The sequence below is a fragment of the Stenella coeruleoalba genome, assembly GCF_951394435.1.
Source record: "Stenella coeruleoalba genome assembly, chromosome: 1".
In the NCBI taxonomy this organism is placed as follows: Eukaryota; Metazoa; Chordata; class Mammalia; order Artiodactyla; family Delphinidae; genus Stenella; species Stenella coeruleoalba.
The window spans coordinates 37,516,489-38,060,579 of record NC_137169.1 but is presented as its reverse complement, the minus strand read 5'-3'; the positions used below and the strand labels follow the sequence as shown (position 1 = coordinate 38,060,579).

The window sequence follows — 544,091 nt, the reverse complement described above, 5'->3', positions numbered from 1 at the left end:
CCCTTGGGAAAGCCAGATAGCACAGTGGTTTAAAGTTTGCCTCTGGAGCTGGAGTGTCTGGTAACCCATCCTTGTTGTGTGACTGTGCCCCAGTTTCCTTACCTGTAAAATGAGGATAATAGTACCCCCGCCCCCGGGCCAATTCTCTAGTACTATTGTCAGAACCAAATGAGCTAACACATGAAATGCAGCCAGAACTGGGACTAGCCTATAGAAAGCAATCCATGCATGTTAATCAGTATATTATTGTTGTTGTTATTATTAGAGACCTACAGAGAGGGGTTTTCTGACCTGAGAAGCCCAAGCTCAGGAACCAGACTCCCTGAGTTCAAATCCTAACTTTGCCACTTACTGTGTAACCTTCAATAAATCACTTTAACCTCTTGTGCCTCAGTTTCCTTATCTGCAAAATAGGAGATAATCATAGTGACTGCTTCATAGAATTGTGAAGATTAAATGAGTTAATTCAAGGGAAGTTAATTCAAAAGAGTCAATTCAGCTGATTAAATGAGGTTAGAACAGCACCTGGTCCATTGTAAGAGCTCAATAAACATTGACTCATTATTTTAAACAGAGATGTGACACAAATATTTTGGAAAGGCAATGTGGAGGAGGACGGGGAGAGGAAAGCTGGAGGCAGAGACCATGGAATGGAAGAGCAGGCGGATGTGAGGATCCAGTGGGGCTGGGGTTTCCAGGCCTCCACCTGTGTTACCAGAAAAGCATCTGTAATTCAACACCACACCATTCCTGGAGACAAAACAGCACTTGCCTGCCCTCAGGTGGTGTGTGTAAACTAGAGTTACTTGTATGGGCAGTGGCTCTAGCAGGCCCTGGTGGGTTTCCTGAGCAGTATCAGGGTTCTCCCCCACTAGCTGGTGACCTTGAGCAAGTCATCCTTAAGTATCCTCAGCTGTCAAGTGGGAAGACAGGTAAATACCTTGCCAAGTTCAGTTGGAGGTGGGGGCAGGGCAGAAGGGATGAGGGGTAGAGCTTGCAGAAGGGGAGGAAGCTTCTCAGATTCCAGAGGGTTTGAACCCTGTCTTTGTTCTGGGGGTGAGAAGAGGGAGTGTGCCCCTGTTCTCAGTAACTGCCCTGCTTTGTTTTCTTTCACTTCTGTGAGCCTTTCCTCAATACAGAAGGGGAGGGCAGGAGCAGGGCACAGCCTGGCTCCAAGGAACTCACAGTTCCACAAGTGACAGAGGATACCACACGCAGAAGCACGACCTGTGGGGCATTTTATAATTTCAAAGCACTGACAGGTCTTTGACCTCAGCTGACTGAGCTCCCCAACCACCTCAGAGGCCCCCTACTCTTACACTCTCCCCAGAGGGAGGGGAGAGTTTGTCTCCTATGGCAAACGATTCCAGTACCACAGCTTTCTATGTCTCCGCTCTTTGCAAAGAGCTCCTCCCTTCAGAAGGGAGCTATTTCCCCACCTCCTGTAAATCTGGGCTGAACTTTGACTTGCTTTAACGATCAGAATGCAGTGCATGGGATGTTGTGTTAGTTCTGAGCCTAAGCTGCAAGAGAATTGTTTTCTTTCTCTCTCCTGGAACCCTGCCACTGCCATGAGAAGAAGTCCAAGCTAGCCTTCCTGAGGATGAGGCCATGTGGAGTAGAACCTCAGCCAGTTGTCCCTGCTCAGGCCCTTACACAGGTGAGAGCCCAGCCAAGATGAGCAGAGCCACTTGAATGCAGATACATGAGTGAACCTAGCCAACCAACAGACTCAGAATAATAAATGGTTGTTTAAATCACTAATTTTGGGGTTGGTTTATTACAAAGCAATAGCTAATTGACATACCTCCCAATCCCCATGGCCCAGATGAATAACTGAGGCCCCCAGACAACCAGGGACTTGCTTAATACTCCATAGTGAGTGGGGGCCCACTGTGAGTCAGACCTGGATCTTTGAGACTCACTGCTACCTCTGTAACAGGGATACACACACCTAGACTTTAGAACTGTTATTAAAAGTTCCTGGGCTTCCCTAGTGGCGCAGTGGTTAAGAATCCGCCTGCCAATGCAGGGGACATGGGTTCGAGCCCTAGCCTGGGAAGATTCTGCATGCCGTGGAGCAACTAAGCCCGAGCGCCACAACTACTAAACCCACGTGCCACAACTAGTGAAGCCTGTGCGCCTAGAGCCCGTGCTCCGCAGCAAGAGAAGCCACGACAATGAGAAGCCTGCACACCGCAACGAAGAGTAGCCCCCGCTCGCTGCAACTAGAGAAAGCCTGGGCGCAGCAACGAAGACCCAACACAGCCAAAAATTTTTAAAAACAAATTAAAAAAAGAATTAAAAAAATTTCTTGTATTAAAAAAAGAAAGTTCCTAGTCGTTAGCCTGGAAACACACCAACCACATCTCACCCTTAATCTGTTTTCCTCAACCTGTTTTAACCCATGTCATCCTTTGGATATACACAAAATGTTTTATTTGAAACTGTGGGGTAAGTTTCTTCACCATTCTGCCCCTGAGTTTCCTCATCTGTTAAATGGAGGTATTGTACTACCTCACTGGTTATTGAGAATTAAATGAGTTAATTTTAGTAAAGTATTTAGAACAGTGCCTGACATATAGCAAGGGCTATATAATAGAATAAAATAATGTGACTAAAAATGAGCCATAGCAATAGCAATTTTATTAGGGAAACATTTTTATTTTGATCCTGAGCGCTACATATTTTTCACTTGGCTCTGGTGACATCAATATGAGTATTGAGTCAGCTTGTATGCCATAACCTTTGCATCCAAGACGGTGAGGAAGAAAACATTTCGTGGGTGGCAAACCAGTTTTTGAAAACCAGACATGCAGAAAATCACATGCCCCCCTTCTCAAGAAGCATCAGTAGGACATCATTATATATTTACCTCGTACTTCACAGAGGGTATATTCTTGGTAGGTTGTGTATAAATCAAATCTTAACATAAATCTATCTTATTTAAAGAACTCATCTGGGGAACCATTCTGCAAAGTGAGGATGGCTTTTGTAAAATCAGTATACCTTTGAGGGACATTCAGAATTTTGACTAGAGGTAGACAGAACTTCTTTGTGTCTAAAACAAATCTACCCTCCCAAGGTTCCCTCAGGTGACTCTGGTTCTTCTCTCTTGGGCTGCCTGCTACTGAATCCTGATACATCCCAAAGAGGCCTCTTGCCCTTGGCTCTCTAGGACTGGAATTTTTGCAATTCCTGACTCTACCAAGGTGAATCCCTTTGAAACCAGAAGGTGTGGGGCCATTGTCCTCAGTGACTCTGATGTCACTATGCTGACAGTCTAGATATTCAGCTACCAAGCTCTCTGGCTTCTGCTCAAGCTGGCGACAACCTGCTTACAACTTCCTTCACAAACAGGGGCATCTAAGAGAGACAGAGCCCACAGTTCTAGCGGATGCCCTCATCTGGTTCTGTAAGTTGGGTGAACACACGGGTAGGGTTCAAACTCAGTATCTAACGACTCTGGCAGACTGTCAGAATGAGCACATGTACAAAGGAAGGTCCTAACTCATTTCTCAGCCTTCCTCAAACACTCTAGGTCCCAGTATTATTCTGTGCCTTTGAACACACTTCCCTTGTCCGATGTCCCTAATGTCCGATGTTCCTCCAAAATCTTCACCCCAACCCTGCAACACACACTGCCTGGTAAACTTCTATTGATCCTTCAAGACCCAATTCAGAGGCCTCAGGTTCCAGATGGCAGATGACGCACATGTATTTTGCAGATAAAGCATTTACCTTCTTCATTAAAATAACAGAACATATTTTTAAAAGAATAACAACAACAAAAAGAATAACAGAGGCATTATTGGTAAACAAACCAACCCCCAAAAGAGTAAGATTCTTAGAAGATAGAAAGCAGGTGATATCAAATTGAAGGAAAAGGAGAAGCAGTCTAAGACACCAGAGGGAGCCAGGGTCTTCCCCAAGAAAGACCTGGGGAAGGTCCAAGCAGGAATGGGCAGTGAGGACAGTCTTGGGAATATACAGAGTACTGTTTTGGAACTGCTGTGACTTTGGGGCTGTTCCCTGCCACCTTCAATAAATAAAATAACAGTCCAGTTTCGAGTCTGATGAAATATTCTCTAAATGAAGTGTCCCAGTTTGGGAAGGGCAACCACTAAGGGAATCAGGGCTTGCGAGGAACAGAACAAAGAGGAACTGTATGACTCTGGTCCCCTAGAACAGACAAGGAAGGGAAAAAAGAGAAAGGGACAGTGACATTGTAGGAGTCCCAGCCTACCTGCCCACTTCTTGGTCACATTCCATCTCCTGACCAGTCAACACTCTTGAGTCAGGGGAAAAGCCTCCTGGGAGGTAAGACCAACACAACTCAAGAAGGCGTACCACCAGCCACCTTTCTTGACTAATAGTTTGTTCGTTCATCCATTTATCCCATCAGGTGCAGAGGGATTGAATTCATCATACCCCTCAGTTCACAGGACATTATCATCATTAATCCATCCAAGCCCCTCTCATATATTATCTGGGGTTTTTTTTGTTTGTTTTTGTTTTTGTTTTGCGGTACGCGGGCCTCTCACTGTTGTGGCCTCTCCCGTTGCGGAGCACAGGCTCCGGACGTGCAGGCTCAGTGGCCGTGGCTCACGGGCCCAGCCGCTCCACGGTATGTGGGATCTTCCCGGACCGGGGCACGAACCCATGTCCCCTGCATCGGCAGGCGGACTCTCAACCACTGGACCACCAGGGAAGCCCTGTTTATTTTTTACCTTTGCTCCCCAGTCTTATCCTCCCTCCACCCATAAGCAACTCATAATTTGTTTAATGCCTATCTTTTTGTTTGTATATGATCTTTTAAAATGTGTTGTTTTCTATGCATACATCTTATAGCTTTGAGATATAACTGGTGCACAATAAACTGCACATATTTAAAGTATACAGTACCATGAGTTTTTTACATATGTATATACATGTAAAATCATTACCACCATCAAGACATCTATCATCCCCAAAAGTTTCCTCATGGTCCTGTGTAATCTAGCCTTCCCTAGGCAACCACTGATCTGCTGTCACTATAGATTGGTTTGCATCTGATATTTTCTATTCTATTCTCTTTTGTTAAAAATATACATAAAATAGATAAGCAACAAGGATTTACTGTATAGTACAGGAAACTATATTCAATATCTTGTAATAACCTATAATGAAAAATAATCAAAAAAAGTATTATGTACATATATGTGTGTATATATATATATCTGAATCACTTTGCTGTATACGTGAAACTAACACAAGATCGTAAATCAACTATACTTTGATTTAAAAAAAAATCAATAAGAAAAAAAATAAGGAGCTGATCCATGCCTGCTGGATAGGTCAAAAGAGACCAAGGTAGGGGCTTCCCTGGCGGTCCAGTAGTTAGGACTCCATGCTTTCACTGCTGAGGGCCTGGGTTCAATCCCTGGTGGGGGAACTAAGTTCCCGCAAGCCTCGCAGCCAAAAAAAAAAAAAGAAGAGAGAGACCAAGTTATACTTCAGTAACAACACAAACTCTCAGAGGCTGAACATGGCAGTTATTTTTCACTCTCGCCCCATGTCTAATGCAGGTCCACAGGGGGTTCTGCTCAACAAAGTCACTTAGGCACTCAGGCTGATGTAAGTTCCATCTCAACGTATGTTTCCATGGTCACTGTAGTGGGAATGACACGGCAAACCTGATGTTCACTCTCAACGCTTCCATCCAGAAATGTGGAAGAAAGACACCACTTCTACTAATATTTCATAAAACAAGTCACATAGCCATGCCCAACTACAGAGGCAGTGGGGAAGGCAACTCTTCTGAGGAAGAGGAGTAACCTTTCCTTCAGGAAGAGGAATAACTAACTAGCTATCTCTGAAAAATCCTAATGCCTACCATACGCACAAAACTGATTCCATGACCACGAATGAATTATGGTTGTGAACCACAGTCCAGAAAGCACTAGTTTAAAGGTTTTCTATTGATCTGCAATCTGGCTCACTACAGCTTCCTTCTACTGACCCCAGCTCTACTGACTCTGGAGACACTCAAAACACACCTGCACCCCCTGCCTCAGAACAGTCCTATTTAGATACAGGCATCTCTCATTCTCTCTCTCTCTCTTCTCTCTCTCTCATTCTCTCTCTCTCTCTCTCTCTCTCTCTCTCTTTCAGCAACAGAGACATCAGCGGTTTAATGGATAGAGGGAGCTTACATGTCTGTGCAAGGTCCTGGAGTGAAACCCCTCTGCAGCAGGGCTGGACTTGGCGGGGCCAGACTTGGTGGCAGTCTTCACTCCCAGGGGTAGGTGTAGGTTACCAGTTATAGGGGGAATTGATGTTAGGTTGGCTTATTGGTTACCAGGGAAACCAGCAGAAGGGCACACCTCTCACTACCCCTATGATAAGCTATCATGGTGGCTAAAGTTAGAACAATCATTAGCTAGGGCCTGGGGCAAGCATGTAGGAAGGTCAGTCAGATGAGTAGGGTGCAGGTGAAGCAGGCACTGGTTGAGCAGGGAATGCATAGAGAGCAAGAGAACAGCTGTCTCCTGGCTTAATGCTCCCAGTCCTTCTTCCCAGGACGGAACTTTCAGTTTCCTCTCCAACCTGGTCACCCTCCCAGGTACACCTGACTTTGCCAGTGTGCCTCCTAGTGGGTCACCTCAAACTTCAGTCTGAACAGCAGGGAATTCAACAGCTCCCTTTACTCAGACAGGGGAGGGCTGAGGAAGCTTAAGTATTGGACTGACCTTCAGAAGCATTTTCTGTTGAATCAGTTATTTAACTTCCTCATTCAGCAAATACTATTGATAACCATACTCCCAGCAGGAGGCCCATGGAAATCTGATCAGGTCACTTTCCAGCTTAAAACTCCTGCATTGGCTTCCAATTACTCCAAGTACTCACTCCTTCAGAGCCTGCCATCCCTGGTGCCGTCGACTTCTGCCTGTTCTCTGACCTCATATTTCACAAGCATCCCCTTCTCTCTGTATTGCAACATACTAGACCTCTTTCAGGTCCCGGAGTCTATCTCTCCAGCCTCAGGAGCTTCAGTCACACAGCCTGTTGTTATCTCTGCTGGAGGACAGCCCTCACACACACACAACCTCCTCCTCTGCCTCACTAATCTACCGCCTCCTCACCCCCAGGTCTGTTTGAACATGTCTTCCTCCAGGCTACGTTAGGTCTCCCAGGTATACGCACTGTACACTTCTCTCAGTACTTTGCTCACTTGTCATTTAGTTGTAATTCATCTGTAATTTCTTATCTTTCTTGCCCACTAGATTGTACATCCCTTGAGAACAAAGACCTTGTCCATTCTGATCACCCCTCTCTCTAGTATCTTGGATGAGGCCTAGCACATATGAGATACTCAGTCTCTACTCATGCCTTTTATGTACCAAACACATTGGTGCTGGGGGGTTAGAGATGCAAGATACTAGCTTCCTGCCCCGAATAATTCTCAGTTTGGGGATGGGGTGAGGAGAGAAAGCACACAAGGGAAGTGTTATATTCCTAATATATACAGAGGGCTGGGGAAGCACAGAAAACGGAACAACGCAGTCTGCTTTAGAAAATCAGAGAAAGCTTCCTGGAGGGGGTGGAAATCTGGGCTAGCACGAACAGAGAGAAAAGGGCATTTAGACAGAGAAGACAATGTGTCATGATACAGAGGCACCAGGGGACAGGTTATGCTTGGGATACACAAAGAACTTGTGAGAGAAGGGAGCATTGGGGGATAGCAGAGATAGAATCAACAACCAGGGACCAGGGCAGAGTTTGGACTTGATCCTGCAGGCAATGCAGAGAGAACAAAGGATTGTAAGCAGGTAAATGACAGTCAGATTTGGGTTTTCCACACGTGTCAATTATTTGTTGCTGTGTAACAAACCACCCCCAAAACTCAGCGGTTTAAAAACAACCATTTTAATTACTCATGATTCTGGGAATCAGCAAGCTAAGCTTGTCTTGACTGGAGTCACTCATGCAGTTTGGGTCATTTAACCACTTAATTGAGGTTAGAAGGTCTTAGCTTGGTGTCCATCACATGCTTCTTCACATGGCAGTAGAAAAGTTCCAAGGTGAGACTGAAAGCTGCAAGGCCTCTTGAGGCCTAAGCTTAGAATTTACTCACATTCATTCCACCAAATTTAACTGGTCAAAGCAAATCATACAGTCAGCCCAGATTCAAGGGGTGAGGAAAGAGACACTGTGTCTTGGTGAAGGAAGTAGCAAAGCTATAATGCATTGGGACAGGATGTGAAGTTTAAAATTTATAATACCAAGTATTAGCAAGGATGTGAAGCAAAGTACTCTATCTTTGGATTGAATCTCCATGATCTGTGTGGGGAATCTTGGCTGTGGGAGAGCTCAGATCTTTTTTATGCTACTCTGGCCATGTAGTCAAGCCACACACATGTAATTAGTTAGGCCAGCTGTAAACCGTCAGCAAAGAAAGGGACCTTGGGAGTCAGGGGAGCTTCAGAGTTAAATAGCACATTAGAAATACCAATGCCCTTACCTCGGCCAAGAGTGAAAAAACAGACATCCAGATAAAGACACAGCCTTTGCAATCCAGCTGTAAATCAACTCTCTCTTCCATAATGTGAAATTCTAGAATAGGCAAAACTGTAGTGACAGAAAGCAGATTAGTGATTACCTGGGACCAGGAGTGGGAGAAGGGGATTAAGTGCAAAGGAGCACAAGGAAACTTTTTAGAAGATGGAATTATTTTCTATATTTTGATGGTGATGATGGCTATACTACTATAATGAATTATCAAAATTCATTTAAATGGTACATTTAAAATGATAAATTATATCGTATGTAAATAACAACAAAAAAGAATAAAGTTTTATTTTTAAAGGGCATCATGCTACATCTAATCTTTGGGACTAAACTTTTCATTTAATATATTTTTGCTAAGAATCATTCATATTGTTATGTGTTATTGTAGCTCATTTGTTTTGACACCTGTATAGTGTTCCACTGTGTGAATATTCCATTTTATTTGTCCACTCTCATGGGCATTTGGGTGTGCTTTTGTGACCAGGGTTACTATGAACATTCTTTTTTTTTAATTTTTTAAAAATTTATTTATTTTTGGCTGTGTTGGGTCTTTGCTGCTGCGCACGGGCTTTCTCTAGTTGCAGCAAGTGGGGGCCACTCTTCATTGCAGTGCCCGGGCTTCTCATTGCAGTGCCTTCTCTTGTTGCGGAGCATGGGCTCTAGGCACGTGGGCTTCAGTAGTTGTAGCACGTAGGCTCAGTAGCTGTGGCTCACAGGCTCTAGAGCACAGAAGCCACAGGAGCCACTAGACCTCTTCCCAGCCACATTTGGGAAACAGTGCTGTTGACAGCAGGAGGAATGGCTGGAATTATTCAGCTCAAGAGAGCTTTCTCAAAGTAAGTAAGCAGATTATTGTGCACTGGCTTAACATTTTAGTTACTTGTTCCTTAAATTAGATCATGGGACATATGGAGAAACTTGGTAGGCTTGTTTAAGCCCTTCAGCTCCTCAAGACTTATCATGCAGAACTCACCTCAAGTGTGAGACGGGCTCTGTAACCAGAGGCCTGTAACCAGGCTGAGGTCCTGTGCTTTGGGTACCTGGGTACAAAAGGAACTAACACTACTTGGACTGACATGAGGCCCCCCAACTACAGTCCCAGCTCCATGTAGCTTCAACAATTTTATTGGCTAAATGCTTCTTCCCAAGTTTACAGCTTAAAGAGTGGCCCTGCTCACTGGTTCCTCCTCCTAAGCCCCTAATGGGGCAGGAACCTTTAGCACAGGCTCAGAGATGGGGAGTAGGGGTTGGAAGTGGGGTGTAAGTGAGTTAGAAACGTGCTGATACTCCACAATTGGACAACAGGACAGAAAAACTCTTACTTCCTACTGCTGAAAACTGTCTACAGAAAGACATGAATGGGATGGAGATAGGCCAGAGTGCATCTCTGGCACTCGTCTCCACAAGAGTACACCCTTTGTCTTCTTACAACAGGACTTCAGGAACAGGGTGATGCTACGTCATTCTACACATTTTGCAAAAGTACATAGGCCCAAAATTGGCCATGAGGTTTGGGATTACCAGCTCCCCAACCTGGCAGGATGGGAAGAAAGAAAATGTGTCCATGAAAAGCTTTCGGAAGTGAGTCAGGTCTTCCACGTGAACCTTGATGTCGTATTGATTGGCCAGGAGCTCGATGGTGCCTTGCACCACATACTCATTCTGTAAGTGTGAGAGTGAGCAGGTGGAATAGACAACGTGGCCTCCTGGTTTGGTGGCAAGGAGTCCAGCCCTGTAACCAGAAAGAGAAAGTACCAGTGACTAGTGAGCTTCCCAGAAGTAGAAGCACATCAGAAGAAGCTGGAAGGATAGGGGAGTGTATTGTGGGATGGGTAGCTGTGTTAGCCTCTGAAGTGCCTTCCACACTGACACCACCTGAAAGTTGTTCTCAAAGCTGAGAGCAACCCAACCTTACTCCATGGGCTCTCCTCCAAAAGTCCTTTTGAAATGGTCCCCTGATCTTTGACTCTGGTTGTAAACCAAACCCTGATGCTGCCCATGGACTGAGTCCCTACCCCAGCTCTACAGAGCCTTAACCTCAGTAATTATTTTTCAAAATTGTGCTACTCACTGACATGGGGACTAGCATAGAGGTAAAAGTGAATCTGTGCAGCCCATCCTGCTATGCATGTCCTACCACACAGTCTTTTCTTTTTTTTTGAATTTTATTTATTTTTTTTTTTATACAGAAGGTTCTTATTAGTTATCTATTTTATACATATTAGCGTATATATGTCAATCCCAGTCTCCCAATTCATCCCATCACTACCACCACCCTCCCCGTCGCTTTCCCCACTTGGTGTCCATACGTTTGTTCTCTACATCTGTGTCTCTATTTCTGCCTTGCAAACCAGTTCACCTGTGCCATTTTTCTAGATTCCACACATATCAGTTAATATACTCATATATTGTTTTTCTCTTTCTGACTTACTTCACTCTGTATGACAGTCTCTAGGTCCATCTATGTCTCTACAAATGACCCAATTTCGATCCTTTTTATGGCTAATACTCCATTGTATATATATGTATCACATCTTCTTTATCCATTCATCTGTCAGCATTTAGGTTGCTTCCATGACCTGGCTATTGTAAATAGTGCTGCAATGAACACTGGGGTGCATGTGTCTTTTTGAATTATGGTTTTCTCTGGGTATATGCCCAGAAGTGGGATTGCTGGGTCATACGGTAATTCTATTTTTAGTTTTTTAATGAACGTCCATACTGTTCTCCATAGTGGCTGTATCAGTTTACATTCCCACCAACAGTGCAAGAGGGTTCCCTTTTCTCCACATCCTCTCCAGCATTTGCTGTCTGTAGATTTTCTAACGATGCCCATTCTGACCGGTGTGAGGTGATACCTCACTGTAGTTTTGATTTGCACTTCTCTAATAATTAGTGATGTGGAGCAGCTTTTCATGTGTCTCTTGGCCATCTGTATGTCTTATTTGAAGAAATTTCTATTTAGGTCTTCTGCCCATTTTTTGATTAGGTTGTTTTTTTAACATTGAACCGCATGAGCTGTTTATATATTTTGGAGATTAATCCTTTGTTTATTCATTTGCAAATATTTTCTCCCATTCTGAGGGCTGTCTTTTCGTTTTGTTTATAGTTTCCTTTGCTCTGCAAAAGCTTTTAAGTTTCATTAGGTCCCATTTGTTTATTTTTGGTTTTATTTTCATTACTCTAGGAGGTGGGTCAAAAAAGATCTTGCTGTGATTTATGTCAAAGAGTGTTCTTCCTATGTTTCCCTCTAAGAGTTTTATAGTGTCTGGCCTTACACTTAAGTCTTTAATTGATTTTGAGTTTATTTTTGTGTATGGTATTAGGGAGTGTTCTAATTTCATTCTTTTACATGTAGCTGTCCAGTTTTCCCAGCACCACTTATTGAAGACACTGTCTTTTCTCCATTGTATATCCTTGCCTCCTTTGTCATAGATTAGTTGACCACAGGTGCGTGGGTTTATCTCTGGGCTTTCTATACTATTCCATTGATCTATATTTCTGCTTTTATGCCAGTACCATATTCTCTTGATTACTGTAGCTTTGTAGTATAGTCTGGAGTCAGGGAGTCTGGTTCCTCCAGCTCCGCTTTTTTCCCTCAAGAAAAAAGACTGCTTTGGCTATTCAGGGTCTTTTGTGTCTCCATACAAATTTTAAGATTTTTTTGTTCTAGTTCTGTAAAAAATGCCATTGGTAATTTGATAGGGATTGCATTGAATCTGTAGATTGCTTTCGGTAGTATAGTCATTTTCACAATATTGACTCTTCCAATCCAAGAACATGGTGTATCTCTCCCTGTGTCATCTTTGGTTTCTTTCATCAGTGTCTTATAGTTTTCTGAGTACAGGTCTTTTACCTCCTTAGGTAGGTTTATTCCTAGGTATTTTATTCTTTTTGTTGCAATGGTGAATGGGATTGTCTCCTTAATTTCTCCTTCTGATCTTTTGTTGTTAGTGTATAGGAATGCAAGAGATTTCTGTGCATTAATTTTGTATCCTGCAACTTTACCAAATTCATTGATTAGCTCTAGTAGTTTTCTGGTGACATCTTTAGGATGATCTATGTATAGTAGCATGTCATCTGCAAACAGTGACAGTTTTACTTCTTCTTTTCCAATTTGTATTTCTTTTTCTTCTCTGATTGCTGTGTCTAGGACTTCCAAAACTATGTTGAATAATAATGATGAGAGTGGACATCCTTGTCTTGTTCCTGATCTTAGTGGAAAGGCTTTCAGTTTTTCACCATTGAGAATGATGTTTGCTGTGGGTTTGTGGTACATGGCCTTTATTATGTTGAAGAAGGTTCCCTCTATGCCCACTTTCTGGACAGTTTTTATCATAAATGGGTGTTGAATTTTGTCAAAAGCTTTATCTGCATCTATGGAGATGATCATATGGTTTTTCTTCTTCAATTTGTTAATATGGTGTATCACATTGATCGATTTGCATATATTGAAGAATCCTTGTATCCCTGGGATAAATCCCACTTGATCATGGTGTATGATCCTTTTAATGTGTTGTTGGATTCTGTTTGCTAGTATTTTGTTGAGGATTTTTGCATCTATATTCATCAGTGATATTGGTCTGTAATTTTCTTTTTTTGTAGTATCTTTGTCTGGTTTTGGTATCAGGGTAATTGTGGCCTTGTAGAATGAGTTTGGGAGTGTTCCTTCCTCTGCAATTTTTTGGAAGACTTTGAGAAGGATAGCTGTTAGCTCTTCTCTAAATGTTTGATAGAATTCACCTGTGAAGCCATCTGGTCCTGGACTTTTGTTTGTTTGTTTTTTTAATTTATTTATTTTATTCAATTAATTTTTTTGGCTGCATTGGGTCTTCGTTGCTGCGCATGGGCTTTCTCTAGTTGCGGCAAGTGGGGGCTACTCTTCATTGCGGTTCACAGGCTTCTCATTATGGTGGCTTCTCTTGTTGGAGAGCACAGGCTTTAGGCGCGCAGGCTTCAGTAGTTGTGGCACACAGGCTCAGTAGCTGTGGCTCGTGGGCTCTAGAGTGCAGGCTCAGTAGTTACGGTGCACGGGCTTAGTTGCTCCACAGCATGTGGGATCTTCCCAGACCAGGGTTCAAACTCATGTCCCCTGCATTGGCAGGCAGATTCTTAACCACTGCACCACCAGGGAAGTCCCTGTTGGAGGATTTTTAATCACAGTTTCAATTTCATTACTTGTGATTGGTCTGTTCATATTTTTCTATTCCTTCCTGGTTCAGTCTTGGAAGGTTATACCTTCCTAAGAATTTGTCCATTTCTTCCAGGTTGTCCATTTTATTGGCATAGAGTTGCTTGTAGTAGTCTCTTAGGATGCTTTGTATTTCTGCAGTGTCTGTTGTAACTTTTCCTTTTTCATTTCTAATTTTATTGATTTGAGTCCTCTCCCTCTTTTTCTTGATGAGTCTGGCTAATGGTTTATCAATTTTGTTTATCTTCTCAAAAAACCAGCTTTTAGTTTTATTGATCTTTGCTATTGTTTTGTTTCTATTTCATTTATTTCTGCTCTGATCTTCATGATTTACTTCCTTCTACTAACCTTGGGTTTTGTTTGTTCTTCTTTCTCTAGTTCCTTTAGGTGTAAGGTTAGATTGTTTATTTGAGACTTTTCTTGTTTCTTGAGGTAGGATTGTGCTGCTACAAACTTCCTTCTTAGAACTGCTTTTGCTGCATCCCACAGGTTTGGATCGTCATGTTTTTATTGTCATTTGTCTCTAGGTATTTTTTTATTTCCTCTTTGATCTCTTCAGTTATCTCTTGGTTATTTAGTAACATATTGTTTAGCCTCCATGTTTGTGTTTTTTATGGTTTTTTTCCCCTGTAATTTATTTCTAATCTCATAGCGCTGTGGTTGGAAAAGATGCTTGATTCAATTGTCTTAAATTTACCAAGGCTTGATTTGTGACCCAAGATGTCATCTATCATGGAGAATGTTCCGTGTGCACTTGAGAAGAAAGTGTAATCTGCTGTTTATGGATGGAGTGTCCTATAAATATCAATTAAATCTATCTGGTCTACTGTGTCATTTAAAGCTTGTGTTTCCTTATTAATTTTCTGTCTGGATGATCTGTCCATTGGTGTAAGTGAGGTGTTAAAGTCCCTCACTATTATTGTGTTACTGTTGATTTCATCTTTTATAGCTGTTAGCACTTGCCTTATGTATAGAGGTGCTCCTAGGTTGGGTGCATATATATTTATAATTGTTATATCATCTTCTTGGATTGATCCCTTGATCATTATGTAGTGTCATTCCTTGTCTCTTATAACATTCTTTATTTTAAAGTCTATTTTATCTCATATGAGTATTGCTACTCCAGCTTCCTTTTGATTTCCATTTGCATGGAATATCTTTTTCCATCCCCTCACTTTCAATCTGTATGTGTCCCTAGGTCTGAAGTGGGTCTCTTGTAGACAGCATATATGTGGGTCTTGTCTTTGTATCCATTCAGTGAGCCTGTGTCTTTCGGTTGGAGCATTTAATCCATTCACATTTAAGGTAATTATTGATATGTATGTTCCTATTACCATTTTCTTTATTATTCTGGGTTTGTTCTTGTAGGTCCTTTTCTTCTCCTGTATCTCCCACTTAGAGAAGTTTCTTTAGCATTTGTTGTAGAGCTGGTTTGGTGGTGCTGAATTCTCTTAGCTTTTGCTTGTCTGGAAAGCGTTTGATTTCTCCATCGAATCTGAATGAGATCCTTGCCAGGTAGAGTAATCTTGGTTGTAGGTTCTTCCCTTTCATCACTTTAAATATATCATGCCACTCCCTTCAGGCTTGTAGAGTTTCTCCTTAGAAATTAGCTGTTAACCTTATGGGAGTTCCCTTGTATGTTATTTGTCATTTTTCCCTTGTTGCTTTCAATAATTTTTCTTTGTCTTTAATTTTTGTCAATTTGATTACTATGTATCTCAGCATGTCTCCCCTTGGGTTTATCCTGCCTGGGACTCTCTGCTCTACCTGCACTTGGGTGGCTATTTCCTTTCCCATGTTAGGGAATTTTTCAACTATAATCTCTTCAAATATTTTCTCAGGTCCTTTGTCTCTCTCTACTCCTTCTGGGACCCCTATAATGTGAATGTTGGTGCGTTTAATGTTGTCCCAGAGGTCTCTTAGGCTGTCTTCGTTTCTTATCATTCTTTTTTCTTTATCATGTTCTGTGGTAGTGAATTCCACCATTCTGTCTTCCAGATCACTTATCTGTTCTTCTGCCTCAGTTATTCTGCTATTGATTTCTTCTAGTGTATTTTTCATTTCAGTTATTGTATTGTTCACCTCTGTTTGTTTGTTCTTTAATTCTTCTAGGTCTTTATTAAACATTTCTTGCATCTTCTCAATCTTTGCCTCCATTCTTTTTCTGAGGTCCTGGATTATCTTCACTATCATTATTCTGAATTCTTTTTCTGGAAGGTTGTTTATCTCTACTTCATTTAGTTGTTTTTCTGGGATTTTATCTTGTTCCTTCATCTGGTACATAGTCCTCTACCTTTTCATTTTGTCTATGTTTCTGTGAATGTGGTTTTCGTTCCACAGGCTGCAGGACTGTAGTTCTTCTTGCTTCTGCTGTCTGCCCTCTGGCAGATGAGGCTATCTAAGAGGCTTGTGCAAGCTTTCTGATGGGAAGGATTGGTGGTGGGTAGAGCTGGGTGTTGCTCTGGTGGGCAGAGCTCAGCAAAACTTTAATCGGCTTGCCTGCTGATGGGTGGGGCTGAGCTCCCTCCCTGTTTGTTGTTTGGCCTGAGGTGATCAGCACTGGAGCCTAGAGGCTCTTTGGTGGGGCTAATGGTGGGCTCCGGGAGGGCTCATGCCAAGGAGTACATCCCAGAACCTCTGCTGCCAGTGTCCTTGTCCCTGCCGCTTCTGCAGGAGACCCTCCAACACTAGCAGGTAGGTCTGGTTCAGTCTCCTATGGGGTCACTGCTCCTTCTCCCTGGGTCCTGATACACACAATACTTTGTGTGTGTCCTCCAAGAGTGGAGTCTGTTTCCCCCGGTCCTGTCAAAGTCCTGCAATCAAATCCCACTAGCCTTCAAAGTCTGATTCTCTGGGAATTCCTCCTCCCACTGCCAGATCCGCAGGTTTGGAAGCCTGACGTAGGGCTCAGAACCTTCACTCCAGTTTGTGAGTCACTCACCCAGCGGTTATGGGATTTGATGTTATTGTGATTGCGCCCCACCTACCATCTCATTGTGGCTTCTCCTTTGTCTTTGGATGTGGGATATCTCTTTTGTTGAGTTCCAGTGTCTTCCTGTTGATGACTGTTCATCAGTTAGCTGTGATTCCAGTGCTCTCACAAGAGGGAGTGAGCGCACATCCTTCTACGCCATCTTGAACCAATCTCCACATAGAGTCTTTATGTCCCAGAGAAAGACCATCCAATGATGATTGTCTCCTCCAGGCAGATTCCCAGCCAGAAGACCCTTCTACGGGTAATGGTCTTGGCAACAGCTTCTAGCCCCCAAGCCCCCCAGGTGACCAGACCCCACCACAGCACTGTGGCCCAAAGTCCTGAGTTTCTGTAAATCTATTACTCACGCAAGAAGCTGCACCTGCAACATAGGCAACATCTGCCGCTCCTTCTTCCTTGAACGCTTAAAGATGTTGTTCTCCTCCTCATGAAGGGAGTGGCGGTCTGTTGTACAGGGCACATCCACCAGCACCTGCCCAGGAGTGTTAAAGCGTAAAGTATTAGGGCTCCTTACAGGCTCCTCTTCCTCAGGCCAGGGGTGTTTTAGGCCCCTAACCTGGAGGGTTCAGCAGAGTGCTCCCCTAGCCCATCCCCCCACTGCAGAGCATCTGACAAAGCTTCTCACTTTAACCTGGTGGACAATTGTGAAATAATCAGTGGGAAAATAGTACATCTAAGTATACTCATGGCTGGGCAAAAAATCAAAACCAACATACAAAAAACTGAATTAAGTAATTGATATCAACCTAGAAAGAAATCTTCAGTGCTTCAGGGCTCTGTCCTTGACTCTGTCCCTAGCTATTTGAATGAAAACATCCAATTTACAGATGATATAATACCCAAAGGGTAGCTAACATATTGAATAACAGGATCAGGATTCAAAATTATCTTATGCTAAAACAATGTCATATCCAATATGGAAAAGTTTTAAAGTGAGAGATGGAAAGTCATTCATTCATTGAGGAATTCCTCAGTGGTCCAGTGGTTAGGACTCCACGCTTTCACTGCTGAGGGCCTGGGTTCAATGCCTGATCAGGGAACAAAGATCCCACAAGCTGCGCATGTGGCCAAAAATAAATAAATAAATAAAGTTATTCATTTATTTACTAAGAACCCACTCTGCGATGGGCACTAAAGACCAAAAAACAAAAACAAAAAACCTACCCATCCCCCCAAAAAAACAGTCCTGTATTTACATTTCAAAAAGTAAAATCAGGACTTCCCTAGTGGTGCAGTAGATAAGAATCCACCTGCCAGTGCAGGGGACATACGTTCCAGCCCTGGTCTGGGAAGATCCCACATGCCGCAGAGCAACTAAGCCTGTGCGCCACAACTACTGAGCCTGCGCTCTAGAGCCTGTGAGCCACAACTACTGAAGCCCGCATGGCTAGAGCACGTGTTCTACAATAAGAGAAGACACCGCAATAAGAAGCATGTGCATCGCAATGAAGAGTAGCCCCCACTTGCCGCAACTAGAGAAAGCCCGCGTGCAGCAATGAAGACCCAGTGCAGCTAAAAAATAAATTAAATTTATTTAAAAGAAGAAGTAAAATCATCTGTGGAAAAGATCTATAAATTTTCAGTCAAGCAGAAATTCCGAGTAAATTAGTAATGACCCAGTGTTCAATATCCTGCTGTACTCCGAGGCTGAATGAATTGATACAGTGTATACAGAGTAAGAGAAATAATGACTACCTTGCATTCTGGTCAGGTCGTATCTCAAGAAATGTGATGCGGCTAGCGTCCACAGGAAAAATTGACATTAACTAAATAGGAATGCTCAGAGAAGGGCATAGGAATGCTCAGAGAAGGGCCACTGGGATGTTTAGAAACCACACGATAGAAGAAATTAATACCTTCTGTTTCCAGGAACGTAGTAAACTAGATATCTTGAAACCCTTGTGATACAAAATATCTAAACATAAAATATATTTTTAAGGGCTTCCCTGGTGGCACAGTGGTTGAGAGTCCGCCTGCCGATGCAGGGGACACGGGTTCGTGCCCCAGTCCGGGAAGATCCCGCATGCCACGGAGCGGCTGGGCCCGTGAGCCATGGCCGCTGAGCCTGCGTGTCCGGAGCCTGTGCTCCACAACGGGAGAGGCCACAACAGTGAGAGGCCCGCGTACCAGAAAAAAAAATATATATATATATATATATATATATATTTTTTAATACTTTTAAATGCATAGCTCATAGAAAATTAGAGAAATCCTCAGAAGCCAAAGAAAAACCAGGAGCACAAATCCAGGGAGGGATTCCAGAGCTGAAGTCGATGCCTTCTATTTTTTTTATCTTTTTTAATTGAAGTATAGTTCACTTACAATGTTGTATTAGTTTCCGGTATATAGTGAAGTGATTCAGTAAATATATATATTTACACGTATATATTATATATATTATTTTTCGATTCTTTTCTTTGTACTTTATTACAAGATACTGAATACAGTTCCCTGTGCTATAGGGAGCTATATTCCCTATAGCACACTTCCCACTAGGCCACCAGGGAACTCCCAGGACCTTGTTGTTTATCTGTTTTATATACAGTAGTTTGTACCTGCTAATCCTAAAACTCCTAATTTATCCCTCCCCCTTCCCCTCTGGTAACCATAAGTTTGTCTTCTATGTCTGTGAGTCTGTTTCTGTTTTGTAAGTAAGTTCATTCGTATCTTTTTTTTAGGTTCCACATGTAAGTGATCTGTGATATTTGTCTGTCTCTGTCTGACTTACTTTATTTAGTATGATAATCTCTAGGTCCATCCATGTTGCTGCAAAAGGCATTATTTCATTCTTTTTTGTGGCTGAGTAGTATTCCACTGTATATATGTACTGCATCTTCTTTATCCATTCATCTGTCAATAGACATTTAGATTGCTTCCAAGTCTTGGCCCTTGTAAATAATACTGCTATGAACATGGGGGTGCATGTATCTCTTTGAATTATAGTTTTGTCTGGACATATGTCAAGGAGTGGGATAGCTGCATCATATGGCAACTCTATTTTTAGTTTTCTGAGAAACCTCCATACCATTTTCCATAGTGGCTGCACCAATTTACATTCCCACCAACCGTGTAGGAGGGTTCTCTTTTCTCCACACCCTCCCCAGTGTTTATTATTTATAGACTTTTTGATGAATGCCATTCTGACTGATGTGAGGTGATACCACATTGCAGTATTTTTTTTTATTTTTTATTTTTGGCTGCACTGGGTCTTCACTGCTGTGCGTGGGCTTTCTCTAGCTGCAGCAAGTGGGGGCTGCTCTTCATTGCGCCGCACAGGCTTCTCATTGTGGTGGCTTCTTTGTTGCGGAGCACAGGTGCTAGGCGTGCAGGCTTCAGTAGTTGTGGCACACAGGCTCAGTAGTTGTGACTCGCAGGCTCTAGAGCGCAGGCTCAGTAGTTGTGGCACACAGGCTTAGTTGCTCCATGGCATGTGGGATCTTCCTGGACCAGGGATTGAACCCATGTCCCCTGCATTGGCAGGCGGATTCTTTCTATTTATTTATTTATCTATCTATCTATCTTTGGTTGAGTTGGGTCTTCATTGCTGCACGCAGGCTTTCTCTAGTTGCAGTGAGTGGGGGCTGCTCTTCATCGAGGTGTGTGGGCTTCTCACTGCCTCACTGCCGTGGCTTCTCTTGTTGCAGAGCACGGGCTCTAGGCACACAGGTTTCAGTAGTTGCGGCACACAGCCTCAGTAGTTGTAGCTCGCGGGCTCTAGAGAACAGGCTCAGTAGTTGTGGTACACGGGCTTAGTTGCTCTGCGGCATGTGGGATCTTCCTGGACCGGGGCTTGAACCCGTGTCCCCTGCATTGGCAGGTGGATTCTTAACCACTGCACCACCAGGGAAGTCCCAGCAGGCAGATTCTTAACCACTGTGCCACCAGGGAAGTCCCCACGTTGTAGTTTTCATTTGCATTTCTCCAATAATTAGCAATGTTGATCATCTTTTCATGTGCCCATTGGAGGTGCCTTCTATCTTTTATCAATCCCTAGTAACCCAAACCCTTGGAGGGCAGAAAACTGGGCACTTGAGGTACAGAATTGGAATGGAAATCCACAGAAAAGTCAAAATCCTTAAAGGGCTACATGCTCAATCAAAGTATGAACTAGGGAGGAAAAAATCAGCCACAATGGGACTTCCCTGGCAGTCCAGTGGTTAAGACTCTGTGCGTCCAATGCAGGGGGCACAGGTTCAATCCCTGGATGGGGAACTAAGATCCCACATGCCACGTGGCACAGCCAAAAAAAGAAAAATCAGACACAATGGAAGACAAGAGAACTTGTCTGTTTTGGCTTTAACTCCAGGCAAAAAGAAAAAAAAGTCTCCCTCAGAATTTGTAACCACTCAGATAGGAGGTTCAAATTCATGATGCCTGCATGATCCAGAAAATTCCCTGTAGAGCAATAAATGGTCCTGGATTGAGCAATCCCCCAAACACCTCTCTTTTTTTTTTTTTTTTTTTTTTTTTGTGGTACGCGGGCCTCTCACTGCTGTGGCCTCTCCCGTTGCGGAGCACAGGCTCCGGACGCGCAGGCTCAGCGGCCATGGCTCACGGGCCCAGCCGCTCCGTGGCATGTGGGATCTTCCCGGACCAGGGCACAAACCCGTGTCCCCTGCATCGGCAGGCGGACTCTCAACCACTGCGCAACCAGGGAAGCCCACCAGGGCTCTTTTAATTAACTAGGCAATGATCATAAGCTGACAATAAACAAAATCAGGCTTTACACTTCTAGTAAAAGCAGAATAGCTTGTAAACCAATGCTCCTGGTGGAACAATTAGAAATGCTTGACAAAATATTTAAAATATCTATCTGAAATCATTAGAGATCTACTAAAGAACCAAGAAGTGAGGGGCTAAGATCCTAGAGAGGATAAAGTACAGGTAGGTAAGCCAGAAGCATTCAGCTCTACTGTGACAAATAAGGGGTTGAGAAGATGAACAGAACTTTCAGCAGTCTTATAGAACTGTGGGGACAAAAACTGGAGTTCAGAGTCTACACCAAGGAGTAGAGGGTCCTAGTAAAGAAACACCTCATGCCTTGAGCTAGAGCGCTGAAATTAAATACCCTACGTATAAAGGTAAACTGGAAAAAGAACAGCCCTCACAAACTCCAGCTTTGAATCAGCCTAATTTCTGGCTGAATTAAGATGATCTGCTCTGATGTTAACTGTCAGCCTTAGGAAAATCAAATCCTTTCCAGAGGAAGATATCTAGAGCCTCAGATTATCCCTGTAATTCTTCACAAAAAATGTCTGGCATTCTAACAAAAAAATCACTAATACCAGGAGATAAAACCAAATGACCAAAAACCAAGAGAAAAAACAGATCATAGAAGCTGACCCATGAGATCCAAATACTAGAATTATCATAGTATTTGAAAAAATCATGCGTATGTTCAAGAAGTTAGATGAAAAGACATAAAATTTTATCATTTCTAATTTCTACAGAACTAGAATTTTTTTTAAATAATCAGCTGGAAATTCTAAAACTGGAAAATATAATAACTGAAATCAAGAACTCAATAGATGCAGTGAGAATATAAGTTACTGCAGCCACTATGGACAACAGTATGGTGGTTCCTCAAAAAATTAAAAATAGAACTATCATATCATCCAGAAATTCTACTTCTAGGTATTTACCTGAAGATAACAAAAACTTTACTTTGAAAAGATATCTGCACCCCCACGATCACTGCACCATTATTTACAATAGCCAAGACATGGAAACAACCTAAGTGCCCATCAACAGATGAATAAATAAAGAAAATGTGGAATATATATACAACGGAATATTATTGAGCCATAAAAGAGAAGGAAATTCTTCCATTTGAGACAATATGGATGGACCTTGAGGGCATTATGCTAAGTGAAATAAGTCAGACAGAGAAAGACAAATACTGCATGATCTCACTTATATGCAAAATGTAAAAAAAAAAAAAGAAAGAAAGAAAGAGCTAGTAGATACAGAGAACAGAGTAGTGGTTACCTGAGGCAGGGAGTGGAAGGTGGGCACAATGGGTGAAGGTGATTAAAAGGTACAAACTTCCAGTTATAAAACAAATAAGTCCTGGGGATATAATGTACAACATGATCACTATAATTAGCAATACTGTATTATATATTTGAAAGTTCCTAAGAGAGTAGATTTTAAAAGTTCTCAGAAGTTCCCTGGTGGCCTATTGGTTAGGATTCCGAGCTTTCTCACGCTATAGCCCAGGTTCAGTCCCTGGTCAGGGAACTGAGATCCCACAAGCTGCATGGTGCAGCCAAAAAAAAAGGTTCTCATGATAAGAAAAAAATTTGTGGGACTTCCCTGGTGGTCCAGTGGTTAAGACTGCACGCTTCCATTGCAGGGGGCACAGGTTCAATCCCTGGTCAGGGAACTAAGATCCCACAGGCCGCATGGCAACCAAAAAAAAAGAAAAAAATTTGTTAACTATGTGTGGTGATAAATGTTAATTAACTAAACTTATTGTGATAATCATCTCACAATATATACGTATATCAAATCATTATGTTGTACACCTAAAACTAATACAATATTAACATGTATGTCAATTATTTCTCAATTTTTAAAAAGACCTCAACAGATGTATTTAACAGCTTATTAGACACAGGTAAGAAAGGACTGGTGAATCAGGTCAAACACGACATCCAGATTGAATCATGATGGAAAAAAGAGAAATACAGGAAAGAATATAAAACTTATATGGGACATGATGAAAAAGCCTAACATACATGTAATTACAGTCCCAAAATTATGAGAAAAAAATGAAACAGAAAATTATATGAAGAGATAATGACTGAGAATTTTCTAAAACTGATGAGAAAATCAAACCACAGATTCAGGAAGCACTATGAACCCCAGGCAGGAGATATACACACCACCTTTAAAGGAGTTTTTTTTTTTTTTTTTGAGGGGGGGGCATGCCTCATGGCTTGTGGGATTTTATTTCTCTGACCAAGGACTGAACCCAGGCCCCGGCAGTGAAAGCACTGAGTTCTAAACACTGGACTGCCAGGAAATTCCCCTCAAGAAGTTTTAATAAGACTTATAGTTGACTTCTCAACAGAAACAATGAATAGCAAAATAAATAAGATCTTCAGGGACTTCCCTGGTGGTCCAGTGGCTAAGACTCCATGCTCCCAATGCAGGGGGCCCAGGTTCAATCCCTGGTCAGGGAACTAGATCCCATATTCTGCAACTAAAGATCCTGCACACCACAACAAATATCCCACGTGCCTCAACTAAGACCCAGTGCAGCCAAATAAATAAATAAATATTTAAAAAAATAAAAAAACAAGACCTTCAAAATGCTAAAAGGAAACAATTACCAATATAGAATTCTATGTCCAGTGAAATTATCTTTCAAATATGGTTTTTAGACTCAATGTAATTCCTGGCAAAAGCCCTGAAAGTCTTGTTGTGTAAATTGACAAAATTTATGAAAATACAAAAGAACCAAGAAGAGCCAAGAGAAATTCAAAGATAAAGTTAGAGGATTTAGTATACCAGATATTAAAAACTTATTATAAAGCCACAGCAATGAAGACAGTATAGTTTCTTGAAAAGAAAGATAAATAGGCCAATAGAACAGAACAGAGTCCAGAAACAAACCCACATATATATGGATACTTGATTTATGACAAAGGTGACAAGGCAGAGCTGTGGAAAATGAATAATCTCTTCAATAATTGATACTGGGTCAACTAAATACCATTTTTAGTACCCTAACTTTGTTCACTACACATAAAAATCAGTTCCAACTGGACTGTAAATCTAAGTGACAAAGGTAAAACAAAAATGTTTCTAGGGCTTCCCTGGTGGCACAGTGGTTGAGAGTCCGCCTGCCAATGCAGGGAACATGGGTTCGTGCCCCGGTCCAGGAAGATCCCACATGCCGTGGAGCAGCTGGGCCCGTGAGCCATGGCCGCTGAGCCTGCACGTCCGGAGCCTGTGCTCCGCAACGGGAGAGGCCACAACAGTGAGAGGTCCGTGTACCACAAAAAAAAAAAAAAAAATGTTTCTAGAAGGTAGTACTAGAATATCTTTATTACCTTAGGGTAGGCAAAGGTATCTTAAATAAGACCTAATGTGAAGAAAAGGGAACCCTCCTACACTGTTGGTGGGAATGTAAATTGGTACAGCCATTACAGAAAACAGTACAGAGGTTCCTCAAAAAACTAAAATAGAGTTGCCGTATGATCCAGCTATCCCACTCCTGGGCATATATCCAGACAAAACTATAATTCAAAGAGATACATGCACCCCTATGTTCCTAGCAGCACTATTCACAATAGCCAAGACAAGGAAACAACTTAAATGTCCACTGACACATGAATGGATAAAGAAGATGTGGTACACATATATAATAGTATACTATTCAGCCACAAAAAAGAATGAAATAATGCCATTTGCAGCAACATGGATGGACCTAAAGATTATCATACTAAGTGAAGTAAGTCAGAAAAAGAAAGACAAATACCATATGATATCACTTATATGTGGAATCTAAAATATGACACAAATGAACTTATATACAAAATAGAAACAGATTCACAGACATAGAGAACAGACTTGTGGTTGCCAAAGGGGAGAGGGGTTGGGGGAGGGATGGATTGGGAGTTTGGGATTAGCAGGCGCAAACTATTATATATAGAAATAACCCAGGAAACTATATTCAATATCCTGTGATAAGCTATAATGGAAAAGAATGTGAAAAAGACTGTATATATATTTGTATAACTGAATCACTGTGCTGTACAGCAGAAATTAACACAACACTGTAAATCAACTATACTTCAATAAAATAAATTAAAAAAAATAAGACCCAAAAGCATTAACCATTGTGACAAATTAGACTACATTAAGAACTTCTGTTTCATCCTAAGAGGGTGAAAAGATAAGTTACAGAGCGGAAGAAGATATTTATAATACATATATATAAAGGACTCATATCCAGAATACATAAAGGAACACTCACACATTAAAAAGAGACAAACAAGGGGACTTCCCTGGTAGTCCAGTGGTTAAGAGTCCACCTTCCAATGCAGGCAACACAGGTTCAATCCCTGGTCAGGGAACTAAGATCCCACATGCCATGGAGCAACTAAGCCCGTGCACCACAACTAGAGCCCGTGTGCTGCAACTACAGGGACCACACGCTCTGGCCACAACTACTGAGCCCGCGAGCTCTGGAGCCCACGTGCAACAACTAGAGAGAAGCCCGCATGCCTCAATGAAGAGCCCATGTGCCACAATGAAAGATCCCGCGTGCCGCAACTGAGACCCGACGCAACCAAAAATAAATAAATAAATAAGAAGTAAATCCTTAAAGACAGACAGGGAATTCCCTGGTGGTCCGGTGGTTAGGACTCCACACTTTCACTGCTGAGGGAATGTGAGGGAATGGGTTCAAACCCTGGTCAGGGAACTAAGATTCCACAAGCCCCATGGTGCGGCCAAATAAATAAATAAAATAAAAAGTAAATAAAATTTAGAAGTAAATAAATAAAAATAGACAGACACATTAAAAAGAGACAGATAATAGGAAAAACAGGCAAAAGACTTGAATTCTCACTTCAAAAAAAAATAGCCAATCAACACATGAAAAAGTGTCCAAACTCATTAGTCATCAGTGAAACAAAAATTAACATCACAATGCAAATACCATTATACGCCCATCAAAATGGCTAAAGTGAGGAAAAAATAGTGTATACACACACACACACACACACACACACACACACACACATTTTTTTTTTTGGCCACATCACACAGCATGCGGGACACAGGATATTAGTTTCCCGACCAGAGATCAAACCCGTGCCCCCTGCAGTGGAAGCACAGAGTCTTAACCACTGGACCACCAGGGAAGTCCCAAAATAGTATATGTTGATAAGGTTGTGGAACACCAGGAATTTTCATGCACTGTAGGTAGGAATGTAAACTCGCACAATCACTTGGAAAACTTTGACAGTAGTGACTAAAACTGAACATATACATACTCTATGACTCAGAAATTCAACAGGAATGTGTACATAGTGCAACAAAACACATTTACAGGAATGATCACAGCAGTGTTGTTTGTAATAGCCCCAAACTGGAAGTGACTCAAATGTCTCTTACGAATAGAATAGACTATAAATTCTGTATATACACCATAATATATAATACAGCAACAACAATGAATAAACCACTGCCAGGGGCAACAACATGGATGAATCTCACAAACATAATGAGAGAAAAAAGTCAGACAAGAGTACATAGTATATGATTACATTTATATGAAGTACATCCATGGTTTTAGAAGTCAGAATAGTGATCACCTCTAGGAAGACAGAAAGGGGCATAAGAGTGTTTCTGGGATGCTGGTAGTATCATACTTCTTGAAAGGGTAGTAATAATATATTTCACTATAAGATCATTCTTTAAGCAGTATATTGATGATTTGATCACTTCTGTTATACTCCAACAGAAAAATTGTTAGAAAATTATGAAAGGTGATAAAAATGACCACAAAATTTAAAGGGAGGGCTTCCCTGGTGGCGCAGTGGTTGAGAGTCTGCCTGCCAATGCAGGGGACACGGGTTCGTGCCCCGGTCTGGGAAGATCCCACATCTTCCCAGCAGAGCGGCTGGGCCTGTGAGCCATGGTCGCTGAGCCTGCGCATCCGGAGCCTGTGCTCTGCAACGCAATGGGAGAGGCCACAACAGTGAGAGGCCCGCATACCACAAAAAACAAAAAAAAAATTTTAAAGGGAAACAAGCTTCCTTGAGCAAGTGTTAGCAGAAACAACCACCAGTAGAATTAAACCCCCAAAGAGTTTTCATATTGAAATTATCTAATGTAGAATTAAAATATAAACCTTCCTGGGACTTCCCTGGTGGCACAGTGGTTAAGAATCCACCTGCCAATGCAAGGGACATGGGTTCGAACCCTAATCTGGGAAGATCCTACATGCCACAGAGCAACTAAGCCCATGCGCCACAGCTACTGAGCCTGCGCTCTAGAGCTCGTGAGCCACAACTACTGAAGCCCATGTGCCTAGAGCCCGTGCTCCGCAACAAGAGAAGCCACCACAATGAGAGGTCTGCGCACCGCAACCAAGAGTAGCCCCCACTCGCACCAACTAGAGAAAGCTTGTGCACAGCAACGAAGACCCAATGCAGCCAAAAATAATTAATTAAATAATTAAAAAAATATATATATATATATATAAACCTTCCTAAATAAAGTAAAATAAACACAGTAAATAATTTGACAGAGCCAAAACCAAATATATCGTGACAATTGTTTTAAAAGAATAAAATTTACAGATTCGTTCACAAAGCAAAACCCAACTCTATGCAATATATAAGAGACATATCTAAAAGGAAGTGATTTAACAAGGCTAAATATAAAGAGATGGGTAAAGGTATAACTGCAACACCTATAAAAAGAAAGCTGTGAGTGGGGAGGCAGGTAGGTATCTTGCCATGAAAATGCAGAGCTCTGGCACTCCAGCTGATGGCCAGGTAGAGTTGGGGGAGAGACAGAGTTACCAAGAGTGTATGGAGCCCAGAGATAGTATTCTTCTTTGCATTTAAAGTGCTTCACCCTTGCCTAACACGTAGTATGTGTTACTATGTTATAGTGTGCACAACTATTTGTTCAACAAATAAATTAACAAAGACTTCTTCAGGACATTAAAGCTGTTTTCAAATGTCTGAAGCATTTTGATGTGAAATGGGAGGCAGCTCACTGTTCTAAAAGGCATAGCTAGGACCGATGAATGGAAATAATATAATAAGGATTGTAATGATGACAATATTATTAAATGCTTTCTATATACCAGAAGCTATGCTAAATGCATTCTTATTTAATCTTCACCTATGTGATAGGCACTACTATTATCCTTATTTTACAGATGAAGAAACTAAAGCTTAAACTGAAAGGTTAACTTGCCCAAACTTCTCTGGCTGATAAGTGATAGAGCCAGGACTCCGCCAGGATCCATACTGCTTGGATCTCCGCAACTAGAGAAAAAACCTGCACACAGCAACAAATGCAGCCAAAAATAAATAAAATAAAATAAATAAATTTTTAAAATTAAAAAATATATATGAAATGACTTTCAACTTCATTCATAACAAAATGCAAATTAGATGCTTCAGTTTGGCAAAAAACAAAAAGTTGGACAACATCAATGGTGGCAGGATATGAGGAAACAGTACTCTTATTCATTACCAGTAGAAATGAAACTGATTTGGCCTCCATAGGGAGTGATTTAGTAACCTCTGTCAATATCCTAAGTACATATAAACTGTTATCCAGCAATTATACTCCAAAAACAAAAACAAAAGCTTGAACTTCAAGGCACATTATTAAATTTAAATAAATACAAAGTTCAGAATAGTAAACATAATATACTACCATTCCTTTTTTTTTTTTAAACATCTTTATTGGAGTATAATTGCTTTACAATGTTGTGTTAGTTTCTGCTGTATAACAAAGTGAATCAGCTATATGTATACATATATCCCCATATCCCCTCCCTCTTGTGTCTCCCTCCCACCCCTCCATGTGGTCACAAAGCACGGAGCTGATCGCCCTGTGTGATGCAACTGCTTCCCACTAGGTATCTATTTTACATTTGGTGGTGTATATATGCCAATGCTACTCTCTCACTTCGTCTCAGCTTACACTTGCCCCTCCCCGTGTCCTCAAGTCCATCCTCTATGTCTGCGTCTTTATTCCTGTCTTGCCCCTAGGTTCATCAGGACCATTTTTTAATTTTCAGATTTCATATATATGAGTTAGCATACGGTATTTGTTTTTCTCTAGCAAAAGGTATTTGTTTTTCTCTTTCTGACTTACTTCACACTGTATGACAGACTCTAGGTCCATCCACCTCACTACAAATAACTCAATTTCGTTTCTTTTTATGACTGAGTAATATTCCATTGTATATATGTGCCACATCTTCTTTATCCATTCACCTGTCGATGGACACTTAGGTTGCTTCCATGTCCTGGCTATTGCAAATAGTGCTGCAATTAACATTGTGGTACATGACTCTTTCTGAATTATGGTTTTCTCAGGGTATATGCCCAGCAGTGGGATTGCTGCGTCGTATGGTAGTTCTACTTTTAGTTTTTTTTTTTTTTTTTTTTTTACTTTTAGTTTTTTAAGGAACCTCCGTACTGTTCTCCATAGTGGCTGCACCAATTTACAGTCCCACCAACAGTGTGGGAGGGTTCCCTTTTCTCCACACCCTCTCCAGCATTTATTGTTTGTAGATTTAAAATACACATTTATATTTGTATATACACAAAGAAAATATTTTAAGAGGATACAGTAGAAAATACAGACAATAGTCATCTGGAGGGAGAGGAAGTAGATGGCTGTGAGACAGGAGTAAGAGGGAAACATACTTTTCCCTGGATACCATGCTGTGCCTTCTACATTTTGTACCATGTACTGTATTAATATTCAAAAATAAATAAAATGAGCTTATTCATATTAATTTAATGAGGGTTACTGTGCAACCAAGTGAGTTGCAAAATAAAATAAGCCTAATAATTTTTTTTCCAGTCAGACAGGTTAAAACTCTTTTTGCTAATTGCCTCTAATGAAGATAGTAGCCAGTTATCTAAACTGAGCTAACAATTCTACAGATGGCTGTTTTCACCAAATCACCCATGGAGAGTTGGCCAGGTCCACAGTCAGCCGTACATGCTCAAATATATATGGCTAGATCTTACCCCCTCAGGGCCTAGAGCCAGGATGGGGATGCCAGATTTGGCTAGCTGGATGTCCCAGGTCAGGAATCACTCACCCGGTCATAGATGTCCCCCTCCAGTTCTCCCCACTTCCTTCCATCCCATGATGTGACTCGAACTCGATTCCTATCCCTGACATCTTGAGGCACATAGCTGTGAAGGACCTTCTGTAGTCTGCCTGCTCGTGAAGTGGAGAGATCATTGGCAGCGAGATTGCCTGTGGGAGCATAAATTTTAGGATTGTTTTTTCTACTTCTGTAAAAAATGCCATTGGAATCTTGACAGGGATTGCACTGAATCTACAGACGTTTTGGGTAGTATGAACATCTTATGCCCGCAGGAATAAAGCAACTTCAGAGGCCACAGCAAAAGAAAACAACCCACCAGCAATGGTGCTAATGGAGAGTCAGACCAATTCTCAGGCATAGCCAATCAATGCAGACCCCAGGGGCAGGAGCAGGTGGAGGAGAAACGTTTATTACATGCATAGCACAGTACTAGACACTCCGGAGTGGGGGGTTGCAAAGGCAAACACCGACATAGGCCAGAAAGGTTATGTAAATAAATAAAGCAGACCAGGTTAAAACATTTATTTCTAAAGAAATACGTTCTCTCCCACTTTTCTTGAAATATGTGTCTCTCTTCATCTTTGGTAGATACTACACATTATTTACCCAAAATTTACTCTCCTCTTATTCCTTAGTAATAGAACTCCAATTTTATTTGAGGGAGGGGGAAGCAATATTCCCCAAAACACTACATTTCCCAGCCTCTTTTGACAACCAAGTAAGACTATATGACTAAGTTTTGGTCAGTGAGTTGTAGGCAGAATTATTGTGTGGGACTTCTGGGAAAATGTTTAAAAGGAGCTGATACAATCAGGAGATGTGCCCCTTTTGTTCAGTCTTTTCTTCCTGCCTGGAATTTGAATGTGATGACTGAAGTTCCAGCAGTCATGAGGACCACGAGGCAATCCTGGGGATGGAAGCCAGCAATAAAATAGTTGCAAAAAGAAAGAAGTCCAAGTCCCCTAATAATTGTGGAGTCTCCATACCAGCCCTGGACTGCCTATATCCCAGCTCTCTGTAAGAGAGAAATAAACATTTCTTCTTTAAGCCAGTTAGTTGAGTTTTCTATTGTATATGACCAAATCTAATCCTAAATGATTCATCATCTTTCTTTCATTTTCCCTTTTGTGATAGACACGAGTTCAAGAAATATCTCACTTTGCTCTTGGCTCTACTATAATAATAATATAAATATAAATATAAAATAAAATATAAATAAATAAATATAATAATAAATAAATAAATAAATAAAATATAAATATAAAAATAATATTACTGCAAGCTTAATGATAAATGGCAACTGATACGTGGCCTCAGAGTCAAGGAGTGAAAGGGAGCAGTGGGCACTGTGGCACTGTGGTGAAGAACTAGAGAATACATACCTTATCCAATGGTGAACCAGCTTAGTCTTCCCACAAAGAAATATGTCCCAATTTTTGAGGGCACTCAAAGAAGTCAAAATTGGATTCTCTGCTCAAGAGGAATTTGCAGCAGGATATCAACTGAGAAAAGAAAAGCTGGGCTCTAGTTCTGGCTCTACCTCCAACTCATGTAAAAGATTCAAGTTATTGGGCTTCCCTGGTGGCGCAGTGGTTGAGAGTCCGCCTGCGCAGGGGACGCGGGTTCGTGCCCCAGTTCAGGAAGATCCCACATGCCGTGAGCGGCTGGGCCCGTGAGCCATGGCCACTAAGCCTGCGCATCCGGAGCCTGTGCTCTGCAACAGGAGAGGCCACAACAGTGAGAGGCCCACGTACCGCCAAAAAAAAAAAAAAAAAAGATTCAAATTATTTAATCTCTCTAGAGCTCAATTTCCCCCTCCATAAAATATGAGGGCTGGTCCCTTCTTACCCTGTAATTCCTATCTCCTTGGGATCACAGAGTCATTTGAGTGAGGAACTGGGATAAGGGTGAGGTGTTGGTAATTCAGCATACCTTAGAAAAGCAACTCTCAGTTACTTCTCCTTGGCCCTTCTTCCTCTTCTGAGTGCCAGTCCCTCCTCATCCAAGTAACCCTACCTTATCCATTCCCCCTTCTGATGGATTCTCACAGCACTCAGTCAGATTAACACAGCCCAGTACACAGGCTGGGCTCCCTTGAATTGGACCCCTTAAACCATATCAACATTTCTTCTCCATTCTCTCTGGACTTCCAGAGCTGGTGATCAAATGTGGTACCTCTCTGAATCACCTGTAGGACCTACCTTGAGGCTGGAAGCTGACTCAAACTGTGCAAGTTGGCTAATGAGAACTGGAAAAGAAGGATCCAGGCCCAACAAAAAGGCTAGGGCATATGGCAAGTTAAGCCTGGCTGAGTTCCAGGATCAGTGTGAAAAATACAGCCCCCTTGTGGATATTTCTCAAGATAAAAATACTGCCTATTTAAGGCAGGATGTTGGCCAACGGATGGTTGAAGTGAATACTTACAATGTATAATGCCCAGCCTGGGCTATACTATTGAGTAAGACTTGGGCCTGTCCTCAAGGAATTTATAATCTTGAGGAGGAAGAAGATGCATACGCAGTAAAGCTCTGATGCAAGGCTAATGTGCTAACAGTTGCAAAGGTGATGCCCATGGTGTGGGAGCACAGGAGACAGAGGCAGCACTTCTCAACTGGCCAGCAGGGATCACGAGGGAAGACTTCCAGGAGGTGGTACACTTGAGCTGAGGCTGGAAAGCTTAAAGGGCATTGACAGGCCAGCTGTGATAAGGTGGGGGTATTCCAGAGAGAATCCATAACATGGCAAAGTTGGAGGCTTATTCAGGCAACAAAGAATAGCAGGTTTTGGCAGAAGCACATAAAGCCTGGGGCAGAATGACACAGTAAAGCTATAACGGGGGACTTCCCTGGTGGTGCAGTGGTTAAGAATCCACCTGCCAATGCAGGGGACACGGGTTCGAGCCCTGGTCCAGGAAGATCCCACATGCCTGGAGCAACTAAGCCTGTGCATCACAACTACTGAGCCTGCGCTCTAGAGCCTGTGAGCCACAACTACTGAAGCCCGCGCACCTAGAGCCTGTGCTCCACAACAAGAGAAGCCACTGCAGTGAGAAGCCCACTCACCGCAACTAGAGAAAGCCCGTGTGCAGCAACGAAGACTCAACGCAGCCAAAAATAAATAAATTTATTAAAAAAGGAAAATAAAGCTATAACAGGCTGCTGCAGCCAGATCTTATCACTTTAGCTGGCAGGCTAAGGAAATGGAACTTAATCTTAGACACAAAGTAAACAGATGCAGAGGGATGAAAGTGTCATGTGGTAGATTAATCAGGGCTCTGTTTTAATCTGCCTTCAGAGACCTTGCTCTGATCACCAGTCTTCCCTGGCCAACTAACAGAGAAAGAGAGAAAATCATTGCAAACAGAAAAAACACACCAGCTTAGCAAGCAAGCACTATTCTACCTGTGACCCAGACCAGAAAGCCCATCATATTTAGTGTGCCCTTGACTGGGTGAGGTCGGGAGCCCTCCCTGCCAAGACACCAGCCCTCTGACTTACGGCAACAGCCAGTCTGAAGCAATGCTAGTGTCTTTCCCCCAGGGGCGGCACACAGGTCAAGCACAGTGTCACCAGGCTGCAGGCCGAGGGCCAGGACAGGCAGCAAGGAGGCAGCATCCATCAGGTAGTAATCCATGACACCCAGGCTGCCAAGCCTAGAAGAGAGGAGACCACCTTAGAGTCAAATTCCAAGTCAGGAGACCCACTGGAAGTCAAGGTCACAAGTCCATGCCCTCAGGGGCTACTGAGCTCTACTCAGCAAAAACTAATTTCTCAGACCCACACTCAGTTGTGTACTTACTCACTCATTCATCTACATAGCAGCCAGAGCAGCCTTTTAAAACACAGATCAACTCACTCTATTTCAGCCACACCAGCCATCTTGCTATTCCTTAATTAAGCCACGCATACTCCTGTCTCAGGCTTTTGTAGTTGTTGTGCTTTTTGCCTACAACACTCTCCCTCCAAATAACCGTCATTTGCTTCCTCACTTCTTTCAGGTCCTCCTCAAAAGTTACCTCATCAAAGAGGCACTGGCATACCCTGACTACTCCAACTAAAAATAGCAGCCCCCTACTCCCATCTATCTATCTTGCATTCTTTTTCTTTAAAGTATTTATTATTCACTTTATATGTATAGGTTTGTGTGTATTTTACCCCTTCTCTCTCTCCCTATTAGAATGAAGGTAGGGACTTTGTCTTGCTTTGTTCATTATAACATCCCCAACACCTGAAACAGTGAATGGCATGTAGTAGGAACTCAGTTTTATTAGGTTACATATTGAGATACAAAGTGCTTTGTGGGTTCAGGAAAGAGTGCCATCCACTGTGCCTGTCAGAGTCAGAGTTACCTGAGTTAGATCTGATGAAGGAATGGGCCTTCATTCGGTTAAAAAAAAAAAAGGGAAGAGGAGCATTCCAAGCAGAAGAAAAAAGAAAAAGCAAAGGCACAGATGCATGCAAACTCATAACTTCTTTCAGACACAGTGAGAAATCCGGTGTGTTAGAAATACAAGGTACATTAGATTGAAGTTGGAAAGCAGATAGAGGCCAAGGTGGTAAAAGGTCTTAAACCCTATGCTAAGGAGTTTGGACTATAACCTGTAGGCAGTTACCAAAAGTTTTTAAAGAAAATGACATGGGGGCTTCCCTGGTGGCGCAGTGGTTGAGAGTCCGCCTGCCGATGCAGGGGACACAGGTTTGTGCCCCGGTCCGGGAAGATCCCACATGCCGCGGAACGGCTGGGCCCGTGAGCCATGGCCGCTGAGCCTGCGCGTCCAGAGCCTGTGCTCTGCAACGGGAGAGGCCACAACAGTGAGAGGCCCGCGTACCGCAAAAAAAAAAAAAAAAAAAAAGAAAATGACATGATTGGCTAGTTAGAGTTTTAGAAAGCTAGGTGGGCTACAAAGAACAAATCAGAAACAGAGACACCAGTGGGAAAGCTGTTACAAGAGTCCAAATGAGAGCTAATAAGGCATGGAGAGAGGCAGCACCCATGTGGGTAGAGAGAGAGGGACAACAGACAGGTTGTTGTCACAGAAGGCCTTCTCACTCCCAACCCACTTGTCATAAGGGCAACTGTGGTGCAGCCATTCAGCCTGAGACACGGTTCAGCGCGGACAGCCTTTGGCGACAGCCTCAAGGAGGCAGAAACTTGGTCCTTGCTGACCTGACAGGAAGGCTCTGGAAGAAAGATGTGACAAGATATAAGACAGAGCACCACTGAGAATCAGCTATAAGACCTACAATCCCCAGTCTCGAGGTCATAACACCTCTGGCGTTCACAAATGGGCTCAGGCCATGATAGGATATTTTCAAAGTCAAATCACACTTTGTGCCGCAACTACTGAGCCTGCACACCACAACTACTGAAGCCTGCGCGCCTAGAGCCTGTGCTCTGCGACAAGAGAAGCCACCGCAATAAGCCTGCGCACCACAAAGAAGAGTAGCCCCTGCTCACCGCAACTAGAGAAAGCCTGCACGCAGCAACAAAGACCCAACACAGCCAAAAGTAAATAAATAAAAAATAAATAAACTTTAAAAAAAAAAAAAGCAGCACAACAATTTCTCAATTTCAGGAGGTTCCTGGACTCCCTAAATACATCCTTGAACTCCCAAGAGATTAAGATCCCCTTGATTTACAGGGAGCCCATCAAGACGAGAAGGAAAAAAAACTCAAACATAGAGGGCTGCTTCCCCCACTACTCTCAGGATGTCCTCAGGCAACTTAGGAAACCACATGGGTCTTACTCCATTGATCTGCCTAAAGCCAGAGCCTCCAAATTGGTCTCTAATCCTGCTCCCATCTATGCCCTCCTCACAGTGACTAAAATGATCTTCCTGAAGCACAACCTTGATAGGAATAACATCGATATTGCAGGTACTATACTAGGTGTTTAATATGCATCATTTCCTTTAATCCTCACCACAACCCTGTGAGGCAGGAGAACCCAGATTCTAGAGCCTGACTGCCTGGATCTCAAATCCAGCCCGGTTGCTCATCAGTTGTGTGACCTTCTGCAAATTACTCAACTTCCTGTGCCTCAGTTTCCTCATCTGTAATAAGAGTACCTATCAGATAGGATTAGTGTAAGAATTAAAGGAAGTAATAGAAGACAAGTACTTAGAACAGTAGCTGGCACAGTGAGCTATACTGTCAGCTATTACTACCATTACTTTCCAGATTATTTTCCTGATAAGGAAACCAAGGCTCAGTTATCCAATGCCACACGTCTAATATGGTGAAGACAGGATCCAAACCTAGGTTTTCTTAACCACTGTACATTATTACCTTTCCTCTATTCAGAAACCGTCTTCAGTGGTTCTCTAGAACAGATGAACGTATTGCAATTACAGCAATATGAATTAAAAGGCACATGTCTGAAGCTGCCCAGCCCTGGTAATTCCAGCCATTTATAAGCAACCCTGGACCACCAGGAAAATCCCCTTCCCCCAACCTGAAAGCTCGTGACATTCAAGATTCCCACACATGGCCCCCATGTACTTTTCCAACCTCATCTCTTACTTCTCTTAAGCATGCAGTCTTCCCTCAAACCAGCAGCTAAGACAATTGCAAAAGCCTCCTAATTTACAACTCCATTTCTTGCCCCTCTCCAATCTATTTTCCACACAGCAGCCAGAATGATATTTTAAAAATTCAGATCTGATCATGTTATTCCCCAGCTTAAAACCTTTCATGGCTGGGGCTTCCCTGGATGCCCAGTGATTAAGACTCTGAGCTTCCACTGCAGGGAGCACAGATTCGACCCCTGGTCAGGAAACTAATATCCTGCATGCCACACGGTGTGGCCAAAAACAAACAAAAAACCACCAACAACAAAACAAACCAACCAACCTTTCATGGCTCCCTCTTCCTTTTAGAGAAAAAGTCCATGATCCCATAAGGCCTGTAAAACCTTCAAAATCTGTCTCTAGCCCTCTTCTGTAGCCTCACATCACTCTCCCATCCCCACTTCCAAGCCACCAGCTTTAATTCCTACTCGGCTTTCAGGTCTTAGCTTAAATTTCACTTCCTCAGCATTAGATCTCCTAACTGTAAGACTTCATAGCATCTTGTACTTTTTTCTGTAGCACTTATCACAACCATAAATAGTTTTTTAAAAGTTATCTCCCTCACTAGGCCGCAAGCTCCATGAGGACTTGTGCACTTAAGAGTGCCTAGCATTTGGCAGACAATAAATATTTGTTGAATGAATGAATCAGTCCTTCAAAGATCAATTCCCACATCCTACAGCTAACACTGAGCTCTCCTTTTCTCAATTTAGCATTTTATTACAGTCTTTTTTCATTCAACTTCATATACATCTGAGCATTGGATAAGATGACTGGAAGGACTCCTTTTTTTTTACCCCAGTCTGGTCTGGTACTAACTTTGTGTCCCTAAGCAAGCCCTATTTCCTAGGCAAGTCCCACCTCTTATTTGGTATCATGAGGTTACTTGTCCTACTCACTATGATGGGGGCAAGTGAGAAAGCAGTTGTAAATAACACACATTTTAACTGGAGAGGGTGCTCATGTAAAAAGGTTTTTTGTTTTTTTTCTTACTTAGGCGGTAGAAGTGGGGCACTTAAGCAGGTTCAAAGTGCAGGTTCTGAGGTCAGACTGCCTAGGTCTAAATACTAGCTTCACCACTTACTATCTAAGGGACCTAAAGCAAGTAAGTACCTTAACTTCTCTGCACCTCAGTTTCCTCAAATGTAAAGAAAAACAATAATATTACCCACCTCAGAGGGCTGTTGACAGAACAAAAGGAGATAATGCCCAGCATGTATAAGTACTCAGTAAATATTAGCAATATTAAGATCCCTATTAAACAGGACAGGAGCAGTGCCTCTTCCTGTCTACTTCCAACAGACACTCAGAACAGCCCTAGCCACAGCTCCAGATCCTACCTGGCAGGAGGGAAACGGCTGACATCCCCTCTGGCGAAAGTGAAGCATCGAAGGTTTGGACTGCAGGCCCAGGAGGCAGGGGGTGGAGCTGCAGTTTGGCCATTCTCAGGTTCTGGTTCCCCGTGGAAGATAGCTTCATTCACGAAGTCCCTTGCACTCAGCTGCTCCAGCTCAGCACTCACACGATCCCAGGCAGCAAAGTTATTGACCAGTGCACCATACTTCTGCTCTGAGAGGAGACTGACCCGGATCGATGGCCAAAGATCCCCAAATTGCACACTGTAGGTCATGTCAAAATTCTGCAGAGCCAGTCGAGTGGCAGGAAATTTGGGCTCTGTGGCAGCCTAAAAGAATGAGAACAGGCCTATTGGTCTTCCAGTCTTGCCTCTATCCCCTTACTGCCTGACCCCACCAGTAGTACCTCAGAGCGCTGGGGCAAACGTGGATCCAGCTAGTGCCCACTCCTCTTTGCACCCTGTCTTTGCATCCTGCCTCTGCCTGCCAAAGAAGTGTGTGAGAGACAAGCAGTGGGGAACCAGCCTTTCTATCTCAGCGTTGTGAAAGTAAGCTATAGCTCTCACAATAGCATGTGGGGGTCACCAATAAAGAGGATACTCCTTTGAGGCCTTGGAGGGGACTCTTGAGAAGAGTCTACAGCAGGTTGGTAGAAACTATGTAGGCCCTGGGTGAAGCATCAAGCTTAAAAATAGAAGATGTTTTCTTTCTCAACAGTCCTTCCATTTTCTAAAGCACGTTCATGTCTCCTAGTTTAGGTGAGCACCACAAGAGATGGCGCAGTGGGATACAAAAAATATCAACCTTCTACATTTGATGGAGAGATGAGGGTAACTTACCTAAGGTCATGCAGTGACTGACACCACAATGCTCAGAATCACAGGGCTGGGGGTCATTTTGGGAAAGTCCCCAGACTCCAGGAAGGTGGGATGAGGAGAGCTCACAGAAACCTTGAGGCGTGAACAAAAGTGGGGACTTACAGGATGACTGCTATGAGGGTAGCAGAGAGGGGCATGAGTCAGGCTTGAAGAGCACAGAAGTAGACTGAAAGGGAAAAAAGGCCTCAGCTGAGGAGTCCACAAGTTGGTCCTGGTTGCCACAGCTGGGATGCTTGCTATGGCTGGCAGCCCTGTTACTGTCTATGAATTTTGCTTTAGCCTGGATTTTTGGATTTTTGGTCAGAACTCTTTCTCTGCTCTCATTTCTTGTTATGGTGGGGACTCTTGCTCCGACCTTGACTTTTGCTACGGTGGGGACTCTTGCTTCGGCTCCGACTTCTGTTACGGAGGGCACTCTTGATCGGGCCCTGACTTTTGCTATGTTGGGTACTTTCGCTCTGGCTCTGACTTTCAAAAAGTTGAGGACTCCCACTCTGTTCCTGATTTATGCTTTGATGGGTACCATGGCTCCCATTCAGACTTCTACTAAGATGGAAACTCTTTCTTTGACTCCAATTTGTGCTAGGGCTATGGGTACTCTCACTCTGGCTCCAACTTGTGCTTTGGAGGGTGCTCTGGCTGTCACTACTCTGGCATTCACTAACAACAACAGTCGAACTACAGTTGGCATTAGTGCTACAGCTGGAATTCTTGGATGAAGACAAAGGACAGCTGTAGGGGATCTGGGGAGACTCCTTGCGGCAGTCTCGAGAAACCACAGAGTAGACATGGAGGCCACAGGGCATAGTATCAAGATGGCCCCAGGCTCGGGGGGCAATCGGTAAATTTGGGGGGTCAAGGGGTGTTCTCAAAGGGATAAAAGAATAGATATGCATAGAACAAGGAGGCACCACAGGCTGGCGATGAGGTTGGGGTGGGCCCCTGGGAGTGCTACAGGTGCCACAGCAGGGCACCACGGGCTGGTTATGACACTGAAGGGGACCTGTGGATTGATTGAGGGAACCAAAGAGTAGGCAGGGATTGCGGCAGGTGGGGGAAACCACAGAATACACATGGGTACTGCAGAGGGGTCCAATGGGGGGTCCTCGGGGGCTGGTCTGAGCATAACTATTGGGTAAGACAGGATCACAAGGAAGGCGAAGGGGAAGGGAAGTGGGGATAACTGTTTTGAGGGTTCTAGGGACCACAGTAGGTGTGGTAGTCCCTTGGGGAAGTTCTTTGGGGCAGGAATTTGAGCAAGTTGTGATGGATGTCACCATACAAGAAGGACCGGAGAGACCAGAAGGGCAGGAGGGAGGTGGAGGAGAGGTGCTGGCCTTAGGCGACATGGGCCGGTCAGGAGGAGTGTGCTGGGTGACCAGGAAGTGACATCTGTGAGGAGCACATGGCTGTTTTAACTCTGAGGATTTGGGAGACTTAGCTTGGGGGCAAACTGGGATAGGGAGAGGGGGTTCCTTATAGCTTCTGCAGTGGGGTGCCTGGAGTGGAGACATAAACTGGTTGCCTGGAGGTGAAGGAAAGAAGGCAGAACAAGGACAGTGGGAGGACAGAGGAAGAGGTGGTTCCTGGGGACAGGGTGGACCAGAAATTGTAGTGCCTGAGGTTATGCAGACATAAGAGCTCCCACCAGTCTCCCAAGAGTAAATGGACTCAAAGCAAGGCTTCCTGGAAACCTGGGACTGGGGCGAGCAAGGAGAGCCAGTACTGCCAGGGGGTAGGCGGATGGCACAGTAAGGGCTCCCAGCGGCAGGTATGCTGGCATCTGGGGGAAGATGGGAATAGTGATAAGAGCCCTCCTGAGGTGAGCTGGGACAAGATGTGCCTGCCTGAGAAGAAAGTGGGGAGCCACAGTAATTTTTCCCAGGAGGGGGGTCAAGCTGTGGTTTAGGTTCACAAGCGTCTGGATGCTTAACGTGGCCATGGTAAAAGCTGCCAGTGGGTGGGGAAGATGTTGGGGAAAGAGGAGGATAATTATAACTCCTCCCTGAGGACCAGGAAGAGAGCAGAGTAGAGGTCATGGGCCCAGTTTCCAAAACCCTGTGAGAAAGGGGTGGGGAAATTATAGGTCTAGTTTCCATGGGCCAGTGAGCCTGAGGAGGTGAAATTATGAGGCCAGTTCCCAGGGGCCTATAAGTAAGAGGAGGTGAAATTATGGGGCAAGTTCCCTGGGTCCCAGCAGCGATGGAAGGTGAAATCATGGGGCCAGTTTCCAAAGGCACATGAGTGAGGGGAGGGGAGGTCACCGGGTTGGTCACTGGGGCTGAATGGTATCCACCACAGTAACAGCGATAAGTGTGTTGGTCAAAGTAAGGGCCTTGGGGACAGGGACATGGTGTTCTCAGGGGACTGATCCAGCTGCAATAAGGGCTCCACAGACGGGCAAGGGGTGACCCCACAAGGCGGAACCGGTCAACACAAGGACTTGGGGGGGACGAACCCGAGAGGATAGGCTCCTGGCGGTAGGGCCTTCCTAGGAGTGGAGAACAGGGTTCAAAAGAACATCTTCCTGGGCGCAGGGGAGTCTGTGGGGGTGGGGAGAGGGGAGGTGGGGGTGGGGAAGGAATCGCTTGGGGTAGGGCGGGGGGCTGGCCAGTTATGGAAGAAATTCCAGGGCTACAAGTGAGGCCAGAGAAAGGATCTCTGGATAAGTGGGGAGAGCCCATGGGGTGAGAGGAGTCGCTGCACCTTTTGCCTGGGCTTGGGGGAAAGGCCGGGAGGGTGGCTACTGTAACTTCCTGGGCGCCAGAGGCGGCTCGAGGCTGAGAAAGGGGTTGAATCCTTTCCCGGAGGGCAGCGGAAGGAGAGAAGGGGAAGTCGCTATGTCACCTTCCTGGGGTGAGAGAGGCTGGGCTGGAAGGTTTAGGAGGAAAGGAGTATAAGAGGTCATGCGGTGGGGGCGGGGGGGGAGGGGAGAGGGAGGAAGAGAAAGGGGGAAGGGGAGGGAGGAAGGGAAGTGGAAGGGTTAGTGGTGGCCCAAGGGAAGGTAACCAAGAGCCGGGAAACAAGAGGCGAGACAGAACTGAAAGAATGAGGACGGAGGTGATGGCGTAACATAGAGGGGCGGAGTCTGGAGTCTGCAGACTTAAGAGGAAAAGCCGAAGACTTGTGACGAAATAAAAGGGCGGACAGAGGCGATGACGTTACAGATGTGAGAGGGAGGGGCCTAGTCACGCCCCCTGAGGGGCGGGGGAAAGGAGGCCCAAGGCGTTCCAGAGGCGCTGGACTAGCGAGCCTAACTGAGGGCGCGGGAAGTGGGAGGGCTGGAGAAGTTTCCCGAGGGATGGTGGCGAGACACTGCTGTCACGGGACCTTACCCATTTCTTCTTATGTCGTTGTCTCCGCGGGACTGTCATGAAGTCCGCACGCTTCAGCATGTCCCGCACACCTCTCCCTACCAGCGCAGCCATGTCTGCGTGCGCCGCCGGGTAGTTCCGACCGGAACCGCAAAGGGAGACGCGCAGGTTCCGGAGAGTTGGTGCGCTCCAGTGCGGACGAAAAGGGGAGAGAGTTAACGGCTCTTTCCTGGGGCTCTGCCCACCGATACGTCGCAGATGCAAACCCAGCCCAGCGTAGGGATCTTTTGAGGGTCTGGAAAAGAAGAATTTTTCGCAGAGAGTGGTGGCTCCGTTTGGATGCTTGTACAGACTCTGTAAAGTCCCGTAGCCCAGTTAGGGGATCAGGGAGGACTGGTAGCTGACAGTTGAGTACTGAAGGAGTTAGGGAGGCAAAATGGAGCGAGAAGAGCCTTTTAGGCAGAAGTACAGAGAGACATCCTGAGGTAGAGAAAAACGAGGCTAGACTTCTAGGCAGAGGCGGTTTTATAGTGAAGCTAATTAAGCTTAAGTTTCAGGACCTGTCATTTGCACTGCCCTTTTCAAGGCTCGTACCTAATTTTTGTATTATTTTTCTTAAAGAGGGTCTCCCAAATTTTTTAAGCTTCCACAGAACTTGACTCCACCACAGGAGCCAGTGGAAAGGAGGGTCATTATCAGATAATTGTTTTTAAAAATGAGCATCTGATAGCCAGCGATCGGAGTAGGTGGGAGTAGGGCAGGGAGATCAGATGAGAGAAGACCATGGTCTGGATTAGTGTGGTGGCAGTGAAGATGGAGAGAAGAAGATGGATTCCCCTTATAGTTCAGAAAAAGAAGTACAGGACTTGTTGACTGACTGACCCTATCTACACTAGTATATACTACACCACCAGTCAATAGCTGTCCTCTTACTCTGCTTTTATTCTTCTGACTTATTATCACCTGATATGTATTTATTTTCTTATAGTGTGCTAAATAATAATTTTCAAAAGGTTAAAAACATTACTTATAAAAATATAAAATGAACACATGCCAAAGATTTTATTCATCATAATAAACTGCTTATCCATTATTATCCTAAATAATGAGGGAACCAGTGAGATGGTAAGACTTGTTCAAATGAGAATTTGAGTTTCAGAGATTTAGATTATCAGCCAAAGGAATGCTGAAATGAATTTGCTAATAGTTGCAAAAACATTAATATCCTATTAAGCAATAAACTATAATGTTGGGGATTATCTTTTACCAGAGAGAATTAAATTCCATCTCTACTGGACAAAAATTCATTTGCATTTCTATGGATAGGAATTATTTGCATTGCTCTCAGACAAGGTTTGCATTGCCATCAGTTTTCTACAAGTTAACCTCTACCCCTATAAAGTTGTAAGATAGCCTAGTAAATGTAAAGTCAATCAAAGGTATACCCCAGCACTACAATAAAAGATCACCCAGTAATCCTCTTCTGCCCATTTACAAGTTCTGGACAATTTTTCTGGATTTGTCTCCCCTCACTAGCATGTAATATTTAAAGAGCAAGGATTTTGTTTGATTCATTGTTGAATTATCATCACCTAGAACTGTATATGATACATTGTTGGCTCTCAATAAATATTTATTGAATGAGGGAGTGAAAAATGAGAAAGTGGGGATGTGAATGTAAATTTCTTTGAGAAGTTTGTTACAGGGACCTAGCAGTTGTAAGGTGGAGGGAGGTACATGTATAGAGAAAGGCCTTTTTTTAAAAAAAGCTCAGCGTTTCCCTGGTTGGCACAGTGGCTAAGAATCCACCTGCCAATGCAGGAGACAGGGGTTCAAGCCCTGGTCGGGGAAGATCCCACATGCCACGGAGCAACTAAGCCCGTGCGCCACAACTACTGAAGCCCGTGCACCACAGCTACTCAATCCACTTGCCTAGAGCCCGTGCTCCGCAACAAGAGAAGCCACCACAATAAGAAGCCTGCGCACTGCAACAAAGAGTAGCCCCTGCTCACCACAACTAAAGCCCGCGCACAGCAACAAAGACCCAATGCAGCCAAAAATAAATAAATGAAATAAATCTATAAAAAAACAAAAATAAAAAGCTCATTGTAATAACCTATATGGGAAAAGAATCTGAAAAAGAATGGATATATGTATAACTAAGTCACTTTGCCGTACACCTGAAACTAACATTGTAAATCAACTCTAATATAAAATAAAAATTAAATTAAAAAAAAAGCCATTTAGGGTTTCCCTGGTGGCGCAGTGGTTGAGAGTGCGCCTGCCAATGCAGGGGACACGGATTCGTGCCCCGGTCCGGGAAGACCCCACATGCCGGGGAGCGGCTGGGCCCATGAGCCATGGCCATTGAGCCTGCGCGTCCGGAGCCCGTGCTCCGCAACGGGAGAGGCCACAACAGTGAGAGGCCTGCGTACCGCAAAAAAAAAAAAAAAAAAAAAAAAAAGACATTAAAATCCAGATAAGGATCCAATGAAGAAAGATTCAATATACTAGAGAGGAGATATCCCAGACACACCTGTTTTCAAAGGCTTACACCAAACATGGAGTGTCAGAACCACAGCCACAATCTCCCTGGGAAGGGGCCCTTCCCACTCCAAACCTCAGTTTACCCATATAGAAATTGGAGGAACAAGGGAGAGAGGGTTGGACTACATCAGTGATTCTCAAATGTTTTGGTCTTGGGACCTCTTTAAAATCTTAAAAATTACTGAGAATTATTGAGATGTTTATTTTGTCTATCAATATTTACCAGCTTAGAAATTAAAACAGAAATTTTTAAAAATATTTATTCATTAAAAATAATAATAAGCCCATTACATGCTAACATAAATATCTTTATGAAAAATAATTGTATTTCCCTAAAAGAAATTTAGTCCGAAGAGTGGCATTGTTTTACAAATCTCTTGCAAATTCATGTCTGGCTGAATAAAACTAGATTCTCAGATATTCTTCTTCAATGTGTTGTAATATGTTGTTCTAGTTGAAGTATATGTAGAAAATCCAGCCTCACACAGATATGTAGTTAGAAAAGAGAGGGGTATTTTTATAGCCTTTATAGGTAACTGAGTATTCTTTGATACTACATCAAAATTTGTCAAGTGATAGTTTCCTTCAAGGTTAGTGGCAGTGTAGAATCTGAAACCATATCAAAGAACTTTTCATAGTCTGTTACATTAAGATCTGTTGGTCTATCATGCATAATTTTGTCAGATCTTACAGTGGTTATTTGGAAATTGTTGGTTCACTGAGTTATGCAGATCTTCCTTTTTTTTTTTTTCTGGCTGCGTTGGGTCTTCGTTGCTGCATGTGGGCTTTCTCTAGTTGCAGCAAGCAGGGGCTACTCTTCGTTGTGGCTTCTCATTGCGGTGGCTTCTCTTGCTGCAGAGCACCAGCTCTAGGCGAGCGGGTTTCAGTAGTTATGGTGCACAAGCTTTGTTGTTCAGCAGCAAGTGGGATCTTCCCAGACCAGGGATCAAACCCATGTCCCCTGTATTGGCGGGCGGATTCTCAATCACTGCGCCACAAGGGAAGTCCCGGATCTTCCAAATGTTTTCACATTCATTATACAATATATATTTTTAAAAAATCACATTTGTTAATATCACTACTGATCTCATCAGAAAAGTCTTTAAATGTTAGGCAGCTTTTAAACTCACAGTGGCGCATACAAGTTTTTCAAAATCCTAATATTTCATTGAAAACGCAGATTTTATCTTTGGCAACAAATACTGTCAATTGTTTTCCTCGAAGTGGCAGGCTTACTTTGTTAACTTTTCAGGAAAATGCTAGCATATTAAAATACAATTGATTTTTGTCAACAGATCTTGTATCTTGAAACCTTGTTAAATGCAATTTTGTTTTGATAACTTTCTTTGAAACCTTTTCAGATTTTCTGTGCACAAAGTCGTGTCTTTTATGAGGTCACTTTTACTTCTTTTTTCAAATCTGTATACCTTTTTTTTCCTTTGTCTTACTCCACTGGTTACGACTTACAGTACACTGTTGAACACAAGCGGGAGTAGTAGACAAGACATCTTACCTTGCTTCCATTCTTAGGGGGAACACATTCAGTATTTCACCATTATACATGATGTTAGCTGTAGTGGTTTCTATTTGTTTGTTTTAATATTTATTTGGCTGTGCCAGGTCTTAGCACATGCAGCAGGATGTGCAGGATCCTGCAGGATCTTTTTTTTTTATTTTAATTTTTGGCTGCATTGGGTCTTTGTTTCTGCACACAGGCTTTCTCTAGTTGCGGAGAGCAAGCAGGGGCTACTCTTCGTTGCGGTGTGCAGGCTTCTCATTGCGGTGACTTCTCTTGTTGCGGAGCACGGGCTCTAGACATGCAGGCTTCTGTAGTTGTGGCACTCGAGCTCAGTAGTTGTGGCTTGTGGGCTCTAGAGCACAGGCTCAGTAGTTGTGGTGCACAGGCTTAGTTGCTCCGCGGCATGTGGGATCCTCCTGGACCAGGCCTCAAACACATGTCCCCTGCATTGGCAGGCGGATTCTTAACCACTGTGCCACCAGGGAAGTCCCTGTAATACATATTTTCTGTTTAAGATTTTCATCACTGGTTTTCAAAAAGTTGAAAATAAGTGACTTGTTGTGGTTTCTTTTGTGTTTATTCAGGTTGGGGTCTGTTGAGCTTCTGGGAACTGTGGATTTATAATTTTCATCAAATTCGGAAAATTTTAATCATTACTGCTTCAAATATTTGTTCTCTTCCCTCCACTAACCCCCTCCCTCTCTTTCTCTCTTTCCTGGGCCATTTGATATTGTCCCTCAGCTTACTTTTCCTTTGGTCATTTAGTTTTATTATTATTATTATTATTTATTTATTTATTTTTATTTTTGGCTGTGTTGGGTCTTCGTTGCTGTGTGCAGGCTTTCTCTAGTTGCAGCGAATGGGGGCTACTCTTGGTTGCAGTGCGCGGGCTTCTCATTGTGGTGGCTTCTCTTGTTGCGGAGCACGGGCTCTAGGTGTGTGGCCTTCAGTAGTTGTGGCATGTGGGCTCAGTAGTTGTGGCTCGAGGGCTCTAGAGCGCAGGCTCAGTACTTGTGGCACACGGGCTTAATTGCTCCACGGCATGTGGGATCTTCCCGGGCCAGGGCTTGAACCTGTGTCCCTTGCATTGGCAGGCGGATTCTTAACCACTGCACCACCAGGGAAATCCCTGTTCATTTATTTTTAATGTTTTTTTCTCCTGTTCTTCAGTTTATATAGTTTCTGTTCTGTTTTATAGTTTCTGTTCTGTCTTCAAGAACATTCCAGTACACTATTTTTTTCTTCTTTATCAGTGACTAATCTTTTGTTAATCTTGTCCAATGAATTTTTTATTTCAGATACTGTATTTTTAAGCTTTAGAAATTCTATTTGATTCATTTTTATATTTTCTACTTCTCATTATGTTGATTGCCATTAAATCCTTGAGCATATTTGTCATAGCAATTTCAACGTCCTCATCTACTATTTTATCATCTCTGTCGTTCTGGGTCTGTTTACTTACTTTTTTTATTTTTCATTGAAGTATAATTGATTTACAATGTTGTGTTAGTTTCAGGTGTATAGCACTATGAGTCATATATATATTTATATATATATATATACACACACACACACAAATATATATATATTCTTTTTCAGATTCTTTTCCCTTATAGGTTATTACAAAATACTGAGTATAGTTCCCTGTGCTATACAGTACGTCCTTGTTGGTTATCTATTTTATATATAGTGGTGTGTACATGTTAATCCCAAACTCCTAATTTATCCCTCCCCCTCTTTGGTAACCGGTCCCCTTTGGTAACCATAAGTTTGTTTTCTATGTTTGTGGGTCTATTTCTGTTTCGTAAATAAGTTCATTTGTATCTCTCTTTTTTTTTTTTTTAGATTTCACATATAAGCGATATCACATGATATTTGTCTTTGTCTGTCTTACTTCATTTAGTATGATAATCTCTAGGTCTATCCATGTTGCTGCAAATGGCATTATTTCATTCTTTTTTGTGGCTGAGTAATATTCTATTGTATATATATATATACCACATTTTCTTTATCCATTCACTTGTCCATGGACATTTAGGTTACTTCCATGTCTTGGCTATTGTAAATATTGCTGCAGTGAACACTGAGGTGCATGTATCTTTTTGAATTATAGTTTCCGGGACTTCCCTGGTGGCACAGTGGTTAAGAATCTGCCTGCCAATGCAGGGCACACAGGTTCTAGCCCTGGTCTGGGAAGATCCCACGTGCCGCGGAGCAACTAAGCCCATGCGCCACGACTACTGAGCCCACGTGCCACAACTACTGAAGCCCATGCACCTAGAGCCCGTGCTCCACAAGAGAAGCCCTGCTCGCCACAAGTAGAGAAAGCCTGCATGCAGCAACAAAGACCCAATGCAGCCAGAAATAAAATATAAATGAATTATAGTTTTCTCCAGCTATATGTCCAGGAGTCTGTTTATTGACTATTTTTTTCCTGGTCACATTTACCTGCTTCTTTGCATGTCAAGCAGTTTTTTTTACTGAGTGCTTGGTATTGTGAAATTAACATTGTTAAAGGCTGGATTTTGTTGTCTTCTTTAAAATGTCTTGGAGTTGTTCTGACAGGCAGTCAGGGTTTTGTTTGTTTGTTTGTTTGTGAATCAGTTTGATCCTTTTAAGGTTCCTTTTTTTAAGATTAGTTATAGCCTATCTTGAGTAGCCTCTCTCTATGGCTAGTTTTAGCCCTACTGCTGAGGTGCAAGTTCAACAGGAATTCTAGCTGGTCAAACTCAAACATCTCGGGGACTTCCCTGTGGCACAGTGGTTAGGAGTCTGTCTGCCAATGCAGGGGTCACAGGTTCGATCCCTGGTCTGGAAGGATCCCACATGCCGCAGAGCAACTAAGCCCACAAACCACAACTGCTGAGCCCGCCAGCCACAACTACTGAAGCCCACGCGCCTCGAGCCCGTGGTCCGGAACAAGAGAAGCCACCACAATGAGAAGCCCGCCCACCACAACAAAGAGTAGCCCCCGCTCCCCACAACTAGAGAAAGCCCATGTGCAGCAAGGAAAACGCAACGCAGCCAAAAATAAATAGAATTACAAAAAAAAAAAAAACCACCTCAAACATCTCCTAACCCTCTGCTTACAGCTTTGGGAATTATTCAGTTTACAGCTACCCAGTAGTCCTTTGCCTGGCTACATGGAGTTTCATTCTATTCATTTGCAGCTTAGTATTCAGCAACAGACTTAAGCATCCTCTAAGGAGAATTCAGAGCTTTCTCTGGTAATTCCCTCCTCTTTATGATAAAACTAGCCAACACTTTGCTAAATATTCGCTAAAATCTGAGTAATGAGTTTAGGGCTGTTCACTGTAAAATTTCAGCTTTGCTGTATGTTTGAAAATTTAATAGATGTTTGAAAATGATCAGATTACATACAACAAATATAATAGCACCATGTATATAGGTATTTGTGAGGATTATACATCACCGTGAAATGGGTTCTAAGTCAGAAATGGCTGGAAAATGCTGGCCATCCCTGTAGTTAGGACAATAGGTTGAAAGAGCTTCTAGTTAAAGTGGCCCTTTGCCCCATTTTTACAAACATAATCCTTCAGATTCTCAGACGTTCCACTGCCATGTTTGTCTATGAAGCCTCAGTCTTGCAGGCTATATTGAATATCAGTATGCTGATTACTTCTGAAGCACAAGGCTCTCACTTCTGGCATGGCTCACTTTCTGTGTATGACTGTTTACATATAGGTCTTTCTCATGTGCAACCAGAGATTGCAAACTAGTGAGCCAAAGCCAGCCCATAGATGTGTTTTATTTGGCCTAATGCTTTCAAAAAGTTGGTTGTCCACATTTAAAAATTGGGAGATTTCACATAAAACAATTGATCTGGCAACAGTGGCTGTGCATTTCCACATAGCAACAGTTGACTGCAGTGAAAAGGCAATTTTCCGATGTCTGCTGGGACTGCTTCCCTCAGTTATCACTCAGGTAGTTGTTTGCAACTCCTAGTCCTCAGCTGTCTAATATGATAACCACTAGCCACACAAGACTACTGAATATAAATTAATTCAAATTTAATTATAATTAAAATTTAAAACTCAGTACCTCAGTCTCATTAGCCACATTAGCATATTGGACAATACAGAATAGAACTTTGCCATCATTGCACACTGTTCTATTGGAGAGTGCTGACCTAGCCTGTCTCCCCAGTTGGAACAGGCAACATTTTTCCTATCCCTTGGGCAACATACCTTATTAGTAATACTTCGGAGCCTCATCACTATTTACTGTTTTTATGGGGAAATATGCCATGTCCTAACACTAGACATAAGCTTATGGATGGCTCACAGCACTAGCTGTTGCTTTAAGTCTGAAACTGGCCTCTGTTCTACACATTTGGAACTTATTGTGGTTTATTTTTAATAATTTCAAACTTTAACATTGATACAGCATTGACATCTTTCAGACTCCATTTAAGTTTTAACCAATTGTCTCAATAATCCTTAACAACAAAAGGATCCAGTTTAGAATCACATGTTGCATGTCTTGTCTCCTATCTGAAATGGTTCTGCAGTCTTTCCTTGACTGTCACACCCTTGACACAAGTTAAGGATTATTTTATACAGTGAACAATTTTATAGAATGTCCCTCAATTTGATTTATCTGGTTGGATTCATCTAATCTATTTCTCACAGAAATCCCAATGATACTGTGTTCTTCCTATATTATTTGTCCCATTATTGGTGATCCCAGCTTTCATCTAAGCTGTCTGCGTGTCTTCTACAGTGTACTTTCTTCTTTTGTAATTAATATGTATCCCCTTCTCACCAAACTTTCAGTTGATTCATTTATTAGTATGGCTCATGGATCTGTTTTATTCAGTGAGTTATAATCCAGTACTTTCATTATATATTTTGATGCTCAAATCGTCCCAGATTTGGCTATACTCTTGATATGTCCCTATCATTCTTTGAGCACTTCCTTCTTTCTAGAACAAATGTTCAGGCTCATCTTATACTTTCCCCATCCCAGCCCTGGAATCACCCATTTCTCCAACAAGCCCTGGTTCCTTTTACTGGAGAATGAAGCCCTATGTGGGCCAAGGTAGGGAATGTATATATTCCCTACATATACAAATTGGCGTCTGTATTTACTAAAATTGAAACCTGTATTTATTTAGTTCATACAAATAACACTGCAGGCTTCATTCTGGTTTTATCCTTTTCAATATTTGTAACTCCATTCTCTGCTAGCTCTCATTATCTTCAATATATTTACTTATTGGATCAATTCCCCGTGTATGTATGTAACAAATCTTCCATTGTCGGCACCGCCTAGCCAGGTGCTCTTTTCTCACCCTGCTTTGACTCAACTACCCCTCTCCCCTCCCCCTTAAAAAAAATTTTTTTTTTAAATATATTTATTTATTTTGGCTGCGTTCAGTCTTCATTGCTGTGCGCAGGCTTTCTCTAGTTGTGGCGAGCGGGGGCTACTCTTCGTTACGGTGTGTGGGCTTCTCATTGCCGTGGCTTCTCTTGTTGCGGAGCACAGGCTCTAGGCACACGGGCTTCAGTAGCTGTGGCACACAGGCCTAGAGCACAGGCTCAGTAGTTGTGGCGCACGGGCTTAGCTGCTCCACGGCACGTGGGATCTTCCTGGACCAGGGCTCGAACCTGTGTCCCCTGCATTGGCAGGTGGATTCTTAACCACTGTGCGGAAGCCCCCCAAAAAAATATTTTTAAAGAAAAGCAATCTTGGGGATTTCCCTGGTGGTCCAGTGGTTAAGACTCTGTGCTCCCAATGCAGGGGGCGCAGGTTCAATCCCTGGTACAGGACCAAAGATCCCACATGCCTCATGGTGCAGCCAAAAAATGAAATGAAATGAACCATCTACAGATTTCAAATAATAAAAAAGAAAAAGGGGAAGGGGAAGGGGAAGGGGAAGGGGAAGGGGAAGGGGAGGAAGAAGGAAGAAAAGCAAACTTGTTGGACACTGAGACCAAAAACTGTCAAAAGACACTTTTGAGATAAAAGAAACATTCATATGAACTGAGTATTTAATGATATTAAGCAATTACTGTTAAAGTGTGATAATGGCATCAAGGTTAAATTTTTATAAGTCCTTATCACTGAGAGATATACTTGCTAGGTAATGGGTACATGGGGGTTAATTATTATTCTGTCTATTCTTATGCTTGAAAATTTTAAATTAAAAAAAAAGGACAGAGGGCTTCCCTGGTGGTGCAGTGGTTGAGAGTCCGCCTGCTGATGGAGGGGACATGGGTTTGTGCCCTGGTCCGGGAAGATCCCACATGCCGCCGAGCGGCTGGGCCTGTGAGCCATGGCCGCTGAGCCTGCGCGTCCGGAGCCTGTGCTCCACAATGGGAGAGGCCACAACAGTGAGAGGCCCGCATAACGCAAAAAAAAAAAAAAAAAAAAAAAAGGACAGAAGGCAAGATTGCTGATCACTGGACTTTATTAAGATGGAATCATTGATAATTACACAGAAGCTACCTGCCTAAGCCAAAAATCCTTGAGGTTCACATGAACTTAGTTACACAAATAAGAAACAAATGGCATGTTCAAAACCATAAGGAAATATCCCGAAGCCCGGGTGATGAAGGCTGAGGTGAACGAATCTGCACATTTACTTCAAGCTGTTAAAGAGTTTGTGGGCCACCTGGATGGAAAGAAAAGGATGTCATCAACTCGTATCTCTAATGTCATGAGTTACAAGGGCCTTCATAACCTCGAACAGTACTGCCTCTCCTCCCACCACTTGCCTTCTGACACCCCCACACCCTTCGTGAGCCCTAGTGAACTCCCTTCAATTACCTGACTCCTAGCTCCCTTCTAACCAGAACTCTCTTTCTTTTTCATCTTTTAATTTTCCTTCAAAATCTAAACTTACATGTTATTTCCTGCAAGCTGTCTCTTAACAAGCTCCTGTCCCTCCTGTCTTCCCCACAGAAACTTATGCCTCCCATATCACAGCGCTTATTAATTCAACAAATATTTATAAAACATCTACTATATGCCAGATACTGTTCTAGGTGCTGAGTGAGTCACAACGGTAAACAAGACAATATCTCTGTCTCCTCTGGAACTTAGAGAACAATGAGAAAGATAATATATATATACTTTGATAGTGATAAATGCTATGAGGAAAATAAAATAGGGGCAGGGGGAGGGAATAGCAACTTTAAATAGAAGGGTCAGTAAAGGCTATCCTGAGGTTACACCCAAGAGATTTACCAGTTTACTAACCGTTCTACTTCTGTCTCTGCTAGCTTATAACTCAGTGTAGAACGGGACTATGCTTGTCTCATTCCCAGATCTTAACCTAGTGTTGCCTCATAAAAGTATTATAATAATATAACATTTACCATTTTAGCCATTTTAAACTATCCATTTCTGTGGCATTAAGTAATTCACATTGTCCTGCAACCATCAACTTCCAGAACTTTTTCATTTTTCCCAACTGAAACTCCGTACCCATTAAATAATAATTCCCATTTCCCCCTCCCTCCAACCCCTGGCAACTACTATTCAATTTTCTGTCTCAATCAATCTGACTACTCTAGATGCCTCATATAAATGGAATGATATTTGTTCTTTTGTGTTTGGTTTATTTCACTTAGCATGTTTTCAAGGTTCACCCATGTTATAGCATGTGTCGCTTCCTTCCATTTTAAGGCTCAATAATATTCCATTATATGTGTATACCACATTTTGTTTATCCATCCCACCAATGGACACTTGGGTTGCACCCACCTTTTGGCTATTGTGAATGCTATGAATATGAATATGTATGCACAAATATCTATTCAAGTCCCTGAACAGAGTCTCAATTCTTTTGGGTGTAAACCAAGAAGTGGAATTGCTGGATCATATGGTACTATGTTTAATTTTTTGAGTAAAGTACTTATTTCTTTTTATTGCCAAATAATATTCCTTTATATGGATAAATCACATTTTATATATCCATTTATCAGTTGTTTTGTTTCCAATTGTGGCTATTACGAATAATGCTTCTATGAATATCTGTATATAAGTTTGTGTAGAGATGTTTTCATTTCTCTTGGGTATGTAACTACAAGTGGAATTGCCGGGTCATATGTTAACTCTACGTTTAACCTTCTGAAGAACTGCCAGACTTTTCCATAGGGCTGTACCAATTTACATTCCCATAAGCAGTGTATAGGAGGTTTCCAGTTTTTCCACATCACCAACACATTTTTCTTCATGATATGGAGAATTGTATATAAATGTTCCCTCTTTCCACTAAAATCATGTTGAAAAAAAAGTTGTATGAATAATTATATATAAACCAGAGGATGGATAAAATATGAATATATATCAATGGAAAAGAATATAATGCCTCTTCATAATATTTTACATGTACATGTGTTTATTATGATTTCATTTTTGTTTAAAAATCTGCTAGTATATACCAGAAAATGTGGTAATCTCTAGACAGTATGATTTCAGTTGGATTTTTGTCTTTATAAAAAAAAATTTCCAGGGAATTCCCTGGTAGTCCAGTGGTTAGGACTCCGTGCTTCCACTGCAGGGGTCACAGGTTCAATCCCTGGTTGGAGAACTAAGATTCTGCAAGCCACGTGGTGCAGCCAGAAAAAAAAACAAACAAAAATAATTTTCTCCTTAACTATCACAATGTGTTTAATATGAGCCTGTGTATGAGTATGTGTACATGTACATTTGTGTGTTTGCATTGTATATTATAGAATTAAAACAAAATACCTAAATTGGGATTGCTGAAGCATAAATTATGGAAGTTGCCTGAGTGGAGATCATTAACTATTTTACTAGTTATTTAAACTATTAAACTATAACTAGTGGGGAGTTTATTGATTTATTGACCCCCTTCACCCATTTCTCCCTATCTTTTTGATTATAGCCATCCTTGAGGTATGAAGTGGTATCTCATTGTGGTTTTGATTTGCATTTCCCTAAGAGCGTTAAGCATCTTTTCATATGCTTATTAGCCACCCAATCAGTTTTAACATAAACAATCATATTGAACTTTGCCTACCCTGTAATTTATGAAAATACCTTACTGTTATATGTAAGGGAGTCAAACACAAGTTTACTTAAAAAAGCAAAACAAAACAAACAACTTTTGTACCAACTATTATGTACAAGACACACTGGAGGATATAAATTATTTTAAAGAGTAGACTTTTGTACTTAAAAATACAAAATCCAGTTTCCCCACTGTTTAGCAGTGTAAATTAGAACATCACTTCTCTTCTCTGAGCCTCAGTTTCAGCACTGTCCTGTCTCTAGGATGAAAAGGTGGTCAGCACCAAGTCTTCCCTGGCCACTATAAGCTTTCCCCTTCCTGACCTTAGGCTGACTTACACAGTGGTCCCTTGCATGCAAGAAGTCTAAGAGCTCCTCTGTGCAATCCTCTGTCTGTGACCTGGAGGATACACGCTCATCACAGAGCTCTAGCTGCTCCCGAGCCTTTACACATTTCTCCAGCTGCTCGCATTGCTCTCTCACTGTTGTTAGGGGATCCTGAATGAGAAACATACACACACACAGAAAACCAAAATGGGGGTTTTAGGAAACCCACAAACCATAAGCTTTGATTAATACAACCACCAAACCAAGGTGCTGCCTCTGAATTACCGTGCAGAAGGCCAGCTGGCAGAGCCACACTGCCGCCAGAAATGGCAGAATGGGGTCTCCCATTCAATTCTGATGCTAAGTAGTAGGGGAAAGTTTCACATTCCTGCCTTCCAGGGTTGCCAGTACGCACTGAAAGCCTCAGTCCTATCTGAAAAACAAGGTGGTAAAGGAAACCTGGCCAAACTTGAAGTAGATCTATAGGAGGCCTTACTTGTTAACACAGCATTTTGGGATATGTAATGTCTGTGAATTTCAATTCCCTTCGTCTGACAACCAGGCCTATGCACCCCAGCTGCCCAGCTAGAAGGGTAATGTTACATGGAGAAGGACAATCTAAGAAAGGTTCCTTCTAGAATTTTTATTAAACCACAGATAGCATATGATTGAGTACCAGGCCTTCAAGATGCTACTCTGCTCCCTGATACCATGACTGGAGAAGCCTCAAACCCAGAGAAGACTCAGCTTCCCAGGCCCACACGCCCCCCAAACACTGTACAGGAGGTATTAAAGGATTTTTCCACTCCCATTCTCTCTAAGGTGTCAAGACTCCTTAAATTGCCCTTAGAGTTTCATGAAACTCAAATTTTCTTTTACTGAGAAGGTTCCAAACCTGAGACAGCTCTTACCACTAATTCCTCCTCCTCCTCTTCTTCCTACAAAACGAAAACAAAATTAATGTCAGCAGCAATTTTATAATACATATATTCCCAATCATATTGATATTGTAATCACTGAGGATAGACATTATTAATCTTTTTACATTTTCTGTATTTTATGATGATTTGATGTTTTAGGAGACGTGCTAATCCTGGAGACAGCCCCTCCCAGGACTGGCTAATTTCTAGAGTTAGCAAACAACTTGCCTGGGGGCACACATTTCCTAGCAAACCAACCAATCCAAAACCCTTCTCAACAACCACCTTTCTCTAACTCTCCTACACTAAACCAATTATTGCCCCTGCACTAATCACATCAGGGCTAAGTGTCAAACAAACAGGGACCAGCCCAAAGTCCACCACGAAATTATCCACTCTTAAACTTGCTAGAGCACACCTATCCTGCCTCACTCATTCCATTTTCCTTCTGCTCCTGATTGATCCAAGCACTTCCCCATGTGGCCCTGGGTGGTATGGCCTACCCCCTTCTCTTGGGAACTATAAGTAATAAACTCTTCTTTCAAAAACAGTTATCTCATCTTAGTTATGCTTTGAAGAAGGGTGATAAATATTCTAGACAGGGCCACTTCAACTTTTTACCAATTATACAATTTAAATTATTTTTTAATAAATTATAAAGTAGTTTAAATTAAAAAAAAAAAGTTGTCTCCATGCTTGTAACCTTATCCTACCTGATTAAAACAAGTCCTGGGTATATTTCAACAAGGACACACAATTTCACATTCATCAGCAACAAACTTAAGTGTGCACAACATTCTAATATTTATAAGCACTTTCATATCTGTAATGATTTGATTAATCACAACAGTCCCTTAAGGGGCTCCCAGTTTAGGAAAAACAAACACTAATTAAACATTTTCTGATATAGGTTCAAGCTGTCATATTAAAACTGCCATATCAATTTTAATGTATAGATTTTACAAATACTATGCTATATGTAATACCTAACTGTATCTGTAGTGTATATGTAATATATTTATGCTAATTAAATGTTTTAATTTTTTCTGGAAAAAAAAAAGATTCAGGCTGTCAGATGTTCATATGGAATCTGCATAACTTAAGTATTTTATTCTAAATTCTGGTAGGTCCCAGTATTACCAGAAATAGCTAAATTTAATCCTCACACCCCAAACCAAGTTAGGAAGAAAGCTAACATTTTTTTTTTCCTAGGCTCTGAACTTGAATTGGGAACATGAAAATAGCCAGACCTAAACTCTACTTTAGCCAGAGCTTAACTAAAGATAGTTTCAGTCACTGCTTTTTGGCTTGCTGAGCTCCCAGGACACTAAGTAGATTAACAACATAAGTGCACCAAAGGTCTACACAACTCCATTCACAAGCTTGAAAACATCAAGCCCTACCTGTTACTCCTGATTCAGGTGCACAACCTTCCAAGAGGAGCAGTGTAAAAAAAATTCCCCTTGGGAGCAACAGCATAGGCCTGAATCTGTGGCTTAGCATAGTCTGATCAGTAACTCAACCTGCCAAAAGTAAGGCATTTGCGTGACTGTGCATGCATGTGTCCACATTTGGGGGAAGGGAAAGAAAAGGTATACATACAGAAAAAAAGAACTAGCTCAGAGATCCTTCACTGTGTTTACAAAATTCCAATACAATCTGCCCCATTCTCTACCATGACCTTCAGTGAAGGGACCAAAGCTCATGAAAGCTGGGAGTGAGGGGTAGGGCAGGTTCAACTGTAACCCAGGCTATTTATTCTTACAATTAGCAAAGGTGTCTTCTAAACATGAAGATGTTACTTAGGAGGTAAAATTCTAGTTTTCCATTAAACAAGGTTTCTTAACCTTACTCTTTAAAAAAATTCATTCTGAATGAAGTTTTTCCAGAAAATTGAAACCACATTCTGCGTGAGTTAGAAACTGGAAATTAGCATCCTAGAAGCAAGACCTTTATATCCTTTCCCTATTAGCAATGCTACTACACTGATCATTTTATGTCTTTGATAATTTTCTGACAAAAGTATCATGGCATGTTTTGGGAAAACAAATCCAAATACAAGTCTGAATATAGACTACTTCATGTAAAACTTCATGTCAATGAGAAAAACCAAGGTCACACTACATAAAAAGATTCAATCTCCAAGAGGAACAGGTTCTTCATAACAAACTTCAGTTTTCTTATTATAAAATTGACTACTTGTTTGCTTTCTTTTCCCTCATCTACTGCTGTGGTGAGCCCTACTTAACTTTCTGGTATACTTCCAGCTGAACTTCTTGAGGCTGGCTCCACTTCTTTCTGGTCCTCTTTCTCATAATAAGACTAGAAAAAATTATGGGATAAACTAGTTTCCAACTATTCTGAACCCACAGCTGTCGGGAAGTGACCAGAAAACAAAGAAAAGACAGGAAATATGATGGGAAACAAAAAACTAGCTGGCTTCTGTAAAACTGTGTAACACTGTGACTAAGTCTTGGCTCTGGAACCATGCTGCTTGGGTTCAATTCCTGGCTCCAATATTTACTAGCTGTGTGTCCTCAGACAAGATATTTAACCTCTCTATGCTTGTTTCCTCATCTGTAAAATGGCAACATTAAGAGTACCTAATTCTTACCTCACAGGACTATTGTGTGGCTTAAATGATTTAGTACATACAAAGCACTTGAAATCGTTAAGCAGCCAATAAATTATTATTACATTGGCATTCTCAGTCAGGGAAAGAGCTCCCTCTTTTATCACAGAATTATACCGCACATCCCCACACTGTCCCCAAAGACACCTCCCCCTCCCTCCACCCAAAGAAAAAGAAAACACGTTTTCACAGAAACTAGCGTTAAGGCCAGCTGCCCGGAACCTCCACAGAAGATATGGCAGGATTCCCGACCCGAGCTGAGGCGAGGGCTGGGTTGGTCCGCTTGCTCCCAAACCCGACAAACTAGGGGCTCTGAACACCTGACTGACTAAAAACACAGGCACTGCTTTTACAAAAGTTTAGTCCACACAGCATTTTCGTTCTCGTTAAACCTTCCCCACATTCATAGAATGGGCAAGCCAAGGCCCAGAGAAAACCTAGTCATCTACTTGCCCAAGGTCACTCGACGAACTCCTGGGAAGGGTTGGGGGAACCAGCTCTCCCGACCCTGCAAACCCTACGGGGGAAACGTTTTTTGGCGGGCTAGGTCCTGAGCCTCAGGGCTACGAAGAGGGTCGAGTTGCTCGCCCGGTCTTACCTCATTGGGATCTCCGGACCCGGTCAGCATCCCTTGCTCTTCCTCCAGCACCATGTCCGACTGCTGTTGTGGATTCAACACGAGCAGCAACAGCGGCACCTATTCCACTTCAGGATCAAGAAGGACTTGTAAGGGTCACTCAGCGGATATCCGGCGATCTGGCCGGAAGTGCGGCAGACTAGTCGTGGTCGCGAACACACGCTCCGATTGGCATGTACTACTGCTCAGAGGCAGGGAATGGGGGTAGCTGGTATTTGCACCAGAGGAGGATTTGCTAAGGAATTATCCCCTTAGTCATGCCAGACCAAAACATATTGACCCTTGGAATTTACTTGAAATATTGGCTTCTAAGAGACTTGGAAAGTATGCAGAAGTATTCGATGTTCCTTTAGCGCAATTCCCAGTCTTCCCCACATCGCTGATGGAACCGTCCTAACTGCTGACCTTTTCAAGATGGCGGCCCGCGAATGCTACTCTCGGGCTCGCGCACCTCCCCAAGATGGCGGCGCCCGAGGCCTGGCGCGCCCGGAGTTGCTGGTTCTGTGAGGTAGCGGCGGCAACGACCATGGAGGCCACGTCCCGGGAGGCGGCGCCAGCGAAGAGCTCGGCCTCGGGCCCCAGCGCTCCCCCCGCCCTGTTCGAGCTGTGCGGGCGGGCGGTGAGCGCCCATATGGGGGTTCTGGAAAGCGGGGTGTGGGGTAAGTCGCGGGGTGAGGGGCTACCTCTGGCAACGAGCGGAGACGGCCCAGCGGCCGGGGGGCGCGGGGGGCGAGGCCGGGAGGCCTGGAGCAAGGCCCAGCCCGGGGCACTGGAAGCCAGACCTTTGGGTCGGAGCATGAATTCCGTGACTGACAGGACTGGGCACAGTAAAGGCGGAGACCAAACCGGCAGGTGGACCCGCACCGCGGCCTGGCCGGGGGGCGCGGGGGGCGAGGCCAGGAGGCCCGGTCTGGGGCGAAGCGGGCCGGGCGACAGAGGCAGGACTGACTAGCCGGGCTGTGGGCTCCGAAGTGACACTCGGGCTGGGCCGGGCTGAGGAGTCTCGGATGTCTAACGGACGGTCAGGGATGGCCCTTCTGCTTGGGGGCGGGGGCCGAGGTTGCGAGGCCCGGACGGAGGCCAGGAGGCCCGGAGGCCCGGCCCGGGGCCACCTAACCAGACTGACGGCGCGGGGCCTCCGGCGTCTGCCTGACAGACCGCGGGGGCCGAGACTCCGGAGGCCAAGCTGCTGAGCGAGGGCAGCCAGTGGACTGGAGAGCGAGGGGATGGGGCTGCCAGAGAGGCTGAAAGGCTCGGGGCGCCGAGGCCTGTCTGACGGCCCGGGGCTGGAGGGAGCGAACAGACGGCCAGGGCCTCGGATGCCAAACTGACTGAGCGACGGACTGACGGGCAGGGCACGGAGCGCCGGAGGCCGCTCGGATTGGCCGGAGCGGCGAGGAAGGGCCAGAGAGCGGGTGAAGGGAGGCCGGGAGAGGATCAGCAATCGACGGAGGCGCGAATGACGGACAGGCGGGAAGGGCCACGGAGGCCCCAGGCGGGGCGACGGCCCGGGGATCCCGAACTGGGAGGGGGCGCGGCGCCGCTAGGAGGCCTGGGTCCGAGTGGAGTGAAAGGAGGCCCGGGCCTGAGAGCGGCCGAGACCGCCAGGCCCGGCCTGGGTTGAGGGCGCCCAGGCTGAGAAGCACAGGCGGGCGGCCTAGGGCGCTGGGATGAGGGCCTGGGAGGGTGAGCCGACTAGCCCGGCCGGGGGGCCTGGGAATACGGCGGCGGGGTGGGCCGGGTAACGGAGGAGGGAGGCCTGCGGGCGGATGGGCACGAGGAGGCCGGGCCGTGGGGTGGGTACCGCTGGTCGCAGTCTGGCAGCTGAGGAGGAAAGCGCGGGTGAGCGACCTGGGCACCGACGGTGAGAGTGAAAGAGAGGAAAGTGAGAGGTCTGGGGGTAGGCCTGCCCGCACGGGACGGAGGGAGGCCTTGGGCCTGACTGACTGCTGGTGTGAGGGGGTGGGGCCCGGAGGCCAGGGCTGAAGTTGGGTGAGGAGATGGCAGGCCAGGCCGAGGGCCCGGGGAGGGGGAGGGGGTGGCAGGAGAGGAGGCCCTGGGCCTTGGGGGGGGGGGGTGTCTAGAGTAGGCCTCAGGAATGGTGGTGGTGGTGGTGCTTTTGCGAGGAGGAAGGCCCGTGTAAGGTCAGGAGTCGGGGCTTGATGTCCTGGGATGGGGGTTTGGGTTACACGCGTGAGGAGGCCGATGTGGAGAAAAGGCCCTGGCGTTTGGGGGGTTGGGCCTCCAGGAATGAGCCCCAAAGCTGTGGAGTGGTTAAGGAGGTCCAGGGATGGAGGAAGGCCCTTGGTGGTGGTGGTGGTGGGGACGGATCCTGAAGAGGCCCAAGTGCCTTGTCTGCTGGGGGAAGACTGTTAGAAGTCCTCAGGCCTAGTGAGGGGGAGGGGATTGTGGAGGCCCTGGACCAACAGCTAAAAGAGTAGAGTCAGGCTGACTCATGGGCAATGGGAGAAGAGTCTCAGTGGATCTGTGCAGGAGGCTCAGAAAAATCCTGGGGAATGTGGAAGAAGGTGCAGTGGATCTGGCAGTGTCAGCCTGGACCTTCCAGAACGCTAAACCTGGCTACCAGGGCAGAGGACTGGGGGTGGAGGCCCAAAGTTGGGAAGGGGAAGCATTGACGATGTGGGCTGGAAAGAAGCAAGGAAGAGCCTGGCTTAAGAAGAATGGAGAAAGGTACAGAGGAGTTTGTGAATAACGGGATGAGAATCCCTGTGGCTGTGAGAGGGGATGGCTAAACAGGGGAGCATTATGGACAGAGGAGGAAGAGCTCCTATGGGCCTAGCCCAGGTGGACAGTCACACAGAATCAAGCTAGGTCTCTTAGAAAGGCCAAGTAAGAGGCCTGCTAAGCAATGCTATTTTGGAGGAAGGTCTCAGTGTGGGCTAACAGCCAGGAAAGCCTTCCTGGAAGTAGTGCACTAGCTTTTCTTTGTGTAGAGAGAGAAGAGGGGAAAATGAGTAAAGGCAGCAGGAAAGGATATAATGAGGAATAAAATAGGTATGTTATACCTTGAATGCCAGGATATGGAACTTGGACTTTATTTTGAATGCAGTAGAGTGACTACATTAGTATAATAGCATAGGGAATTAATGCTTTTCTTCAGCAGGTACATTGAGTACCTACTATGTAGAAAGAATTGTACTAGGCTCTTGGATATCTAGACTCAGTTATTGCATAAGTAAAGATAAAAGGAGATCCTGGAATGTAAGTTTTGAAAGAATTTTCTCAAGTATCATGATCTTAAGACTTGTTCTTGGCAGGACAGAGATGCTTTTGACAGGATAAGAATAATAATAGCTAAAATTTAGTGAGATTATGGACAGGCATAGTCTTCAAAAGATTATGAGCATGGTCTCCTTTAATTTTCACAACAATCTTAAGAGGTAGTTATTATTATCTCAATTTTAAAATTGAGGAAACTGAGGCTCAAAGACATTAATTTGTCCATGAATTCATAATTAAGTGGTACAATCAGGATTTCACCCAGTTTTGTCCAATCTAGAGATTAAACCATTTAGCCACAATACTGTAATGCCTCTCAGATCTAGGGAAGTTAGCAAGAGCAAGTTTTGTTTTTAAGATATATTGAATTAAGAGTATAGAGCCTAATTATTTCTATTCTTCATAGGAAAGTGCTAGTTCAGGGTATAGTGGGAGCCCAAAGGATGGAAGTGGCCAGTTTGGAAGACTGGGAAGGGATTTCAGGAAAGGCTTAATAAAGGGCATGTGATACGTGAAAGATGAGTAATTGATATGCTGAAAATGGCAAGAACATTCCCAGTGGAGAGAACAGCATGACAAAGGCACAGGCAGAAAGCAGGGAGTTAGGTAACTGAAAAAAGTAGTTTATTATGGCTGAAGTGTAGGAGGCAAAGCAGGGAGCTGGAGAAGTTAGTAGGGCCCAGATTATGAAAAATTATGTGATTTTTTAAAATCACACATACTCAAAAGGACCTTTTAAATGAGGAATGGTCCATTAGGCTTGGGCAGAAGTGAACTGCCAGCTCCTAAATGAGCCTATCAGCTTGCTTTGTGGGATTATCTCACCCTTGAAGACATGCATGCCCCTGAAATTCCAGCTGCCAACTAAGTGGCTGAAGATAAGTGGACCAGAGTTTGAATTAAACTTAGGTTAGCTTCTATAAGTTCCACTCGTCAAGTGAGAAGTCTTGCCCTTCTGTTTTCCTTTCCAGTAGGATAAATAATGCTTGCAACTCTGGGAGAAAAAAGTAAATTTTATGTTTGGTTTTTGTAGCCCTCCCAGGCCCAATACTTCAAAGCATCTTACCTCTGCTCAATATATATTACTTGGAGAGGATTGAGGAAACTGCCCTCAAGAAAGGTGAGTGTTTTTCTGTCTTTTTTTCAGTCACTGATTGTAAGCAAGGCACCATGATGTTCTTCAGGTAAATATTACACCTGATACCTGCATAGAACTTCATGCTTTTCAAAAGTACCCTCACACCTATTTTCTTATCTGATTTCTCAATGTCCTGTGAAACACAAAACAAGTATGTGATCCCTATTATACTAATAAAAAAGAAACCACAGGCACACAACAATTAATAGCAAAGCCAAATAGAACCCAGACCTTTTGCAGGATCTTAGTTCCCCGACCAGGGATTGAACCCAGGCTCCGGCAGTGAAAGCAGCAAATCCTAACCACTGGACAGCCAGGGAATTCCTGAACACAGATCTTTTTTTTTTAAGTTATTTTTTTAAATTAATTAATTTATTTTTGGCTGCATTGGGTCTTCGTTGCTGCACACGGGCTTTCTATAGTTGTGGTGCACGGGCTTCTCATTGCAGTGGCTTCTCTTGTTACAGAGCACGGGCTCTAGGCACATGGGCTTCAGTAGTTGTAGCTCACGGGCTCAGTAGTTGTGGCTTGTGGGCTCTAGAGCATAGACTCAGTAGTTGTGGCACACGGACTTAATTGCTCTGCACCATGTGGGATCTTCCTGGACCAGAGCTCGAACCCTGTGTCCCCTGCATTGGCAGGCGGATTTTTAACCACTGCGCCACCAGGGAAGCCCCAGATCTTTTTTTTTTTTAAATAAACTTCAGTTACGACAATGTATTTTTTTAAATTCATTATTTATTTATTTTTGGCTGCATTGAGTCTTAGTTGCAGCACGCGGGATCTTCATTGAGGCATGCAGAATCTTTCACTGCGGCACCCGGGCTTCTCTCTAGTTGTGGCATGTGGGTTTTCTCTTCTCTAGTTGTGGCATGCAGGCTCCAGGGCATGTGGGCTCCAGAGTTGTGGCGTGCAGGTTCCAGAGCGCGTGGGCTCTGTAGTTTGTGGCATGAGGGCCCTCTAGTTGAGGCGTGCGAGCTCAGTAGTTGTGGCACGCGGGCTTAGTTGCCCCACAGCACGCGGGACCTTAGTTCTCTGACCAGGGATCGAACCCGTGTCCATTGCATTGTAAGGAGAATTCTTTACCACTGGAGCACCAGGGAAGTCCCGAACCCAGATCTTTTGAATCTTTTTTTTTTTTTTTTTTTTGCGGTACGCGGGCCTCTCACCGCCGCGGCCTCTCCCGTTGCGGAGCACAGGCTCCGGACACGCAGGCTCAGCGGCCATGCTTCCCGGGCCCAGCCGCTCCGCGGCACATGGGATCTTCCCAGACCGGGGCATGAACCCACATCCCCCGCATCGGCAGGCGGACTCCCAACTACTGCGCCACCAGGGAAGCCCCTTTTGAATCTTTTGAATTAGTTTTTCTAATTTATCAAGCTGCCTCCCAAACCCCTCATTGGACACATCTGTTAATAGCTAACATTCATCTAACTAACCCTGTTCCAAGCACTGTCTTAGGCACTTTACCTGGGGAAACTCATTTAATATTTTCAACAACTCTGTGAAATTGCTATTAACAACTACATTTTATAGATAAGGAAACTGAGGTACAGAAAAATTAAGTATCTTGCCCAAGGTTACACTGCTAGACTATGGTTTGCTGATATTTGAAGCCAGGCAGTCTGTCGTTAGAGCCAGTGCTCTTTACCACTCTGCCATGTTGCTCCTGTGAACCTAGAAAAGGACATTAAAAGGCTGATGTACTTCACTCATGGAGACCAAGGAGCAGCCAAGTAAATGTGATATTTCTCTCTACAGGCCTCTCCACTCAGGCCATTTGGCGCCGACTATGGGATGAGCTGATGAAGACAAGGCCTTCCAGTTTGGAAGTAAGTTAAGGCACCAGGTAGAACTCTGGCCTGACTTTGCACAGTGAAAGCAGGAATAGCACACAAACACAAGCTGGGTACTGGTAAAGTGCAGGGGCAGGCATGGAATGAATTTGGGAAGAGGTCTCTGATGGCTTGTCATGAAGTTCTTTTCATTTGACATTTGTCACTGACTTGCTTGTTCACCATGTTTGCAGGTGACACAAAACAGGGAAAGGTAGTGATCACAATGGATGGCAGAACCTGGATTCAGATCTTGACAGGGCTGGAGCAATGGTCAAACCTAACAAGATGAAAGTTAGCAGAATAAACCAACTCTCCACTTGAGTCTAAAAAATTCTAATTGCATGACCTCAGGGTAGTGGGTGGAGGGGTCTGGCTCAGCAGCAGCTAGAATAAAAAAGATTAAGGGGGTTTAGTCTACATTGTGCTAAAGCCACTCATATAATGACTATATCCTGAGCTGTGTGAACTAATGTAACTATAATGTAGACTGAAAGACAAGGGGGATGATAGACCTGCTTGACTCTGCAGTGGTCAGGCTGTCCCTGGAGTATGGAGAAAGAAGTCAAAGCCACATCATGTGAGTCACATTTGGAAGACTGGAGATGTTTTTCCTGAAAAAGAGAAGACTTGGGGAACATGAACTGTCTTGAAATATTTGAAAGAGGGATTAACAGACTTGTTCTGGGTGGAAGCTAAAGGAGGATAAATTTTTGCTAAACTGTAGAATTTTTAAACTCTGAGGTTATTGGTGATGAAACAAGCTAATTCCAGAGGTAATAAGCTTCCCATCACTAAGTGTTTAATAGAGTCTGGATAACCCCACCTGACACAAGGGTACTGTATCAATAGAAGAAGTTTGGCATTGTTGGAGATATTGGACGAGATACTTTTAGGGGTCCTCTTAGCCCTTAGAATAATAAGATTCTGTTATTCATTGGTTCAAATATAACTCACTGGAGCTCTCATTTAAACAGAATTCCTTTTACTGCTCCATAATTCGGTGACAGGACAGATTGAGTTCAATAAACATTTACTCAGACTTACCACATACCACATCTTATGCTGAATATTAGAGGTACAGACACAATCCCTAATCTTGAGGAACTGTCAGTTTAGTGGGGAAATCTGCAAACAAATACATCATGTATGGTAGGCCAAGTGGTATGATCGAGTGTAGCGAGAAGGTTGAAGGAAAAGGGAGTAAGAAATTCTTTCCTAGGAAGTAGTATTTGAACTGGGCTTTATATAGTGAATGAGGCCAAATGACAAGAGAACAAGCTTTTATCAGAAATTGGAGATTTATTTTGTGGGGATACACTAAGTTCAGTAATAACATTCAGCTCCATATCCTTCAGCTTTTCCACTTCTAGATGTAGATGCAGCCCCTGGAGTTCAGCATGACATTGAGGCCCAATGAAATTATCAGGCATTATGTATAGGAGTTAGGCCTTATGAGGAAGGAAAGTGGACACAAGAATGTTAAGAAACGGCAACAGCTTCCTGCAACCTTTAAAGAAACATGAGATTCACTTTGTCACAGTGTCTCCCAAGTAGTATGGTTGACTAACAGGTGATGGAGACTGTAATATCTTTCTCTTTGAGAAAGCTTTTTCCACCATTATCTCAAGCTTCCTGGGAAGGAATGTCTATTTGTTATCTGTTTCCTTGTCTCAGAGTATTTCAGAATATATAGGAAGCCCCAGGCCTGGTGGCCTAACAGTCACCTATGCAGAAGTCCTGACTTGGAGCATCATATCCATTCCAGAGGGTGTCTGCTTCCACTTCCCACTTTTGCATAACAGTAACCTTCACTTCATTCATAATTCAGACAGTTATTGAGTGACTATTCAGTTCCAGGCACTATGCTAGGTTCTAGGTATATAGTGGTGAGCAAGATAGAGTACCTGGTTGCTTATGGAGCAATAGTGTTTCAGACTGTGTAGTACTAGTGTATATGTGTATTAAGAGATCTGCAGAATAAAATAGATATTCTGGAGACAAAGCAATGGGGAAATGAAGGATTATTCAATCAGTGGTTCTCTAGTAACTGGTTAACCATTTGGAAAAAATAAAGTTAGAGCCTCACTTTACAATATACTCAATTTCTATATAGATTAAAGATTACATTGTAAAAAGTAAAAGCACAAAACAGTTTTAAAAAAGAATAAAGGTGACTGGTTATCTAATCTCAGGGTGGAGAGTACTAGTAAATAGGCAGAACCAAAAAAGAAAATATGGACACATCTGGCCACATAAAATGCCAACACTATAAATACAATTTAAAAGGCACGTAAAAGAATGTTTGCAACAATATTTGCAATATAAAAGGATACAGAAGATAAGACAGGTGAACAGTAGAATAAAATGAATACAGATTTGGACAAGTTTCAAAATATACAAAAATCTCCAGTAAAGTAAAAAATGTTCAATCTCATTAATAATAAAAAAATGGGAAAGTAAAATTATACCTCTTAAATTAGTGAAGTATTGTTTTAATTTGGTTTTGTTTTAAAAGATAATTCCAGGGGTGGGTAGGACTTGCATTTTAATATGCTGGTGGTGGGAGCAGAAATGTTACAACTTTCTTGGTGGGCAATCTGGTGATAATTGTCAAGAGTCTTTAAAATATTCAAATTCTTCAACTAGAAATTTTAAGAAGTATATATCTTATGGTATATAAAATTGAGATACTCGTGAAGATTTATTTCCAGATGTTCATTACAGCAAAGTTTAATATAAAAAGCTAGAAACAATTTAAGTATTCAATAATATAGAAATTATTAAATATAGTACATCCATATTTTCAAAATATTAATAAAGTCATTCTAAAAATATTTAAATACGTGGTGGTAAAAATGTTTAATGATGTGGTGATATGTAATGTTTAAAAAAAAAGCCCAGCATTTGAAACTGTTCAGAATTGTCTCAGTGTTATAAACACAAATACCTATAGCTCATCACATATACATATACACTCCAAAAAGTTGGTTTACACATGATTTTTGATTTGCTTCCTTATAGTTCCACAAACAATATTTCTGTTATCAGAAAAACAGTGGACGATATATAGTTTATGAGCATTTGCAGGCTCTAACAGTTTAGTACAAGAAAATATTTAGCTCTCCCTAGTTTGTACACACTTCTTCCTTCCCTACCAGTACCTGAGCTGCCAGCCCGTTGTGGATGGGCCAAGGACTGATTGTGTTGGTAAGCAAATGTCATGTCACCTCTTTGGTGGTGCCTTATTTCCCCTACTCTCCCCCAAAAGAAAGTATTTAAATCACTTTGCATTGTCTGAACTATAGTGTATGAACTGTAGTGTACAGGTCCACAAAATGAGTGGTTTGGACTAGATCTCTCAGGTATTTTTCAGCTTTGAAGTTTTAGCATAGAATCTTCTACAAGGTGGTGATGGAATAAAATGCAGTGAATTGCTATCTGCTTATGCATTAATTCATGAGAAAGAAGCTATTGCAATAGTCAACTAATTTTACATACTCATTTAATTTTCACAACAACTCTGTCATGTAGGTATAGTTTTCTTCCTCAGTTTACAGATGATGAAACTGAGGCAGAAAGAGGAAAAGTGACTTACCTAAGGTGACAGTTCATGAATGGCTGACCGGACATTCAAGTTGAGGCAGTCTGGCTCTGGAGTGCATGCTCTTAATCACTATGTCATGCTGCTTTCACTGTGGTTATCACAGGTCTGGGGTGTTCCAATTTCAAATATTCTCTCCTATTGTCTTTGTAAACCAATAAAATGTCTGAAAAACCCAAGTATTTAGTTATCTAAAGTTCATATTCCACATGCCTTATAGTCGGAAACAGCCACAATATCTTGGTTCACGTTCACATATTTGTCCATATTTTAGGCCCAGATCTCATGGTAACCATCTATTTCACTTGTGAAGTTGAAGCCTTGCTAGGGATACCTGCAAGTATTTTTCAAGGCTGTGTGGGCCAGCAAATGTGTGAAAAAAGTGCTAGAATGAGGCAGGATTAAAGGATTCAGGAATACCCTCTTAGCTTCCACTTAAGGCTGAGTAGAGATTTGGTTGCCAGGTATTTTTTTCTGCTGCCCTCAGGCCCCCACACTGCTGCTGGAGGGGCCTTTCTCACTTGTTGTGCCATGCAGTTAGCTTAAACATGAAGTCGTTCCTAATTATTACCACAGCAGGGTCTTGGGGAATAGCTAGGGCAAAAGGAATGACACTTTTGCCTGAGAATAGGGGCCCACCTCCTGCCTGCCAAGAACCTCATATAAACTGAGGGTCAATCTGGTATGAGGGAATGCACGGAGGCAGGGTAGATACCAAAGGAAGTATCTTATTTTTAGCCTTTGGGAACCTCAGGCCCCACCACCTTCAGGTTGAATAAGCACCCTGCTTAACAGGCTCTGCCTCCATCCAGTCCATTTCACATTTCCCATGTGGGGTAATTATTATCATTAACAGAAGTTACATTTTGTATTTTACAGTTTACAAGGTGCTTTAAACTTGCACTGTCTCATTTGATCTTCACAACAAACCTGTGAAGCAGGTGATATTATCCACATTTTACAGATGAATAAAGAGGTTTAAAGAGGTCCAGAGTATAGTGGCAGAGCTGGCACTTTTATGAAAGTCATCAGACTTTCTATGCACCTTAGGAGAGAATGGGGACTTAGAGAAATATCAATATTTGTCTCAATGTGTCCTTTGGGGGTAGGTAGCAGTAATTCCTAATCTCTGATATATACATCAGAATCATCTGGGGAAGGTTTAAAAAATAAAGATGCATGGACCTTACCTCAGATGTAACATAATATAATCACCAAGTCTGGGTACATGGCATATGAATTTTGGGAAAAAGCTCCACAGTAAATTCTGATGTATATCAAAGCTTAAAAATCACTTGTGGAAAAAAAAAAATCACTTGTGTTCAGTTCTTCTAAATGTATCAGAATAGCCTGATGAAATCTCATACCCATCAAAGCAAAGTATTGCCTTGGAGAAAACTAAGGCACTAGTTTTCTAGTTGCTGCCTCCTCTCCAGGAATTTCTAATCTGGTTGGGATGAGATGTGTATACAGGAAGAGACTCAACACCATGAGACATATGTACCAACATCTAAGACCTGAGTAGTCAGTATCAGAGTACCAACATGAGAGGTAGGGGGGAGGGGTAGAAAGTGGGGCAGACACTCAATGAGACCAACAGCCTCAAAGAGCAAAATGTTGGTAGGTCTTCATGAAGTCTATTTGATCTGGCAATGGAGAGCATTTCTGGCAGAGGTAGGAAAGGAAAAAGAAGGCACGTTTGGGTCAGTGAGGTGACCAGTTTCGCCAGAGCAAAGCATTCATGAGCAAGGTGTGGCAGATAAAGCTTCTCAGGTAGGCAGAGGCTATATTGTGGACAGCTTTCCCTGCCAGTCTGAGGAACTTCAAATGTGTTGCAGCACTGATCCCCTAAGCAGTGGGGAGACATTAGGGGTTTTAAAGGAGAATAATGTAATCAGAGTTTTGTTTTTTAATACAAAGATGAACCCAGTGGACTTGTGCAAAAGTTTGGGAAGGGGAACAAGTAGAGGAATCAGGAAGCTAATGAAGTAGCCAGGTGTTAGGTGATAAGGGTCTGAACAAAGGTGGTAGCGTTAAGAATGGAAAGTTAGGATCAGGGTCTAAAAACAAGTGTGGAAGAACTTACAGGGTTGAATGTTTCACTTGGGAGGCACTATAGTAATAGCCTCTGGAACCAAATTTCCTGGGTTCCAATCCTTTTTTTTTTTTTGGCTATGCCGTGTGGCTTGTGGGATCTTGGTTCCCCGACCAGGGATTGAACCTGGGCCCTCAGAAGTGAGAGCTCAGAGTCCTAACCACTGAATCACCAGGGAATTCCCTCCTGGGTTCAGATCCTAATCCTGCCCCTTAACTGTGTAACCACAGGCAATAACATTTGTGCCTTGGTTTTCTTACCTGTAAAATGGATCTAATAGTAATATATACCTCAAAGATGTGAGGATTAAATGAACTTGCATACATTATTTAGAATGTTACCTGGCTCGGTAAACAGCTAGCTATTGGAAGGAAGGAAACTGGGTTCCATGGGTAGCACTTAGTATCACAGCTGTCTGGAATGTTCTCTGCTTTCAGAGCGTGACCTGTTGGCGAGCCAAGTTTATGGAGGCCTTTTTTTCCCATGTTCTACGTGGGACCATTGATGTGTCTTCTGACAGGCGTCTTTGTGACCAGCGCTTCTCACCTCTCCTGCATAGCTCCCGCCATGTCCGGCAGCTCACCATCTGCAACATGCTGCAGGGTGCGACTGAGCTGGTGGCTGAGCCCAATCGCAGGGTTCTGGAGACCCTGGCCAGTTCCCTGCACACCCTCAAGTTCCGCCACCTGCTTTTCTCTGATGTGGCTGCTCAGCAGTCACTTCGGCAGCTGTTGCATCAGCTTATTCACCATGGGGCTGTCAGCCAGGTGTCGCTGTACTCCTGGCCTGTACCTGAGTCAGCCCTTTTCATTCTTATCCTCACCATGAGTGCTGGCTTCTGGCAGCCAGGCCCCGGTGGCCCACCCTGCCGCCTCTGTGGAGAGGCCTCCCGAGGCCGGGCCCCATCCCGAGATGAAGGGTCCCTCCTGCTGGGCTCACGCCGGCCTCGCCGGGATGCTGCTGAGCGATGTGCTGCAGCCCTGATGGCCTCCCGGCGGAAGAGTGAAGCCAAGCAGACGGCCAGAGGTGCACCTGCCGCTCGGGTAACACGCCGGAGCACACAGGAGAGCCTGACAGCAGGCGGGACAGACCCTAAGAGGGAGCCGCTCCCTCCAGCCACTTCCCATGAGGCTCCTGGCACCAAACGCCCACCCTCTGCTCCAGCCACCACCTCCTCTGCCTCTGCTTCTTCTTCCACATCCTCATCTAAACGGGCTCCAGCTAGCTCAGCCCCACAGCCTAAGCCCCTAAAGCGTTTTAAGCGAGCTGCAGGGAAGAAGGGTGCTCGCACCCGTCAGGGGTCTGGTGCTGAATCTGAAGACCTATATGACTTTGTTTTCATTGTGGCGGGTGAGAAAGAGGATGGGGAAGAGATGGAGATCGGGGAAGTGGCTTGTGGAGCACTGGATGGATCAGATCCCAGTTGCCTGGGGCTTCCAGCACTGGAGGCCTCCCAAAGATTCCGCAGCATTTCCACCTTGGAGCTCTTCACGGTTCCACTCTCCACAGAGGCGGCTCTGACACTGTGCCACCTGCTGAGCTCCTGGGTGTCTCTGGAGAGCCTCACACTCTCCTATAATGGTGAGTGCCCTGGAGGGGCAGGGGTTGGGTCTCCCAGCAGCACCAGCTGTGTGCCCAACCCTGTGGAGGGGAATAGGGGGTATGATCAGGAAGCTGCCTCCTCACAGGGAGGCAGAAGGCACACACATGATATAGTGGCAGACTGTCAGTGCTAGAGAAGATGAACACAAGGTCTACAGGCTTGATTTAGTTGGAAGCAGGGGTTCCTGAGGGACAATGAGAATCTGAAGAATGAGTCTACCTTAGATATGGTAGGCAAACCAAGGACAGGTGGGAGAATATAGTGTATACAGGGCCAACCAGGACTGAGGTTGGATCTCACTAATCATACCAAAGCAGCTATATAAAAAGGTGTGGGATACCTTTTTAAAAAAAAAATCAGACCAGCAACCTGCAAAACAGCCCTCAGTTCTTTCCCATCTGGTTGTGCCCAGCTAGCCAAATTTCAGTTCTGGCTAAATCCAGCAATCTGCCTAGGTTGCTGAACACTGCTAGAGAAAGTCACACAACTGCAGATTGGTGCTACTATATACATTCATGGTCATCATCCTCATATGAACCCTGTCTGCAACATCAGTTCCATTCCTACCCTACCACTTCAAACCCTTCTTTTCCTCTCAGCAGATGACCACCTACTTCACAGAAAATAGAAGCCATCACACATGAACTCCTTCAACATGTTAACCAACCTAGAAACTCCTACACCTGCACTCTTCCTTTCTTCCTTCATCACAATGGGAGAAATGGCTGCCCTATCTAAGGCTAACTCTTCTGCCTGTGCTCTGGATACATAACCTCTTAACTCCTTAGGAAAGCACATTTTTCAAATGCCTCAATAAGAGCTAACTTTTATATACTGCCTACTATGCATCTGGCATATTTTAAATATTCTTTTTTTTAAAATTATTTTATTTATTTATTATTTTTGGCTGCATTGGGTCTTCATTGCTGCACGCGGGCTTTCTCTGTTGCGGCGAGTGGGGGCTACCTTTTGTTGCGGTGTGAGGGCTTCTCACTGCAGTGGCTTCTCTTGTTGCGGAGCATGGGCTCTAGGCGCGCAGGCTTCAGTAGTTGTGGCTCGAGGGCTCTAGAGTGCAGGCTCAGTAGTTGCGGCACACGGGCTTAGTTGCTCCGCGGCATGTGGGATCTTCCCGGACCAGGGCTTGAACCCGTGTACCCTGCATTGGCAGGCAGATTCTTAACCACTGCGCCACTGGGGAAGCCCCTTTAAATATTCTTTAACTAATTTAATCCTTACAATTCTGAGGTCAAGTGACTTGCCCAGGATAAGTTAGTAAACTGTAGAGCTAGAATTCAAACCCAGGTAACCTGGCTCCAGAACTCATGCTTATAAACCACTTAATGCTGCCTCTCTTCTCTCAATCAGGTATCCACCAAAAACTACCACCACCACCTCCATCTATTCCATTTATTAACTGTCCTATTCTTCCATGCCCTTCAGAGACAACCTTAAGAGTCATCTGTGCCCTCTTCTCTCACAGCCACTCCAGCCTTGCTTCCACCCTGTCTACTGCATCAAGGACCTCGAGGTGACCAACGTCATCCTTGTTGCTAAGTCCAATATATACCTTTCAGTCATCTTAAATTAATTCTCGGCATCATCTGCTATTAAGTATTGTCTTCTTCGTGAAATAGTCTCATTTCTACTACCTCAAAATTTTCTGAGTTTTTTTTTCCTCCCTTTCTGGACATTACTTCTCTCTTAATGTTCAGAGATCCTCAAAACTCTCCCAGTTTACACATGCTTACTGGACTTCGTTTCAAAGACCAACTATGCTGAAGACACCCCCATTTTATGACATTAGCCCAGATCCTCCTCCTAAACTCCAGACCTATTTATCCATCTGACAACTAGATATCACAGGATTCATAAACCACACTCCCCAACCTGAATGCGTCTTCTTCCTTCTAAACAGACCTTCCTTCTGTTCTCAGTGACATCACAGATTCAGTTGCTCAAAAAAAGCCTGGATTCTCTTACGCCACATATATTTGGCTACCAGGTGGTACAATCTCTCAGATTCATTTATCTCCACATTCTTAATTCAGACTACCATTACCTCTCATCTGGATTCACCATTTCAGCAGTTCCTTCTGACTCCATACACACCATACAACTCATTTTTTACACTGCAACCCAAGCATTTTCAAAACTGCAAATCTGTCAATCATCTAAAAATTCAACGGCTTCTTGTCACTGTATGTTTTTACTTAGAGGGCCATTCATGTTCTTACCCTGCTTACCTCTATAGTTGAATCGTCCCTCCCTCATACTTTACACACCAGCCACATTGAGTATTTCTCAGTTCTTGGAACCTGCCACTCTTTCTCCTTCAGGTCTTGATATATGCCAAGTTCACTCTGCCAGTCACTCCTCCTTTTAGCCTCTCTTTTATGTTCTTTAGGACTCAGCCAGAGAGTCTTTACTGACGAAAGCTAAATTGGGTGTTAAGTACCCATCCTTTTACTTCCACAGCACTCTACTTCCCCAGTTCCCATCATCTGCTTTTGTTATCAGGCTGTATAGGCAGGAACAAGATCTGCTGCTCATGACTACCTAGCAGAAAAACAAGCTTACCAGGTGCTTACCATGGGTAAGGTTTAGTTGAATGAATGAATCAAAAGGAGCCTGCTCAGTCCAAGGAGAGATAAAGGTGTGGCTTCCAAGGAATTATTTGCTCTGTGGCATTAAGCAACTGCCCTAACCTTTCTGGATCCTACTCCCTTCTGTGGGATGTGGTTATCGTTTTCGGCCCTATTCCCACCCAATGAATTTAAAAGTATTCCCTATTGGATCACTGTCACTCTCCTGCTTAGTTTTCAGATGTTCCCCATGACCTATAGGAAAAGTCCAGAGATCTCTGCTGCTGTCTGGGCCCATCAATCAGCTAGCAGCCACATGCTGTCCCACCACATCCTATCTTCTGTTTTGTGACTCTGCCCTGACTGATGTTTGAGGGCATGGCCCAGTAGAGGCGGCATCAGTAAGCTGGTTACCTGAGGAAAAAGCAAGACAATGGATGAATAGCTGAGAATGATTTAAAATAATCTGAGCCAAAGCTCAGATTTGGTAGTTATCAACAGAAATATTTGGAGTTGTATCTGAGTATTACCCCTACTGATACTCCCACATGACTGACCCAATCTCTTTCCTGCCATAGGCCTGGGCTCTAATATCTTCCGCCTGCTAGATAGCCTGCGGGCCCTGTCAAGCCAGGCTGGATGCCGCCTCCGTGCCCTGCATCTCAGTGACCTGTTCTCACCACTGCCCATCCTGGAGCTGACACGTGCCATTGTGCGAGCCCTGCCCCTGTTGCGGGTCCTCTCTATTCGTGTCGACCACCCTAGCCAGAGGGACAACCCTGCAGTACCAGGGAATGCAGGGCCCCCTAGCCACATAATTGGGGATGAGGAGATACCAGGTGAAGTACTATGCGCGTGTGTCTATCTCCACAGACGTGTGCAGGTCTATTTGTGTGGGGAAGGCAAAAGATCTCTAATCCAGGCCAGTCACCACACATTCCTGGCTTATCTGTAATTTGTTGCCTTTAGAGCCCGTTCTTAAAGATAACCATGGGTTGGATAGATCCCAGACCAACACTAGCCCCGTAGGGAGTGACTATGGCAGATCTGTCTCCAGAAAGGGGTCTGAACCAAAACAGACCTGACCGTTAGACTAGATTGGGTCCCCATGCTGTATGTCCCCTTAGTTCCTGCATGTCTCATATGCCACCATGCTGCATACTCTACTTGTGTCTGATTAGTTGTGTTCTTGGATTAAAAGCACCGTTAAGGACAAGGACTAAATCGTATATTAGCATACTGCCTCGCATATAGTAGGCACTCAAGGACAAGTAGACGAATAAATGATTTTTCAGTGAATCCTTTAAGGACAGGATGGGACCTGCAATGGGAGAGAAGTAGCAATGGCCAGCTGTAATCTTCTCTCCCTACCATATCCAGAAAACTGCCTGGAACAGCTGGAGATGGGATTTCCACGGGGAGCCCAGCCAGCCCCACTGCTCTGCTCTGTACTGAAGGCCTCAGGTTCTCTGCAGCAGCTGTCCCTGGATAGTGCCACCTTTGCCTCTCCCCAAGATTTTGGGCTTGTGTTGCAGACACTCAAAGGTAGGACCCAGTTAGAATGGTAAAGGGAAAATAGAAGGGGACTTTGCATTGTTCTTTGAGAACACTAAGGTCCATAAACTTTCCCGATCCAGAGTACAACCTAGCTCTGAAAAGGCTGAGCTTCCACGACATGAATCTGGCTGACTGTCAGAGTGAGGTGCTGTTTTTGCTCCAGAATCTGACTCTTCAAGGTAAGTTCATCCAGAGCCTGGGGCATTCGTGGGTCCTCACTGCAGATCTGCCACGGTCTCACTGAAGGAGCAAGCCACTGTTCTTTTCTTGGCCTTATGTCAACTATAAAATGATCACAGAACCTGCATCACCTTCCTTCTAAAGGGTCCCCTACTCAACTCTTCCTATACTAAACATGGGAAATTACTCACTTGGAGAGTGCTTCACCTAAAAGTTTTTCTTACCTTCCAGTGGCTGACAAATGATGGTGGTGGGAAGGGATAAATGTGCTGCCAGGAGCCCCCTCATAGACTTGTAGCTAATGCCCACCCCTGCATAGAAGGAAGTGTATGGAGGTCTGTGCAGAGAGCCTCCCCTGTAGGCTCAATCTCTGCTTTGAATACTGACTTAGTTGCAGCCTTGCTTGGGGTTTTGGACAAATTATTTTCTCCTTCTGGGACTCTGTAAAATGCTCATATACCCCTTGCTAAGGCCCTGGGGCCGGAGGGGCAGCACCAGTTCTCATGCTGCCATCAGAACTTATTCCACTTTCTCTTGACAGAGATTACCTTCTCCTTCTGCCGTCTGTTTGAGAAGCGCCCGGCCCAATTTCTGCCTGAGATGGTTGCTGCTATGAAGGGCAACTCCACACTGAAGGGCCTCCGGCTGCCAGGGAACCGCCTGGGTGGGGGCAGGGCCCTGAGGAGGGAGAGGGGGAAGGAGCCAGTCCTTTGACCTAGAAATTCAGTGGGTGAAGGCATACACCTCTCCACTGGGAAGACGGGGGTTGGGATATAGTTGTGCTGGGGCTTTAGGAGTCTGGGCTTCTCCCCAGCCAGAACTGGGTTGGGATACCCTTGTTCCCTGTTCTTGGGTAGAGGTGATGAGTATTTCTCCCCTTCTCCCCAGGGAATGCTGGCCTACTGGCCCTGGCAGATGTATTCTCAGAGGATTCATCCTCCTCTCTGTGTCAGCTGGATATCAGGTACATGTGGGTGTAGGGAAGGTGAAGGGAGGGCAACGACAAGGGATGGAGCTGCAGGGACACAGACCAGGGATTAGTTGACTCCTGGGTGTCTAATCCTTCTCACCCCTACCAGTTCCAACTGCATCAAGCCAGATGGGCTTCTGGAGTTTGCCAAGCGGCTGGAGCGCTGGGGCCGTGGGGCCTTTGGTCACCTGCGCCTCTTCCAGAACTGGCTGGACCAGGATGCAGTCACAGCCAGGGAAGCCATCCGACGGCTCCGCGCCACCTGCCATGTGGTTAGCGACTCGTGGGACTCATCCCAAGCCTTCGCAGATTATGTCAGCACCATGTGATGGGCCCATGCCTCACAGGCCCATACTCAGTACCATCAGCTTGCAGGGGCTGAGGCATGGGCTGCCCAGAACTCCCAACCACCAATTCTATCTTTCTCTTTCTGTCACCTTTTTTCTCCTTCTTCCTTTTGCCCTTGCACTGAGGTCTTGGACGCCTTGATGGGGCCCAGCAAAGGCATTCCCACAACTGGGTTTAGAGCCTTTGGGCTCCTTACTCAGTACCCTGGGCCAGGAGGTCACAGTGGTCATTAATCACTGAGGACAGACCCCACCCCCTTCCCTGCCCCAGGGTTCCTGCTTTCCCTCCTCAAGCAGTTACCCAGGCTTTAGTGAAGTGTAGGAGTGCCCACTACCAGGCCTCTCCTCTACTGGGCTCACCATGCTGCTCCCAGGCCTCAGTCCCTTTCATACCTTTATTCCTTTCTTTTTTTTAACCAAAAAAGTTTTTCTTATAAAATAAATTTTGGGCAAACATCATGCAGCCCTTCTTGATGATTTTTCTCTCAGAGAACAAAATTCAACAGTGCCCTATGGGGCAGGGAGCCCCCTTTCCCCAACTTCTTCCTCTTAACAGCTACACACCAGACCAGCTGGTTATCAGTGGAGGCCCTGCTGCTCCTCATGGGAATGCTGGTGGAAGACGAAGGTGATGGCAGTGGAAGCAGCATCCCAGGCAGCCTGGAGTACCTCATCCTTGAGCCCCCGCTTATCAGTGCTATGGTTCCACTGAGCCAGGTCTGAGGTGCAGTCAGAACCATCAGGGGGTGGCCAGACCTGGTGGTTGTTGACACAGCGGTGGCAGCGCAACCTGCGGGCAGAGGACAGAGCTGTGGTTACTGTAGATCCCATCTCCATGCTGTGTAGGGTGTTCAGAGGTAATGGCCAGCAGGGCACTTCACCCACCTGTCATGTGTGTCACTGGGGCTAGCCTCATCCAGGGTAAACAGCTCCTTCAACTCGCCTAGAGAGAAGTGCCGCTCCACATCCTGCTCCTCGTCCACCACACAGCTGCTCAGTGCCTTCTTGTGGCTCTGACGCTGAAAGATCTTCTCCTCAATGGTTCCTGCCTGGGGGTGGGGGGTAGGGGTGGAAGCCAGGGCTAAGTCACCTCCAAACATAGGGGGCAGGAAAACCCAGGGGTTGAAACTATAGCCACCCAAGAGAAGGGGAGATGAATGAGAAGAGTCTTGCAGCAATAACTCTGTTCATCTAAGCCAGCGGTCCGCAACCTTTTTGGCACTAGGGACTGGTGGTTTCGTGGAAGACAATTTTCATACAGACTGGTGACGGGTGGATGGGGGGGTGGGGAATGGCTCAGGTGGTTAACACGAGCAATGGGGAGCTCCACATGAAGCTTTGCTCACTTGCTGCTCACCTCCTGCTGTGCGGCCCAGTTCCTAACAGGCCGTGGACCAGTTCCAGTCCCCAGCCCAAGGGTTGGGGACCCCTGATCTAAGCCCATTTTCCCAGTCTATCTTTTGGGAATATGACTTGTGCATGTCTGCCCACCCAGGATATTTTCTGTGCCAATGGAGGATTCCAGGGCCTCGCTAAATTTCTTCAGGGTGGGCTGAGGTTTGTCTGCAGCAGCAGATCTCCACACCAAGTCCAAATCTCACTCACTCAAGTAAATGTCCTTTGAGTATCCTATGCCAGGCCCTGTGCTAATGCCAGGATACAAAGAAGAATCCAATATGATCCTTATTCTTAAACTCATAGACTACTGCGGGAGAGAGAGACATATAATTGGTACAATGATAGAAATCTGTATAGGATACCCAGGGACCCACAAGAGGGATGGTGGAATGGAATAATGTTGAAAATCTTGAAAGTAAGGATTATCCTTGAGCTGAATCTTGAAAAATGAATAGATGGTTTACAAGGAAAGAGAGAAGGCATTCCACGTGTAAGAACAAAACCAATAAGCCTGGCCTATTAGAGGACTGTGAGGAGTCTGGCCTGTCTAGAGGATGGTAGGAGTACAGTATGTAAGAGCTGGGACTAAGAAAGCCCCATACTGGAGAAACTTGGATGCCAGGCTAAAGAGCTTGGCCTTGTCTTGGAAGTGAAAAGCAAAGTTAGAATTTTTGGAAAGCTCATTCCAGAAGTAGTTGTGAAGAATGCGTTATGATAAGACCAAAGGTAAAGAATTAGGGAGTCAGATGACTATGATTTTAGTATGGAATGGAGAGGAAGGTTAGATTAAGGAAATTTTGAAAAGGTAAAATCAATGGTATAATTAGAATCTGGTTAGGAAACAGAATGGTCCAGTAGGATGATATCCAGATTTGGGTTGGGTGGATAACAGAGCCATTAAATGACAAAATTCAGAAGGGGATACTCGTAAGACATTTAAGTAGAAATATACAGTAGGTGATGGAAATATGGGTCTAGAACTCAGGTAAGAGATCTGGGCTAAAAAGTTAATTAGAGACTTGTCAATATAATGAGTGCATATAATCACAGCGGTAGGAAAACCAGAGTGGAGTTTCCAAAGAGAAAAGAATTTTAAGATTTGTAGCCAACAGTGTCAGATATACAAAGAAGAAAAATCAAGAGTCTCTTGTTTTAGCAATTAGGAAGCCAATACATCGAAAGCAGGTTCAGTGGCATAACTGGTGAGATAAGTGAATAGGAGATGAGATGAAGTAAATCTGTAGGCTTTGGAAAAATCTGACAGTGAATGAAAAGTAACCCAAGGTAGTCACTGCAATAGGACAGAGGGTTGAGAAACTTGTTTTTAAGGTGAGAGCTACTTGACAATGTTTACAGACTTCAGGGAAATAAAGGATAAACTGATCAACTAAGAAAGGAAAGGATAGGAAAAGGGTCTAGAGCAGAGCTGGAATGATAAGCCTCGAACAGAGAGGAAGGAAATGATTTTCCTTTGAGAATGGAAGGGAAGAGCAGGTGTAAAGACTGACAGAGAGAGGAAGTTAGGCAAGAGAATTTAAGCTTGGTAGCCTACATTTTCTCTGTGAAGTAGAAGACAAAGTCTCTCCAGAAAGAAGGAAAGACAGGGCCAGGTAGGAAGCTTGAGGAAAATGGTGAAGGCTTGAAGTAGCTGGTGAAGGAAATGAGATATGGCCCCGCTCAAAATGGACAATTAATCTGTGGTAGCGCCAATCTGTAAACGCAAGCTGTATCTGGCGCAGAAGCTGAAGCTGAGAACAGCTATAAGGATCCACATGGAGTAGGTATTAGGAGAAGAGTGGCTGAAAGGATGCACGATGAGGATCAGGCTGAATAGAAAGGGAAGCCAGACTGGGAGGAGCTGGGGTGGGGGTAACTAGGGACATGAGGTTGAAACAGATATAGGAGGTATGAGAAAGCTGGAAGGACAGGAAATGAGAGTAGAATGATAGGTATTAATTAAAGTTCTGGGTACTGTGTAGTTTGGGTACTGTTACAAGTTCCATACTGTGGCCTTTGGAATAATGAGAGTAAAAAAATGAGGGGGAGGACTTCCCTGGTGGCACAGTGGTTAAGAATCCGCCTGCCAATGCAGGGGACATGGGTTTGAGCCCTGGTCCGGGAAGATCCCACATGCCACGAACCAACTAAGCCCGTGCTCCACAGCTACTGAGCCTGCGCTCTAGAGCTCACGAGCCACAACTACTGAGTCCGCATGCCTAGAGCTAAGCTCTGAAACAAGAGGAGCCACCGCAATAAGCCTGTGCACCACAACAAAGAGCAGGCCCCACTCACAGCAACTACAGAAAGCCCGCAAGCAGCAATGAAGACCCAACAACGAAGACCCAATGCAGCCAAAAATAAATTATTTTTTTATTTTTTATTTTTTTAAAAGGGACTTCCCTGGTGGTGCAGTGGTTGGGAATCTGCCTGCCAATGCAGGGGACACAGGTTCGAGCCTTGGTCCGGGAAGATCCCACATGCTGCAGACCAACTAAGCCCGTGCGCCACAATTACTGAGCCTGCGCTCTAGAGCCCGGGAGCCACTACTGAGCCCGCGTGCCACAACTACTGAAGCCCACGCACCTAGAGCTTGTGCTCCGCAACAAGAGAAGCCACTGCAATAAGCCCGCTCAACACAATGAAGAGTAGGCCCCGCTCACCACAACTAGAGAAAGCCCGCACGCAGCAACAAAGACCCAAGGCAGCCAAAAATAAATAAATAAAAAATAAAGTTAAAAAAAAAATGAGGGGGAGTTAAAGAGGTCATTAGAGATGAAGTCAAGGAAACGTGAAGGCCAGAGTGCTGGAAAATTGCATGGTCCTTGAAGTCAGCCAGGATGATAGCTGGATTTGGGGAAGAAATGAAGACTGAACTGGTATCCAAAGTTATTGATGAATTAGGTGAACAGCAGAAGGTAGATGACTGTAGCAAGGAAAAGAGGGTAGTCAAGACAACATGAGCTTCAAAAGAGGTACTATAGGATGGATGGTCTGACTGATCACTGAGAACTTGGAGAATGCCAATACCACTTCTTAGCCCCGTGGGACACTGGGTGTGAAAAGACTACAAGGCAAGCGGCACGGACGAAATCAGGTGTAAGAGAAATCAAGTGTCCTGTGAAAAGGATGAGGCCACAGGGGAGTTTGTTAACTACTGCACAGGCATCCAGAGGGCATAGTAAGAAGGATCTGAGGAACAGGGTGGTGAGAGAGGGAGAGAAAAGAAGAATAAAGAGCTCCAGGCTAAGCCCATAGCCTGGCCACTGTTACGGGCAGAGGGGCCAAAGAGAGGCAATAAGAAACAACCCAAGGTGGTCCTGAAAGTCTTATTCCACGACCCACACCTACGCTGACCATTATCACCATCCTTACAGAGAGCAGGCGATAGATATAGCAGGTCTTCTTTTGACCATCACGCCAGACCCGGGCCATAGCTTGTTCATCATTGGCTGGGTTCCAGTCAGGGTCAAACATGACCAGTCGGTTAGCCCCAATGAGATTGAGGCCACAGCCCCCAGCTTTGCTGCTCAGCATGAAGACAAAGTCAGGACTCTGGAAAGAGAAGAAGGAGAAAAAGAACCACTTACAGCCCAAACTAAGAATCTTGCTCAGCCCAGCCAACTGTTCTCTCATGTGCAGACCAATTGTGAGGACCACCAGTTTGCCTACCTACCAGCCAGTTTACCAGCCCACAAGGTCAGTTCCCAGTACAGTCATCACCAACCAATCAGCCTAACCCTACCACACCCACCAGAAAAAAAAAGTCAAGAGAGACCTAAAGCCGAGCCCCTTTGTAGATTCTCTGTCAACCCTTAGTTCTGATGTTATTGCATTAGTGGTGTGGGGACAGGAGCTGTGCACTTACGGACGGATTGTTGAAGCGCTCCACAACCTTGGCTCGCTTCTTAATGGACATTGTGCCATCCAGGCGAACATATAAGTACCTGAAGGGGAATCCAAAGATCAAATCATGAAGGAAGCAGAGCCCCTTGGAGCCAGAGCTACTGAAGAGACTGAACTAACCATGCTTGAAGGCTGTTCATATACAGCCTGAAACCCTAAACTCCCAAAGGGAGTAGCAGGGAGCTAAGGGCTAGGACTGTCCTGTGGAGTATGTGAAGGACAAAGGACTATTCTGCTTGGAGATGGAGTTATGGCCATTGCAGCAATAAGGGAACAGACATCTTCTGGAAAGTCCCTCCTGCATCCACATCTTGGTCCATATCCACCAATCAGAACACCTACTTTTCCTAGGGGTACAGTAGGAGAGGTACCCCTTTGACAGCTCTTCCCTACCTTCGGGCCCGGCAGAGTTTCTCAAAGAGGTCCAATGTCTGAGTGTAATTGGACACCAGCACTACTTTGTCACTGCTGCGACTTCTGGTCACCGCCAGAATGTAATCAAGGACCAGCATCTTACCTGGGGAGATCAACAACCATCAGCACCCAATGGGCCATCCCAATGGCCCAGGATTCTTACTCTTGATATCCTGCCGTGAGACAGAATAGATCTAGCACAAAGAGACAACCTCCCACCCCTCTTCCTAGAGGAGCCCAAAGACTGGTAGGAAAGGACTCACCTGACAGCTGAGGCTCTAGAGCCTTGGAGCTATACCCAGGGGGAAATATGTCCAAGGTACCTTCAAAGCCATCCTCTTCCTCCACACACTTGTCATAGATTAGAGCTGGATCTGAAAAAAACTCCAAAATGCCAGCTACATTGCTTTCAGAAGTTTCCACTTCAATGCTCATTAGAACACCCTCTAGAAGCCTACCCAGACCTTCCTCAGCACCAGATTTGCTTGTTTCCAAATCCCAGTGTGCAGTCAGTGCCACCTGGGATCATGAGTGGACAATTTTGCTCACTAGTGTGTTCTGTGTTCTCCCAACAAGAGGCGAGCTATACCAGACAGGGAAAAGTTTGTTATTTTTCCCCCTGTCCAATATTTTATATGCATGTGTGTGTGTGCACACACTCTCACGCACAGTCCTATATATTCCAAGCATCAAGCATGGGTCAGGCAAAGGATAAGCTAAATTTTCCAAAGCAAAAGGTCTGGTTTAGAGTACACAATACATGAGCTCATGCCTTGTGGAGGCACAGAATTACATGTGGCCTCTATGAGGACTATGGACAAGTTTTAGTGAAGGTGGTTGAACTACCTTCCTTGCTCACTCTCACAGAGGACCCCGGCGCACGGATCCAACTCACGATTACATAGTTTCTTTAGTGAAGTGATGGAAGAAAGGGAAGACACACTCATCTTGCCCTCACACAACTCTTCTGCTGGCTTGGCCTGTCTCAAAAACCTCTTGTATAATTCAGTCTGAAGGGGTGTCAGCCTGAAAAAGAAAAAAAAAAGGAGCTGGGTCAGCAGGAAATGCTGGACCACACTTCTGCCCTCTAAGGACACACTGAGAGCCCAGCCATACCTCAGGGACTGAGCTTTTACCCACTCACTCCACACCCCTCAGTTGAGTTTAGTACCTACAACAAACCACCTGCTCGATCTTCACAGGCAGATATTTAGAAAGGATATCAGATGTCCTCCGTATCAGGCACCTGGGAGAACAAGATAAAAAGACAAGGGGCTGATAAAACTGCCACGCTAATACCAGAATAAAAGCTACCACCCAAAGGACCAAGACTGATTTTCTTTTGTAGTATCAAATGTCAGAAACCCATCAGCCCTATGGCAAAGATATCTATACCAGGGTCTCAGTCACGGGAACAGAGACCCTTTCAAACAGTCTAGCTCAGACGGACAACTCTCTCTTTGCCTTCAAAAGGTCAGCTGCCTTTCAAGAGAAGGCAGAGGTCTACTAAGCCTGGTCCTCTGACAGGGGAAGTAAGCTGTAAACCACTGAGCCCTAATGGGAGTTTCTGCTTGCATTTGCTCAAATGCCTGCTGCCACACGGCCCAAGGTTCAATGAAAGTATGCCCATACTACCTGGCAGACCAGGAAGGACAGGATCAAGCACCTAAGCAGCAGCTCCTAAGAGCACACTGACTCTCCTTCCTGCCATCTTAACCTGAGAGGGAGGTGCCTGTTGGCAAAAGCAAGACTCTTCAGGAAGCAAATCATCAAGTACACATAACTACAACAGAGGACTCCAGAATGTACCTGCCCCTTGAGCTATGTGGCCCCCCTGGAGAGAGCCTTGTCAGCCTGGGAGCCATACCCATCCTTCAGATCTACTACCTGTCACAGAAAGCTATGGGATGTGGGAAGGGACGCCTGGTGCTTTAGGGGTGAGACTGAGAGGAAACTTCTGAAGTACTAACAATGCTCCAAGGGGTATTTTGCTCAGGAGGTCTAGCAACAGAAAAAAGCTTCCTCAGCAGGACGCTAAGCGGCACCAAACCAGACCACAGGGCCCAAGGTCAGGGAGAAAGCAGGGAATCAGCCTGCAAGACCCCTTCATTTATTCAGTGACTACAGTCAGGGCACAATCCCACTCTCTCAGGAGAATCCCAGACCTCAAGGCCAAGGCCACAAAGGATTGGCTTTGGATGGCTAAGGAGGCAATTCTGATGACCTAATGTGGGGGGACCCAAAGGGAGGTACTACTGTCTAGCCCACACCCCATTACCTATTCACAATGCTGATGAGCTCCCGCAGTCGCTCCTCTCCTAGATGCCTATCTTCCTCACTGGCAGCTGCATCTCGACCCTTCAAAATTGGCAATTCAAAATGCTTCTTGAACTCCTGGGCAGTTCCTAAGCACAGGAGAAAAGGCATTAAGGAATATAGAAAAGTAATGACTTTCCCACTGCTAGTAACAGCAGACTACTTTGTCACAGACCAACCTTTTACTGAGAACAACAAAGCTGAACAAATTATAGGCAATTTCTGTTTGAATGGATCAGAGAGCTACCAAAGCAGCAAGGACTTGAAAGGCCAAATAATAAGATAGCAAGTAGATCAAAACCCAAATATATAACTAATTACATTAAATGTAAATGGACCAAATAATCCAATTGTCAAACTGGACATTTTTTTTTTAATAGCCCACCTATATACTGCTTATAAGAGATGAAGTAGCATGTACAACGAAGTACAAGACAGTCCTCAACTGGGACTTCCCTGGTGGTCCAGTGGTTAAGACTCCACGCTTCCACTGCAGAGGGCACAGGTTGGGGAACTAAAATCCCGCATGCCATGCAGCGTGGCCAAAACAACAAAAAAAAACCAAACAAAAAACAGTCCTCAACTTATTATGATGGTTTGACTTATGAATTTTCGACTTTATGATTGTGTGGAAGCAATATGCATTCAGTAGAAACTATACTTCAAATTTTTAATTTTCATCTTTTCCCAGGCTAGCAATATGAAATACCATACTCTCTCTTGATATTGGGCAGCAACAGTGAGCCACAGCTCCCAGTCAGCCACGTGATCATGAGGGTTAACAACCGATATACTTATAACCATTCTATGCCCATAAAATTATTCTGTTTTTCACTTACAGTACAGTATTCAATAAATTACATGAGATATTCAGCACTTTATTATAAAATAGGATTTGTGTGAAATGCTTTTACCCACTGTAGGCTAATTTAAGTGTTCTGAGCACATTTCAGTTAGGCTAGGCTAAGTTATGATGTTTGACATTAAATGCTTTTTTTCCTTCAAGGTGTACAATTATTTTATATGCCGCATACCACTTTATATTTTATGATTTTTTTTTTTGGTTGGGATGCCCTGCCACATGGCATGCAGGATCTTAGTTCCCCGACAAAGGATCAAACCTGCACCCCTGCAGTAGAAGCGTGGAGTCTTAACCACTGGAACACCAGGGAAGTCCCTTAAATGCATTTTTGACTTAAAATATTTTCAACTTACAATGGGTTTAGTGGCATAGAACCCCATCATAAGTTGAGGAAGATCTGTACTGATACTTGCTACAATATGGATGAACCTTCAAAGCATTATGCTAAGTATAAGAAGCCAAACACAAAAGGTCCCATATTATATGATTCCATTTATAGAAAATATTCACAATAGGCAAGTCCACAGAGACAGAAAGCAGACTGGTAGTTGATAGGGGTTGGTGGTAAGTGAGGATAGGGAGCAACTGTTTAATGAGTATAGGGTTTTGTTTTGGCCAGGAATTTAAAAGGTCAGGTACCTCACAAAAGAGGATCTCCAAATGGCCAATGAACATATTAAAAGGTGTTCAACTTTTTTTTTAAACAATCTTTTTTTTTTTTTAAATATTATTTATTTATTTGGCTGCGCCGGATCTTAGCTGTGGCATGCAGGATCTTCGTTGCCACGTGTAGGATGTTTAGTTGCGGCACGTGGACTCTTTGCTGCTGCACACGTGTGGGATCTAGTTCCCTGACCAGGGATCGAACCCAGGTCCCCTGCACTCACTGGGAGCGCAGTCTTAAACACTGGACCACCAGGGAAGGCCCAAAGGTGTTTGAGTTTTATTCAACATTAAATAAATGCAATGAAATATCACTAAACACCCACCCAGAATGACTAAATTTTTTTTAAAATGTGTTCTAAAGATAAATATTGGTGATGCTATAAAACAGAGGCCAGCATACTATAGCCATGGGCCAGCCACCTGTTTCTATAAATAGTTTTATTAGAACACATCCATGCTCATTCATTTACATTTTATGGCTGCTTTCCTACTGCAATAGCAGAGCTGAGTAGCTGTGACAGAGACAGTATGGCCTACGAGCCTAAAATAACTATCTAGCCTTTTTTTTTTTGGCTATCTACCCTTTTAAGAAAAAATTTGCTGGCCCCTGATGTAGAGATACTGGAATTTTCATATACTGCCAGTACAATCACTCTGGAAAACTGGAGTATCTACTAGGGTTAAACACACGCATAACATATGACCCAGCAATTCCACTCTTAGGACAGAGGAACGCATACTATGCTCAGGTAAAAAAAACGTACAAGGGCTTCCCTGGTGGCACAGTGGTTGAGAGTCTGCCTGCCGATGCAGGGGACGCGGGTTCATGCCCCAGTCTGGGAAGATCCCACATGCCGCAGAGCAGCTAGGCCCGTGAGCCATGGCCACTGAGCCTGCGCGTCCGGAGCCTGTGCTCCGCAACGGGAGAGGCCACAACAGTGAGAGGCCCGCGTACCGCAAAAAAAAAAAAAAAAAACACAAAAATGTAGAAGAATGTTCACAGGATCATTATTCAAAATAATAAAAAACTGGAAACAATTCAATTGTCTATCAACAGTAGAGCTAATAAATTCTGGTATATTCATGAAATGGAATAGTATACTAAAGTGAAAAACTACTGCTATAGGCAACAACATGGGTGAATCTCATACACATAATATCGAACAAAAGAATCCAGATGCAAAGGAAAATATGCTATATGATTCTTTAAAGTTCAAAACTGGGCACTAATAAACCCTTCCACAGATATCTATGTGCAAGAACTGCCCAAGCTATGGTTGCCAGGGGCTGGGGGGAGTGGGAAATGGGGAGCTGCTGCTTAATGGGTAGAGTTTCACTTTTGCAAGATGAAAAAAGTTCTGGAGATGGTTGGTGGTGATGGTTGCACAACAATGTGAACGTACTTAATGACACTAAGTTGCACACTAAAAAATGGTTAAAAACAAAACTGCCCAATACAGAGTCTGCTCTGAGGCGAAAGCTCTTGTGAGGCAGCTAGGATGTGATGAGCAAAAATGCCTGGGGATAGTAGTTCCATCCCCAGCTCATAGAGACAATGCCCTGCGTAGCCCCTGCGACCTCTGCAGTGAAAAAAAAGACCAGAGTGGGCCTTGATGAGTAGCTCAGCAGAGCCAAGGTCTCCCAATGGCTTTGCTACTCCTTGACATGAGAAGTCTTCCTAGAAGAGTGCCTAGTGACCCACATATAACTAGTGGTCTCTCCTCTCTCTCCTCAGCTAGCGTTACAATCCCAAGGCTAAGGCAAGGCTCCTCTCCAGTATAGCAGACAAGGCCAAGATACTTACCCAGGATTCCCGAATTAACAAAATGTACCAAGCTGAAATACTCAAGGAGATCATTCTGGATGGGAGTCCCGGAGATGAGGACCCGTCGGCTGGTGTTCAAGCTGTCCAGGGCCTGGTAAGTCTGATTCTCAGAGTTCTTGAGCCTGTGTCCCTGAAAGGAAATTAATTCTCACTTAGGCATGGGCACAATGTGGCCTCCCTAATAGTAGCAAAATCTTGTATAGACAAGCAAAGAGGAATCATGAGCATTACAGGTCCTGAGGCCTTGGGAACTGGGCAGCGGGCAGCAAAAGCGAGAGTTTACCCACTCTCTTGGGGAGAAATGCCAGGCTCAAGAGACAGACCTTCAGCTTCTAGACGAATGCTATATCCATAAAGCATGGATTCTCTATTTCTTCCCCTCCTCTTCCCTGCCCCAACCTCCAGAGCCATAGCAGCCTGCCTATCCTCTTCAGAGATCATTCAGACATGTTAGAGACCCGTGCTTTCAGGGAATCCTCCCCCTGCACTAGCCCAACCATCCTATAACCTCCTGAGCCAGATGCCTTCTGTATTAGTCTCCAAGCTATCAGTGCTAAGGGGACTTGGTCCAGGCTCCTCCTCTCCTCTTTCCACAGAATCCAGCCAGCTCAGATATCTAAAGAAAGAGCCTCTCTCTGCCTCTCTTTGCATCTCTTCCCCTATCCCTATATCACCCACCCCAATACACACCTGTTACTTCTCTTTTAAGCCTTTTTCAACAAAATGGTAAAGGACCCTATCAACTTTCCTCTCTCCCAAAGAATCACACGAGCAAGGCCTGTGCCTTTTCTACCCCCAGTCCCTTTCAGCCCCACACTGGGCAGGGCACGCAAAACACAACCACCAGTGAAAGAATGAACAAATAAGCCAGCCTTTCACAGTGCAATTAAACACAGACCCTCCACTGACTCTCCCATCTGTGGGATCAAGCCCAAGCTTGATAGCTTAGTACTTCTCAAAAAGGACCCAGCTGACTTCTGTGACACTCTCCACAGCTTGTCACAGTCCAGGAAACTATAACTCACCACTCCTAATGCTGGATTTCCTTAGGTCTCTTTGCCCATGCCATTCCTCTGCCCACAATTCTCTTCCACAGGCAAATTCCTCAAATGTCACCTCCTATGCAAAGCCTTCCTCAATGACCCCAGGCTGTTGGGGTCTCTCACCTCTGGCTCTTATGGCAGTCTGTACATAACAGCTGTGCACTGAATCCTTTTAATGTGCCAGGCACTATACTAAGCACTTTACCTATATTCTCTTCTATAATCCAGATAACAATCAGATGAGAGGAAATTACAATACCCTTTTAGAGAAAATGAGGTTCAGAGAGGTGCACAGTTATTCAAAATCATGATGGTATCAAGTAGCAGAACTGAGATTTGAACTCAGGTGTGTGAGATTCTGAAGTCCGGGCACTATACTACTCTGCCTCTCATCTACTGCTATATACACTAATCACATTCGATTGTACTTTATCTCCTCACCAAGGCAGGAACTTTTAAAGGCAGAGACCATGTCAGATTTGCCTTTGTAACAGTGCACGGGACAGAGCCCCACACAGAACACTGCTCAGTGAATGCTTGCTGAAGAATGAATGAATAAGCAACATTGCTATTGAAGAATTAGACAGACACCCATAGAATTTTAATTAAAAAAAAAATGACTGGATGTTGTATACCTAAAATGAAAACATCGTATGTCAATTATATCTGTTTTAAAAAAAAATTTTAAAGACATCCTAAACAAAGAAACTTAAAAGTGACTGGAGGATCCAAGCAACAGCCCTGAAACAAGAGGCTGATACTTCTGAGCTGAAGAGGGAAATAAGACCTGAAACTTGTGAAGAAATTACCCAAAAGGCCCTAGGGAAATGGGCATGCATTGGATCCCTCTAAACAATTGGATCCCTCTAAACTGAAGCTCCCTGATGGCTGGCAATCATGAGATCCCCAGGGCCTGACACAAAACAGGTACTTAATAACTCAATTAATGAACTGAACTGATGCACTACCCCTGTGGGTCTCTGTGAAAGGGAAAGCCAACCCCAGCTCCCATGGGACCTTCCTGGCTCCAGACCCGGCTCCTGCCACCATCGGCCACAGATTTAAAACCCAAATGCTGGCATCTCAGCAAATCAAATGTTTGGCCAGATGAAAAGTTGTCAGAGTTCTTATTTATAAGCTGCTGCTAAACTTCTGTTCTGGCAGAATTCTCAGCTTATCCTTTTAAAAGCAAAAAATGACACCAAGATTAAATACCACCACTTGTCTCTCTGAAACATGAGCCCCATGAGTAGATTCTTGTTTTTACTGCATTTCCCAGCATCTGACTTGCTTTGTGTTCTAGCACTTGTAAAGGAACATACATGGGTCCAGATAAGGCATACAGGGACGAGTCCTTCCATAACCAAGCCAAGCTTCTCCCTACACCAAGCTTTGGTTACAACCAAGGCATTAAGAGAGAAGAAAGAGCCAGGACTTAAAATCTCAGACCTGGATTCAAGTCCCAGCACTTCTCTGAGCTTCAGTCTCCTCATCTCCAAAACTGAGATGATGACGTCAATCCCTCCCCTGTTCATACACCTTACAAAATGCTTCCCTATATCCTCTTTCTTGATCTGTATCATGTCCCTTTCAGGTAGACCATGTGCTATCTACTCTATAGTCTCAGAGCAGTCTCATCTGCTGTCATGCTTACAAGTGGCAAAGCCAACGCTGATCCCAAGTGTTCTGACTTGCCCTGTCTAACTCAGATTACAATGTGGATCAAGATTCTGTACAGTTATTATGCTATTATTATGTTATTATTTCTGTGTTCCAGAGAAAAGCATCAGCTGGGAGGAAGCTGGGAACATGAAAGCTGGGGCAGAACCTTCTCTTTCCCAGATCCAAACAGGACAAACTTCTAGAGTAGGCTGACTATCTTTCAGGACTTTGGCTTCCTCAGGTCTCTGACAATTAACACACTGCTGACAAATAAAAGGTAGAAAAAAAAGAAAAAAAACATAAATAAATAAAAGATAGAAGAGCAGAAGGGAGGGCCAGGACCCTGCAGTGTGGCAAGAGGCAGCCTGGTCCCTCATGCCAGTCAGCTCAGAAAACAGGAGAGAATGAGGAAGAAACGAAACACTATAGAGCAGAAGAAAATCTAGATGCCGCCCAGTCCTCAAGGGCTCAACAGCCTGCCTTCCCTTCCCTTCCCCAATGCCCTGGTCTCTAGACCAGGCTCCTGGCACCGTCCCCCTCCATGGTGATGAAGCAAATGCCAGGGTCCTGGACAGTGGCCACGTGCATACCCCATCTCAATCTGCTAAATCTCTTACTCCTACCAAGGAATGGCCCATCAGGGTATTGGAAGTTGGCAGACATGCCAGACTCTTCATAAGGACAAAAGCTCAACTGGGAAACAGCTCACTACTAACAAGCATGGTACCCCAAAGTAAGCTTTTCTTCTCTGTCCTCTCCCCAAACCCTCAGATACAGGGTAATCTATATAGTCCCCAGAGCACAGTCAAGCCTGCCAATCAGTTGACAGATGGGGCCAAGTCTTTCAGCCACCTCTCCACTAAAGCCCCAGGGGTGTGCAAAGTGACCTTACTTTCCCCAAGATATAAACAATGGCAGCAGGCTCAGGGTAGCCAAGTCCCCTAAAGACGTGGGAAATTCTTTATACTGGGAAGCTCCCAGCCACCCTCACTCCTTTCCAAGTAGTTGCATCCCTACCACCCTTCATGTACAGTGCTGGAAAAGGCCAGAGAGTAACAACTGACGTATTTTCCTTAGTCCCAGAGAGTCAACACAGACTCACAAGGTGTATGGACTATCCACACTGGACTTTCCTATCTCTGTGCTTCTGTTCATGAGTCCTCTCAGCCTAGAATAAAAACCAAAGCTGAGGGGACTGCCTTGGTGGTCCAGTGGTAAAGAATTCGCCTTCCAATGCAGGGGACGCGCGTTGGATTCTTGGTCGGGCAACTAGGTTCCCAAAAGCCGCAGGGCAGATAGGCCCGCACACCACTACTACTGAGCTCACGCACCTCAACTAGAGAGCCTGCGTGCCGCAAACTACATAGCCCACGCACTCTGGAACCTTCATGCCACAACTAGAGGAGAGAAAACCTGCAGGCCACAATTAGAGAGAAGCCCACACGCCACAACGAAAGATCCCACATGCCTCAATGAAGATTCTGCGTGCTGCAACCAAGACCCGACACAGCCAAAAAGAATAAATAAATTAAATAAATAAGTACATACGTACATAAAAAAAAAAATTAAGGGACTTCCCTGGTGGCACAGTGGTTAAGAATCTGCCTGCCGATGCAGGGGACACAGGTTCGAGCCCTGATCCGGGAAGATCCCACGTGCCACGGAGCAACTAAGCCCATGAGCCACAACTACTGAGCCTGTGCTCTAGAGCCCGCGAGCCACAACTACTGAGCCCGTGTGCTGCAACTACTGAAGCCCGCACGCCTAGAGCCTGTGCTCAACAAGAGAAGCCACCGCAAGTAGAAGCCTGCACACAGCAACAAAGAGTAGCCCCCACTCACCACAGCTAGAGAAAGCCCACGCACAGCAACGAAGATCCTACGCAGCCAATAAATGAATGAATGAATGAATGATATAAATAAATAAATAAAAGGCCCTGCATGAGATAGATAGATAGACAGACAGATAAGAGACTTCCCTGGCGGTCCAGTGGTTAAGACTCTGCGCTTCCACTACAGTGGGCATGGGTTCGATCCCTGGTCAGGGAACTAGATCCCATGTGCCATGTGGCACACCCAAAAAATAAAACAGAATTTAAAATAATTATTTTTAAAGGTGAATTATTAAAAAAACAAACAAACAGCAACAACAAAAAACCACCCAGAGCTGACATGTACCAAGGTCTTATGACATACCAGGCACTGTGATAAAAGCTTTCCTTCATTTAATGCTCACAATAATCCCATAAGGCAGATATTATCACCCATTTTATTGACACAGAAAAAGAGGCTTGGGTGGTTAAGTAACTTACCACTTACTCTGATAAGTGGCAGAGCCAGGATTTGAACAAAGATCTCTCTGACCCTAGAACCTATTCCCCTAAACACTGTACCATGTCTCTCCACCCATCCAAATCCCTCCCACCCTTCAAAGTCCTTTGGTCTAGGAAAACTGTCTAGAGGCAACAAAACCAATCAGCCCACAGCACCTCACTCTCCTTGGCATTCCAAGCTCTGCTTAACCCCTCTTTCGGCAAATTGGTACCATGGGCTCTCCCTCCCATTTGCCTCCTCCAAGGCAGTATGTTCTGTCCTCTGCATCCCCCAGTAACTGGCACAATCCTTGGATGGCAGTTCTCAGTGAGAAGACATCGACAGACTTTCTCCTACCACCCAGACAGCTGAGCGTCAAGTACCTCATCACATATGACCAGTCCAACACTCCCTCTCCGGAGGACTCCGACATGAAGGCGGAAAGTCTCATAGGAAATGATGAGGATGGGAGAAGGCACTCTGGCTCCACGCTGGTTCATAAATCCTTCTACAACAAAAAAGGTGTCAAGGGAACAAATCTGAGAATATCATAAAGAAAAAGCCAGTCTGATGATTCTTTAATTTAGCCTGGAAATAACTATTTCAACTCTTTCCACAGGAATTCTACTTTCTGTCACCCCTCCTCCCTGCCCTCAACCCTGGCCATCAGTGAGGATACACTTAAGACAGGAGCAGGTTGTATGGAGGAGTGCGGCCATGTTTGTTAAGGCTCCTACCCAGCTTTTGGTCTATCTCGTCCTTAGAGCCTCCGTCGATGGCTAGAGGTTGGATCCTCCCTCCAAGCCATTTCCCAACTTCATTGTACCAGTTCTTCACTAGGCTGGAGGGCGACACCACCACTGCCTTGTCAATTTCTGGCTTGCACTCTGGACTCTGGCGCAAAAGCGTCCACATCAATGTGATGCATTGCAGCGTCTTGCCCAGGCCCATCTCATCAGCCATGATGCAGCCATGGCTACCAGGGATGCGCCGACTGGTGACACACTCCCACAGGAACTTCACTCCCTGGGGAATAACAGCACTCAGCCCACTTTGGCATCCACACTGCAGCTGCCCCAGGGATGACAGCCCCTCAGGTGCAGCCCCTACCCTAGCCCAAACTCACCCCCCCACCCCCCATTTACCTCTCTCTGATGAGGCCTCAAGACCTTACTGAGAATAGGATCAACGACCACATGGACAGGGAGTTTTTCCCTGAGAAAACACAACAAAGAAAACACGGAGCTCAGCCACGGGCAAGGCCACACCCTCAGAAAGTTGTGTCCTGTTGATTCAGAGGCAGCTGCCTAACAGAGGACCTCCTTGGCCTGGTGCAACCAAACCATAGCAAATTCCTCTCCAGGGTGAGAAAGTTAGGAGATGGAGATGGGTTCCCTATGTCATCACCTTAACCTTCCCTGTGCCCCTGAGTGAGCCCAGTAGGAATGGATGAGGAAACCCCACCAAATGGACATGTCCACGTGTTCTTCCCCAGGCACTCTCCTTCCCCACCTACTCACTCTGGATGGTACAGTAGTCATGACAGCACTCTGAAAACATATGCAGGTCCCAAGGTGAAATCACACCAAAATGCTCTCTGCCCTCCAGGTTTGTGCACTTATAGGACCAGAACTGCTCAAGAAATACCAGTGCACATACTTGTCAAGCTTCAGCTGGTCGTGGGCGCTCAGCAAGGGAGGCTCGTACAGAACCAAGGCACCTTCTTCCAGAGGGTCATGGAGGGCCCGGCGGACCCCAGCCCTTTTGAGGCCCAATGCTCGAAAGCCCAGAGGACCTAGAAACCAACAATTTGTCACCTAAGCCTCTAAGTTGAGGAGCTCCAGCAGGCCCAGCTCAAATGCCTATCCTTCACATAAACTTTCCTAAGCTTCCATATGACCCCCTCTCCCAAAAACCTCAGCAAAAGCAGTTTGGGCACCTATGCCTGACCAATACCCCAGTCTGCCTCAGATCAGAGTTTTCTCCATATGACTTCTCCCATTCAACTACAAACTTCTGGGGGGCCAGGTCTCGTTCATCTTAGATCAAATCAATTCTGGAAAGGTCTGAAACCCTAAAGGGGCCTTTCAAGACTGAGAGGTCTTGAGAGTTCGCCTCCTCCCTCTCAGTCCCCAGTTTTAGCACACTTCTATGCCCTACATAAGGCAGGGGGAAACCCTATAGAACCTAGGCCTCTGACAGAGTCAGCCTCATAAAGGAAATGCTACTGAACTCACTTGGACTGAATATAGCCTGGGTCCATCAGCCACCCTGGCCCACCAGGAGCTTCCTGAACACTGACATATCCCCACCAAGAAGATGAGGGGCAGTTAGTCTTGGTAGCCTTTGCCGAAGCTGTCAAACACAGACTTTACACAGGCCCTGGGAAGGTCACCCCATACATAGTCACCACTGGACTGGCATCTTTAATTCCAAGGTAAGCTGTACTTACAAAAGCAGAGGTTTTAATCTATTCAGGCATATTCACACGTGACTAATTTAAGAAATAGAAAAGTCTTCATTTTTACCTTGATAATTTGGAATGGGGATTTTGAAAGGCTTTGACAAAATGCTTCGAATAAATGCTTCCTAAAAAAGAGAAGAAACAGGGATTCAGGACTGATTGGAGATGTTATGGGATAATATTTTTACAAATGCAGTCTAAAATGCCTGTTTAAGCATCGTAATACATTCAGAGCATTGTATTTTGATTATGTTTCATTCAGATGCATCTAGAACAGAAGGAGATGTGCTCCATATTAGATTAGGTTTTGTACAATGGCTTTTACCTTTGAGGCTTTGCATAAGGTTCCACAAATCCCCAGGGACAAGAGAGTGCCAAAGCAAATACCTAGCCTTGGTCAACCACAAGGCTCAGAGCCTTTAGCTCATGAAAGACCATGCCAAGTAAGGACACCTAACTATTCCCTAGGCTGCAGCGCCTTAAGAAGAAAGCACCACAAACTCACCCGATCCCAGTACTAACAGAACTCCAATGTCTGGATTCAACCACTGCCCTTCAGGGTTACATCTTTCCAAGCATAGCGCACATTTCCTTTTTTGTCATATCAGTTCTGCCTACTGCATCCAATTCCCATATCAACTCTCACATCAGCCTCCTTGGGAACTAAACAGCCCTTCAAAGAGTAGTGGTAGCAGGAGTAAAAGGAGCGGTAGTACTAGTAAAATAATGTTGACAACAACAGCAAAAGTGACAACAATAATGATGATTAACAATGTATGCCAGATGCGGTGCTAAGCCCTCGCATTCATGTTACCATTTAATCCTCATTAACAGTCCTATGAGGTCCATATATTACTGGCATCCCCATTTTACAGATGAGCAAATTGAGGCTGAGTGGTTTCCCAAGTCACACAGCCATGACATTTGCAGGACTTTCCTGATTCCAGGCCCTTACTTGTAACTACTGGGCAATATGGCTTCCTATTCCAACCTGTTTGAGTATAGCCATGTGGATCAGCCCAGAGTCAGCAGCTTCCTGCCATGGGAAGGCACAAGAGAGGGAAAAACATGAGAAAGAGGACATGAGAGAGAGGGGAAGCCAATCACCAAGAAAAAGCAAGGGACAAGGGTGACAGGAAGTCTCTGTGCCATCACTTCGGCCTGGAATCAGCACTGGGTTACGGGGCTGGGGCAGGAGGAGGCAGGGGAGTCCACAGTGCCAGCTCCTGAGCTAACTGAAAACTCCCATCAAAGTTCTGATCTATATGCACCTGAGCCCTCGGGGAATTACGATAGACTGTAAACCTCAACAAAATAAGAGCTAGAACCCAAGAGAGCAAGGTGAGAACAAGAGCAGAAACCCTAAAGGTAGTCTTCGTGGAATACATTAGTGCAAAAAGAAGTAATGAAAAATACTCCCTTTTAGCAATAAGGTATTTTAATAGGGAAAAAAGCAAGCCTGTCTTGCCCTGAAATTCTTACCTTTTTAATTCTGACTCACTTCTATACAGATTATTTAAATTCTAGAAACTCAATGTAGTTTAAATAGGAAAAATGTAATGAATATATTTGGCAACCTACTGGAAGATAGAAAAGGAACGTGGAGAACTGAACTTCATCACCACACTAAATAACATGACAAGCCCAGGGTTGGAGAAAGGCCCAAATTCTTTATTTGCGTATTTCTTTGCAGCTGAATAAAATCTTTTGACTATGTTTAATTACCATAGCAATGATGAGAAACTCATATATAGAACATGCTAACAAAAAGCTACCTTTAAGTCAAAGGAGAGGAAAAGGAAGGAAATGGACTCTAATTTCTTTCCTAACTTGGCGTCAATTCTGCTTTTAATTCTGAAACTATTATTTTCAAGACTGTCAATATAAGAGGCTAGTATTGAAGCTCTAAGTAGCCAAGAATTTATGCTCCAAATTTAAAAAGACTTTCAGTAAAACCCAGGAGCCACAAGTTCTGCAGGTAGAAGTGCAGGCTTGTGCAACTACTGTGGAAGAAGGTGAGGACCCATGGCCAAAAACATCTGAGGGCAGAGCCTGCAAGACTTGCAATGGCCAGCCTCCAAGAATCTGGTCTGGTAGTACTCACTAGACTCTGACAGAGGCAGAGGAGAAAGCATGCTCTCACTTTATTTAGTTACTGAAAACCCATACCACCCTTTCCTTCTGATGATAGAAGAGGGAGAAGAACATCCCTCCTCCCCGCCAAGGTCAAAGCTTCCCTCTTCCACAGAGAGTCACTCTATCAGGTCTGCCTGATCTCTCCTGTTGTCTCAACTTCTCCCTCTCTACTAGCTCTTTCTCACCAGCATTTAAAACATGCTTAACCCCAATAAAGTTGTTAAAAAAAAAAAAAAACCATGCTTAACTCTCTCCTATCTCAAAAACAAAATGTCCTTTGACTTCTTATCTCCTCCCCTTCAAACTTCTAGAAAGAGTAGTCTGTCTCCCCTTCCTTATCTCTCACTCCTCCTATCTTCTGCCCCTTCCACTCTTCTGAAGTGATTCTGGCCAAGGTCACCAATGGCCTACAAGACCTTAACTCCAAGGGATATGTTTCTACCCTATCTTACCAGACAAAGCTGGCCACTCCTTCCTCTCAAAGATTCTCTGCTTTTGACTTCCATGACACCACTCTCCCAGTATTTTGCCTTTCTGGGACCTCATGCTCAGTGCCCTAGTGCACTCTTCTTCCTCTGCCCAATCCCTTTAAAAGTCAGTGTTCCTCAGGGCTCAGCCCTAAGCTCTTCTAACTGTACATTCACATGGACACTCCAATACACTTTGTAGGTGTCAAACAAACTCTATGCCAATCACCCCAAATCTATTTCCAGTCCATAACTCCCTCCTAGGTACCACACCCACATCTGCAAACCCAGACATCCTACAGGACTTAAAATTGATTGTGTCTAAGGCTAAAGTCTTCATCTCCAGAGCTGCACTGACTTTTGTGGTCCTGAAGCATTTTTGCCTTTGGGGACCCTTCCTCCACAGCTTTCAAACAGGCTGTTCCCTCTAGCTAGAAAACTTCCTGTTCTCTTCACCTGGCAAACTCCTCGCATCCTTCAGAACTCAACCTAATCAGCATGTCCCTCAGATTCGGGTCTCCACCAGCCTCCAGACTGTTAGGCCCCCTGTTTGCATACACCCACCACATCCGCACTTATGTCATATAGTTCTATAGGACAACAAAATGAATCCGGAATGAAAACAGTCCCGGAGGACTACACACCACTTTTTAAAGCTCAAGAAAACGACTAAACAATGTATTACTTAGTGAATTATATATATATGGTAAAACTATCACAAAAAGCAAGGTATGATGAATATAATTCAGGATAGTGGCTACCTCTGGGAATGAGAAAAGGGATTATGAATTTGATGATGTTCTAGTCCCGGATGGTGGGTTCACAGGTGTTTGTTTTATATTTTATATACATTATACATATATGTTTTTGTATTCATCAAATACTATGTAAAAATGTTTTTAAGTGTTTGCTGAATGCACAAATAACTAACCTCCACTACACATTCCCATCAACATACTCCCATTTTTCCTTCAAAATGTCCCTGTAAAGGAAAAACACGATCCTGTGTCTCTTCTACTCTCAATACTACACTTCTTCTGACACCAGATGTGTCGGTTTTCCATACATGAAGCAAATCTTCGCCTCCGTGTAGGTGCCCTACAACTTAATTCCAACACTATCTTCCAGGAGAAAGCATCAGATCCTAAAAGGGTTCAGTCCCACGTGACTGCCTTCCCCACTGCTTCAGATGCAAATCTCAAGTCCAGGTGGTTACCTGTGCTTCTGACCACAAGCTATAAATCAAATGTTCCCACAACCCCCTCCTTGGGTTCGATTAATTCGCTAGGTGGCTCACAGAACTCAGATAGTTTACTTACTAGATTACTGATTTATCACAAAGGATATTAAAAGATATGAATGAATAGCCAGATGAAGAGACACAGAGGGAGGTCTGGAAGGGTGGTGAGCACAGAAACTTCTGTCCCAGGGGAGTTTCGGGTGTGCCCCTTCCCAACTTCCAGCTCACCAAGTCAACAAGCAGGCAGTTCTCCAAACCCTCCCATACCTTTTGGGTTTGTAAAGAGTAGGACCGATTAAACATTGGCCATTGGTGGTTTGGTTCCCCTGGCAACCAGCCCCAAAGTTAAGTGCTTTACAAAGTCATCTGATTAGCAAATTCAGGTGTGGCTGAAAGGGGTTTGTTAGGAATAACAGAAGACACTTTTATCACTCTTATCACAATCCAAGGGTTTTTGGAGATCAGTGTCACTCTGTCCCTCAGAAAGTTTGGAGGAAAAAGCTTTGGATGGAGCTAGGCAGATCTGACAACTCTGTAACTTTGAGCAAATTACTTAACTTCTCTGAGACTCAGCTTCCTCATCTTAAAAAATGAGAGTTACATGAAATAATGCACAGAATCTGCCACTTGATGATTACCTTTGATTTTACTAGAGGATACACGTGAAAGCTGTAGGACTCTGGTACTTCTTAGAAGCCATAAGCAGAGTCAGAGACAGTTCTCTGACAGGTTCCAACACCCTGCCATAGCCTTCACTCTCCTGCACCCTCTTGTCCTCGCAATCTGAGCCACCTGAGATCTGGTGCCCAAGTAAATACAAACAAGGGGAATTCCAAGTCAGGCACACAATCTCTAAGGAAAGAGGTCAGGCCTTTTCCAGGCCCCAGAAGCTGTGGGCAGGCCCAAAGCCCCCACTAAAGCATCTGCTGGCTACTGTGTGAGGACCGAGGGAGCCTCCCTAGACAAAACAGGGTACACACAGACATTGGCAGGTTGCAGTTAGGGCTTACATGTTGACTGCTGTCCAGACACGGTGGTCGATTCGTTAGGTGAGTCAAAGGTTTCCGAAAAGGAGACAGAAAACACTCCTGGCTCTGGGTCTCACTGTTGGATTTCCGTTTCTTAGGAGTCTAGGAGAGAGAATTGGGGAAGGTGAAGTCTGGAAGATATAGAGTTCACCACAATGGCAACTAACATTTAAAATGCTTAAGTGCCAGGCACTGTGCTAAACTCTTCACATGTACAATATTATCGTGTATCATCTTCACAGTAATCCTAAAATACACGTTTATATCCTGATTTAACAAGTGAGAAAACTGAAGCTTAATGAGGTTAAAGAACTTGCCTAATCTGAAGGGCACTAGAAGAGGTAAATGAAGTGGGCCTGTGAAGGGCAAGTCCATCAGTAGCACAGAGTCATGCTGCCCGCAAATCTTCACTCTAAAAGCCCCAAGGAATACTGAGTGACCCTTTGCTTCCCTCCCTGAGTTTACCAATGGAGGGCAAGAGTTCAGCTGCTCCCAACTCCCAGGCCTCTGAGACCACTCTCAACCAGCCACACCATAGCAGTGAGAACACCAGCACTGAAAGCATTTTCTGAAGCAACCAGTAGCAGACAGCACCAAGTACTGCCCCAAGTTCAAGTCTGAGACCCAGGTCAGTGGCAAGGGGCAGCCAATGTGTCTCCCTCACAGGTAGAGGAGCCGCCTGCACACCAGCAGTACAACTAGAGTAAGCCCCACTGAGCCATCAGGCAAGAACCCACTTGCACCAGGTTGCCAAGGTATTTGAAGCTAAGGCATACCTGAAACAGAAACACCAGGCCACTTCCGCTCTCTCTACAGGCTTTTACTCACTCACTAACCCCGCCCAAAAATGCCTTTGAGAAATTCCTTAGCTAATCCCTTCCTCCAAAGTTCCTGTGGCCAAACACTGCTTCTTGGATTGCTCTCTGAAGTACATACTACATCTTCCTACTGATTTTGGTTACACAGGTCCTGCCCACAGCCAGCCCCAGAAAGCTTCCAAGGCAGAGCCCAGTCCAAAGTCGAACATAGTACCCTTGAGTATTTGCAGGGACTGGAGGGGCATTACCCCTCCAATCTAGGCCCAAGGGAGCTCAGACTCTAAGGTAGGCCCAGTACACTCTACTGTTCTGTGACATTGGGCAGGTGACAATGAGCAAAAGAGCGGGCTGCTAGTTGCTGTTGGGGAAACCCCCTTTTTTTTTCCCAAGGGAGCCAAAAGCCCAACCCAATCAGTTCTTTGCTTTGGAATGCCCCTTCCTAACCAGGAAGATTGAGGCATATTAGCTTCTAATGAGCACCTTGAGAACAAAGATTTTATTTATGTGGTTCAATGCCTGACACATAGTAAGCACTCACTGAAGTTTACTGAAAGAGGCTTCTGGAGGTGACGGGGTTCACTCCATGTAACCCCGAAACCAGGTCTAGGGTTCCTTTCTGCCTCAACATCCTGCACCCCCACCTTCCCTATCCCCTTGAGGGCAGAGGACTCACCACTGCTTCAGGCCGCCAGTCTTCCTCATCACAGGGTCCGCCTTCCGGTTTTCTCTTGGCCAGCTGACTGGGAGCTAAGCTCCTCCTCTGTAAGGAGAGGACGTTAAGTGAGCCCATTAGACACCGCCATAGGGCTAGCCACAGCCTCCCCTAGGCCCATATTTACCATTCTGGGCCCAGGAACATAAAATGTCAAGTACCCATCAGCCAAAGGTCAAAGGCACCCAACAGCTGAGAACGCAGAACCAGCCTGGTAAAGAGCGGGCTGCTACATTACTGAGAGCATGGGCTAATTAAAGAGGGAGCATGGATGGAGGGATTACAGCCAGGGGCTGAGGTTTGGGCCCAATCTGTGAAAGTGTCGGTCTCCAGTTAGCCGAGGCAGCCGAGGCGGAAGAGAAGGCCAAAAAGGAAATACCCAAGCAGAAATGAGTAGAGGTCTGGGATGGGGCAAAGAGGCAAGGTAGACTGCCAGACTGAGCAGAGTGGAGTCGAGATAATGTTCCCAGGTGGACGTGAAGGCAGAGGGTAGCTGCGGGGTGGAAAGGGTAATCACAGGCCAGGAGAGTGGCTACAGCGGTGAAAATTCGAGGCCTGGGGAGGGCGAGTCCGGAGGAGTGCGGATGCCGGACTGAGGGAGGCCGAGCAGGGGTCCAGGCAGGACAAGTAGAAGACCCGGCCTTGGGAGGGTAATCCCAGGCGAGGCTGGAAAGAGCGGCAAGGCTGCTCAATCCCAAGCACTCCCCCTCAACCTTCCTCTTCCCAAAGCGCGCGTTAACAGCCGCCAGGACTCCCGGGACCCGCCAGGCCCGGTCAATCGAACCTCCCGCGGTGCCGCCACCGCACCATCCATTGGCTGCGTTCGATGACTTCGGCGCTCGCGACCCAAGGACGGGGGCAGGCCTAGCGCTGTGGTCGCTGAGAGGCCTGGACTCTGGAGCTGGGTAGGCTAAACGGACGAGCGAGGAGGAGGGAGTTAAGAGGTAGGGCGGGGCCTGCAGTGGCGGGAGCCGTTGGGCGAAGTGGGAGGGGCGAGCGCGCCCGCCGGGTTTTTGCACCCGCGGGCTGGACTCCGGCTCCGGTCCACTGCCGTATGCGGGAGGCCGGTGAGCTGCCCGGACGGCAGCTGAAGTGACAGTTTACCTCCGACGGGACCGCGGAGGACCTGACCCCGTGTGCGGAAGGCTGAGAAAGGCGGCACGTGTGTGTGTGTGTGTGTGTGTGTGTGTGTGTGTGTGTGCGCGCGCGCGCGCGTGCCGAACCTGGAGAGGAGGTCGAGGTTGGAGTCAGATGTCGCTTAGCCCGGCCCTCTCCTCACCTCCACCGCCGGGGGTGGAGGGAGTTTTTCCTCCTGGACTCCCTACAACGTGGTCGGCTAAGGCAGTGAAAGCCCCCAGGGGACATGAACTTAAGGTCTGGGGTGTCTTGGAGGAAGCTACCTTCCCTTCCTAGGGAAAACCGTGTTGGTGGTAGTGTGGTTTCGGAGTCAGTTCGAATCCTGTACACTCAGTCAGTCTACCTGTAGACTCAGTCCCTCAAAACGTCAATTACTTCATACCGAAAATTTACATTATATTAGTACTTTGGCTATTCTGAGAATTAAATTAATGTGCTTAAAATTCTCATTATAATGCCAGGCACAACCCAGGTGCTCACTAATAATAGTAAGGGTATACACGTAGCATTTACTGCCAGGCACTTCTAAGCTTCTTAGTTATAATAATTCATTTAATGCTCACAACGGTAAGGTAGGTTTATTATTGTCCCTGTGGACTAAAAATCATTCACAACCAAAGAGTTGTTTTATTTGGCGGGAATTTTTAGGACTTCAAGCCCAGGAGGCAGCATCTCAAGTAACCCTGAGAGAACTGCTCTGAGGAGGCGAGGGGGGAGCTAGGATATATAGAAGTTTTGCAACAAAGGGCAGGTAGTGTGGAACATCAAAAGATTACTAATTAAAGAAAACCAGAAATCGCATGTTAAGGAATTTAACGCTTTGCTATGTATGGGAAGATGTAAGATTCTGGGCTCAATGAAATCATTCCTTTGATATGCACCTTAGCTATCTGGGGCCAGTACCCTGTGCTTTCACATCCTGAGTTTCCTCAGGGCTCACCTTAGGGAGTGGCTGCAGTCTGAAGGCTGCTAGATGGCAAATATTCTTTGTTTCCTTCCTGAGTTCCCTCAGGGCTCACCACCTTCAGTGCTGGCTGCACGGCTGCAATCGCTGAGACTGTGACACCCTTTGTTTTCTGATATGGCAGGCGATATTCCATTTATCATCCCTGTTTTACAGATGAAGAAATGCTCAGAGACACTAATCTAAGGTCACACGCCTAGTGAGAATACCCAGGATCTGAATGGTAAGGAGGGGCTGAGCCAAATTTTGTGGGGCGTGAAGCTTTTGTAAGTACTTATTGAGACCTTCTAAAATTAGGTACACATTAAAATTAGGTACACATTAATATTTATTTAGAATGAGATTTTTAAAATTATGGAATCTTGGAAATTTAGGTCCCTTTCTTCTGAAACCTCTAGGCAATTTATCAGAAAGTCTTCCTGTTGCAATCTGGCTTCTCCCCAATTAGAACACTCTGTGCAGGTCGGCCCTGAAGTTTACTTTTAGCTTTATGGTAAATCTGCCTCTGATGGTAACTGTTACTATTTGCCTGGGGTGGGGCAGGGGATAATTTCTTACTGATTTTTTAATTATGTATTAAATTTTTAAGATAATTGCAGATTCACATGCAATTGTAAGAAATAATACAGAGAGCTCCCATGTACCCTTTACCCTTTATTCCATTTCCCCTAATGGTAACATTTTGCAGAACTATAGTATGACATCAAGACCAGGTTATTGACAAAAATGCAGTCAAGATACTGAACATTTCCATCACCTCCTGAGAATCCCTCATGTTGCCCTTTCATAGCCACACCCATTTCCTTCCCCCTCTCACTTCTACCCCTTCCTTAATCCCTGGTAACTAGTAATCTATTCTCCATTTCTATAGCTTTGTCATTTCAATGAATGTTATATAGGGCTTCCCTGGTCGGCTAGGCCGGTGAGCCATGGCCGCTGAGCCTGTGCATCTGGTCCGGAGCCTGTGCTCCGCAACGGGAGAGGCCACAACAGTGAGAGGCCCGCATACCGCAAAAAAAAAAAAGTTATATAAATGGAATCATATAATAGTAACTTTCTAAAATTGGCTTTTTTCACTCAGCATGATTCTCCAGAGATTCATCTAGATTGTTGAGCATATGTATATCAATATGTTTCTTACTGTTGCTAAATGGTATTCTGTGGTGTGGATGTACTTCAGTTTATTTAGCTAGTCACAGGTTGAAGGACATCTAGGTTGTTTCCAGTGTTGGCTATTATGAACTGCTACAAGCATTCATTTGCAGATTTTTGTGTAAACATAAGTCTTTATTCTGTGGGATAAATGCTCAGGAGTGCAATTGCTAGGTTATAGAGTATTTGTATGTTTAGTTTGTTTGTTTGTTTGTTTGTTTGTTATATGCTGGCCTCTCACTGTTGTGGCCTCTCCTGTTGCAGAGCGCAGGCTCCGGACGTGCAGGCTCAGCGGCCATGGCTTACGGGCCCAGCCGCTCAGCAGCATGTGGGATCTTCCCAGACCGGGGCATGAACCCGTGTCTCCTGCATCGACAGGCGGACTCTCAACCACTGCGCCACCAGGGAAGCCCTGTATGTTTAGTTTTTTAAAAAAAAAACTCACAAATTGTTTTCCAGAGTGGCTGTATCATTTTACATTCCCACCAGCAATGTTTGAGTGATCCAGTTTTTCCGCATCCTCACAAATTTGGTGTTGTCACTATTTTTTACTTTAGCTGTTCCGATAAGTGTCAAGTGATATATTGTTGTGATTTTAACTTACATTCCTCTAGTTGCTAATGACATTGAACTTTTTTTTTTTTTTTTGGCCGCGCTATGTCTTTTTTGCTGCACGTGGGCATTCTCTAGTTGCAGCGTGTGGGCATTCTCTAGTTGCGGTGAGTGGGGGCTCCTTTTCGTTTTGGTATGTGGACTTTTCATTGCGGTGGCTTCTCTTGTTGCGGCACACAGGCTCTAGGGTGCACGGGCTTCAGTAGTTGTGGTGCGCAGGCTCAGTAGTTGTGGCCCACGGGCTTAGTTGATCTGCAGCATCTTCCTGGACCAGGAATCGAACCTGTATCCCCTGTGTTGGCAGGCTGATCCTTGACCACTGTGCCACCAGGGAAGTCCCCAGTTTTTCCTTTTTATGGATCATGATTTTGGTGTCAACTCTAAGAACACTTGACCTGGGAATTCCCTGATGGTCCAGTGGTTAGGACTTCGTGCTTTCACTGCAGGGACCTGGGTTCCATGCCTGGTCAGGGAACTAAGATCCTGCAAGGTGTGTGGCGTGGCCAAAAAAAATGGTTTAAAATTAAAAAAATAACACTTGACCTAACCCTAGATCCCAAAGATTTTCTCCTATGTTTTTTCATAAAAGTTTTAAGTTTTATGTTTTGCATTCAAATATGTGATCCATTTTGAGTTAATTTTTGTATAATGTGTTATATTTAGGTAGAGACTCATTGTTTTGCCTATCGATGTTCAATTGCTCTAGCACCATGTAAAAAAACGATTAAAGAAGATAATTTAGGTGATACAAACTTAATTTAACACTTCATGAAGCAGACAATAGCCATTCAGAAAACTGCTAAATGGAGCAAAAGACAGGAAGCTTATAGGATAAAGAATAATGAACAGGAAGAGAAAAATAGAAAATATCTGATTGACTGGGGCCACATAGTCAACCCCATTTGGGGTGAGAAGGAACAGGAAATAAGTATAGAGCCCAGAGCTGGCTTGACATTTGGGGATTGACTGATGATATAGTGTGTTTCTGTTGAAGTGGATCATCTAGGGGGACATGAAGGTTATCTAAATTTCTGTATCACCACGAGCAGGAGTGGCTCCATTTGGCCCCAGACATTTATTTCAACAACCATTTGTTGAAAAGGCTATCTCTCCTTCATTGAATTGCTCTTGTACCTCTGTCAAAAATCAATTGGGCATATTTATGAGTACATTTCTGGGATCTCTGTTCTGTTTCATTGATCTATGTGTCTATTCCTCCACCAGTACTACACAGTGTTTTTTTTTTAATATAAATTTATTTTCTTTATGTATTTATTTATGGCTGTGTTGGGTCTTCCTTGCTGCATGTGGGCTTTCTCTAGTTTTGGTGAGCGGGGACTACTCTTCGTTGTGGTGCGTGGGCTTCTCATTGCAGTGGCTTCTCTTGTTGTGGAGCATGGGCTCTAGGCACACGGGCTTCAGTGGTTATGGCACACGGGCTCAGTAGTTGTGGCTCACGGGCTCTAGAGCACAGGCTCAGTAGTCGTGGCACACAGGCTTAGTTGCTCCACAGCATGTGGAATCTTCCTGGATCAGGGCTCGAACCTGGGTCCCCTGCATTGGCAGGCGGATTCTTAACCACTGCGCCACCAGGGAAGCCCAGCCCCTACACAGTCTTGATAACTGTAGGTATTTGTCTTGAAATTGGGTAGACTGATCCATCCCACTTTATTTTCTTTTTCAAATTTGTTTTAGCTATTCTAGTTCCTTTGCCTCTCTGTATAAATTTGAGAATAATCTTATCTATGTTTACAAAAAACTCTTGCTGTGATTTTGATAGGAATTTCATTAAACCTGTTTATCAATTTGGAAAGAATTGACATGTTTACTGTGTTGAATCTGCCAATCCGTGAACACAGTATGTCTCTCCATTTATTTAGATTTTGTTTTATTTCATTCACCAGCATTGGGTAGTTTTCAGTATACAAATCCTGTATAGTACATGTGGGTTTTTTTGTGGTTTTTTTTTTTTGCGGTACGCGGGTCTCTCACCGCCGCGGCCTCTCCCGTTGCGGAGCACAGGCTCCGGACGCGCAGGCTCAGCGGCCATGGCTCACGGGACCAGCCGCTCAGCGGCATGCAGAATCCTCCTGGACCAGGGCACGAACCCGTGTCCCCTGCATCGGCAGGCGGACTCTCAACCACTGCGCCACCAGGGAAGCCTAAGTACATGTTTTTTCAGATTTACACCTAAGTTTTTCTTTTGAGTGATTGTTAATGGTATTGTATTTTTATTTTTGTTTTCCTCGTGTTCATTGCTAGTATATTGAAATGCAGTTGGTTTTTGTATGTTTATTTTGTATTCTGTGACCTTGATGAACTCATTTATTAGTTCTAAGAGGCTTTTTGGTAGATTCCTTGGGATTTTCTCTGTAAACAATCACGTCATCTGCATTTAGGGACACTTTTATTTATCTTTCTAGTGTGTATGTCTTTTTTTTTTTTTTGCGGTATGCAGGCCTCTCACTGCTGTGGCCTCTCCCGTTGCGGAGCACAGGCTCCGGACGCGCAGGCTCAGCGGCCATGGCTCACGGGCCCAGCCGCTCCGCGGCATGTGGGATCTTCCTGGACCGGGGCACAAACCCGTGTCCCCTGCATCGGCAGGCGGACTCTCAACCACTGCGCCACCAGGGAAGCCCCATGTATGCCTTTTATTTACTTTTCTTGCCTTGTTGCACTGGCTAGAACTTCCCGCACTATGTTGAATAAGAGTGACAAAAGAAGACATCCTGTCTTGTTCCGAATCATAGGGGGAAAACATTGTCTTTCACCATTATGTATAGCGTTAGCAGTAGGTTTTTTGTTGATGTTCATTAACAAATTGAGGAGTTCCCCTCTATTCCTATTTTTCTGGGAAGTTTTTATCATGAATAGCTGTTGAATTTTGTCAAAAGCTTTTTCTGTATCAGTTGATAAGATCATGTGACTTTGCTTCTTTAGCCTGCTAATATGGTGGATTACATTAATTGCTTTTTGAATATTGAACTGGCTTTGCATCCCTGAAATAAACCCTGGATGGTTATAGTATATGATTCTTTTTATAGATTGTTGAATTCTATCTGCTAATATTTTGTTAAGAATTTTTGAATCTAAATTCATGAGGGATATTAATCTATAGTTTCTTTTTTTGTACTGTTTTGTCTGGTTTTGGTATCAGGGTAATACTAACTTCATAAAATGAATTAGGAAGTGTTTCCTTCTCTTCTATTTTCTAGAAGCTATTGTGTAGAATTGATATTAATTTTTCTTTAAATGTTTGGTGGAATTCTCTAGTGAAATCATCTATGCCTGGAGATTTCTTTTATGGGATTTTTAAAAGTAGGAATTCAATTTCCTTAATAGTTATAGAACTATTCAAATTATCTATTTCATATTGGATAAGTTGTGGTAGTTTGTATTTTTTTTGAGGAATTGGTCCATTTTGTTCCAGTTGGTAAATTTATGTGTGTAGAGCTTATAGTGTTCCCCTACTATTTTTTTTTGATGTCTGAGCATCTGTAGTGATATTCCTTATTTCATCCATAATATTAGTGATTTGTGTCTTCTCTCTTTTTTCTTGGCAGTCTTACGAGAGATTTATCAGATTGATCTTTTCAAAGAATCAGCTCTTTGTTTCACTGATTTTCTCTACTGCTTTTGTTCTTACTGTGTTTTCTTAGATTTTACATTTGTCTATTTGGCACCCATTAATCACAGGGACAAACTAATGATTAAAGTTGTTTACATCTCCCTTGCAACCTAGCTTTTGCAGGCATGTGAAAATCATATTACAGACTGTTCAACCAATCCCAAGTCTATATGCCAACCACTTCCTTTATTTAACCCTCATACTCCAAGCCAATATTTTCCCTGCCCTAAATCACCCAGGGCCAAGTAGCAGATGACCAGGGACAGACCAAAGCCCACTAGAATTATTCAAATTAGTCAATCCTAAACTGTTTTCCTGCCCTGCTGTGTCTTTTCTGTGGAAACCCCAATAAAGATTGTGCCCCTCACTCCTTTCTGCCTCCTGACCAACACTGGTGCTTCCCCCATGGTCTTGCATAGTGTGCTATGCCTCCCCTTTGTGGGGGAACTGTGAGTAGTAACATTAAACTTTTCTTTCAATGGCATTAACTTCTCTATATCATCATTCAGTCAGTGATCAACTGAGACCTGTTAATCAGTTTTCAATTTCATTGATTTCTGCTCTTGTCTTCATTTTTTCCTTCCTTTTGCTTGCTTTGGGTTTATTTTGCTCTTCTTTTTCTAGATTCTTGAGGTAGGAGATTACATTATTGATTTGACATTTTTCTTCTTTTTTAACATATGCTACAAATTTTCCTCTCCACACTGCGGTAGCTGTGTCCCACAAATTTTGTTGTATTTTCATTTTCATCCAGTTCAATGTATTTTTTCCCTTGAAACTTCCTCTTTGACCAATGGATTATTTAGAAGTGTATTCTTTAGTTCCAAGTATTAAGAAATTTTCTTGTTATCTTTCTGTTATTGATGTGTAGTGATTCCATTGTGGCTAGAGAACACACTCTATATGACTCTTTTTGGTTGTTGTTGAGATTTGTTTTATTATTGAGGATATGCTCTATCTTGGTATATGTTCGGTGAGCACTCAAAAAGAATGTGTATTCTGCTGTTGTTTGGTGGAGTATTATGTAATATTCATTAGATTTGTTAGTTGATGGTGTTATTGTAGATGTCTATATTTTTGCTGGTTGTGTGTCGAGTTGTCCTTTTAATTGCTGTGAGAAGGATACTAAGGTCTTCAACTGTAACTGTGGCTATGTTAGGGCTTAATGCTTAAGTCTGCCATTTTGTTTTGTTTTGCTCTCTGTTTGTTCTCTGTTTTTCATGTTTCCTTTTGCCTGCATTACTTGCTCCCTATGGGAACATTTTTAGTATTTCATTTTGATTTATTTATAGTGCTTTTGTATAAATGTATTTATTTTTATTTTTGGCTGTGTTGGGTCTTCATTGCTGCATGCAGGCTTTGTCTAGTTGTGGCAAGTGGGGGCTACTCTTTGTTGCGGTGCGCAGGCTTCTCATTGAGGTGGCTTCTCTTGTTACAGAGCACAGGCTCTAGGTGCTTGGGCTTCAGTAGTTGTGGCACACAGGCTCTAGAGTGCAGGCTCAGTAGTTGTGGTGCATGGGCTTAGTTGCTCCGCAGCATGTGGGATCTTCCCAGACCGGGGATCAAATTTGTGTCCCCCGCATTGGCAGGTGGATTCTTAACCACTCTGCCACCCGGGAAGTCCTGTAGTGCTTTTGAATGTATGTCTTCGTATAGCTTTTTCTTAGTAGTTGCTCTAGGTATTACATTTTATCCATAATTTGTCCCAGTCTACTGGTGTCATCATTTTACTAGTTCAAGTATAGAATCTTTAACTGTCCTTACCTCCTTTGACTCTCCCCCATTTATTATAATTGCCTTAAATATTTCCTCTACAAACACTTAGGACAATATCAGAAAGTGTTGTAATTTTTGCTTCAATTATCATAATTTAGGAAACTTAAGAGGAGAATGAAATCCTATTGTGTTTACCCATATTTTTTTCTTACTGTATTCTTTCTCCTTTCCTGATGTCCTAGGGTTCCTTCTTTTATATTGTTTTCTTTCTGCTTAGAGAACTTCCTTTAGTTATTTGTTTAGGTATGTCTGCTGGTGATAAATTTTCTTAGTTTTCCATTACCTGAGAATGTCTTGATGTCCCCTTCATTCCTGAATGATGTTTTTACTGGGTATAGGATTCTGGATTGATAGCACTTGAAAAATATTGTGCTACTTCCTTCTGACCTCCATGGTTCTGATGAGAAATCTGTTGTCATTCTAATTATTTTTCACCTATAGGTAAGGGTTTTTTTTGTGTTTTTGTGTTTTTTTCTTTTTTTGGTCTGGCTGCTTTTAAGATGTTTTCTTTGTCATTGTCAGAAGTTTATGATCTGTCTTGATGTGGATTTCTTTGGTTTTGTCCTGTTTGGAGTTTGCTCAGTTTCTTGAATTTGTAGGTTTATGTTTCTTGACAAATTTTGGAGATTTTCAGCTATTGTTTCTCCCAGTACCTTTTCACCCCCTCCCTCTTTCTCCTGTCCTTCTTGGACTCTGTCATGAATGTCGTATCTTTTGCTGTAGTCCCACCAGTCCTTGAGCCTTTTTTTTCTCTCCCTGTTCAGACTGGAGAATTTCTGTTGTTGTATCTTTGTGGTCACAGATACTTTCCTATGTCCACTCTGTCCATTCTTCCATTGAAACCATCCATTGAGTTTTTAAAATCAAAAGTTACTGTATTTTTAGTCCCAAACTTAGAATTGGTTCTTTATACCTTCGATGTCTTCACTGGACCTTCTGTTTCCATGCTGAGACTTTCTATTCTTTTGCATTTATTTCAAGCATGTTTGTAATGGCTCACAGAATTTTTATGACGGCTGCTTTAAAATCTTGGCCAGATATTTCTAATATCTCTGTTATTGTGGTATTGGCATCTGTTGGATTTCCTTTTCTCTCAAAAAATAGAAAATATGGCAAGTGTCTTTTTTGTTTTTTGTAACCTGGATATTTTCCTGAATGTTATGAGACTCTAGATCTTATTTAAACCTTCTGTTTTAGCTGGCTTTTTTTTTTTTGGACACTGTTCAGGCAGGAGAAGTGAGGGCAGTGCCAAGTTACTGCCAGGTATACGTAGAAGTCCAGTTTCCTTACACAGCTTCCATTGATACCTGAGGCGGGGGACTTCTCCTTACTGCTGGGCAGAAATGTGAGTGCAGCACCCTACTTGACCTTTTCTGACAACTCCCAAGTGGGGATGTTGGGGTACCCCCCAAAGCAGGAAATCTAGGCTGCACACGTGGCCTTTGCTGACATGGGTAAGGTAGGGCTACCGTTTTTTTCTGTGTTGTTTAGCTAGGCCAGAGCACTTCTTGTCTAGACGATTTTCTCCTTGCTGAGCTGCCTCTTTTTCTTGGTCCTTTGGCTAGAGAAAACAGGCTTTTATGGGGCTCTTTTGGTCTGTACTCGTTAGCATTTCTGGTTGCCAGTTTCTTCAGCTCTAAGAAAACTCAGGGAACTCACCACCATGTATTCCTCAGGAATTCCTGGGAATCCCAAGGTTCCTAGCCAGTCTCTCCTCTCTCTATCTTTCAGAGTCTTCTTATTTTTGTTTCATATATAAAGTCCAAGATTTTTAGTTGTACTTAGTGGGAGGAATAGGGAAAAATACATCTACTCCCATATTCCCAGTAGCAGAAGTTCCTATTATTATTACTTTTAAATGACGTTTGAGCTAGGTTGTAAAAAATAAATGGAGGAATAATTAATGCAGCTGGCAGAGAGCAGAATCTCAGCGAGAAGGAGCAGTGTGTATTAGAGCACAGGTGTATGAAACTGAAAGCTGGGATGCATGGCCTTGGTGAGAGCAGGAGACTGAAGAGTAGGGAAAGGTCACACTGGGGAAAGCCTTCCTATTGAGCTAAGGGTCTCAGCCTACTTTGCCTCCTCCATATTCTATCCCCATTCTCTTGTGTGGGTGACCTCCAGTAGGGGCCCCAGGAGGTAAAATCTGGCAATGAGACAGCCAAGTGAAATCTGGATTCTTTTTTTTTCTTAATTATTATTATTATTAATTTATTTATTTGGTTGCACCAGGTCTTAGTTGCTGGAGGTGGGCTCCTTAGTTGTGGCAGGCGGGCTCCTTAGTTGTGGCATGCAAACTCTTAGTTGCGGCATGCATGTGGGATCTAGTTCACAGAGCAGGGATCGAACCTGGGCCCCCTGCATTAGAAGGGCAGAATCTTAACCACTGCACTACCAGGGAAGTCCCAAAATCTGGATTCTTAAAGGGCTTCCTATCTGCCCTAGACACAGAAAGGAAGCCTGATGGAGGCTCCTGCCTCCCAGGAGCTGAGCTGGTGGACCCTGAGCTGGCGGACTGGAACCAGCTGAGCTGAGCTGTGGACTGGAGCCAGGCCAGAACTGCTGGACCATGATTTCTCTTCCCCTCTCGAAAGCGTGGTACATCCATATACATACACAAGCCACAAGCCTGTACTTCATCATTGCATCTGTGGGCCACTAGAAACTGACCAGTGGTCAGAAGACTGCCTCTAAATTGGTGTGTGACCTTGAGCACATCATTTTCTCTTTCTGAGCCTCAACTTCCTCATCTATAAGATGGAAATAATGGTAATTCCTGGGCAGCTAGCTTCACAGGACTATTGTGAGGATTAAAGCTGAACTTATGGGCTTCCCTGGTGGCGCAGTGGTTGAGAGTCCACCTGCCGATGCAGGGGACACGGGTTCGTGCCCAGGTCTGGGAAGATCCCACATGCCGCGGAGCGGCTGGGCCCGTGAGCCATAGCCGCTGAGCCTGCGCGTCCAGAGCCTGTGCTCTGCAACGGGAGAGGCCACAACAGTGAGAGGCCCGCGTACTGCAAAAAAAAAAAGCTGAACTTATGCCAAATGTCCATCCACTGATGAGTGGTTAAATAAAATACAATGGAATAGTATTCAGCAGTAAAAAGAAATGAAGTACTGATGCACATTACAACATGGACGAACCTTGAAAACATTACGCTAAGTGAAAGAAGCCAGACACAAAGGCACACATTTTATGATTTCCCTTTACATGAAATAATCAGAATAGGCAAATCTATAGAGACAGAAAGTAGATTAGTGGTTGCCTGGGGATAGGAGGGAGGCAGGGAAGAGTAGGACTGCTTATGAGTACTGGGTTTCATGTGCAGGTGATGAAGATGCTCTGAGATTGATTGTGATGATGGTTGCCCAACTCTGTGAATGTACTAAAAACCATTGACTTGTACACTTTAAACAAGTGAATTGTATGGTTTATGAATTATTTCCCAATAAAGCCATTTTTAAAAACAAAAAGATGAACTAATAACCACAATTACATTAAAATCATAATAATACTCGTAACTGACTTTTAGTCAGCATTTACCATATGCTTGGCACTTTCCCAAGCACTTCCTACATATTATTTAATTCTTACAAAAACCCTGTTGGTAGATATTGTTATCCTTATTTTATTTATTTATTATTTTTGGCTGCATTGGATCTTTGTTGCTGCACACGGTCTTTAGTTGGGGGCTACTTTAGTTGGGGCGAGCGGGGGCTACTCTTTGTTGCGGTGCACGGGCTTCTCATTGCGGTGGCTTCTCTTGTTGCGGAGCACCAGCTCTAGGCACACAGGCTTCAGTAGTTGTGGCTCAGGGCCTCTAGAGCGCAGGCTTACTAGTTGTGGCACAGAAGCTTATTTGCTCTGTGGCATGTGGGATCTTCCCGGACCAGGGCTTGAACCCGCATCCCCAGCATTGGCAGGCAGATTCTTAACCACTGCGCCACCAGGGAAGCCCTATCCTTATTTTATAATTGAAGAAATTGAAGCTCAGAGAGAGACCAGTGCACCTCTTTCACTCAGTGACATGTGCCACCACAGACCAGGGGCAGCCCAGCTGCTGAGACCCCTCTAGGCAACCCCAGATACTAGAAATGATTGGGCCTGCACACACTTTAGGCCCACATACGGCCTCAGCTCCCTTCAGGCCACAGGTGTGGAAGCCTGGGGATTTCCATTCATTTCACAAGTATTTATTGAATACCTACTCACTAAACAGGCATCTATGAGAAGCGGGATGGAGTAGTAGTTAAGAACTAGATTGCCTGGGGACTTCCCTGCCGATCCAGTGGTTAAGACTCTGCGCTCCCAATGCAGGGGGTGTGGATTCAATCCTTGGTCGGGGAACTAAGATCTCTCATGCCACATGCCACATGGCGTGGGCGCAAAAGAAAAAAAAAAATGCTAGACTGCCTGGGTTCAAATCTCAGCTGTCCACTTATTACCTTTATAACCTTGGCATATATTATGTTCCTTAACTTCTCTGAACCTAAATGAACATAGTAATGGAGTAATAATAGCCACCTCATACCTATAACTCAAAATTACATGTTATGTATATAAAACACTTAGGACAATACATGATACATATAAAAGTGCCAGATGTGGTTACTACCATTATCATGTGCCAGGCACTCTGATGTGAGGCACTGGGGAAAGAGTGTTGAATAAGATATAGTCTCTATCTTCATGAATATTATAACCTACCTTATTTATGAATTTATAAATAAACTCTAGTCCTTCAGGGAGAAAGGAGCTATATTAATTACAATTAGGTTTGGCTGTAAGTTGTAGAAAATCTAAAATAACAGTACCTTACAAAAGCTAAGTTTATTTCTCCTTCGCAGAAAAGGCCAGAGACAGGCAATTCAAGGCTGGTAGTGTGGGTTTTACAAAGTTGTCAGCTTCTTTTTTCTTTCCCATCTTCAGCATGTGAATTCCACCTCACAGTCAAAATTGCCTGCTAAATTTCCAGATATTCTGCCTGCATTTAAACCAGCAGGAAAGAGGAAAGGACAAAGAATTGGACTTTCCACGCTTTAAGAAAACTTTCTGGATGTTGCCCATCAAGGTAGACACAGGGATGATGTAAGAAATGACTTGCTGTCTGTGATGGCTAACTTTATGTGTCAACTTGACTAGACCACATGGTGCCCCGATATTTGATCAAACATTCTGAGTGTATCTGTGAGGGTGTTTTGGAGGTGATTAACATTTGAATCAGTTGATTGAATAAAGCAGATTGCCCTCCCTAATGTGGGAGGGCCTCATCCAATCAGTTGAAAGCCTGACTAGACCCAAAAGGCTGACCCTCCCCTGACTAAGAGAGAATTCATTCTGCCTGACTGCCTTCAAACTGGGACACCTGTTTTTTCCTGCCTTCAGACTTAAACTGAAACATCAGATCTTCCTGGATCTGGAGCCTGCCAGCCTTCAGATTGGAACTACATCATTGGCTCCCCTGGGTCTCCAGCTTGCCAATTCACCCTGCAGATCTTGGGACTTGTCAGCCTCCATATAGTGTGAGCCAATTCCTTATAATCTCTCTCCCTCTCCCTCTCCCTCTCTCTCTCTCTCTCTCTCTCTCTCTCCCTCTCTCTCTCTCTCTCTCTCTCTCTCTATATATATATATATATATATATATATGATAGATATAGATAGAGAGATAGATGTAGATATAGAGATAGGTATATCAATATATATATATATCTAGATATAGATATTCTATTGGTTCTGTTTCTTTGGAGAACCCTAATGCAGTACTCATCTGTAGAGAATGTGGTTATTATCAAACAGCCTCTGGCAGTTGGCTCCTTCATGCTGCACAGACCCACTTTACTTGGGGTCATACTATCCCATAGTAGCTTGCATCAGGTGACTGAGAGAGTGGGACTATAAAGGCCCGACAATTTGGGTCCAACAAGGTACACTCTGACAGGCAGTAAGTGATACAGAGCTCCCCACTGAGTTGCCTGCAGCTTCACAGTTTGACTTCTTTCTCTGCCCAGTCCTGTTTCTGCACCCTTCTTCTCATAGCTGTTCATTTGTAATGAGTATCTAGCACCCCAAATTCCTTCTCAGCTTCTGACTCCGAAGAACCCGACCTGAAAAACCTATATTACATTACCTCAGCCACATATAAATGCAGAAGCTGGGAAATATAGTCTTTATTCCAGATGGCCTTGTGCCCATTGAAAAACAGGGAGTTCCACTACTTGTGAAAAAGGGGGTGTTGTAGTAACTCAGGGGGGCCCAGGGGGGCCCAATGTGGAGTCAAAGGTTCGTAAAGGAGAAGAGGCTCCCTGAACAGGTAAAGAAGGTTTCAGGCACTTGGAAAACGTAGATTTTTGCTTTGTCACAGCCAAATGAAGTATTTCTGGTTCTGGTTTCCAGTGATGGCAGATAAGTTCAGTCAGACTAACCTTTCATGAATAACAATTACAAAATTTGGGGAAAAAATTTTTTTTAATTATTTGAAGGCACTGGAGAGTGACCAAAAGTAAGCAAAACTGGAGGTAAGTAACCTTGGAAAACAACTGCAACTGGTGAGATTTGTGAATCTGTGGCATTTTGCTGAGAGCATTCCCCAGCCTGCAAGCAGCTCTGGTGGGGAAAAGACGCAGCTTTACTGCCTTGAGGTGTTAGAGATTAGAGTTTGGGGCTGGCAGAACAGCCAGAGTTAGAGGAGAAATCCTGGAAAGCAGAGAACAGCAGGGCGGGGGATCCCCAATATTTGCATAAAATAATCCCCCCAATCCTTGTTTGACTGCTAACCTACACATGCATAGGGTTAACACCAGGCAGCCCAGTTTAAAAAAAAAAAAAAAAAGCGGGCTTCCCTGGTGGCGCAGTGGTTGAGAGTCCACCTGCCGATGCAGGGGACGCGGGTTCGTGCCCCTGTCCGGGAAGATCCCACATGCCGCGGAGCGGCTGGGCCCTGTGAGCCATGGCTGCTGAGCCTGCGCGTCTGGAGCCTGTGCTTCGCAACGGGAGAGGCCACAACAGTGAGAGGCCTGCGTACCACAAAAAAAAAAAAAGCAACAGCTAGAAGGTGAAAGAACTGGGTGAGGATATCCGCTTTTGCCTGCTGGAGAGAGAATTTGGAGTTGAAGTCTAGCCAAGCTAGCTTCCTGCAAGAACAAAAACCATTCTTCAAAGGAACATAACAGAATCTAGAATCCTGGGACATATCATTCTTAATGTCCAGTATCTAACAAAATAGTGGGCAAGTGAAGAAACAGGAAATGTTATAAGTCAGTCAACAAAATCCCCAAGATGACTCAGATGTTAATTTAATTCAGCTGTTATTAAGTTTCAAAGACATAAAGGAAATGTATGCAAACGAAATACCACTACATAGCTACTAAAATAGCTAAAATTAAAAAGACAATATGTTAAGTGTTGGTGAGGATGTAGAGCAACTGGCACTCATATACATTGCTGGTTGGAGTGTAAAATGGTATAAGCATTTTCAGAAAAGTGTTGGTAGTTTCTTGTAAAATTATACTTACCACATGACCCATCCATTCCACTCCTATATTTATCCAAGAGAGCTTTTATTTGAGAAACAAATGTTTACAAAATAGCCTGTACATGAATGTTCACAGAATCTTAATTCATAAGAGCCCCAAACTGAAAACAACACAAATGTACATCAATAAGTGAATGGATTAACAAATTGTGGTATATTCATACAGTGGAATACTACTCAGCAATTACAAGTAACAAACTTTTTTTTTAAGTTTTTTTTTAATCTTTATTTATTTATTTGGCTGCGTCGGGTCTTAGTTGCGGCAGGCGGGCTCCTTAGTTGCGGCTCACAGGCTCCTTAGTTGCAGCTCGCCAGCTCCTTAGTTGTGGCATGCAAACTCTTAGTTGCGGCATGCATGTGGGATCTAGTTCCCGTACCAGGGATCGAACGTGGGCCCCCTGCATTGAGAGTGTGGGGTCTTAACCACTGTGCCATCAGGGAAGTCCCAGTAACAAACTTCTGATCCATAAAATATGTATGAACCTCAAAAACATGATGCTGAACAAAAAAAGCCACACATAAAAAAAGTACACGTTGTATTATCCTACTTACATGAAATTCTAAAACGAAATACTAATCTTCATTAATACAAAGCAGATCTGTGATTGCTTGGGGCCAGGGCAGTAGAGAGACTGGCTGCAAAGGGTCATGAGATAAATTTTTGAGGTGATGAAAATGTTCTATGTATTGATTGTAATGATGATTACATCAGTGTATACATTTTCAAAACTCATCAAACTGTAACTTAAAATGGGTTCATTTTCTTATATGCAAGTTATATCTCAATAAAGTTTATTTTAATTAAAAAAAACAAAATAAAGACAATTTCAGATCAATAAAAACAGAAAATCATCACCACCAGATCTGTACTACAAGAAATGCTAAGGAAAGTTCTTCAGACTAAAGGAAAATGACACCAAATAATCCACAGGAAGGGAAATCACCAAAAATAATAAATATGTCAGTATTGTAGGCAGAATAATGACCCATTAAAGACATCCCTGACCTAAACTCCAGAATCTATGAATATGATAGGTTACAAAGGAGAATTAAGATTGAAGATGGAATTAAGGTTGCTGATCAGCTGACCTTGAGATGGAGAGATTATCCTGGATTATGTGACCCAATGTAGTCACAGATGTCCTTATAAGTGGAGGAAGGAGGCAGAAGAGTCAGTGTCAGAGAGCAGATGGCCTCTAGAAGCTGGAAAATGCAAGGAAACAGATTCTGCCCTAGAGCCTCTAGAAAAGAATGCAACCCTTCTGGCACCTTGACATTAGCCTAATGAGACCCATTTCAGACCTCTGACCTCCAAAACTGTAAGGTAATAAGCTTGTGCTGTTTTACACCACTAAGTTTGGTAACAAATTTGTGTTGTTTTACATCATTAAATTTGGTAATTTGTTACAGTGGCCATAGGAAACTAATACTGTTGGTTATTATAAAAGTCTAGCTTAAAAAATTTTTTTTCTTCTCTTAGTTTCTTTAACATGCATATGACATGTTAAAACAAACATGATAGGGCTTCCCTGGTGGTGCAGTGGTTAAGAATCCGCCTGCCAACGCAGGGGACACAACTACCGCCAAAAAAAAAAAAAAAAAAAAAGGGCTTTCCTGGTGGTGCAGTGGTTGGGAGTCTGCCTGCTAATAATGCAGGGGACACCGGTTTGAGCCCTGGTCTGGGAAGATCCCACATGCCGCAGAACAACTAAACCCATGCGCCACAACTACTGAGCCTGTGCTCTAGAGCCTGCGACCCACAACTGCTGAGCCCATGTGCCACAACTGCTGAAGCCCACGTGCCTAGAGCCCGTGCTGCACATCAGGAGAAGCCACCACAATGAGAAGCCTGTGCACTGCAATGAAGAGTGGCCCCCGCTTGCCGCAGCTAGAGAAAGCCTGCACGCAGCAACAAAGACCCAACTCAGCCATAAATAAATTAATTAATTAATTTTTAAAAAAGATGTTAAAAAAACAAGAAAAGAAAAACTCAGTACTATCTCAGGCAAATAACATTCTTTTTTAAAAAAAATATATTTATTTATTATTGGCTGCATTGGGTCTTAGTTGTGGGGCGCAGGCTTCTCATTGCGGCTTCTCTTGTTGTGGAGCACAGGCCCTAGGCACGTGGGCTTCAGTAGTTGTGGCACGTGGGCTCAGTAGTTATGGCTCGCGGGCTCTAGAGCACAGGCTCAGTAGTTGTAGCACACAGGCTTAGTTGCTTCGCAGCATGTGGGATCTTCCCAGACCAGGGCTCGAATCCGTGTGCCCTGCATTGGCAGGTGGATTCTTGACCACTGTGCTGCCAGGAAAGTCCCCGTTGAAATCTTTTGACCTGAATCTCTTGCCTCACCCAGCATACTAAAAAATTGACAGTGGTCCTAGTGCCTTTCCTATCAAATCTAAAATTTGATCTTCCTTCAATCTTAGAATGTCTTTACTTTGGTGCCCCCACTTTAAGCAAGCCAGTATGCTTTTTTTTAATCCCACCATTCCTTGCTTCCAAGGCCATTTTATATATCCTATGATGTCCCTACCCTCTTGGCCAATTGTTACTAGCCAAATGCACAAATCAGGTCTCCCTGAGAAATTCTTTCCAAACTTAGTCCCCATCCCATTCAGATGATATATTTATTTGTTTTCAAATGTATGTGTATCTTGTTTTCAGCACCAAACTGTATATTCCTAAGATACGTTGGCATCTGCTCAGGGGCTCCCCATACTGGACTCAAGAAAAAAATCAGTTATTATCTAAGCCAGGGGATTCCAATCAACTGGTCAAGTTTAAGACATGATTAGTTGAAGCTACTGATGGTCACACTCTTGAAAATACGTCTCTCTTTAATACGTTTCCTTAGTTCTTGCACATGAGCTCTCATTTATTCCTCCTATAGAACCATTTATTTGTGATATATTAGTATAACTGTGTGCTCAAATAAGTTTGGAAAACAATACTTGCTCTATATCATGTCCTTTTAAAAATGTTGATAAATAACAATATATGTTTCATATAATAAAAAAAAGAGAAAAACTCAGAAATGAGGTGACAGGTCTCAGGAAAGAGAAATGAAAGAAAAAAATCATTTTAGAAATGAAGACCAAACTAGAAAGTACACAACAGTAAATAAACACAATAGATAATGCCTTAAATAAAATGGAAAAGAAAAAATTTTAAATCAAAAAGAAATGAAGAAAGGTAAAAAGGATTTGAAACACAATGAATACTGAAAATAGGCAAAGAAGACTAAAATATAGATAGTTAGATAGATACATAGAGAGATAGATAGAGTCCCTGAAGAAGAAAAGAAAAAAAAAGGTAACAGAACAAACACTAAAAGCTATTGAAGAAAATTTTCCTGAAATAAAGAAAAATTTGAAGCTACACATTCAAAGATCATACTTCAAAGCTGAGAATATAGTCCCCAAATGACCAGTACCAAGACATTCTAATAAAATGACTGAACTTTAAAGAAAAAAATACTTTGGCTATCTAAAAAAATACACAACACATGACTTAGAAGGGAAGATTAGATTATCATTAGACTTTTCAAATACTTTATGAATGAAGTAACATATTTAAGAGACTCAAGAAAGTAAAGTGTGAACCTAGCAAAAGACTTAATAAGTATAAAGGACACAAACTTATCAACATGTAAGATCTCAGAGAATACTGTTCCCAAGGGCTTTTCCTGGGGAATCTAGTAGAAAACTAACTTCAGATAACCAAAATGAGTAGAGTGACTTAAGGACTGGAGGTGAATATTATAAGATAACTTGTAGAACTAAAACTACATGGGGCTAAGAAGAAAAAAGAGTATAGCATATCATGACTATATGCCCTGACAATGTAGATTCACTACAAAGTTGTTTAATGAGGTGGAGAATGGCAACTGCATTTGCAAAATACTTTTTAAATGTTTTCAGTAATCATATTGGTGGTAGTATTAATATTGTTATTCTGAGAGTGCTTTGTGTATGAGATAAAAGAAATGAGTAATTATGGAATATTCTATCATCTCCTGTGTCCTTAAAAACTAAGATTCTCAGTATGGAAGAAAGGAGCCAGAGAAGAGATTAAAAGTTCTTGAGTCTTTAATTTGAATTGAAAGTATCACTATGTACTCCTGAATTGTTTTAGTGTGTGTATGTGTGTGTACTGTATATATAGTCTATCCACTGAATCTGTAGTTCTGTCCACTGAAAAGGCCTGGCGGTGGTCTTGAAATACAATTTCTTACTTAAAAAACTGAAGGCTTCTTAGAGAAATGGTTGATTGCAGTCTGGGGCAAGAAGTATAGAAGATGACCCAGGAATATTTTGTCAAACCAAACAGAAGGAAAGCTGTCAAAGATTACTAGAGTCGGGACCTCCTCAGTGGCACAGTCGTTAAGAATCTGCCTGCCAATGCAGGGGACACGGGTTCAAGCCCTGGTCTGGGAAGATCCCACATGCCGTGGAGCAACTAAGCCCGTGCACCACAACTACTGAGCCTGCGCTCTAGAGCCCACAAGCCACAACTACTGAGCCCACGCACTACAACTACTGAAGCCCGCTTGCCTGGAGCCCATGCTCCGCAACAAGAGAAGCCACCGCAATGAGAAGCCCATGCACCGCAACAAGGAGTAGCCCCTGCTCACCGCAACTAGAGAAAGCCCAAAAGCCCACGCGCAGCAAAGAAGACCCAACGCAGGCAAAAAAAAAAAAAAAAGAAAAGATTACTAGAGTCACGTCAAAAGAACCAAGGAGCCAGTATAATGAGACTCCACTGGCCAAAGTTGGAGCACTTGGCAGTTCAATAATGACAACAATTCTAATTGATGATTGAAACCCATCAAATATATATAAATCCATAGGTTCATAATGATATATATTTTTTTCATAGTGGTATTTTTTAAAGTGGTCAACTTTGGAGGATGATAGGGATTCAATTCATTATCTTCAAAACTGGTGAAAAAAGAATCAAACATTTATTCTGCCTTTCCTATGTGAACCGTACCCTCAGAAACCAAATAGTAGGTAAGAGGATGTTTCTCTTTATGAAAGTATTTCAATGAATAAATAAAATTGTAGAATTAATGGCATCCTCAACGAATAAATGGCCACTGGCAATAAACATCAACACCTGAAAAAAATTGTAAGCATAGAGACTGTATTTATATGCTTCTTAGAGTCTTGCCCAAGTGATCAAATCTGAGTCTGATTCAGCCTCTGGATCCAGCTGCCAATTTGCAGGAAATATTGAGAACACAGGACCATTCAGAACTGCATTATGAGTAGGTAATCAGCAAAATCCAGACTGTGATAAACTCTATACTTCAAATGGCCCAGGTTGTTCAACAAATAAATTGTAAGGAATTAAGAAAGGGATGAAGGGGGGACTTTAAATTAAGAGACTTAAAAAGACATCAAATGTACTAAGTGAAGTAAGTCAGACAGAGAAAGACAAATATCATATGATATCACTCGTTTAGAATCTAATTTTTTAAAAAATGACACAAGTGAACTTATTTATAAAACAGAAACAGACTTACAGATATCGAAAACAAACTTATGGTTACCAAAGGGGAGATGTGTGGGGGAGGGGTAAATCAGGAGCTTGGGATTAACATATACATACTATGTTGGTTGTCTAAGAAAACCAACAAAGACCCACTGTATAGCACAGGGAACTCTACTCAGTATTCTGTGATCAGCTATATGAGAAGAGAATCTGAAAAAGAATAAATATATGTATATGTATAAGTGAATCACTTTGCTGTACACCTGAAACTAACACAACATTGTAAATCAACTACACTCCAATAAAATAAAATAAAAAGACATCAAATGTTTTCAAGTGGACAAGACTATAGTATCTAAGGATGTCCATTTGGATGATAAAGATATAAAATAAAATACAAAGAAGTGAATACTGTAATCAGGAAATGGTTGCTTATCAGCAGAGGAAGGGGATTATAATTGGGATGGGGCACATGGACAGGACTTCTGGGTGGGTTCTAGTTCTTAACATGGCAGTGGTTATAGGAGTGTTTGCCTTAGAATAATTCATTAAGCCTTACATTTGTTTTGTGTGTTTTCTACACTTGGGCTTTATTTTACAATGAATACTTTTTAAAAGAATAGCAAGGTGCTCGCTTCGGCAGCACATATACTAAAATTGGAACGATACAGAGAAGATTAGCATGGCCCCTGCACAAGGATGACACACAAATTTGTGAAGTGTTCCATATTTTTTGATGATCCATGTACAAAAAAAAAAAAAAGAATAGTAAGGCAGTATTATGAGCAAATTCATGCCAATAAATTCAACAACTTAATTGAAACAAATTCTTTGAAAAACACAACTTACCAAAACTAACTCAAAATGAAATTAAGGGCTTCCCTGGTGGCGCAGTAGTTGAGAGTCCGCCTGCCGATGCAGGGGACACGGGTTCGTGCCCCGGTCCGGGAAGATCCCACATGCCGCGGAGCGGCTAGGCCCGTGAGCCATGGCCGCTGAGCCTGCGCGTCCAGAGCCTATGCTCCGCAACGGGAGAGGCCACAACAGTGAGAGGCCCGTGTACCGCAAAAAAAAAAAAAAAAAAAAATGAAATTAAAAGTTGGAATAGCTCTATATGTATCACAGAAATTGAATTTGTTATCAAAAACCTCCCCCACAAGGAAAACTCCAAGCCCGTATTATTTCACCGATGAATTCTATCAAATACTGAACAATGCTACCAATCTTACACAGATGCTTTCAGAAGACAAAGAAGGAGGAAACAATTCTAACTTCTTTTAAGAGGCCAGCATAATCCTGATACTAAATTAAAAAAAATTTATCAGAAAATTGAATAGTTATATTTTATTATATTGAGGAATTACTAATTTTAGGTGCCATAATGGTAATAAAATTGCTTATCTTTTAGAGGTACAAACTAAAACATTACAAATGAACTGGAATCTATCTAGTTTTGCTTCAAAATAATCTTGGTTAGGGGGAGAGTAGCTGAGGGAATAAATAAACCAAGATTGGCCAGAGTTGATAATTACTGAAGCTGGGTGATGGATGCATGGAAATTCATTATACTATGTTCTCTACTATTGTTTACACTCAAGATTTTTTATAATATAAAACAAAAATAACTACAAATGAGTAAAAGACATTAAATAAATAAAAGCTATAAGTTCACAACAATAATTTATTTATTTATTTTCCGTACGTGGGTCTCTCACTGTTGTGGCCTCTCCCGTTGCGGAGCACAGGCTCCGGACGCGCAGGCTCAGCAGCCATGGCTCACGGGCCCAGCCGCTCCGCGGCATGTGGGATCTTCCCGGACTGGGGCACGAACCCGTGTCGCCTGCATCGGCAGGCGGACTCTCAACCACTGCGCCACCAGGGAAGCCCCACAACAATAATTTAAAGAGAAAGTGAAACAAAACAAAATCATTAAACACCAAGTTGCTAGGACATCAACTTACTACTTTGAAAGGGATAAATAAGGGAAGAGATTTAAGCATTTATCTTGCCATCCTGGCCTGAACTTTATTTCAGGGTAACCAGATGGTCCTGGAGGATGTGAAAATGTTTTTCTGTACAAAATTAGAACTAATAAAAGAAAAAATAATAGCATTAGGAAATCATCATTTTGTAATTGCTAGTGAAATAACCAATTAATAAAATGGTCATTAATGGATGGTAAAACAATTTGGTGAAAAGTTGACAGGGAACTTTATGATGCAGGATCAGCCTGTCACCACCTGAAAATGGAAGAAGCCTGGGACCTGAAATGGGCAGTGAAGGAGAGCTGTACAACCAAGAATACCTGTGCTCCTGTGTAAGTGAAAAATAAATCTTTATTGTGTTAAATTACTGTAATATGGGGCAATTCATTATAAAGGCTGGCTTACTATTTATATATATTAAAACACATAAGTACATAATTATTTATATTTTCAAAGATACATATATATCCAAACACATACTGAACACATTAACGTGTATACCTGGGTCAGGGAGAGGAATGACAATAGGGATCAGGGATTAAAAAAAGATCAAACAAAAAGAGACTTAGTATCAACAGATGATGAGAGTTCACCCCGCTCTGAGGAGAATGGTTTAACTATTAAGGAATAAAAAGATAATAATTTAAAAGAGAGACAACTAATCTACCCTTTCTAGAGAGAGCCCAGGCTAGTTAGCTGGTAATTATCTTCTGCCTTGAGGAGGAGCACAGAATGGTCGTGGAGAGGAGGCAGTGTTGAAGATAGAGCCTGTTAGAACCCTCCACCATGTTCACCAGGGACGTCTCAGTCCTGAAAAGTTCCCTAAACTGAGAACTTCTCCCAAGTCTGACCTTCACTCTCAGCTCTCCTTGGCAGTGAAGATGCAGGAGGCATTTGCCATTCTCCAGACATGGGGCCTGGGCCTGGCTAGCTCCCCTTGGCACCATCTCTCACTCCAGGCCAAAGGAGGCTAGACAAAGCATAGAGGCTCCTTCTGGGTGTGGATGCATCCTCCTGCCCACCCTCCATCTCTGCTTGTGGAAGGCTGAATAGTGGTCCTTCCTCCAAAGATGTTCAAGTCCTAATCCCCAGAATCTGAGAATATTTTACCTTATATGGCAAAAAGGACTTGGAAGATATGGTTAAATTAGGGATCTTGAGATGGGAAGATGATCCTGGATTACCCCAGTGGGCCCAATGTAAGCACAAGGATATCTGATCACAAAGTAATCCTCCTAAGAGGAGACAGAATTAGAGAAAGATGTAAGAATGGAAGAAGAGGTCAGAGAGGAGAAATACTATGCTGCTAGCTTTGAAGATGGAGGAAGGGGCCATGAGCCAAGGAATGCAAACGGCCTCCAGAAGCTAGAAAAGGCAAATAAATGGATTGCCCCCTAGAGTCTCCAGAAGAGACTCCAGAAGAGGCCTGCCAACACCTTAACTTTTAACTTAACCCAATGAAATTGATTTCGGACTTGTGACCTCCAGAACTGTAAGATAACACATTTGTGTTGTTTTAAGCCGTTAAGTTTGTCACAGCAGCAATAGGAAATATGTACACTGGCCCTGCTGCTGGGCAGCATAACCTGTTCTCCTAGAAGCGTAAGGTCTGTGAGAGAGGGGAGTGGGGAATCAGAAAAGACTTCCTGGAAGCCCCTGCAGTCAGACTGACGTAGGTTCCTACCATAGTTCACTTATGATCTGTTAATAATGCATTGTTTACAGTGTTGCTAAGAATTAAATGGAATAATACTTTAAATTACCTATTACTACCTAATTAACCACTTTTAAAATTATAAGTCACATCTCTTCGTGGGTTTACATTCATTCCTCCATTCATTCAACAGGTATCACTGAACATCCAGTATGTGCCTGGCACCATGCACAGAGTGAGCCTGCATCCAGTGCAAGATCCAAGCATTTCTCACCTAAGCTGCCACTGAGCTTCCAGTCAGTCCAGTGCGCAAGTTCACCACCCCATCCTAAATGCAGGCTCTTACACTTGCCCATTCACATGGTCTCATCTCCTTGGTGGACTCATCCCAGCCAGCACCACCCCTTATACTCCCAGGCACTGTTTCTGCAGCTGCCAGGAGCTCTGTCATCTCTGCCTTTACCCCAAGCCCTGACAAGTCCCCAGCCCACTTGGAGGATAGTATGCTCCCTCTGATATCTTCAAGCCTCCATTTTCATCCCATTCTCTTTTGTCTCTCTGCATCTTTCTCCCTTTTCACCCTTTTCTTCTTTGAGCTCCTAAACAGGTCCTCCTCATAACCCGGAAAGGTCTAAACTAACAGGAGAGCTAAGCCTTAAACAGTCAGTCCAGAGGCAGGTAGGAGGGACCAAGAATGTGTGCTTGCCAAGGGTTCCTGGGCCTCTCTAGTAGTGAAATGGAGTCTAAGGTATTGAGACAGGATGTCCAGGCTACCTGGAGTTCCCAGGCAGCCCCACTCACCCACCTCTGCAACCCCTCAATACCCTCAGATGCCAGTCCAACTGAGCTGTAATCCCCTGACTTTGGAGCTCCCCATCTCCACAGGACCCAACTGGATTTCTTTATCTCTCATCTCCCACCCCTATCCCCTGCTTCTCACGTCCAGGTCTGGAATGTTGAATTCTGCCCCCATGATGTCTGGGCCTACTCACCCTACCTTCCCAGAAAAATAGTTGGTCCAAGATTGATCTTCCTTATATCTGTGGTCCATATTAATGCACCCTTTACCCAATCCTGGTCCAAGGGTCTCTTTCCTCAGAGCCTGTGGCTCTTTCTCTAAATATCGAGCTGCCTCTCTAGGGTGGGGTAAGAACCTATTAAAACAGGGAGAAAATTGCTTTCAGATCCTTTGGGCTTGGGTGGTGACAGGGTGGGGTGGGGAAACAGTCTGGCCAAGTGATGGAATTGTGGGTGGACAGGCAGGCAAGCGGGCGATCTGGGTTCTTTAACCTGAGCATTGTCACAGATTTACCATGGGTGACACTGGTAAAGTCTCTGCCTTCTGTAGGCCTGTCTCTCTAACCTGTCTGTGCAATGAGAGGGCTGGTCTTCTTTAAGGCTATATTTGAGCCTGAAGGTTTCACCCAGCTATTCCAGCAATGGTGCATAATGGTCACAAGAGGGCGGACAACCTCTTCAGCTCAGAAGTTTATAGATTAAATGAATAAGCAAGCTTTGAAAAGGAATACAATAGTTCCAAGTGGAAAGGTAGTTACCCATAAGTCACCACAAAATGGCAACAGAGTCAGGGTATTGGGAAAGGGTATTTGAATTCCCAGCCTAAGGGGAGGTCAGGAGCCCCAAGACCTAGAGAGGTAAGGAGAAGGCTGGTGGGCAGCAAAGAAGAGACTTACAGATATTCTTTAGAGATTTCAATCACTTTGAGAGGAGAGGAGGAAATGTATTGCCCCAAAAGGATTGGGGTGGGGGGTTGCAGAACCAGACTTGAGGAGTTTAGGGGAACTGGAGATAATCAACTTGGCTTCCGTCCCTTCCTCAGCATAGAATGAACAGTAGAGAAATTGCAGGAGTTATTCCAGGATTTGAGGAAGACTCCTCCAACTCACGAGGGCACAGCAAATAGGCAAGGCTCACCTGACATCCTTTTTTCTCCTTTTTGCCTTCCAATAATCTAGTTTCAGGGCCCAGGAAAGACAGGGACCAACATAGGGGCAGTTACCTGGGGTTCAAAGGGTTAACCTCCAATAATTCATATTCTGACATCAGCCACAGCCTTTGTCCCCACCCTCTCTCTGGGCCTGTCCCCTCCCTGAGCCCCAGGTTGGCAGGTTCCCTGAGTCCCTCCTTTGGTGTAATTCACTAGGGCCCTGGGATCCAGGCCCAGAGCCAGTGCCCTGCTCCCTCAGCAGGTCCAGGGAGTCTAAAGCTGGCTCTAAGGGAGGAAGGAAAGCAGCTTTTCCCTCCTATTCTCCCCCCTCCCAGGATGTGGGCCCTAGGACCAAAGAGCCTCTGTCTTTCTCTGCCACACCCCCCATTGTAACCTAGACAAGGGGATTCCTTGTGTCCTGGCCTCAGGCTGGCATCCTAGTAACCAAATGGTGGAAGGTCTGGGGCAGGATGGGGGCAGGGGAATCACAAGATCTGAGAAGATACCTCCCCCTTTTGGAGATTCTGGTACACCCCAAGCTTCTCCTCCCTCTGGCTCCCATCAGCGTTGGAGAGAGAAGGCTGAGGGACTCATCTGCATATAAAAGGTCTGAGGCCCAAAGTGGAAACCGAGAAGGTGTGGAGACACAAAGGCTGAACCTCCTGGCGGACAGATTTGGAGCCAGAATACAAGAATGGGGGCAACCCAGGGACAGAGTAAGACAGGGGACTGTGGCAGGGCAGGCCAAGCAGACTTTTGAGAGCTGTAGGTGGAGGCTCCTGCCAGTTTCCTCCCTAAAAGCACAGATATAGGAATGCTGGCAGCAGACAGGCGTGTGGTCAGAGAGGAAGTGAGAATCCCTAGGATAAAATGAGAACTCCCTGTTTAAATACTAAGAACCTCTCTGAGAAGAAGTACAAACATCTGACTGAGAAACCTTCCTGCGAGGAGGGTGGCATGTTCCCATTCACAAGAAGTAATGGTAGGGAGAATAAATGATATGGTCTCACTTAGCAGCAGGGGCTCAGACACCCCTATACTGACCTATCATCACTAAAAGACTGGTACAGAAAGGCTAATCCATCCTGGCAGGAAATGACATCACTCACCAGACAGGAAGGGGTGGCTCTACCAACCCCAAAGGCTTCTGGGAGGGCCAATCCATGGAGGGTTGGCCTTGAATGTCCATGACCCTCCACAATCCTCCATCTTGGCCAAGAGGGGAGCCAAGGCTGCTAGATGTTGGGTGAGGCAATTATACCCCCATCTCTTCATAAGTGATCTCGCAGGGATGCTAAACCATCAAATCCCAGTTGGGAGGAAAGGGGAAGAGATACCATCACACCTGGAGCCACAGGTCAAGCCTCTAGAGTCAATGTATCCATGAAAATAGCTCTAGGGACCCAATAATTGAAGGATAAAGGCAGAGCCTCCCCAGGGATCAGAGAGATGGTGAGGCCAGGTTTCCATGGTAACTGATTTCAATGCAGCCTCTTCCTAATCCCAGATTGAGGGAGAATAAATTTGAGGGAGACCAGGGCCTAGCGATGAAAGAGCCATAGGAGTACAAAAGGGTGGAAGAGTTGTTACAGGAAGGTCACATCATCCTGGCACTGGCCCCAGTACCAGTGGGTCTCAAAGCCCAGCTTGGTACTCTCATCCTGTGGTGGCTCAGGAGGTCCACCTTGGAGCCCCTCCCCGGGGGGCTTCCACACAGCCCTCAAGCTTCCTAGCCTGGTGGCTGTCAGGTCCACCTCAGTCCTGGCCCTCTCCCCGCCGGGTATAGCCTTTGCCCAGTCCATCTCGGGATGGGGAGCCCCGGGGGGGCCCTGTTCATCCAGCTCGCTGGGGGCCACTGTGTCCAGGAAGCTGCCAATGGAGACACTGTCCAGTCGGTCAGTGGAGCTGGTGTCTGGCAGGCTGTCCCAGCTGCCTCGCCTTGAACGGCCTGGGCTCCCGCCTGTCAGGCTATATTGGCTGCTGGTGAGGCTGCTGCAGTGGCTGGTCAATGTCCCCCGCTCCTCCAACAGCCAGCGCACTGCCTCAATGCCCTCGTTCAAGGTCACCAGCTGCTGTAGGATCTTCACATCGATGGCTCGCAGGTAAGCCTAGGGGAGTGGGAGAAGGAATCAGTTCCAGGTTCTGGGCCACGGGTTTCCGCAATGTTTCTAGAGGCCTCTACCTTGTGATCCAAACAACTATGCTTCAGTTTCAAGAAGCATGGAAATAGAATGGTTTGGAGTGTAGGCTTTAGAAGCAGAGAGACTGCTGTTTAAAATCTCAGCCCTACAACTGATTAGCTGTATGACTGTGGGCAACTTTCTTACCTTCTTTGAGCCTGGGTTTCCTTGTTTGTGAAATAGGGTTAGGTCACTCACCTCACAGGGTGGCTGGGAGAATTTTGTGATGTTTTTTAGGCACTGAGCACTGTGCCTGGTACAGAGTAAAATCTCAATAAGTGTTAAGTATTAAAATCCAATCCTACTGAGATTTGAACTTCACAGTTAGGGTATTAACTATTGAACCAGTCCAGATTCACCAGTAAGACTTAGAAGCAGTCATCCGAAGAGTAGCCTGGGGCTTCCCGCTGGTGGCGCAGTGGTTGACAGTCCACCTGCCGATGCAGGGGACACGGGTTCGTGCCCCAGTCCGGGAAGATCCCACATGCCGCGGAGTGGCTGGGCCCGTGAGCCATGGCCGCTGAGCCTGCACATCCAGAGCCTGTCTGTGCTCCGCAACGGGAGAGGCCACACAGTGAGAGGCCCGCGTATCACAAAAAAAAAAAAAAAAAAAAAATCCCCTGTTCAAAGAGTAGCCTGATAGGCAGCCAAGTGTTAATTGGGAAGTAGACTGGGCCAAAATGAGGCAGGAGCTTGGGGGGTAAAGAAGGCACTAACCTGGTCCTCCTTCAGGATGTTGGTAGCAGCTGCTGTGGAAGGGAAGGGTTGGCTAGAGCTTCAAAGAGTCAGAATCTCACTGGCTGGGAATTCGGGGCTTCCCTTTACTATACACCAGTCTCCTTGTCTGCACTGGGAGTAAGTTTGACTTACTGGGTAATCTCTAGGGTCCCTTCTAGCTCAGATGCACTGAGTTATCTTCCCCAAGTACAAGTGTGAACTTGTCGCTCCCTTGCTCAAGAACATTTTCAGGCTTTGCACTGCTCTTAGAGAATAAAATCTAAGCACTTTAGCAGCAGGTCTTCAAAAGCCTGTCATAATACAGCTCTTGCCCATCCCTCTAACTTCACCTCTAGGATATTTCTGTGGGAACCCCAGGTCCTGCCACACACAACTTTTAAAATTTCATTTTATTTAGCTTTACTTTTTTTTTTTGGCCACACTGTGCAGCATGTGGGATCCCAGCTCCCCGACCAGAGACCAAACCTGCAGCCTCTGTAGTGGAAGCATAGAGTGTCAACCACTGGACTGCCAGGGAAGTCCTAGGTTTACCTTTTTTTAAAAAAAATATTTATTTATTTGGTTGCACCAGGTCTTAGTTGCAGCAGGCAGGCTCCTTAGTTGTGGCTCATGGGCTCCTTAGTTGTGGCTTGCTGGCTCCTTAGTTGCAGCACACAGGCTCCTTAGTTGTGGCTCGCTGGCTCCTTAGTTGCGGCTTGCCAGCTCCTTAGCTGCAGCATGCAGGCTCCTTAGTTGTGGCATGCAAACTCTTAGTTGCGCCACGCATGTGGGATCTAGCTCCCTGACCAGGGATCGAACCTGGGCCCCCTGCATTGGGAGTGCAGAGTCCTATCCATTGCGCCACCAGGGAATTCCCTACCTTTACTTTTAATAAAAGTTATAGATGCACATAGATTAAAGAAGCAAACAGTTCTCAAAGATTTATTATGAAAAGTAACAGTTCCCCCATCCTAGTCCTAAATCCCACTTTCCAAAGACAGCTACTATCGCTTTTTTAGCTGTTTATTTTGGTACTTACCTTCTAATTCCCAAATAACTACTTATTGATTTTTTTTTTTTTTTCTGGTACACAGGCCTCTCACTGTTGTGGCCTCTCCCATTGTGGAGCACAGGCTCCGGACGCACAGGCTCAGCGGCCATGGCTCACGGGCCCAGCCACTCCGCAGCATGTGGGATCCTCCCGGACCGGGGCACGAACCCGTGTCCCCTGCATCGGCAGGCAGACTCCCAACCACTGCGCCACCAGGGAAGCCCTCTCTGAATGTTTTTTTAATAACTTCCTGTTTTTGTTCATGGCTGCAATATTATCTCATCTCTTTAAGGATATAATTAATGATTGTTTAAGTTCTTATCTCCCTGAATTATCTCCATTTTATTCAAGTCGCTTTTTTCTGTTTGTATAGGTCTATATAGTTAAAGGGCTTCATCAGATGTCTTACAATCTTTAGCTGCTGCTTATACTTCAGAGTGGTCTCTAAAAAGCTGATGGAAACTCTCTGTGCCTGAGGCTTGCCAGCTCTGAACCTCACTAAGGGTTATTTTGCTAGGATGTTTGATTGGGTAAGGCCTGTAGGTAGTACCTTGCGTGTGTGTGTGTGTGTGTGTGTGTGTGTGTGTGTGTGTGTTTCTTGGGTTCATCACATTCACTATATTATACCCGTCTAGAGAGTATAATGTAAGCAAAGCTGCCAATGTTCTGGGAGCCAAGTAAGGGAAAGGCTGGGAGGGGTATTACATAGCATTTAGTATATTTTAATTTAATCCCTCTTGCTCTCAAACTTTGCTTGGTGTCTCCCAACCTGGAGACCTTTGGTTCTATTATTTTTTAAATATATATTACTTGATAAATGTTTATTGAATTATTCAGGAAATAACTGCTTTAGTCACACCTACAGTGATAAGCCAGAAATCAGACCAACTTTGTACACTGAGAAAAATATAGGCACTGGAATTAAACAGACCTGGATTCAAGTTCCAGTTTTGCCATTAATGAGTCATATGAAATTGGAATATTTTTTCCCTTTAAACCATCATTTCTTCATTGTAAAAAGAGGATACTATCTAATTTAAAGGTTTATTTTCAGAAATAGAAGGAGCATTAACAGGCAGAGCATACTGCCTGACAAGTATTCACTAATCAATAAATGGTAGCTATTTGGCTTTACATATTACTATGGTTAACTTATCTACTATGGCATAAGCACAGAAAATTTTGTACCTGAAATTATTTGTGTTTTTGGAAGAACATCACAACATTTGGAAGAATATTTGTTGACTTCAGTTAAACAAATGATTATTGGGTACCTGGATTTTCTAATAATTACAAAGATAATGGAGAAACTCTCCCTGCTTAACAGAAGCTTACAGTTTCAGTAAGGAGATGTGGACATAAATAACTGAAGTACCACAGACTGCACAGACTATTAATGACACAGGATAAAAGAGATCATCTTCAATTATTTCGTGCTGGGGACAAATTTATTAACAGTGAAACCATGTAGTCCATGACCAAACTAAATGTATTAAACAAAATTTTTCTTACTAAAAATGCTTCTCCTGCTTTGTTTTCTCCCCCCTTCCTTTCCTCTTTCCTCCTTCCTTCCCTCCTTCCCTCCCTCCTTCTCTTCCTTCCTGCCTTCCAGTCTTCTTCCCTTCCCCTTCCTCCCTTCCTTCTGTTCTATTCTTTCCAAAACTTACATTTCCAGTTTTCTGCGATGATAAAGGAGTTCTGGGCACTTGGTTGCCCAGTTGGGGAGGGATTCTTAGAGTATGATTTTTTTTTTTTTAGTATTTTATTTATTTAGTTTTTGGCTGCGTCAGGTGTTAGATGTGACATGCCAGGATCTTTGCGGCGCGGGTTCTTCGTTGCAGTGTGTGGGTTTCTCTCTAGCTATGGCACGCAGGCTCCATAGCACATAGGCTCTCTAGTTGTGGTGCACGGGCTTAGTTGCCCCGCGGCATGTGGGATCTTAGTTCCCCGATCAGGGATTGAACCGGCGTCCTCTGCATTGCAAGATGGATTCTTTTTTTTTTTTTTTTAAGATGTTGGGGGAAGGAGTTTATTAATTAATTTATTTATTTTTGCTGTGTTGGGTCTTCGTTTCTGTGCAAGGGCTTTCTCTAGTTTTGGCAAGCGGGGGCCACTCTTCATCGCGGTGCGCGGGCCTCTCACTATCGCAGCCTCTCTTGTTGCAGAGCACAGGCTCCAGACGCGCAGGCTCAGTAGTTGTGGCTCATGGGCCTCGTTGCTCCGCGGCATGTGGGATCCTCCCAGACCAGGGCTCGAACCCGTGTCCCCTGCATTAGCAGGCAGATTCTCAACCACTGCGCCACCAGGGAAGCCCCGAGATGGATTCTTAACCACTGGAACACCAGGTAAGTCCCAAGTATGATGCTTTTATTAAAAAAAATAAATTTTATTTATTTATATTTGGCTGCGTTGGGTCTTCGTTGCTGCACGCAGGCTTTCTCTAGTTGCGGCTAGTCAGGGCTACTCTTCGTTGCAGTGTGCAGGCTTCTCATTGCGGTGGCTCCGCTTGTTGCAGAGCATGGTCTCTAGGCATGTAGGCTTCAGCAGTTGTGGCTCACGGGCTCTAGAGTGCAGGTTCTGTAGCTGTGGCGCACAGCCTTAGCTGCTCTGCGGCATGTCGGATCTTCCCGGATCAGATATCAAACCCGTGTCCCCTGCATTGGCAGGTGGATTCTTAACCACTCTGCCACCAGGGAAGTCCCTTTTTTTTTTTTTAAATATTTTCTTTTTTTTTAAGATTTTTTATTTGTTTATTTAATTTATTTTTGGCTGCATCAGGTCTTCAGTTGCAGCATGCGGGCTCTTCGTTGCGGCGTGCAAGCTTCTCTCTAGTTGTGGCACATGGGTTTTCTCTCTCTAGTTGTGGTGCGTGGGCTCCAGAGTGCGTGGGCTCTGTAGTTTGCAGCATGTGGGCTTTCTCGTTGAGGTGCGCGAGCTCAGTAGTCGTGGTGCGCGGGCTCAGTTGCCCCGCAGCATGTGGGATCTTAGTTCCCTGAGCAGGGATTGAACCTACATCCCCTGCATTGTAAGGCGGATTCTTTACCACTGGGCCACCAGGGAAGTCCCCTGAGTATGATTCTTTTTTTTTTTTCCCAATTTTATATCACTAATATAAATGAAAACCAGTATTTTTTTTTAATTTATTTATTTTTGGCTGCGTTAGGTCTTCGTTGCTGCACGTGGGCTTTCTCGGGTTGCGGTGAGTGGGGGCTACTCTTCGTTGTGGTGTGTGGGCTTCTCATTGTGGTGGCTTCTCTTGTTGCGGAGCACAGGTTCTAGGCGCACGGGCTCAGTAGCTGTGGCTCATGGGCCCTAGAGCACAGGCTCAGTAGTTGTGGCACACAGGCTTAGTTGCTCTGCAGCACGTGGGACCTTCCTGGACCAGGGCTCGAACCCATGTCCCCTGCATTGGCAGGCGGATTCCCAACCACTGCACCACCAGGGAAGCCCCCAAGTATGATTCTTAAACAGACATTCATCAACCCTTTTGTGTTCAGCTCTATTTGCACCCTCAGATCTAGAAATATCTGAGACCAACTCCTGAGACCTTTGAGGTGCAAAATGGGTTGCTTTTCAACTTTCCTCATTGCTGGCTTGGAATTCAGCTTTTTTCAAGTCTACTAAGTTAGTTACTACTCTTCCTTCTGCTTTCAGCTTCCAAAATTTTGTTCCTGTCATATTCTCTCCTGTTCTTGTCATAATGGCTTCACAGCTTTAAAAATAATCTTTCTACTGGCTTTTAGTGGAGTTTCAGGGGGGAATGGAGGTAAATGCATGTGTTTAATGTGCCATCTTGAACTGGAATTCCCACTGACTTTATTCAAGTCACAACTCAAATGCCACCTCCTCTAGGAAGTCTTCCCTACACTTCCTTAAGGTGGAATTAAGCCATTCAGTCATGGAACAATATTTATTGAGTGTTTCTTATAGGCATGGCATTGTGTAGATAAAGCAAGAAAAGACCATTTCTTGCCCTCAGAGAGTTCACAGTCTAGTGGGTTAAGATAAGACAATGACACAAGCACTTAAAATTCAGTGCAGAAAATGCCAGGGGATGCAAATGCTGCACAGAGAGCTGTGGGTACCTAGAGGACCATAACCAGAGTAGTAAGGAAATGCTTCCTAGAATAAAGGACATGAGCTGAGACTTGAAGGTCAAGTGGGACTTAGCCAGACAAAGCCATGGAGAGTCATTCCAACCAGAAGAAACAGCTTGTCTTCTCCAGTTCAGTTGTGCCTTTCCAGAGCACAAATCTGACCATGCCACTCTATAATGAAGACTCTTCCAGGAAGTCCTCCCTGAGTTCCAACAGCACCTGTGCCAGAGTGGCTAGTCTGTCTCTCTCTTCCTTAACCCGGACTATGAGCTCCCTGGAGCAGCAGGTCCTGCCCAGTTCGTTTATGGTGCTTAGCCTAGGATTGGGTAGGTCAGATTCAGTTCTATGATTCTCTTGTCTATACTATCCTTGGTCCCTCTGCTGGTCCCAGGGTTCAGGGGGCTGGGTTTTATCATGTTGGCGGCAAATGAATCTGAGGACCAGATTCTATAGTCCTGTGACAGTGGGATTCCCTGACTGTGAAAGCATCACTGCCCAGAATAGAAGAAAGCAAGGCTTTCTTGCCAGAAAAAGAAACAGTCATTTCACACCATCTCTTTGGAAACAGAAAGGGGATAAACAGCTCAGGAGAGATGCAGCCTCAGAGGCCACTCCAACCCAATTCTCTTCCCAGGGGGATTCAGGTTCCCCATTCTTCCCTTTAACATGTACACACCAAACCCTCTGACCAGCCCTAAGATCACAAGTATGGCTCACTCATGGCTCAATCTAAATGAAGCCCTGGGATAAAAGCCTACAGATCTCAGTCCTAGCTCCCTGGTTTTAGAATGAGATTCCCAGACTATTGTTACCCCTCTCTCCCCTCGCCCTCACCCCCAGGAGGTAGAAAAACTGAGGCCAAGAGTGTCAGGGCTCTGCTTAAGATCACAAAATTATTCAGGAGCAGGGCCAGGACTTGAACCCATGCCTTCTCTCTCCTTGCCTAAAGCTTTTTCTCAAACTGCTCTGTGGGGGTGGGTTGTCATAGCAACAGTTCTCTGGGTGGGAGGATTAAGTAGGGGAAGTTGCCATTGTTTCCCCTTCCCACAAATCCCGGGGTCTGTCTGGTTCAGTCAACTTTTGGGGAGGGAGTAGTAGGGGAGGGAGAGGCCTAGAGGCAGTGATGACCTTGGCCTCAAGGGCAGGACTGCCCCCTCCCTGCAGGAAAGCTGAGTGAGGGACAGTTGAAGGACAGTACTTAGAGGGCTTGGACTAGTTCTGCCACAAGCGGCTCCAGGGGAAACCCCCTGCCCCACCCTTGTCCCCCTGGGTGCCACCCAGTGTGTAGGGCAGAGTGCATAAAGAAACCTAAGATACCTCTGCTGAGGAGGGAGAAAGGAATGGAGTAGGAGTCCGTGGGGCACATAGGGAGCCTCTCCCTGTGCTGGACCCCAGAAGGCTCCCTCCCTTGAGTTCTTCATGGGCAGCCTCGGGCCCCAAGCCAGGCTAGGTCAGGAATGCAGAGAGACCCAATCAAAATTAAAATGTACCCCTTAAAGTTTATGAACAGGTAATCTGCACCAAAGAGAGAAAAGAGAGCCAGAGCGACTAGGCACGGCTCCCCCCAGTATGAGCTCAGGCAAGCCCCTTAACACCTGCAAGCATGTTTGCTCTGTGAAATGGGAAAATAATGACTGCTTTTCTCACTCCAGTGACATGAAAGGCATTTAATGCATCTGGCACAAAGCAGGTCTCAACGGTGAAGATGTAAAGTGTAGGCAAATCACCTGGGTTCAAAGCCTGGCTCTGCTTTTTACTTTCTGTATGACTTGGGCAGTTACTTAACCTCTCTGTGCCTCAGTTTCTTCATCTATAAAATATCACATACCTAATAAGTCTCTGTGAGGACTAAGAGAATATCTTGTAAAATGTTCAGCATGATACCTGGCACATGCACTTGGTGAAAGTTAGTTTCCAAAGCAAGACATTCTAAGTTAGCTCTTTCTGGGCCCTGAGCTAAAGTTTGTACAGTGAGGCAAAGCCAGACCCCTCCCTTAGGTGGGCACAGTTACAGCCCTGCTCTGGAGAATTTGGCAATAGCTTCCGATCTTCAAGGCCAAGTGCACATATGGCATTCAAATCCTTCCCCCAGGGAGCCTTTCCTGATTGCTTTGCCCACAAATCTCTCCTCCCAGCCTCTCAGGCTGTCAGGTAGCGCCCATGACCTCCCTCCCAAAGGCACCCCCTCCACACACACACACACACACACACACACACACACACACCTCAGCCTGGCACAGAGCTGGGCACAGTGGGGCTCCAGGAAGACCTGTTAGCTGACACACTCACTGTGGGCTCCTGGTTCTGTGCCAGAAAGTGGCTGGCAATTCCTCAGTTCCCTAGAATTGGCCACAAAGTGGTGGCAGGTGTAAATCACCCCCTTCAACAGAACCAGGGCCCTAGGGAGCCTGGGAGGCCCCAACTGCCCTTTTGGCTCTGAATCTAGACCAGCAGCAACAGGGAAGGGGTTGGGTGCCTGTTTTCTCCTCCTCTCCCCAAGGAAGTGCAGATGAGATGCAAATATCCAGTGTACTTGGGGGTTGGTAGGAAGGAGACTGAGTCTGCAGTGATGGGACCAACACGGCAGGTGCTGTTATTCTGTGTCTGCTAAGGTTCTAGGAACTTTCAAATATTTTAAGTGGGTGTGGGGGAACGTTGGGGAAAGAGGATGTTTTTAGTGGCCCTAGCCCAGGCAGTTTTCACCCAAATCTCTTCTGTGCTGAGTGTTGTGGTGGATACTGGAGCCTCTGAGGAACAAACCCTGGGCCCAGTTTGCAAGAGGAGAAAAAACTGGTTGCCCTACAATGGTGGCTGGGGGCAGAGGTGGCCCCAAAGTGAGGCGAGAGGGGGAAGATTTGTGCTGTGCTAGGTTCTCAGTGCTTCCCAATCCTCACCTCTCCCCTCCCAATTATTTGGCAAAAAAAAAAAAAAAAAAACAACTGAAAGAACCCTGAGCCTCCCACCCCAAGTGCTCAGGGCCCATCAATACTCCACTCACCCTTCCTGGGGAACGCAATTAATGGACCCCAGGGCTTAAAGATTGATCTGATAGGAATTCTGAGGACTTAGGTGGGGAATATTAACTCCCTCCTCTCCAGCCCAACTCTGGGGACGCGAGTCCATCCCTTCCGGCCCCATGCTGGAGACTCCGTGCCCCTGGCCCGTGTAGCCCACACTCACCAGCTCCATCCTCAGCGCCATGATCTTGTCCCCCAGGCTGTGGCCAGTGCTAGGCGCCCCCGGGAGCAGCAGGGCGCCAGAGGTTCCCGGCTCCCACTCGCCTCGCAGCCCGCGGAGCAGCCCTTCAGGGGTCTTCCTGCCCACCTTGCCCTCCACGTCTCGCAGGTCAGGCGTCTGGGACTCCGCAGTCCCCTCCATGCGGGCCTAAGCCTGAACAGGGTTGGGCGACCGGACGCCGGGATCCCGCTCCCAGGGGTCCTCCTTTCACAGCAGCTAGTGCAGAGCGGAACCGGTGGGTCCCCGCCCGCGCTGTGTGGGGGCGGGAGGAGGGCGCCGTAACACTCAGAAAAGCCGCGCAGAGGGTGTGTATGTGTGTGTGTGTGTGTGTGTGTGTGTGTGTGTGTGTGTGTATTCGAGTGCTGCGCACACACCTCTGGCTCCGGAATGGGTGAGGCTGGGCGATGCTGGATGTGCACCTGAAAGAGCTCAGCGCCTTCTCCTGACTCTGGCTCCGGAATGGGTGAGGCTGGGCGATGCTGGATATGCACCTGAAAGAGCTCAGCGCCTTCTCCTGATTCCGGCACTTAGTCCAGCCAGGCACTCAGCAGGTGCCCAATGAATGTTTGCTGAGTGACGTTAAGCATCCTCAGTTAGGGAAGTGGGATTTTAAGGAACATTGGTAACAGAACTACAGAGGGTTTTGGAAGGTTTCCTGGAGTAGAGGAGCTGGATCTAAAACAGTGCTTGGAATTTAGCTAGCCACTGATACACACACACATCCAGTGTAGCCACTAAATTTAGACTAAAGGAGCAACCAGTATTGAAGCCGAAGAGGGCTACATCATGCTTGATCTTGTAAACTGATGCTTCTTAAACTTGACTGCGCATACATGAATTATCTGGGAATTGTTAAAATGCAGATTACAATTCTGTAACTCTGGGGTGGGGCCTGAGATTCTGCATTTCTAACAAGCTCCCTGCTGATGGCCATGCTGCTGGTCCAGGGACCACACTTTGAGTAACAAGGTTATAAAAGATGGTTCTAAGGTGCTGGGATTTTATTCTATGGGCAATGATGATCCCTAAAAAGCATTTTATGCTTTGGCTTGATTTTGTTTTTCTTTTTTTTTGCGGTACGCGGGGCTCTCACTGTTGTGGCCTCTCACTGTTGTGGCCTCTCCCGTTGCGGAGCACAGCCTCCGGACGCGCAGGCTCAGCGGCCATGGCTCACGGGCCCAGCCTCTCCGCGGCATGTGGGACCTTCCCGGACCGGGGCACGAACCCGTGTCCCCTGCATCGGCAGGCGGACTCTCAACCACTGAGCCACCAGGGAAGCCCCTTGATTTTGTTTTTTAATCCAAGTAATTCCAGCCCATGGTTACAGAAGGATTTATAATGAAAAGATAGTTACCGCAACCTATTCTTTCCCACCTCTAGTCCCACTCCCCAGAGGCAACCACGTTCAGCTATTTTTTCCTGGTGTTTATACTCATAACTCCACAATAGACTTATACCACTATGTCTTAATTTTAAACATTGTCTACTGACTTCCTATTATGATAAATAAGATCTACCTCACACTCTGTATTTCCTTCTTCCATTGGCCCTATACATTTCTATCATTATTTTTTAGCTTGTTACCTTTGTAATTTTAAGTAACATACTTTTCCTTAGTATGCCTTGAACCATGGAAGGGTTTTAAATCAGAGATTTACAAAACAGATTTGCCTTTTTGAAAAAATACTCTGGATTTTGCAAGGAGAAAGAATTAAAGGGGTAAAAATCTGGAGTCATGGAGACCAGCTAGAAGATAAGAAACTAAAATGGCCTGGACAGCGGCTGGTGGTAAGGTTGGAAAAGAATTAGACCTGAATGGAGGAGGACTCTTTAGGAGGTAAGATTGACAAGACTTGGTGACCAGTAACATTCATTTGTTTATACTGGCATTTGATAAATATTTGTCCAGAAAACGAATGATTTCAAAAAATATTATGGAGAATCTCCTATCTTCTAGCCGTTGTATGTGGTACAAAGAATACAATGGTGAGCAAACAGACCTGGACTGGTTGCTGGAGAGAGACAAGGAATCGAGGGTGACTCCCAGCTGTTTGATCTGATGCCATTCATGAAGGAAGGGAACACAAGAAGAGGACTGGGAGTGAGAAGAGTTGATTCTAGCAGGAGCTATGTTGAATTGGAGGGACCTATGAGAATGTCCAGCTGGTAGTTGAACACAGGTCTGCCTGGAGCTCAGGAGAAAGGCTAAGTCTGCAGATATGAGTTTAGGAATCTAGATGGTCAGAGAGCTCATGAGAGTGGATGAGATCTTCTGTGGAGAGAAGAGGGTCAGGGAGGAACCCTGCAGGACACCTTTCTAAAATGCCTTTTAAAAATGTGTTGGGATTTCTTCTATTCTAACACATACTTATTAGGAGAAATCACTGATTGCCTCAACTACCGAGACAAGCACTGTTAACATTTTGGGGATACTATCCCACCATTTCAGGAAGCAGATGGAATATGGAGAGCTCAAAAAAAATCTAACCTATCTTCTGGTTTCTTCTGTCTCCCTTTCATCTGTTATCCACAAAACAGTAAATGTTCTCTTAAATTGGATTATGTTGCTTCCCTGCATAAAACTGTGCCATGGCTACCCACTCACTTCAAATAAGCATCACCGTCACCTAGAAACTTTTTCGAAATGCAGTATTCTGCTCTGCCCCAGACTCCTGAATCAAAAACTCTAAGAATGGGGCCCAGCAATCTGTTTTAACAAGTCCTCCAAGTGATTCTGATGCAAGCTAAAGGTTGAGAACCACTGTGTTAAGCTAAGTGCTTCACATGTGTTAAACTCTATAAGTGTTATTATTGTCAGTATAGTGAGGGGTTAAGAGTGGAATCTGGAGCCAGGCTGCCTGGGTTTGAATTCTAGCTTTACCAACTTCATGATATTGGGCCTCATTTTCTTTGTCTAAAAGATTGGGATAGTAACAGTACCTACCTCATGGAGTTGTTGTGGAATTAAATTAGTTAATATAGTAAGATGCTTACTTAGAACAGTGACTGCCATGGAGTGTCATATGAGGTCATACTCATTTCACAGAGAAGGGAACCTGGGCTGAGACGTGAAGTGACTTGTCCAAGGTCTAGGTGGGTGGTAGAACCAGGTTTTTAATTCCCCCGTAGTCTGCAGTGGCCTTGCATGCTCTAGACCTGGGTGTAGGCTTGCCCAAGCAAAGGGAGGGGTATCTGGGTCCGAGGCCTGTAGCCCCTCTGACCCTGGCGTGCCCTGCGGTCTACTCCAAGGCTCTAGGACTCCGACCCCAATCGGGTTTGCCACCACGCAGTGTTGGGAGCGGGGAAGCTGCTCTCCCCCAGCCGCCCACCCGGCCAGCCAGCTGCAAGGCAGCCGAGGCACCGAGCACTACCGCTACTCGCTGGGGGAAGACACCAGCCGCCGCCCTAAGCGCCTCCCGCCGCCCTCTCACCCCGCGGCGGCGGCGGCGGCGGCGGAAGCGGGGAGGCGGGCCGCCCGGGCCGGGGCGGGGCCGCGAGCGGCATGGAGGAGGCGGAGGCCGCGGAGCGCCGGGCCGAGCAGTGCGGGCCCGAGCGGGGCCCGAGCGGGGCCCGGGCCCCCTGAGCCGTGAGTGCCTCTGGGCGGGGGTCCGGGAGGGGTGGCATGGCCGGGGCGGGTCCCCGAGTGCTGGGGCGGCCCAAGGCGCGGGAGGAGAAGAGCAGGGCCAGATAGGAGGGGGCGAGGGCGGAAGGGGGTGGAGAATGGGGGGGGGGGGTCGCTGCCCTTCGCTCACCCTAGGACTAGGAAGGCCCGGGGCTTGGTTCTTTTAGGGACTGATGAGCCTTGAGAGCCGATTATTTGGCCTCCAGCCTTGGGACAATGGGCAGTCCTGTCAGTTTCCCCAGCCCCAGGGGAGTTTCCAGGTGATCTGACCCCTCTGAAGGTTTCCTTTCCAGAGAAGTTGAGCCACTTTTCCCAGGTCACACAGCATGGATGCTGCAAGGATGAGTTACTGGGGGGTCCTCCTTCATCTCCCCAAGAAAGCATCAGACTTTGGGAGGAAAACTTTACCCCACATGACCCTCTGGTCTCCTCAGATTCCTGAAGGCATGGGTTGGCCAGGACAGTGGTGACCCCCCAATCCGGCATGGACGACTGGAAGCCCAGCGCCCTCATCAAGCCCTTTGGGGCTCGGAAAAAGCGGAGCTGGTATCTTACCTGGAAGTATAAACTGACCAACCAGCGGGCCCTGCGGAGATTCTGTCAGGTATAGAGGTGTCCCATACCTCCCAGGGGCTCCCTCCCAGCTTTACCCCAGCCTAGACTATGGGTACTGGAACCTACCTTGGCTGCCCCCACCCTGGAAAGAGGGTGGGAAACCTCTTTGTCTCATGTCCCTACCAGGTAGTGGGTTGGGTCCAGAGTTCTGGAATCAGAACCCAAGTACAACCTCCTAGGCTTCTGACAAACCTGAAGTTGGATCAGGAAGGCTTTGCCCAGGACCCACACCTGTCAGGCAGTCAGGGCTAGGACCCAGGTCTTCTGATCCCCAGCATGGTTCTCTGGGACTGGCTCCATCTCTAGGAACTAATTGTGGAGGAACCAAGGGAATCAAGGCTCAAATGGAAGAATACAGGAGTTCTGGGTAGGGAGCGCCCTGATGAAGGGGAAAGGGTCAGGGGAGGGTCCCTGAAGGAGGTGGTCGTGAAACTGAACCCAGGTCTGGGGGAGTAGAGCTGGTCAGACAGAGGGAAGAGAGGCAAAACCCAGGTTCTCCCTGTGTCATCACTTCAGCCAGAGCCCTCCTTTCAGCAAGACGCACAGTGATCTTTAGGGGGTGCCCCTCTTTAGTTGTCCCCACCCCTCCCCTCAGACAGGAGCTGTGCTTTTCCTACTGGTGACCGTCATTGTCAACATCAAGTTGATCCTGGACACGCGGAGAGCAATCAGCGAGGCCAATGAAGACCCGGAGCCAGAAAAAGACTATGGTAGGACCAGACTGAGGATGGGATTGGTGGTGGAGGGGGCGTCCCCTGGGATCCTGTGGCTGAAATGATGGGCAGAGCCCAAGGGGTGAGACACTGCTGGAGGGACTATCTCCATGACCTGTCACACACCCACAGATGAGGCCTTGGGCCGACTGGAGTCCCCACGGCGCAGAGGCAGTGGTCCCCGACGGGTCCTGGATGTGGAGGTATACTCAAGCCGCAGCAAAGTGTACGTAGCAGTGGATGGCACTACGGTGAGTGGGCTGGTGTCCAGTGTACGGTCACTGCATTCTACTTACTGTGTGGTCTGCTGGCTCTGGGTCCACTGCCCGAGTGGGAACTGCAGCTCTGCCAGTTTCTAGCTGTGTGACTTCGGAGGCCTCAGTTCCTCATCTGTAGACTGGGACTAATGATTTCTGCTTGTCAGGATTAAATGTAAGCTATGTGAACTGTATTACATGTAGTGGGATATTATCAAAAGTGATCAGTAGTATTAGTAGGCAGTTAATTCAGTGATTTATTTATTTCGTGGTCCCATTTATTTATTTATTTCCTGGTCCCTTCTTTGGCTTCGGTCTTGTCCTGGACGCTGGGAACCTGGAGGTAGTCAGCCCTGGCCCTACTTTGAGGGGTCCATCTGTGAGACGGTGATACCTCCAGCATGAGGCTGAGATAGTCAAGGGCTCTAAGAGTCGTGAAAGCTGGCGGGGGGTCGGGAGGTGTTGTAGAAAGATGGGATCTCTTTTGATGGGGGTGCTATGGAGGCTTCCTGGAAGAGATGGCCTTCAGGCTGGGTTGGAAGAGAACTGTGTGAACAGAAGCAGAGGAAGGAGGGGAGGTTTTGTTTCATGCAGCTGTTTTTTTTAAGTGCCCATAAGACAGAGAGACCTCAAATGCCAGAGTGAAGAGTTTGACCTTGTCTCTGCTACCCTGTAGGTGCTGGAGGATGAGGCCCGGGAGCAGGGCCGGGGCATCCATGTCATCGTCCTCAACCAGGCCACGGTGAGGTTCTAGGGGTAGGGGACCTAGAGGGCCAAAGCTGAGCCCTCCTTGCTGGTGACACTAACTCATGAGAGGTGTGTCTCCTGCCAGGGCCATGTGATGGCAAAGCGGGTGTTTGACACGTACTCGCCTCATGAGGATGAGGCCATGGTGCTGTTCCTCAACATGGTGGCACCTGGCCGAGTGCTCATCTGCACCGTCAAGGTCAGTGACTCTGCCTTGGCGCCATTCCCAACACCCCTAGCTCCAGCCCTTCTCATGGCCCTGGGTTCTGTGCCCCTAATATGGCATAGTGGCAAGAGCCTCTGGAGGAAGGTGACCAGGTTCCAATCCTATCCTTGTCAATGGAGAGCAAGACAGAGTCCCTACCCTTATGGAGCTTACACCAATAGGGCAAGAGCAACAAAAAGCAGCCAAATAAATCTACCATGTCAGGAAAAGATAACTTGTATGAAGAAGAAAATTAAGCAAGGGAGACAGGGTGATGGGGGTGCATTTTAGAAAGGGGAGGCCTCTGTAAGGACAAGACCTGTGCACAGAAAGCTGGAGGAAGTGAGGAGTGAGCCATGTGAATATCTGGAGGAAGAGCATTCTAGATAGAAAGAATGGTAAGTGCAAAGGCCCTGAATTGGTAAGGTGCTTGGTGTGGAACAGCCGGGCTGCCAGTGGAGCTGGAGTAGAATAAGGGAGGGGAGGAGAAGGGTGATGAGAAGAGGGCAAGGAGGTAGCAGGGGACAGAGGTGCAGACTGTGTGGGATCATGTTAAGGACTAATTAGCCTAGTGACCTTGGGTGATTCTCAGAATCTGTCTAAGCCTTTAATTATCTGTGAAATGATAGAAACCACAAAGGGTTGTTGTGATAGTTTAATGAGCTAATTTAAGTAAAAGGTTTTACATGGTGCTTGACATGTAGTTAGTGTTCCCTGATGCTAGGTCTGCTGGAGCTGTGCCAGTCAGGCTGACCACCTTTTCTGGTCTCCCAGGATGAGGGCTCCTTCCACCTCAAGGACACAGCCAAGGCTCTGCTGAGGAGCCTAGGCAGCCAGGCCGGCCCTGCCCTGGGCTGGAGGGACACCTGGGCCTTCGTGGGACGAAAAGGAGGTGCCAGGACCGTAGGCCATCCGCCCTGTAGTATGAAGGGGCTGAGAGGAGCAGAACTCCAGGAGATGGGGTGGGCTGGGGGCAAATAGGAGTCGGTGGTGGTAGGCTGGATGAAAGTGGGCCGGGAGATGGGAAGAAGCTCCAGAACTGCAGCCTGGGCCCCCATTGCCCCTCATTTCTGCCCCCTGCCAGGTCCTGTCCTCGGGGAGAAACATTCTAAGTCACCTGCCCTCTCCTCCTGGGGGGATCCAGTCCTACTGAAGACAGATGTGCCGCTGAGCTCAGCTGAAGGTGGGGTTAGCGGGCGCTGGGCTCCAGGGCAGTGCCTGGGCTGGGGATAGGCATTTGGGTTCTCTTCACGGGGCTCTATTCTTGACTGGGTGCCTGGTGTTCTCCAAACCACACTGGCCTCATGCCCTCATCCTGTTGACCTCATCCCTCCCTCAGAAGCAGAGTGCCACTGGGCAGACACAGAGCTGAACCGTCGCCGCCACCGCTTCTGCAGCAAAGTCGAGGGCTATGGGAGTGTGTGCAGCTGCAAGGACCCCACACCCATCGAGTTCAGCCCTGACCCAGTGAGTGGGGCCTTGGGCAGCGAGGCCCGGACTCCTTCCCAGCTTGGCAAGGGGCCCCAGGAAAGGTCCAGGTTGGGCTTTCCCTGCCCCAGCCTGGGAGGGAACCGGGAGCTGAGGATTTATGCTGAGCTCTGAAAGACGGGGCGTCTTGGTTGTGGGGAAGGAGCAGGCCATGTGAGCGAAGGCCTAGAGTTGGAGTTGGGCTGAGTGTGTGGAGGGGCCAGGACAGGGAAGACCCTCTGCCTTTTCCCTTGCGTCTCCCTCTCCCTCAAGACTCTTCCCCGGGTGGGGATCCCAGTTTGAAGAGAGAGTGAGGCAAGAGCTGAACACTATTTCTCCCTCAGCTCCCAGACAACAAGGTCTTCAATGTGCCTGTGGCTGTCATTGCGGGAAACCGGCCCAATTACCTGTACCGGTGAGCCTGGGAGGGGGCTGTATCCAGCACTGAACAGGAGGGTGCTCAGTGGTGGGAACCCGAGGCTCATGTACCTGCAGGGGGAACTCTTGAGGTGGGCGGAATGGAAACAGATTCTAGGTGCATTCACCTTTGGGGGTGAACATGGAGAATCTGGGCCCATCTGTAAGCACAGGGGAGTCCTGATTTGGGGGGACAAAGAGGCCTAATCCAACCCTGGGCTCCCCAGGATGCTGCGCTCTCTACTCTCAGCCCAGGGGGTGTCTCCCCAGATGATAACAGTTTTCATCGACGGCTACTATGAGGTGAGTGGGGCTTGGGGGCTTTGGGCGGAGCAGAGCGCAGGGTTGCTGCTGCTGAGTAGCAGTGATCACAGAGGACTGGCAAGGGAGACAGCCCGGGCAAGGGCCATGAAATGTGCAGGGCTTGGCGTGTCAGAGCCTACAGGGGTGGGCAGGGGGCGGGTGGCTCACATGATGACCAGCGGCCATGCCCCTTAGGAGCCGATGGATGTGGTGGCGCTGTTTGGTCTGAGGGGCATCCAGCACACTCCCATCAGCATCAAGAACGCCCGTGTGTCTCAGGTACCGCCTAGGCAAGGATGGAAGGGGTGGACACCTGGCCCCACTGTCCACCCCAAAGCTCATGTGCCCTATTCCTACTCCCCACCCAGCACTACAAGGCCAGCCTCACTGCCACTTTCAACCTGTTTCCGGTGAGTAGTAAAGACAAAACTCTTGGACCTAGAGAGGGGAAACATGGGCATAAGTCTGGTCTTGTTATATAGCAAGCTCTTCCTCTCTCTGGGTCTCATCCTCCTGATGTGGAAAATGGGGGTAGTGCTGCCTGAGAAGTGGGATGGAGGTGGAAGAGATGGGATGAGAAAGTCCCCCTTGGGATCATGTTGTCCCCCACCCCCTACAGGAAGCCAAGTTTGCTGTGGTTCTGGAGGAGGACCTGGACATCGCTGTGGATTTTTTCAGGTGAGGGAAGTGTCCCTCCATGCAGCTCCAAGCTGCGTAGGGCCTCTGTGCATGAGTGGGTCTCCAGGGAGGAGGGCAATGAGGGGTCTTGGAAAGCTTTCCAGAGGAAGCAAGCTCCAAAGTGGGGAAAAATCCTGAGCAAAGGTGGGCTGGTGGGGGTCGGGGCTGGAGTAGAGAGTAGAAAGGATGAATGGAGACAGTGGGGCTCTGGGGGAAGGAGGCATGACTCCGGAGTCCCATCTCCAGTTCTTCCAGCATCACTGTGTGACTGGGTTTGTCCTTGCCCCTCCCTGAACCCCTGGACCCTGCCTCTCAGTTTCCTGAGCCAATCCATCCACCTGCTGGAGGAGGACGACAGCCTGTACTGTATCTCTGCCTGGAATGACCAGGTAGGCTGAGTGGCCAGGGGTCAGCTGCGGAGTTGGTAGAGGCCCCGAGCTAACACCTCCCATCACGGCCCCCTGTCCCCAGGGGTACGAACACACAGCTGAGGACCCAGCACTGCTGTACCGCGTGGAGACCATGCCTGGGCTGGGATGGGTGCTCAGGAAGTCCTTGTACAAGGAGGAGCTTGAGCCCAAGTGGCCCACACCGGAAAAGGTACCCTGGCAGGGTAGGGTGAGTGGGCTGAAGTCCCCTACCAGCTTGGAACCTCGTAACTCTCAGAGTCTTCCATGCCCCCAGCTCTGGGACTGGGATATGTGGATGCGGATGCCGGAGCAACGCCGAGGCCGAGAGTGCATCATCCCTGACATTTCCCGGTCCTACCACTTTGGCATCGTTGGCCTCAACATGAATGGCTACTTCCATGTGAGTGGGAGGCAGGGGTGTTGGGGCATAGGGCACAGTGTGGTAAAAGGGGCAAGAACATGGACTCGAGCGACCCCAGCTCTGCCACTCACTAGCCATGTAGCCTTAGGGAAATTACTTACCTTCTTTTGCCTCAGTTTCTTTATTTGTGAAATGAGGATAAAAATACTCCTACCTCATAGGGTTGTGAGGTTATGAGGTTTAAATGAGTTAATATGTATAATATGTTTTGGACTGTAAACATTATATAAGGATTAGCTGGTATTATTTTTATCATTACTATTTTTAGCACTAGACTGTGGGTGTGGGGAGCATATTTCGGCTGCCACGCACTCGTCCAGCCCAGCAAACTCTGCCCTCTCCTGTCCTTGCAAGTGCTGAGGGCTAAGCCTCAGCCTGAAGTGAACAGAGAGGGCCCCAGGTTGCCACCGCTTCATCGCTGTGTCCAAAGGGCCACTCCCCAGTTATAGCCAGGGAGGCCTTGAGACAACCCAGTGTAAAGAATGGAGAGTTTCCAGCTTGGAACCTCCTAGAAGCCAGAAGGGCCTTCAGAGGCTGATTACTACAAGACCCCCACTCATCTCCGAGAGGGACGGGGAGTGACCTCATGTCCTTCACCCTTAGTACCTTAGTCATAGCAGTTTTCTCCCTCCCAGTCCAGCCTGTCCCTTTGCAGGGGCCATTCCTGGCTTCTGTGGCCCTAGAACAGCAGGCCCAGGGAGAGCCACTGGGGACAAGGACTAGCTCAGGGGTCAGTAGCATGAGATGCCAGTATGAGCATGAGCTCTCTGGCAATGGTGGAGCCAGAGGGACCTTTATAGATCTAGGACTTCATTTGTGGGCCTCGTGGATGTGTGGTGGGTCAGCAGGCAGGTGTGGGCCAGACAGTGTAATGCCCTGATTTTCACCTTCACGTCCGTTCCAGGAGGCCTACTTCAAGAAGCACAAGTTCAACACGGTTCCAGGTGTCCAGCTGAGGAACGTGGACAGGTGGGGGCTGGGGACGGCCAAGGGGAGGATACTTAGGGGCCTTGATAACCAGTGCCTGACAGGCCCTACTAGCCCTGTGGTCTGTGTGTTTACCCCAGCCCTGCTTCCCCCCAATCTCCATGTCATCCCTTGAGGGGCTACTCCCTCCCCTGACCCATTTCTCCCTCTCCTTTAGTCTGAAGAAAGAAGCCTATGAAGTGGAAGTTCACAGGCTGCTCAGGTATGGCCTAGGGCAGTGGGGTATATGAGGCAGGGGGTAAGGAGAAGTCAATACTGGGAGTCTTGGTCCCATAATTTGTGGGGCCCACTGCAAAATGAAAACCAGGCTCCCTTGTTCAAACATTATTAAGTGGGACTTCCCTGGCAGTCCAGTGGTTAAGACTCCACACTCCCAATGCAGGGGGCACGGGTTTGATCCCTGGTTGGGGAACTAAGATCTCATGTGCCGTGGCCAAAAAATGCCAAAAAACAACAAATGTTAAGAATTCCAAGATGGCAGCAGTAGAGCATTAAAAGCACAGGGCCTGTGTGACACACTCATGAGGTAGGCCCTGTCTTGGCCTTTCTTCCCCACTCCCTGCTACAGTGAAGCTGAGGTTCTGGACCACAGCAAGAACCCTTGTGAAGACTCTTTCCTGCCAGACACGGAGGGCCACACCTATGTGGCCTTTATCCGAATGGAGAAGGATGATGACTTCACCACCTGGACCCAGCTTGCCAAGGTGCCTCAATACCACACCTACCCCAGGAATACCCCTCCCCAAGATACAAGGAGCCTTTCTGGAATCTTCCACCTCAGAACCTTCTCTTCATACTCTCAGAGCCTCTCTTCTAAGCCCCTTTACAAATCCATATTCTTGAAGATGCTACCTCTTGCAAACTGAGGAGGCTGCTGAGGAGAGGGGGTTGGCCAAGGGCCCTCCCCACAGCTCTCCGACTCTTGCCTTTGCCCCACCCCACCCCCACCAGTGCCTCCATATCTGGGACCTGGATGTACGTGGCAACCACCGGGGCCTGTGGAGATTGTTTCGGAAGAGGAACCACTTTCTGGTGGTGGGGGTCCCAGCCTCCCCCTACTCGTGAGTGACTCTATTCTGTCCTTGGAAATGGAAGACTAGTGGGGTTAGGGGACGTAGCTAATGACCTCCTCCCTATTCGTTTTCCTGTTATCTTCCCAGAATGAAGAAGCCACCATCAATCACCCCAATTTTCTTGGAGCCACCCCCAAAGGAGGAGGGAGCCCCAGGAGCTGCAGAACAGACATGAGACCTCCTCCAGGACCCTGCAGGGCTGGGTACTGTGTACCCCCAGGCAGGCTAGCCCTTCACCCAATCCTGTAGGATTTTGTAGACACTCTCAGGGGCTGGGGCTGGTTTGTTTTTAACATGAGACTTAATTACTAACTCCCAGGGGAGGGTTCCCCTGCTCCAACATCCCTGTTCCTGAGTTGGAGGTCTATTTATTTACTTCCTTGTCGGGAAAGGGCAGGATAGTACCTGGGAATCTTTGGGATCCCTGGGCAGCTGATCCTGCCCTTTGTATACTCCCTCCTCCCAGGCCTGGCTCAGAATCTAACCTATTTATTGACTGTCCTGAGGGCCTTGGAAACCGGCGGAAGCCTGTAGGGCCTTGATTTTTTTTTTTGGACTGGGGTGCTGCCCTGAGGGTGGGGCAGGCTCTTACTCAGGAAACTGCTGTGCCCAACCCATGGACAGGCCCAGCAGGGGCCCACCTGCTGATGCAGACTCACTCAGAGACCCTCAGACACTGAACCAGGCCTCTTTCAGCCTCCTCTTTGTCCAGATTTCCAAAGCTGGATGAGGTGGTCATTGATTAAAAAAGGAGAAAAGCTCTGGGGATTGTCTTGTGACTCTCTGTGTGTGTGTGTGTGTGTGTGTGTGTGTGTGTGTGTGTGTGTGTGAGAGAGAGAGACAGACACACACAGAGACAGACAGAGAAAGAGAGAGAGATGGGTGGGAGAGAGGATGGTCATGATGGATGATGGGTTTTCTTTACTGTCCTCCACAGGTTTATCTTCCATTTGGGGCCATTTGGCCAGCAGGGGATGCCCAAGTCTCAAACTCCAATGTTTTTACCCTAGAACAACAGAGCCTGACCTTTGCCCCACCCTACTTGGGGCTGAGCTCAGAGCGGCCACCCTATACCCCATTCCCACTGTTTAATTAACCATCAGGCTGTTTTCTGCCTAGCTCGTGTCTGGGCCAGGGCACCTGTCCCCAAAAATGGAGCAAGAGAGAGCAAAAAGGGATACCTGGGGATGGGGGCGGGGGGCGGTGATAGAGAGCAGGTGAGTATAGTGGAGGTGGGAAGGAAGTGGATGAGACAGAGCTGAATGGGCATCATTCAGGAAGTGAGGACTGGGCTGCCGGTGGAGACATAGGAACAAGGATGTCTATGGTCCTTAGGGTACTTTGTATGCAGACTCCATATCTGGGCATTTTTCTGGAGAAAAGCCATCATTTTCATCAGATCACCCAACCAGTGATCCAAAGAAGTCAGGAAGATCTAAGTTGGTAACGCTAGCACCAGAAAATGGATGAGATTGTCCAGAGGAAGTGGTTGAGATAGCCCAAGGCACAGGGCATGACATTTAAGGAAACTGTGAAGGACTTAGGTTCAAGAGAGTAAGTGTAGGACACTTGGAGAAGGGGTCTGCCTGCAGAGCCCTTGCAAAGTGAGCCTCATGAGCTCCTTATATAGAGCCTTGGCCAGGGAGGCAGGAGCTGGCTGGAGCTCTGCCCTGTCACCAGCTCTCTGCCCTTGCCTCTCCAAGCGGTGCCTGGAGCCCCGCTCGGCGATGGCACGGGTGGTGTGTGGCTTCAGTGTTTGCTGGAGGTAGAGATAGCGCTTGAGGTGCCACAACAGCCAGGTTGAGGAACAATTAGTTCATAATGAGGTGGAGGAGGCCCACCCAGGGCAGACAAATCCCTTGTAGCCTCTATACAGGTGCCTGGGGGTGGGGTAGTGTGAGAGGCATAGAAAGGTGGTAAAGGTGGGAGGGGGCTAAGTGCTCTACCTGCCCATCCTCCCAGCAGGCTGCTGATCTGGGCCTCACAGACCAGCTCTCAGGCACTGCACTGCACCGGCTAGGTCGCAGTTCCTTTTTGGATTCACGAGGGGTGATGGATCTGGGTTGCCCTAGTAAAACCGGGGAAGAGGAATCCAGGGCTCAGAGGCAAGCAAGGAGGACTGGTTTGCCAGGCTGGGCTTCGCCTGGTAGTAGACACCATATCCTCCGGCCACAGCCTCCCACCCTAGTGCTATGTCTCCTGCAGCAGCAATCAGATCTATGTCTGGGACATTCTGGCCTAAAAGTAAGTCATGTTCCCATGTCAGCCAGGATCCCACCCGGCTCTGGAGTCAGATGTCCCGGACCCACATCCAGGCTCAGCTCTTCATGGGAGGTTGTGGGCCTGGAACAAGTCACTTGGCCTTTCTAGGCCCAGTTTCTGGAACATGGGGGTGGTTAAGACTCGATAAGAGATCAAATCTATAGAGCCCTGGGCAACAAAGACCGAGAGTAAATGAAATTCTTTCTGAAGTCCCCAAAGCAGGGACAGGTCGGGGGCTGTGCCTGCATGAGAAGGGTAGGCAGCTTGGGTCCCCTGATGGGGGCTTCCGGAGGGCTTCCCAGAGCCTAAGGAATGACCCTCTTCCATCGCCCTGGCAATATTTCGGCTCTCCCTGCCCCCACTTGGGCACAAGCTTTTTATTTTCATAGCTTTCCAGCCCAGTGCTCCTACCCAGGAGAGGGCAGTTTCAGGCCAAAGTCCTCCCACATTATAGGACTGCAGACTGGCTCAGCCCCTGCTTCCTCCCTCAGTGTCCTCTTGGCCATCCTTGCTAGGCTCCCTCCCAGGCCTGGCATCCGAATGAAGGTGAGAAATAGCCACCCACCTCCGTGCTACTTCCATTCTGCTACATTTCTGGGAGCCTTCTGAGTCAATAGCCCCACAGGAATCTGAGGCCTGTTGAGGCATGATGGGTCCCTCTCCTGAAGGATACACGAAAAGAGTCCAAATGGAAACATTTTAATGGGTTTTTGAGTTCTGAAGTGCTTTCTACACATCTGCCTGGTGACTGCTGATTTTGCATATGCTCGTGTTGTCGGTGCAGTGCCTTTAATCCCCCCTGTGGAGTACTGGGATCACCAAGAGCACCCCACCCCCCTGGCCTGAGAGGGTATCAAGGGTTTAAGAAACAGACTGGAGGAATGGGCAAGAGGATTGGCTACCTTAGAGGCTCTGAAATAGGTGGGCCCCAACATCACCAATGGAAGGACAAGTCTGGCACAGGTTCAAGGGGGTGCTGCCTATTTGGCCCCAGGCCCACTCCAGCCCAAGTGACACTGTTAGATCCTGTCTCCACGCTGATCACTGCCTCTTGGCAGTGCTGGGGTGCCCCTTCCCAGTTCCTGTATGGCAGCAGCAGTGGCGGAGGCAGAAGCCGACTTATTTCAGATTGCAGTACAGATACATGGACACAATCATGGCAGCCAGCTGATGAGAAAGGAACAGGCAGAGAGGAAGAAACATGATCAGGGTCCTTAAGCTTTAGTCCCCTGGCCCCCAGACATTCAACATGAAGTTTTGTTAGAAGTCTGTCTCTTCCAGAAAGGCCTCAGACATGGATCAAGCAGCCCTGAGCCCATGGGGATATCCTGCCCCAACCTCCTCCCCTCCTTACCTCTAAGCCCCCAATTCCAGCTGCCACACCACCCACGGTAACTGCATTGGTTCTGATGTCATACAGAAGCTGATTGAAGCAACCCTTGGAGGGGAGAGAGCATCTATAGTCAGCAGCTGCCCCCACTCACATTCAGCTCTCCGGGGCCATGAAAGCAGCCCAACCTCCCAGGCCAACCTATACCTCTACTTTCTGGTTCTGGGCCTCGACACTAGTGCAGGGTTCCACAAATGTGCCATTGTCACGGTCAAAGCAACAGTATGGGGGAAAGACGTTGTTCTCTTTTACATAGGGAGAGTCCTCAAAATCTGTGTAGTTGGTGAAGCCACAGCACTTGAGCTGAAGATGAGGAGAAGAGATGGTCAGTGGGGCCTTGCTTATTTCTCCTCACCCCAAAATCTCCCCCAGCCCACCTTACCCCTTCCATGGTGGAGTTCCACACTTGGGTGAAGTCTTTTTGGGAACCGTACTCTTTCTTGATGGTGGGCACTACCATCAACGTCAGGAAGTTCTCAGCCTGGGTGGGGAAAGTCAGTGTTTAGGGCCTGGTAGGGAGGGTGGCCATTCGCAGTGCTTTGCCCAGTTGTTCCCCCCTTGCCCCATCCCCGCTCCTCACCACTGTGGTGTACACCAAGGCAACCACGGCAGCTGCAACCTCAGCAATGAAGATGACGAGGAGGATGAAGAAGAACTGAGTGGAGAACAGGGATCTTGAGTTTTAGGGAGAGACAGTCCCTCATGCATTCCTTGCCCTAACCCACCCCCACATGAAAACAAGTCAGGGGCCCCACTGGCTGAGGCCCCTGGAGTCCAGAGCAGGGCTTGGGGATCCCCAGGGCCTGGTGTCAAGGGTGAGGGACCCTGGGTCTCGGTTACGGGCCTGTGGAGCTGGGTTTGACACACCATGATGAGGGCGCACTTGTTCTCAGTCTGAGCACCATAGCAGCCCAGGAAACCAAGAGTGAGGAGCACAGCGCCAGCTGCGATGAGGAAGTAGCCCACGTTGACAAACTGCATGGCACTGGATGATAGTGGCCCGAAGATCTTCATGAAGGATGTTCCGTCGACTGACACCCAGATGCCCACTGCCAACAGGGCCACACCACATAGCTGGAGACAGAGAGGCAGGCCTTGAAACAGTGCCGTCAAGCAGCTCCCTACCACGCAACTGAGTGAGGGAGATGGGAGACGAGAAACTTCCCCCTTTATTGACTATGGAGTCTAAAAACTCATCCTGTAGGGAGGAAAAACATCCATTAGAGCCAGAAAGATGGGAGCTGGAACATCCATAGCCAGCACCAGGCTGCACACCTAGGCAGATATAAATGGGATCAGGGATTCCAGAAATAGCTGAAGGGTGGGGGGAGGGGCAAGGCTTTCCCTCTCTGTTGCCAGGGTCATGCCACATAGCTAGGGGTGAAAAAGTAGGTGAACATCCCCCCCAGCAGCTTCCCCCTCCCCCCCGCTCCCCTCTCCATTCCCCCCTCCAGGTGCCTGGAACGACTGTCCTCTGATAGGTGGAAACAGGGGGGTGGGAGCCTTGAGCAGTCTCCACAGTCACCATAGCAACAGAGGCATGGCTGAGGTTTACACCTGCTCCCAACATTGGAGAGGGCGGTGGTGAGAAGGGATACCCACCCCAAGGCCCCATTTGGCTTCCCTCCAGAACCAGCCTAGACTTCTCCTTGCCACCCAAGTGGAAACTGAGGCACCAGAGAGGAAGTACAGCCAGAGCTCTTAGGGGCTCTCTGGCTCAACCCCCAGCTCAGAGGGAATCCTGAAGCCCAGACTGGGGAGGAGGGCACTGCCCAGTTCCCACAGCTTAGAGCAAAGCCTTGCTGATCCAGAGCTTCAGTGGATAAATCAGCCTGACACTGCCTAGGTAGGTGTCCAGTCCCTACTTCCCAGCTATGGAAACTGAGGCTAGAACCAGGAGTGAGGTGGCAGATGGTGGGTGGATCCCAGGCATGTTTGCCCAAGGACAGAAAGCTGGGCTTTTAGCCTACAGGGTCAAATTTCAAGGAGTCTGAGGCCTGCCCTGCCCAGTCTGGCGAGGCAAGGGCAACAGAAGCAGAAACCAAACCAGATTTGCCTTTAACCCCCTCGGGCCAGAGCCCCTGCTCTCCAAATCCCTTCAGTCCTGTTGCCTTCTTCAGATACATGGATAAAGTCTAGTTCCCTGAAACCAGAGGAAGCCCAAGGCACAGACCACATCGGAGTCAGAGTTTACTCCCCCCCAGCCCAATTTCTCCAAATTCATCTATACTTCATGTCTCCATTTCCTCCCCTTTCACTCACCCTAACCCACTCTCATGTGGCGCCAAGGTCTCTGGTGACATGTGCTTAGTCATGGGTGGATCCTCTTTGACCTCCCTGATAACCTCGCTCGCCCTCCTGGTTTGCTTCCTGCTGCTCTTTCTTCATTTGCTTCCTGGTGACCATTTCCCTGTTTATCCCTTGTAAGCTGAGTTTCCTGGAGTTCACTCTCCCTGAGTGGTTTCACCCCTCCCATGGCTTCAACAATCACCTATGGGCACATGACTTTCAAATATCCTGAGCTGCAACCCCACTGGGTACACAGCTGCCTGTGAGATATCCCCCAGGTTGTTCTTGCCAGAGACGTGGTCATCATCTCCAAGATGATGTCTCCCTTGCCCCTTCTTCCATCCCTTAGCCACCATCCAAGGGCTTTGTCCTTTGTCCATTTTGTCCATTTCTGCCCATCTCTAGGGTTCATGCCTCATTGCTCAGCTTCCTCAAACATGCCCTATATAATCTGTTCCTGGTTTTCTGAACAATATTTGATTTCATTGCCTTTGGGCCTTTCTGCATGCTTTACCAACCCCCTCACTCAGTGCAAATTCCTAGCCTCAGCTATTTCCTCCTGGAAGTCTTCTCTGACCAGGCAGGGTTCAAGCCCCTCCTATGGACCCCTGTGCTAAGACCACGTATACTATGTCAAAACTGTCTGCCTATCTGACCGGCTGGACCTGAGATCCCCAAGGGCAGAGAAAGGGCTTGCTTACCTGTCACCCCAGCACTCAGCACAGGGTCTTAGGCAATGTGTTTGTTGAATGAATAAGGGCTGCTTGCAGCTGACACTCTGCTCCGATGTCTCTGGGCCTTCTGTGCTTTTGGTTCCCCATCATACAGAGGCCACTGAATTTCCTTCCACACGAGGTGACCTTGGGCAAACCCCTTCCCCTCACTGGGGCCCCAGCCTGTTAGCCTACTCTGCCCTGCTGTAAGCCTGCCTGAGCTGAAGCTTCCTGGAAGGGAGAGGATGCCCCTAACCTTCTCCACCCCAACTGTGTGGCAGCCAGGCTGCTACTGGGACCAGGACTCAGCATTTGGGAAAACTTCTGCACCTCCTCAACTTGCAGGAAGAATCTGGGCATAGCAGTCTCCTCTTCCCCAGTTCGGGCTCTGCTCAGGTTAAGACCTACTCCTATAGGGAACCCCAAAGAGCCCATAACCCCCACACTTACAAAGATGAGCATATTGAAGAGGATCATCATGGTCTTAATGAAGTTGAAGCACTGCATGGTGGCTCCTGGGAGGCAGATGTGTGTGTTAGGACCTTGCTCCCTGCCCCCACCCCCAACCTGGGCTGACACACCAGACTCCAGCATCCTGGACTCACATAATCACCAAGCTTTTCCTGCATCTGGACTCTGACACCTCAGGACTTTTCCCAATTGCCATCCTGACGCTCCTATCCCTCTGTACTGCCCAGGCCCTCTACCAACACCTGGCACTCTGAAATCCTAACATCCCAGGTTCCTCTACTGGCACCCCAAGCCTGAATCCCACGCTACAGGGTCACTCCATGCCCTTCCCTGGCACCTGTGTATCCTGGGCTTTCCACTCCCCCCGAAACCAATCCTAGACTCTTCCAAGACCCTCCCCATGGCCCTTCCAACTCCCCAAACCTGTTTCCAGATTGATTTCACTTCACGGGATAGTCTCTATCCTATGCCATCACCTGTTCAGGGTTCTTGGTAGTGAGTTCTGAAAGAGGGATCTGCTGAGGCTCCAGAGGGAACTGCAGCTCCGGGGAACTGCCACTGAGTGGGCAGGTGGGGAGACGGAGCTGGCTCTCACACAGCACTGCTCACCTGTGGGCGGGGCAGGTGCTTTAAAGGCCTCCTTCTGCCCGCCCGCCTACCCCACACGCAGCCCGTCCGCCTCCTCCAGCGCCTACTGCCCCCCTGCTGCCTGGCGCTCTGTCCTCACAGCCCCAGCCGCCTCGGGGCTCCTCCTGGCAACGCCAGCCATGGGCAACGCCAGCCATGGGCAACGCCCCTCCTGACCTGAAGGAGAGAGAGGTCTGGGGGTGGGGCAAGTGGCCTAGAACTGTGTGCCCTCCACCACGGCAGCGCACAGGCGCTTCCTACCCTGCACCTGCTGATACTGTCGTACACACCCTGCATGCTCGAGGCACGCACATCTGCCCAAGCTGTATATTCAGACACACACACACAAACACCTCCTAGTGCTCTCGAATGCACACTCACACACGCACACACACACTCTGAACTGTGTGGACTGACTCCCAGCAACAATCAACAGAGCAACATCTGAAGTACGTACTGAAACACTCTCTCTCTCTCTCTCTCTCTCTCTCTCTCACACACACACACACACACACACACACACACACACACACACACACTCACGCAGGCATGCCCACACATGCTTTCAAGGCAAGGGCCAAGGCTTGGAGTTTTCTGCCCCCTCCTCTGAGTGGCAAACGACTCCTAATCTTCTAGTCTTTTTCTCTCCACAAAACTTCAACCCCACACCACTGTAAAGCAATTATACTCCAACAAAGATGTTTAAAAAACCCAAAAACATTCAACCCATCTTCCTCCTCCCCTGAGTCTTTCCTCCTCACTCTTCTCCCTCCCCACCCTTTCTCTCTCCTCAGTCCTCTCAGCACTCTGCATACACCCCTTCCATTCCTGCCAGCAGGGGGCACCATGGTCACACAAAAGCACTGCCCCCATTCCTCCCCCGACCCCTCCCCACCAAGTTCTACAGCTCGGTAATCCCCATCATCGTCAATCCTTCCGGGGCTGCTGGTCCTGGAGGTCGAGGTGCTGGGAAAGTTCTGGCTTTTAAGTCACTCAGACCAAGTGCTTGAATCCTGGTTCTGTTGCTTATTAGCTGTGTGACCCAAGGGGCATTTCTTAGACTTGGGTTTAAGCCTCTGTTTCCTGGTCTGTATAACAGAGTAGTTATGGGGTTTTCAAGTGGGATTTAAAATGAGATTTTTCTTCCCATTCTGGGACATAAGGGAATGACCACAGAGTGAAAAGTTCAGCATAAGGAGAGTCACAGCCAGAGGGGGTGTGGGATGGAAGATTTTAAAATTTGTTTTGTTTTTATAATGGGAGGAGGCAGTTGAAGAGACAGGAGAGAGAGGAAGGCTGTTAACACTAACATTTGTACATATCATGTTTTAAATGCATCACTTATATAGTAAGTCTTTTTTCTCCTTTCACAACAATCTTATGAGATAAGACTCTCTTTTCGTCTGCTTTTTAAATATGGGGAAAGAGAGGCACAGAAGGTTAAGTGCACATTTCTGAATGAATGAATGCTTGCAGAATAGCAGGAGTTAAACGTCTGGGCTTTGGGCCTCGGCCATCCCAGATTTGAATCCCTGCCTGCCTCTAATTGTGTGAGCCTAACTGAGCCTCAGTTTCCTTGTACAGTTGATCCTCATTATTCATGGATTCCATATCTGTGAATTTACCCACTCACTAAAAATGATTTAAAACTCCAAACCAATACTCACAGCACTTTTGTGGTCATTCATGGACATGCGCAGAGCTGCAAAAAATTTGAGTTGTCTACCATGCTGAGGTTGAACAAGGGGACGCTCTGCCTTCTTGTTTCAGCTCTCACAATGTAAACAAGAGTTCTTTTTGCGGCCTATTTAGTGTCTGTCATGTTTTTTGCATTTTTGTGCTTTTTGTTGGTGACTTTGCTATTAAAGACTCCCTCCAGCGTAGTGCTGAAGTGCTCTCTAGTGTTCCGAAGTGCAAGAAGGCTGTGATATGCCTTATGAAGAAAATACATGTGTTAGATAAACTTCATTCAGGCAAACGTTGGCCATTTGTTGGCTGTGAGTTCAATGTTATTGACGTCAATATATTTTAAATGAAGTGGCTTTAACAGAAACACAAATAAACTAGGTATTGTTCAGTTGAAAAATGTTGTGACCAGAGGTTAGTATGAATCTAATCCTGTATTCCTCCTGGGAGCATTGGCTCAATATTTGCTAATACAGTGTTTGTGGTGACTTTATTAGGGCTAACTACCACGAATAACAAGAATCGACTGTATATGAAATAGGAATAATGACAGAATCTCCTTGTAGGGTTGTTGTGGGATTAGATGAGATTATGTTTGTAAAGGACTTGGCGCTGTGTTTGGCACACAGTAAGTACTCAATAAACATTGTTAATGTGGATGAGTGAGAAAATGAGGGAGGAATTTTTTTACTCAGAGTTCCTTTTTTCCAAGGGGCCAAGCTGAGGTTTTCTGGCTCTTTGGCTGGACCCATGGAGAGAATTGTGAGGGAGCCTGGCCCCTAAGGGAGGGGCTGGGGATCAGGACCTGTAATAAACAGCATTACTCTTACATAGACTCTGTATGTCATCGAGGCCTCAGCTGCCCTGGCCAGTAGCACCATCAGGCACATGACAGAAGTTCCCTGCGCCCATGGGGCCTTCTCAGCTTGTCTGTGCCCCTTGGCCCCAGGGCTTGTTATATATTTATTTATTTATTATTTATTTTTGGCTGTGTTGCGTCTTCGTTGCTGCGCGTGCGCTTTCTCTAGTTGTGGCGAGTGGGGGCCACTCTCCGTTGCAGTGTGCAGGCCTCTCACTGCGGTGGCCTCTCCTGCTGCGGAGCTCGGGCTCTAGGCACACGGGTTCCAGCAGCTGTGGCACATGGGCTCAGTAGTTGTGGCTCACAGGCTCTAGGCACGTGGGCTTCAGTAGTTGTGGCACACGGGCCCAGCTGCTCTGCGGCATGTGGGATCCTCCCCGACCAGGGCTTGAACCCGTGTCCCCTGCATTGGCAGGCGGACTGCCAACCACTGCGCCACCAGGGAAGCCCGGCCCCGGGGCGTAATTTCCCCCTACCAGAGGCCAGGTATGGGCTGACCTCGGCTCCGGTTTCCCAGGATGTTTAAGTGTAGCCGCAGAAGGTACCGGCAGAAATCCCAAGGCCCAGCTGCCACCACGGCAGCCACCAATCTTGCCACCATGGCCACGGATATCAACAACACCCACACTGCCACCACCAGGGTGTGGATCCTTCCACTGCAAGGTTAGCCGAGGGCCCTGAGCCAGGGTGGGGGGTGAGAAAAACGGGGCCACTCAAGTTTTCCCCACATTAGCCCTGTGCAGGCACTGTGGGGGACACACCTTCTGTGAATTATCACCCCAAAGGTATAGTGGGGTCTTGATGGCAGGCATCCCTCAGGCTGAGAGCCTTAACGGAGGATGTATTGGCTGGAAGTGGAGGGCCTGGGGAAACAGGAGAATCGAGGAGCAGTGGAGCTTCCAGAACTTCTGCCTTCCTCACACTCTTCCCTCTCCTTCCTCTCCTCAGTACTCAGACACCTTTGTCAACGTGGCAGCTTTCTGATCCTCTAGAAATGCCCAGAAACTAGTCCAGAAGCTTGGCTGGCTCCGGACCTGCATCTCCTAAGGGCCACGGGTGGTAAACAGCAGACAAATAACAATCCTTTCTGCTCCAACTCTTTACCCCACTCCAAGGTGTTTCCAGCTGACTATGTAGGGTATAAGGGCAGGGTTGGGACTGAATGCTCCCAGGGATAGGCTTCAGCGACAGCAGCAGGCCTCAGAGTAAGACAGTGGAAGGACAGAACAAGGTCAGCAACACACACCGTCTTTGGCCTCAGCTTTTGATCTGGCCTACGAGGTGGGGGAACTTCCTGCCTTGCACTCCCGTCTGCACAGGGAAAAGGATCTCCGGAAACATCTTGGAAGGTATAAGAAGCCAGATCCTTGGAGAGGGAGGTAGAGGCACAGATCAGAAAAGGATAGCAGGAAAGACAGATTTCACTGCTCCAGTGTAAACCATGAGTGCCTGAGCGAGAGGTGTATGTGGCTCTGTGTGCCTCTTATGGTCAGTGTTTGTGACACCAAGAGAATGGGGATCTAAGCAGACATGTGGCTGAACGTGCCTTTGCAAAGAATGTGCCTCTATTGCCAGCTGTGTGTGTCAAGGTGTGTTTGTGAGCATACGAGCGGGTCGGAGAGAGCGGCATCATCTCCACGAAGAGGAGTGAAGGTCAGGAGGCGGGTGCGGGCGGCCGGAAGGAGGAGAGTGTCAGCTTCTGAGCGGGGTGTACCATCTTCAGCCCCACAGCCATTCTCTGAGGTTGGTATTTTCCAGGACTAACAGCTTAGCTGGGGTGTTTGGGGGTGGGGTGAGACTGAGTTAGAGTCCAGAAAGTGGGACTCAGGCCTGGGGATTTTCCACTTGGATTTCCGCATGTGCGCCCATGTGTCATCGGGTGTAACTGAGTTTACGTGGGGTGTGTCTCTATGGAGTTGTGTCTCAGTGGCAGGAAACATTGTGAGGGACTGTGTCTCTAAGGTGTCACTTTATGCACAAGTTAGTGTGTGTCTCAATGTCCTGAGGTCTGGCTCCAGTTCCAGGGCTCCCTTCCTTGAGGGTTGGGGGTGGGAGTGAACACTGAGACCTTTGGCCTGGCCCCCTGGGAAGCCTGTGAGGAGAAAATGAATTCTGTCTGCTTTCATCCACTCCAAGGCTTGCCAGAGACTGGGACCCTGAGAGGAGGAGAGGGGGCAGAGAATTCACTGGCACATCATGCCCAGACAGCACTGGTGGAGGATGAGGCTTCTCAGGGTTTAGGGGGAAGGTGCTGAACCCCAGTCAGAGCTGGAAGCTAGCTAGGCTAGTGCCCAAGGCCCACAGGGGGGCCCACACATATAAAGACACATGACAGGAACACATGCAGACATGTAAATACAACTGGACTCACAGATACACAATGCAACAAATTCACACATGCATACAAGTACATGCCTATAAACATATGTGCACTGACACAAATGCATATAAACCTCTCCACATGACACATGTAACAACACATACCCATGCCTACAAATGAGCACACACACACACACACACACACACACATGCGTGCTCCTAGACGCAGCACACAAGCGTATAGACACTTGCAATCACACTCATGCAAACCCAGGTACACACACACATACATGCAAACACACTCGCCAGACTTCCCTGCCCCTGCGGCCCTGGGACCCAGAAGAGCCTCCCTCCCCTATATGAGTGTATGTGTGTGTTTGTGTGCAAGTGCATGCATGCATGCATGCCCACACTTGTGTCTGTGTGTATCTGGGTCTGTGAGAGTGTGTGTGCATTTGTGTGTGTGTGTGAGTGAGCAGGGTGCTGAGCTGTGGGAACCCGATGACATCAGCTCTTCTGGCTATTTTTAGCTTCCTCTGCAATGATGGCTGCTTCACTGCCCCTCCCCCTCCCAGGTTCCCATCTCTCCTCCCCCTTCAGGCTCCCAGCGGCAGCCGCAGCCAGTGGGCACCCACCACCCCAGTCTAAGAGACCCCCTGGTTGACCGAATACAGTTCATTCTCCCTCACCCCAGCCATAGCTCCCTGGAAGCTGAGAACACCGGGCTCCCAGGCCAGAGGAGGAGGCTTGGGCAGTCTGGCAGCCCAGAGAAGGGGCCTGGGTTAGGTGAGCTGACCTGGCCGGTCTCCAGCCCCTAGGGCGCCTCTCCTTCTGCTTTTCAATCTGAAACTGTGTCTTGGTCAGTAGTGCCTGCTGTGTGCCAGGGAGGATGCCAAGTTCTGGGGACAGAGCAGTGAGCATGACAGTGGGCGTTCTTCCTGGCTGGAGTTATGGCTCGGTGGGAGACAGACATGAAACAGAGCACACAGGCACCGCACTGGACCGCGGGGAGGGCTCTGAAAATTGGTAACGAGGGGATTTAGTCTGGGATGATGGTCTCTGTCTCTCACAGAGGTGACCTGAGGGAACCAGAGGGGCACTCCCTTTAACTTGCACCTCGCACCCCAACAACCACACCTCCAGAATCCCGCAGAGTACTGCTTCCTTGTCACACCCCACTCTCTGCTCCCAGCACTGCAGCAGCCCACCATCCAAGTGGTGGCCCACTGCTATTTGTGTCTCTCTTTTCTTTGGAGCTTCCCCACAATCGATCCCCAGGAAGCAGTCCAGTGTTTCCCATCTATAGATGAGAAAACTGAGGACCAGAGAGGGGTAGTGCTGGACCACATCCCTCAATGCCTAGAGAGCAGCCCAGGCGAGATGGCAGGCAGGTGGAGGAGGAAGTGGTGGTGGCACCGGTGTAGAAGGAGCAGGGATGAGGTCAGCAGGTGGGAGGGGGAGGACCGCAGCCTGAGGGGCTCGTGCCTGGAGGACGGCTTCCTGCTCTACCCAGCCAGGGCAACTGCTGGAAAATCGGGTTTGGCAGCTTCAGCTAAGCCGCAGGGCTGGAGGAGTGGTCCAGACCACACCTGGGAGGTGGCCTGGGGGTGGGCCCATCCTCTAGCATGGAGTCTGGCCAAATGGTCTCATCGAGGGAGCATTTTATAATACTGGGGCCCTTTGGAGTATGTGGAAAATAGCTCTGGGCTGAAGTCAGGAGCCCAGAGTTTCAGTCATTGTTTTGCCCCAGACCCCAGTGTGATCCTTAGAAAGTCCTGCCCCCTTTCTTGGCCTCAGTGGGCCCTTCCGGGAAGGAGCTCTAGAGGATCAGTTTCCCCACCCCCAACTCCTGCCCTCCGTGTTTTCCTGGGAGTCTGACTTAGGCACAGGAACACAAAGCCAGTGGGTAGGGGCTGACCAGACAGCCTCTAGGGCGCCAGGCTGGAGGTCCCTTGTCACCAATGGATCAATGGCCGGAAGCCCAGCTCCAGCCCCACAATGCAATACCGGTCACCCCACCCTTACCAGTGCCCTCACCCCCACCCCCACTTCCGGCCTCTGTTCCTTCCTCACCTTCAGGGAAAGCTGCAGGGCTCCCTAGGGAATCTCCCATATCTCCTCCACTGGCTCCCTGCCCTGTGTTTAACCCTCCCCCTCTGCCCATTTGGCCAGGCCAGTCTCCCAGTCAACTTTCTTTTCCTGGACCCGCAGGCAGTCCAGGGAGTAAAGGAAGTTGGGTGGGAGGGCTGTAAAGGAGGCTGCTTTTCCTGCTACCCTCAGATACTGGAGCCTAAATAAGGGGCTTTGGGGAGGCAGGTGGACTGAATGCATGGGCGTAAGACTGGGCTGCCCTGGGCATATCCCACCCCGGGCAGCCCCAGGGGAGGTAGGAGTGCTACCCTTCACCTATCCAGTCATCTTTTTCCTCTGCCTTCAGTGAATTCATAGAAAAGAGCCTAGAGCTGAGACTTGCATTCTCTGGAGAACAAACACAGAAATCCAGGCCAAGTGAATCCTGACTGTTGTCACCATGTCAATGACAAACTCATGAAACACAAAAACCATAAAATTCTGGATGCATAGAATCCACAGTCGCAGAATCTTAGCGTCACAGAATTCTAGCGTGGTGCAATCTGAGCTACAGAATCCTAGAAATACAGAATCCTAGCTGGTGCAATCTGAGTTACAGGATCTTAGCATCACAGAATTCCAGCGTGGTGCAATCTGAGTTACAGAATCTTAGAAATACAGAATTCTGGCATCACCGAGTCCCAGATGACAAGGATAGCAGAACCTTGAGAAGGAAGTCTTGAGAAGTCAATTAGTAAAGGGTGGATGGCTAAACCAGGGGATTCCCCACTGGGGATGCGCACAGGAGTTCTCACACGAACAGGAAGGAGGAGGCAGAGCCTGGGACACATGAGCTTGGGTGAGGTAACACACCTGCAGTAAACCAGACAGAAGATAGACCTCTTTTGTAAGGACACATTCCTGGTTCCTGAGGATGAGGGGAGTGGAGTGGCAGTGAGGAGAGAAGGGGAACTATATAAACAAATAAAGTGTAACCTGAAGAAAAATTCATCAAGTAGCACAATACACTGGCCCTAATGCGTCCAACTTCCACAGGATTGGGGTTAACATCAGCCCAGGACATTTTCAAAGGTTAGTAGGTTAGTAAGACTCTTTATCACATTAGAATGGTGACCCATGGCTGGCTTTTTTTTGGGGGGGTCAGAAAGGTACCAAACAGAAAAAAGTCTATATACTACACTTTTCTTGGGGCTGCTGGCAGGAGCAGCCTCTCTCCGAAGGGATGCTGAACCTGGAGCAACATGGTGTACACCAAAGCCAGCTTGTGGGGTGGGGTTCAGAGCCCCCAGCAAGGCCCTGGGAGGGGGCCTTGTGGAGGGCATCTGTCTGGGGTGGTGTCTGTTGGGGGCGGGCATCTCTATGGAAGGAGCCAAGTTTGAAGCAGCACTTTGTATGGGGACTCTTGTCTGATTATGGGGTTGGTTACTCAGTAAACAACAGGGATATTTACTTAGTATTTCTGGGAAACTACTGCAAACTCAGGAACCCAGAAGGAGCAGCTCCAGAGAAAGGCAAATTCCAGGACCAGCAGGTCCTGCGCATGGGAAATGGGGCAATGTCAGTTGGAGATTCTCTTGCTCGGCTGCCTGTCCTTGGATTCAGCTCAAAACCTCAGCCTCGACCTCTACCCACACCCCCATTTGCCTCCTTCTCCCTGCCTGCCTTCTGTTCTACCTACCTATACCTGCTGTGTGACCTTTGGCAAATGCTGTTCCCTCTCTAGGCCCCAAACCTCCTTTGCTTTTTTTTGAAGTCTATAATTGGGTCCTAAGTGAAGCTTTTAGTACTTTATAGTGCCGCTTTTGTCCAGATCAGTTTCAACTTCAGATATCTCCATTCTCAGCTTCCAGAGAAAGTGTCTGGAAGCGTCAGGGGAGAATGCAGGGAATAGGGAATAGAAATAATGCTCACATTTGACATGCTATATGTGTCACTGCCCATGATGAGTGTTTTTATAAATCTTATACAATGCCCGCAACCACCCTGTGTATATAAATCATTGCTCCCATCTTATAGATGAAGGAACTGAGGTTCAGGGAGGGTAAATAACATGCTTCACATCATTCAGTAGGGAGCAACAGAAGCGGAATCTCAACAGGTCTGTCTTAATTCTGAGTTCTGTGGTTTCAGATTTCATGCAGCTTCAATAGGTAAAAGGAAAGCCCATGGATGGGAGTTTCAGGGAGAAGTGGTCTCTCTGGCTGGATCTGAAAGGTGATGAGTTGCACTTAGAAAAGTTTGCAGGGCTTCCCTGGTGGTGCAGTGGTTAAGAATCTGCCTGCCAAGGCAGGGGACACAGGTTCGAGCCCTGGTCCAGGAAGATCCCACATGCTGCGGAGTGGCTAAGCCCATGTGCCACAACTACTGAGCCCACGCGCCTGGAGCCTGTGCTCCGCAACAAGAGAAGCCACCGCAATGAGAAGCCCACGCACCACAACGAAGAGTATCCCCCGCTCGCCACGAAAGCCTGCACACAGCAACGAAGACCCAACACAGGCAAAAATAAATAAATAAATAAATTTATTAAAAAAAAAAGAAGAAAACTTTGCAGTAAGGACTGACAGCTCATGCTGTGAAAAAAGCTGAACTGAGGCTCCTCTTGGGAACCCCTGGGTATCCTGAGCTCAGACTGGAGATAGCTGAGATGGGCTGAGTGTGAGGAGGTTGGCTTGGAGAGTGGGGTGGTTCTGGTCTGATCTTTAGGGTGTTGAGAGGCTGCTGTCACCGTTCCTGGAGATAGTGTGTGCATGTTGGGGAGGGTCTGTGAATGTGGGCTTCTTCGCTTTCTGGCATGGGCTAGCCTCTGCCACCTGAAGCTGGAGCTGGTTGACAGGCCTTTGGGGCCTGGGGCAGGGGACTTTCCAGCTGGGATAGCATGGTGTGTTGGCACTAGTCTCACTGCCTTGAGGGTTCCAGCACCTTTTGGATCCCTGAGACTCAGCAACCTTGCACAGCTGCCTCAGTTAACTGGCTCAAAGGAAGTGGAAGGATTTCAGATGGACACCTAACCCCTGCCCTGTCCAAGGTTGGGTCATCACAGGGGGCTGGGAAATCAGGAAGTCACTGTCTCACAGGGTCAGGACTGGAGGCACCCCGACGGGGGGGCCGGGGGAGGGCAGTCATCTCTTCCAGATCCTTCACTGTAAGGGTGAGGAAAGAGTTTTAGGTCCAGAAAGAGAACAGGACTTGCCAAAGATTGCTTGGTAGACACACCAAGAGAGATGTCAGGGCTAAAAGACAGGTTCAGACTTTGTATACTGGGAGCTTAGAAAGGCAGAGGCACAGACCCCTAAAGGCTTCATCAAAAATGTATACGTGGTTTGAAAGCTGGGCTTAAAGAAAGGACAACTTTTTAACTGATGCAAAGGGATAAAAGACTTTTCCTGGCTGAGAAACACCATGAGCAACGGCCCAGAGGGGACACTGATTGGCTATGTGGGATGAATAAATTGCCCTACAAGGCTGGCCCATGTGGTTGGAAGAGAAGTCTGATGGGCAATAGTGTAAGCCAGGGTCAGGACTTGAGATCAGGACTGTCTGTGCTCTGTGAGTAGTCACAGAGATGGAGGCCGCAGGGATCCAGGGCCCCGAGGCGGTTGGTACGGCAGTCTGAGGAAGACCAGGGCTGGGAGAGTCTTAGCAGCAGGGGTGGGGTCTGCTGGACTCTCACCACCCCAGGGCCCGGTCTGTTTCCTCCAATCCTAGGCTCTGCCCTGACCTCCCTCGACAGGACCCAGGCCCAGCGTGAGGTCGGGCCCAGGTAAGGGGAGAAGATTACACCCCGGTAGCTGCATTCCCGCCCCAGGTTTTCCGGGCCACTGCGCACACCTCCTCCCTTCAGCAGCTTCCCGATCCCGCCACTGCGGGCGGGGTGGTGGACGGGAGAGGGACGTCCTCGGCTTTAGGGCTTTGGCCGCTGTGAGCCCTCCCAGTGCTGCTGTGATGCAAATCCGCTCCGGATTTATTCCCGGACGTTCTTCCGTAAAGCGGGACGCGCCCGGCGCCAGAGCTTGGCTGGACGTGCCTCCCCCGGCCCTGACCCAAGGGCGCCAGGGCCTAGAACTGGGCGGGGGTGCCTTCCCCGCTAGCCCGGGGATAGGGGTGGTGTTGGGAGTACGGGTGCTGGGCAGCGGCGGCTCCGGCCTGGGGGCGGGGCTGTAATTAACCCGCCGGGACGCCAACGCCGGGTGTGGAGCCGGAAGCGGTGGTCTGGAAGACCAGCAAGAGCCCAACTAGGAGTATAGGGAATGGGGAGCAGCTTGGGCAGGCTGAACTCAGGTCCGGGCCTGAGGTTTTTGGTGGAGAGATATGAAGGTTTAGGGCTGGGGAGCGTGTATAGCGCTGGAGATTGTGGGGTGGAAGACGAGGGGGAATACCCGGACCTGTGATGGGCCGCCCCAAGCCTGGCAGGGAAGCCAAAGCTGGAGTTACACCTCGGAGGCCTGAGAGCCTGACACTACTGGGAGGAGGGTGGAGGAGAGGACAGGCGGGAGTAAGGGTGCTGGGTGCTGGGGCTCCAGCTTCAGGAAGCAGACCTGCAGGAATGGTGTGGGCACTTTATAAGGAAACGCTAGCCAAATCAGGATGTATGTCTAGGCATAGGGAGATGGCATCTACTGAGTGCATACCGCATGCCCACAGCAAGGATATTCAACAAACTGACAAAAAGAGGAGTGTGTCTTCACTTTTTTCTTGTTACTTTTATAACCAGAAAAGGACACGACAGCTCTTTTTATTTAAAAAAAAAAAAAAAAAAGTAAATAGACCTAGTTTTCAGCCCTGCTAAGCCACTTACTGTTTGGCCTAGGAAAATTTGCTTTAACTTCCACAAACCTTTTCTTATCTGTAAAATAATAATAGGAGAACCTAGGCCCAGGGTTTGTGGATTTGTTTGAGGATTAAATGAGTTAGGACAGCAAAGGTGCTTAGAACAGTGTTCAGCAAGTGTAGCAATGAAAGCTACTTAGCCTAGTTTGGAGGTGAGGGTGGGCATGGGGAGCAAAAAGTCTTCTGGAAGAGTGGAAATCGGAGCTGAGTCTTAGAATATGAGTAGCAGCTTGTCAGTGGAAGAGGGAGAAGAGAAGAATGTTAATGACAGAGGGGACAGCATGAGTAAAAACAGGCGGGGAGAAACAGGACCGTGAATTTGCGGGAAACGGGGAGGCATGAGGCAGGCAGTGGAAAGGTGAGCTGGGGCCAGACTGGGGCAAGGTGGGGCTCAAAGTTACAGAGGCCGGTTTCCCTTCTGAGAGCTGTTGAGTTTTCATCGGAGGCAGGAGGAGATAGGCTCCCACTGGGGCAGTGTGGGCACAAAGAGACCTGTGAGGAGGAGGATAATGGCACGAACTATGCGGCAGCCCTGGGGTGGAAAGAAGTGGATGGATTTGGGAGAGGTAGGAGCGACAGGACTTGGTGATAGATTGAATAAGAGGCATATCTTGATTTCTAACTTGGGTTCCCAGGGTGCTGCTATTCTCTGAGACAGGGATCAGGAAGAGTAAAACATTTGAGGGGAAGCTGAGTTCAATGTTGGACATGCCTTTGACCACACCCCTGGACAGACCCTCAATAATTGGGGTCCTTTCGTCCCACCTGGCAATTCCTCTGTCCATAAGATGGGAGGGGTATCATTAGCACTGCTGGCTGGCTGTTCCCTGGCTGCGGCTGGCTGGAGGTCTGGGTGGGGAGGCTGGGCTGGGGGTGCTGCTACCACTGGGCCGGGTCTGGCGAGCGTTCCTTTCTGGTTCTGGATTGCTAGGCAGTTTCTTTGGGCACAGTCATGTTATAGGAGCTCAAGGACTGAGTTGTCTGATCGTTCCCAAAGAGAGTCCCTGGAGGGGGCCAGTGCTCTGTGCTGTGGAGATTACAGTGTCAATTTTATAGCTCAGGAAACAGGCTCAGAAATTGAGTGGCAGAACAAAGGTCACTGGAAGTGAACAAAGGTCTGTGTGATGTCTTCTCACAGTTCCAGCTGCTGCATCATCAATGGTGACATTTGTTCTAAGAGGGGCAGGGAAACCACCAGAGCCATGGCTCCTTGCGGGAGAAATGCAATCTAGAGGGGGTAAGGGGGATTGGGGGAGGAGGTAGGGAAAGCTTCCTGGAGGTGGTGCAATTTGTGAGGTCATAGAAGCGCAATCTTGTTTTCTGTCTTCCCAGCCAGCAATCATTGACAATCAGCCGTTGCCTGCTGTGAAGGAGACCTTGTCATCTGAGGGACCTCTAGGTAGAATGTGTCCACAGAGCCCAAAAAGTGGCAGGCTGGAGTTCCTGCAGGCATTTCTTCTACCTCGTTCTCTGGCATCCGTCAACCTGAGCATCCCTTCTGCACAGGCACTTCACTGGCAGCTGGAATCCCACTGCCTATTCATTTTCATATCAGCGTTCAGCACAGGTTTCTGTTCTGTTCCCAGGTTTTGTTTTACTTAAAAAAAAAAAATCGTGTGATGAAGTGATGGGTTATTTCTAAGGGAGGACTGACAATTACAAGAAAAACTAATCTTTCTGTGGATGATTGGGGAAAAGTTTTAAGATACAAAAAAACATTGCTAACTTTCATCTGTCACTCATTAAGTGTTTTTTTCCAGGTGTCCAAATAACTGGCATGGTAAGGGGGTGGCTGCATTTTAGGAGCTGAGAAGGGGTAACTTTCCCAAACAATGTTTAAGTAATATTTGATCATTGTAGAAAATACAAGTAAAAAGAAAATAAAAAAATAAAGCATCCATTAAGAGAGAAATACTGCTAACATTTTAAAGTATTTCCTTTCTTTTCATTTCTGGGCATTTCTGGTTTTCTTTTACATGGTTAATATACTGCATAGATAATTTTGTGTCTTGCTTTCTTTTATTTATTTATTTATGCCCGCATTGGGTCTTCATTGCTGTGCGCAGGCTTCCTCTAGTTGCAGCCAGCAGGGGCTACTCTTTGTTGTGGTGCTTGGGCTTCTCATTGTGGTGGCTTCTCTTGTTGCGGAGCACAGACTCTAAGTGTGTGGTGCACGGGCTTAGTTGCTCCATGGCATGTGGGATCTTCCCGGACCAGGGCTTGAACCCACGTCCCCTGCATTGGCAGGCGGATTCTTCACAACTGTGCCACCAGGGAAATCCCGTGTCTTGCTTTCTTATTCAACAAAATTACAAGAACTATCTCATATGATTTAAAACTGTTAAAAAAATGTTTTAATGACTACATAATCTTCTAGTATATGGAGTTACCATGTTTCATTTTACCACTCCCCCCATCCTTAGACGTATAGGCCCTTTCTTTCTTTCCCTCTTTCTTCCTTCCTTCCTTCCTTTACTCCTTTCTTTCTATTATAAAAATGCCGTGATGAAAATCTTTGTACATATATATCTTTGTCCATATTTTGGGTTATTTTCTTATAATTTTTTTCTGGAAGTGGAATTACTGGGTCAGAGGGTCAAAATATTTTTAAGGGGCTTCCCTGGTGGTGCAGTGGTTGAGAGTCCACCTGCTGATGCAGGGGACTCGGGTTCATGCCCCGGTCCGGGAGGATCCCACATGCCGCAGAGCGGCTAGGCCCGTGAGCCATGGCCGCTGGGCCTGAGCGTCTGGAGCCTGTGCTCTGCAACGCGAGAGGCCACAACAGTGAGAGGCCCGCGTACCGCAAAAAAAAAAAAAAAAAAAAAAAAAAAAAATTTTAAGGATGTTTTTATTTTTTATTATTTTTTAAAAATTAATATATTTATTAATGGCTGCGTTGGGTCTTCATTGCTGCGCGCGGGCTTTCTCTAGTTGCGGCAAGCGGGGGCTACTCTTCGTTGCGGTGCACGGGCTTCTCATTGTGGTGGATTCTCTTGTTGCAGAGCACGGGCTCTAGGCACGCGGGTTCAGTAGTTGTGGCTCGTGGGTTCTAGAGTGCAGGCTCAGTAGTTGTGGCGCACGGGCTTAGTTGCTCCGCGGCATGTGGGATCTTCCCGGACCAGGGCTCGAACCCGTGTCCGCTGCATTGGCAGGCGGGTTCATAACCACTGAGCCACCAGGGCAGTCCCTAAGGATCTTTTTTAAATTGAAGTATAGGTGATTTACAATGTTGTGCTAGTTTCTGGTGTACAGCAAAGTGATTCAGTAATACATATGTATGTACGTATTCTTTTTCATGTTCTTTTCCATTATGGTTTATTACAGGATATAGTTCCCTGTGCTATACTAAGGATCTTGATATGAATTGCCGAAATGCTTTCCAGAAAGGTCTTGCCAGTTACACCCCATCACCCTGATATAAACGTACCTGTCTTATGGTATAACACTGAGTATTACCATAAAAAAATTCTTCCAAGTTGATAAGTATCAAACTGGAATCTCATTTTTGTTGTTGTTGCTGAATAGTTTCTTGGAGGCCAGAGTGGCAGGGGTCTACTAGGTTAAAGATTTGGTCCAGGGCTTCCCTGGTGGCGCAGTGGTTGAGAGTCCGCCTGCCGATGCAGGGGACATGGGTTCGTGCCCCGGTCCGGGAAGATCCCACATGCTGCGGAGTAACTAAGCCCGTGTGCCACAACTACTGAAGCCCTCGCACCTAGTGCCTATGCTTTGCAACAAGAGAAGCCACCGCAATGAGAAGCCCGCGCACCGTTACGAAGAGTAGCCCACGCTCGCCCCAACTAGAGAAAGCCTGCGCGCAGCAAAAGACCCAAAGCAGCCAAAAATAAATAAATAAATTTTAAAAATAAATAAAATTAATAATACAGATGATAATAGTACCTATATCACAGAGTAGATATGATGAGTAAACGTGATAATGCTTAGCACAAGGCCCAGGCCTTGTAAGCTTTTGTCATTAAGATGACAGCTAAGTCTTTGACCTTGTTGACCATTCTTTTTTGATAATGATTTGTGGTTCTCCCTCCATCCCAGTTCTCTTCCTCTGATTCATGCTCTCATTAGCCTATCATCTTTCTGCTTCAGTTGGTTCATCAGTCACTAATAATTAACAGCACCTACTATATGCTGCACACTTGGTTATAGGATTTTCTTAAGATGCCTACTGTCCTATGGGGGATAGAACATGGGTTCGATCCTTGGTGGGTAAACTAAGATCCTGCATGTCTTGAGGGGCAGCCAAAATAAAATAAAATTCACCTTAAAATTTTATGTAAGTAAAATACACTATTTTTTGTGTACATTTCTATGGGTTTAGATTTAACTATAAAGAGCTGGTTAGGAAATATTTTAGGCTTTGTGGACAGTCTGTCATAAATACTCAACTCTGCCTTTGGAGCACTAGAACATCTACAGATAATACATAATGTACAGAGAGTGCATCTGTACATTAACAGCCATCATAAAAAGCAGGCCCAGGGCTTCCCTGGTGGCGCAGTGGTTGAGAGTCCACCTGCCGGTGCAGGGGACACGGGTTCGTGCCCCGGTCCGGGAAGATCCCACATGCTGCAGAGAGGCTGGGCCTGTGAGCCATGGCCGCTGAGCCTGTGCGTCTGGAGCCTGTGCTCTGCAACGGGAGAGGCCACAAGAGTGAGAGGCCCACGTACCGCAAAAAAAAAAAAAAGAAAAAAGCAGGCCCAAGAGAATAACTAGCAAAGTGCTCTGGGAGTCCAAAGGTAAGCTCATGGGAAGCTTCCTGGAGAGGGAGCATTTAGGCTGACTTTGGGGAAAGGCTTTTCACGAATGGAGATGAGGTGGAGAGGCCGTTCCATAAGGAAAAAAAAAAGGTGTGAGTATGGGCAAAGAGACTGGCATGCTCAAGTCTCAGGTGGGGAAGGGGAAATTGCCTGATATGGGACAAGCATAATGTGCTGGAAGTGGGGACAAGATTTTGAAGGGACTTGATTGTCAAGTTGCAGATTTTGGACTTACTCTGTAAATTGTAGAGAGCCATCAAATACTTTTAGGGAATGATATAGTCACAATTGTGTTTTTGAATGATCTGTCTGGCTGCAGAGGAGGAGAGGTGAGGGACAGCAGGGACAAAGCGGGTGATGGGAATACCGAACGAGGAGGCTGTAACAACTGCACTGATGAGTACCGATGAGGCCTTTGGGATGGAGATGGAGAGGAAGGATGATAGAAATTCAGGGTGAAACAAGATGCTCTAACTCCTCTCTTAGGATCATCAGGGAACATATAGGAATTGCCCAGATATGACTACAATGAAACTGTGCTCTCAACTCTTCTGAAATTGTGCTTTGGGAGATTGAGGTCAACTATTTTCAGTCCCACTCCACGGAAATACCTTTCAGGAAAGGGAGATGGACAGGAGTAACATGTGTCTGCCCTGGGAGCCTTCCTGTTTTGGCATTTGAAAACTGCACGAAACTTCAGCAGCTTGGGGGTACTCTAGCCATCACTCTGTCCTGCAGGGATCAACTTTCTGAACAGGGATTTCTCCTGGCTCCCAGAGCGGCTTGAACTGAGAGATGGAGAATTGAGTTTTGGCCCTGGAAATGTCAGGTATAAAGCTCTGTAATCTTGGAGCAAATAATGCTGTGATTTCCACATAATCTTTTCAAAGGCTGTTTTGACTTTCTAAATGGTCTATCTAGCTGAAGAAAGAAATCAAAGATAACTAAAATTTGATAATTTGGGGGAACCCAGATCTGCCATGCTGCCAGTTCCTCTAAAAGGAGAAAGCCAATCCAGTCCCTGAGCTTCAGGATTTACGATACTAGTTGGCTGAATCCATAGCATCAATATTAGGAGACTGGGGAGGCTCTGTCCTTGAACATGAATGACCACTCAGCCACCTCCTGTGGAGCTTTCCCATTGACGGGCAGCAAGGAGTCCTGTGGGCTGACTTTGGAGTGGAGGGAATTGGAGGGAGGGGGCCCAGCAGATGATTATCATAATAGCCCAGCTGAGCATTTCTTAAATTTTTTTTATTTTTTTGCGGTATGCGGGCCCCTCACTGTTGTGGCCTCTCCTGTTGTGGAGCACAGGCTCCGGACGCGCAGGCTCAGCGGCCATAGCTCACGGGTCTAGCCGCTCCGCGGCATGTGGGATCTTCCCGGACCGGGGCACGAACCCGTGTCCCCTGCATCGGCAGGCGGACTCTCAACTACTGCGCCACCAGGGAAGCCCCCAGCTGAGCATTTTTAAGCTTCAAGCATTTTTACCCACATTAGCTAATTAACTGACAGCTTGTCCAAGTAGAAATGAGGGATGGTAGGCGACAGGGAGCCCATGCCTGATCACGCTTTCAGGGTCTGGAGGGGACTGATAACATGACTGCAGTAATAGGGCCAGGGCGTTTGAGTGTTTGGACAGGGACTAATGGACAGGAGCTAATTGACAGGCTCTTGGGCCCATGCGAGTGATGGTCAGCTGGTGTATCCGGGACAGTGTGCTAAATGCCCCATTCAGTCCAGGGGCAGTCACAGTCAGAGAAACCCAGTCAGACCCTGTTACTGATCTGATGACAAGTGCACGGCATATTAGCTGCTTCACCACAGATGACTGCTCTGGAGAACTGTCTCTGTGTCCAGGAGACTGAATGAAATTCTTCACGGTCAGAGATGTCGCATATGATTTTTTAAATAGGAAACTTTCACATCAGAGCCCAGCCAGTGATGAATTCCTATTATTTGCTATTTATTTTCTATAAGGAAAACCAGAAAAGACAAGCACATTTACAGAAATAAGTGTGTTTTAGCACAGCTTATAGTAATTCAGTGTAGACATCTATAATTTCACATTTTAAAATTCACCTTAGGGGCTTCCCTGGTGGTTCAGTGGTTAAGACTCTGTGCTTCCACTGCAGGGGACATGGGTTCGATCCTTGGTGAGGGAACTAAGATCCTGCATGCCTTGAGGGGCGGCCAAAATAAAATAAAATAAAATTCACCTTAACATTTTTATGTAAGTAAAATATACTATTTTTTGTATACATTTCTATGGTTTAGACTTAACTGTAAAGAGCTGCATAGGAAATATTTTAGGCTTTGTGGACATACAGTCTGTCATAAATACTCAACTCTGCCTTGGGAGCACCAGAACATCTACAGATAATACATAAATGAATGAGCATGACTTTATTTATGAACACTGAAATTTGATTTACGTAATTTTCATGAAATATTCTTTTTCTTTTGATGTTTTTCGGCAATCGTGAAAATAATCTAAAGAACAATCTTAGCTTGTGGGCAATACAAAGATAGGTGATGAGCTGAATTTGGCCCTTGGGCTATAGTTTTCTGACCTCTGGTTCAGACCAGGATTTCTCAACCTTGACAATATTGACATTTCAGGGCAGATCATTCTTTACTGTCCTGCTGCACTGTAAAATGTTTAGCAGCATCCTTGGTCTCTACCCACTAGATGCCAATGGCACCCCCTCCTCTACGTTGTGACAACCAAAAATGTCTCCAGACATTGTCTAATATCCTCTAGGGAGCAGAATCGCCTCCTGTTGAGCACCACTGGTTTAGACAAATGCATACAGTCAGTTCACTACCACAACCATCAAGAGACAGAATAGTTCTATTATCCTAAAAAAGTCCCTCATACTGCACCTCTGTAGTCAATACCCCACTCCATCCCAGTCTCCGGCAATCATTGTTTTCTGTTTCTATAATTTTGTCTTTTCCAGAATAATACATAGATAGAATCATAAGGCATGAGTTTGACTTCTTTTGCTTAGCATAATGCATTTGAGATTCATTCATGTTGTTGAGTGTATCAGTAATTCATTCCTTTTTATTGCTGAGTAATATTCAATTTTATGGACATATCATAGTTTATCTGTTCACCAGTTAAAAGATACTTGTGTTGTTTCCAGTTTTTTGTGATTATGGATGAAATTGCTTTGAACATTTGTGTGCAGGTTTTTGTCTGAATGTAAATCTTCCTTTTTCTGGGACTTCCCTGGTGGTCCAGTGGTTAAGACTCCGGGCTCCCAATACAGGGGGCCTGGGTTCGATCCCTGGTCGAGGAATTAGATCCCGCACACATGCCGCAACTAAGAATTCTGATGCCACAACTAAAGATCATGCATGCCACAACGAAGATCCTGTGTGCCACAACTAAGACCCAGTGCAGCCAAAGTAAAATAAATAAATACTTTAAAAAAAACCTTCAATTTTCTTAGGTAAATACCTAGGAGTGGAATTTAGGGATCATATGGTAATTGTATGTTTAATTTTATAATAAACTGCCAAATTGTTTTCCCAAGGGGCCGTACGATTTTAAATTCCCACCAGCTGTGTATGAGCATTCCATTTGTTCCACATTCTCACTAGCACTTGGTATTGTCAGGGTGTGTTTTTTTAAGCCATTCTAATAGGTGCATAGTGGTGTTTCATTGTGGTTTTAATTTGCATTTCCCTACTGATTAGTGGTGTTAAGCACATTTTAACGTGCTATCTGTATATCTTTGTTGCTGAAGTGTTCATATCTCTTGCCCATTTTTTATTAGGTGATTTGTTACTAAGTTCTTTGTATATTCTGGATACAAGTCCTTTGTTGGATCTGTGATTTGCAAATATTTTCTCTCAATCTGTACCTTTCTTTTATTCTCTTAACAGGATCTTTTGCAAGCAGATGTTTTTAATTTTGAGGAAGTCCCGTTTATCAATTTTTTTCTTTTATGGATTGCTCTGTTATGTCATATCTAAGAAATCTTTGCCTAACCCAAGCTAGCAAAGATTTTTTCCTGTGTTTTCTTTTAGAAGTTTTATAGTTTTAGGTTTTACATTTAGGTCTATGATCCATTTTGAATTAATTTTTGTATAAGATGTGAGGTATGTTGTGTTTTTTTGTTTTTGTTTTTGTTTTTTTTGCATGTTGGGTATCTAATTGTTTCAGCACTATTTGTTGAAAAGACTATCCTTTCTCCATTGAACTGCCTTTGCACTTTTGTCAAAAGTCAGCTGAGGATATATGTGTGGGACTGTTTCTGGGCTCTCTGTTCTGTTCCATTGATCTATGTGTCTACCTTTTTGCTAACATCACACTGTTCAATCTCACATTTTAAATAAAATTCCTAAAGGTGAATTCTTTTGAAACAGTTATGTGTCTAATGAGTGTTCTGTCATGTTGAACACATTCAGAATTGTGAAATATTTAAAACCCAAAGCTAATATTTTGGTGAAAATCTTGGATGAAAGTTGGAGGGTGACAGAGTTGACAACTCAAGATAGTGTGAAGGTGCTGAAAGAACACTGAAACATCTGTGGTTTTGGGCAAATCCCATAGCCCAATTAAAGCTCCTGGGAGTCATCTGACACAAACTGAAAGAGTAGTATGGTGGCAAGATGACCAGCCATTGAAGAACTTATTCTTGAGGACTCAAGAGGCCCTGGAGAGAGTCTCCGAAATAGCTGACATGGGGTTAATTCCTACAAATAGGGAAGTGTGTGTTCATGCTAGAATAACTTAGGTATAAAAGGTTATTAAATAATATAATCTCATTTGGTAGTTGGAGGCAAATGAGGCTGAGGATATGTGGGTTATATTTTGGAGGGGGTTCTACCTGGAATTTTTATGAATCTTATTGAAGTCTATATCTGTACCAAAAGTTTATATCCGTACCATGAACTCACCACTACTTCTAGAAATAAAGCCAATAAATGTTTAGGATAATGGCCAAGATAACATTAGAAAATTTGTGCATGGTGGTAGATGTAGACTTCCAGAAATCTCTATGACTTGTGGGATTCAAAAGAACTATGGAAAACCTGAAATTGAACAGGTGTGCAAACTTCTGTTAGGTCCCTGGGCCCAGCAAAGTCTTCAGGAGGGGAGAGAACACAGCCTTACTCAAGTTTCTAAAGATGTTAACTAGTCTGCAGTCCCAGGGAGATACCAGGGAACAGAGTTTCAGTGTTGGATATGGTTAGAAGTTCTCCTACATGAAAATAGATCGTTTCAACTGCCACCAGAATCATTGGCCTAGTTACTGGGGACAGGGGGAAGGAAAGGCCTTCCAGTTAGAGATTTATGAGATCCAAAGTTGAGAGTATTTGGGGGGAAGGCCACCCCTGGTATGAGGAAAGTGTGCTTTTGTTTGGGCATTCTACTGAGATACTACAAGTGGATACCAGTAGTGGAGAAGTGAGAGCAGAACTTCTGAGTCTGACAAAGGGAGTTTTCAAGGCTATCAAGGTCTCAGCTTCAGTTGCCTGAGTGCCAAATACTCTGACCACTTTAGTAGTTGGGAGGGTTTATAACCATAGGGTTGTTCAGATATTTTTCTCTGCTCTATTGGAGGGTGTGAGAAAAGATGCCTACTTTATTTTTTAAAGATGCCTACTTTTTGTTTGTTTGTTTTAAATTTGTATTGGAGTATAGTTGCTTTACAATGTTGTGTTAGTTTCTGCTGTACAGCAAAGTGAATCAGTTATACATATACATATATCCCCTCTTTTTTAGATTTTCTTCCCATTTAGGTCACCACAGAGCACTGAGTTGAGGTCCCTGTGCTCTACAGTAGGTTTTCATTAGTTATCTATTTTATACATAGGAGTGTATATATGTCAATCCCAAACTCCCAATTAATCCCATCCCCCCACCCCCCTTGGTATCCATAAGTTTGTTCTCTACATCTGTGTCTCTATTTCTGCTTTGCAAATAAATTCATCTGTACTATTTTTCTAGATTCTACATACAAGCAATGTTATACAATATCTGTTTTTCTCCTTCTGACTGACTTCACTCTGTATGACAGACTCTAGATCTATCCATGTCTCTGCAAATGGCACTATTTTGTTCCCTTTTATGGCTGAGTAATGTTCCATTGTATATATGTACCACATCTTCTTTATCCATTTCTCTATCGATGGACATTTAGGTTGCTTCCATGTCCTGGCTATTATAAATCATGCTACAATGAACATTGGGGTGCATGTATCTTTTTGAATTATGGTTTTCTCTGGGTATATGGCCAGGAGTGGGAGTGCTGGGTCATATGGTAGTTCTATTTTTAGTTTTTTGAGGAACTTCCATACTGTTCTCCATAGTGGCTGTACCAATTTACATTCTCACCAACAGTGTAGGAGGGTTCCCTTTTCTCCACATCCTTTCCAGCATTTATTGTTTGTAGATTTTTTTTTTTTTTTTTTTTTTGGCTGCATTGGGTCTTTCTCTAGTTGCAGTGAGCGGGGTCTACTCTTCACTGCAGTGTGCAGGCTTCTCATTGAAGTGGCTTCTCTTGTTGCGGAGCACGGGCTCTAGGCACGCAGGCTTCAGTAGTTTTGGCACATGGGCTTAGCTGCTCCGCGGCATGGGGGATCTTCCCAGACCAGGGATCGAACCTGTGTCCCCTGCACTGGCAGGTGGAAGTCCCTGTTTGTAGATTTTTTGATGATGGCCATTCTGACCCATGTGAGGTGATACCTCATTGTAGTTTTGATTCGCATTTCTCTAATAATTAGTGATGTTGAAAAGATGCCTACTTTTGAATTGGGCCTGGAGACACACTTATAGGAGGCAGAGGAAACAGGAGCCAAAGTTCTAAACAGTGTGAATCAAGTCCCCCGTGTAACAGGCAAGGATTAGGGCTATCCTAAATTAAGGCTTTGGGGAAAATTTCTACTGCCAGACCCATAGTAGTCTTTTAGGTTCTTCCAATTATTGAAATTAACACAGGAAAAGGAGGAAGGGAGGCAGCTCAAGTCATGGAATGAAGGAAACTCCATCAATTGAGGTGATTGTAGATATGCAGCAAGGACTCCAATGACTACTATACAGAAGGACTTCACAGTACAGATGAGAGCCCTAATGATGGCCTTCTAGGTTTGGGGAAAGAGCTATGAGGGTGGACACTTCAGAGCCCCTAAAAGGCAAAACACTGGAGGGGTGAGACACTATAGCATTCCTAAGGTTGAAGAGCATCAGGGAAAGGGAGTGGAGATGGGCCTGGAGTTTGAGCTGTCTTCAACCCTCACAAGAGGATCCCCTGCTAGTGAAGAGCCCATCTTTGTCTTGTGGAGGGAAAAATACTAGGAAGAGGAGCAGCCAAGAAAAGCACCAAGTACTAAGCACGGCTTGATGGTGAATTCACAAGTAGCAAGCACGCAAGCCATTCCCCATGATGAAAATAGAATGGGTGTGGGCTTCCCTGGTGGTACAGTGGTTAAGAATCCACCTGCCAATGCAGGGGACACGGGTTCGACCCCTGGTCCGGAAAGATCCCACATGCCGCGGAGCAACTAAGTCCATGCGCCACAACTACTGAGCCTGCGTGCCACAACTACTGAGCCCATGTGCCTAGAGCCTGTGCTCCACAACAACAGAAGCCACCACAATGAGAAGTCTGTTCACTCACTGCAACTAGAGAAAGCCTGAATGCAGCAACGAAGACCCAACGCAGCCAAAAATAAAACAAATAAAATAACTCATTAAAATCTATTAAAAAAAAAAAACGAATGGGTCAGATGTGGTTTTGTTTTAGTACTGATTGTGAAGCTTGAGTTTCCTGCAGGACTTGTGGAGATGATGGAAGGAGTGAAAAATCTGTGGTTGTATGTTGGACCCTGGAAGTGCTCAAGGAAGGTAGGTACCTTATAGGGATCAAGTCCAGACTCTTTAAAGTGTCTACTGAAAGCATGCAGTGGTGTTCAACCCTCATGCAGGAATGGAAGCCACAGCAAAATCAAAAGGAAGAGCCCCAAATTCCCATCCTCCCTTTTTCCATTCTGGGTCCTCTATGTTAAGCTTTAATTTGGGGAATTCCTAAAATTCAAAAGGAGGAAATAGAAGGTGTCATGGAAGGCCCAAACCAAGAATAGTTTTCTCTCTTTAAGAATGGACTGTGACTGGGCTTAGGAGAAGTAGCATAAGCTTGAAGTTGGAAACCCAGACTCTTTAGAAAATAGTGCAGGAAGTCTATATTGTCTGAAAAGGATGATCTTTTAGATCACCTTAAAGACCTACTGATTAACTGCATCATCTCTGGGTTCCATATCCCACAGATTCCCTTTTGTGATAGTGAAGAGAAAAAAATCAAGTAAATTCTGGGTTTGTGTGGATTTCCTGGCTCTGAATAGACAGTCTGAAATAGTCCAGCATACTGTGTTCCTTATACAGTGGCTTAGCCACTTCCTATGGAGTCAGTTGTTTCCAGAATTGGATGTCAGAGGAAGTATTATAAAATCCCTATGACTGCAGAGGCCGTTAACAGGGTAGATTTTATCTGTCTTGTGTAGGTCTACCAATATGAAGGGATTGGGGTTTCAGGAACCCCCGTTACTGTTCAGAGGTTACTGGAGAAAGTGACTGGTCATTTGAATTTATCTGGAAGTGTTTATTTATTCATTTATATGTAATATTTATATATTCATTATTTATATATGTATACACATATATTCATGTTCTCCAAAACCTTGGAAAAGCATGAAGAATGGCTCTTCAAGAGTAGTAAACATGGGGACTTCCCTGGTGGTCCAGTGGTTGGGAGTCCACCTTCCAATGCAGGAGATGCGGGTTTGATCCCTGGTCAGGGAACTAGGATCTCACATGCTGCAGGGCAACTGGGCCCACGTGCCACAACTACTGAGCTCAGGCACTCTAGAGCCCGAGCACCACAACTAGAGAGAAGCCCGCACGCCTCAATGAAAGATTCTGCATGCCACAACAAAGATCCCGCGTGCCGCAAACAAGACCCAACACAGCCAAAAAAAAAAAAAAAGAGTAGTAAACATTTTTTTTTTGGTCTGCCCAGATTTTCTTTGAGAAACTGCCCTCCCCAATTCTCAATCCATGTATGGTGGGTGCAGCTGACCCCATACTCTGCTTCCAGGAGTGCCACGTGACCTAGAACTGTCCAATTAGAACATTCCATCTAACTAGGCCCAGTAATTGGTTCAGGGGTGAGCATGTGATCCAAGGTAGGCCAATGAGACTCAACCCTCAGAATTTTTCTGTAACTATATGGAGAAATGCACTTTGCTAGATGGAGTTGCTAAGCATGTGGAATGTAGGCCTAGGGCTGCTGGAAGCTTTCCTTGTCACCATTTGGGGGAACATCAGAGGGAAGGAGAACTGAGAATGAATCTAGTTCCTGCTAGCATTATTTGAGCACCTCTACTTAGGTATATTTACTTGGATTAAGCTAGTTTTCTGTCACTTACATCCGAAAAAGTCATACTAATACAATAGTGATACTAGACCGCTTGGGAGACTTTACAACTCAAGTAATTTTGCTTGATCTCAGTAAAAGAGGATGACATGTAATGTCACACGGGGGTAAGAACAGGTCACGAGAAGATCTCTATTAACAACTAGCTCTGCCCCATCAACTATGAAAAACTAGAAATATTCATAATGTTTATGAAAAGCTCTTCCAAGATTGCAGAATTCACCTGTATTCTAACGTGGCATTATCAGGACAGACCCAGCTCACCAATTCATAAGTCAGCTTAAAATCCAGAAGGAAGTCAAATCCCTCACTCCCTTGTGAGAGTTCAAGGCCTTGGTAAGTTTGCTGAGCTCCTTAGCTCAGGATTGTCCTAACAATTGCTGACCCACGCTGATGTCAGTTTTGAGGGCATCTAAGTAAGTATTATGTTAAAAAAATGAAGAAGAGAGAAGGTTTATAATTTTTGTTATCAAGTCTGTCTGAGAGTGAGGTGCAGCACTATTTAAAAAATAGAGTTCCTGGATCAAAAGTGGGAAATCACAGGTAAATTCCGAGAGAGAGAGCGGATGTGTCAGGTGCTAGACTATATCTCATTTGCCCATGTGTTTCCCAGTGCTAAGCTGGTTTCTTCTGGTACCTGACTATTATCAATCTGTAAGCATGCTGGTGGTTTCTCTTCACTGTCTATACTCACGGGCCACTGAGAATCAGGCTTTGACACAGGCCTTGGATACCGTGATCACAGTGGCATTTGACTGTGTGGTCCAGGGCAGACCATTACTATCTTCAATGTGAGTGTAGAGTTGGAGAGAGGAATGATAGGCAGGACCCAAGCCGAGTGTGTGTGTGGGATCTCTCCAAAGAAAATACTCAAAACTTCCCAAGGAATAGGATCAGAGCATCCTCCAATAGAGACGGCTTCTAGACCTGATTAATAGCATAGTACCGAACATTTGACATTTTTGGCCGCTTGGCATCTGAACGCCCTTCCGTTTTGGAGGACTCCCAAATCAGGTGGGAGGTGGGGTCCATAAACTCTGATATGATGTTGAGTATGGTGCCAAAAGATGCAAGAAAGAAATAAAATGCTATTTTAGGATGTGGGGCTGCCCATTAAGCTCAATTGGAGGTATAACATAGCCTGAGAGTGGGAGAGGACAGTCACAGTGCTTGACCAAAATAACTTACCACTGATGGGGGAACCCTCCTTTTTTCTGGCCCACTTGGTAGGCATTAGGGTTCATGAGGAAACCCTCCCCCAGGCACTACTAGAGGCCCCATGGGGAACAGAGAGAGAAAATTGGACAGTGGTTGAGAGGGTAAAGACATCAGTCTTATTTAGGATTCTTGGGTTGCAAATAAAAGAATCTAGTTGGAGCCTACTTAAATAAACAAAGAATTCATATAAGGAGCCCCTGTTAGATCTGAGAAAGAGGGGCCCAGGACAGGGTCTAGAGGGTCCCGAGTCCACCTCTCCTCATAGGATGAGAAATCAGTAGAGCCAAGGGAACTTAGCGACCCAGAGGCTTCGGTTCTTTCTTCTAGACCATGCTTTTGGAGTTCTTCACCCAAATGGCCCCAAGCCTGTTTCCAGGACTGCACTGGGCCTTTTCCCTGGATCTGTCCTCCTAAGGACAGACAACATTGTCAATGCCAGTACCTTTAGACCCAAGGGGTGGTCAAGCGACCGCTATTTGTAGCAGAATGGATGGAAGGGGCTTGGACATGTGCACAAGGATCCCCTTCACAGTTCAGGATGAAGCTAGGGGTGAAAAGAGATGGGAGTCAGAACTCTAAGAATCCATGAATTCTAGATTTGAACCTAGTCTTCCAGGTTTACATGAAGGTATATTTGGCAAGATAGGAGGATTGAATATATTTTACTTAATGGTTTGTTCCTTTGATTTATAACTTTTAAGTATTTTGACATATGGTATGTGTGCTTCTATTTATATTATCATCCTGGGCTCTGCAAATGTTAGAGGTGGGCCTGACCTTAGAACAGGGACAAAGCTGGGCATTAGGAGACTATAGACTGAAGAAATTGACTACTGGGGGACTTCTCTGGCAGTTCAGTGGTTAAGACTCTGCACTTCCACTGCAGGGGCACAAGTTCGATCCCTGGTCAGGGAACTAAGATCCTGTATACCATGCTGAGTGGCCAAAAAAAAAAGAAGTTGACTACTGCTTAGGTCCTTTCCATTCTTCATCCCTGCTCCTTTCAGAGCATTTTCTTCATCCTTCTTTGGCTTTCTGAACACTGGCCAGCTCCAGAGATTCCATGCTACACGTCCAAACCCCTGGAGAGACCAGTTCTTGTGTTGGCTACTGTTTGCAAATATTTGTCAGAAAATGTAACTCAGTCTGTGTCCCATCAACTATGGCCAGCAGCAAGGTCATGTACAAACTGAGGAAAGAAATGTCATGGTGAACTGGCCAGAGGTATTAAAAGGTGTCTACTACAATGGGGCAACTGACCAACCAGTCTGGGTCATCAATCCACTCACACTCTCAAGCCTTAACCCATTAACAGTATTCTCGGGGCTAGTTAATCCACCCAGTGAGGTCCCAGAAGTGAGCGTATCACCTAGAAAAGCAGAGGAGGAAAATACTACCAATAAAGAGAAAGATTCTCAACCAGAAAAGTTGTAATCTCATTTTGCAGTGAGCCATTTTTTAGGTTGGGGATGTGCTGGTTACCTAATACCACCAAGTGTTGCCTTTCCTACCTCTTAAACATTTCTCAAATCTACCCAGGGCTCTCCATCTTTTGTCTACATTGTTTTAACAATGTTTTGTCTTCAGTTTGTCCCTTCAGTTCACTCAGCAATATGTAATGATTCTCAAATACAGACCTGCCCTCATTGCTCTGAGCAAAAAGAATGCATTCCTGGGAATTCCCCGGCGGTCCAGTGGTTAGTACTCTGCGCTTTCACTGCTGAGGGCCCAGGTTCCATCCCTAGTCGGGGAACTAAGATCCTGCAAGCCCAGCGGTGCGAATGCATTCCTTATCTTGGTTTACAAGGCTCTTCGCCCTGCAGCTTCATCCCTCACCATCCTCTACATCCTTTATGGCACTATTTCCAGTGCTCCCAAGAGACACATGCTCTCCTCTGGGCATCTGCACATGCTCTTTTCCTTGTGGGCCTGTATTCCCATCTGGCCCTGTCACCCAACTAGAAAAGGAACCAGCTTAGATATGATGATTTTGAGGTGTTTTGGGGCTATCTAGTAGGCATTTGGGTAGACAGGAGAAGGGATGCTTTAGGAGGTTGACGAGGGTGCTACCAGAGGTCAGAATGGGTGATCGGCTTTCAGTTGGAGGAAAGGCATGCTGCCTCAGAGGGAGGAAAGGAAGCAAGGATGGTAGAAGTTTATAGGCTCTGGAAGGGATGTAAGCAGGGGGGCCATTATGCCTGATGGTCTCTGTGAAGTAAAAGGCCAGGTTATATTTACTGATCTGAGGGTGGGGTGTAGTCATTTGAGATAAGTGGTGAAGGTTTGAAACGTCGGAGAGAGCACATTGAGGATTAAGTAAAAGGAAGCCCAATTATGACCAGAGACCAGCCCAGAGCAAACTTGGTAAACTTGGTTTTTCTTTCTCTAAGCCCCAGCTGCCTGAGTGTAAGAGCAGAAGCAGGACTCTTGTTTTGGTCTGGGATTTGGCTTCAGCAGGGTGACTTATTTGGAAGGACACAGGGGAGACAAAGTTGAAGGTATTGTGAGAAAATTGTTAAAAAGATACACCTTGGGTTAGGCCTGAGGTTCCAATACTGTGGCTAGTCTGTAACAACGCTTCATCAGTTTGAACACTATATTTAAAGTGACTTAAGGTCATTTCTTGGGAAGGATGATCCTTTAGTTTGAAGTTATATTCTTTCTATATCTTTTTTCTTTCTTTCTTTCTATGTCTTGATATTAAAATGTCTTTAATTATTAAATTATCAGGCAATGTATTAGTTTTGTAGGGCTAGAATAATGAACTACCACAAACTGGGTGAACTAAAACAACAAAAATTTATTCTCTCACAGTTTTGGAGGTTAGACGTCTGAAATCAAGTTGTTGGCAGGACTGATTCTTTCTAAAGACTCCGAAGGAGAATCTGTTCTATGCCTCTCCTCTAGCTTTTTGTGGTTGTAGGCAATTCTTGGTGTTCCTTGGCTTGGACATGCATTACTCCAATTTCTGCGTCTGCTTCACATTGCTTTCCCCTCTGTCTGTGTCTCAAATCCCCTCTGCCTTTTTCCATAGGGACACCTGCCTTTGCATCTAGGACTCACCCTAAATCCAGGATGATCTCATTTTAAGATCTTTATAACTGCAAAGACCCTTTTTCCAAATAAGATCACATTCAGAGCTTCTGAAGGGTTAGGACTTAGACAGATCTTTTTTGGGGACCACTATTTACTACAGTGGTATGAGATGGTAATCATTTTCGTCCAATGCCTATGCTTGGCAAAAAAAACAAAAGGTCAGGGAGGGTTGGAGAGAGTTATCTGTTTGAGTTGAGATTTCAGAGAAGGAGCAATTCATGGGTATAATATTGCCTGGTTCTTGTTTGCAGGGTCCTGGGAAAACTCAGGAGAAACACCAACCACAAGGCCCTATATCAGGGTAGGATACAGAACCATATTCCTCCATTGCCCTGAAAAAGAAGGCAAGGGACACATTTGAGCTGTGGTTAGGGAACACAGCCAGAAGTCAGTGCTGCAAGAACAGAATCAGTGAGGAGTGTGACATTAAGATAACAGTCAAGGAGATGAGAAAGAGGCTAAGGAACAGTAGAGCTATTGGAGAAGAAGACGGAGAGGGTAAATAGAGGCTGTCTTGCCCCCTGATATTTTGGTCTCAAGAGAGTTAGCCAGTTTAAAAGCACAAGGGCTGTGGGGGAGGGATAAATTGGGTGTTTGGGATTAACAGATACACACTACTGTATATAAAATAGGTAAACAACAAGGACCTACTGTATAGCACAGGGGACTATACTCAATATCCTGTAATAACCTATGGTAGAAAAGAATCTGAAAAAGAATGTATAACTGGGGCTTCCCTGGTGGCGCAGTGGTTGAGAGTCTGCCTGCCGATGCAGGGGACATGGGTTCGTGTTCCGGTCCGGGAAGATCCCACATGCCGCGGAGCGGCTGGGCTCGTGAGCCATGGCCACTGAGCCTGCGCGTCCGGAGCCTGTGCTCCGCAACGGGAGAGGCCACAGCAGTGAGAGGCCCGCGTACTGCAAAAAAAAAAAAAAAAAAAAAAAAAGAATGTATAACTGAATCACTTTGCAGTACACCTGAAACATTGTAAATCAACTATACTTCAATTTAAAAAAAAAAAAAGCACAAAGGTCAGTGAAACTCTTATTGCTTGTTCACGTGAGTCTCCCTTACTAGATGATGGGCTCAACAAGGACAGAAATAGCATCTTACTGAGTACTCAGCATAAACTGTAGATCGTGAAAGGGGTTCAGTTGAACTGAAAGAGCTTGTCATTTTGGATTGTTCTTCCCTTCCACCTTTAACATTTAATAAATCTACTTTAGGTGCAATTATCATATTACATTTTTGATATATGTGATGACCAGTTAAATTTTTTTTGTTCACTATATGAAAATATATTGCTTTAGACCTCCCAGTTCCTTATGCTAGGAGTACCTAAGGTGTTTTACTTCTACTATCAGGACCTTAGGTGCCTTTACTTAGCCCTAACATTGCATAATTTAGAATTTCACATATTGGTACTGAGAGGGGAGCAACAGGATCCTGGATGAAGTTTGGGGAATAATAGTGATCTTTGCAGAGCGTTTCCTTTGCAAGAAGCGTAAGATGACCAGAACACAAGGTAGTCTCTACCTTTGAATTAAAAAAAAAGTCACTGTGGGTGTATCACTTTTTTCAATCAAATTCTCAGATCTGAAGATCAAGGCTTTTACATTCCATGCCTGTACTTTTCTTACTCAAATGGTGATCTTTAAGCCCTAGAGGTTGGATCATTTTCCCAGATTTCAAGGATGCCCATGCAGAGGTGTCTGGGGAGGCTGTAAGAGGCTCGCCCTCTCTCCCTCCCTCCCTCCCTGCCTCCCTCCCTTCCTTCCCTCCTTCCCTCCTTTGCTGCACCCTGCGAGATCTTAGTTCCCCCACCAGGGATCTAACCCCGTGCCCCCTGTAGTGGAAGCTCAGGGAGTCTTAACCACTGGACCACCAGGGAAGTCCTGACTTTTCTTTTAATGCATAGATTTTATAGAATATTTCTAAAGGATGTTTGTGATTTTATTATTCATAGAAGCAATGAAAAATGCTATTAGTGTTTTTTTTAAACCAAAATTGTCCAATATGGGAACTGGGCTGATTTTGCCCTCTACAATGAAACATATAAGACAGTTTTTAGATTTGAGACCCTGGAATTACAGGGAGATTATTGTACATTCCAGAAAGCGGGCATGAACTACAAATTGTTCCAAACTATTGAAATAATGACCACAGGAAGTAAGCGTACTTTAAAGCTCTATATGGTGTTACATTTCAGAAATGAGCTGGCCTGGAAAATGAAACCAGCTTCTCTTCTCACTGCTGAGTTTTTCTGAATTTTCTACAAGCTGCTTGGAATTTTGCTAACAATTCACAGCTGATAAAATAAAAGGGTAGTGGAACTGAGTGTCTGTGGTGAAGACCCTAGAGGCACCCAGCAGGAGAGAAATGTCACTGTCTGCCCCTCGCACTTCTGTAACCAAAAACTGTACAGTTAAAATTTTTTCTTTTTGTCCTTTTAAATAAATGGGAATCAGCTGAGGAACTACAGAAAGGATTATCAGGGTAACCTGAACTTAGACTGCCCCAGAACTTTCTTGGAGAGTCATTTCTTCTTGTGACTTTTGTTTATTCACTCAAAGAATATTCATTGGCTACCCACTGTGCACCAGGCCTGATGCTGGGCACTGATGGTCTGAGGACATGCTTTCCACCCATGAAGAGCTCCAAGAGCAGGAGGGGACAGTTAGACCTGGAAACAGACACTTTGAACACGGTGTGCTAAGGGTTGTACAGAGGCCAGTGCAGGGGGCTGGGTGAGCACAGTCTTCGAAATAGGATGCACATAAGTGAGAGTTTGCAAGTTTCTAGTGGAGGGTATTGCGTGGAGGAGAAATTTTCTGAGAAATGCAGTACTTCAGTATAGCTAGTTCTTAGGAGTGACAGGAAGAAATGTGTGAGAAAAGACTGGAGAGGGAGGCAAGGGTTAGACCATCAAAGCCTTGAATGCCAGGCTAAGAGACTGAAACCTTATCCCGAGGGCAAATGGGATTACCGTGCAGTTTCTGCAAGGGAGTGACATGCCCAGATTTTTTATTTAGAGCCATCACTCTAACTTTGTAGAGTATGAATTGGAAGAAACAAGGCAGGGAGATTATGAGGAGGCTGTTGCAGCCTGATTAAAGATAATGAAAGACTCTGGTGATCTGATCTTTGGGTCAGATTTCAGTGAAACTTTTTCAGGCTTGGAGCTAATCATATGGATTGGACAAACTGAGAAGTAAAGAGACCACATGTTTAAAGCAGGTGCATATAAGTTTGGGGCAGGCCAAATATCACCTCCTCAAGGAAGCCTTTACTCAGCTGCATTGTGGGCAGAGATCATTACTGTTTTGGGGGTTCATATAGCAGCACTCTGTCAGTTTCTCTATTATAGCATACTTCTATAAATACAGGCATATAATTGGACTCCTTCTCTATGGACTCTGGACTCAATGTTAGGCACTTTGTCATATTCATTTTTGTATCCCCAGTGTTTGAAAGCATCAATAAACATTTGCTAAGTGAATGAAGGGGTGGGAAGCTGTGTGGTGTAGTGGGAAAGGCATCAGGACCTGGGGCTCTAATGCTGGCTGTGCTACTGAGTGGCTGCGTGACTTTGAACAAGTCTCCTCACTGCTCTGGGTCTCAATTTCCTCATCTGTAAAAGGAGAATAAAAATACAAACGTCCTCAGGGTTATGGAGATTAAATGAGGTAGCAGAGCTCACCAGCTGCCCTGTTTGTGCCCTGTCCTCGTGAAACAGTCTGGACTATTGTTCCTGTCATTTGGATCTCATTTGCTCTCTCTCTCTCCCGGTGAGAGCTGAGTTGAAAGCTGTTGCCTTGATGGAGGGGAAGTTTGCATAACATACCATCCAGGTGGCCCTTGTGTTGCTAAAAGGGCAGACACCAAAAAGAGGGGAACATGTTAGGCTAGAGAGAGAGAGACCTGCTTTTTTGGTCATCTCCAAAGCTGAAGGAGGACCCAAAGTGGGGAGAAGATCTATATCATGTGCTGAAGGGTCTGAGGAAGCCCTCAAACAGAGCCCTATAAGCCCAGGAATTTAGCAGCATCTGGAGAAATGCCACTCCTATGAAAACTGCTCATTCATCTCATGTCATAATTTCTCAGTGCCTTGGGCTGATAGGATTAACCCTACCATGGTTTTCCAAGTTTCAAGAAAGATATAGAGGAGAAATAAAAAAATTACAAATGCCAAATAAAAGGGGTATCATTCTGAAAAAATGGAAAACCAAGATGTTAGACACTGGTATCTCAAGAGATGACTATCCGTCCCCAGGGGAGATGTCTTTCTAGAAGATCTACTAGCATTGCTTTTTTTACATTGTAAAGGCAAACTTTTCCATAAAAACTTGATATACCTCCAATTTATAAGGCATGTGGCTGGGGAGGTCCTAAAATCTGCAACTGATAATTTGTAGAGTTTTCTTGGAATCCCATTTATTAAATGGGATTATTTATGATATAACTCATATTAAATGAGTTTATTTAGCTGCACGGACTTGGCCTTATCACAAGACAAGTGGCGAAGGGAAGATAATGAGAAAGGAAAAAAAGAGGGGGATTGAGTCCAGTGATCCTCCCCAAAGCCTAAAGCCAGTTCTGTGTTAAAGCCAGTGACCTTAAAAAAATAATAAAAGTATGTTTCCATTTTGCAAGGCTTTAAAAAAAATATCTTGTGCTCAGATGGCACCTTTAATCACGAAGAACTTTTGGCTGAGTTCCAGGCTGATTCTGCTGGCACAGAGAGGTCTGAGATCATACGCTATATTCAGTGCACAGAAGAAATACTTCACCCATCTCGGAAATAAAGAGGGGGAAACGGAGCATATTTGAACTGTTTCATTGCAAGACAAGAGCAGGGTGAAAAGTGAAGGACACTCTGTCTGTTTGGAGTTACAGAAAGGTACTATTAATTCTAAGTACTTAAGTGGCATTTTTTTTTCATTCTCAGAGCATTTCACAATAAACTAAGTAGCTTGCATAAATCTGAAGGTAATCTCCAATTTCACAGATATATAAATGAAGGCAGATTTTGTGATTTACCTAAGACTACTTTAAATTTTAAAAAGGCAGGAGGCAAACGGGAAAAAACAACTCCCAAAGTAGCAGGTTGTGACCCAGGAGTTTGAGCCCTTACAGCTGAATTTACTCCACACCCAGGCCAAATATAATTCTCCAGGATGGAAATGATCCAGGGCACCAGAGCTAACATTGTCTACCTTTGCCAAAGAGACTGAGGCGGTTTGGTGACAAGTAGTCAGAACCTCACTTCTATTTCTCAACTGAAAGAAAGTAAAGCCAACATCATATGACAGGCACTTCCCACCATGGCAGGGCACTGGTTCAAGCCCATCTGAAGGAAGTGTGCTTCCCCTTGATTCATCGTTGCCTCTTGCATCACTGTTATTCTTTGGAGGCCTCCTTTATTTGTTGGACAGTTGGGTCATATGATTTTAGGTGGCAAGGTTGAATCACACAGCTTTACTCAATGTGTCAGTATTGAGCACACATTATATACTGTGCTGTTTCTTCACTACATTTCCCAAAGCCTTAGCTGTGGGGAAGGCCTGGGTGATTGCTCTGTGCATTGGAAATTGAATCCCCACCACTAAATCATGAGAAGTGGTCCAGGCAAAAGCTGCTATGGAAATCTGAAAGCTATTATCTTTTCCACACTTCCTCTCTTCACCTTCATTTTGTTTGGGAATGCACAGGGACACCCGTGAACAAAAATAAACCAACTTGCCCTTGACTGATTGTTCTGCTTTTTGAGTTATCAAATGTGAGTACTTCTGGCTCCCAGATACAGTGAAGTAAAGAGCCTGCTGGGAAACCAGCCACAAATTAGGGTTGATCTTCCAGTATCTTCTACCTGGAGGAATGGTTCTGGACATTCAAATTAATGTGACCTGTCCCAGGTTGATTTGGCTCCAGAATCACATTTGGATTTCAGAAATGTAAGCAAGCAAGCATATAAGAATACTGGTATGTTTTCTCAGCTCAACCCTGTCCATTCATTCTTCCTGGCTCTTTTTAACCCATGACTTTATACCCAGTCCATACACATTTTGACTGCTCCCAGGAACTGCCTCAACTCAGAGCACCTTTAAGGAAGGCAGAACCACTTTAGGAGGTTGAGGATGAAACGTGGCAACTTTTCCACAGGCATGTCAATACAGCAGAGCCACTCATGGTAGGAGGTTTTGCTAGGGCTTTAATCAGGTTGTCAACCCAAACACAATGGGCTTCGTTACTCCTGTGTAAAGAGGAAAGAGAGCAGTTTTTGGCCTCCCCAGACTGTATTGCAGGGTATGCAGAATGGCAATTCCAGGCACAAGCTTCACGAGACACAAATCTGCTTTTGGCTATTCCGTGTCCCCCCAGCAAGTGAATTAGCAGTTTCTGAAATGCGTGGAAATATTCAGCATTTTAATAATGGGTGTAGGGATTGGGTGTATGTGGAAAGGCATCTGTCGGGGACACAGAATAGAGCCCTTTTGGCGAGGGATTCCAACACCTGTGATTTATCTCAAAAATCATACACGCGCTGTAATTGCAAGGCATTTTTTTCCGGCTTGAGCACTAGAGCCGAGGGGCCTGCTGTGGCGCTCCACCATTTATTTCAGGTGTGGGCAGTTCCCTCTGGGTTCAAAAATCCTGGGGTGGAAAGCGCAGGGTAACCGCGAAATACCTGCTTAAGAAATGCCTCACTGCTCAAGGGGAGAAGTCGCGGCTGGGCTCAGGTAGCGGCCGCGGACAGCTGCACGGGGCCCATGGGAACATCCTCTCACTTAGCAGCACGGTCCTGCAAGTGGGTTTGTGAACCTTTGCTTTATTTGACAACTTATCATGAGGGGTGGGGCGGACTGTCTCAGCTCGGATAAGAGGTCCGTGGGGAGGGGCTCTAACCGGGGACCTCCTAAGGACCAGAAGAGCGCGCGTCCCGCCAAGTGACAGCACGCGCCCTCTCTGTCCGCTCCCCTCCCCCGCGGCCAGTCTCCGGGCAGAGGTGTCTCGCGCCAGCCCGTCCTCCCCCTCTCCTAACTCGTCCGGGCGGACCGAGCCTCAGCGGGAGCCCCGCCTGTCTCCGGGCAGCTTGAGCCCCTGAGCGCTCGCCGAGCCTGTCAGTAACCGCCGTTTGCGCTTTCTTTCTTTCTTCTTTTTTTTTTTCCTCCTCTTTTCTTTCCCCCTTCTGCCTTTGTCCCGCTTAGTAACTGGGCTGCGACCAATCGCCGCCTCACCGGCCGGCGCCGGCTGGCTCCTGATTGGCTCGCTTGGGGCGCGCAGCCGTCTCCCGCTCCTCAGCTGGAGCAAGGCAGACAAAAGACGCAGGCTCCGGGCTCCGGCAACCAGGCTCAGCCAATCACCAGCTACTTCATCCTCTCATTTCCCCCCCCTCCCCTCTCGCCTCTCCCTCCCCGCGCGGCTCGCGTGCTCCCGGCACTGACTCCTGGCGAGTGGCCAGCGCCCGGGCCCTACCATTCTGATTGAGGCTGGGGGGAGAAAGGTTGGAGGGTTAAGGAGCCGAGGCCTAGGGAGCGGTGGGGAGAGTTGATAGCCGAGGCGGAGGACAGCTTCTTAAACAGTCTCTCAGGCACCTGACAGAAACCCCAACACTTCGAGGCGGAATAGAGTGGAAGGGGCAGTGGCGATGCTGGCCATCCCCCCTGCTCGGCGCGGTTAGGTGGCGCCTCAGCGGGAGAGCGTGGGGGCGGGGGAGGGTGTCCCCCCTCCGCGCCGTTAAAATGAAACTCTAGTGGCTTGAGTCAGGGCAGAGCGTGAGGGGAGCCGGCGCTGGCGAGCTTGCTTGCAGCCGGGCGGGAGCGCACGGCCAAGCAGAGATAACTGGACACTCGGACGGGCCCCCATCCCCAGGCTGCAGCAGCTTCGGTTCCTAGCCCGACCGGACCGGAGCCCGAGTCCTGGCCCCTGAGGGGATTTCTCCCCGCAGACCAGTGGGACCCCGAAACTTGAACGCAATACCCAACCTCCTTTTTATGCCTTCCTTTGTCACTTACCCACCTTTCTCCCAGCGCGTTCTTTTTCCCCCCCTCTCTGTTCTCCCTCTCTCGAAGGACACAAAAGTGGCTTCCGCGGAAAGATTTGAAGGCGGTGGGAGCTTTTCTCTTTGGAGAACGACTGTGTAGGAGGGATTTTGGGGAAGCCGCTTTTTAACACTTCTGCCCTCCGCCCCCCAAGCCTTTCTGTACCCCTTCGAGGAGAAGAGCCCGTAGATTGAACGTTCGGGGGGCATTTTGCTGGCTGCCAAAGCAGGAGAGGGGAAAAGGACCCCGTCCTTGTCCTGGTACTTGGCTGGACTTGTACCGGCCGTTGGAAACCCCGGAGTACATTTCCGAGTGGGACTTTTACAGATATATATTTTTAGATTTTTAAATAGCAGATAAAAAAAATATATGCTTTCTATATATTTCCTGACGACGTGCCCCTGACAGCGCGATGTACAATACGGTGTGGAGTATGGACCGCGATGACGCAGACTGGAGGGAGGTGATGATGCCCTATTCGACAGAACTGATATTTTATATTGAAATGGATCCTCCAGGTACTTGGGAGAAAAAAAAGAGATTCTTGTGATGGGTCTGATTTGTGTTTAACAAAACCTTGGTGATGTTTTCAGGGCAGAAGTATTCTTGGGTGAACTAGGTTCGGGATGAGGGGCAGATTTGCAGTTAGAGCTGCAGTAAAACTGCTTCTGGTTTACACGTTTAAAGTTTTCAGTTAGGACCCCGATCCTATTGTCCTGTGAGAGTGGGGGTGGGGGCTGGGGTGGGGGATGGGAGGAGAGACCCGTTTCTTTTACTTCTTTGCCTTTGCTTGTCGTTCGGTTTTTTGTCGTACTCTTCACCACCGCCACCCCCCCTTTTTTTTCTTTTCCAATTAAAGATTCTTCTACCTGCAAAGGATGCTTTATATCCCAGTCTTGAAGTCAGTCTTTCCCTTTGGGGAAATTCTTTAAAGCTTGTCATTTCGTACGTTTGTCTTCTTTGGTTCGCTGTGTTTTACGTTCGTTAACTTCTGAAACTGGGTTACCTATGTGATGATTCGTTTTAAGACCCCCTTTTTCTCTCACGGAAACCGAATGCCGGTTAGTGATTTTCAGGGATTGGGCGTTTTTATTCAGTCAAGGCCTTAGTCTCAGGTTTTTCTTTTCAGAATATAGTCACTCAGATCTACGTGCCCTATTTTATTACTCTTTAATTTATGGTGATTTAACTTCATTTATGGGATAGAATTTAACGTAACTTCAATTCTTAGCGTAAAAAAAGGAGAAACCTTTTTTGTGTGAATATATGTGATGTGTACATATGTGAGATAGGTTTGAGTATACATAATGTAAAGTATACATACACTGTATTTTTACTTTAGAGCTTTGTCTGAGATCCTTACAGACATTTTGTGTATCTGGTAGGAAAGGAAAAGGAAGGAAAAATGGAAAAGTTGGGTAATTTTTTTTCTTTAAAGTCTACCCCATTTTATGATTATTAGCTGTCAGATTTTCAAACCCTGTTTGCAGTTATAGACAGCGCTTTATGTAATGATTTTTGAATAAGTAGAGGGCCTTTGTGACTATTTTTGTTGAGGATGAATTCGTTATGTCTTTAAAAAATGTGTTATAGCTAAGCCTATAGAATAAATTGTGTGTCATTGGGGAATCTCAGTTATCATAAGACTATGTGTTTTTGGAAGCCTTTGAAAGGATTTGAGCCCATGAAAGTGTAATGAAGTATAACTGTCTTATAGGATGTATGTAGAAATTATTTCCTGTGTCCTTGTGAACAGTGAATTATCCTCTTTTTTTTTTTTGAGAGATAGAGTGTTAAATGATGTTACATTAAAAACTAGTACTAATATTGAATCAACCTTCTTCACTCTTAATGATCACTTAGAATTTTTTCTTTTCCCTTCATTTTGGAGCCTTCTTTATTTGCTTTTATAATTGTGACTGCAATCCAGATGCAGCTTTTTTTGTATTTTGCAAAGTTTGTGAGATTTGCCACCCATCTATTGTGTGTATTTCCCCCTTTGTTTCCCCCTAATGGTAAAGCATCATTTCTATTAGATGCATTTATCATTCACATAAATGGAAATTTAGTACATCATTGGTTCCTCTCCTGTAAAAAGTAAGGTTAATAATTCTAGATTTCTGTTACTGTAAGAATTATATATTCGAACTGCCTTAGAATCATACTGTATCACATAGTATCTTGCCTTGCAGACATACAAAGGGAATTTGTTGGGCGGAGAGGTGAGTGGGGAGGAGGGGAGAAAATGAAGAAGGCACTAATATTTGAAAAATATGGGCCTGGTAGAAGTGTAGACCGAGTTGAGTTGAGTTGTCCAGAAATGATTTTAAGAAAAGTGAACTATTATGTAGTAGTGTGGGTCTTACAAGATTGTATAGAAAATTCTGATCCAAACTTTGTGTATTCCATGGAAATAAACTTTTGAGTTTAAAATGTTCATCGTTAAAAGAAATTTTGCATACTGTGATTCTAGTCAGAATATTGAAAGTATGGTTATGCTGCTCTTTATTACCCATTTTATAGTCTTAATGTAGAATACAGTTAGTTATTCCTTACAGCTTTTTAAAAAGGAAGCACACTTGAGTATGCTGAAGTATTGCCTATGAAGTGAAGTAAAAGTGTAATGTAAATAATGTGAACAACCTTGTTTTGTGTGGTAAATTAAGTTTCGAAACATTTAAAACTAAGTTAATTTTTAGTGAAGAGGTTGCAGCATGTCTTGTATCTGCCTTTTTCCTAGTTCCTGTCCCAGATCAAGCTCTTATTTCCTGCCTGGACTGGTGTGATAGTGCACTGACTGTTCTCCCCGTTTCTACTCTGTCCAATCCACAGTATTATTTAAATATCATCTGATGATTTACCTTCCAATGGTAAATCTTCCGATGACTTTAAAAACCGTCCAATGGCTTCCCTTTGCCTACTGAAAAAAAGCCCTTTCTTGCTTATCCTGTCATGTAAGTCCCTTTATTTTTGCTTCCAGCCTAATATTCCAGTCTTTTCTCCTCCTGGAGTCCATCACAAGTTCTGTGGAAGCTATTTTATACTTGCTGTTCCTTACTGTGTGTGTTTTCCTCTTCCTCGGATGCCTTTCACTTTGGGTTGGAATCTTATATATGTTAAGGGCCTGGTGAGATGCCTTCTATGCCAGAATGTATGTTCCATGATCCCTTCTGTTAGGAGACATCCTTCCCTCCCTCTTCTAGCACTTCTCAGATAGAACTTCTTCCATTCTGTCTAGAGTAGCTTCTGCATTTATTTATGTATACTTCCCCCTTTGGAATTATCTTCCCACCAGCTTATGAGCTTCTTAGTTTGCTCAAGGTCTTGCAAGTAGTAGACAATTTAATAAATATGTGAATTAATGAATACCTAAGGAGCATCATTTCTTTCTAGCCTTTAAGTGCTTTTCTACTTAAGGTCTTTGGTCACCTCATTTCTTGGCTATTGCAATAGCCTAGGGTTAAGTAACTTTCAAATTAAACAGTTGTTGACTTAGGTTCCTTAACTATAATATTAATATTACAGTTTTCAAAGTATGGCTTTCATTTTAATTTTAGACTGAAGCATAAATGTGAAGTTTTTATCTGTTATTGCTTCCAGCAGCCTCAAAAACTAGTATTGAAAGGTGTTTCCCTCCAGCCTGTATTTTCAAAAACTACCATTACCCTGCATCCTGAAGGTTTCTAATAACTGCATGGATTGCTACATCTATTACAATTTATTGACAACGTAAGGATTGGATCCAGATGGGACTTTGGTGTCTTAATGTTTATGTATTTCCCAGAAATACTGGGAAATACTGAACTGTTTAGATGAAACAAAACTTTTTATTTTGGAGATGTTAAGATTATGGTACAGAGAATTGCTTTTAAGCATCTCAGTTAGTCCTGTTGTGATTTGGGAATCAGGATTATTCCATAACAGAACAGTTGCCGGATAGGCCTCTCAGAGAGCCCTGTTTTTGGTATAGGGGCTATTGGAGGATTACCAGTACATAACTGATCATAAACTCATGCCCAGAGCTTATAGATAGTGGTCTATTAGCTTGCACTTTAGTTTTGACATTGTTATTGTATTTATTTTGAGGAGATGTAATAAATGATTTATTTTTTAAACTAATGGATACAATTCTTTTTAAGATTGTCTGTAGACTTTTTTTGTTCTTATTAAGACAAATTTCTGAAATAATCTGTACGGCAGCAACATCTCCTCAGTGGTCACTAGAAAATTAAAAATTTAATTGTTTGGCAAAACATAAATACAGGAAGGTCTAGAAAAGTGGTTCTCTTTTTTTTTTTAATCTCAGTACCCTCTTTTTTTTTTTTTTTTTTTTTCCCGGTACGCGGACCTCTCACTGTTGTGGCCTCTCCCATTACGGAGCACAGGCTCCGGACGCGCAGACTCAGCGGCCATGGCTCACGGGCCCAGCCGCTCCGCGGTATGTGGGATCTTCCCGGACCGGGGCACGAACCCGTGTCCCCTGCATTGGCAGGCGTACTCTCAACCACTGCGCCACCAGGGAAGCCCTCAGTACCCCTTTTATACTCTTAAAAATTATTGAGGATCCCAAAGAGTTTCTGTTTAAGTGGGTTGTATCTATTGAAATTTACTATATTAGAATAAAACTGAGAAGTTAAAAATATTTAATTCATTTAGAAATAATAAAGCATTATATGTTAACATAACTTTAAAATGAGAAAATAGCTATATTTCCCAAAAAACAAACAAAAAAATGGGAAGAGTGGCATCATTTTATGTTTTTGCAAATCACTTTAATGTCTGGCTTTTTAATCTTTAATGTCTGGCTTAAATGGAAGACATGTAAATTCCTAAGTCTGTTCCTCTATTCAGTCTGTTGAGATACCACAGGTCATAGCCTCTGGAAAACTCCACTACACAGTTGTGAATGAATGAGAGTACAGAAGGCAAGTAATGTCTTAGTGACATTCTGAAAGTATTTTTGATCTGTTGGACCTTCTGAAAAGGTCTTGGGGACTCTCATTGGTCTCTGGACTACACTTTGAGAAGTACTGGTTTAGTAGTTACTTGACTACATAGTTTGATGGCCAACCCAGTAAAGTATCTTCTGACTTTTTTGAAGCCAAATGAAAAGATTGTTTCAGGAAACTTTCTTGCTTTGGCATACTTGGTATTTTCATCCTGGTAAAATTTAGATTAAGTAACATTCTGGTGGAGAACTAGCATACTGGCCCTGTGGTTGAAGGAAATATCTGCTGAGAAGCAACACTGAAGAAATAGGTCACCTGCCACCATGTGGTCCTTACTATTAGCAGACTGAGCATTCTGCTTCTGTGTAATTTTTCTTTATAACTCTGAACATTTGATGGATTCATCTTATGTAAAATGCTTCTCCTATGTGTAGTAAGGTATTTCTTTTATGAGCTACGTGTCACTTTTTAATGATGCTGTAGTATGGGACAAATGTTAATATCATCAAATGATGTAAAAAGCCATGCCAACTTTTTCTGCATGTTCTTATTGAAAAAGATTAGTCATTGCTTTCATTTAATATATTATAGTTTATAGTATATCCAACTATGTTTCATTAGAAATATGGTAAGTCTTCATTTTATAATGCTTTTAAAATTTATTCTCATTTTTTATATTTATCTTAGAATGTAGAAAAGATTGGACATGTTTATGGTCACCATATTTAACAAAGTAGATAGAAAAATAATTACAAATATGTCTGTGTGATATGATATAATTTTTATTGATATTAAAGGGGGATGCAGCCTGAATGTAGTAGGAAGAACACAGGCTTTGGAAACAGATGGTATGGGTCCCATACCTAGCTTTGCTTCTTACTCTGCCCAAGGTTACGTGCCTAGTGCTTAACCTCTGTGAGCATCCATTTTCTCTTTTGTAAAATTGAACTAATACGTACCTTTCACAGTTGTTCTGGGAATTAGAAGTACTATATCATAATCTAGCACAGTGTTTGGCACATGTTATGTACTCAGTTCATTGTAGCTTATATTTTAAAGCATATTTTTGTTTAAAGATTTTTTTTTTTTTGATGTGGACCACCTTCAAAGTCTCTATTGAATTTGTTACAATGTTTTTATGTTTTGGTTTTCTGGCTGCGGGGCATGAGGAATCCTAGCTCCCTCACCCCCTGCACCAGAAGGCGAAGTCTCAACCACTGGACCGCCAGGAAAGTCCCTCTTAAAGATATTGATAATATTTAATTATCTTAACTCTACTGCTTTGGACACTCTTGCAGTCAAAACCTCTTGAGCTATCTTGCTCCATTCTTGTCTCATCCTTGACATTTAAACTGGGGCCGTTTTGTTTTTGGAAGAATTCTCTAGGGTCTTTTCTAGTTATAACATCTCATGAATCTATGGAAATACGACTCAAGTCATCCTTTCTTTTTAGTTTCTATTGCCCTTGTTCCTCATCACCTAGCATTTGAAATGGTTTGTAATACGGTAATTGTCGCCAACATTTGTTGAGTAGTTATTACAGAACAAGCGCTATGTTAAATGCTTTCATATGTAGTATTTCCTTTAGCCATACCACAACCTTATAAAATAAGCACTATTAGTATCCCACTTTACAGACAGGAAACTGAGGCATAAATGTGTTTAGTAAATTATTCAGTGCCTCACAGCCAGCAAGTAGCAGAGCAGGTCTGTCTGCCTGACTCTAATGCCTCCTAATCAGTGCCTCCTAAGTGATTGCTTTATTTCTAATTTTTTTCCCCTCCCCCATAAATTCATCCTGAATTCTTCAGCCAGGTTAATCCTACAGAAATGTTATTTTCATCGTCTTACTGCTCTATTTAGAAATAATTAGCAGCTCTCCATTTCCTTTAAGCAGAGGCTATATTCTTAAACTTGGCTTACATAGTCTTTAGTAATATGGTTCCAATTTACATTTCCAACTTAATTACTACTCCTCTATTCTCATTTCTCATCTTGCCCAATTCCTTGCTTATCCCCTCAATATACCTTGCTTATCCCCTCAATATACCTTGCTTATTTCCACCTCCAGCCTTTTGGTTATGCCGCTTCTTGTGTTAGATTATGCGCATCCCACCCCATCTTCAAATCAGGATCCTTTGCAAGTCCTTCTTCCTTTTTTTCTTCCTCTGAAAATTCTAGCACTGAACCCCTTAATTATCTAGGGCTAAGGTCTGTTATTTTGACACAAAATCATGTTATATTATGGCATTAATTATTTTGTGAATATAATTTATCTCCCCAACAAGGTAAGCTGCTTGAGGTCAAGCTGTCATATTTCTTTTGTATCTATTTTTTTTCTCTAAATACCCAGTGTCCAAATATTTTGTTAAATCTTAGACCTGTGGACCCAACCAGCTTCATTTGTGACTTGTTTCAAATATTGATATTATTTATTATCAACATGTGACCTTTAAACTTATAAAGGTAATTTATTCTAACAAAAGAAATAATGAAAATTTCCAATACTTAATGTTATCAGCAAAATTTTATGGTTTCATGTAAAAGTCACATTTGAAATTTGGAACAATTAAAGTGAGTAGTAAGTTTCTGAAAGTTTCTTAGGCTAGTTTTAACACAGTATTGGGTTAAATGTAGATTTAATTTACTTAATGTGTTACTATCCCAATTAAATTTAGATTGTGTAGGACCTGACTTGGGATAGCAAGGTAAAGTCAAGCATAGAGCCTTATAAATCAGTTTCCAAATTGTTTGCCCATATATGGTATATTCTTTGTTCCTAGTGTATTATTTGTAAGTTCATATAAAGTAAGAGGGTTATCTAATTTTTTTAATAAAAGAGTCAGTAGGCTAGGTCCAGCCTGCCAGATCATACCATTTTGCATGTCCCACGTTAATATAAAAACTGCCCTGTGCCCTGTGAATATGGGCCAACACAAAGCCAAAGTCAACACCATGATGTCATACCATCCGCCATTATCCAGCCTTGGATTTCCTGTCTGATGTTCTGTTTGTGGACCAGATTAGTTGTCTACCCGTGTGTTAGGGTATAGGGCAACAAATCCAGAGCATGTAGCTATGTAATCTTAAATACTTATTGTTATAGTTTCTTTTTTTTTTTTGGCTGTGCCACGTGGCTTGCAGGATTTTAGTTCCCCGACCAGGGATTGAACCCGGGCCATGGCAGTGAAAGTGCCGAGTACTAATCACTGGACCACCAGGGAATTCCCTAGTTTCTTTTTTTTTAAACTTAAGAAAAAATAAATTCAATCATGAGTCAAAATTTAAAATTTGTGTATAAATTGTTTTGGAGAAGGCCTTATTGAAATGATTGTGGTAGAAGAATACTGTTTTAGAGTTCGTTCTTTCACATGTATCCTTTTTAACTTTCTAACTCTACAGCTGAGTCACTCAGTATGGTATAATTCATGTTGAACTTCTAATATGCATTTGTAGAATTAGCTACAAACCTTTTTTTAAAGATAGTTTAAGATAAATTTTATTTTTCTTATTAAAAGCACTACAAAAATACTACATAGTCATTGTAGAAAAGATAAAAAATACAGATAAGTAAAAAGAAGAAAGTAAGAGCTCCCAATCCTACCACACAGAATAACCACTGTGATCACCTTTAGATATATTCTTTCACGTGTGTATTTCTCATTTCAAATTCAAATGAGACAGTACTGTAAATATCTGCTTTTTAAGGTATTTATACAAACTTTTACATTTGAGAATAGTTTTAGATTTACAGAAAAGTTGCAAAGTAGTACAGAGAATTCCCATATACCTTTCACCCAGTTAAATACCTGCTTTTTAAAAAAAGTTTATTTAATTTATTTTTATTTTTGACTGTATTGGGTCTTTATTGCTACGCATGGGCTTTCTCTAGTTGCGGTGAGCTGGGGCTTCTCTTCGTTGCGGTACAAGGGCTTCTCATTGTGGTGACCTCTCCTGTTGCAGAGCATGGGCCCTAGGCGCGTGGGCTTCAGTAGCTGTGGTGCATGGGCTCAGTGGTTGTGGCTCATGGACTCTAGAGCGCAGGCCAGTAGTGTGGCACATGGGCTTAGTTGCTCTGCGGCATGTGGGATCTTCCCGGACCAGGGATTGAACCTGTGTCCCCTGCATTGGTAGGTGGGTGCTTAACCACTGCACCACCAGGGAAGCCCAGCACCTGCTTTTTTTTCATTTAATTTGTCATGAACACTTTCCCATGACAATAACTATTCATGTCAATATCATTTTAAATAATAGGATTGTATTCATTTGTAGGGATATAGCATATTTATTGAACTAATTCTATTTAACCACAAACTTTTTTTTCTGAGGTTAGTCCTGGGATATGTTTCATAAAAAAGTATGTAGTTAGTATGTTTTCAGCTGTAAGCAGCAGAACCTAATTCAACATGGCTTAAGAAATAAGAAATTTTATCTTCTCATATAATAGGCTTCAGCATTGGTTGATTACAGAAATTCAACAATGTCAGTAAAAACCCATATTCTTTCCATTGCTCAGTTCTGCTGCTCTCCATGGGATAGGCTTACAGGCATCACATCCATACACACAACTTCTAAAAGAAGGAAGATGTCTCTTCCTGTGCCTCTATTTACAGAGAGAGGAAACTTTCTCCAAAAGCCTCTAGCAGGCTTCTTTCAGACCTTTTTGGCCAGAATTGGGTAGTATGTCCATTCCTCAACCCATCAGGAATGGTTCAATAGTGATTACTATCAAACTAACTGAGTTTGTGCCTGAATCTGGAGTGGTGTTGACTTCCCCTGAGGCATTATACTGGGGAAGGATTCTATTAGGAAGGAAGAAGGAGGGGATGAATTCTAGGTAGGCAAACAACAGTGGCCAATCTGGAAAGTAATTTGGAGAACCATAGCTCTTTCAAAGTTCTCGTCTCTGTGTTTGGAAATGAAAAGAATTAGCGAGTTAATTTGTTTTTCTTTTTCAAAACTAAAATCTAATTAGTATAGTGATGTATTATGAAACCCATTTTCATTTTATAAATTGGAATTCACAGGGTCACATAGTACTGATAGTTAGATATAAGACAGGCCTTTTCCTATCTTACCAGTTGCTTTCTAGAAGATGAGGAAGCTAACTTCTCTGGTTGACGGTTTCCTTACTTGAGTCATGTAGGTGTTGGAATAGAGTATATTAGTATATCAAGTAAATGAGTGTGAAGAGAGAATTTTGTAAAACTGTAAACTCCAAATTTCAAAGTTTAGTAAATTAAGTAAGTTTGGTATATGAAGCCTTGGACTTGTAGAATGATTTATGATTTGAGTGACTGACGTTAAAAGTTAGGACACTTAAAGTAACCCATAGATCAACCCATACATTTCAATTAAAATGTATTAACTAGTTAGAAATTTAGAGGCAATATAGTGGAGCTGTTAAGAGAGAGGGTTCTGGAATCAGATTGCCTGAGTTCAGATTGTGCCTCTGCCACTTCCTAGCATATGTCATTGAGCAATTTACTTATGTTTTCTGTGTTTTGGTTTCCTCACCTAAAAAATGGGGATGATGATGGTCCCTACTTCAGTAGGATTGTTGTGAGAATTAACAACTGTAAAGCAGCTAACGTGCCCAGACCATATTAAGCATCCAAAAATGTTTTTGTTCGTGTGTATTGATTAATTCATGTTTTTCAACAAATATTTGATTGCCAGATAGTGTTCTAGGTATAGCAGTGAACAGAACAGCAAAGCTCACTGTATTCATGGAGTATACATTTTTTTTTTTGGAGTATACGTTTTTAAGGGAGGGGAGAGAGCAAAGAATAAACAAATTCATAAGTGAAATACATAGTGATGGTAATAAATGATATGGAGAAAAAGCAGAGCACAAAAAGAGAGTGCTGGGTGGGGGACCTGCTATTTTAAATAATAGGACAGGGAGGGCCTGACCTAAAGGAAATGAGGGGGCTAGCCAGGTGGATATATGGGAGCTGAGAGGGCGGGGGAGTGTGCCTGGTAGAGGGGATACCATATGACTTACTCTGAGGCAGGAGCGTGTGTGTCATGTATTCAGGGATCGTCTACGAGGCTAGTGTGGTTGGAGTGGAATGAGGGGAAAATAGTAAGATTTCAAAACAAGTAATGGTGTGGATGGTGGGGAAGACCATGTAGGACATTGTAAGAACTTTGGCTTTTAAAACTTGACTGAGGAATATAGCCAATATTTTATAACTATAAATGGAATATAACCTTTAAAAATTGTGAATCACTATTCTGTACACCTGTAACTTGTACATCAACTTATACTTCAATAAAAAAAACCTTAACTGTGATGAGAAGCCATCCAAGGTATTGAACAGTGATGTATTATGATTCCTGGCTTAAAAGGATGATTCTGGCTGCTGGTGGAAGTGGAGAAACTGGTTAGGAAGCTACTGCAATAAACAAGCTGAGGGATGGTGGTGGCTTGGACAAGGGTGGACGCTGAGGAGGTGGTGAAAGTAGTTGGATTCTGAATATTATGACCAGTTATGTAGCTTGTCATTTCTAAACTGACTTAATTATTTTCTAATTTCTTAGCTTTAAGTATGCTTTAGTAATGAAAAGATTTAGCTTTTAAAATTATGTCAAAACTATATATTTTGGATGGATTTTTCTCTTTTTTGAAGTGTTATAATTTCTAATCTCTGCCATCTGAGTGCAAAGCAGCATAATATGTGGCCTTAGTTATTTGATGAAGGCTTACTCATAAGTTGCTTTGATAAACATTACTGTATAAATCTAGACTGTACTATAATTTAATTTCAAAAGTAACTTTGAAAAGAAAATTATCTTAAAGTTCTAAGTTTCTATGGTGGGCTTTGAAGGGGAGAAGAAATTAAAGAGAAGGAAGCCATGCCATATATGTGTCATTTTACTTTATGTGCTAAAGTTGTTAGTGTTTTAGAATAATTAAACTATATTTATGTGTTTTTGCTTATTAGTGGAATGCTTAAGTGCTTGAGTGTAGACATTGCTTTGAAATAGGGAAGTGTTGCTCAGTGTTTAGGAGCTCTGAACTCGGGCTGCTTGGATTTCCATTTCTAGCCCTGTCCACTTCTGGTTTGTGACCCTGGACGGTTTCCTAATCTGTATAGCAGGGAGAAGAATATTAACCCCATTGTAGGGTTGTTGTGAGAATTACATGAATCAGTACATGTTAGACACCTAGAGCAGGTATCTGTTGTTGTTATTATTTTTATTATTAAGCTGGGATGCTTTGTGACATATCGCCTCTGTTCCATTCAGATGAAGCACCAGCCTAACATTTAAATTGAATTGAAAAGTAATTTAAATCTTTATTCCAGCTTCTCAAAAATGCCAAAGGGGATTACATTCATACCATATTGCATTACTACTTAAAATCTGATTTCTCCATTTTTTTTAAGAGTATCTTTTTAAAAATAATTAATTAATTAATTTTGTCTGCACTGGGTCTTCATCGTGGCGCATGGGCTTCTCTAGTTGCGGCACATGGGCTTCTCTAGTTGTGGTGCGCGGGCTCTAGAGTGTGCTTCTAGAGCACGCGTGGGCTTCTCTAGTTGCAGCGCGCAGGCTTCTCTAGGTGTAATGCACGGGCTCTCTAGTTGCAGCATGTGGGCTTTGCTAGTTGCAGCATGTGGGTTCTAGAGTGCGTGGGCCCAGTAGTTGTGGCGTGCGGGCTCTCTAGTTGCAGTGCACGGGCTCAGTAGTTGTGGCACATGGGCTTAGTTGTGGTATGTGGGATCCTAGTTCCCCAACCAGGGATCGAACCCAGGCCCCCTGCATTGGGAGCTCGGAGTTGCAACCACTGGACCACCAGGGAAGTCCCTGATTTCTCCATTTTTGATCAGTATCTTTGCACGGTTAATCCCAAACTTCCTTCTCTCTTTTAAAACTTGCCAGACTCTATAGCAACTTGAACAGTCTCATTGTTTTTGTTTCTTTCCTCCCTTTCTCAAACTTATTAGTTTCTCTTCCAGGAGTACCTGTTTCCCTTTCAGCTCTCTCCTTTGCCTATTTCATTACTCTGATCTGTATAATAAGGGCCAGGAACCAAGGGAGTAAAGAAAAGAAGCTATGAATACTCATATAGCAACATATTTCATTTTGTCACACTTCTCTGCCATAGAGGGTATAACATGTTTGACTTTTAGAAAGAAGTTTCCTTAAGACAATCAGGTAGTTCAGACCTGTTGTAGGATGTTAGCTCAGGACTTGGGAGTTTAGTCTTTTTCCTAGTAGTCATGAACTATGTAAGAGAAGTTATCACTTCTGTCTGACTGAGATTGACGTGGGCCTCTCTTTTGATTCCTAGGGATCAACAATGGGCATTTAGAGTAGAGTTGCCAGATAAAATACATTCAGTATGTCCCATGCAATATTTGGGACATATTTATAGTAGAAAGTTATTCATTGTTTATCTGGAATTCAAATTTAACTGGGTGTCTTGTGTTTTTATTTGCTAAATTTGCCAAGCCTAATTTAGAGAGAGGCTAGACAGTTGAATAGACACTATTTCCTAGTACATTCTCCCCATGGAGATAGATGTGTAGGGATAGACATGTAACTTGTTGTAATGGATATCAGGATTTTTTAGTTTCAGTAGCAAAAAGCCCAACTCAAATTGGTGTAAGCAAAGAGAATTTATGGGTTTGTGTAGTTGAAAAGTTGAAAGGGGATGAGGGAATAAACAGGGTTGTACTGTATAGCACAGGGAACTATATCCAATCTCCTGGGATAAACCATAATGGAAAAGAATATAAAAAAAGAATGCATATATGTGTATAACTGAGTCACTTTGCTGTACAGCAGAAATTAGCACAACATTGTAAATCAACTATACTTCAGTTGAAAAAAAAAAAAGGGAATGGGGGTCCCTGGCTGGGTTTGATTAAGACTGTCAGGCTTTGGCCCTGTTTTTCTGCATTTCTCTTGGCTCTCCCCTATATCAGTTTTTTCCTCAGGCTGGCTTCCCTGGTAGTACAAGATGATTGCCTGTGGCTCCTGGGACTACATGTTTCCTCAATTCTGGGTGGGAAAAAAGGATGCTTCCCACAAATATAACACAGAAATCCTGAGTTTGTCACTACTTAGACTATTCCTGTGTCTCAAAGGATCACTGTCTTAAAATCTGGATTCCTTGAACTATTAATTGTAGCTTTCTCTGTCTGGTAAACTTGAGAGTGCATCAGAACCACCTGGAGGACTTGTAAAAACACAGATTGCTAGGCCTTACCCCCAGAGTTTCTGATTCAGTAGGTTTGGGTTCTAAAAATTTGTATTTGTAACAAGTTTCCAGATGTTACTGATTTGGCTGGTCTGCAGACCACACTTTGAGAACTACTGCTGTGTGTAATCAGGGCCTACTCCTGGAGCTGGGGAAGGGGTCAGTCCCACATAAACTCCTTACCAGTGTGGGGAAGGAACAAGACAGGTTTTGAGGAGATAATTACAATGTCCACTAAAGAGAGGACTGCTGGCTGTTTTTTGCCTGTCCAGCTTCCTTTCCCTCTTTTTTTTTTTCTTGTTTTTCCTTCCCTCTTATTTGGGTAACAGCTTCCTGATTTTTGTCTTGGAACCATTCCTCCCCTATTTGCAATCAGTGTGGCTTAGGTAGAATTGATCTAAGCCATTGGCTTTAAGGGTGGGCACGTGACCCAGGCCTGGCCAATAAGATCACTGCATTTGCCTGGCCGGGGGTATTAGCCTAGGAGTTAACAGGGCAGTGATCTTTGTAATATAGTCAATGCACATTACTGTATGTTACTATTTACTGTCCTGACTAGTGATATAAAGATGGCATAATCCTTGTCCTTAAGGAGCTCAGACTGTAATTAAGGAGTACCCACATGTAAACAAATGCATGTAGTACTTCTCTTTATAACTTCCTCCCTTTCTCATGTTTATCATCTAACATACATTTCCCTTGTATACTGTATTACCCACTTTATAATCCTTAACCACAGTTATAATTAGTTGTTTAGCATCTTTAGTCTTTATTAGATTATCAGTTCCATCAGGATAAGAGCTGAGTCCTTAATTAACTGCTGGGTTTCCAGTACCTAGCACTGTCTCTGGCACATAGAGATAGTAAATATTGATTGAATGAATGTTTTAAGTATAGTAATAGAAAAATGTATAAATAGAAGAGGGAATGATTGGTTTACTGGTGGGGTAGTAGAGAGGTAGCAGCCTGAGTAAATGCACACAACTTGGTGTATTTGGGAACTGTAACTAATTCAGTTTTGTTGAAACAAGTGTGGGGTAGGAAGTGGTGGTAAATGAACCTGGAGAGATAGGTGAGGGCCAATTGATGAAAGGCCCTGAATGCTACACTTAGAGGCTGGATTTTTTCCTATGGGCAGTTGGGGAGCCACTGACTGATTGGTTTCAAGTAGGGAAAAGAATATATTGGCTGCAAAGTGAAAAACAGATTGGAGGAAAGCCAGATTGAAGAAAGTAAACTCTCTAGGAGGCTATTTCAGTACAGATGAAAGATGTTATGAAAGCCTAAGATAAGTGGGAAAAAAAAAAAAAAGAACAATATGGAGGTTGGGGGGAGACCCTGTGCATAAGAACTCATGTGGACTCATGGAGATTTTTACTATAATTTAATTTTGTTTTAGCAACAGAGACTGCCTTAGCCAATCTTAACTACTGACGCATAGTTCTACATACATACCCACTTTATATTTGTAACTAGAGATTATGTTTCTGTTTTATCTTCTAATCATTTAAAAAAAATAAGTGGAAATTACCTGCCCCCCACCCCCCCAAAAAAAACCCTCTAAAGTAAGGTAGTAGCAGAGAGAATGAATAGGAGAGTTATTTAAAAAGTAGAATTGATGGGACTTAGAGACTATTTTGAGAAAAATCAAAGACTCTAGAATGATTTTTAGTTTTCTGGCTTGGGAGATGGTGGTACCATAAACTAAGAGACACAATTTAAAGAGGAAGGGCAGCTTTGGATCATATGGAGAGAAGTGTAAATGTGTATTTTATTCTAGGTACTCTTCTAATGGCTGGGAATATAGCAATGAACAAAACAAAGTGCTTGTTTATGCAGGAGGAGATACGACAGTAAACAAATTAATTAAGAAGTAAATACATAGTTATGTTAGGTGAAGACAAAGGCTATAGAGGAAAAAAACTACTGGCTTAGGAATTCCCTGGTGGTCCAGTGGTTGTAACTACACACTGTCACTGTGGAGGGCTCGGGTTCAATCCCTGGTCGGGGAACTAAAATCCCACAAGCCATGTGACACATCCCCCCAAAAAAAAGGAAAAAACAAAACAAAAAAAAGCTACTGGCTCAGGGAGATGGAAGTCAGAGAAGGAATTACTGTTTTATTTTGGGTAATCAGAGAAGGCCTCACTGATATGGTGATTTAACCTTATTGTGACATAAAATACATATTAATAAGTATATAAAACATAAATGTACAGTTTACTGACTTCATATAAAGTGAACAACCTTGTAACCACCACTTAGATAAGGATGTTGAAGATAGCTTCCCGGAAGCCAAAAGCATGCCCCTTTCCAATGAATATCCCCCTTCTCTTCTTCCCACCAGAGGTAACCATTGACTTGACATTTTATGCAATTACTTCCTTGTTTTCTTTCTTTTCTTTTCTTTTCTTTTTTTTTTTTTTTTGGTCTGCACTGTGCAGCTTGCGAGATTTTATTTCCCTGACCAGGGATCGAACCCAAGCCCCTGGCAGTGAGAGCACCGAGTCCTAACCACTGGACCTCCAGGAAATTCCCTGTTCTTAAGTGATAGATTTTAGTTTTGCCTTTCTTTTGAGTTTCAGATATGTGGAATTATACCATATGTATTCTCTTGTGGTTTTTGTTCAGAATTGTCATCTATATTGTTTTGACCTAGCTGTAGTTTCTTCTTTTTTTATTATATGGTATTTCATTGTGTATCACAGTTTATTCCTACTGTTGATAGATATTTGGGCAGTTTCTATTTTGTCTGTTATGGACAGTGCTGCTATGAACATTTTTGCACACATGCCTTGTTTTACATCAATGCATTTTTGTAGGATATATCTAGGATTCAGAATTCTGGTTTATAGAATATGTGTATCTCAGCCCTTCTAGAGAATGCCAGACTATTTCCTTTTGTAACAGTGTATGTTACTCTAACCCTCGGTATTGTCAGACATTTACATTTTTGTAAATCTCATAAGTGTGTAGTGGTATCTCATTGTGGTTTAAATTCATTTGCATTTTCCTTATTCCTAATGAGGTTGATAATCTTTTCGTATGTAGGCCATTTGGTTATCTTCTTATAAAATGCCTTTTCATGTCTTTTGCCTGTTTTTCTGTTGGATTGTCTATTTTTAAAAATATTTATTTACTTATTTATTTGGTTGCACTGTGTCTTAGTTGCAGCAGGTGGGCTCCTTAGTTGTGACTGTAGGGCTCCTTAGTTGTGGCATGCATGTGGGATCTAGTTCCCTGACCAGAGATTGAACCCGGGCCCCCTGCATCGGGAGCATGGGGTCTTATCCACTGCGTCACCAGGGAAGTCCCCTATTTTTTCTTTTTCTTAGATTTGTAGGAATTACAGATATGGGTGTCAGTCCTTGTTTATTATTGTACATGTATTGCAGATATTTTCTCTTAAGGTGACATTCTGAGCAGAGACCTAAAGGAAATGAATGAGTGAGCCATGGGGTTAGCTGAATGAAGAGTATTACAGGTAGAGTGAGCAACAATAACATACAAAGACCTTGAGGCAGGAGTATTTTTGAAATGTAGGAGCAGCAAAGGATGCTTACCTGAGGTTGGAAGACAGAGGGTTAGGAGGATCTCAGAAAAAAATGAAGCAAAATGAAAAGGAAAAAAGAATTCATGGGGCTTCCCTGGTGGCACAGTGGTTAAGAATCCACCTGCCAATGCAAGGGACACAGGTTCAAGCCCTGGCCCGGGAAGATCCCACATGCCGCGGAGCAACTAAGCCCGTGCACTACAACTACTGAGCCTGAGCTCTAGAGCCCGCGATCCACAACTACTGAGCCCACAAGCCACAACTACTGAATCCCATGTGTCTAGAGCCCGTGCTCCGCAACAAGAGAAGCCACTGCAGTGAGAAGCCTGTGCACCACAACGAAGAGTAGCCCCCGCTCGCCGCAGCTAGAGAAACCCCGTGCAGCAACAAAGACCCAACGCAGCCAAAATAAATAAATAAATTAATTAAAACAAAAAACCAAAAAAACCCCCCAAAACTCATGGATTGTTCCTAGTAAAAATGTAGACTATAAAATCCATTCCTTGCTATTACTACAAATATGTAAAAATGGAGTATGGTGAAGGAAGAGAACTAGAATACGATAGAATGAAAAGAATAATTTAATGATGGCATTGTGGATAATTTTTGTCCTAGATTTGTTGTTATATACCAAAAACAATGTTAAAAGTACATTTAAAAAGAGAAAAGATTTGCAAGTGGATACTACAGTTAAGTTAAAAAAATTAATCTTCAGAAAGATAATCTCCGAGCTGCCTCTTACTCTCAGGCATTAATACATAGAAACTCTGTATTAGTTTCCTGTTGCTACCATAACCAGTTACCATAAACTTAGTGGCTTAAAATATTATTATCTTGCAGTTCCGGAAATCAAAAGTTCTAAAATCAAGGTGTTGGCAGGCTGTATTCCTTTTGGAGGCACTAGAGAAGGATTCATTTTCTTGCTTTTTCCACCTTCTAGAAGCTGCCTGCATTCCTTGACTCCTGGCCCCTTACTCTATTTCAAAGCCAGTAGCATTGCATCTTCAAAACTCTCTCTCTTTCTGACCTCTGCTTCTGTTGTCATATCGCCTTCTCTGACTGTTCTTGCCTTCCTCTTATGAGGATGTTTGTGATTTCTTTAGCTCACTTGGATAATCCAAGATGATCTTCCCATCGCAATATTCTTAACAGAATCACATCTACAAAGTCCCTTTTGCCATGTAATGTAACATATTCATAGGTTCCAGGAACGTTCTAGGGATGTCTGCATCCTTGGAGGGCTGTTATTCTATCTACTGCAGACTCTAAATTTGAGAATAAAAATTTCACTTAATCCTGTTTCTTAGGGTTTGATGAATGAGGAATTAGAAGTTTAGATAAAAGAGAGAGGGCCCTCATTAGCAGAGAAGGAGCTTGGTGAATGTCTTATCTTAATTTTGAATATTCTACAACATCTGCCATAGAGGGATAGCTTAGAGTTAGCCTTACGCATGATGTGAGGAGTACCTGAAAGATTGCCAGGAACTTTTAAGTCACATTTCATGTAGTTGATGCCTTGAGAGAAAGAGGATTGTGCTTTGTTAGAAGACTGGTTTGAATTTGGTCTGCTTAACAACTGTGTGACATTGAACGGTCTTCATCTGTGAAATGAGAGTAGTCGTACTTAATTCACAAAGATTTTTATAAGAATTATAATATATATATACAAACAAACACAAATATACATATACATATAATGAAATAATACTTAGCTTGGTATCTGGCATATAGCACGTACTCACTTTTCTTGAAGGCCAGTGCTTTTGTGATATACTGATAGGGAAATATTAGAGAGGTTAAGGTGAGGGGCTTGTGCTGGAAGCTTTGCTACAGGCAGCTGCACATCTCAGTTGCTAGAAGCTGCCTGACTCTAGCGTGTGCTTGGCTCTAAGGTCAGGATGGGTAAACTTTTGGGACAAGAGAAACAGTGGGTTAATATTTGTAGCAAGTGTCACTGATCATGATTCTTTTTTTATGGCTCATTTTACCTTTTTCTTTTTTTCATTTTACCTTTTTCTATGGGAAATTTCAAAAATGTTTTTCTGTCTTCAGGCTGACGTTTTTTTCTTTTTCTGCCTTCAATAAAAGTCTATTGCTGTTTTTTCAGCATAATTATTCTTGGATCTTCTCTTTTTCTCTATGGTAAGCCTAAATGCTGATCATCTCATACATTAATTCAACAAATATTTAACAAGTGCCTTCTATCAGTGAGACACTCAGCACTGGAGACACGAAGATAAATAAGAAAAGGTGTGTCCTGAAGGAGCTCCAGTTTCAGTACAAAGACAGGTAAATAGCTATACTATAATGGATAAGCTTTATATTAGAATGTTAGCAAAGCTCTATGGAATCAAAGAGGAGATAGTGCTTACCTAGGCCTAAAAATGTGAGGGAAGGTTTCATGGATAAAACTATGTATGACCTGAGTCTTAAAAAAGTAAGTGGAGGGCCTCCCTGGTGGCGCAGTGGTTGAGGGTCCGCCTGCCGATACAGGGGGCGCGGGTTCGTGCCCCGGTCTGGGAGGATCCCGCATGCTGCGGAGCGGCTGGGCCCGTGAGCCATGGCCGCTGGGCCTGCGTGTCCGGAGCCTGTGCTCCGCAACGGGAGAGGCCGCAGCGGTGAGAGGCCTGTGTACCTCAAAAATAAATAAATAAAAATAAATAAAAAAGTAAGTGGAAGGAGAGTGTGGTGAAAGAGAGAGAAGGAGAGAGAAAGGAAGAGGGAGAGAGAAGAAGGAGAAGGAGAAGAAGACGGGGGAGGAGGAGAGAGAGAGGGAGAAAGAAAAAGAGAGGAATGGGCATTCTTTGCGGTACAGGGAACCATATGTACAAAAGCATGAGAGGGTGTTGTGTGTTTGGATGAGGTGTTTGGGTGTGGCTAGGGTGAAAGGTGCCTGTGGGAAAGTAATAAGAAAATGAGCTTAGAAAAGTAAGCAGGGGGCTTCCCTGGTGGCGCAGTGGTTGAGAGTACGCCTGCTGATGCGGGGGACGTGGGTTCGTGCCCCGGTCCGGGAGGATCCCCACGTGCCGCGGAGCGGCTGGGCCCGTGAGCCATGGCCGCTGAGCCTGCGTGTCCGGAGCCTGTGCTCCGCAGCGGGAGAGGCCGCAGCAGTGAGAGGCCCGTGCACCGCAAAAAAAAAAAAAAAAAAAAGGAAAGTAAGCAGGGCCAGGCCCTCAAGGGCCTTATATTCCACACTGAAGAATTTGGACTTTATCTTACAGGTAGTACAGAACTCCTGAAGCATAGTATGCTAAAGCAATATGATTAGATTCAAGACTCAAAAGTAGCAGGGCAGGTAGGAAGAGAAGATTGGTCTCTGGGAAGCTCAGGGGCAGATTTTCAAGAAGGACAAAATGGCTTACAGGGACTTCCCTGGTGGCGCAGTGGTTGAGAATCCGCCTGCCAGTGCAGGGGATACGGGTTCAAGTCCTGCTCCGGGAAGATCCCACATGCTGCGGAGCAACTAAGCCCCTGCGCCACAACTACTAAGCCTGTGCTCTGCAACAAGAGAAGCCACCGCAATGAGAAGCCCGCTCACCGCTACGAGGAGTAGCCCCCACTCGCCGCAACTAGAGAAAGCCCGCGCACAGCAATGAAGACCCAGTGCAGCCAAAAATAAATAAAATTTAGAAATGGCTTACATTGTAAAACCTGAAGTGATTTTGTGAAATAAAGATAGAAAAGTTTCTGCTGGACCTTGTTATTGAGAAGAAATCAAATTACAGTAAGTTGAAGAGTGGATGAGAGGTGAGAGTATAGACTATAAATATATAGACCACTCTTAGAAAACTTGCTGTGAAGGAAAAGTGAGAGGTAGCAAAAGAGAGACATAGACCTGAGAAACAGAATTTTTTTTTTTTAAAGACAGAAAAATTGAACAACTTATATTTTGGTGGAGATAATAAAGCAGAGATAAGGTTGAATATATGGGTGGGGGGTGTGATTTGATGGAACAGGAAAGTGATGTGTTTGGAGGTGAGAGGAGTTATTATCCCAGGGGAGGAGGAAAGATACCTTTGTCTAACACTTAGAAGGGAGGAGATGGATTTGAAGAACAATGTAGGTTGGAAAATTGGGCGAGGTCAGACTTCTTTTTTCTGGTAGAGGGCAATTGTGAAAGAAGAGGTGTGTAGAGTGATTGCTGTGTGGGATGGAAAGGGCCACTGATATATAAATGAATTACTAATAAGATAGTTAATGTCAGTGAAGATTAGAGACTTGCAAATTTGCAGTGGCACAAATTCCATGCTCATTGTGCTTTTCTTCAGCAGCACTCAGCACTTGTGGTATGGAAACAGGAAGCAGGTGGTTGGATAATTCCCCATGATTGAGAGATGTACTGGGCTGGTGTGGCAAAAGAACAACAAGGAGCTGGGTAGATATATCAATAAGAGAGTGGTTGATGCTCAACACTGAGGGCATAGTTAAGTGAATTATGACACATTCATATAAAAAACTCTTTTGCAGCTATTAAAATTTATGTTTATAAAATGCTTATTTTATAGTATTAAGGTAATAAGAGTGCTGTATGTTGTACAAAGGTTTAGTAATGATCAACTGTAATACTCTAGGGGTTGTCTTAGGCTTAATGATGAATAAATACTCTCAGAACCAAAAGAGTATTGGTTGTCCCTGTTCACACACAGACAATCATTCGACAGGGATTATTATGTCTACTTTACAGGTGAAGAAAATGAGATTTAGCAAAGGTGACTATTCAGAGTCATAGATTTGATAAATGGCAGAGTAATAACTATTATAGTACTTATTGGGTAGTTAAGCATTGTTCTACTTAAGTAGTCTTATTTAATATTTTCCTCACATATTGCTCTAATTTTCATTTCTCAGTTAAAGAAACAGACTCAGCAGAGAGTAATAATATGAGCAATAGATAACTATAAAAATGTGATACCAACAAGTGATTTTAGAAATTCAAGAGAAGGGGGGGATTGTGGGCTAGAGTGGAAGGAAGGACTTTGGAAATGATGGTGTTTGAACTTGGACTATGAAGGATAGGTAGGATAGTATTTTTTTTTTGCAGTGTGTCTCTTTGATTTACATTTTCCACGTTAAAAAAAGTTCTCTATAATAGTCTACTATATCATGTTTCTGGAGCTTTTTGCTCAGCTAAAAAAATATTATTCTTGCTTATTTTTAATGAAGAGACCAAGGCTATCTATAGATGTCATAAGGGACTCAACATAATATCCAGATCTTGAGTGCATCACATTTGAGACTCCTTTGGAAGGAATGGAAGAAATAATGGCTTCCAATCAGCTTTGCTAGTTGATTCATGAATTCCTTGGTAGGCCTTCTAGAATAGGTTTCAAATATAAATCAATCTATTTATCTGTATATTGATCTTAAGTTATTTTTCTCTTTACACAGTCATTTATATTTGGGTATTATTTTTACTATGGTTAACAGAAGAAAACACTTCATTTGAAACAACAATGAAAAGGCCACTGAAAATTAGTTCTTTCATGCTGAATTGAAACGGGCAAAAATAAGGACTCTTTAAGGGTAGTAGTTTAAATTTCCTTTTCCCCCAGTCTTGACACTTTCCTCTGTGGTTTTAGTGGAAGAAACATTTGAATGTAGAATATTTTACCTTAAGGAATCTTCAAGAACATATCAGAAGGAATTTAGGAAGTATGATCTCACATTACTCATAAAGTAGGGCTTGCTCTGTGTGGATTTGTTATTTATCAGGTTTTATGTTTGGAGATGCCTAAAATTGCCATCTGTAAATTTCCACAAGAAGTAGTCACCATTGTAATCTGTCTCATTTGTAGATCAAGTCCGTATGTAATAGATTATGGCTTCAAATGAGTACTTGATACTTTTTAATAGGGCTCATCTGGTAACTACAGAAAGTAAGGATAAAACAGACAATTTAATGAGCTGTGAAAACGTAGCTTCAATAGGGAAAGCACAGTTTAAAAACAACTAAGAATGACTTACCAATACTGACTTGAGAAGAAATTAAAAATCTTTATATAGTCTTTTAACCATAAAAGAAATTGAATTAGTGATTAAAAAAATCTACCTACCAAAACGATTCCAGGTTCATATAGTTTTAAAAATCATGATTTAAAAAAAAAATTTACCAGCTTAACCTTTTTAAATGTGTAATTCAGTAGAGTTAAACATACTCACATTGTTATAGAACATATCTCCAGAACTTTTTCATCTTGCAAATCTGAAATGCTGTACCAGTTAAACAACTCCCTTTTCCTCCTCCCCTTAGCACCCGGTGACCGCCATTCTACTTTGTGTTTCTATGAATTTGACTACTTTAGATACCTCATATGAGAAAAATCATATAATCTCTGTCTTTTTGTGACTGCTTATTTCACTTCATGTAATATCCTTAAGATTCATCTATATTGTAGCCTGTGACAGGTTTTCCTTCCTTTTTAAGGCTGAGTAATATTCCACTGTATGTATATGCCACATTTTGTTTATCGTCTGTCAGGGGACATCTAGGTTGTTTTCACTGGTGGCTATTGTGAATAATGCTGCTGTGGACATAGGTATCCAGTGTCTCTTTGAGACCCTGCTTTCATTGCTTTTGGATATATGAGTATATATCCAAATTGGGATTGTTGGATCAAATGGTATTTCTTTTTTTTATTTTAATTTTTTTTGGCTGCATTGTGCATCATGCAGGATCTTAGTTCCCTAACCAGGGATCGAACCCGTGCCCCCTGTAGTGGAAGCACAGAACCTTAACCACTGGACTGCCAGGGAAGTCCCTCAAATGATATTTCTATTTTTAATTTTTTTCATAAATTTATTTTATTATTTATTTATTTATTCATTTTGGCTGCGTTGGGTCTTTTGTTGCTGTGCACGGGCTTTCTGTAGTTGCGGTGAGTGGGGGCTACTCTTTGTTGCAGTGCGTGGGCTTCTCATTGCGATGGCTTCTCTTGTTGTGGAGCACGGGCTCTAGGCACGCGGGCTTCAGTAGTTGTGGCATGCGGGCTCAGTAGTTGTGGCTCACGGGCTCTAGAGCACAGGCTCAGTAGTTGCACACGGGCTTAGTTGCTCCACGGCATGTGGGATCTTCCCAGACCAGGGCTTGAACCCGTGTCCCCTGAATTGGCAGGTGGATTCTTAACTACTGCGCCACCAGGGAAGCACTATTTTTAATTTTATGAGGCACCTCCATACTGTTTTCCATAGTGGTTGGACCATTTTACATTCCCCCAGCAGTGCACTGGGGTTCCAGAATTGTGGTACTGGGTTGAAGGTAAGCCTTGAACTGAAACACATTATTCTTTCTGTGATTGGTCTCTATGTGTATGTATTTTTATACTTTCTTTGTTATGAGGTTACAAAAGGTCTGTTGAAAAGGTCTGATAAAAGTCTGTTTTAAATTGGAATTTTTTTTTGTTGTTGTTGTTGGTACGGGGGCCTCTCACCGCTGCGGCCTCTCACCGCTGCGGCCTCCCCCGTCGCAGAGCACAGGCTCTGGACGCGCAGGCCCAGCGGCCACGGCCCACGGGCCCAGCCGCTCCGCGGCACACGGGACCCTCCCGGACCGGGGCACGAGCCCGCGTCCCCTGCACCGGCAGGCGGACCTCCAACCACTGCGCCACCAGGGAAGCCCCTAAATTGGAATTTTAAAAGTACCTTGGTTTGCCTTCTTTCTCTCTTTTATATTGAGATATAATTCACATGCTGTTATATTCATCCTTTTAAAACATACAATTCAGTGGTTTTTAGTATATTCATAAAGTTGTGCAGCCATCTAATTCCAGAACATTAAAAAATGTTGTAAACCTTGTAGCTGTTAGCAGTCACTCCCCATTCTGCTTACCCCAGCCCATGGCAACAACTAACCTACTCCCATCTCTATGGATTTGCCTGGTTAGGACATTTCATGTAAATGGAATGATACAGTTTATGGCCTTTTGTGTTTGGCTTCTTTCACATAGCAAAATGTTTTCAAGGTTCATCTATTTATAGCATCTATCAGTATTTCTTCTTATGGCTGAATAATATTCCACTTTATGTATATACTACATTTGTTTATCCATTCATCAGTTGATAGATATTTGGGTTGTTTCTACTTTTCAGCTATTATGAAGAATGCTGCTATGAACATTCACGTGCAAAATTTTCAATTCTCATGGGTATATACGTTGGAGTGGAATTGCTGGGTCATATGATACCTTTATATTAAACTTTTTGAGAAACTGCCAAACTGTTTCCCACAGTGGCTGCTGCATGATTTTACATCCTTGCCAGCAGTGTATGAGGGTTCCACTTTTTCTACGTTCTCATCAACACTTGTTATCTGTCATTTTTATTACAGGCATCCTAGCAGATGTGAAGTAGTATCTCATTATGGTTTTGATTTGCATTTCCTTAATGACTAATGAAGTTGAGCATTTTTCATGTGCTTATTGGACATTTGTATACTTTCTTTGCTGAAATGTCTGTTCAATATTTTATTCTCTTCAGGGGCTATTGTAAGTAGAATTGTTTTCTTAATTTCATTTTTGATTGTGAGTTTATTAGCTAAATCGTTAATAGTGGGTTTTTTGGGGATATGATTATAGAGGCTTACAAGTTTTTTTTTTCTTTCTTTTTTGGCCGTACCACGCGGCATGTGGGATCTTAGTTCCCCGATGAGAGATCGAACCTGCTCCTTCTGCAGTGGAAGCATGGAGTCTTAACCACTGGACCACCAGGGAGGTCCCTCAATAGATTTTCTAAAAAAAAAAGTTTATTTATTTATGGCTGCATTAGGTCTTTGTTGCTGCACACGGGCTTTCTCTAGTTGCAGCTAGTGGGGGCTACTCTTTATTGCGGTGTGTGGGCTTCTCATTGCGGTGGCTTCTCGTTGCAGAGCGTGGGCTCTAGGCACATGGGCTTCAGTAGTTGTGGCACGTGGGCTCAGTAGTTGTGGCTCGTGGGCTCTAGAACGCAGGCTCAGTAGTTGTGGCACATGGGCTTAGTTGCTCCGCGGCATGTGGGATTTTCCCGGACCAGGGCTCGAACCCGTGTCCCTGCATTGGCAGGCGGATTCCTAACCACTGCACCACCAGGGAAGTCCCCTCAATTGATTTTTGTATGTTGATCTTGTGTCCTGCAATCTTGCTGAGCTTGTTTGTTAGCTCTAATAGTGTTTTTTTTGGTGTGTGTATTTCTTGTAATTTTCTGTATGCAAATAGACATAGTTTTACTTCTTCCTTTCCAATCTGGATGCCTTTTATATATTTTATTTCCCTAATTGCTCTGGTGAGAACCTCCAGTAGTATTACATAGAAATGGCAAGAAAAAACATCCTTGTATTGTTCCTGATTTAGGGGAAAGCATTCAGTCTTTCACCATTAAGTATCATGTTAGCTGTGCGTTTTTTCATAGATGCCCTTTATCAGGTTGAGGAAAATCCCATCTACTCCTAGTTTGTTGAGTGTTTTTATCTTGAAACGGTGTTTGATATTGTCAAATGCTTTTTCTGCATCTACTGTGATGACCAAACCTTTATTCTTATTCTGTTAATATGGTGTATTACATTGATTGATTTTTGTTTGTTGAACCAACCTTGCATTCCTGGAACAAATCTCACTTGGTCATGGTATATAATCCTTTTTATGTGTTGCTGGATTTGGTTTGCTAGTATTTAGTAGAGGATTTTTGATTCTGTGTTCCTAAGGGATATTGTGTCTATAGTTTTCTTCTCTTGTGTTGTCTTTTTCTGGTATTGGTATCAGAGTTATACTGGCATCATACAATGAGCTGGAAGGAGTTCCCTCCTCTGTTTTGCTAATCCCTCTCTCCCCCTAAAGTCTAATCCTAGTTTTCTTCAGTTCCGTTGTTCACTTTAAAAAATATTAATGCTATTTTTTTGGTTCTGGTTGTTCTTTTTATGAACACCTAGATATACAGACTGCCAACAAACACATGAAAGAATGCTCAACATCATTAATCATTAGAGAAATGCAAATCAAAACTACAATGAGATATCATCTCACACCAGTCAGAATGGCCATCATCAAAAAATCTAGAAACAATAAATGCTGGAGAGGGTGTAGAGAAAAGGGAACACTCTTGCACTGCTGGTGGGAATGTGAATTGGTTCAGCCACTATGGAGAACAGTATGGAGGTTCCTTAAAAAACTACAAATAGAACTACCATATGACCCAGCAATCCCACTACTGGGCATATACCCTGAGAAAACCAAAATTCAAAAAGAGTCATGTACCAAAATGTTCATTGCAGCTCTATTTATAATAGCCCGGAGATGGAAACAACCTAAGTGCCCATCATCGGATGAATGGATAAGAAGATGTGGCACATATATACAATGGAATATTACTCAGCCATAAAAAGAAACGAAATTGAGCTATTTGTAATGAGGTGGATAGACCTAGAGTCTGTCATACAGAGTGAAGTAAGTCAGAAAGAAAAAGACAAATACCGTATGCTAACACATATATATGGAATTTAAGAAAAAAAATGTCATGAAGAACCTAGGGATAAGGCAGGAATAAAGACGCAGACCTACTAGAGAACGGACTTGAGGTTATGGGGAGGGGGAAGGGTGAGCTGTGACAGGGCGAGAGAGAGTCATGGACATATACACACTAACAAACGTAGTAAGGTAGATAGCTAGTGGGAAGCCGCATGGCACAGGGATATTGGCTCGGTGCTTTGTGACAGCCTGGAGGGGTGGGATAGGGAGTGTGAGAGGGAGGGAGACGCAAGAGGGAAGGCATATGGGAACATATGTATATGTATAACTGATTCACTTTGTTATAAAGCAGAAACTAACACACCATTGTAAAGCAATTATACCCCAATAAAGATGTTAAAAAAAAACCACCTAGAAATATAGTCTTCATAATTGCATTTAGCTTACCAGTTGGGAATATGACTCATGGTACACAGCAAACTTTAAATGAAATCTGCCTAAGATACTGTCTCTTTTGGATAGCCAAATATAAGGACAGGAGGAACTATTTAGACGTAATCAAACATTTTATAGATAAGAAGACGAGAGTTTAAGAGGATTGTTCAAAGTTACATTGCTGGATTATGGCCAAGTCTGGAGATTTTATTTTAGACCAGTAGTTTTCTGTGTGTTTGTGAGCAATACTAAGGAACAGTATTCTATTTATTTGAATGAAATATGTCTAAAACTTATCATATTGTAATCATCGTATTTTCCAGTTGGAGAAGTCTTTGAAAATATAATGAATTCATTGCTATCAGGAAGATGATATTATTATTATTAGAATCTTCAAAACAGTTAACTAACTGAAGAAACTGTTGTTTACCTAAATTATATCATGTGAGTGGACAAAAAAAGTCAGTGTCAAAATAAATTGAGGGACTTCCCTGGTGGTCCAGTGGTAAAGCATCTGCCTTCCAATGCAGGGGACGCGGGTTCGATCCCTGGTCAGGGAACTAAGATCCCACATGCCATGGGGCAACTAAGCCCACACACCACAACTGTTGAGCTCGCGCCACAACTAGAGCCCGCGTGCCGCAAACTACGTAGCCCACGTGCTCTGGAGCCCGCGCTACAACTAGAGGGAAAAAACCCACACGCCACAACTAGAGAGAAGCCCGCACGCCGCAATGAAAGATCCTGTGTGCCACAACTAAGACCCAGTGCAGCCTAAAATAAACAAACAAACAAACAAATAAATAAATAAATCTTTAAAAAAAATTGAAATCAGAAGGAACTCTGTCTCTAGCTTGGGGAAAGGCACAAAGGGAGGGGAAATCACATTACTATTTCAATCTAAGTGTTTTAACCTTGAATTATTAATTAAATGTTACTTCTACCAATTGTTAAAATCATTTTTTTGGTTGTGAGACAGTCTTTTAGAAACATATATTTTCAAAGAAAAAATCAGCAATATAATTTTAAGAAAATAACATATATGTTTCTAAAGATAAGATCATAGCTTCAGTTTTGCTGAGCCAAGAAGCTCAACTAAAAATACCTGTTGGAAATTGCAGTTTTCTGTCTCAATGTCAGTAACATACAAACCAAATTCTGTGTTGTGACTGGCTTATGTACTGTTTTCATTCGGAGATTAGTTTTGCCAGCAACATCTGATTTGGAATTGGGATTTAGCTCACAAAGCAGGTTGGTTATTGGGACATAGGAAAGGGTCAGTGTTACTAATGAGCATACTACAGAGAAATAATTTCAGTGGAGAAAAATAGCATTTGTCCATACGTGAGCAAAATTGTTCTGTAATTCATTGTTGTATGCCAAATAGTCTGTGAAGTCTGGATTTGAATGTGGCAGCTCACTGGTGCTGGGGACGAAATTTTGTTTTAATCATTATCCTTGAAAAAGAGGTTGGTTAAAGGTGTCAGTTGTTTTTCTTTTAGAAGGGTGAAATGTTGTTTTTGTTTCTTTCTCTCCTCATGTTCCCATAATTTTATTTTTAGGTTTTCAAAAAGCTGAAGATTTAATTTACGTAAAAGTTTTCCTTCCCTCTGAATATGGTTGTTTTTTTCCTCTGGATAGCCTGATCAACCAGTCGTTCTTTTCTAAGCATTTTTCTATATCTAACATTATATCAACATCCAGAGTAGTTCTAATTCTTTTTTAAAAATTTCTCTAAAATGAAATAGGTTCATGAGTTTAGAACTGTATTTTAATAGAATTATTTCATTTTATAACTTTTGTGTTTAAAACCTTGTATAATTTCAGATTATTCACAAATATATGTACTGGGAATTTTTCTCTTGTTCCCTGGTTCCTTAGCAGTGGTTAGTAATAGCTAGTTTGATGTTTCTAGAAATTCAGAGTACTTTTTAAATAAAATGGTCATTTAAAGTACCATAGATAACACTTTCTATTCAGGTAGTCAGAATTTATCATCTGATGAAATATTTCAGGTTTGTTATGTGTACTTGATAACATCATTTGCCTTTGACTACACTTAACAGGATAATTTCTTTATTTACTTAGTACTTAAACACAGTACCCTCAGTACCATACAGCAAAGGTTTATATGAATGAAACACTTTTCTTAAACAGAATTTTTATGTCAAGGATATTTGTAGAAGATAAGATTTACTATTTAGAGGGTAAATATTAAGAATTAAAAAAATGTAAGAGGTTGATACATAAAGATTTTAAGAGAGCATTGCAAATTCCTTTTTTACTTTTAGTTGATTGATCAGAACCAGTATCTAAATATAGCTTAAATGAATTAACTGTAAAGAGTAAACATGAATTAGTAGTTTATTTTTTCTTTTTCTTTATGAAAATAAAAACAATTTCTTTTTTTTTTTTTTTTTTTTTTTTTTGCGGTACACTGGCCTCTCACTGTTGTGGCCTCTCTCCCGTTGCGGAGCACAGGTTCCGGACGCGCAGGCTCAGAGGCCATGGCTCACGGGCCCAGCTGCTCCACGGCATGTGGGATCTTCCCAGACCGGGGCACGAACCCGTGTCCCCTGCATCGGCAGGCGGACTCTCAACCACTGCGCCACCAGGGAAGCCCTAAAAACAATTTCTGATTTACTAGTTTGCCATCTCTAGTTATACTAAACTACCAGTAACAGCTGACTAAGCCAGAGGTGCTAAGGACTTTTTCCCTAGTACAGAGATGACTGCTTTTATGTTTGCCTTTTGGTTCTGCATATGTTACTTAGGTCTGGTTTAGTGATAACTGAAATATCCTGTGAATGCCTAATAAATATTTTTGGTGCCCACTATATCACCTTTGAGGGAGAAAAAAACCTTTTTCTCTACCCTCATAGGTTTAGTTACTGGGGATTGCTAATTAAACTGACAAATGCCGGATTAACAAAAGAAAAGGTTTACTCCTCATATATACACAGGAATGTCACAGAAAAGAAGTGAAAACCCAAAGAAGCAGTTAGGCTTGAGAGCTTGTATGCCATATTTTTAAAATTTTCTTTTCTTTTAAATTGGACTGTAATTGATATATAACATTATATTAGTTTCAGGTGTACAACATAATGATTTGATATATGTATATATTGTGAAGTGATCACAAGTCTAGTTAACATCTATCATCACATATAGTTACAATTTTTTTTCTCATGATGGGAACTTTTAAGATACATTCTCTTAGCAACTTTCAAATATACAATATAGTATTATTAACTATGGTCACCATGCTGTACATTATATCCCTAGGACTTATTAATTTTATAACTGGAAGTTTGTATCTTTTTGCCACCTTTACCTATTTCACCCATCTCTCATCCCTTTCCTCTGGCAATCACCAATCTGTTCTCTCTATGAGTTCTGTTTTTTTCATTCTTTTTCTTTTTTTTTCAGATTCTATATATAAGTGAGATCATACAGTATTTGTCTTTCTCTGTCTTATTTCGCTTAGCATAATGCCCTCAAGGTCCATCCATGTTGTCACAAATGGCAGGATTATCTTCTTTTTATGACTGAATAATATTCCATTGTATATATTTTCTTTTTCTTTTTTTTTTTTTTTTTTGGCCGAGCCACGTGGCTTGCCGGGATATTAGTTTTCTGACCAGGGATCGAACCTGGGCCACAGCAGTGAAAGCCTGAAAGCACCGAGTCCTAACCACTGGACCTCCAGGGAATTCCCTCCATTGTATATATTTTCTTTATCCATTCATCCATCAGTGGACACTTAGGTTGTTTTCCATATCTTGGCTACTGTAAATAATGCTGCAGTGACATGGGGGTGCATATATCTTTTTGAGTTAGTGTTTTCATTTTTGGGGGATAAATACCCAGAAGTGGAGTTGCTGGTTCGTACATTAATTCTATTTTTAATTTTTTGAGGAACATTCATACTGTTTTCCATAGTTGCTGTACCAATTTACATTCCCACTGACAATACACAAGGGTTTTCTTTTCTTCACATCCTTGCCAACACTTGTTATTTCTTGTCCTTTTAAAATTTTTAAATTTTTGACTGCATTGGGTATTTGTTGCTGCGTGTGGGCTTTCCCTAGTTGTGGCGAGCGGGGTCTACTCCTCGTTGTGTTGTACGGGCTTCTCATTGTGGTGGCTTCTTGTGTGGAGCACGGGCTCTAGGTGTGCAGGCTTCAGTAGCTGTGGCACACAGGCTCAGTAGTTGTGGCGCATGGGCTGTAGAGCGAAGGCTCAGTAGTTGTGATGCACGGGCTTAGTTACTCTGAGACATGTGGCATCTTCCCGGACCGGGGCTCAAACCCATGTCCCCTGCATTGGCAGGCGGATTCTTAACCATTGCACCACCAGGGAAGCCCCTCTTGTCTTTTTTTTTTTCTTTCTTTCCTTTGCGGTACGCGGGCCTCTCACTGTTGTGGCCTCTCCCGTTGCGGAGCACAGGCTCCAGACGCGCAGGCTCAGTGGCCATGGCTCACAGGCCCAGCCGCTCCGCGGCATGTGGGATCTTCCCGGACCGGGGCACGAACCCGTGTCCCCTGCATCGGCAGGCGGACTCTCAACCACTGCGCCACCAGGGAAGCCTCCCTCTTGTCTTTGATAATAGCCATTGTAACAGATGTGACATGATATCTCGTAGTTTTGATTTGGATTTTCCTGATAATTAGTGATGTTGAGCACCTTTTCATGTAACAGTTGGCCATCGGGATGTCTTTTTGGAAAAATGGATATTCAGATCCTCTGCCCATTTTTTAAAATTAATTTATTTTTGGGCCACATTGGGTCTTCGTTGCTGTGCACGGGCTTCTCATTGCGGTGGCTTCTCTTGTCACAGAGCATTGGCCCTAGGTGCGCAGGCTTCAGTAGTTGTAGCACACGGGCTCAGTAGTTGCAGCACGTGGGCCATAGAGCACGCGGCTTCAGTAGTTGTGGCGCCCGGGCTTAGTTGCTCCGCAGCATGTGGGATCTTCCTGGACCAGGGCTCGAACCCGTGTCCCCTGCATTGGCAGGCGGATTCTTAACCACTGTCCCACCAGGGAAGTCCCCTCTGCCCATTTTTTATCAGATTTTTTGCTATTGAGTTGCATAAGTTTTAAAATATATTTTATTTATTTTTAAAATTATTTATTTATTTATTTGGCTGTCCTGGGTCTTAGTTGCGGCACACGGGATCTTTGTTGCCGTGTGTGGGATCTTCATTGCAGCATGAGGGATCTTTAGTTGTGGCACACGGAATCTTTAGTTGTGACATGCAGGATCTAGTTCTCTGACCAGGGGTTGAACCCAGGCCCCCTGCATTGGGAGCGCAGAGCCTTAACCACTGGACCACCAGGGAAGTCCCTAATATATTTTAGGTATTACTGTCTCATCAGATTTATGATTTGCAAATATTTTCTCCCATTCTGTAGGTTGCTTTTTCATTTTGTTGATGGCTTCCTTTGCTGTACAGAAGCTTTTTAGTTTGATGTAGTCCCACTTGTTGATTTTTGCTTTTGTTGCCTTTGGTTTTGGTGTCAAATCCAGGAAACCATCACCAAGACTAATGTCAAGGAGCTTACCTTCTGTTTTCTTCTGGGAATTTTATGGTTTCAGCTCTTATATTTGAGTGTTTAATCCATTTTGAGTTGATTTTTGTGTATGGTGTAAGATGGTGGTCCAGTTTCACTCTTTTGCATGTGGCTGTCCAGTTTTCTCCGCACCATTTATTGAAGAGGCTGCCCTTTCCCCTTTGTATATCCTTGGCTCTTTTGACATAAATTAATTAACCTTGTGTGTGGGTTTATTTCTGGGCTATTTCATTCCATTGACATATGTGTCTGTTTTTATGCTAAATACCATACTGTTTTGACTGCTTTAGCTTTGTAATATAGTTTGTGTTCAGGAAGTTTGAAGCCTCCCACTTTGTTATTCCTTCTCAAGATTGCTTTGACTCTTTGGGGTCTTTTGTAGTTCCGTGCCAGTTTTAGGATTGTTTCTTCTATTTCTGTGAAAAACGCCATTGGAATTTGGATAGGGATTGCATTGAATCTGTAGATTGCTTTGGGTTGTATGAACATTTTAACAGTTTTCTTCCAATCCATAAGTGTGGAATATCTTTCCATTTAGTTGTGTCTTCAGTTTTTTTTATCAGTGCCTTATAGTTTTCAGTGTAGAGATCTTTTACCTCCTTGGTTAAATTTATTCTTAGGTATTTTATTCTTTTTGATCCAGTTGTAAATGGGATTGTTTTCTTAATTTCTCTTTCTTATGGCTCATTATTAGTATAGAAATGCAATTGGTTTTTATATATTGACTTTGTATCTTACAGCTATACTGAGTTTATTAGTTCTAACAGCTTTTTTGGTGGAGTCCTTAGGGTTTTCTATACGTAATATATTGTCATCTGCAAATAGAGACAATTTTACTTCTTCCTGTCCAATTTGGATACCTTTTCTTTTTTCTTTTTTTTTTTTTTTTTTGCCTAATTGCCCTGGCTAGGACTTTCAAAACTGTTTTGAATAAAAGTGGTGAATAAAAGTTGTCTTGTTGGGCTTCCCTGGTGGCACAGTGGTTAAGAACCTGCCTGCCAATGCAGGGGACATGGGTTCGAGCCCTGGTCCTGGAAGATCCCACATGCCGCAGAGCAACTAAGCCCACGTGCCACAACTACTGAGCCTGCACTCTAGAGCCTGTGAGCCACAACTACTGAGCCTGCATGCCGCAACTACTGAAGCCTGTGTGCCTGGAGCCTGTGCTCCACAACAAGAGAAGCCACCACAATGAGGAGAACACACCGCAACGAAGAGTAGCCCCTGCTCGCCGCAACTAGAGAAAGCCCGCGCACAGCACAAGACCCAATGCAACCATAAATAAATAAGTCTTGTTCCTTAAAAAAGCTTTCAGCTTTTTATTATTGCATATGATGTTAGCTGTGGGCTTATCATATATGGTCTTTATTGTGTTGAGGTATGTTCCCTTTGTACCCACCTTTTTTAAAAAAAACATATTTATTTGTTTGGCTGCCTCATGTCTTAGTTGTGGCATGTGGGATCTTCGTTGTGGCATGTGGGATCTTTAGTTGTGGCATTCAGGATTTTTAGTTGTGGCATTGAACTCTTAGTTGCAGCATGTGGGATCTAGTTCCCTGACCAGGGATCAAACCTGAGGCCCCTGCATTGGGAGCGCAGAGTCTTAGCCACTGGACCATGAGGGAAGTCCCCCCTCTGTACCCACCTTGTTGAGAGTTTTTATCATTAATAGATGTTCAGTTTTTTTTTTTTTTGCGGTACGCAGGCCTCTCACTGCTGTGGCCTCTCCTGTTGTGGAGCACAGGCTCCGGATGTGCAGGCTCAGCAACCATGGCTCACAGGCCCAGCCTCTCCGCGGCATGTGGGATCCTCCCGGACCGGGGCACGAACCCGTGTCCCCTGCATCGGCAGGCGGACTCTCAACCACTGCACCACCAGGGAAGCCCGGATGTTCAGTTTTGTCAAATGCTTTTTCTGCATCTATTGAGATGATCATATAACTTTTATCCTTCATTTTGTTCATGTGGTATATCACAACATGGTGCTTTATGGATGTTGAACCATCCTTGCATTCCTGGAATAAATCCCACTTGATCATGATGTATGATCCTGTTAATGTATTGTTGAATTCAGTTGGCTAATATTTTGGTGATGATTTTTGCATCTATGTTCATTGGAGATATTGGCCTTCCTCTTCTATTATTTGTAAGAGTTTGAGAAGGATTGGTATTCATTCTTTTTAAAATGTTTGGTGGAACTCACTAGTGGAGCCGTCTGGCCCTGGACTTCTGTTTGTTGGGGTGATTTTTGTTACTGATTCAATCTCCTTGCTAGTAACTGGTCTGTTCATGTTTTCTGTTTCTTCATGATTCAGTCTTAATAGGTTGTATGTTTCTAGGAATGTTTCCATATCTTCTGGGTTGTCCAGTTTTTTGACATGTAATTATTCATAGTAGTCTCTTATGATCCTTTGTATTTCTGTGGTATCAGTGCTAATGTCTTCCCTTTCATTTCTGATTTTATTTGAGTCCTCTCTCTTTTTTTCTTGGTAAGTCTAGCTAAATATTTGTCTATTTTTAAAATCTTTTTGAAAAACCAGTGAGAGCTTGTATACCATTTTAAGAAAGGGTGATAAATTGTGGAGAAGTGACTAGACAAAGTTAAAAGGATTTGGGATTCTAGGGGTAGTAAATTGTGGGAAGGTAAATATATGGGGAAATTAATGGAAGATAAGGGTCATTTTAGTAAGGTTTGTTTATGCAGACTCCAGTTGGTGCTGTCTCCTGTGATAAAAGTCATTTCTGGTGATTGAGTCATTCTCGTCTTCCTGGTATGGGAGAGGGAGATGTCTTTGCAAATAGAAATATATGCCCTGCCTTTAGACAGAAAAGGGGAGGGCAGAGAGTTCCTCTTGTGTCTTCTGTTTCTTAATTGCCTTCAGCTCAAAATAATCCTCATGCCAAAGTGGCATACTTTGGGGTGGTATATTCTTTTTTTTTTTTTTTTGGCGGTACGGAGGCCTCTCACTGTTGTGGCCTCTCCCGTTGCGGAGCACAGGCTCCAGACGCACAGGCTCAGCGGCCATGGCTGACGGGCCTAGCCGCTCCACGGCACGTGGGATCTTCCTGGACTGGGGCATGAACCTGTGTCCCCTGCATCGGCAGGCGGACTCTCAACCACTGCGCCACCAGGGAAGCCCAATTTTAACCATTTTAAGTGTGTAATTCAGTGGCATTAAGTAAATTCATAATGTTGTGCAACCAGTACCAATATCAATTTTCAGAATTTTTCATCATCGCTAACAGAAACTTAGTACCTATTAGACAATAATTCCTCCATTCTCCCCACCCCACAGTTCCTGGTAACCTCTATTCTACTTTCTGTCTCTATTAATTTGCCTATTCTGGGTACTTTATAAGTTGAGATAAATATACAGTATTTATCCTTTTTGTCTGGCTTATTTCAATTAGCATTCTGCATTCAGGATTTATTCATGTTGTAACCTGTATCAGAATTTCATTCTTTTTTAAGGCTGAATAATGTTCCTTTATATGTGTATACCACATTTTATTTGTCTGTTCTTCTATTGATGGACACTGGTTTGTTTCTGCCTTTGGCTATTGTGAATAATGCTGCTATGAACACTGGTGTACAAGTATCTGTTTGAGTCATTGCTTTTAATTCTTTTAGTATATACCTACAAGTGGAATTGCTGGATAATCTAGTAATTTTATGTTTAACTTTTTAAGAAACCACCAAATTGTTTTCACAGCATCTGTACCATTTTTACATTCCCAGCACCAATGCACCAGGGTTCCAATTTCTTCAGGTGTTTGCCATCATTTGCTATTTTCTGTTATTTTGATAATAGCCATCCTAATGGGTATGAAGTGATAACTCATTGTGGTTTTGATTTGCAATTCTCTAATAACTAATAATAATCTTTTCATGTGTTTATTAGCCTTTCGTATATCTGCTTTGGAGCAATAATATTCAAGTCCTTTGCCCATTTTTTAAATTCAGTTGTTTGTTTTTGGTTGATTTGTTCTTTATGTATTCTGGTTATTAAACCCTTGTAGATATATGATTTGCAAATACTTCCTCCCATTCTGTGAGTTGTCTTTTTCACTTTTTTGATGGTGTCCTTTGATGCACAAAGGTTAAAAAATTTTTTTTTAACTTTATTTTTGGGCCACACCTTGCAGCATGCGGGATCTAGTTCCCTAACCAGGGATCGAACCCGTGCCCCCTGCAGTGGGAGCGTGGACTCCTAACCACTGGACTGCCTGGGAGGTCCCTAAAAGTTTTAAATTTTGATGAATTCCAGTTTATTTTTTCCCTTTTGCCTGTGTTTTTGGTGTCAAATCCAAGAAATTATTACCAAATCTAATGTTGTGAAGATTTCCCTATATATTTTCTTCTAAGGTATTTATAGTTTTGGCTCTTACATTTAGGACTTTATCCAGTTTGTATTAATTTTTTTTTTATAGCGTGAGGTAGGAGTTTAACTGCATTATTTTGCATATGAATATACAGTTTCCCCAGCCCCATATGTTGTAAAGACTTTCCCAAAGATGGTCTTTGGACTCTTGTCCTAAATCAGTTTACCATATACATATGAGGGTTTATTTCTGATTTGTCAGTTCTGTTCCATTAGTCTGTGTGTCTGTCCTTCTGCCAGTATCATCCTGTTTTGATTACTGTAGCTTTATAGTAAGTTTTAAAACAGGTAAGTGTGAATCTTCTAACCTTGTTGTTCTTTTTCAAGATTATTTTGGTTATTCAGGGTCCCTTTTAATTCCATATGAATTTCATTGCTTTTTCTCGTCCTACAAAAAGCCTATGGCAATTTTGATAGGGATTACATTGGATCTGTAGATTGCTTTTGTCTATCTGTGAACCTAAGATGTGTTTCCACTTATTTATGGAATTGTTTTCTTAATTTTCTTTCAGATTGTTCATTGCTGGTTTATAGAAATATAACTGACTTTTATGTGTTGACCTTGGACCACTACAACTTTGCCAAACTTATTTATTAGCTCTAGTAGTTTTTTTTTTAATTAATTAATTTATTTTTGGCTGTGTTGGGTCTTCGTTGCTGTACACGGGCTTTCTCTAGTTGCGGCAAGCGGGGGCTATTCTTCATTGCAGTGTGTGGATTTCTCATTGTGGTGACTTCTCGTTGTGGAGTATGGGCTCTAGGTGCATGGGCTTCAGTAGTTGTGGCATTTGGGCTCAGTAGTTGTGGCTCGTGGGCTCTAGAGCACAGGCTCAGTAGTTGTGGTGCACAGGCTTAGCTGCTCTGCGGCATGTGGGATCTTACCAGACCAGGGCTTGAACCCATGTCTCCTGCATTGGCAGGCAGATTCTTAACCACTGTGCCACCAGGGAAGCCCAGTACATTTAACTTGATACAATACTTTAATCTTCTATTTGTACATTATTTGTAGATTATGACCAAAGAAATAATTTTTTTACAGCATTGTAGCCCCTGAACACTTTCTTTAATTAAAAAAATCAAAGTGAATTTTTGAAAGTTTTTTTAAAAAAGTCAGAAAACACAACAAATTAAAATGAAAAATTATTCATAACCATTTTTGGTTTTTTTTTTAAACATACATAAATAAAGCATGCATATATAGGTAAAGTGCTCTCCTGTGTTGCTCCCAACATTCCTGTTGTATACACTATTAGCAGTTTGTGTATTCTTCCAGATGTTTTTATGCATGTATATACATACACACAAACATATATGTGTATATGTTTGTTCGTATATCTACATATTAAAAACTGGATTTGAAACATCTTTATGTATGGCTAATATTTTAAAACTTGTAATATAATTTTTCAAAATGGGAAGAGAAGTACTGTTCATTGTCTACTAGATAGAAACAAAAGTGCTAGGTATTTTATGAATACTTATGTAGGAAGGTATTGGGTTGCCCAAAAGTTCTTTTGGGTTTTCCTGTAAGACCTTTTGGAAAAACATGAACAAATTTTTTGGCCAGCCCAATATTTGCTCAGGTGCATTTAATTTATCACTCAGCACTGCAGTGCTTACTCAGTGCAAGAATCACTTTGTCAAGGGGTTGAAAGGTAATTAATGTACCCTAATTAGCTTCTCCCTTTATGTGTTCCACTTGACCTACTTAAAATGTATGTGATTTGTAATTTTTCCCTTTATTTATAATATCATAATCTGGAAGTGACATATAGATAAAAATATGCTTATCTCCATGTAATAAGAAGGTTTTGTAAGGTAAATTTTTACTTACTTTTGTCCAGTAAATTCTATAATTTACATGGGAGGGAGATCAACTGCTAGAGAAAGCAAAACATTTAGTTTGAAGACTCATGTTAGTTTAGTTGAACTAAATTTGAACATACTGATGATTTTAAGAATGATGAATTATCTTGAAGTTTATCCTTTCGGATTATAAAGTTCATAAGTATAAAGACTGTGTCTGTCTAGTTCATTGCTGTATTCCCAGCTTTTAGAACATAGAAGGTATTCAATAAATACTTGTTTAATTAGATGAGAATGTAGACATAGGCCAGTATTTCATTCATTCTTAATTGTGTTCTTTTAGCAACTTTATGTAGGAACAGCTTTATAATCATTTCATTCTTCTTATATTTCTGCAGATGAGACAAGCAAGTTTTAAGGAGGCTATGGGAGCCCTCTGTAATACATGTGACGTGGTCATTATCTGTTTGGTGGTGGTGGAGCTATCAGTAAACTGTCATTATCCATAAATAGCAGATTCCCCAAGCTGCTGGTCAACTCAGTTCAGTACAGAGCTCTCCCAGAGAAGGAATATAGACAGCAGCAAGTCTCTGTGGCTCCTTTTGGTGATTAGGTTGTAACTTACCTGCTGATTCAAGGAGGCGAATTGGTTCTTGTTGGGCCCTCCTGGTCATGGCATTCAGTTCAGTAAGGACTAGGTTTGAGAAGCCCAGTGTTTGAACTTGAAGTTTTCCCAGGAGGGGATCAATTGTTCCTTTTGCTGGGTTTTCATTGCACCTTACTTTACTTTTATTATAGTTATTTACCTCATTCTGCTGAGAATTATGGTTAGGTGTTTCTAAGTGTCATTCCCTCTAGATTTGTTCTTTTGAGTGCCTTGTCTTTGTACCTTTCATAGTGATAGCAAAGTGCTTTTGTATAGCACACGTTTAAACTGTTAATCCTTATACGTAGAAAAATTTTAAATTCTACAAAATTATAGTTCCAACTGTTGCTACTTTTATAAGCCACATCCTTTTCAAAGAAGATAAGTATAAATAAGTAGCCAATTAGAAAAAAAAAGTATGGATTATAGCAAGCTCTCCCCATCTAGTGATTTCAGAAGCCTGATTTTTTAAAAAAAAAAACAGCTTTATTGAGATATAATTCACATACCATACAATTCATCCACTTAAAAAGTATATGATTCAGTAGTGTTTAATATATTCACAGAGTTGTGCAGCCATCACCACAAGCAATTTTGGAACATTTTCATTACCCCCCAAAGAAACCTGCATACATAACTGCATACATTAACTGTCATTCCCTTTTCCCCTTCAACTCAACCATTATTCTACTTTGTCTTCTATAGATTTTCATGTTCTGGACAATGGAATCATATAATATGTGGTCTTTCATGACTGTTTTTTCACTTAGTCTAATGTTTTCATGGTTTATCCATGTTACAGCATGTTTTATTCCTTTTTACTGCCTTTTAATTTATAATTAAATATTAAATATATTTAATTATATGTATATGTATTCACACACACACCACATTTTATTTATTCATTTGGGTTGTTTCCACTTTTTTGGCTATTATAAATAATACAGCTATGAACATTTATATACAAGTTTTTGTATGGTTGTATGTTTCATTTCTCTTGAAATATACAACTAGGATTGAAATTGCTGGGTTATATGGTAACTGTATGTTTAACCTTTTGAGGAACTACTAGACTGTTTTCCAACCAGTTGCATCATTTTACATTTTCATCAGCAGTGTATGAAAGTTCCAATTTCTCCACATCCTCACCAACACTTGTTATTATCTGTCTCTTTGATTATAGTCATCCTAGTGGGTATGAAGTGGTATCTCATTGCAGTTTGATTTTCATTTCTGTGATGCCTAATGATATTGAATATCTTTTCTTGTGCTTGTGGACCATTTGTATATCTTCTTTGGAGAGATACCTATTCAGATCCTTTGCCCATTTTTAATTTTAGTCACTTTTTTTTCTGTTAAGTTGCAAGGTTCTTTATGTGTTTTAGATACAATTTTTTGTCAGGTATATCATTTGGCTCTTAACATTTAGGTCTTTGATCCATTTTGAGTTAATATTTGCATATATGGTGTGAGATAGGGGACCAACTGCATTCTTACATTCACATTGTTCCCCTTTCCCCACAGTATTATCTATAACTTTTTTGTTAATTAAAAAAGAAGTTTTTTTGAAACAATCTAAAACTTAAAGAAAAGTTGCAAGTACGATACAAAGAACTTGATTTCTTGAACCATTCAGAGTAGGTTGCTGACATGATAGTCCATGATGACCATGTTTGTGTGTATTTCCCACCAATAAGAACATTCTCCAACATAGCCACAATACAACTATCAAAATCAGAAAATTAACATTGATGCATTACTACCACCTCATCCTCAGATCCCATTCAGGTGTTGCCATTGTCCCAGTAATGTCTTTTATAACAAAAGGAGCCAGTCCAGACTCACACATTGTATTTAATTGTCATGATTCTCTAGTCTTCTAGAGAATCTTCCCTCAGTCTTTCTTGACTTTCATGACCTTAACATTTTTGAAGATTCCAAGCCAGTTTTGTTTTTCTTTTTTTAGAGGGAATCTTTTTTTTTAAAATAAATTTATTTATTTTATTTATTTTTGGCTGTGTTGGGTCTTCATTGCTGCGTGTGGACTTTCTTTAGTTGGCTAGCGGGGGCTACTCTTCGTTGAGGTGCGTGGGCTTCTCATTGCGGTGACTTCTCTTGTTGCGGAGCACAGGCTCTAGGTGTGTGGTGCACGGGCTTAGTTGCTCCGTGGCATGTGGGATCTTCCTGGGCCAGGGCTCGAACCATGTCCCCTGCATTGGCAGGCGGATTCTTAACCACTGCACCACCAGGGAAGCACCAAGCCAGTTATTTTGTAGAATGTCTTTCAGTTGTGGTTTGTCTGATGATTTGTCTGTGGTTTGTCTGACTTCCTCATGATTAGATTCAGCTTATGCATATATGGCAGGTATTTGGCAGAAGTGATGTTGTGTCCGTGATGCATCCTGTTGGGGGCCCATGATCTCACCATTACTGTTGGTAGTAACCTTGATTAAGGTATATTTGTCAGGTTTCTCCACTATTATATTAGTCTTTTTCAATACTTTTGTGATTAATAAGCATTTGTGGGAAGGCCTTCGAAATTATATGTCTTCCTCATTAATCTTTCAATTTTTTCATTTATTTATTTATATCTGTGTGTACACATAGATTCCTATTTTGTTTAATGGCTTATATTCCCTTACTATTGTTATTTGTATTGATGCTCCCGTTATCCCAGATTTGGTAGTGGGAGCCCCTTCAAGCTGGCTTCTTTGTTCTTTTGTCATGACCCCTCATTCTTTGAGTACTTGGTTACTTTTTAGCACAACATAATGTTCCAGGTACATTTGGTACTTGCTCTGCCCAACCTCAGCCATTTCTCCAAAGAGCCCTGGTTCCTTTTAGTAGAGAATGGCATTAGAAACCAAGATCTGGGTGCTAGGTGTTCATATTAGGATTTTGCTGATCCCAGGACCTCTCAGGGGACAGAGCTAGGGAATAGTTGTATTTTCTATAAGTACAGACATTTATATCTATCTATCTATCTATCTGTTGAATTCCATGAGTTCACATCAATAGCTGCAATTGCAGTCCAAACCAGGGGGTTCATTCTATTTTTCTGCCTTTCCATATCTGTAACTTCCTTTTTAGACTGTGAGAACCCCAGCTCCTATTATCTATAGTAGTTCTACTTATTTGATCCATTTCTCTGTATTACCCAGTCTTTCATAGTTATTGCTACATTCTGCCTACCCGCTCCCATCCCCTGCCCAATTAGAAATTCTTTGCATCCTAATCTGGCTTTGCCCCACTGTGTTGGGATGCCCACCTCCTAGGACTGTGTCCTTGTTAGCTTGGTCTCCAACACTCTGTGCCACCCGGGTCCCAGGCCACTGCCCTTCTTCTTCACTCACCTTCAACACCCCACGCCAAGTTGCCCTCTTGAGGATTCCCTCCTCACCCTGCTGGAGCTCTGAGATCCTTGTTGTGCAGCTGCCCTCAAACATGGACATAGTCCTCCCTCACCTGCTTTGGGCTCTGACACCAGCTCTTGGCCATCATGATCAGCTCTCCCTTAATGGCTTTTGGACTGAATTGTTTGTGAAGGGGCTTCATGTTGTCTTTTGAGAGAGAAGTTTTTTGGACATCTGTTTAGAATTAAAAGTTTATTTTTTTTCTAATTTAGAACTATTTTAGTTGAAGAGATTTTCTTCTGTAGTTCTAAACACAAAACGAATGCTGTTTGACTGCTTCAGAGGCATCATTGTATTTAAATGCATCATGTGATATATTTACATTTTAAGCCACGCTTGAAATTGAAGACTCAATACAAGCTTTTTAAAAAAAAATTTATTTATTTATTTATTTATTTTTGGCTACATTGGGTCTTCGTTCCTGCGCGTGGGCTTTCTCTAGTTGCAGCGAGCAGGGGCTACTCTTCATTGCAGTGCGTGGGTTTCTCATTGTGGTGGCTTCTCTTGTTGCGGAGCACAGGCTCTAGGTATGCGGGCTTCAGTAGTTGTGGTGCATGGGCTTAGTTGCTCCACGGCATGTGGGATCTTCCCAGACCAGGGCTCAAACCCGTGTCCCCTGCATTGGCAGGCGGATTCTTAACCACTGCACCACCAGGGAAGTCCCAATACAACCTTTTTATTATTTTTAAAATTACTTAATTTATTATGTGTGTGTGTACAAATATACATTTTTTTTAGCCTTTATTTTTTTTGAATTTTATTTAATTTATTTTTTTAATATAGCAGGTTCTTATTAGTTATCCATTTTGTACATATTAGTGTGTATATGTCAATCCTGATCTCCCAATGCATCACACCACCACCACCCCGCCACTTTCCCCCCTTGGTGTCCATACGTTTGTTCTCTACATCGGTGTCTCTATTTCTGCCCTGCAAACCGGTTCATCTGTACCATTTTTCTAGGTTCCACGTATATGCGTTAATATACGATATTTGTTTTTCTCTTTCTGACTCACTTCACTCTGTATGGCAGTCTCTAGATCCCTCCATGTCTCTACAAATGACCCAATTTCGTTCCTTTTTATGGCCAATACAACCTTTTTAACAAAGAAAGTATTAGTTGTAACAAAACATAACTATTCATTCTACAGATTATCATTTTTCCTAATATGACCACTAAATATAGAGCCCCTATTAAGTTTTTTTTTAGAAAAACTGACACAGTAATGCAAACTACATTTCCTTTCTCTTTACTAGTAATAAACTATGACATCCATTTGACAAAGCACTACCCAACCCTACCAAAGTCATTTCTGCAACCTTTGCAACTCAAAATTGACCATCTTTTACACTTAATCTGTCTCCTGTAAGGAATGGATGTAAATGGTTATGTCAAGTGCAGATGTCAGTCTGTGTCAATTGGTGTGTATTTTATATTGTGTTCTTAAGTTAACACCAGAAAATGAAAAATAAGTACTCTTATGTGAATGAAACATACCCTTTGATAGTTATCACAAAGGCAGAATCAACTGATTTTTAGTCAGGACTAGTGTCTCAATGTCCATTTCTTTATTAATACTTTTTATGGAAACGTGTTAAAGGCATAGGTATAAACGCACACGTGAACAGCTTACTTCTCTCCCAATAACCACTTGCCTGGCCTTGCTCCTCCTTTTCATGGGATCAAGCTACTGAGCCCTCAGCTACAGAGGCTGTGGTGCCTAGTCAGTATTTTTAAATAAAGCAGATCTCATATCATCCTTTTCTGAAAAATGAAGTACAGAGAAGACTATGGAAAGTAGTGAGAAAGAGCATACTGTGAAAAACAAAAAACCAAAACCATAGGATGTGATGTTCAAATTTAGAGAAGAGCTGGTTCATGATAATTGTCAGTAAATCATAAAGTAGGGGGCAGATTGGGCCAGGACTGGAGAGGCAGGAAGGCCAGGGAGCCCCAGTGCGCCTGACAAAAGTGGGCATGCTCCAGATGGACAGTCTAATTACGACCATCATGGCAAACATTTTCACAAAGCTGTAAACTCTTCAAGGCCAGGGACGGTGGCTTACTCAAGTCTGTATCCCCACTTCTTAGCACTTTCTTGCGCATGATAGACATTTAATACGTATTTCTGGGAACCAGGGAACTGAGCTGAATCAGCTCACTGCTTTCAAAGCCATTTTGGGTGGTGTCTATTCATGCAATTCATTCACTCCTCTGCCTAAGGCAGGGATGACAAACAGACTTTATCTCACTCTGATGGACTGATAATGGATGCCTGGAAGCATGAATGACACAGATTTTGAGGGGACTTCCTTGGCAGTCCAGTGGTTAAGACTCCACGCTTCCACTGCAGGCGCACAGTTTCAATCACTGGTTGGGGAACTAAGATCCCCGCAGGCCGCGCGGTGGGGCAAAAAAAAAACTGCATAAAGAAAAAATGACGTGGATTTTGAGACCAATTCCTGGCATGGAGGAAAGGAGTGCCGCTCATTCACAATGCCACCTTGAAAGAATGGTGGCACAGACATTCTCTATTCCCCACCCCTGGTCTAGGAGAAGGGAATCCAACGAAAAGCTAGTACTTTATAAGAAGGAAGAAAACGCAAATAGCTCAAATATTTCATTTTTTTAGGCAATTATTAGTAGAGTTCTAAAAGGACTCTTTCTTTGGCTAATGTTTAACATTTAACATAAAATAACTCTTAATTTGATTTATAATTATTTGAATCTTAGTGTACATTGGTTAATGAGCTGTGTTTGACTGAGGAAATTAGAAAACAAATAATAATTTACATCTACAAAATAATAATATTCATTTCTCTTCTAGCTCTTCCACCAAAGCCACCTAAGCCAATGACTTCAGCCATTACAAATGGAATGAAGGACGGTTCTGTTTCTCTTCAGGATGCAGAATGGTACTGGGGGGATATTTCAAGGTAACTAGAAGGGTACTATAATTGAATGAAGTTTAAAAAAATAATTTTGAGATTATGAGTTAAAATAAAACATTTTTAATGCCCCACAAGTTGTCATTTAAAGATTACCATTTAAAAAATTGTTTAGGAGAACCTTTCAAATTTTCTAAATGCTTTTCTTCCCACAAAAAAAAGTGACAAGAAAATCTTTCAATTATGGCTGTGATTATTACTTTTAATACTGTATTGAGGATAGACTTCTGAATAAATGAAACCTATACATTTAGGATAGGTGCATGTGTTTTAGGACAAAAGATATTTATCTGTACTTAATTTTCCTTTTCTGTTTCTAAGGCAATGGTTCCACAATCTTTGCATGCACAAGAGTCATGGGGTAGGGTCCAGGAATCTGCATTTATAACCTCCCCAGGTGATTTTTATGCACCCTTCACACACCTCCTTTTGAGAAACAGGACTCTAGTATAGATTTGCTTTTTGGGTAAAATGTGGTTTTGGGAAGCTTTGAACTTACAGAAGGAAAAAATATATATGTATATATATTTTAAAATTTGAACATTGTATTTTCTTGTTTTTAAAAAGTCCTATCTATTTCTGCCAAGTCAGATTCCAGGTTGCTTCTATATTGCTCAATATGCTTGTCCTTCTCTTTCTCTTGTCTGTTCTCTCCCATTACAAAGTAGCACTCATTTCTTTTTTTTTCCTTATCATTTTCACCCTCTTTAAATATACAGTTCAGTGGCATAAAGTACATTCACATTATTGTTCAACCATCACCACCATCCGTCTCTGGAACTCTCATCTTCCCAAAGTGAAGCTCTGTACCAATTAAACACTAACTCCCCTTTCCTCCTGTTCTCCCCAGCCCCTGGCAAGCACCATCCTGCCTTCTCTTTCTATGAATTTGACTATTCTAGGTACCTCATATAAGTGGAACCATATAACATTTGTCCTTTTGTGTTTGGCTTATTTCACTTAGCATAATGTCTTCAAGGTTCATCCATGTTGTAGCGTGTGTCAGAATTTCCTTTTTAAGGCTGAATACTATTCCATTACATGTATATACCACATTTTAATTTATTCATTCATCTGGACATTTGGCTTTGGTGAATATTCGGATTGTTACAGCTTTGGGCTATTGTGAATAATGTTGCTGTGAACATTGGTGTATAAATGTTTGTTCAAGTTTCTGCTTTCAGTTCTTTGGGTGTATACCCAGAAGTGGAATTTCTGGGTCATATGGTAATTCCTTATTTAATTTTTTTTTGTTGTTGTTGTTGTTGTATGCGGGCCTCTCACTGTTGTGGCCTCTTGGGCTACAGAGCACAGGCTCCAGACGCACAGGCTCAGTGGCCATGGCTCACGGGCTCAGCCGCTCCGCGGCAGTGGGATCTTCCTGGACTGGGGCACGAACCCATGTCCCCTGCAACGGCAGGCAGACTCTCAACCACTGCGCCACCAGGGAAGCCCCTCCTTATTTAATTTTTTAAGGAAGACTTAATATATTTCATATTCAAATTGATCAGAAAATTTAAATTTTAGCAGTGTACAATAAAAGGATCTGTTATATTTAAATACTACGTAATTTATATTTTAAGACCATGTGGTTCTATAATTCAAGTTTCTTTTATGCTCTGCCATTTTCTTTGAGTCTTCTAGTGTTGTTCCTTAAAGGCCTAAACCAGCTCTGCAGAAGGAATTTGTTATCAGTATAAATTCAAATTGGAGAATATTATATTAAAGGCTGTGAACTAAGTAAATTATCCACACTCTGATCTGACCCAGCTGCCACTGTTGCTTAAACTTAATCTTCTTTCTAAACAGCTGTTGTTTTTTTCTGAAACTCTACAAGTTCATACCTGCCTAAGGAAGCCCTAAAGGCTTAATGGAAACACTATTCCCTACAGACAGTTGAAACCTGGAAGAGTTCAAAAATCAAATACCCTTCCTTAGATTGCATAACACCAAAAATCAAAACAGAAAGAAATATCTACGGGGAGGAACTAAATGACCTCTGGCAGCCCCCATGATTCTATAACCTTAGACGTACCTACCTCCCAACTAGTCTTAGTGATAATATGTGAGAAGAACAACCAACACTTACATTTTTTTCATTTTTCCTATAATTCTGTTCTTCAGGGAGGAGGTAAATGACAAATTACGGGACATGCCAGACGGTACCTTCTTGGTCAGAGATGCCTCAACAAAAATGCAGGGAGATTACACTTTGACTCTGCGGTGAGTATTTTTCAGCATTTTGGCTAGGGTTCTACTAGGATTATTTATTTCTGGGTATACAAAGATTCCCGTATTTTATTTAAATCTTTACATACAAATTTTTTCATATTTTTATTTAATTTAGATACATAATTTTTAGTTTGGCTAACCGTCCTTTTTCTACACATTTAAATATTTAAATGTTATATTAAAAAGGCAACAGTTTTTATTTTTATGTAGCAATAAGACAGAAAGGCTTAAAATCCCTAAATGTAATGAGTAAGAAATATACTGTTGACCTTATGAGTGAAGGAGAGGTCATGGGCACAGCCTAAGGTTATTAATGATGTACTGGGAATCCACCCCTCCAATAACAGACTTCAGAGAGTTAAACTCAACATAGTTTAGGCTGATGAGGATATGTAGAAGATAAAGCAATTCTCAGCCTATATCATGCCATCCATGTGGGCGTATTAGAATCTCATAACGTGGATGTATCATTCTTTATATTTACAAAGATGGGATGTATATATATTTATTAAAAAACTTTATATATATGTATATATATATATATTTTTTTTTGCGGTACACGGGCCTCTCACCGTTGTGGCCTCTCCCGCCGCGGAGCATAGGCTCCGGATGCGCAGGCTCAGCGGCCATGGCTCACGGGCCCAGCCGCCCTGCGGCATGCGGGATCCTCCCGGACCGGGACACGAACCCGCGTCCCCTGCATCGGCAGGCGGACTCTCAACTACTGCGCCACCAGGGAAGCCCTATAGATATATTTTTAATTAATTAATTTTTGGCTATGTTGGATCTTTGTTGCTGTGCACGGACTTTCTCTAGTTGTGGTGAGTGGGGGCTACTCTTCGTTGCGGTGCGCAGGCTTCTCATTGCGGTGGCTTCTCTTGTTATGGAGCATGGGCTCTAGGCACACAGGCTTTAGTAGTTGTGGCTCGCGGCCTCTAGAGCGCAGTCTTAATAGTTGTGATGCATGGGCTTTGTTGCTCTGTGGCATGTGGGATCTTCCCGGACCATGGCTCGAGCCTGTGTCTCCTGCATTGGCAGGCGGATTCTTAACCACTGTGCCACCAGGGAAGCCCAGATGGGATGTATATTTAAATAGGTTAGGAATACTGTATTAGATATTTCCACATTCAGTTTTAACAATTAACATAGCCTAAGGGCAGTAAAGTCTTGTGATTTTTTTTTTTAAAGGAATATCTAAATAAAAGAATAATGATAACAATAGTGACAATAACCACTTCCTTGTACTAAGCATTTTACATTCAATATCTATTTATTTATCAAAACAACCTTATGGGGTAGGTATTATTAATATTTCCATTTTATAGATGAAGTAACTGAAGCTTAACTTTGTTAAGAAACTTGTCCTAAAGACACTTAGCTTATAAGTGGCAGAGGATGAGTTCAAATCCAGACTTATCTGTCTCTTTGTTGCCTTTCCAGCCTAGTATCTTTAGGAAAAATAATCCCATATTTTATGCTAGAAATTTGGGGTTTATATCAGTTTCTAGTAAAGACATTAATACCTTAGGACTTCAGTTGTGCTGAGGAATAATTAGTGTTCTACAGTGATTCATTCAACTTAATTTTTTCCCATTCCAGTCAGGCTTCTGTCTCTACTACTCTACACGGACAGCTAAACCAATGGCCACTTCTTTCTTACCTTACCTGACCTCTTAGCAGCATTAGTCATAGACACTTCTTCTTAGAAACAGTTTATTGTCTTGGCTGTTGTGACATCACCCTCTCCTAATTTCCTTCCTAACTCCTTTGCTCAATATCCCAGGGATCAGAATTGGGCCTCCTTTTCTCCATTCTCCCAAGGTGAGCTTGTCCTCTCCCATGGCTTTAATATACAGCTTCGTGGTGATGATTCATAAACCTTATCTCCAGCTCTGACCTCCTGAATTCCAGATGCATATATCCAGTTGCTACTTAGATAACTAGAGGACATACTAATTTTAATATAATCAAAGCAGAATTCTTGATTTCTAATGCACCTCCTCTACCCAGACTGTTTCTCTTCTAGTCTTTCCTTTTTTCAGAAGCAGAACCATGATCTCTACAGTTACTAGAACCACAAATCTTTTTTTTTCCTCCCTTTCCCTCAGCCTCACATCCAAGCCATCATTAAACGAGCCCTGCCAACTCTACCTCCAAATCTACATCCATAATCTCTTCACACTTCTCTACCATCCAAATCTAAGCCACCATCTTCTTGCTTATATTTCATAGTTACCTCCTAACAGATTTGGATATGTAGAAAGTTGGGAGAGAAGGTTTGCAGGATTAGGTAACAATAGGAACAAAGATATGAAGGTGAGGAATTATAGAGTCCTGTTCTGTGAGATGCAATCCCATTTGGCTAGAGGGTAACATTTGAAAAGAGGAAAAAGCAGTAGGGGATAGAAGGTTGGAAAAGGGTCATGTTGAAGAGGGCTTTGAATTCTAAAATTTGGAGTTTGTGTTTATTATCATAGGGAGGAGGGGGAACCATTTCATTTTTTAAAAAAGTTTATTTATTTTTGGCTGCGTTGGGTCTTTGTTGTTGCACGTGGGCTTTCTCCAGTTGCAGCCAGCAGGGCCATTCTTCGCTGCAGTGAGCAGGCTTCTCATTACAGTGGCTTCTCTTTGTTGCGGAGCATGGGCTCTAGGCACGTGGGCTTCAGTAGGTGTGGCACGTGGGGTCAGTAGGTGTGGTTTGCGGGCTCTACAGCACAGGGTCAGTAGTTGTGGCGCACGGGCTTAGATGCTTCGCAGCATGTGGGATCTTCCCAGACCAGGGCTTGAACCCCTGTCCCCCGCATCGGCAGGCAGATTCTTAACCACTGTGCCACCAGGGAAGTCCCCCATTTCATTTTTTAAATAGGGAAGTTATATGATCAGACCATATTTGAATAGAAAAAAATAAAAAAGGATAGAGACTAGTAAAGAGTTAAAAGGCTATTATTAATTGAGAGGGAATGATCATCCAGAATTAGATTTATTCTTTAATCATTTAATATTATTGAGTGCCCACATTGTTCTAGGAAAAGAAAATGATGGACAAGCCAGACATGGTCTCTTGTCTATAGTGTTTATATTTGGGAAGGGGTATTAGTGGGGGAGAGGGAGACAAAATAAACACATAAAAAAGAAATGAGGGAGTTCCCTGGCAGTCCAGTGGTTAGGACTTGGCATGGCCCTGGGTTCAATCCCTGGTTGGGGAACTAAGATCCCGCAAGCTGCGAGGCACAGCCAAAAAGGAAATGAGACTGAATCACTTTGTTGTACACCTGAAACTAACACAATATTGTAAATCAACTTAGTTCAATAAAAAAAAGAAAAGATAATTTCACAGTGTATGAAGTGCTATATAGGGAATACATAAGGTTATCTGATAACAGAATATGAGGAAAGGGAATTTCACATAGTTTTCAGGAGGACCTCTCTGAGGATATGACTTTGGAAAACTGAAGGATTAGAAAGAGCCATCCAGAAAAGTGTTCCAGGGAGAGGGAACAGAAAATGCAAAGACACTGATTTTGGAAAGATTTGGTGGATCCAATGAATGCAGAGACTGCTGTGCCTGGCTTCCAGTGTGAACCACAGAGTGGTAGGAGATGAAGTTGAAAGTGGAAAGAGCCCAGTGCAGAGAGCCTGATGAGCCATGGTAGGGAATTTGAAATTTATTTCTAAGTGCAAAAAAAATTAATAAAAGGTTTTAAGCAGGAAAATGACATGATTGAAAGATTAAATGAACTATTACGTAGGATGGTGGCTCTAGGAATGGAGTTGAGGAATCAAAGTAAGAGGCAATGTGGAGCTAAGAGCTAAAAGAATTTGATAATAGAAAAGGTATGAGGTTGAGGAGGAGTTAAAAGTGACTGGTTTGACCCCTGCGGGGCTTAGAATGAATGTGCCATTTATAGAAATAGGAGAGCCAGGAGCAGTTGATTTTTAGCTGCTTCAGAACTTCCAGGTTAAAAAATATCTAGAATATGGCTAGAAATTTAGGTTTAATGCTTAGGAGAGAGTATAGGGCCAGAAAAAGATTCAGGTACCATCTATATAGAATAATTGGAATTTTAAAGAAAGAGTGTATTTTGGAAAAAATGGGTAGAGGCTGAAGGCAAATTTTTTTAGGGAATAACTGTGTTTAGCAGCAGGATGGAGGCAGAGAAAGAGCAGTCTAAGAGTTGAGAGAAAAGAGTAATGTCCTAGAGGTCATGGGAGTATGAAATATTAAGAAGGAAGTGGAGATGGAGGGAAGGAAGGGAGTAGGGAAATTTCAGTCACTGCAAAGAATCTGAGCCTGGGATAGAGGAAGTGAGCAGAGTCTGAATTTGGTGACCCTCAAATGAGAGGAATGAGAGTGAAGTCAGACTGCAGAGAGTAGGTGATGAGAAAGTAGAGGTTTTTCAATTCAGTAACCATTTAAAAAAATCAGCAAATAGTATTTATTATAGAAAATCTGGATAGTTAACAAATCTTTAGGAATCTGATATATGCCAGGCATTGGGCCAGGTGCTAGGATATAAGAAGGAATAGCATGATTCTTCTGTTCAAGAAGATTACAGTGAGGGAGAGGCATAATTAAAAATCCACCACCACAATTCCTTCATGTCTTTACTTCCCTCCTTCTCTGTTTAGGGTCCATGGTCCACTATTAAAGTTACCCTTGTGAATATATCCTCTCTCCAAACTTGCTCCTCTCTCCCTTCATAGTAGTCGTCTAACTATATTCCAACACTTGTTAAATTCAACTCTCCATCTAGTTTTTGCTTATACCTGGGCAGCTGAATGTGGAGAAAAATACATCATGCTGATTGGTCTCACATTAACTTTGTGACTGCTAATCTTAAGTGGGCATTTAGTACTGCCCAGCTGAATTTGCATTTCCGCAATCCATTTGCTCTCTCACTTTTCCTAGATGATAATTTCACATATTCTTTTTTTTCTCTTCAGATCAACAACCCACCCCCTTCCCTTTTAACAAGCTGCTTCCTGTTTCTCTGAGGACATGGAAGCAGTTAGAAGCCATAATTCCATCATGCTCCTGTTGCTATAGCTGTCAACATGAATGTAAATACTCTGCCTTTTTCCTGTTCCATTCATGTCCTTGTCCAAGATCCTGTTGTGGACTGGATCCCATCCCATCCCTCTAACCTACTCAAGGACATCACCCTAGGAATTATCTTGTCCTTTCTTTTGTATCAACAGTTTTTGTCTCTCTACTGAGCCGTTCCCATCAGTATATAAACATGCTATACTGTCTCTCACTTAGGAATAGTAAATAAAGAATACTCCCTTGACTCTCTTTCTCTTTCCAGCTATTTCCCTATTTCTCTGCTCCCATTTACAGCAGTATTCCTCAAGACAGTTCTCTATAGGCATTTCTTCTATCTCTTCTTTCATTCTCTTTAATCCATTCCAGTCAGGCTTCCACCCTTACCATTCCACTGAAACCATTTTGTCAAGATCACTTAGTGATTCTCTACTTTGCCAAGCCCCAAGATCATTTACCCAGTTGATTATTTCCTCTTTGTTGAAATGCTTTTTTTTAAAATTGCTTTTTTTGGATACCATTTACTTATTAATTCCCCTCTCTTGGTTTCCTTTGTCATCTCCCTGACCACTAAACATTGGTGTACCCCAGGACTTAGAACTCGGACCTTTTCTCTTATTCAGCTATGTTCATCTTCAAATAACATCTATAGGCTGACAATTCCTGATTTTATACATCTAGCCCAGAACTTTCTCCTGAACTTTAGATTCTTCACATTGGCTGCAGGATCCTCTGCTCTTGGATGTTCACTAGGCATCTCAAATGTAACATGTCTAAAACAAAATTGTTTTTTCTTCTTTAAACGTGTTCCTTTTATATATCCTTCTTCACTCCAATAAATGACAGTTCCGTTCTGGCTACTTAAGATAAAAACCTTGAAATCATCTTTACCTTGTCTCTTTCTCTCATATCCATATCCAGGCCACAGCATATCCTGTCAGCTCTCTCTTCAACATATATTCAGAATCCCACCATTTCTCAGTGTCTCCACTGCTACTACCCTTGTCCAGGACACCATCATGTCTTGCCTAGATTATCTTTCCACTCTACCCCTTCCCACTTTGTATGGTCTCACCTCAACCTAGCAGCTAGAATGAGCCTTTTAAAACACAAAATAGATGATATCATTCTGCTCAGACCCTCTTGTGTTTCCCTGTCTTACTCAGCAAAATCCAAAGCCATTACGATGACCCATAGGCTATTAAATGATCTAAGCTCGTTTTATATCTTTTACTTTGTCTCCCACTACTCTCCTTTTTGCTCATTCAGCCCCAGCATCACTGGCCTCATTGCTGTGCCTGGAATATGCCAAGCTTTCTTCTACCTCAGGGGCTTTGCACTTGCCGTTCCCTCTGTCTGGAAAACTTCTCCCCCAGATATCTGCTGTGCTAGCTCCCTCAATTCATTTAGGACTCTGCTAAATGTCACCTGAACAGAGTGGTTTTCCTTGTTTAACATGTATAAAATAGCAATCTCTCCACCCCCAGAATGATCTCTTCCCTTTACTCTGCTTTATTTTTTTTCCAAAGGACTTAATACCAGTTGATATATCTAGTTGTATATTTTATATGTTCTATCTTAATGAAAAATTCTTTATCCTCTTTATAAATATGGAGATACATTCCTCATGCTGCTAAATTGGAAGTTCTGTGAGAGCATGTACTATATCTGGCCTGCTTATCATTATGTCCACTGTGCCTCATACAGTTCCTGGCACATAGTAGATGTTCAATAAGTTTTTTTTGAATGAATGAGTGCTTTTTAGCTTTTCTCTAGCAGAAAGACCAGCTTGCATTTATTGTGGGTATATGTGTGGGTATATACACCTATAGAAACTGCATATGATTAGGTGGTCCTTCTAATGTACATTTTACAGGAATAGTTCTTCATCCATCTAAACAGTGACCTTCTGAGCATTAAATTTAAATCAATCCACAGATTCAAACCAATTGTGTTTGACCTTTCACAAATCCCAGTGGTTCATTTATCATGTGTAATGGCATGGCATAAAGAGATACAGAAGCATATTTTTTCCCCATTAAGTCTGCATTCTGCTATAAGAACAGTTGAGTGGGAATGGTGCAGTATTTTGCTATGATATAATGAATACATCTGCTCTGGTTTTAGATTATACCTTATGGGACTTGTAAAACATTGCCATTTTAAGCTTTGGTTATAAATTATCTTTTAAGGGACCATTGGATATGACTCAGTAAGCAAAAGTGGTCTAAACTATTCAAGCATCAGATTACATCCATCTAATATAAATGACTCTTCAAAAGCTGTACTTTGTAAAACAGTTGAATGACAGTTGAATCATTTACATATTGTGATAGCCTAAATAAATAGTCATTTCCAAGAATTATAAGCAAATATAAAAGAAAAAATAATGTAAGGTGCTAGATTAATTACTCAGTTATAAATCATTCGAGGAGCTTAATTATGTTTGTGCATTAACAATAAAACCTTGAGTGCTGTGTTGGTGTATGTGTGACAAATGGTTATCATCCCCCTTCATGTAGAGATTGCTTCTGCTTCCCTCCACAGACACACAACCACGTATCTTTAGATCCCAAAGAGATTGTCCCTGTTCTTCCTGATATAGAATTTAAATTTAAAAATTCATTCAGAAAATAAACAAAAGATACAATTTACTTGTGTTTTGATTTTTTTTAGTGATTATTTTTGCTAAATTTGTTGATACTGGAAGCTATGTAAGTATGCTGACCTTTAGTAACCAAGATATTTTATAGACAAAAGAAATAGTTGTAAAAAAATATGATATTATGTATACTTCTACACACATAACATGTGCCTTTTTACCCATTCCAGTTTCATTAACATAGTAAAAACTTGTTTATAATGTAATACCAAGCTTTCATATCTCCATGTGAAAGTAGTACTTCAATAGAATGTTTTGGGAAAAAAATCTACAGTTGTTGTCTTGTTCACAGGAAGGGAGGCAATAATAAGCTAATAAAGATCTATCATCGAGATGGTAAATATGGCTTTTCTGATCCTCTGACATTTAATTCTGTGGTGGAGCTCATTAGCCACTATCATCATGAATCTCTTGCTCAGTACAATCCCAAACTTGATGTGAAGCTGATGTACCCAGTGTCCAGATATCAACAGGTATGATTACACAATTTTTTTTTGGCTGTGCTGTGCAGCATGCAAGATCTTAGTTCCCCCACCAGGGATCGAACCCGTGCCCCCTTCAGTGGAAGTGTGAAGTCTTAACCACTGGACCGCCAGGGAAGTCCCATGATTACACAAGCTCTTGATAGCTAATTGGCAAGTCATTATTTAACAACATCATTTGATTCTAACTTACCAGGCTTATCAGTTAGAAAAAAGAAGAAATTTAGACGTTTAAAATTTCCTACTTAAGATTTAAGATATTTTTAGAACTTATTTTGTGGCTACTACTCCTTAATAGCTTGTTGTATGTGTTTATTAACTTTATATAAAAATACTTCTGTTTATGTTTCCTATTCTTTATTTCTTTTGTTTACCTGTATAGGATCAGTTGGTAAAAGAAGATAACATTGATGCAGTAGGTAAAAAACTGCAAGAGTATCACTCTCAGTATCAGGAAAAGAGTAAAGAGTATGACAGGCTATATGAAGAATATACCAGAACATCCCAGGTTAGTATATTTTTGTTGTTTAGGCCAATAAGTATGCAATAAGTATTATAGTTATATCGGATTTTCTATAATTTTATAATTTTCTGTAATTCACCTGACAATCTTTAGCTGTCTTAATATCTTTTTTTAATTTAAAAAGTTTTTAAATTTATTTTTTATTGATGTATAGTTGATTTACATATATAAATTCTTATATATATTTATATATAAAAATTATTTTTCAGATTCTTTTCCATTATAGGTTATTACAAGATATTGAATATAGTTCCCTGTGCTATACAGTAGGACCTTGTTGTTTAAGCTGTCTTAATATCTTTTTGTTTTTAATTGAAGTATCCTTGATTTACAATGTTGTGTTAGTTTCTGGTGTATAGCAAAGTGATTCAGTTATACATATGTATACATATTCTTTTTCATATTAATATCTTTTAATATCAAATAAACTGGTTTGAATAATACCAACTTATTATTGAATAAGTTTTCAATAGGGTATAAACACTGTGCTCCTATACATCTTTATTCCTCCCCCTTTATATTGTTACTACCACTGATTACATTTTTATACATTGCCAATTAGCATAGATTTATAATTATTGTTTTATGCATTTGTCCTTTAAATCATATAGGCTTTTATATTTACTTATCCAGTTACCTTTACCAGTATTCTTTATTTCTTCATTTAGCTTTTTTTTTTTTTTAATATTTATTTGGCTGCACCAGGTCTTAGTTGCGGTACGCGGGATCTTCGTTGCCCCATGTGGGATCTTAGTTGCAGCACATGGGATCTAGTTCCCTGACCAGGGATCAAACCCGGGCTCCCTGCACTGGGAACTCGGAGTCTTAGCCACTGGACCATCAGGGAAGTCCCTCTTCATGTAGCTTTGAGTTACTGTCTAGTGTCCTTTCATTTCACCCTGAAGGAGTCTCTTGAGCATTTCTTGTAGGGCAAGTCTAGTGGTAACAAACTCCTTCAACTTTTGTTTATCTGGGCATATCTTAATTCTCCTCCTTCATTCTTGAAGGACAGTACTGCTGGTTATAGAATTTTTGGTTGATGTTTTTTTTTTTTTCTCTCAGGGCTTTAAATATGCCTACCCACTGCCTTCTGGCCTCTATGTTTCAGATGAGAAATCAGCTATTAATTTTATTGGGGGTCATTTGTATATGACAGGTTGCTTCTCTCTTGCTGCTTTCAAAATTCTCTCTTTGTGTTTTGACAATTTGACTATAATGTGAAATACTTGTTTTTTTTATATCTTTGTCTATAGTTTATAATTGTTAACTGTGAAGGGTATTCCAGTATTACTGTGCTTCATGGTACCTTGTTTTGACCCTAGAATTAATGTTCTTGATTTCTCAGCCCCAAAGCCCTTGATCTTATTTCTAAGCTAGTGTCTGTGGTGGGCAGTGTAAAGGTAGAGACTGCACCAGGAACCTCAGGACTGGAGGAGTTTATTAGGGAATATTGGCCTGTGAGGATTATAGGTTAGGTATGAGATATAGTGCTGATTGGGGAAAGGTGTGGGATTACAGTGGCCAGAATTGCCATAATGGTCCATTTTTCTATGTGAGATGTTTGATTTCATTTTATTTTCAGGTTTTCTTTTATTAGTTAATTAGTTATTCAGAATGATTTTAATAACTTTTTTTCCCTTTTCTGATACTTGTGTCTGTGGTGTGCCTGTGTGTGTATGCTTTTTTTTACACTGCAAATTTCAACTTTTCTGTATTCCTTTACCTCTTCTAGGTGCATTATCTGTGATGAGGCTAGTGTTTGAGTTAGAATGGGGAAAAAGTTACTGAGGAATCAACATATGTGGTCAACATTAGGGGATGGTGAAATTATCATACATATAATAGAAGGTTCTACAGCTATTAGAATAGTTTTCAGAAATTATTTTAAAACTTCTTGATTTTTAAAAAGTGGAAAAGTTATGTAAATATATATGTTAAAATATATATGTTAAATTCAATATAAATGTTGCTGAATTCTATGAATTATATCACACAACATAAAAGTCCCCATTCCCCAGAGGCAACTGCTGTTATTAAGTACTTCTTAGGAATTCCTGATGACCTGAGAAATGCTAATGATGTAGTTTCAGGTAAAGGAGACAGCATTTAGAATTGTGTGTACATGATTTCAGCTGTGGGTGTACCTACTCACCTGAAGGGAGAAGACTTTATAAAAATATTCTGGGATGTTTTGGGGATAGAATTAGAGAGATTTGGGGAAAATACAGTTAAAATAGAAAGAAGGAAATAATAAAAAAATAATATGCATGTATTATTCTATAACAAAAATGACATTTCTTCTTTTTAAAACAAAATGAACACTACCAAACGTAAAATAGATAGCTAGTGGGAAGCAGCCGCATAGCACAGGGAGATCAGCTCGGTGCTTTGTGACCACCTAGAGGGGTGAGATAGGGAGGGTGGGAGGGAGGGAGATGCAAGAGGGAAGAGATATGGGGACATATGTATATGTATAACTGATTCACTTTGTTATAAAGCAGAAACTAACACACCATTGTAAAGCAATTATACTCCAATAAAGATGTTAAAAAAACCAAAAAAAATGAAATGAAATTATTCTATAACCATCAAAAAGAATAAGGCAGTCTACTGATTTTGAGTGGTTTCTAAGACATATTAAGTAAAAAAAAAAAGAAGTGAGGTACAGAAAAATATATGTGGTAGAGAGAAGCCCGTGCGCTGCAACGGAAGATCCCACGTGCTGCAATGAAGATTCCGCTGGCAACTAAGACCCGATGCAGCCAAATAAATAAATAAATAAATAAATAATTTTAAAAAAGAAAAATATATGTGGTATACTGTCATTTATGGTTAAAAAAAGAATTTGGAAGGTGTTATATATTTATATGTACTCAGAATATCTCTGGTCAAAAACTGACATACTCTCTGGGGAAGGTAATTAAGGCAGTGAGGGTGCAGGAGTAGGGAACTTAATCTTTACTATTCTTTTGTATTGTTTGATTTATTTTTTTTCTCTGTGCATGTATTACCTTTTTAAAAAATATAAAATGAACTGAATTGGAATTTAGGAGATTTATTTTCTAATCCTGGTTATGTTAAAAACTAGTGATGTCCCATGAGAGACATCACTTGTCCATGCTTCAAGTTCCCATCTATAAGATGCAGATACTGGCAACTACAGCTATATTTGAGTGTGAATGTGTGTTTGTGAGAGAGAGAGAGAGAGAGAGAGAGAGAGAGAGAGAATCAGGTATAAAAGGTTAGCACAACCATCCAAAAACATTTATTGAATACCTAGTCTAGGTATGAAACTGTATTTGACTCTAGAAATACAGAGGGAGAGATGAGGCCCTATTTTGTAAAAGTGCAAAGTGCTCTGACAATATTTGTTAAATATAATGTGCATTAGTCAAAATAGCATACTTTAATCCCTTTCCTCTGCATCAAATAAAACTATGATGGGTTACTATAATTGTGTGTGTATATTTATTTAAAGGGCAACGTATAACACTATGTTTAATCTCACAAAAACATTGAGTAAAAGATTCAAAAGAATATATATATAATATGAGTGTATTCTGTAAGGTACAAAACCAAGCAAATGTTAACTTTTTAATTTTGGCTGTGAGCATAAAGTGGTAAAACCATAAAGAATAACAAGGAAATGATCATCATAAAGGGCAGGATAATGTTATCACCAAGGCAGGGAAGGTAGAGTGGGAAAAGGCAGGGAGTTGTGATCCAGAAAGCATACACAGGGAGTTTCTGGGGTGCTGGTAGTGGATGTTCATTTTATAATAACTTGTTAAGCTGTGTATTTTTTATGTACTTTACTGTTATGTTATATCTCATGCTAAAAAATGATAAACATTAAAAGCCCATGGCTGTATGCAAAAACAATGTGAATATTTCTATAGATCAGAGGTGGAAGAGAAACCCACAATAAATAATCATAAATGGAACTTTTGGATCTGGAAATAAGCAGAGACAGCTGAGAGCTTGACCTCCCTGGTAGTTCCTTCTCAGTCTTCTTTGCTGATTTCTCCTCTTTGACCATTGTTCTGTTCTCCTTTCTGGATAGTCATTCACTCTCTGGTGTGATCTCAAAGAGTCTCATGGCCTTTACATACCACCTATATGTCAGTAACTCCCAAAATTCTATCTCTGGTTCTTCTGACTTCTTTTAACTCTAGACTTATATATTCAACTGCCTATTCAACAGCCCCACTTGGATGTTTAAGTAGATATCTCAAGCTTAACATATCCAAAATTGAACTCTGATATTCCACGTCAAGGCTGTTCTACCCTTTGCTTTCCCCATCTCAGTTGAGAATTATAATATTCTTCTTACTCAGGTCAAACGCCCTGAAGTCTCTTTCTTTTACATGTTGCGTCCAGTCCATCAGGCATTCCTGTTGACTTTACCTTTAGAATATACCCAGAATCCTACTCCTTCTCACCACATCCATTGCTAATACCTTGATCTAAGCCACTGTCAGTCATTTATCACAGAAACCTCCGAACTGGTCTTCTTGCCCTTATCTATACTCCCCTTGTCCTGGTCAGTTCTCAACATAGCAGCTAGGTGATACTTGTAAAACATAGGTAAGATCATAGCACTCCTTTGTTTGAGACCCACCTCTGGTTCCACGTTTTACATAGAGTGAAAGCCAGAGTTCTCTCTACAATGCCAGTATGATCTGTGTCCCTCTTTCTCTCTGACCTCATTTCTTATAACTCTCTTCCCCACTATACTCCAGCCACACTAGCCTCCTTGTGGCTCCGCGAATATACTAGACCTGCTGCCTATCTTTGAGTCTTTGCACCAGCCATTTCCTTGCCTGAAACACTTTCCCCTGAGATAGGCACCTGGCCAACCACCTCACCTCCTTCAAGGCTTTGCTCAAATGTTGTCATCTCAGCGAGGCTCACTTGACAACTTTATTTGAAATTCCAGCTCACATTTCACTTCTCCTTTCCTACTCTACTTTTCTTTTTCCGTAATACTTCTTACCTTCTAAAAAACTATGTAATTTATTTACTTGTTCTATTATTTATTGTCTGTATAACCCCCTAAACTATAAGTTCCAGGAGGGCAGAAATCTTTAAGTTTGTTTACTTACATATCCCAAATGCTTCAAATAATGCCTGGCGTATAGTTAGTGTTCAATTATTTGTTGAATGAATTTATGCAAGATAATGAACCAAAGCACTACACCCTTGTCAAGGGTGTGAAGTCAGACTCATGGTATGGACTGGAATCTTGGGGAGGGCTAACCCTCCTGTGAATGGAGGCAAGAAAAAATGGCCACTATTGCATATGGCTTTGGTTTGTGTAGAGCTGCATTTCTGCTTTCTTGTCATGACTGGAGAAAGCAGAGAAAGCTCCACGTGCTGCACACATGCCCAGTAACATGGGGGCTTTAACAGCAGAATACGAGTTCTGGGCAGCTAAGAGACTGGGTTCTGGAATTGGAATCCCTAGTTGGGGAGCTGGGGATGGGGGTGGATGGAAGCAACCAAAAAAGCCACGAGGTCAAAGCTAGAAGAGGGCTAATTCCTCCGTGTGAGAATTGACAGCAACACCTGAGATGGGGCTGAGCGGAGAAGAGCCTTGGAGGCTTAATGCTTTGGGAGGTAGAGGAAGAGAGGGCGGGATCCAAAGGGATCCAGTGATTAGCAGTTTAGGAGATGTGCTGGGACAATGAGTGTTAAAGGGAGATTAAAGAATTGACCTCTGTTTGTGTCAGTGTTTCTAAGTGTTACAGACCTTCCCTGTTTTTTCTATGAAATCTTAGATACAATCTAGATTGCTTTAATGTAATCGAATTCTTCCCAGTGAATGGGAAGAGATGGTGTATCCTGAATCAGAGTTGGCACAGGGTGAGAATAGGCTGTATGTGGGGATATTTGGCATCCGGATTACATATAATTAGGAGGCAAAGTGATAGGATTTAGCGATGGTTTGGGATTAGAGACAGGAATTCAGCAATGAGATCATTGGTGACCTTGGAAAGAGCAGTCTCTGTGGAATGGTGAGTACAGAAGCCAGAATAGGGCGAGTTGCAGTATGAATGAGAGATGAGGAAAGAGAGAGAACCCATATAAACAACTTTTTTAAGAAGCTTAACTGTGACTGGAAGAGAAATCAAGGTTAAGGAACTTTTTTTTTTCAAAGTGGTGTTACTAGAACTTGTGTGTATGCCGATGAGAAGGAACCTTAAACTGGGGGAGTGAATGCTGTAAGAGGGGCTAGTTGATGTGATGAGATGAAGTGCCTGAGAAAGGAAAAGGAGGTGAGACCCAGAGCACATGTAGGTAAAAGAGAAGAGAAGGAGAGCAGGTATAAATAAAGGTAGGGTTACAGCTTCGGCGGTAGGTGTAATGGCGTTGTTTGCGGGGGAGCTGCTGCTTTGGCAGCAGCACCAAATACTTTTTCCTTTGCTGCCCTACCTACCAACACACACAACAGTGTCAGTAAAGTCAAATTTTTGGTGTTTCCTTTGAAGATACAGGGCCAGAACTTTTAATAGGTAATTTCTAACCTTGCAAGGGAGCCACGACTATAATTTGAGAGTTGCAGAATTTGAGAGTTGCAGAATTTATAGCTAGATATTTAGATATGGGCATTACAATAAGTTTACAGTACTACTTGAGATAATGTATGATATAACCTCAGCTGTATGAAACATCACAAGGTTCTAGTGTCCCATATCTGCTAATCCCCTTATGTTCCAGCCCTACCGAGCAATTGCTGATCCCTAACATCCACTATTATTTCATGTATATGTCATGCCATGCCTTCTATGTGCAATGCTGAATTTTCTTCTCAGTTAAGACCTAGCTCAAACGTTGCCTCGTCCATGAAGTCTCTGTAAAGCAGTAAGTAACTTTATTGCCCCACTTTATTGCCTCTATCATGACATGAAACAAAACCTTATAAAAGTTCAGGAATCTATTTTGCCTGTATATTCTGAATCCTGGAGGGCAGGCCCCATGTTTTATGAATCTCTTTAACACCAGGTGGTACTTTCTAAACAGTGGATTCTCAATAATCATTTGTTGAAATTAATCATTGCTACATAGTTGAATTATCCCATAAGCACCAAAACTTTTAAAATTGTAAACATTCAGGATTGCAATCTTTCTAGATCTTTACACATATTTCTTGATTTTCTAAAGTAAATTGAACAAAATTTAACCCTCTTTGAAGATTTTAGGAGAATCATGATTCAGAAGCTAAAGTGTACAAATATATTCAGAGCTCATTGGAATGCGGAGGACCACTTACCCTATGTGGTGAACAATGTGAACGGCTTAGCCTCCTGGGCTTCTGTTAGCCTCCTGGGCTTCTGTTTTGTGGAGTTTTTAGTTTTTCATATTATTCTGCATCTCGTTTTAGCAGCTATTCTTCCCCTTTGCATTTTCTGCTTCTAATTAGATTAATCTACTAATGAATCTGTTTAGAAAACGCCATGCTTTAGAAATGAAAGTAAGTATAAGTAGACTCTATAGGGCTCTTCTGGAAATAAGGCTTTGCATGTTGGTGCATGAACTCCTCTGCTCTGTCTCTTCACTCGTTCAGCACCTTTTGGGGGTCAGCACTACATTAGTTACAAAGGCAGAACTTTATCCTTGTCTTCAAGATGTTCAGGGTTAATCTCTCTTAGCAACTCAGAGGGCTTTCTGTGTTTCTCAGCTATATTTCAGGTAATAGTTATTTTTCTTTTATTTTAGGGTTTGAATGATGTATTTTATATACAAGTAATACGGGTAGAAGGGTTTGTTTTGGTCCCCTTAATTTGATATTATATGGTATCGTAACAAGAATTGTAAGATTTGTTTTAAGCCTAAGGTCACAAAAAATACAAAGATAATGAAGTGTGTGTGTTTTCTTTTTTTACAGGAAATACAGATGAAGAGGACTGCAATTGAAGCTTTTAATGAAACAATTAAAATATTTGAAGAGCAGTGTCATACACAAGAACAACATAGCAAAGAATATATTGAGCGATTTCGGAAAGAGGGGAATGAAAAGGAAATTGAACGGTAAATCTACCTAATACCTCCAAGTGCATCAGTGACCCGAGACATCTTTTCTTCTCCAATAATCTCTGACATGTCTGCTTTTACGCCCTCAAACTTGACAGTCCTGCCATATGGAATTACTTGCTGTTCCCACTAATGGCACCAAGCTGAACCTTGTCTCTTCTGTGTTCTTTCTCCGTCCTCCAAAATTGTTGACCCCGGCTCATCCTTTAGGACTTGGTTTAGATACAACTTACTGGAAAATTTTCCCTGACTCCCTAGACTGGTTTAGGGGCTTTTTATCCCCACCCCTACAGCATCTATCCTGATCCCTAGTGTAACATTTACTGAAAGTCACACTCACTGAATTTTGAGCTTGTTGAGAGTAAGGGTGGTGGCTTATTTTCCCTGATAGCTCCAGCAGGTTTTATGGTGCCTGAGAGTACATAGTGGTGCCCATGGAATATTTGTTGAACTGAAAACCAACGGCAGCAGTCTGACAATTAGTTGAAGGCAGAGCAAGACCATTGGCAGGAAGACCAGCCTGCATGTTGCAGGTGACTGATTGCGTCTTTGTGGTCATCAGGTTAAAAGACGGTGAAGGCCTGAACCAGAGCAATGGCACGAAAGGAGGGGTAGTTAATAGAAATGCTGAGGACTTGGTGCCTGACCAGATCTGGCAGGTGTGGGAGAAGCCAAAGATAATTCCTAGATTTCTGATATTAGTGACTAAGGGATGTGTAATTCACCAAAACGGGAAGTACATCAGGGGAGTTCAGGGTTGGAACCAATGAGTTTTGAAGTTCCTGTGAAAACCCAAATGGAGTTGTCTGAGAGGCAGGCAGCTGGTTATCTGGATTTGGAACTCACAGTACAGAAGGCATTTGGGAGGCCAAAGTGTTGTAGGTGATGGTAACTGCTAAGGATGAGATTACACAGAGAGTGAGAAGCATGAGTATTGGACCTGGCAACTAAAAGAGTATTGGGAACCTTTATCAAAGCAAATTTAGTGGAGTATTAGAAAATGAGCCAAATAACATGGGGCTGAGGAGTGAAAAAGTGGATCATAAAGAAAAATGAATCACATGCAAGGGAAAAGCAAAATTATTTCTCATATTAGCACCAAAGTGTTAGTGAACTTCTGTGTGCCTAAGAATAGTATTAAGTGCTGTGAGGCAGTATAGCTTAATGAATAAAACTGTGGGCTTAAATGCTATATTAACCATTTACTAGCTGTGTGACCTTGAGTGAGTTACTTAACTCTCTGAGCCTGTTTCTTCCTCCATAAAACTGTGGATAAAACCTTGTTGAAATGCTATGAGGACTAAGTGATACACACACACACATTTATGGTAGAGAAAGGTAGGGGTGTGTGTGTGTGTGTGTGTGTGTGTGTGTGTGTGTGTGTGTGTATCTTGACATATGGTATCAGTAAGTGACAGTTATTACTAATAATGAAGAAATAGAAAAGAACTTGTAGTTTAGTTGCAAAGGGAGTTAAAGTATCATGATGATGTTTTAATAGTAATATAAAACTACATATTATTGAGTGACAAATGAGTAATGTGGACAGTTGTTGCCTTAGGATTCAGAGCACAGCAAAACTTTGTGTGCTGGAAAAGCTTAGGGCCGTCATCTACTGAGTGCTTACCAAGATGTCCCAGGCACAGTTTAGTCCTTTTACATGTATTACCACAATTAATTCACATAGTACCCCAGCTTTACTTGTTCAGTCATGGCTGGATCCAGGGCCCAAACAAGATCATCAGGATTCCCCTCATGCTGTGTCTTTTGGCTCAGTTTTTCTCTGTGTTGGCTTCATCCTCAGGCAGGCTTTCCCTACGAGGTAGCAATATTAGCTGCTGGGAGTCCTAGAATCACATGTTCACAACTTAGTCCCAGTGGAAAGAGAGAATCTCTGTTTACAATATTTCTAGTAAGAGTCCTAGATTTGACTCTCATTGGGTCAGTTTGGGTATTATTCCCATTTCTGAACAAGTCATTGTGGCCTGAGGCAGGGATAGGATGGAATGGAACACTCTTTTTTTTCTTTTTTAATTAATTAATTAATTTATTTTTGGCTGCGTTGGGTCTTCGTTGCTGCGCATGGGCTTTCTCTAGTTTGGGTGAGCAGGGTCTACTCTTCATTGTGGTGTGTGGGCTTCTCATTGCCGTGGCTTCTCTTGTTGAGCACAGGCTCTAGGGCGTGCAGGCTTCAGTAGTTGTGGCATGCAGGATTCCATAGTTGTGGCACACAGGCTTAGTTGCTCCAGGGCATGTGGGATCTTCCTGGACCAGGGCTCAAACCCATGTCCTCTGCATTGGCGGGCGGATTCTTAATCACTGCGCCGCCAGGAATGGAACACTCTTATTGGCCAGGCTGGGTGGTATGGATGTTCACCTGTGAATCTGAGATGGGGGCAGGGAACATGAGGGTGCTGTTCCCAGAAGAGTAGGAATGGGTATGTGCCAGGCAAAAACAGCAGATGTCCACCACACTTCAGGTGTTAGGGCTGTGTTCATACTGTGGAAAGCTCCTGCTTGGTTCGTGTTTTAGCCTTAATATGTCAAATATTTTCACAGAATTATGATGAACTATGACAAATTAAAATCACGTCTGGGTGAGATTCATGATAGCAAAATGCGTCTAGAGCAGGATTTGAAGAAACAAGCTTTGGACAACCGGGAAATAGATAAAAAAATGAACAGTATCAAACCTGACCTGATCCAGCTGCGCAAGATCCGAGATCAGCACCTTGTGTGAGTATTCTGGGACTATGTGGGAGGGATCCACCACCACCTGATTCCTACTGTGCTAGAGACCTTAGAGGTAGAAGAGATTTGTCATTGAGAACTGGCCAGTGAGATTGTAAGAATTTAGGAAAGCAGTCCTGTTAGTAGTCGCGGTATCAGAGTCTACCTGAAGTCAAGCGTGTGGGGCCAGTCAGAAGGTAAGACTGTAATCCATACAAATGAGCAAAATGGTTGAGTTTTAAAGGTACAGATTCCTTAATGTGTGCCTAAAACACAAAACCCAGAATCTTCGGCTACATAGAAGAACCACAGAAACAGAAATTACCCCTCAAAGGCAAGGGCACTAATAGTGGGGGCCTACAAAGAAGTATACAGAATAGTCCGTTAAAGGGTTTTTATATTTAAGAAATAAGATTCTATATTTAAGTAATAGAAATATTACTGTTGATAGCAGGTATGAAAAATGGCACACCTGAGGAGTGATGGAAAACTGTGATTTAGCTAGATATAGGGATATTATCTAAATATAGATTGAAAGATATATTATCAGAACAAGATGTGTGGATTAAGAGTTTTAGGCCAGATGACTGCTTCATAGAAGGAGAAAATCCATGAGAAAGGAAAATATATTAGGTTTAGTTCTAGGTAATAATAGACTGTTATGTAATATGTTTATGGGTGACTTTCATGCATGTAACACACTCAGTTCAAACTCTTGGCAGGAGGAGACAGAGTAAAGACCTCTGAGGGTTTCTTTGTGTCAGAAAGAGGGAGGGGATAAAATACAAGCTTAGAGGTTGGAACATTGGCTGTTGAGTTTCAGTAGAGGAAAATTTAAGGTGATTGTTTTGGGAGCAAACAATTATAACTACATTATACTGAGTAATTTTTAGTAGCACTCCTCTCTAGAGATCTTTCATTTTGCTACTGTGGCCAAAAAAAGTCAACGAAGTACACATAGCATACAGAAGAGCTTTGGAAGCAAGGCAGGGAGGTGCCCTTGTGTAAAAGCAGGATGTGTCTGCTCTTGGAATGCTTATATGGTTTGGGTCATATAATGAAGCTGAAGAAAGGCCCAAGAAGGCTGTGCCATGGACCAAAGGAATGAATGGAAGCACTTCTTTGCCCTGGAAAGTGATGAGATATGAAGAAACCTACCATTCCTAGGTGCATGACTAAGGGTGGCAAACTAGACCTTGAAAGTTCCTTTAACAAGTTATGTAAGCTAAATATAAGAGAATTTAGCTCTATATTTAGAATTTATCATGAATGATAAGCCATGACCTGCTTGTATCCTGCTAGGATATTTAGGGAGACACACAAAACCATTGCCTCTTTTGGAAGTGTTGCTTCCACTGTCCCATAGTCCATGCTTTGATGTTTCTAACAAAGACAATACTAGGATTGGTAGGCTTGATCTGCTCTAATGCTGAAATTGTACAGTCAGTCCTGAAAGAGACTGGTTGTATTGCTGCGTGATACTGAATATGATCTCTCTTTGGTCCTGTGTTGAAGTTGGAATAGGTTGGAATTCTGCAGCACCCAACGAGAGACTGTCATTAGTTTATCAGGTCCCTTTTGCATGTGGACATTTCCCTGACTTCCCACTGTATAGCCCATAAGGATTTTTTGAGATTTTCTGCTGAGATTCCAATGTACTGTTTCTAGAATATTCTTGAATGCCTAAATGCAGAATTTCATTTCTTAAATATAGAATAAAATATTTCTTAAATATAAAATCCTTTATTTATTTTTACTTTATTTTTAGTTTTTGGCCATGCCATGTGGCTTGCGGGATCTTAGTTCTCCAGTCAGGCCCCACGGCAGTGAGAGCGCAAGTCCTAACCACAGGACCGCCAGGGAATTCCCTAAAAGCCTCTAAAATTCCTTTTCAAAAAAAGGAGTTCATTTGCAATTCTTTTTCATCAGGAGCTAGTTTTCATGATTACCATTTACTTTTCTTGGTATTCATAAACCTGAATGCAAAATAAAGAATAATTTGCCATAACACAACTTAGTCTTCCTGACTAATAAACTATGACTTATTGCCACCCTAAAGTAGGCTCTGTGTAGTGTGTGTCAGTCCATCCACAGCTACGCCCAAAGTAACATTATTATCAGTGATTGGATCATCATTAGCAGCTGATCATATTTTATTTGATCATATTTTAAAAAGCTGGGATAAGTACCTGATCAGATAGATGATAAAATATCAGGCTCCAGAAAGATCTCAGGAGACTGAAACTGTGATCCAAATTGAATATCATAGAACTTAATTTGAATAAATGTCATCTTACACATAGCTCCAAAAAGTCAACTTCCTGAAAGTAAAATTGGAGAGGCAAGATGGGGCAGCTGTGTGTATGAGGAATTCTGAAGGATATTATTACTGTGTCAGTAATTGTTCGGTAAAGGTACACATTGTGACTACAAAAGTTAGTTTAATCTTACATTAAAATGTATCCTAAATAAGCCATTAAAAGTCCCATTCTCTTATGCTGGGTAAACACTCCTTGAGTACAGGAAGCCATCTCTTTATCTGAGGATAATAGGTCCTGGAAAAAAAAGTCCACTTAAAGTTAATCCATTTCAAAAAAACCACCGCTAATCCATTTCAAAGGGTGTGCTGGAATTTTCCATTTGCCCTCTCAGTTTCTACTCTTCATCTTTCTCTACCCTGCTCTGTGCCTAAGAAAACGGATCTATTTGCCCTCTGGCTTCTAATTAGTTTTGGCCATTTGGAGGCACTGGCAGGAGATGAGAGGGCAGGAGGAGAGTGAAGTAAGAATATTTATTTTCTGGCTTCCTCTCTGTGTGATCACAGTGAGTTGGCTGTGTCCTCATTCTCTACCAAAGGTGGCACTCTCCATACGATACTCTCTGGGTTCAAGTCACTGCTGTCTCCAACTGATTCTTCAGTTCTAGGAGAGGTTATGTCTTCCCACTACTGCTAGCCCCAGGGAGTTTCTCTAAAACATCTCAAGACCTTTGTAAATAGTAAACTCTCCTCAACTACCAGTTTGACTGTGCCTTCTGCTTCTAGCCAAGGCCCTAACTGATACAAATTAGGCGAAATGTCATAGTATGAAATGTCATAGTACACAGTAAACAAAATGATAGTTTGATGAGGGATTTTATGTTGAAGATAAAATTGAACATAAAGAAAATAAGTTCATCCTATGTGAACTGAATTTATGTTGTAACTTCAACTTCATATCTTTTTTAGAATAAACAAAGAAAAAAACCTCACAGTTAGTGACAGAATGAGAATTGGATGTCAGGTCTTTGATGCTTTGTTCAGGTTTTCCCCCTAGAATGTACTGTTTTATATGTGGCATTACTCAATAACAGTAAGTTAAATATGAATTAACATGCTAAATTTACTTGAGCTTTTTAAAAATCATTTTTAGAAGCTAGTCAGTTCCTGGCATTGTTATTAGATGTTTAAGGAGTCAGAACTATATAGTAGTATTTGAAATGGACTTTTGGGAGATTAGAAAAGTTGCCTGTGTCAGAAGGCAGAGACCATCATAGATGGAGCATGAACCAAAATATTCTTCTCTTTCGCCTGGATTTTCCTGGGTGTCTTAACTTCCTTGTGGCAGAAAGGGAAGCTCAGTTTACAGAGGTTGGTGGTTTACAAGAAAATGGGGACTCAAGAGAAAATGTGGTGTAGTTTGTTCATTTTAAGCCTTTTACCCAGTGTGCTTGTCTCTTTATTTAATAAAGGAAAGATCAGTTCTTCAAGGATAGAAAACTTTGGATGTTAAGAGTGCTTAGAGGAGGGTATCTGGATATTTTGCTAAGAGAAGTGATAGTGTAGGATGGGGTTTGTTACTAAATAAATTCTATCAAGATCATATGTTAGTTGTTTTCCAGTTTCACTAAGCATACAAAATGAAATCCAGGTTAACTGAAGAACATGTCTCATTGAGAAAGGCTGTGTAATCTGTCTTAAAATAACTTTAAAATTAGGTGCGATGCCAAGTTATCTAGTGTACTTGGGGTCAGAGGGAGATACAAGATGACCTTGGAGTTGACCCTGAAGACTTTGTTAAAAGTGGCCCACCTACAGATATTTACTGACTATTTATTGAATATCTACCATGTGCTGGCACTGTTTTCAGCATTTGGAATAGCCATGAGCAGGACAGATCCCTTTCTTTAAAGCAGCTTACATTTTAGCTGGGGAGACAAACATAACCAAGTGAAAATAATGAATTTCAGGGAGTTTCCTGGTGGTCCAGTGGTTAGGACTCAGCGCTTTCACTACTGTGGCCCGGGTTCAATCCCTGGTTGGGGACTAAGATCCCACAAGCCGCGCAGCGTGGCCAAAAAAAAAAAACCCATTAAAAAAATGAATTGCAGGCAAGTACTATGAAGATGATAAAATAAAGAAAAGTGTAGAGTGACTGGTGGACTGCCTTAGTTGGGACAATTTAGGGTAGTCTTCCCTGAGATGTTTATGATGACACCTGAATGATCAGGGGCCTGGTTGGAGGATGGTGATGAATGAAAGAGTTTTTATACTCCACTGAAGTTTCAGGCCATCGTCCATCTCAGCGGAAAGAGATGAAATGGTTTATTTCATTTTACATCCAAAATGTTGGTATATTTTGAAATACTGTGATTTACCTGGTGATGAAGTAGATTTGTATTAATTACTCAGATTGCCACCCGGAATTTCTTGTGGCTTGCTTAGGTGCAAAAATAGACCTTGAAATTCTGTTTTAGAATTTAACTCAAGTTAGTAGTAAGCCAGTGAGGGATTGCATACTCTGGTTTAGTGGAGATTGCAAATGTGACACCATGCTCACCTAACTAATGATTTCAGAAACAAGTGTCCCATTGTGTTTGAGTGCAAGTATATGTGTGCTTGTGGTTATATAACCTTCTAGAAAAGGAAAGTGAAAAGTGAGAGAAGTGCCTAATTTCAAGTAGCTTTCCGTGTTTCTGCCTTTTTGCAAAAAGTTGAAGGAAAAGTAATGGAGAAACAAGTTTAGGGAAATCTCTGGCCATTCTTAGTGGGACTGAGGAAAATAAGTTCCTGGACCCTGGAAGTTTGTCCAGGCAGAGTTTGCATAGACACTGACACTGGTGTCTTCCCTCTGGCAGGTGGCTCAATCACAAAGGAGTAAGACAGAAGCGCCTAAATGCCTGGCTGGGAATCAAGAATGAGGATGCTGCTGAGTAAGTTCTCTCTGTACCTTTCTGTCAGAGGGCTTTGTTTCCAGGATAAGACATGGGACTTCTTAATACATCCTGAGTGCTGGTTCTCTTTGTTACTTGAGGACATTTGAATCAAGAACTTTGCACCTCTTTAAATTGAATTGCCTCAAGAATACCCTATAGGCACTTGAGTTCAAAGACCTGATGAACCATATGAAACCTGGATGCTTAAGCATTGCTCATTCAGACATTCATGTGTCAGGTTATTGGATGAAACATGTGAATTCTGTGCTTTCTGCATAATAGCAAATAATAAAGCTGTTAAAAAAAATCCAACTAATTGCAATTCCACTGTCATTTTGTGGTTTAAGATTTAGAAGAGAGTGTTATTCGTGAATTTGCTTTTAGATATAAGTAAACTGATCGTTAGAATAATATTTTAACATTTAATTTTTAGGACCTATTTTATCAATGAGGAAGATGAAAACCTGCCCCATTATGATGAGAAAACCTGGTTTGTTGAGGATATCAATCGAGTACAAGCAGAGGACTTGCTTTATGGGAAACCTGATGGTGCATTCTTAATTCGTGAGAGTAGCAAGAAAGGATGTTATGCTTGCTCTGTGGTGTAAGTCTTCTCTGGGGGTATAACCTTTTGAAAACTTCCTCATTGATTAATAGAAAATCAACCCCTCCTAAAGTTCAGATCAAATTAGTTGAAGTACAATAAAATGAGGAACCATGGCTTAGACCATTAATATTAGTACAAAGAAAACAGTTAGTTGCTTTAAGAGAAATACCATCTGAAATTATTTCGGGGATTTTAATTTAAATGGTAAGCAGACTAGGCCCTGCATTGTTGCTATTGGACTTTAGGTATCTGTGAAAAGTAACTTGAGATTTTCAATTGAAAAGATCACTTAATTCTTTAGTAGTCTCCTGCTTGCCTAACTTGGCCTTCATTGTCATACTAAGGAAGGCTTGATTAAACAACTGTTTTTACTTCAGAAGAAAAACTATCTAAAATTTGTACTTAAATAGTATTCTGTTGAGGTTGTGATAGAAAATGTTGGATGTGTTCTGTAAGATGATCTTATGACTTTGTTTGGAAAAGCCTATTTTCCTTTTAATGGAAAGTGAAGTTCTGGGGACAATTAATCATGCCTCAGTGAGATTTTGCCAAAGTGTTGTATATATATTCCTTAAAAAGGCAACTGTTTTCATTGACAAAGACCATACCTAGAGTGGAGGTACAGTATGATGGTCATGAGAGCAAGGTTTGGGGCCAGATATACAGGATTCAGATCCTGACTCTACCACTTACTAGATATGTGACCTAGGGTAAGTTACTTAAACTTTCTTTGCCTAGTTTCCTTATTTGTAAAATAAGGATAATAATAATATCTACTTAAGGGTTTTTAAAGTATTACTCGAGTTAATATATATGATTTAATATACTTTGATCAGTGCTGGAACATAGTAAATAAATGTTATCTACTAATATTATTATGATAATGATGCTGCTGATGGACATGCCAGAAGGCAAAGATGACAAAATGATTTTGCCCTCAAAGAGGACAAAGTGGTGACGATAGACAAAAGACACTCATATTAACGGAATGCTTAGTGCTTTACATGATCATCTTGTCCTTAGTGGTCTGTCTCTGTCATGCAGTCATAGTTTGAATCCAACTTTACCTGGTTTCAAAGCCCGCATTTTTCTTTTGCACCACACTTTCTTCATTTCACAGTTAAATATCCAAGATAAACAAAATCACTGTGACATAGGTATCACTAGTAGGCTGTGTGCATGAAGAACTAATTCTGATGGAGAAAGAGGGTTGGGAGATTTTGTGGAAGAGGTGGCATTTGAACTGGACTTTGAAAGGATATTGAAAAGTGGGACATCTATGGGCAAAAAGTAAGGCAGGAATTGGATTAGTATTATCCAAAGATAGAGCTACTTGAAACATTTCATTTCTCTCTGACCTGGGCTCAGATACTCAAGTTTATTTGAGTGGAAATGGCAGGAGAAGATGGCTCTTGCAGGATCTGAGATCTTTTAAGAACAATAAAAAGAAGGAAGACAATAAGCCCAGCACATTAGTAGTCCCTCACTCTTATCTAGGTCGTTGGGTGGCAGCCTGTGGGTTAAAGACTTGGCTGGTGGAAAATGCTCCTCAGCAGCTCAGCTAATTCCTGGGAGACCAAGGAGCAGCTTGAGTATCTTGGGGAGCTGTATTCTTTTTCTCCTTCTCCTTCCTTTAGCCACAGACTTAATCAGACCCAAGTCCACAGCAGTGTGGATTTCTGTTGCCTATGAAAACCAACTGCAGTAATATATCATATTGGGGTTCACTTTTGGAGAGATTGGAAGCAAAAGAGTCTGGCATCACAGACTTCCACTTGTTTGTTAGCCATTCCAGCTACAGAAAGCCTGCTTACAGTGATTTCTCAGTTTACTCAGGACATTTGCTGAAGTTAGGGATGTGAGTAAGTTCAGTTTTTAAGGAGACTCATAGTAAAATTAAAATGATCATGTAGTAGGAAGTCAAGGCATAAAACTCACTTGTTTTTCCATTTTAATATCTGTAAATGACATTATAAAGAAGCCTAAGAAGAAATTGCTTAACTCTACAGCCTTCTCAGGCTAGAGCCAACAATATATGTGTTTCACTAGGTTAAGGAGTTAGGTAGTGAGCACTTGTGATCCTTATTGTTATTGCCATTTGGGGTAAGAAATTTGATTAGGGATAGAACAATTAGATCAACAAGGAAACAGAAGACTTGAACAACACTATAAAACAACTAGACCTAACAGCCATCTCTAGAACACTCCATCTAACAACAGCAGAATACACATTCTTCTCAAGCGCACATGAAACATTATACAGGCTAGACTCTAGGTTAGGCCACAAGTCTCAATAAATAGGGTTGAAATCATACAAAATATGTTGTCTATACCACAATGGAAAGAAATGAGAAAGTAAAAATAAGGAAATTTGGGAGATTCACAAATGTGGACAATAAATAACACACTCCTAAATAATCAGTAGATCAAAAAAGGAAAACAAGGGAAATTAGAAAATACTTCGAGTTAAAAAGAGAAACACAGGGGCTTCCCTGGTGGCGCAGTGGTTGAGAGTCCGCCTGCCGATGCAGAGGACACGGGTTCGTGCCCCGGTCCGGGAAGATCCCACATGCCGCGGAGCGGCTGGGCCCGTGAGCCATGGCTGTTGAGCCTGCGCGTCTGGAACCTGTGCTCCACAACGGGAGAGGCCACAACAGTGAGAGGCCCACATACCGAAAAAAAAAAAAAAAAAAGAGAAACACAAAATTCAAAACTTATGGAATGCAGCTAAAGCAGTGCTAAGAGGGAAATTTATAACTGTAAGCATTTATATTAAAAAAGCTCTCAAATCAATAACCTACCCTTCTTTCACCTTAAGAAACTAAAAAAAGAAGAACAAACTAAACCCAAGCAAGCAAAAGGAAGGGAATAATAAAGATTAGAACTGAATTATATAAAATAGAGAATAGAAAACAATTGAGGAGGGCTTCCCTGGTGGCACAGTGGTTAAGAATCCGCCTGCCAATGCAGGGGACATGGGTTCAAGCCCTGGTCTGGGAAGATCCCACGTGCTGCAGAGCAACTAAGCCCGTGTGCCACAGCTACTGAGGCTGCACTCTAGAGCCCATGACCCACAACTGCTGAAGCCCGCACACCTAGAACCCATGCTCCGCAACAAGAGAAGCCACCGCAATGAGAAGATGATGCACCACAACGAAGAGTAGCCCCCGCTCACCGCAACTAGAGAAAGCCTGCGCACAGCAACGAAGACCCAACATAGACAAAAATAAATAAATAAAATAAATAATTTTTTTTAAAAAGGAAACAATTGAGGAAATCAGTGAAACCAGAAATTGGGATGAACAAATAGTTAAAGTCTCGCACACACACACATACACACACGGGAGAGAGAGAAGACACAAATTACTAAAATCAGGATGAAAGAGGGGATGCTACTTGTAGTCCTTACAGAAATAAAAAAAAATAATAATGGAATACTATGAATAATTATATGCTAACAAATTAAACAACCTAGATGAAATGGACAAATTCCTGGAAGCACACAAACTACCAAAACTGACTTAAGAGGAAGTAGAAATTCTGAATAGAACTATAACAAGTAAAGAAATTGGCTTCACTGGTGAATTCTACCAAATATTGTAAAAGGAATTAACACAAGTCCTTCACAAACTCTTCCAAAAAATAGGAGAGAACACTTCCTAATTCATTTTATGAAGGCATATTCCTTATGAATATAGACATAAAATTCTTTAACAAAACACTAGCAAAGCAACTCCAGCAGCATATAAAAAGGATTATAAACCATGACTAAGTAGAATTCATCTTAGGAATGCCAAGAGGTTCAACATTAAAAACTCAATGTAATAAACCATATTAATAGAATTAAGGACAAAAATCAACTGACAATAATCTACTGATTATTTCAGTAGACTCAGAAAAAGCATTTGACACTCTTACATGTTAAAAAACACTGAATAAACTAGGAACAGGAGGGCACTTCCTCAGCCTGATAATGAAAAACCCACAGCTAATATCATACGTAGTGGTAAAAGACTGAATGCTTAAGATCAGGAAGAAGACAAGGATGTCTGCTCTCACCACTTCTAATCATTGTACAGAAGGTTCTAGCTAGGGCATTTAGGCAAGGAAAAGAAATAAAAGGTATCCAGATTGGAAAAGAAGAAGTAAACTATTAGAGCTAGTAAATGAGTTCAGCAAGGTTGCAGGTTAAAAGATTAGGATACCAAAAATCAGTTGTGTTTCTATATACTAGCAGTGAATAATCTGAAAATGAAATGAAGACATTCTATTTATAATGGCATAAAAAATGCCTAGGCTTAAAAAAATGCAAAAGCTATACAGTGAAAACTATGAAACATCATTGAAAGAACTTAAAGAAAACCTAAATAAGTGGAAAAACATCCGTGTTCATGGATGGCAGTGCTTCCCAAATTGATCTATGTGTTCAGTGTAATCCCCATAGACAGTACCAGCTGGCTTTTTCCAGAAATGTCAGGACGATCTTAAAATTCATACGAAAATGCAAGGGATCCAGAACAGCTAAAATAACCTGAAAGAATAGAAAAGAGTTGAAGTACACCTCCCAATTTGACAACTTACAACAAAGCTGTAGTAATCAAAATTGTGAGGTACTAACATAAGATTAAACATGTAGATCAATGAATAGAAATGAGAGCCAGGAAGTAAACCCTTACAATTATGGTCAGTTGGTTTTCAACAAGGGTCTCAAGACCATTCAAAGGGGAAAAAATAGTCATTTCAACACATGGTGCTGGGACAACTGGTGAGCCACATGCAGAAGAATGAGGTTGGACCCCTACCTCACACCATATACAAAAATTAACTCAAAGTGTATCATAGGGACTTCCCTGGTGGTCCAGTGGTTAAGAATCCACCTTCCAATGCAGGGGACGTGGGTTCGATCCCTGGTCGGGGAACTAAGATCCCACATGCAACAGGGCAACTAAGCCCAGGCACCACAGCTAGAGTCTGCGTGCTGCAATTAGAGAGAAGTCCATGCACTGCAACAAAAAGATCCCGTGTGCTGCAACTAAGACCCGACCAGCCAAAAATAAATAAATAAATATTTTTAAAAAAACCCAAAATGTATCATAGAACTAAATGTAAGAGCTAAAAGATAAAACACTTAGGAGAAAAGATTAGGTATAAATCTTTGTGACTCTGGATTAGGCAGTGGTCTCTTACACATCAAAAACACAGACGACAAAAGAAAAAGATAAATTGGACTTCACTGTAATTAAAGACTTTGTGCATCAAAGGACACTATCAAGAAAGTAAAAAAGACAACCCACAGAATGGAAGGAAATATTTGCAAATCATATATCTAAGCAACTAGTGTCTAATATATAAAGAACTCTTAACAATAAAAAGACAAGTGCCTCAATTAAAAATGGGCAAAGGATTCGAGTAGACACTTCTTTAAAAAAGATATATAAATGGTCAATAAGCATATGAAAAGATGCTCAATGTCATTAGTCATTAGGGAACTGTAAATCAAAACCACCATGAGATACTACAAGGATGATGGTAATCAAAGAGATGGACAATAACAAGTGTTGACAGGGATGTGGAGAAATTAGAACCCTCATACACTGCTGGCAGGAATTTAAAATGGTGCAACCACTTCAGAAAACAGTTCGGCAGTTTCTCAAGTTTAACTTTCTTTTTGGCAGGGTTGGGGGGTGCCATGCCACGCAGCTTGTGGGATCTTAGTTCGCCAACCAGGGATTGAACCCAGGGCCATGGTGGTGAAAGCACTGAGTCCTAACCACTGGACCTCTGGGGAATTCCCAAGAAGTTTAACTTATGACTCAACAGTTCCCCTCATAGGTATATATCCAAGAGAACTGAAAACCCATGTCCATACAAAAACTTGTACATGACTATTCACTATAGCCAAAAAGTGTTAACAATCCAGGTGTCCCATCAATTGATGAATGGACAACCAAATTGTGGCATATCCATACAATAGAATATTACTCAGCCATGAGGAGAAGTGAAGTATCAATACATGCTACCACACAGAACTTTGACAATGGTGTATTAAGTGAACGTAGCCAGACCAAAAAGATTGAGTGATACTGTATGATTCCATTTATATGAAATGTCCAGAATAGGCAAATCCGTAGTGACAGTAGGTTAGTGGTTGCCTGGGTCTAGGGGGAGGGAGGAATACAGAGTGACTACTAATGGATACATGGTTTCTTTTTAGGGAGTGAGATAGTGGTGATTGTTGCACAACCTTATGAATATTCTAAAACCCACTGATTTGCACACTTAATTTTTTTTTTTTGGTTTGTTTTGCCCCCTGCAGTGCATTCTTGCCTAATGGGGGTCCAGAGCTGAGTGATTAAATGCAGCCATCCATTTTAGCTACCAGGTCTTGGGAAATGAAGGGTATCTCTGTGACAAGTCTGTCGGGGTGGGGGGGCAACACATGGGTGTGATATCGTACAAGCTTTGATTGACAAAAAGCTTCTACTTCTCCTTTGCAGAACAACTGCTCTCAGACTTCTGTTCATTTAGGGTCCCTTTATCTGTTGCTATCCGCCTTAATTCCCTGTGGTGTTTGTGTGTTGTATCGTTGCAGTGCTGATGGGGAAGTGAAGCACTGCGTGATCTACAGCACTGCTCGGGGCTATGGCTTTGCAGAGCCCTACAACCTGTACAGCTCACTGAAGGAGCTGGTGCTCCACTACCAGCAGACATCCCTCGTCCAGCACAATGACTCCCTCAACGTCAGGCTTGCCTACCCTGTCCACGCACAGATGCCCTCGCTCTGCAGATAAAGAGGGAGTGGGAAGAGCGGTGGCTCTCTAGCGATTTTTATACAGTTTTTATTAGACTATGAGGGCATTCTTTCTACGTAGACTGCTTGTTTTGCACAAGAAGTGATTCTGTGAATGTGAAGTGGAGAGGCCGAGCAGCAGCCGGCCAGAATGGGGGCATACAGGGCCTGGGGTTCTCTGTGACTCACCGCTGCACTGACATAGGAAGCTGGGAGCAGATGCTGTTTTTTGGAAAGTCTGTTTCATTGGGGTTTTTATTTAGCCAGGCACCCTCAACAGAACACATTAGGCCTGATGGGGGTGAGGGTTATATCTGGAAGCCTCTGAGGAGTCCATGTCCTCTTCTGAGAGGCCATGTTGCTCTGAGAGTGTGGTGGGGCACGGCCCTTCTTTCTTCCTCCCAACAAGGCGGTGGTTTTGGTTCGGTGGTAGAATGGCATTTGGTGAAAAAGACAACCAAAGGAAAATGGGGAGGCTTGGGATTTCATTTAAAGAATCTTAATCCATGGGTAAAAAACTTTCAGCCGAAGGTACTTAACCAACATCGTTTAGGCGTCAGCATCTCAGTAGCTCCTCCCTTTAAAGAAGCATTATGTTTAGAAACCAAATTGATCCCAGCAAAACGATTGTTGCCAGACTAAGGTCTGATGGAAGAAGGCGGCACTAGTATCTGAATGCACACTTCTGTACCAAAACTTGAAAGTAAAACTAGAGACTTTGTTAGTTTTAGCAAACACTAAAATTGGTCAGTGTAACTCCTTTTGCCCTGCCCTTGTTTCTCTGAGGTGAGGAAGTGTTCTTTTCGTGGGTTGGTGAGCTTTGAATCATAAAATGAAGTTGGTACTTGTGTGGTGTTTCCTTAGCCTAAAGAATGATCTGTTGTTTGAAACCTTTGTAACTTGTGTGTATGAGTAAAGAAAAGGTGCAATCCAGTGCTTTTAGATGGCTTGATATACCAAATAATGATGTAGAACAACATTCTTATATGTGCTTCCCCAAGTTTAAATGCCCAGCAGAAATAGTCAACATGGTTTAATTTCCCGTCATCTCCTGTCGTTTGCTGGGTAGGGCCCAGGGGAACCATAGGTGGCTAAGGCTGTAGCTGGAAGGGAGCCAGACTGCGGTCAGGGACTTCAGTAAATCACAGGCCCAAGGGCTCTGGTTTCCAGGGCGAGGGTCATACCACATTACCCATGTGCTTCCATACAGTGGTTTCTGAAACTTCTGCAAGGAGAGGAAGGGATGGCTTGGAGTTTAGACTGTTAGCCGAAGCCATCTGGAAGCTTTTTTCTTTGCCTTTTTTGTGATCCTGCCATTAAGATGATGTGCACAGACTGTCCTCATGCTCCAGTGGCCCTGATTTTAGGCCAGGAATCTTCTGCTTCATGTGATTTAAGCCTTCCAGCTGAGTGAAGCTGGGCAAATGGAGCTGGAGGCAGCCTCTACTCCTACCTCCATTATGCGCCACCCTCCTCAGTCAACACTCGTTTGACAAATAGAGTCCAGCTGCCTCTGAGCCAATCCTAGAGCCATAATAGGCTCGAATGAGTCAGCTGTTTGAGCCCAAAGCTGTGCAGTCAGGCATCCTGGCTGAGCTACAGAAGTCAATATCTGAGTCTTGGTGAATAAATAAGGTTTACACCTAGGGAAACTCTAGTTTTGGGGATGAAAGAAACAAATTTTGCTTTCCCTGAGCACTTATCTTGGTGACAGGATCTAGAATGGACCATGACATAGAAATAGATTAAAAATTTGGGGGAGAACCTCCAGAGTTACTGACAGTGAAGATAGAAAGAAAAGGGGCATATCTTTGGCTTTTCCTTGGTTATGTTGCAGTTTCAGGATTGGGTGAGGCAGACAAATGAAACCCCCTCCAGTGTCACTGTTCTGACCTAAGCCCTCAACTAGTTGATAGCCAGCTGAAATCCCTTCCCCATATTGCCAGATTGCTGAACCTGCTTAAGCAGCTAGATGCTCAAGATTGGGTGCAAGGAATCCCTTCTTTCTGGTACTAAAATTTAGTGTGTCCTGGATATCTCTTAAAATAAACGAAAAGGAGAATGAGGATGAACCATGTGTTGCTCCTTATCAGGCAGCGTTAAGGGTGTGCAGGGAGAGCGCAAGCGCCATCTACCATCTACACTTGGGCTGGCTTGTGGAGAAGGGCTACTCATTTTTAAGTCATACATTCCTTCACTTTTTTCTTTCCTGTTTTTCATTACTGAATTTGTTGCTTTGTGGGAACTAAGACCTAGGGATCATTTGAGAAGTTGGAAAGTATCTTTTCTGAGGAGTTGCCATGTGATTTGCTTGATCTTGACCAGTGGAAATGGCATAGGGACCAGTCTGCTAACCACTTAGAGGGGTAGTATGCAGCTCTTTTACTCCATGGTCTTGGCAGCAGGTCTTGGCCTCCTTCCTCAGAACCTAGCTCTGTGTGTTATCCCATGATCTGGGCCCTGGGATTCTCTCTCGGCATCTTAACTGCAGCCTCAGTGAGGCAGAGGGTAAAGAGACAGACCAAGACCAGAGGGGCTCACTGTTTTCCTGGCTAGAGAAGCTGGCCACCAACACGGAAGCAGCTTGGGGCTGGCTGGACACTGGTCAGAGGCCTATCTTTTCCAGGTCGAGCTTTCATCACAGAACAATGCTCTGTCTCCATCTGGCCATAGATGCTAACTAAGCCTTGGCCATACCTCAGGCCTGTATAGGCTAGTGGTGTCCTTACCACTGATTTGGTCAAGGTTGAGGACTTCTGATTACTGCCCCTACCCTGTCTCCAGGCCTCGATGGAATCCCCGCTCATTTTGGACCCTCAAGTGCTTTGCAGAAGCTCTGAGAGCCAATGTGGTGTCTTCCACCGGTCTCCTCTTGCAGCAAGGAACCAGCCTCATGGGTCCTCTTGGGCCAAGAATTGCATCTGGGCAATTACTGGTTTTTCAAGTTGGTCTCTTGCCAGTTAAGACTCCTTAGTAGATCTGTTTGAGGCTTCAATGGCCTCAAAGCAGAGGGTCCAGATGGGGGCCTGGCTGGGCCCTCTGCTGTCACCTGCTCAGCCTTGCTCTAACTCCAGCCACTTGTGACAGACAACCTTGTTTCCTTACAAACTCCAGCATGTGACTTTGGTGCCCTGTTGTTACTCGTGAAAAACCTATTCTTCTGTTGTCTTTGGTGTAGTCAAAAAAATTCATGTAGTTACGTAAAAATATCAGATTTACAAGGAAGCCAACTGTATGTCTTGTGTTGGGACAATTCATAATGTAGTTCCTAGACCACTTTTGCAAATTGTTCTTGTCACCAGGTGTGTTCAGACATTGCTGTGCAGTTGTGGGGGAGGGTGGGGGGAAGGTGAGGGGAGATACTTTTTGGTCTTTTTGTTTTTTACCTTCCCCAAGTGGGGACAGTCTGGCCAACTTGCTCCAGTAATACAATAAAGACATTGCAATAAAGCACCTTTTTGTTCTCATGCTATGGAGGGGTGGGCTGGGCACGCGGGGGGCGGGGGGGCGGGCAAAAGGAAGAGGACTGGGGTATTGAAAAACCCCAAAGCTCCCAAACCTTCTCCGCCGTGGCACCAAAAAATCAAGATCAGTCCTGGGGTTGAATTGGGGTTACCAGAGGCTCTCTTCTTCCCCTGAAGAGGAAGTCAAGCCTGTCAGGCATGATGCCAGAATCCTGTCCACCAACACAGCACACAGGGAGACTCAGAAACTAACCCTGATAAAGTTAAACGTGAGAGCCCTTTTGTCCTCACCCCATTCTTATCAGAAAGGCCACTTAATTGATTCTTAATACCTGTCTCTGCCCAGCAGTGTGTTTGCATGCTCTTTTGTGGGGGCAGGGGTGTGGGCTGTCTTAGTCTGCCTGTCCTCTTGTTGCCCCCGGCCATCACCCTCTTTGTTGAGGTTCCTACATGTTGGGAACATAATCAGCAAACATGTGACCAGCACTGTGGGCAAAGGGCACCGCAGTTCTCATCCTTGTCACTCAGGCCCCACTCACCTGTGTACTGAATTACAAATCAGACTGAAGGGCAATAATCTATTGTTCTAAATGACCTTGCCAACGTCCTTCCTCCCCACTGCACTTAGCTACATAGCACCCTCAAGGCCACTGCTAGGAACCACGGATGATTTCCCCTAATTCCGAGAGCTTTTCCCACCCTCGGCATGGGATGCTCAAACTCCTATCTATCTCCAGCCCAGTCCTCTCTTCTGAACTCCACCTGCTGGCGGGATATCTCAAATGGGGCCTTGGGTGTCCCACAGGACTGCAAACTTTTTGTCTACTTAATGAGTAAACATATGCTTGGCTGTGAATTCCCTTACCTTCCTACCACCAAACCTATAACTGGTCTGCATCCACATAACTCCTCTCCCTCTCACCTGTCAAATTACAAAAGGTAGCCCTCCTCCAACTATAAGCTAGTCTCTCCACGTGTATTTTGGATCCTATTTTCTCCCATCTTCTCAGGAATCTCCTGTGAGTTCTCTGTTGTTTCCTCTCAACTGGATGATCCATTTAAACGTGGTTGGCTGTCTCTCACTCCACTTGCTCAGTCTCTACTCAATCCTTTATCTCTTCAGAGCCTAACCTTTTTAAAAAAACATCTAAGTTTGTCTTTATTTCTTCACCTCCTCAAGCTTTTCAGTACGGGTCCCACCACTACCTGAAATTGCTCTCCTTGATGTCTTAGGTAACCAGCATTGTGACTACTCTGTGAAAAACTCTGCCATTGACTCCATGATCATCTCGTTTTCCTCCTGCATCTCTGACTGTTCCTTTTAGTTCTCCTGGACTCTTAAGTCTCCTGGGCTCCTCTGGCCACCTCACTTATGCCTTTTTCCCTGGCAGTTTTATCCACATCCATGAATTCACCTACCATCTCTAGGCCAATTATACCCATCGTTGTTTCTCCTGCCCAGACCTATGTTGCGAGGTACCTCACATGCAACGTATTGAACGCAGGGTCACCACGTAGCCCTGGTTCTTTCATTATTTCATATTTCAGTGAATGGAAATACATAATTCATCTGGTTATATAGGTCAGGAATGTAGTCATCATCTTTGATACCTTTGCTTTGTGTCTACATAAAACCCACCACCAGCCCATATCAATTTTACTTTCTAAATAGCAAAGATACCCAACTTTTCTCTCCAACTTCACTGTTTCACTATCTCTAACAATACTGGAAGGCCTCCCTTTTATCATTCTTGCCCCCTCAAATTCATTTTCATTATAGCAACCAGAGTCATCGTTTCAAAATAGAAATCTGGGGAATTCCCTGGTGGTCCAGTGGTTAGGACTCGGACTTGCGCTGCCAGGGCCCAGGTTCAATCCTTGGTCGGGGAACTAAAAACAACAAAAAAAACTAAACTCAAAACAAAACAAACACCAAAAAGGGCCTCCCCCGTGGCACAGTGGTTAAGAATCTGCCTGCCAATGCAGGGGACACGGGTTCGATCCCTGGTCCGGGAAGATTCCACATGCCACGGAGCAACTACACCCGTGCACCACAACTACTGAGCCTGCGTTCTATAGCCCGCGAGCCACAACTACTGAGCCCGTGTGCTACAACTACTGAAGCCACGTGCCTAGAGCCCATGCTCCGCAACAAGAGAAGCCACAGCAATAAGGAGCCTGTGCACCACAATGAAGAGTAGGCTGCTCGCCGCAACTAGAGAAAGCCCACACAGCAACAAAGACCCAACACAGCCAAAAAATTAAAAACAAAAAAACACCCAAATCTGAACTTGCGTATAACCATTAAATAACTTTCAATTGCTCTTATGGTAAATCACAAAATTCGTAAAATCATCTGGCTTCTCCCAAGTTCAGGATCTCATCCCCTACTTCAGTTACTCTTCATTTGGCTCCCTCCACTCAGCTAACCCCAGTGGCTTGGACCTTTTCCTTTTTCCTTCTGCACATGTCCTCTGTACAATCCCTATCTTCTCCTATGGCTTTAATTACCACCTATTGGCTGATGGCTGCCAGAGCTATGCGTCCAGCTCCCTACACTTCCCCTCCGTCTCTCGGGACACCTCCTCATTGTTGCCATCCTAGTTTAGACCACCACAAGGGGTCACTACATCATTTTTCTCTCTGGTCGGCTTACTCCACTTGAGCCTCTCTACACTGCGGCCAGTGATCTTCCTAAAACCTAAATCTGATTATACCACTCCCAGAATTACCTTCCAGAAGCTCCTCACTCCTCAGGCTAATCGAGCAGTGTTTCTCAAGGGGAGCACCACTGGCACTTGGGGCAGCTGCCCTAAGCAATACAGGATGCTTAGCATCTCTGTGCCTACTCTTCGCAAACCCCTTCCTTCCCATTTCCAACTGCCCCAGGGGGGCAGTTCCTCCCTCCCAGGAACTGCTGCAAGATGTGCCCGCACCTCCCCCTTTACCTATGGTATGGTGCTTCTAACCAGATCCTGACCTACATGGGGGGCTGCCCCAGGCAACTAGTTACCTGTGTTCCCAGTGTCCCGTAAAGGCTGTCCAAGGATCTGCCGTCAGTGAATGACTGAAGGAAGGAGGAAGGGAGGTTCAAGAGGGGCCTGGAAGGCTGAGGGGACAGACATCTGCCACCACAGGCAGGGTGCGCCCTCTGGCGGCCACAGCCTTCCCGACGCAGGGTGACGAGCAGCTGCAGGATGCATGTCGCGCCCAGCCAGTACCCAGAGGCATTTTCCTGTCTCTAGGCCTCTTGATGCCTCTCCTTCTGACCTAGGCACTGGATTACAGAACAGTCAGTGCAAGACAGCAGTTTGGCGAGTGAGTCCTGCATCACCATGGAGGCCCTCTACCACAGCCCTGCCTCCTGTCCCTGGGATACCATCTCCCGACTCCTCCAATGGTCCCACAGCTGTCCTCCCCCTTCCTTCCACACCACCCACCCACTCACCAACTGCAGTCCTACCTACTGGGGGCTGCTCACATCAGCAATGTCCATATCCAGTGCTAAGGCCTACCTGAGAACAGCCCAAGAAGGGCTGACTGGCTACAGACATTAAGGGTTTATGACTAAATACGGAAGGCAGTTTCTCTATTTCACCTGGCCGCTCAGCATTTTACCAAGTAAGCTCTCCTTCCATTTAAAATCTCTTTACTTTTGGATTTTATGACTCTTCCTTGATGTCTTCTTTCTTTGCCTTAAATGCTAGTGCATTACTACTGATACATTGATGGCTCTCAGATTTCTAACTTCAGTCTAGATTTCCTTACTGAGTTCCAGACCCATGCACCCAAACTTCTGGATGTCCCACAAGTACCTCAAATTAAATATATCCCAAGTTCAACTCTTCACCTCCCTCTACCTCTTTTTCTCATTTACTGGCTAAGAGCACTCCAAATTAGGAGATAAATGTGGGTTCTAGAGTCAAGAGAGTCTAGATTCTAATCCTAGCCCTGCCCAGAGCTGCATGATCTTGCTCACGTTAATGTCTGAAAACCTGAGTTCCCTTCTCTATAAAGCAGGAATATTACTTGCTACATGGCCTTCTCTGGTTCTCCATCTCCTACAGAAAGTCTAAACTCCTAGAAGACTCTTAGATATGGCCCTTGCCTAACTCACTAGACCCATTTCCAGTCTGAATTACTTTCAGCTCTTTGAGTATGCCAGGTGTACGCCAAGTGCCGTACTCTTTGTCTGGACATTCTTTCTCACACTAATCCCCACTCTTCCAACCTAGCAAACGACTACCTATCATCTGTCCTCCAGGTTTGAGCTCAGATGCCCTAGTCTCTGGGAAGCCTAGCTGGCTTAGGCACCCTCCCACAACCGTGTCTCATTCATCACTACATTCTCAGCAGCAACACAGGACCTTAAGTTACATTTGTATTGACTGAAGGAAAGAAGAAAGCCAAAGACATAAAGATAGTTTCCAAGAGCGTGTATTACACAGGACTGAGTGCAAGAAATGGCAAACAACCTCTATGTTTGCTTTAAAAGCTCATCGGGTGCCAATGCCAAGTCCTGATGCTTCTGAGGGCTCCCTGGGTCTCGGCCCTTCTGGAGCAGGCTGGGCCCAGGCTCCTGGGTGAGGGGGCAGCTTTTGCATGGAATGTCCTGCCTCCTGTCACCTGAGGCATCAGGCACTTTGGTGATACCCGGGGCTGGCTCCTCTTCCTCTCTTTGTGTACACTCAGGCTCCCATAGCCAGCTCTGGCTGGGAACCTCACAAGGTAGATGGGCCAGCCCAGGGGCACTGGGTGGCCATGACTTCCCCTCCTGTCGGGGAGACAAGTTTGCAGGGTGGACTGGAGTTGTAGTTTCCAAATCCTGAGAGCTGGCCAGCCTATCTTCCATTGTTGCCTTTCTGGTTGGGGATGCCCTGTCAGGGTCTTCAGCAATGAATTTCCAGGACCACAGGCCCAGCTCTCCGGAGGTGGAGGCAGTGGAGCAACTGGCGGGGATGAGTCCTGAAGAGCTCGGACAAAGTGCTGTTAGTGCCTGGGTGTGGAGGTGCTGGGCCTTCCAGCAGCCTTCAGGGGGGATGGGGTCTGTGGGTCCAGCCCTACCCAGGTTGGGAGCTGATGACGAGGAGCTGGCAGCCTCTTCAAAGGCTTGTAGGATCCCAAGCCTCTTCTGGGGGACACTAGGGCCTTCCGTTCTGGGAGATCCCAGTGTGACCCCTGTCAATAGGCCTGGGACCACCGGGCCCTGGCTCCTGGGATCCCTGGGCAAGAAGGCGTCCTCTTCCTCACCCTCTCCTGCTCCTGCTCCTGTGAGGAGTGGATCCTGGCCCACTTCTGGGTTAGGTACCAAGCTTGGCTCCTGTACACCTTGGCTGTTCTCAGGCCCCTCATCAGTGTCATCTTCTGAAGAGTCAACCTCCCGGATGGCTTCCTGCTTCTGCAGCGACTCTCGCCGTTCAGCCCGGTCCTGGCGGAGGGTTCCTAGGGCCCGTGAGGGAGCAGCCTGCAGCACCCCTTTCCCTGGCAGCGCCCCCTTACCAGACAGCACACTCCTGGTCCCAACTACCTCCAGAGGGCTGACTTCCCTGGGTGGCAATTCCTTCTTTAGCTCAGGGTAGGGCAGGTCGAGACTATGTTTTCGAGAAGTGGCTAGCTTCTTCTCGGAAGCAGCAAGTGCAGCCGCCAGTTTCTCAGCTGACTGCACCCTCTTAAGTAGTGGTGAGCGGGGTGACTCCGCACTCCTGGGTCGTGAGAGTTGCCGGCCTAGGGGAGGCGACACGTGAAGCTTGGTAGGGAAGGCCTGGGCTCCGTGGCCAGACAGGGGTGATGGGGAACGCTGGGGTGAAGCTGCTGGTGGCGGAGAAGGGGTGTGGGCCAGTGGTGACAGTGGGATGCTGCCTGCTGACTTGCGCCGTGGAGAGCGGTACTGGCGTTGGAGCTTGGGCGCCAAACCGTGGAGGGAGCTGGGCCGTGTGTGCCCAGAGCCGGCTGGAGAACTGGGCACGCTGGAGCTGGGGGAGCTGCTCTGTGATGAATTTCCCCCCACTTTACACAGACAGACAGACAAACAGAGACACACACACACAGAGGCAGAGCAGTTAGCTCTTGGAAGTGACTGAGGGGCAAAACAGGGCTTAGGCCTGGAATGTCCCAGGATCATCAAGGTTACTCCACCAGTGAACCAGAGCCCAGGCTACAGAAATGAAGTCACCCTCCACCTCTGTCACCTCCTCCCCAAGACTGCCAGATCTTAAGGGGGTGGGTTGGATGAGAGCTTCAGAGTGGGATGAGCGGGAAGCACAGAGGGCCCAGGACTCTGCTACCTCCCAGGGGCTGTCTCTGCAACCAGCCCTTCATACCTGAATGCACAGCTTCAGGGGTCACCCTGTAGCCCTGAGTGGGAGATCGGGGAGAAAGGCTGTGGCTGTGTGTGGGAGAACCTGGCCCACTCTCCCCTGATGACAAAGAGCGGTTAAGGGAAGAAAGGCTGCGGCTGGTGTGGAGTAGGGATGCCTGCTTCGTGATCTTCCGGAACAGGGAGCTCCTTTTTCTGCTGCAGAGACAGGGGTCAGAGGCTGTCTGAGTTGGTGCCCAGTGCACAGCACACACTGGGCCAAGGGCCAGGGTCCCCAGCACACACTAGCACCTAGGTGGCTGAGAGCAGATCCCCTGGGCTAAGTCTGGCTCACCTTTCTTGCCCATCCTTGCCCCGGCTCCGCTTGCTCCTTCGGGCCATCTTGGCCTTGTAGCTGTCCTTCCGAGCTGGCCCCACTTTAATGGATGTGTTCTCCAGGGGAGTTGTTGAAATAGACACCTTGTTTCCACTCTGGGGATCAGAGCATGAGCCTAGGCTAAGGCCGTGGCTGTGTTCCTGCCCCTGCCCCTGCCCCTCCCCCTCCCGCTGAGTACGGCTGTCCCACGGCTTGAGCTTCTGCCCCTGCATCACCACGTCTGAGCCAGGGACCACCTTCCTTCTTCACAGATTAGGAAATGGCTCCACTGGAGCCCAAGTAGTTTGGGGTTGGGAAGATAGAGAAGAGGCTCACATGCCCTGTCCTCCAGTCCTACCCACAGCTCAGCAGGATCCCTGCCTTGGTCAATGAGGGTGTCGCCTTCCAGTGAAAACCCTTTGCTATGTCCACGCCCAAGTTCCGTGTGTATGTGCATCTGTCCTCAGTGTCAGGTATGTGTGCGCCCAACTCTCCCACTCCCCCATGGCCAGTCACAGACTCATAAGGCTGGAGTCATTCAGGGACCGCAGCAGGCGGCACACCCAGCACTGACCTTCAGGATCAGCTCCACCACCTCTGTATGCACCAGCCCGTGCACAGGCTCCCCGTTGACGTGTGTGATGAGGTCCCCCTGACGGAGCCCCGCCTCACTGGCTGGACCTCCGTCCTCCACGTGCTGTCCCGGGGAGAGAACAGTCCTCAGCCTGGAGCCTGAGCATGAAGGGTGGGGCCTAGCTCTGCTCATCGAGCTGAGACTCCTACCCCCCACTCTTTGACCCCTGAGGGTAATGTGGGCGTGGACAGAAGCAGGGACAGACAGGCCCTAGCAAGGGGAAGGAAGAAGAGTGATGAAGCTGGGAGACAACAGGTCTGGATGGTCAGACGTACCCACACCATGTGGTGCACGGTGTAGACGTCTGAGTCACCCATGTAGACACGGATGGCCCGCAGGGTGAAGCCATACTTCTTGCCGGCGCGGTGGATGATGATGGGGGGCCTTGAGCTGCTGAGGGCTGGCAGGAAGTCCCTGCTTGGAGAAGAGTCCCTGGACGATGGGTTGGATGACTGGGAATGCGGGGACATGGGGCTGGCCAGTGGAGAGCAGGTGTGGTGCTCTGGAGAAGGAGAAGCCGGGACTTAGTGCGTCCATGCTCAAGCCCGGCCCCTGTCTGGGCTGTTGATCCCACACAGCTCCAGTCACAGAGCCTGCCCCCAGCCAGGTATGTCTTCCCCGCAACCTCTGAGCAGCAAAGCGCCTTCGTGTGCCCAGACCCTCGCAGACCCCAGGAGGTGACGGGCTCGCATTTACTGAGTGCTTACTTATATGCATTAGGGACCACAGAAGCTCTTCATACATACTTGAACGTCACAATTACCCTATGAGTTACCATCATTAACATCCACATTTTTTGATGAGGAACTTGAGGCTCAGAGGGGTTAAGCACCTTCTTCAAGATCAAGAGCCCTTCAGTGATGGAACCAGGATCTGCATGAGCCTCTGCCTCAGAGCCTGCGCTCATTACACGGTGCTATCTGCCTTCTGGAACACGCACACCCCCCCCAGACCAACGCACACCTTCAGAGACCCCTGCTCTCTTAACAAAGGGGCCACAGTGACACACAGCCTCTCGGATCCCTGCTCCTCGACACACAGAACACAGACACACCTGCTGGGTGCACACCCCAGCCACGGGCCCACAGAGGTTCCAAGGCCCTTCCTATGAGTTTTATCTTCACCCCCCGGGGGCCTCACCCGCAGGAATGAGGAGGGACAGGGCTGTGGCTGAGGCGGACTTGATCACTTTGTTGATGGGGCGAGCAGTGCGCTTTTCTATAGAGTCCCCAGAGAGCAGCCGGTGGCGGGCCCTGCGCACCGCCAGGTCGCTGATGGCCTTGGCTGTGGCTCCCTCAGCCCGCTGTGGGGTCCCGCGGCCTCCTCGAGTCTCCATGGCTGTGGACCAAGTGACCAGTGAGACCTGCAGTGCAGCGGAGCCTCCCCTCCTGGCCCCCTGCCGCATCCCCAGCCCAGGCCCTCTGGCCACCCGCTGGGCCACACCTGGACTGGAAGCGCTGCTCTGGCCAAGAGGCTCCTCATCCAGCTTCAGCCGCCGTTCCGCTGGCCGTTCAGGGGAAGGCCCGGATCCCCCCTCTGCAGACGGGGGTGTCAGGAGCCAGGCACCCTCCTGCTGCTGCCTCCGAGGGGGGCCGCCAGCCTCCTCAGTGCCCTCAGGGAAGCGAGGCACGTCCAGGAGGCCCGAGCAGTGGCGGCGCACTGTGAGGGGAGGGCTGGAGTCGCTCTCTGTGTGGGATGACTCAGACACTGACAGCCGCTTCCGTAATCTGTGAGACACAAGGCCTAGGGTGAGGTGGCCCCAGCGGCCTCCCTCCTCCAGCCCAGGCTTCCTCTGGGGCTCGTGTCACAGAACCTCTCTTCAGGAGCCATCTTCTCGAAGGCCCCTCACCACACCACATGCCTCCCCACCATCCGTGACCACCAGCGGATGGCTGTGCTGCCCACCCCTGGGCGAGCTCTGGGTGCTCACATCTCAGGGGAGCCGATCACCCAGCTCCGCTCTCGGCCCCTCAGCCCTGCCAGGCCGTCCGAGCGGTCCTCCTTCTCCTCGCTCAGGCTGCGCTTGGTGGGGGGCGGCATCCGGCGCTCCTCGAGCAGCGAGAGCCTCTCCATGCTGCTGTACACCTGTGGGCACAGGAGACCTGCCGGGACGCCCAACGACCACACCTCCCAAGGAGCGAAGAGGATTCTCAGCGCCTGAAGCCCAGGAATTCGAGCCAGTTCTCCTCTTCCCTCCCCCATATATACCAGATGAGTATTCGAGGAAACAGCTATTCCACTGGTCTGACCTGGCCGCACCCTGGCATCTCATATGTCAGGGCCCTGAGCAGATCTAGAGGCATCTGTCACATGCAGGCCCAGACCTTGCCCGCTCTTTTCCCAGAGATAGCCCATCCCCTCCTCCCCAGGTGTGCCCCAGGGATGTCCCTCAATAGGTCCTCTTCTCCCAGTTCTCCAGTCTGGGCCCACCACAGTCGCACCTTGCTGAACCTTGGAGAGCAGGAAGAGAACTGGCGAATCTCAAGGTAGCCATCCTCACTCACTTCCTCCTCGTCCTCTGAGTCTATGTGGTGGTATCGCTCCGAGCGGGCTGGGACACACAGAACAGTGCCTTTCAGAGGCCATGGTGGTGGCCTCCTTTAACCCTATCGGATCTCAGGAGGGCCTGGAGAAGTTGCTCCTGATACCAAGTTCACGGTGCACAGGTGTTTCTGGGCACACAGGTAGGATCCCTGCTCCTCCCCGTCCCACCAGTGGCCTTACTGTCAAAGTAGCTGGTATCATCCTCTGACTCCAGCTGAGGAATAAATTCCGCCTTCTGACGAAGCAGTCCTGTCCAGTCCAGACCAATAAAGAACGGATGCTGCTTCACCTCATAGGCACTGCCTGTGGACAGGGATGGCGTGGGCAAGGGGCTGGGGTGAGCTGTGTGGAGTCCAGGTCAGCACGTCCGGTGAGAACCTAGGCCTCGAAAGGCTGGGCCTGGAGGCCTCAGCTCCAGCACCTTCCTCTTCCGCCCACAGGGAGCAGGGCAGAGGTTCAGGATCCAGGGGCACCGCCCACACCTGAAGCCTGAACCTCCCAGTTATATGGAATCAGCCCTACTCCTCCAAGTGCTGAGAAAGGTTAGTGGGGCCTGTCCCACCTGTACCCAGTCTCTCCAGAGGGTTCTGGTGGAGCAGTTTTGAGGTGAGATCCTGGGCGTCCGGTGGCAGCGCATCATCCCCCTCGGGCCACACAATCTCATCTGAAGAGTCATTGGGTGTGACAAGGAAAGGAGTGGGTTAGAGGAGTCTCAGAAGTCGTGGGCAGAGTGGGGAGATGGAGAAGAGGGTCCTGTGATACGATACGTGTGGGGAGACATAAAGGGCCCAGCCCAGAGCCCTGAAAGCCTTGCCTGGGACCCACTGCCTTTAAGTTGTACAGGTTCCTGTCCTTCTAGGGGAGCCTCCCACATCCTAGACCACGGCTTGCTCTTTGGTCCAGGGTGGCCACTGCAAAGCAGTGGTCTGATCTCCAGCTCACCCTGCCTTTACACTCCAGACACATGTACACTCACACACACACAGAACTCACACTCACGGGGTATGCACAGACACAACACAGGTACACCCATGCACTCATGTGGGACCAGGCACACAATCAGAACAAGCGCTAGGTGACACACAGAGTCTGCATGTGCACATATCTGAGCATACCAAACACACACACATGAACACAGAACAAGAACTCGTAAGCCTCGCAGATGCATGCGTAAGTCATATCTGTGGATCCAGATTCTGTCCCCTTGGTGGGCCAGGGGGATGGTACCTACCACTGATCACTTGCCCAAAGAGCTCCTCTGGAGTGTCTCCGAAGAAAGGGACGCAGCCCACCAGGAACTCATACAGGATTATGCCCATGGCCCACCAGTCCACTGGTTTCCCATAGCCCTGACGCAGGATCACCTCAGGGGCAATGTATTCCGGGGTCCCGCATACCTGGGCACAAAGAAGTCGGGCTGGCTCAGCATGCAGAGACAGTGCATTGGCATGGCGGCCGGAGGGGCTGGGGTACTCCCACTTCTGGAGCAGCAAGTCTCTGAATGAAGACTCAGCTCACTCTGGTTAATGAGCAGGAGCAATAGGAGCCCCAGCGTACCAGGGGTGGAGCTGTTGGTGGGGTGAGTTTATATATTTTCCTAATTAACCGAACCATCTAGTTCTAGCCTGGAACCACCACTCCTTTTTGGCATGTGGTACCCACAATTGGTCTCTGCCCTTCAGCCTCCAGAGAACAGACACTGCAGTCATATGACTCCTACAGGGACTTGTGAACATTCATAACCTGTAATGTCAAATCAGGAAACGCCCCGCGGCTACTCTCAGGATGCAGCCCAGTGGAAACTTGGAGCTGTGTTCCATGGACACAGGCGCCAGGAGAGCTTTGCTCTTTACTGAGGCTAGAAGTCTCAGGACTGACCTCTTATCAGTCTCTGAGAGTGTCAATGGTTATGTGACCTATCTTCTTCAAACCCTGAGGTGGAAGATGATTTTGGATTTTATATCCATGTGATTCTCATGGGCCACCTTATTTTCCAAATGTGCTGCCTATCTCAATGGCTCCCTGGAACCAAAAGGTGGAAAAGACAGGAGCTCTCAGTCTTAACATCTAGCTGCAAGGTAAGCATGTGGCCTTCAGTCCTTACTCTGAGGCCTGGATTCAACCCCCAAGGTCTCAAGCATCCTTCTTATTACCTGCTTGTCCAGGAACTCGCGAGTGTCCTTTTCAATGTGGCCCTCGTACAAGTTTGTGGTCAGACTCATGAGGCCGATTTTAGAAAGGCCGAAGTCAGTGAGCTTGATGTGCCCCATGGATGTGATCAGCAGGCTGGGAAACCAGAGAAACAAAAGTCTGAAGTTACTTCCTGGCCTTCCGAGATGGCTGGTTTTAGTACATGCCCAATTTTCCCACTCAGGCGTCTACTGTGGGACATAAGCAGGACAGCTTCATCAGGGAGACAGGCAGCTGTGAAAGAATAAATAGCTCTGGTCGTATGAGCACTGTACTCTGCACAAGCAGCTAACCTGCCTTTTGCCCATTCCCCCAATTCACTTTTGTTTACGGCCCTCAACTGTATTCTACGCTGAGGGCAAGTATCAGCCAGCTGAGAAACAGACTTTCTTCCACCAGCGATCAGCCTCACCCTAAGGCTCCAGCCATTCCCAGTCTCCTCTCCTGACCTCAGTGGCTCACAACACCCGAGTCAGGGAGAGGGCAAAGGGGCACAATGATCTCATTCCACGTCCACGGCTAGTTTTAGGAGGGCTGGTTGGGAGGAACTAGAAGTAAGATCTCACAGAGAACTGTCTCTTCCTCTTCACACACTCTGCCTGAGCCATTTTGTGCCAAAGGCTTCACCCTACTACCCCTTTACTCCCAAATCTGTATCTCTGGCCCTGACTTTTTTTTTTTTTTTTTTGGCCCTGACTTCTTTCATGAGCTCCATGCCTAAAAACTGCCCAGATGTCCTACAGGCACACGAACTCAACCTGTCCAAAACAAGGTCATGCCTCCTAACTGGTCCTCTTCTCAGTGAAAAGCAGTAGTTTCTGTTACCTACTGAGCTCTGTGGTAAGTGCTTTAGCAATTATTTATCAAAATATTCTGGCTCATGAAAGGTCTTACAGAGTAACTAACACAACAAAGGTAGGTATTATTATCCCCAAAAGGAGGAACACAAGGCTCAGAGAGGTTTAGTTAACAGACCCGGAGTTCAGAGAGTTAACGAGCTCTATGAACTTAGGTCTGTCTAATGTCAAAGCTGCTTTCCACTACAGAGGCTTACCACCACCAGCACCAAGGTGGAAAGCTGGAAGATATCCCAGACTCCTGCTCTCTCACCCCAGCCTTATCATTTCCTTTCCACTTCCCAACGCTATCCCTCTCTTCTCCATCCTGACTCTGTTCCAGTGCAGGCACTGTTGTTTTGGGCCTAGACTACTGCCATGGTCTCATCACCTCTTTCCATGGGCAGTGATCTTCCTAAACTTAAATCAGAGTCTGAGTGTGACACTGTCACCCTGTGGTTAACAGGCCCTTCAGAGACTCTCTAGGACCCTTTAAAATTAAACCCAAACTTAGCAAAAGGCCCCTTGATGATCCAATCCCTGCCCCTCTCTCTACCTTCCTCTCTTACTACTCTGACCAACTAACAATCTCAGCTTCAGCCATACTGCACTCTTTGTAGTTCCTGAATGGGACCCGTCCCCACACCTGTGCGTGCCTTTGCAAATCCTGCTCCCCAGCTCGAGAAACCTCCTCCCACCTTCGCCCACCTGACTAATACCTTCTAAGAAGCAGCCTATACAAAGATATTTCTGCCACCCACACTAGCTTTAAGCTCTACAGGCCAGGGACTAGAATACAGTGCTTGGCACAGAGCAGGTGTCAGTAAATGTCAGGACACTTGCTTAGCCATCCACTACATGTGTGGATCCTTTTGTTCCTGCTTGGTTTCTTGAGTGGAGCTCCTCAGTGATTCTTTGATGTCACCAAAGCCTTACGGTGCCCCTGCCAGACCTTGCTGGCAATGTTCTTTGCATTTGGGGTAGTCAGGGGCTAGAGTACCAAGCCTAGATGGACACCCACATGAGCAGTGTTTCCTAGCAGCCATTTGGGATAGATTCAAACGTGCTGCGTCTGCGTTCATTTATCTAGAGACCCAAGAGGGACACCCTAAACAAGGGACTGGGAGAGTGGGCATACTTGTCAGGCTTGAGGTCACGGTGCACGATGCCATAGTTGTGTAAGTACTCCAGGGCTAGCACAGTTTCCGCAAAGTACAGGCGCACCATATCCACAGGCAGGGCCCCGATGTTCTTCAGCAGAGTGGCACAGTCTCCTCCTGCAACAAGCCCAGGCCACCATGAAGGATGGGTCCAGTGCCCTGCTCTAGATGGTCTCAGAGGCCCCAGAGTAGATAGTGTCACAGAATACCCTGGTGCCAGAGACTGTGATTCTAACCCCTCTGCTGCTGGCATGGGTGGGAGAGTGTGGAGGGGAGCAGGAGGTAAGACGAGTCGGCCAGTGGCTGTCAAGGCCATCGTTCAGGACAAAGAGGGAAGGAACCCAGGCCTCTAGGCCTGTAAGCTGACTCGTTGGGACAGGACTAAGTTATTTTAGGATGAGACTTCAGCATTTGTCCATTTATTTCCTTCCTGTTGGCTCTCCTTTAGTTTTCGAGTAAAGTAACACTGTAAACTCCCAGCACCTACCCAAAGAATGAAAAGCGGAGTTTTGTTCAGCTTCAACTTCAAGACTTAGGCAAAATATCTTTGGAAGCTGTACGCAGCCCTGACGAAGGGAGAGGGAAGGCCACTGGCAAAGCGGCTGCCCCCTCCAGAGCTGTGCCCCATGATGCTCTCCTACACCATCCCCAGAGCATTTTGTGGGGTCCTAAGGGGCATCCCCTTCAAAAACCATCCGCAAGGGCAGTGGCTTTCCTCTCCTCTGAGGGCCCAGATGCAATCCTCCCAGCATCCGGCCCTGGGCTTTGGTGGCTCTGCTACCCCCTTTGCTCCTGCCAGGTGCCAGCAGGTCTGCCAGGCTGTGCAGGCTTTGTAGCTGTGGGGCTGATACATCCTGTCCCGACATGGGCAGCCTCATGGCAGCTACTGCTCCAGAAGCCTCTCCCTGGGAGGGGCACGACACCTTGTGCCCACCATGGCCAAATGGTCTCTGAGATCCTAAGGCAGAAACCAAGGCCAAAGAGAGGTTGGGAAGCTGGGCCCTGAAACTTCACGCCTACACAAGCTGTTGGTCCCTGCTCAGGTCTGTCTCAGATTATGCCGTGGCCCCCAAGCCAGGCCACCTTTTCCCCAGTACCTTCAACATACTCCATCACCATGCACAGGTGGCGCTTGGTCTCAAAGGAGCAGAACATGCTGACCACAAAGGGGTTCTCAGCAAAAGTCAGTATGTCACGCTCCACAAAGGCTTGCTGGATCTGGTTCCGTAGGATCAGGTTCTGCTTGTTGATCTTCTTCACGGCAAAGCGCTGCCGGGTGGACTTGTGCCGCACCAGGAATACGGCCCTGGAAACAAAGCCCATCCGTACCCCACGGCCCTCAGCCCCTGAGCTGTGCTCTCCTCCACTGCGAGCTTGGGTGGTCAAACTGCTTCCTCTCACACCTTATCAATGCACAGAACAAAGGAGCAGGGGGCGCTTATCAATGAGAAGGATCTGAGCACCTGCCCAGGGAGCTCTTCAATTTCCTGATATACCAAGACCTGAGGACACAGCTCAACCCCTCCTCAGAGCTCAGTGAGAGCAGAAGTGCCGCCAAGAGGAGAGGGACTCTTTCCTGGGAAAGGAACCACACTCAGGTATCAGAGGAAACTGGGCTCTTGCCTCTCCTGGAGGCTTCGGGGAGGGACAGGTCCATCCTGAGGCATCTGGTGCTCAGAGGATTAGGCATCATTCACTTCCGGAAGGAAGAGCCCCAGGGCTGACTTAGCTCCAGTCCCGGCCACACCCTGACCCCTGCCTTTACCCATAGGCGCCATTGCTGATGAGCTTAATGGTTTCGAAGTCCTCTTCAGAGGGTGTCTTTTTAGATGTCAGAGATGCTCCACGGCCCTGGAAGACATGGGAAAGGGCAGGAGCCAGGAATGCTTCTCTCAGAGCTCACATTTGGGGGGAAGCTGTGGCCCCAGCATCTGCTCAGCTCTTAGCCCTGCCGTGGCCTCCTGCCCATTCTTCCCCAGGAACTGAATGACCTCTCAGACAGTGTAAGCGATCACCCACTCCGCCATCCCTCCTTCAGACAGTCTCTTAGAGAGAATTCACAGCCCTTTGCTTCACAGGGCCCCGGGTCCAGGATTGAGGCAGGAGCTCAGGGTCTTTACCTCGACTGAATCATCTGTCTCTGGAGTGTCAGGACTGTCATAGCTGCTCAACTGGGCCATTTCTAGAAACAAAGCAAGGACACAAGAGAAAAGCGTGCGTGGCAATGTCAAGGCATCTCAGCAGTCCATTCACATCACACGACAGATGCATGTAGGGAAGGCAGTAATGCTTCCTGCATCAGGCTGGGAGGCGGTCCTGTGGCTCTATCCTTAGTGCAGTCACAGCTTTTAGACTTGTTTGTCAAATAATATTGCCACCCCTATTTCTAGAAGTCCAGTACCATTCAAAAGGCCTGGCAAATTCTACAAAGCTTCCCTCAAACTTGGGACAATGCCTGAAAACAGGGCCCAAAGCTGGGCTGTCTGATAGCTGGCCCCCATCCTGCTGGTCAAGACTCTGCTTTGCCAGATGAGGTTGGGAAGCAGGAAAGGCAGGAGTGGGACGACTAGAGACTAGGGATTCGGAAACCCATGGTTCAGGAGGGGCTCAGTGTGAAGGCCCAGAGAATGGCATTATCTTCTGAAGCCCTGAGTTGGGACCACCCCAAAGACACAGGAGGACTTGTGAGGTGGCAGCAGGAGAGGCAAGCATGCAGAGGAGGTGACCATTTTTGAAAATGTGATTGTGGCCCTCTGTGATGACCTTTTGATCTTAGGCTCTAAATCCAACTCAGGTGGGCCCAAGGCAATCCAGCTTGGGTTATATAAGGCAGATGTGGACAATCCTGAAGGAGGGGCTGTTTTATGACAGAGAACACAGAGTTTTTCCTATAGCCCTCGGGCCTCTGATGCTGTGTTGTGTCCCTGTCCAACTAAGCTTCTTCTCCAAGTGGCTTCCCTGCTGTTAGAGCTTGTAGGCTGTGTGGCCTCTTTGCAGCCACCAGGCCGCATGCTCACCCTCTAGGGGATCCCGTGTGAGGCCCAGTTGGCTAACGATGTAGCGGGGAATGTCACATTTAATCCCTTGTCCCTCTTTGGCGTGGCCCTCAGCTGCTTCTAACAGGTGGTAGAACTCTTCAGGGTCAAACTCCTGTACCGGGGAGAGAGGTAGTCAGTGGTGAGGGCTACAAAAGCAGGCTGCTGGTCTCTTTGGTTTTACGGCATATACCCAGAGTAGGATGACAGGAAGACTTCCTCTTTGTGATGGACACCCTACCCCGGAATCCCAAGAAACATCATGATTCAGGAACCAATGGGGACAAAGCTGTCTTACAGGTCACCTCCAGATTGGACATCCTAAGCGTTTGCTGTCTTTACAGCAATAAGAACCAGAGCATTTGGTTTCCAGAGAGCTCTGCCTATTCGCCTGGTCCAAAGCCTTGTGCCAGCCAGACACGGCACTGTCAGGTGTGTTCCCACACCCAGTGAAGAGGGGCAGTCCTGGCACACCTTCAATCACGCTTCACAGCCCTGGCGGTGCACACACATGCCTTCAGACATCAACTGAGCAAACCCCTGTGTGCTGGGGGCTGGAGAGCCTTGTGGACACAGCACAGAAGTCCTTGTCTGCCTGGAGCACATAATAACGAGGGCCCCATTGACTGAGTGCCTACTAAGTGCCAGTATGGGCTAAACCCTGGAGACACCTCTGTGACCTTGGTGAGGAAATCAAGGCTCACAGAGATGCACGGACTTGACCATGACCACAGAGGTAGGAAGAAAGAGAAAATCAGCACGCAAACCCAGGCCTAACTCCAAGCCCCTGTTTAACCACGGACTTCACATCCTTGAGGGAGAGGCCTCTGTTCACCACGACCCCAGCCTCCACTGCTTTCTTTACCTCTGGTCTCACGGGTTTGGAGAACTCTACCACTACCTATGTGGATACAATCTAACCCAGACTGGAAGTCCTTTTACCTTCTTCTTCATCCTCAGTCCCTGTCTAGTCAGAATGTCTACTTCAGAAACCCGCCTCTACCCAACTCTTCTGCTCTGTCCTCCCACCACTGTCCTAGTTCTGGGCGCTCCTCTCCGTCACATGAACGGCTTTAAGTGCCTCTGCCAGGCTGTCCCTGGCTCATCCTGCCTTCTCTTCCAATTCACTATCCATGTTGCAGCCAGCGTCATCTTTCTTAGGAGTAAATCTGATGGAGTGTTACTCAGAAGTAAATAGGAACCAATTACTGATACATGCAATAACATGTATGACTCTCAAAAACATTATGCTGAGTGAAAGAAGTCAGAACATACTATATGATTTAATTTATATGAAACTGTACAAAAGGCAAACTTATCCATAGTGAAAGAGCAGATAAGTGGTTGCCTGGAGTGGGAGGTAAGATGGCCAGGGGAAAGGGACTGATTGCAAAGGAGCACAAGGGAATTTTCTAAGACGGGAGAAATGTTTTCCATCTTAACTGTGGCAGTGATTAGACAGGTGTATATTTGTTAAAACTCATTGAACTGTATACTCAAATGGGATATATTTGATTGTATGTAAATTATACCTCTATAAAATTAGTTTAAAAAAGTAAATCTGACCATGTCATATTCTTACCTAAACTTTCTGATGGCTCCAAGTAGCTTTAAGGATAAATGCAAACTCCGGAGCCAAGAACCCAACACTCTCCATGGTCCTGTCATGGCCTACCTCCCAGTTTATCCCTCACCAACACTTCGGACACACCCTGTACTCCATCAAATGCCTTTTCTGATGGCTCTCCCCTGGCAAACTCATAATTATCCTGCAAGTAGCTGACTAAGCTTCACATTTCCCAGGGAGCCTTCACTGAATGTCCATCTCTGTTCATCCCAAGGAGGACTAGAGCACTTCCTTCCCCATGTCCCCGTTGCACCTTGTACTTCCCTTGGCTGCAAACTTCTTCCAGTATCATAATTATTATTTGCATGTCTCCATGCCTCATACTTAAGGCACTAAAAGACGAAATCTAACTCTACTGCAGAGGAGGCATCGTAGGATCAGGGACCCTGCTTTACTTACGCCTGTATCTCCAGTGTCTAGAATGACGTAGGTACTCAGTAGTGTCACTGAATGATCAAATGAAGGGTGGACTCAACTTGTGCAAACGAAACTGGCCTGTGCTCCTCACCCCCAGGGTCCCTATTGACCTGGGGCCTGCTCAGTGTGGGCTGGGCAGATGAGCACCCCTCCCTGCCACACTTCTCAGGAGCAACCACTTTTCCTCACAGGGACTTGCTTGCGTGTCATATTTAAACAAGGATTTCAGCAGCAGAAATGGCAGTGGGTACCCCCACAGTTCTGCTGTTAGCAGAATACTTCCTCTACAGCCCCCGTTCCCTCCCCTCCAGCCACCCACCCCCCCCAACCTCCCGAGAGCCCACTCACCAGGCATTCCAGGAGACGAGCAGGGCGGGCAATGACAATCATCAGTTTTTTCACCAGCTGCATCACAAAAGCCACTTCTGAACTCTCTGAGCGCTCATGAGCCTGTAGAGAAGACAAAGGATACTTAAGCAATCCACCGGCCCAACATGGCTGAGTGAAGCAGGACTGGGCTGGGCAGAGCCTACTCTGCCAGAGGGTACAGAGGGTGTACCCTCTGTAGTACAGAGGGTGCTGCAAAGTAAAGACCTTAGAGAGGGCCAGTGGGCCGTGATGAGGGGGGACAGGCTGCTCACCAGGAACCACATGAGCTGAGGAACACTACATGACGCCGAGGAATGTCACAAAGACACGCAGCTTTAATGCTGCTCCATCCAGCAGGCTTCACTTACCCTCCAGACCCCAGCTCAAGATGTAACTCCCAATGGAGCCTTCACTGATGCTCACTTTCCACCACAGACAGACTGTAAGGAATAGAAAGACCTCAAAGCAGGAGAGTGATGTGACCAGAAGGGATTTTAGAGAGATCTCTTTGGCTGTAGTGTGGATGGTGCACTAAGGAGGGCAAGCCTAAGAGCAGGGAAACCCACCAGCAGGCTACTGCAACAGTGCAGATGAAAAAGGCATAATAAGCCAAGGCAGTAAGAATGGAGGGAAATGGACAGACTGGGCCATCTCCGAGCAGCCCTGAGGGGTGGAAGAGGCAGGAACAGATGGGAAGTACAACGACAATTTTACGGAAATTCCATTGAACCCATAAATGAAATAGACAGTATAAAAAAATACACAGTTTAGGTGAGGATAGGTAGAGAACATATTCCCTTTGGTTTTAAAGAGAAAGCAGGTAGGTGGAAAAGTTCTGCTTTGGACTTGGAAAGGTTGAGGTACCTATACTAGATACTTTCGTAGGCATTGGCTCAGCCCCAGAGACTCTCCCTTCTTGGAAACTGCTCTGACTCCTGGAGCCACATTTGTCTGGTGTGGCTGCACTTTCCCTCCCACCTCCGATAGCTGACCAGAGTGGACTACTTTCCTAGGAACTTACTTTTTTTTATTTTTTTTTAATTTTTGGCCGTACCATGCAGCATGCAAGATCTTTGTTCCCTGACCAGGGACTGAACCCATGCCCCCTGCACTGGGAGCACGGACTCTTAACCACTGGACTACCAGTGAAGTCCCCCCACCCCGCTTTTTCTTTTACATTTTTTTTTTCCCCTAGGAACTTAAAAATGGGTGGAACGACAACCATTAATATCAGCATGACAGAACTGTATAATTCGCTCTTGGGTGAAAAGGATGACCATACCTACCAAAGAGAGAGAAACAGAGCTGAGAGAAGGAAGACGAATGGTTCCTGGGCTTTCCACAGGCTCTCGTTTCTGGTTCTGGTCCCTTCTTAAGGCCTGGTTGCATTCCTGTCTTCAATTCTCTAAGATACCCTTTCAATCTTTATAATTAGTTTCCCTTTCCTGCATAAACTGCTCTGAGTTGGTTGGTTCTCTACCACTTGCAACAAAGAATACTAACCGATGTGGAAAGTACGGTGGAGGAGTCCAATCAGCAGCTGGGGCCACTGATCCGGAGCTCAGAAGAACAGTGGGGAGCAAAGGCCCGTTAGCAGACGGATGACAACTGAAGACACAGGAGCTGACAGGGCCGATCAGAGAGTGAAGAAAGGAGAATGAGGAGCACGGATGCTCAGGAAGGTGCCCCTCGAAACACCAGCATTTAAGAAAACTTGTGAAGGGGCAGCAAGACCACAAGACTGGAGAGAACAGTGTCATGACAACTGGGGAGGAGAAAAGATCAAAGAGAGGTATTCACTGTGGAAACCTCTGTAGACAGGTGAAGGAAGGTGAGGACTGAGAGAGGTCACAGCATTTGGCAACCGGCCAGTTAGTTCTTTGGTGACTTTTGCCTGAAATGTTTCAGTGGAATAATGGGAAGGGAAAGTAGAAGGCAAGAGACTGAATAGTGAACAGGTTGTAAGGAAAGAAATACAAGCAAATGAAGACCATTAAAAAAAACTGGTTATGCAATGAAAAGAGAGGCTGGGCACTTGATGAAATCTTGTTCATTCTTTTAACACGCAGCTCAAATATCAACTTTGTGAAGCCTCATCTAAGTCCCCTGCCCACACACACACACACACACACACACACACACACACACACACACACGAAGAACAAGAAGTAACAGCTCCTTTTTCTATGTTTTCCTAGCTGTTTGCTCACAGCACATGGTACTAGCATGTTGTTTTATAATTAATTGTCTGTCTCTACAGGTACACTGTAGGGCCTTCTGAGTAGACAGGCTGTGTCGCCTAGCACAGGTGCCTCTTATATAGCAGATGTAAATGCTTACTGACTAAGTATTTGCAAGTGTATGATCTTAGGCTCTGGAATAAGTAACCTGGGTTTGGGTGCTAGCTCTGCTACTCAAGAAATGAGTTACCTTGGGCTAACTTGGCCCTTTTAAGGTTTGGTTTCCTCATCTGCATATTTAGAGAATAATAATAATACCTTCCTTACAATGTTGTTATGAAGATTAAATTAGACAATGTAGTGCCTAGCAAATTCATCTACCAGGGTTTCCCTGCAGACATCCTTCACTCTAGTCATGCCAAACTACTTTACCTGCAATTCCTGAAATGAACCAAGTTCCTCCACACCTCTGAAAGGTTGTTTATACTGCTTTCTAGATCCAGTGAACTCCTACCTACTCATCGAGACTCAGCTTTTCCTGAACTCTCCATGCAGAGTCAGCACATCCTCCTCTGTGCTCAGAACTGATCTCTGTTTAGTGCTCATCAATCACACTTACTATAATAAACAAAAGTGAGATACTTCATATAGAGCCCTCAGTGTGGTGTCTGGCATACGGTATACTTCGATAAATGACAGTTATTATTTTTACTGTAATACATATTGATGTGTCTGTAAACCCCAGTCAACAGCAAATTCCTTGAGCCAGAACCAGCACTGAACTTCTTCTCTGCATTCCCAGGGCCTAGCAAATGAGAGAACATATGAATGCACGGGCTCCATGTTCAGTGCTCTTCCCACTGCCAGAGGCAATACATCTGGGAAATGCCTGAAGGTTTTGGGCAAAGCTCTGACTTGAGCATTTCAGAAGATCCATCTTAGATGTACAAGCAACCCTGGAAGTCACTCTAGCTGATTTATGTGATGCCTCAATCCCTGATTCCTACGTATTGTCGGAGAACTGTTAGAAAGTTATTCTTGAACAGAAACAAACAGCCGCCAGTGATGTTTCATGGGACTTCAGCTTTTTAAACTCATATTTCTGCAATGTTTAAATTTAAGTATTACTTTTGAAATCAGAAAAAGACATTTTTGTAGAAGGAAGAACTTTTTCATCTATTAAATCAAAACCTTTCTTACTGTAACTCTTGTCCACTGGGCTAGTATGCCTTTTAGGGGATAGAGAAGCTGCCACATATTACATATGATAAAACTCCCATTATTTGACAGCACTAATCGTGACCATCTTTAGTCATCCTTTCTCTAGATTCAACTGTTTCCTAAATTAAAAAAACAAACAAACAACTTCCTGCTCCTAATTTCTGGACTAACACACCGGAGTCGTTTGAGCCCATTAGCCTGGGCTCTCAGCTCAGTTGGTCCTACGAAAGCATGAAGGCACATGTCTGGAGGTAACAGGGGTCTGGACTGGGAAATATTCTAGTGACATGAAGAGTCCCGAAGAGACAGCACACCTCCTCTCCCCTAAGCTGTACTAACGGTGTGATATGGGCAACTGCAGTCTGAGTGGGAAGGCGTCCGATCACCCTATCGGAGAAGCAGAGAGGAAAGCGAAGAACGGAGCACGGAGCAGCGAGAAGAACTCAATGGTCTCTGGATTACTTTGCCCAGAGACTTTTTACACTGGGGAGGATCAGGTCTCTAAACACATCAGTCCCTGCTGGAGAACTTCTGCTATGCAAACAGAATATCAGCAAACGGATAAACCCATGGTGCCGTCCTCGGGCCTGTTTTTCCTCGACTGAGGAGAAGCAGTCTCAAGGTTCTGCTTACACCAGTATGTCTACCAAAAGAGAGCCCACTACAGCCACTAGGACCTCTTTTTGGCTCTGGGTTACAAATCTCCTAGGCAAATATTTATGAACACTACGTTGGAGCCTTGGGAAGAGTAATTGGTATTAGAAAAGGAAAGGAATCACAGCACTGAGTTCTGACGCCGAACAGGCTTCTCGGAGAAATGCAGGGGACTGAGGAGGAACCAAAGCCCAGCAGCAGCAGCACATGTGGGGTGCGTCCCACATACCAGCAGGGAGGTGGCAAGCAGGCTGGGAACACCGTGACTGCCTTCATCTTAGCTTGGGACTAAAAACCACTACTATACGGATTCACCAGAGTTGCAGAACAAGGACACTCACATCTTGCAGAAGCTTCTCTAAATTCTCTTGAAGTTCATAGAAGTAGTGTGAGGTAATGAGGCCACTCCGAGATTTATCCAGGCAGTCTCGGGCCATCTCAATCACCTGATGATGAATAAAGCTCAAGGTTCCGTCTGCCAAGGGCAACACGTTGTCTGGAGTGTTGGAGGAAATGAACTCTGCTAGATGCTCTTCCATTTGTGCGGTGGCCTGCAAATCAAAGCAGGACAAGTGACTCTTCCCTTCTGATCCAGCTCGGCCGGAGCTAAGCCTGAAGGGCCTGGTCAGAGCCTAAGGATGGGTTCTGTGATCCTGGTTTCCTGATGTTGCATTTGGGGAACCTGATGACTGGAGACGTGAAAGGTCACCTTCAAGTCAAGTCAAAACATTACAGTCAAGGCCCTCTCTCACCTGGCCTTGTCCACCTCCCCACTCCTTGAACGGCACATTCTCTTGCTCTAAGGACACTGAGGTTCTGTTGTTCCTTTATCATGCTATCTCATGCCTCTGTCCATTTATGCTGTTCCCTGTGTGTAGCTTTTTCACCTGCCAAGCCTGCCTGGCAAACTCCTACTACTCCTTCTAATCTCAGTTCAAGCATCATCTTTCCTCTGGGAAGTCTTTGATTCCTCCAGGAAAACTAGGGTTTCCTTTCCTCTGTGCTTCCACTGGACCTCCCAACTGTATAAACTTGGTGTGTGGACACTCCTGGTTTCTAAATCTTTCTCCAGACTGGGAACTTCTTCAAGCCAGTGGGAGTTTGATTTATCTCAGGATCCTCTTACTTGAAGTTAGGACCCAACTGAGCTAAGCAGATGTTCAGAGAGTGTTTACTGAAGGTGTGAACCTGCCTGCTCACGGACCTGGATCCCCAGCAGAGCGGCATGAGGTCTGGCTCAGAAGCCTCTTGGGGACCTAACTGCACAGGAATGTCAAAATGACAAATATACATCTGCTAACAAGTTCCTAGCTGCCTATCTAGGGCTTGGCTTTCTTTCCTTTGCCACCAGGTGGTGATTTCTGATTTTCAGTGTGTGTTTAAGTGGGTGTTTGTATATGTATATATATGTGTGTGTATATATACACACACACACACAAACACACACACACACATATTTATGGTGTAGCGATGTGGTAGGGAGAGAGGGAGAGGAGGGGAGGTGAAAGAGAAGAGGGAATGGAAGGAATCTTAACATGCTTTTTCTAACACGAGTTCATCTTACATACAAACGTGCAATGCTAGGATAACAATACAACACCTAATACACAAGGAGGAAGAGGAGGAGGAAACACGCGAGGTGCATTTCTAAACACTATACACACCCAAACTTTTTTATGAAGAAGCAAGGCACAACAGAATGATTTCCTAGCTGTTCATTCTGCCCCTCTTCCTTGCTCTTACTCTCCAGTGCCCATTTGAAGGCTAGAAAGTGCAGACCACAGGGCAGCAAAGAAATAACAGCTAACACTTACTGAGCGCTAACTATGTCCTGGGCACAGTTAGAAAAGCTTAATGTTCACTAATCTTCACAAACTCCCTATGAGATAGATACTCTTATTATCTCAGATTACAGATGAGGCAAATGAAGCTCAGAGAAGTTAAAAAATCTGCCCAGGGTCATGAGGCTAATAAATGGTAGAAGCCAACTTGAACCCAGTCGGCCTGGTTCCAGAGTCTGAGCGCCTCCTCACTGCTCTGCTTCACTGTGAATGTCAAGAGGGAAAGCACAAGGGCTTCGCACTTTTTCCCTAAGCCACCCGTGTGTGCCCAGGAGACTACTCGAGGCTCGAAAAAGGACACTCTCGGAGGAGCAGGGAACCACACATCGCAGACCCTAGATACAGATGAACAGGTAGAGCCGGGGGTCTGGATGGAGGATGAAGAAAGAGGCTTGAAGACCCCATTCTCGCTGTTGTCATGGAGAGGGAGCCTCCGTCAGGCCCTGCTTCTCTCTCGGACAGAACTGGCTGTGTTCTGCAGGAACAGGGCCTATCATTAGAAAGCCAGGTCAGAGTGTTTAGGCGTGTGGTGTTCAAAAGAAATGCAAATGGAAAACAAGGCCCTCGTTCCACATACAAGGAGGTTTACAGTCAAACTGCAGTTGTGAAGACCATTTCTCAACCATCTCAGGACAGTAACCTACCTTCCTCCCTCAGCATTTCCCTGCTTGAAAACACAAGTCCAAATGTGAATAGCAACTCTGAGCTGTCTCCCACCCTACTGCTCTCTCTGGCCAACTTCCTGCCAGAGGAAATTTCCAGCGTAGCTCTGTTTGTGCTTGGTAATGGGAGTGCTGCTTTAGAAATCTGCATTAAGTGAAGGTGCTCTCAGAGGGCGAATCTCCTTCTGGGGGACCCCGACTCATGGATCCTGATGTGCACGGTCAGAAGCAAGGTCTCTGCTCTTTCCTTCCCACTAATATACAGTGGGATATGTTTTCGACATTTCCCTCTGGATACCCCTTTCTCTGGGGAGTGGAGAAACAGAGGCTCTGCAAGTACGATCCCCAAACTCAAAGTCCTCTGCTGCCTTCCTCTTCTCCAGCAGTCTGAAAGCCCTCATGCTTGTGTCCTCCTCCTCCTGGCGCCTCCCTGATCTCCTTCCAGATTGCCTCTGGCGACTCCCCCACCCCCAGTCTTCCCACTGGGGCTGGCTGGAGGTGGCATCCTCAGAGGCGTTACCAGTCTCCTTTAAACTGGATCCTTACCTTGGGGAATCTTTCCTTGTACACATGATTCATCATTATTATTTCACTGTCAAAGGAAACTGGTGACCGTCCAGGACTAAATAAGAAGGAAACAACTGTGTTACTTTAGTGCCAGGGAACCTTCAAGGAGAAAGATGCCCATCCCCAGAGCCCGTGCCCACCCACTGTCTGCAGCACCCACACACTCCCACCTTAAGGAGTGCTGAGTTCCAGAGCCTTTCTTATTCCTGGAGCTGCCAGCACTGTTCAGCTCAAAAGTGTGCCATCTGGAGCTAGACTACCTTCCTGTAAGAGGCCTGGCCTTCACAAAGACTTCTGCCAGGGCCTGAAAAGGCCTAGACAGGAGGAGACCACTCTTGAGGCCACTGGTGGTTCTTCTAGGATCACTTCCTCCAGAACAGGACTCTCTGGGTCTTCTTTGCTTTGGCCAGTGGGGTTGGGCATACCCCAGCATGTTCTAGGAATCAAATCAAATCAAACCACCACCAAAACAACCAAAGGAAGACAGTGTATACCTGTATCTTTTCTAAACAAGCTGCATCCAGTGGGGCTAACTTAGCTCTCACCTGGGGGATGAATGAGGCCAGTCCAGCCAGCCCGTAGTGAATCATAAACCTGGGTCATCTAAATCTTCCCCTCTGGCCCATGTGTGATTACATCCTCTTAAAGGATTCAGAGTTTGAGCCGTACAACTGAATGGCTATTTGGGTCCTGCCCAGTTTGGTGCCCGACATGTGATCCCAGCTGAGCTATGTTCAGAACCGTTCTTTTCTGCCTTTCCTCCCTACGGTAGGCCATGGTCTGCCTGCTACATTAATGCACATTACCCAGCTTTTTAAGAGTAATCCTCAGGGATTTCCCAGAGGTACTGTAGTCCTCTCAGTCTCAAATGGCCTAAAAGGTGCCCGTCTCTGTGTGGAGTGTGAAGAGCACCAAGATTCAGACATTCCTCTGTATGAGACAAAGAAACACACTGGGCTCCACACTTCACACTCCCTCATTTGTATGTCTGACCCTTTGCATTGCAGTCCCAGTCATTGTTCTCACCAATCTGAACTTGAACCAGTCTTTGTGGTCTGGCTCAGCTCACTGGCACTTGCAGTGCCAACATGACCTGAGGGGATTCTTTCTGGAAGGCACTGCTCCTCTGGGCCTCCACCTTGAACATGCGAACCAACTTCTTATTTCCCAGGGACCCTGGAAATCTGAGCTCGATCACTTAAAGCCATGATCATTTTATTCTCCACCCTTTCCCTTAACCTGGAATTCTGGCACAGATTTACCACCTAATGCCAAAGAGAAGAGCTGATTTAATCTATGGAATACACAGATAAATCAGCTGTTAAGGTTTGCTTGGTTTGATGAGCCCAGGTGATTCAGGGAAATGAGACAGATTTAGATGGGCATTTAGTTCTGCTTCTGCAATGGGCTTCTTCCCCGAGTCAGCCTCAAGTGTCCTCAGAAGCAACTTTTTTAATTGGCCTAGTTTATATATGCTGGGCCTCTGGGTTCTGCAGCCAGGTAACCATCAGAATGGATGATACTATTACTCTCCTTTTACTGAATGGAGTCCAAAGTACATTTCTACTGCCAACTACTTTCAAAGGGAAAAAGAGGGACCCCTTGAGAGCATCTTCAGGCACCTCTTGTGATGGTGAGTTGAGCTGTACCCAATACCAAAGGGCTTGAGCTTCACTGCACTTGACTCATTTGAGCTGTGCCTATGTGCTAGGCCAGGGGTTGGCAAACTACGGCCCGCAGACCAAATCTGGCCCGCCGGCTGCTTTTATAAATAAAGTTTACATAACGTCTGTGGATGATTCTGCACCACAGCAGAGTAAGTAGCTGCCAGAGACGATACGGCCTGCAAAGTGTGAATTATTTACTACCCTGCCCTTTACGGAATAAGTCTGTTGACTCCTAGGCTGTGCAGACAAGCTGAACTCCATGGGTACCAGGGCAGTGGGTGGAGAGCACCCTCACCTGAGGCTGCGGGAGCGGGGCCGCAGGGCCGGGGACTGCCGTCCTTCTTCATCGGGTACACTCTCTGTGCTGAAATGCTTCGTCAGAAAGTGCAGCTCATCAGCTGTAGGCTGGAAGGGCAACTGGTGCAGCTTTTCCTGCGAGGAGCATGATGACTAGAGGGGACAACATTTTTAAAAAGCATTAAAGACATGTCTAAGGCAGTCTAGAAGTGGAGAAGGACTGAAAATGGTCAGTGGCTCCCCAGTCGACGTAAACCTGAAGTCAGCCCACAGCCAGCATGCTTTCCCTTGCTCCCTTGAGTCTCCACTGTACATGATCCCGTTCATCTCTATCCTTCAGAGCTCTGTTCAGATGAAGCCAAGATACTATTGTCCTTCATGAGCCTTGCAGGGGGCCAGACCCAGACATTCATGAGGTGTGACAGCTCCCCAACTACCTAGGGAGCCTCTTTAGGTGGCCAAAAGCAGATTCTTCCACGTGGACCTTCCACGTGGAAGGTCCACGTGGCCAAAAGCAGATTCTTCCACGTGGACCCTTTGCCCTCAGTGAAGCTTCTGGCTAGTTAGAATGGCAAGTAATTAATAAATCATGCTTCCTGGCTTATTAGGAAATGTTCTAGGTATGCCCAGCCTACAAATGACATCCCCATAAGTTCTGCCTTCTACAACACCTTGGGAGAGCCCCAGGATGGCTCAGCAATGTTTCCTTTAGGCTGTTACCCAGAAGGCAACTGGCTTCGCTGCAGCTGTGAAGGCTTTGCCCAGGCTCTAGGGACACCAATAGGCAAGAAAATCCAGCAGGGAAGAAAATTATTTTTAGATCTAGAACCCAAAGATTAGACTTGACCTGAAAACAATTAAGAATTCTAAACATGGCCCAACGATTGAGATTCCAGAATCACAAGAGACAATTTGAGGGAGTGAGCTGTGCTATTACAGGCATCCCACCAACGCAGCCATTGCCATGGCAGCCCTGGTCGGCACCTGGATCAGTGAACTCCTGCCCTTACCTGACAAGACTGGCTACAGCAGCAGCAAATCTAACACTATTGGCTCAACTTCTGTTCACCAACTGATGACGGATCTGGGGTTAAATTCACTTACACTCAAAGCTGCAGTACCACACCAAGAAAACCGTTGCCACACGTAAGCCTTAATACCAAGTGAGAAATCAAAAATTTTTTTGACTTACAGTGCACACTTCTCTCATGGAATCCTATAATACATAAAGTTGTAAACAGCTAGTGGGAGGTTTTCATGAGGCTCTGTCTTGGTCACATTTTTATAAATGATTTGGATAGAAGTTGCAAAAAGTATTCTCACCCAACTGCAACTAACATGAAGAAAAATTGGTATTTTAAGGTATTCCAATAAAATAAGCTGGAGCAATGGGTTGAGTCTATTAAAACTTATTGAACAGGAATATATATATAATAAATACATGACTCTTACTTTGGGTCTCAAAAATCACCTGTTTGAGTAAAGGATTATGGGGAAGGGATATTTACTAGGGAAAGATCTGAAACTAAACAGCTGCCAAAAGACCAGTGAGATCTTTGGATTAATTTAAGAGTAAAATCTAGGACTTTCCTGGTGGTCCAGTGGTTAAGACTCCGTGCTTTCACTGCAGGGGGCACGGGTTTGATCCCTGGTTGGGGAACTAAGATCCCACTTGCAGCACAGAGCGGCCAAAAAAATAATAATAAAAAAATTTTTAAAAAGAGTAATATCTAGGTCAAAGGAGGAAATGATAACTTCTTTTACCTGCTTGGGATTTATGAATACAAATTGAGCTGAGAAGACCTGAAGAATGGTGGGAGACATGGAGAAACGGGTCATCCAGTCTGCGGCCTACAAAGCCTAAAATATGCGCCCTTTACAGAACGTGCTTGCCAACTTGTCATCCTGGCTTCAATTAAATGTTGCTCAATGAGGAAGACTCATTTTAGGGTCAATTGTGCATGGTGGCAGTTAGGACATTTGTTGTGTTTTAGGCTAAAATCTTCTCTAAAAGAGACATAACTAGAAGTTTTAGAGACAGGCCCAATATTTTTTTTTTTGCTGATATACAATCAAACTTGAATATCAAATCACATTCATCCTTCCCTTCTTTTCTGAAAGGAAAAGGTGAAAAAGTTGGAGGAGGGTCTACCAGGCCTTTGTGACATGGTGGGGGGTGGTGTTATTTGCTCTTGGTTGCAGTTCTACAAATAAAATAGGGGAGCAAGGGAACCGTGCTTAGGAGTGCCTGTGCCTGGCCTCGTGGGCAAAGCGAAAGTCCATCCTCAAGCCCTCTTCTGACTCCACTAGGAATAACTGACGCTCAGAAACATGCTGGTTAATTCTTTCCAAAGGCATTTAATGGATCTGACTATGGCTGTTAAAGGCCACCAGACCTCTGTCCCTCTCAGCCTCATCCCAAGCAACCTCTTTGAGTTGGGCTTTGGAGAAAAAGTTGAGAACCACTTTGCAACACTGTAGGGACAGGGAGCAATACCTGTAGGGAAGTATTTCCTCAGGGTGAAGGAGGTACGGCCACAGATTTGGCTACTTACTGAGACAGTGGAGCTAGGAGTGTTGGTTCCATAGCCTGAAGAAGGCAAAGAAGCCAAAGACCAGCGCCGTCCATCAGTCCTATGTAAGAAAAGAATGTTAGGCAGTTTCTACCGAACCCCACCCTGAGCCCAGGACCTGCCTGTCTTTCCATCAGGTTTTTTGGGGCAGTTGATTCATTGGTAGGCTCTTTCTTGTCTCAAGACAGTACTGCTCAGTCCAGCACTTGCTTTCATATCTCTTTCCTACATGGGGCCTATTGTTGTGTGTTTTCCACTGCAAAGACAGACATCTCTGACTATAAAGGAGTCCATAACTTTAAATAAGAATATCTGTTATGCAATACTATGGTTTTGGAATAAAAATCTTTACACTCTCAACTTATTCACTTTTAGCAATGACAGAGAAGCAATGACAGAGGACTGCAGCTAAAGGCATCATCACAAGGAGAGAACTACCACTGAAATGCTAGTTCCTTTTTTGAAGGCTCCATGTGAAGGGTCCTTTGGTGTTCCCCAGGCCACTGGGTTGAAAACCAGGAAGAAGTGAAACTACCACCTGGGTCTGAGTATGAATCAATAGATTGCAAATAGTCAAAGGCTACCCAGAACCCATTAGGACTCATAAATCCAATCTTTGAGAATGTTTGCCAAAGAGTGACAGCAACCTTATGAAAGAAGAGTGAAGTGGCATAGCTTGACCATATATGAGACTCTGGGGCAGGCTTCCAGCTGCTCTTTAGAGGATGTGCTCTGAAGCTCTCATCACAGAGAACCACAGTTATCTGCTTTGCTTTAGAGAAGAAAGATCAAGCAAGTGTCTGGTTTGAAGCTTTTATAACATGGACAAGTGATTCTTTCCTGGACTACAGGATGTGTTGTAACACAAATGTTCTTTCTTGTGGAGCTTAGGGGTACAGCCTGCTCTGGTTGAAGTTATAGAAAAACTTCTTTGATGTGACCCACAGAACCTAAGAACGTTAGCAGTGGAGGACCTTTAGAAGTTAAGTTCAATACTCTCAATCTTCAGAGAAAACAGTAAGACCCAGAGATCTGGATGAATTGTTCCAGGCTCCACAGTTAAAGGTGGGTGCAGGGAGGCATGGAGAGGAAGAAGGAAAAAAAGGAATGAATCTTGCCAGGGCTTCTCTTTTGGAAGCACTCCTCTCCACCCCCACCAATACCAGGCAGCTTTTCCTACTATGTTCTGTAAGGGGACAGCCGGGGGTTCCATGCCACATGCACATGACTCAAACTTCATGCCACCCAGGCAGCCGGTCCTGCTGGAACCTAGTCTCTGAGGCAAAGAAATGTCCAGGAGGCTGCTCAAACATGATATTCTCTCTGATCTCTCTTTTGGGTCCTGAGAGCTCCACACAAGGAAGCAAGTCAATTCCAGGAAAACGGAGCTCAGCAAAGATGGGACTAGTCTAACTCAGGGAGGCATTTCCCAAACCCTTGTCAGATACACTTCTCCACAGGCGATTTTTCCTCCTTCATAAAGAAATGGGAACCAAAATGGCAGCCATTTTTCTGTAAACTGAAGAGCAGGGACCACCAGAGTCAGAAATGCCACTACAGGATGCCTCCATTTCCTCTGCCTGGTCATCCCACTGGGTGACTGAGGAAAGTTGTGGGAATGAGGGTGACCTGTTCCTATGCTCAGAAGCTTGGAACTAAATATTTAGCAAATCCTGCCTTCTAAACATATGAGCACGGAGCCTTGGTTCCAGCAGGTAGAGGGGGCTCCGTTAGGGCCTCTTTGATAGAAATGAAAGGCCAAATGTTCATACCCACACTCAGAGAAGACTCATCACAGCCAGTTCTCACCAAGCATGAAACCACAAACCATACTGTCTGGCCATGCATAGCAGTTTCCCAGCCCCTCTCCCCATCAAGTCCGCTATTACCTGTCTGCTCTGTGGCCATGGCTGTAGTGAAAAGACATACGTTAAAGTGAGAATCAAAGGGAACCAGAGAGACTGCTCTGTTTGACACCTGGCATTTGGTCTAGCTTGGCAGAGACAAACCTTTCGTTTATGAATGTGTGTAAGTTAGTAGTGAAATTGTGTGACTAATGGGTCTATCCCTACAGTTTCATTAAATCTGCCTTTTGTGTGATATTCCAAACTAATGTGATGCTATAAAGCTCATGCCCAACTTCAGTGATAGGAAACACAATTCCTGAGTACCTTGTTTCGCAGGGTTGAAGTCTTCCTCCCCTCACCCACCAATACCTAGCTACTTTTCCTACTATGTCTGGTAAAGGGACAGCCTGGGGCTCTGTCTTCCACACATACGACTCAAACTTCAGGCCACCTAGCACAGACCTGTGTGGATCTCAGTGGTAATACCAGGTCCCAAAGCCCCCAGCTGATCCTACTCCTAAAGCCCAGGGAATGATGCAGACACAGGACACCAATGGAACATGCTATTCCCTCTGCATGGATTGGTCTACACACCTGCATCCTCACTCCCAACATGGCAGGCTCCTTCTTATCCTTCAGGTTGGCTTAAAAGTCACTCCTTCCAAGAGGTCTTACATGACCACCCAGTACAGACTCTCCAGCCTCATTCCCTTCCTACTCTTTTAGGCAGCATCATTTTCTTTCCCTTCACAGTGCTTATCACAGGTTACAGCAATATATTTGTTAGTTTGCTTGTTCGTTATTCTTCCCCACCACTCATTCAATCAATAAGCACCAACTGAGTGCTTATTATATACTAGCAGACATATTTTCAACATATTAAGGCATCTCTATTAAAGGTGCCTTGATTCTGGTTGAGAGGAAACAGAAAACAAATAAGAAACTACAGTCAGCCCTCCTTATCCATGGGTTCTGTATCTGTAGATTCAACCAACAGTGAATCAAAAATATTCAGGGGAAAAAAAATCCAGAAAGTTCCACAAAGCCAAACTTGAATGTGCTCCATGCCAGCAACTATTCACACTGTATTTAAAACTATTTACATATCATTTACATTGTATTAGCTATTATAAGTAATCTAGAGATGATTTAAAGTATACAAGAGGATGTGCATAGGTTATATGCAAATACTATGCCATTTTATATAAGGGATTTAAACATCTGTAGACTTTGGTATCCACCAGGGTCCTGGAACCAATCCCCTCTGGATACCGAGGGGTGACTGTATCGGGCATTGAAAAGTACTAGTTTGAAAATAAAACTGGATGGTTTGCTGGAGAATGATGAGGGGGCTCCTTTATATTGTATGGTGAGGGAAGGCCTCTCTGGGGAGTTGACATTTAAGATGAGAAATGAAAGACAAGAAGGAGTTAACTAAGCGAAGACCTGAGGGAACAGCATTCCCTCAAAGGGAACAACAAGTGCACAGACTCTACTAAGTCTACTAAGTTTCTATAAAGTTAGGGCTTTGTCTGCTTCCCACTATATAACTAAGTACACAGCATGTGCCTGGGCTTACTGGGTACTCAGTAAATATTTATTGAATGAATGGGAAATGACTCAATGCCATTTACAGAGAACGGTCACAGGTCCTACTGTCCCAGCTCAGACCTAATCTGAGGCTAGAGTTCAAACACAATCAAGGCAGGAAGTCTGAGATAAGTTAGACTTTCAGCTGGGCTGGAAAGCAAATGCATCCATCCATTATATACCTATACTGTAAGTGTTCCTATCTGGATCCTTAGTTAACTAACGAAGTTACACAGGGTAGGAGAGGTGAGTCCATGGAACAAACTCTTGACGATATTTGCTTTGAATAAGGCAATTGGGTCAGGAGGGGCACCCAAGTCAGCCATCAAACTTTTCCCAACCCGTCCATGACCTTTTCAGCTGCATAGAATCCTGGAGAAGAAGGGGGTGGATTTCTTCTGGGTTGCCATTTTAACAGTGAGTTAATGCTGTTAAATTAGGAATCTGTTCTTTTTCTGTTAGCTCTTTTAAAAAAGTAGTCGGAGTACTACTACTACGACTCTGATCTCAAGATGTATATATCATTCTCCAACCATTAGAGGCTCCAAATCTGGAGCCATGATTTTTCTGGAGGTCTTAATACCAAAGACTGACTCCAACCAAGAATATTTTTAAAATAAAAAATAAAGTCAAAGAATGTGAACGCTGCCAAGAAAGAATTTTAGAGATGTTCTGAAAAGTAAATAATTTGTGTAAGAAGTCTTGGGGGACTTCCCTGGTGATGCAGTGGTTAAGAATCCGCCTGTCAATGCAGGGGACACAGGTTCGAGCCCTGGTCTGGGAAGATCCCACATGCCGTGGAGCAACTAAGTCCGTGCGCCACAACTACTGAGCCTGCACTCCAGAGCCCACGAACCACAACTACTGAGCCCGCATGCCACGGCTACTGAAGCCTGTGTGCCTAGAGCCCGTGCTCCTCAACAAGAGAAGCCACCGCAATGAGAAGCCCACGCACCAGAACGAAGAGTAGCCCCCACTCACCGCAACTAGAGAAAGTCCACATGCAGCAATGAAGACCCAACACAGCCAAAAATAAACAAATAAATAAATGTATTTAAAAAAAAAAAAAAAAGAAGAAGCCTTGGTATATGGATTGACTCATGTCAACTCATTGCTTCTCCAGAGGCCAGGTGATACCCTGGCAATGGGCTGAACTGTCAGGATTGCTACCATGGGCCAGGGATAAGTTGATATCATTTCCAGAAATAAGTGAAATGTGAGGACTACAAGCACGGCTCTGCAACACACCAAATCTTTCTAAATTCATGGGAGGATAAGTGAAGATCTGGTAGTCTCTTTATCCCCAAGGAGGGAGGCATAAATGGCCTCTTCTAGCTCCCTGGAACTACCTGAGTTAGAGGAATAAGAGTATAACTTTGGGTCCTCCTGGGAGGAGAACCCATTTTGTCATCGATCACTCTAGGATAGCTTTCAGTCAAGAGTATAATGTTTTCGAACATACCCTCAGGAAACCAGGGGCTTGTGCTTAAGATTATAAAATAAATTCACTTCTAATATCTACTTGCCCATTTGAACATTCAAACACAAATACCTACGGTGTTTGGAAAGCAAAGCTTGAACAAGACGTTTATGACCTGGGCAAGGAAAGCAGGAAAGGAATTTGATGGCTGGTAGACCATCAAAGGTAACACCTTGGTAACACCAAGGTAACACCTTGGAAGGGAAGTGCCTCAAAGGAGGAAGCTGACATTTAACTGACATTCATGCAAATGCCACACATGTTAGTCACAGAGGAGTTTTTCTATCAACTTACCTACGGGCAGGAACAAAGGAAAAGTGAGCAGGTGCATTTGGAGAGAAATTCCGGGGGCTGTCCAAAGGACTGTTACCTGTGGACAAGGAAAGTAAAAGAAATCCTCTGTGAGGTTTGCTTCTGAGGAGGGTTAAGATGATAATAACCTTCAGGGAAGAAATCAGCCCCTAGCATAGGCAATTAGCATTATATGGTTATTTTTCCAGGTCCACCATTAGTTTAGTGATTCTCTCTTTGCAAAAACTGGCAGCCCAGAGGTTTCTCCCTTGTTCCCAAGTTGCCTATAACCATCTATGCTTCTCAGACATCTGTTTTAGATCTAGCATCAACCTGCCCTCCTTGGAACACCTCAGGTTCCAATCTGCCTATTCAAGTTGACCCAACTTTCCAAAGGCTTGAACTCATTCAGTACAGAGAGCACGGCCAAACGCTCCCACTTCTCAAAGGGCAACGGGACTCCTGGCCTGAAAGTCTCTTGCACATGTATCTCTGCACACTGCATCCAAGGGGCTAACCCAGAAATACGTGTGCTTAAGCGGAAATGAAGTTCTCAGGACAGCAGTGCTCCTTAAACAGTCCATACACAAGGCCCCCAAGTCTGCAAAGCATGCCCAACCCCTTCACAGTGTAGGAATTACCTCTATCCCTTTATTAGTTTTCACATGTTCCTTATAACTTGTAAACTTATAGCTCAGAAGCTTTGAACAAAACTGTGTGCTTACCTTAGCGCTATGACCACAATTCTCAAACCTAAGCCTGCCATACTTCTTTGGTCTAACTTCCAGCTGGGGGCTGGTATTTAAGGAGGAACTGTCAACATGTCTCTACCCAAAAATCATGTTGAAGTAAGCACCATACTCTGTGATGTGCTAACCACTCTGCCAATGCCTGCCCACCTCCCCACTTCTGTGCTCACCTCTACGAACCAACACTGGCTCTGAGGAACTGCTATCCAGGGACCTGGTAGTTCACCATGCCCTGGCTTTTTCTTGGGCAGTTTATTTCCTGTATAGGAAATATATATATATATATATATGACTGTTCCAAGGTGCCACGAAGCTGCCCAAGTGTTTCTCATTATCTCCATTCAGCAGGTGTGGATAGCACTTGCCTTTCTGTACTGATCTTGGAAAAACCAGCCTCTCAAACAATGCCCCCCTACCCTATGCAGCACCTCTATATCAATTATATAAAGGCACTCTCTTTAGGAGAACTAGTGAAGAAGAGGCATTTTCAGCTTCCACTCATCCCCTTGACAGGGATCCCCAATGAGGTGTACAACCTTATGTTCTCAACCTAGTACCAGCTCTGGGTTTCCCATGTGTCTAGGGCTATCTCCTACAATCTATCCCACCTCCTGGCTGGCACATGCCACCAGGGTGTGAGAAAAGTGATTTGGAAAAACTGTTTCCTTAGGCAGGACTTAAAAAGAATCAGGCCTCCTCAGAATTATCAAGGTCTTAAAAAAAAAATCCCTATTCTTTTAAAATAGTGTCATCTCAGAGATTAAAAAGTATCTTCAGTTTGATCCATGACATGTAAAACTAGATGCCCTTTGTTGGTTCCCAAAACCACCCAGCTAGGGCTTCCCTGGTGGCACAGTGGTTGAGAGTCCGCCTGCCGATGCAGGGGACACAGGTTCGTGCCCCGGTCCAGGAAGATCCCACATGCCGCGGAGCGGCTGGGCCCGTGAGCCATGGCTGCTGGGCCTGCGCGTCCAGAGCCTGTGCTCCGCAATGGGAGAGGCCACAACAGTGAGAGGTCCACGTACCGCAAAAAAAAACGCAAAACAACCACCCAGCTAAAGTCTCAAGGAAATTGCCGGACATGAATATCCTACAAACAATGACCAGCCTTCCAAGGACCAGGTGTGGTGATGGTTATCGGGAAGAACATGAATCTTCCAGGTGCTCACAGTAAAGCTAGGGATTCACAGAACACACATATGTCAGAAATAACTAACACTAAGAGGAAAAAAAGCTGTAAACAACAACAACAATAATAAAAACCAGCACATCACTGAGCTGTGAGACAACTTCAAGCAGACTAATAATCCTTAAAGGAGAAGAGAGTGGGGGAGCAGAAAAACATTTGAAGAAATAATCGCTGACAGTTTTCCAAATTTGGTGAAAAAAAAACTATAAACCCACATATCTAAGAAACTCCAAGAACCCTGAGAGAAAGAGGAAGAAAACTATACCAAAGCACATTATAATCATATTGCTCAAAACTCATGATAAAAAGAAAAATCTTAGAAGCAGCTGGGAGGTGGATGGGGGGTAAGAAAGACACGTTATATACAGAGAAACAAAGATAAGGATTATAGCAGACTTCTCATTGAAAACAATGCATGAAGGCAATGGAACAACATCTTTAAATTAATGAAAAAAACCATAAATCCTACCAACCTAGAATTCTATACCAGCTATTGTGTAATAAAGAATCTGGTGGCGTTTGTCCCCATTTCCCGGGAATGTGCCTCTAAATCTTTGCAATTTCCCAAGTGATGGGAGTGTCTTTGTTATTTATGGTGGGGCCAGACAGTTTATGCAAATGAGATGATGAATCATGTGACTAGAGGGCTGGGGCTTTAAGCCATCTGATATTACTCTGACCTCCAGGGAATGGAGGGGCGCTAGAGACTGAGTTCAATCACATAGCCAATGAATCAATCAATCACACCTACATAATGAAACCCCAATAAGCACTCTGGACACCAAAGCTTTGATGAGCTTTCCTGGTTAATAATACTCTGCGTACTGTTACACATCAGCGTGCCGGGGGGATTGATGCATCTAGACTTCATGGAGAGAAGGCACTAGAAGCTTCACACGTGGGACCCTCTCAGACCTCACCTTATAAGTCTCTTTTTTTGGCTGATTCTTTTATTTATTTATTTATTTGGCTGCATTGGGTCTTAGTTGCAGTGCGCAGGCTTTGTTGTGGCACACAGGCTCAGTAGTTGTAGTACGCAGCCTCTCTAGTTGCGGTGCGTGGACTCCAGAGTGCACGGGCTCAGTAGTTGTGGCACGTGGGCTCTCCAGTTGTGGTGAGCAGGCTCTAGAGCATGCTGGCTTAGTTGTCCTGTGGCATGTGGGATCTTAGTTCCCTGACCAGGGATCAAATACATGTCCCCCGCATTGGAAGGCGGATTCTTAACCACTGAACCACCGGGGAAGTCCCTGGCTGTTCTTAATGTACCCTTTTTGCTATAATAAAACTGTATTTGTAAGTACAGTGCTTTCCTGTGTTCTGTAAGTCATTCTAGCAAATTATTAAACCTGAGGAGGTAGTGGGAATCCTTGAATTTGTATCCAATTGGTCAGAATTATGGGTGGCCTGGGAATCACCAAGCATGGATGTTTAAAGTAATCATAGTTTTGTGGAGGACTATGCCCATAACCTGAGAAGTCTCGCCTAATTCTGGGCAGTTAGTTTCAGAAGTCATTGCACCAGTGAAAATATTTTTAAAATACTGTTAAAAAACAAAGGTGAAATAAAGATATTTTCAGATAAAAAAGCCAAATGAAATCCTCAACAGAAGACTGCACTACAAGAAATATTTTTAAAATTTCCTTTAGGCAGAAGGAAAATAATACCAGGAGGAAATATAGATCTACACAAAAGAATGAAGAGCACTGGAAAAGTCAGCTACATGGGAAAATATGTAAGATTTTTTTCTTATTATTTAAATGTCTTTTAAAAATAATAATGTTTAAACAAAAATAATAAGGTGGTATAAGGTTTATAACATATATGAAAGTAAAAAGGTTTAAGATAATAATATAAAGGCTGGGAGGTGAAAATGGAATAGTACTATTCTTACGCTATATGTGAAGTGGTTTAGTATGGTGATAAAGATATATACTATAAATGCTAATCCAACCACTAAATAACAAAGAGTTATAGCTCACAGGCCAATAAAGGATATGAAATGGAATAAAAGACACTAAACCCCAAATAAGAGAGAAAAAGAGCAAAGAAGAGAAAACAGATTGTACAGTTAGAAAACAAATAGGAAGGTGACAGATTTAAACCAAACCATATCAACAACAGTAGTAAGTAAATGTAAATAGTCTAAAAGCCCCAATTAAAAGACAGAGATTGTAAGACTGGATTAAAAGAAGAAAGAACTTATTAAAGAAAGTATCAATATTCATAATCATTCAAAAAAGAAAAGATCAGTCTCAGATATTTCACTGATAAATTTGACCAAACACTTAAGGAAAAAATACCAAACAACAGCAGAATATACATTATTTTCAAGTGAACATGGAACATGTACTAAGAAAGATCACATTCTGGTCCATAAAACAAGATCCAATAAATTTAAAAGAATTCAAGACTTTATATATAAAGTATGTTCTCTGACCACAATGAAACTTAATTAGAAATCAGTAACAGAAAGACCTTTGGAAAATCTCCAAATATTTGGAAACTGAATAACACACTTCTGAATAATTTGTGGGTCAAAGCAGAAATGAAAAGGGAAATTAGAAAAGTATTTTAAACTAAATAAAAATGAAAACATATCATATCAGTTAAAGCAATTCCATAGTGGGAAAATTATATCACTAAATACTGGTATTAGAAAAGAATGACTCAATTCAGTGACCTCAGCTTCTATCTTAAGAAATTAGAAAAAGAGCAAATGAAACCCAGAATAAAGGAAAGCACAAAGATAACTGAAGAAATCAATTAAAAACCAAAGAAAAACAATAGAGAAAATTAGCAAAACCATATACAGATCTTTTAAGATCAATAAACTACAGACATATTGATCAGGAAAAAAAGGGAGAAGACACAAAATACTGACATCAGGAATGAAAGAGGTGACATCCTACAGATTGTACAGATATCAGAAGAATAATCAGGCAAGATTATGAACAAGCTTATGTCAATTAATTTGACAACTTAGATGGAATTGAAATTTTTATTAAAGATACAAACCACCAAAGCTCATTCAGAAATAGATTACCTGAATAGCCCTGTATCTATTAAAGAAATTAAATTTATTCTTTAGAACCTTCCCATGAAGAAAACTCCAGGCCAAGATGGCTTCACTGGAGAATTCTACCAAACATTTAAGGAAGAAATAATAACAATTCTACACAAACTCTTCCAGAAAACTGAGAAGGGAATCCTTCCCAACTCATTGTATGAAGTTACCATTACTCTTAATACTAAAACCAGCCAAAGATGAATATATTGTACATTCTCAACAATATTTCAACAAATCAAATCCAACAATATATTAAAAGGATAATACATTATGACCAAGTAGGGTTTATCCCAGGAATACAAGTTGGTTTAAAATATGAAAAAATCAATGAATAAAACCCACCATAATAATAGGCTAAAAAAGAAAAACCGTAATATCATTGCATTAGACACATTAAAAGCATTTGACAAAAATCCAACAACCATTTTTCATAAAAGCTTTCTCCAAACTAGGAATAGAAGGAAACATTCTTAAATTGATAAAACCCATAACTAACATTTCCTTAATGGTGAAGACAAATGGTCTAGGATCGGAAACAAGGTAAGGATGTCCATGCTCACTATTTCCATTCAAAACTGTACTGGAGGATCTAGTGAGTGAAATAGGCGATAAAGAGAAATTTTAAAAAGCATCCAGATCAGAAAGGAAGAAAAAAAATGTATTTATTCATAGACAACATGATCGTCTACGTAGAAAATCTGACAGGATCTACAATAAAGTTACTTATAATAAGCAAGTTTAGCAAGGCTACAGGATATAAGATTAATATACAAAACTCTACTGTATTTCTATATACTAACAACAATCAGAAATTGAAAATAAAAGCAATACCATTTACTGCATTAAAAATATGGAATACTTAAGAGGTAAACTTGACAAAAGATGTACAAGAGTTATACAAAACAGTGTTAAGAGAAATTAAAGACAGCCTAAATAAATGGGGAAATAGCCCATGAGTAAGAAGAGTCAATATTAAGAAGTCAGTTCTCCCCTAACTGATCTACACGTTTAGAATAATCAGAATCCCAACTGCCTTAAAAAAAAAAAAAAAAAAAAAAGACTAAAGAGCAGTTTTAGGTACACAGCAAAACTGAGCCAAAAGTACAGAGATTTTCCAGATATCCCCTGCCCTCACTCATGCACAACCTTCCCCACCAGTTGCCTTTTGGATAAGCTGCTTTTAAAATTCACATGGAAATGCAAAGGACAAGAAGACAGACAAAAAAAAGAATACATACTATGTGATTCCACTTAGATAAAAATTCTACAAAATTCATACTAATCTATAAGTGACAGAAAGCAGATCAGTGGTTGCCTGGAGATGGAGGGAATTATAAAAGGACACTGTAGAAACTTTTAGACATGATGGATATATTCACTATTTTGATGGTGGTGATAGTTTCACAGATGTATAAGTATGTCAAAAGTTATCAAAATGTATGCCTTAAAACAAATATTTTTAAAATTAAAATTTATTTTATTCATGTTATACAACTTTTTGCTTTTTTAAAAAAAGTACAGTGTGACTGAAGATGGTTCATATTTTTAGAAATCTTAGGTCTTCTGCGGTTTGGTTTTTAAATTTAGATCTTGTGATTGGTTTTATTATAGGTGGAAAATAAACCTCACAGACATGTAGCTCCCAATGAAAGTAGTACATTATTGGCTCTGTTTATTAGATCATTTCAATTCTATTCAAAGGGTGATAAAACTTTCTTCTGTCTTCTGTGCTGTCAAGCAGTTTTTCTTGGAAACTAATGGAAATATTTAATAATTTTTTAAAAGTTTATTTATTTATTTATGGCTGCATTGGGTCTTTGTTGCTGCACGCGGGCTTTCTCTAGTTGCAGTGAGCGGGGAATACTCTTTGTTGTGGTGTGCGGGCTTCTCATTGCGGTGGCTTCCTTTGTTGCGGAACACGGGCCCTAGAGCACGAGGGCTTCAGGAGTTGCAGTGCATGGGCTCAGCAGTTGCAGTGCACAGGCTCTAGGGCACGCAGGCTTCAGTAGTTGTGGCATGGGCTCAGTAGTTGTGGTGCACAGGCTTAGCTCCTCCGCAGCATGTGGAATCTTCCCGGACCAGGGATGGAACCCGTGTACCTGGCGATGGCAGGCGGATTCTTAACCGCTGTGCCACCAGGGAAGTCCCTATAATGTTTTTTTAAATTTTTAATAAATAGGTTCAAAATCTATTGAACTTTTCATTTGGAAGATAAAAAATATTCTATTTCCAATGTTTTTTAAAAAGTGGCAGATTTACCTGTTTCAATAGGTGGCATCATTTTTGTCAATAAAATCACATATAGATGGGAACATTTCAAAACATCCATTTTCAAAATGCTCTCTCTGTGGCACAAACTTCTTTCAAACTGTAGCTACTTTTTCACTCATTGTTAAAATGTCACCTTCACCCTGAAGGGATAGGAGTATTTGCCGCCCCTCACTCCGCAAATACCTCCTAGTCAGCATATTACAACCAGTAAATTTCCTTCTTATACAAACTTTCCAAAAGTCCCTCCACACCGTTCTACAAGATATTGTAAAAATTCACCTGTAAGCTGCAATATGTTGCAGTCTGCTGAAGGGAAATGAATGACCGAGGGGGTACAGTGGAACACCACTCTTTGTTCATGATATGCTACATACAATTTATGACACAGTCTGACAAATGGATCTAATGAGGGTACCAGTGTTGATCTATACCTAAGTACTAGTAAAGCCTAATTTAATCCTCATTTTTCATGATAAAAAGTAAGTAAAAGTCAGTCCCTGGTGGTGCAGAGGTTAAGAATCCGCCTGCCAATGCAGGGGACACAGGTTTGAGCCCTGGTCCAGGAAGATCCCACATGCCGCGGATCAACTAAGCCTGTGAGCCACAACTACTGAGCCTGCGCTCTAGAGTCCATGAGCCACAACTACTGAGCCCATGCACCACAGCTACTGAAGCCCATGAGCCTAGAGCCCATGCTCTGCAACCGGAGAGGTCACCACAATGAGAAGCCCTTGTACCGCAATGAAGAGAAGCCCCGGCTCGCCGCAACTAGAGAAAGCCCAGGCACAGTAATGAAGATCCAATGCAGCCAAAATTAATTAATTAATTAATAAAATTAAAAAAAAAAGAAAAGTAAAAGTTTTTATATTTTCCCCCCATACCCAAGGGGATCACCTTTAGAGAACCACTTCGATGAATGCTGTTATTCGAAAATTCTAAGCAGTAGAATGACAGGTACACAGTGATATATCACAAAAAATGTCCAGCTTCAAAATTTAGACTGGGGCTTCCCTGGTGGCACAGTGGTTGAGAGTCTGCTTGCCGATGCAGGGGACACGGGTTCGTGCCCTGGTCCGGGAAGATCCCACATGCCGCGGAGCGGCTGGGCCCGTGAGCCACGGCCACTGAGCCTGCGCGTCCGGAGCCTGTGCTCCGCAGCGGGAGAGGCCACAACAGTGAGAGGCCCGCGTAATGCAGAAAAAAAAAAAATTTAGACTGGACTCAGTAGAAAGAGAAAAGGAATTAAGGGGTTTCTTCAATAAGTCAAATGATAGATGATTAAGGCCTCCATAAAGCCAAAGTCGGACCGTATTCACCCAGAGTTAGTTTGCAACAGCTTCTATATCAAAGGCTTTTTCTGAGTTTTAAACTATGTCCTCTTTCTCCTCTGCTTGCTTATTTTTTTAAAAATTTATTATTTGTTTATTTTATTTTTGGCTGCATTGGGTCTTTGTTGCTGCGTGCAGGCTTTTCTCTAGTTGCAGTGAGCGGGGGCTCCTCTTCGTTGCGGTGCGCTGGCTTCTCATTGTGGTAGCTTCTCTTGTTGTGAAGCACGGGCTCTAGGCACGTGGGCTTCAGTAGTTGTGGCACGCAGGCTCAGTAGTTGTGGCTCACAGGCTCTAGAGTGCAGGCTCAGTAACTGTGGCTCATGGGCTTAGTTGCTCCACGGCATGTGGGATCTTCCTGTACCAGGGCTCAAACCCGTGTCCCCTGCATTGGCAGGCAGATTCTTAACCACTGAGCCACCAGAGAAGTCCCTGCTTGCCTGTTTTTGAACCCCTGATGGCATTTACCAGAATTAAGGGCACCATATGGTACATCTTTATTCCAGTGTCAATGAAGTACTTATTAATTTATCAGTTACTAAGGTTTATACATTTGTTCGTTAGAACATTTTAGAGTTGGTTCACAATTCAACATCTTATATACCAAATACTGCCAACATCACAGAAAGGAAATGGCTTGCAAGTTATGGGGGTAGTTGCCAGACATAGTCTAAAACAGATCTCTGTGTACGTGATTGTAGTCTTTGGCAAAAAGCATCTTTGGTTCAGGGGTAAATAACAATGGATTCCTACCACCTGGAAGCTGATGAAATAATAAAGATTATAACAAGCATTCCTCCCAACTGGCCAGGCTCCAGTACACTTTCCAAAAAAGGTACTACTCTGACACTAACTGGGTGTACTGCAATTCCATTCTGACACCAACCACACAAAGCACAGACCCAACAGGTTTAGGGCAAAGTCTTTAACGAGACTGCCTCACTTCCTATACCAGCCATAAATCTTGGGAGGAGGGAGGTGCCTATACTTCTGACCCACTGACTATAAATTTGGAGGTTTCCTTGCCTTCCCCCAGCTGCAATAATTCACTAGAACAACTCACAGAACTCAGAAAGTATTATATTTACTATTACAAATTTAGTTTAGAGGATGTACACAGGTGAAGTCAGGGAAGGAATGCAGAACTCCTGTGTCCTCTCCTTGTGGAACCTGGGTACGTCCCCCTTCCAGCACATAAATGTGTTCACCAACCAGGAAGCTCTACTCAGAGCTTTGGTATCTACAGTTTTCAATGGAGTTTCACTACACAGGCATAATTGATTAAATCACGGGCTACACAATTGAACTCAATCTCCAGCTCCTTCCCCTCCCCATGAGGTTGGTCTGGACCAAAGTCCCAACTTTCTAATCATATGGTTGGTTTTCCTGATGACCAGCCACCATCCTGAAGCTATCTAGGGGGCTACCCTGAGTTACCTCATTGGCATAACAAAGACACTCTATCACTCAGGAAATTCCAAGGTTTTTAGAAGCTCCATGCCAGGAACCTGGGATAAAAAACTGTAGAAATTGTTTATTATACAGGTGCTAAGGCCTAAAAAGTTTGTGCTACCTTACTGTGTTTTCTCTACTTCTCCAATATTCATTTTGCCAAACAGCCAAAAATTACTAATACGAAGATTGTGACAGAATAAAATCAATAATTTGAATTGGTCTTCTTTTGAGGGAAGATCAAGATATTAGACTGCTAACATTTGAAGAAAATATTTAAATTGACCCTTCTTACTGAATTACATTCACAGTTCTGGCTCCAGAAAAAAAAAAACACAACACGTCATTGAGAAGAACTTTTCCTTAAAAACAACCAGAAATGCCTCAACAGGACAAAAAATTGATGGAAAATCCAGCAGCCCAGAAAGCAGGCTTTTTCAACTTTACCAAACAGTTTAGCAGTTGGAAAAAATAGTCAAAGACAAGTAATCATCCATCCCAGCAAAACAAGTTATAATAAAACATATAAACAAACAACTGGGAGCTGTCACCTACAAACCGGCACTTGCCATCTACCTCTACAAGGATCAAATTAGCGGATGCAGCTGCTGACCATCAACACTCCCTGAAAGGAGTTCAGGGTGGAGATCAGGAATGAGGCACTCTGTGCTCTAGGGAAAACTGGCAGAACAGGTTTTCAGTTGGTTAGATATTTTCAGGAGAAGATTTTATGAACCCAATTCTTGCATCTACTCGTATCTAGAAAAGCACTAAAATCCTTCATGGTGACGTCTGCTCCTCGTAACTAACAGTAACCTTCACGAGACTAGCAGAAACCTTCTGCAAAAATATGTGCTTGATGGCATGTACTCACCCTTTAACAAAATCACATATACACTGACCTTCCCCCCACCTCTTTGGAGAAGTTTCTTGGAGCTATCTGAAATGCTGTCTCCAAGGCCATAGTCCTCATTTTGCCCCAAATAAAACTTAACTCACAACTCTCAGGTTGTGCATTTTTTTCAGCTGTGAGTTGACCCTGAACTAGTTGTTTCATTTATACAGTTTAGCTAGTTACAAAGTAATATAATTGTATAGCAAGCACCTGTATAAATACCATACAGGTTAACAATGCCATCTTCCGAAATCCCTCTACATAATCCTTCCAGTCAAAACCCCTCCCCATCCTGACTAAAGGTAAACATTACCCTGACTTTTACGGCAATCATTTCCCTATAGCTTTACCAACTAAATATGCAGCTCTAAATACTTGAGTTTAGTTTTTCTCAATTTAAAAAACTGATATGTAGGGAATTCCCTAGTGGTCCAGTGATTAGGCTCTGCACTTCCACTGCTGGGGGCCCGGGTTCAATCCCTGTTCGGGGAATTAAGATCCCACAAGCCACGTGGAGTGGCCAAAAAAAAAGAGATGAGTCACATATCATAAAATTCACCCTTTTAAAGTGCACAGTGTAGCAGTTTTAGTATATTCACAAAGCTGTGCAACCATCACCACTATCTACTTCCAGAACATTTTTTATCACTCAAAAAAGAAACTGTACCTGTTGATAGTCACTCCTGATTCTGCTCTCCCCCAAGACTCTGGCAACCACTAATCTACGTTCTGTTCCTATGGAATTGCCTACCCTGGACATTTCATAGAAATGGAATCATACAATATGTGACCTTTTGTGCTCTAGTCTATTTTTAAACTTTACTTAAGAAAATGCCGAACTGTTTTTGCAAAATGGATGTACCAATTTATAGTTCCACCAGTGATGCTTAAGAGTTCCCACTGTTTCATATACTTATCTATACTTTGTTCTGTCATTTTAATTTAAGCCATGTTTGACAGTAATATAATGGCATTTCATTGTGATTTTATTTTGCATTTCCATAATTACTAATGAGATTAAAGTATCTTTTCACATACTTATTGGCCATTTGGATTGCTTCTGTGAACTGCCTGCTCAAGTCCCTTGGCCATTTTTCAATCATACTATCTTTTTACTTTATTGATTTGCTGGAGTCCTTTAAATGTTCTGAATCCAAGCCCTTTGTCAATTTTAAGCGTCATAATTATCTTCTCTCAGTTTGTGGCTTGCCTTTTCATGGTACCTTTTGGTGACTAAAAATTCTAATGTATTCAAATGTATTACCTTTTTCCTTTATGTCCTTTACAAAAAATTCCCTTTATGTATTTCCAATTCCCTTTATGTCCTTTTAAAAAAATGAAGATGTTCTAACTGCATACCTTCTAAAAGTTTAGTGTTTTGGCCTTCACATTTAAATCTACAATTCACGTATATGAAATCGTCATGTGTATACTTTAAATATCTTACCATTTTATTTATCAATTATACCTTACTGAAGCTGAAAAAAAAAACTACAGTTCACCTAGAACTGATTTTTGTGAAGTAAGAGCTAATTCTTTCATATTCTCCATATGAACATCCAACTGTCCCAGTGTCACCTCTGTCATAAATCAAGTGTCCATATATGTATGGATTTGTTTCTGGGATCTTCTTTCTCCTTTCCCTAAATATATTCTTCTCTTCAATACTGCTTATTTAAGTTAAGGGTATCATCACTCATTAATCACCCAAACAGGAAATCTGGAGACAATCAGTTCTAATCCTTGCTGATTTGATCTCATAAATTTTCCCATATTCATATATTTTCTCCATTTCTAATACTTCCTTACATCTTGACAATGGCCAGGGCCTCTTAACTGGTCTTCTAAATGCCAGCATATCTTTACTTTTGTACTCCCAAGCACCCTGGACATACATTTAGTATAGCCTTTAACAAATTAGGTGAAACTTGACTGTCCCCTGTGGACACAGCTCTCCTTGCAGCTCTCTCAAGTAATGACTGTTTGCTTTCACACACCCCTTTGTATACCACTGGGCCGAAATATGGGGTAGGTATCCTGCTAGCTCCTCATGTTTTCTTCCAGGCACTCTCCAGCTCTACTTCTCTCTCCTGAAATCAAGACTAATATATTGATTGGCCCATACCAGTGTCTAAAAGGCAGTTCAAACTTAATATATTTAAGGGTTCCAAGGATCAGAGGTCCTGGAATCAAATGATTGGTTTTCGGGGGATGAGGTTTCTAGATGGCACAAGGTAGAAAGACTGGGTTAGTGCTTGGAGAGCAGGAAGAATGAAACTAAAGTTATAGAGACAGGGTCTAAAGTATAGGTATTGGGCATATGTGACCAAGGAAGTACGGAGGAGAAGCTCACTGGAAGACAGGAGCTCAAAGAACTGAAAGTCCTAAGAACTGAAAAGATCCTCAACATAAGTGTACTGAAACTATCAAGAATAACAGAGGAGTTAGAACTGAAGAGTAATAGTGAATCAAGAACTAAGATATTTACAGCTGCAATGATGGGTAGTGTGTGATATAATTTAATGGCATAAGATTCAAAGTATTAGGGCATTAGGAAGAAGAGAGGGAGAATAATGAAAAGACAAGGCCCAATGGTAGGAGGTCATGGGAGCAGTAAGAGCTAACACTTCAGAGGGCTGCAGACAGTCAGTGTTCTAACCCTTCCCTTTTCCCCAGGATTTCACTAGAACAAGATTGATGGACTATGAATTCCAGAAGGTACATTGGAAGAGTTTCAAGAGTCAGAGAGGGATGAGAAAAAGGGTCAGAGCAGGGAATGTTCAGAGATTTATAGCAGCTAGGAGTATAGGAGACAGAAGGGGCAAATACCTGGGGGTTCCTGTGGTGACTGACAGGGATAAGGGATAATGAAATTAGCCCTAGTGGATTCAAGACTGATAAGAGGTGAGGAGGCTACAAGTGTTAGGGAGTAAAGAGGAGTGGATTACTGGGGACTGCTCTTGACCCTGGATGATAGGGGCTGAAGGCTTAAGGAAGACACACTTTTAGTCCCATTACACTAGTTTAAAATCAGATGATATGTAACAAACATCATATAAACATGCATGCCCACTGACCTGTTAATCTTATTCTGAAAATATGACTCAGCAAGTTCACGCCTACATATAATTTTTAGACAGTCTTTATACATATATACAAAAAGAACATAAGGAAGGATGTTTGTTGCAACATTGACCATAACAGTGAAAAATTGAAAACAATCTAAATGCCTGTGCTAGTTACCAATTTAATACCTCTCAACTCCAAATTCATCCTTTAATACCTGCTCTGCCACAGAGGAGAGAATTCCTTTAGGTACTTCCTTTATAGTGAACATAATATTAAACTTTCCCAGTAGAGGGTGCTGGAGGGACACTGTAGAAGGAAGAGGCTCTGGGTGCAGTCCCAGCAACTGCGCCTTCAGTCAGTAGTGTGGCTCAGTAGTGTGGCAGTGAGGACAGGCAGGGGTGCTCTGACCTAGTCACATGCTCGCAACCTGGCATCGCTGACCTGACCTGGCAATCACCTTTCAACAGCCCTCCCTGCAAGGACACTGTATGCCCCAGGCATGCCCACACTAGTGCCCTGACTCCCTCTGTTTGCCTGGTCCACTCCCTGCACCCCAGGGTTTGTCTTCTATGTTGTTCCTGAGGGATATAATATGCACTATGCCTCCCACTCTCTGTGCAGGCCTGGATACTGGCTGCCATGCTAGTGCTCCGGAGGGCTGCTTTGCTGATTGCTCAGCGGCTATGGACCAGCTCTGGCCTTTTATTGTCATAGTTTATAATTCTATTCAACTTCACCTGTTTAAATCATTGTGTGGTTTCTGTCTCCTGATTAGGCCCAGACTAATATAATGTCCATCAATAAAAAAATTAATATGTAATTTTGTATGGTTATATAATGGAATACTCTATAGGCAATAAAAATAAATTAACTTTCCATGTATGGTCTGGCACGTTAGGGGTTTAGAGGTTGCTGCTTCATCCTAACAAGTAAAAAGCTGAACAAATCAAACAAACAACTCTTCTCTTCTGTCAGAGAAGTGAAGTCCCAGGGCAAACCACTGCCCCTAAAATGAGAGAGAGACAGGCAGATACAGAGTATCACAACTTAACACAGCAGAAACCCCTATTGGTTCCTCCCCGGGAACCAGTGCCAAGGTAGGAAAACCTGAACTGTAATTGATGAGCTGCTAGAGGCTCAGTGTGCATAACTTTGAGAGTTAAAAACCCCCAGGGGATGCAGTCACAGAGGGGTCCCCATACTATTTTGAGTTTTACCTACAAGAGTCCTACCAGGTTCTCACAGTGAAGATCTGAGAAAAATCCCCTCGAGCTTCTAGCAGGGCAAGGGGTAAAGGAACCATTTCAAAATAGGCCAGAGCATTCTGTTCTTCTTACCAAGGTTTGTTCACAGGAGAAACTATTTTTACCAGAGCTTAGCCTTCTGAGGTTTGATCAGAGCCTAACCTACCTGGGAGAGGGGAAATATCTAACTCCAGCACCCTCCAGCCATATCCTATCTAAGGATGGGAGAGAACTAAGAAGCACTGGTGAAGTTCACAGTTTAAGGGCACAGGCTCACCAAAAGACTGAGGACTACAGAACACTTCCCCTCTCCCGACACCTTACTATTACATTACTAAAGGCCTATTTATAGTGATTCCTTTTATTCCTTTTACATCAGGTTTGCTTTTCAACCAAAAATTACAAGGCACTCTAAAAGGCAAAAAACACAGTCTGAAGAGACTGAACAAGCATCAGAACCAGAGTCAGATATGATAGGAATGTGGGAATTATCAGAACAAGAATTTTTTTTAAACTATGATTAATATGCTAAGGGCTTTAAAAATAAGGGGGAAGTTTATAGCAATACAAGCCCACCTTAAGAAGCAGGAAACATCTCAAATAAACAACCTAACCTTGCACCTCAAGCAATTAGAGAAAGAAGAACAAAAAAACCCCAAAGCTAGCAGAAGGAAAGAAATCATAAAAATCAGATCAGAAATAAATGAAAAAGAAATGAAGGAAACAATAGCAAAGATCAGTAAAACTAAAAGCTGGTTCTTTGAGAAGATAAACAAAATAGATAAACCACTAGCCAGACTCATCAAGAAAAAAAGGGAGAAGACCCAAATCAATAGAATTAGAAATGAAAAAGGAGAGGTAACAACTGACACTGCAGAAATAAAAAAGATCATGAGAGATTACTACAAGCAACTGTATGCCAATAAAATGGACAATCTGGAAGAAATGGACAAATTCTTAGAAATGCACAACCTGCCAAGACTGAATCAGGAAGATAGAAAATATGAACAGACCAATCACAAGCACTGAAATTGAAACGGTGATTAAAAATCTTCCAACAAACAAAAGCCCAGGACCAGATGGCTTCACAGGCGAATTCTATCAAACATTTAGAGAAGAGCTAACACCTATCCTTCTCAAACTCTTCCAAAATATAGCAGAGGGAGGAACACTCCCTAACTCCTTCTACGAGGCCACCATCACCTTGATACCAAAACCAGACAAGGATGTCACAAAGAAAGAAAACTACAGGCCAATATCACTGATGAACATAGATGCAAAAATCCTCAACAAAATACTAGCAAACAGAATCCAACAGCACATTAAAAGGATCATACACCACGATCAAGTGGGGTTTATTCCAGGAATGCAAGGATTCTTCAATATACGCAAATCTATCAATGTGATACACCATATTAACAAATTGAAGGAGAAAAACCATATGATCATCTCAATAGATGCAGAGAAAGCTTTTGACAAAATTCAACACCCATTTATGATAAAAACCCTGCAGAAAGTAGGCATAGAGGGAACTTTCCTCAACATAATAAAGGCCATATATGACACGCCCAGAGCAAACATCATCCTCAATGGTGAAAAACTGAAAGCATTTCCACTAAGATCAGGAACAAGACAAGGTTGCCCACTCTCACCACTCTTATTCAACATAGTTTTGGAAGTTTTAGCCACAGCAATCAGAGAAGAAAAGGAAATAAAAGGAATCCAAATCGGAAAAGAAGAAGTAAAGCTGTCACTGTTTGCAGATGACATAATACTATACATAGAGAATCCTAAAGATGCTACCAGAAAACTACTAGAGCTAATCAATGAATTTGGTAAAGTGGCAGGATACAAAATTAATACACAGAAATCTCTGGCATTCCTATATACTAATGATGAAAAATCTGAAAGTGAAATCAAGAAAACACTCCCATTTACCATTGCAACAAAAAGAATAAAATATCTAGGAATAAACCTACCTAAGGAGACAAAAGACCTGTATGCAGAAAATTACAAGACACTGATGAAAGAAATTAAAGATGATACAAATAGATGGAGAGATATACCATGTTCTTGGATTGGAAGAATCAACATTGTGAAAATGACTCTACTACCCAAAGCAATCTATAGATTCAATGCAATCCCTAGCAAACTACCACTGGCATTTTTCACAGAACTAGAACAAAAAATTTCGCAATTTGTATGGAAACACAAAAGACCCCGAATAGCCAAAGCAATCTTGAGAACGAAAAAAGGAGCTGGAGGAATCAGGCTCCCTGACTTCAGACTATACTACAAAGCTACAGTAATCAAGACAGTATGGTACTGGCACAAAAACAGAAAGATAGATCAATGGAACAGGATAGAAAGCCCAGAGATAAACCCACGCACATATGGACACCTTATCTTTTTTTTTTTTTTTTTTTTGCAGTACACGGGCCTCTCACTGTTGTGGCCTCTCCCGTTGCGGAGCAACAGGCTCCGTACGCACAGGCTCAGCGTCCACGGCTCACGGGCCCAGCCGCTCCGCGGCACGTGGGATCTTCCTGGACCGGGGCACGAACCCGTGTCCCCTGCATCGGCAGGCGGACTCTCAACCACTGTGTCACCAGGGAAGCCCTGGACACCTTATCTTTGATAAAGGTGGCAGGAATGTACAGTGGAGAAAGGACAGCCTCTTCAATAAATGGTGCTGGGAAAACTGGACAGGTACATGTAGAAGTATGAAATTAGATCACTCCCTAACACCATACACAAAAGTAAGCTCAAAATGGATTAAAGACCTAAATGTAAGGCCAGAAACTATCAAACTCTTAGAGGAAAACATAGGCAGAACACTCTATGACATAAGTCACAGCAAGATCCTTTCTGACCCACCTCCTAGAGTAATGGAAATAAAAACAAAAATAAACAAATGGGACCTAATGAAACTTCAAAGCTTTTGCACAGCAAAGGAAACCATAAACAAGACCAAAAGACAACCCTCAGAATGGGAGAAAATATTTGCAAATGAAGCAACCGACAAAGGATTAATCTCCAAAATTTACAAGCAGCTCATGCAGCTCAATAACAAAAAAACAAACAACCCAATCCAAAAATGGGCAGAAGACCTAAATAGACATTTCTCCAAAGAAGATATACAGACTGCGAACAAACACATGAAAGAATGCTCAACATCATTAATCATTAGAGAAATGCAAATCAAAACAACAATGAGATATCATCTCACACCAGTCAGAATGGCCATCATCAAAAAATCTAGAAACAATAAATGCTGGAGAGGGTGTGGAGAAAAGGGAACACTCTTGCACTGCTGGTGGGAATGTGAATTGGTTCAGCCACTATGGAGAACAGTATGGAGGTTCCTTGAAAAACTACAAATAGAACTACCATATGACCCAGCAATCCCACTACTGGGCATATACCCTGAGAAAACCAAAATTCAAAAAGAGTCATGTACCAAAATGTTCATTGCAGCTCTATTTACAATAGCCCGGAGATGGAAACAACCTAAGTGCCCATCATCGGATGAATGGATAAAGAAGATGTGGCACATATATACAATGGAATATTACTCAGCCATAAAAAGAAATGAAATTGAGCTATTTGTAATGAGGTGGATAGACCTAGAGTCTGTCATACAGAGTGAAGTAAGTCAGAAAGAAAAAGACAAATACCGTATGCTAACACAGATATAAGGAATTTAAGAAAAAAAAATGTCACGAAGAACCTAGGGGTAAGGCAGGAATAAAGACGCAGACCTACTAGAGAACAGACTTGAGGTTATGGGGAGGGGGAAGGGTGAGCTGTGACAGGGCGAGAGAGAGTCATGGACATATACACACTAACAAACGTAGTAAGGTAGATAGCTAGTGGGAAGCAGCCGCATGGCACAGGGATATTGGCTCGGTGCTTTGTGACAGCCTGGAGGGGTGGGATAGGGAGTGTGGGAGGGAGGGAGATGCAAGAGGGAAGACATATGGGAACATATGTATATGTATAACTGATTCACTTTGTTATAAAGCAGAAACTAACACACCATTGTAAAGCAATTATACCCCAATAAAGATGTTTAAAAAAATAAATTTGGCATTCTAATATAAAAAAACTATGATTAATATGCTAAGGGCTTTATAAATAAATAAATAAGTTTATTTGTTTTTGGCTGCGTTGGGTCTTCATTGCTACATGCAGGCTTTCTCTAGTTGTGGCGAGCGCGGGCTGCTCTTCGTTGCAGTGAGTGGGGGCTACTCTTTGTTGTGGTGCATGTGCTGCTTCTCATTGCGGTGGCTTCTCTTGTTGCAAAGCACGGGCTCTAGGTGTGCAGGCTTCAGTAGCTGTGGCACATGGGCTCAGCAGTTGTGGCTCGTGGGCTCTAGAGCTCAAGCTCAGTAGTTGTGACGCATGGGCTTAGTTGCTCCACGGCATGTGGGATCTTTCCAGACAAGGGATCAAACTCATGTTCCCTACATTGGCAGGTGGATTCTTAACCACTGTGCCACCAGGGAAGTCCTTATGCTAAGGGCTTTAATGGAAAAAGTAGACAACAAGAAGGACACATGTATAATATAATCAGAGAGATGGAAATTCTAAGAAAGAATCAGAAATGCTAGATGTCAAAAACACTGTAACAGAATTAAGAATGCCTTTGAAAGGCTCATTAGTGGAACTGACACAGTTGAGAAAAGAATCTCTGACCCTGAGGATATGATACTAGAAACTTCCAATACTGAAAAGCAAAGAGAAAAAAAAAAAAGACTGAAATTAATAGAACAGAATATCCAAGAACTGTGGGACAACTACAAAAGGTGTAAGACTTGTGTAATGGAAATACCAGAGAAGAAACAGAAGAAATATTTGAAACAATAATGACTGAGAATTTCCCCAAATTAATGTCAGACACCAAACCACAGATCCAGGAAACTCAGAGAACACAAAGCAGGATTAAATGCCAAGAAAACTACACCTAGGCACATCATATTCAAACTTTGGAAAAATCAAAGATAATGAAAAAATCTTGAAAGAAACCAGAGGGTAAAAACATCTTACCTATAGAGGAGCAAAAGATTAGAATTATATCCTTCTTCTCAGGCATCATGCAAACAAGAGAGTTGATAGGAAAAATACTCTACCAACCTAAAATTCTGTGCCCTGCAGTACTATCCTTCAAAAGTGAAGGAGAAACTAAGACTTTTTCAGACAATCAAAAATTGAGGGAATTTGTTGCCAGTAGACCTGCCTTACAAGGAATGTTGAAAGTTCTAAGGGAATTCCCTGAGGGTCCAGTGGTTAGGACTTGGCACTTTCATTGCCGAGGCCTGGGTTCAATCCCTGGTCAGGGAACTAAGATCCTGAAAGCTGCAGGGCATGGCCAAAAAAAAGTTCTAAGAGAAGTAAAATGATATAGGTCAGAAACTTGGATCTATATAAAGGAATAGCATTAGAGAAGGAGTAAGTGAAGGTAAAATTAAAAATTTGATCTTTTATATTCTTCATTGATTTAACAGATAACAGTTTGTTCAAAATAATAATAGCAAAAATGTATTCAATTATGTATTCTTATGTATTTATATGCTTATGGATAAGTGAAAAGAATGCCTTCAGTGATACAAAGGATTGGGGGGAGGAATTAGGATTATTTTGTTATTATAAGGAATTTACACCACCTGTGAAGCAGTATAATGTTTTTTAAAGTGGATTTGGATCAGTTGTAAATGTATATTGCAAACTCTAAAACAAACACACAAAGGTAAGGAAAATACAGCTGATATGCTAACAAGGAGAGAGTATGGAATCATCTAAAGTGCTCCATTAAGACCACAAAAGAGTAGAAGACAAAAATAGGAACAATAGGAACAAAGACCACAGGCAACCAATGGAAAACAGTAGCAAATATGGTAGATACTAATCTAACTACATCAATAATCACCTTAAATATCTATGGTCTAAATTAAAAGACAGAGATTGTCACATAGATTTAAAACAAAAGCAAAAACAAGACCCAACTAAGTGTAGTTTACAAGGAAGTCATTTAAAATATAAAGACACATGTAAATTAAAAGCACATGGATAGAAAAAGAGATATCATCCTAACACTAATCAAAAGAATGTGGAAGTAGGTACATTAATTCCAGACAGCAGACTTCAGAGGAATAAAAGTTACTGAGATAAAGAGGGGCATCATATAATGATAGAGGGGTCAGTATTCCAAGATCATAATAATCCTTAATGTGTATGCGCCTAACAACAGAGCTTCAAAATACATTAGGCAAAAAACTGTTAGAGCTGCAAGGAGAAATAGATGAACCCACAACTACAGTTGGAGACTTCAACATTCCTCTATCCAAAACTGAAAAATACAGCAGGTAGAAAATCAGTAAGGAGAGAGTTGAAGTCTATGGCATCATCAATCAACTAAATATAATTGACACCTATAGACTACTTCATCCAGTAACAGTGGAATACACATTCTTCTCAATCTCACATGGAACTTTCAACAATACAGACCACATTCTGGGCCATAAGACACACCTTAACAAATTTAAGAGAAAAGAATTCATACGCCTGCTTTCAGATCACAATGAAATTGAACTAGTTATCAGTAACAGAAAGACAACTGGGAAAACCCCAAAATACTCGGAGATTAAACAACACAGTTCAAAATAACATATGGGTCAAAAAAAAATAACATATGGGTCAAAGAAGAAATCTCAACAGAAATTTTAAAATATTTTTAACTAAATGAAAATGCAACTTATCAAAATTTGTGGAATGGGCAATATAGGAGTGGGGGAGTGGGAGAAGGAGATATAAACTATTGGGTGTAAGACATGCTACAAGGGGGACTTCCTTGTCAGTCCAGTGGTTAAGACTCTGTGCTTCCGCTGCAGGGAGCACAGGTTCGATCCCTGGTTGGGGAACTAAGATCCTGCATAGCCAAAAAAAAAAAAAAAAAAAAAAGATAAGCTACAAGGATGTATTGTACACCTTGGGAATATAGACAATATTTTATAGTAACTGTAAATGGAGTGTAACTTTTAAAAATTGAAAATTAAGGAAGATCTAAGATTAATCATCTAAGCCTTCACCTTAAGAAACCAGAAAAAGAGCAAATTAAATCTAACATAAGCAGATGAAAAGAAATAACCAATAGTAGAGCAGAAATCAATAAAATTGAAAACAGGAAATCAATAGAGAAAATCAACAAAACCAAAAGCTGGTTCTTTGAAAAGATCAACAAAATGGACATGCCTCTAGCCAGGCTAACTAAGGGAAAAAAAAGAGAGAAGACACACGTCACTAGCATCAGAACAGATGCTGTATCACTACAGATTCCATGGGCATTAAAAGGATAATAAAGGAATATTATGAACAACTCTATGCCCACAAATTTGATACCCAGGTTAAATACATCAATTATTTTAAGACAAAATCTGCCAAATCTCACATAAGAAGAAACAGACAATCTGAATAGGCTTATATCTATTAAAGAAATTTAATCAATAATGAATAATCTTCCAAAACAGAAAGCACCAGGCCCAGATAGGTTCTCTTGTGAATTCTACCAAACATTCGAAAAGAAATTATACCAACTATCCAGAATCTCTTCCAGAAGACAGAAGTGGAGGGAACACTTCCTAACTTATTCTATGAGGCCATTATCCTAACACCAAAACCAGGCAAAGACATTATAAGAAAAGAAAACTACAGACCAGTATCTCTCATGAACATGGATACAAAATCCTTAACAAAATATTAGCAAATCCAATCCAACAATAAAAGGAATTATACACCATAACTAAGTAGGATTTAATCCCAGGTATGCAAGGCTGGTTCAACATTTGGAAATCAATTAATGTAATCTATCATATCAACAGCTAAAGAAGCAAAATCAAATGATCATATCAACAGATGCAGAAAAAGCATCTGACAAAATCCAAAACACATTAAAGAAAAAAAAAACTTTCAATAAATTAGGAACAGAAGGGAAGTTCCTCAATTTGATAAAGAACATCTACAAAAAAACTACAGCTAATATCATATTTAATGGTGAGAAACTTTAAGCTTTCCTGCCAAAATCAGGAAAATGGAATGTTTTCCATTACCATTGTTTTCCAACATCATACTGGAAGTTCCAGCTAATGCAACAAGATAAGAAAAGAAATTAAAAGATATACAAATTGGGAAGGAAGGAGGTACAAACTGTCTTTGTTTGCAGATGACATGATGGCCTATGTAGAAAATCTGAAAAAAAAAAAAATCAACGAAAACCCTCTGAAACTCTTCAGTGATTATATCAAAGTTGTAGGATTCAAGGTTAATGTACAGAAGTCAACACTTTATACCATCAATGAACAAGTGGAATTTGAAATTAAAAACATTACCAATCACATTAGCATCCCCAAAATGAAATACTTAGGTATAAATCTAACAAATTATATATGTACAAGATCTACATGAGGAAAACTTCAAAACTCTGATGAAAGATATCAAAGAACTACATAAATGGAGAGAGATTCCACGTTCATGGATAGGAAGACTCAATACTGTCAAGATATCAGTTCTTCCCACTCGATCTATAGATTTGATGCAATCCCAAATCAAAATCTCAACAAATTATTCTGTGGATGGACAAACTGATTCTAAAGTTCATATGCAGAGGCAAAAGATCCAGAATAGCCAACTCAATACTGAAGAAGAAAACAGAGTTGTAAGACTGTTATTACCCAACTCAAGACTTACTATAAAGCTACAGTAATCAAAACTGTGTGGTATTAGAGAAAGAACAAATAGATTAATGGAACAGAACAGAAACAGAATAGAGAGCCAGAAACAGACCCACATCAGTTAAATATACTTAACTGATGTTTGACAAAGGAGCAAAAGTAATACAATAGAAAAAAGACAATCCTTCCAATAGTGCTACAACGACTGTATAGCCACAAGAAAAAAAAGAATAGACACAGACCTTCATAAAAATTATCTCAAAATGGACCACAGACCTAATCATGAAACACAAAACTATAAAACTCCTAGAATATAACATAGGACTAAGCCTTGATGACCTTCGGCAGGACAATGACATTTCAGATGCAATACCAGATGCACAATCTATGAAAGAAATAATTGATAAGTTGGTCTACATTAAAATGAAAAACTTCTGCTCTGCAAAAGAGAATGAGTAAACAAGCCACAGGCTAGGGGAAATACTTGCAAGAGACATCTGATAAAGGACTGTTATCCAAAAATACACAAAAAACCACTTAAAACTCAACAATAAGAAAACAAACAACCTGATTAAAAAACAAGCAAAAGATCTGGACACTTCATCAATGAAGATATACAGATGGGAAGTAAGCATATAGAAAGATGCTCAATACCATATGTCACTAGGGATATGCAAATGGAAACAGTAAGATACCACTGCAAAACTGTTAGAATGGCCAAATTATAAAACACTGACAACACCAAAAGTTGGAAAGTATGTGGAGCAAGAGAAACTCTCATTTGTTACTGGTGGGAATGCCAAAATAGTTCAGCCGTTTTGGAAGACAATTTGGCAGTTTCTTATAAAACTACCCTTAACCATACAATCCAGTAATCACCCTCCTTGGTATTTAATCAAATGAATTGAAAATTTATGTCCACATAAAAACTTGCACACAGATGTTTATAGTAGCTTTATTCATAACTGCCAAAACTTGGAAGTCACCAAGATGTGCTTCAGTAGGTCAGTGAGTAAGTAAACTGGTATATCCAGACAATGGAATATTATTCAGCACTAAAAAGAAATGAACTATCAAGCCATGATAAGACATGAAGGAAAGTTATATATATATTATTAAGTGAAATAAGCCAATCTGAAAAGGCTACATACTGTATGATTCTAACTATATGACATTTTGGAAAAGGCAAAACTACGGAGACAGTGAAAAGACTAGTGGATGTCAGGTGTTGGGGGAGGGACTGATGAACAGACAGGACATAGGGGATTTTTAGGGCAGTAAAACTACTCTGTATGATACTACAATGACACATACATGTCATAATACATTTGTCAAAACCCATATAATGTACACCAAGAGTGAATCCTAATGTAAGCTATGGGTTCTGCGTAATAATGATGTGTCAATGTAGGTTCATCAGTTGTAACAAATGTGCCACTCTGGTGCTGGATACTGATAGTGGGGAGGTTGTACATGTGTGGGGACAGGTATATGGGAACTCTGTACTCTCTTCTCAATTTTGCCGTGAATCTAAAACTGCTCTAAAAAACAGTTTATTAATTAAAAGAAAAAAACAATAAACTAGGAAGGTTCCATTTCCAGAATGGCTAAGTAAGTGCCTACTGAATTGACCTTACTGTAGTTATAATCTAATTATATATAGTAAACATTTAATATTGAACTGAACTGTATGGAATAAATGAACCTACTTTCAAATCAACAGGCCCCATATTATTCAACATATTCCAGACTTTAAAGTGAAAATAAAGAGTCTTAGAATACCCTGTGGACCCAAATATCAGGATGTATAAGATTTTAGAATTAATCTGATTTGAAGTTTGATCTGTATGGAACAATTAACGCTGCCTTTCTCAACATCTGGTTAAGTAGAGAGTCTACAGCCATGAATTTGGCTTTTAAATCAATTCTTCCTCCCTGTATCTGAGGACTGACTAGATTTTCTGCATTAATTTAAGGAGAGATGATGATGATGATAGCTAACATTTATGGAGTACTAAGCATGTTATACGTATTAACACAAGGCTAGAGTCCACAGACCCAGGCAGGCTGAAAAAGCCAGATGATTTTCTCAATCAAAGCCCCTTGAGTAGGGAAGCTTTAGTCCTAAACTCTGTCAGGAATCTAAATAGCATCTCAGAGAGAAGCTGCAAGTAGTAATTACTACCTAGCACTCACATTACAGTTGAGAAACTATGTTCAAGGTCTAGACATGCTAAATTAATTTCTATATGATAAAAAGGCCAGTTCAGATATATGCTGAGTTTTTACAAAATTCATGACTAGAATTCACTATCTGAGCTAACACCTAACCCAGTCAATTCTGAGGGAAAGTACCTAAGCACAATGAGAGCTTTGCTTTAAAAGCCAAGGGCAGCAATGGCTTCCTATGGGTCCAAGCCTGCTCTATTTCCATTACCTCCAGGTCTGGAACTTCCACGGTAAACAGAATAGCAGTGAACAGTGTTGCAGAGCAACAACTCCTTCAACAAAGCTGAGTTCCCTGGTCTGGCTCCCCTGGGATTTAAGAATACACGTCTAGACCAAAATACATGAGGTCTTCTGCCTCATAATTTTTATATATTCCTTAGTCAGAGGCAAGTAAATCAGTCCTTACACTGCCTGGAAGAGCCCATATTTCAGATGGAGCAAAGTCTGAATGCATGAGATCACTGATTTCACATATTGGAATTGAAGCAAATGTCAACATGAAACCAACAGTCCTCTCACTTTTGCTGACGCGTGTTGTAACAGAGGGAAAGTTGTTAGGAGTCCCATAAGGCAGAAAACCGTCTCTGTGAGCCCTAATTCTTGGGCATGATAGGACAAAATGTTAATGGAGCCCTCATCACATGGCCCCAGATGACTGGAGCCATAATACACTCTCAACACACCAGAACAGAGGTGGTAGACCCAGGATATGTACAAGACCAAAAGGACAGTTGACGGGTCAAGGCAAGAAATAACTAAGAGTCAAAAACAGACTGAACACATTCTCCCATGGAAAGCATGCCCATGAGCTCTGTATGCTTCAGTCAGCCACATGAAGTGACAACGTAGTACGTTGAGCCTCACAAAGTGAGAAGCAGGAAAGAAACTGGGCATCTGTGACCACTCTTTTATTCCACCTTTCTTAATCTTCAAGCACTCACCTGTGTGGCCATGGAGTGGTGAGTGTGGCCGTGGTAGTGTAGGTGATGTGCTAGAGGTCACAATCAAACTCTTGCGGTTACTTGTCCGACAACTGCAATGAAAACACAAATGTCAGTTATAACAGGGTTGCATCATGGGCCCAGAGAACTTGAATGGCTATCGAGGAAAAAAAGAGTGATATCATTCCATGAGCTGAGCAGTATAATACTTAAACTGAACTGGCTCAGCAATTACTGTTTGCACAGTGAGATTTCATAATTCACTGTGTTCCATCTTGGAATAACTTTTGTCACTGTCTTGACTTTTATCTTGTATTGCCACTGCACTTTTCCAAAGTGTAAGTTTTGCTTCCTAAGCAAATACCCAAGGAGCTCCTTAAACGTAAAAACCATGTCTTAAATGGTATCTAATGAAGAATGACCACTGCAAATTTGATTCAGAAAACAAAAAAACATGAGCCATAAATATTCTCATATCTCACAAAAATTAATGTTCTTGCCATAAAAATGAAACTATTAACTTAATCTATAAAACTTATCTTTTAAAAACTGCTTAATCAATGGATTAAGTAATATTCTCATTTCACTATAAATTTCAGAACAGGCCTGTGTTCCTTCTACAAAGTTGGCTTTCCTTTACATGTTAATAGCTGAGGCTTTTTCTTGAGGCTGGAGAAAGCCAAATCATGATGAAAGGCCATTTCATGCTGTACCTGCTATTGAAAAGTGTGTATAAATTTATTTGAAAGTCAGCCCATCTTTCTTTTTAAAAAATATTTATTTATTTGGCTGCATCAGGTCTTAGTTGCAGCATGCAGGATCTAGTTCCCTGACCACGGATTGAACCTGGGCCCCCTGAATTGGGAGTGCATTCTTAGCCACTGGACCAACAGGGAAGTCCCCAGCCCATCTTTTAAAGGCATTAAAGAAGCCTGTCATTTATATTCATCCAAACAAATATTTACTGAACACCTACTATGCACCAGGCACCATTCTAGGTGTTAGGGAAGTAGTAGGGAACAAGAGGAGTTATCTGTCCTCAAACTGGAGTGAAAACTGCTATGAAGAAAGAGAGAGAGAATGTTCAAGAAATAGCAAAGAAGTCAAGTAGGTGGCAGGAAGGGAGAATGACAGGAAAAGAAGTAGGTTATAGAAACTATGGGTATAGGCCACGGCCAGACTTTGTAGGGCTGGTAGACTACTGCAAAGAAACACTGGAAATGTGATAAGGAACCACTGGAAGGACTGTGATCAATCTCAAGAGATTATGATTAGAAATGATAAGCAACTTTCCCTAAGATACCAGGAGGACTAATCTAATCATGTCTCACACCCCCTCCTTACCCCCGTTACACTCAAATGCCCAAGACTTCTATCTCTAATTTGACATAGTCTCTACTCCTTGATCTTTAAAAAAAGCTTACCCTCTGTCTCCCTGAACTCAGTCTGTCATCAGTAAACTCTATATCCTTAACTTCTTTTCTCAACATGCAGTTTAAATTCTAGCTCTAACTGAAACTTTGCTATCCCCCAGGACACCACAGTCCTGGTGAAATCCCAATCTTTTTTTTTGCAGTACGTGGGCCTCTCACCGTTGTGGCTTCTCCAGCTGCAGAGCACAGGCTCCGGACGCGCAGGCCCAGCAGCCACGGCCCACGGGCCCAGCCGCTCCGCGGCACATGGGATCCTCCCAGACCAGGGCACAAACCCATGTCCCCTGCATCGGCAGGAGGACTCTCAACCACTGTGCCACCAGGGAAGCCCCTCCAATCCTTTTAAACCCAACTTTCCATCTATTTTGCAACTGTACTCGGGCAGCTAAAGGTGAATGAAGAAAAATCCAAAATCATGCTGGCTGGTGTTTCTTTATGTTTATGATGATAAATATCAAGTGGGTCCATACTACATCTACCTAGGCAATGTGCTCTCTCTCCAAGACAACTAATTCAGAAATTCTCCCCAAACCTCTAGCACTCCTTCCCCAAATCTTACCCTCATCTGCTGATTTTGCTTTTTATTCAACTAGGGGCAAAAACTATCAACACAAAAAGAAGTACTACATATTTCTGCTACAAAAATCCATTAGCCTGGGACTTCCCTGGTGGCGCAATGGTTAAGAATCTGCCTGCCAGCGCAGGGGACACAGGTTTGATCCCTGGTCCAAGAAGATCCCACATGCCGTGGAGCAACTAAGCAGGTGCGTCACAACTATTGAGCCTGCGCTCTGGAGCCCACGAGCCACAACTACTGAAGTTCGCGCGCCTAGAGCCCGTGCTCCACAACAAGAGAAGCCACCGCAATGAGAAGCCCGCACACTGCTATGAAGAGTAGCCCCCGCTCGCCGCAACTAGAGAAAGCCTGTGCGCAGCAAAGAAGACCCAACACAGCCAAAAAATATAAAAGTAGCCATTAAAAATCTATTATCCTAAATCTTTGTCCATATACTGTACTTTCCCATCTGTAACAGCAGAAGGAAAGACCATGTTCCTACCAAAGTCAACTCCCCCAACTCCCCATTCAAGAAGTCTGTATCTGCACTGTCCTCCTATGCCATGAATTTCTACTTCCTACTGGATCACTCTCATCATCATAAAAATATGCTGTCATTTCTCATATCTCAAGAAAATAAGAAAAAACCTTTCATAGACCTCTTCCAACGTGCCTGTTTCTTTGCTCCCCTGTTTGGGAAAAATCCCATGCAGGGATTCTGTATTTGTATCTTCATACCCTCATTTCCTATTAACCCTATTCCTTTAACCCACTCTAGACTATACAATCATCCTCATCTTTCTTGCCTGTTACCAAGGTCACCACTGACAACAGGCAATTCTCAGTCCTTGTCTTATGTAATCTCTCAACATCATTCGACAGTTATAACTCCCTCTTCTAAAAAACAAATTGGGATATAATTTATATCGATTATTCAATTAAGTGTTCTGTTCAGTGAACCTTGAACAACTGTATACATTCATATAACACATCCAAAACAAAAGTCAGAATAATTCTATTACCCCAGAAAGTCCCCATGTTCCCCTTCCGGTCAATCCCCCAACTATTTTCTTCTATCACCATAAATTAATTTTGTTTTGCTGGATTTCCTATAAGTAGAATTACACACTATGTATTTTTTTGTGTTTGACTGCTTTTGTTCAACCTAACATCTGTGTAACTTTTCTTGAGATACTTCTTTATTTAGCTTCTAGGAGATGAGGCTTTCCTGGTCTTCCTCCTAGCTCACTAGCTGCTCACTTTTCATTCCCCTTTGCTAGTTCCTTCTCTTCCTGACCTCTAAACCATTTAGTACTCTGGGGCTCAAATGTGGAATATCTTTTCTTCTTCCCTGCACTCACTCCCTAAATGATTTTTTCCTGTATTATAACTTTAAATCTATGATGTTGATGATACCCAGCTTTTTATTGCTAACTCTGTGCTCTTACCTCTGAGTGTGAGACTCATATCCGAATACCTACTTGACATCTTTAACTGGATGTCTAAAAGGCATCTCAAATTTAACAACAGAGGTAGTGAATGTCCCTCTAAAACCTGCTAACTCCTCCCTATCTATTTCATTACATGGCACCACCATTCATCCAGATGCTCAGGCAAGTCCTTCAGGCAGAAGGAACATGATACTAGATGGAAATCTGGATCCACATAAAGAAAAGCACCAAAAATCATAAATGTGTGGGTAAATATACATCACTTGTTTTTATTTTTAAAATCTCTTCTTGGGACTTCCCTGGCGGTCCAGTGGTTAAGACTCTGCGCTTCCACTGCAAGGGGCACGGGTTCAATTCCTGGTCAGGAAACTAAGATCCTGCAAGTTGCAAGGCGCAGCCAAAAAAAAAAACTCTTCTTGAATTTTAAAGGAAATATAATAATTTACTGTGGGGTTTACAACATATGTAGATATAAAATGTAGGTCAGCCAAGGCAGCAAGGCTGGAAGGGAAGAATGGACGTATACTATTGTGAGGCTCTTACATTAAGTATGAAGTGGTATAATACAACTTGAAGATAAACTAAAAGTTAAAATTTTATATTATAAATACTAATGCAACTACTACAAAGGAAAACAAACAAAAAAAGGGAAATAAAATGGTCTCATAAAAAATACTCAGTCTAAAAGAAGGCAGAAAAAGAAGTAAGAACAAGTACAGTTGGCCCACACAGAAAACAGATAGCAAGAGAACAGATTTTAACCCAATTACACTAATAATCACATAAAATGTAAATGTTCTAAGTATATATTTAATTAAGACAAAGACTGTCAGATTGGATAAAACAGCAGGACCCAACTATATGCTGTTTATTACTTGTGACAGCCAAAAAACTAGAAACCACCTCAAATGTCTACTAATAGATGAAGGATAAACAAATCACAATATATCCATACAATGGACTACTACTCATCAATAAAAAGGAATGAACTATTGATTCACACAATAAATGAATCTCAAAATAATTATGCTAAAACCAAGAAGCTAGACATAAAAGAGTAAATACTGAACAATTCCATTTATATAAAATTCAAGAAAACACTAAACTAGAGTGACAGACAAAAGATTAGTGGTTCCTGACCAGAGGCCGGGGAGGTATTATAACAAGGCATAAGGAAATTTGGGAGAGCTGTAGATATGTTTATTGTCTTGACTGTACTAATGGTTTCAGAGATGCATACATGTGTCAAGACCCATCAAATTGTACATTTTAAACATGTACAGTCTATTATATTTCAATCATACTTCAATAAAGCTATAAAATTTTTTCAATATAAATAATATCAAAGTCACTCTTATGCTTAAAATTCTCCCTGTCTCACTGAGAGTAGAAGTCAATGTTCTTACAATGGCCGACAAGCTTTACGCGGTCTGGATCTCCATTACCTCTTTCCCTCCTACTCACTCTACTCTAGTCACATGGGCCTCTGCACTGTTCTTAGAATATGCCAAGTGTGCCACTGCCTCAGGGCCTTTACAAAGGAAGCTTCCTTTGCCTGTTTCCCTCGTGGCTTGCTCCCTCACCTCTTTCAGGTCTTTGCTCAAGTACAATCTCCTGAATGGATTTTCCTTTGACCATTCTACTTTAAATGGTAACACCCGCCCTCTCAAACGCTCTTTTCCTCCTTTCCTGATATATTTTCCTCAATAGCACTTACTGTTATCTAACATACTATGGATTTTGCATTCATTCTGTTTGTTGTCTCTCCTCCCATTAGAATCTTAAGCTCTATGAGATCAGGGACTTGCACAATCTTTGCTTACTGCTGTATTTCTCAGTGCCTAGAATTCAGCCTGGCACATGGCAGACTCAATAAATATTTGTTAAATGGATGAATGGATGAGTATAATTTGTTACAAGAATTATAATAAAAGAGGATACTTGCACACGTGGCACCTGTAAGGTATATCAAACCACTATGCCTAAACTCCTTTTGTATAAAAACTAAGATCTCTTAAAACTGCAGGACAGGACTTTCCTGGTGGTGCAGTGGTTAAGAATCCATCTACCAGTGCAAGGGACACGGGTTCGAGCCCTGGTCCGGGAAGATCCCACGTGTCACTGAGCAACTAAGCCCGTGCGCCACAACTACTGAGCCTGTGCTCTAGAGCCCGCAAGCCACAACTACTGAGCCTGCATGCCACAACTACTGAAGCTCTCACGCCTAGAGCCCATGCTCCGCAACAAGAGAAGCCACCGCAATGAGAAGCCCACGCACCGCAACCATGAGTAGCCCCCACTCACTGCAACTAGAGAGAGCCCGCGTGCAACAATGAAGACCCAAGGCAGCCAAAAATAAATAAATTAATTTTTTTAAAAAAGAAAGATCAATAGTCTGTAATAACCTATATGGGAAAAGAATCTGAAAAAGAATGGATACATGTATATGTATAATTGAATCACTGTGCTTAAAAAAAAAAACTGCAGGGACAGATAATTGATTCTAATTTCATTTGTCATGATCTTATTAAAATTTAAATACAAAACAGTAAAGATCGTATTTCCAGGCCACATGCCTTTGTATGAAGGTACATATAATCTCACTTGGCAAATCTGCAACAGCTGCCAGGGGAAAAAAAGGTCAGATACCCTGGTACAGATGCCATGACTCAGCTGAGATCCAAGACAAGGAACTGCCTAATTTTTCCATTTCAACAAGCACTGGCCATTGCCCCCAGGATCCTAGAAGATAAAGGGCAGGTCTTCATTTTTTCATTCCAGAAGATTAAAGTACCAGATGTTTACAGTGTCAGCCACACTCACTCTCAGCTGATGGAAGGTAACCTGGAAGCTCCCGGAGCTGATGTTCTACTAACCACTGCAAGGACTGGGTTAAACTAGACTGCTGCCCACCACCATGCCAGTCACTTGGTCACTCAGAGCAAGGCCTGGCATTTCATCTTCCTACTTGCTTTACCACAGTCACCCCTCCATGGGTAGTAGGAGAAGGACTAAAGCACCTGTGTAATCTCTGTGAAACTTGAATTGTGGCCATATTTGAAGAGTTACCAGCCTTCAAAAATCCCTTCTCCCAGCAACTAGCAGGTACTCAAATTTGAGCCCCTGCAGGAGCTGCCGTAAATTTATTTAGGAAGTCTGTTTCCCAGTCTGAAGGAATATAGAATACGGGGTAAGATGCGTGGTTGCAGACCCCTCAGGGTCTCTAATCTCCAATCTGTCAATTCCAGAAGTCCAGCTGCTCCTAGGAATCCAAGCACTCGGTAATGAATTGACTTGCACTTGGCTATTCCTTTCAGAATGAGGAATGAGGAAAAGACCACTTTTGTTTCATTAAGTGTGATCAATACAATAGACAAGAATTTGGGTCCATTTTAAGGTCAAGCACTTCCAGGTGTTACTTCAGAATAACAACCAGGATGATGTCCCTGTAAAGACTGAGATGCTAGAGTGGGAGAAAATGCATGTTCTCTCAGTAAATAAAGGGTGCTGCTTGGAGATAAATCCATTATTTGTCTTTTGCCTGGGTTATTTCAACAACCTCCTAACTAGTCTCTCTGGTTTACTCCTATCTCCTATTGCCAGTCTGTTCTCAACACAAGTAGCCACAGTGATCCTTTTAAGGCATAAATCAGATGATTTGCCCAAAACCTTACAAAGGCTGCTAATTTCACACAGAAACACCAAGCTACTTGGACCACTGCACTAACTGTTCCCTCCACTTGGAATGCCCTTCCCCACCTATACAATGGCAAATATCCCATACCTCCTTCAGTGTCACCTTCCACATTTCCCTATGTAACACTGTGACCTGCCCCTGAGAATCCCCCTTACTCAGCTCTCTTTGGATTAATGAAGTATTTTTTAACTTCTACTCCATTGGTTTGGAAATTATATACTGTTGTGGTTTTTTTAAAACGTAGTTATTGTTATTAAGCTTTTAATAGGCATTCTTGTCTTAACAAGAGCCTAAGTCTTAGGTCTAAGGTTAGCTAGCATCTCAACCCTCGCTTCTAAACAAAATTAGATCTTGGGACTTCTTTAGTGGCTCAGTGGTTAAGAATCTGCATGCCGATACAGGGGACATAGGTTCGATCCTTGGTCCGGGAATATCCCGCATGCTGCGGAGCAACTAAGCCCGTGCGCCACAACTACTGAGCCTTCGCTCTAGAGCCCACGTACCACAACTACCGAGCCTGCGTGCTACAACAACTGAAGCCCATGAGCCTAGAGCCTGTGCCCTGCAACAAGAGAAGCCACCGCAATGAGAAGCCAGCGCACCACAAGGAAGAGTAGTCCCTGCTCCCCGCAACCAGAGAAAGCCCGCGCACAGCAACAAAGATCCAACGCAGCCAAAAATAAATAAATAAAATAAATAAATTTTAAAAAAATTAGATCTTAACTCCAATTCTCCCCACCCCTTCCAACTTACATGTAATTTGGTCCAGTGGTTCAGGTCTATCTTGCTTTTATAATGCCAAATTAGTAATTCTTATTGTTTCATACAATAATTGCTTGCTTTGATTTACTCATACTTTCCAATTTCTTTGCTCAGCATTCTCTCTTAGATCTCACAACTTTTGTCTTTCTTTCTTCTTTTCTAAGTGATTATTTCACTGAGAATCTGATATTGATAAACCTTCTCAATTTCACAGTTTGTCTGAAAATGGCTTTGTTTTTCTCAGTGACTTCCAACGATAATTACACAGGTATGGAATTCTACAACCTCTTGTTGGGAGTAACTTTTTTCTCAATATCTTAAAGATATTATTCCATTGTCTTATGGCTCCTGTTATTTCTATTGAGAAGCTTGCTCTTAGGACTGTTGTTCTTTTGTAGTTAATTTTTCTTTGCTCTCTCACTGCTTTGTTTTTTTAAACCATAATTTTTTAGGTATATTCACATACCATAGAATTCAACCTTTTAAAGTGCATAATTTAGTGGTTTTTAGTACACTCGCAAGGCTGTGCAACCGCCACTGCTAATTCCAGAACATTTTCATTATCCCCCAAAGAACCCCTGTACCCATAAAGCAGTCACTCTCCATCCCCATCTTTGCTACCCCCTTTCCCAGGCAACCACCAAAGTATTTTCTGTCTCTACGGATTCCACCTATTCTGGATATTTCAAATAAATGGAATCATATATCGTGTGGCCTTAAGTCAGGCTTCTTTCGCTTAGCATGTTTTCAAGATTCATCCATGTTGAAGTACTTGTCAGTATTTCGTTTCTTTTTATGGCTGAATAATATTCTATTGTGTGAAGAATATACAACATTTATTTATCCATTCATAAACTGATGGACAACTTGGGTTGTTTCTGCTCTTTAGATAGTTTAAATGATGTTGCTATGAGTATTTGTGTATTTGTGTGTACATTATGCTTTCAATTTTCTTAGGTAAACTTCCTTGCTCAACTCATTCGTTAGAGCTCTTTTAGCTTTTGTGGATTCTTGAAGGTTCTCTAGTTCCTTTGAAGACCTCTGTTTTTTGGTTCTGAAATTTTACTGCAATGTACCTAGATGGACATTTATTTTTACCTATTGTGCTCCATGATGTTATTTTGGTTTCTAATCAATTCTGGAAGGTCTCAATCATTATTTCTATGAATACTGCCTTTCCCCCATTTCTCTATACTCTGTTGGACCTTATTATTGTATCCTCCATATTTCTTAGTTCTCATTCATATTTTACATCTTTCCATCTCTGTGCTGCACTTTAGATAAAATTTTACTAGCTTTGTCCACAGCTCTACTATATAACCTGACTACTGAGCTTTCAAATTCAATGTTACAATGTATTTAATTCCTTGAATTCTAATTGTCATTTTTTTCAAAATATGCCTGATCTTTTAAAATTAAATGTCTTTTGTTCTCGCATTTTTGTCTCCATTTATATTTTTATTCACTTTATATATACTTATTTTACAGTTTTCATTCATAATGCTACTTTCTAAAGTTCTTAGGGGTCTAATCTTACTGTTTCTTTTTTCTTCTGATTTTCACATGTGGTGGACTGCTTCCTTGTATGGTCTATGGTTTTGTACTGTAAACTCACCTTTATTTAGTGTGGCTTTATGGGAATCTTGTGCTACCTGATTTGAAGATATGTCTTTAAAAATTTTTTGAATTTGTTTCTGACAGATTTGTCAGAGTTATTTACAGCCCAGAATCAGCTCTTAAGACCATACATATGGTATAAACTCCAGGCCTCAAATTCAGTTGAATAAAGGTCTATAGTTTAAAATTCTCAAGGAGACTTTTTTTATTTCTTATTAAGAGCCTACTTAAAACCTAGATGAGATTAAAGAACTTCCTTTCATCTCTCCATGACAGTGGGCAAACTGTTTTCCTAGTGCATTCCTACACTGAGGGTAAAGTCCTTTGAGTGTGGGGTCTCAATTCTACCCTAACTTAGGGTCTCCCTACACTAAACAAGCCCAAGGCCTCATCCTTTTTCCCCTAACGGATATCAAGACTAATACAATGTACCTCCTCCCTGGCCCTCTTTCTTGGAAGTTCCAACACTGATTCCCACTGTTGAGGCATTGTTTTCTCTCTTAGATTTAGGTCACTTGGGATTTTCCTCACATTCTATTAGCTATGCATTTAAAACAATAATTATAATAGCTAGCATTTATTAAGTGTTAGCTGTGCACTGTTTAAAGCACTGCATGTAGTATCTCACACCCTATGAAGTAGGTACTACTATAATCCACTTTATACAGACAAGGAACCTGAAACACAGAGAGGCTAAGCAGCTTGCCCTAGGTCACAATAACGCACCAATGATTTTTGAAAGCCTAATGTAACTTACTTTCTCTTTGCCCTAGGACTTTCTTAATGTGGGTCTCCATCCTAAAGATGATTGATTCAGAAGGCACATATCCAGAAAAACAAGGGCATTTTTCATAATTTGACTAACTTCAGGGGACAGAAAATGGATGGACAGAAAGGTTATTAAGAACTACCCTGGGCTTCCCTGGTGGCGCAGTGGTTGAGAGTCCGCCTGCCGATGCAGGGGACGTGGGTTCGTGCCCCGGTCCGGGAAGATCCCACATGCCGCGGAGCGGCTGCGCCCGCGAGCCATGGCCGCTGAGCCTGCGCGTCCGGAGCCTGTGCTCCGCAACGGGAGAGACCACAACAGTGAGAGGCCCGCGTACCGTAAAAAAAAAAAAAAAGAACTACCCTAGGCGGGCATCTAATATACAGCATGGTGGCTATGATTGGCAATACTGTATCATATACTTGAAAGCTGCTGTGAGAGCAGAGCTTTAATTTTCTCACCATAATAACAACAACAAAATGATAATTATGTGAGGTGAAGGATGTGTTAACTAACCATATTGTGGTAAACATTTCACAATATATATGTGTATCAAACCATCACATGGTACAGCTTAAACTTACACAATATTAAATGTCAATTATACCTCAATGAAGATGGGAAAAAAGGAAGAAAAAAAAAAACTACCTTAGGGATTAGAACAGAACTTTGACAGAGCCACAAATACTGGAGAGGAGACCGGCTATGGCAGAGACTCAGCAAAGACTATGCTCTCACCAAATTCTTTAGTCATGACCATCTTGGCTACCACTGTCAACATCAACAAGGTACAGCAAAGAACTCTCTTGATCCAGACAAAATACCAAGAGGTACAGATTATCTCTACACTGGCCAATCCTGAATCCTTTCACTGTGCTGTAGAAGAAAAGACCAGCAACAATGCAAAGGAAGCATGATTCCGCTCCTGGCAGAATATAAGAGCCAGACCTAAAAGTCTCAGCTACATGGTCCTGCAACAATACTAACTTACAGTGAAAAGAAATAAATTTACTTCTAAAGCTCAAATGCCAATGTCCAAGGTACCACCATGGATTAAACAGACCCATACTGCTTGGAATGAATCAGGTTTCAAAGTAAAAAACATGAGGAAAGCGGGTAACTGGCTAAATGTAAGCCAGTGTAATCTCCTTCCCTGGAATCATGTGACATAGTGGGAAGTTTCCCTAACAGGGCAGCAGCAGCATGTCCCCAACCCCAGTCTCAAGATGAAAAAAGAGTTGTGCTCACCACCTAGAAAACTAGATAGTTCTGTCATTGCTGACTGTAGTTGATGTTCACATTCCCAGAGTTCTAACTGAATAAACCTGGCAGAGAAATGTAAAAGCCCTAGAGTGGGCAATGCTTCAGAATTTGTGTATTCTAAGCGTGTCTATATTTCCAGTGCCCAGGACAGTGGCTGATACACAGTTATTATTGTTTGGATAACTAATGAATGGGAGAGAATGGTCCTGTAATGCATTCTTAAAGCAGTGTATTTCTTGGTGATAAAAGGAAAGTGGCCAATGAGACTAGAGATTTTTTCTTTGAATGGAGTACACTTCCACGACAAATATGGGCCTTGGTAAAATGAAGTAGTCTAAGGCCATCCCTAATTACACAGTGTCTGGGAAGTTGTGGTATATTTGGTTTGTCTTTACTAAGTTCCCATGGCTTCCGGATTTCTTTGGAAGTTCCAATTTATAAGCCCACTCCCAGGTTACATTTACAGACCAGTTTCTCTGAGAGACAGTAGTTAAAGAGAAACACAAAATATCTTGTAAGCATTCCATATGTTTGTCCAATATCCACGTTAAACCCTGAATTGGTAACAACCCTTCTTTTCTGCCTCCTTCCTCAATAAATAGCCCAGCTGTCTGGCCTGTGCCCAAGTTTCCATAATAGAGAAGATTAGAACACTTCTAATCTATACAAGATAGCCTCTGTATCCATGGCTGTTTCTATGAGGCAGCTATGGATACAGAGGCTACTTTTAGAACTAAGCCCCCACTTTCAGTAGTCAAACACTATATCCCAGTCATTTTTAGTGATAGTTAATTTCAACGTTCTAGGCCAGGCACTGGAAGGACTAAAATATATGAATGTAATCAATCCTTGGCTTTCAGAGGCCCACAGCTGAAGAAACTTAGATATATGAGGGAAGACAGCTCAGGCAATATATACTGAACATAGGTGCCTTTTAAGAAGCTGGGTGTCCGGACCAGAGGGCAGACAGCAGAAGCAAGAAGAACTACAATCCTGCAGGCTGTGGAACGAAAACCACATTCACAGAAAGATGGACAAAATGAAAAGGCAGAGGCCCATGTACCAGATGAAGGAACAAGATAAAACCCCAGAAAAACAACTAAATGAAGTGGAGATAGGCAACCTTCCAGAAAAAGAATTCATAATAATGATAGTGAAGATGATCCAGGACCTCGGAAAAAGAATGGAGGCAAAGATCGAGAAGATGCAAGAAATGTTTAACAAGGACCTAGAAAATTAAAGAACAAACAGAGATGAACAATACAATAACTGAAATGAAAAATACACTAGAAGGAATCAACAGCAGAATAACTGAAGCAGAAGAATGGATAAGTGACCTGGAAGACAGAATGGTGGAATTTACTGCCATGGAACAGAATAAAGAAAAAAGAATGAAATGAAATGAAGACAGCCTAAGAGACCTCTGGGACAACATTAAATGCACCAACATTCACATTATAGGGGTCCCAGAAGGAGAAGAGAGAGAGAAAGACCCGAGAAAATATTTGAAGAGATTATAGTCGAATACTTCCCTAACACGGGAAAGGAAATAGCCATCCAAGTCCAGTAAGCACAGAGAGTCCCAGGCAGGATAAACCCAAGGAGAAACACGCCGAGACACACAGTAATCAAATTGACAAAAACTAAAGACAAAGAAAAATTATTAAAAGCAACAAGGGAAAAATGACAAATAACATACAAGGGAACTCCCATAAGGTTAACAGCTGATTTCTCAGCAGAAACTCTGCAAGCCAGAAGGGAGTGGCACAATATATTTAAAGTGATGAAAGGGAAGAACCTACAACCAAGATTACTCTACCTGGTAAGGATCTCACTCAGATTCCACGGAGAAACCAAAAGCTTTACAGACAAGCAAAAGCTAAGAGAATTCAGCATCACCAAACCAGCTCTACAACAAATGCTAAATGAACTCCTCTAAGTGGGAAACACAAGAGAAGAAAAGGACCTACAAAAACAAACCCAAAACAATTAAGAAAATGGTAATAGGAACATACATATCAATAATTATCTTAAATGTGAATGGATTAAATGCTCCAACCAAAAGACACAGACTGCCTGAATGGATACAAAAACAAGATGTGTATATATGCTATCTACAAGAGATCCACTTCAGACCTAGGGACAAATACAGACTGAAAGTGAGGGGATGGAAAAAGATATTCCATGCAAATGGAAATCAAAAGAAAGCTGGAGTAGCAATACTCATATCAGATAAAATAGAAATGTTATAAGAGACAAGGAAGGACACTACATAATGATCAAGGGATCAGTCCAAGAGGAAGATATAAAAATTATAAGTATATATGTACCCAACACAGGAGCACCTCAATACATAAGACAAATGCTAACAGCTATAAAACAGGAAATCAACAGTAACACAGTAATAGTGGGGGACTGTTAACACCTCACCTACACCAATGGACAGATCATCCAGACAGAAAATTAATAAGGAAACACAAGCTTTAAATGACACAATAGACCAGATATATTTAATTGATATTTATAGGACACTCCATCCATAAACAGCAGATTACACGTTCTTCTCAGGTGCACGTGGAACATTCTCCAGGACAGATGACATCTTGGGTCACAAATCAAGCCTCAGTAAATTTAAGAAAATTGAAATCATATATATTTTCTGACCACAACGCTATGAGATTAGAAATAAATTACAGGGAAAAAAATGTAAAAAACACAAACACATGGAGGCTAAACAATACATTACTAAATAACCAAGAGATCACTGAAGAACTCAAAGAGGAAATCAAAAAATACCTAGAGACAAATGACAACAAAAACACGACAATCCAAAACCTATGGGATGCAGCAAAAGCAGTTCGAAGGAGGAAGTTTATAGCAATACAATCCTACCTCAAGAAACAAGAAAAATCTCAGATAAACAATCTAACCTTACACCTAAAGGAACTAGAGGAGGAAGAACAAACAAAACCCAAAGTTAGTAGAAGGAAAGAAATCATAAAGATCAAAGTAGAAATAAATGAAATGGAAACAAAGAAAACAATAGTATAGATCAATAAAACTTAAAAAAAAAAAAAGAATCTGGGTGTTGGGACTTCCCTGGTGGTCCAGTGGTTAAGTCTCTGAGCTTCCAATGCAGGGGGTGCAGGTTCCATCTCTGGTCAGGGAACTAAGATCCCACATGCTGTGTGGTGCAGCTAAAAAGAATTAAAAAAAAAAAAAAAAAAGAATCTGCGTGTCTATGGTCCACCAAAATGAAGGACTTGACTAAGAGGAAGGCAGAAGATCTGGTGAACTTATTAAAACCCATAGTGGAAAGAGGTAATGGTAATACCATGATGGCAACTATGCAAGAAGACTAGAGAATAATCAAGGTAGACTGGAGTGGAATATGAGAGGGTTCTAGGAATAATGATGGGGGTGACGGGGAGGATCATTAGATCATTTAATGTAACCTACTGCATTTTACACTTCTGATGGAAAATTTGGGGATGAACAAATGAATTCTACATCAAATATGAAGCAATGCAAAAGTGAGGTAATTATAACCCTCAAGAAAACAAAAAGTTGTAAAAGAAAACAAACATAATCACAGCATACAGTGATTGAACTAGGATAATAGTTATGAAGTCATAATTGACACTGATACAGATGAAATAATTTTTTTTGTTTGGTTTCTTCTTTTTTTGTTTTTAACATGAAATAATTTAAAGTGCTTACTTTATTTTTTTTTTTGCTGTACGCGGGCCTCTCACTGCTGTGGCCTCTCCTGTTGCGGAGCACAGGCTCCGGATGCGCAGGCTCAGCGGCCATGGCTCACAGGCCCAGCCGCTTCGCGGCACGTGGGATCTTCCCGGACCAGGGCACGAACCTGCGTCCCCTGCATCTGCAGGTGGACTCCCAACCACTGCGCCACCAGGGAAGCCCATAAAGTGCTTACTTTTGAGAAGCAAAAATTAAGGATGGTAAGAGTGGGGTAAGAGAATATCTAGTTTTCTTTTACAAGCCTTAAAGAAGTCACTGACTTTTGAAATTATGTCCATATATTACTCCGACAAAATAAAAATTAAATTTAAAATGTGGGTGGCTTACACATATGTAAAGTGAACAGGAGGGGGATGGCTGCAGTAGGAAAAGAAATTTGTAGCAATCAGTAATGTAATAGTAGTAATTATACTGCATGTTAATTGGTACAACCATGGTTCAATTCTAAGCTACAGTAGTTTAAAGAAAACTAGTAAATGATCACCTCACATGTCAAATAAATAAATTTCGAAATTAGTTATTAGCATGCTATTCAAGGCGCTTCATGATATGGCCAGCCCCTTGCCGATCTGTCCTGATCATCATCACCTCCTCACAAATCCACTCTCTATATGCTTTACACCCCAATTATGTCTCCTCTCCCTTGCACATGCTATTGCTTCTCCTTAAATATCCTTGTCTCAGATGACTACCTGACAAATTTATGTTAATTATTCTCTTCTCAACTCACAAACTTCCTTCCCTCTAAAACCTTCATTGAGTTCTCCAGGGCAGAATTAAAGACTGGTTTCCATACACCAGCACTGAATTTTGTATAACCTTCTATCATAGAATTTATTGTGCATCTCCACACAACTCCTACCACAAGCCAAGTAGCTCTCTACAGGCGATAACTAACAAACTTTCAAGGAACAAGTAATCCTTGTCTTATTATAAAGTTGTGCTAGAAAACAGAGTAAGTTGGAAAGCTGCCTAAGTTGTTCTATGGCATTAGTATAACTTTGATTCAAAACCGGATAACAACAGCCTAAGAAAATTATATGTCTGTTTCCTTTATAAGCATGCATGTTTTAATTCTATACAATTTTAGCAAGTTTAATTTTTTAAAATATCATGATCAAGTTGGTCTGCAAACCGCTGAAGGATCCTGAGGCCCTTTCAGAAGGACGGCAATGTCAAGTCTATTTTCATAAGAATACTGAGACATTATTTACTTTTTTTGCTGGGTGACATTTGCAGCGATGTTACAGCAGCAATAGTGGGTAAAACTTCTGGCACCTCAGCACAAATGGAACCAAAATAGTTCTAATAGTCAACTGTATTTTTTGCCACCACTCACTTGAAGTTAAAAAAAAAAATCTTAAAAAAAAATCTATATTGGGCTTCCCTGGTGGCGCAGTGGTTGAGAGTTCACCTGCCGATGCAGGGGACACGGGTTCGTGCCCTGGTCCGGGAGGATCCCACATGCCACGGAGCGGCTGGGCCCGTGAGCCATGGCCGCTGAGCCTGCATGTCCGGAGCCTGTGCTCCGCAACGGGAGAGGCCACAACAGTGAGAGGTCCATGTACCGCAAAAAAAAAAAAAAAAAAAACTACACAGAAAACGAATTACCAGTCACAATAATAACCAAAACGCTTAAAAAATATCTGATGGTAAGAAAGTCAGCCAATAAAATCAATAATGGGAAGATGAATTTCCATGGGATAGGAGTCAATTAATAGAAATCTGAAAAAGACTTGCAAATACAGAATGTTTTAGATCATCAAAAGTATAAATGAATAACATAAAAAATAAAAAAAATTAATGAATCAAAACTGGCAATAATGGAACAAGAATAGTTGAATATGGGAAAATTTAATTCAATGTTTTATAAATAAAAATTGTAAGATACTGAATTATAAGATACTGAATGGATGAATGGATAAAGACAAACACACACACACACACACATATATATACACACAGGAATATTATTCAGCCATGAAAAAGAATGAAGTCTAAAAACTATAATTCAAAAAGATATACACACCCCTATGTTCACAGCAGCACTATTCATAATAGCCAAAACATGGAAACAACCTAAATGTCCATCAACAGATTAATGGATAAAGAAGATGTGGTACATATATACAATGGAATACTACTCAGCCACAAACAAGAACAAAATAATGCCATTTGCAGCAATGGTTGCAATTAGAGATTATCATACTAAGTGAAGTAAGTCAGAAAAAGGAAGACAAATACCATACGATATCACTTACATGTGGCACAAATGAACCTATCTACAGGACAGAAACAGACTCAAGACATAGTGAACAGACTTGTGGTTGCCAAGGGCAAGTGAGGGAGGGAGAGGGATGGACTGGGAGTTTGAGGTTGGTAGATGCAAACTGTTACATTTAGAATAGATAAACAACAAGGTCCTAATGTATAGCACAGGGAACTATATTCAAAATCCTGGGATAAACCATAATGGAAAAGAATATTAAAAAAAGCATGTCGCTATGTGTGTAACTGAGTCACTTTGCTGTACAGCAGAGACTGGCACAACATTGTAAATCAACTCTATTTCAATTTTTTTTTAATTGAAAAAAATTTTTTTAAAAAACCAGTGAAGTCTTGCCATTTGTAAAAACATGGATGGACCTTGAGGGCATTATGCTAAGTGAAACAGTCACACAGAAGAAGATAAATAGCATATAATCTCACTTTTATGTGGAATATAAAGCAAAGAAACAAATATGTCTGAGCTTATGAATATAGAGAACACATCATCGGTGGTTGCCTGAGGCAGGGGGTGTGAAGGGCTGGGCAAAATGGGTTAAGGGGATTGAAAGGTACAAATTTCCAGTTATAAAATGAGTAAGTCATGGGGATTTAATGGACAGCATGATGACTATAGTTAACAATAACTACTACATATTAGAAAGTAGCTAGGAGAGGGAGTGGATCTTGAAAGTTCTCATCACAAGAAAAAAAATTACAACTGTGTATGGTGACGGATGTTAACTGGACTTACTAGGGTGATCATTTCGCAATACATACAAATATTGCATCATACACTGTACACCTGAAGCTAATATAATATGTCAATTACACCTCAATTAGATGAGGTAAACTCTAGCTTTAACACAATCAAAAAGACAGTACTAATGAACCCACTCAAAGACACAGTGAATGGATGGCTGTGTGAGCTTATTTCCTGGACCCTACTTAGGACCATAGTGCAGTGGCCTAAAGACAGACTTACAGCTAGAGAGAAAAAAAAATGCAATATAATGAGCTTCACTGTAAACCACAGACACTACTTAACAGTCTAATCCACTGTCTTGGTCTTTCTTCTACACAAACTTCTTGTAAACATGTAGATTAGGAAGAACATACCTCTTTCAAAAATAATTAGTAATTCAAAAGGAACTAGCACAAAATCTATACAAAGATACTATTAAAAATTAATATCCAGGATGTATAAGTAAGTCCTACAAAACAACAACAAAAACAATAAACAACACCAGATTTTAAAATGACACAAATAGGCATTTCTCCAAAGAAGATATACAAATGGTCAACAAGCACATGAAAACCTGCTCCATGTCACTAATCATTAAGGAAATGCGAATCAAAACCACAATAAGATACCACTTCATACTCATCAGGATGGCTATTATAAACAACAACTATAAAAACAGAAAATTACAAGTGCTGGCTAGCATGTGCAGAAATTGGAACACTTATGCATTGCTGGTGGGAATGCACTACGGTGCAGCTGCTGTGGAAAATAGTAGGGTGGTTCCTCAAAAAATTAAACAAAAAATTACCGTATGATCTAGCATCTTCACTTCTGGGCACATGCCCAAAAGAACTGAAAGCAAGGACTCGAACAGATATCTGTACACCATGTTCAGAGTAGTATTATTCACAATAGTCAAAAGGTGGAAGCTACCCAAGTGTCCTCAATAGATGAATGGATAAAGAAAGTTGTGGTATATACACACAATGGAATATTATTCAGCCTAAAAAAGGAAGGAAATTCTGACGCATGCTACAACAGCAATGACCTTAAAGACATTTTGCTAAGTGAAATAAGCCAGTCACAAAAGAACAAACGTTTTATGATTCCACTTATATGAGATGTCTAGAGTAGTCAAATTCATAAAGAAAGTTAAGTAGAATGGTGGTTACCAGGGGTTGGGAGAGGAAGGAATGGGGAATGAGCGTTTAATGGGTACAGCGTTTCAGTTTGCAAAGATGAAAACATTCTGGAAATGGATGGGAGTGACACTGCACAATAATATGAATGTACTTAATGCCACAGAACTATACACTTAAAAATAGTTAAAATGACAAATTTTATGCTCTTTACATTAAGTCACAGTTAAAAATGAAAATAAAATTTAAAAACCAATTTAAAAGAGAAGAAAAATAGAAGGGAAGGGAAAGAAAAAGCAAAAGGATTCTAAACTATGTGATCTATCCTTTGCAAAGTTGGTTTAAAATCAATTAATATATTATACCATATTAATAGAATAAAGGACAAAAACTATATGATCATCTCAATAGATGCAGAAAACACATTTTTTAACAAAGGTCCAACACACATTCACAATAAATGCTCTCAACAAACTCGGACAAGTTAAGGGAACATCCTCAACCTGATAAAGGGCACCTATGAAAACCTCACAACTAACATATTTAATGGTGAAAGACAAAATGCTTTCTTCCTCTTACTAAGAGAAGGAAAAAGGCAAGTATGTCTGCTTTTGCTTATTCTATTCAACAGTGTACTGAAGTTTCCTGCCAGTACAGTAAGTAAAAAATAAAATCATCCAGGATGGAAAAGAAGAAGTAAAACTGTTATTATTCACAGATAAAATGATCCTGTATGTGGAAAATCTCAAGGAATTAAAAAAAAAAACTACTAAAACCAATAAACAAGTTTGGCAAGATCACAGGATACATAAATACACAAAAGCTAACTGTATTTCTATATACTAGCAACCAACAACCTGAAAATGAAATTAAGAAACACTTCCACTCACAATAGCATGAGAAAGAATAAAATTCGTAGGAATAAATTTAACAAAAGAAGTGTAAGACTTGTACACTGGAAACTACAACATATTGAGAGAAATTTTTGCTATAATCAAGCAAAAAGAATATCTAGTGTTGGTGAAGACGTAAAAAAATGGTCCCTCAAACGTTGCTGGTAGGAATATAAAATGATACAACTTTCTAAAACGTTACGGTTTCCCTTGTGGCACAGTGGTTAAGAATCTGCCTGCCAATGCAGGGGACATGGGTTCGAGCCCTGGTCCGGGAAGATCCCACACGCCGCAGGGCAACTAAGCCTCTGAGCCACAAGTACTGAGCCTGCGCTGTAGAGCCCACGAGCCACAACTACTGAGCCCATGCGCCGCTGCTACTGAAGCCCGCATGCTTAGAGCCCATGCTCCGCAACAAAAGAAGCCACCACGATGAGAAGCCCGCACATCGCAACGAAGAGAAGCCCCCGCTTGCTGCAACTAGAGAAAGCCCGTGCACAGCAACGAAGACCCAACACAGCCAAAATTAATAAATACATTTATATACATATATTAAAATAACGTTAGGCATAAACTAATCATACAACTCAATTCCATTCCTAGGACTCTACCCAAGAGAAATGAAAACGTATGTCCACACAATGACATGTACACACATGTTCACATCAACATTTCCTCATAGGGCTGCCCTGGTGGCGCAGTGGTTGAGAGTCCGCCTGCCGATGCAGGGGACACGGGTTCGTGCCCCGGTCCGGGAGGATCCCACATGCCGCGGAACGGCTGGGCCCGTGATCCATGGCTGCTGAGCCTGCGCGTCCGGAGCCTGTGCTCCGCAACGGGAGAGGCCACAACAGTGAGAGGCCCGCGCACCGCAAAAAAACAAAAACAAACAAAAAAATTCCTCATAATAGTCCCAAACTGGAAACAATCCAGCTGTCCATCAACTGAAGAATGAACTAACAAGATGTGGTCTATCCATCCAATGGAACATTATTAAATAACAAAAGGAATGAACTGCTGATGCGTGCTTACAACATGGATAAAACTCAAAAACATTACGCTAAACGTAAGAAGCCAGAAACAAGAAAACTACAAGGAGTATGATTCCATTTATATTAAATGTTCAGGAATGGCAAATTTATGTAACCAAAATCAGATCAGTGGTTGCCTGAGGCTGGAAGAAAGAGTAGGATTAACTGCAAATGGGCACAAGGAAACATTTTGGATTATGGAAATGTTCTAAATTTAGATTCTGGTGATGGCTGCACAATTTTATAAATTTAGTAAAAACCACTGGATAACTTACAATTGGTGAATTTTACAGTATGTAAATTATATCTCAGTAAACTTATTTTTTTAAATTATGCAGGCTCCTGAGATACTTAGTGAACCTAAGAATCCTCCTTCCTCCGCTTCCTTCCTGAATAATTCAGTCTAGAAACCATTATATAATGATAATGGCTGAGTAGTTGGGGGTTGGTGGGACGGTGCCTGGCATGGGATGTCAGAGACTGACAAGGGTAAGGAGGTTGTCCGCTTGCAGAGAAAAGTGGTGTCAGTTTGGCATAGGGCATTGGAGATCCAGCAAGCTGAGGAGGGCAGGAAGTCAGTGATTACAGGAAGTCAGTGATTACAAAGCCAGACTGTTTTCATATGGGAAGAAATTATCAAGTAAGTACATAGAGGGTAATGGGAGTCAGGTTTCTCACTATCAAAGAAAGGAGTTACAAATATGGAAATGGAAAAAACTAGAATGAACTAGAATTGGAAGTAAAGATGTCAATGTTGGCTTACAGTTCTCAATATATAGAGATCAAGAAATTTAGAAAGATATATACATGTTACATGTATACATTCTCTGGGAACAGTGAACCCGAATATCAGCAACCATGCCTACCACCCATATCGTGGCTTTTAAAAGGAACCATGCTCCTTGGAGAAATGACTAATTCAAGGGCTAGGGCAGAGAGGGCACAAAATAAGCCAGCCAGTATCATCTTGGCAGGCCAGAAAGAGGAAGTTCCTAAATAATGATGGAGACATGTCAAAAAAGACAAAGAAGCCAGTATGAAGAGACGCCCCTTGACCAAATATGGTACAATTTGAGCATCAAAATATATAATGACATTAATAGATTATAACCCATTAAATAAAATAAGAGCCCATTGAGTTCATGCTGATATAATAAAATAAGTGAAAAAATGAACAGGGAGAGGAGAAAACTTTTCTTTACAGTGCAGTTTCAACTGATGAATGTAGAAAGGATGCTGGAATTAGAAAAATACTATTTGGCAACTAGCACAGTATAATAACTCAGCCAAGAAATATAAATGGATGCTAAAAACAGTGGGTTAAAATTTGGTGAGAAATGGGGTAGTTACATAATTTCAAGAACCTTCCCACAAAATAGTTATTTTATTTTATTTTTTTAAATTAATTATTTATTTTTGGCTGTGTTGGGTCTTCGTTTCTGTGTGAGGGCTTTCTCTAGTTGTGGCGAGCGGGGGCCACTCTTCTTCGCGGTGCACGGGCCTCTCACCATCGCGGCCTCTCTTGTTGCAGAGCACAGGCTCCAGACGCACAGGCTCAGTAGTTGTGGTTCACGGGCCCAGTCGCTCCGCGGCATGTGGGATCCTCCCAGACCAGGGCTCGAACCTGTGTCCCCTGCATTGGCAAGCAGATTCTCAACCGCTGTGCCACCAGGGAAGCCCCCCCACAAAATAGTTATTAATTACAAAGGGAAAATGAGTAACTTTACAGCAGAGAAACCTAGCAGACACACCTGAATCAGTGATCAAAGTTAACTTCACAGTAATGAGACAACATGAAAGCCTGTATCACCTAACAGGACTGAAGGAGAAGAAAAAACACCATCCTTTTTCAGGAATAGTAATGTTCCTGCCAAAGATGCTGAAGGGGATCAGAATATGCCTCCCCAAAATATGCTACTTTGGAAAAAGGATTATTTTAAGCTGAAGATAAGTGAAAACAGATATAGGAAGAATTCTCTGCCCTCCCCTTATCTGCCTAAAATCCAGCAAATTTTCCTCTGAGGAAGGTGTCCCTTGTACCAGGTAGAGAAGAGCTACGATGCATTTGCATAAACAGACCTTACCTTCCATTAGTTCCCCCATATATTTCCTAGTTACTTCCCCACGATTCATCATCCCTTGAAGCTCAAACCTTTCCTTTGTTAAAAGAGTATACAAGCTTCGGAGTCTAACCACTTCTTTGAGTTTAATTTCTTTTCTGTGAAATCCCATGCATGTAAATATTAATAAAAATTGTATGCCTTTTCTCCTGTTGATCCGTTTTTTGTCACAGGCCTCCAGGCACCGAATTAAGAGGGTAGAGTAAAAGTTTTTCCTCCCTAGCAATGCCCAAATTAAGGGACATTCTATCAAATAACTGGCCTGTAATTTTCAAAAGTGTCAAGGTCATAAAAGTTGAGAAAAGACCACAGAATTGTTCCAAATTGAAGGAGACAAAAAGAAATAATAAAATTATAACACACGAGCCTGGAAAAAATATAAAAGACATTACTAGGACACTTGGTAAAACATGAATTAAGTCTGTGAATTAGATGATGGTATTTATCAACGCTAATTTCCTGATTTTAATGGCTGTATTGTAATCATGAAAAAATCTCTGTGGTAAGCACACTCTGAAGTATTCTGGGGTGATGGGATAGCATGTCAGGAACTGATTGTCAAATGGGTTAGGGCAAGGGTTGGCAAACTCTTTCTGAAAAGGGCCAGATAATAAATATTTTAGGCTTTGAGGGCCATATGTGGTCTCTGTCACATAGTCCTTTAAAAAAACAAATCCCTTCAATGGTAAAATCCATTCTCAGCTCATGCATGGGCTACACAAACACGGGTGGCAGAATGCATTTGGCCCATGGTGTTTGCTGACCACTGGTTTGGGGGCTGGAGGGTTCTTTGAACTATCCTTGCAATTCTGAAATTATTTTTTAAAAATATATCTGCTAACGTCCAGAGCAATCGCCTGAAAAGTTCTGGGAATGGTTGTAATGGAGATGAATAAGGCCGAAAGCTTTCTGTATCAAAAGCATTCTCTCTTTCTCCACCACATGCTGGGAACTTTCCTACTGCCTACTTGGACCTATACTCCTGCTCAGAGGGACTAGTATACAGCTGAATGGAAAAATGGGTGCATCCACTTCAATTTCCTAGAAAAGGAAAATTACTTCCCTCCGCATAAGGTTGGGAAATAAATTATCATCCTTAAGGAACATTTTAGCATGACTTTTTTTAGTTAGCTACTCTGAGAAACCATTTCTCACCCATCAGATTGGCAAAAATTCAAAAGCTTGATGATACATTCTGTTGACAAGGCACAGAGCAAATAGACATTCTCTTACACTGCTGATGGAAATACAAAATGATATAACCACTATGAAGTGAAACTGGTCAATATCTAATAAAACTACATATGCATTTACTCTTCGACTCAGCATCCCCAATTCTAGGAGTTTATCCTGAAGATACACCATGAAAATTAACTCTTCTACGCCAAGGATCACTGAAAATTATTTGTGTCTCTCTTTCTCTAGTGTACTAGTTCCTCAACAGAAGGACTCTAAGCCTCAACCTATCCTATCTATCAAGACTGGGAAAGGGACTGACCCTAGTCCCTGAGGCAGTCAGGATAAGCAGTGGCCCCTCCTCCTGTAGCATCCAGAGGCATGAAAGAGAAGCTGCTACAAGTGGCCCTCCTAAAGAAACTTAACAAATAACATTTATCTTCTGCAGCTGCCTGGCTCCTGGGTTCCTGCTACCTGGATCAGTTTTTACCTCTCAGAGCACCTACATAACAAGAATCTGTATGACAAGGTGCCTGTCCCAGGATGACTACTAGGAGCCAAAAGAGGAAGCCGAGGTTTTGCTCAGCTGAGCATTCAGTCAGCAGCTACTAAAATGGCAAGCCCCAAGGGCCTTCACACAGACGAAAACCTCCAGTTGTACTTCTCTGGCTAAACAATCTTCACTACAAAGCAGCAGTTATAAAACACCTACCAAGAAACTGGTGACACTCAGGTGTCAGGTTGAAGGCCCAGGAAAGACTCTAATTAAGTTGACTCAAGAGTAAGGGTACCCAGGGACTTCCCTGGGAGTCCAGTGGTTAAGACTCTGCATTTCCACTGCAGGGGGCATGGGTTCGATCCCTGGTCAGGTAACAGATCCCACATGCCATGCAGCAAGGCCAAAAAAAAAAAAAGAGTAAGGGTACTTAATAGGATCACAGATGTAGAAAACAATCTTATAGTTACCGGGGGTAAAGAGAAGGGAGGGATAAATTGGGAGACTGGGATTGACATATACACACTGCTATATATAAAATAGATAATATGGACCTACTGTACAGCACAGGGAACTCTACTCAGTGCTCTGTAATGACTTTTATAGGAAAAGAATCTAAAAAGAGTGGATATATGTACATGTATAATCGATTCACTTTGCTGTAGAGCAGAAACTAACACAACATTGTAAATCAACTATACTCCAATAAAAATTAAAAAAAAAAGAGTAAGGGTACCTAACTGTACCCTAGGGTAACACATAACAAGGGGGAAATTCCTTTCGTGTAAGTATTGTAGCTAATAAATGGAAAAGGAATGGGACTATCACCTTTTTGGCAAACTCCTAATAAAATAAAGGATCTAGGTAATAATTATCAATGGCCACTACTATCAAAACAAGGAAGAAACGTGACATTACCTGCCTCCTAATAGCTGTACACTGCATCAACTACTGTATTAAGTATGTTTCCCCAGGCCCCCAAATCAAACCAGAATCAGATCAAGCCCCCAGGTTTACAGGAAATATAGAGGTCATAAGAACATGTTAAATACCTTTCAGGGATGCAATCAGCAAAATACAGAATGTGGGAAAGTATACAAGGAAAAACAACTCAGTTGCTTCAACAAATGAAACACAAGGAAGGAAAAAAAAAAAAGAGAGAATGGGATACCTAGATTGAAAGAAACTTTTTAAAGTAGAATGACCAGGGACTTCCCTAGTGGCGCAGTAGTTGGGAGTCTGCCTGCCAATGCAGGGAACACGGGTTCGATGCCTGGTCTGGGAAGATCCCACATGCCGCGGAGCAACTGAGCCCCTGCGCCACAACTACCGAGCCTGCGCTCTAGAGCCCGCAAGCCACAACTACTAAGCCTGTGTGCCACAACTGTTGAAGCCCAGGCGCCTAGAGCCCGTGCTCCGCAACAAGAGAAGCCACCACAATGAGAAGCCTGTGCACCACAACGAAAAGCAGTCCTCGCTCGCCCCAACTAGAGAAAGCCCACACGCAGCAATGAAGACCCAGTGCAGCCAAAAAAAAAAGGTAGAGTGACCTTGGACTTCCCTGGTGGTGCAGTGGTTAAGAATCCACCTGCCAATGCAGGGGACATGGGTTCGAACCCAAAACAGACAAAAATAAAATAAATAAATTTATTTTAAAAAAAGAAGTAGGGCTTCCCTGGTGGCGCAGTGGTTGAGAGTCCGCCTGCCGATGAAGGGGACACGGGTTCGTGCCCCAGTCCGGGAAGATCCCACATGCCGCGGAGCGGCTGGGCCCGTGAGCCATGGCCTCTGAGCCTGCGCGTCCGGAGCCTGTGCTCCGCAACGGGAGAGGCCACAACAGTGAGAGGCCCGCGTACCGCAAAAAAAAAAAAAAAAAAAAAAATAGAGTGACCAGACATCCCAATTTGTCCATGACAACCCAGGTTTATGCCTCTTGTCCCAGTATAACTGTTAATAGAGTCCTCTCTCATTATTAAAAGTTTCCTAGTTTAGATAATAAATTATATGGTCACCCTACCTAAGAGATACAGTAATCAAATGAACTGTGTTGGCATATTTGGATATTGAGTTTTAAAAAACCATCATAAAACATTTGAATACTGGATATTTGATGATATTGATAAATTATTATTAATTGTCTTAGGTATGATAATGGTAATATGCTTATGCTTTTACTGAAATATTTACAGATGAAATGACATGGGATTTGCTTTAAAATAATTGAGTGAGGGGGGAATAGGTGGGATGTAGATGAGATAATATTGACCATGGGTTGATAACATAGATACTGGAGATGTAGGACTACTCTCTCTACTTTGGAATATTATGGAGATTTTCCATAATACAACGTCTAAAAATGAGAGTAAGTTTTCTAGAAAAAAAAATTTTCCTACTTCCAGAAACAGAAATACCCTAGAAACCTTCAGCTTCCTGCTCTTAATCCAAGAACAAGCCTTTGACATCTTGCCCAATACAACTATATGTTTATTCATAGTCACTGAAGCCAGGATCTATGAATAATTCTCTCCCATATAAAGTTTCCTGAGGTTAAATCACAGCTAGCATTCTTCATTACTTTACCTTTCCATTAAAAAAAGAAAAAGTACTTTCCCTTCCCTAACAGGAGAATCACATCTGAATATACTCTCAAGCTGTTCTTTCCCTTACGTGGTGGAGGGGTGGTGTGGGGGGTGGGAAGGGGGTGGGAGGGGGGAAACACCTTGAAACCTGTTTTGAGGACTTTTCCCACTGCCAAAATATGGCCCAAAAAAGAATTTAATTCAGTGTTTCTTGTTTTAGTCCATGTCCTGGTGTGCCCCAACAGGCCAGTTTTAGCTGCAATAATTAGTGACCCTGCGCAAGAGGGCAGGAGAGCACCCAGCTGCCACTGCCTTATCTTAACCAATGACAAAGCTTCCATGGGCAGGACATAATGATAAGTGATACCTAGAGCTACTCAAGGGAAAATTAGAATATGAGAAAACTAGTGGAAGCCAAAGGAAAATTAATGGAAGCAACATGAAGTGTGAGGATCAGCAACATGTGAATTTTCTAACAAAAATAGCAAAATAACTGCTATAGCAACTATAATTGTTATCCTGAACAATTTTACATGTGTTGACTCATCTAATCCTAGCACCTGACGTGCTATCACTATCCCCAGTTTAATAATGTAGAAAACTGAGAAAGAAAGAAGTGAAGTGATTTGCCTACAACAGGGCCAGGATAAGAACAAGTTCTGGAGACGTTCCTCTTTTAGAGTTACTTTGAAAAGCAGTTTAAAAAAAGACAGATAAGACAAGCAGGTGTTGGTAAAATGAAAATAGTGCTTTCTCTTTGGTAGGAAACAATCTTGACACTACCAAAAAAGGGTTTCAAAGGCTGCCTAGTTTTGGAGGAGGCCCAAAGGAACACCTGTCCTTTGCCATAAAAGTCTACAGAAAGCTTCTCACACATGTGACACAGGAGACAGAGAGCTGAATTAGTCCCAGCTGCAAACTTCAGTATTGAACTTCTTGCTGCTGAAGATATTCAACCAAAGAATAGCTTTTCCACTAGAGACTATATGAAAAGAATTCCTACGCAGTAGGCAGCAGGCTACAGCTAGAACCCTTCCAATACAAAGTTCACTCTAATGAGGATTTCTTGCTGCACTTTAGGGCCAACAAAGACGATGGCAATTTAAAACTGAACCAAAACCTAAGCCATTCAATGTTCCAGGAAGTTGCCAAGACCAAACTTCTATCCCCAGGAGGTCTACAGCTCCAATGAATGGCCAAAGACACAACTGCCTCCTCTCTCTAGGGGCATGAATTATGCCAAGGACCATATCTAGTACTCCTTCAAATAGGGTTATATCAACAATGCAATACCCATGTCTCAGCACCAATTGGCAGGCTAGAATCATATTCTTAGAAGATGTACAAGTTGACTAAATGTTCAAGGTTAATTAATTCAACCCAAATCACAATCATATTTATTATGCCTCTTAAGGTTGATCATACCCATCCAGGACACTTGAGAGCTAGCATCAAGGCCTGTCTATAACAGACCCATCCCTTCTCATCAAGGAAAAAACGGAAATGTAGTATAAGAGTTAAAGTGGGCATCATTTTAAAACCATGTGATTTTTTGGTACGCGGGCCTCTCACTGTTGTGGCCTCTCCCGTTGCAACCATGTCTTGATTGTCCTTCAAATTACTATGGACAACAATTTGTAAGGTCCTAAGTCATCACTAAGATGCAGTCAATAAAAGGGTTAAGATTCTGAGCAGGGCCAGTTCTAATTACTATTTCTAGCCCTTTCGGGCAATGCAACTAACAGCTGTGTTAGTTTGCTAGGGCTGCCACATCAAACTACCACAGACTGGGTGGCTTAAGCAAGAGACATTTATTTCCTACCAGTTCTGGAGACTAGAAGGTGTCAGCAGGGTTGCTTTCTTCTGAGGCCTCACTCCTTGGCTTATAAATGTGTGTCTTCTCCCTCTGTGTCTGTGTCCTACCTAATCCACTCTTCTTATAAGTACACCAGTCATATGACAGCCTACCCTAATGACCATATTTAACCTTAATTACCTGTGTGAAGACCCTATCTCCAAATACAGTCACATTCTAGGGACTGGGGGTTAAAGCTTCAACATATGAATTTTAGGGGGACACAATTCAGCCCATAAAAATAGTTATACTCCATGGAAATAAAAGACATCCCAATATGGCCACTGTATGGTGGCAGTATGTAGATCCTAGTACCCTCTTTCCTGGGTCATCTATTTTTTTTAAATTTTATTTATTTTTATTTATTTATTTTTGGCTGCTTTGGTTCTTCATTGCTGCGTGCAGGCTTTCTCTAGTTGCGGTGAGCGGGGGCTACTCTTCGTTGCAGTGCGCGGGCTTCCCATTGCAGTGGCTTCTATTGTTGCAGAGCATGGGCTCTAGGCACACGGGCTTCAGTAGTTGTGGCATGGGGGCTCTAGAGTGCAGGCTCAGTAGTTATGGCACACGGGCTTAGCTGCTCTGCGGCATGTGGGATCTTCCCGGGCCAGAGCTCGAACCTGTGTCCCCTGCATTGACAGGCAGATTCTTAACCACTGTGCCACCAGGGAAGCCCCATCCATTTTTAAATAGAGGTCAAATTCACTGCCAGTAGCTCTAGAATTTTCTTCACTTATTCACATTGTTTACTGGAATCATTTTTCTCTTCTTTTGACTTGTATTTGTTCAATTGCTAAATAACAGCATATTCATTAGGCACATGTATGTGGTAAGGATTTTGTAGAATTTAGGTTCATCACTGTGTTCATTAAAAACTGATTCTGTCCTAGATTCTGAATGTGAATTCAGAGAACAAAACTAAATTAGTGGATGATAGCAATGAGCATGGATATAAGAAAAAATGGAATGACATAAGCCTAAAAGAGGAACAGAGGTTTTTCAAAGAAGGTAATAAAGGTAATGGCCAACCTCTTAAAGTCAGATCACCCCAGGGCTCAATCCATTGACATTTCCTCCTTCTCTACTCACTGGATGATCTCACAAACCTAATGATTCATTTCACGTATACGCTGACAATTCCTAATTACAGCTCTTTAGCCCAGACCTCACATATCTCTAACTGAATGTCTAATTAGCTATCTCTTGCAGTTTCCCAGTCTCAGTTCATGGTAACCCCAATTTTCTAGCTGTTCAGCCCCAAATCTTCAATTATCCTTAACTCATCTTCTTCTCAAATTCTGCATCTAATCCATCAAGAAATCCTATCAATTCTACCTCCAAAATACATCCGCAAATCCGACCACTTCTTACCACCTGCACCATCGTGGGTTCAAACCACTGTCTCTCACCTAGAATGTAACAGTAGCCTTCTAACTATAACCATAGTGATTCTTTTCATCTAAGTCAGATCATGACATTCTTCTGCTTTAAACCCGTCAATAGCTTCTCATCTCACTGAGCATAAAAATAAGAATCCTTATAATGGCTTTAAAGCTCTACTATATCTGGCTCCCCACTACATCTCAGACCTCATTTCCCACCTCTCACCACCTCTCATTCCACAGGAGCTTCACTGGACTCTGCTGCACAAAGAACACACAAAGCAAGCTCTTAGGTCAGGTCTTAGGCACTTACTGTTGCCTCTGTCTGAAACACTCTTCTTTCAGATATCACTATTCTGGCTCCGTGACTTCTTTCAGGTCTTTACTCAAATGTCAACTTATCACTGAGGACCTCCCTGGCCATCTTATATGAAATGTCAACCCCTGGGCCCCACATTTCTTATTGCCGTTAGCCTACTCTATTTTCTCAGTATCATTTATGTCCATCTGTTAAATATTTACTCACTAATTTGTTTGCCTCCCTCCACTAAAATCTAAGCTCCCTGAGGACAGAGACTTTACCTCTTTGTGGTCATGGTTTGTTCCTTCAGTGCCCAGCACATAGTATGTACTCAAATAACATTGAACATAAGGAAGACAGGAAGAAATGTGGAGGGGGTTATTTTCAGCAACCTGAACAAATCCCCTAACCTGTTTTGGAATCAAATTTTCCTTTTGTGTAAAATGTGGGTTTGGACTATTTAACCCTCAGAGAGCTCTAGCATCCTGTCATGCTATGCTTCTCCTATGGGGTGGTTACAGGACTGTCCATCAGTTAAGATGGACACGCAATTATTCAACTACTGATATGCCACACTACTTTCTCCCTAATTTTGAATGCAACAGAGATCTGTGAAATTCCTTTCACAGAGGGCCATAACTTTCATTCCATTTCTCCCCATTATTAATGAGAAAGGTCTAGGTTTTACCTATCAGGCCAGAAGCAATCACCAAGGCCCACGTTTATCACAGCAGGTTTCTTACCTCCACTGCAGTGAGCGGCTGGAACTGGGACTGCCGGGACTGCTGTGGGCTTGTGTGTTCAGGAAAAAGGCAAGAGGAGAAGTAGCCAGAGCACAATCAGCACTAAATGGGACTTGAGTGAGGGATAGGGTTGGAGCCGATGTGGGTGAAAGTATGAGCCGGTTTACTTCAGATCCTCGACAAAGAGCAGAGATTCTGACAAGGTACCACAGTAGAAGACAGAGTCAGTGATAATTTCTCAGCCAAAAAGAAACATTCAAGGTGGGTTAGCTTAGTCAAGAGGATCAAGAAAAGTAAGTGGTCAAAAATCATTCTCAAATATCATACCCAGTACCAATGCTGGCACAGAATGACCACTGAGTCTAAAACTTAATCCACAAAATTAAAACCAAAAATTTAAGCTTTGGATAGTCAAAGTATTTAGATTGGCTTCTGGGAAAATATTGTAAATTTACTATAACTCATCAATTAGCAAGCAGTAGATAATATTTTGTGTTCAATGACTAAAATTTCCTAGAAAAATTTGTATGTCAATAAAAGTAAAACATTCTTAATAGTTTTTAAGTTGTTAGATTACATTTACAATAATACCAAGTTACTTAGCTAACTTTTGCCTAAGGAGTACACCAAATAACGTTACTTTACTCTGTATAATAAATTTTGCTTCTATTTAAAATTTCGTTTTGCAGGTTACTTCTTCCCCCTAAAAACAATCTAACCATCTTGATGTGTTAAGTCCTAAAGAAGACTATTAAGTGAGATCATTAGACTGAAAACTGACAGATGGTAAATATGAATTTCTATTTTGTTGACCATTTATAGACTTGTCACAGATGATGAAAAAGAACTGACAGATGCACAGCATTTAATTTGCTATAGTAGTGGCATAGCTTTCTATACAAATACCACATTTAACTAGAATATTTTATTTCCAAGATAGGAAAAAAATTAAGTATCATATAAGCACCTGTTTTAAAATGATATTAGTTTCCTGTATTGTTATTGCTGCCTGTTTGGATTTGGTGACATTCTGCTTGTGTTTAATTACATATATTCAAAGGAAATCTTCACCTTCCTATGTACTATCCCTCTAGCTGGCTTCAGTATATTTCTCAGATGAGTATTTAATATGAGGATATAGTAGGATAGGAAAGTGGATGGCAGACAACTATTTAAAATTACAGCCATATCCAAATTTCCACAAATTCAACATATTTTTAAATTACAAGCAAAATATTAATTTTAATTAATTAATAAAATATTAATATTTTTGATTAATTTTTCACTTTCAAAAAGAATTTTCACTTTGCTAAAGAGCTCTAAATAACACCTAAAGAATTTAAAAAATCAGCTCCCTAGTACAGGTGACCCTTGAACAATGCAGGGGTTAGGGGTGCCAACTCCCCTCGCAGTTGGAAATCCGCCTACTTCACAGTCGGCACTCCATATCTGAGGTTCTGCATCTGCAGGTTCAACCAACTGTGGATCGTGTAGTACCCTAGGACATACTTATTGAAAAAAATCTGTGGTATAAGTGTGTTGTTCAAGGGTCAACAGTATGTATAAGCTAGAGCTAATCAGAACATACAACAAGACACTTTTCTTGTTAACCTGAATAATATTGCTTTTACAAAATTCTGGAGTCTTAAATCTTATCACATAAGACGAGGCTTAGCCATTTGATGAATATATAATAAGGATTATAAAAAATCTATGAAAACCAAATCTCATTCTTTTTTTGCTCTTAATTACCACTCTGCAAACTGGTTAGACTCTGGGTCTAGAGTCTAAAAAGGATTGTTTGGAAAAGGAAAGGTGATTGATAAACTACTTCCTAGATCCTCAGGGAGAGTTTTCCTAATCCAAATTCAAAGTCACTAAAACAGATACAATGATTACAATTACCAGTATACTAATGTTCGGTGAGCATGATTTTTAACCCCTTATGTTTTCTTAAACTACAAACTTAATTGAAATTTTTCCAATTTTGCTCACAAGTTATCTTTACTTTAAATGACACTTTAGTTGATGAAGCTTCTCTATTGTGGTCTTTCACTTCACAGTTTTAATGTGGGGCTAAACCATTTTTTTAAAGTGTGCCAATCCTTCCAATTATATACTCCAAATAAGCTTGATTTCCCAATGTCTGGTAGAATCATCAGTTCAATCAATGAGCATCCACTAGCACAGAAGGGCAAGGACCCAAAGGAAGCCCACTGATGAAGTCTGCCTACTTGAGTAGCTATGCTGTCTCCACATAACCACTACCCTTCAGGGGAAGAAAATCTGAAGTGCTCTCCCTCTGCCCTGTGAGTTACAGCAAAGGCAGTTCAAGACAGATCACTGAGGTGGCATGGATTCTAGGGCACTTCTTTCCCTGGTTCCCTAATTTGCTGATCAATTCACTCAGTACTTCTTCATTAAATAAGCCTGAGCAGCTCTTGGGAAAGCTACCCTGAAGTGGAAGTCTTCTTCCATTCCCCAGCTTCAAAATCCTTACCTAAGTATTATTTCTATATTGGTCAACATAGAAATAAAATTCAGGTCATACCCTAAAAGACTCAGGCTTGGATCTGCAAGGGTAGAGATCTGAGATCCTGAGCTGACAGGCCAAGGGCAGAAATACAATACCCTCTCTAGTCAAAGGCAGAGATACTTTCATTTCCATTTGTTTCTCACATTCATGGGGCTTTGACACTAACTTTACATACATATTTGCTTGCAAGACAGGAAAAAAGGATCTTCACTGTTAACCCAGCTTCCCAAGTACCTAAGAATCACTAAAAGACATCTAACTCAGTTTTCAGAATTAGAAAACCCCATATGCCTCTGCCAGGGATCACTGTTTTGACCTTAAATCTATTAAGCCAGCTCAGCCCTCTTCCTGACAGGCATCTCCAAACCAGAGTCTCTTCCAAGCAAATGAAGGCGTGTTAGTTGGCATTAGTTCTTTTCCTGACACCTGCCAGTTTCCACTCAGAGACCCCAGCCTCCTTACTGAATCCGCAGGCATGGTGCTCCCAGTCTCTCTCTCCTCCGTTTCATGATTTTCCTGGCTACTCAAGCTTTTGCCCTCTCACACTTGGAATCTTGGCAGGAAGTTCTCTCACACAAGGGGTATGCAGTCATAAACCAAAAGAAACTTACAAAGGCTTCCCAAATATAAGAGAAAAATTAAAGCACTTTTCTTCAAAAACATGATTTTCAGAACCCCCCCTTAAAAAGACCTAAGACCACAAAAGGCAGCAGTGAGGCAGAGTGAGGAGTCCCAGATCCCAAATGAATCAGCTGTCCTCTGATCTGCCTGACATCATTCACACTCAGCCTGCAACAAATCAGAGCCCCAGGGAGCACCTTGTTCCTCCTCAGTGACAAGCATCAAATCCCCTCCCCCACAAATCAGCTGCAACCTCCAACCCTGAGACCTGGCAACAATAAAGGCTCTGGCAGAAACTGCACATACCAACTTGAAAACTCACACTGTGACAGAAATACTATTAACTCAGGAGGCGTGGGCCAGACTATAACAGCTGTTGCAGCGGGCAGGGGAATGGAACAAAGCATATTAAGGATCCCAAATCAGTAAATAATGAGCTAAGAATATGTGGGCATTTCTGCAACATTATTCATTCTCAAACCCAGGCCTGATGGAGGATGACAGAGTTGTAATGTTGGGGCTCAAGGCATAGTTATTATTCAAATTCAGAATCTGACCAATTTAAGTAAACTCTGTACTCCTTCTTTAGACTAAGTCCAGCATCATTTTAAATTCAACTTCTATTACTCTCCAATTACTTAAATAACCTTGTGGTAAAAAGAAAAAAAAAAGCCATAAGGAAAGTTAAGAAAAATAAGCCTAGAAACTATTTAGTTTAATTTCATCAGAAACTATTAATGAAATAATTTATATGGCAGATGTTATACAAGGTAAGGTGAGGTAAGCTGCAAAAGAACTGTAAAAAGGGTAAACCACTGAACCTTTGCATGCTTTGATTTGCCCATCTGTAGAATGAAAATTACTAAGGTACCTAAGAGGTATGTTGTGGTAAAGATTAATATATGTAAAACAGAAAACTGCCTAGCACAGAGGAAGTGCTACAGAACTGTTAGCTATTATTGTAGCTCTTACCCTCCCAGGAGGGCAAGCTCCCAATCTAAAGGAGAAGATAAGTGCAAACGCATAAGAAACCATCTGACAAAAAGCAGCCTGGCCAATTGATCAAGTAAACTACTGAGCTAAATACTGACAGCTAAGGGAGCTGAGATTAAGCAAAACGTCTTGGTCCCCTGCTTCGGAGCACCTGCCAACTCTGATGGGCTCCTCTCATTCACCTGGATGACAAACAAAGTATGTCAAACTGGTTTTCTAGGGTAACATTCAAAGGATTAATTCATACTCCAACCAGTGCTTTTTTAACTGCAGGTCACAACTCTTTAGTGAGTCATGAGATCAATTTAGGAAGTCAGGACCAATATTTTCTTAAAAGGGAAACAGAATGAAATAGAATAGAAAAGAAAATATTGAAGTGCTTCACACAGATTAAGGATAAGAATTATTTAGTGAAATTTGTGTGTTTGTGACAACTGTTATTGAAATATGGATAATATACAAGTGTAAATATGTGTCATGGTTTACAGTGTAAAAATCTATTTACTTCTGAGGGTCATAGTCTAAAAAGTTTGAAAGCCACTGCTCTAATGACCCAAGCAAACCCACCCCACCTGGCAGCTACAGACACTCACTTTCCCTCTCCATGTACCAGCCCAGTCATTTGGCTCTCACAGCTCCTTTCCAGAATCCCCTGTTCTCTATAACAAAAATGGAAACACTCTCTCAGAAATCTAGCACCTCTGAACAAGTACTGGGTCCCACTTTGGGAAAGTCTCGTGATGATATGAGGGTCAGTCACAGAAGCCCACACTCCCACATCTAACAGACTAGCTGCGATCTATCTCCATCCCAAGCCGAGGCCATGCAGTTAAGGCCACGGTCCTGAGTTTCTACTCAATATTCTCCACTCGCCAATACCCAACCCCAGGCTACTTAATAATAACAGTAGTAGTAATAGTAATAACAACAATAATGGAATAACAGCACATATATCATAGGGCTGTGATGAGGACCATTTGGTTATTATGCGTGGAGTGCTTAGAATAGAATCTAGTAAACAGTAATTACTTACAAATGTTGGTTGCTTTATGTCGTTATTATTAACATCACTTTTCATCCAAGAAATGCAAGTTAAAACCACAATGAATAACACTATCCACCCATTTAGATTGGCCTTAAAATTTAAAGTCTTACTATAACAATTGTTAGTATAGATGTGGGCCAACTAGAGCTCTCACTATCACTGGTAGGAGTATAAAATGGTACAACCATCCCAGAAAATTATGTGGTGGTTTTTACAAACCTAAACATACAGTTATCATTTATCATTTGACAAGGATGGAGGAAGGGCAAAAAAAAAAAAAAAAAAAAAGAAAAAGAAAAAGAAATCTAAGTTTGGCTATTTGGCTCTTTCACTTTTTAAAAGATTAAAAATATTTTAGCCAAAAGAAATTCCACATAGCAGATACAATGAAAGTAACATTGCAATAAAATATAAGGAGATTAAAGCAAAAAAGTGGAAAAAGTAAGTTTGCATGATGTATTCATTTTCTGTTGCATAACCAATTACCACAAACAGCCACTTAAGACAACACACATTTATTATTTCACAGTTTCTGTCAGTCAAGAATTCAAGCACAGCTTATCTAGGTCCTCTGCTTAGGGTCTCACAAGGCTGCAATCATGTGTCACCCAGGTTGCATTCTTATATGGCAGACTGGCTAGGGAAGAATCCATTTCTAAGCTCAATCAGGCAGTTAGCTGAATTAATTTCCTTGTGGCTATGGGACTGAGGGCCCTAGCTTATTGCTGGATATCAAGTGAAAGCCAACCTCAGCTCCTACAGGCTACCGTAGTTCCTTGTCACAAGGGCTTTCCCAGCATAGCCGCCTACTTCACCAAGCCAGTACAGACTGTTTCTATGGTAAGTCTACTAACTAGACAAAGTCTTATATACCATAATATAGCCACATGAATGACATCTTGTCACTCTTACTATGTTTCATTGGTTAGAAGCAAGTCACAGGTATTGCCACACTCAAAGGGAGTAGGATTACACAAAAAAATGAACTCCAGGAGGAGGAGACTACGGGGGCTACTTTAGAGTACATTCATCATGCATGACTATGAAGAAGATTCACCAAAAAATAACCCCAAACTGATTTCTATAGACTACTTTATTAGCACCACCACAGATCAAGGTTTAGTCTGCTATTTTTGGTTTTCTTTATAATATCCCAGCACTGAAAACATTAAAGGAGATCTTTTTTTTTTAAATATTTATTTATTTATTTGGTTGCGCCGGGACTTAGTTGCAGCATGCAGGATCTCTAGTTGAGGCATGCGGGATCTAGTTCCCCGACCAGGGATCGAACCCGGGTCCCCTGCATTGGGAGTACGGAGTCTTAACCACTGGACCACCAGGGAAGTCCCAAAGGAGATCTTAAGACATGTCATACGGCTGCCTAGCTACTGCTTTAAGAGATGGTGAAACTGCAACATAAGTGGCAACAATTTATAAGGTGATATTAAAATATTGTTTAATATCTTGTGACAACAATAATTTACCATGAGACTCCATTACAAAGTCTGATGTGTGAAGTTCGTGGTTCATTTCTAAATCCATGTATTGCTTTTAAGAAATCTTTTTTGCCAATTCCAATTTCTACTGCTACAGCAGAACAAATAACCTCTAATTTAAAGAAAAAAAATCTAAGAAACAAAATGACTCAAGAAAGTCTATTAAGCTGGTATTGTCAAAATAACACAATTTAAAATTTTTAATATATTTAACCTAGTATATTCAAAATATCACTCCAATATGTAAACAATATAATTCTTAACAACACACTTTACACTCTCTTTTCCCAGTCTTTGTGATATAATTGACATAAAAACAAAACAATTTATAAGAAGATCTTAATTACAATATAGTGGCTTTGCTAATAAAGTCAAGGAAAAGTATGGACATTTTTATAACATGAATTGTTTGCCTTTACTGCTCAAACAGATGAACACCTAGATGGGTGCAGTATTAATTCAATTATCATCTTTAATATTTTGCCAACTTTCAATCATATAAAATTGATAATGGAAAAATTCATAATTGGTTGTAATATCTGTCTGTTTCCCTCCTTAATGATGAGGCTGTCTTTCTCTAACCTTTAAATGTTTTCATTTTATATCTGGATGAGAGCCATGATTTTATCTTTTTTGGAAAATTACCTGTTAAACAGTATTGGAAGTCTTCCACCAAAATGTCCAATGGATTCACCTCACAGAGCCACGTGAAAGAAGTGCACCTCATGTGGACTGCCCAGGCATTTCTTTTCTCGAATTTGAGAGGTAAATCTGAAGTGGCGATCTGAAGTTGGCCTAGTCTCTCCTTTTCTAATTTTAATTTTCCTCTATATAATTCAGTTTTGTTTTAGGTTTGTTTATGGCTGATAAGTTACTCCCACGGTGGTAGTAGCAATGACTGGGATACTGTTTTTATGGTCTGACCACTCCTGGCTATACACCCAAGAGAAATGAAAACATATGTCCATAAAAAGACTTGTATATGGGGCTTTCCTGGTGGCGCAGTGGTTGAGAGTCCGCCTGCCGATGCAGGGGACATGTGTTCGTGCCCCGGTCCGGGAAGATCCCACATGCCGCGGAGCGGCTGGGTCCGTGAGCCATGGCCGCTGAGCCTGTGCCTCCGGAGCCTGTGCTCCGCAACGGGAGAGGCCACAACAGTGAGAGGCCCGCATACAGCAAAAAAAAAAAAAAAAAAAAAAAAGACTTGTATATGAATATCATAGCACTTTTATTCACGATATCTAAAAACTGTAAATGAAAACAAGCAGGACCCTGTAGGGCCCTCTGGGTGACAGACCTCTCCATGTCCCCTGTTTCTTGTTTGTAGAAAAAGGCTTTAGTCTTCTAGGCCTTCCCTGAGTTCCAAAGAGCAGACTTAAGCAGTTACTAATTAGGGAAGTAAGGGAATGCAGAAACAAAGGAAAAGCAGTCAAGTAAGAAAAGTAATAATAGCTTAAACAATAGTTCAGCAATAAAACAGAGTCCTAGCTCCTTCTTAAGGGATATACATAACAATCCAATGCATATCTTTGAGTTGCAGGAACTAAGACCTCCCCACCCAAGTGGAGGATGGTGACTACATGCTGAGCACAAGCAGGTAGACCCCAGACTGCTCAGAACCAGAAGGTTGAAGATTAAGATTAACAAAACATCACCCTGTTACCTCACCACCAACAGCCAATCAGAAGACAGTCCATGAGCTGACCATGCACCCTGCAATCCCACCCCTAATGTTGCCTTAAAAGTCCTTTCCTGAAAGCCATCATGGAGTTTGTGTTTTTAGAACATGAGCTGCCCATTCTCCTTGCTTGGTGCCCTGCAATAAATGCTGTACTTTCCTTCACCACAACCCAGTCAGTGTCAGTAGACTGGCTTTGCTGTGTGGTGGGCAAGCATACCCAAGTTCAAGTCAGTAACAGAAATAACCCAAATATCCATCAAACAAAGAGTGGTCTATTCACACAAGGTATACTAAGTATTAAAATGAACAGGAACACCGAAGCCAAATATAAAAGAGTAGATACTGTATGATATTCACTTATATGAAATCCTGCCACAAGCAAAACTCATCTAGAGTGCCAAAAAGCAGATGAGTGATTGCCTGGGACCAAGAGGTGAAAGAAGAATTGACTGCAAAACTACACAGGCAATATTTGGGGTAATAAAACTGTTCTGTATCCTGGTTGTGGTGGTAATTGCATGGTGTATATGAAACAGGAGGAAAATGGGCAGGGCACAACCTCTAAAAGCATGACATAGCCCTTAAGGACATGACAAAAACTGGTTAGAACCGATTAGGTCCAAGATGGCAGAAGATTCGACTTCTCGTAGATCTTGTGCTTCATTATACGCTCATAATACATTATGGGCATCATAATACCTTAGCATATGCTAAATGACACATCCGCCAGAGCCATGACAGTTTCAAGGCAGACCATAAAAGGCCAAAAAGTGGGCGGTGGCCCAATTCCTATAAATCTCTGTCCCTTTCCCAAAATGGTTGGAATAATCCTCCCTCTTGTTAGCCTATGAAATTACCCAGTCCATAAAAACTAACCACCCCATATATCAGGGCCTCTGAGATGGCCCACACTCTGTCTGTGGAGTGTGTTTCTCCCATGGCTGCTCTCACTTTCCAAGACAGCCCCATGCCCTGGGGCTACCCTTACCTTTTGAGACAGATGGCATTCTGTCTATGGAATGTGTTATCTCTCTAAATAAATCCATTTCTTACCTATCACTTTGTCTCTCATTGAATTCTTTCTGCAACAAGACATACAGAACCTGAGTTCCATTAAGTCCTGAGACCAGGTATGTGATCTCAATTAAAAGACAGTGGGTTCAAGTCCCAACCTGGGTTCTGGCCAGGTTCGAGTCCTGCCCCATGGGTTCAAGTCCCGGTCTGGGTTCTGGCTAGGTTCGAGTCCCAATCTGAGTTGTGCAGTTTCATATATATTTCTCAAAATTCACCAAGCAAAACTTTTTGGTGACCCCCAAAGAGCTTATTTCTATGGGTAATAACTATCAATAATAACTGTGCTACAAATGGAAACTGAAAGGTTTTGTATGTGTGTGTTTGGCTTAAACAACAGACATTTATTTCTCACAGTCTGGAGGCTGGGAAGTCCAAGATCAAGGTGCTAGCAGATTTGGTTCCTTGTAGGGCCCACTTCCTGGGTTGTAGCCAGCAGTCATCTTCTCACTGTGTCCTCATGGCAGAGAGAGAGAGGGGAAGGCAGAGGAGGGGGGAGGGAGAGGAAGGGGAGAGCCACAGGTACTTTCTGGTCTCTCTCCCTCTTCTTAAAAGGACACTAATCCCATCATGGGTACCCTACCCTCAGGACTTCATCTAAATCTAATTACCTCTCAGACATTTAAAAATGTTTATCTATTGATTCATTTGAAGAGAGCAATGATAAACACATTACATGTTAATATCATCTTAGTATTACTATAAAATTAAATCTGATCTGACAACACCCTAAGAACTGTCCTCAAGTAAAGTGTAAATATGTTCCAGAATATGAAGCAGAATAATAAAGAACAAAAGTTGGGAAGTGATTTTTGTTTGCCATGGTTTATAATACCATGCCGTGAGTCTGAAAAGCTATGAACTGGTTAAAATCTTAGCTAAGTCTGCTCAACTTTGATGGGCCAGTTTCCCTGGTTTATTGTTTATTGCCTTCACCTACCTTATTAAAGTGTATTCTTTTTTTCTATGTAAAATGCCCAGATAGCAAATATTTTGTGTCTTAATAGAATAACTTTATTGGCTTTATTCTGACTTATTATGTCCTTAGTTATTTAAGAAAACACGCAAAAGAAAGTTCCTCATGAAAAAGCTGAGGTTATTCAAAATTGTGTTACCTTCTGTGTTTATTTTTAAATATTTTATTGTCACCTTGGTTAAGTAACCAGCTTTGTTTTTCAAACACCAAACTCTTATCTTTGTGTTTTCATTGACAACTCTTTGCAGTTTAGCCTTCCCCAAATCACTTCCTAAATATAAGAAACAGTAAAATAAAACTTTCAGTATATTCTTACCACCTAAAAATATCTTTGAGATATCCCAGAACATTCCTGCAAAAATCACAAAGTGTTCTTTCACATTTTTAGAGAGATGCCAGAGATAATTTGGTTTGATGTTTTACTATTGATGAGTTTCATGGGAAAAGTTGTCAAATCAGAAAAGATGCTCAGCCTTCCCTAGTTGAAATATGTACAGCTAAAATGCTATGAATATAAATATTCTAGAAACTGTATAATTATGGGAAGTTCCTAGAGATTTGTCAATGCCCTTGCTATCCCACAACGTGTTTCTGTTTTATGAGTCCTCGTGGTGTTTTGCCAGATTTTAGGAAATAATAGTTTAGTGTTTTCAGTCTTAATTTCAGTTATCATTTAAAATGCTTACTTGGTAGAAGCCTTACTTTTAAAATCTAAATCTAGCAACTTCTAGGTCAATGGAATTTTATAAAAATATATTGATAAATGTCCAGCATTTACTGCAGACTTACTAAATCTTTTTACTTGATATCCTTAGTTTGGCCTTGGTATGTTCTCTGCCATAAGATTATTATGTTATATATCAAGAATTTTTCCTCTGTAAAAGTTATGTTCATCCATATTTTTTTGAATTGGTTTTATTCTTTCTGTTCTGCATGCTACAGAAACAACTTAATTCCCTGTTAGTTGCATTATTCTTGTTATAAACTCTCATCAGACCTTTCACATTTAAAAATTGTCCATAATAAACTGACCACAGCTCTTTTAAGTCTCTGTCATTTATGAAGAGATTTTGTTTTACACTGATGCTAGCATGAAGGCTCCATAATCAACTAGAAGCCAAAATCTGTGTTTTCAACAAAGAATTGTCTGAGTCCCACGGAAAAGGACTGTAGCAGGTATTTCACACTATTTGACACTTCAAAGAATAGACTCTTGGGTACAGGCTTCTGATGCTATCACTTGGACAACTGGAAAACTTTCAGACCATTCCAGTGGACTGAGTCAGAATTTCCAGAGCTCTTTTTAGTCAAGAAGCAGACTACCAACCTAAGATCCAGTGAAATGAAAATTAATTACACTAAGACTGAATGAACTAATGAGGGATGACTGTAGTTTGTTTGGAATACTGTCTTAAAGTCTATTTTCTGGATATATAAGGAAGCCTACTCTTTCTTCTTAAGCTATCTAAATCCTTAATAATTTGCTTTTGTAAAAGGAAACATTTCTAAATCATATCTGATTCTCACTGACTATCCCCAATGGGACTTGAGAAAGTCTTACTAAATTTCCTTATTGAATCCCCTTAAAATAAAATTGTAAAAAATGGTTCTGCAACCAAAAGTTTGTCAAGATGTCATATTTGAGAATGCTACTTACTTAATCAGGTATAACAAACCACTTTAAAAGAACTAAGTTTGACTTTTTGGAGTCAATAAATACAAAACCCTCCCAGGAAAACTGGCCTGGTACCTGGCTTTACAGGGTCCAGCAGATCACCTCCTGGCAGACCCAAGACCCTTAGGACATTTTTAAGGACCCTGAAAACAGAAGAATCCACCCAAATTTACAGGTACTACAGATGAAATCTGATAAAGAGTTTCTTTTTTAAAATTAATTAATTTATTTATTTTATTTTTGGCTGTGTTGGGTCTTCATTGCTGCCTGTGGGCTTTCTCTAGTTGCGGCGAGTGGGAGCTACTCTTCGTTGCAGTGTGCGGGCTTCTCAATACAGTAGCTTCTCTTGTTGCAGAGCAGGGGCTCTAGGCACACGGGCTTCAACAGTTGTGGCACACGGGCTCAGTAGTTGTGGCTTGCGGGCTCTAGAGCACAGGCTCAGTAGTTGCGGCGCACGGGCTTTGTTGCTCCGCAGCATGTGGGACCTTCCTGGACCAGGGCTCAAACCCATGTCCCCTGTGTTGGCAGATGGATTCTTAACCACTGCACCACCAGGAAAGTTCCTACCTTCGGTTTTATAAATGCTAAGGATGAGCTGTCTCTGAGATATCCAAGTACATTATAGTGAATTGGTAGTTGCAAGGTCAAGACATAAACGTGCATATGATCAGCATAATGATAGCTATTTTCAACATAACGGTAACAAAACAGGTTCTCACGAATTCTCCATTTTCCGGTCTGTGTCCACATACTTATGGCTCACTGATAAACCATGCCCATTGTTTAACAACAAAATGGTTCCTATTGGGAAATTAGTAATAACTGTTGCTCATCCCTGCCAAACTCTGCCAATCCCTGCCAATCCCTGCCTTCCCACTGGAGAGGTAGAGAACCTATGTAAGATCATTTCCTGTATAAGCCCAATTTTTAAAAAAGACTGCTAAACGTAACACAAAGCTATTACTCTGGTCTTCAAAGTCCTTACAGGTACCAAAATTTCCTGATTTGCAAAGTCCACACAGAAACTAAAGCCTTATATCAGGCACCACTGACACCACACAAAGGATTTACTATGTGTAGCAGGTGGTATCTCTTTTTAGCACATTCTCCAGAAGCATTCATCTAGGCGAATACCATCAAGTTGCATCAGAGTGGGAAAGTACATGACACTGTTTCACATGTCAGTTTCACAGTGGTAAAGCTTGATACAGCAAATCCTTGAGCCCCAGGAACTCCTCCCTGCATACTGCCTATCATTGCAGACACCTGGCATTTACTTTCATCCAATATCTGATGTCCTAGCCCACTGAACAAATGAGTAAGCCAGCACTGCAAAAAGGTAACTATCCTAAAGGACTCTTAAGTTTAATAAAGGCCACCAATAGCAACACACACACACACACACACACACACACACACACACACACACACAGCATGACAGGTGCTGTAGCTACTTCTTCACTCCTACAGTCCATTCTTTACCTCTACTGACTGTTCACAGCCTCAAAGAAATAAAGACATTTCAAGAAATATGAGGCCAATTACCTTGGGTTGTAATAGGTATTAGAAAAGCTTAACTTTCTGGGTAACTAGAGACATAAACACTATTTACATTGAGCTCCTAAGTGTAGGGTCTAGGTATTGGTGCTGAAATTCACAAACAAATAAACAAAAAATCCTATGTGAAAGGAATTGCCAAGAGGAGGTCCCCTCCACAGAGCCAGGCGAGGGAAGTCATTCAGAGCTGTTTCGATTGAGAAAAAGCAAAATACAATATTCCTATGGCTTGGGTAAACAAATATAAATAGCTTTAGAACTTCATTTTCTTTCAAATTTTTTTCCACAGATATGTACACTGTCAACAAACTTATCAGCTCCTCTAGGTCTGGTATTCTAGACTAGATTTTTTAATGCATTAAAAAATACCCAGATGAGTTTAAATATGAAATAGCTTTCTAAAAATGAAAACAATTTAATTTCGGGAAGCTACATCTAAAATAAATGGTATGAGCCAGGCCAAAAGAACTTTCATAACCAATCTTGCCCCAACAAAGCCCTTATCGTTGCAGGCCTGGATGTTCTCATTCCCCATATTGGAATTTAGTTGCTTTCTTCTCTAATGTGACCAAAGCCAACCATGAATATCCTGTGGCTCTTCTAAGGCACGCTATTGTTCTTTTAACTTGGTTTAGGATCTTAACTAATTTGTTTTTCTGAAGCATTTACAGTTTCTAACAGGTAATTATGGACTGCTAATAATAAGAATAATAAAAAACAACTACCATTTTTTCCAAGTCTGCTAGTAATAGGCATTGCACTAAATGCTTTAACAATAACAAATAGTTGAGCGCTTAATTGAAGGCACTATGCCATACACTTTACATGCATAATCTTTTACAAATAAAGTGAGGTACCTGAGGCGACTGTGGACAAACTGTCAACACTCCTGTCTAAGGCCAATACCCCCACATGTACCTAGATGGTCTCCATTTTTGCTTACTCAAGAATATTCCAGCAGTTGTTCTCTCCTCTCCTGCATCAACTTCTCCTTCACTACTGGATAATTTCATTGACATACAAATAAGATGTAATATCTCCTATTTATGTTTTAAAAAGAGGGAGGGACTTCTTTGGTGGCGCAGTGGTTAAGAATCCGCCCGCCTGCCAATGCAGGGGACACAGGTTTGATCCCTGGTCCGGGAAGATCCCACATGCCATGAAGCAACTAAGCCCGTGTCCCACAACTAATGAGCCTGCGCACTAGAGCCCGAGAACCACAACTACTGAAGCCCACAAGCCACAACTACTGAGCCTGCAAGCCACAACTACTGAAGCCCGCATGCCTAGAGCCCATGCTCTGCAACAAGAGAAGCCACCGCAATGAGAAGCCCACACGCAGCAACGAAGACCCAACGCAGCCAAAAATAAATAAAATAAAATAAATAAATTTATAAAATAGAGGGAAAAAATACTCAACTCTATAACCTTTCCAGGTGTCACCTGATTTCTAAAATCCTCTTTTCAGCAAATCACTTTGAAACAATAGTATAGACTCACTACCTTCTCTCCAAATTATCAGAAGAGGAACATGAGTAATTCATTGAAACTCTATATACCCTTCACTTACCATTAACAACTGTCAACATTTTGTTACATGTGCTTTTTTCTCTCCATTCTCTTTCCCTCTCATTCTCTCCCTCTCTTGCTCTAACACACACACACACACACACACACACACACACACATATACACACTTATTTTTTGTTAACTGAACCATTTGAAAGTCAGTTGTAAACATCATAATACCTCCTCTCAAATACTTCCACAATTAATGTTCTTGGTCTAAGAATAAGGAACAACCACCACACAATTTTCACACTAAGGAAATTTAACACTGGCACATTTTCACCTAACGGGAGTCCACATTCAAATTTCCTCAACTGTCCCAATAATGTCCTTCAACTATTTTTTAAAATCCAGGATCCAACCAAAAATTAATCAAGAATTACATTTATTCACCAAGTCTCTTTTCTCCAATACTCTAGAGCATATCCTTAGTGTTTGCTTGTTTGTGGTCTTTTACAACTTCAACATTTTTGAAGAGCTCAGGCCAGTACTTCTACAGATTATCCCCTCAATTTGAACTTCCCTGACTGTTTCCTCATTCATTAGATTGAGGTTAAATATTTTTTAACACAAATAACACATAGGTAATACTGCCTCCTATTCTGTCTTGAGCCCATTCAAATCAAGCTTTGGACCCATCTCTGATTAATGTCACTTGCCAATGTCACCAATTTGGTCTTCCCTATTACTAACCCAAAGATCAATTCTTAGCTGGTCATCTTACATAGCCTTGACACACTTTCTTCTTGTGTCTTTGGAAACACCGAACACTTTCTCTTGGTTTTGTTGCAACCTCACTCAGACGGTCCTTCTCAGTCTTCTTTACTAATGGATTCTCCTTATCTCTTAAGTAAACATGAAGTGCCCCAGGGCTCAGTCCTTAGATAACTTTTCTATCTAGATTCACTCACTCACCAGGTCAGTGCTTCTCAAACTGGCTGTGGTGACAGGCCAAGTGAAATTTCCATCCATTCACAAACCATTGCAAAATACAATAAATATGAAATAACAGAAAAATGATCAAATGCCTGAAGGTCACAACAATGTCAAATTGCTTACTCTAAATTTCTGTACTTATTAACTCCTGGCAAACTGGTAACAAACAGTTCATGGATCATCACCAGTCAGCTGACCACACTTAAGTAGCATTTCGTAGTTTATCTCAGCCAATCACATAGCTTAAATATCATCTATATGCTGTCAATCCCTAAATGTATATCTCCAGATCATATCACACCCTTGATCCCAGGATTCATATATGCAATTGCTTTATCAACACTCCTTCTTGGATGTCAAGCAAGCACCAAAGTTCTGATTCCTCCAACAACCCTTATCCTGCCCCTCCCAAGAGCAAAAATAACAACAACAACAAAAAAAACCCTGCTCCACTCACAATATTCTCTACTTGCTCAGTAAATAGCAACCATATCCATCTACCTACTCAGCCCTAAAACCTTACCATCACCCTCAATTCCTCTCTTTCTCTCATATACCAAAATTAATAACTATCAACAAATACTGTCAGCTCTCTTTTCAAAATACATCCAGAATCCAATCACTTCTCACCACCTAAGCTGCTACCACCCTGTCTAAGCAATCATCACCTTGACTGAATTTTGTAATTGTTTCCTCACTTACTTTGCAGCTTTCACTCCTACTCTCCCTACAGTCTGAGCAACCAGTGACCTTGCTAAAACCTAAGACAAGAAAAGTTCTTTCAACAAATGGTGCTGGGACAACAGCTATGCACATTCAAAGGAATGAAATCGGACCCTTACCGATACCACATATAAAAAATATACTACATATAAAAATAATACCACATATAAAAATTAACTAATAAGGAATCAAAGACCTAAAGTAAGAGCTAAAACCATAAAACCCTTAAAAGGAAACAGAAGTAAATCATCATAACCTCATTCTAACTGTTTTCTTAGATTCTGTATTTGTCTATTTGGCATCCATTAATTGCTAGCCAAACTAACAGCCAAACTTATTCATATCTCCTCTGTAATTTTGCAAATAGTGTTGCAAAATTGCTATTACAAACTCTCCAATCAATCCTGAGTCCACATTCCCAACCACCTCCTTTATCAAACTCGCAGACATCAAGCCATTATTTCATCTGCCCTATATCACTCAGGGCCAAGTACCAAACAACTAAAGACCAGACCTCTAGCCCTGAACCCGCCAACATTATTCAAAGTAGCCAGTCCTATACTGTTTACCCTGCCCTGCTTTGCCTTTCCTGTGGAAACCCCAATAAAGACTCTCTGGCTTCCCCTTGCAACTTTCTGCCTCCTGACCAAACCTGGTGCTTTCCCCACATGGCCCTGCATGGCATGGCATGCCCCTTCTCTTGAGGAAACTATAATAAATTCTTCTTTCAATAGCACTAGCCACTTTGTGTCATCAATCAGTTACCTTCATAAATTAAAGCACAGGAACAAATCAGATCTTAAATTAGGCAATGGTTTCTTAGATATGATATGATATCAAAAGCCCAACCAATGAAAAAGCAGGTAAACTGGACTTCATCAAAATTACAAACTTTTGTGCATCAATGGTCACTATCAAGAAAGTAAAACAACAACCCACAGAATAGAAAATATTTGCAAACCAAGTGTCTGATAAGGGTCTAGTATACAGGATATATAAAGTACTCTTACAGGGACTTCCCTGGTGGTCCAGTTGTTAAGAATCCGTGCTTCCACTGCAGGGGGTGCGGGTTCGATTTCTGGTGGGGGAACTAAGATCCCATACGCCACATGGCGTGGCCATAAATAAATAAACAAATAAATAAATAAAGTACTCTTACAATTAAACAATAAAAAGACAACTCACATTTTAAAATGGGCAAAGGATTTGAATAAACATTTCTCCAAAGAAGATATGCAAAGAGCCAACAAGTACACAAAAAGATGCTCAACATCATTGGTCATTAGGGAAATGCAAATCAAAACCACAATGAGAAACAAATTCAGCAAAGCTGGAGAATACAAAACCAACCAGTAAAAATCAGTTGCATCTACACACTAACAATGAACAATCTAAAAAAGAATTTAAGAAATACTTCCATTTATAATAGCATCACAAATAATAAAATATTTAGGAATAAATTTAACTAAGGAAGTGAAAACCTGTACACTGAAAACTACAAAACATTTCTGAAAGAAATTAAATAGAAAAACATCCCATGCTCATGGATTGGAAGACTTAATATTGTCAAGTTTGACAATATCACCCAAATCAATCTACAAATTCCATGCAATCCATATCAAAATCCCAACAATTTTTTTTAGAGCAGAAATAGAGAAACTCATCCTAACATTCATATGGAATCACAAGGAACCCTGAATAGCCAAAACAATCTTGAAGAACAAAGTTGGTTCTTGATTTCACACTTCTTGACTTCAAAACTTATTACAAAGCTACAGTAATTAAAACAGTGGGGTACTAGCACAGGACAGAAATACACACCACAGAATAGAATAGAGAGCCCCCAAATAAATCTTCACATGTATGGTCAAAAACTTGACAAGGGTGCCAAGACCATTCAATGGGTTAAGGACAGTCTTTTCAACAAATGGTCCTGAGAATACTAGATACTCATATGCAAAACAATGAGTTAGATACTTACTTTACATCATAAAGAAAAATTAACTCAAAAGTGATCAAAGGCCTAATTATGAGAGCTAAAACTCTTAGAAGAAAACACACGGAGGAAATCTTTATGACACTGGATCTGGCAATGATTTCTTGGATATGACACCAAAAGCTCAAGCAACAAAAGATAAAATAGATAAATTGAACTTCATCAAAATTAAAAACTTTTGTGCATCAAGGACACTATCAAGAAAGTGAAAACACAATCCAAAAAATGGAAGAAAATATATACAAATCATATACTTCATAAGAGCTGAATATCTAGAATATAGAGAGAATTCTTACAACTCAACAACAAAAATAAACAGACCAATTAAAAAATGGACAAAGAACTTGATTTCTCCAGAGAAGGTTTACAAATGAACAATAATCATACGAAAAGATGCTCAACATCACTAGTAATTAGGAAAATGCAAAATAAAACCACAATGAGACACCACTTCATACATATTAAGATGGCTATTTTTTTAATTAACATATAATTGATTTACAATATTGTGTTAGTTTCAGCATAGTGATTCAGTATTTTTGCAGATTATACTCCATTATGGGTTATTACAAGATAATAGGAATAATTCCCTGTGTTATACAGTAAATTCTCATTGCTTATCTGTTTTATATATAGTAGTTTGTACCTGTTAATCCCGTACCCCTAATTTGTTCCTCCCCACTTCCCTCTCCCCTGTGGTAACCACAAGTTTGTTTTCTATGCCTGTGAATCTGTTTCTGTTTTGTATATACAATCATTTGTATTATTTTTAGATTTCACATATAAGGGATATCATATAGCATTTGTCTTTCTCCTGTCTATCTTATTTCACTAAGCATAATATTCTCTAGGTCTATCCATGTTGATGCATATGGAAGAATTTCATTCTTTTTATGGCTGAGTAATATTCCATTATGCACACATACATATATGTATTTCTATATATAACATCTTCTTTATCCATTCATCTGTTGATGGACACTTGGGTTGCTTCCATATCTTAGCTATTGCAAATAGTGTTGCAATGAACATTGGGGTGCATGTATATTTTCTAATAAGTGTTGCCATTTATTCCAGATATACACCCAGGAGTGGAACTGCTGGATCATATGGTAGTTCTATTTTTAGTGTTGGGGGGGACTCTCCATACTGTTTCCCACAGTGGCTGCACCAATTTACATTCCTACCAACAGTGTACGAGGGTTCCCATTTCTCCACATCCTCTCCAACACTTGCTATCTGTAGACTTTTTGATGATAGCCATTCTGACAGGTGTGAGGTGATATCTCACTGTGGTTTTGATTTGCATTTCTCTAATAATTAGTGGTATTGAGCATCTTTTCATGTGAAGATGGCTATTCTTTTAAAAATGGAAAATAACAAGTGTTAGCTAGGATGCAGAGAAACTGGAACCCTGGTGTATTCTGGTGTATTGTTGGTAGGAGTAAGAAATGGTGCAGCTGCTATGGAAAGCAGTATGGTGGTTCCTCAAAAAGCTAAAGAACTGTCATATGATCCAACAATTCCACTTCTAGGTATCTACCCAAAATAACTGAAAGCAAGGACTCAAATAGGTACTTGTACATCCATGTTCAGAGCAGCATTACTCACAATGTCCATTGATGGATAATGGATAAACAAAATATGGTACATACATACAGTGGAATATTATTTAGCCTTGAAAAGGAATGAAGTACTGACATGTGCTAAAACATGGATGAATCTTGAAAAAGTTATGCTGAGTGAAAAAAACCAGACACAAGAAGCCACATCTTATATAATTCCATTTATATGTAATGTTCAGAACAGGCAAATCTATTGAGACAGATGTAGATTAGGGGGACTTCCCTGGCAGTCCAGTGGTTAAGATTTCACCTTCCAATGCAGGGGGTGAGGGTTCGATCCCTGGTTGGGGAGCTAAGATCCCACATGCCTCCCGGCCAAAAAAACAAAACATAAAACAGAAGCAATGTTGTAACAGATTCAATAAAGACTTTAAAAATGGTCCACATCAAAAAAAAAAAAAAAAAAAAGACAGATGTAGATTAGTGGTTACCAGGGGCTAGAGGGAGTGTAGAATAGGGGAGTGACTGCAAAGGAGTAGGGGGTTTCTTTTTGGGTGATGAAAATGTTCTAATTGAAAGTAGTAATGATAGTAAGACCTTGTGAATATGTTAAAAAACAGTGAATTGTGTATTCTTAAATGGTGATTATACAGTATGTGAATCATGTTTCAGTAAAATAAATTGCCCTTCCCCCAAAACTCTGACAGAGCACATCATTTCTCTGCTTAAAACTACCCACTGACTTTCTGTCCCAATTAGTATAAAATGCAAAGTCCTTTCTGTGGCCCACAAGGCATTACAAAATCCAGCTCCTGCCTCATGTTCTTCTACACCCTCCCACCCCAACACCATTGTTCACTTAGCAACAGCCACTCCAGCCTCCTTTCTATTTGCCAAGCATGTTCCCACCTCAGGACCTTGGCACATGCTGGATCCCTACCTGGGATGCTCTTGCCCAGTACATACATCAACATCACTCATTCCAGACTCCTGTTCTCTACTCAAACATCATCTTAATGAGAAAATTCCTAGAAAACATGATTTAGAATTTCAACCCCTGGGCTTCTCTGGTGGCACGGTGGTTAAGAATCCGCCTGCCAATGCAGGGGACATGGGTTGGAGCCCTGGTCCAGGAAGATCTCACATGCCGCGGAGCAACTAAGCCCGTGCACCACAACTACTGAGCCTGCACTCTAGAGCCTGCGAGCCACAACTACTGAGCCCGCGTGCCACAACTACTGAAGCCTGCGTGGCTAGAGCCCGTGCTCCACCACAAGAGAAGCCACTGCAATGAGAAGCCCACGCACTGCAATAAAGAGTAGCCACCGCTCGCCACAACTATAGAAAGCCCGCGAGCAGCAACAAAGATAAATAAATTAATCAACGCAGCCAAAAATAAATTAATTAGTTAAAAACAAAAAATTTCAACCCCTGCCCCACAAAAACACATACCCTCATATCTCTTTATCTGGTTTTATTTTTCTTCATAGCACTCAATACCATGACATATCATACATGCTTTTGTCTGTCCGTCTCTCTGTCTGCTAAAACCTACTGTATCTCCAGTATTTAGAACAGTGCCTGCACATAAGAACTGAATAAATACAGTATGATAGATGCATGGATGGATGGATGAATTTGAACAAATGAATGAATAAATGGAAGCAAAAAGACAAACAGAAATGTAGTAACTTGTTTTATGAAAAAATACGTAGTAAATGGTAGGGCAGAGACTCAACCTAGGTCTGCCTGACTCTCAAGCCCAGGCTCTTTACTTCTATGCTATAATTCCATTTACTAATTTGGAGACATTGGAGGAATTACTTGTTGGGTGGAAGTGCATTTTGTATAATGACAAGATATCACATACATCTCGAAATCCATTTTTTAGTTCCTGTCCATTTTCATGCAACTACCAAATTACATGCAAAAGCATAACAACTGACAGCCTCCAAAATGACTGAACTTCATTTATTTTATATTGCTCAGCTATTTTAACATTATGCTAATTAAATGAATCTGACTCCTTCTCTAAAGACAAGAACACCAAACCAGTTGCAAACTCCAAATCTCTCTGCCATAATGTATACTAGTGAGAACATGCCAAAGGAAATGGGCCTTTATACCTGGTGGGCATACAATAGGTTCTGCTCTTGCAAGAGCCATTCTGGGGCAGAAGCAAACAGGGATCTAAGTACAATACCCCTCTCCTTCTGACCAAGACTCAGAGGACAATTATAATAACTTTTAACTTTCCAGACTAGGCTACAAGGACAAGAAATAATGGGCTAAGTGGTAAGTCACTCGTTTTATTAACATCAGTTTCTCCACACTTACTACAAATGTTTAAGTATTGATTAAACTTATTCAAAACACCTTACGCTTTGTGGTTCTTAATTTCCTGTCTTCTCTACTTCAGATGCTAAGCCATGTTCTGCCTCCTACTGCATACTCCCTGCGAAGACTTGCCCAGCTCTCTGAAGAAGAGGTACCATGGAGTTTCAATTATTTGGGGAGATGACTAAGCACAGAGATCAGGTAAGCCAGCCCCCTCATTTTACAAGTGAGGCATTTCAAGCCCAGAAGTGATAGTTCCTGTTGAAACCACATATAACTTGTTAGTGGCAAAGCCTAGGTTAGTATCTATGTTTCCAAGATTCCTTCCAGAATAAAACTCTTTCTACTCTAATACTAAAGATAAAAAATATATTTTTTTCAGGTTTACTTAACTCTAAGTTTTCAAAATAGAGGAATGTGTCTAATTGAATCTTATAACCTCAGAACTTAGATCAGTGCCCAACACACAGTAGGTATTAGTATGTATTTACTGAGTGATCAATTGTTTAAACGGGAGTTACTTTATTAAAAAGTATTTCTGGCGCATTCCCTGGAGGTCCAGTGGTTAAGGACTGGGTGCTTTCACTGCTTGGGGCCGGGGTTCAATCCCTGGTCGGGGAAATAAGATCCCGCAAGCCACGCAGTGCAGCCAAAAAAAAAAAAGTACTTCTGATCTTTATTAATTAAATATTTAAAGGCAGTTAGAATACGCCTAACTTTAACTACAATAAATAACCAAGAAATTCCTCTAGTTTAAAACTAAATTGGTCCTGGGACTTCCCTGGTGGTCCAGTAGTTAAGAATCCGCCTTCCAATGTAGGAGACACAGGATCGATCCCTGGCTGGGGAACTAAGACCCCACATGCCGCGAGGCAACTAAGCCCACACACTCTAGAGCCTGCACCGCAACTAAGACCCGACGCAGCCAAATAAATAAAGATTAAAATTTATAAAAAAGAAAAAATTCAATCAATAATAAAAAAAACTAAATTGATCCAAAAATTCCTCCAGTTTCAAATAAAAATCATTTTCACAGGATATCCTTCCTTCTCAGCAAACTCTATTCATTAGAGGCACACATTCCTAGAAGAAGCTACCTGCCTCAGGACTTAATTCATTTCACCTAACCTTAAGCAAAGGCAAATCTCAGAGAACTTCCAAATAAAGGGAACCAAAAGAAAAAAAAAAAATGACAGAAATAATAGGAAAGTGACCAAGTACAAATATTTGCTGAACGTGATGCTGAAAAGCCACTCTCCTTCAGTTATGTATACCTACTCAGTGTATCATTCCATTAAGAGTCCTGGTAGCGCCCTTGCCCAATTTTTAGAAGACTCAGGACACTTGAGAACCTAGAATTGAGATCCACTGCTAGAAATTAATTTAAAGACAGAAATGTGACTCTTAAATAATGAAATATATCCAAATGTAACCTAATATATTTACAAGAATTCTGAAACTAACACACCTTAGACTAAAACTAAAAAATGAAGCACTACCACATGTATTAAGTGATCTTTCTAATACCTATATATATATAAAACAGGTATCATCATGGTTTATCATTTTATAGATAAGGCAACTGAGGAGATGAAGCAATTCCTCTACATTACAAAGCCAATTAAGTGACATAGCCAAGACTGAACCCTAGGAGTTTGCTGACTCGTAACTCCAGTCTCTTTATATCAAAGCACAGTGAGCTTTCATAAAGCAGCCAAAAGGACTTTACAAGAATCTCAGAGGACAATTTAATCATTGGAGCATTTTACAAAACAAAATCCCAGGATGACAGTAACAGAAACACCATGCGTTTCACACATTTTTAAATGCATATGATACATACATAAAGTATACTTAATAAATAAATAGGAATACTGTCGTCCTCTCTGTAGCCATGTCTCATACATGTCTGTGAGAGACTTTTCAAAGCCATCGTTTTAACACAGCCCTATTCCTTTCGTGTTTCCCAAATCTGGCTCCTTAGCAAAATCACAGTGGCTGTGCTCGCAGGTGCAAAAGTACAGGCTCCCAGGCCCCGACCTGGAGATTTTAAACAAGCTCAGAATCTGCATTTTAACTGCTTCTATTATTTAAATGTTTGTTTTTAATCTGAAAAATAAGCATTCTAGATGATTCTGATTAGCCAAATATGCAGTACTACCCCAACAGAAGTCTTAGAGAAAAAGCAAGCCAAGAAAACCTATGAAATTGAAATCCAGAGACAAAGATTTTTTTTTTTTTTTGCAGTACGTGGGCCTCTTACTGTCGTGGCCTCTCCCATTGCGGAGCACAGGCTCCGGACATGCAGGCTCATCAGCCATGGCTCACGGGCCCAGCCACTCCACGGCATGTGGGATATTCCCGGACCGGGGCATGAACCCATGTCCCCTGCATTGGCAGGTGGACTCTCAACCACTGCGCCACCAGGGAAGCCCCAGAGACAAAGATTATTAACGAATTTCCCCAGCCCTGAAGCCAGAAGAGAACAAAAAGGTAAACGACAGCCCTATTCCAACCGTGAACCCAAACGTAGCTTTTTTTGCCCCAACTTGTTGACCTCTCCCTAGTACCATGCTATGGGACAGATGTAGATGCTAAGAGTTTCAATTTTAACATTCTAAAAAAGCTTGACTCTACTAAAACTCAGTAAAGCCCAAAACACAAGCATAAGACTATGATGGGTATTTAAGTGGCAGCTTTCCCCCAGACCCTAGGCAAAAACTGACACAGAGAAGAGGATCTGGGGTGGGGACTGATGAGGGAGAGGGGAGGAGCTGACCTAGTGAAAGAAGTTGGCTGGCCCACTGGTTTCACTGGCCCAGACAGGAGTCCACAGAAAAAAACACTCATGAATGAGAGTCCTCTGAGTGATACTGAGAACAGTCCCCAGGAGGGATTCCTAAGCAGGATATCATAATCATAATCATAATCATCATCTACTTACAAGCTGCCTCTTCTTGGAAGGCTCAACTCCTTCTGAAAAGCAAAACACAAACATAAGTTAGAGAGAAATAAGGACCCATCTGAGTCCTACAGGTCTGTACTAAATGTCCTAGAAGATTTATAGCATCATATTAATAATGGCAAAAACTCAATATTTCTAAATAATAACCTTCTTCTTTGTCTCTCAAATTTTAGTGAAATAATAAGCAGTCTGGTTAACTATCTATCATCTCATTCTTCCTTCCCAAAACGAATGTCTCACGGAATACTTGCAGCACTTTCACCACTAGATGGAACCAACTGGCCAATGAAGATTCCAGGTATTCACTGGGCCAGCCATCAATGGCTGATGAATTGTAAAGGACTCATATCATTAGAGTCAGTGATATGAAAGGAATGAAATGGAATATTTTCTTTAATTATAAAATATTTTTGACAAATAAATAATAATTTATTATTATTATAATAAATTATTTATTATAATAAATAATTTATTATGATAATAATATCACAAAGAGATGACTATACACACCACTGACATGAGAAATAACCCTTGCAATAGCAGATGGGCCCCTGTGACTTGCTTTCTAAATTTATCAAGTCCCACCTCCCACTAGTCTCCACTTAACAACTATTCTTAATTTTTTGTTTATCTTTTCCATAAGTGTCTTTATTTTTATTACATATATCCGTAAATTATTAGTATTGTTTTACACATTTTTAAATTATATACTTAAAACACTGTATATATTCATCTGCTGACATCAATCTACATTATAATTAGGAGATTCACCCATATGAATATATTTCACTTTAGTTCATACATCTATAGTACAGTAATTCAGTCTATAGATTTTTACAGTACTTATTTATCCATTCTCCAGTAAATGGAAATTTAATTTTCTTCCCATGTTTTTCTTCTCCATCAAAACAATGCTCCTATAAACATGCTGTAGTACTTGCTTCCTCATGCACATGTATAAAAAGTTTCTTGGAAGTATACACTTAGATGTGGCATGAACTAAGTCAGAAACTGCATCAGAAATTGCTCCCAAAATGACTGTACCAATTTACCTTTCCCCTCCAACATTTCCTAAGAGTTCTCCTTTCCAGACTTGTCTCCCAAACTCCTGACACTTATAATCAATTGCCTTCTCAACACTTCAAATCCAAAGTGTCCAAAACTGAATGTGTTCTCTCCACCAAAACCGACTCCAACCATAGCCTTTCCCCATCTCAGATGACGGTAATTCTATTCTTCCTGTTGTTCAGACCAAAACCCTGGACATCTGGACTCTTGTTTTTAACACACCCCACATCCCATCCAACAGGAATTCTTAATGGCTTTAAATTTAAAATACAGCCAGAATACAACCATTTTCCACTATCTCCAAAGACTTACATGCTTACAATCTCTTAACCAAAAACCTTGGATTTAGTCATGTTTTAGAAATCAGAATTGGGGGTGGGTAATTAAAGTAATAGTAATATATATATATATATATATATATAGTAATATATATATACACACACACACACACACACACACACACACACACACACATATATATATAATATATAACACCCTCAACAAAGACTAGGTCACCAACAAAATACATCAAAAACATTAAGATTTCTCCAGTAAAGTGTATGACAGCCACAATAAATGTGATAAAAACTCTAGTCTCAGTTCAGTTTTGTCACCAGAAGAGTTCAAATTAGGTCAGGTTTTACTGCTAAATGAGTTACAGAATCTCTTGGGTTTTGCTATTATGATCCAAGCCACCATGGTCTCTCCCCAGCCTCACAACTGTCTCCAACTGGTATCCCATTCCTGCTTCTATCCTTAACCCACATGGTCTATTCTTAACAGAGTGATCCTTTTAAAGGTCAGTAAGATCACAACACTCCTACTCAAAATCCTGGAATGGCTCCCCATTTCATTCAAGAATAAAAGTCAAGACCTAAATGGGTGACCCACCACCCTTCCCCAGTATCTCTCTGACCTCCTCTCTCCCATGCAAACTTGCACATTTTGATCCAGCCACACTGGACTTTACTGTTTGTCAAACACATTCGGTATTCTTCTGCCTTAAAGCCTTGTGCTAATCTGTGCACTCTGCCTAGAATGCTCCTCTTCCCCAAATATTTCCTTGGCTAACCCCTACAGCTTTCAAATCTCTTGGCTCAATTTTCACCTGAGTTCTTAATGAAACCTACTACCCTGATAGCTCTATATAACATTACAACATATTTTCCACCCCATCACACTCTTACTCCACTCTGCTTTTATAACCAATACACTTTCCATACACTTACCACTTCTAACGTACTACGTAATTTACTTGTTTATAATGTTTATTGTTCATTTTCTGTCTTTCCCCACTAAAATCTAAGCTCCATGAGTGCTGGGATCTTAGTCTGTTTTATTTAGTAATGTACCTCAACAACTTAGAACAGTGACTGGCAAGTAGTAGATGCTCAAAAATTTGTTGAACAAATGATTTCACATACTCGCCAATACCTGGCATTTATTAAACTGTTTAATTTTTGTCAATCTAATGGCTGTGATCATATCACAGTATGGGTTTAATTGCCATTTCCCATAATTATTAGTGAAGCTAAACAGTGTTTTATATGTTTATTGGCCATTAGGGTTTCCTCAACTGTGAATTGCCTATTTACAATCGTCCCTCCGTATCAGCGGGGGATTGGTTTCAGAACTCCTGGCAGATACTAATACCTGCAGATGTTCAAGTCCCTTAGATAAAACAGCACCATACAGTACAGTTGGCCCTCCATATCTGCAGCTGGGGAGCCTGCCAAGACACAGGGTCAAGTGTATATCCCTGGCCTATTTTTCTATTAGGTTTTCTATCTTTTTTCTTATTGAGTATAGGTATTTACCTAATATATTCTGGATACTAATTATTTGTGGATTATATTCACTGAAAATGTTCTCTCAGTCTTTTTACTTTTTTTTAATGGAGCCACCAAAGAATTTAATTTTTATATCATCAAATCTATTATTCTCCTTTATATTATCTATTTTTACATATAAGAAATACATCCCTAAGACTCCTCGCTCCCAATGCAGAGAACCCAGGTTCAATCCCTGGTCGGGGAACTAGATCCCGCACACATGCCGCAACTAAGAGCTCGCATGCCTCAACTAAGACCCAGAGCAGCCTAAATAAATATTAAGAAATACATCCCTGACACACAGAGACATGAATACATTTACTTATATTTTCTTCTAAAAGATTATAGGTTTACTTTTCACACTAAGTTTGTGAATATACCTGGAACTTATTTTTGCATATGGTGGGAGATAGGAATCCCATTATATTTTTTTCTATAGGAGTGATCAATTATCCCAAGCCATTTATTAAATGATATGCAATGTCAGTTCTGTCATATATTAAGTTTCCATGTACACAGGGGTGTCTTTCTTGACTATATTCTATTCCACTGAGCTGTCAGACCCTGTGCCTATACCATGCTGTTTAATTGGTATAGCTTGACAATAAATCTTGATATTTGTAAGGCAAGTCCACTCACATTGTTATTAGTCCTCAAAATTATGGGAGTTATTCTTGGGACTCTGCTCTTCCATATAAATTTTAGGATCAAGTTGTAGATTAAAACTTGACACTGCACTCAATCTAGAGGATAACTGACACATTTATAATACAGACAACCGCTATATAAGAACATGGTAAATCTCTCCATTTATTTAGGTCTTCTTTAATATGTTTTAATAAAGTTTGATACATTTTCACATAAAGATTATACAAATCTTTTGTTATATTTATTTCTAGATAGCTTACATTTTCTTGTTGCCATTATAGTGTATTTTTTAACTAAATCAAGAGTTGTATTTCATTACACCAGTAACACCATTTTCTTCCCAATACAACATGAAAATTTTCAAACACAGGAAACAGAAAAGTTAAAAGATTTGTACAGTGAACATCCATATACACACCCACAACCCAGACTGTACAACTGTTAACATTTTGTGATATTTTCTTTGTCACATATTTAGCCATCTATCCACCCATTTGGGTTTTTTAAAATATTTATTTATTTATTTATTTTGGCTGCGCTGGGTCTTAGCTGCAGCACGCGGGATATTCGCTGCAGCACGCAGACTCCTGGTTGCGGCATGCAGACTTCTTAGTTGCAGCATGCGAACTCTTAGTTGCAGCATGCATGCGGAATCTAGTTCCCCGACCAGGGATCGAACCCGGGCCCTCTGCATTGGGAGCGAGGAGTCTTTTTTTTTTTTTTTTGGCTGCGTTGGGTCTTCACTGCTGTACATGGGCTTTCTCTAGTTGCAGCGAGCGGGGTCTACTCTTTGTTGTGGTGCGTGGGCTTCTCATTGCAATGGCTTTTCTTGCTGAGGAGCATGGGCTCTAGGGTGTGTGGGCTTCCGTAGTTGTGGTGCACAGGCTTCAGTAGTTGTGGTTCACGGGCTCTAGAGCACAGGCTCAGTAGTTGTGGCGCACAGGCTTAGTTGTTCTGCAGTATGTGGGATCTTCCCAGACCAGGGCTCAAACCCATGTCCCCTGCAGCGGCAGGCGGATTCTTAACCACTGCACCACCAGGGAAGTCCCTGTTTTTTTTCTGTTGTTGTTATTTTGTTTTCGGGTTTTTTTTTAATGCATCTCAAAGTAGACTGTGGACATCAGTACACATTTCAGTATGTATATCATTAAGTAGAATTCAGTATTTGTTTACAACTTTTTCATGTTGGGTTTTTTTTTTTAAGGTAAACGCTGAACTGCACAAACCTTAGGTGTACCAATGAATAAGTATGATAAATGTATATGCTTATAACCTAAATCCCTATCAAAATACAGAATATTTCCATCAATTCAGAAAGTTTCATCATGTCCTTTCTTGGTAAATTCCCAACAAACCACTATTCCCTTGCCCCAAGCAAATACTATTCCCATATTTTCACCATAGATTTTCTTTCACCAGAGCTTCGTATCAATGGAATTATACAAATATGAACCTCTTTATATAACCCCTTCTTTCACTCAGTATAGTGTTTCAGAAATTCATCCATGTGGTTGTATATAACAGTACGAATATCCAATCATATTAATATACCACAGTTTATTAATCCTTTCTCCTACTAATGGACATTTGAGTTATATCCAGTTTTGAGCTATTAGCATTCCTGTACAAGTCTTTTTAATAGGCCTATGTCTCATTTGTCTTGAGTAAATAAGAGTGTAATTGCTGGGCTATAGGATAGATGTATGTTTAGTTTTATAAGAAACTACCAGATCTTTTTCTAAAGTGATTATACCATGTTACACTTCCATTAACAATGTATGAGAGTTTCAATTGCTCCACATTCTAGCTAATATAGGTTACCCTCAATAATATAAGAATTGCTCTACATTCATGCCAAGATATGATATCAGTATTTTAAATTTCAGCCATTCTTGTGAGTGTGTAGCGGTATCTCACTGTGGATTTCCATTTTCCTGATGAATAATGATGTTGAGCATCTTGTAATGTGCTTATTAGCCATCAGTACATATTCTTGTATGAATTACCTTAAAATATTTTGCCCCTTTTATAACTGGACTATTTATCTTTTTATTATTGAGTTGTAAGCGTTCTTCATATATTCTAGATGCAAGTCCTTTATTAGATATTTTGATGAATATTTTCTCCCAGCCTGTGGCTTGCCTAGTGAAGTTATATGTGGTGTCTTCTTTTTTTTTTTTTTGCCATGCCACACGGTTTGTGGGATCTTGGTTCCCCGACCAGGGAACAAACCCATGCCCCCTGCAGTGGAAGCGTGGAGTCCTAACCACTGGATCACAAGGGAATTCCCATAAGTGGCATCTTTTTTTTTTTTTGAAAAAGACAGATGTTTCTTGTCCTCATGGAGCTTACAGTCTAATGGGAAGAAAGACAGTAACTGAGTCATCACACACATAACTAAAGTAGTTACAAGTTGGGTTCAGTGCTCAAGCAGAGAATAACAGGGGCAAGAGAAGTTGACTTCATTCTTATCAAAATGACACACGCATCTGGTTTAAAAAAACCACACAAACACTATAGAACAACTTCGAATATAGCGAACAATCCTTTCATCCTCTCTCCTCAACCTTCAGTTCCACGAGGCTACTTTTAACCTTTCTCTTTTAATTCTTCTGCTGATTGACCTCTATTTCTCTAGATAATACGCTTCTGTCCTCTTTTTTTTTAATTTTAGAATTTTATTTATTTTTTTATACAGCAGGTTCTTATTAGTTATCCATTTTATACATATTAGTGCATATATGTCAATCCCAATCTCCCAATTCATCACACCACCACCATCCCCCACCATAAGTGGCATCTTTTCTTTTTTTTTTCTTTCTTTTTTTTTTTTTTTTTTTTGCAGTACGCGGGCCTCTAACTGTTGTGGCCTCTCCCGTTGTGGAGCACAGGCTCCGGACGCGCAGGCTCATCAGCCATGGCTCACGGGCCCAGCCACTCCGCGGCATGTGGGATCTTCCCGGACCAGGGCACGAACCCGTGTCCCCTGCATCGGCAGGCGGACTCTCAACCACTGCGCCACCAGGGAAGCCCATAAGTGGCATCTTTTGATGAACAAAAGTTTTTACTTTAACGAAGGTCAATTTGCCAGTATTTTTTTTAATGGTTAATGCTTTTAGTATCTTGTCTAAGAAAACTCTGCCCATGCCAAGGACACAAAAATATTTTCCTACATTTTATTTCCATATGCTTTATGGTTTTAGCCTTTATGTTTAGGTCCACATATGTTTATGATCCACGTCTGAATTAATTTTGGGGTAATATGTGAGATGGGGTTAAGGCTCATTTTTTTCCCATATGCTATCCACTTATTCCAGCACCATTTATTAAAAACACTATCTTTTTCTCAACAGATTGCTTTGCCACCTTTGTTGAAAATCAAATTGTAATAGAATGGGCTATTTCTGGCTCTCTACTGCACTCTACTGATCTATTTTTCTAGCCTATGCCAGCACCACACTTTCTTGATCATGTAGCTTTATATCAAGTATTGAAGTCAGATCATGGGGTGCTTTAACTTTGTTCTTTTTCAATATTGCTTTGGATATTCTAGATTCTTTGCATTTCGATATGAATTTTAGAAACAGATTATTCACTTTTACCCAAAAAAGGCCTGCTGGGATTACAGACCAATTTGGAAAGCAGTGACAGCCTAATATTGAGTCTTTATATCCATGAACACAGTATTTCTCCACTAACTTAGACCTGCTTTAATTACTCTAAGCAATGTTTTATAGTTTTCAGCAAAAAGATCTTGTACTTCTATTGCTAAGTTTATCTCTAGGAAGATTTTTTTTTTTTTTTTTTTTTTTTTTTTTTTGCGGTACGCGGGCCTCTCACTGTTGTGGCCTCTCCCGTTGCGGAGCACAGGCTCCGGACGCGCAGGCTCAGTGGCCATGGCTCACGGGCCTAGCCGCTCCGCGGCATGTGGGATCTTCCCGGACCGGGGCACAAACCCGTGTCCCCTGCATTGGCAGGTGGACTCTCAACCACTGCGCCACCAGGGAAGCCCAGAAGATTTTTTTTAATTGAAGTATAGTTGTTGTATAATATTATATAAAGTTAAGATGATTTTTGAAGCTATTGTAAATAAAATCTTTATTTCACTTACCAATTGCTTGCTCTGGTATGGGAAAGCAATCAATTTTTTATATATTAACTGTATATATTACAACTTAAATTCATTATTATAGTTGTAATGACTGTTTTGTACATTCCCTAGGATTTTTCTATATAAACAATCATGTTCTCTATAAATAGTTTTACTTCTTTCCACTTTCTAGGATTGTCTGTGGTACACATCCTTGCCTTGTTTCTCATTTGATTGTAGAGGGAAAGAGTTCAACATTTTACTACTAAATATGATGTTAGCTGCAGATTTTTCATAGGCCACTTTGATCAAATTGATAAAGTTCCTTTCTATTCCTAATTTGTTTAGAGTTTTTATCAGTAATGAGTATTGATTTTGCCAAGTACTTTCTCTGCATATGCTGAAATAATCATATGGTTTTTCTCCTCTATTCTGTTAATGTGGTAAATTACAGTGATTGATTTTCTAGTATTAGACTAATCTCGCATTCCTGGGTTAAATCCAACTTTGTCAAATACACCATTAGATTATCTTTGCTAATATTTTATTAATGATTTTTACACCTATGTTCAGAAGGGATAATGGTCTCCAGTTTTCTTTTATTATAATGCCTTTGTCAGATTCTGGTATAACAATTATGCCAGCCTCCTAAAACTGGCTGTGAAGTGTTCCTGCCTCCTCTATTTTCTACAAGAGTTTGTGTAAGATTGGTGTTATTTCACTAATAAAACCATCTGGGGTCTGGAGGCTTTTCTTTAGGATTTTTTGCCTATATGTTAATAAATAAGATTGGCCTATGTACTTTTTCTTCTCAGATTGTCCTTGTCAGTTTTGGCTTCATGGTTATACTATCCTCATAAAATGTGCTAGGAAAGTGTGTCCTCTTTTTCTATTTTCTGAAACAACCTATGTAACACTGGGAATATCATTCTTTGAACCTACATGACAGTTCTGGCTTCTTGAATAGTTTAAATAGATAACATGAGGTGGATTTATATTTGGGGGCAATAACCATAAACAAAATTTCTATAAAATGCGTCTCTGAATCCTCTTTAAACAAGGAAATGCATCCATGGAAATCCATCCCTTCTGCATTCCTTACCCACTTCTTGCACCTACACAAAAGCCTACATTGGCAAGATGGATGCCCAGGGTTCCAGATCAGTACATTCTGTGCCAAGCTTTCCAGTACCATACAGACAGGCCTAAGGAAAGGAGAAGAAGAACTGGTCTCCAATCAGATAAAGATAGTCCAAGGAACAATGATTTCCCAGTCCTCCCTTTCCCAGAGAATATTCATAGCAGGCTGAGGAAGAAAGCTGCATAATCAGGAAATTTGGCTGAGGTAAGAAGACCATTCATTTAGGCAAATAACCATAAATTCTCTGACTCGTCACTTACTCTTCGAAAGTAGGATGGTAATATCTGACAATACATTACATCAGGTGAAGCCTGTCCCATCCAACCTTTTCTGACCTACTAGTTATCTCTAGACTCACGATGTTCTGATTAGCATTCTGAACACATTCAAGTCTATCCCACCTTGAGATTAGAAAAATATTTCCCTTAATTACTACATACCCCTCTTCAACCACTGCCTTATCAATTCTTTTTTCCCTTCACAGTCACACTTCTTGAATGAGCTGTCTACATTCACTGTCTCCAATGTCTCACCTTCTATTTTCTTCACACACTGCAGATATCCCGAGACCTTACCACCCCATTTAAGCCATTCTTGCCAGGTTACCAAATGGTCTCTATGTAAAGAACCTTTGCTACATTTTTAGTCTACCTTTTCGTTTTTGGGCTTGACTGCTCAGCAGCATCTGACAGTATTATTCATTCTTCTGTTTCGAATGACTTTTCTATCCACGAAATCACACTACCCTGTTTTACCTCTTATCACTACTTAAACAACTTCCTTCAGCTTAGATGCTCAAATGCTGATTGTCCTTAAAGCTCTCCCTGGAAACTCCTCTCTACACACATTTTACAGATGATGCCAATATTTGTATCTTCATCCCAGATCTCTCTCCACTATACAGTTGTATATAGTTTTATATACAACTACCTTGTCCTTAATATGTCTGAAAACTCAACTTATCTTTCTATGCAAACTTGCTCCTTCTCTGTTTTCCATTTCAGTGATGGTACCACCAAACTCAGAGTCATTCTTGATTCTTCACTTTCTCTCACACTACACATCCAATTATTCATCAAGCCTTGCCAGTTTTACCTCCAAAATACCTACCTTTAGTCAATTTCACTTTACTTCCACTGCTATGTCTCCTAGTCCAAGCCAGCATCATCCTGTAACATTCTCCTAACAGACCTCACTTTAGTTTTGTTCCCCTTGATTCTTAATGTTATATCAATGTAAATATCATGTAATAAGTATCTATTTGCTAAGTGGTAATATATGAGTTTAACAAAACAAATAATGCAGTCAAAAAGATCTTTTTAAAATGCAGAACTGACTGGGTGATTTCTCTTCTTAAAAACCCTTAATAACCCTTAACGGATAAAGTCTAAAATCCTTCCTGTAGCCTATAGGGCACTGCCTAGCTGCTACTGCCTTCCTCTCTAGCATCATTTGCACAATTCTCCAGGCTTGTTGGAGTTTTGATCTTTTAGACACACCATACTCTCTCTCTCACCCTCAGGGTTTCACAGCTATTGTTCTCTCTGCCTTTTCCTTTGCTCTTTTTATACATTCTTGGACCTTAGCTTAAACCTCATTTCCTCTGAGATTTCCCTATACACAGTTTCCCCAGCCTACCTCTATTTAATTCCAACACTTTACTACAATTAGTTGCTTAATTGTCTGTTTTCTGAGACTGACTGTTAGCTGGAGGAGGAGAGATCATTCTTGCTCACAATGGCATTACTAGCACCCAGCACAATACCTGGCCTAGTAAGTACCAAATGAACGTTTGATGAATAAATCAGTGAATCAGTAACGTAAGTAAATGGTACTTACTATTATCACTGTCATCATTATAAGGCTCACATAGGGTCTTGCTCATTTGGAGTTATATTGATGAAAACTGTCAACTGCAATTCGGTCAGCAAAAGAGGCTTTACTAGAGAAAGGATATACTCTGCTATCACTTATATTATTTACTGACAGTCTTCAGGATGGTAGCTATTATTCCACTGTTTGTTTTTGTTTTGTTTTGTTTTTTTAAAGCTTTCAGGAGAGGGAAACAAACAAACAAACAAAACAAAACAAAACCATTACCTACCAAGGAAATCCACTTTTATACCATTTACTAAGTGGCCTTAAAAGGACCATTATTCCCGAATACAAGCTTTTCCTCCACTCTGGCAGCAAGCATTCTGCTGGGATGCACAAAAACCTCCCTTTCCTGTGTAGCAAATGTACCATTACAACTGCTCTGGGCATTATGGCGTTTTAGCTCCACTTATTTACACTTGAGTGTGAGTGTATCTTGAGGTCAGGAACCAAGGGGAAATCAACGTATATGTAGCTATGGTGCGCCTATGAAACTCTAATGTATTTCACTCCTCTTGTTCCATTAAATTCAGATGTCCTCACCCTGAGAACAGGTTCCAATGACAAAATATTTACATTATACAATCATATTAAGAAACATGGAAAAGAGCACAAAATTTTAAGTTAAGAAAACTAGGTGCATGTTATGGCTCAATGACATATAACTTCTGTGGCCTGGGATTTCACCTACCTCTAAAGCTCAGATATAGTGCTTATAAAGGTCAAATAAAATAATGTATACAAAAGTATTTTATTCTATAAATTGTGACACAGATGATATGTGTTATTCTCATATGAGTTTGAAGAACAGTAAAAAGAGGCTGATGATCCTAACAGGATATTTCTACATGGCATAAAGAACTCAGGGCTCAGAGTCAAAAAAATATTTAAACACAGTTCTACTATTTACTCTGCTCATAAATCCTGGTCAGTCATTAAAAGCCTTTCTAAATCTCATTTTTCTTATCTGCACACCTGAGATAAAAATACCTATTTTGCCTATATCATAAAAGTTATTCCAAGGCTACAATAAGAAAACACATTTAAAAGCTTAAGGTTTTCATAAAAAAGATGCTCCATATCATATGTCATCAGGGAAATGCAAATCCAAATAATGAGACAGTACTACACACCTATAAGAATGGACAAAATCTGGAACACTACAACACCAAATGCTGGTTAGGATATGGAGCAACAGGAACTCTTATTCACTGCTGGTGGGAATGCAAAATGGTACAGCCACTTTGGAAGACAGTTTGGCAACTCCTTACGAAACTAAACATACTCTTATTTTATGACCCAGCAATTGCACTAGGAGCTGAAAACTCACGTCCACACAAAAACTTGCACACAGATGTTTGTAGCAGTTTTATTTATAATTGCTAAAACTTGGAAACAATCAAGGTGTCCTTCAGTAGATAAACAGATAAATAAACTGTGGTATATCTAGACAATGGAATATTATTCAGCACTAAAAAGAAATGAGCTATTGAGCCATGAAAAGGCATGAAGGAAAATTAAATGCATATTACTAAATGAAAGAAACCAATCTGAAAAGACTACATACTGTATGATTACAACTATATGATGTTCTAGAAAAGGTAAAACTATGGACACAGTAAAATGATCAGTGGTTGCCAGGGGTGGGGGCACGGGGAGATGAACTGGCAGACCACAGAGGATTTTTAGAGCAGTGAAAATACTGTGTACGATATTATAATTATGGATATGTCATTATACATTTGTCCCAACCCACAGAATATATAACACCAAGAGTGAATCCTAAAGTAAACTAAGGCCTTTGGGTGATTATGATGTGTCAATGTAGGTTCATCCTTGGTTAAAAAAAAGTACCATTCTGGTGAATGATACTGATAATGGGGGAGGCTATGCATGTGCGGGGGCAAGGAGTATATGAGAAATATCTGACCTTCCTCTCAAATTTGCTGTAAACCTAAAATTGCTCTAAAAACAAAATACGGTTTTTAACCACCCCCCCGCAAAGAAGCTTAGGACTTGACAGTTTGGATTATCATTAATAATAATAAGTTGCATTTTTCTAATCTGACCCACCTCCAACAAGGTTTAAACGCTAATGGATGAATTGCTGACTCTGCCCCCAAAACTCAAGGATATATTGTTTAGAGTCTCTAAAATTTTTATTACCGTGTTGGATCCCTCAAGTTGACATATTTTGACACTGTCTGCCGAAAATGATATATCTCTCTTTTCTTGAACTATATTCTGAAGCTGCAAAGAAAGCTGTACATACTAAATTCTAGAGAAACAACCCCTCACTCCCTTTCACTTGTCCACAAAACAAACTTCTAAAGGTATTACATACAAAATAAGATGGTGCTCTTCACATGAGGAATCACTATCTATATGCATTACTCATTATTCACAATGACTAAACCCATAAAATATTTCCAAAGAAACGACAAAGGCCAAGTGTCTAAAGGCAACAACCACTACCCCCACAAGTAAATATGCAAGCCAAGAGTCACAAGGCTTATGTTTGTCCTTTATATCAATAGCCACCAGCATGGAGATGACTGTGGGTTAAAACTATCTCTGCCTGAGACAGCTCCCAAACTGAGTCTCCCTCACCACATTTTCTATTTGAATTCTCACTTATATTTATTTATTTATTCATTCATTCATTCCTCTTCCACTGAGTAGCTGCACTCTTCCCAGAAAAGGAAATTAACAGCCTTTAAGAAACATAACTCAATCTTCCACTCCACTGGAAGTGGATAGAGGGTTGGGTTTTGGAGACAACTTCTCAACTAACATATAAAAGCAAGGCAGGGGTTGGGAGGTGGGGGCTTTCTCCACAACTGAAAGACTAGATATCTCTTTACAGAACTTGTAATTAAACCCATATAGTGTGCCTAACATAAATAACACTGTTTGAGGTGAGAGCAGGAGTAAAGAACAACACTCTAGGGGCCACTCAGAATCCACTTCTGATGAAAATACCATCCTATACTTCGGTGACCAACTGGATGAAAGAAGACAACAAATACTTTTTTACTCTTATTGAAATACACTATAAATACAGAAAAATGCACATAAGCATACAACTCAAACTTTCACAAACTGAACACACTAGTGTAACCAACAGCCAGATTTTTAAAAAATGAATTATTACCATCAATCCAGAAGCATCCTCATGTCCCTTCCTCCAGTCACTACCTACACTCCCCAGGAAAACCATCTTCTTGATTTCTAAACTTTATAGGTCAGTTTTGCCGTTTTGTCATTTTCTTTACACGGAATACAGAGTATATACTCTTCTCTGTCTAGCACTCGTGTTCAACATATGCCCAATTCGAGTCCCAGAAGGCAAACAGTAAATGCAGATGTTAACAATATCTGAAGAGATAATGGCTAAGAAATTCCCAAAACTGATAATAGAAATGAATACACAATATATAGGAAGCAAAATGTACCCCAAGTAGGATTAATTTTTAAAAAATCTAGACCAGGTAAATGATAATAATATTGAAAAACACCAGGGACTTCCCTGGTGGCACAGTAGTTAAAAAAGTCCATCTGCCAATGTAGGGGACACAGGTCCGAGCCCTGGTCTGGGAAGATCCCACATGCTGCGGAGCAACTAAGCCTGTGCGCCACAACTACTGAGCCTGTGTGCCACAGCTACTGAAGTCCGGGCACCTAGAGCCTGTGCTCCACAACAAGAGAAGCCACCACAATGAGAAGCCTGCGCGCCGCAACAAAGAGTAGCCCCTGCTTGCCGCAACTAGAGAAAGCCCATGCGCAGCAACGAAGACCCAACGCAGCCAAAATAAATAATTAAGTTTTTTTAAAAAGAAAGAAAAACACCAAAGACAAAAATAAATCTTAAGAGACAGAAAATAAGATCCATAACCTTCAATGGAATGACAATTAGAGTATCAATATATTTCTCAATAGCAATGATGGAAACCAAAAGATAGCTGAATAATATGTGCAAGTCTGAGAGAAAATGACTATCAACACAAAATTGTGTACCTATACAAACCATCTTTCAAGGTCAAAAGTATTTAAAACAGACATTTAAATAAATATAAGTATTTACTACTAACATAACTATACTAATGTTAAATGACATACTTTAGGAAGAAGAAAAATGATCCCAGGAGGAAAGTCTAAGACCCAAAAATGAATATTGACCAAGAAAACTAGCAAAGATACATAAATCTCAGTTAAGTACTGACTGTATAAATAACAACAGAAATATCCAACTTGTGGAATTTTTAAAAATACTGGACAAAAATAGCATGTACGTTTGGAGGGGGTGATGAGAAGGAAGGAGTCCTTGTGTTGTTCAGGAGGGGGGTTAAAATCTGAATTTGTTCTAATTCACCAGTAGAGTTGGAAAAATCAAATAAGAACACAAGCCAAAAAACTCTATCAATATTTTTAAATGGCAAAGAAGAAAAGGAGCTGTAAGGCATGGAAATGCAGGACATGGAATGTAAGAAATAATATGGCAGAAACAGTTCATAACAAATGTAAATAGACAAATTCACCAGTTTGCCCGGGGGTGGGGGGTGGGGGGTGGGGGTAGTGGTAACTTACTGATTGCCATTTGCAACAGATACCCCAAAAGCAAAACTACATTGGAATGGTTGGGATAGTTGGTCTTAGAAAAACTAACAAAACAGATCTCAAATGATATAGAAAGGAAACACATCAAACTAGTAGATCAACTTATTAAAAGAAAAGCAAAGAATCAAGGGAACAGAGATCTTCAAGACATTAGAAAAAGAAAAGGAGGAAAGCTAAGAAAGACAGAGGTCTTTAGTTGAGACATATATATTGCAAACTCAAACACTTTCAGAGGCCAGTAAGGTAATATATTTCATCAAGTCTGAAAAAACTACTAATTTCAAGGGATGTCATTATTTTAGGTATTAGAAAAAAAATTGTAAGCAAAACAAAATAACCACTGCCAGTTAAAGTATAACACACCATCAAAAGTAACATACTATAACTTCAGAGCTGTTAAAAAGTAAAAAGATGAGAGCCTTAGAAATGATAAAATACAGTAAATGTATGAAGCTACAAAATATAAAATGAGAAAGGATTGGTGAGGCCTGTATTGGTCAATTTTTCTTAAAATCTCCAAAAGTAGTTAAATAAAACACAACTACAGGAAGTATTTCACAGTCCTCCAAATTGTGATCTTCACACAGGAGAATACAAGAATTTAATTCAGAGATGATAAGGGGTTGTAATTTTAGAATATCGTAAGATTTCTAGGTGAAACAACTCCACCTATAAAAATATGCACTGCTTAGGGAAAATATGCTGTTAAAAAAGAGCAAAGAGAACTCTAAAGATCTGAAGCTGCTTCGATTATTCTTTTCTGCAAAGATGTTGAAATTATCCATGATGACATTAGTTGCTACATGGGGATGATGACCAGAGGTTGATAGGTAAAGAAAGGAGAGAACAACATTCAAGAATGGGAAACTTCTGGAGAAGATAAATGAATATGGAAAAAATAATCCAAAAAAATGTGGTTTGGCTGTAACATAGGAGTACACTATAGAGCACAGAGGAAAAATAGGAAGTATACAGATAAATCACTCAATTTTTAAAGCCATTTAATTTACTGACATGAAGGAAATATTCATCAGCTTGGTGCTTTGTGACCACCTAGAGGGGTGGGATAGGGAGGGTGGGAGGGAGATGCAAGAGGGAGAGGATATGGGGATATATGTATACATATAGCTGATTCACTTCGTTATACAGCAGAAACTAACACTGTAAAGCAATTATGCTCCAATAAAGATGTTAAAAAAAAGAGAGAGAAGAAGAAAATATTCAGTGGTGCTAAGAATTGAAGAGTACAAATTGCAATTTTTCTTATTTTATCAAACTTCCCACAAAAAGAATAACAGGGACTTCCCCGGCAGTCCAATGGTTCAGATTCTGCCTTCCAATGCAGAAGGCGCGGGTCCTATCCCTGGTCAGGGAACTAAGATCCCACATGCCTCGGGGTGTGGCTAAAAATTAAAAAACAAAAACAAACAAACAAACAAAAATGAAATTTAGAGCATCAGGAGGAAATCATTAGGTTACATGCTTATACATATGTCGTTATCTTTTTAAAAATGAAATAACTTTCAAAAAGAATGTTTGAAATCTAGCTGGTTCTTGAAGTTTGTTTTTAATAAATATTATATACACATTCCTTTTTTTTTAAATTTTCTGTTTTATTTATTTATTTTTGCATTTTGGCCGCGACGTGCAGCATGCGTGATCTAGTTCCCTGACCCTGCATTGGGAGCACAGTGTCTTAACCAATGGACCACCAGGGAAGTCCCCAAGATTTTGTTTTTAAGGACTAAAATCTAACCTGAATTGCATCTTGTATGGTGATCATAATTTATTAGGATAGTCATAATTTTCAAAATTAAAAAAAAAATCCCAAGAATGCTTTGTCAACAGTACTTCCCAGTAGGCACTGTGCTGTCATATGTTCTCCAAAATAATAATTAAGTACCCCTGAATGATGGCACTTTTAAGCACTTTCACTTTTCAACATAAAAGGCAGAAAAGCAGAAAAGAAACATTGCACAGTTTTTGCCTGAAGGCAATCATTTTATCAGCAGAGCATATCCTGAGTTCAGGATCTGGGCTCTCTATACAATGAAGACCAATTACTTTGTCTGCCTTATAGGCAAATACTTACTTAATGTAGAAATGATGGCGCTAAGAGAGTTGATAATAACAGTTTGTTTATGGTAGTCAGGTGACCCTTCAAAGTTAAAATAATCTCCCATAAAGTTGACTGGGAAATAGGGCAAATATAAAAGCACCTTCTTCCATTCACAAAGGACTGCAGTCTCATCTCACACTGCAGATGCTCCAAAAGTAGCAGTAGGATGAGAGCCAATTTTTACCATATGGAAGACCCAAACCTCAACTGCTCTTCAAGTAAAATGATGTCGTCAATCCCTACACAGGATGGAGACTCCTCCAGTTTTAAGGAAACATGCTCACAGAATCTCCCAGAGGTCTAAAAGGACCCAGGGATGCTGTAGTGTGTGAATGTGCAGGTTGAAACCACTACAGATCTTTTTCTAATAAGTAGGAAGCCAGTTTGAAAAAGAGAGAAGCAGAGAAGCTGAGAAGCTGAGCAAAAGACTCTAGATTACCCAACTCTGAAACCCATCCAACCTATGGATACACCTGAAAATGCAGATAACACCTACTTGTCATCAATGTCATAATGATTGACTGAGATAATGTATAGTCTAACAATATAGGAAACAAAACAGGCACACAATGAATGCACTATTTACTATACTGATACCTCCCAGGAAACCTAGCAAAGAAAGCTGGGTGATCAAAGTAGGGTGTATCTCGGCTGATTTTCTGGAAAACTTTTAGGAAGTCTAACTTATTCACCAAAAAGCTATTAGTAAGGCCCAGATATTCATTTGGATTTTCATCTTCTAATCTGAGGTAACCCAGTAGATTATCTGTACTACTGGGTACACTTTAGCTTTTGTGTTTATGTACACAAATCTAAAACCAACTTTCAAAGTTTTACGTTAACAATTTACCTGTTTAAAACAAATAATCTAAACTTCTGCTTTTCAAGCATTACTTCTATTTCAGCATGTTCCAATGCAGCCTTCTGGAGAATAAACTTGAAAGTAAAAAAAAAAAATGGGGTGTAAAAAAGAGGCTGTATGAAAACACTTTCCAGTGCTATGTAATCTGGCAATTTGGAACTCCTGCTAGATAAAAACAAAGACTTGAAAGGAAGGGGCATCAGTAAACAGGGTAGTAGATACTAGAGACTGACTCAGTCACTAGGGAGAAAATATTTAATTGATTTAGCACAAAACAGGCACAATAACTAAAAATATTTCCCATTCAACAAATAGAATTCCCTTTCTGAATCCTGGAAACTAAAGAGAAATAAAGAGATAAATAGGCAATGCAATTAAATGTGCTTACAGAGCCGGCCATTTTCTATTAACAGCTACTTGAACACACAACACTATTTATCAGAGGTCTTCTGAGTACTTTATAACAATTTCACAAAATACTCCCAGGAAATCAAATGACAAATCTCATGGAACCAATTGTACTAACAGAAGAAATTAAAATAAGGCTTTGACTTTGAAAGCCCAGTCATCCTGGACAACCGCTGAAGATGCAGTGGGTGCTCCCAGTAGGCTCTGAATGTTTTCAATGCCATTAACTAGAAGCACAAATAAGAAGAGCTACAAATATCATTTGTTTAAATTTTACCAATCCTATACATTTTCTTTCTGAGCACTTTAAAGAAACCAAAACAATGTTAATTCAGGATGATTAAAAAGACCCTAGGTGCTTTGTCAAAAAGTGCTTTACAAATGTCAAACAAACAAAATAAAAACAAGAGAAATAGCTATATTTCATGATAAGAACTTCACAGGTTGACTGATTAGCTCAGCGTTTTATACCGAAATCTTTACTATGTCAATCTTTTAAAACGTTCGATGATGAACTAAATGAAGCTGGTTTGTTCTTTATTAATAAGATTAAGTCAGGATGATCTACTTTACAAAGCATAAAAAAATTAATTATCAAATTTAAAAGAGTTGTAGTATGTACTCTTTTAGTGCTAAAGGTACTCATTAAAACTCAGGTGAAGGTTGTCTACCAGTCTATTTCCCCCTCATTGTTATATTTTACTTACCTCTTCATGTACCAAATTACCCAAGACTTAAGGAGGAGAGGGCTTCCAAAACAGGTGTCAGATACATGGCCATCACATATGGCTATATTGTATGTATGTATGCAAAGTGATAATTTAGAAAAGTTCATAAAACTATGTGTCGGGTCACACATATATGTGAATTAATTAAGGGAGGGATGGGTTGGGAGACAGGCACAGTGGTCAAGAACAGAATATGCTTACTGTAAACAATCTGTCAGCAATAATGTCTGGTGTCCAAAATTAGGTGTGCATCCTGCGTAGGTCTGATTTATTCTCCACTCAATATAATATAAGTAAACCCAAGCAGCACGTTTTTTCTATCAAAGTAGAAAGGTCTTAGATGATTTCTCTAATTATAACTATACATAATATAGAGGAACTTAGTACCATTCTACTCTGCCGCAAATGAATTAAATAAAATTTAAGCTATCTGTTCAGTACATTTTCAATAGGCAGCAAGAGGAAGGAGATCAGTAAAAAGGCTTTCTGTTACTCACCTGTAACCCTCTCCTTTGTAGAATACTGGAATCATCCATAATAGACAACAGACCAAAAAAAAGCCACTCTCCAGTTAGTCAACCACTAGTGCCTACTTGCATATCGCTGGGTAAAGAGGGAAACAATCAAGCCCGCTCTCCATGCTGTGCCCACTGCTCCACTAAACCAGCTCTCTCTCAGTCCAGCGTGAGTACACAATCACTGCCTCACACCAGAGCCACGTCTTTCTTCACAGCAGTCCAGATAGATCTCATCTGAATCACCATCAAAAAAGGGGGAAATTTTTCATATTTGTTTTTCTCTTGCATACACACCCCTTTGGTTGAAAATATCTGAAGTACCAAGAAAAGGACAAAGATCCCGGGAAAAAATTCCAATCTTTAACATCCTGACTTCGCTGCTTATTAAAAAGGTTTGGCAAACAAAACAAGAGAGTCTCCACCTACAGCTACTAAGCTTATAAAATCCATGTCACGTTTTCCTTTCCAAAAACAAAACCACGTCACATACATTTTTTAAAAAGATAATTCTTCAGAAATACAGAGAAAAACACATTATTCTGGCGCTATATTTTAAGCTTAGGCTGATATAAAACCAGTTATTGTTTTGACTAAGTCGGCAAAATTCCTTTCATCCTTTGTATAGACAAAGCAAATGTCAGATTCTTTCAATACTGTGACAGGCTCTTTTGTTTCTTTATCTCTAGATACGCTGGTCTTCACTTCTTGGACAGTCACGAAAGCCTCTTTCTTCAGGAGCTTAGGTCATTGCTAAGGTCGGCTTCCCTGTTCTTTTATGTCCTGGAGGGGGCTTGTACACGTTTGGTAAGTTCTGAGCATGGACGAATTCATTCATCTATTCATTGCTGATAGTACTGTCACAGGAAAAGCTCCCCATTCCATCAGACTTCTAAAAGGGCACAGCATGAAAAAGTCTAGTTTTACCCAGACTTTAATAATCTCAGAATCGTTTCTTTGGTCACTGGTTGTCATTTTCAAAGCAAGACTTCAGCCAAGTTTACAGATGCTTCTAGACTCTTAATTTATATATTTATAACATATACATATATATATATAGAGAGAGAGAGAGAGAGAGAGAGTGAAAGGTTAGCTCTCATGATGTGATTTTGTCACTTAAACATCCCATAAGCAATGTTTCAAACTTTCCAATTTTATAGTAATTGCCAGAATCCTAGTAAACACGGGAAAGAAAACCAAGGCAAGTTAGTGATTTTTCTAGTAAGTCACAAAAGAACTGTTAGCAAAGGCAGCACTATATTCTTAGGAAGAGGGTTAAATACATTATCTACCAATTCACAATCACTGTTCTTCAAACTATAGGACATGCACAAATTATTCACTCTCCAAAGAATTTCAGAAGATATTAATCCAAATTTCCTAATTTGACAAATAAAGTTATATATAAAGCACCCTGAATCAGGCTGTTGTACTCTCTAAGGAGTAAATATAGCAATAACTATAGGACAGATTCAGTCTGCACCTAACAAGGAGAAAAGGCTGCCCCTCCTATAATTATGGCAGCTGCACCAAACAGTCTGGGGCTTGAAGGAAGGTCTATTTACAAAATCTTTTTCTGGTCTTCTTACAACTGACTCTAGTCACAAGAGCTAGCCACACTGCTGAAAACTGCACACAAAGCAGGATCCATCTCTCTTTCATTCAGCAAAAACCTTCTAATCTTTAGCACAACCAGTGTGGTCTTTCATTGTGAGAGCTAATAAATCCACATCTCCATGGACTCCTTCCATCTGCTGCTTTAAACAACTAATGGACGGATTATGTCTATGGGGAAAACAAACACAAGACCTGAACAGACAGCTGATTTGCATAGGGTGTGTTATCTACTGTATGAGTATCTACAAAGTCACAGGATTTTAAAGCTACAGAGCCTCTATCAAAATAGATTTTATTAACTAAAACACATACATCAGCAGAGAGGAAGTAGGAGTGAGCCTCTAATCTATCTATCCCTGTAGAAATAGAAATGGTGTATTCTGATAAACTGTTCAGGCCAGACATTCAAAATTCAAACTCTTCATTCATTTACTAATTCAGGAATCATTTATTATGCCAAGCATTGAGATGGGCAGTAGGGAACGATTACCAAGATTAACATTACCCATAAACTAATAATTCCATTCTAGAAGAGCTCAAGTCCAATGGGGAAGCCAAATAAGCAAGTAATCATGATACAACGTGGGAATTATGACAAAGAGGACTCAATTCATTACATTGGGAAATCTACAAAAAAGGCTTCCAGTGCCAAGTGCCATCTGGTCACTGAAACAAACCTTACAGGATTATCAGACCTTGGCCGTTACCTAAAGTATGCATAGCTTAAAAATCTTTCACCAGTCCTCACTAACCAAAAAATTAGTAACAAACTCCTTCCCTTGGCATTCAAGGCACGCTACAATATAGGAACAATAGATTTCACCTCCACCACTACCTTGCTGTAACCTTAGCCTTCCAATGAGAAAGAACAATGCACTGCTTCCTGAATACATACCATCCTCCTTCTTCTCTATCTCATATTCTTTGTGGTTAAACAGGAATACAATCATACACCTTATCGGACTGTTGAATAACTTAAACAACATATACCAATGCTTCTTAAACTTTTTCAATATTTCTAATGACAGTGTAGAATGCACCCTGCCCAAAATTTCCTGCCATAAGCTGGCTTCTTTAAAGCCTCATGTTTTGTTCTTAAAATTCATACCAATTTTGCATTCTTCTCTCTAATCTAATAAACTTTCATTTTTAATACTAAAATAATATTTACAAATGCTGATTAAATTGTAGGAGACTGAAGAAGAGTAACCAGAGAGGTGGGAGGAAAATCAAGACTGCTAATGCTATCAAAGAAGCCAGGAAAAGAGTGTTCAGGGAAGGCTGAACAGTAACAAATGCTGCCAAGAGACCCATCTCTAAAGAAAACCCCTGAATTTACTGACTTGGAAGTCATTGGTATCCTCTGTAAGAAGAGTTTCAGGGGTAGACAGGTGAGAGGAGCAGAAGCCCTCTCACAGAGTGCTTCTGTGAGTGAGCAGGAAATGAGGAAATAAAGATGGCAGATCTTGACAACTCTTCCACCTTCCACTTAACTCTTTTCTATCCTTCACAGGCAAATCTCTTTAAAGAAGTTATTCTTGAAAAGGAATGGACAGGATTCAGGGCATTTACAGAAATAGGAGGAGGAATATTTCTTCCATTGTAACAGAAGAAAAAGCAGGTATAGGTAACAAAATATCTGTTAATCTTAGTGGTAAAGAAGCTAACAAAGTTTCCAAATTATAGCTGTTTTCTCTGTGAAATAAGAAAGAAATCAGCAAAGAGATTGGAAATTTGAGAAAAGCAAAGAGAATCTGAAAGAGATAATGTAGAGAACAAGAAGATGAGTTAAAGAAAAAGGACTGGCAAGCAATGTTGAGAACTGACTGACAGACATTATTCATCATAATTTTATAGGGCCAGCTACCAATCTGCTCCATGTGTGGCTTTCTTCAGTAAACTACAGTAACACAAAGGCAAACGTTTTACCAGACGAATTTACCAGATAGATGGACAAAAAATGGGGCAAAAGACTTACGACACTGACAGAAGAGCTAAAGAGTTAATGGACCACAGAATCTAAGCTAAAAGATTAAAGGACAGGAAGAAATTAGAATGATCTAATAGAGATGCTGATAAGCCTAAGCACTGTTATACTCTAAGAATAATTAAATGAGGGAACTGAAAATCTATCAGGTCATGGTGAGGTTATCCAGCATTATGACGTTAGTAGGTATTCCAAGGCACAGAGTATAGTCCTGAAGAGGGTACATAAGTGGACTATAAATGATGATGATGATGAAGTTAATTTAAGTAACTGTGATGCCAGGATCCTTCCCTGTGGAAGGATCCACACAGTCGCTGTGGATAACTGTAGGAGTTGGGAGGAGTAGGAAGACTTATGCCTGACGATAGTATCTAACATAAAAGGGGAGGAATAATTGGGAGGTTAGTAAATACAGTGGCCAGGAATGGAAGGGCTTAGACATAAGGACTGCTAAGAAAAATTACCCTAACAGTTCATATTGAATCCTGCTTCAAATAAAGTTGATTTATAAACAGTCGTCATAATATAATCCATATCCCTTATTTTATTCCTGGATAAATTAGGACCCAAGAAGGGGATATAACCTGCTCAGAAACTGTATACTAGGAACTTGAACTCACGTTTCTGCTAGAACATGCAGCTTTAACTAAATAGAACAATGGAGGAAGGTTTCCTGTCCTAGGAAGGATGAATAGAACATTTTCATCAACTTCTCTACTATACAGTAATTTGGTGTTAAAAAGACCATTTGGCAATGACTAGGTAGAAACTAGGACATCTGCAGAAATAAATAAAATTAAATACATAAATTCTCAGAATAGGTTGCATCCATGCATGTTCTCAACAAATATCATCCTTTCATTTATCCGAATGTGAGTAAAATATCTTATGATTAACCCAATGTGGAAAGCTATAAGGAGCTTTATATGGTAAACAAGCCAAGGTAAGCCCAACAAGAAAATTAACTCTTGTTGTAAAACCCAAGTCTTGAAGGTAGTCTCAGAGGAGACCTTTCTCCACCAGGCATGCAGCACTGCATGCAACACAAAGCACAGAACCTGGAATCTCTTCGGTTCATGATAGGTCCTCAACAAAGGATTCTTTTTAATTTGCTGCTTAAATGGAAACTCAGTCAAATAAAATTTCTTCAAAATAGGCCTTTTTATACAGGAAAAATATGCTCCTCAAGGTAAAAAGAATGATTTTACTGATATCCCCTGTTTTACAATATGCATGGGTTTACAGTTAAGATTCTCCACTCAAACCTTATAGGAAATCACTGTCATTATTTCAAAATAAAAAGTTAAATAAACCAGCTGAAACTTGCTTGATTTCTACATTTTCATTTTACTGTATCCTATAAATGCACTTTATTTTGTTCCCAAGATGCCCATACATCTGAGGGACCTTTCTGTTTGGAGTTTTGTGCCCCTTTTGAAAAACAGTCCATTAATTGTGTTTGCCAGAAGCAGTCTCAGTCCCTCAGCGCAGGTAATTTATTTCATGTGGGTCTGAAAATTAAGAGGTCAAATGGGGGGAAAAAGTGGGCTGAAACTGCAAAAATTACTGTCATTTAAAAAAATCTGGGGCTTCCCTGGTGGCGCAGTGGTTGAGAGTCCGCCTGCTGATGCAGGGGACACGGGTTCGTGCCCCTATCTGGGAAGATCCCACATGCCGCGGAGCAGCTGGGCCCGTGAGCCATGGCCGCTGAGCCTGCGCGTCCAGAGCCTGTGCTCCGCAACGGGAGAGGCCACAACAGTGAGAGGCCCACGTACCGCAAAAAAAAAAAAAAAAAAATCTAGGCAAAAGTTATAAGCAATCACAGAGCGGAAAATCAATTAACATCATATTTATGTCTTTTGCTTACTACAATGTAAATTTTACACAATCAAAACAGAAAACTTTCCTACAATTTTCAAAAGCAGAAAATCACTTCTGTATTCCTTTGTATTCCGCTTTTAGAAGTTCTGTTTTCCCTGTTATTTTTTAAAGGATAAAACTAAAAGTCTATACATACTCACATTCCAACAGACTTGCCACAAGACAAAGGATTCCTTTCAATCCAAACACTGACATAAATAATTCAAAGCTTTTAGAGAAACTAGAAATCCTATCACTAAATTCTAATTCCTAAAATATATATATCTCCCTTGCCTTAAAGGCCTAGATGACTTAAAATTAAAATGATTTTCCCTGTGAAAACTGCCCAAAGTAATTAAGTTAGTGTAAAATCAAAGCTAGAAAATCAATGATTTAAAAACTAAAAACATAACAGACAGCATATGCATTGACCTCCAGCCCCTCTTGAGATTCCAAAACCCTCTTTAACAACTGATATAGAAAGCAGACAAAAAATCAGTAAGGACCAGAAAAACCCTGAACAACACTATCAACCAATGTGACTTAAATGACATTTGTAGAGCACTAACACAACAGTGGCAGAACACACATTCTTTTCAAGTGCGCATCAAACATTTACCAAGGTAGACCATATTCAACACTATAAAACATGAGTCAATAAATTTTAAGACTTAAGTCATATATGTGACTGACCACAATGGAAATAACCTAGAAAATAATAACAAAAGAGATATGCAAAAATCCTCTAATATTTGAAAACTAAATAACATACCCATGACTAACTCATCATTCAAAGAAATTAAAAAGAAAACTAGAAAGTAATTTGAACTGAGTGAAAATAAAAAAACACACATCAAAGATGTGTAGGATATAGCTAAAGCTTTAGTATACAGAGAGAAATGTTTACCACTAATCACCTATATTAGAAAAGAAATGACCTCAGCTTCCATCTCAAGAAACTAGAAAGAGTAAATAAAATCCAGAGTAAGCAGAGAAAAAAATTAATAAAGATGAGAGCATAGAGTAGAAAACATACGTATAGACATACATACATACATAAATTCAGTAATAAGAGAAATAAGTTAAACAAAAGCTAGATCTTGAGAAAACGAATAAATCACTATTCAGACTGTTAGAGAAAAATGAAGGAAAAAATTACCAAGATCAGGATGAGAGATTTATAATTGGATACCAATAAATTATACAATTTAGATGAAATGGATAAACTGCTTAAAGGACATAAAATACCAAATCTCCCTCAAGAAATATAGAAAGTATTGGGACTTCCCTCAAGAAATATAGAAAGTATTGGGACTTCCCTGGTGGTCCAGTGGTTAAGACTCTGCACTTCCAATGCAGGGGGCACGGGTTCAATGCCTGGTTGGGAAACTAAGATTCCACAGGATGCATGGCATGGCCAAAAAAAAAAAAGAAATATAGAAAGTATGAATATACATATCCCTATATCTAGTAAAGCAACTGAACTTTTAGTTTAAAAATATTCCTACAAATAAAAGTACAGATCCAGGTGGCTTCACTACTAAATTCTACCAAGCATTTAAAAAAACAAATTCTACAAAAACTCTTCCCAAATATTGAAAATGAGGGACTACTTACCAACACATTCTATAATATCAGTATTATCTTGACTCCAAAACCAGGCAAAAGACATTACAAGAAAAGAAAACTACAGATCATATATATCCCTTATGAAAATAAACGTAATAATTTAGCAAATCATATCCAGCAATATATTAAAAAGACAATACATTGTGACCAAGTGGGGTTTATGCCAGGAATGCAAGGTTGGCTTAACATTTAAAAGTCAACCAATGAAAAAAAGCAATATAACTCTCCAGATTACCACACTAAAAAAGAAAAACCTTATCATCTCAACACAAGCATAAAAAGCATTTGACAAAATACATCATCCATTCCTGTTAAAACTCTCAGCAAGCTGGGAAAAGAAGGGAACTTCCTCAACTTGATAGAGAGCATCTACAACAAACCTAAAGTTAGCACTGTACTTAACAGTGAAAGACTGAAAGCTTTCCTCCTAAGATAAGAAACAAGGCAATAATGCCTGCTTATCACTTCTATTCAACACTGCACTGGCACTTCTAGCCATTGCAATAAAGCAAAGAAAAAATAAATAAATGGGATCTGCATCTAACTTGGAAAGGATAAAAAATAAAACTATCTTTATTCACAGATGACATGATCATTTACACAAAAGAATCTAACATAATGAACAAAAAAAGCTACTATAACTGAAAAGTGAGTTTAACAAGGTTGTAGGATACATGATCAATATTGAGAAATCCACTGTATTTCTATACACTGACAACAAGCAATCAGAAACTGAAAATTGTAAAGCAATTACATTTTACAATAGCATCAAAACATACGAAAAGGGGCTTCCCTGGTGGCGCAGTGGTTGAGAGTCCGCCTGCCGATGCAGGGGACACGGGTTCGTGCCCCGGTCCGGGAAGATCCCACATGCCACGGAGCGGCTGGGCCCGTGAGCCACGGCCGCTGAGCCTGCGCGTCCGGAGCCTGTGCTCCGCAACGGGAGGGGCCCCAACAGTGAGAGGCCCACGTACCGCAAAAAAAAAAAAAAACATACGAAAAACTTACGGCTAAATCTGACAAGAGATGCACAAGGCCTGTACACCAAAAACTGCAAAACATTACCCAGAAACAAAGAAGATTTATATAAATGGAAATACTGTGTTCATAGATCACAAGACTCAATAATGTTAAGATGTCAATTCTCTTCTAATTGATCTGTAGATTCAATGCAGTCCTAATCAAAATCCTAGCAGGTTTTGGGGCTTTTGGGGTTTGGGTTTTGTTTCACTTTGTTTTGTTTGGTTTTTTTTTAGAAATTTACAAGTTGATTCTAAAATTCAAATGGAAATGCAAAGGACCTAGAATTGCCAAATCAACTATAAGAAAGAACAAAGTTGTAGGTCTTATACTACCTGGCTTTCAGACTTATTATAAAGCTACAATAATTAAACAGTGTGATACTGGCATCAAGACAGACAAATACAGAATAAAGATCTGGGAAGAGGCCCACACATATATGGTCCATTGATTTTTGACAAAGGTGCAAAGCAATTTAGTAAAAAAAGGACAGTCCTTTCAACAGCGTTGGAACAACCGATGTCGACAAGCAAAAAAGTATGAACATAAATCCATATCTCACATTATATATTAAAATTAACTCAAATCATAGACCTAGACATAAAACCTATAAGCTTTAGGTTGGTCTGCCATATTGCTGAAAGTTCTCTATTTACTCTTTAACACTGGCATTCTGACATCCATCCCTACACTCCTCATTTTAAGATACCCTATTGCATGAGTTATTTTTATAAGGAGCATAAATTACCTTCAAACACTGTTTAATCTAATGAGTAATCATGTGAGCAGCCAAAACAGTTCAAATAGCTTAAGTTAAAATCTTATTTACTAATTAGTTTAATTAATTAAAATACCTATTAAAATATTCATCTTACAGAATGGTTCTAAGTCTTTAAAATCCCAAGCTTAACCAAAGTAAGTGTCATACATAGTTGGTGTTGCAAAATGTTCAAAATAAGGAAGACTCAAAGATAGGGGCTTCCCAGGTGGCGCAGTGGTTGAGAGTCCACCTGCCGATGCAGGGGACACGGGTTCGTGCCCCGGTCCGGGAAGATCCCACATGCCGCAGAGCAGCTGGGCCCGTGAGCCATGGCCGCTGAGCCTGCGTGTCCGGAGCCTGTGCTCTGCAACGGGAGAGGCCACAACAGTGAGAGGCCCGCGTACCGCCAAAAAAAAAAAAAAAAAACAGATAGTTTGCACTGTTCATTATAAAGAACAAAATCTCCCATCACTTCTGATCTGTCCGTCCACCAAGCAGAGCTGTCAGGATATTAGTGAACAAGGCAAAAATCAGAAATCCTCAAGCATGCCATGATAGTCTGCATAAACAGATTATTTTAATAAAATGCCTTTAATATATAAAATTCAAAAGCTCCCCAAATCCAGAGTAAGATCCTATACTAGTTTCCAAATGTAAAAATGCAAAAAAACACGTTAAGAATTTTTTTCAAATAAACAAGTAAATACAAACATACATACACACCGTTAAACGCCATGAAGAAAACAATGTGTGATGGGGGAGGAATAATGACATTTGAGATAAAACTTGAAAGAGAGACTCAGTCATGAAAAGATCAGGCTAAAGTGCATAATAGCTATAGGGAAAATAACCTGCAAAGGCTTTGTGGTGGGAACAAGCTTGCAATGTCCATTATGTACAAAGAAGACTAACACTGTTGGAATATAGTAAGAAGGGCTTTGTTGCATAAGATGAGTTCAGAGAAGTAGGCAGGGACCAGATCATATAGTAACTTGGTAGGCCATGATAAGGAGTTTAGAGTTTATTGTTTGTATAATGGGAAGCCACTGGGTAATTTTAAGCAAGGGAATGACATAATCTGATATACATTTTTTTTAATGTACTACTTTCTTAAAAAATTGCTTAAAATTTTTCTTAATGTACTGACTACTTTGTGGAGAATGATTTGTAAAGAGGTCAAGGGAATGCAGAGAAATCACATAAGAAGCTACTGGAACAGTTCAGACTAGAGAAGTGGGGACTTGTACTAGGGGTTCTAGCAATTAGGCTTGGCAGGCAGGGTGGAGAGAAGGCAAATACACAGATTCAGAGTGTATTCCATACAGAGAGCCAACTAGACTAGCTCTTGGACTGAACATGAGGTGGAAAAATAAAACAATCAAGGATGCCATCTTTTACCAAGATTGTGGCACCATTTATAAGATGAAGAATACTAGAGAAGGAACAAGTCTATCACTTGACATGTTAAAATTCCATTCTCCTAACTAATTTGCTTCTACAGAGTTATAAAGGTTCCCTACATTCCACCCTCACTAGTAACAACCTTCAAATTGGTGAAGGTTGGACCTCGACCACCACTTTCTTCTTGAGAAGAGTATTACTTTCTAACTCTTCCATATGTAAAACCACAGTCTAGAGAGCTGACTGACAAAGTTCGAGCACAGGTTCGAGCCCTGGTCTGGGAAAATCCCACATGCCACGGAGCAACTAAGCCTGTGTTAGGTGCTTCTGAATGAAGAAAGGTGGGAAATACTTTGTGAGCTTCCTAAGCATCAGAGTGAAAACGTGAAGAAACTGTCTTTCTAGCAGTGTGAGCTCTTAAATAAACTGTATAGCCTTTTACATTACTAAATGAAATCATCTTCTTTTCCGCTTTCAAAGACTCAAGCCCATGCCAAGAGCAGAAAAACATACATAACTAGAATTTTATACAATATTTAAACTCATTTATACTCACTCTATCATTTGGAATTTTTATCCAATGAAATCTGGTTTTGAGGGGGAAAAAAAACCCTATCTTTTTACACTTTTACATGATGTCTTGACTCCTCCCTAGATTCATTCTCTAACTTCTGAACACTGTCTCTAAGGACTGAAAACATCTTCATTAAGAAAAAAAAAAGCTGCCTATACAGAGATAAACTAATTAGAAAATTCCAGTCAGTAGCAAATACCAATATTATCATAATCACATAACCTTGTCCAACTGATGCCAAGGAATGTTCTGAGACTCTCTTGAAATAATAGAATAATAGGAAAAGTACACTTTGTATAGGCATTTGTGATATAACAGAGAAACCACTGGAATCAGAAACAAAAGAATCCCAATCCATTACTTGTTAACAATAATCATCTTGAGTGATGTATTCATACTACCTCACAGCTTCTTCATTTATAAAGCAGAGTTAATAATACAGTATGCCGGCTTTCCTGGTGGCACAGTGGTTAAGAATCCGCCTGCCAATGCAGGGGACACGGGTTCGAGCCCTGGTCCAGGAAGATCCCACATGCCGCGGAGCAACTAAGCCTGTGTGCTACAACTACTGAAGCCCATGCGCCTAGAGCCTGTGCTCTGCAACAAGAGAAGCCACCACAGTGAGAAGCCCGCACACCACAACGAAGAGTAGCCCCCACTCACCACAACTAGAGAAAGCCCATGCACAGCAACGAAGACCCAACGCAGCCAAAAATAAATAAATAAAATAAATAAAATTTTTAAATAAATAAATAACATAGTGTGGCAAAAATTACAAGAGTTTTAATATCTAATAACTTAGAGAAATGCAAGAAAACAGGTATATTCACATATTGCTGGTAGAAAGTAAACTGTTAAAAACAATAATACCTATTAAAATAAAATATGCATATAACCTTTGATCCAGCAACTCCATTTTAGAGGATCTATTCTAGAGAGAGGGAAGCGTCAACATTTAAGAATATATGAATATGGATATTTATTACAGCATGTTTAATATCTGCCAAGAGAGGAAAAGATGAAAAAACATTGTATAGGGATTTTCAGAAGTCCCTTAAAACCTTGAGTTTCCCACATCTCAGTGGTTCCCAAACTCTGCTGCACATTACAATCAACCTGAGCTTTCGAAAATCCTGATCCCCAGGTCACATCCCACACCAATTATATTTGAATGTCTGAGATCAGGAGCCAGGTGTCAGTATTTTGAAGATTCCCAGATAATTTCGATGTGCAGCAAAGTTTGGGAACCAATACCACAACTGTTAAAAAAGAAATCTACTGTTCTGAGGTCCCTCCCTGTTTAGGATTGCCAGGTTTAGCAAATAAAAATACAGAATGTCCAGTTAAATTTATCCTGCTCTAACATTCAATTTTTTGTCTGGTTTTGGATGAGAAAAGGGAGTTGTCAGACAACACTGAAGGAGAGGTTTCTCTATAATTTCTCAACAAAAGTGGTTCAAGTGAAACCAAGAGAGAAACTTCCCAAATATAGTAATTACAAAATAATAAGAAACATCGTCACAGAGATTAACAGCATTCATTCTACAAAAAGAGAGATCTGGATTCAAACCATACTTCTATCATGAACCATCTGTGTGAACTTGGGCAAGTTACCCACTTTTAAGCCTCCACTTCCTCAATTTATACATTGATTGAGTAATCATGTCTATTTCATAGGGTTGGTATAAGGATTAAATAAAGCTAATCCATTTCAAATACTCAGCATAGTCCCCAGCACACAGGATGCATTCAACAAATGTTATTATTTTTAATCATGCAGTAAATGAGCCCTTCAAAATGGGCCCTGCTGTAAAAAACGCTAGTTGATGTGGAAATACTAGTTAATATCTCCCACAAATTACTTCTATGGGAAGGATGTGACTATTCTTTAGCTAATCTCTGATTATTTACTTAAGTAGGCAAGTACCAAGTAGAATAACATCATGTATGAATCTAAAAGAGTTTCTTTAATGCATTTTAAGCACAAAGAGGATTTTGCATCCTATGTTCAAAGTATTATTCTTTTCTCCATGAAACTAATATCCTAAAATGCCAATGAGCCATGCTTCTCATTGACATCAATAATTGTGCTGCTGAAGGAAGACAGCTGAGGCCCTTTAATACAATGCAGCTAACACACTGCCATCATAAGCTTATAATGAGAACTACTATTGTTCAGGATGATAAGGCTAGATCAGATGCCCATCAATTCCTTTAATAGGCACAATACAGCAATTTACATTTGCATTCATAATCAGGAACCTAAACTAAACTACTATAGAAGACAAGATAAAATGTCTTGTAAAAAGTTTTGTTAGCCAGAGATGCTCCTAATCCCAGCATTCTGAAAGGCAGATCAAAAGTCACAGTACAGAGCACACAGACCACAATTCCATACAATCCTACCAGGTAAACAGAACACCCAGACTCATTCATTTGTAGCAAAATACGTTTTAAACACTATAGTTCTTTGACAGTGTTGATAATAACATTAATCTTTCATTGCCATTTACAGCTATATAACTGCATCAATGCTGATTTATAATTATATACATATTTCTTGAATAGGAGGAAGGGGAGGCAATTCTTATCACTCATTTAGAGAAACTATATGATTTGTTTTGATATAAATCTTCCTGCTCATAATTAATTCTCCAGGCATTTTCATTGAAAGCATAGTGGCAAGCATCTTTTTACCCCATTTAATACTAGTAGTCTATAGAAAAATTATAATCAAGGACAACATACATACAAAGCAACTAACCTGTTGAAAGGACTAGTTGTTTTCTTCTTTAAAACGTTTACAAATCAATTACACTGCTTTAAAAAAGAGCAAAAAACTTAACCTCCTAATCACACTGAGTGACACATAATGGAATAGTTACTGAAAATGCAAAACTCAACAGCAGTTTCTCTCCCTCCCCTATAGCACCTTCTGCTCTGCACTGTTCACTACACATCTCTCTTTGTCCTAAAAGCCTGGGATCTTGCTAAGCACAAAGACTGTATCTCATTCTTCTCTGTGCACCCAGCACCGGGCACAACAAACTGCCACAGAAGAGTCAAAAAGGTCTATTAAATTTAGAAAGACACGATACCTGTCCTAAAGGCAATCCTCATCTAACAGAAGAGTGGCTCCCCTAAAGGTCTGTCTCTTTTTTAATCCTTCAATGTTCTCAAGTGAACTCATCCACATTCATAGCTTCAACTACCATTTCATACTGATGATTTGCCTCTTAAAGCTCTATCTCTAGCACAAATTTCCTGAGCTCTAAAAACAATTCTTACTGGCAATGGATCCCTCAAATTAGACATGGCCAAACAAGCTCTTTTTTCCACTCCCTAGGCCTGCCCTGGCTCCCATAATCTTGTGGGGTTTGGGGGTTTTTTTGTTTTTTTTGATTAATGAAATCACTCTGTGAGATCTATCAAGTCTTTGTAATTTTAATAATCACTGGAGGCTTCTAAGCAGAGGATAACTATTAGATCTCTAGTTCCAGAAAAAATCTGAAACGTTTTTCATAAACAAGCCAATTAAGGAGTCAGAATAAGGGTAAATAAAATGGGGAAAGGTGAAAGAAACAACTGATGAGGAAAGCAAGAGATGTACACAGAGAGTAAAGAACACGGGCAGATACAAAGACCCTCATTCAGTCAGAAAACACTCTCTGAGCACTTGACACTGATCTCCCTCCCTCTCCCTCCCTAACCCTCTCCTCATCAACCACCCTCCCACTTTTTTTATCTGCAAACAATCACCTCTACACAAAAGACCCCCTCCAACCCATTTCTCTCTAGTGCCCTAATCAAAATTCTCAACCAGTTTGTTAATCCTCAAGGGCTCCCCACTACTTAAAACTGAGGTCCTGATGCCTCCCTTAACATCCAAACTCCTTTGCTCTTTAATCCAATTTACCCAACCTACTGTTCACAACCTTATCTATCACTTCACTCCTTCCCTTAGGCTCCATGAAGACAGGGACAATGTCCGTTTTATTTAATAAGATGCAGCCAGAAGAAGGCACACTGACTGCCGTATAGTATGAGTATATAAGCTCTATAGTCCAGCCAAAATGAACTATTTGCTATTTCTAGGATTTTAGACAACCATACCTTTATTTCATGTTCCCTACTTCAGAAAGGCCTTCTCTCTGCCCAAACCTTTTTATCTCTAAAACTTATCCATCCAGGTCTAGCTCAAACACTACCTCTTCCATGAAGTTTTCTTTCATTCCCTAGAAAAAGTTATTTATTGCCTCACAGACAACTTCTACCATCCTTTGATCATTTCTAATCATCCTTTAAAATCCAGCTCAAGCATTATCACTATTAAGCTTTTAATTCCCACCCACATCCAGAACTGATCACTACCTATTGTGTCCAAACTATGCCTCACACAGTTTTCTATTATAACAATTATACAGCAATTATTATTTAGTTCTCTGAGAACAAGGACAATGCCTTCTGTATCTTATTTTCTCCAGCATTCACCTCAAATCCTGACACCATGTGAGCACTAAAAACATGTTTGCTGAATGAATAAAAATCCAGACACTATGTGGATATAGTATTTCTCAATACTAACCTAAACCAGTTGAGATTTAGGAAGGGATCCTAAAAGCCCAAAGATACCATTAACCTAATTTAAAGGCAAATCTAAATATTATCCTCAAAATTATAATTATATTATGTTATCTCCCTTTTATAGCTCTCTGCTTAGAGAATGAGTACTTTGGTCAATTTACCTCTAACTTTATAACATTCTGTAGAGCAAGATTATTTCACAGGTTCTACAACAGATGAAAACATGCCTCTATGTAATAAGTAGCATAGGCTGAAATACGCATATTAGTTTCATATAGATCACAGAACCAATTGGACTAACACAAGTTCAGTTTGACCCATCAGTGCTTGCATTGTTATAAACATGCTTATTACATATGCATTTCATAAGTTAAACACTGATGGAATATTTTAAGTTACAATTCTTCCTACAAGTCTCCCTCACTTAACACAGTAATAAATCATGATTACACACACACACACACACACACACACACACACACACAACCATGGGCTCTAAAATGTGTCATTTTACGTGGCACAGAACAATTTTGCAAGTATGGGGATGTAAGATGGACATTCCAGGACAGTTCTTTTTTAAACTGCCTAAGAAAACTGTTAAATGTATTCACAAACAGAAAATATCAATCAGGAAATCCTGAGACAAACAAAGGAAAAACAGAAAAGGGTTATACTAAGCTTGGGACAAGTACAGAAAAAAAAGAAAGAAACAGAGGCAGCTTAAGAGCTGTATCTTATTCTTCTTTTTTATCAGACACAGCTCCCAGCATAATACTTCAACATAGTGGCCATATATATAAAATTAACTGAATAAAAATAATGAAAATAAGATATGCTGCAAAGAGGTAACAGACCAAGAAAAGAGAGCCCAGCTCTTTCAATCTGTTTTATGTGCCATAAAAAAACAGGAGGAGGGACCTCCCTAGTGGTGCAATGGTTAAGACTCCACGCTCCCAATGCAGGGGGCCCAGGTTCGATCCCTGGTCAGGGAACTAGATCCCACATGCATGTCGCAACGAAGAGTTTGCATGCCACAGCTAAGGAGCCCGTGCACCGCAACTAAGGAGCCCACCTGCCACAACTAAGACCCAGCGCAACCAAATAAATAAATTAAATAAATATTAAAAAGAAGAAAAAGACTCAAGATTCAAAGAGGTAAGAATTAATTATATACTAGAAAAAAAACGGAGGACATGGCAGAAGCAATGCCATCCTCAGGGTAAAAAGCAAATAATGCCAGTTCTGGGGCAAATAGTGGTACAGGAAAAGATGGCTCAGTCTCAGGTGCTATGAAATGACCTAAAGTTAATTACACATAAAACAATCTTCAACTCCAACCATTAATGTAAATCTGGGGAGCTACCTTTGGCCATTTCCACAAGCCCTTCAAAGGCGGCTACCTTTGTCAGAGGCCCTCAAGGTAACCCCCAGGTCCAACAATATACTTGTACTCCTGACTAAAATTTATTACAGAAAAATGAAACAAAACAAAATCAGCAAAGGGAAAAGGGGCATGATGAAGTTCCGAGGAAACCAGAGGCACGCTTTCAAGAGTTCTCTCCCAGTGGAGATACACAGGACACATTCAATTCCTCCAGCAACAAATTTTGATAACACACATGGAATGCAATCTACCAGCGAAGTTCATCAGACTCAGTGCTCTAAGTTTTTATTGGAGCTGCTTACACAGGCACACTCTGCCTACTACATACCAAAATTCCAGGCCTCCAGGAAAGCAGGTATTCACATTGTTTGTACAGTCTAGACACAGTCAGTCACTCTCATCATTTAGGGAAAGCTTTATCAGTGTAAGAAACAGTTTACAGTTCAAGTTCTCAAATGCTAACCAATGGCCAATCTTGCATGCAGGCTTTTTCAAGGACAGCAGTCTCAGGCCTTGTTAAATCTTTTCTGCACGCTACTCTTTCTTAACATTCCCCCCTTTCAAGGTTACCAGTATGCACATATGCTTGAACCAGCCCTGTACTCTAGATATTCTAAGATAAGAAAAGACACACTGCAAAAATGCAGAATGACAACTCACTTGGAAGCTTAAAAAAAAAAAAAAGACCTGAGTCATACACCATAAGTAGATAATTTTTAGAAAAAGTGATTTTCACCTAACGCTTGTGGACTCAACTATTACATACAAACATCAAATATTATGTTAGATAGCTGTTGCAGGGAGCAGTGAATGGGGGGAAATTTTTGTAAGAAACGAACCTTGCTGTCAAGAAGTATATAATCTAGTGATAGATGGGATCCTCTACCAAGATTCCCAGCAAATATTTACAAATGTTAACCCTATGAGAAAAAAGAAAATAGACATGTTCATGGAGAGGACTTTGAAAGCAATCTTCATAACCCTTACAGTAAAACAATTATTCAGAATTTTAGAGATTGTGTTAAAAACAATAAGAATATCAGAACACTCAAAACCAATTCATTTTGCAAATGTTTACAGAGAACCCACTACATGCTACGCTTTGTGCTATGCTCTGCAGTCCAGGTGTAAAGAGAAACACGTGCTCAAAGACTATCAGATGAGAGAAAATTTACACAATAATCATATCATCTAATATTTCCTAGAGTTTCCAAGCATTGTTCTAAGAACTTTCCATATACAAATTCATTTAATACTTACGACAAAAAGAGAATAACTATTTTAGATAATTTTTATTTCCATTTTACAAAAGGGAAAGCATTACAGAGAACTTAAGTAATTTGTACAAAGCAAGCATCTTCTAATGGTGGCAACTAGTTTAAGCACTCAATCTTCATTCACACTCTTGGAGTCTACCACCTATGTATAGTAATAAAGGTTGTATAAGGTTTAATTGTGGTACATATAAAGTTTAACAACTCTGTTCAAGATGAGGGAGTCACAGAAGACTTCACAATGGAGGGAATCATCGAACTGGATCTTAAAAGATGCACAGAAGTTGACTGAACAATCTAAGCAAAAGGAACAATATATGCAATTCCACATAAGGTTCCAAGAGTCATATCAAGTACTTTGATTTCCCATTTGAAAACAGAATTTGTTAAATGAAAAGTTTACAGAATAACTGCTATTTGCTACTATATATTATTTTTTAAAAGAACTTATATTTTTGCATACACAAACTTAAAATTAAGGTACAGTAAATGCTATATTCACATGTATTTTAATGAACCAGAGCACTGTAGAATGATGGAATTTCTGAACTACAAGAGATGGTTTCTGGGATGAAGACACTCTCAAAAACAGGTTATGAAAAAAAAGAATTAGCAGTGCTTTGAATAAAACTGCAACATGATTTAACATAATTCATAGTCAAAACTATGTATAAATAAGCTTAATGTTTAAAATATTTGCAAGATGTACAGGATATCATCCATTCGCCCCTCCAGATCATTCACTGTACCCCAAATGCAGGCTCATTATGAACTATGTCAAAAGGTTCCCTTGCCCTCTTCTGTCCAGATGGGTTCAGCCAATAGGTAGCACCAGCAAGAGGTCGGAGAAAGAACAGAGGGTAAGGGAGAGAGTGGAGGAGATTCATTCTCCTGGGTTGGTCGCTGCAGGGTTGTGTTAGGCAAGCTGCATCACACTACCACAAGTCATGCCAACTGTCAGGTCACTTTCTATACATAGGCTCCTCTGTCTGTCCAAGTTCCAAGGATCACTTCTTCCCCTCACCCTTTCAGGCCTAGGGTTGGTAACAGCACCAGGTTATTATTAAGGAGAAGGTACTATGTACATGTTGCCATTTCACTACATCCTGCCTATATCTCTTTATTATAATATCATAATTTGTTCTTTTTCCAGCCAAAACCATTTTATGTGGAATAAAATTAAATGTATTTTCAACTTATTTGCATACTCTAAAGACGAGAAAGTCTTTTTAACTCAAAGAGAAATTTTTATGTAATCAAAACCAAGTAAAACTTTCCCTATATGTAATCCTGATCAAAATCTTCAGTATCTGAATAGCTGAGAAAATTGAGTATCAGTAAGTACAGCAAAAAAGTGCAATTCAAATCACCCAACTTGCTAAAGACGTGCCTCTCCACTTACAAGTCTTGAAATAGACCTCAGAGTCAGACCTGGTTTTGAATCCGTACTCTGACATTCACCCACTATCCTACAGCAAAGTACTTAACTTTGTTTTGTTCATCGTTTTATTCTGAGCACCCAGTACAGTGATGATACATAGTGGGTACCTCATAAATATTTGTGGAATGAATGCACAAATTCATTCTGCAGACCTGAATTTCCTCACCTGTAAAAGAGGATAATTATGTCTACCTCACAAAAAGAAAATTTATGTTCCTGAGAAAATAAAGAAGAATATATGTAAAAAAAACCTAGGTACAGGGTCTAGTAAACATTAGTTCTCTATCCCAACTCAAATATCTCCAGGATTTCTATTTTGTTTACATGATAGAATGTACAAATATCAATACTTTGCAATCTTTCCTCGCACTGTTAATTACACTTATACATAGCAATATACGACATTAATGGTCTGATTAAAAGACTTTCTGTAAAAGATTTAAAACAAAAACAAAACAGAACAAAACCTGTAGCTATAACTTTTAACTGGTGATTTAATAACACCATCTTTCTTTCTTAATGAAAAACTTGCATAAACATTGTCATGTATGTCATGTATTCTAACCCTCAACAAATTCAATAAGATGTTTTTCAGTAGTCCTAATCAATCAACCAATTTATCTAAAAATTTCTTAAATTTTAAATGCTTTTTTAAATATGGAAGGGGGCTTCTCTGGTGGTCCAGTGGTTAAGACTCTGTGCTTCCAATGCAGGAGCATGGGTTCGATGCCTGGATGGGGAACTAAGATCCTACACGATGCGTGGTGTGGCCAAAATAAACAAACAATTAATTTAAAAATAAGATTAAATGATGAAAAAAATTTTTTTAAATATGGAAGCCACTATTTTTAAAATTGTACACCTTAAATTCTTTACAAATTATCAAAAAAGATATGATAAAAATGTTTACAAAATTCATCTCTGAATTTGTTCAGGCAAAATAATTAGCCTATTCTTTTGCTTCTCACTTAAGGATGTTCTTGAGAACAAGCAACTAGGCTTCTAATATTCTTTTCAATCTCATGAAAATCTCCCAACTTTTATTTTAAAATCTCTTATGGGGCTTCCCTGGTGACGCAGTGGTTGAGAGTCCGCCTGCCGATGCAGGGGACACAAGTTCATGCCCTGGTCCGGGAAGATCCCACATGCCGCGGAGCGGCTGGGTCCGTGAGCCATGGCCACTGAGCCTGCGCATCCGGAGCCTGTGCTCCGCAACGGGAGAGGCCACGACAGTTAGAGGCCCGCGTACCTCAAAAAAAAAAAGAAAAAAAAATCTCTTATGAAACATTATTCTCATACCTTTGAAAAGACACTAGGTGGCATTAGAAACACGTTCCTCTCGCAAAAAAGAAGAAACCAAGAGTGGAAAGGAGAGCAATTCTCAAGTTAATAGGCACTGAATGCACTTTTTTAAGCCTAAACTCTTATAATTCTTACTAAACTGAACACTTCACTCTTTTATACTATTTGATAAAGTGAAAATTCTTCCCTCTTATGGCTTGTGCCTTTTATGTTCTAAGAAACCTTTGCCTCACCCAAAATCACAAAATTTTTCTCCAGTTTTCCTTTACATGTTTTATAATTTTAGCTCTTACATTTGGGTAATTATCCATTTCAAGTTAATTTTTGTATATAGCATGGGGTAAGGATCAAGGTTCATTTTTTTTTCCATGTAAACTGTTCCAGCACCATTTGTTGAAATGACTATTTTTTCCCCATTAAATTACCTTGCATATTTGTCTATTTCTGAACTTTCTATTCTGTTCCAATGATTTGTGTGTCTATCTTTACACTAATATCACAATGTCTTGATTACTGTACCCTTACAGACACTCATAAAATCAGGTGGGGCGATTCCTCCAACTTTGGCCTTTTTCAATATTGTTTTGGTTATTCTAGGCCCTTTGCATTTCAATATAAACTTGAAATCATCTTTTCACTTTCTAAAAAGTCCTGCTTGGGTTTTGATTGGAACTGGATTGAATCTATAGATCAATAGGAGAATTTATATCTTAATGTTATTGAGTCTTCCAATCCATTAACATATCATATTTTCCATTCATTTAAGTATTCTTTAATCTCTCTCAGTAATGTTTTGTAGTTTAAAATGTACTGGTCTTGCAAATAATTTTTTTTAATTTATCTTTAATTATTTCATATTTGTAAGCTATTATAAATAGTAATGATTTCTAAATTTCAATTTCATTGTTAGTATAGAGAAATACAGATGATTTTTGCACATTTTTATAAACAGATTTTGATGTAAAACAGTGATAAGAAAATGAAAACATGAGCCACAGACAGGGAGAAATATTTAGAAAGTATATATCAAATATATAACTTGTATTCAGAATATACAAAGAACTCTTAAGACTCAATAATAAGAAGACAAACAACCTAAAATTTTTTAAAGGACAGAAGATTTGAACAGGTAATTCACCATAGAATACACACACACACACACACACACACACACACACACACACATATACATGTCAAACAAGCACATAAAAAGCAATTCAACCTCATTAGTCATCAGGGATATGCAAATTAAAACCACAACGAGATATCCCTACACACCCATTAGACCAGCTAAAATTAAAATGATAATACCTAGTACTGAAAAGGATGTGGAACAACTGCTGGTGGAAATACAAAAATGCCAGTTCCTCATTGAGATAAGCATACACTTATCATACATCCCAGGAATCTCATTCCTAGGTATTTATCCAGCAAAAATGAAAGCCTAAGTCCACACAAATACTTGTACACAAACTTTCATAGCAGCTTTCTCCATAATAGGCAAAAACAAAAAACAATCCAAGGACTTCCCTGGTGGCGCAGTGGTTGAGAGTCCGCCTGCCGATGCAGGGGACACGGGTTCGTGCCCCGGTCCGGGAAGATCCCACATGCCGTGGAGCGGCTAGGCCTGTGAGCCATGGCTGCTGAGCCTGCATGTCCGGAGCCTGTGCTCCGCGACGGGAGAGGCCACAGCAGTGAGAGGCCCGTGTACCGCAAAAAAAAAAAAAAAAAAAAAACAATCCAAATGATCATCAAGTGGTGAATAAACAAAGTCTGACATACCCAGGCCAATGGAACACTTTCAGCAATAAAAAGGAACTACTGATACTCAAAACAGCGTGGATGAATCTCAAAACCATTATGCTAAGTGAAAGAAGTCAAACGCAAAATATTACATACTGTATGATTCCATTTATATGAAATTCTGGAAAAGACAAAAAAACCACAGTGACATAAAGCAGGTCAATGGTTGCCAAGGGCTGGGACTCAGGAAAGAACAAACTGCAAAGGGATACAAGGGAACATTTTGAAAACTCATCAAATTGCACACTTAAAATGGGTGAACTTTATTCTATGAAAATTATACCTCAATAAACCTAATTAAGAGATAAATAGAGATATCTCCAACTTTCACAGTAGAAAAGGCAAAAAGTTACAGCTGCAGAAAGGTAAGCCTGAAAGGGGAAGTTGCTGAGTTTGGAATCTCTGTAACACAGAAGTAGGCAAAACAAATATCCATGGTGTTTCTTTTTGAACTCATATGTCAAAATTAAAGAATAATCATAAGAGTTAAGAAGTATGGGAAAAGGTTGTAAGTAGTATCTTGGATTTTTAATTCCTTCAAAGGCATACCCCAAATATGTCACTTCGAAAAAGTTCTGAAATATTACTATGTTAAAAATACAATAATAGGGAATTCCCTGGCAGTCCAGTGGTTAGGATTCCATGCTTCCACTGTAAGAGGCACAGGCTCAATCCCTGGTTGGGGAACTAAGATCCCACATGCTGCGCAGCACAGCCAAAAAAAAAAATCCCCACACAATAATACTCAAAGCCACAATGAGATACCACTTAATACCCACTAGGATAGCTATAATTTAAAAAAAACAAAAAACAACAGAAACAGAAAATAAAATGTATTGGCGGGGCTTCCCTGGTGGTGCAGTGGTTAAGAATCCACCTGCCAATGTAGAGGACACAGGTTCAAGCCCTGCTCCAGGAAGATCCCACATGCCACAGAGCAACTAAGCCCATGAGACACAACTACTGAGCCTGCACTCTAGAGCCCACAAGCCACAACTACTGAAGCCCACGAGCCACAACTAATGAAGCCCGTGCACCTAGAGTCAGTTCTCCACAAGAGAAGCCACCGCAATGAGACGCCCAGGCACCACAACGAAGAGTAGCCCCTGCTCACCACAACTAAAGAAAGACTGCACACAGCAACGAAGACCAAATGCAGCCGTTAATTAATTAATTAATTTTAAAAAATAAAAAATAAAATGTTTTGGCAAATATATAGAAAAAATGGAACCCTCACACACTGTAGATAGGGATGCCAAATGATGCATCCACTGTGGAAAACAGCTTATTGGTTCCTCAAAAAAATAAACAGAATTACCATACGACTCAGCAATTCTACTCCCAGGAAGGAAGGTATATACTCCAAAGAACTGAAACCAGGAACTCAAAGAAATACTTGAACATGAATGCTCACAGTAACATTATTCACAATAACCAAAAGGTGGAAACAACCCAAATGTCCATCAATTGATGAATGGATAAACACAATGTGGTATATCCATTCGATGGGATCATATTCAGCCATAAAAAGGAACAAAGTACTGATACATGCTACAATATGGATAAACCTCAAAAACATTATGCTAAATAAAAGAAGCCAGACACAGATCACATACCATGTGATTCCATTCATAAGAAATATCCAAAATAGGTAATCCATGGAGACAGAATACAGATTGGTAGTTACCAGGGCTGGGATGAAGTTAAAATGGACAGTGACTGCTTAATGGATAAAGGTTTTCCTTTTACAGTGACGAAAATGTCTTGGAACTTGACTTTAATTCAAATTTCAATCCAGTTTTGAGCTTTGGGCTTTTCAAAGGTTACTTTTCTCTCTGTTAAACCTCATTTTCCTGGTTCTTCTTGAACCATCATTTCTGTTTGTAAGGCTCTGACTGAATTTAACATTCAACATGTCATCAGCATGGGATACTGATGCATACGTGATAAGCAATTTCTTCAGTGTCTTTATCCAAGATATTGATTAAAATGAATTAAGACAAGGACAAGAATAGAGGTCTGTGTGACATCATTTCAGGCTGGTACTGACACATTAAATCAACCTTTTTTTTTTTTTTTTTTTTTTTGCGGTACGTGGGCCTCTCACTGTTGTGGCCTCTCCCGTTGCAGAGCACAGGCTCCGGACGCGCAGGCTCAGCGGCCATGGCTCACGGGCCTAGCCGCTCTGCGGCATGTGGGATCTTCCCAAACCGGGGCACAAACCCGTGTCCCCTGCATCGGCAGGCGGACTCTCAACCACTGTGCCACCAGGGAAGCCCAAATCAACCTTCTTTTGTGGACATTATACTTCAAACAAGTATTAATCCAACCAGCTATAACATTAGTGAAGGTATTCCAAAAGTGCTTTACTCCTTCAGTAAGTAATTATACATTGCCTACTATGTAGGAGATACAATGCTACATGTCAACTAGGAACATGAGGATGGAAAGAGCCATTCCTTGCAAGTGATCAGTCCTATAAAGGCATCATTCCTGTGAAGGCCATGTCTGCCAATAAAGTAAAGAAAGAATCCCAAAAGTATATTTGGAGAATTAGTCAAACACTATCAATTAAAAGATTCCTGGGATTTACAGCCCTCCTATTAAAATGTCAATATTTGGTACAATTCACTGGTTAGGTCAACCTAACCAGTGAATTGTACCAAATTACTTGAATCCAACAGACTGATTTCAGAGAAAAAGCATCCAAGCCCAATCTTTCCATCTGTGGTCTCTGTCTCTAATGCCTCATTACCAATTTGCTAATGTCAATGAAAACACATCCACTCAATAATTACTTATTACTATATTTTATAATAATTGTTATAGAAAGCTATGGAAAGATTTTAAACATTACGGCTGGATAAATATTAACCAAATGAAAATTTTAGAAGATAAAACTAAAAGAAAAGAGTAAGAACAGACATATCAGATTTGTGGTTTTGAAAGAATAGACTTTAGAGTGGAGAGTGGTTGGAAAGGAAGAAGAATGAATACAGGGTTAACAGTAACGAGGCCCCAACAATGATCCAAGAGACTGCAAATGTGGCTTAAACCGGGCCACATCCCTTGTGAAAAAAAGTAGAACCACTCAGAGATGTTGGGAGCTAGGACTTGATGGATGATTGGATGGGGATAGAGTAAGGGCAGAGGAGGAGTCAAAACAGACTTCTAGGTCTGTAGCTTTCTACTACTGGGGCGGGGAGTGGGGTGGGTCATGGTGCTATTTAACAAGACAGGGAACAACCGAAGAATCGGTTTAGGGGAACAGAGAGGAAGGATAAACAGATGGAGCGAGTCACAGACAAAGATCAAAGTTGCAGATACTACTCGACATATTCATGAGAAAGCAAAGAAGGAACTAACCTTATTTTAAAGATTATATACATACAATCTTATATATGTATTTTAAGATATATATGTAAATATCTTATATATATCATATATTATAATTTATATCATAAAAGGATATGTATATATGGTGCAAGAAGGGGGACCCCTTCCAGAGCCCGAGAGTGGGCTCTTGTCTAACACTTGGAAATGAATTGTCTGAGGAGACACATGTGCTGATAAAGCAAGAAACTTTATTGGGAAGGGGTGCCCGGGCGGAGAGCAGCAGGATAAGGGAACCCAGGAGAACTGCTCTGCCGCATAGCTCACAGTCTCAGGTTTTATAGCAATGGGGTTAGCTTCCAGTTGTCCCTGGCCAATCATCTTGCTTGGCTCCTATTTGGTCTGACTCAGGGTCCTTCTGGTGGCTTGCACATCTCTCAGCCAAGATGGATCCAAGTGTGAGGGTTTCTGGGAGGCTGGCAGCACATATCGTCTCCTCCCTCCTCCTTTTGGCCCTTCCCGAATTCTTCTGGGTTAGTTTTACAAGACATACTATGGGCTGGCGTGTCCTCCCTCCTTTAGGCCCCTCCCGAATTCTCCTGGTTAGTTTTTGGGTGGCAGCACCTAGTTCTTTATCAGAACCTCCTGTTGTGAGACAATTCACACAAGCGGTTATCATTGTGCCTGGCCAAGGTGGGCGGTTTTGGTCAGCGGTTCCCTAACATATATGTATGTACATATATCTTAAGATTAATAATTAATCTTGGACAAGATGTCATCTAAGTTTTTCCCTATCCCTAGTAACATACAATATAGTAGTATGATTGTATGATCCTTTTTATACATGCTCTGGAAACCACTAATTGGAATCATTGTCACTATATATATGGGGAAGATGGGCCTTCAGAGAAATCTTCTCAATAGATACTAGGAAACGAGGGAGAAGAAAAAAGTCTCCTCATAAACACAATCACGTAGATGTCGTCAAAATGAAAGTATTTGCTACATTAAGGCTTTTGGCTATCCATTCTCCAGAGTCTGGTCAAATCTAACCTCCTGCAAATTATCTCCCCAATAATTATACACAACACAATTCTTGTCTCCTTAGTTCCTTTTAAGTCATAATTAACATTCTATTAAGTGTTGTTATGTTACTTTTAAATTGTTTTTTGTTGTTATTATGTGAATCTTTTTGAACCAAAAATTCTCTGGAGGCTGGGTCTATGGACTATATAGGGCCGTAACTCTATTAACAACAAGAATACGTTATAGGACAGATTTTTCAGAAATGCCACAGCCAGAAGCTGGGGTGGCATCGAGGTATATTCAGTGTAAAGTAAGTCAAAGCAGGAAAAGTATTCGATACTATCAAATGTGCCACCAAACATAAAATACCAACTGGAAATCCTTGAGTAGGAGAATGAAAAAGGAGGAACTAGCTGAGGTTACTGTAAGTAAGCAAATAGCTCAGGAAAGAAAGGCACAGGAGGAAACAAAAGGCAGATCCCTGGGAGGAAAGAAGTAACTGGATTCAGGTCTAAAGAAGTAATGATTTTACAAATCCGTATATAAAAAAGACAAATAACCCAATTTTTTAAATGGGCAGAGTCTGAATAGACATTTCTTCAAAGAAGACATACAAAGGGCAAATAATCACATGAAAAGATGATCAATGTCATCAGTCATTAGGAAAACACAAACCAAAACCACAGATACCACTTCAGACCCATTAGGATAGCTAAAATCAAAGACAAATAATAGCAAATGTTGATGACAATGTGAAGAAACCAAAAATCTCATACACTGCAGTTTATCAAACACTGCTACATTTAAACAATTACCATACGACCCAGCAATTCCACTCACAAGAAAAATGAAAACTGTCCATGTGAAAATTGTAAACAAATGTTCATAGCAGCATTATTCATAATAGTCTAAAGGAAGAAACAACCCAAATGTCCATCCACTGACAAACAGATAGACAAAACATGGCATATCCATACAACAGAATATTATTCAGGAGTAAAAAGGAATGACATACTAATACATGCTACACAATGGATGGACCTTGAAAACATCGTCCTAAGTGAAAGAAGCTAGTTACAAAAGGTCACATAGTATAAGGCTCAATTTATATGAAATGTACAGTACAGGTAAATCTATGGAGGCAGGAAGTATATTAATGGTTACATAAGGCTAAGGAGATGTGAAAATATGAAGGTGATAGCTAAAGGGTATAGGAATTCTTTCTGAAATGATGAAAATGTTCTAAAATTGACTCCAGTAATGGCTGCATGTATCTATGAATATACTAAAAATCACTGAATTGTACGGTTTAAATGAGTGAATTTTATCATATGTGAATTATGTCTCAATAAGCTTTAAAAAAAATTAATTCAGGAATATTCTACTTCAGTTGGCCTAAGCTAGGAATTCAGCAAACTCAGTCCAAGAATTTCCTCTGCAACAAACCACCTTAAAATGAAACATTCAGCTTTACCTTAGTGGCAGTAGTTCTCAAAAGAGTGCATCTAGAAGTAGGTATAATGCTTTAAAGAAAATACGGATGCCTGGGACCACCCCAGACCCACTGGATCAAAATCTCTATGACGGTACATGGATTTTTTTTTTTTTTAAGTTCCAGATGTTAAAGAGGGGAGAGATGGGGCTTTAATAGACATGCTGAAAACAAGTAGGGAAATTTGAATATGGTTTTTATATTAAATTGATATTAAACTTCTTGGATCTGACAATACAGGTGACCCTTGAACAATGCAGGGGTTAGAGGTGCTGACATCTCCCAAACCCTCCCCACCCCTCCATGCAGTGGAAAATCCAAGTATAAACTTACAGTTGGCCCTCCCTATCTACAGTTCTGCATCCCAGGATTCAACCAATCATGGATCCTATAGTACTAGCATTTACTATTGGGAAAAATCCACATATAAGTGGGCCCACCCAGTTCAAACCAGTGGTGTTCAAGGGTCCGCTATATATTGTGGTTATTTAGGAGACTGTCCTTGATGTTAGGAGAAATACTTAAGAGGGAGGTAGCATAACGTCTGTTACTTCCTTTGAAATCTTCAGGAAAAAAATATATACATACACACAGATTAAACAAAATGTGGCAAAATATAAAGTTACAACGAAATTGGTCAATCTAAGCAAGCTTAATTGGGTATACACTGTACCATTCTTTCCATTTTTCTGTAGGTTTGATATTTTCAAGATAAAAAGTTGGGGGCTTCCTGGGTGGCACAGTGGTTAAGAATCCGCCTGCCAATGCAGGGGACATGGGTTCGAGCCCTGGTCCGGGAAGATCCCACGTGCCACAGAGCAACTAAGCCCATGCACCACAACTACTGAGGCTGCATTCTAAAGCCCACGTGCCACAACTACTGAGCCCACATGCTGCACATACTTAAGCCCGCGCACCTAGAGCCCGTGTTCCACAACAAGAGAAGCCACCGCAATGAGAAGCCCGCGCACCGCAATGAAGAGCAGCCCCTGCTCACCGCAACTAGAGAAAAGCCCACACGCAGCAACGAAGACCCAACGCAGCCAAAAATAAAATAAATAAATAAGATAAAAAGTTGGGTAAAAAATAAAAAAAAATAAAAAAAAATAAAAAAAAAAAAAGTTGGGGAGGTTCCACAAATGACCCTGATGGTCCCTGTGGCCTAAAAGTCACAGACTTCTTCCCCTATCCCCACTTCCCAGGATGGACAAATGGACAAAACTTTCTACTCCCTATGTGCCAACCCAAAAGATTTATGGTCCCAAAGAGTAGATAAGATTATTTTAACGGGAACAAGCTTCTGTTATTGTATCCTGAAAATTACTGTGTGCCTTCTCCTACATTTAGAGGTAAGAGTGTGAGATCAGCAGAAAGTTAACGGGTCCCCTAAGTAAAGAGGCAGGGCCACTGAGGGTAAAAGGGTACAAGATGCAATAATAGGCAGAAAACAACCTGCCCAGACTACACAGTGTAACCTCTGTTAGGTCCTGTCTACTATACAAAGTCTAGACAAAGAAAAGTCTCATTCTTTTCACCCAGTATATACTGAACTGCCTACTATGTGCAAAACATGTTCCCTATCTTCATGTACTAAATATGTATACCACAGAGCTGTACACAGAAGCAACACAACTTCACAAGATTTAGAATCATTTCTATAAGAAAGCTCCTTCTCAGGAAATTTATTCATTAAAGTTAGAATCATATTGAGTCTTCTTCTTGACTCTCATTATATAATCAGTACCAGTGACAGCATGAGAGCAATCAGAATACAGTCTATTAAATTCCATTCTTTCCCATAATTCGCTTTGAGAAATGAAACTAGCCAAACCCTAAAAAGGAAAATAATAGATGCAATAATGACGAATGACAACCAAGAATTTGTTCATGGAGCAAGGGACCATCTGTACTAACACTTACCAAACCAGCAGTCAGAGAAGGCGCAGACTGTCCGAGGGTCTGATTCCTCATTCGAACCAGGTTTGATGCTTCTCCTGAAGACTGCCAAGTCACCTGTCCCACACTGCTATGTACACTGCCAGACAAGGGGAGCAGCTGCTTACCTTCAACAACAAGGTTTGGAAAATTAACAAATTATTAATTAACAAATGAAAAAATACAATGATATCAAGTGGATTACAAGTACATTGATCCAGGGACTTCCCTGGTGGTCCAGTGGTTAAGACTCCACCCTCCCAATTCCGGGGGCCCAGGTTCGATCCCCGGTCAGGGAACTAGATCCCACATGCTGCAACTAAGACCCAGCACAGCCAAATAAATAAATATATATATATATATATTTTTTTTTTAAGTACTTTGATCCAAAACAAAGTGAAGTCCCTCCACATCCATTTTAGAATCTGCAGCCCTCTAAAAATTCCAACTATATTGGTGGTGGTGAGAAATGCCAAGTGGAATACTGAACTGAGTTGATGACTATTTTAAATTCTCTGTAGGGATTTCCCTGGTGGTGCAACGGGTAAGACTCCACACTTCCAAAGCACGGGGCCCGGGTTCAATCCCTGGCCAGGGAACTCTGCATGCATGCCGCAACTAAGACCTGGCGCAGCCAAAATAAATTAAATAAATATTAAAAAAAATAAATTCTCTGTAATATCCACCATCATGCCAGGGCCCAACCCTGACACCCAACCTAGCAGGCTAGGAGTTTTCTAGTCCCTTCCATCCCACCTAGTTTCTCACCAACTCAATGCAATAAGAGTGGAGCTGACAGCTTTTCCTAGACAAATTTGGCCCTTAGGTTTCCAGAAGACAAACACTGAATATATACTATTCTTGCCAGGCTCCATGTGTTCAGTCCAGGTTGACCAACTGCCTTAATCCCACTGAGAGACTACAAGAAAATCACTTATAAAGACTAAGCATCTAGAATTACAATGACTTTCTACCTGAGGTTCAAGTCCCATTTCAACTCCCCTCACACCATTCTCACGTTGCTGCTAGTGATCTAATCAGAACAAACATGGTCACGTCATTCCCTTCTCATGACTCCCTACTGTTTAAAGAATTAAGCCACACTTTTTGCTTGTTTTGTTTTGGTTTTTTGTTTTTGGCGGCGCCACACAGCATGTGGGATCTTAGTTCCCTAATCAGCAATGGAACCTGCGCCCCCTGCAGGGGAAGGGCGGAGTCTTAACCACTGGACCACCAGGGAAGTCCTAAGCCACACTTTTTTTTTTTTAATTTATTTATTTATTTATTTATTTTGGCTGAGTTGGGTCTTCATTGCTGCGCACAGGCTTTCTCTAGTTGCGGCGAGTGGGGGCTACTCATTGCGGTGGCTTCTCTTGTTGTGGAGCACGGGTTCTAGGTGCACGGGCTTCAGTAGTTGTGGCACGCAGGTTCAGTACCTGTGGTTCGCGGGCTCCAGAGTGCAGGCTCAGTTGTGGCACACGGGCTTGGTTTCTCCTTGGCATGTGGGATATTCCTGGACCAGGGCTCGAACCTGTGTCCTCTGCACTGGCAGGAGGATTCTTAACCACTGAGCCACCAGTGAAGTCCCCTAAGCCACACTTTTAAAACACTAAAAAACACTAAAAAGATCCTCCGTAAATCCAGATTATCTTCCTGGCCTGATCTCCTTCCACTCTTTCCAAACCCATTCACTCATTCAACTTAAATATTCTGCCCTGCATATTCAGCAGGCTTTATCTTGATCATCAATTCACTTGAAAACCCTTCTTTTTCCTGGCAAAATCCTATTTGTCATGGAAATACCCACTTTATAAAGAGGTATGAGCAAAAGGAGGTTTGGGTTTTGTTTTTGCTATAACATATCCTTTTACTGCAAACAAAGTGTGATGCAACTTATTTGCAGGGCAATTTAGCAAAACCTATTATAATTTTAATTTGAGTATGCTTGGACCCAGCATTCCACTTATAGGAATGTAAAGAAAAAAAAGTAGACCAGAACGTCTCCCTAGCAATGCTCATCATAATAAAATTGTAAATAAGATAAATGATCATTACCAGTTAATTATAATCTTCACGTAATGACATACTGAACCCGTTAAAAATAATGAGGCAGCTGAACATGTAGTCAAGAGAAAAATGTTCAACATTTCCTGTTAAGTGAAAATAGCAGAAAGGAAGCATATAGGGACTTCCCTGGCAGACCAATGGTTAAGACTTCACGCTTCTACCACAGGGGGCACGGGTTCAATCCCTGGTCGGGGAACTGAGATCCCACATGCCACACAGTGCGGCCAAAATGTAATAAAAATTAAAAATAAAAAGAATTTTTTTAGGGGCTTCCCTGGTGGCGCAGTGGTTGAGAGTCCGCCTGCCTTTACAGGGCATACGGGTTCGTGCCCCGGTCCGGGAGGATCCCACATGCCGCAGAGCGGCTGGGCCCATGAGCCATGGCCGCTGAGCCTGTGCATCCAGAGCCTGTGCTCTGCAACGGGAGAGGCCACAACAGTGAGAGGCCCGCGTACCGCAAAAAAAAAAAAAAAAAATTTTTTTAAAAAGGAAGCATATAGCTTATGATTCCAATGTTCATTTTTAAAATAAAGCTTATATATATTTATATAAGATTTTAAATGTATATTTAAATATAATGGAGTATATATAAATGGTTTGAAGGGAGGGAAAATAGAAGAAAGTAAAGATTAAGAAGGACACTTCACTTTTGACATGATGCATGTTATTGTACTCAAATTTTTTATAACTGGCATATTTTACATTTTTGATCAGGAACACACAATTTAAAAAAATCTAGTTATCTTTCAAGTCTGCTCTCAAATGCATGCTTTAATGAGAAGTCTTTCCATAAAATGCTCCACAAAAAATAATAATGGTTCTGTACTCAAAACTTCCACAAGCCCAGAGCAGAGTCTGCCTGGTTTCTTTTCTTCCTTCTGCAAATGTTGCCAAGCTCTCCAGGCGATCTGCCTATAGATGAGGATCTATATAACCTAAAGGAAAGCTAGTTTGTTAACTTTCCCCATCCACATATACAAAGGCTAGTATCACTCTATCTCCCTTCAAAATAAGGGCCTGCTAGGGAAAGAGGCTTATACAACAGCAGAAGAAACCCATTTGGACATCTACTGGTCAGGGCTTGAAGCATACCAAGAACTGCCAAGAATCTGAGGAACACAAACAACTTAAAAACAGAAGGAACAATATGAACAAATGGAGCAACTAGCCCTTTAGTAAACAAATAACTCAGAAAAAAAGAAAACTTCTTAAAAATTCTAATTATTATTCTTACAATAATTTGAGGATATTTTTAAGAAATATTCCCAGTTAAAGATGGCTGACTGAGCACATACTTGTATTTTTGTCCCCCAGGAAACTCCATTAAATGAGAATAAAGAGGGAATTCCCTGGCGGTCCGGTGGTTAGGACCCAGCACTCTCACTGCCAGGGGCCCAGCTTCAATCCCTGGTCAGGGAACTAAGATCCAGCAAAATGGCCACATGGCGCCACACGGCCAAAAAAAAGAGAGAGAGAATAAAAACAAAATAAATAAACAAAGAAAGGCTACCACCAGAGAGAGAAAGAGAGACAGAGACAGACACATAGACACTCTACGAGGGAATGAACAAAATTTGGGGAAAATCTAAAGCATATAGATGAATCATAACCAATGGAACTGGGCAAAGAAAGGCATGAGGTATAAGCTTAGTGGAGCTTGTAATTAAATGGGGCATCAGGCTGCCCTGCAAAATCTCAGGTAAGTTCAGTACTCAGTACTTAGATACCTAAGAGGACATAAAGTAAGACATAAGGCTGAAATCAGAGTAACTGAAAATCTGTAGACAGAACAGTCAAACACAACCACATTCCCACATTGCACCACCCAGTAGCCAGACAATTACCTCACAGGATAAAAGGGATTTATTAGCATCTCAGAGCAAAGCAATGGATTCTGGTTGTTAGGTGCTCAAAAGAAAAAAAGTTGATTCAGAAACAAAAGAAAACTTAAAAAAGAAAATTTTAATCCAAAAATAAAAAATCTATTTACTCATAGAGAATTAGAAGATAAATACATCCTTAAAAGAAGAGCAGAATGCTATGGGAAAAAAACAAACAAGAAATAGCTCTATGTGATTAAATACATGACTGACAAAATAAAATTTCAATAGAAGAGTGAGAAGAGAAAGCCAAGGGAACAGCCCTGAAAAGGTACAAAAATAAAAAGAAACTGAAAACTGTTTACAGTAGGCCAAGGAATGTAATAGGATTACATTTGCTTCTTCAACTAAAGTCAAATGGATTCTCTTTCTTCCATACTCTATTGATTGCTTAAAACTATGCCACATTTTAATTGCTTCCTATTTGGGCATGATGTCCTTGTATTAATTTTTCCCTTTGAATTTTTTAAGACTTTTCTATGGATGAGGTGGGGAGGCACTATGGGCTTTGGAATGAGTTTTGGAAATAAGAGAAAAAAGAAAATAAAAAGAAGCAAAGTTTGTGAAGTCTACAGAAGTAAGCAGAGAGCACAAATCATATTGAAAGGGAATAACCAGTGATAATGGTCAACCAGGAAATACTCAGCAGGTTCAGGAGGTTAGCATTCAGAAATGCCATGAGGAAACAGGGAAACAGTAAAGAAAGGAAGACAGCCTTACCCACAAGTGCTCTACATAACACTATTACAACAGAAGAAGGGGTCAAGATGCCAAGTCAGTTGATATACCCTTAAATATTGACAAAACAGTCACACAACTCTGGGGTTTTTTTTGTTTTTTGGCTGCATTGGGTCTTCGTTGCTGCGTGTGGGCTTTCTTTAGTTGCGGCGAGCGGAGGCTACTCTTCGTTGCAGTGCACCGGCTTCTCACTGCGGTGGCTTCTCTTATTGCGGAGCACCAGCTCTAGGCACACGGGCTTCAGTAGTTGTGGCACGCAGGCTCTGTAGTTGTGGTTCGCAGGCTCTAGAGCACAGGCTCAGTAGTTGTGGTACATGGGCTTAGTTGCTCTGCAGCATGTGGGATCCTCCCGGACCAGGGCTCGAACCCATGTCCCCTGCATTGGCAGGCGGATTCTTAACCACTGTGCCACCAGGGAAGTCCCATTCCCACAACTGTTAAAAGAAAACAAAATTAGATACTTACCTGAAAAAGAACTGGCCGGGCTTCCTCTCCGTAACTTAGAGTCATCCTGACTAAGTTGTCGTTGAAGTTTAGCTTTTCCAGTGGATGAAAATATGTCAGGATTACTGAGCTTCCTGAAGAGCAGGGGACTAAGTCCAGTTATCACATCCTTCAAAGTGAAAGAAGTAAAACATAAGCCTTTAATGTCTTTTCTGAAAGTATAAGAACTAACTTTATATTAAATATCTCTACAACATTCATTACAGTTAAAAAGTGCCAACATTTTATATTTCCTGTTCAACAGCTAAAGCCAGAAACAAATTTCTTAGTGACAGCTGTTTGGGTATGCTGTGAATGATGTGGGACATTGAGTATAAAATGCCAAAGGAAAAACAGGGGATGAGATTCACAAGGTGACACAATAAGGCACTTTGACAGGATATATTATCCATAATGAGTACATGTCTAATTATGTTTATTTACTTTTCTCCATTTATTCACACTCTTCCTGTATCTAGTAAAGAAAAGTATATTTTAGTTTTTAAAAAATCGTAAATAATAGACCTTCCTTTACCTGTCATACAAAGTTAGAAATACCCCTAACATTCAATTAATGCTAAAGTAAAACTCAGAGCCTTCTTTATGTCTATAATAGGAGCTGAACTCATGTTTTCAATGAAAAATTATAATAGTACAATGGAGGATATACAGACAATATGAAGCATTGACAGTGCCTTCCCATTGCCTTTATTTTAGTCTAACCCATCCCACCCCATCCCAATGCCACTTCCTCCTCACTCAGTAAGCATCATCAAGATGCAGACATTTTAAAGCAAACACCCACCTAATTAGCAGCATTAATGAGAAAATATTCTGGGTAAAAAAATAAAAAATAAGGCAAATGAGGCCTATCTTTTATATTTCAGTGAAGGAAGCTACAACAAACACAGATAAGTAGCACATCAATCTGACCTGGACAGTACAAAGACAAAATGAGAAGCATAAGGAGAAATAAATAACTGAAATCTATGTTACCTGCCATTTGAAAAACAAGACACAAGCAACTAGTACCATAGCAATAAAGCCACAGGGGGGTGGGAAATAAATGGAAAAATGCCTGCCTCCTTGAGAAAAGATTTTTTTTAAAGCCTCTAGAGGGGACTTCCCTGGTGGGACAGTGGTTAAGACTCTGTGCTCCCAATACAGGGGGCCCAGGTTCGATCTCTAGTCAGGGAACTAGATCCCACATGTATGCCGCTACTGAGAGCTCACATGCCACAACTAAGGGGCCAGCGAGCTGCAACTAAGGAGCCAACGTGCCACAACTAAGGAGTCAGTGAGCCACCACTAAGGAGTCCACCTGCCGCAACTAAGACCCAGCGCAACCAAATAAATAATTTAAAAATAAATAAATAAAGCCTCTAGGGTCATATACTGTGACCGGTGAGTTCACACACAGGAAAGTACAAACATTGCTTAGTGGTGGCCATCCAGAATATAATTTACAAATACCCCAGGATAAAAAGAAGAGTGAAGTTGATGAAAAATAACTGAAGAGAAAAGGAAAAAGGTTTTTTTCATTTGTTTTGGGGGTTTTTTTTTTTTTGGCCGCATAGCATGGCTTGTGGGATTTTAGTTCTCCAACCAGGGACTGAACCTGGGCCCTCGACAGTGAGAGCACAGAATGCTAACCACTGGACCACCAGGGAATTCCCGAGGAAAAAGTATTTTTAAAATTGGTAGTAAATGAGACTTCCCTGGTGGTCCAGTGGTTAAGACTCCACGCTCCCAGTGCAGGGTACACGGGTTCAATCCCTGGTCAGGGAACTAAATCCCGCATGCCGCACCTAAGATCCCGCATGTCGCAACTAAAAGATCCAGTAGGCCACAACAAAGATCTCGCACGCAGCAACAAAGATCCCACGTGCCGCAACTAAGACCCAGCATAGCCAAATAAATAAATAAATAAATAAATAAAAATATTTTTTTTTAAAATTGGTAGTAAATGGATAAAAGGATAAAGGGGGATATTTAGGCACTGTACCATTAAATCTACTGATGTGCCCATCCAACTCTAACAGGAATGAGCAGGGAGAAAGGAGAATTGGAAGGAGTAGTCAATGCGAAAAGAGAAGGCAGCAAGGGAACAGCCTATATTCCCACCAACTGGTGTATCGAGGATGAAACAGTACCTATGCATCAAGTAGAAACCATGAAGAAAGCAGGGTCTGGGCACTAATGCTGGTAACCCACCAAAAAGGGCTGGCCATTCACAGAAGCAACACCCCAGTAAGCAGCCTGGGGTGGAGGGAAGTGAGAAGGCCTTGTAAGATATCATGCTGAAGGAATATCCTATGTGAAGGCAATATGGAAAGAAAAGTATCCCAAAAATACCTTACAAATGAGCTACTTGAGAGAGCCAGCACTTGGATGCCTGCTACACTGTATGGATGAACAGTTAGTCTTAGCCACAAAAGGATCGACAACCGATAGGACGAGATCAGCACCAGTTAAAAGAAAGTTGTGGCTCATGGGCTCTAGAGCACAGGCTCAGTAGTTGTGGCTTATGGGCTCTAGAGCACAGGCTCAGTAGTTGTGGCGCAGGGGCTTAGTCGCTCCGCAGCATGTGGGATCTTCCTGGACCAGGAATTGAACCTGTGTCCCCTGCACTGGCAGGCGGATTCTTAATCACTACGCCACCAGGGAAGTCCCAAAAAAAAGTCATATCCTTTTCAATCTCCCTATTCCCTATCATAACATACCAAAGTAAAGAAGCCAGAAAACAGAGGAGAGGAATAATGAAAGCAGATCATGCACCTTCTTATTCCAAGTCTCCCCTGTCAAAACTTTGCAAAGGGAAGGAAATATAAATGGGAAATGAAATTTAACTTTTAAATCAGGACGTCTTTTTAACTTTTACTTAAGTATATTACTCATTTCAGAAAAGTACATATACCTAAGCATATAACTCAATAAATTTTGCAAGTTAAACATATCCATGGAACCAGCATCAAGATTAAAAAAAAAAAAGACATAACCAAGCATTCCAGAAAGCCCCCTGTGCACCCTTCTAGTCACTACACTATCCCTCCAGGGTAACTACTATCCAGGCTTCGAACAGAATATTAGATAAATGGAATCACTCTGTACGAACTGTTCTGTATCTTGCTTCTCTTGCTCAGCTAGACTGCATTTTTAAAACAGCAGAACATTACTGAATTTACCAAAGAATTCATTAAAAGACAGGAAAAGAGAATGAAGCAAATAAAACAGAACCACACATAGCCCAAGAAAGAAAAAGGGCATGGGAAGAGGAACTTCCTTTCTAACTTCCAAACTAATTTGCTTCTTGCAGTTTTCTAGTTCCCATTTCTAGTCACTTATGAGAGATCCAGCCAAACCACATGTTTTCAGATTCAACGGCATACCACTGTACCCTTATAGTAAGCTCCCCCTTTCTGCTTAAATTGGATCAAATTTCTATCTGGTTCCTATCATTTCTACACTCAAATGATTCTTCAGCAAAATAGGGAGTTAAGGAGGGGAAGGAGCCTAGGATGACTTCCAGGTTTCTGGCTTGGATAGAATCCCAGGGAATATAGCAAGAGAAACAAGGTTACAAATAAAATACTATTATGGCAATATTAACATAACTACAAATTGCAGTACTCTTCCAATAACTATTAGGGAAACTATAAACATTTAACGTGAAAGAAATAAAACAAAGAAGACATGAATAACTCTCTTCAACTACAAGAGAGCTATCTCCTCTGTTATAGGAGAGTAAACTTCTTACTTCAGAGGCCAGTTTGATATACTGGATAAAAATAACAGAAGGAGAAGTAGGTTTAATTATAGGAAGAACCATCTAACAGTGAAAAAAGGCCGTCTTAAAGGGAATGGACTGTGCCCCTAGGATACTGAAAAAGTAAGGTGAAAGTTGGCCTAAGCAGTGACTCTCAAAATGTGGTCCCCAGACCAGCAGCATCAGCATCACCTGTAAACTTGTTAGAAAGGCAAATTCTAGGGCCCCACCCCAGATCTACTAAACAGGAAATTCTGGGGGAGGGTAGCAGCAATCCGTGTTTTAATAAGCCCTCTAAGTGACTGTGAAGCACACTAAAGTTTGAGAACCACGAGACTAAATAAAAACTTTCAATATGATGCCATCAACACAAATATATGTTGACCAATTGTGAGGATCGTGTCACAAATTATTTGAAATTGACTTAAAGTACTCAAGTTTGCAATCAGTATACTCTCTTAATTAAATGAAAGCAGGTTCTTGGTAAATACTATCAATGAAATAAAGTCAGTTCGCTTATGTTACATTCTTTCTTAAGTGAGATTTTTTAAAAGGCAGAATTACAGCCTGCATGCCAGAAATTACATATAATGTGTATTTATCTATCATAACAATAACATATCTAATATATGACATATAAATTTCAACTGTCAAAAAAAAAGGTTGAAAATTGCCTGACTACACAATTTCTACATGCTCCTTCCAACTCTAAGAGCTTATTGCTTTCTCTTTTAATTCAGAGTACTAAGTTGTGGCTATTTTGCCTATTGCTCTGGGAGTCCTCACAGAGAGTCCTCCCTCTCTTGGTCAGAACCATCTCCCTCCTCCACAATATCAAAGCAAATCTCAGGCTAACTTTACCCACAAGGATAGCGTTGTGTTTACACTGTGTCATGCTACTAAGGATAGGATTAGAAGTAAGCAAAGGATTCACAGCTGAAAACAGAAGTCTACACACGAAAAACTTGTCTATCAGGCTAAGAACCTGGGCTCTCAATAGGAGTTGTCTTATCCCATATGAATGGAAATTCAGTAGGTGAAGAAAAATCCATACCCTATGGCAGAGTCTTCCTGACCTACCTTGCCAAGAGTCAAACCCAGGTGCCATACTACTCAAAGTACATTCTCTTAATCCTTATCAAAAAACCTTTGCTTGATATGTACATGTGAAAAAAAAGAACCCTGACCCATACCTCAGGCATATCAAAGACAACATATATAAAAATTAACTCTAAGTGGATCATGAGTCTAACTATAAAACCTAAAAGTATAAACCTTCAGAAGAAAATACAAGAGTAAATTTTTATACTTTTGAGTTAGATAGCATTCTTAGATAACACACAAAGCAGAAGTTTAAAAAGAACAAATTTATAAATAGACTTCAACAAATTTTAAAACTACTACTCTTCAAAAGATACTGTTAAACAATGAAAACAAATCACACAGGAGGAAGAATATTTGCAAAACACATCTGAGAAAGACTGGCATTCAGTATATATAAAGATCTTTCACAATTCAATAATAAGAAAACACACAAGCTAATAAAAAAACATGAGCAAGGGGCTTCCCTGGTGGCGCAGTGGTAGACAGTCCACCTGCCGATGCAAGGGACATGGGTTCATGCCCCAGTCTGGGAAGATCCCACATGCCGCGGAGTGGCTGGGCCTGTGAGCCATGGCCGCTGAGCCTGCATGTCCGGAGCCTGTGCTCCACAACAGGAGAGGCCACAACAGTGAGAGGCCCGCATACCGTGCAAAAAAAGACATTTCAGCAAAGAAGAGGCAAATATGGCAAATGAACACATGAAACCATTCTCAACATCGTTTATCACTGGGGAAACAAAGATTAAAATCAAGTGAAAGATAACATCAGCAAAATGATGGAGTACACAGCTCCAAGCTAACATTCCCCCACAGAAACACTGAAAAACAAGCAGAAATTGTGACCACCTAGAGGGGTGGGATAGGGAGGGTGGGAGGGAGGGAGGCGAAAGACAGAAGAGATATGGGGATATATGTATATGTATAGCTGATTCACTTTGTTACAAAGCAGAAACTAATACGCCATTGTAAAGCAATTATACTCCAATAAAGATGTTAAAAAAATAAACTTAAAGAAAAAATTTTTTATAAAAAAAGAAAATCAAATGAGATAAAGGACGTGAAAACAAACAAACAAAAAAAAAACAAGCAGAAACTGTCAGAACCACCTTTGTCAGACTCTGGAAAATAGTCAAAGGCTTACGGCAACCAAGAGAATGCTGAATCAAGAAGTCAACTTAAGGGGCTTCCCTGGTGGCACGGTGGTTGAGAATCCGCCTTCCAATGCAGGGGACCACGGGTTCGAGACCTGGTCTGGGAAGATCCCACATGCCGCGGAGCAACTAGGCCCGTGTGCCACAATTACTGAGCCTGCGTTCTAGAGCCCACAAGCCACAACTACTGAAGCCCGTGTGCCACAACTACTGAAGCCTGTGCGCCTAAAGCCTGTGCTCCGCAACAAGAGAAGCCACCACAATGGGAAGCCCTCACACCGCAACAAAGAGTAGCCCCCGCTCGCCGCAACTAGAGAAAGCCTGCGCACAGCAACGGAAGACTCAACGCAGCCAATAAATAAATAAATAAATAAATAAAATCTATTAAAAAAAAAAGTCAACTTAAAAATGGTAGGAAAGCTTTGTGGCATTTTTACTTGCCCTCACCCTACCCACTCCTTGATGTGGAGGCAATCTTAAAGACATCAGCTGGTGTTCCAAGTGTGGGACCCTGGCCCCTGGTTCCAGAAGGAGCAGAACAGACCTTACTTGCAACTTATCGTTTATACCTGTTATAACTTATCTGGGAGACTACCTGAAGGTCTAACACAAGGCACTCCTCTCTATTTCACCTAACTCACAATCTTCTCAAGGTGGAAAAGCAGCAAGTATTGCTTAAAACCCTGTAAGATGATCCAAACACCCACAGCCACTTGGGCAAAAGATTAACAATGAGACATTCAACTGACTGCCTGAGATCTGGGTGAGAAAAGGGAGAGTTTCTCTGGGAAATTAGGGCAATCAAAAACACCTGTGTATATATGGCAATTTAGAAAGCCCAGGGTGAAATGCATGCTCAGGAAAGACCTAAAAAGATTTTAAGCTTTCATCTCAAGCTGATCCCTAGACTTAGCACAAGTCTGGCTAAGGGCCAAAGGAGGGCACAAAGTCAATCTGCAAAGACCAGGATGTGTGTTTGTTTGCTTGCTTAGCTCCTGGCAATCCAGGAAATCTTCATCAAAACACAAGCTAAGTAACAGAGACTTCAGTATCACACACAGCAAGAAATACAGTTTCTACAAAAAATGTTGGAAAACTCACTAGACAAATGGACAACTACAGCCTTCAACGATCAAACAACAGCAAAGCCTGGGGAAAATGAATAAGCTGTATTCCAGAGTTACCAATATTCAAATGTCCAAATTTCAACAACAACAAAAAATCACAAGACATATAACGAAATAAGAAAGTATGGCCCACTCAAAGAATCAAAATAAATTAACAGAAACCACCCCTGAGGAAGCCCAGCATTGGACTTAGCAGTAAATTTTAAATTGATTGTCTTAAGCATGGTCATATCAGTAAAGGAAAACATGGACAAAGAACTAAAGAAAATCAATGAACAAAGAAAAAGAAAGAAAACAATGAACTAAATGAACAATGAACAAAGAACTAAAGAAAAACAATGAACAAAACAACACTATCAACAAAAAGACAGAAATTATTAAAAAGAACCAAACAGAAATTCAGGAGATAAAAAGACCAATAAGTAAGTGAAAAATTCAATAGGGCGTTCAATAGCAAATTTGAGCAGGCAAAGACAGAATCAGCAATCTTGAAGACAAGATAATTAAAACTATACAGTCTGAGGAACAAGAAAAAAAAAAAGAATGAAGAAAAGTGAAGAGAGGGCTTCCCTGGTGGCGCAGTGGTTGAGAGTCCACCTGCCGATGCAGGGGACACGGGTTCGTGCCCTGGTCCGGGAAGATCCCACATGCCGCGGAGCAGCTGCGCCCGTGAGCCATGGCCGCTGAGCCTGCGCGTCCGGAGCCACTGCTTCACAATGGGAGAGGCCACAACAGTGAGAGGCCCGCGTACCGCAAAAAAAAAAAAAAGAAAAGTGAAGAGAGCCTAAGGGACCGGGGGACATCTTCAAAAGAAACAATATATGCATTAAGGGAATCCCAGAAGGAGAAGAGAGAAAGGGGAAGAAAGAGTATCTGAAGAAATAACTGCCGAAAACTTCCCAAATTTGATGAGAGACACGAGCCTACATGTTCAGAAGCTCAATGAACTTCAAGTAGGTTAAACTCAGACCCACATCTAAACATATCATAATCAAACTGTTGAAGCTAACAACAAGGAGAAAATATTCAAAACAGTAAGAGAGATGCAATTCATCATGTACAGGGGATCCCCAATCAGATTAACAGCCAATTTTGCATCAGAACTATGGAGTCCAGAAGGAATGACATATTTAAAGTGCTGACAGGGGCTTCCCTGGTGGCGCAGTGGTTGAGAGTCCACTTGCCGATGCAGGGGACACGGGTTTGTGCCCCGGTCCGGGAAGATCCCACATGCCGCGGAGCGGCTAGGCCCGTGAGCCATGGCCACTGAGCCTGCGCATCCGGAGCCTGTGCTCTGCAACGGGAGAGGCCACAACAGTGAGAGGCCCTCATTCTGCAAAAAAAAAAAAAAAAAAAAGTGCTGACAGGAAAAACTGTCAACTTAGATTTCTACCCAGATAAACAAAAGCTGAGGGAGTTTATTACCACTACACCGGCCCTAAAAGGAATCCTTCAGGTTGAAATGAAAAGACACAAAACAGGAACTTCAAGCCATATGAAGATATAAAGATCTCCAGTAAAGGTAACTACATGAGCAAATATAAAAGTGAGCATTGTTATAGTTTTGGTTTATAACTCCACTTTTTATTTCCTACATGATTTAAAAGACAAATACATAAAAATAATTATAAATCTATGTTACTGAGCACACAATGTATGAAGATATAATTTGTGAGAACAACATAAAGGGGGGTGGGAGAATAGAGGTGTATAGGAGCAGAGTTTTTGTATGTTATTGAAGTTGGTACCAATTCAAACTAGACTGTTATAAATTTAGGATGTTACGTGTAATCCCTGTGGCAAAGCAAAAAGAAAATATAAAAAAAGCACACACAAAAGGAAATGAAAGGGGATCAAAACGGTTCATTACACCAAAAAAAAATTTTTTTTCTTCAACTAAACACAAAAGATGGCAGTAACAGAGGAAATGAGAGACAAAAGGGTATAAAACATACATGATAAAAATATTTCAATGAGCAAAGGTATCCATACTTGAATCAAAGGAAAAAATAAAACATAAAGAAGAACCCAATGGATATTTTAGAATTGAAATATATAATAACCAAAATAAAAAAACTGAGTGAATAAGCTTTTCAGCAGAACATAGAGGACAGAATAAAGAAACAGTGAACTGGAAGACAGAAGAACAGAAGTTATTCAACATGAACAACAAAGTGAAAACAGTAAACAGAGGCTTCAGGACCTATGGTTTTGTAATTAAAGATCTAATGTCTGTGTCACTGGAGTCCAAAAGGAAAGGACAAAGAGAGAAAGAAAGAAAAAGTACTAGAATAAATCATGGCTGAAAACCTCCCAAATGTGTGAAGAAGACATAAACCTACAGATTCAAGAAGCTGAGTGAACCCCAAGCAGAATAAACCCAAAGAAATATGCCAGGAAACATTATAATTAAAATTCAGAAAAATTACAAACAAAAGAAAACAAAAACGTTTGAATGACAGATTTCTCATCAGAAACTATGTAGTCCAGAATAAAGTGGGAGCACAGTATTTTTCCAGTGTTGAAAGAAACGAACTGTCAACCAGAAGCAATAACCAGGGAAAATGACCTTCAGAAATAAGGATAATTAAGAGACTTTATTGGCAGCAAACCTATCCTAAAAGAATGGCTAAAGAAAGTTCTCTAAACAGAAAGGAAATAATACAATAAGCAACTTTAGGAACAGAGAAAGAACACAGTAAGTAAAAATGCAGATAAATACATTGGCGTTTCCTTCTGTAACATATGATTTTAAAATTTACTAAAGACATTTATGCTACAAAACATGAATCAGATTCAAATAAACTCACCAGTGAGGTGAGAGAGCTTAAGAAAAAATTAGAAATAAAAGATCAATTAAGAAATGACAGGCCCCACCTCCCGGCTGCTCCGTAAAGAGAGTGATCTCCCTGAGACTAGGGGCCATATACATTTGCGCCCTCAGCAGGACTCAGGACAAGACTGGTATAAGGCACGATTCAGCAAATGTTTGTTAAGTGGGTGCAAAAAAATCAAATTCCAGCCTGCCTGCCTCCAAGGCCTACATGTTTGACCACCATGCCACACTGCTCCAGTGAAGACTCACTCACAGACTGATGGAAGACAGCTGAACCAAGAAAAATGATCTTATCTCACGCTTCAGTGACAAAATAAAAGCCATCAGACATGGGAGAATTGTTCCAGGGCCTTCATCTTCCCACCACTGAATCTCTAAACCTCCCAGTATCTGTGTTCATCTTTTGTCTCATTCCTTCCTGTTACAATGAAGGGCCTGAGGACCTCTCCTTATCTCTGAGGCCCAGTGCCCTAGACCCCAGTCCCTCCTTCCCCTTCCATTATTCCCTTTCTCTTCTATGTTCCCATCTGGTCCTGCTTTATGGTCTCTGTGTCATTCCCAGCAGCAAACAAGCATAGTCTAGTATCTCTCATCTTAGAAAAATCATTCTTTGCCCCTCCTCCTACCATCACCTTAGCTCTCTGGGTTCTGTTCCCATTCACAGCCATGTTTCACAAGGAAATCGCCTACACATCTAGCTCCACTTCAGCAGTAGTGTTTTATTCCCTCTGACCTCAGGGAGGGTCCTATAACAATCTACCCTCCCACAAGTACTCTATCCAATTATTCCTGTTTTTTTAATTTTATTTATTTTTCATGATAATACATTATAAATTTTATAATATACATATCTGTACAGTTTGAATAAATTATAAAACAAATACCTATGTACCTGTACCCATCACCCAGCTTCAAAAACAAATCATTTCTGAATGACAAAACCCACCATGTAGCCCTCCCCAGTCACATCGCCTTCCCCTGCCTGAGGTAACCAGTGTCATTTTTCATGCATTGCTTTTTTGTATGGTTTTACAACATATTACTGCATCCATATATTGTAAAATTTTGCATGTTGTTCAACTTTATATAAACATATTCTTTCATGACTTTTTTGAATCAGTATTAGGTTTCCTGAGTTTTATCCATGTTGATACATGTAGCTGGAGTTCATTCATTTACTTTATTATAGTATTCCATTGTAAAAAAAAAAAAAAGACTAAATTTGAAGGAACACAAGACAGAATACAAACAAGAGATAATGCCTTAAGAGGCACAGAAGATGAAATGCTTTGGGTGTTTCTGTTTGTTTTATTTTTTTATGAAGAGGAAAAAAATGTTTGAGAGAAAATGATATGTTGAAGAGAGGCAAAGAAGATCCAACATACAGCAAATAGAAGTCCCTGCAGAAGAAAATCAAAGCAAGGCAACAGAACGAATATCAATACTAAAATTATAATTCAGAAACTTTGCTGAAATTAAAACTATATATATGAAAACTACATCCTGGAAGAGCACACCACATGCATGACATATAAATCCAAAATGACCAACACCAAGATATATTTTAGTATAATAACTGGACTTTAACAGAAAAATCATTTCAGCATTAAAAAAAAATGACCTATTAGAAAAACCTGCATCACTATCAGACTATGGCAACGTTTTTTTTTTAATATTTATTTATCTGCACTGGGTCTTAGTTGCAGCAACGCAGGCTCCTTAGTTGTGGCAGGCATGTGGGATCTAGTTCCCTGACCAGGGATCAAACCCGGGCCCCCTGCATTGGGAGCATGGAGTCTTAACCACTGTGCCACCAGGGAAGTCCCGACAACAATTCTTTATGCCAGAAGAAAAACAGGGTTACAAGATACTATATAAGATACTCAAAGAAAGGCAGTATGAGCCCAGGATTTTATATCCAGGAAAACTAATCTTCAAGGTAAAGGGCACAGGCAAAATGTTATCAATATAAAATAACTCAGAGAATATTGTTCCAACAGGTCGTTCCTAAGGAATGTACTAAAGAACAAGATTCATACAATCAGGACTTCCCTGGCAGTCCAGTGGTTAAGACTCTGCGCTTCCACTGCAGGGGGCATGGGTTCGATCCCTGGTCGGGGAACTAAGATCCCACATGCCACACTGTGCGGCCAAAAAAAATAAAAAATAAAGTAAAATAAACACATGTTTAAAAACAAAAGATTCGGGGCTTCCCTGGTGGCACAGTGGTTGAGAGTCCGCCTGCCGATGCAGAGGACGCGGGTTCATGCCCTGGTCCGGGAGGATCGCACATGCCGCGAAGCGGCTGGGCCCGTGAGCCACGGCCGTCGCTGAGCCTGCGCGTCCAGAGCCTGTGCTCCGCAACGGGAGAGGCCACAACAGTGAGAGGCCCGCGTACCACAAAAAAGAAAAGAAAAAACAAAAAAACAAAAGATTCATACAATCAAAATAACTAGAATGACGAGGTCCTACTGTATAGCACAGGGAACTATATTCACAGGGAACTTGTAATAACCTATAATGGAAAAGAATTTGAAAAAGAATATATATATTTATATGTAAATATATATGTATATCTGAATCACTTTGCTGTATACCAGAAACTAACACAACACTATAAATCAACAATACTTCAATTAAAAAAAAAACCAGAGATGTATCAATATGGTGATTAGCATTAAATATATGGTCATTTATAAAATTATAAATAAGTGTTCATTAAAAGGGAGAGAGTATAGTATATAATGGCTACATGATCTGACAATGTAGATATAGGTCAACCAAAAAATGAGGGGAGAAGGTGGAGACAACATACACAAAAAAATTTTTTAACAGTTTTCATTAATCATTGGTGGTAGTACATTAGTAGTGCCACTAGAGACTGTTATACAGTTAACATATGATAAAGCAAATTAGTAATTCCTGGATATTCTAATTTTATCATCCCCTGAGTCTTTGGGAACATGATTCTTGGTATGAAAGAAAGGAGATACTAATGTAATAAATGGGAGATTAAGTTTAAAAAAAACCTCTGTAGTCCTTTGTCAATATCACTGTTGATTGCCAAGATAGTTTTTATTATATTTATTTCTAACTCTATCCACTGAAAGGTCATAGGAACAATGATCAACCTAGTAGCAATAAGTATCCCTAGGATCTAGACTGCAGGTGTTCTGAAATTCCATTTCCCATTAAAAGAAGCCAGGAGTTCTTAGAGAAACAGCTAATTCCAGGTCTAAGGTGGAAAATGAGCCTGGAACAGTTGAACGTAAGAGATAGCAAGAAAATTATCAAAACTATTAGGATTGGGTCAAAAAGACTAAGGAACCGGCTTCCCTGGTGGCGCAGTGGTTGAGAGTCCACCTGGCAATGCAGGGGACACGGGTTCGTGCCCCAGTCCGGGAAGATCCCACATGCCGCGGAGCGGCTGGGTCCGTGAGCCATGGTCGCTGAGCCTGCGCGTCTGGAGCCTGTGCTCCGCAACAGGAGAGGCCACAACAGTGAGAAGCCCACGTACCGCAAAAAAAAAAAAAAAAAAAGACTAAGGAACCAATATGAAGAGGCTCTTCCTAGACAACAACAGGACAATGTGAGCTTCAATTAGCAGTAAAAAAAAAAAAAAGAAAGAAAAACACATAAAATATGGGTTGAAACCCATCAAATACATTTAAATGTATGACTCCACAGTGATAATAAAAAATAACTAACTGATCACCATCTGAAGATGACCGGGAACCAATTTATTACCTTAAAAACTAGGTAAATAAAAGGAAAGAATCAGACCATTCTTACATGAACTATACCACTGGGAATCAAACAGTAGATGAGAAGCATCTCCTTAAAATGCTATGCCACCTAATAAATGAAAACAAAATGATAGAATTATATCACTACTTTGCAACTCCCAATTAGCGAATCTCAGCACTGAGCATCAGCAACTGCTACAATCAAAGAGCAAAAAGCAGACATCACATGCCTCCTGTTGAAAGAACACACTACCATCCAAAATCTTGCCAAAGGAATTGAACCTGAGGCTGATTAAGCCTCTGTATCCAGCTGTAATTTGCAGGAAATACAACAGGACATAAAACATTTTGAAATGCACCATAACTATGCAATCTAGACTTTGGGAAACTCTACAGGCCAAATGCCCCAAGGTTTTTCAACTTACAGATTTTAAGGAAAAGGAAGAGATGAAAGGAAAAGATTAAAAAGAGACAGAGACTTCCCTGGTTGTCCAGCAGTTAAGACTCCACGCTCCCAAGGCAAGGGGCCCGGGTTCAATCCCTGGTCAGGGAACTAGATCCTGCATGCCACAACTAAAGATCCCGTGTGCCACAACTAAGACCCAGCACAGCCAAATAAATAAATAAATTTTTTTTTAAAAAAAGTATGAGATATTTCTATCCACTAGGATGGCTAGATTTTTTTAAAATGGAAAATAACAAGTGCTAGCAAGGTCACAGACAAACTGGAACCCTTGTAAATTGCTGGTGGGAATGTTAAAATGATACACCCACTGTGGAAAACAGTTTGACAATTCATCAAAAACTTAAACATAGAATTATCATATGATCCAACAATTCCACTCCTATATATAGAAACAAAAAATTGAAAAACAGGTGTACAAACAGAAACTTGTACACAAATGTTCATAGGGGTACTACCACAATCACCAAAAGGTGGAAACAACCCAAATGCCCATCAGTTGATGACTGAATAAACCAAATGTGGTATATCCATATAATGGAATATTACTCGGCCATAAAAAGGAACGACATACTGATGATATATGCTACAATATGGATGAATCTCAAAAACATTACATTAAGTAAAAGAAGCCAAACATAAAAGGCCATGTATTGTATGATTCCCTTTACATGAAATGTTCACAGTTCACAGAGACAGAAAACAGATTAGTGGTTGCCAGGGACTGGGGGAAGGAGGAAATATTTTGGAACTAGATAGTGGTGATGGTTATACATTTGAATGTACTGAATGTCACTAATCGTGAATTTTATGGTAAGTGTATTTTACCACAATTTAAGAAGTCAAAGCACATGTAGAGGTAGGGTGTCTAGGGCCACACTTCCTTCCAGGAGCCTATTAAAGTGAAAATAGCTGAGACCCTGTCGCCTTCCTCTCTGGCTTCTCTTGGCTTCCTTATGGCTTTTTTCTCTTCCACATGGCTGGGTGGACAAACTGAGAAATGCCTACAGAAAGCGATCACTAGTCACCAAGACCTGAAAGAGTGTGGGGGTTGCCAGAGACTAGCTCTGCCACAGACGGAGGAAAACAAGCTTTTCCAGACCTCCTAGGTATTCCTGCAAAAAGGCCTTTACATGCATTCAAAACGGTTATTATCCAAAACTCTGTGGGCCTATAAGGAATGAAGGTTCTAGGTGGTCTATATCCAGAATAATAGGATTTCTACATAGTTCTAGCTGAGGACCATATTAGGGTTTGAGGGCTATGGCAAGGACTAGCTAGATATTGACCAAACATGATTCACCTTCCTCCTGGGCACAAGCTATGGCCCTATGATTGAATTCTGGCAACAGAATATGGGTGGAAGTGATTAAGCCATTTCCAGGTCTGCGCATCAACAACTCCCACAAGATTGCCCCACCTGCCTCAGGTGACCTTGGAAGCCATGTGTAGAAAATGGTAGAGCCTCCATTACTCTAGGTTCTTTTGAATGTATTTTTTTACAGCAACTAGTGTTCTTAAATATAAAAGAGTACTGGGATTTCCCTGGTGATCCAGTGGGTAAGACTCCGCACTCCCAATGCAGGGGGCCCGGGTTCAACCCCTGGTTGGGGAACTAGATCCCAAATGCATGCTGCAACTAAGAGTTCGCATGCCGCAAATAAGAAGTCCGCATGCCACAACTGAGAAGTGCGCATGCTGCAACTAAAAAAAAAATGATCCTGCATGCTGCAACGAAGATCCCGCGCACCACAACCAAGACCCGGCATAGCCTAAACGAATAAATAAATATTTAAAAATAATAATAATAAATATATAGAAGACTACTAGCATGAGAGCTAGTAGTAAAATGTCCCATTCTCTTACTGGTCAAAGGCAGGACTCAGATTTCCTGGGGTCACCTAAAAAAGAAATCATCTTGGTAACACCCTTTTGAAACAACTTAAGGACTTTTTAAGAATTAATACCAACTTTTTTTTTTTTTTTTTTGGCTGCACCACGCACCTTGCAGGATCTTAGTTCCCCAACCAGGGATTGAAACTGGGCCCCTGGCAGTGAAAGCACAGAGTCCTAACCACTGGAATGTCACGGAATTCCCAATCCCAACTATTTTTAAACTCTTTTGTCTTTAAAACATTCTTGAAGATCTCAAATAGTCATGAAAATTAGAAGGCCAGACAGTACTATATTACCTCTGCTTTGCTGAAATACAGGCAGAGAAACTATGTGGCTTGTTAACCTCCCAACACATTAAAGGTTAAAGGATTTGTGCATCTGCTACCCAGGTTCACCCTTAGAAAATATTTTGTTACATTAAAGTTGGTACAACTAAAACGATATTACAGAATTTTAAAATGCGGTTTCCTTGGCCTGAATTTGCTCTTAATTATGTTCTAAAATCTAGGGAGACTATATATATATATATATATATATATATATATAAAATATCTTCTAAGCCAGTTAGTTAAGAAAGAAATCCATAAAAGTTTCCCTAAAGGGAAAAACGCACAAATTAAAGCCATCTTTTCAAGCTGAACAAAGTAAAAGAAGAGTTCAATAACAACAACAAATCAAAGGTCAAGACATACCTTTTTCTATTATATTTCTTTATAAAACCAGATGAGAACACAGAAAAATATGAACTCTATATTCACACATTCTACGCACTTACCCTAAAAATATAATAATTAACCATTATTGAGTGCTCACTGGTATCAGGCTTTGTAATAAGTGTTTTACATGGATTAATTTATTAAATCCTAACAATAACCCTATGAAATCGGTAATGATAGTATGTCCATTACATTTATATGGGATAAGTAAGGCTTAAAGAACTTAAGTAATTTGCATCAGGTAATAGAGTTGGAATCTGAGGTCAGAGAATGACTTAATCACTATACATTCACTCAAGAAGTATTTATTTAGTACCTCCTATATACAATTCTAGAAGCTGGAGATACAGCAGTAAGGAAAAACCAACCCAAATTCCTACCCTCATGAACCATATATCCTAATGTGTGAGAATGACAATAAATAACAAATATGTGACAGTAACAGGTGAATAAAGGACATGAATAAAAAGAGGGGAAGGGAATGACTAAGAGTGCTACTTTAAAAAGGCTGGTCAGGCTTCCCTGGGGGCGCAGTGGTTAAGAATCCGTCTGCCAATGCAGGAGACATGGGTCGGAGTCCTGGTCAGGGAAGATCCCACATGCCGCGGAGCAACTAAGTTTGTGCGCCACAACTACTGAGCCCGCTCGCCTAGAGCCCGTGCTCTGCAACAAGAGAAGCCACCGCAATGAGAAGCCCACACACCGCCACGAAGAGTAGCCCCCGCTCGCCGCAACTAGAGAAAGCCTGCATGCAGCAATGAAAACCCAACACAGCCAAAAATAAATAAAATAAACAAATTTATTTTAAAAAATAATAATAAAAAGGCTGGTCAAGGAAGGCCTTTATCTGAACAGAGACCTAAATGAAATGAGGAAGCCAGTCATATAAATATATCCAGAAAAAGAACCCCTCACGTAGAGAAAACTACCAAGTATAGAAGTCCTCAATTAATAATTTTTAAAATGTCCTCAGGCAGGAAAATGCTTAATATATTTGGAGACCATCAAGGCAGCCAGTGTGAACAGAGCTCAGTAACAAGAGGAGGAGTAGAAGGAAATGAGGTTAGAGAAGGCCAAGGGCAGATCATGCAGACTTTAAGTACAAAGCAAGCACCTTCCATTTTGATCAACTGTGATGGAAAGCCACTTTTGAGTAGGGGATGGTAACAAACTTTGATTTTAGCTTTTACAGGATGATACCGATCTTACTGTGTGCAAATTATCATGGGGGCGGAGGGGAGAGGAGGTAAAAGAACAGAATCAGGAAGACAGGTTTGGAGACTTTTATAGTAATCCAGATGAAAGATGATAGAGGCTAAGATTAAGGTAGTGATGGAGCTAGTGGGGAAAAGTCTCATGCAATTTGAATGTAGCACCAACCAGAACTGATGGGCTGAATGTGGAATATGAGGTTAAGAATCAAAAACAACTTCCATGTTTTGCTCTAAATAAATGAGTGAATGATAGTGCCATTTATTGATGTGGGAAAGACTGGGGAAGCAGTGGAATGGGAAGTGAAAAACAGGGTTCAGCTTTGGACCCATTAAGTTTGAAAGGTCTATTAGCTACCCAAATAGAAATGTTACATACACAACTGAAAATAGAAGAGCTCAAAAGAAAGGTCAAGACTAGAGAAATAAATGTGGGAATCAGCAGCACAGAGATGGAATGTTAAGTAATACAATCTGATGAGATTACATCAGGAGAGAGAACAGACTGCAAAAGCAGATTAAATACTGAACGCTCTAGCAGGTCTGCGTCTTTATTCCTGCTAGAGCGTTCAGTAGGAATAAAGACGCAGACCTACTAGAGAACGGACTTGAGGTTATGGGGAGGGGGAAGGGTGAGCTGTGACAGGGCGAGAGAGAGTCATGGACATATACACACTAACAAACGTAGTAAGGTAGATAGCTAGTGGGAAGCAGCCGCATGGCACAGGGATATTGGCTCGGTGCTTTGTGACAGCCTGGAGGGGTGGGATAGGGAGGGTGGGAGGGAGGGAAACGCAAGAGGGAAGACAAATGGGAACATATGTATATGTACAACTGATTCACTTTGTTATAAAGCAGAAACTAACACACCATTGTAAAGCAATTATACCCCAATAAAGATGTTAAAAAAAAAAAAATACTGAACGCTCTCAAGCACCAGTGAGATTGGAAGAAAACCAAGACAGCATGGTCCCAGGAGCCAAATGATGGAATGATCAACCATGTCAAAAGCAACAGGTCGAGTGAGATGAAGACTGAAAACTGGCCACTGGGTTAGACCAATGATGACCTTCACATAAGTGTTTCAGTGGAATGACGGGGGACTAAAGCCTGACTTGACTGGAATGGGTTCAAGAGGAGAGGAAATGAAAGAAGATATAGACAACTCTTTCAAGTAGTTTTGTTATAAAGAGGAGCACTCTCCTACTCACAATTATTTCGTATCCCTTGCTCTTTTGCCTGAATAACTGCAAGAGCCTCTTAACTGGTTCCACATACCCATTCAGTCAATGCTCGCTAAAGTAGCCAAATAAGTGGGATTAAAATAAATGTTAGATCATGTGATTCTTATGCTCAAAACTCTCCAATGGCTTCTCATCTCGTTCAACATGAAAGTCAAAATCCTCACAGCTGCCTGTAAGACCCTTACCAATCTGAAACTCTCCACAGTTCAGCCCTCCTCTCCCCATCTTTCCCCTCTGAGCTCACCTACTACTCTTCCTTTTACTCTACTCCAGCCACACTTGGCTTCCTTGGTGTTCCTCAAACACAAATTTTAGAGCTGGAAGTATGCTTCTACCCCAAGGTGCTTCCTATTCCCTCTACCAAGTATACTCTTCCCCCCACATAATCTAAATGCCTCAATCTCTTACATTCTTCAGGTCTTTACTCAAACATCTCATTCCAAAGAGATGCCTTTCCTGATAATGCTATTTAAGCCATAAAATCCCCCATCACTCTATATTCCCCTTCCCTGCTTTATTGTCTTTGTAGTATTTATCACCGTATAGCATACTACATATTTTACTTATTTCTTTTATTATCTGATTCCCTCTACTAGAATAGAAACTTTGAAAGCAGGGTTTGTCATCTGCCTTTTTCACTTCTATAATCCCAACAGTAACCAAAAAATTTTAAAAAAACAAAAACAAAACAAAAAAAACTTCTTGAATCCAAGGATGAATGAATGAGAGGGAATGCAGGGTTAATGAAGTTTTTTCAAGATTGAAAATATTGTAGCATGCTTGTATGCTGATGAGAATCATCAACAGAAAAAAAACATTAATGACTCAGGAGTAGGAAAGAGTAATTCCAAGAATAAAACTCTTATTTAGATGTAGGGGTTGGCCTTAGATGGGAATAGGAACAGATTATCCATAGCAATAAGAGAGAGGGAAAAGAATGCGGGTACAGGGCTTCCCTGGTGGTGCAGTGGTTGAGAGTCCGCCTGCCGGATGCGAGGGACACAGGTTCGTGCCCCGGTCCGGGAAGATCCCACATGCCGCGGAACGGCTGGGCCCGTGAGCCATGGCCGCTGAGCCTGCACGTCCGGAGCCTGTGCTCCGCAGCGGGAGAGTCCACAACAGTAAGAGGCCCGTGTACAGCAAAAAAAAAAAAAAAAAAAAGAATGCGGGTACAAATATAGGTAGGTTGGGTGACTTGTAATGGGAGCTTGTAGGATTATCTTTGTTTTTTCTTCAGTGAAACAGGAAGCAAGGACATCAACTGAGAGTAAAGAGGACAAATAGAGTGCTAAACGTTTGAGGAGAACGATTAAACTATCATTTAAGAGTGAATGGAGGGAATTCCCTGGTGGTCCAGTGGTTAGGACTCCGTACTCTCACTGCTGAGGGCCTGGGTTCAATCCCTGGTCTGGGAACAAAGATCCCACAAGCCATGTGGCACTGCCAAAAAAAAAAAAAAAAAAAAGTGAATGGACTAGGGAATGTCATAGGATTGACTGTCATTGCTGAAAGACTCCTTAGGTTCATGATCACAAATTTAGATGTCAGCATCGTTGTGTTTTCCTCCAGCCACATTCAGCTGCCTAGACACAAGGGCAGAATAGGCAGAGTTGGTTTAATCATGGTTGGAATTTTCTCAAGCAGGTATGATAGAAGGTACTGAAGGTACATGCATAGCAGTAATTATGATAGCCCATGAAATGTTAAGTTGGACAAGGAGGAAAGTAGAGGCATGAGGTGACTGACAATGAAAAGGTAGTCTGGACTTCCCTGCTGGCTCAGTGGTTAAGAATCCGCCTGCCAATGCAGGGGACATGGGTTCGAGCCCTGGTCTGGGAAGATCCCACGTGCCACGGAGCAACTAAGCCCATGCGCCACAACTACTGAGCCTGCGCGCTAGAGCCCACAAGCCACAACGACTGAGCCCCCATGCCACAACTACTGAAGCCCACCTAGAACCCATACTCCACAACAACAGAAGCCACCGCAAAGAGAAACCCGTGCACCGCAATGAAGAGTAGCCCCTGCTCGCTGCAACTAGAGAAAGCCTGCATGCAGCAACGAAGACCCAATGCAGCCATAAATAAATAAATAAATTTATTTATTTTTTTTAAAAAAATCAACAGACCAGAGGTTCCAAAGCGTTTGAACAATTTTTGGAAAGGAAATCCTAAAATAAATGTGAGCTAGAGAAACAGAAGATGATGTGAAGGTCAGAGTCTGGCAAGCTCAAAACTAAGATTTTAGAGGCAGAACAATTATTGGTAAAGATGAAAAGTACCTAATGAATATGGAAGTAAGAGGCTCAGGTTTATGTCAATTTTCCCCATCAATTATTTACTGTACTTCCACTGTACACATGGCTACAGTGCAGAGAAAAGTGTTTGGGAGTTAACAATGAGGAACAACAAAAAGGTGGTCAACTATGTCTGACTAACAATGCATTTTGTGTAAGTCCTTACTGCCAATAACGTCTAGTCTCTGCTCTCCCTTGAGGACTTTTTCCTCTTCCCCCAGGGCTAGCCCTTGACCCAACAACCTGGTTTTCAAAACTCTTTGGAACCCCAAGTATGTATATAATGAAGAAAAACAACCAATAACTGCTGATAAAAAGTAATAATTACCAAGGTGCCATAGGGATTTTATCAAGAAAGTACAAAGCTAGGTGGCAAATTTAGCAGAGAATCATAAGCAGCTAAGACCAGCAATGAAGGAGGCATAATGATTGCAATATTAAGCTGCCTCTCACAGTCCTGATCATAGGTCACCATGAATAACTGGGGTGGAAAAAGCTTTTAGGTTGATCTTAGGCTATGGGCCTCCAGTAAAACAAAGATGGGAAAAATCTGGAGGCAGATGTGTCCTACCCTCATCAGGAAACACTGTCCAACCTGCTTCAACCATCCCAGGCTCTCTGCTCCCAGTACCTCTGATGAAATCAAATCTTCCAAAGGTAACAGGTTTTCAGGAGCTGGCCCTTATTCATATTACTTCTGGACAAGAGGGGAGGGAGGGCCAATAAACATTCTGTATTGAGGGACTTCCCTGGTGGTCCAGTGAGTAAGACTCCACACTCCCAATGCAGGGAGCCCGGGTTCGATCCCTGGTCAGGGAATCAGATTCCACATGCACACCACAATAAGTGTCCGCATGCCACAACTAAGAGTCCACATGCCGCAACTAAGAGCCCACATGCTGCAACTAAATATCCCGCGTGCCCCAACTAAGACCCAGCGCAGCCTAACTAAATAAATAAATAAATAGACATTCTGTATTGAAAACTCAGAAAAATTCTCAAATGCCCATGTCTCAATCACCATGTCCTACCTACATTGTATCCTCCACACAGCTGCCAGAGTAATCCAGCTAAAAAACAAGAAAGACCACCCTGCTTCCCTACTTACTATCTTTTTACATAATACTAAAGACCATCTACAATCTAGGCTCCTTTAGTCTCTTAACTCAACATCTATAGCTTCAAGTTCAACTTCCAACAATACTAAATTGATTACAGTTCCCTACACAATATATGCAGCTTCCCCTCTGTATGTTTTGTGCCCCATGCTTTTGCCCGTATACTAATATTATAGTGCAGAATAAAGAGAAGATACTGATTTCCATGAAAATAATTTTGAAAATTCCTTAATGATGCCAAAAGAATTCAAAATTCAAAATATTTTAATCTTTTTCTATTCATTCAGTCCACAAATAATTCATTCAGTCAACAAGTAACTACTTAACATCTATTGTGACAAAGCCCTTGACTATGCATTATGATAGAAAAAATGATGATATAGTTCCTACCCTCAGTAATTTACAACTTAAAAGCAGATATGAAATAATACAAAATGAATACAGAAGGATAGAAGTGCTATTTACTACAGCCCAATCATGGAAAAACAACTTCACAGAACAGTTTCTGTGGCATGAGTTAGGCCTGGAAACTTGAGTAGAATTTTAATGAGCAAAGACAGAGAAGAAAGAGCTTTTCAGATGAATGATTACTTAAAATAAATATATGGGGACTTCCCTGGTGGCACAGTGGTTAAGAATCCGCCTGCCAATGCAGGGGACACAGGTTTGATCCCTGGTCCGGGAAGATCCCACATGTCATTGGAGCAACTAAGCCCATGCACCACAACTACTCAGCCTGAGTTCTAGAGCCCGCAAGCCACAAATACTGAGCCTGTGTGCCACAACCACTGAGCCTGTGTGCCACAACCACTGAAGCCCATGCGCCTAGAGCTCGTGTTCTATAAGAGAAGCCACCACAACGAGAAGCACGCACACTGCAACGAAGAGTAGCCCCCGCTTGCTGCAACTAGAGAAAGCCCACACGCAGCAACGAAGACCCAACACAGCCAAATATAAATAAATTAAATAAATAAATAAATAAATTTAAAATATATATATACATATGAAAATGCCTAAGCAGTAAACAAATATTTACTGAATGTCCATTACGTACCAGTTAAAACACTAAAGGCTGGTATAATGATGAATAAAACAGCCTCTGAGGAGTTTTTTCTCTGATGAGAGACTGACAGCCAATCAGAATGAGGAAATACATGTTTCAAGTGCCAGCACACATATCTATGTTTCTAATAAATATTCAGACTAATAACTATGTTTCAAATACCATACTAGGCCCTAGGTAAATGAAAGAGTCTGGGTCTCAAAGAACTTACTTATGAGAGAGACAAACTATTTCAATAATGTACGCTACAATGGAGACAAAGCAAAGTCTTGGGAACCAAGAGAAGGGGCCTCTAACTCTGATTCTAATAAAAAGTGATAAGTATCAAGTAGACCTTGAATGCCAAGGTCTTCAAACTTTATTCTATGGTATCAAGAAGCTAATGAAAGTTTCTGAAGATAAAGCAATAAAATGATCATTTAACAAATACTTATCTATCACTGGAACTCAGGTAGGCAAGGAGTTCCAATCTTTTTTTTAATTAGAATGCAGAATAAATTAGAGGTTAAAAGACTAAAAACAAGTAAATGCAGTTAAAATATTACAACAACCAAGACAAAAATTTATAAATGCTGAATTAAGGTGATGACAGTGAGAACAAAGATTTGAAAGATGTTATGAAGACAGAATCAGCAGAACCTGGATAAGGGGGTCAAGGGAGAGGGAAAAGTCAAAGACCATGGATATAATTTCAAGTTTGATGACAAGAAAAAGGAAAGACACGGGGAGACCACATTTCAAAGGAGAAATAATGGATTCTATTTCAATGATACAGTAAGCCACTGAGCTAGAGATCCAAGTTCTGCATCCTGTTCAGAAATTATTCCTAAATACCCGCATGGTATAACATGTAACAAGCATTATTCCGTATCATGAGAAATGGAGAACAAAGTCATTTGTGAAAGGTAGATGCTTGGTGATCAGTCAGGTTCTTATTCCCTGAATGAATGGAATAATCCATCCAGCCTCATAACACACGAAACTGAAATTTTTAACTTTTCAACATCAAATAATTTCTAGTTATGGACTTTCAAGGACACTATCAGTTTATGAAAATCACAAATGTTAAGATCACAAATGCTGAGGGTCTAATGTGGAAATATTAAGCCCAGAAATGGAAATGTAGAGCTAAGGAAAGAGGTCAGGCCTAGAGACTCAGATCACTCTACAAGGAGGTTCTGTGACACAATGCTATGAACAAAGAGAACTACAGACCCTATTATACATCCTAAGCACTTGCCACAAATAGGGTAAGCCTGCTAAAAAACAAAGTACAATTAAGAAAAACGCTGGGAATTCCCTGGCAGTCCGGTGGTTAGGACTTGGTACTTTCACTGTGGGGGTCCGGGTTCAATCCCTAGTGGGGGAACTAAAATCCCCCAAGCTGCACAGTGTGGCCAAAAGAAAAAAGCTAAGGACAGAGGACATATCCGCAAGGAACATATTGGGGACAGAGACAGAAAACAGTAAAAGACACCCAAGAAGCAGTCAGAGTAACAGGAGTAGAATGGACATTATGACAAAAGAGAAGAAAATATCAAGAAGGAACACATGCAAAAATTAATCAAAATAAAGCTGAGGTAGTCATACTAATATCAGATAAAAGACACTTTAAAATGCATAATTGTAGTATAAAAGTTCACTATAAAATAACCGACGTTTATTTCACCAGAAACGTTTAACAATTGTATTGTACACTTGAATGCACCTAATAAAGAGAAAAACAAAAAAACAAAAACAAAAAAAAGAAGGAACACATGGTCAAGACTGACAAATAGTTCACAGAGGTCAGAGAAGATGAGGAATGGGGAAAGGCTATCATATTTAATCATTTAAAGGTCCCTGGGACTGCTGCATCTCTCTGTGTAATTCACAATGAAAACTTTTCACAAATAGCCACACATTTTTTTTTTTTTTTTTTTAAATTTTTGGCTGCGTTGGGTCTTCATGGCTACGTGGGCTTTCTCTAGTTGCGGCGAGTGGGGTCTACTCTTCCTTGCAGTGTGCAGGCTTCTCATTGCGGTGACTTCTCTTGTTGCGGAACACGGGCTCTAGGCGCACGGGATTCAGTAGTTGTGGCGCACGGGCTTAGTTGCTCCGTGGTATGTGGGATCTACCCGGACCAGGTCTCAAACCTGTGTCCCCTGCATTGGCAGGCGATTCTTAACCACTGCGCCACCAGGGAAGCCCCAACACACATTATTTTTTAATTAAAAAAACAAGGAAAAGTTTTAGTATCCATCATGGTATAATCACACAATGGAAAATCACACAGCAATGAAAAAGAACAAGCTTTTTCTAAAAGCAACAACACAGATGAATCTCACAGACATAATGAAAGAATCTAGTCACAAAAGAGTACAAACTGTATGATTCCATTTATATGAAGTTCAGAAGAGGCAAAACTAATCCATGGTGATAGAGTTTGGGAGAGTGGTTACCTCTGGAGAAGGGTAATACCTGGGAGAAAGTACAAAGGAACATTCTAGGGTACTGGAAATGTTCTACATCCTGATCTGAGGTGTGGTCACATAGGTGTATTCATTCTGTAAAAGTTCATGGGCTGAACGAACCTTTGATTTGCACACTGTAGATAAGTCACATCTCAATTAAAAAGTAAATAAACAAACACACAAAGTTACTGGGAACCTTGAAGACAACACTTTGGGGGAATTTATTTGTAGAAGCCAAATCACAATATGGGGGATGTATACAAGGTGAAGAAGCTGAGACAGTGAATACAAACTCGTTTTTCAAGAAGGTTGCTGGTAAAGCAAAAATGAGATTACAAAGTAGCTTAGGTAGGTTACAAAACTCAGGGAAATCATGTTGTTTTGTTTTTATTTGAGGTATAAGACAAAGAGAAAATAACATACATAACAAGGGCCTACAGCCTATGAGAGGGAATGAAATCAAGAACATAGAGGGATTAGCCTTGGAAAAGAGGATGAATACTTCCTTCTTTGAGATTTAAAAGATGAGAGAACACAGAAATCCTGAGATAGAGAAGAGGGAGAAATCAAGTTACCTTGAACTCTTTAGTGAAGCATGTGATAAGGTCAATTAGACCAGGTAAATTGAGTCAGGAAAGGATCTGGGCTTTAAGTACATTTTTAAATGTTTCAAATAGGAACTGCAGAGAATATAAAACACAAGGATGAAGAAGGAAATTCCAGTAAGAGGACAATGCTCAGTGGCCTGAAAGCAAGGGCAGAAATGGCACAGTCTACGCAGGACTAGGTGGAGAATACAAGATAAAAAAACAAAAGGAGGGGGGCTTCCCTGGTGGCGCAGTGGTTGAGAATCTGTCTGTTGATGCAGGGGACACGGGTTCGAGACCTGGTCCGGGAAAATCCCACATGCCACGGAGCAGCGATGCCCGTGCGCCACAACTACTGAGCCCACGTGCCACAGCTACTGAAGCCCCCACGCCTAGAGCCCATGCTCCTCAACAAGAGGAGCCATTGCAATGAGAAGCCCGTGCACCACAACGAAGAGAAGCCCCCCTCACAGCAACTAGAGAAAGCCCACGCACAACAACGAAGACCCAACGCAGCCAAAAATAAATAAATTAATTTTTTTAAAAAAGGGAGGGAAAAGTCCAAGGGCTAACATGTGCATCACTGAAACTATATAATAAAGAATGATGTCTAAGGAAAATACTTATTTAACACACAGGAAAGAGGCAGAAGACCTAACAGAACTCTTCAAAGATCCAAAGATGAAGTCACTAGGGTCTAGAGTAGAGTGTGCGAAAGGGAAGCTGTCACTAGAGTTCATTACTACAGAACATTTTTCTGTAACTCCCACAAGATCAAGAACCACATATTCTCCTTTCACTGAACTTCCTACAGCTACTAGTGACAACTTCTCCTCCCTGATAAAACTGACCTTTATCCCCTACTTCTAAATACACCTACACTTGATTAATAAATTATATAAACATATCCTGTCCATTCAGAAACTCCATGAACTTTTTACACTTCTGTGTTCTCCCACTAAGGTGTTTTCAGTGGTACAATCCTAGAAGGCAGAGACTATATCCACGAATTCTCTGTTCACAGTATTGGGTTTGGGATTACACACATGCATCCCCAAAGCACATGTTTTAAAAACTGCTTTCTCGTGAAATGAATCATTACTGGAGAGAAACTTTAACAATGCTTCAGAACATATTCCTACACGACTATAACGATGGCCAAATCAGAGAATGCTTAGGAATGACACCCGTTTTCACAACTGCCAACATAACCTCTAGAAAGTAGGATAACATTTACTATATTATTGACTATTTGCCCCTCTGGATAATTCCTCCATACCTCTTTAGTAAACCTATTCTTTGCACTTCATTTACTCCCAGCCCACATTCTAGCGTCCCTTCTTCCCATCCAGAACCCCTAACCTCCAACGCCCCACAGGACCATTTTTCAGCCGTACTCCCTCATTTCCTATTCAACCCCAGACCATCACTTCCATCCACTTCTCCACTCCCCATTTTTCTGCCTCTCCAGACCTCCCATTCCTTCTGCCGAACTATTCAGTCCCCACCCCTTCAACGCCCCAGCCCAAGTCTTCCCGCCTGAGATCGCCCTCCCCCATCGCTCCCTTTCAGGCTCCCCCTCCCCAACCCTTCCCTCCGAGACCCCGGCCAGCACTACCTGCTCCCTGACTTCGGGCCCTGCGGGCCCCACCCGCTCCTCCAGTAGCTGCCTCCCGGACGGCGCTCGCCGGCGCGAGGGCAGGGGCTGGGGCAGCTCCGCTGCCCGCTGAGCCCCATCCTCCCGGCGGGCGGCCGGCGGCGGCGGCGGCAGCTGCGGTCGGTCGCGGCAGCGGCTCCGCTTCATATCTGCGGCTGGGCCCTGGGCGTCAGCGCAGCGAATGTCCCGGACCCGCACGGCCCCGGGCCGCGGCGCTACCGCGCCAACCACCGCCCGCGGCCACCATGGCCCGGCGGGCGCCCGAAGCCACCGACCCCAGCCAGCAGCTCCTCTGCGCTTTCTGGGGCCTCAAGAGCCGCGGCCTCCTCGGCGCTCCTTACGGAGGCGGCAGCATCGCCGCAGTGTCTTCTTCTCCCACCCGGTGCACGCTCGGGCGGCCAGCAGCCGCCGCCGCCGCCGCCGCCGCCGCCGCCGCCGCCGCCGCCTCCACCGCAGCAGCCGGCTACACAGCCAGACGCCAACAGCTTGCCTGTAGCCCGGCCCCGCCCCTCCCTTCCCCTCGCGCGCGCGCACCGGGAGCCCGCCCGCCACCTCTGGCCGCGCGCCGCCTCCCGCGCACGCGCCAGCGAACGGTCGCGAGAGACCCGCCCTTGGCCCCACCGCGTGGTGGGGGTGGGAGGGAGCGGAGAGCGGAAGAGGGCGGGGCCCCGACGCGCCCGCTGCGGCCGTGGAAGCTCCTTGATTCGTTCATTCATTCATCCATTCATGAAATTGTGTGTCTGGCCAAGCTAAGTGGTGGGGATCCAAAAGTGAATTACAACTGATCAGCGTCCTCAAGGAAGTAGGTGGAGAGGGACCAGGAGCAGCAAGGAGACAAAATAGACAACCAGTAAACAGAACACTAATGCCTGCCTTTTTGTTGAGCACCTTCCAACCAACCGTCAACTGATCTTCACATCACACTTTGAAGGCAGGTCTGCTCATTCTCCTGTTATAGATAAGAAGACCGACGGGAAGTAATATGTACCAGGTCACTGAGCAAACTCAAATTCTGGCTTTTCTGCCCCTTTTCACTGTTTCCTGTTGCTCCCAGAAAGTAAAACAGGGTGTGGAAAGTCCTATAAAAGAGGAAGAAGTGATGGATTCCTTCAAGTGGAAGGCGAAGACAAAAAGGCATCCCCATCATTCCCCACTGACAATGAAGTCATCATGTTATAGCCCAGTCCAGCCTGGCCACAGCGGTGGGCAGCGCAGCCTGCCTCTTTCAGTGACTCATCTGCTCAGCAACGTGGCTGTAGCTCAGCCCTGTCTGACCTCCTCCTTCTGGCTTTAGCTGGTCTGCCAAAGCACCATGTTTTTCCTCTTTTGTCTTGACTGGAGTTCTTTCACAGAAGCCTTTACTGAAGGGTTCACCCATTTTTGCTTGGCCTCCGCCCTAAACCCTTTCTGAGAGGTAATAATAGCTAACATTATAGCATAACTACTGTATACCAGACACTGTGCATTCAATTCACACATGTGCAAACAAGAGGTAAGTTGTATTATTTCCAGTTTACAGTTGAGATTCAAGTTACATAATATGCTCAATATGACACAGCTAGTAAGTGCAGAGCCAGGATTCAAACCAAGGTCTGTCAGATACCAGAGCCTACACACACAACCAGTGTACTCTACAGCCAATCATCAGTCTGATCCTGTATTCCCTGTTTCAGTTCCTCACCACCATCCATCCAGTTGCCTCAACCAGAAACCTGGAAGTCATCCTAGACTCCTTCCTTCCCCTCCTGCCCCCACACCCAATTAATGAACAAGTCCTGCTGCTTCTATAACCTTACCATCTCTCCAATCTGTCTCCTTTTTCCATCCCACTGGTACTACCTCAGCTCAAGTCTTATCTTCTCTCACCTACTTGACTGGGAAATCTTTCTAAATCATTCACCTACAGCAAGTCCCTTTCTCTTCAAACCCATCCTCCAAAAAGCCTTTACAAGAACCTTCATATAACATGTGACTCCCTTGCTTAAAACAGTTAAATAGATTTCCATGACCCTCAGGATGAGGTCTACTAAATTTACTATGATTGGCAAGACCATCTGAAATCTGGTCTCTGTCTACCTCACCTTCTCCTATTAATCCCTGCTATGTCAATTATTTATAGTTATGCCAGCTGTTTATAGTTCCCTGCATGTACAGGGTCTGACACATTCTTGGTTACAAACAACAGAAACAAACTGATTATCCTAAGCCTAAGGGGGAATTATTAGAAGGCTATACAGAGGGGCTCACAGAACAGAACAGAGATTGGAAAATCAGGCTTATGAAACTGGCAGGAAACAAGGAGTCTCTCCAGAGTACACATTAGGGACAATTTCAGGACAGTGCTGTCACCACCACTCCCACACCACCACCAGACAATGTGCTATGCTGCTGCCACATACTTGTGCAAAGGGATTCTATCCTTCTCTCCTCTCTAATTGCATCACCATTCCAGATTCACAGTCTCTGGCAAGAGAATCCACTGACTCAGCCTTGGCAACTTAGGGACCAGAACTCCATTTCAACCTCTTGCCTTCCACTATAGGGACTAAGAAAGTCAGTGTGGCAAGTAGACTCTAAGGTTGCCCTCATGATCCACCTCCTCTCCAGTGTTTATGCCTTTGTGTGATCTCCTCCCCTTGAGGTGAGTGGGACCTGTGACTTGCTTCTAAACAGCAAAAATGATGTGGTATCACTTCCGTGATTACATTACATTATATAAGATTCTGTCTTGCTAACAGACTCACTCTCATTCTCATTCTCCTAATGGCCTTGAAGAACCAAGCTACCATATTCTGAACTGCCTGTAGAGAGGGTCATGTGGCAGAAAGTTGCAGGCAACCTCTAGAAGCTATGGGCAGCCTCTGGCCCAAAAGCCAGCCAAAAAACAAACACAAAAAACTCAGTCCTACAACCACAAGAAAAAAATTTTTTTCTTGTAGTATAGTTGCTTTACAATGTAGTGTTAGTTTCTGCTGTACAATGAAGTGAATCAGCTATATGTATACATATTTCCCCTCCCTCTTGGACCTCCCTCCCACCCCCCCATCCCACCCATCTAGGTCATCACAGAGCACCAAGCTGAGCTCCCTGTGCTATACAGCAGGTTCCCACTAGCTATCTATTTTATGCATGGTAGTGTATATACGTCAATCCTAATCTCCCAATTCGTCCCACCCTCCCTTTCCCCTCTCTGTGTCCACATGTACATTCTCTACATCTGCGTCTCTATTCCTGCCACACAAATAGGTTCATCCATACCATTTTTCTAGATTCCACATATATGTGCTAATATACGATATTTGTTTTTCTCTTTCTGACTTAACTTCACTCTGTATGACAGACTCTAGGTCCATCCACCTCACTACAAATAACTCAATTTCGTTCCTTTTTATGGCTGAGTAATATTCCATTGGATATATGTACCACATCTTCTTTTTCCATTCATCTGTCAATGGACATTTAGGTTGTTTCCATGTCCTGGCTATTGTAAATAGTGTTGCAATGAACATTGGGGTTACATGTGTCTTTTTGAATTATTTTTCTCAGGGTATATGCCCAGTAGTGGGATTGCTGGGTCATATGGTAGTTCTATTTTTAGTTTTTTAATGAACGTCCATACTGTTCTCCATAGTGGCTGTATCAATTTACATTCCCACAGTGCAGGAGGGCTCCCTTTTCTCCACGCCCCCTCCAGCATTTATTGTTTGTAGATTTTTTGATGATGGCCATTCTGCCGGTGTGAGGTGATATCTCAATGTGATTTTGATTTGCATTTCTCTAATAACTAGTGATGTTGAGCATCTTTTCATGTGCCTCTTGGCCATCTGTATGTTTTCTTTGGAGAAATGTCTATTTAGGCCTTCCACCCATTTTTGGATTGGGTTGTTTGTTTTTTTGATATTGAGCTCCATGAGCTGTGTGTATATTTTGGAGATTAATCCTTTGTCCATTGCTTCATTTGCAAATATTTTCTCCCATTCTGAGGGTTGTCTTTACATCTTGTGTCAGGTTTCCTTTGCTGTGCAAAAGCTTTTAAGTTTCATCAGGTCCCATTTGTTTATTTTTTGTTTTATTTTCATTACTCTAGGAGGTAGGTCAAAAAAGATCTTGCTGTGATTTATGTCAAAGAGTGGTCTTCCTATTTTTTCCTCTAAGAGTTTTATAGTGTTGGCCTTACATTTAGATCTTTAATCCATTTTGAGTTTATTTTTGTGTATGGTGTTAGGTCGTGTTCTGATTTCATTCTTTTACATGTAGCTGTCCAGTTTTCCCAGCACCACTTATTGAAGAGGCTGTCTTTTCTTCATTGTATATTCTTGCCTCCTTTGTCATAGATTAGGTGACCATAGGTGCATGGGTTTATCTCTGGGCTTTCTATCCTGTACCATTGATCTATATTTCTGTTTTTGTGCCAGTACCATACTGTCTTGAATACTGTAACTTTGTAGTAGAGTCTGAAGTCGGGGAGCCTGATTCCTCCAGCTCCGTTTTTCTTTCTCAAGATTGCTTTGGCTATTCAGGGTCTTTTGTGTTTCCATACAAATTGTAAAACTTTTTGTCCTAATTCTGTGAAAAATGCCATTGACAATTTGATAGGGATTGCATTGAACCTGTAGATTGCTTTGGGTAGTAGAGTCATTTTCACAATATTGATTCTTCCAATCCAAGAACATGGTATATCTCTCCATCTGTTTGTATCATCTTTGATTTCTTTCATCAGTGCTTTATAGTTTTCTGAGTACAGGTCTTTTGCCTCCTTAGGCAGGTTTATTCCTAAGTATTCTTTTTGTTGTGATGGTAAATGGGATTGTTTCCTTAATTTCTCCTTCTGATTTTTCGTTAGTGTATAGGAATGCAAGAGATTTCTGTGCATTAATTTCGTATCCTGCAACTTTACCAAATTCATTGATTAGCTCTAGTAGTTTTCTGGTAGCATCTTTAGGATTTTCTATGTATAGTATCATACCATCTGCAAACAGTGACAGTTTTACTTCTTCTTTTCCAGTTTGTATTCCTTTTGTTTCTTTTTCTTCTCTGACTGCCATGGCTAGGACTTCCAAAACTATGTTGAATAATAGTGGCAAGAGTGGACATCCTTGTCTTGTTCCTGATCTTAGAGGAAATGCTTTCAGTTTTTCACCATTGAGAATGAAGTTTGCTGTGGGTTTGTCATATGTGGCCTTTATTATGTTGAGGTAGTTTCCCTCTATGCCCACCTTCCAGAGAGTTTTTATCATAAATGGGTGTTGAATTTTGTCAAAAGCCTTTTCTGCATCTATTGAGATGATCATATGGTTTTTATTATTTAATTTGTTAATATGGTGTATCACACTGATTGATTTGCATATATTGAAGAATCCTTGCATACCTGGGATAAATCCCACTTGATCATGGTGTATGATCCTTTTAATGTGTTGTTGGATTCTGTTTGCTAGAATTTTGTTGAGGATTTTTGTGTCTGTGTTCATCAGTGATATTGGTCTGTAATTTTCTTTTTTTGTGGTATCAGGGTGATGGTGGCCTTACAGGACGAGTTTGGGAGTGTTCCTCCCTCTGCAACACCTGAGTGAGCTTGGAAACAAACCTCTCCAGTTGAATCTCCAGATGAGAACATATCCCAGCCATATCTGGACTCCTGGTCCACAGAAATTGTGAGATAAATGCTTATTATTTTAAGCTGATAAGTTTATGGTGAGTTATTACACAGGAATAGAAAACTAATACATCCAGATACTCACTTTCTCAGGCCAGAGGTGGCCATGTGACACAATCTGGCCTGAACCCCCTCTTGCTCCTATCTTCCCTACATTAATAAATGACAAGCCGATTTTTTTCAGTTGCTCAGGCCAAAACCTCAGAATGATAGTTGAATCCTTTCCTTCTCACACACTTCACATCCATTCCACTAGCAAATTCTATGCAAATTAAGAGAATTTTACAATTATCTGGGAGAGAGGTGATGATGACATGTAGAAAGAAAGTGATCATCGTAATGAAAGAAAGTGAATCTTAGAGAGACTCAGAAAGCAGAAACAACAGGAACTGTTGACTCATCTGGGTAGAGAGAAAGAGAGAAGATTTGAGAATGATTTCCAGGTTTCTGGCTTGGACAACTGATATAGGGAACAGTGAAGAAGAAGTTTGAAGGAGATTATAATTAATTTTCAGATATGTTTGCTCTTTTTTTTTTTTTTCTCTTAAGTACCAGTGACATACCCAAGTGAAGATGGTAGGGTGAGCTATTGATTAAATTGCTTTAGAGTTCAGAACTGAGGGCTACCAGTATTTAGATGTATGACAAATATAAACTGTTCAATAATCTTGGGTTTATACATGTTATGACATCTCTTTTCTGTTTCCTAGTTAGCCACTCAGGCTCCTCATGTCATATTATCAGGAAGTCTAGTATCTCCTCCTTAATTATCTAAGAACTCCAATGTTCCTATATATTCTAAAAGGTAAGTATGGTAGTCATCTATTGTTACATAACAAAGCATCTCAAAATTTGTGAATTAAAACAACAAGCATTTATTTATCTGACAATTCTGTGGGTCAGCTGGTTGGTTCTTATGGCCTGGGCCAGTTTAGCTGATCACTTCTTAGTCTGCAAATGCATCTGCAGTTAGCTGAGGATTGACAGGTGGCTAGATAATCTAGAATGGCCTTTCTCAGACATCTGACAGTTTTCAAGCTGTTGGCCATAACAATGGGGCCAAAAAAGTCAAATATCTCTCATCATCCAGCAGACTGGCTTGAATTTCTTCACATGGCAGCAGTATAGGGGTCCCAAGAATAGAAAAAAAAGCCTCAATGTGAAAGCACTTTTCAAGTCTTTCTTGGAGTCACATTGGCAATTGTGCCATTGCCAAAGCAAGTCATAAATCACACAGCAAGTCACTGCCAAAGCAAGTCAATGTGGGAACGAACTAAAGTGACATGGCAAGGGGTATCAAAGAGGGGAAGAATGTGTAGCTCTCTTTGAAATCTACTCCAGGAAGATCAGTACAATTTCCACAGTCAAGTCCAGCTAGAATTAAATGAGTCCATGAGCATCATTGCATCCTGGGACCATGTTTGAAGTGAATGTCTGTGTCCCCCCAAAATTCATATGTTGAAGCCCTAACTTCCAATGTGGCTATATTTGAAGATGGGGCCACTAAGGAAGTAATTAAGGTTAAATGAAGTTGTAAGGGGGCCTGGATCCAATAGGATTTTTATCCTTGTAAGAAGAGACACCAGGGGGTGTTTGCTCTCCCCCACCCCAGGCACCTATGCAGAATAGGACATGTGACTATCTAGCAAAGAGGTGGCTACCTACAAGCCAAGAAGAGAGCTCTCACCAGAAACCCAAGCAGCTAGAATCTTGATCTTGGACTTTTAGCCTCCAGAACTGTGAGAAAATAAATTTCTGTTGTTTACACCACCCAGTCTAGGTTTTCGTTGCTGTTGTTGTTGTTGTTGTTTTGGCTGCGCCTTGGAGGCTTGCAGGATCTTAATTTTCCCACCAGGGATCCAACCCGGGCCCACGGCAGTGAAAGTGCCAAGTCCTAACCACTGGACCACCAGGGAATTCCCGTAGGGTATTTTGTTATGGCAGCCCAAGCAGACTAATACAGACCACATAACAAGGTCCTCCCAATCCAGCGAAGGTTTTTTGAGATAGGACAATCCCATTCCCTTGGTACCCAGCTCAGCCAAATATGCCCAGGCCACAGTTCCCACAACTGAAGCTCTTAGTCCTGTATGTTTTCTGTTTCCATACACAGCACAGTGAATTTCCAGGGAAACAAGCAGTCCCAGGACAAGTTTCCCAAGGAGCCCACATCCTAGAGATCTGCAGTGTTTCCTCTTAAACAGTCAAAAGAGAGAGTGTCTAATTATGTCTCCTTTCCCTAGGCAATGATTGCTTGCTAATCCTCCTAAGGGAGGATACTCTCAGTGTTTCTAGGGGGCTGACGAATCATTACATACCCTCTTGGAAAAGCCTGCTTTCAGTGATACTAACATTCTCTACTCTTCTATGAAAGATTCCTTAGGTGATTTGAAGGGGCCCACATTACTCTTCTAAGAGTTAGCTTCAAGGATTCCTTATTACAATTATGGTAAAAACAGATCCTTGTCCCCCAATATCCATTCTTCCCTTTTCATATGATTGGACACATGCCACCTAAAATAAAGCAAAATTTCCAGCCTTCTTTGTAGCTAAATATAACCATGTAACTAAGCTCTGACCGTGAGCTGTGAGCTTGAGTGATGAGAGCAACTTTTGAAGTATGCTCTAAAAGGGAAAAGCCATGTCTTTCCTTTGTTCTACCTATTGCTTATAAAGTGGTCATGGTAGTAATCTACCTTGGACCACAGGTATAAGAAAACATCAAAAGGATGGCAATGCAACAATGTAGAAAGTGCCAAGATAAACTCATGGAGCAGAGCTGCCATCCTTGCCCTCTCTAGTATTATGTGAGAGAGAAATATATCTCTGTCTTAAGTTACTGTAATTTTGGGTGTCTGTTACATGTAACTAATCCTCCATCATTATCACTTACTATGATGATTTCTAGTACCTGTTTTGCAGAGCTGATGGATCCAAATGTAACCTTGGGCAGGGCACCAGCTACAGATGGAAACTGAAGCCTTATTAAATACATTAGGATACACTTGGCAATAAAGGAAACAGGACTCTCAGGGAAATTCAAGACTAAAAGTACAGCTGTCCTCAGGGAATTTGGAACTGGAAGCATATCTAGGACCCTCAGCAGCAGGAGTGTAGAGCATTTTACTCTATACTCTTGTCATTACCATGACTAAGTTTCTCTCTTGGTCTCTCATGTGTCTTTTTGTGTTTCCTCCCAGAACTAACCAGCTTATTTACCCTCTGTTCTGTATTATTGCTTTATATCATCACTTCTATCTACCAATATTTTCTACTTAGGCAAAATTTTGTCTTAGTCACCGCCTCTTCTGTACTAACTGGCTTCTTTATGCAATTTTAAAAACTTCCTTGCTTCTAATGTCTGATTCATTCCCTATTTTCTAATTCATTTGCCTAAAGATGAGAAGCTAATTGGCCAAACTTTACCTGTCAAGTACTTTAATAGCTGCTGGATAACCTACACATTAGTTAGGGGTACCTTCCTGGTGTAATCAGCAATGTCTAGGAACTGGGAAGATGGTGTCATGTGGTACAGAATATGATTGCATAGGATTATCCCTTGACAGAGGTATGGGAGAGATGATTTTCCATAAAGGGGGATGGTGGACTTCTCTGGAACTATGAGTACCATGTCTTAGATATATTGAAGAGAAATAAAAGTGGAGACCAGAAACCCGTAAGGAGTCTATTACAAAGGAATAGGTAACAGGTACTTGTCAGAGTTTTATAGTAGTAGGGTTAGAGAGGAAGGGAGAGACTGAAGAAATATTAAAGCTGTACAATTTATAGGGCTTGATGAATAGCCAGAGAGGAGAAATGGGCAAATAGGATGAATCAGGGATAATCTTCAGGATTATGGTTTAAATAACCAGGTGGATGATGGTGTCTTTCACTGACGTAGAGAATACTGAAAGAAGAACAAGTTTCATAATTTCATTTACTCATTTATTCACAAACTAAGCAAGTATTTGTTTAAACTTCCATGGAAGAGAAATATTAAACAAATGCATTCAGAAAAAGAACAAATGTACTCAAAGAAGTACAATTTGGGGACATGCTGATTTTGTGGTGCCTATGAGATAAACAAGATGGATATATGGGTCTAAAGTTCAGGGAATGCTCTCAGTATATATATATATATATATACACACACACATGCACACACACATGCACACACACACATATACAGAATGAAACTTATGAACAGGCATATGCTCACAACTTTCTCTCCTGCCCGAGTCTTCCCCTGGCCAAGAGAGTTCTATAGATGCCAGACTGCTTCTTTGGGCTTGGGGATGCAGGACAAGGAGAATAATAAATAAGAAGAATAATTAAAGGGAAAAAAGAAGTAGAACTTAGTTCAAGAAGCTGAGTTGCTCTACACGGGAAGGAGCTGTAAGACGGGAGGAAAGGGAGGAAGGTAGAAGATACAGGTAGGGAAGCAGAGAGAAGAAAAGAAAGCTGTGTGGTAGGTGGGAGTAGTTGTTTTGTGGTGTGTAAGGGAAGTAGGTAGGAGACGAAGAGGAGCTGTAAAGAGTATTGCTACAAATCCTCTTCTCAGTTCCCAAGCAATGCCTGTAAAGGACTTGCATCATTTTGAAGTTACTTTTGGTTGCTGAACTGTGAACTTCTCTAAATATGATTCCATGCAAAGAGTAAGCTATGTTGCCCTCCCTCATTTACGAAGGGTGACTTAAAAATTTGGGAGCATATAGATGGAAATTGAAGTTGTGGAGATTATATATATATATATATATATATATATATATATATATATATATATATATATGCTCAGAGTATATGACTGAAGTAAAAGATTAAAAGAGTCTAGGAAGGAGCCAAATATTTAAGGTACAGAGAGTGGATGAAAAGTTGGTTAAAGAAAAGTGAGGAAGCCTACAGCTTTTAAAAGCATCTTAAACTCCATCATTGCAAACATATGGCAACTTCAGACTAAAATAACTGTGAGGGGGACTTCCCGGGCAGTCCAGAGGTTAAGACTCTGTGCTTCCGCTGCAGGGGGCAAGGGTTCCATCCCTGGTCAGGGAGCTAAGAACCCGCATGCCCATGCGGCCCAGCAAAAAAAAAAAAAAACACCACAAAACAAAACAAAGAAAAAAACTATGAGCATTAAAAATTCAGAGCACAATAAAAATATTATAATCTATGGCAACATGAAATTATATATATATATATAATAGATGATAGGAAATAGAGAGGTAAAGAAATTGGATTTCCTCATCTTTTACTATTGAGAGAGCAAAAGATATTGTTTAAAGCTAATAAATAAGGGCTTCCCTCATGGCCCAGTGGTTAAGAATCCGCCTGCCAATGCAGGGGACACGGGTTCAAGCCCTGGCCTGGGAAGATCCCACATGTCACGGAGCAACTAAGCCCATGTGCCATAACTACTGAGCCTGTGCTCTAGAGCCCGTGAGCCACAACTACTGAGCCCACATGCCACAACTACTGAAGCCCGCGTGCCTAGAGCCCATGTTCCTCAACAAGAGAAGCCCACACACTGCAAGGAAGAGTAGACCCCGCTGGCTGCAACTAGAGAAAGCCTGTACGCAGCAATGAAGGCCCAACGCAGCCAAAAATAAATAAATAAATAGAAGGGAAAAAGAAAGAGACCCAATAAAGCTAATAAATAATAGAGACAAACTTATTTGAAGATTCTTTAAAGGTATAGAGGTAATCTTCAGAAGAATTTTTAAAATAATGTTTGTCGTTAAAATTACATGTTAAAGGGGAAGGGAAGGGAAGGAAGTGAGAAGTGGAAGTATAGTAATTTTGTCATTGCTGAGAGCGGAGAGTTAATAGGTAAAGTCTCAAGAAATATTAGGAAATGTTACAGTTATAAAGGTAACCACTGGAAGAACCAAAAATTAACTACAAACTTCCAAGTTAGCAGAAGGTACATGCACAAAATAAAACACAGCAAATATAAATCATATAGTAAACTTTTTTTTAAAGGTAATCATCTCAAAAATAAATTCTTGACTCTTCAGAGCAGAAATAAATTTAGAGATCATCAGGAGCAGAGCTACTCCAAGTGTGGTCCTCAGACCTGAGCCAGCTGGCAAACTGCTATCGGTCTATAAAGAGATTAAGTAAAGAAACCGAGAGTAAGCTCTTAAAAAACATTTATAGCAATTTGGCAGAGTCATTTTATGTCTGTCAATCTAATAATAAAAAATTTTGTATGTCTTTGTGTTATTTCATTTTTTCTAGCTTTTTTACTGTATTTTACAAAAATATCAGTCTAGGCAATAAAAAAATGTTTTTTAATCTCAGTTGAGAAGCACTGCTCTAGAGTAGCAGCAACAGCAACATCACCTGGGAACTTTTAGAAATGCAAATTTATTGAGTTTCTCTTATTTTAGGTGTTGTGCTGGGTCGGACTCTCTGAAGAAATCACATTTAAGCTAATCTGATGGATGAGTAGACATTAGCCAGGTGAATATCTCCAGCGCTCACGTTCCGTATATTTTACTGTGTTACCTACATTTATTTCTGAATTCATTCATTCAACAAATATTCAGAGTTCCTACTACATGTCAGGACTTATTTCTGATGAACAAACTAAGATGAACAAGATCCTTGGCCCCAGAGAATTTATAGTTGAAGGGAAGATTTCAACTTTTATAGGGGTTTAAGTCTATGTCTTGAATTTCTATTTATTTCTACTTTCTATTCTTCAATTCGTAACTCAGTACCAGACAGTTTCAACAACTGTTGCACTATACAATTTTTCAAGTTAGGTACAGTTCTGTATCCAACAGTAGTGTCACTTTGTCTCTCTCTAGTTTTTTTTGTTGTTGTTGTGTGTGTTTTTGTTTTGTTTTGGTTTGGTTTTTGGCCACGCCAAATGTAGTCAAAGCCGATGCAGGGGACACGGGTTCGTGCCCCGGTCTGGGAAGATACCACATGCCGCGGAGCGGCTGGGCCTGTGAGCCATGGCCGCTGAGCCTGCGCGTCCGGAGCCTGTGCTCCACAACAGGAGAGGCCACAACAGTGAGAGGCCCGTGTACCGCAAAAAAAAAAAAAAGCTGTTGATCATTTCCTTTATGATGTTTCTGGGTTTGGGCCATGTCGTGTGGCATGTGGGATCTTAGTTCCCTGACAAGGGATCAAACCCATGCCCCCTTCATTGGAAGCGCGGAGTCTTAACCACTGGACTGCCAGGGTAGTCCATAGCTCTAGTTTTCTAAACATTTTACTAAAGCAGTCAGCAATTCTTGACACGGTTGACTCTCTCTTTCATGAAAGTTACTTTCTTCTCGTGGCTTTAACATTCTGGGTTTGCCTCCCACCTCTCTGATCATTCCTTCTCGGTCTCTTTATGATGTCTCCTCCTCTACCTGACTTAACTGTTGGCATTCTTCACAGGTCGGCCTTGGATCTTCTACTCTGCTTACTCAAAACATTTTCTTTAGGTAATCTTATAAATTCCTGTGACAAAATGCCATCTATAATGCTGTTGACTTTCAAATTTATAACTAGCTCAGATTTATTTTCTGAGCTCTTCACTACTTGACATATTCACTTTGTCTCTCAGGCATATTTAATAAACATGTCCTTAATGATCTTTTCTCCCTTCTTATTCAGCCTGAATTTCACGGTCATTCATATTCACTCACTCGCATATACCATTCACTCTTCTGTCCCTCTTTCATTTTGGTATACTCATTTAGCAAAACCGAAACCCTGATTAAACCCACCCTGTGCCTCTGCCTTGCATGTACTGTTGCAGCTGAACAGAGCTGGAGAAAATATGAGACCATGAGGTAAAGTCATAACCATAAATTTCAAGTGGGCCTTATTGTTGCCCAACAATCACACCATATGTCCCTAGTTCATTCACTCTCCCTTCTCCTAGATGATGATTTCATAACTCCTACGAAACCCCAGTACATTCTCTCCCATCCTCACGGTCAGGTAACAGACTTGCTTTCTACTTCAGGAGACAGTTTCCACAGAATTCCACCATCACATCTCACCTGCCAGCATCTGCACTCACATATTTTGTTTCTCTTTCGGTTATTATAGATGAACTATCCATGTCCCTATCTAAAGTCAATCCCTCCGCTTGTACAATAATTCCATTTTCTGCCATTTATTCAAGAATATCACTCCAGAAATGCTACCCCCTCTATCTTATATCATAAATTTCCCTCTCTTTCCTGGATCATTCCATCAGATTACTTAAAGTTTCTCTTGTCCTCACTTCTGCCACCAGCTACTCCTAATAATTTTTGCTCCTCTATGTAGCAAAATTTCTAAGAATATTTGTCTCTATATGCTCTCTCCAGTCTCCCCTCCATCTTATTTTTAAGTCCTTTTTTTTTTGGGCTGCTCTTCACAGCATTTGGGATCTTAGTTCCCCCACCAGGGATCAAACCCATGCCTCCTGAATTGGAAGCATGGAATCTTAACCACTGGACCATGAGGGAAGTCCCTAAGTCTTTTTATTATAAAATTATAAAAATTTATATTATAAAAATTGCAAACATACACAAAAATTGAGAGAATAATATAATGAATCCTCATGTAACCAATCAAAATATTCTACAATTATAAACATTTGCCATATTTGCTTCCTCTTATCTTTTTTATTTCTTTTTGTTGCTGTAGTATTTTAGAGCAAATCCGTGATAGTATGTCATTTCAATTCTAAATACTCATATGTACTTCTAAAAAAATAGGAAAATTTCTTTAGCCACAATATCTTTATCTTTATCACTTCTTACAAAATTAACAATATTCCTTAAAATTACCTGATATCTGGTCCACATCGAAATTGTTCAAATTGTCTCCAAAATGTCTTTATGTAGTTAGATTATCCACTCTCTCTTAAATATACTCCAATTAAGCTTCCTCCTACCACCACTCCACCAAAACTTCACTGGTCAATGTTATCAATATCTACCATGTTGTTTAACCCATTGATCAATTCTCATTTGATATCTCAGTTGCATTTTATGTATTTGCTCACTTCCTACTTCTTTTGTTTTTAGAGAAAATCATATAATGAACCCCCATGTACCACTACCACCCAGTTTGTATAATTATCAACATTTTACCATTCTTGTTTTGTTTATGCTCCACACCTTTTTCTTTTACCTGGAGAATTTAAAGGAAACCCCAGACAGCTTGTAATTTCAATACATATTTCTACAGGTAAGGACTTTTAAAGCATAACCATAATCACATTATCACACCTAACAAAATGAATCATAATTTCTCAATATCATCTAATAACCAGTCTGTGTTCAATTTCCCCCTTTTGCCACAAAAATATCTTTTCGCATTCGTTTTGAAAATTATTTCCAAGCAACATCCATTTGTTGATTTGGTTGATATGACTCCTAAGTCTCATTTAACCTAAAACAGTTGCCCCTCCCTCCTTTTTATGCCATTTTTTGCTGAAGAAACTAGGTGGTTTTTCCTATAGAATTTCCCACATTCTGCCTTTAGCTGATTGGATCCTTGTGGTGTCATTCTTATATTCCCCGATCCCTAGTGTTCCCTAGTGTTTCCCTGTAAATTGGTAGTTATATCTGGAGGCTTGATGAGATTCAGGTTCATTTTTCTTGGCAAGAATACTTCATAAGTGGTGCTGTGTATTCTCATTACATCATATCAGGAGGCACATAATAACTTGTGGTTCCATTTTCAGTGACGATAATAAGACTGATGAGTAGGTTCAGATACTGTGAACTTCATCTATCCATCATAGATCTTCTCATAAACCATTCACCTAATGCTTTAAGCAGACAGTGACAATCATTACTTAAATCTATTATTTCAATAGGGAATCTAAGTCTAATATTTCATTTCATGGAAAAGCCAAAGTATGTGCCTGATCTTTCTCTTTGTTCACCAATTTTCAAAATAATGACTGCCCTGCCATCTCCAAAGAAATCAGCGAGTTTTGGAGATTTTCTGGAGTTAGTTAAGGGCTCATGGTTTCAATCCATATTAGTCATTACTCTTAGATGTTCAAAATACCCCATTTTTCGTCAATGGGGGCTACTTTAGTTTGGCTCCTGTGTCTTTTCATCCTTTTGACAAATTCCAGTATTCTTAGGTAGTTTCCTTGCTTTCTGGAAAAGAGAATGTCCTGGGATTATCTTGTGTATTTTCTGCATCAAACCTGGAATGAGCCCATTCCTTCCTTCCTGATATATTTTTTCACTTAACGTGATAAATGGCACTTCTATCTATCTAGTTTCTTGAGCCAGAAACCTGGGAGTCATCCTGGATGCCACTGACTCCCATATCCTCTACATGCAGTTAATTGCCAAATCCTCTTGGATCTATATATAAAGAAAAATCTCAATTTGTCCACTCCTCATCTTTACTGCTTCCTCTCTAGTCCAGGTCACTATCATCTTTCATATGTACAGCCAAAATAAACTTCTAATTATATTACCATTTCTATTTGCCCTTTCCAATCTATTCTTCGTCCAGCACTTGCTTTTTAAAAATGTAAGTCAAGGGACTTCCTTTGTGGCACAGTGGTTAAGAATCCACCTGCCAGGGGCTTCCCTGGTGGCGCAGTGGTTGAGAGTCCAACTGCCAATGCAGGGGACGTGGGTTCGTGCCCTGGTCTGGGAGGATCCCACATGCCACGGTAGCGGCTGGGCCCGTGAGCCATGGCAGCTGAGCCTGCGCGTGCGGAGCCTGTGCTCTGCAATGGGAGAGGCCACAACAGTGAGAGGCCCGGGTACCGCAAAAAAAAAAAAAAAAAGAATCCACCTGCCAGTGCAGGGGACACGGGTTCGCTCCCTAGTCCAAGAAGATCCCACATGCCGCAGAGCAACTAAGCCCGTGCGCTACAACTACTGAGCCTGCACTCTAGAGCCCGTGCTCCACAGCAAGAGAAGCCACCACAATGAGAAGCCCGCATACTGCAACGAAGAGTAGCCCTCACTCACCGCAACTAGAGAAAGCCCGCTCACAGCAACGAAGACCCAATGCAGCCAAAAGTAAATAAATAACTTAAAACAACAAAAAAATTTGCTAAAAATAATTAATTAATTTCTAAAAAAAAATTCATGATGCTGTGCCTTGGCATGGATATTTTTTTAAAAATGTAAGTCAAGATGTTTTATTTACTATATTAAACTGAGCACATGTTTTGACAATTTCTCCTTCCAAAAATCTCATTGAATTTGTACAATAAATAAAGAAATCTAGTTCGTGACAAATTCCCACAAGAACAAAAGCAGACAAGGTCAATGGTCTTGATAATGTTCTAGTTACTTGGTTAGGTGATAAATTTGCTGATGTTTATTTTATTATGCTTCAAACTTACATATATGTTACACATATTATTTTTCATGTATCTGTGCAACACACATTTATTTCTCACTAAATATCCATGTTGGCACCTACATTTCCCAACATTCTTCACAGTTAGGTGGGATCACATGACCAGGACTGACCAATGGGCTATGAAAGGAAATGAGATATGTAATTTTCAAACCAAAGTCTCAAAGAGGGAGTGTAAGTTTGCTGTGTTCTCCCTCCCCCTGTGTGTGATTGTAGAGACCCATGGGAAGCAGCTGGAATTGTTGAGTCGTCAGGTGGAAGACAGCAACCTACAGAGTCAGATTGGACTCATCAGAGCAAGCAAGAAATAAACATTTGTTTTTGTAAGCCACTAAGATTTTAGGGTTACTTTCTAGCCTAGCCTATCCTGACAAATACAGTATCTAATATAATTTTTAAAAAACAAAAACATTTTTTACAGATAGGATCATATTGATAGATAAACTAGAGTTGAGAAAGCCACAGTCCAGAATATGAACAGAAAAGGCTAAAATGGAGGTGAAAATAGACTTCCTAAGAGAGAGAATTTCTAAATTGGAGTGAGCAGGAGCAGAAAGCATCTGAGAAAGGAAGCAGAGATCAAAATATTAATTGAAACACTGGGAACAGCTGCACTACTTAGAATCCTTCTCTCTCTCCATAAGCACACACTAGCTTCCCTGTTACTTTAAAACACATCCTGAGAATAAACGGAAGAATCTGCTCAGGAGAGTTCATGCTCTAGGCTTCTTATTTTGGAATTTGGGTGGGGAAAGTCTTGTTAGCTACTCCCTCCTCATTTTAACTATATATTTTCCTCAGAAAACAAGCTCAAATATCAAATTTCTTATCAGCTACACTTACATATATGTAACAAATCAGAAAAATTTTAAGTACTTTTCTTGAAAAAATATATATAATTTAGTGCAAGTGTGTATTCTAGCAAAAAATATAAAGGAATTCCCCCCCCCCCAGAAAGAGGAGGATATGGGAAGAAACAGATGAGTAATATAAAAATAACATGAAAATAAATATAAAGATTTAGTTATACAGTAGGCCTAAAATGCAATTGTTCAAAATAGAATGAGAAGTCAAAAGCTAAAATGGAATGAATTCCATTCAAATGATAACATGTTTATGAAGATGAAAAATCTCATTGATATTGTAAAGAAACTTCCCTGAAGTAATAGGGAAGCTAGTTTTTTAATTCAACAAGAAAAAAGAAAGTCTATTAGAATCTCCAGAAAAACATAAAGCCATGTCCCAAAGGTGAAGCAAATTAAAAATATGGTCTATATTGTAGCAATTAATGGGAAATAGGATAAGAAATCTATTTGGCCTTGATATTTCTTGTTTTATTGTTAAAGTTTTATACTTCTGAGGTTAGATTTTTGAAAAAAATCCTAACAGACTTGGGAACATCTTTGTAAACTCCAGCCACTATTAACTGTGTTAGTCTCAAATCCATTTCTTGCCCTTCCTCTACTTTGCTCTATCTTGCAGAGGATTAGCTCATGCAAATTATCTTTCTAAAATTTCCTAGTTTACTTACTTTTGGTTAGTGGGAGGGATGTTGGAGGACCTCTGCTTCAGGCAGCATCTCCAACATTGACTGTGTCTTTTCCATGGTTCCACATCTCACCAGAGTCCCTTCCTCCCCATCTCAGCTTTCAGAGGGCTGTCTTTCCCTCTATGGTTTCAGTTCCCACTGAGTGGTCTCAGCTTGTAGGCTCTATTAACACTACCTCCTCCTCTGATCCTCCAGCCCTAGGGATGGTAGAGGTTTCCTGCTGTTGCTAATTTATGAGTTGCTTACCCATCCCCTGTTTCACTTTGGACCCATTTGTAACTAGTTACCTATATGAAATTCCTTCTATTTAACTACTGACATGGGCTCTGTTTCTCTGACAGGACCCTGACAGATAAATGAATCTAAGTAGTGTGTATAAACCATGAGAATTAATGCCACTGAATCATCCATCAAAGGACAAGAAAGGAGAATACTGAGACTAGAGAGTTCCTGGAGCAGTAAGTTACATAGGCAATGGAATAGCCAGGCTCAGAGATGTGCTTTGGGAAGGCTGGTTGCATTAGCATTATCATTTCAAACAAAGTGGAAATCAGTAACAGGGAGACTAATGGGGACCCTTATACAGTAATCCAGGAGAAAGACAATGAAGACTGTATTAGTCAAAACTTATCTGATTGTAAGTGATCAAAACCTAAGTCAGGGGCTTCCCTGGTGGCGCAGTGGTTGAGTCTGCCTGCGGATGCAGGGGACACAGGTTCGTGCCCCGGTCCGGGAAGATCCCACATGCCGTGGAGCAGCTGGGCCTGTGAGCCATGGCCGCTGGGCCTGCGTGTCCGGAGCCTGTGCTCCGCAACGGGAGAGGCCACAGCAGTGAGAGGCCCGTGTACCGCAAAAAAAAAAAAAAAAAAAAAAAAAAACCCTAAGTCAACCAGATAAGCAAAAAGGAACATGGACCAACTGCTAGTTGCCTATCTAATATTCATTCCTCTGTCTTCCATACTAAGAGAATTGCAGTTTTGTATGAGGCAGCAGTGTACATAGAAGTAGCTAAAAGTTCTCACTTTTCTAGAGTGCAAGTGGGGATAATATGTACTCAGGGTGGCCATATGACCCAGTTCTGGCCAATGAGAGAATAAAAGAAAGTTTTAGAGTTAGGCTTCCAGAGGTATGCTTATTCCTTCAATCCTTTGTCCTTTGTCCTTTCCTTCTCTACATGATAAGAAAGCAGACTCTGCTTGACAGTCACTATCTTGCCTTACACTAAGGATAATGGAACAGAAAGACAGAAGAGCCTGGTCTTTTATGATATTTTGTAACCTGGAACAGCTACTCTTATCCTCACATGCCTATCTCCAAGCACCCTTTTATTGGGGGAAAATTAATTTGTATATGGTTAAGCCATGTTAATTACTTGCAATTGCATATATCTCTAACTGATAAAGAGGGTGTATTGGAAGAGTCCTAACGTAACTCAGATTATACAGACTGAACTAGAGTTCAACAAACTGTTCTTGAAAGAAACTGCAGTACTGTAGATCTTCCTTCTTTATCTCATTACTCTTCTCTGTATTGAATTAATATTCTTTTCTTGCTCTGATCTGGCTTCCTCTATTCCCCAATTCATCTGACAGAAAATATGGCCAACAACAGCTTCCATGTTTTACATTGAATATCTACAGTCACTGGAGAGAGATTAACCTCACTCTCTTGGTTCTAAATATAAAAAGATAAGAAGAAACTCGTTGGCCCAGTTTGGGCCAGGTGACTGCCCCTAGATAAATCAACCACAAACAGGTGGGCATGGTCAAATATAAACATGCAATCTCCAGCAGTAATCATGCATAGAATTGGAAGAGAGGCAATTCCCACAAGAAAGGAGATGTCTGACAGACAAAACAGTAAATGTTTACTACAAAGACTGAATTAGGCTGGTGGTACCAGAGTTAGATATAAGAGAGATTCAGGGAATAATCAGGGGGATGATTGTCTTGGGGCTGAGAATGACTTCAGGTTTCTTGTTTCTTGTCAAAAAGATTTATAAAAATAGGAAAGAAGAATTGGTGATTGACTCAAATTGAGTTATCATAAAGAGTAACTTTGGCCTGAATGCTGTTGATTTTTCTCTGCACACATTTTCACATGGTTTTAAACACCAGATTTTTACCTTAGTTTCATAAAGATTCCATACAAGTCTATATGAATATCGGCATTTCCAACAAATGAAGGAGCAGAGGACAGGGAACACATAATTCACAAAGGATGAAATTAAAGCAGTTAACAAACATGAAAAATGTTCTAACTTATTAGCAGCCAAAGAACCATAAATTAAAACAAAGAGATGTGCTAGTATTTTTTTAACCCATTAGATTTGCAAGAAGGCTGGCTGTAGAGGCAATATGTTAGTTAGACCTGGGCATTCACCTGTGTTTCAGGTGGCAAGGAAGTAGGCACAGCCTTCAGAGTAAGCATCGTGACCAAAATTACTCATGAACCATAGAAATGTTCCACTCTAATGACTCCACTTCTGAAAAAAGATTCTAGGCAGGGACTTCCCTGGTGGCGCAGTGGTTAAGAATCTGCCTGCCAATGCAGGGGACACGGGTTCTAGCCCTGTTCCGGGAAGATCCCACATGCCACGGAGCAACTAAGCCCACGAGCCACAACTACTGAGCCCGCGCGGCTAGAGCCCGTGCTCTGCAGCAAGAGAAGCCACTGCAATGAGAAGCCCGCCCACCGCAACAAAGAGTACCCCTGCTTGCCGCAACTAGAGAAAGCCCAAGCACAGCAACAAAGACCCAATGCAGCCAACCATAAATAAATAAATAAATAAATTTATTGAAAAAAGGATCCTAGGCAAATATCCAAAATATAGAAAAAAGAAACTTTATGCATTAAAGATGTTTGCCACAGCATTGCTTAAAATAGTAAAAATTATTGAAAACAATAGTGAGAAGTGATTTAATAAAGTATGATATCCTCTCAAAACACAATATTATACAACCATTAAAATAATAGCATTTACAAAGTATTTGTATAGCAGTATGGAAAATGCTTCTCATATAACCTTAGTTATATAAGCAATGCTCCAAGTATAAATTCAAACGAAACAAAAGTGTATGAAGTAAAAAATGAAAGTTTACTCCAGGGTACCCACTCCAGTGGGTAACCACTGCTAAAAGTTTTCTGTGTTTGCAAACTTTTTTCTATGCACAGAAAATTGTATATCCTGATAATTTTACTTATCATTGTCAGTTGAGCATTTTACGTGTCATTAAATAGTCCTCTAAAACATTTTTAATGGTAGTTTGATAATCTACTGTAGAAAAAATGTACGTTTACTCAACCATCCCCTTAACTGTAAAGCTACAGTAAGCTTTTGAATGCAAGTAATTGAAACCCACCTAGTTAACTTAAGGGAAATATATAAGCTGTCATAAGAATACCGTGTTTCTCAGAATAAAAAGGCAGGAATGCAGAAAGCAAATAGAATGTGCAATGTAATGGTCCAGGAATGTTTTGTCTATGTCTCTTATCTCTACTTCTCTCCACAGCTCTGCCTCATTCTCCTCTCTCTGTAGACTGGTGTTCTCTGTTTTTCAGTTCATCTGGAGGATAATAGCCTTGACACAGTTCCAGAATTTTTACACTACTTCCATTCAAGATATCAGCCTAAACCGGAATTCCTAAGTAAGAAAGACAATATAATTGACCTAGTTTGGTCAGGTGTCTACCCTGGTCCAGTGAACAGTGGCCAGTGGATCAAGGTTCCTCTTCTGAGGCTGAATTAAGGAGGGTGATAACACAAATAGGTCCCTCTGTTCTCAGAGATGAGTGAATCACTGTGAGCTGAGAATACACCCCCAAGGATGTCTATTATGGCCTCCATATGTCAATTTCTCTTCTTAGAATGGACAGGTAAGTGAAATCATCAGGTCAAATGATATGAGTATTTTAAGGCCAATTGCTTTCCAGAAAAAGCATCAACCTACACTTTCACCTGCAGTGACCGGGAGTTCCTGCATGCCCTCATCCATCTAAGAAAAGGAAGACCAATTTGAAAGAGAAAACATGGTATCTCAGTGTTGCTTTATTTTGTGGGGTTTTTTAAGCACTATTGAAGCTGAGCATTTTCTCAGATGTTTACAGACTAGTCCTTCTTCTGGGCAGGGCAGAGCTGTACGCAGTTTCTTTCATACTCCTTAGTGAAGATGGTGAAGATTCTCCCCCACTGATAGGACAGATGAATGGATGGGGCCTCTGCAGCTGTTGCACAAATGTCTGCATTTCTTCCAGGCTGCCCACACCTGCTCTCCAGCCACTGTTGTCTCCTGCCTGGTTCTACTTTCAGCCCTGCCACCAGATCCCCCAGTCTTCCCCTCCTCCCTAGGAGCCATAGCTCTTTTAGGATAGAAGTCCTGGGATGTCCAGGTCTCCTAGCTCTGTCTTCTGGCAAATCAGTGTTTGTACAGAAAGTTCAGAAGTCCCCATTAGCAAGAGTCAACACTGCAGCAATCTTTACTGCAGCACAGAAGCTGGGCACTTACATGCGGTACCAGAACCAGCTACCTAGAGAACTTATCTGTGCTGACCCTGTAGATGAAGCAACAGCTCATGAAGACTGCAGTTTCATTCCGTTGCCCTGCATCTCTCCATGAGGTTTCACCCATCTTACCTACAGCCTCCAGTGCACAATTCTGTCATTGCATTTGCATATTGTGTTGTCATTATCTGTGCTAGTGACTTTTTCCCTCCCTAAAGTATCAACTCCTTGGCCTCTTGCCTTCCAAGATGGCCCACACTCTGTCTGTGGAGTGTGTATCTCCCTGAATAAACCTTCTTTCACTTTACTATGTCTTGCTCTTGAATTCTTGCCTGCACAAAGCCAAGAACCCACACTGGGCGGTCATCCCAGGGACTCGGACATGACTTGGGATGTGACCATCCTCTCGCACCCCACTCTCTTTCCTGCAACATCTTTTCTGGCACCCAATGCGGGGCCTCCAAGGCCATAATCTTGATCCACCTATTGGGCTATGGCTCCCCTCTGAAGGGTGCCTGGGACTTATCCTGAGCCATGTAGATTCAAGTAGCCCGTTAAGTGGCAGCTGACGTCGCCTGCAGGATCTGCCAGAGACCAGTTCTCTGGCCGTGAAGAAGCGCACTGAGGCCAAGGCTTTTCCCCCTCAGTCTTTCTCATTCTCCTATTGCTCTATCTCCGTGGACTTGAAAAGATCCACCCAGACGACCACCAAACATCCAAATTAAGACTGCGCGGCAAGTAATTGACAACTTGGTTGGGTCTAAAGAACTCCTGCCAGGGGGCTTATCTGGTGGCGCAGTAGTTGAGAATCTGCCTGCCAATGCAGGGGACACGGGTTCGAGCCCACATGCTGCGGAGCAACAGGATCCCACATGCTGCGGAGCAACTAGGCCCGTGAGCCACAACTACTGAGCCTGCGCGTCTGGAGCCTGTGCTTTGCAACAGGAGAGGCCGCGATAGTGAGAGGCCCGCGCACCGCGATGAAGAGTGGCCCCCGCTTGCCGCAACTAGAGAAAGCCCTCGCAGAGAAACGAAGACCCAGCACAGCCAAATATAAAAAAATAAAATAAATTTTTTTAAAAAGTATCAACTCCTTGAGGACAGAGTCTATGTCTTCTTGTTTATTATTTCTGTGTCTTCAGTTGCATGAAACTTCCCTGCTAGACTTGCTCTGCCAACATTTCCTCTGAGCTCCCTGGTTGGGGAGAATAAAAAATAGAGACTATAGTTAGAGTAGAGGCCCAAGAGGGACCATTTGCTATTCAAAAAGCTAAAGGCCTAAAAGGTTTTTGACTGAGGACTGAATTTCCAAGGCTTATGGTGAAGGGAAACTAACATTTTTAAAGTACCTGTTAAGTGCTAGGTACTTGTATTATTCAGTACTCTTTCACTCACTTGGTTTCTCTCCTACAGCTGTCACGCTCTCTGCACTGTAGGAAACCTGGTAGCCGGCAGCCCCAAGCTTACGTTATCTCAGATAAGAACCTGCAACCAAAAAGAAGTTTTCTCTTCTATATATAAAGCCGAAAAAGGACTCTGATTAGTTTTACTTGTGTCACCTGTCCCCTGTGGACCAATCACTGACCCAGAGAGATGGAATACTCTGACAGGCCATGGCCAAATTATATGTCCTATGGCAAGAGGAGCAAAGGGAATAGAAAAGCTTACCAGACAGCCGAGAGCATTAGTTACCAGGGCTAAAGTGTATTGGAGCCAATTGTCTGCCTTGAAAACCTCTCCTCTAACACTCTAACCATTATACTCTAAGGATGGCCTTCTTGTGCCCTGAAGACATAGATTCAAAGATCTTAAGAGGCCTTTACAGACTCTGGTTAAGAGAGAGCATGCACTTTTGCCAAGCCTTGAATGCTGGGCCTGTTCTGAAATAATGCAGAGAACTGGATAATAAGCACCTCTGGGTGGATCTGCTCCCACGACTAGGTCTTCAGGGCTTCCAAAACATTCTCACACCCCATTTGTTTGACCTCCCTCATTCCCAGTCCTCCTTCACCAAATAATGACTTGACTCTTCAAACTCCTTTGGCCATTTTCTTCACTTGCTTTTTGAAAGAGATTTACTTTTGAAATTCATTCACCCATTCCTTCAAAAATAATTTTATTGAACACCATCTATGTACCAGGACTATGCTAGGCACCTTAAAAAAACTTTAAGAATGGAAGGTCTGTAGAGGGTTGAAACTGCAAATGTCAGCCCAACCAGATAAAGCCTTCTATTGAGTCCTTCCAAACTTTTCCTGACTCCCAGGTCTTCAGAACACTGAACAAGACAGGTGTGACTTACCAGCTGTGGTTTCCAGGTGTCCTGACCCATCCCTTTTCTGACTCAGTCACAAGAGAAATACAGGACATTTTTTTCAATCAAACAAATAAGTTAATAAAACTATATAAACAATTAGGGACTTAGAGAAGATATGGCTGGAGTTTTTTCCTGGGGGTGGAGTATAACTGACTGCACACATGTATACATATGTGTTCAACTTGCCAAGGCTGAATGGTTCTGACCTTACCAGCTAAACATTTTCTTTCTGGCAATTTTCTTTTTCTATAACTTAGCAACAGCAGCAATAGCAAGGTAGGCCCAATAGCAAGGTCAACTGTTCAAGGGTATCTCTGAGACCTATGACTTCTTAGTAAAGCTAAAGAAATAGTCTCCCTGGGCTTCCTTATCTCTGTTCTATTCTGTTGTCAGGGAAAGTTTCAAACTCAGTTTTCCCAATCCAGAGTAAGCCACTCCTCAGCCACAATATTTTCTGAGTAATAACAGCTGGTAAGAGTTAAGAGCTCTCAGGTGCTTTTTTTAAAATAAATTTATTTATTTTATTTATATTTATTTTTGGCTGCATTGGGTCTTGGTTGCTGTGCGCGGGCTTTCTCTAGTTGGGGCGAGTGGGGGCTACTCTTCAGTGTGGTGTGCGTGCTTCTCATTGCAGTGTCTTCTCTTGTGGCGAAGCACAGGCTCTAGGTGCACGGGCTTCAGTAATTGCGGCACTCAGCCTCAGTAGTTGTGGCTCACGGGCTCTAGAGTGCAGGCTCAGTAGTTGTGGCGCATGGGCTTAGTTGCTCCACAGCATGTGGAATCTTCCTGGATGGGGCTCGAACCCATGTCCCCTGTACTGGCAGGTGGATTCTTAACCACTGCACCACCAGGGAAGCCCCTCAGGTGCTTTTAGAGGGCATTCAGCGCTCTCTGATATCTCCCCAGAACTCAGTGTGGACTCTCAAGCCTGCCCTTGCTCTGAATGTGAAAAGAGTACAAATGGCACTGGTTGACCAGCCGTGAAGTTTTGTCTTCTAGGGTGAAATCTTTAACCTGTCAAAACCTTATACAGGTAGAAAAGATTACTCTGTCATCTTCACGTACTACAAAGTAAAATCTCCTCAAAGTCTCAGAGTGAATGAAAGATAGAATAGGCAGGAATGCTGAGCCAATTACAGCTTTGCTTAGAAAATCCAGGCATTTGGTCAATGACGGAGAGGAGAAACTGAGACAAACCTGCAGGCAAGACAAATGAAGAGCCAGAGTAGCCTCTTAGAGACCCCTGGCCATTGTATGCAGAGCTGACAAAGAAGCTGGATCAAGAAAGGCAAAGCAGACATCTGATTGAGGTCTCCTCTTATATAAGGAAGTCTCTAGTGAATTGTGATTATGTACTGTATTGTCAATATATATTTTGATAGAGACTGTAAGTCTGTGACCCCATTGGTAAGTCATAATCACTTCGGTATTCAGGAGATGGGAACTCTGTAGACCAGCCTCAGGCAGGTCAGGAAGGCACAGATTATGTTCAGAACACTGCATTGAGGGAGCTCAAAGTCTGAATGGGAATGGATATCTTTGGGTGAAGAAAACAGACTATTATTTGTGAGATAGATGGTCTAATATCATGTTACTACTCTCTGTTTATTTCCTGTGTCACCATCAAGCCTTTAGTAAAGTCTTTTTTTGTTTGTTTTTAATGTAGCGGTGTTTTTTGTTTGTTTGTTTGTTTGTTTGTTTTCTTTGGTGTGCGCGGCTTGCGGAATCTCAGTTCCCCAACCAGGGACTGAACCCAGGCCACGGCAGTGAAAGCCTGGAATCCTAACCACTAGGCCACCAAGGAACTCTGAGCCTTTAGTAAGTATTGGAAAGCCCCAGCCTCACGTCACCATGCTGCTAGGATTAAGGGCAGCATTGCGAAACAGCAACCCATCTACGTTTCCACATTCAAAGTTTCCACCCAGGAGCAGCTATAAATAGCCCCTCAGCTCTCCATTAAGCCCATATATGCCAAACCTCAGCACAGATACAGCCAAAAGGACGCATGTCACTTTCCTTCACTGACGCTCAGTTCCCTCCTCTTACAGGTACATCATGAGTCCCAGCTAAATGCAAACTGAATTCAGTCTGAATTGTGGTAGAATTAGTGGGCTAGTGTATGCATGAGTTAACACACATGAGGAGGTTCCTGGGGAGAAAGAGGAGATGAATGGAGGCACTGTCAGGGACTCAGTCCTTGTACATGCTAGAGGTACTGATCTCCTTGGAGTGGGTGCCTTAATTTGAATTCCCCTAGAAACAGACCCTGAGACAGGGATTCAAGAGCAAGTAGTTTATTATGTGGTGCAGGAAACACTAGAAGGGAAGTGAGGAGTGAGAAAGGAAGGGAGGGAGGTCCATAATGAACAAATGATCAAACCAGCTATCACTGTAGGTGACTGGAGCTTAATGCCATGCAGAAACTGTGGGAAACTGTGTTGAATACAGGCCTCAGGGTTTGCATGTCAAGGGTGAGAGAATGGTGTTATATACACCAATTCCCATCAGTCATTTGTTGAGGACTGCTCCAGGGAGTATTAATTCCCTCCACTGCCACCCCTGCCACTGTATTTCCAGCCTGCCAGATACAGGGGCTGTGTGCCCTTCAGACAGAGATGCAGATGCAGGCAGGTGGAAGTTTGTTAGTGAGCACTTAGTGATAAAGCCCTAAGATGAAGGGCAGAGCACCAAAGGCATCTGCCACAGAAGGGCTGGAGCATGGTATACATCATGTCTTTGTGAGACTTGGGGTACATTTGGGGAAGCTTTGGGGCCTCAGTGGCAAAAGTAGGGAGCTGATAATTCTCTTTTTTCCCCTCCTCTACTACAAACTACAGTGTCAAGGTCAGAGCTGGAGGATGCTTGCTGGAAAATTCTGGCAGAGGGTACCAGGCAATGGGAAGATTCCTTGAAGAGGTGTTTGGAGGATAAGAATATAAACAACTTCCCTCAATACCTGTGAGACACCTCTGAGTACTCCTTGGAATGTCTGAGGAGACTTTTGAGGGGGACTAAGGTCCTGTATGGCAAATGGTTGGCTAAGCACCACTGTGATTGGACATTAATATTAACACTGTGATTGGACGTTAATATTAAGATGGCTTCTTTTGAACCCATAGTCTGGTGAGGCCTAGAATATTCAGGTTGCATAGAACAGGGGGGAGACTCCATGAGATGGCATATATCGATACAAAGGGGCTAAGGCAGTACTGAACACAGAGGCACATTCAATAAAAGGCAACTTTTGTTACTTTGGTGATCTCAGTCAATAAAAGGGGTCATCAAAGACAGAAAAGGCACATTCCTCAGAATGCCAAGTCCTTCTTTGTGTAGTTCTACCTGTCTGTCTCAGACTTTGGGGAGTAAAAGGGAATCAGAGTCAATCACTTTCCCTACCCAACCTAGACTTTCTGATCTAAGGTATTTGTGTCAGTGTGTATTTATGCATATAGGTGATCACATCCATGTGCATGTCTCTGTATATGTAAATTATGTGTGTGCAATGTACATGTGTTATTGTGTGTATGTCTGTGGGCATGTGTGTCAGCCTGTGAGGTTTGAGGGGTGGTACCAATATTGCCATGTTCTCCTCTGCAACTTGAACCAAGCCCAGTGGTCTCTCCTTCAAAGCTGCCCTGTGATCCTGGATCCAGGAGAAATTAGAGGAGCAAGTTCTTGGGGCCAGCCTTATAGAGACTAAGTGGTGGGCTAAATAGATGACTGATGGTTCAGCCAGGCGCAGCCCAGGGCAGAGCCTAAAGAACACATTTGTCAACATGAACAGGGGAAGCAGAGACAGGAAACAGAGAAAGCAGAGAGAGGTGAGGACAGGAGTGGGATGGGGCAGCTCAAAAGCTAGAGCCAAGAGCCAAGAACTGAGAAGCTCTTTTCTGTGATGTACAGGATCCAGATAATGATTTTCTAACCCCTTATCTCAGGAGGCCCAGATTGGCCAGGCAGAACTTCCTGGACAGTCTGTGTTCAATGCCAGCCCAAGCTGAAGCAGGGCCAAGTTACAAAACAAACTGGATGAAGGCGGAAACACAGCTTGGCTTCCCTGGGACCCAGCACAGCAGCCAGCATCTGAGCAGATGCGTGTTTCAGGTGCAGGAAATCCACTAGCCACTTTGGCCATACAGGAAGCAATTGTCCTCACAATAACAGTGTCGTGTGTTTGCACAGGGACAAACAGCTTATGAGGCCCTTTAACGGTATTATCTCATTTGAGCCTCATTCGGGCCTTTTGGAAACAGTGTCATATCCGTTTTATAGATGAAGCGATGTAAGCTTAGAGGTTAACTGATTTTCCCGTGGTTATATAGTAACTGGTTAGTGACACAGCTAGGACTGGAATTCAGGTTTGTCTGTCTCCAAAGCCAGAAAATTCTGTCTCTTCTGTTTCCTTTCCAATTGGTTTCTCATTGCTCCCTTCCTGGAGACATACAGGGGCCCCTGGAAAAGCAAGGGTCCACTTTATCGGGCCCTAGAAAGCCCAAGAACCTGGTCGTTCTTAAGCAGATAGTGTCCTCAGCTCAGCCACATGATGCTCTTCCTGCCAATCCACCCAGGGAACCTTGTGTGAGCTGAGATAGAGGGGACCTGGGAGCAGAATGTCTTAGGATGTGTCCAGATGTGTTAGAAACCTTGCCCAGTATGCATCTGGGCCTGATTCAGCTCAGGCACAGAGAAGGAAGGCAGAAACACCTCCAGGGCTCCTCCACTGGAATCAAAGTACAAGCCCCTCAGCCTCAGAAGGAGACCTGGATGCCCTTAATTCCTGGCTATGAAAATAGCAATTTTCTCCAGGAAGATTCTTGGATTACTAAAAAGATTAATCCTCATTGGTGGAGGAATAAATGAATTGAGTCTGTTCCTCTGCATTTCTTTGTACTTTTTGTTCTTCTACCATTCAGCAGGCTTACTGCTTCACTTAGTTCTTCAGGGAAGGAATGACATAGCAGGCCAAAAAGTTGTTTCTTAGATTTTGAGAGTTAAAACCTTAAGCTGCAAGTGTATGTGATATAAATGCAAGCTTCCTGTGACTAAGACTAGCTTGGGGTATGTTGAAGTTGGGCAGAAGAGTTGAGGGGAAGAAAAGAGGATACAGGAGATGTTGTACCTGAAGTTGACTGTTAAGGTGTGGTTAGGGCAGAAACTTCAGTTTTAGAGAAAATCCAAACACAAGGTAAACCTTGCAACCTTTGCTAGGTAGAGACCACAAAGGCAGCAAGCCCTAGAGTAGAGATGGCTGGGTGGTAGAGCTGGGCAAACAAATCTGAGTCCACCTCACAGAGCTCCTTGCTCCTCAGTGCAGCAAGGGGCGGTAGCAAGATTCCTGTGCTCCCAAGAGTGGCATATAAGTGGTAAATGGTTACAGAGAATCCCAAGTTTCTTGAGCTTCTAGCTAGTTAGATCTAGAGATCAATAGAATGTACCTGGGTCCCTGAGTGGAGTATGAGAGTGGTACGAAAGAGCTGAACCTAAAGGAGTCAGGGTGATTGGAACGATGAACAGCCCAACAGTGATCCACATGCCTCTAAAAATATAAAACTATATATGCACAGCGTGTGCACAAGGTTATTTTCATTGTGATAATATTCCTAATAGCAAAAAAAAAAAAAAGAAGAATGAGGATGATCTACCAATTCCACTTCTGGATATATACTCAAAAGAATTGAAAGCAAGGACTTGAATGGATATGCATAGATCTGTCTTCATAGCAGCATTAATCACGACAAAATAAAGTGGAAGAAACCCAAGTGTCCACTGACAGATGAGTGGATAAACAAAGTACGGTATGTGCATACAGTAGAATTGTATTCAGCCTTTAAAAGGAAGGAAATTCTGACACAGGCTACTACATGGATGCACCTTGATGACATCATGCTAAGTGAAATAAACCAGTCATAAAGGGACAAATATTGTATGATTCTGCTTAATAAGGTACCTAAAGTAGTCAAATTCATAGAGACAGAAAGTGGCATAGGTGTTGCAGGAGCTAGGGGGGAAAGGAGAATGGGGAGCTATTGTGGGTTTTTTTGGGGTTTTTTTTGTTTTGTTTTGTTTTTTTCCTCAGTAAACAGTATTTTATTCTTAGATGGGAAAAAGAAGTATATAATGTTTTAAGCCTAAGGACATTCATATATTTGTAAGAGATTTTTTTTAACATCTTTATTGGGGTATAATTGCTTTACAATGGTGTGTTAGTTTCTGCTTTATAACAAAGTGAATCAGTTATACATATACATATGTTCCCATATGTCTTCCCTCTTGCGTTTCCCTCCCTCCCACCCTCCCTATCCCACCCCTCCAGGCTGTCACAAAGCACCGAGCCAATATCCCTGTGCCATGCGGCTGCTTCCCACTAGCTATCTACCTTACTACGTTTGTTAGTGTGTATATGTCCACGACTCTCTCTCGCCCTGTCACAGCTCACCCTTCCCCCTCCCCATATCCTCAAGTCTGTTCTCCAGTAGGTCTGCGTCTTTATTACTGTCTTACCCCTAGGTTCTTCATGACATTTTTTTTTCTTAAATTCCATATATATGTGTTAGCATATGGTATTTGTCTTTTTCTTTCTGACTTACTTCACTCTGTATGACAGACTCTAGGTCTATCCACCTCATTACAAATAGCTCAATTTCGTTTCATTTTATGGCTGAGTAATATTCCATTGTATATATGTGCCACGTCTTCTTTATCCATTCATCCGATGATGGGCACTTGGGAGCTATTGTTTAATGGGTACAAGGTTTCAGCTGGAAAAGATTAAGAAGTTCAGGAGGTGGATGCACAACAATGTGAATGTACTTAATGCCACTGAACTGTGCACATTAAAACGGTTTAAATGGTACATCTTATGTATATTTTACCACAATAAAAAAAAAGAATATACTTTAGGGTGTGAGCGCCATGACATATTAAGTGAAAAAAAGCAAGATACAGAATAAGCATAAAGCATGCTACTTTTTGGTTAGAAAGGGGGGTATAGTCTAAGGATGAAAAAACTGCAAAAAAATCTTAAACATTATTCAACAATTTAATTGTTGGTAGTCGTATTGATAATGCAAGTTGAATCTAATAATGTATATTATAGAATAAAACAAATAAATGTTAATATTATTAAGAACCAAGATTTTCAGTATAAAAGAAAGGGGATACAATATTAAATTCTAAGGTAAAGAAAAAATACAATGTTCATTTTGAATTGGAAATATTAACATTAATTCAGTTTTTTAAAAAAAATGTATTTTTCAGCTCTGTCTTTTGAAAGCACCTGCAAGCAATAACCCGTAGTAGATTCTATGAATGCCCTGTCCCACACATCCTCTTACACCTGCTCTGAGTTCACCTGAAGTGAATAGTTCTAGTACACACTTATTAACTCAAGCTCCTGATGAAAGTGCTGGGATTTAAAAATCTAGGGATAGTTCTAGAACAGTGAGGAGAGTTTGTGGGTAAATAACCCAGCATTTCTGTCCCTGGGTAGGACAGTTCTGGGGCACATTCTAGGTTGTTCCTCAGAGGATTCTCAGCAGGATTGAGCCCCATTTGCTCACAGTAGTAATTTGTTCATTAATACACGCTTTATTGGCTTTTTTCCTTTCCCTGATTCATTTCCCCACTTCTTGATTTGTATTTCTGGGGATCATCTTCCAAAGAAACTACCTGACCTCAAACCCTTGTCTCAGGGTCTGCTTTCAGGGGAATCCAAATGAAGAAAAACCCTGATAGTAATCAGTGCAGCCCATACTGTGACCACTAATTATTATTTTTCACTAAAACTAGCCACAGTTCCTTAAAGAAATAGCTTATGAAAGGTATGAGGCAGGTAGAGTACAAGGTGAACCAAGGATATCTTATCATGCCAGAAAACAAGGAAGCTCTCAAAGACTAATGGAGACATCATAAACACAAGGAGCCAGTTTGAAGGAATTCTCATTGACCAACTTTGGGATTATTTGAGAGTCAAAAAGAATAATGACTGTGAAACAACAAGGTCCTATTGTATAGCATAGGGAACTATATTCAATATCCTGTAATAAACCATGATGGAAAAGAATATATATACGTATAACTGAATCACTTCGCTGTACTGCAGAAATTAACACAACATTGTAAATCAACTATACTTCAGTTATATATATATATATATATATATTTTTTTTTTTTTTTTTTTTTTTGCTGCACCACTCAGACACATAGGATCTTAGTTCCCTGACCAGGGATCGAACCTGTGCCCCCTGCAGTGGAAGCACAGAGTCTTAACCACTGGACTGCCAGGGAAGGCCCAATAAAATAAATTTTAAAAAAAGAATAATGACTGTGTTTTTTAAATATTTGAGTAAATAAAATTAAAAAGTCCATAGTGACTCTCAGAGAGAGACAGAAAAAGAGAGAGAGCTAATTGAAAATAAGCTTGTATATACAATATTCTGAAAACTGGCAACTAAATGAAATTAAGCATTTACCCTGCCTTTTTAGGAGGAGCTATGTTTAATCCCCAGTTTGAAGAGGGGAAGCCTTTCTTTACAGGGAATGTAAAAAGGTAATATTGATAGGATTAACAAATTGCCATTTTTCTACTCCTCGTAAAATAATTGGTTAAGGCATGGAAAAAGAAATCAGTGGATGCTGAAATCCTTGAGTGAAAGGCTTTTGGGGAACAAGATATTTGCACTGTGCCAAAGTATCACCCACAAGTTATCTTGTTGCTAATTTCACAGAGAAAAACCAATCTTGACGATTTAGAGATCTGGGAGTCAGTAACTTAACCAAGTCCGATTAATGGAATAAACTAGCACGATGAGCCTCATGATGTGATACAGTATGAAGTGCACAGCAAAACCTATGAAATATTCTTGCCTAAATGTTTAATTGAATTTAAGCAAATTTTCAGCCCTAACTTTCAGTTACAGGAAATATAAGAGCAAGATAGGGAATTCCCTGGCTGTCCAGTGGTTAGAACTCTGTGCTTTCACTGTCCAGGGCGCAGGTTCAATCCCTGGTCGGGGAACTAAGATCTCGCAAGCCACACAAGGTGGCCAAAACAAACAAACAAACAAACAAGATACATTACACCATTAAGACACATATAGACAATCCAGAACATAGGACATTTATGAGGTAACTAATGAGTCTCTTCAAAGAATGGATGTCATGAGAGAGAAAAAAAAGGGTAGAAGAATTTTTCTAGATATGAATACACTAAAGAGGCATAACCAAGTCCAATGCATGAACTTTGATGCAATATTGGTTTGGTAAAACAAACAGAGCTATAGGAGACATAATGAATGTCTAGTCTGGGCATCGGTGTGATAATGCTGGTCTCATAGACTGAGTTGGGAAGAATTTTCTTGAAGACTTTGTGTACTGTTTGTGAATTAGTATTATTTCTTCTTTAAATGTTTGGTAGAATTTATAAGTTAAGCCATTTGGGACTGGAGTTCCTTTTGTGGGAAATGTTTTTAACCAAAAGTTGTGTTTCTTTAATAGATACACAACTATTCAGGTTGTTTCTCTTTTTTTGGCAGTGCCGAGCAGCATGCAGGATCTTAGTTCCATGACCAGGGGTCCAATCTGTGGCCCCTGCAGTGGAAGCCCGGAGTCTTAAACACTGGACCACCAGGGAAGTCCCGTTATGTTTCTTTTTGAGTGAGGTTTGGTAGTTTATGTGTTTCAGAGAATTTATACATCTCATCTAAGTTGTCAAAAATTTTGCATAAAGTTGTTCATACTATCTCCATACAGTATTATGATTATAATGTCTATAAGAACTGTAATGATGTCTTCTCTCTCATTCCTGATATTGGTAATTTATACCTTATTTTTTCCTGATCACTTTGCCTAAAGTCATATCAATTTTATTGATCTTAAATAATCAGTTCTAGTTTCATCAGTTTTCTATGGTTTTTCTGTTTTTATTTCATTGAATTATGCTCTTTTTTAAGATTTATTTATTTATTTATTTATTTATTTTATTATTTATTTTTGGCTGCGTCTTAGTTGCAGCGCGCGGGATCTTCGTTGAGGCATGTGGGATCTTTCACTGCGGTGCACAGGCTCTTCGTTTCAGCACGTGGGCTTCTCTCTAGTTGTGGTGTGCGGGTTTGCTCTTCTCTAGTTGTGGCGCACAGGCTCCAGGGTGTGTGGGCTCTGTAGTTTGCAGCACACAGCCTCTCTAGTTGAGGCACGTGAGCTTAGTAGTTGTGGCACACGGGCTTAGTTGCCCTGCAGCATGTGGGATCTTAGTTCCCTGACCAGGGATCGAACCCGCGTCCCCTGCATTGTAAGACGGATTCTTTATCACGGGACCACCCGGGAAGTCCCACATGCTCTTATTTTACTTATTTCCTTTTTTCTGCTTACTTTGGGTTTCATTTGGTTTTTTTTTTCTACTTTCTTAAGGTGGAAGCCTGGGTCATTGAGAGCTTTTCTCTTTCTAATACACACATTTATGCTATAAACTTCCCCATATGGAATGCTTTACCTGTATCTCACACGTATTGATATCATGTTGATATGTTCTGTTTTCATTTTCATTAAGTCCAAATTGTTTTCTAATTTCCCTTTTGAGTTCTTTTTTTTTATAGATTTATGTATTGATTTATTTTTGGCTGCGTTGGGTCTTTGTTGCTGTGCGCACGAGCTGGGAGCTGCTCTTGGTTGTGGTGCGCGGGCTTCTCATTGCGGTGGCTTCTCTTGTTGCAGAGCATGGGCTCTCAGCACATGGGTTTCAGTAGTTATGGCATGTGGGCTCAGTAGTTGTGGCTCGCGGGCTCTAGAGCACAGGCTCAGTAGTTGTGGCGCATGGGCTTAGTTGCTCCGCAGCATGTGGGATCTTCCCGGACCAGGGCTCGAACCCATGTCCCCTGCATTGGCAAGCAGATTCTTAACCACTGCGCCACCAAGGAAGTCCCCTTCTGAGTTCTTTGGACAATGTGTTACTTAGAAATGTGTTAATTAACAAATAGAGAATTTTCTACATTCCTTCTATTGATTTCTAATTTAATTTTATTTATGGTCAGAGAACATATTTCATATGATAAGAATCATTTTACATTTATTGAGACTTGTTTTAAAGCCCAGAATATAGTCTACTTTGGTAAATATTCTATGTGCACTTGAAAACAATATCTATTCTGCTGATCTATAGTCTGTTGAGTTTAGAGTTCTATAAATGTCAATTAGGTCAAATGAGTTGACAGTGTTGTTCAAGGTTTCTGCAGGATACACATGCCATCGAGGTCAGAGACAATGAGAATTGGCACAGGTTTCAAGGCATTCTTGTGATCTCCAGCTTGTGCTTGTGGCCATTATTTCTCCAGCCTTTTTTCTCTCTGTGTTTCCTTTTGGCTATTTTCTATCGCTATGTCTTCAGGTCAACTGACTTGCAATATCTGCTGTTAATCTCATCTAATGTATTTTTTTTCATTTCATTCTTTTTTTTGCCTCTAGAAGTTTATTGGGACTTTTTTATATCTTCTGTGTTTTTCTTTAACATGCTCATGCTTCCTTCTACTTTTTTGAACATACAAAATGTATTTATAATAATTTTAATGTCCTTGTCTATTAATTCTATTATTTGTGTCATTTCTGGATCTGTTGCTTACTGATTGATTTTCCTCCTCATTATAGGTTATATTCTTTGCTTCTTTACATGACTGGTAATTTTTGGTTGGATGCCTTAACTTTGTCAATTATTGGGTGCTGGATATTTTTTGCATTCCTATAAATATTCTTGAGTTTTTTTCCAAGAAATAGTTTGATCCTTTCAAGGCTTGCTTTTAAGCTTTGTTACTTGGGACCAGAGCAACTTTTAGTCTAGGGCTAATTTTGCCACACAAGTGAGCAATACTCTTCTGGGTACACTACCTGATGATGTATTCTGGCTTTGGGGGACATGAAACGTTTCTAGGCTAAGTGAGGCCAGAATTTTTCCACTTATTTTCCCAAGACTTGGATAGTTTTCTTATGCACATGTACTGATCAGTATCCAGACGAAGACATGAGGAGAACCTTCTGAAGATCTCCAAATTGCTTACCCTTTTCAGCTCCTTCTTCTTTGTGCTGCTCTCTCCTCTCTGGTACTTTACCCTGAAAATTCTGTCCAACTTGGCCTCCTCAAATTCTCAACTTTGTCTCCTCAACTCAGGGAGAATGCTGAACTCTGGGTTCTCCCTCCTTGAACTGTGGCAGGGAATGCACTCCATGAAGTAAGCTGTTATAGAACTCACCACATTTGCTTCCTTTCTCTCAAGGATAACTCTCCTGTTCTGCCTGTTTTCTAACATCTGAAAGTTGTTTCAAATATTTTCTTCAGATTTTTAGAATTTTTTTTTTATGCCAGAGGCTAAATTATGGTTGGAAGCAAAAGTCTATGAGGAGATACTTTGAGACTATGTAAATGTCCTGTTCTCCAACATATTTTTATATGCTTATTCCAGTGATTATTCTTATTTATATCATTTATTGCTAAGGTGGTTGGAAAATAATGATTTCCTGTCTACTGTTCTTTCTACGTTGATAAGTTGGCCTGTGTGAATGAGAAATGTTGCCCGCCCTGTCAGTCAACAAAGGGTGCTGCAGCCGTCACAGCAGCCACCCCCAAAGGTGAGCCCTGTGGGAGCTCAGGATGGAGACAGATGGGCTCCCTGCTGCCTGGCCCTCAGCCACTGCAGCCACCCCAGGGGTGCACTCTGAGTGGACTCAGGATGGGAAAGAAGAGGATACCGGCTCTAGATAGCTAAGATGAATATCAGAGGAATGATTTCAGTGAGTCCAGACTCTTGCATCTTCCCATACATAGAAAAGTGCTAAATTCATTTACTTGAGATATCTGGTTTTCTTCAATTAACAGTGATCTTTGATGTTTTCACTACCTGGTCGTTGTTGCAAAAACTCCTATATATCCCGGCTCCTCCCTTACCTCTTTGGAGTAGTCCCTCAGAGCTATCTGAGAGGCTGCCTCCCAGGGTTGAGGTCCTTAGAAAAACCACCAAATAAAACATAATTCTCAACTTTTAGGTTGTGCATTTTTTTTCAGTCGACACCTGTTACCATGAAAAATAGCTTTCCCTTTTCCCTCTTTCACTTGTGTATTTAGGTATTTAGTTACTGTGGTGGACAGACTCTGAGATGGGCTCCATGATCCTTGCCTCTTATATGATCCCTTCCCTTTGAATGTGCGTGTAGACCTGTAACTTGCTACTAACCAACAGAATACGGCAAAGGTTATCTGTATGTGATTGCATTACCTAAGATTGTAACTGTCTTACTTGGAGAGTATCTTTCCTTTGCTGACTTGAAAGAAACAAGCTGCCATGTTGTGAGCTGCCATATGGAGAGGAACACCTGGCAAAGAGCTGAGGTGGCCTCCTGTTGACAGCCAGCCAGAAACAGAGGCCCTCAGTCTAGCAGCCTGCAAGGAACTGAATGCTGCCAACAATCACACGAGCTTGGAAGTGAGTCCCTATCCAGTCAAGCCTCAGATGAGATGGCAGCCCTGGTAAACAAGCTAATTATAACATTGTGAGACCCTGAAACAGAGGATCCAACTAAACCATGCGCTGGTTCCTGATTCTCTGGGACTATGAGATAATAAATGTGTGCTGTTTTAAGTTACTAAATTCATGACACTATTGTGACTGTATTCTCTATCTGTTGCTATGGGTTACATAGCAACAGATAGAGAATACAGTCACTTAGTTATTCACATCTTTTAGTGTCAGGACTGAAAGGACTCATGGATCTTTTTCCTAATTAATTTTTTAAACTAGAATATACATTAAAATTAAGTATATAAATGAATTACACTTAGAACTAGATCTTCAAATTACTGCTGCACAAGATAATCAGTCAAGATTTTTAGGAAGAATTAAGCCTACTCTCTTTCATTACTCTCTATAGAAAGAAATTAAAGAGTTTTTTATACCATTCATAATGAAGTGAAAACTTTTTTTAAAAATTGTCATATTTATATCTTTTAACTTTATAGCTTGTGCTATATATAATTTACACAAAAATAAATATACCTATATTTGGAATACACTTAAAATATCTTTCTGATGGAGTATATAATCAAACAGTTTGGAATATACTGTCCTCTGTGTATAACTTTTTTGCCCTATTATCAAAGGTACCTTTTTTTTTTAACCCAAAATCCTTCAGGTTTTTTACTCTGTTTAGGACAGTAGTTCTCATCCCTAGCTGCACATTAGAATCACCTGGGACTTTTTAGAACTTAAGAAGCCGGTGCCCTACCCCAAAACAATTTAATCAGCGTCTCTGGGGGTTAGGCATAGTATTGTTTTATTTATTTTGAATTATTATTTTTAAAGACCCAAACTCCCCAGTGGCTTTCGGGGGAAGGGTTTATATTTTTTATTTTATTTACTTATTTATTAAATTTATTTATTTTTTGGCTGCATTGGGTCTTTGTTGCTGCGAGTGGGCTTTCTCTAGTTGTGGTGAGCGGGGGCTACTCTGTTGTGGTGTGCGGGCTTCTCATTGTGGTGGCTTCTCTTGTTGCAGAGCACAGGCTCTAGAGCGCAGGCTCAGTAGCTGTGGCGCGCAAGCTTAGTTGCACCGCGGCATGTGGGATCTTCCCGGACCAGGAATCGAACCCATGTTCCCTGCATTGGCAGGTGGATTCTTAACCACTGTGCCACCAGGGAAGTCCCAGGCATGGTATCATTTTAAAAACTCCTCAGGTTATTCTAATGAGCAGCCAAGGTTGCGAACTACTGCTTTTGAGATAAGCAACTGTCTTTGAAAAGTGCTTTGTGAAAAAAGACCCAGTTGGAAAAACATCCTGTTTGAGGTGTGATTCTCTGGCTAAACCCAACTCCCTGGAAGCCCTGAAACTGACCCCTAGAGGAAATGTAATCCAGATCACAAAATGTTCAGCCAGCACTCATCTCTTTTCTTAACCAAAATAAATCCATGAGTATTAGATAAAGGTCAGAACCAATGCATGTTTTAGATGGAGAGTAGTCCTCAACCAAGATTCAAGAAGCTTTAAGTTTTGAGGGAAGTAAAGACACTGGTGGACTGTGAATTTTGAGTTCAGTTCTATTCTCATGTGTAAATAGGCTATTCACCTGTTCTTTTATTCTCTATTAATTTGCTTGCCAAATTAGTATATGCAATGACTGCAGAATAATTGAGCACTTCTGGACTGGGCACCAAAATGAAGTAGTAGGTACTTCCTATAACTTGCTGACACACCTTTTCTTCCATATCCCTCTTCCTGAAGGAACCATTGAGATGTCTTCTATCTCCTCTGCATTTCAAGGTTATATATTTCTTTGGCTAATATGAGAAATTCCATCTTGTCTCTGTCTCTGGTAATTCTACAATAAATTTTCTGTTGAAACCTAAAAGTAAGCTTTTTTATCAAAACACTTTTCTTCGCTACTCCTCATTTCCAGCTCAAATTTTTATTTCCCAGGAGAAATGAAAAAGAGAAAAACAAACAATAGTGAGCTTCTGGTTAATAAATTCAGGCTATGTGAAATAGATTGCTTAATTGGAAAGTCTCCATTCTCTAGTCTTTAACATAGCCATGTGAGGAGAACAGTGATATTATCCAAACCATGTACCAGCAACTCAGGATCTTCTTTAAAAATGAGGTATGTTCTAACAGTAGCAGTTAGTTCCCTCTGATACCAAGATTGTGGTGTCTAAATACCATTTCTCATTAAAATGGATCTAGAGGGAATTCCCTGGTGGTCCAGTGGTTAGGACTCTGCTCTTTCACTACTGAGGGCGTGGGTTAGATCCCTGGTCAGGGAACTAAGATCCTGCAAGCTCTGCAGCATGGCCAAAATAAATAAATAAATAAAAATAAAGGATCTAGAGGTCCTTGGATAAGTGGCTGATTCTCAGGCCTGGGACAAGAAATGTCAAGATGAGCCTGAAATATCTTGTTGTGCCCAAAAGCGAGAAAGTTATCAAAGACTACTGGTGGTACATCAAAATGATACAGGAGCCAACTAGAAAGGGATTCCCACTAGCCAAAAACAGGATAATTTGAGTATTGAAAAGAATAATGACTTCAATGAGTTGAACCAAATCAAATATATAATCTATGATTTCATCATGATACTAAAATGTACTGTGAAATAAAAGTCATATTTTTATGGCATGACAAGAGAAATTTAAACAAAAAAATCTCTGCACTTCGGCCTCCTCTCTCCCCACCCTGTGCATTGTGTACCTGCATTATGCATCACCAAATCTCCCCCAATGACAGAAAGACTTATTCAACCTAAAGAGCAAAATTCTCCTACCATAAACAGGACAACTCCTTAAAAGATAGCATTCCTTCTTGATCTCGTAAGGGGCCACATGACCCACCACCATGATGCATAGATCTGGATTATGTAAACTGTCAATAATACATCATCTGCATACAGATGGCCAAAAGGCACATGAAAAGCTCATCATTGCTAATTATTTTCACTTTCTTAACGGTGTCACTTCAAGCACAAAAGTTTTAAATTTTGATGAAGTCCAATTTATCTATTTTTTATTTTGCCACTTGTGCTTTTGGTGTTGTATCTAAGAAGCCATTACCTAACCCAAAGTCATGAAAATTTGTGCCTATTTTTTCTTTCTTTCTTTCTTTTTTTTTTGGCTGCATGGCTTGCAGGATCTTAGTTCTGTCACCAGCAATTGAACCTGGGCCCCAGCACTGAAAGCACTAAGTCCTAACCACTGGACCGCCAAGGAATTCCCTATGTTTTCTTTTAAAATGTTATAGTTTTGGCTCTCATATTTATGCCTTTGGTCCATTTTGAGCTGACTTTTGTATATGGTGTGAGGGAGAGGTCCACCTTCATTCTTTTGCGTGCAGTAAAGAGTTGTCCTGCACCATTTGTTGAAAAGACTCTGCTTTTCCCTTTGAATTGTCCTGGCATCTCTGTTGAAAATCAATTGACCATACAACATACTTCAATTAAAAATAAAATGCATGGACACTGAGAGGATATACATCAAAATGCTAAAGGTGGTGGGACTTTCCTGGTGGTCCAGTGGGTAGGACTCCGCACTCCCAGTGCAGGGGGCCCGGGTTCAATCCCTGGTCGGGGAACTAGATCCTGCATGTGTGCTGCAACTAAGAGTCTGCATGCTGCAACTAAAGATCCCACATGCCACAACTAAGACCCCGTGCAGCCAAAATAAATAAATAATTTTTTTTAAGTGCTTGGTGGTTATCTCTGGGGGGTGAGGATTATGGGTGATTGTTATTTTTTACTTTATGCTTTTATGTATTTCTAGTTGTCTGCAGTGAACATATATTGCTTGTAAAATTAGAAAGAAAACAATAGGGACTTCCCTGGTGGCGCAGTGGTTAAGAATCCACCTGCCAATGCAGGGGACACGGGTTCGATCCCTGGTCCAGAAAGATCCCACATGCCACGGAGCAATGAAACTCGTGCATCACAACTACCGAGCCTGTGCTCTAGAGCCCGTGAGCCACAACTACTGAGCCTGCGTGCTGCAACTACTGAAGTCCATGTGCCTAGAGCCTGTGCTCTGCAACAAGAGAAGCTACCACAATGAGAAGCCCACGCACCACAACGAAGAGTAGCCCCTGCTCCCCGCAACTAGAGAAAGCCTGCTCACGTCAATGAAGACCCAACGCAGCCAAAAAAAAAAAGAATTGTCATTAAAAAATGAAAAAAAAGGGCTTCCCTGGTGGTGCAGTTGTTGAGAGTCCACCTGCTGATGCGGGGGACACGGGTCCAGGAAGATCCCACATGCCGCGGAGCGGCTGGGCCCGTGAGCCATGGCCGTTGAGCCTGAGCACCCGGAGCCTGTGCTCCACAACGGGAGAGGCCACAACAGTGAGAGGCCCGCATAACGCAAAAAAAAAAAAAAGAAAAAGAAAAAGAAAGAAAATCAATTGACCATAGACGTGAGGGTTTATTGCTGAACTCTCAATTCTATTCATTTATCTATATGTCTATCCTTATGCCAGCTCCACACTGTCTTAGTTACTGTAGCTTTGTAGCAGGTTTTGAAATTGGTAAATGTAAGTCCTCCAACATTGTTTTCTTTTTAAAAATTGGTTTGGCTATTCTGAGTCCCCTGAATTCCATATGAATTTTAGGATCAACTTGTCAGTTTCTACAAAGAAACCAGCTGGGCTTTTTTTAATAGAGATTTCATTTAATCTGAGATCAATTTGGGGAGCATTGCTATCTTAACAGATTGTTTTATGATCCATGAACACACGATGTCTTTCCATTTACTTGGTTCTCCTTCAATTTCTTTCAACCATGTTTTGTAGTTTCAGTTACACTCATTTCTTTTGTTAAATTTACTCCTAAGTATTTTATCATTCTTGATGCTATTATAAATGAAATTGTTTTTTTAATTTTGTTCATTTCTAGTGCATGGAAATACAACTGATTTTTGTACATTGATCTTGTATTCAGCAACCTTACCAAATTCAATTATTAGTTCTAATAGTTTTTGTGTATGTGTGTGGATTCTGTAGGATTTTCTATACAAGATCATGTCATCTGCAAATAGAAACTGTTTACTTCTTCCTTTCCAACTTGGATGCCTTTTATTTCTTTTTCTTTCTTAACTTCCCTGGTTAAACCTCCCACACAATGTCGAATAGAAAGGATGAGCGCAGTCATCCTTGTCTTATTCCTGATCTTAAGAGGAAAGTATTTAGTCTTTCACTATCAATGCTGTAAGCTGTGGGGGTTTTTATACATGCCCTTTATCAGATAGGCAGAGTTCCCTTCTATTCCTAGTTTATTGTGTGTTTTTATCATGAAAAGGTACCTTATGTTTTAAATGGATCATTTTACTTGCTCTGTAGAGAATGGATTGGAATTGAACAAGATCTAAAAGAGGGAGACTGGTTAGGATGCTATTGTGATAATCCAGGTGAGAGATGATGATGGCTTGCAGTTTTCCAGACAAGAAATGATGAAAGAGGGTGGGATAACCCAATGGTAATCAGAATATAACAAGAGATATTGAGAGAATAGGATTGATAGAACCTTGTGACAATTGAATGTGATACTAGGCACAACAGATAATGTTGCAGATCTTCTTTACTAGGCTGGTACAACCATCCCCCAACTGCTGTGGCTGTTGGCTGATAATGGCTCACATCTGCGCTTCTCTTTTTTTTTTTTTATTTATTTTTGGCTACATTGGGTCTTCGTTGCTGCGTGCGGGCTTTCTCTAGTTGCAGCAAGCGGGAGCTACTCTTCAATGCGGTGCGCTAGCTTCTCATTGTGGTGGCATCTCTTGTTGCACAGCACAGGCTCTAGGGTGCACGGTCTTCAGTAGTTGCAGCACACAGGCTCAGTAGTTGTGTCAGGTGGGCTCTAGAGTGCAGGCTCAGTAGTTGTGGTGCATGGGCTTAGTTGCTCTGTGGCATGTGGGATCTTCCCGGACCAGGGCTCGAATCCGTGTCCCCTGCATTGGCAGGCGGATTCTTAACCACTGTAGCACCAGGGAAGTCCACATCTGCACTTCTCTTGACAATTGACATTAGCTGTCTCATCCAGAGATGTCTGGAAGGTTAAATGACTTTCATCCCTGTGGAAGCCAATGACTAACTGGTGTGAGAGTTCACCATACCGAAAGGGATTGTATATTATATATTATTATATATATTATATTATAATTATATATTACTAAGATTCTGATCCTTGAACTGCCCAGTGGGAGTGAAAAGCTGCCGCTTTGGCATGATGAATTCAGTTATTAATGGAAACCATATATTAAGCTGTTGAGATCCACTATGATAACTGGTCCCAGAAATTTACCAAGCAATTTGCTGAAGGACTTTGGAGATAATGAAAATACTTGTGGTTAGAAAATAAAGGAAAACAGGACTTCAAAAGTTATGTCAGTTTATGGGGTGTTGGAAATAGTTTATATTTTGATTGTGGTAGGTACATGACTTTATACTTGTGATGGACACGTGAGTGTGCCTTGCACACTTTCAACAACAGGGAACATAATTGACCAAAGCCCTAGCTACTGGACCCAGAAATCCATCACCATATTTGAACCAATGCTACATTTCAATGGGCTATTCTCAGACAACAACTGGGCACAGCAAGGGTACTAAGGCAGGTCTATTGGGGAAAGGTCCTTAGAAGGTCAACTTTAGCTCAAAGATTCCCAAAGGCCTTGCTTACTCATCTTTCCTTAGATTTCCTAGCATTCAAGGACACTCCCAACCTCTTTTCCTTCTCTTTTCACTCAGGATCAGGCTTGCATTGTTATCAGAGAGCTCTCCCACCCTTGCCTGGCTCCCTTCTCATTACTATCACAAGCGTTGTCCTAAAAAAAAAAAAAAAAACTCCTTGGACTTCCCTGGTGGTCCAGTGGTTAAGATTCTGCACTTCCAACACAGGGGGCATGGGTTTGATCCCTGACTGGGGAAATTCCACATGTTGCGCACTGCAGAAAAAACAACAAAAAACCTTGTATGTTTAATCTCACATTGGCATCGGCTTTAAGGATAACCTGGACTAGTACAATACATTTGTGAAAACTTAGAATTGTACAGTCAAAAAGAGTGAATTTTATTGTATATAAATTATACCTCAATAAACTTGACTTTTTAAAAAATTGTTGGGCTTCTCTGGTGGCGCAGTAGTTGAGAGTCCACCTGCCGATGCAGGGGACACGGGTTCGTGCCCCGGTCCAGGAGGATCCCACATGCCACGGAGCGGCTGGGCTGTGAGCCATGGTCGCTGAGCCTGAGCGAACGGAGCGTGTGCTCCGCAACAGGAGAGGCCACAACAGTGAGAGGGGCCCGCGTACCACAAAAATAAATAAATAAATAAAAATAAAAAAGTGTTGTTAGTTTTAAACATTTATCAAGAGTAGGTGAGTTATGACTGTTTCTTCTCCACTCCACTTCAACCGTCTGTTTCCAAGATCTCATCCTGGCTCAGGTCGCCACCTAGAACTGCTGAAATTCCACATCTCACAATGACCGCATCCACCTAGCCTTGCAATCTGCTTCCTCAGTTACTCCCCAAATCTGTATGTCCTGGTCTCTCAGGGCTAGTTGGAGACAAAAGTGACATAATGACTAAAGTTTACAACCAATGAGAACAGAAAAGGTGAGAGATCTGGACATAGGGGAGAAGAGTACCTAGGCTAGACAGAGAAACTGGCCTTATTGTCCCCTCCACTGACTGCCAACAGTCAGATCTCTGGGCACACCTAGTTCTTTAAGGACTCAAAAGACTGATGTCAAACAACTTGACTGGGGTTTTATATACAGAAATGTGTGAGAGCCATTTGTCATTCAAAAAACAAAACAAAACAAATAACAACAAAACTAAACAAATAGAATAATTATTTCACTCAGAAGAAAAGCCAAAGGTCTTCTACTGGCATACAGAGCACTACATGATACTGTTCCTAGCTACCCATCCGCCTTCATATCCTATGAGCCTCTTCCCCCTTGCTAATGTTTCTCTAGTAACAATGGCTTCCTTGTTCCTTAAACATTCTAAGCATATTCTCACCATAGGACCTTTGTGTTTACTTTTCTATCTGCCTAGAATTCTCCTCTACATGGTCTCTCTCTCCAAGCAGGCCTCTGATCAAATGTTATCTTCTTAGAAGGCTGTCCCTGATCACATTGTCTAGAACAGCACTCCCTTCCTCAATATGTCACTCTCTATTCTCTTATCCTTCTTTATTCTTCTTCATAACACTTATCATCCCCTGACATATCATATTTATTCATTTATTTGTTTATTTTCTGCCTCCCCAACTAGCATGTAATCCCACAAAAGCAAGAACTTTGTTTTGTTCACTGCTATATCGCCACGACCTGAAGTGCCAGGCACATTGTGGACCCTCATTAAGCACTGGTTGAATAAATGAGTAAGTGAAGCTCACTATCATGACTCCTTTCTCTTCCTTCCTCAGTTCAGTAAAAATAGAAAATTACCAAGAGGAGAATCTCCGCAAATGGTAGACCTAGGACTTAATCTGGGGGCCTCGAGTATGTTGTCATGCTACACTGAACAAGTTTCTTGTGGCTTCTGAGAAGGACTCTTCTAGTCCATTCAACCACTATCTTATTAACATTCTCAAGGTCCTTGACCGATTTTCTTTTCATAGTACCTACCTAGCAAAACCTTAACCCTAGATCAATTCAAATGGTTGATTTTCTGCATCCAGGCAGGTTGTGGAGCACTGCTGAAGAACAATCATTCAGCTGGGTAGACTGATGCCACTCTAAATTCATGGTCACTCATTTCAACCAACAAAGACATGGAAGAAAAGTAAGAGGTAATGTTTATTCCTGAAAATGGCATAAATACTTTACATGCATTAACTCATTTCATACTTATAACACCACCATAAGTAGATAGATATTCATTCCATTTTACTAATGAAGAAACTGAAACATAGAGAAGTTAAGTAACTAGCCAAAAGTCACACAGCTAGTAAGAGTCAGAGTCTAAGTTTTCAACTCAGACATTCTGATTTCAGAACCTGAGTTTTTAAGCACTACTGCCAGGAAATTTAACAATGTTTCAGTAGTCAGTTCTACCTCTTTTCTATCTATAACCAACAGGGCTACTTTGTTACCTAACTCCCAGGGGTACTATTCATGCTTACATTATAAGCGATATTTAGACAGAAATTTATAGCCTTAAACCTATATTTTAAAATAAGAAAGACTGAAAAGTCAGGAACTAAGCAAATGAAAAACTTAAACTGATAAAGAAGAAAAGAATAAATTCAATGAAAGCTAAAATAAGGAAATAATAAACATAAAAACAGAAAATAATGAGGTAGGAAACAAAGATAAAGTGGAGAGGATCAACAAAGTCAAAAGTCAGCTCTTTGAAAAGAATAATGAGATTGAGAAACCTGTGGCAGGATTTATCAAGAAAAAAGGTTCGTAAATAAATATGAAAAAGGAGCCATGACTATAGATAATAGCAGAGATTAAAATTTGAGAATATTGTTAACAATGTTGTTGTTTCATTGTCTGTGAATGAATTTGAAATTTTAATTAAATAGAACAAATTTATAGAAAAATATAAATTAGCAAAATTGCTCAAGAATAAAGAGAAAATGCGATAGAGATTGAAAAAAATCTTTGCACAAAGAAAAAAGCAGATCCATATATTTTTACAGGCAAGTTCAACAGCTTCTATCTTACTCAATTCCAATCTTACTCAGACTCATGTAGAGAAAAAAAAAAAAAGAAAAAGGAAAAACACTCCTAAAACCATGTCAGGGGTTAGTTAGTATAATATTGATACTTAAATCAGAAAAGAGTAGTATAACAAAGGAAAATTAAAGGTTAGGCTCACTCATGAATATTGATGCACATATTCTAAGCAAAGTCTCAGCAGGATTTCCCTGGTGGTTCAATGGTTAAGATTCTGTGCTCCCAATGCAGGGGGCCTGGGTTTGATCCCTGGTCAGGGAACTAGATCTCACATGCATGCTGCAACTAAGAGTCCACATGCCACAACAAAGATCCCAGATGCTGCAACTAAGACCTGGTGCAGCCAAATAAATAAATAAATATATTTTTAAAAAGCGTTAGCAAAGTAAATCCAGCAATGTTAAGTTAATGATAAACACATGAGGACCAAGTGAAATTTGCATCAGAAATGAAGATTATTTTAGCATTAAAAAACCTATTAATGCAATTTAGCACATTAACGGGCTAAAGAAGAAAAATCATATGATCATCTAAACAGGTACAGAATTCATAGCACCACTATTTACAATAGCCAAGACATGCGAGCAACCTAAGTGTCCATCAACAGATGAATGGATAAAGAAGATGTAATATATATTTCAATGGAGTATATATATATTCCATTATATGTATATAAAATATTACTCAGCCATAAAAAAGAATGAAATAATGTCATTTGCAGCAATGTGGATGGACCTAGAAATTATCATACTAAAGTGAAGTCAGTCAGAGAAAGACATATATCACATGATTTTACTTATATGTGAAATCTAAAAAAAAGTGATACAAATGAACTTATTTACAAAAAAGAAACAGACTCATAGACATAGAAAGTAAACTTGTGGTTACCAAAAGGGAAAGGCAGGGGGAGGGATAAATTAGGAGTTTGGAACTAACAGATACACGCTACTATATATCAAACAGATAAATAACAAGGACCTACTGTATAGCACAGGGAACTATATTCAGTATCTCATAATAACCTATAATGGAAAAGAATCTGAAAAAGAATATATAGAAAGAATCACTTTGCCGTATACCTGAAACTAACACAACATTGTAAATCAACTATACTTCAGTTTTTAAAAAAAGATACAAAAAAGGTGTTTGCTAAAAGGCAATTCATGAAATACTCAGGAGATGCAATAAATTTAGGGATTAAAAGCATAACAAATACCATATGTGTTCAGTATTATCATCGCTATCAGTTGTAGTAGTACTAATTGTAGTAGTTGTAGATGGATTTGAAGGGAACTACCTGATAAAAATAAGCCTACCAAAAAATAACCTACAGCAAACATTATATTTAATAGTAAAATATTATTTAAAATCAGGACCTGTGTAAGGATACTTGATTTATTATTACTTTTTTAAAAAATTAAAAGGAATGTTTTCAATTTTTTGGCCACGCCACATGGCATGAGGGATCTTAGTTCCCTGAACAGGGATTGAACCTGAGTCCCCTGCAATGGAAGCGTGCACTTTTAACCACTGGACCACCAGGGAAGTCCCTATTATTACTATTTTTGTTTTATTAATAATTTTAAAGTGCTAACAGTTGCCAGATACTAACTGCTGTATATATGTTAAATTAATCCTTACAACAATGATATGAAGTACAATAATTAGGCATAGTTTAACTTGAGAAATCTGAGTTTCAAGAAAAGTTAAATAGATTGCTTAAGGACTCAGTGGCAGGGCTAGATTTTGTACTTAGGCATTTGGCTCCAAAGTCTATGCATTAATTCCTACACTACTCTGCATCTGCAGTCAACCTCACACTAGAGATCTTAGCTAGCTGAGTAAGACAAGAAAAATAAACATAAAGTATAAGGTTTGGAAAAAAAGAAGCAAAACTGTCATATGTGCAGATGATATGATTATTTACACAGAAAAATCCCAAAGCCCCTATGGATAATTTTTTAATTAATAAGTGAATTAAGTAATGTTGTTGTCCATAAAATCAACACACAGAAGTACCCCAACAAACAAAATGTAATTCTTAAAAAGATATTATTTATAATAGTACAAAGAGAAAGTACTCAGGAATAAAGTTAATAAAAGATATATAAGACCCTTATGAATAAAAATATAAAACTTTAGACTTTTCTAAAATTTAATTTTATTAATGGATAAAAGTATTCAATATTATGAAGGTGTTAATTCTCTCCAAATTGTCCTATAGGTTTATTGAAATATTAATAGAACCTCTCCTTCCCCCCTTGTAGGTATTTGTGTGTGAAACTTGACAGGTTGGTTCTAAAATCTATGTGGAAGAACCAGGTGTTCCAAGAATAGCCAAGACACCACTGAAGAGGAACAAGACAGGGAAACTTATTCTACCAGATATCAAGACCCATTACAAAAGTATAGTAATTAAAGCAGCAGGGCATGTATGAATAGACCAATGTAACTGAATAGAGAACTGATTCCAGCCCAAAAGGAAACATAAAATGGGAAAGAGCTAGCATTGAAGATTAGTGAGGAAATATGAAATATTCAGTAAATAATGTTGTGACAATTAGTTATTCATATGGGGAAAAAAACTGGATCCCTATCCCAATCCACACTCAAAAATTAATTCCTAGTGACTTAAAGAAGTAAATGTGAAAAGAGACATTATAACACTTTTAGAAGAAAATATAATATAATATCTTTATAACATTGGGGAGGAGAAGAATTTCTTAGGCAATATACCAAAAGTGCAAAACATAAATAAATAGACTAATACACTGGTAAAATTATAAATTTTTGTTCATTAAAAGAGACAATGAAGGAAATTCCCTGGTGGTCCAGTGGTTAGGACTCTGTGCTTCCATCGCAGGGGGCACAGGTTCGATCCCTGGTCAGGGAACTAAGATCCCACAAGCCGCACAGTGCGGCCAAAAAAAAAAGAGAGAGATAATGAATAAAAAATTGGCAACATATATAATCAAAAAACATCCTAAATAAGAAACTAAAAATTCAATGGAAAACTGGGCAAAACACATGTATAGCCATTCTACACAAAAGGAAACTTAACTGGCCTATGTATTAGTTTGCTTTGACTGCCATAACAAAATTCCACAGACTGGGTCATTTAAATCAGTGGTCTCTAACCTTTTTGACACCAGGGACTGGTTTTGTGGAAGACAACTTTTCCACGGGGGTGGGAGGGAAGATGGTTCAGGCAGTAATGCGAGCGATGGGGAGCGGCAGATGAAGCTTTGCTCTTCAGTGCCCACCTCCTGCTGTGCAGCCAGGTTCCTAACAAGCTGTGGACCGGTACCACTCCACGGACCAGGGGTT

The 544,091-nt window shown here is 42.2% G+C and overlaps 11 protein-coding genes and 1 long non-coding RNA gene across 25 annotated transcripts; 5 read left to right on the top strand and 7 right to left on the bottom strand.

Moving 5' to 3' along the window:
- Positions 1 to 7,697: 7,697 nt before the first annotated feature.
- Positions 7,698 to 42,800, bottom strand: NSUN4 (NOP2/Sun RNA methyltransferase 4; the record flags this gene model as incomplete). Of its 2 annotated transcripts, none has more annotated exons than XM_079926429.1 (6): positions 7,698 to 10,282; positions 17,084 to 17,208; positions 30,559 to 30,719; positions 34,068 to 34,222; positions 38,480 to 38,823; positions 42,708 to 42,800. In XM_079926429.1, the coding sequence occupies 6 exons, from the start codon at positions 42,798 to 42,800 to the stop codon at positions 10,006 to 10,008; spliced, it is 1,155 nt and encodes a 384-aa protein (XP_079782555.1). In that variant the 3' UTR covers positions 7,698 to 10,005. The 2 variants fall into 2 exon arrangements, with proteins under 2 accessions (XP_079782555.1, XP_079782556.1); XM_079926430.1 differs by lacking the exon at positions 42,708 to 42,800 and adding an exon at positions 39,334 to 40,004.
- LOC307193294 (sperm head and tail associated protein-like) lies at positions 39,513 to 42,280 on the bottom strand (the record flags this gene model as incomplete). The annotated part of the gene is made up of 3 exons (XM_079935057.1): positions 39,513 to 39,538; positions 39,977 to 41,155; positions 42,220 to 42,280. The coding sequence occupies 3 exons, from the start codon at positions 42,278 to 42,280 to the stop codon at positions 39,513 to 39,515; spliced, it is 1,266 nt and encodes a 421-aa protein (XP_079791183.1).
- Positions 42,801 to 53,148: 10,348 nt separating the features above from the next.
- UQCRH (ubiquinol-cytochrome c reductase hinge protein) lies at positions 53,149 to 60,368 on the bottom strand. 2 transcript variants are annotated; one of them, XM_079928300.1, is made up of 4 exons: positions 60,233 to 60,368; positions 56,994 to 57,020; positions 56,095 to 56,253; positions 53,150 to 53,389 (listed from the first exon to the last, which is right to left on the bottom strand). In XM_079928300.1, the coding sequence occupies exons 1-4, from the start codon at positions 60,284 to 60,286 to the stop codon at positions 53,357 to 53,359; spliced, it is 273 nt and encodes a 90-aa protein (XP_079784426.1). In that variant the 5' UTR covers positions 60,287 to 60,368; the 3' UTR covers positions 53,150 to 53,356. The 2 variants fall into 2 exon arrangements, with proteins under 2 accessions (XP_079784427.1, XP_079784426.1); XM_079928301.1 differs by lacking the exons at positions 56,994 to 57,020; positions 60,233 to 60,368 and adding an exon at positions 56,368 to 56,586 and having other exon boundaries at positions 53,149 to 53,389.
- Positions 60,369 to 60,731: 363 nt separating this feature from the next.
- Positions 60,732 to 79,404, top strand: LRRC41 (leucine rich repeat containing 41; the record flags this gene model as incomplete). Of its 4 annotated transcripts, XM_079918909.1 has the most annotated exons (10): positions 60,732 to 60,930; positions 64,545 to 64,631; positions 66,411 to 66,481; positions 72,621 to 73,764; positions 76,947 to 77,207; positions 77,749 to 77,913; positions 78,006 to 78,104; positions 78,647 to 78,769; positions 78,994 to 79,069; positions 79,185 to 79,404. In XM_079918909.1, the coding sequence occupies 10 exons, from the start codon at positions 60,732 to 60,734 to the stop codon at positions 79,402 to 79,404; spliced, it is 2,445 nt and encodes an 814-aa protein (XP_079775035.1). The 4 variants fall into 4 exon arrangements, with proteins under 4 accessions (XP_079775035.1, XP_079775037.1, XP_079775036.1 ...); XM_079918911.1 differs by lacking the exon at positions 76,947 to 77,207 and having other exon boundaries at positions 60,743 to 60,930; XM_079918910.1 differs by lacking the exon at positions 78,647 to 78,769 and having other exon boundaries at positions 60,743 to 60,930.
- RAD54L (RAD54 like) lies at positions 75,758 to 104,872 on the bottom strand. Its single transcript, XM_079918938.1, has 20 exons — positions 104,816 to 104,872; positions 104,650 to 104,736; positions 103,141 to 103,260; positions 98,352 to 98,412; positions 97,483 to 97,618; positions 96,969 to 97,038; positions 96,561 to 96,849; positions 96,207 to 96,331; positions 90,786 to 90,936; positions 87,416 to 87,542; positions 86,309 to 86,383; positions 86,033 to 86,163; positions 85,401 to 85,511; positions 85,117 to 85,240; positions 84,686 to 84,764; positions 84,193 to 84,372; positions 80,308 to 80,471; positions 79,987 to 80,212; positions 78,654 to 78,783; positions 75,758 to 76,782 (listed from the first exon to the last, which is right to left on the bottom strand). The coding sequence occupies exons 1-18, from the start codon at positions 104,816 to 104,818 to the stop codon at positions 80,002 to 80,004; spliced, it is 2,244 nt and encodes a 747-aa protein (XP_079775064.1). The 5' UTR covers positions 104,819 to 104,872; the 3' UTR covers positions 75,758 to 76,782; positions 78,654 to 78,783; positions 79,987 to 80,001.
- Positions 104,873 to 104,881: 9 nt separating this feature from the next.
- On the top strand, positions 104,882 to 137,684 carry LOC307185150. Of its 4 annotated transcripts, XR_013827892.1 has the most exons (8): positions 104,882 to 105,824; positions 106,946 to 107,012; positions 118,888 to 119,029; positions 119,344 to 119,480; positions 129,213 to 129,306; positions 130,822 to 130,933; positions 134,607 to 134,678; positions 136,568 to 137,684. It is a non-coding gene; the product is annotated as an uncharacterized lncRNA (long non-coding RNA). The 4 variants fall into 4 exon arrangements; XR_013827893.1 differs by lacking the exons at positions 134,607 to 134,678; positions 136,568 to 137,684 and having other exon boundaries at positions 104,885 to 105,632; positions 130,822 to 130,952; XR_013827894.1 differs by lacking the exons at positions 134,607 to 134,678; positions 136,568 to 137,684 and having other exon boundaries at positions 104,885 to 105,824; positions 130,822 to 130,952.
- LURAP1 (leucine rich adaptor protein 1) lies at positions 134,158 to 144,054 on the bottom strand. Its single transcript, XM_079918979.1, has 2 exons — positions 143,802 to 144,054; positions 134,158 to 134,684 (listed from the first exon to the last, which is right to left on the bottom strand). Exons 1-2 carry the CDS (start codon positions 143,997 to 143,999, stop codon positions 134,163 to 134,165), a joined length of 720 nt encoding a protein of 239 aa, XP_079775105.1. The 5' UTR covers positions 144,000 to 144,054; the 3' UTR covers positions 134,158 to 134,162.
- A 3,176-nt stretch (positions 144,055 to 147,230) lies between these two features.
- On the top strand, positions 147,231 to 156,535 carry POMGNT1 (protein O-linked mannose N-acetylglucosaminyltransferase 1 (beta 1,2-)). 2 transcript variants are annotated; one of them, XM_079918952.1, is made up of 22 exons: positions 147,231 to 147,444; positions 147,915 to 148,084; positions 148,691 to 148,805; positions 148,941 to 149,059; positions 149,742 to 149,807; positions 149,898 to 150,011; positions 150,792 to 150,939; positions 151,102 to 151,200; positions 151,357 to 151,484; positions 151,829 to 151,899; positions 152,129 to 152,204; positions 152,400 to 152,483; positions 152,573 to 152,614; positions 152,824 to 152,882; positions 153,199 to 153,271; positions 153,354 to 153,482; positions 153,567 to 153,692; positions 154,618 to 154,682; positions 154,858 to 154,902; positions 155,269 to 155,404; positions 155,652 to 155,761; positions 155,861 to 156,535. In XM_079918952.1, the coding sequence occupies exons 2-22, from the start codon at positions 147,965 to 147,967 to the stop codon at positions 155,946 to 155,948; spliced, it is 2,013 nt and encodes a 670-aa protein (XP_079775078.1). In that variant the 5' UTR covers positions 147,231 to 147,444; positions 147,915 to 147,964; the 3' UTR covers positions 155,949 to 156,535. The 2 variants fall into 2 exon arrangements, with proteins under 2 accessions (XP_079775078.1, XP_079775079.1); XM_079918953.1 differs by having other exon boundaries at positions 147,233 to 147,444; positions 150,792 to 150,909.
- Positions 156,536 to 159,103: 2,568 nt separating this feature from the next.
- On the bottom strand, positions 159,104 to 162,934 carry TSPAN1 (tetraspanin 1; the record flags this gene model as incomplete). The annotated part of the gene is made up of 7 exons (XM_079941293.1): positions 159,104 to 159,202; positions 159,390 to 159,473; positions 159,573 to 159,728; positions 159,808 to 159,906; positions 160,006 to 160,080; positions 160,293 to 160,499; positions 162,878 to 162,934. The coding sequence occupies 7 exons, from the start codon at positions 162,932 to 162,934 to the stop codon at positions 159,155 to 159,157; spliced, it is 726 nt and encodes a 241-aa protein (XP_079797419.1). The 3' UTR covers positions 159,104 to 159,154.
- A 1,437-nt stretch (positions 162,935 to 164,371) lies between these two features.
- P3R3URF (PIK3R3 upstream open reading frame) lies at positions 164,372 to 167,062 on the top strand (the record flags this gene model as incomplete). Its single annotated transcript, XM_079939353.1, is given in 4 exon segments — positions 164,372 to 164,436; positions 166,486 to 166,564; positions 166,568 to 166,733; positions 167,019 to 167,062. Coding segments are annotated over 4 exon segments (354 nt in total).
- Positions 167,063 to 201,583: 34,521 nt separating this feature from the next.
- On the top strand, positions 201,584 to 286,850 carry LOC307183287 (phosphatidylinositol 3-kinase regulatory subunit gamma). Its single transcript, XM_079915616.1, has 10 exons — positions 201,584 to 202,402; positions 249,113 to 249,221; positions 251,358 to 251,456; positions 259,464 to 259,644; positions 260,036 to 260,161; positions 268,065 to 268,207; positions 270,770 to 270,946; positions 276,056 to 276,130; positions 276,567 to 276,737; positions 283,333 to 286,850. The coding sequence occupies exons 1-10, from the start codon at positions 202,297 to 202,299 to the stop codon at positions 283,529 to 283,531; spliced, it is 1,386 nt and encodes a 461-aa protein (XP_079771742.1). The 5' UTR covers positions 201,584 to 202,296; the 3' UTR covers positions 283,532 to 286,850.
- Positions 286,851 to 291,422: 4,572 nt separating this feature from the next.
- On the bottom strand, positions 291,423 to 492,644 carry MAST2 (microtubule associated serine/threonine kinase 2). 5 transcript variants are annotated; one of them, XM_079920879.1, is made up of 30 exons: positions 492,166 to 492,644; positions 463,754 to 463,901; positions 458,589 to 458,731; positions 408,258 to 408,289; positions 350,505 to 350,596; positions 323,351 to 323,426; positions 320,029 to 320,049; positions 318,122 to 318,200; positions 315,565 to 315,719; positions 313,582 to 313,657; positions 310,874 to 311,083; positions 306,457 to 306,558; positions 304,047 to 304,179; positions 303,150 to 303,211; positions 302,795 to 302,880; positions 302,127 to 302,335; positions 301,008 to 301,146; positions 298,997 to 299,129; positions 298,075 to 298,240; positions 297,406 to 297,507; positions 297,024 to 297,146; positions 296,741 to 296,850; positions 296,230 to 296,384; positions 295,743 to 296,026; positions 295,440 to 295,637; positions 294,575 to 294,801; positions 294,240 to 294,362; positions 293,645 to 293,781; positions 293,315 to 293,508; positions 291,423 to 293,000 (listed from the first exon to the last, which is right to left on the bottom strand). In XM_079920879.1, the coding sequence occupies exons 1-30, from the start codon at positions 492,349 to 492,351 to the stop codon at positions 291,472 to 291,474; spliced, it is 5,430 nt and encodes a 1,809-aa protein (XP_079777005.1). In that variant the 5' UTR covers positions 492,352 to 492,644; the 3' UTR covers positions 291,423 to 291,471. The 5 variants fall into 5 exon arrangements, with proteins under 5 accessions (XP_079777005.1, XP_079777002.1, XP_079777003.1 ...); XM_079920876.1 differs by having other exon boundaries at positions 295,440 to 296,026; XM_079920877.1 differs by having other exon boundaries at positions 295,440 to 296,026; positions 297,412 to 297,507.
- Positions 492,645 to 544,091: the final 51,447 nt, after the last annotated feature.

Coding starts and splice junctions, on each gene's coding strand:
- POMGNT1 (XM_079918952.1), top strand. CDS start 147,965: ATGGACGACTGGAAGCCCAGCGCCCTCATCAAGCCCTTTGGGGCTCGG. Junction 150,940..151,101: donor CGTAGGCCATCCGCCCTGTA/GTATGAAGGGGC, acceptor GCCCCCTGCCAG/GTCCTGTCCTCGGGGAGAAA. Junction 151,201..151,356: donor GCCGCTGAGCTCAGCTGAAG/GTGGGGTTAGCG, acceptor TCCCTCCCTCAG/AAGCAGAGTGCCACTGGGCA.
- LOC307183287 (XM_079915616.1), top strand. CDS start 202,297: ATGTACAATACGGTGTGGAGTATGGACCGCGATGACGCAGACTGGAGG. Junction 202,403..249,112: donor TATTGAAATGGATCCTCCAG/GTACTTGGGAGA, acceptor TTTCTCTTCTAG/CTCTTCCACCAAAGCCACCT. Junction 251,457..259,463: donor GATTACACTTTGACTCTGCG/GTGAGTATTTTT, acceptor TCTTGTTCACAG/GAAGGGAGGCAATAATAAGC.
- MAST2 (XM_079920876.1), bottom strand. CDS start 492,351: ATGAAGCGGAGCCGCTGCCGCGACCGACCGCAGCTGCCGCCGCCGCCG. Junction 313,658..315,564: donor CCCCGCTCCCGCAGCCTCAG/GTGAGGGTGCTC, acceptor CTTCTTATTTAG/TCCTGGACGGTCACCAGTTT. Junction 296,385..296,740: donor GCTCTCCAAGGTTCAGCAAG/GTGCGACTGTGG, acceptor CTGTGCCCACAG/GTGTACAGCAGCATGGAGAG.
- RAD54L (XM_079918938.1), bottom strand. Junction 90,937..96,206: donor GACTGGTCATATGTGATGAG/GTACTTGACGCT, acceptor ATTTCCTTTCAG/GGACACAGGCTCAAGAACTC. Junction 87,543..90,785: donor TGTTAATTCGGGAATCCTGG/GTAAGTATCTTG, acceptor TCCTGTGCTTAG/GAACTGCCCAGGAGTTCAAG.
- LURAP1 (XM_079918979.1), bottom strand. CDS start 143,999: ATGGAGGGGACTGCGGAGTCCCAGACGCCTGACCTGCGAGACGTGGAG. Junction 134,685..143,801: donor TGGCGCTGAGGATGGAGCTG/GTGAGTGTGGGC, acceptor CCACTCCCCTAG/GCTTACCTGCGAGCCATCGA.
- UQCRH (XM_079928300.1), bottom strand. CDS start 60,286: ATGGTGCTGGAGGAAGAGCAAGGGATGCTGACCGGGTCCGGAGATCCC. Junction 57,021..60,232: donor GGTCCGGAGATCCCAATGAG/GTAAGACCGGGC, acceptor TTCGTTTTGTAG/GAAGAAGAGGAGGAGGAGGA. Junction 56,254..56,993: donor AGGAGGAGGAGGAATTAGTG/GTAAGAGCTGTC, acceptor TTTCTCATTCAG/GATCCCCTAACAACAGTGAG.